This window comes from Dipodomys merriami, unplaced genomic scaffold, assembly GCF_024711535.1.
Source record: "Dipodomys merriami isolate MVZ:Mamm:240054 unplaced genomic scaffold, mDipMer1.0.p SCAF_625, whole genome shotgun sequence".
NCBI classification, from domain to species: domain Eukaryota; kingdom Metazoa; phylum Chordata; class Mammalia; order Rodentia; family Heteromyidae; genus Dipodomys; species Dipodomys merriami.
The window spans coordinates 633-468,521 of NW_027206208.1; the positions used below are offsets into that span (position 1 = coordinate 633).

The window sequence follows — 467,889 nt, forward strand, 5'->3', positions numbered from 1 at the left end:
TCTCTCTCTCTCTCTCTCTCTCTCTCTCTCTCTCTCTCTCTCTCTCTCTCTCTTTCTCTCTCTCTCTGTGTCTTGAGACTTAAACTCAGGGCTTGAGTACTGTGACTGAGCTTTTTGTGCTCAAGGCCAGAGCTCTACCACCACCTGAGTCACAGCTATATTTCCAGCTTTTTTAGAGGTTCGTTGGAGATAAGAGTCTCACAGACTTTCCTATCCAAGCCATCTTCAGAACATGATCCTCAGATCTCAGCCTCCTAAGTAGCTAGGATTACAGGTAAGAGCCCTGTGCATACATGCTCTCTCTCTCTTTCTCTCTCTCCCTCACTATCTTCCTCCCCCCTCTCTCTCTTAAACTCCTTACTTCAAATAAAAGATTGCATTTGCAAAAAACTATTTCATTAGTATGAATTTTTTTAAATTTTATTTATTTATTTATTTATTTTTTTTTTTTTGGTGGGCCGTGGGTCTTGAACTCTGGGCCTGGGCGCTGTCCCTCAGCTCTTCAGCTCAAGGCGAGCGCTCTACCCCTTGAGCTACAGAGCCACTTCCAGTATGAATTTTTTTGTCAGTAATGGAGCTTGAACTCTGGGCCTGGGTGCTGTCCCTCAGCTCTGCAGCTCAAGGCAAATGCTCTACCACTTGAGCCACAACACTTTCAGTTTTCTGGTTGTTTATTGGAGATAACAGTTTAACAGACTTTCCTGCCCAGGCTGGCTTTGAACCACGATCCTCAGATCTCAGCCTCCTGAGTGGCTAGGTGGCATGAGCCACCAGTGCCTGGCTAATTAATAAGAACTTATTAAGTTTTTTGGCATTTATTTTTAATAGTGTATTTAGTTCAATGTAAAGATCTTTGATGTATTATGTGTAGTTTTTTTTCCATTTATACTTTCACTCGATTTTTAGACTTAGGTTTTTAAAAAATATTTTAAATGCATTTAATGTTTAGCCACACAATAAAATATTGGCATTATTAGTTTTGTTCTAGTATCATCATTTCAATGAATACACATTTGGATTCATGAATTATACACATCTCAATTTTACTGAAATGTGGTCCAATTGTTCTTAAAGACATTATACTGTCATCCATAGTTCATTACATTTCCTGTGGATCCTCATCACAACCAGTATTTTGCATTAGCAAATTCTTGCATCTCCTCCAGTCTGGTAGAAAGTGAGATGCAATGGTTGTTTAGCCCATATTTGCATGATTTATGGCAAATGGTGACATCTTTTCATGTTTACTGCCATTCTCTTTGTCTTTTTCTTATTGTACATTGCTGTTCTCACTTTGTATTAGTGCTATAATTCTCTTCTCCCAATCTATGAAGTTTTCCACTTTATTAATAGTACATTTAGGTAAATACAAGTTTTAATTTTTAAGAAATTGAATTGATTCATCTTTCCAATGGCTTGTGTTTTTGTGATAGAAAAACGTGTTTCTTCACTTGAGGTAATTATGTTGTTCACTTACATTTATTTCTCCAAGTTTCATATTTTTCTTTTTCTATAATTGTCTTCAATTAGAGTATGAAGTAGGAATCCAGTTTTATATGTTTCCACCTGAAAATATTAGCATTTAATAAACAATCCCTTCTCTCCCTCCCCACCAGTCTGCTATGCTGGGTCCCTCTTATAGCAAGCATTCACACACACCTGGGTGTGTTACTGAGCTATTGTATGCTTTTAATGCTTTGTTCTGCCTTGGAACCAAAATCTCATTATCTCAACTATAGCTTCACTTAAGAAAAACTTCTAAGATCTATTAAGACAGAACCACCACCATATGAATATACTCCCACATGTTTTCTTCTCCAAAATTGACCTGATATTTAAAGCTTAGGCTTTTGTGCAGAGCTGACATGATCTGATTCACAGTTTTAAAAAGGACTATCAAGAACTATTCTTGTGTTAAGAATAGTAATGATGAGACAGAGGGAAGGATTGCTGGAACTATGCCCTCGAAGAGATGAAAGGGAATGAGCTTCCAGTGGAGACAGGAGGGATTAGCTCTGAAGAGCAGCACACATATAGCTCGTCTATAATAATGGTAGGATGAATGCGGATGCTGGAGGTGTGGTGTTGACTGTGTGGGAATTATCTATCAATTGCTTTCATCTTCTCAGTGATGTCATCAATTAAGAATGTAGATGGGAAGGCAGATGGTGAGGTTTAAGGAGAAAGGACAAGGTATAAGATCTTTTTTAGAGGGGATGGGAAGGTGGCTCAGTGGTAGAGCGCTTGCCTTGCATGCGTGAGCCCCTGGGTTCGATTCCTCAGCACCCCATGAGCAAAAAGAAAAAAGCCAGAAGTGGCGCTGTGGCTCACGTGGTAGAGCACTAGCCTTGAGCTGAAGAGCTGAGGGACAGTGCCCAGGCCGAGTTCAGGCCCCACGACCGGACCCAAAAAAAGAAAAAAGATCTTTTTAGGAGACAAGGAAGTGAATGATTTCCAGAAAGCATTAAAAGTTAAAAACAGTCTATATGGCTGTTTGTCACTAGTCAAGCAGAAGCAGAGCTGGATTTAAACAGGGTTCTGGTTTGGTAATGTTAGACTCGAACTCAAGACCCCCGAGAGACCCCCAGAGACCAAGACCAATATAATAGGCAAAAGAGTCGTTTATTACAAGCTCAAGCTTGGTCCTTCTTGAACTTGGTAACCGGTGACGCTAAGAGGCCCCAAGCACAAAATCAGTACAGCTTTTATACTATTGAACAAACAAGTTTAGGGGGTTGCTACACAAGCAGTTACATGATTGGTTAACATTTACAGAAGTGGTTTTGTCAGTTTCCCATTGTCCCACGTACTGAGGTTTGAATGCGGCCTGACCATACTTACTACCTTTTTTAGAAACTTTTTGTGTTTCTTGGCTGTTTCTCAACCCTTGTCTAATTCTCAACCCTTGCTAGGGGTATAATTGCAGTTTCGATTGCAGGCTTTCTGAGAACTTTCCAATAACTGGTTTTTCTGATAACTGTTTGTCCTTTAAATTCAACTTAAGGTCAGTTTTACATGAAATGGTGGCTTGCTCTTAAAATGGAGTTAGTTTAGTCCTTCAGAAACTGAATAAAGAATAATAAAGGAACTGCAGGTATATCCTTACAATGAGGTTATAGAAATAATGCCATTATAAATAGAAAGTGTAAAAAAGAAATGCCCTTAATACATCTAAACTGTGGATCCCACACCTTAGCACACTATAGAGCGCTGTTGTTCACTCTTATTGACTGAGAGCTGTGGCTCACTACCACTGCCCATTATTGGGTAGGTAGAATAGTAACAAAATTGATCATTAATTCAAAATTTGAGGCTATAAATAGGGTCTCACTATGCCTATTAAGCTGGTCTCAACTCATAATCCTCCTACTTCTTCCTCCTGACTGCTGTTATTACAGTATGAACACCACACCCAGCTTGAAGCATGATTTTTATTGAATGTATGTTGCTTTCACACCCATCCTAAAGTCAAAAGAATCAAAGTGGAGAATACTAAATCAAACTATGCCACACATGCATTTATCTTTTATACACACCATTACCACTGAAGCTGGAGAAGGAGGAAGTGAAGACATGTATGAGGAACCATGAAAAATGGACAAATCAATAGACTAGAAGGCCATAGGTCACTGAGACCTACATGAAAGAACTGAGTGAAGGATCAAGACCAAGAAGCTGTAAATTTCTTCTCCTCTTTGCTAGAGCCTAGACTTCCATCATCACAACAGAGCTCCCTGTTCTGAAACCCCACGTCTTGAAAATTCCCACAGATGAGAGGGCCTGAGATCCCTCAGTTTCTCTTGGAGATTTGAGACAGGAAAATAAAAGTATTGCATAGAAAATGCAATGGCATGCTGAAACAAGGATACAAGGTAACCCCTTGTAACAATGAGATGTACAAGACACTATGTTGAAAATGAACTTTACAACTTCGGGGTGGGGAGAGGGAGGAGTTGGGGAGGAATGGAGGGAAGGGATGATAGTGGAAAAACAAAGGAGGGGGTAACTATGCTCTTTAGGAAATGTACTCATTACCTTATTCATGCAATTGTAACTCCTCTGTACAGTATCTTTACAATAAAAAAGAATGAACATAAAAGAAAATGCAATGGCAGTTGTTAAATAGATTTTCATAAAACAACACTATGATTCACAAAGTCCTCTTTCCACAGGTTTAAACATTTTGTCTATACATACCGAATCTTCAGAGAGAAACATGGATATTACAAGATTCAGGTAAGAATGCCAAAAGAATGCAAAGGTTAGGAGAGAACCTGAGATCTTCTCCTGACCATTGGAAGTAGTCATACCAAGGCATTCTAAGGGAATTCTGAGAGAAGTTCCCTGCAGGGTTAGGAATCAGATCAACAGTTAGCTTTGTCCTTCTCTGAGAAAAATAGAAAGGACTTAATACTGGCTTATGCACTGTTATTCAAGAAGTCAGAGTCACACAATGCTGCTATTCCCATAATCAAATGTGCCAACCTGTGCTCCATTAAAAAAAACAAACTGTTGTTACATGAAAAAAAATAAGAATGGTGCTGGATGAGACTGGGAAAGGAAGGTGAGGGAAGAGGTCTGAGCGTTCAGGAAGTCATTTGTGTTCCACAGTTGTCTGAAAATAGGACAGGGAACTAAGTCTTAGGGAGTTGTTTTAAGTTTTCTGGTGGAAATGAAACAGGAAAACCTTTCTGCGTCTTTTGAATTTAGTTATCCAGCTTAAGAAATAAATCATCATATATGTAATTGAATTTTTTTAGTTACAAATGAAGTTCTGAAATAATCTTTCCAGAAAAGTTGCTTACAAAATGGCTTTTTTACTACAAAATTTCTTAGGATCTTCAATATGAGCATGTTTACTGTAACTATCTGAATGACTAGAATACACAATGATCTGCAAATAAGTATATGATTTTTCCTTTTGTTATTCACAGACAATATTTAAATAAGATTAACCAAAAATACTGCAACAAGATTAACTTTCTGATTTTGATCATTGTAATGTAATGACTTTACTTTTTAGAAAATACTAAAGTATAGCCAAGTATTGGTGGCTCATGCCTGTAATTCTAGCGACTCAGGAGACTGAGATCTGAGGATCACTGTTCTAAGCCAGCCTGGGCAGAAAAGTTCCCATGAGACTCTTTTATCTCCAATTAACCACTCAATAACTAGAAGTGGTGCCGTAGCTCCAAGTAGTAGAGTGCTAGCCTTGCACACAAAAAACTCAGGGACAGCACCCAGGCCCTGAGTTCAAGCCCCATGAGCCACAAAAAAAACAAAAAAAAAAAACCTACAGAGTTGGGAATTCCTTGACTGGAAGTCTTCTTTAGTCAAGTCAGAGGTTGGTCTTAAAGAAGCAAATTTCTGTGAAATGCCTATGGAGCTGAATGCTTACACATGAGCTACTGGCCTTTTATTTTCAGTTCATCAGCTCTCAGAGAGAGCCCTGTAAACCACTGTTGCAAAAGGTGACACAATTCCCACACAATTGCACAATGATGAGTGCCCTTTATTCTATTTTTTGCAGACTGTGGAAGGGGCTCCAGAACAAATCTTTCCAAACTTAAAGGAATTAATCTCCAAATATGAAAAACCAAACCAAGGGCTGGTGATTCACCTCTTATACCCAGTAAACAGAAGCAGCTTCTGCCCAAGAAAGAGAAGAATACAGTTAAATGGTATTTATGTTCAAAGTCTTCACAAAAGAATCCTGATTCTAGTGGCGCTGTAGCTCAAGTGGTAGAGCGCTTGCCTTGAGCTGAAGAGCTGAGGGACAGCGCCCAGGCCCAGAGTTCAAGCCCCACGGCCAACCAAAACAAAACAGAACAAAAAAAAAAGAATCCTGATTCTATCTTCACCAGGGCTCTGCACTGGAGAGTCAGTGCAAAGACAGAAATGTCCTTTGCTGTGACATCACCTCTGAAAACACTTCATCCTGTAAAAGGAACTTCTATTTCATTGAAAAATGATGTCTTCTAGCCCTTGCAGGTGGCCAAGACAGAGTTGTTTGTGCTTAGCCAGGATAGCAAGTGGTTTCTAGACAAAAAGTTGATGGTGAATTTATCTGTGACTTAGAATAATTCATCTGAGATAAATGAAAATGTAAGCAGGTTTCATTGAGAATAACACTTCCTCCCTAAGGCTTATTCTGTTCATTTTGCTTAACATTTGCTAAGCATTCTTTATGAAGTAATGAATGACAAATCATTTCCAATATATCCCTCAAGGCATAAGGTCCTTAAGGAGGATAAGAGATGATTAGTGAATTGGAGGGCAACCTGTATTTAGAATTCTCAGATCACATCATGAGTTTACCTTCATGTGTGAAGTCTGCCCTCTGAAAAGAGTCTAGTATCTGAACTGCATTATATCTTTAAAAGAAAAACATTTTAAAATTACCTTTAAGTAGTTTACAAGGGGCTTCAATTCAATATGTCAGTTTATAATGCATCTTGATCAATTTCACCCTGCTATTGTTCTTCCCTATTAGTTGTATTTTGAACTGAACTCAGATGGTTAGAGACAACATTCCTGGTTTAATTTTTATCACTCCCGGTAGAAATGTATGGCTACATTCTCATTACTATCACCATTGAAGCTGGAGAAGAAGGAAGTGAAGATATGTATGAGGAGCCATGAAAAATGGATAAATCAATAGACTAGAAGGCCACAGGTCACTGAGACCTATGTGAAAGAACTGAGTGAAGGATCCAGACCAAGAAGCTGTAAATTTCTTCTCCTCTTTGCTAGAGCCTAGACTTCCATCATCACAACAGAGCTCCCTGTTGTGAAACCCCATGTCTTAAAAATTCCCACAGATGAGAGGACCATTTATTGGGGGATGACAGTGATGAGAACTCATTTCTAACGAAGGGGAGTGAGAAATGACAGAGTTCTCAGGTAGCTGCCCCCACTACATACCTCATCTTTTTAGTTTGGAGCAAGAACCTCTGTAGGCTGCCACAGTAAGCTTCATATTTCCCCAACAAGATGAAGTATGGAATTCTAAAGACTAAAACCTCTCCCACCCACCCCATCATTTCCATCCTGTCGCTACCTGCAAGGGAGCATATACCTGACAGAAACACAACCACTTTTTGTAGATCAGATGCAGATATAGTTCTAACAGCTATCTCCCCACCCCCAAACTTTTAGAATTCAGACACATAAAAGAGGCATCAAAGCAGCTGTACTGCAACACTTGGGCAAATCCGTATGTGTTGCTGGAGGTGATGGGTAGTAGAAACATCTAAGCAATGATATAAAACTTACAAACCCAATTGGGGGGGGAGGGGGGAGGCTGAGAAGGGACGTGAAGGGTAAACAAAAGGAGGAGGCTGCAATGCTTGGTAAGAAATGTACGCATTATCCTGCTCATGTAATTGTAACCCCTCTGTACAGTATGTTCACAAATAAAATTTTAAAAAAACCAAAAAACTTACAAACCCAGGAGAAAAAAAACCCTCAGATGTTCCCCCAAGAATTAGATGAGCATTTTACTACACCCATTCCTGGTGTACACTGGCAGAGAGAACTCTAAATACTCAGCCACCCAAGGCCCAGATCTGCCCTTCAACCTCACCTTTTCCCTCCACTTTCTTGTCTTTTCAATCATATCTAGAGCTCAGAGCAAGCTCCAGAAAGTAACAATTATTCTGAGGAAAGCTTACCAGTGGTAAATATAGATATTTGGTCCTAGAAAGTAAGACTTAGCTTCTACAAGAACTCTTCATTTTTATTTTTTGTCAGTCATGGGGCTTGAACTCAGGGCCTGGATGCTCTCCCTGAGTAGTATTCTACCACTTTGAGCCACGGCTCCATGTCTGGTTTTCTGGTGGTTAATTGGCAGCAAGAATCTCACAGACTTTCTTGCCCAGGCTGGCTTCCTCAGATCTCAGCTTCCTGAGTAGCTAGGATTACAGGCATGAGCCACCAGTGCCTGGCCAAGAACTCTCAATTTTGCCATAAAAAAGCTCTCAGTGATACTCTAGTCTTTGAAGATATCACTTTGATTTCTTTGTACCTGTGTTCCTTTTCCTTGAGGGGGATTGATTGATGTGACTTCTAGGTGTCCAGTCTCATAGATGTCCTTTGTTTCTCTCCCTCCAGAGAACAATGATTATGTGGATGTCTTGCCTTGAAGATATGAAGACAAAACAAAACAAGTTAGATAAGAGATGAAGCACAGCTCAAGGTGGCAACCACTTCTCTTACAGGTGCAGGTCTGGAATGCCAAATTCTAATGGACAGTTGAGACTCTTCAGGTCTGAATAACTGAAAAATCTTCTGTCTAGTATCCCCAGAAAAGTCACTTCCCATATCATTGTTGACTCCCTGGCATATACTGCAAGATGTTCCAAGTCCCTCTTCACTTGTCCCTCTTCTTTCGCGGAATGGAAGAGCTGAGCCTATTCTCCAGAACTTGCCAAAGGTCAAGGAGAGACATCATGGTTGACATCCTCCTTTTCACAGGTCAATCATAAGGGTAGCCTCAAACAGAGAAAAGAGCATTCAGGAACAAATTCAGAGCTGTGAGTTCCAGTCCTGTGGGTTTGTGATTTTTGGACAAACCACTCCCTTTCTCTAGGTCTGCTTTGATTATCTATGAGTGGGTTGGCAGAGTGATATCTACTAGCCCAGTCTCTGTGTTATGCCTGGTTGGGTCAGTTGGAGTTGGGGAATCCAGGACTGATAGAAATGCAGCAGGTCTCAGCCTCCTATACAGCCAACACCTTCTCTGCACTGCCTGTTCTGGGTCTAGGTCCTGGTAAAGGTCATGACTCACTCACTCATGCTCCCTTCCTCCATCTGCCTGGGTTATTCTCTCTCCACTCTCTTCTAATTTTGATCTTCCTGCCAAATATTGCCCTGGACACTTTTTCTGATTTTGCCAATTCCACTTCAGCAGCAGGGATGTGGTTCTGTAAGCTGTATATTTTTCGGTATAGTATTTTTAATTTAAAGACATTCTCCTTTGGGCGCTCTTGTAACCTCCTATATTCTAAGTGCCATAAGAGCATGGCTGAGTATTTTAGAGACTCCAGTATGTAGAAATATTTGCTGTGTAGCACAGTGCCCCATTCTTAGGAATTAGTGATTAGAAGCATGTTTCCAAAGGATTGATTGGTTTACTTCTACAACTTCAAGTTTTTCTTCTAGTTCCAACTGTTAATTAAAACATTGCTAGAGGCCAAGCCTGATGGTGCACATCTGTAAACCCAGATACTTAGGATCAGAGGTGGATCAAGATTTTAACACTGACTCAGCTATATTGCAAGGCCTTATCTCAGAGAGAGAGAGAGAAACAAAAACAGAGACAGAGACAGAGAGAATAAAGAAAGAGAGGAGAAGAAGAGAAGAGGGAAGGAGGAGAGGGGAGGGAAAAGGAGGGGAGGGAAGGAGAGAGGGAAGGAGGGGGAGAGGAGAGAAAAGGGTAGAATGGGGAGGGGAGCAGAGAAAACAGGGAAGGGGAGGGGAAGAGAGGAGATGGGAGGGGAGGGGAGAAGAGGGGAGGGGAGGAGAGGGGAGGAGTGGGGAGAGAACTATTTTGGAATATAACAAGTTTTATGCTCTTTATCTTCAAACTTTAATTATTCATTTTATTCCCCTGATTTTGATTCTATTGTTTTCCCATAAATTATTTTGTCAGTTATAAATACTAAAATTTGTTCTCTATTTTTAATTATTTTTTTTGAAAATTATTGTTTGGGGGCAGTACTGGGCTTTGAATGCAAGACCTTGTACTTGTTAGGTAGGCACTCTACCACTGAGCCACATCTCTAACTAATTCTCTTAAGTACTGAAGCTTTTTATCCATACTTCGTGTTTACTCCAGTGGCTTCCAGTAGTCAGGAGAGTGGATACTCCTGTATTCATCCTGATGTTTCAGGGGTTAATACGTCATAGGGACTTAAGCATATCATTTGTGGTAGGGTTTTAACAGTCTATTTTATAACTGCCATCCAAAATGTTCTGAAATTTTACTGTGAATCTTTTTCTTTTATTTTCATTCATTCTCTTCATTTTCATTGCACTGTAGAGATAAGTTACATAAAATGAATAAAATTATCCATTTTATCAGTACAATACACTGTAGGTTCACTTTAATATGTGAGATAATGTTTTTCTTTTTCTCTTTTCTGCAGTAAAATGAGGATTACCAATTCCTTGAAATTCTTTAGTACTTAAGATCTTATACATTTGAGTTTGAGGCTCTAGTAAGGAAAGAGAAGTGTTTCATTGCTATTTCAATATCTTTAAAACATTGGTTTATTCAACTATTTTACCAATATTGACTTTTTTATTTTTCTTAAACTTATTTTGTTTAAGCTACCATACTAGTGATGTATAGGTAATATTTTTAATACTCTAGTTGTGACTATAATCATATCTCCTTCATGTCTGATTACATTGTCATATTGATTTGTCTTTCTTACTCTGCCATTCCCATTTTAACTAGTTTGAGATTTTTTTTAAACAAATATTATTCTGGTGTTATTGGGATTTGAGCCTAGGACCTCTGATTGCCAGGCAGGCATTCTACCACTTCAGTCCTTTCTGCTTTAAGTATTTTTCAAATTTCTGCAGGGGCCTGCCTGGATTGTGACCCTCTTATTTATACTTCCAGTGTAGCTTGGATAAAAGGTGTGTACCACCAAGTCCAACTTTTGTGGATTGAGATCAACATCTCCAACTATTTTCTGATATATAATTTAAAATTCTGATTATCTACTTCTTTTGGATTCTTTATCATTTAACAGTAAACTATGGAAACAAGTACCAATCCTTCCTTCTTTTCTTTTCTTTTTTCTTTTTCTTTCTTTCTTTTTTTTTTTTTTCTGTTGTGGGGCTTGTACTCTGGGCTCAGGCACTGTCCCTGAGCTCTTCAGCTCAAGGCAAGTGCTCTACCACTTAAGCCACAGCACATCTGTTTTTCTGATGGTTAATTGGAGATAAGAGTCTCACAGACTTTTGGGCTGGCTTTCAACTATGATCCTCAGCTCTCAGCCTCCAGAGTAGCTAGGATTATAGGTGTGAGCCACTGGCACCAGGCAATGTAATGTATTTTTAAGTACAAGAGAAGGAAGGATTGAAGCCTAGTCTTAGCTACTCAGGAGGCTGAGATCTTATGATCACAGTTCAAAGCCAGCTCAGGCAGAAAAGTCCATGAGACTCTTATCTCCAATAAAACACTCAGAAAACCAGAAGTGGAACAGTGGCTCAAGTGATACAGCGCTAGCCTTGATCTGAAGAGCTGAGGGACAGTGTTCAGACCCAGAGTTCAAGCCCCATCATCGACAAAAACAAAAAGCAAAAGCAAAAACAAAATACATTCTCCTGTCTTTGTCTTTATGCAAAAATAGTTTCTGCAGAAAGTTTTTGTATTCTTATAATTTTTTAGAGTTCTCATTAAAAAGAACTCTTTTGCTACTCTACTTGAGTAGAAAATCTTTCTGAGTAGCAAATATTTTTCTTTTCTTTTCTTTTTTTTCATTTTTTTGTTGGCTATGGGGCCTGGGCACTGTCCCTCAGCTCTTCAACTCAAGGCAAGCACTCTACCACTTGAGCCACAGCACCACTTCTGGCTTTTTCTGCTTATATGATTCTGAGGAATCAAACCCAGGGCCTCATGCAAGCAAGTCAAGCACTGTACCAGTGAGCCACCTTCCAGCCCCGCATTTTTTTAACTTTTAATGTATTTTTTTGTTATTAAGGTATTGTACAGAGGGGTTACCATTTCACAACTCAGGTAATGTATGTTTCTCTTTTGGACAATGTCACCCCCTTTCTTCATTTTCTCCCAGTTTCCCCCTCCTGTCCATGCCCACAAGTTACATAGTTTATTTTCTACATAGTATATACTGAATGACATGATTGCATTTGTTCACCCTTCCTCTTCCCTTTCTGTGACTACCTCTTTTTGTAACCAATCCAAAGCAGAAAAATAAAAATGAAAAGCACACACTGTGAGAGCCCAAAAAATCCAAGCTGTGAGACCCCCTAAAAGGATTAGGAGTTTGAAATGCCTTCTCCCAATACACGCTCAGAATGATGAGAATTTTCCTAAAAGGCTTAATGGGAACTCAGATTCCACTATTAACTGTGTGGGAGCCTATAGGTAGACTTAGGTTTATGCAAATTATAGGCTGTTTACTATTTAGTCCTCCTTTCAGAATAAGAAGGTCAATGTATACAAAATATTGTCATATGTTTAAGTTTGTACCATACTTCCTTGCACAAGACCAATAAAAACCTTGGTTAATGGAACCTTGGGATCTGTTGTGGTGGAAGTCTACAGGTCCCCTGGTACCCCAAACCTCAGTTCCATGGTCTGGTCTGGTCTCTGTTACTGTGTTACTCCTGGTTGCGGCAGGTTGCAACAACACACAAACACCACCACCATCAACAACAACAACAACATAACATGATTCTGTTTCCTAGAACTCATTTTTATAATAGTATTTTACATGTTCAGAAGATTTATGCTTTTGGGTTCCTCCCATTCTAGTATTCTCCTTTGGTCTGGCTGAGTGTGAATGTTACATATAGGTTATTATGTCCCATTATATTTTAGATCTAGCTTCCACATATGAGAGATACATACATCATTTGCCTCTGAGCATGGCTTACCTCACTTAACATGATTTGTTTTAGGTTCATCCATTTCCCTGCAAATGAAATAATCTTGTTCTAATGGATGAATAATATGTATATATACTATGTATGTGTGTATATGTACTATATTTTGTGGATCCACTCATCTACTCGAGGGTATCTGGGCTGTGTCCATAATTGGGCTATTGTGAATACAACAGCAATGAACATGGTATGTTGGCTTTATGGCTTTATGGTATCCTGACTTGTAACATTCTGGGTAGATACCCAAGAGTGGTATGGCTGGTTCAAAGAGAAATTCTGTTTAGTTTTTTGTTTCTCTTTATATAATATATATATATATATATAGTAAAAATACTGTACAGAGGGTTATAGTTACATGAGTAGGGTAATGAGTACATTTCCTATTGAGCATTGTTACTTCCTCTTGTTGTTTTTACTCTACCATCCCTTCCCTCCCCATCTCCCCACTATGTTTAGTTTTTTGAGGAACCTCCAAACTGCCTGCCAGAATAAATGTATCAGTTTTGAATGTACCTTTTCCCCCACATCCCCACCAGCATTTTTGTTTGTTTGAATTATTGATGGTGGATAATTTAACTAACTGAGATGAAATGGAATCCCAAAGCTGTTTTTTTTAGATTTTAAATTTTTATTTTAAAGGTGATGTACAGAGGGGTTACAGTTACATAAGTCAGGTAATGAGTACATATCCTTTTGAGAAGTGTCATCCCTTCCCTCATATTTTCCCAGTTTTTCTCCTCCTGACTTCCCTCCCCACAAGTTGTATAGTTCATTTCCAACATAGTGTTTAGTAGGTTTCACTGCTGAATTGGTTCACCCTTTGTCCCACCATTTCTGTGCTTTCCCTTCCCCTCCCCAAATCTGATAAGCTTAAATACAAGACAAAGGGTACAGAAATATTAAAAAAAAAAAAAAACAGCAACAGAAGGGAATAAACCAAAGAAAAAAGGAGGAGGAGGAGGAAGAGGAGGAGGAGGAGGAGGAGGAGGAGGAGGAGGAGGAGGAGGAGGAGGAGGAGGAGGAGGAGGAGGAGGAGGACAGAACCACAAACAGTATAGAAAATCTCTTGCCTCCATTTCTTGGAATATATATACACAATGGAATTCTAGGCTTCCATCAGAAAGAATGACATTGTCCCATTCATAATAAACTGGAAAGATTTAGAAAAAATTATACAAGCAAAGTAAGCCAGACACAGACACATAGGCTTCATGGTTTCCCTCATTTGTAATAATTAGAATATGTCTATAAATCTACAAGTAAACTTGATGGATAGTAAAAGACAAATAATTACACCTGGACATGATTAATTAAACAGCAGTCTAAACATTCACACAGTGAAAACAGGAGGATATTCTCAGGAGAGGATCTCAAGGGCTCAATAGCTATGTGCATATGCTCAGTTGTTTTGATTTGCATTTCCTTTATGGCCAGGGATATTGAGCATTTCCTTAGGTGTTTATTGGCCATTCTCGCTTCTTCTTCTGAGAAGACTCTTTAGCTCCATTGCTCATTTGTTGATTGGTTAGCTAGTTTTGCTGGGGGTTAGTTTTTTGAGTTCCTTGAGTATTTGGGATATTAGGCCTTTGTCAGATGTATTGCTAGTAAAGATCTTCTCCCAATCTGTTGGCTTTCTAGTTCAGTAACTATGTCCTTTGCTGTGCAGAAACTTTTCATTTTGATATAGTCCCTTTTTTTTTTTTTTAGTTTATCTCCTATTTACTGTGCCCCTGGGACTCTTTCAAAAAATTCCTGCTTCTGGGCTGGGAAGGTGGCTCAGTGGTAGAGCGCATGCCTTGCATGCCAGAGGCCCTGGGTTCGATTCCTCAGCACCACATAAGCAAAAAGAAAAAAGCCGGAAGTGGCGCTGTGGCTTAAGTGGTAGAGCGCTAGCCTTGAGCTGAAGAGCTGAGGGACAGCGCCCAGGCCCAGAGTTCAGGCCCCATGACCGGACCCAAAAAAAAAAAAAAAAAAAAAATTCCTGCTTCTACCTACAAGTTCTAATGTTTCTCCTACTCCATCTTGCAGTAGTTTTGTTTCAGGTCTGATATTGAGGTCTTTGATCTACTTTGACTTGATACTAGTACATGATGACAAAGAGGGAGCCAGTTTTAGTTTTCTACATATGGATGCCTAGTTTTTCCAACACTACTTATTGAAGAGGGTCTTTATTCCACTGTACATTTTTTGGCACCCTTGTCAAATATCAGATAACTTTTAAGTATATGGCTTTATGTCTGGGTTGTCTAGTTTGTTCCATTGTCCTTTGGGCCTATTTTTGTGCTAGAACCAAATTGGTTTTGCTATTATAGCTCTATAATAGAGCTTAAGGTCTGGAGTTGTGATACTATAAGGATTGCTTTCTTTACCTAACATTTTGCATTTTGATATGCTTCATGTCTTTATTTTTTAGACTTTAGGCTCTAGATATTTTTAATGATCACTAAACTACATACTAAATTTAATGTTTTTCTTTAAATTTATTTAAGCAATATAAAAATGTTAAACCACTGTGATTATCGATTATCACTCATTGCATAAGTTCCTCATCAAAATGTCCACTGTAAACTGGATTTCTCTCATAGCTAATATATTTTTTTCCTTTTCTACTGTTTACTGCAGATTTTTAGAAATATCTTAAATTTTATTTTAATGTCTCTAATTGTGATTTTTTCTTCTCTATTCTGTTTGAAACTCTAAATGTCATTTCACTCTCAGGATTTCAATCTTCACTTTTGGAGACGTCATTCTTTTCACAAAGGCTTTCTTCCTTTTTGTTTTCTGTCTCCAGTTGGAATTTCTAGGTAATAAATGCCATTTCTCTTATTCCTGCCTGTTTTGAATGATCTTATGGAAAATACAAGTCTCTCTAAAAAGAGATAGTATTTATTTCACAAATTAATGTTACTAAATGTTCTAATAGTACTAATGTACTAATATACTAATGTTGCTAAATGTCCTAAATGTTCCTTTTGAAGAAGCAACCAGAAGCTGCAATGCCTAATTCTACCCACTAGATGTCAGACATTCATTAAGAACATTGGAGCCTCTATTTTTTTTCCCCAAGCACTATGGTAGCCATAAAACCTGAAAAAATCCTTTGACGGGTATTTTCCAAACTACTCACCTCCCAACTGAAGTTTATTCTCCAGTGTCAATAACGGGATTAGTTCATGAGCCAGCCTTCCCTGAGTTTGCAGGAGAAGCACTCCTGCTTCCTCTCTCCCCTGCAAGCCGAAATTCTTGCAGATTCTTTCCAAAGCCCTTGAAAATGAATAATTTCAGGAGGCACTGTTGTCATTGTTGTTACTTATGGTAGTGACTGTGGATAGATGACTTAAAATCCCTAAAGCTCTCTGATCACACCCATCTAGACAATAACAGTGACTGACTCCATAGACTTATTGAGGGATTCAGGGAAATGATGCTGGCACAGGGTGTGTGTGTGTGTGTGTGTGTGTGTGTGTGTGTGTGTGTGTGTGTGTGTGTGTGTGTGTGTGTGTGTGTGTGTGTGTGTGTGTGTGTGTGTGTGTGTGTGTGTGTGTGTTTGTGTGTGTGTCCTTTGTTGTTTCTTCTTCTGCAAAATGTGGAAGCTAGGGAATAAGGCTCTAAATTCTCATTCTGCATGAATATTCAGTGTTCAATGAACTTTCATTTATCCTTGCAGTAGGTCAAATCCACAAAGTTTTTCTGGACCATGAAAAGTTCTGTAATTATTTGCAAGTCTGGTGTATGAAATGGAAATAAAGGAGAGCCATAGGTGGCAAAGAAGATTGATTCTTGGATCTGGAATCAAAGGCCTTCTAGGCTAGTTTTAGTTCTGCACTGTGTGTGTATGTGTGTGTGTGTGTGTGTGTGCGCGCGCGCGCGCGTGCACACGCACATGCAAGTGTTGGGCCTGGGGCTTGAACTCAAGGCCTTGGACACTATCCCTGAATTTTTTTTTTGCTTAAAGCTATCACTCTGGAGCCACAGCTCCACTTCCAGATTTTTTTTTATTTTTATTTTTTATTTTTTTGCTGGTTAATTAAGAGGTGAGAGTCTTATGGACTTTGCTGCCTAAGCTGGCTTCAAACTTTGATCCTCAGATCTTAGCCTCCAGAATAGCTAGGATTATAGGTGTAAGCCACCAATGCCCAACTTAGTTTTGCTTTTCTTTTCTAAATAAGTATTAAGGCTCATTTATAAATTGGAACTAAAATGCCTCCTCAAAATATATGAGGATTAATAAAATCATTAAGATCTCTTTGAATAGAGTAACATATTATTTGTATCTGAAAATGGGCCTAATATGGGCCCCACGCAGAGTTACTGAGAAAAGCAAAAGGGATCATGTATATAAGTTGATTAGGACAAGGTCTGGTGTGTATAGAACCTTTGAAGTTAGAATGACACAGCAAATAATAGCAATGCCTAGGATGGTATACTATAATATTAAGAACTGAAGCTCAGGACTAGGCTTAGTTATGCATGCTTGTGAAATGCATGCATTCCAGCTATCCAGGGAAACAGAGGGAAGAAGATTGTAGTCCAAGGCTTGAGCAAGAAATACAACACCATATCTCTGTCTATCTATCTATCTATCTATCTATCTATCTATCTATCTATCTATCTATATCAAAAAAGATAGAGGAAAGAAAGAAAGAAAAATAAAAGAAAAGATGGGTCATGGCTCACAGGATAGAATGCCTGTCTAGTAAGTATGAGGTCCTGGGTTCAAACTCAAACTCTTAAAAAAAAATCTTACCTGGTGTTGGTGTCTCAAACCTGTAATCCTACTCAGGAAGCTGAGATCTGAGGATTGCAGTTTGGCACCAACCTGGGCAGGAAAGCCTGTGAGACTCTTATCTCCAATTAATCATAGAAGAAGCCAGAACTGGTGCTGTGGCTCAAGTGATAAGAATGCTAGCCTTGAGCAAAAAGGAGCCCAGGCACAATGCCCAGGCCCCAAGTTTAAGCCCCAGGACTGGCAAAAAATAAAATAAAATAAAATCTTGGATGTTGAGCATTGTAAGGCAGCTACCAAAGGCAAGCTACCTTAGTTAGTTGTTTATATTGTGAGAAGGCACAGAGAGGCTGTTTGGGAGCAGAGACTCTAAGGCTTATTGCTGGTGTACCCCAGTCCCACACATTAAACATTGAACATTAAGTTTAGTTCAGATCAAGTCCCTGTGACATGCCAGGCTCTGGGATAGGCACTGAAGACTTGGAGAAGATAGCATGCTCTCTGCAGAGTTGCTCAGAGATTGGGGGAGAGACATATCACATAGCAAGCAGGTGCCATGATCGAATACAAGATACAGGGAAGTGAAATAAGGGTGAGGTGGGATCTGAGAGGAAGGTAATCTGAGCTAACATTTGAAGGATGAATTAGCATAGTTTGTCAAAGTCAGAAGAAAGGAGGGGAGTGTGGGCCCAGGCAGATGCACTGCCTTGTATTCTACTGTGTGGAAACAATTCTGAGCAGTTTGGGGGTCCCAAGTCTCTGGAGCAGATAGGCAGTAGTGGTCAATGGAGCTAGCAAGACAGGCTAGGATGGTTGAGGGCAATCTAGATAGCAGAGAAGCCCTCTTATCAGATGCCTCACTGGGGCTTCCCAGCAAGACCCCCAGCCTGGTGATGTGCACCCCCTACATGAGGGAGAGGCACAGGCAGGACCACTGACACCAGCTTCATCTTCAAGTTGTATTAAATATGAAGTCACTTCTTAGATGGCCTAAACAGCCTCTGCAGGAGACATATTCCTAGAAATGTCATACCTTGGCAAGAATTAAGGAACATTTTCCAAGGCCTGCTAATTGATCTTGATGAAAACGAGTCAGGACAGAAACTGAGTAATAGACAATAGCAGAGTTTGCCTGGTATCAGGAGATGGCCAGTAAAGTAATATAAGATGGGTAGTAAAGATGTGGGCCTCTCTGGTCTCCTGCAATGGCGTCTATCCATTGCAGGATCAGGACACAGAGGGAGCTTGTCCACTATCCTGAAGCCCAAAGCCTTCCACAGAACTGTTGGATTCATCCATCTCAAAAGGCCAGGCTGCTCCTTTCACTTCTTTATATTACCTAAACTATCCCCAACCATTCCCCAAGCCACAGAAAGGTGTTGTGAGTTGGTCTGTGGTCTAGGCTGAATACTCAGATATGCTTAAACATCAGACCAAGTCAACCAGAGTTACAGAAGAAACCCAAACTTAGAAAAGGTAAGGGAACAAGTAGGGAGGATGCTTTCAGGAAGAAGGTAGCTAAGCAGATGGCACAAGAAACAGCTGACCATACACATACACACACACACACACACACACACACACACACACACACACAGTTGCTGTTTGTTGGGGGGTTGCTTTTTTATTATTATTTCTTTAATCTACTGCAAAGGAAAAAAAACCCTGACAATATTTCCTGCTCTATATAACTGACAGATTGCTTCCCAGGGCTCCGTGAGAGAATGTAGCCTGGTGTGCATGAATTGGCCCTTAAATATTTCTTCAAGCTCACATCTCTGTCTAGTTAATAACCAAGTGTCTGGGGGGTACAGCTTCCCCAGGATCCTTTGAGCTGGACTATTTATCATGGCAGCAGCTGGAGATAAGCTAGACACAAAGAGGATTTGTATCTCAAGAGGGTCAGTCTCTAGACACAGTAAGTGGAGGAATTTTCTCATTAATAGGAAATCAGTGGCAGAATCTGAGTTTTATTGCATACCCCCAGTGCAAATGACAGTAAGGAGGGAGGAGGGTTTAGAAGGGTGTAAAGAGCTCCATGGTGCTTTCACTAGATAGGAGGTGAAAGACATAAATGGCTTTGGCTCTTATGAAATTTTCTAGGAGATGGCAGGGAGGGAGTCCATCTACAAGAACTATCTGGACTTTATTTGTTCCCACTGCCACAGGAGAGCTACAGTGAGGGACACTGGAGGGTGTATCCTAAATCTGAGTACCCACAGTGAGGGACATTGGAGGGTCTATCCTAAATCTGAGTAGGCCCAGCAGAGAGTATTGCTGAGTTAATGAATTATAGGGGATCCTTAGGGCCAATGTCTGAAAGAGATTGCTGTGTTATCACCACAGTCAGGCCGTGTTTGGGACACTCAGTGTCAAGGGAATAGGCAGAGGAGAAACAGTCCAAGCACAGAGAATTCTAAGACATTCCAAGGATTCACTCACCTCAAAGGATTCCAAAGCCAGAGAGAAAACTGGTCAAGAAGAATCTCTCTGGGTTTACAATCATAGATTAGTTAATTCCACAGACTTTGAATATTAACTGTGGCTCACTAGCAGGAACGCAGATATTGGGAATGAAGTGGGTTTCCAGGCTGCCTCTGGTTGTCAATTTTCTCTAACACCTGCTGTAAGCCCAAAGGAAATGACCACTGTCTTAGTTGAAATGAACTGCCAGTGTTCTGGTATTTCTGCTGCTCTAACATATCTTGTTAGCATAACACCTGGAGGGCAGGTATGATGGCATCCTCACCCTCTGTCAACAGGGTGAGAGAGGTTCCTGTCTCACTTCTCACCAATGTCACCATGGTGCCATGGACAATACTTAACTTAGATCATGGCAGGGAGAAGCTAGGACATAGTATCTGGATAAATGCATCTTTGCCCTCCGTTTCTAGACTGGCGGCTCAACATAGCATTGAACACTACACACATACACACACACACACAGACAGACAGACACACACACACACATTTCTACAATTCAAAACTGTCTCAAGTTTTTATTTTCTTTTACAATTTTGTATAAGTAACAGTATTGTATAATGATGGGAAAGGAAGGCATGTTACAGGCACATTGCATACCTGAATTGACTATAGAAGCTGATCCCAAAGCCATCCAATAGGCAAGGAAGCCTGTAGAATGGTCACTGGAACACATACTTCAAGAAAAAGGTTGCCAGTATAAGTATTTTCAATGCCTGTTCCAATGCATAGAATATACCAGATTGTTACTCCTGCTTTCCCAGACTACTGTGCTACATCCTACTGTAGAACAAGCAGACTTAGAGACAGCCCAGTTGTTCTTTTCACACTACCACTGAAGAACTCTCTGTGGGAAATGGGATAAGGATGTTGGTGCCAAAGACACCTCAGACACAGAGTAGGGAGTCCCTGTATCCTGTCTGGACTGATTAAATCCATGCCCTGACAGTCATGATGGCAAATGTGAGGGCTAGGCAGAAAAGGTTCCCTCTTTTCCCTTATAAGGAAATTAAAGGTCTAGCCAATTCTCATCTATGAGTTCTCTAGATCCTAGGATCTTACATAGGGTTGAGACAGCAGTGGGGTAGAGCATCCTCAGCCAGTATTATCCAAGCCACGTTTTCTTAGTAAGTGAATAGCAAAGCTGTCCCAGTGCAAGGGAGCCATAGGAGCAATTTCCCAGAATTCCGTAGCTCTGGGTATTTTGCTGACACTTACTGATGATTCTGATAGCTACTCTGGTCCCTCTTGGGAAGAATGAACATACATGAACACACACTCCAACCCTTTCTAGGTGGAAGGGGTTGTAGCCTAGAGGACGATCCACTGAGCGTCTGCATTTCCTCTTGGCTTCTTCCCAAGGAGGGTCTTTCCTGTGCACATCATGTTGATGTCCCTGAAGCAGCCACAGATCACGACACTCTCACACTGGTCCACCATTCTGGGACACAAATGATGGCATATCCTAAGTCATTTTTCTCCCATGGGTCTCAATTTAGAGGTCTGTCAGCAGCACCCATCTTCCTCATGTTTCCATCTCCCTCAGTTTCTCACCTTCCAGGTTCACAAAGCAAAATGCCAATGTTCTCCACCCAACCAGCCAGCCTCCAGGAACCCCTACTCCCTGTCAGTCAGGAAAAGAAAAACACATGGCCAGCAAATGCAACCGAATCATTTTATTATGCAATTTCCTTCTACCAGAACATCTCTAAAAATATAAATATGAATTCTCTAAAAAATACTCAGAATAGATCTGAAATCTTCCTCTTCCAAACTGGGGCCAAACGTATTCTTTAAAATCTGATGGATTACAAATGTGTGACTTCCTGTCACCCAGGCATGACATTCACAGATTCCTTTCTTTCTGCACAGGAGGCCATCATCTTCCTGTTAGACTCTGGAAGCTCACCTTGAAACCTATCAGAATAAAGCTACTGGCTAAATGTCTAGAGTGAGGTTGAGGAGAAACACAGCGATAGGACTCCAAGGGCCCAACTTCCTTAAGTTGGCCCTCCCTGAAGACAATGAAGAGAAATGAAGGCCCTTCATTTCTTATTTCTCTATCCTTACATGGACTGAGATGCCTGAAGACCAAGCTGACAGAGAAACTAGACTCAGCAGGATGGTTTCATAGGGTACTGGCTGACATGCTGCAATCAGAGTATAGAGGTGTACAAGAAAGCAAGTGGAGCTTCTGATGGAAGAGGGGGTCTGAGTTGAGGTCATCAGCAGGATTAGTAGCTTGCTTGGCCCTGGGCAGTACTTTATCCCTGGCCCTAAGCAGTATCTGCAGCATCTAGGACAGGATTCAATGCTAGATGGTCTCCCAAGGTGAGAGTATTATACCCACAGCAGGGGGATGACTGGGACATAGGCAGCTAGAAGTTGGTACAGGATTCCATGGTACCTTATTTAGTATCACAGCCATGAGTCTGAAGTCCACCTGGCAGCAGTCCTATGCCAACCAGGTGAAATCCCTTGGCTAATCTTGCCTCTGAAGGCCAGAACTCCAGTAGCAGCCTGGGTGCTTTAAGCAATCCTGGTACCATCTGTGCTGTGGCTACTTTACCATCTGGTCTTTGGGGACCAGTAGCCTCAGACTGCAGGTACCTGCTGACTTTCTGATATTGTCAAAGAAGTAAATGGACTGTGTCCAGTGGAGAGCTCCAATGATGCTGGGCATGTTCTTTGATGGTGCTTAGAGTGGGCTTAGCTGAGTGTTGGGGGTAATTTCCCACATCATTAGGAAATTTCACAAGACATCAAATGCTCCTCTCCAAATTCAGGGTCAGATAGCAATTATCCTCAGGATTTTCCTGGAGGAAGGCAGGACCCACACATGGGGTTATCGCCTTGCTTACTCCACCAGGCCTGCCTGCACAAACCCTTATCTGAGGAAAAGAGATAGGCCCTAGTATGAGGCACCTGGCCAAGCCTTGCTTTTGAGGCAATGGAAGACAGAGTCACAGAGAAGAGGGTGAGAGGACAGATACAAGGCTGAACTACTGATGAAGCAAGAATGCAAAAAAGGCATCCACATCGAGGGAATCCTCAGTTCTGGAAGAGTTAGCATAGATGGTTTATGTCACAGAGGTGGTGGGTAAGGGAGCAAGGGCTCAGGAATGAGGAACTGAGAGTGAGTCCTGGAAGTCCCAGAGCTTATGGGAAGCCAAATAATGAGCAGAAAAGGGAAAGTTGCAGGCACCACAGCAAGAAGACAACAGCTATTGATCCCTTGTTTAAGAAAAGGGATATTGGACTAGGAATTTGGCTCAGTGGTAGAGTGCTTGCCTAGCATGCATGAGGCCCTGGGTTTCATTCCTCAGTACCACATAAACAGGAAAAGCCAGAAGTGGCTGTAGCTCAAGTGGTAGAGCACTAGCCTTGAGCACAGAGAAGCTCAAGGATAGTGCCCAGGGCCTGAATTCAAGCTTCAGGTCTGGCAAAAAGAAAAAGGAAAAGGGAAAGGGATATTGTCTTCTTGCAGCAAAAGACCCTCTTGGTTGGGACCACCATAGGGTCTCCTGGCCACAGGAAGACAGGACAATAGACCTCCTAGTAGGAGCACAAAAGCAGGTTAACTAAGGAGGGCAGGAACCAGTTAAGGGAGGGTGAACCTTGTCAGTTCCTTAAACAGATTCTGAGGGCAGAAGCAGAGAAGTAGCATGTATTTCCACAAGGAGAGGGAAGGCAGAGGTCCCTCCAGGGAGGCCCAGCACTGCAGGAAACTCAGGCAACTTCTAACATAAGCACAAAGCACCTTCCACTTAATGAAAAGTGCTTTGTCTCCACAATTCTCATCTCATTCCAGTCTCTCGTGTGTCCTGGCTGTGGGACAGTCCTGAGGTTTTCTCATCTCGAAGGACACACTTCACTGTCCTGACTACTCTCTTTTCCATGACCTCCACTCCTGACTCTTATAGAACCACACAAACTTTCCTGGGTTCTCCTCTCAGAACAATATCAAAGCAACATCAAAACATACTCTGCTGCTTCTACTGGGGCTGCCTAGCTATGTACACACACACACACACACACACACACACACACACACACACACACACACACACACACACACACACACACACACACACACACACACACACACACACACACACACACACACACACACACACACACACACACACACACACACACACACAGTCTGATGGGCCCTTCTATGCTGAAACTGCAGGATAATTTGTTACATCATTTTCCCAAGTGCCTCTTCCATCAGGGGACCTATAACTGTATGAGGAAAACCTTGAGAATCCTGGATCACAGTATTCACACCTTGGTGAAGCCATTAAGGCCTCAGGTTTGGTAAGTACCTCTTCTGGCCTTACCCCATGACAGAGGAAAGACAGCAACCAGGATCCTGCACCCTCTTGGGACCAGGAGGAGTAAGGCTGGGTTATGATCAAGGCTTTCCAGGCCAGGCCCCATCATCAAGCCAAGCCCATCATTCCTTGCCCAGACTGTACCCCCTAATGCCGAAGGCAAGGAATCCAGACGTAGGAGAAAAGAGTAGGTAGCATAGAGGAGATAGGCACAGAGAGTTCCTAGGCGAGCCATCATCCCAGGCTGGTGGGCCTTCATTCATTTCCAAGAGCCAAAAGCTGCAGTCAATACCAAAGAGCTTCCAGAGGTGGCATTCCTGTCCTGTTTGCCATTCTTCAGACAGACTTTTTAACTAGGACTACCCAGGTACTTCTGGCTCTGAAACATCTTGAACAGAAAGTGGGTTCTCAGCTGATATCTTGTACAAGGAAGACAAAGGGTACACGGAGCTGGGGCAAGGGCCCATGTGTGCAATGGAGGGGAATGAAAAGGGAAGAGGATGTTAAACAGGAAAGACAAAACACTCTACTCAAAGGACAGAAGGTCTGGGTGAGAGCCCTCATTGTCAAGGCTGGAGGTTCGTGACTGAGGAGGGGGACTGTAGTCTTCCCAGGACTCTGCCAGGCTCATGGGGCTCAAACTGAGTTTGAGGCCATTCCTCCCAATGAGGCCAGGGGAGGAGGCTCTTCTGTGCTCAGCTACCTTGATTTTGGATTCATCCTGGTTGTCCTTGTTTATCAGGTCAGGGACTGACCTGGATACCTCACCATTAGTCAGATCATTGCCCCTATCACCCAGTTCCATGGTAGTCTCTGGTTGTGAAGTGTCTTCCACTGGGACAGGCTGGGCAGTGGCAGAGGAGTCCTGGGGCTGCCCAGGTGGCAGGTCTGTCCCATACTCTAGACTGCTCAGGACAGGCTGTGATGAAATCAGCATGTCCTGGGTGGTCTTCAGGGCACGCGGGGTCCGCTTCCTGGTTATGGGAGGTGGTGGATCCAGCCGAGGGAATGTTTCTTGGACTGACCTGTAAAAAGGATGGAAATAAATATACATGCTTTACAGACGTAAGACACAAGTCCACATTACATTCTTTCTTCTCTTACTCCAACTGGATCTTCAACCCCTCTACTCAATGAGCACTTCACCCCTTGGGCTCTGGTTCTTGGCTTAGGGAGTACATTTTAGCAATTGCCCTTTGGGATCACCAGGGAGCTGTGTCAGCTCAGAACCTATGCAGTGAGTCCCACAGAGGGCATCCCCACTGAGGGCCATGTGTTCAGAACAAGGCTTGGAAAGGACCTGCAGCAAGGAGATAAAAAAAATTACAGCCTTCTTCCTCCCTTCCCAGTGAATATGTAGTATGAGATAGTGGTTCTCAGGAAAATCTATCTGGGGAGCTTCAAGGCAACACTTGGGTTCGAAGCTAGCTCTTACTTTACCTCTCTGAACTTGAGTAACCTGGGCTGTGTGAGTATGAGATAAAAGGATACATTGATTATATGGCTCAGAGCTAAGGCTGTAACAGCTGTTACACAGGCATTCCTTTGGTTATGTATTATTATGGAGGTTGTTGGTGACCTTCATGAACATGATCCATCCTTTCATTTTTCTCCACAATTTCATAGCTACTCCTCAGGGAAGTTCACCCCTGGACACATAGGAGTTTGTTCATGTATCTACCTCTTCAAGTGGGATATTGAGTGGGTGTGAAACTCACTTTTCATCCTCCAGCCAGGTCCCTGATGCTACATCAGCTACACCAGCCAGCTGGGCCTCTGCTGTCTTGTTGATCTCCATCACACCCACGCTGCCAATGCTTGAAGGTTCTTTTCTTCGCAAGAGGTCATTGACTTTGGCCCCCATGGCTTTTCCCAGGTTCTTCAGGTGCTGGCTGCTGCCAACCCTGAGTCCTGGCTCTCCAGGCTCTGCAGAACTCAAGGTGGCAGAGCTGGGGGCCAGAGGCCTAGACAAGTGGGGGAAGGAATGGCTGGACTGCAGCTTTGGAGTGAGAGCTGTGTTCAAATTCTCAAACATGCTGTGGTCCACTATGCACAAAGGGAAAAAGAGAAAAGCATTTCAGTAGAAGGAAATAGGTCTTTGAGCCACAACACTTCAATTTTTCTCTCTTTACACTTAATCTCAAGTTGGGAAACATTCAAGAGAGTGCCAGCAATGGTGCTCTTGAACTTCCTAGGGAAGTTTTCCTGGTGGGACACGGGACTAGAAATTCCAGTTCTGCCCTACCCAAGTTAATCAGTGACATACTCAAGTCATAAAAAGGTGAACTTATTCCTTTAAGTCAGTCTCCCTGACTGACTCCCTTTACTATGGGATCAGCAGGATCATGGAAGTAGGGAGAAAATGAGGATGAAACAATGAAATATGACCTTTCCCACTGCTGTATGCACATGCTAAGCCCCAACTGAGGTTCTGGAGCAGGAACTTGTGCAGAGATAACAAGCCACAAAAGTAGCACATTTCCCCATGAAAATGAGCCAGCAGTTCCTGGTTTGGTACTTTGGAGAGCAGGCTAGCTTACATGCAGAGAGGCAAGCTGCTGGATCATAACCAGATTGTGCAACAGACAGGTGTTTGCTGTCAGTGAAGCAGGAGATCCTGACAAACTCTAGCTCACTTAGTCCTTAATGAAAGGGGTCATGGAAGATTGCTATTTCTAGATGAGGAATGGACTGTGAGTCCTGAGGCCACACTAATAATTACTGGTAGGCTAGAACTAGAACTTGGGTCATCTGAGATCAGGGTTTTTTCTATTGCTTAGATCATAGGAAAGCTATGCAAATGTATCTAGAACATGGTCCTTCTCTCTGAGATCTCTCTTTGGCTTGAATAATTAACCCAAAGACTGGGTATAGAACTATTAGGTTGAGGCTGGGAAGGTGGCTCAGTGGTAGAGTGCTTGCCTTGCATGCATGAGGCCCTGGGTTCGATTCCTCAGCACCACATAAGCAAAAAGAAAAAAGCCAGAAGTGGCGCTGTGGCTCAAGTGGTAGAGCGCTAGCCTTGAGCTGAAGAGCTGAGGGACAGCAGCCAGGCCCAGAGTTCAGGCCCCACAACAGGACCAAAAAAAAAAAAAAAAAGAACTATTAGGTTGTTTGTAAGGAAGAAGCTATGCCGTGTTCATCTTTGTTGCTTTAGCATCTAGCCTGGCTCTGGTGTACAGCAGGTACTCAGTAAGTATCTTGAGTTTCATTATCCAAATCCATTTTCCAGATAGACAAGTGTGGAGAACAAGATGGTAGCCCCAAGGTTTGCTGTTGAAAGTGATGGAACTCCAGACTCTTTGCCATGTCCACATACTGGGCACCCTCTTCCTACCCCAAAACTCAGTTCAGTCATCAAGGCAGTCAGATCTACTTTGGGCCTTGAGACTGGCCTAGGATATCCATTTCAACTGATCCATTTATTCTTTCAGTCTAGGAAAAGATCATGTTACATTTTGGTTCCCTTTCTTTGTTGAAACCTTTTGCCAAATGTGTATTCTTGCTGAGCCTCTCCTAAGAAAACTGAGGTTAGGGTATCCTCCTGCTTTTGTTGGATCTCAACATAAAGTAGTTCTGCCTTGCATCCTTGTGGTTTAGCAGAGGCGTCCTGCCTGGGCCAACCGCCAAAATAAGCCATTTCTAGGTGGCAGGGAAAAAGCCATAGGAAGAGGAATAGAGCTTTCACTGTGGCTTAGCCCCAAGATCTTGTTCTCTGTAACTGCTCTAGATCCATATGTAGGAGATGGCACCAGCAGAGTAGAGATTATGCCAGGAAACTTAGAAGACAGCATCCCTGAGACACAGGGCCAAGCTGGCTGGGCTGTAATGTATACCCACCACCCTAATAGGAGTTTTCAGTCCACCCCACAGAAAGCAGGACTACCAACTTCTGATTATTCTTCTAAGAGTATATCTTGCTATGCCATCCACTCTGGCACAATCTATTACATCTCATATATTTCTCATTTTCCTTATGCAAGTATTCTTTGCAAACAGGCAAAAATTATTTGGATATGAAAAAATTACACTGTTGTCCCCAATTCTAAAGTTTCTGGATCACTAAGGAAAAGTAAATCCTAGGTTTGACGTTTCTATGGAGGTTTCCTTACGTTTTCAGAGCATATACATTCATTTTTAAAAGTGCAAGCACCAAAACCTCCTATTATTTTCAAAATACACTCTTTATAACAAATAACTTTTGGATGATATGGCATTTACCTGTATTCCTTGCTTTCTACTCTCCATAATGTAGTCTACAAAATGCACTGAGTTCTTAAGTAATGTAAAGGTAACCTCTCATGCTCTTTATCTACAGCAGCAAATCTACTTTGTCTCTGTAAGAAAATACTAAGCTTCTTAAGAGGTCACAGAAACCAGAGTGCCTTTTATTTTCTATGATGCCTAGCTTAGGGATCTTGAAAAATAGCAGGCATTTAATCGGTTGGTTTAATTTATTTTTTTATATGAATTGTTAAACATTATTTGCATGATGAGCTAAGATATAGGGAAACTGTTCCCAAATCTATTTATATTTATAGAAACAATTCAGAATCTCTCTATGGGAGTGACTGTGGGGGTTGCTGAGGCCATATGAGAAACTCCTTTCTTCAGTGGACATCTAGACAGGACCTCCTCCATCTTCGTATCTGAGAGACAAGAAACGAGTTCCTTTCCTGTTGATGGTTTTAGTAACCCCTACACACTTTTCTCCTCCCTCAGGACAAGAGGTTTGGTGATTCCAAAAATAATGGTGATGGAAGAGAGTGAGATGACTAGATCCCAGCTGGGTGACTGTTCCAATAGCATTCCCCAACATGCACACACTCAAGCAAAGGGGGGCATCTGGGGACATAGTCATCCACAAGAAAGAGGGTATCTTACCTGTCCGAGAAAAGGGCTCAGAAAGCAGGTGGGAAACAAACAAGAGAAAGGTACATTTTATGTAGTGAACAACCATTTTAGAAGAGTCATTCTGTTTGGGCCACCATAATACACAAGATAGGATTATCATGCAAGACAGAGGCCCTACTACTAAAAGTGACCAGGTTCCAATAAACTCTTCAGAAATCAACCCAAAAATAAGGTTGTGACTTAAAAACTCTACAACAGACACTAATTCAGCCTCTTAAATCCTGACCCCTCAATTCTGTGTGTGTGTGTGTATGTGTGTGTGTGTGTAGTATGTGTGTGTGTGCAGTACTGGGGCTTGAAGTTAGGGCCCAAGTCACTGTCCTTTAGCTTTTATGCTCAAGACTGGTGCTCTTCCATTTGAACTACACCTCCACTTTTGGCTTTTTGTGGTTTACTGGAAATGAGTCTCACAGATTTTCTTGGCTGGGCTGGTTTCAAACTACTATCCTTAGATCTCCACCTACTGAGTAGCTCGGATGACAGATGTGGGCCAGTGGCGCCGAACCTCCCTCAATATTATGAATATCTTTTGCATTGTTACTAGTTTGTGGGAGGGGGGATGGAATGTGATGGACTAAGGCAGAAAAAAAATTCTCCAAGTTCCATGTGCATTTCACAAGTATATAACTTTCTCCAGGTAAAGCACTGGATTATAGCCACTAAGACATTCATCCACTTCAACTCAGAGTCCAAATTAATACTTTGGGGAAACCAAGTAGCAGAGAATGTGTCATATTATACAGGTAAACTGACAGAGGAGAGAATCAGAAATCACTAATCTTGACTCCCAGTCTCTCTACACCACAATTACATAAATGACTGCCAATACCTTTAGCAGTGCTATTCTAACACATTCTAATGTTTTAAAGCAGGATATGAGAGAGGAAAGTCATGCTTTCCTGTTGTTCTTCAAATGTTTAGGTGGTGGGAATAAATACAGGTGAGAAGACAAGTCTGGCTGTTCTGGGCAGAAGCTGACACACAGCACCCAGACATTCTCCACATCACTTTCATAGGAGGGGAGGAGTAGGCTGTGTCTTTCCTTTCTAGCACAAATGTATCAGCATTTAAATGTAAGGCTTGGCTTTGAATCTGTCATGATGATGTGGTTTGGGCAACTTTATCTTCTTTTCCAAGCTTCACAATCATCTTTCCCCATTTACTTGATATCCGACCAGTGCACTGGATTACCATATGGAAAGATGAAGCAGTTAGATGAAGACCTGTTCAGTCCTGTTCTCCCCCAGCAAACTGACTTCAAATCAGTAAAATGGGGTGAGCCACCCATCTGCTGAAAAGAGCTAGTAGAAGTGGAAACAAAATCTGGTTCCTGTTCTCAAGAAATATATGTTCAAAATATATGTGAAAATCATGTTTGTAACTTACCTTCAAATAGTTCAGATAGGAATTAAGTATACCTACTCACATATGGAAGAGGGGTATGATACAGAGTATATCAGCATATGAGAGTTCTTTGTATTCATTTTATTTCTGCAACTTTTTTTTTGTGGATTGTGCTTGAACTCTGGCCCTGTTCCTCAGCTCTTCAGATCAAGGCTAGCACTCTACCACTTGAACTACAGCAGCACTTCTGGCCTTTTCTGTTTATGTGGTGCTGAGGAATCGAATCAGGGCCTCATGCATGTAAGGCAAGCACTCTACCACTGAGCTACATTTCTAGCCCTTCAGAAATGTTTTTTTGCTAACCCCAGGGCTTGAACACAGGTCCTGGGTTCTGTCCCTGAGCCTCTTTGTGCTCAAAGCTAGCACTCTTATCACCTGCAGTGGCTTTTTCTAGGTAGTTTATTGGAGATAAGAGAATCACAGACTTTTCTGCCTGGGCTGGCTTTGAACCACAATCCTCAGATCTCTGCCTCCTGAGTAGATAGAATTAAAGGTGCAAGCCACTGGTGCCTGGCTGTTTACTGTAAATTTTATAAATTTGAAATGATTTCCAAAATATAAATAGTGTGCCCCAGACCAAACACAAAAACAAACAAAACAGAACACAATAACAGTAACTAAAATAAAACCACAAATAGAATTCTATGCCTCTATCAGAAAGAATGACATTGCCCCACTTGTTAGGAAATGGAAAGACTTGGAAAAAATTATATTAAGTGAAGTAAGCCAGGCCCAAAGAAACATAGGTCCCATGTTTTCCATTATTTGCAATAACTAGTATATGTCTGAGTCAAGCAGAAAAGGTCAGATAAGTTGATGTTAGGGAAATGAACCCTAAGATATGTATTCAAATGTTTTTTTTCTTTCATGTGATTGTTTCTAACACATTTATAAGATTATTTCTTTGTTGCTTTGTATGTCCCTCTCCCATGGTATAACCCCTGCTTTCACTGTATTTGATGTCAGTATAATTTGTGGAGGGGAAGGGAAAAAAATCATTTAACTAGGGATACAGGTGGACCCATTGCAACAATGAGATGTACAAGTCGTTATGTCGAAAACGAACTTTACAACTTTGGTGTGTGTGGAGGGGGAGGAGGATTGGATGGGGGGGGGGAAGATGGGAAGGGGACACAAAGGAGGAGGCTACAATGCTTGATAAGAAATGTACTCATTATCTTGCTCATGTAATTGTAACCCCTCTGTACAGTATTTTCACAATAAAAAATATTTGGTGGCAGTGCTTAGGCAAATAGAGAAAAGAAAAAGAATCACTCAGACAGGATGGAGGCTCCCAGAAACAGGGTGGTGGTGGTGGTGGTAGTAGTAGTAGTAGACAACCATGATGTTGGTGATGTCAAAAGTGATAATAATAAAGAACAAAAGATGCAGACAGCATCACCACTGTCACCTCTACTAAATTCTTCCTTCTCTCCAGGTATTCTCAGGCAGGACAGGTCACTGAGAAATGACAAGTCAAAACATCTTAAACAATTAAAACAAGAAAAGGAAAAAAATGTATACAAAAGACCACATCTACCTTTCTAGCTGGTGAATAGAATCATATGACCTTGTGATGTCAACTGCACTTAGAATGTTTATTGTCCAGACAACCTGGCCAGCCTCTTGGGAGCAAGTAGGTGATTTCCATACTCTGCTGTGGTCAGAATATGGAGAACTTTTCACTCCTCAGCATCTCTGGACCTCGAATCTCTTCCTCTGTCTTAAACACATTTCCTGATATTGTGTCTCCTCATGCCACCAGCTTGCCAGGTAAACTCTGGTGTTACAAAGGAAGATGTGGGTTTTGTTTCTGAAATGTTTACTCATGTTCTCTACCAGATCATGTTCAGTCTGGGAATGAGACAGACAAACATGTAGAAAAAATAATTTTTCAAAATATTGCATTCTTGGTAAATTATTCTTGCAGTTCTATAACTTATGGCAAGGCAAAAATAGGAGAAACATTGTGGTCAAATTTATTTCTCCAAGAGTTTAGTGAAATTTCATAGTGGTAGCCTGTTGACATAAAGAGTTTTTCTTGGCCAAGTGCTGGTGGATCACTCCTATAATCCTAGCTAATTAGAAACCTGAGATCTGAGAATCAGCCAGATTTGAAGCCAGCCCAGACAAGGAAGTCTTTGAGACTCTTAGCACCAATCAGCCACCAAAAATCTGGAAGTGAAACTGGGGCTCAAGTGATAGAGCTCTAGTCTTAAACAAGAAAGTTTAGGGAGAGTGCATAGACCCTGAGTTAAAGCCTCAGGACCAGCAAAAAGAAAGAAGGGGAAGGAGGGAAGGAAGGCAGGAAGGCAGGGAGGAAGGGAGGGAGGGGAGAAAAAGAAAGAAAGAAAGGAAGAAAGGAAGAAAGAAAGGAAAGAAAGAAAGAAAGAAAGAAAGAAAGAAAGAAAGAAAGAAAGAAAGAAAGAAAGAAAGAAAGAGACAGAGAGACAGAGAAATAGGGAGGGAGGGAGGAAAGGAGGGAGGGAGGGAAGGAGGGAGGGAGGGAAGGAAGGAAGGAAGGAAGGAAAGAAGGAAGGAAGGAAGGAAGGAAGGAAGGAAGGAAGGAAGGAAAAAAGAGTATGTTCTTGCATCTGTGCTTTGGTAAACTGGAGAAAGCTTAGACTTACTGAACTATCAGTTGGTGGCCAGGTAGTAGCGCTGAGCACATCATAGACCAAAGGTGGACACTATGAGGACTTGCCACTCAGTGTGGACCCTGGACTGTAGCACCCACAGTATGGAAAGCTGATGAAATGTAGAATCTCAGGTCCTTATTCCAGACCCACTGAGTCAGAATTTCTATTTTTAATAAGCTCACCATGCACATTAAGATTTAAGAAGTACTGCTCTGTGGGGTAGTTCCCCTGAACATCCATTTGCTAAATGTGTGTGTGTGTGTGTGTGTGTGTGTGTGTGTGTGTGTGTGTGTGTGTGTGTGTGTGTGTGTGTGTGTGTGTGTGTGTGTGTGTGTGTGTGTGTGTGTGTGTGTGTGTGTGTGTGTGTGTGTGTGTGTGTGTGTGTGTGTGTGTGTGTGTGTGTGTGTGTGTGTGTGTGTATTCTATTTCCCAAACTGAGCACAGCTATTGCCCTGGGATATCAGGCTATTCCTCTCATAATCCCAAGTGTGGAGGATTGAATCCAGAGCCTCATGCATTTTAGGCTCACCAGTGAGCTACTCCTTAAACTCAATTCTGCTTTTTTTTTTCCTTTTTTTTTTGTTGCTTGTTTTTTTATTTATTTTTTTATTTTTTTCCGGTCTTGGTGCTTGAACTCTGGGCCTGGGCACTGGCCCTTAGCTCTTCAGCTCAAGGCCAGCACTCTACCACTTGAGCCTCTTCTAGCTTTTTATGTTTATGTGATGCTGAGGAATTGAACCCAGGGTCTCATGCATGCGAGGCAAACACTCTACCACTGAGCCACCTTCCCAGCCCTCAATTCTGCTTTTTATTCAAGCATTAGCAGATACTCCAGGATGAGCCACAGGACAATCCTCTGACTGTGATGTTTCAGATGGAGAACAAGGCTTTTTGTCCTTAAAGGGGTCATGCAACATGGCTATGTAGCCCATGAGCAGAGATTCTGCTCTAGAATCTGTGTCAGGACGGTAGGGTGATGGGAGGGTCAGGCAGAGAGGTATCATCTAGGCCACATTTGAGGTTTGAATGAAACAGCTCTATTTGGAATTCCCTAGGATGTCAATGCAGAATAGTTCTGTCTAGCTGGTCATTGCTTTGTTCCAGCATTTAGATAGATACCTTGACATGCAGGTGAGCCTTCAGGTGTGTCTTTGGAAGTCTGAAGAGGAGAATCCTCAACCTTGCTGAGCTCACCATAGTGTTTCTTCTATAACACAGACATTGCAAAGACAGCAGTACCCAGTGAGGTTTCCAGCCCAGCTCAGGCCCTGCCACCCCAGTATCAAAGCAGCGCTCTCCGGCATGGGGTACATAACACAGTGCCTTCACCAGGTGAGGCCTTTTCCAACTCTGTGTGGGAACATGTGACAAGTTGAAGATGTATAGGGGCTGCGTACCTATGAGAAAGGAGCTCACAAGCTGGCTCATGTGCTGCTTTACCTGCAACCTCTTATCCAGTCCTTCTTCCTGTAACAGAAGCCCATAAGCCTATAGAAGCTTTTTCCCTTTCCTCTCCCATCTCTCAGTCTTTTGCAGAGAAACAAGCTTCTGTGTATGTGGGCTGCTGGATGATTAGGATAAACAGTAAAGCTGAAGAAATAGTCACACTGGTGGTAGAAAGAGGGACTACAGGAGGTCAGAGGTCTGGTTCACCTGTCCTTGAATCAAGGACAAGGTATCTTCAGGGAAGGAAGGACCTGACACCTATCAAGACTTAGTACAGTATTTTCACAATTAAAAAAACTTATTAATATTAAAAAAAAGACTTAGTGCCTGAGAGAGGCCTACCTCCTCAGAAATCTAACAGCCATTTAAATAGAATAAGAAAGCAGTAGGAACTAATGCCTTAGACTGTTCTTCCATCCACTCTCAGTTGCTAGCAAGGTCATCCCATATCAGGGCTAACTACCTGTATTCTCACCTTTCTGATCGCTTCCAGATACCCCAGCTTCATCGCTCCCTGCCCATAACCCAAGACTAAGACCTAGAACTTTTGTTCGCAGATTGTACCTTGGGGGACGCCCAGAACGGAGAACAGCTGAGGAGAAACTGTACCATCTACCGGCCCTGGTTCTCCCCTTACAGCTACTTTGTATGCACAGACAGAGAGAGCCACCTAGAGGCCTATAGCTTCCCAGAGATGGAAAGGGATGAAGGAAGAGGCGACAACTGCCTTCTGGAAGACATGACTGAGAGTATCTGCTCATCCTCTTCCTCCCCAGAGAACACATACTCCCGAGAGGCAACCAAGAAATGCAGGCATGGCCCAGACTCCATGGATTATATCACATCCCAGGACATTATAACAGCCTCCAAATGGCACCAGGCTCAGCAGAATGGCTACAAGTGCGCAGCCTGCTGCCGCATGTACCCCACCTTGCATTCCCTCAAGAGCCACATCAAGGGGGGCTTTAAGGAAGGTTTCAGTTGCAAGGTGTACTACCGCAAGCTCAAAACCCTCTGGGGCAAGGAGCAGAAGGCCTGGCAAGGGGATAGGCTCTCTGCAGGCAGCTCCCAGGCCTTTAAGTAGTTCTGCTGGACACCTGAAATAGGGGATGAAGCCTGTTTATGTCTCTAGAGTGATGCCAATAAATCAGTTAGTCACAGCCTCCTGTCAAGTTTGAGGTCACCCTGCACCATTGGCTGTCCTTTCTGCATCCAGTGAGTTCTCATCACCTTCATCTAGTGGTTGCCTAGCAACACTAGGGCCACCCTCCCTCCCTCCCTCCCTCCCTCCCTCCCTCCTTCCTTTTTTCTCTCTTTTTCTAAAATAAAAACAATACCCAAAGTTTGAGAATATCCTCTAAGACAGTGATTCACAAAGTGAGGTGTTCAGACCAGCAGAGTTGGCATCCTAGAGGAACTGGTTAGACTTGAGCTTCTCAGGCCCCACTCAGTCCTGCTCAGACTCTGGAGTGGAAGCCTGACTAGTTGTGCTAAACCAGCCCTCAAGGTGACCCTGAAGCAGCTCCATAGTGGGGACAAAGAGTTGTTTCCAGGAGGAAGAATCCCTAAATGCTAATGTATGAGAAGGAGAATACAGACAACATAATATCCCTGAGCAAAATGAAAGAAAAAGATGGGGAGGGTGGGCCCTGCCCAGTGTATATAGCATCATCACTTCTGCTGAAGCAGAAAAAGATCACTTCTGATCCAGGGGACATCTTTTCATGGCTGTTTTGTCCTGCTACCATGTAATGTGCCTAGTTGACAGCCCGACCCTTATTCCATTTCTGCACAAACCTTGCTGCCAATACAACACTTAAAGGAACTATCATCAGATGCTGCCTTTTTTGTCCATTATGTGGGCTAAAAAAAAGAAGAAAAGCTGGTCCTAATTTAGATCTGATTTCCCTCTGGCTTCAGCTCTATGATGGTTGTGGGCCCTTTCACTGCTGTTAGGGCATTTCCTATCAAGGACCTGGCACCAACACTCCCTTAGTCTTTGCCTCCCTGATAAGTGGGCCTATGAGTGGGGCTGGAGGGTCTTTATCTTTTCAGTGGGTACACAGTAACCCTTTCTGGAGCCAAATTTCACTTGTCATTGGGCTGCTGAAATCATATGTAGCTCTTTCATTCTCTCCAGAGTCAGACAGAAGCTGGGCTCAAATCCCTGTCCCTCATGTGCTATAAGACTAATGTAAGAACACTCCTAGTCTGTTTCTTACCCATTCTGTTTTCCCACATATAGCTAGAGTCCAAGTCTCATTATTATCAGACTCAGGAGCTGGGACATGTAGGTTATAACCTGTCTAGGCTGAGGCTAGGTGGTCTCTAGGCAACCATGACATCATTTCTAGGAGTCCATCCCCTGAGGGAGTAAATGAATGACTGGGCATCTTTTTAGTCCTCATTCTGAACCAGTGTTTCTTTACCAGAAAAGCTACCTGGACCCTGGCAGGCATCTCTTCATTGCAGGCATCAAGCATTTACAAAATGATCCCCAATTGAGACAAGTGGTATAATTTGACCCTACAAAGCTGGTCTGCAGAAGTGAAGGTGCCACTTCTCTCCCTCTTCCAGGGAGCATGTATATCCTTTCTAAACCATGTCACAGAGCTGATATTGCCGGTAAAGGAAAGAGGAGAGAAGAAGCAGGTAAAATAGAGGAAGCAAGAAAAGACTATGGAAAGGCATTTAGAAATAAGAAAGGTTTTTATTTAGCAAAAGCCAGTAGGCGAGTGACAACATCCAGGGAGTAAGTGCACTTACATTAACAGAATCTTGTCCCAGAGAGTTGATCCAACAGTTAAAGACACACAGTTTTAGGAGGAGAGGACTAGGGGGAAGGAGGAAGTAGGCAAGCAAAGATTAAATAAAGGGATGCAACTCCTAAACAAAGCAGCTGAGAAAAGGGAGGCTTAGAAGAGGTTTTACAGATAACATCGAGACAAGCAGGAATATAGGAAATATAATTTTCAGTCCCCATATGCAGTCCATTCTGCAGAGAAATTCTTTCCTGACTCTGCACTCGTGAGGCCTTGTGTGCCCAAGAGTCTGCTGGCACCTGGAGCAGGCTGGGGAGAAGGTACCAACGAGGTCGGCACCCCTCGTGTCCACATGTCCTTCATATAGGGCCGAGTAGTAGGATAGAAGAGAGGAAGGCAGAGTTGAGTTAGCAGAGCAGGAAGCAAGGAGGAAGGATAGAGGGGCACTGCTGAGAAGTCAGGTCTGCAACATTCTCTTTCTTGCTCGGTGGCTCCAATGAAGGGTAGGTATTTGGTGACCTTGCAAGGCCCCTAAATCTGTTCTTTGTCTCATCACTATGCACCAAGTCATACAGATTTGGGTACATTGGGAGGATAGGGCAACCCATGAATGATATTCCAGGGAAGGATTGAGTCAGGTAAAAGGTAGAGTTGAGGAAGGCAAATACCAACAGTATAAGTCTTGAATAGGTGCCAAATCATCATCACGTAACTGGGTCCCAGTCTCCCTAGTTCCTTAATATCACCTCTATTTCTTTCTTTTCAACTTTTTCAAGACTCTTTTAGAAATTATCTTTCCTACCCACTCCCCCATCCTAACCTACTTTTCCATCTACAACCCATATACTTAATCCACTGACCTCTGGCTTTGTCCTTAGCTCTTGCTTGTAGGAAGTGGCCTTGAGAAATCATATTTTCTACTGATAATCAAACTCCTACTGATAATATTTCTACTTGATAATCTTAAAAGTCTCAGGCTCAGGGAGCCCTGGGCTAGGATAATGTAAACTAGCTAATGGGCTAGTAGGGCCAGCTAATCCAGATTCCTCGTAGCTGCTCCTTTGGTTTCATTCCCTGTGTATCTGGACCTACTTCCAATAGTTAATTAGCACATGTAACAAACAGAACCATGCATCTCCAATGAATAACATGTAAGAAAAATATACAAATCTATTATTCACTCAAACACTCTGAAGATCCCCTTTCTCTTCTCTCACTTCTCACAAGCCAACAAACATGCCGAAACCTTCTCTTACACACACACACACACACACACACACACACACACACACCTTATTTCCACTGACACCCTGATAAATCAGGGAGGGCAAATATAAATCTGCATTTGTTTCTTTTAACTTGGACTTATGGTCTAGAAGAAACCCAACTGTGGCTACAAGAAAAGGCTGTGATGGCATTTATATAAATTCCATACCAAAGCTGGGTTTAAAGTCCATTTTGGACAACTGTATCCATATCAGTTGGCCTTCTAATAATACTGCAGTCTGGTCTATAGCTTGTTGTCCAGCATAAAGACATCTTCTCTCAAAACATATGACTCACACATGTCTCAGCTTTCTCTGAGGCATCTGAGAATCTGTTAACCACTAAAGGCCTTCAGTGATAGAGTTTCCCTTATGGGCCAAGTCAGTCTGTTACTGGACAGAGATATATCTAGGCAGGGCCTAGATGATAGAAGTTGCACTTTTTACAGGTGTTCAGGGCATGAGCACCCAGAGATGGGCCAGGGTGGCATGGCTGTGGTCCCTGATCTCAGTGGCAGTGATTCTAAAAAGTGGATAAAAGTAATCTCAGCTACCAGCTTGCATCAGTGTTTTTCCCCCCATCTATCCATCCATCTATCCATCCTTTTTTTTTTCAGTAAAAACTGACCAATCTGCCCAGTGAAGGAAACAAGTTGAGAGGTAAGGCAGGGGACTCTGGGGCTCTGAGGCTTCCACAGATTCAAAGTGCTGCAGAAGCTTCAGGTGGCCCAGCTCTCCCCCTGAGGCAGGACACAGGAACCGAGGGCACTTCACAGTCTCCATTTATAGGAGCTGAGCTGCAGACAGGAGGCAGGCAGGCAGGGCTTCTAAGCTGAAGAGCTAGACCTACATGACTTGGAACAGCAAAAGGCCTTTCTTTCTCTCACTCTCTTTTTCAGCTCCCTTAGAAACAACATCCAGTGTTCAGCAAGGGGGAAAAATGGACCCAATTTCTTCTAATAGTTTCCATACTCATGTCATTTGAAACAGCCTGGCTCTTGTAGCACAGAGCTCATTCAGCTTCTACAATTTCAGCCAGGGCCTAGAGAAGGAATTCTCTCATAGGGTTAGGGGAGGGTTAGGCAACTCATAGCATCCTGATATTCAAAACAAAGTACCTGAGAAGGTACCAATGGCTTCCCTTTATGATCTGGGCCAGGGAGAAAGAAAGAGGGAGGAGAGCACATTAGGGCATCATATGACAGAGAAGAGGGTCCTGACAGTGCAGCAGGTCTTCCAGAAGCCTGTGGTTCTGATGAGGGACCTTCTCCCAAAGCCATGGGCTCTGGAAGACACTGCTTCCATCACCCTGCACCACAAGCAGAAAGTAGGTATTTATTTAATTCTGAGAATCCAATTTTGTTTCCTATTGGTCCTCTAAAGTGACATTCTGGTCTTATTATCAAGCCTTACCCTCTCCGGGGTCGTAGGGTGCTCTCAACTTAGGAAGCTGCTAGATTCAGCCCCTCCACACCACCTCTGCCACCTCCTCACCCTGGCACCTACACAGCGATCTCATCATCCAGGCTGTCGCCCAGCTCCTGTCTCTGCAGGACATGGAGCAGGCGTGGCAGCTCTTCTTGGGACCACGAGTCCCGCTCCTCGCTCTCGTCCGTGTTAGACTCATACTCAGAAGCAATGCCCGACTCCCGGAATTTGATGAGCTCCAGGCTGCCCAGGAGGGGCTCACCTTGGGCCAGGGGTGGTATGTCCTCAGGTGGGAGGAAGCGGAAGCACTCCAGCTTCACCAAGCAGTCACGCCTACCTAAGGGGCTGCCCACTGGGTGGGCAAAGTCAGCCAAGCCCGAGCCCAGTGGTGGTGAGTGCAGATCCTCTGGCTTAGGGGTCGTGGGGTCACATAGCACAGGCAGGGCTCCAGAACGGAAGGTGATCTCCAGCAAGCTGTCCTGGGATCCCACTGCAGAGACAAAGGGTAGGAGTGGGGAGAAAGGGGTGCCATGAGGTCAGGGTCTAAAGAACTTGTCTAATCCCTATGGTTTAGTATCTTTAGTAACTTGCAGATTGGCTTTAGTTAGGACAGAGCAGGGTCTCAGCATTCAGTCTGGATAATCTGAGAATGGACTGTCCAAAGAAGTGAAGCACAGTAGCTTCTAGCCCATACTCTGAGCTTCTTTAAAATGTAGTTTCTCAGCCCTGCCCCACACTTACTGACTTGAATGTCTGTGGGCTAGATCATGGGATAGCTCATGGCATAGTTAAGGAAACTACTGGTAGAGTTGTGAAAATATGAATTTTGTAATTAGACCTCAATGTGAATCTTGGTCCCATCCCCTGCCAATCCTGTGCCCTAGAACTAGTGACTTAACCACCCTGACTGATTCTGCATCTGTAAGATGGGTGTAACAACATCTAACACTCAAGGTACTAAATGAGATCTCAGATAGATAGATAGATAGATAGACAGACAGATAGAGACAGACAGACAGATAGATAGATAGATAGATAGATAGATAGATAGATAGATAGATAGATAGATAGATCACAGTTTCGGCACAATAGATGATCAATTGGGTATGTGTTAGTCCCTAGGCGGCACAGACTGTCAGCAGGTGAACAATCCAGGGGTAAGTGCAAGTTGAAGGCCCAGAGATGTGTCTCCTACTACTTTCCAATCCAGGTTGGAGGTGGCTGGGCATACAGGCAGCATCTCAGCCCAGAGGCAAGTAACCTGTGCCACAGACCAGCAGAGCTATTAGCCACAGTTACTATACTGCCTTATCTAAATGGAACTTTTACCAGCTTCTTCTATGCAACAGCGTTGTGAAATATATAGTACAGAGAGACAACTATCAAACTGTTAGAGCTTTTCTGCAGAGCTCACAAAGATCATAGCACCCAGAAGATGCTCAGCAGGTCCCTTCAAATAGAGACTTGGATAAGCATGTGTCTTTGACTCCCAGGTACATTTAAGGCCGTGTGTGTGTGTGTGTGTGTGTGTGTGTGTGTGTGTGTGTGTGTGTGTGTGTGTGTGTGTGTGTGTGTGTGTGTGTGTGTGTGTGTGTGTGTGTGTGTGTGTGTGTGTGTGTGTGTGTGTGTGTGTGTGTGTGTGTGTGTGTTAGAAGATAGCCAAGGTATGGTCTCTTCTAAAATTCTATAACTCATGAGGTTTATAGACAATATAAATGAAAGCTGATTTTTCTTCTTCTACTGGAATACAAAGGCAAGGTCAGGATTCCAATAAACTATCCTCATAGCTGCAAGGAAATAATGTGTTCTCCAGAACTTCCACCCAGGGAGGGAGGCTGGGCATGGAACTGGCTTACTGGAGTTCTGTCCTGACAGCTTCAGCTCCAGCTCCTGGACCTGTTTTACTAGCAGAGAGATGTGCTGTAGCATGTCCTTGTTCTGCAGTAGGAGCTGGTGCACACGAGCCTGGGCCTCCAGCCGTGCCGCAGCCTCAGCAGCCAACTGATCCTTCAGCAAGTGGACCTGCAGAGAAGAGGAGGAGGTAGGGGAGACAGACAGGAGATGGGACAAAGAGAAGAGAGATGAATGCAAATGAGAGTTGCCAGTAGATGGCATCAAGTTTCTGCTCATTGAGCTCAAGACCAACAAGCTTGTCACAGAAATTTGGACACCTGGTCTTGTAATTCTGAAGAAGGATCCATAAGAAGTTGGGTCACTGGCTCTATAGATCTCTCTGTATCCCTCAAGGGAGGACCAATGTGCAGCACTCAGGTCCCAGGTAGAAAAGGTAGAAAAGATCACCCCCTCCCCCCAACACAACCCCCCACTGAACAAACTCTTTCAACTTCAACACAGCACTTCTAGAGTGAGAATAATCACAATCACAATAACCCCTCCATGTCATCTTTCTACCTTGTATAGAAATGAAAGAAATAGGAAGCACTACTGCATTTCTAAATCAGTGAGCTAGTTGTGGCTGTAGCCTGACTTCACATGTCTGGGATGCCAATCTTATTCTTAATGGAGGCAATTAGGACTGTGATTTCTTCCTAGAGGGGATCAAACAGCTGCTGAGTGACTTAAAATAGCACTCTTCTGACACCCCAAAAGGGCTGAGGTGGACATTTACAATAAGCATTTCATCAATTCCCAATCTTCTCACAGTAGAACAGCCAGTAATGGCACATTCACTGGGCCTGTCAACTGTGGCATTTGCACATATGCCTTTGCTGTATAATCCTTGTGTGGAGACAGAACTCAGAGGGGGTAAATAGGGAAAATATATCCAGTCTTTGGCATGAAGAAACTGAGTCACAAGGCTAATGTCCACCCATAGATGATACTTGCGCTAGGAAGGGGATAAAGAATCTCTGAGGACAACTTCAGAAGCTTCTCCTGGCAAAAGGGACTGAATTTGGTGAGTTGGACCAAAAACATAGTATAAACAAAGAATCAAGTTAGATGGGATATAGATGGAAAGGGAGGAAAAAGCATTCACCAATTCTCTATTTCAGATGAAAGTGCTCTGAGCAACAGTGTGCTCCTGAGAATTTTTGTCAGGGAGTAAAGACCATTACTACCTCACTAAGGCTCACCAAAGGATCTTGCCTTCTTCCCCATGTCTGACCCTTCCTGGAGCCAGGAGCCAATACCAAGAAAATTGTACTCTTGGGCATAGTGGCTGCTTCTCTTTTTGCCCAGATTTAAAGACTTGACCTTGCAGTTGGCTTTGCTTTAAACTGAGTGGAGCCACTAATGAGATTAGCTGACTCTTTCCATTAGTGGCTCCCCAATGCTAGACTCATCCTTCCCCAAGGAAGATGTTGCCTAAGGAATTTAAATCTAATCTCTCATGAAGCATTGCTAAGGGAAGAACTGATATTCTGGTCAAGACATCAGCCTCATTTAGTATTTCATACAAACAGGAAAAATCTGGAAAGGAGTGAGAACAGGGAAAGAACTATCAATAACATTTTAATCTGGATCAGATGATGGGTGGCTATTAAACCTTTGTCTTCCTTAGAAACTAGGACATGGAGAAGTTTTACGCAGAAACCTATAGGTTCTAAGGAACAGGGCAATTGCTGTGCTAATCTCTCAGATATGCTCCCAGAAGAAGGGCCAGCTCATCCCTTCACCTGTGAATACTCTGGCTTATTTTGAACTAAGAATATCTTTTAAAGGAATCTACTGAACAACTAGATCTGATACCTATTCATTGTCTATTTTCTTTCAAACCAAGTAGCAACATCAGGCAGAAATGTGAAATAATTTTTTAGTGGATGTCACCAGAGAAAGCATCCTACTAATGAGTGTCTGTTGAGGGCTCCCTAACACACATCCTACAGACTCAGATTCCTGCATCCCAATATGAATATCCCAATAGGAAAGGCTATTTGGAAGCACTGCATCAGGAGCAGGGATGCTGGAATCTGGTGGTTACTCCCCAGGCAACACTAAGTAATTCACCTCCAGATCCCATAGTTACACATCTGTCAAATGGACAGCTGGCTAAGGACTTACCCTCTAGGTGGACCATTTGCTAAATGTCCACTGAAATAAAGTCCCCAGTTCCCCACTGAGAATAAGCATTAAGGACAAAACAGCAATTCCTTCTTGCAGAAGTTGAATGGGGAGTGGCCAGGGGTTTGCGAGAAGTGAGAGGCTTGTTTGACATTCAAGTCCCAAAGATGGAGTGTCATCAACACAGATAGATAATCATTGCCTCCAATGCATAGGGTGCAAACCCACCAGCACCAAAGGCCATGAGAAGATCCCCCTGAGAAGAGGAGCTCCTTGTCCCAGATTATGTAAGATTTTTACCTCTGCAAATGCTTCTGTTATACCAGTTCATGTGTTTTCAGACCCTATGAGTGCACAAAATACGTACCACTGCTACTGCTCCAAGCCAGCAGTAATAAACTCATATTTCTGCAGCTGTCAAAAGTGGCATCACGCATGAGGTTCAAGCCTCTGCCATGACAGTCTGTACCATAGGAAAGCCCAGACCAGGCCCAGTAGAAACAGTATGGCCTGAACTTCCTTGAATACTGAAGCAAGGCATACATGTACTTGAAATGCTAGAAGGAGTCTATGCTACTTCTAGCCTTGGTTTGAGCAGTGTGCTGTAGCTCTCTCTGCTTTGATTCTCTGTTCATATGAGAAGAGCAAAACATACCACACCTTTCCCAAGGTGGGATATTTGTTTTTAGCATAAATTTCTTTCAAAGAATTAAACATTTTCAACAAAGGGTAGCTGTATTAACTTCTGAAGGGGTACATGTTGGTGTCTTCTATCTACAATATATCACTTACAAACTAAATTCGTGGCACAGACACAGTGATGTGGCACTAAGGCCATGCTCATTGCCAGTGTCCACCTCTGCATCCTGGTTATAACACAGCACAAATAAGATCAACTCTGTAGCCCAAGTTCTGTGCACTTTTTCCAAATTCTAACACCCTCCCTCAACCACCCAGCCATATCAACACCATTGCCACACTCATTCTCCAGCCTACTTGCCTGGACTCCAGCTCCTCCATCAGAAGTAGGGGCAGGGCCAGGCTGAAGTTAGGGAGCAGTAGGCACATGGAAATGGCAGTGGAGAGAACCAGAGCAATTTGCCCCTCCTCCTCCTCCCCCCACCCACCAAACACAAGCAGAGGCAGGAGGTGCTATCTCAGCATGCACATGGCAGGGTCTTGGGCATATCAGGGTGCAGGGGACTGGGAGAAGCCACAAAGACAGATGTTACATCTAGGCTTGGGCTGAGGATATGGAGCATTTTCAGCACTATTCCTTTAACTAACAGCACACACAATTACAAAGCATAAATGATCAAGTATTTGCTTCTAAACAAGCAGGAGTGGAAGCAGGTAGAGCAGAACTCAAAATAGAAATCCTGGGCTGCACTAACATTTGTTTTCCATGAGGTAGGCCAGAAATTGGTAAACTGTGATCTGGCCTACTTACTGTTGTTACTGAGCCACAATATCCAGGTCAATTCTGGAGCCAAACAGGCTCAACCCACAGCCATGCAGGCACCAGCTATATCCCAGTACTGATTCAAGGTGTGAATATAATCTCTTTCACATCCTTGAACTTCTAGTCTATCTACAAGCAGAAAGCTAATGCAGCCAGGCAAGATTTCATGCTGGGCTGGGAATGTATACACTACAGTAATTTGCTATTTACATATGGAGGCCTAATATAGAAATACTTAGGAGTTGGCTAAACATTACTCTTGCCCCTATATCTTTAAGACTAAGGCAGGCCCAAAAGACCTGCTCTGAAGAAATTTAGGGGAAGCTGGAATAAGTCTCAGGTCTTTCACCAAATAAGAACATAGTGAAAGAAAGCTAAGACTGGTTCCAATGAAACAGCAGAACAATACTGGCTGCGAGAATGTAAAAAAATGTAACAAGTGATATCAAGAACACACCTATCTGCAAGAACTTGGGGCTCTGCTTTAGGCTTGTATCCAGGGGAAGCACAGGAGGGTTTAGATGCTCAGGGAAAGAGAAACTGTTCCCATCTGAAATGCTGAAGTTGTCTGACTGGAATTTCTGGGGACCTGGTAGTTTGATGAAGAAAGACAGAAGTCTTGCAGTTTGCTAGCATCAGAATATGACAGAACAAGTAAAGGCTAACTTCATGCTGGGAAATGAAATTGGTTCCCTCATGCAGAGAAGTCAGGCATGCTGCAGTTGGTTTATTTAATATGTGCGAAAACCACTAAAATGATCTGCCTGTCATTAACTCATCTATATTATCTTACATAATTGTCTTTACCCAAGGATGCAGGTACTAATAAAAAGCACTTGGATCAACTCCTACAAAGAAATCAGAAGAAAGTATGCAGAGATTCTTCTAATCAAAATGAGAGCCTAATGAGATATATAACAATAACCTGCTGTGTTCCTGGGCAGATAAAGCAAGGTACAGACTGAAGGAAGAAGGTAAGACCGACTGATGGTAGAGGGGGGTAGAGGAATATGTTCAAGAAGCCATCTAATGACCTCGAGAACCTGTTTTTGATCTAAAGACATCAGAAGTCTATCACTAGAAATCAAAGTCATTGTACCCATTGATAATATATGGCAAGCTTTCATCATTTCCCTGCTTGAACTGAGAGTCAAGGAAGGAAATATCAGCTATATTTAACAGGTTCTGAATGAATGAAAGGCTCAGGCTGCCTAGTTTCTGAAGCTGGAACATAGAGAGACTCATAAAACAAATCCCAAACACCATATGGTTCTATTCCTCTAAACTCACTTTCTTTTAGGAGGAGAAGTCATTAAAGAGGTGCAGAGCAGAAATGTCCCATTAAAACAAATGCTTGAGTAATGCCAAAACCTCCTTCTTCAAGTTTTGCCTTGACTGTGGTAGACTTGTGATATAGTTATAGGTCTTATTGCTTTGTAGATTGGATGTTTCCTTCAACCACCACAACACTGTAGTGTGTAGATCAGACATTTACAAATAGTCTCTGGTATTTAGCACTGTCTTCAAATTCAAATGCCTTTCTGATAATATAACATCATGAATATTCATCAAACCTACTCTCAGATAAATAATAATTACTTGGCAATTGATATGCTGAAGGAAAAAAGAAGTAGGTTACACAATGGATCTGTATTCAGTGGAAAACTAAAAAATGATGTGTTTCAGAATGGACCTCATGCTGGAGTGCTCAGGCTTTGTGCTCCTGTCATCCATCACTTTAGGGAGGAGGGGTTACCCAGACTGCCATCCTGTCATTAGCCCTAGAAGATGAATTCTTTTATTTGATGGAGAGGAATGATTTTTTTCTCCCAAAATGAGAAGCCACTAATGACATTCTCTAATCTCAGTGTTCTAGAAACACCTGCAAGTCTTCCTAGTTACAAGATACCCCTTACTTTAATAGAACTTTCTTTGAAGATGCTCCATTGCTTTGGGAACAAGTATCCCAATGATTCAATTCTCCTGAAACATAGTGCCAAAGTCATCCATGAGACCAGTGCATGAGTCAGAAGCTCCAAGCCCTTCATGTTTCAAGAATGTTGTTTTAAGGCCAAGTCATAGCAGATCTTGCTAGATGCTTCCTCAAGCTGTACTGAGGAAAGGACTGCTCTGCATGGAGGAATAATCAAATTAAGTCAGGAGACAGAAGAAGCAGCAGAAAATACAATGAGGACTAAGTTCTCCCTGGAGAAGTCTGCTCCCTTCATTGTAGTATGCAGAAAACATAAGCTGCCAGTCGGCCCAAGTAGCTTTGGAATGCCACAGCACACAGGTGCTTTTCTAGATCTCTCACCAACTCTCCTGGGCCTTAGCCATCCCATCCTCTTACTTATCTTCATCTACCCACGTAGGCCCTGACCCTGTCTAACTTAGGTCTCAAGATTCAGCCTTTAAATGGGATGCATGAATGTGTCTTCCCTGTTCTCTGACATTCTGTGATAAAGTTCAGACTCCAAGGAAGATGTGGACTTCAGTGCCACCCACAGAAAGCAAATTGGGAGAATTCCTGCTGAAAGCATCAAGGGCAATCAGCTCACTCTTCTCTTGCCAAGTGGCAGTACACAACAACCCTTCAGAATACACTGTCTCAATATTCCAAGAAAAAGCCAATTCTTCTCATTATGGCTCAAGAAATCTACCTAAGTTTCCATAATTTCAGATTGATTATAATGAATTTCAAGGTATTATTGCATCAAGTACTGCTTGAAATAAATAGGGCACTGATGGAGGCTTAGAACTTGCTATGGACAAGGAGGTTGGGATGCCAAGGTAATAATCTTCACAAAGATGCTTGGCACAAATTTATACAAGCATGCAATAAAGTTACACCTGTCTTAACTCTAAAGCATCCCTTTCCACCCAACTCCCAAATGTCAGGAAAATAAGATAGGGAAGGAAGAGCAAAATTATGTGCTTCTTTTTCCTTGCAAAGTCATTATCCAACAACATCCAGCCAAGCCAGCCAAGCCCAAATAAGAGCAGGGAACAACATGGGAAATCAAAATCTGTCTTTCCATTTCATCAGCAACCTCCATCTCTCCCCTCCCTCCTCTAATTCTGCAACTCCAAGACAAGCAATGATCCAACAGCATGAGCAATTTCTTGTGGCTCCCTAGGTTTTAAACCTGCCCTAAGCCCCTCACTAGGGAAGGCGCATTAAGCCCATGAGAGTGGAGCCTGTGAAGTAGGGAGGAGGCTGAGGAGAACCTGGGCCACAGCCACTTGCGTCTGCTGTTGCTGCTGCTGGAGGAGCTGCTGGAGGAGCTGCATCTGATGGTGGGTGGACAGCGGTGTCCCAGTACTCAAGCCTGGTAGCTTTGAGGAAGAAGAGGGAAGCAGCATGCGGGGTGAAGCTGTCAGCATGGGCTTCTGAGGGTGGGGTGAGACCTGAGGAGAAGAGAAGATAGCACATGACACATGGGCATGAGGAGACTTAACTTTCTTGATAAGAACTATAATTTTTACACAGGCAGAATGAAATGGCCACTTACAACTCATAAGCTGAAGATACCTGCATGGAATGTGAATAGGGCTCCAGGGAAGAAATGATTTCATAGCCCGAGCTTGCACCACACAGTTACAAAACCATATATGAACACTCCAGGGACTGATCTAATGGGATGGGAGATAAGCAGTTGACACTGTTTCATGTCTTAGTCAACATTTCCAATTATACCATTGTTAAGATACTTGAGATATAGACTTGAGATATAGACTTATAGACTTAGAAGAACCCATATCTATAAAACACAGCTACCTACTGCCATGAGAAAAGGAGGAAAACAGCTGTAACCTTTCCTTTGTTCTGTCCTTAAGGCTTCTTCTTCAAGGGACCTGAGGTGTTTCCATTGAATTGGGTACTGAGGGCTAGAAGCCTCCAGCCCTCTACTGCTTCCTCTCACAGGGAGACTCATCTGGGAAAAATGTATGGACATTACAACAATCAGGAGAGATTCTAGCTCCCATTCAGGAGAGATTCTAGCTCCCATTCCTGTTGGTGATTTTCACTCAATTGGATCCTATGAATCTGATTATAGTATGTTAGGGAGGCATGTGTTTTTTTCTTTTCTTTTTTCTTTTTTTGTAGGTCATGGGGCTTGAACTCTGGGCCTGGGCACTGTCCTTCAGTTCTTCAGCTCAAGGTTAGTGCTCTACTACTTGAGCCACAATGTCACTTCCAGTTTTCTGAGTGGTTTATTGGAGATAAGAATCTCAAGGGCTTTCCGGCCCAGGCTGGCTTTGAACTGTAATCTTCAGATCTCAGCCTCCTGAATAGGTAGGATTACAGGCATGAGCCACCAGCACTCGGTGACATGTGTTTTTTCTAGCAGCTCTGTTGTTGATCCTTATTCAGTCACGAAGCAAGAAAGTACCCAGGGACAGAGGATAATAGCTTCTTATAGAGGGCTATCTGGGCACCAAAGAACACATGACCTCTGCTCACCAGGTGACTTTTCTTTGATGAATTGGCCTAAGATACAGTAAGCTAGCTTCAAATTGCATTTTTCCAGGTCTCTGCCTCCTGAGTAGGTAGGATTACGGGTGTGAGCCACTGGTGCCTAGCTGGTCTCTCAGTTTCTCACATGCAGTAAACCAGCTTCCAGACTCAACAGCATTTTTGTTCAGGAGTGGTAAAGGTACACAGAGCAGACAGAAGGGACTCAAACAGACTTGGATCCAGTAGCAAAGCCACAAGGGTTATGTGTACTATGTGGGTGTGCCAGGATATGCCTTGCATAAACACTGTGCAAGGAGAAGATGGAAATGACAAATTGGTGGGATCCTGGGAGGGTGACATATGTCAGAAATGAGTTCCACATTACCTTGACACATTAGTGTCACATTAGGTGTATCTAGTGTTGGACCACATGGGATGAATCTGCAGAAGTCAGACCATACTCTGAGAAGCAATCAGATATACTCCAGTTTTGCCTCCATACCATGGAGTACCTCATTCACTCAACTTATGTGCTATCAGGAGTTAGGAGGTAATTCTGATAGCCCTAAGCTGAAGCTCTGACATAAGTGTCATGTGCACATCACCTGGACAGGCTACCTCCTGCCTACCTTGGACTCTTTGTGGGAGCTTCCTTCTTTCTCCACAGCATCCAGGTCGGTCACACCTCGGCTGAATTCCAGGACATCATCCCCTGGGAGTGGGACTTCTACTGCATCAATATCAGTCTCCTCTGTGGTGGAGGCCCTCTCGGCCCTCTCGGCTCCAGTCAGCTGGCGTCCTGCAGGGACAGTAGGGACAGAAATGCTAACATCAGGAACAATGTTTCCTCCTTATCTGCCACTTTAGCACTCTTTTAGGCTGAGTCTAGGGATGCCACAGGCTTCACATTTTCACATATCTTTTCACTAAAGTACCTTTCCAATCCTGTAAGATACTTCCATCTTAATGTTTTTTTTCCTGAGTCGAGAGTTAAAAGAAACATTAAGCCTGAATGTGATATGCTTTCTGTATGGTTGCTGTTGTAGTTGTCTTTTCTTTCTTTTCTTTTTAAACTGTACTAGGTTTTGAATCCAAGGCCTCATTCAACTTGCATATTAGGCTGGTGCTTTACCACTTGAGCTATATCTCCCACCTGGCTTTTTGCTGGTAGAGTCTAGTGTACTATTTTCTTGCATAGGCTGGTTTCCATCTGCCATCTTCTGGATCTCAGTCTTGTAAGTAGCTAGGATAATAGGTATAAGCAACCAACATCCAACTTCAGCTATATATTTTTAATCAACAGGTATACATGGATCTTAGAAAAAAAGATGATAGTCATCTTCACTTCATCCCAGCTTGGAGCTGGAATGTGGCCAAGGTAAAGAACACTGAATGGTAGTCCAGTGATGCAGATATGTGACCCAGATAGGCCCCTTAATGAGTTATTGGATAAGAGACATATTGCCTTGCTCCAGGGCACAGCTTCATCTATGCAGAACTCAATTACATGGATTGACAGGGTTCCAAGATTGGGCAGTACTCAGGGAGATCCAAGCCCTATCCTAACACAGTATCATCTCCCAGCCTCAAAGCTGACTCTGATCTCTTAGCAGGAGCCAATTCAGAAGAAGAGGAGATAAAGGTGGCTTTTTCCCATGCTTTCCTTAGCTTCTTTCTACTTTTCACTTTTTTCCCTTCTCCTGAGGGCAGTGTCTTTGTTCATATACATCATATTGTTCGATGCCACAATATTTAAGTCCTACTATTTCTTATTTTTCTTTATTCCTTTTTATTATATATTTTTAGATTCTAACAAATGTCTGTAAATTCCCGGGCTTTTCATGGGAAATATTTTCTTGCTCTGTATTTGGAATTAAGTTCATCAAGTATTGTCTTCAAATAGAATTTCTTAATTTTTTTCAGAAACTAAGCACCAGCTGAAAAATGAGTCAGCATGGTATAAAAAAGAAGGACAGAGAGTGGACACCTAGTGTTGAAGTCAACCTAGGCAACTAGACTCTAGTCATTTCAACATCTGCCTTGTAGAACAAATGATTCTAGTTCTTCTTATGCAAGCCCATTGTGGTCATCTGGGGAAACAAGCCTGATATTTAGAAAGTCAATAATATGCTTCACTTTCCTCATGGCTGCTGGGGAGCTAGGGATTGAGCCCTGTTGAGGAGTGCAAAAACATTTAACAGAAAGATGTTCCTGACCATAGCCTGAAGGGAGTAGCTCTTCTCCTTTGTGAGCCAGTGGGTAGACCAGTGGGCAGAGAGCACAGAAGCACTTTGTTTTTCTACCATACTCCTGCACCTAGAAATGACCATGATGATTGAGGACTAGAGGGTGCTAGTCTAAGAGATAAAGAGCATTGATGAATGAGTAACTCATGGCTGTCATTCAGTAGATGGATATTGCTGTGAACTGAGAATCTAGTCCATTGTGCCTGTCTAGAAATAATCAGGATGAACTGGGCATTTGTTCTGAAGAGGAGAGATTTTCATTGCGGTCAGGAGGAGCTGGGCTCCTGCAGCACTCTATGCACTGTGTCTCAGAGTACTTAACACATGGCATTAAACATGTCTGTCATCCATTTTTCTTTCAATGCTTAAGGTCAGGGATGTATCCCGTTGTTCTGTTTCCTAAGAAGCAGTTTAATAAATAACAAAGAAAATAGTGTTGTGACAGCATAATACAAGGGAATAGGTTATGAGAGGAGGCTGTGTCCCACTCAAGTGGCTTTTGATACAGAAGGTTTGGACAGTCCATGCCAGATGCTGTAGTAGGATCAGAAAACCTCTTAGATCCCAGCTCTGCTTCTGAGGGAATATTAAAAAGTCAAACTACTCATCATTCTTTCTGTACTAGCAGAATTTCCCAGCTAAAGAAAAGTAATTAAATTGCAAACCATGGCACTGCTTTCTGAAAGATTCTAGCAGTGAGGGCTTTGATGGTCACACTTGGAGTCTTGTTATCTTAAAGGGTATAAGACAGTAGAGTAAGAGATCAGCAGAACTGGGAAAGGGCAAGCTGAAATAGATGCTAAATGGAAGGACATAACTATCATGCTACTGGTTAGCATATTAGATGAGAAGAGAACTGGAGGAAGGAGAAGACCAAACTTGGGGTGAACTTGGGGTGGGTATGGAGGCTGTGTTACTTTTTGAATTGTTTAAAATGATTTAAACTATTTCAATAGAATGCTTAGTTTATTAATTTGCTCACTAAGCATTTATTAGGTACCTCCTTATATATGACACTTGCTGGACTTTGAGCATAAAGACGAACAAGCAAGATCAGTACTTAGTTCCTTTTCCAGCTGGACATTGAAAACAGACCTAAGCCCTAGCCTGAGGTTAAAAGTAGCACCTATGATGGAGCTAGACATGACTTTAGGCAGGGATTAAAGGAGTCTATGCAGAGAAAAAAACGGATCAGATGGAAAGGTACAAGCTCAGGCAGATAGGAAGGCAGGGAGAGCCATGGAGGGCATTTTAGGCAGAGGGCAAAGCCAAGAAACATGGGAAGCCACAGCAAGTAAGGAGAACTTCAAACACTTCCACAGGGAAGAACTTGATTAGAGTCAGGATTTTATACTGAAAGACTGAAGCAGGCGGACTGAAAGATTCCCATTCTTTACCATTTCACCCTAAAATGCTATGGAGGGCAGATCCAGAAGAAACAGGACAAACAGTATAGTAGGTAAGGAATACAAGAGCTTAAGCTTGGGGAAGAGGGATGAAATAGAGGAGAGGGGGAAGATTTGAAAGAACCACATGGCTTGCTGGTCAGTTTTCTATGATATGGAGTCGAGTATTAGAGGATGATCTCTTAAATTTTAGATACAAATGACTAGGTGATATTTCATAGGGACAATTAAGGGTGTGGGTAAGGGGATGAGTTTTAAGCCTATTGGAAGTGTAGGAACTTGTACAACAGCTAAATGGATATATCCACTGGGATACATGTTGTGGAGTTGCATATTTGTGTTCCCCAGATTCACATGTGGATACCCTAAATCACCATTGTGAAGGTATTTGGAGAAAGGGCCTTTGGAAGGTAATTGGGTAGAAGCCATCTAATATCCATCTGATGTAAGGATCAGTGTCCTTATAATGAGAAAGACAAGAGATCTCTTGCTCTAGCAGCGAGGGCTTTGATAGTCACACCTGAGTCTTGTTGACTTGTGGGGACATAGTGCGAAGGCAGCTGTCTGCAGGACAAGAAAAGTTCTCACCCAGAACTTCTCAGCTTCTGAACTATGAGAAATAAAAATCTGGTTAAGCCAAACAGTGTACAGTACTTTATTGTACATTGGCAGCTCAAGCAGACAGACTGCATATTAATGAAAAGTTTAGAAAAGGTCTACCCTGGAGACAGACATTTACTGAAGCCATGAGAAGTTAGAAAAGAACACAGGGACCAAGTCTCCTTTCTCAGAATGAGAAATGTAACACAAAGGGAGGGTAGAAGAGAAACCTGAAAAGACACTGAAGAGCAGTTAGCAGAAAAAAGAGGAAAAGAGTATGGTGGTAGGGTATTCTAGAAACCACAAGAGATGAACCCTACAGGGAAAGGCTGGCTTTCCAGTGATTTCCACTGAGAGTTCCAGAAAGAACTGGCAAAGCAGCTGACACTCTATCACTGGAGGCTGAAGAGCTTTTGGAAACGGTGGAAAGAAATGACAAGGTATAAAGTGAGTACAGATAAGTTTGCCAGAAGCTGGGCCATAGTGTTGATATTAATAGGCTATCTCTCCACCTGGAAGTTGTTTACTTTGATGTGCAGAAGCCTTTTGATTTGATGCAATCCCATATGTCAATTCTTGCTATTATTTCCTGAGGTACAGGAATACTATTCGGAAGGGGTTGCCTACACCTATCTTTTCAAATGTTTTCCTTGTGTTTTCTTTTAGTAGTTTCAAATTTCTAAATCTTACATTAAGATCTTTGATCCATTTTTAATTGTTTTGTACAGGCTGAGAGACTGCAATCCAGAGGTTCAATCTTCTACATAGGTATATCCAGTTTTCCCAGCACCATTTGTTATAGAAACTAATTGTTCTCCAATGTATGTTTTTGGCACTCAGGCTACAGCTATGTGGGTTCATTTCTGAATCTGCTTTTCTACTGAAATAAAGATACCGGGAATGTGGCTTAGTGGTAGAGTGCTTGCATGAAGCCCTGGGTTCAATTCCTTAGTACCATATACACAGAAAAAGCTGGAAGTGGTGCTGTGGCTAAAGTGGCAGAGTGCTAGCCTTGAGCAAAAACTGCTCAGGGTCAGTGCCCAGGCCTGGAGTTCAAGCCCCAGGACTGGTACACACACAAAAAAGACACCAGATCTACGTAACATACCTTGTCCTCATAGCCATCCTGGTGTCTTGCTGGCTGGGAGGGGCTTTTCACCCAGCTCTAAAAAGCCTAGAAGTGAGATAGGCCATTCTTTGAATTACAGATGTTATGTTGTTTAGCCCCAGGAAAGCTTTGCTACAGAAGATGCTCACTCTTGAGTGCTTTTGCTGAACCTGAGTCTCCACCCTAAATGTGATTTTTGCTTTAAAAGCTTTCTGCAAGTTACATTCTGGGCTACAGGTCTTTGAGACAAGAGTCTACCTGCAGTTGCTGGCTTTCTAACAAAGACTCCCAATTCAGCCTCTCAAGATGTGGCTTCTCTGTATCTCACCAAATGAATCTCTGTATAACATTATACCTATCTATCTTGTTTGTACCAGGATGTTTCTGTTATTATGGCTCTATAGTATACTTTGAAGTCAGGAATCATGATACCTCTAGCATTACTCTTATGTTCAGGCTTGCTTTGACTATTTGGGGTCTTCTGTGCTTCCATATGCATTTTAAAATCGATTTTTCTAGTTCTGTTAATAATTGCTATGGAATTTTTATGTGGATTTCGATGTATACATTGCCTTTGATAATATAGTCATTTCTATAATATTCATTGTCTGTCAATCAATGAACATGGAAGTCTTTTTATCCACTTGTGTCTTCTTCAATATTATAGAAGTCTTTCACTTCCTTGTTAGATTTATTCCGAGGAATTTTTGTGAGGCTACATTGACCCCATTTCAACTGTGACTTTTAACTTCTTGCCAGCAGGAACTTTGTCTTATTCACAGCATTGCTGGTACCTGAATTGAGGCAGGCACATAGCAGACTCAATAAACACTTGTTGAATAAAGAAAGAGAGTAAATCCAATGAGTGAAAAGACCAGGATGAACAGACACTCAGGCACTGGTAGCCTGGGGAGATGCAGAGCATGTGTTGGAAAGCAGTGATGCTGGAAGCTCAAGGGAGTTTGCTAGTCTCAGATGTCCACATGCAGCAGGTCTAACAGGTGAATAAAGAGTAGTTCTCTGTCAAGTGTTCATTGTCTAGAGTGCACATTTTGTTTATTTTGAATTTTTATTAGCTATATTATATATTTAAGCCACATTATAATATTTTAGCGTACTCAAACATACTGAAATGGTAACTACAGTCAAGCAAATTAACATATCCATTATCTCACAGTTAACTCTCTTCCTCTTAATTTTACTTATACACAAATCTAAAACCAGAGTCAGATACAGAGAAGTAGAGAATCAAATAGTGATTCCAAGGGTTGGAGGAAAGAACAGGAAGATGTAGGTATAGGATACAAAGTTACTAGTGTATAGATAAATAAGTCAAGAGAGCTAACATATAATATGAGGACTCAAGCTAATATTAAGATTTTAGATGTTCTTGCCACATGTTCGGATGCAATTATTTTGTTTGTTTGTTTGAGACAGGGTCTTACTATGTAGCCAGACTAGTGACCCTCCTCCTGAGTGCTGGAATTATAGACATGGATCATCATCATTCCTAGCAAGAGTTTTACGTTTAAGAAGTTGTAGTCTTCCAGTACTTGAACATGCTGCTGGATTGCAACCACTGTGGGAGCGTGCATCTAAGGGGACAGGACTCTCCCAGGAAACCCACTCCAGGAGGGACAGACAGCACCAAATACAGCAAGGCAAACAGGACAGAAGCAAGGGCCCCACCTGGCTCTGTGCCCCAGGGACAGCTAAGAGCAGCTGCTGCCAACTGATACAAAAGATAAATCTCTCCCAGGGCAGGGAACAGTAGAAAGAATGAAGGAGAGAAGAAAGGCAAACACTGAGCAGGAAGGAGAGAGGCAGCAAACACAGTGAAAGGGAATAACATCATTAAAAGCCCTGCTGAAACCCAGAAGGGAAAGTGCTGTAGAAACATCAAAGAGGACAGGAAACCTCCAGCACTTGAACTTTTAAGTTCCCAGGAGTAAATTCTGCACAACAAAGGACATGCCATCTTATCTTGAGGAACCTCTCCAACAGAAAGATAAACACTACATTAAATGAAAAGTTCCCATGCAGATTCTTGGGGGGATGGGGGAGAGGAAACAAAAAAACTGTTCAAAAACAGTTCTTGGGATTCTCAGGGTGTCCCATTACAGGAAAAAATCACGGTGGGGTCAGTAAATGCTCAGTGGAAAAGTATCTATGTAAAGAAAAAATGTGTTTACAGAAGTTATGGGCATTTAAATAAAAGAAAGTGTGAAGCCTTATTAGTAGTTCCTACCTGCAAACCTTGCTACTTAGAAGACTGAAATCAGGGGATCACAATTCAAAGCTAGCCTAAGGAAAAGTCCACAAGACTCTCCAGTTAACCAGGAAAATGCAAGACTAGAGGATTGTTCAAGTGGTAGAGTGCCAGGGATGAGGTTAAAAAAAAAAAAAAAAAGGATACTCTGCTGGATCAACCCCAGTACCAGGAAAAATAAAAAACAAAAACAGATGGGAGCAATAGGGGAATGGAGCAACATAAAGGAAGTGACAAAGGCAGTAAGCAGTCTACGAAGCAGAAACCTTTCTAAGTCAGGCACTGGTGGCTCATGCCTATAATCCTAGCTACTCAAAGAGGCTAAGATATGAGGATCAGGGTTTGTAGCCAGCCTGGACAGAAAAATCCACCAGACTGTTCTCTCCAATTAACCAGCAAAAAGCTGGAAGTAGAACTACGGCTCAAGTGGAAGAGTGCCAGCTTTCAGAGGTTCCGGGAAGATGGCAGGGAGAAGCTGGAGGCTAAACAAGTTCTCACATAGAAAGCAGTTTTAGTGCTTCAGAGAACAGTCCTAAGCCAGAGAATCACACCAAGTGTGCCATCACAGTACAGAGAGTTAGGCCAGAGAGGGAAAATCCAGGCAAGGAGACAGATCTGAGCACTTGCCAGCAGCCGTGGCTGCAGCGGTGGCGGCAGCCATCGTAGCTACCATACCTGCAAAACAGAGAGTCCGGGACAAAGGTGCCAGACGCAGCAGGTGAGCGGATTCTACTCAACACCAGCAAGAACTGGCAAGGAGCAGACATCTTCATCCTGCAGATTGCAGACCAGAGACGACCCAGGAACCAAGACTCCAGCATGAGTAGAAGCCTGACATCCTGACATCCTCACTCCTTCTCAGGGAGCAGAGGAGGGAGGGCCACCCCTCCCCCCCCCACACACACACTACCAGAGATCTCCCTCTTTGATACTGACAAAGGCCTGGCTGAGCAGCTAGCTCCAACTCAGGCCTTGGAAGAAAATAAAAGAGTCATTTAGCAGGTCACAGGAACCTAACCTGACCTGCCAGGCTCAACTCCACCCAGGGAAAAGTCACCCAGTCCAGGCCAAGCAAGCTCTGCCAACCCCAGGAGTGGCTTTTTTCACTGGGTAAACAGAGCCAGAGGCTGCCCTTCCCTACAGCAGCCTTGATAATCAATTGAAATTCAGTAAACATAAACCCTGAGAATGGCTTTAGGCTAGGCTCTGTGAGTGTCTCAGAAGCTAGCTCCTCAGGGAAAAGCTACTGTTTGCTGAAAGGCCTCAACTGTACCCAGAACCTAGCCTCATCGCAGCATCTCCAAACTAGAGAAAACAGCCTTCTCCCTCTTTTGTGATACTCAAAGCAGATTGCCCTCCCACTGAACTAGCCTGGGAGGAGGATCACAAAATCCTGGGTAAAGCAGAGCATTTTATTGCCTGCTCAAACAGACTTAAGAAACCAACCAAGCCACAGGAAAATCAAACACCACAAGCAGACCAGAGACTCCACCAAGAAACTGGTTATGGACACAAGGGAGATACAGGATCTTCCAATTCCCCTCCCCCCCAAAAAATCAAAGAAATCTTTTTTTTGTACCTTATATAAAAAACTTTTAAAAAACTTTTTCTAATTTTTAAGTTAAAATTGTTTTCTATTAACTTTTTTTCATCCTCTCATAATTTTTATTTTAGGGGTATATATATGTCTGCTTTTTTTTCTTTTTCTTTTTCTTTTTTAGCTCTATTGACCTTTTGATCCTTTTTTTCTTTCTTTCTCATTCTATTCACTTTTTCTTCTCTTTTGTTCTACTTTGTGTGACTTAATTGATGTTCTACTCATCCTCAGATATACCCATAGTCGATTATTAGACTTTATTCCCCATTGTGTATACACTAAATACAGAAATTTATTACTCAATTCAAAACCTTTTAGACTTAAATTCCTTAATAGCACTACTACCTCTTTAAAGCTATATAAAATTTTAAGCATTTTTATTTTTAAGTTTTTCACATCTCCTTTCTATCCCTCTACTTCTATTATCCTACCCCCGTTCTTCTCTGAATATTACGTTTTAAATTTGCATAATTGTTAAGTGTTTTACTTTTAACTTTTAACTTTTTGTACTTTTCTTGTCTCTTTTTTTCTTTCTCTTTCTTCTTTTTTTCTCTCTCTATTATCATTCTATCCAACCTATTTCCCGCTTTGAAATTAGGACTTAGTTAACTCTCCCTCTACTTTTCCACATCCCTCTATTCCTATTTTTACCCACATCTCTCCCTAAACCTAATAATTTCTGGTTTGCCAAATTCTTTGTGGTTCGTAGCCCATTAGTACATAGTTGTTTGATGTTGAATAGATTTATCTGTTGAACTAGATTGTATCTGCAGACTTTTGACTGTGCAACTACAGACTTTGGTTGATGCTTGCCTTAAAATAGTGTTCTAGCACAAAACTGGTGTTACTTTCATCCCAAATGGGCAGAACAAGCCGGAAAAAACACAAGAAAAATGGCAAGTCTGGGTATCTCAACTCCTAGTCATGATAATCAGGGGACAGAACAGATAATGAATAATCCAGAGGAGAGTTCCCAAAAAGCTCTACAAACACTAATGGTAAACATGGTAAATGAAAAGACTGAAAACCTGCAAAGGACTCTGTATAAGCATGAAAGGGAAAGAGAGGACGCAAACCAAAGGTCAATACAGGAATATCATGAGCGTGAGGAAGCTACTCAAAGATTCATACAGGAATTGCATGAGCAGCTTGAGAACACTCAAAGAGAAATAAAGGAATGGTGTGAGCAGGCTGAGATCAGTCAAAGAGATAGACAGGAATTGCGAGAGCTGGCCGAGAACAGACAAAGAAAAAGTCAGGAATGGAGTGAGCATGCTGAGAACGCTCAAAGAGAAGTACAGGAATTGCGTGAACGTGAGGAAGCTAATCAAAGAGTAATATAGGAAATGAGAGACCAGGATGAGAATAAACAAAAATCACTAAAGGCATTCATGAAATCCATAAACAGAGAGCTGAAAGAAGTCAGGGAGACCACAAAGGGAATGCTGAATGGAACCCAACAGAAGGAATGGAAGCCCAAGGAAACCATAACCAATCAACTAAGGGATTTGAGAATAAACATAGAACACCAAATTAAGGAAGCAAAGAAGTTCATACAAGATCTAAAACAAAGCTCCAACAAAGAACTTGAAGCCATCAAAGCCGACCAACTAGAAGGAAAAGAAATAAAAAACAGAGTAGAAAGTCTTCACAGTAGGTTAGACCATGCAGAAGATTGAATCTCGGGGACTGAAGACAGCCTCGATATTACAGAGAAAGAACATGCAACCATCCAAGACAAATCCAAGAAATATGATAGATCTAGTCAACAATTGGAAGACTCCATCAGAAGGCCTAATTTGAGGATAATGGGTGTAGACGATCACCTAGAGACAGAAGTTAAAGTCTAGGAAATTTGTTTAATAGCATCCTAGCAGAGTACTTCCCAAACATGCAAAAAGATAGGCCTATTCAGATAAAAGAAGCTTTTAGAACTCCAAATAGACCAGACCAGAACAGGATATCCCACCGTCACATTATAATCCGCAAAGGATCAATTCATACCAAGGAAAAGATCCTTGAAGCTGTCAAGGAGAAAAGATCAATCACCTATAAAAGGAAACCAATTAGAATCACCTCAGATGTCTCAGCAGAAACAATTAAAGAAAGAAGAGCCTGGAATGATATATGTCATGCCCTAAAGACAAACAACTGTCAACCAAGAATACTGTACCCAGCTAAACTCTCCTTCATAACTGAAGGTCTAATAAAAACCTTCCATAGCAATGAAAAATTGAAGCAATATATCTCCACCAAACCAGCCCTATAAAAGATTCTTAAAGATGTCCTACACATAGAAAACCAACAAGACCACAATAAGGCCAAGAAACAACACCCAAACTGAGAATCCAAGAACCATAGGAAGAACCCAGTTGCCACAGCCCCCAAGAAGGTCAATAAAATGGCAGGAACTCCCAAATACCTCTCAGTCCTATTTCTCAACATTAATGGACTTAACTCTCCAATTAAGTGACACAGACTGTCTAGTTGGATTAAGAAGCAAGATCCTTCTATCTGCTGGCTTCAGAAGTCACATCTTGCCCATAAAAACAAACACATTTTCAATGTGAACTGGTGGAACAAAATCTACCAAGCCCCCATAAACAGGCAGGAGTTACAATCCTAATATCAGATAAAATAGACTTCAAATTAAAATTAGTGAGAAGAGATAAAGAAGGTCGCTACATACTAATTAAGGGATCCCTCCTTCAGGAGGATATTGAAATTCTAAATATCTATTTGCCAAACAACGGAGAACCCAAATTTATCCAAGAAACACTACTTTCTCTCAAATCCCACATAGATCCAAAGACATTAAGTGTTGGGGACTTTAACACACCATTATCCCCACTAGATAGATCAACTCGGCAAAAACTCAACAGAGAAACCACAGATCTAAACAACTGTATAGATCAACTAGATTTAACAAACGTCTACCAAATATTTCACCCAGCAGCATCAGAATATATGTTTTTCTCAGTAGCACATGGAACATTTTCCAAAATAGACCACATTTTAGGCCACAAACAAACTTGTCCAAATTCAGAAACATTGAAGTTATACCTTGCATTCTCTCAGACCACAAGGGAATAAAATTAGAACTCAACAACCAAAGCCACCAAAGAAAGTCCTGTAACACATGGAGGCTGAACAACACACTGATGAATCACCAGTGGCTCATGTAAGAGATTAGAAAGGAAATTCAAATGTTCATGATTTTCAGCAAAAAGGAACACACAAATTACCAGCTCCTCTGGGACACAGCAAAGGCAGTACTCAGAGGCAAGTTTATATCTCTGAGTTCCTACATCAACAAATTGGAGAGATCTGAAACCAACAATTTAATGAGACATCTGAAACTCCTTGAAAAAAAGCAGCAAGATAAACCCAATCCAGTAGATGGAAAGAAGTAATTAAAATTAAATCAGAATTAAATAAATTAGAATAAAAAAATATAAAGAATCAACAAAACAAAGAGTTGGTTCTTCGAAAAAATTAACAAAATTGACAGACTGTTAGCAAATCTTATCAGAAAAAGAAGAGAATACACCCAAATAAATAAACTCTGGGATGAGAATGGAAACATCACCACAGAAACAACCAAGATTCAGAACATTATAAGGGATTACTTCTCAAACCTTTATGCTAATAAGTTTGAGAACTTGACAGAAATAGACCTTTTCCTAGCAAATATTGACATGGCAAAACTAAACCAAGATGAGTTAAACCATCTTAACAGACCCATATCAAGCACTGAAATAGAAACAGCAATAAGAGACCTCCCATCTAAGAAAAGCCCAGGACCAGATGGTTTTTTAGTGGAATACTACAAGGCCTTCAAAGCAGAGCTCACACAATACTCCTCCAACTCTTCAATGAAATTGAAAGAGAAAATTGACTAATGAACTCATTCTATGAAGCCATCATAACCCTCATCCCAAAACCAGGCAGGGACTCATCCAAGAAAGAGAACTATAGACCCATTTCTTTGATGAACTCTGATGTAAAACTTCTCAACAAAATTTTGGCCAATCGACTTCAACTTCATTCTTCATGGAAATAGAAGAGGCAATCCAAAAATTCATATGGAAAAATAAAAGACCCTGAATAGCAAAAACAATCCTTAACAGAAAGAACAGGGCCAGCGGTATACCAATACCAAATTACAAAGTCATAGTAATCAAAACAGCTTGGTACTGGCAGAAGAACAGACCTCAGGACTAATGGAGTAGAATTGAAAACCCAGAAAAGAACCCACAGACCTACAGCCATCTAATCTTTGATAAAGGAGCTAAAAAAATAGAATGGAAGAAAGACAGCCTCTTCAGTAAATGGTGCTGGCAAAATTGGTTAATCACTTGTAGAAAACTAAAGCTAGATCCTTATATAACACCCTGCACCAGAATCAACTCCAAATGGATCAAAGACCTCAAAGTCAAAGCAGACACTCTGAAAACATTACAGGATGGAATAGGAGAAGCCCTAGGTCTTGTTGGCACAGGCTGAAATTTCCTTAATAGAGACCCAGAAACACAACAAATCAAAGAAAGGTTGGACAAGTGGGATTGCATGAAATTGCAGAGCTTCTGCATGGCAAAGGGCATAACTAGCAAGATCAATATAAAGCCCATGGATTGGGAGAAGATCTTCACTAGCCATACAATGGACAAGGGTCTCATATATAAAATATACCTGGAACTCAAAAAATTATATCCCCCAACAAATCTTCAAAGAAACAACTGCCCAATAAATAAGTGGGCTAAAGACCTAAAGAGAAACTTCTCTGAAGAGGAAAGAAGGATGGCCAATAGACACATGAAGAAATGCTCAACCTCCCTAGCCATAAAAAAAATGCAAATCAAAACAACATTGAGATACTACCTCACCCCAGTTAGAATGGCTATAATCAAGAACTCTAATAACAACAGATGCTGGAGGGGATGTAGACAGAAAGGAACCTTACTGAATTGTTGGTGGGAGTGTAAACTTGTTCAACCACTTTGGAAAGCAGTATGGAGGTTCCTCAAAAGACTCCACATAGAGCTCCCCTATGACCCAGCAATCCCACTTTTGGGCATTTACACAAATGTTCACAAACAAGACCACCCTAAAGCTACCAGCATGACTATGTATATTGCAGCATTATTTACCATAGCTAAGATATGGAACCAACCCAGATGCCTCTCAGTAGCTGAATGGATCAAGAAAATGGGGTATATATACACTATGGAATTCTATGCCTCCATCAGAAAGAATGACATTGACCCATTTGTTAGGAAATAGAAGGGCTTGGAAAAAATTATATTAAGTGAAGTAAGCCAGGCCCAAAGAAACATAGGTCCCATGTTTTCCCTTATTTGCAATAACTAGTATATGTCTGAGTGAAGCAGAAAAGGTCAGATAAGGTGATGTTAGGGAAATGAACCCTAAGATATGTATTCAAATGTTTTTTTTTCTTTCATGTGATTGTTTCTAACACATTTATAAGATTATTTCTTTGTTGCTTTGTATGTCCCTCCTCCACAGTATAACCCCTGCTTTCACTGTATTTCATGTGGGTATAATTTGTGGAGGGGAAGGGAAAAAACAAATCGTTTAACTAGGGATACAGGTGGACCCATTGCAACAATGAGATGTACAAGTCATTATGTCGAAAACGAACTTTACAACGTTGGGAGGGGGGAGGATGATTGGGTGGGGAGCCTTGTGGGAGGATGGGTAGGAATGGGAAGGGGAAACAAAGGAGGAGGCTACAATGCTTGATAAGAAATGTACTCATTATCTTGCCCATGTAATTGTAACCCCTCTGTACAGTATTTTCACAATAAAACAAACAGAAAACAAAAGAGTGGCAGCCTTGAGCAGAAAAGCTAAGTGAAAGTAAGGGCCTGATTTCAAGCACTAATATTGTCAAAAAAGAAAATGTTCAACCTCAGATCCAAATGATAATACTAATGTTAATACTCAAAGTATGTTTGGCTTTATGATCACAAGGCATATCTGAGTAATCACTTGTCATAAAAAAACACAGTGCTTCAGAGATTTACCTGACTGCTTCCCTCATTGCTATGGGTTCTATAGTTAGCACCAGACTCCAAGCTACATAATGAACTGAGAGCATTTTATATGCTAAGCACTAGGCTCATTTACTTGCATTCTCTCTTACCTAACAGAGATAAAACAGTGTTTGGAGGACCACTCAGCTGACAAAGCTAGAGTCAGAATGCCATGTCTACTCTTCCTGTGTCACTGGCCTGATGACCCAGAACGCTGCTGTCACTCCACACTGCTTCTTTGCTTATGTACCAACTGTGCCACGCTACAGGGGGGCCTAGATATATTGTGGCTGAACATTACTCTAGGGGTTGTGGTAAAGGCATTTGTTTAGATGATATTAAAATTTAAATCTTGACTTTGAGTCAAGCAGATTGCCCTCCATATGTGGGGAGGCTCAAGTGATCAGTTGAAAGCCCTAACAGAAGAAAGACTAAGTTTCCCTAAGGAAGAGAATTCAGACTCAAAAATACTTATCCTTGGATCTTTGGCTTGTTTTTTTTTTTTTTGGGTCCGGTCATGGGGCCTGAACTCTGGGCCTGGGCACTGTCCCTCAGCTCGTCAGCTCAAGGCTAGAGCTCTACCACTTGAGCCACAGCATCACTTCCAGCTTTTTTCTTTTTGCTTATGTGGGGCTGAGGAATCAAACCCAGGGCCTTAGGCATGCAAGGCAAGTGCTCTACCACTAAGCTACCTTCCCAGCCCCCTTTGGCTTGTTGACAGGATCTTGCAAAGTCTGTTGGGCCATGTATCCAGTCTGAATCAATTGTTTAAAATGAATCACTCTTCGAAAAGAAAAATCTATTTCATTCCACAATTCCCATTCTCATCTACAGAAGCAGAGGTGAGCTGAGGTGTTTCCTTCCACACCACACAGGCTGCAACTGACTTTCTTAAAGGGTCAAACTCATTGTGTGTTTTGGAGAAACTATACTGGGCTTGAAAAGTTTTCCTAAGTTAGACTTAGATGTTTCTACTTGTAGAAAGCCATTATATTCTCCTTAGGGAGAGAGAATATGGAACACACCAAGCAACTGAGGTCTTATGTATATTAATCTTTAAGAAAAGTCTCCCCACACACGTAATAAAAAGGAGAGGTGGTGTTACCCATTATTTCCATATTGACCATTTGTTTCAGCTCTGAGTGTAACTGTGCTGGTCTCTAACTACTGTGACTATCCTCACTGCCTTCTCATCAATATTCAGCTCCTTATTTGGGTCTCACTCTCTAATACATATTTTATAACCTCAGTTCAACAGGCTCATGCAGCCTCAGTGTTATCCTTCTTTATCGAGGAGATGGCTTAAAAGTTACACCCTACTGGAAGCTCTACTCAGTCTCCACGCTCAACTTGGCAGAGAGTAAGTGCTTAAATGCTTGTTGACATTGAGCAAGACACTTGATTGCACTTACTGTGTTTGTCAATGTATTCAATAAATATTTATTATGCTAGGAGATCCCAATCATCCCAGAACTCACATTCCACTAAAGATAGAGGATGCTCTCTGCCTGGTACACAGAGGGCTGAATGTTAATGTCAACAACATCAGCCAGGACTGAAGAGGACATGAAGCTCAAAAAAAATAGAAGTGTTCACATTTTCTGAAAGGGGAAAGGAGGAGAATAGAAGAGGATTAACTGGAAGAACAGCTTCCCAGAGGTGATGCTGGAAGAAAAGTATGAATAGAATGTTAGCACAGGGATGAATGCAGGCACTCTAAGCAGAGAGAACAGCATTAACAGCTAGAAGGTATATGCATATGTCTGAGGCAGAAAAGACCTTGGGGTACACAAGGAGGAGTAGGGGTGATGAGACTAAAGGGAAGGATATAAAGTAAACCCTACGGAAATTCCCACACCCTCCCCAAAGAATCTGATTCATTATAAGGGGATCATATCAACCTACCCCAACTAGCAGGTGGCTGCAGGGTTGAGGGTAAGAGAGTTATTCCTACTGTAGAGAAATAAGATCTACCCCTTGGAATTATGTGTAAGAAATACACAGGCAGGTTTTTTGTTCATTTATTGGCCAGTCCTGGAGCTTGAACTCCCAGGACTGGGTGCTACCCCTGAGCCTCTTTGTGCTCCAGGCTAGTGTTCTACCACTTGAGCCACAGCATCACTTCTGACTTTTTCTGAGTAATTATCAGAGATAAGAGTCTCCCAGACTTTTCTGGCTGGGCTGGCTTTGAATTGTGATCCTCAGATCTTAGTCTCCCGAGTAGCTAGGATTACAGGTATGAGCCACTGGTGCCGGGCTCACAGGCAGTTCTTCATAAAAGGTCAGCCCCAGGCCTAGAAGCTGAGTGGTGGGTTCTTATTCACTATATTGAGATCAGACAGGACTTGTGTGATAACAACTGTGATCCAATGTTCAGTCTCGCGGTACATCTTATGTCTAGTCCCTTTCATTCCAGGAAGGAAGTGGCTTCTCTGGAGATAGTGCTCTTTACTTTCTGGTTAGAATTTTTCTGAATTCATGTACACCAGCTCCCTGGTGATTGTGAATTTGAAAGCTCTCAAGAGTTAGGTTGCAGCTCTCCATGAGCAAGGAATTGGGGCATCCTCAAAAAAGCATTAACACGCAAAGCATCTATGTTCCCCAGCTAGCCTTCTGATGATTGCCTCCAGTGCAGCAGTGAACAGACAGGCTTCTGTTCTCAGCAAAGCAGCTGGCAATGGCCAGCTCACACTGCCTTCTGGCGAGGTGTCCAGGAATGGTCACCTCTATGCTCCGCTCATTATCCAGCAGAAGGATATGAACAACTTGCCAAAGTCTACTTATAACTCTGTTTTATTTCAAAAAGTTTTTAATGTTTATATCAGTACTATGACCTGCAATAAATAAGCAGTGGTTGGTCAAGGGCACACAGCAAAATGCAAGGCTCTATCTAAAATATAAATGCTAATTTTATTAGTCAAGGTCACTGAAATGCTTGCATTAGTAAAAGATCACTAGTTAATAGAAACAAGCCAGCCAAGAGAGGAGTAAGGTGATTCCCTGAGGTCACATAGAAACTGAGCACTAGATGGATGTGTCAGATTTTCTAAATGAATGACTAATATGTCCAAAAGAGGAAAGTTAAAAAAATAATGGAAAGTAAATCTTCTTGCCATCCCAACTACCTAGTTTCTTTTCCCAGAAGAAGTTTCTGTGTTTCATACTGGAGGTGTTCTGTGCATAATAAACCTGTGTGCACTTGCATGTACTGTTATTTTTGTTCCTATGTATCCACACATAGTTATACATATGTATTTATAACAAAACATAATAGTAGCACAGCATATCTACTGCTCTATAGCTTGACTTTTTGGGGGGTCTGAGACAGAGACTTGAACTCAGTACTTGATGCTTTCACCCACTGGCTGGCAGTCTACCAACTGAGCCACACCTTCAAACCCTATACTTTGACTTTCTAAATGAAAAAATGTCTTTAAAATGGCTTTGTGTCATAGGTAACTAACTCATTATTCTTATTGTTTTATTCCATTATTTTTATCATAATTTCTGTAAATATTACCTCTTGCTATTTTCAATCAGTTAGTTTTATAACTGAATCTTTGTGTATGTAACCTTATACTTCAAATACATCATTTTACATGTGTATGAGTCTTTAAAATAATTCTTAAGTAGCCAGGTGCCAGTGGTTCATGCTTGTAATCCTAGCTACTCAGGAAGCTGAGATGTGAAGATTGCAGTTCAAAGCCAGCACTGGCAGGAAAGTCCATGAGACTCTTATCTTCAATTAACCACCAGAAAACTGGAAGTGGTGCTGTGGCTCAAGTGGTAGAGCATTAGCCTTGAGCTGAAAAGCTCAGGGACAGAGCCCAGGCCCAGAGTTCAAGCCCCACAACCAACCACTGGTGTGAGAACCAGTGGCTCACACATGTAATCGTAGTTACTCATGAGGCTGAGATCTAAGATCTCAAAGCTGGCCTGGGCAGAAAATTCCCCGTGAGACTCTCATCTCCAATTAACCACTCAAAACCCAGAAGTGGAGCTGTGGCTTATCGTGGCAGAATGCAAAAGAGCTTAGGGACAGTGCCCAGGCCCTGAGTTCAAGCCCCATAACTGACAACAACAACAACAACAAGGAGAAGAAGGAGAAGGAGAAGAAGGAGAAGAAGGAGAAGGAGGAGAAGAGAAGAAAGAGCAGAAAGGAGAAGAAGGAGAAGGAGGAGAAGAAGGAGAAGGAGAAAGAGAGAGAGAAAGACAGAGAAGAGGAGGAGGAGGAGGAGGAGGAGGAGGAGGAGGAGGAGGAGGAGGAGGAGGAGGAGGAGGAGGAGGAGGGGGAGGAGGAGGAAATTTAAGGGTAATTTGTGGTTATCAGGCACACAAACTTTCAGATTTAATAAGTATTCCTTACTGCTTCCATAAGAAATCTGCCTCTATCATACACTAAATTAGCATATATATATGGGTGTATTTCTGAGTTTGTATTCTGATCCATTCAAGCATCAGAACAGTTTTGCTTTTTCCAACTTTATCATATGTTTTTAATTCTGGAAAGCCACTTCACTGTAATTGCTCATCTTTTCCAGAATTTTTCTATTTTTAAGTGTTTACATGTTACATGAAAATAATAACAGCTAATGAATATTTAGTTCATTCTGTAAGCCAAGCAATAGACTTGGCACTTTAAATGTATTGTCCAATTATGACAATAATCCTATAAGGTAGACACTAGTATGATTCCTACTTTTCAGAAGAGGAAACTAAGGCTCAGGGTGGCTACAGAAATTGGCTCAATCACATAGCCAGTGACTGGTACAGCTAGAATGTCAACCAAGAGTCTATTCACTCAAATGTTTTGTAATACTGCCATTGACAGTATAAAATTTACTTTGTTGTTTTCTAATTTTTGCGTGTATGTGTTTTATTGTTGCTGCTGCTGTTTTTGAGACAAGGTCTTGGTAGATAGCAAGATTTAAAACTCCAATGTAACCAAGGACGGCCTATTGGACTATTGGACTAACTTTTTGAGTTGGGTGTTTAATTCATTCATTTTCAGGGGATATCCACTATTGCAATTCAATCATTTTCCTTTGAGCACTGTTGTACCTATATCAAATTGAAGGCTAGACTGGGTTTCATAGTAAAACCGTCTCAGTAAGAACTCTCCCTTCTCCTAAAGAGTAACTCATTTTCCTAAAAGATAATTAGGAATCTAATAGAAAGTAATCAAAAAATGTAAGAAAGTTAATAGCGTGGCACTTGGGGTATGGCCCACCAGTGTACAAAATGAGTCCACCTGCCTCTCCATCCACTGTCATGATGGTACTTACCTGGGTCCCCTGAACCATCACTATTCCTCTCACTCTCCCCGTCTTCCTGGCCATCTGCATTTTGCTGTGTATGTTGGAGGCTCAGCTTGTGGCAAACCTCGAAAGCCTGCCCCACGGTCCGGACGATTCGCATAGCTTGGCTCTAGGAAGGACAAAGAAAGGTAAGAAGAAAACAGAATCTACCAGGGCACAGGAGTTAGGATGCTGGGTTCCAGGGAGTCACACCTGCAATCTTAGCTACTCAGGAGGCTGAGATCTGAGAGTCAAGATTCAAAGCCAGCCTGGGCAGACAAATTTGAGAGACTCTTATCTTAAATTAACCAGAAAAAAGTCAGAAGTGGTTATGTGACTCAAATGGTAGAGCACTAACCTTGAGCCAGAGGGAGGGGGGAGGGAGAGGGAGAGGGAGAGAGGCAGGGAGAGAGAAGAGAGAACACAAAGCCCTGAGTTTAAGACCCAGTAATTGCGTCAAAAAAGAAAGGAAGGATCAAGATGGGTAGGAATGTGTACAGGGCATCTGGTCAGAAAACCAGGCAGCCAACAACCTAAGGTTGTTCATATGTGCACATACTCATAAGGAATACAAAAACACTTTCCATTCCTGAAATACTTCAGAAAATAAAAGCTATTACCACAATTCTGAAACAATCAATCAGCTGAAAAGACAGATAGCAGCAATGGCAAATATGCCAGTTCTGGACTGAGTCCCAATTTTTCCCACCAATGTACAGACATAGTTAACTACAGACATAGTTAATATGCTTCAAGACTTTTGTTTCTTTTTTTGCCAACCATGATCAAATATTCAGTGTATCTATCAAACTAAGAATTCAGACCTTCTGTTGTTTCAAATGTCAAGTTTTCTGGGAGCTCCCACAAACTAAAGTGCTAAGGTGCTTTGAGACCTGGAACCACCCAACAGAACCACCTGAATATTGTCCATGTGCTGGGTACACCATTGGCAGCCAGCTAAGTGTAAGGCCAGTGTTCCCCAGTCCTATTCTAAGACATGGTACACCTGAGACTGTTCTGTGGCTACAGCCTCACTTTTGTTCTGTTATTTAACCTCTTCCTTTAAGAGCCCAAGAAGAAAGCTTGTCCCTGGCTGTACTATTCCATTATTTATCTAGGAGAGAAAGGAAGGACAGAGAAGCTGGCCTGGACAGTCTTCAGCAACCTCAGCAAGTTAGGAGGTGGAAGCAAAGAAGGGGCTTCCAAGGCTACTCACAAAGTTGCATCACTATCATTTGATAGTTAGTTACCTTTCATCCTTCAAAATGAGAGAAATGTGAAATCAGAAGTGTTTGAGAGCCTGGGCTGGAAAGGTTGAGCACTCTGCTTCTCTTGTCACAGCAACTCTCAAATATCCCTCCATCCCAGACTGTAGTTTATTTTACTATGACTGTCACCCTACAATTTCAATCTAATATTAGCATGGTTTAGACAATCTGACTTTAGGTCAGCTGTGGCTCTGGTGACAACCTACAGCACACTGATTGCATTCAAAGCCCCTGATGTGACATCAGCAGTCAGGTAGAGCTTTTCATCAGCACTAGACAGCTGGTATTGTATTACCAAGGCAATAACCAATGTTTACATAAGTCTATGGGGCCTCATGGAAGGTAAATGCTTGATTACACTTAACCCAAATTCAATTTGCTCCTGTTTGCCATCTTATCTCATGAACCCTTTGGGACTTCAGAATACTATGTGTAGACTGGTTGCTCTAGTCAACTCTGCTGGACTTGCTACTTTTGTTATTTCAAGACAGATTATCTGTGTTAACAGGAGAATGCAGTAAGTCAATCATCATCCACATGTCTATTTCAAATTTTAGTCTGCTTCTACTCTTTCTGGAATGTTTCAACACCTTGAAGCAACTGGCACTGGCATTGGCCCATTATGCTAACTATAGAGATATTCTTCAATTTTTTTCTTTTTTTCTTTTTCCTTCAATTTCTCTGGAAAGACAGATGTTCTTAACGGACTTCTCACCTAAAGCATCTTGACATTTCTGGGTAATGAGAACTTTCAGTGAAACAGAAAACAGGTTACTTCTTTGGACCCCCATCACCTGGTGGTGGGATCAGAATCTCTGTTTGTCTCTATACCTACCCTCTTCTTGGGTCCAAAGGGCAGGCTAAGTCCCTTCTCATACCATAGGTTGGCAGCATCTAAGATATAACTTTTCTGTTTGTTCAGAAAATTGAGATGTGGTAGGCATTAATCTAAAGCAAAAAGAACCCTCCCAATCTCATTTGCAAAGTATACAAGACAGTATCATTTGGTGGGCATGATGCCAACCATAATCCAAATTTCTACATCTTGCTTTACCACCAAACTTTGCCCCTGTTAGAAGCCTGAGCCAGGAAGCTTAACTCTCAGGTGGAAAAGAAGGTACCATATCATCTGAAAGATGGCTACTCACATCTTTTCCTCGTTTCCTTTGTGAGAAGACTAGGCTCCCGATAGTTTTAATCTTTTACAGCAATTCCTAGTTTACCAAACCTTTAGACATAGCTTTCTCTGCCTATCAACAATACCCAATATTATCAGTCATACAGAAGCTTTCCTATTCCTCTTTTTTTCAGATTTTTGCTCTCTAGACATCTTTACAAGAGGCACAGAAGTTGTATATTAGGATCTAGAAAGAAAATATGAGATCTAAATATGCTGTATTCTAATACTTTCATATCTTATCTAAAGTAACCCATATGTTTTATTCTCAATAAAAACCTGATAGGCTTGAGTTTGTCTTTTCTTATCTGTATCATTTCCAGAATACAGATCCTGTTTCAGTAATAATAGAAACATAAAAGTGTTAAGGAAATCATGTCTTCCATCAGCCTGTTGTTCTCAAAAGGACTACTGTCACTGTCTACCTCCTCCTTAGTTTTAGAAGGGAAATCCTGGGTCAAAGCCCTCGTGAGTCTGAGCTGGTATAATGGTTTCCATGTAGGAAGAAATTGGTGAATAAGACTTATATTCACACATTCATGCCAAATAGTTTCATCTTTGATTCCTCTTTGATATGAAGGCAATGTTTCCATTTAAAGTAAAGGGACATTGTGGCAGATTTTAGAAGCCCTCCACACTTGAATAAGTAACTTGGTACATAATCATACCATCTGCTTCACAGAATGATCGCATACACGTGAAAGAACTGGCTTTCCAATTTACCACTCTAGGGGTCAGCCCTAATTACTGATAAATGGCTATATGAGTACAATTGACCTTTGACCTTTTAGGCTTTCCAGTGAAAAGCCCTTTTAGAGGCATCTCTGTAAGGACCTTGCTAAGAAAACAATCATTGGAAGGTGGCCAAAAGAAGCAAATTCCACCTAGCAGAGGCTGATGCTGTTAACCAGCTGCTCTCTGCATGGAACTGTAGGCTCCCACCTGCCTACCCCACTTGGTATCCTCCCTTCTGGCCTTGTAGGTGAGAGAGCTGGTCCTGTTGGCTGTCCTGGAATTTAAGATCCACACATGCTGGGAGTTAATAAGCCATGTCTGAACCTCAGAGGGAGAAAAGAGAAGGATCAAAGAGAACTCTTTCTAGAAATTGCTATGTATACATGCTCTTTGAATCTCCCATCTTCTGAGCACACACAGATCTTTGGAAATAAAAAAGGAGGTTTAAAGATGGAAGTAGCCTGGCACAAAGCACAGTAGTCAGCAAGTAAAATATAAGGAAGAAGCTTTAAGAACTGGTCACTGTCTGGAATTCACTAGATTTTGAAAAAGCATCATTATACTGCCATGATTTCTGTACAAATCCAGCTTAGTTTTATATAAGCCCGTGAAAGTGCTGTGACACATGGATCAAATCTTCTTGTCCAAAAGCCAATTTCAATGAGCAGCTCAAATCATGTGTGGGCTCTGAGTTATCAGGATTAGGATGGATATAGTTGCTTTGAAGCTTTCAAAGCTTGAAAAAATATCTAACCTCAGAGCAGCTCTCAGCTGCAGATACAGAGCACTGAAGCTCTTGGGAGTGCCAATTACAGACAATTTCATGAAAACAGTTCTGGAAAGGAATCTGGCTAGAACTTTCCTCCACTTAACCTCATTACAGACAGTGTTGCTTTAAAGCAGCTCATGACTCATATTGATATTATGCCCCTCTGTCCCATTCCTTGGACAACTGTCAAGTAAGTCATGATACAATGAACAGCTATTCTCTTGAGTATACCTAATATGAATTTCAGCTGGATACTTAGCAGGTGTCACTATTTGATAAATTGTTGCAACAATGAAAATAATACTATCTTCTCAGTGACAGTGGCTATCTACTGAAAAGCAAAAAAAAAGCCTGAGGTGGTAGATTTAGGAAGATGAAAACTAAATTCTGATTTGTGTACTTTTTACCAGGCTACAGAAAAATCAGCCTGTCATATTTCCTGTTCTCAGTCTAACTGGCTCTCTTGTTAATTGATCACAGAAACTTGAGAATCCTTTTAATGGTTATCACTAGTCTTATCCAGTTGGTGATTCACTTTTTTTTTTGGCCAGTCCTGGGGCTTGAACTCAGGGCCTAGGAGCTGTGCCTGAGCTTCTTTTGCTCAAGGCTGGCTATCTACCACTTGAGTCACAGCAACACTTTCGGCTTTTTCTGCTTATGTGGTATTAAGGAACTGAACCCAGGGCTTCATGCACGCTAGGCAAGCAGCACTCTACCACAAAGCCACATTCCAGCCAAATAATCATGAGCTGAATTTCACTGTCCTGGGAAAAGCTCTCTGTATTTCACAGCTTGTGGAGATGATTAAAGGAGTCATCAGATAAGGAAAAAAGCAGAGAATACATGTACAGAATGTTGCCAGGCACTAGTGGATCATGCCTGTAATCTTAGCTATTCAGAAGGCTGAAATCTGAGTTTAGTCAAAAACCAGCCAAGGAGGAAAGTCATGATATTCTTAGTTCCAATTAATCATCAGAAAACAAAAAGTGGAGGTGTGATTCAAGTGGTGGAATTGCAACCTTCAGTGAAATAGCTAAGGGACAGCAAGTACTCAAGACCTAAGTTCAAGCCCCAGTACTAGCATGATAAAAAAAATAGGTGCATATATAAACAAATAATAAAGCACAGGATGCAAGGAACACATGGAAATGATGAAGATAATGATGACAATGAGAAAAAAAAAAGAGAAGGGATTCACTTCTAACAAATTAACTTCTTATCTGGACTACCAGCTTCTGTCTCTTCCCTGATCCCATATTCTGGGCACAAGATCTCTCTCTCTCTCTCCTTCTTCCTCTCTGAAGTGCTTCTGAACTTTAGAGAACTGCCTTCCATGAAGCCAAGTGTAGAACAGCCTATAGATTTAGAATTTGTCTCATGTGTCACAACAATAAGAGAAGACTCTTATCTTTAACTTAACTAGGAGAATCTCAACAAAAATAAATTGGAATGTTGTGTTTCTTTTTTTAAATATTTTTTGTAAAAATACTGTACAGAGAAGTTACAGTTACATGAGTAAGGTAATAAGTACATTTCCCATCGCTCATGGTTGCCTCCTTTGTTTTTCCCCTACCATCCCTTCCTCCTCCATTCTCCTCCTCCTCCCCCACCCCCGCCAAGTTCTAATGCCTCCATCAGAAAGAATGACATCGCCCCATTTGTTAGGAAATGGAAAGACTTGGAAAAAATTATATTAAGTGAAGTAAGCCAGACTCAAAGAAACATAGGTCCTATGGTTTCCCTTATTGGCAATAACTAGTATAAGTTTAGGACAAGCAGAAAAGTTCAAAAGCTATGTACATATAACCATATAAGATGATGCTAAGTGAAATGAACCCCAAGATAGGGACACAAATGGTTTTTTCTTTATTGCTATGGTTTTTAACGTATTTATAATGTACTATGTGATTTTTTTGTTTCTTTGGTATGTTCCTCCCACACAATATAACCCCTATTTTCACTGTATTTGATGTTGGTGCCCTGCATCTTGTATATACATTTTTGTAATTTGGGGAGAGGAAGGGAAAAAACAAAATGCTTAAATAGGGATACAGGTTGACCTATTGTAACAATGAGATGTACAAGACACTATGTTGAAAACGAACTGTACAACTGTCATGTTTCTTTAATAAGCTTTTTGTAAGGAAGCTTAGGAAAGATAGTTGAAATGAATCAAATGATTACAGTGTATAGAATTTTCAATGCATTATGAAAATACATTTATATCTAGGCAGGGTACTAAGGCTGTGAAATGAGGTAAGGTTTTCTTCAATAAGTTTTTAATGAATTCATCTTGTCATTTAATGGAGTAAGTATGTAAGTCAACAGAATATTACTCAGTGTACGGTCTGCCCTGCCCTGGGCCATGCAGGTCCTGTGCAGACACCTCCCTACTTCTTGGCTAAGTTTCTGCCCAGTATCTGTGTTACCTAGATAATTGGCAAAACTGGAAGCAGTCCCCTCCTCCTCTTGCTTGGTTACATCCTTGGTTATACCTCAGGTCACACCTCCATCTGACCATAGGAGGGTCCCAGGCCCTGAGGTCACATCCAGATACAATGTGGCCAGACCTCTTCCTGTCCCTGGCCTAGATAAGTCTTGAGGTGATGAAATCTACCTACTTAATATACCTTACACTCAGCACCTGGAAAGCTAGTTTCAAGGTGGATATTACTTCCAACACTGGCAGGAAATAGTACATCACAAAGATTACAATTGACCTCTGTGTATTTTTTTTTCTTCCTGTACTCTACTAGTCCATGAAACATGGTGACATAGAGAAAAAAGACTGAGTAACCAGTTGGGTGAATATGGACAAACTGACTCACCTTCCCAGGTACTAGATTCTCCATCCACAATGCAAGAGACCAGTAGATTTGTTTTCAGTGCTGGTCCTTGACCCTAAGACTGAACACATCCTAGGCAAAGTGTTCTACCATGTATACCCTCAATCTATAGATCTATGTTCTATTATGTTGAATTCCCAATCTAACTCTACCAGAATAGTTCAGGTATATGAAAAAAGGAAGTCTCTTGCCTTAAATTTAGAACCTACCTCTCCTTTATGTCTTACATTCAACCAGGAATATTTTGATTGATTGGTTAGCAAAAGAGACTTTCATCATCAGTCAAATTCCACGGCAAAGTCTAAAGTTACACTTCACAGCTGTGGCCCTCAGTTTGCTGAGAGCATTACAGGAGGTAATAACTCCTCCTAATCCAAACCAATTGTGTTATGATTACAGGGAAAATAATGTCAAGGAGCAGTCCTTGAAGATAAGAGAACTTCCTGCTGCTCCTGCTAATCGCTGACACCTCCTGCAGTGATGCCCTAATAGGCCGAGTCATTCTTCATCAGGGCAGATAGCCATATCCTCCTGGTGCTGGGAGGAAATGGCAGGCCGGTGAAGCCAAGCAAGAGGCTCCTCAAGAGGCAAACGGCCTTGCAAATGAACACTATTATTCTATCCCCAAGAAAGTAAAACAAGAAATGCCTATATCACTAGAAGAGTACCCAGTAATGCTGTCAGCTTCTTTGCTAGCATTTAGTCTGAAGAATGCTAGGCCCTCTCTACTACAATGCTGGTTAACCTTCCTAGGCATACAGAATTTGCTCTTAAAAATCAGATTGACTCACATACAACAATCTGAATTCCTAAGATGCTTTTCACCTTATTTGATGGCTGGAGAAACTCAGGTCCAGCGAGGCTCTTGTGTGTTTTGTTTCATGTAACAGGGTTTAGAGTTCAAAGCCTTGGACTAAAAGGCAGCATCCTGGTTCTAATTTCAGTGGCATGGATATGCTGTGTGATCAGGGTCATTTACTACCTTGGGTCCTTTCTTTCACAAGGTTTTAAAATGCAGTCAGTGTTGTCCATACAAGGGTATCATATGGGGGGAAAAAAGGAAAATCTATGTCTAAATGATTTGGGTCAGAGTGAAAGAGCCCTTCAAATCCAAGAAATGATTACATTAGAATTCAGTTACAATTTGGTCTTGGGAAATAAGGCTATCCCTTAGTTATATAACTGCCTAATGAGCCCTGGCCAATGATAAAATGCAATGGTTAATGTACAAGCTCCAGAGTCTGACTTATTGGATTCAGTTTTGACTTTTTATTATGAGTCCTTATGCAAGTTAAGATTCCACTTTCTTGGCCATGGCACGCACATTGGCTCCTGGGGATGTGGCCGGTTCAGCGTTGCACTCTCTGCAAAGAGGCTCACTGCATGTTAGTCTGGTGCCTCCCAGCCGCCTGCATCACTATCACAGCAGCTGTTCCACAACGATCTAGCCACACGGTGCCCTGTGGCAGCCACTGCTGCCTGTGTCACTGAGGCCTTGGGACCAACTGTATAATTAGGTCACAATCTTCAATGAGTAGACATGTTCCTCAGTTCTGTGGTGTTCTTGGTCACACATTTATGGAGTGTCTGAAAGGCAGTGAAGATTACTGCCTGGCACAGCACAACCTCTATGCATACATGTGAATTGTAGAAATCCATTACTACTCCACCAAGAAGCCCTGGACACAGAAGTGTTGAACTGCAATCTGCAGAACATTTTCCATGAGTTCTGACCTGGATGGGGTAAACCTCAGTGCTTTCTATTGCCTCAATATTACTGGAATGAAGAGATGCTACTTCCCATTAAAAGGTTAATTTCATTTATCATTACTCCAAATTTCATAAAACACTGAGAATTTTAAGTGGAGTATATTGCATCATTCTTTATTTGATTGTTTAAATTCTTTCATAACCATATTGAGTGTTTTAAGTAAGTTAACATGGCTCAAATGAACTGCTCTGCTCCTGTGGAAGTCACATACAAGAATATGAGATTCCTTATTACATACAATCCAATCAATGCAACCTTAAACATTTATTGAGGAACTTAAGAAGTATGGAGTTACCACAATCATAAGAGTATGTGAAGCAACTTACAACACTACTCTGGTGGAGAAAGAAGGCATCCACGTTCTCGATTGGCCTTTTGATGATGGTGCACCACCCTCTAACCAGACTGTTGATGACTGGTTAAGTCTTGTAGAAATAAAATTTCGTGAAGATCCTGGTTGCTGTATTACTCTGCAAATTGTGTTGTAGGCCTTGGGAGAGCTCCTGTTGCCCTGGCACGAATTGAAGGTGGAATAAAATATGAAGATGCAGTACAGTTCATCTGACAAAAGTGGTGTGGAGCCCTTAACAGCAAGCAGCTTCTGTATTTGGAAAAGTACTAACCTAAAATTTGGCTATGCTTTAAAGATGCTAACGGTCACAGAAACAACTGTTGCATTCAATAAAACTGGGTGCCTGGTGCCATTGCCTAGAAGTGGAACTTGAGGTGGAACCTAATTTGTCATACATATTAGTTAACAATATTGGTTTGGTGAATGAGTCTAGTGAAACTTCCATAGGAATATTAGAAAGCTTGACACAATTTTTGTTTGGGTTTTGATTAACCTATTTGAACACTTACTAAAAAAAATTCTTGCCATTCAGCATTTAAAATCTGCTTATCACTTATATTAATTGCCCTTTCATAAAATCATTGAGTTACATTTTTATATTCCCATGCTAAAATCTTTATCAATATATAAGAAATTTAGAAAGATTGGGTGCCAAAACACCCAGCACAATACTTGTATATTTTTAATACCATTCAGAACTGAATTTCCAGAAACTCTAGACCTATATGCTTTATTCCCTCAGTCATTTCAAATACTGTAGGACTTCTGGCTATTTGCCTACTCATTTATGTTACATCTCCCACATTCATACATCAAATTTGTATAACCATTGATTTTTTTTTCTACCAAGTCTTAAGGTGATTAGTGTCTTTCTATATATATTTTTTATTATTATTATTTTTGTCAGTCATGGGGGCTTGAACTCTGGGCCTAAGCGCTGTCCCTCAGCTCTTCAGCTCAAAGCTAACATGTTACCACTTGAGCTACAGCGCCACTTCTATATGTCTTTATGCTGTTATGAGAAACCTCCATTTGGAAAGTCTTCATTGTTACAGAAGCACATCTTTAATAATGTCTCCAGACAAAAAAGCCTTACAGTTAATATAATGTTGGCACTCTGAGTTGCAGCTTAACAGGGAGGGCCTGAAAAAAGAATGAGAGGGATGTAATGAATATTTTTAGTAAAGTGTTGCCTTTGTCTTGTACAGAGCATGTGGAGTATGCTCTTTAAGTTAGTAAATATTTTTAAAGGTATAGATGCTTTGTTTTAACTACATTTTTTAATCATAAAATTTCTGATATTATATTTTTTCCATACTTAGAAGTTGTTTACCACCTTATTTTTGTTTGAAGTGTGATTTTTTTCTCTTTTTCCTTCCAGCCTCTTTTGCAAAACAAACAAACAAACAAAAAACAAAAAATGGGTTTCTCCTAATGAAATTGAGCAGATATCTTTTATAAGCCTTTTGAGCTGTGTAACAATATTTAGATACTTCATAATGAAGTAGGTCCTGAGAGGAGACTTGAGCTGGTATAGCTTTTTTCCAGGCTTTGCTTTTGTTTTAGGGATTTTAAAAAAAACCTTTAACCAAGATTAACTAGACCTTGGTTCCAACCAGCCCCGTTCTTGGAATGGAAAGAATGCCTCTAGGTCCCCCTCCCTTAAAAACCTAACCCACCTTGATTGTTCTGTTAAGGACTGACCAATAAAACAGATAAGTTATAATATGGCTCCAACTGGCGATACCACGTGCTTACAGTAAACCCTCCCTTTTGCACATGCTTACAGTAAAATTCGCCTATTAGCCACCTGTGTGTGGTCTGGTATGACCCCACTGGTCACCTGTGCATGACCAGGCTTGACCTCATGGATTTTGCCTTTAAAAACTAAAGACTGGGGGCCACTCACGGTCACAGTATCAGCTCCTGAGCCTGTACTGCAGCCCTGGCTAGTCAGTGGAGGAACTTTCTCAATAGAGTTGCTTCTTTATTAACAATTTTGTTGTGGTGGGCTCTGTCACTGCAGATGACTAGGTGGGCTTGCCTGCCTGAGTAGGGGTCTTCCTACTACAATAATTTGTCTTATTACATAATTGATAAAGGGGTGATGTGTATTAATGTTAGCTCAACCATATATTTATACTATCTGGGAATGTGTGGTTATAGTTCTGTGGTAGAAAAAATTTGTCAGTGTTCACCAGCTTATAAAAACTTAGTGTAAGTCCTTATATGTCTAAATAAATAATTAGATGCATTTACCATCACTGAGATTGTTTTGCTTAACTTGTTTTGTAAATGAAGGATAAAATGAAATCAGCGGTTTTTAGTAAGCTTATAGTTTGTTAGCATCCTGAACCATTTCTAATACTCAGCTCTCTCATTAGAATCTTCTCTTATTTAAAAGGTCTAGATAAAATTTTGAACAAATTTACTGTATACTGAGTAGAAACACCTTGCAGTTCAAAAAGGCCTTGGTTTTTAAAACTCAGTTCAATTATTAGTGATTTGCTGCAATTTAAACTTGAATATTCAGTTTTTTCATTTGTAAATTGATATTTGCAGTGCCTTTATAATTTGAATGATCATTTTACACTCTTGATTGATAAGTGTTAAGCTTCTTTAAATCTGAAATACTTTATTTATGTTAATGTAAAAGAATCTTGTCTACTTTTTAATAGCAGTTATAAATGTTATAAAATTTTAGTTAAAAGTGATATTCCCCCTTTAACATAATGTACTTCCATCTTTTGCCAGTATAACACTCAATATATTCCATCTTAAAATATTTATAAGATATTTCTTTGTTGTTTTGTATGTCCCTCCCCCACAGTATAACCCCTGTTTTCACTGTATTTGATGTTGGTATAATTTGTGGAGGGGAAGGGAAAAAAATAAATTGTTTAAATAGGGATACAGGTGGACCCATTGCAACAATGAGATGTACAAGACATTATGTCAAAAAGTGAACTTTACAACTTTGGTGCAGGGGTGGGGGAGCAGAAAGGGTGTGGGGGAGGAGATGGGGAGATGGGAAGGGATGGGAAGGGGAAACAAAAGAGGAGGCTACAATGCTTGATAAGAAATGTACTCATTGCCTTGCTCATGTAATTGTAACCCCTCTGTACGGTATTTTCACAATAAAAAAAAAATTTAGCCAGAGCAAAACGAAGAATAGATCTCTACTGGCCTGTGGTTCTTTAAATTTATTTTCTTAATTCAGTATATTCTTGAAGATATTTTTGTGTAATTAATACTAAATATTATGTTATTTATCACACAGCCCATAAACAGCATTGTGCTTATTGGAAGAGATACTTGAGTTTCTGTGTAGTTGAGTTTCTGTGATGATTGTAAATACGGTGCTAAAAATCACCTTATAAACTATCTGTACATTGTACAAACATGACTTGCTTTTTATCCAAATATTTTGTATCTTATAAATATGGTTAATGATACATCCCAAAACATTTTTTATGTTTAAAGAGAATGTAAAGTATTAGTTACCAGATAATATTCTAAGATTTGGTTTGGATACCTTTAGTGGGCTAATGTAAATAGTGACCAGTTGCCTAGGTTTTTCTGTAGAAATCATAATGTAGCTAACATAAGTAATGTGACAAAAATGTGAGGGGAAAATTTGATGATCTTTCAGTGAAGGGCAATATGGCACCTATGTCATTTTTTTTTCAGTACACTCTAACTTTCACTTGTTAGCACTCATTTATCCTGGAGCAGTGCTCTTCTCTTCCCACCTTAATAGCTCCACACGCAGAAGCAGCCCAACCACAAGTGTAGTTGGCTGGTAGTAGTCTCTAGGGATGTAGCTTAGTTGTCATTTTATTTATCTGCTACTATATGTCAGGCATTTTAAAGATAGTAGAGAGAACATTAAAGTTGGTGTAGCAAGTTCCCTGCCCCTGGTCATAAGTGAGAGTGATTTCTACTAGAGTTTGAGGAAGTGTAATTTGATAAGAATACTTAAAGTAGAAGTGGAAATGTAAGTAATACTTATTTTTTTCCTTTTATATGTAAACTAAACATCCTTTAAGTTCTAAAAAAATACATAAAGTAGTATATACATGTTTATACTCCAAAAAAAGACTCTACTTTCTCATCTATAAAATGAGAAGCATAACAGTTTCTACTTCAAAAGTTTAGATGGAGAACAAATCAGTCATACAGAAAATTTTGAAAGTCTCAGGCACACAGCTAGTAACCAAAACAGGTCAGTAGATATTCTTGGACTTTATAAAACTACACAGCTTGGGTCACCTAGAGTAGTAAAGAGTATGTTGAGGTGCTGCAACATTCTGTTATCTAGCTTCTCTCAGAAGTCCAACTCAAAAAATAGATCAAGGTCCCAATCCCCAAGACAGAAACCTTATTAGTTTTACATGTGAGTGACTAGAAGGAAACCAGAGGTACTGAAGAAAATCATGTTGGGGGCAAGTATACCTTCCAATGGCAAGGTTGAGGCATCTGACTTGCACTCTAAAGAGCAGAAGAGACAGTCCTTCCCTCCTGGTGAATTATAAACTAGGCATGACATCTGTGTGAGAGTTCTGTCACAAGGAACATGCATGCAATGGGTACATACACACACGGGAGACATAAAGTGATGTGAATCAGCAGTGACCAAAGTCATAGTACAGCAAGGTACTTAATCAAGGCTGTCCTACACTATGATCAATATGAAGACTGGAGAACATCCAGGTCTGCTGGCTTATGACCTCTAACAATCTAGAAATACTCTTGTAAAACACATTTCTTTGAGCTCTATAGTTCTTTTATCCTAACCTCTTAAATATGCCAATGATTTGCCAATTAAAACTCTTTCCCAAGCTATTATCTCTTTAAACCAGAAGTAGTTTATAAAAAATAAATCACCACATTTGGAGGCTAACCAGGATTGTGTACAAAACCTCAGGGACATGTTCCCTACCACTCCCCAATTCTGTTTCCTTTGCTGAACAATTCATTTATCTTTCTTGGCTTGGAAACTGGCCCTCCCACCTATAGTTCAGCAGCACCAGAGCTCATAACCCTAGCCTTTCTGGAAATAATTCCCTCAGCAGCATGGCAGCAAGCCAGTACAGGGCCTGACAACCAGCCCTGTGAAGAGCCACAGGCTCAGTAGGTGAAGAGGGCAAAAGGAATAGAGAAAACAGAAAAGACAGATCAGAATTATCTCTGAGAGCTATAAAACAAAACAAAACCAAAAACAAACTGTTGTGATCTGGAACTAGATGACTTCTCCTTGGGCAACAGAAACTATGTTCTACTTGGGCATTTTTCTAATACTCTGTTTTTGGCAAGACACCCCTACCATGCCTGTACTGCCTATACTAGACCCAATGACAAGGCAAATAGAGTATAATAGCCTCCTTTACTTAGGTTTCTTGCTCAAAATTCTTTTGTTCTATAACAAGTATAAGTCTAAGACAAGCAGAAAAGGTCAAAGCTATGGACTTATGACCATATAAGATTCTGTGAAGTGAAATGAACCCCAAGATAGGGACACAAATGTTTTTTTTTTCTTTCTTGCTATTGTTTGGAACGTATTTATAATGTACTATATTATTTTTTTGTTTCTTTTGTATGTTCTTCCCCCCACAGTATAACCCATTTTCACTGTATTTGATGTCATTGCCCTGTATCTTGTATAAACATTTTTCTAATTTGGGGGGGGGGAGGGAAATAACAAAATACTGAAACAAGGATACAGGTTGACCCATTATAACAATGAGATGTACAAGACACCATGTTGAAAACAAACTTTACAACTTGGAGGTAGGGGGAGTTGGAGAAGCGGGGAAGGAAGGGATGGTAGGAGAAAAACAAAGGAGGAGGTAATAATCCTTGATAGGAAATGTACTCATTACCTTATTCACATAACTGTAAGCCCTCTGTACAGTATTTCTACAATAAAAGACATGCAAAAAGTTCTTTAAATCTGAAATCTTTTGTTCTGTTTGTCTCCCTGGTTATGAACAATCATCTTGCCATGGGAACTTGACAAATCACTGAAGCTCTCTGAATCTCAATATACTCAGGATAAACATACAGCCAGATAGCATGGTTCAACTTAATTTTTTTTGTGTGTCTGCCTGTCCTAAGGCTTGACCTCAAGGCCTGAGTGCTGTTTGTGAGTTTTGTGCTCAAGGCTAGTGTTCTACCACTTGAGCCACAGCTCCACTTCCAGCTTTTTGATAGTTAATTAGAGATAATTCCTGCCTTGGCTGTCATTGAACTGTAATCCTCAGATCTCAGCCTCCTGAGTAGCTAGGATTACAAGCATGAATTAACAGCACTGGCTTCAACTTAATTTCTTTACAATGTTGTGAAAGCTAGAAACATATAGGAACTATAGTTTGAATTTAAGCTTTTGATCTTTTTCTGGGCTACTGATATGCAGCATGATATATTTACAATGCTGGGCAGAGGCAGCAAAACAAAGCTCCAAGACATCCATACAATCAGGAGGGAAACAACCAAACTCTAGAGTATACTGTGTTGCTAAGCTACAATGTTTGCTATGTTGTGTCTTTTCCACTTTGAAAATTTTCAATTTCAATTAGATTTACTGGGATATAAATAACCTCATTATAGGTCAAAGAGCTTTTTTTTTTTTGGTCAGTCCTGGGGCTTGAACTCCGCCTGGGTGCTATCCCTAAGCTCTTCAGCTCAAGGGGAGAACTCCACCCCTTCATCCACAGTGCCACTTCCAGTTTTCTGAGCAGTTTATTGGAGATGGCTTTGAATCACAGTCCTCAGATCTCCTGAGTAGCTAGGATTATGGGCATAAGCCACCGGTACCCAGCAAAGAGCATTTGCTTTAGTAAATCTTGACCCTGTCATGTATTATTCTTATATCCCTAAAATGACAAGGTAGTTATAAATGTATTAAAACTGTTTTAAAGCATAAAAGATATCACAAAGATTCAAAGGTGGAATATTCAGGAAGTGGGTTAGAAGGCCTCACAGCAAGCCATGCTTCATGGTTTGTCTCTAGAACAGTAGATCTGTAAGGGTTCATAGGTTTATCAATACAGTGCTTTCGAAAAATCTCATCTATAGAACAATATTAACATATAGTACATTTTAAAAAATGGCCCTTCCTGAAAAGACTCCACATAGAGCTCCCCTATGAACCAGCAATCCCACTTTTGGGCATTTACACAAATAATCACAAACAAGACCACACTAAAGCCACCAGCACAACTATGTTTATTGTAGCATTATTTACCATAGCTAAGATATGGAACCAACCCAGATGCCCCTCAGAAGATGAATGGATCAAGAAAATGTGATCTATCTGTCTATCTATCTATCTGTCTATCTATCTATCTATCTATCTATCTATCTATCTATCTATCTATCTATCTAGTCTATCTTGTCTATTTATCTATCTATAGAATTCCATTGTGTGTATGTATGTATGTATGTATCTACGATAAATACATACATACATACACACAATGGAATTCTATGCTTCCACCAGAAAGAATGACATCACCCCATTTGTTAGAAAATGGAAAGACTTGGAAAAAATTATATTAAGTGAAATAAGCCAGTCCCAAAGAAACATAGGTCCTGTGGTTTCCCTTATTTGTCTGGGACAAGCAGAAAAGGTCAAAAGCTATGTACATATGACCAGGTAAGATGATGTTAAGCGAAATGAACCCAAGATAGGGACACAAGTGGGTTTTTCTTTCTTGCTATTGTTTCTAACGTATTTATAATGTACTATGTGATTTTTTTGTTGCTTTGTATGTTCCTCCTTTACAGTATAACCCCTGTTTTCACTATATTTGATGTCAGTACCCTGCATCTTGTATATACACTTTTCTAATTTGGGGAGGGGAAGGAAAAAACAAAATGTTTAAATAGGGACACAGGTTGACCCATTATAACAACGAGATGTACAATACACTATTCTGAAAAACAAACTTCACAATTTAGGTGGGGGAGGGAGGTATGTGGGAGTGTAGTTGTGGAGGTGGGAGGGAAGGGATGGTAGGGGAAAAACTAAAGGAAGAGGCAACAATGCTTGATAGGAAATATACTCATTACCTTGCTCATGTAACTGTAACCCCTCCATACACTATTTTTACAATAAAAAACATTAAAAAATAGCCCCATGGCCATGTTAGTTTAACAAAATGCTGGGCTAAAGAGATTTTAACTTCAAGCCTTCTCAACACCTTAAATAGGGAAGCTTTTTTCTCTTTAATGAAATGTTTTAAGCTGGGCGCCCATAACTCATGCCTGTAATCCTAGCTACTCAGGAGGCTGAGATCTAAGGATTGAGGTTCAAAGACAGACTGGGCAGGAAAGTCTGTGAGACTCTTATCTCCAATAAACCACTAGAAAACTGGAAGTGGCACTGTGGCTCAAGCAGTGGAGCATTCGCCTTGAGCTGAAGAGTATAAGGACAGTGCCCAAGCCCAGAGTTCAAGCCCCACATCCAACCAAAAAAAAAAAAAAAAAAGGAAATGTTTTGGATGATGTTTTATAGAATATATTTTAGGAAGTGCTAATTTTGACTTTGTTCCTCCTTATATACAAGGAAGATGGGACTAAATTCTAGGTTTCTTAACTCCTGGAAGGTATCCCAGGGTCCAATTTAAAGCATTAGGCAAGGAGTGATAGCAAGGAAGAATACTGCTGCACAACTGCAAAAGTTGCATTTACTCAAGTCTCAAGGTTTGTCATCCTTAAATCATTACACAGGACAATCACTATCCTACTGCTTGGACTTAGATGATGGGTCACCTTGGAAAACAGCAATACATCTTTTCTAGCCCATGCAAAGGTGAGAAAAATTCCTAGTGCTGTCTATGTGCTCCTCTTTTACATTATATATCCATAGTTAATCCTTCTCCAACTGTACATATGTACAGTATAAAATTCAGATGAAAACTAAAAGAAAATTGTATTACATAGTAGCAGTGACAGACTAGAAAGATAGTCTCCCATGTTTGGCATTAAAACAGCCACCTCCAAATCTTCAATGGGGAGATGGGTCATTGTTGGGTTTACCTAAGGTTCATCAGAGGAAAATAATACATGAACAATGACTGTTCCTTTACCTTCTTTTTGGATTTGAAGACATTACACCTGAAAATGTTGCTGGCACCATCTCGAGCAATATAGCTGAAGATCTTCAAGTCTTGGGAATCGTGAGAGACATAGAAGATCCTAGGGGAAAAGCAACAAAAAAATATACTGAAAATGGCAGTAGATTCAAATCTTCCATAGGAAGAACAGGCAGAAGACAGAGCTCACTAAAGTTAAATTACTAAAGAAAGTCTTCTTCCTATGGGATCAGAACTCCACACTGCAAGACAACTTTTCAATAAGTTCCCTAAATTCAGCTGTTCATATGAGTGATGCCAAATGTGAGAGAAGCCTGGGTTAAATATAGAACCTATACTATTAGGAGCTATCTCCTGAGGTGGCAAACCTGACCTGGTAACTTCTATATGAGAAGGAAAGATTGTTGTTATCCTTATCAGAGAAACAAATCTGCATCTTCCCAGAGAAATGTGTATACGTTTCCTAATGCCTCTTCACTGTTATCCACAAATGCAAACCATGCTGGGAAACTAAAACACTCCTTTGCATTCTTTTTTTGTTTGTTTGTTTTTGTTGGTGGTGGGGCTTGAACTCTTGACCTAAGTGTTGTCCCTGAATTCTTCAGCTCAAGGTGAGCTCTCTACCACTTGAGCTACAGCCCACTTCTGTTTTTCTGGTGGTTAACTGGAGATAAGTCTCACAAACTTTTCTGCCTGGGCTGGCTTTGAACCGCAGTCCTCAGATCTCAGCCTCCTGAGTAGCTAGGATTACTGGTGTGAGTCACAGACATGAGCCACCCAGCTCCTTTGCATTCTTTTTTTTTTCCAGTTGGTCGTGGGACTTGAACTCTGGGCTTGGGCACTGTCCCTGCACTCTTCAGCTCAAGGCAAGTGTGCTACTGCTTGAGCCACAGAGATACTTCTGGGTTTTTAGTGGTTTATTGGAGCTAAGAGCCTCACAGACTTTCCTGCCCAGGCTGGCTTTGAACTGTGATCCTCAGCTCTCAGCCTCCTGAGTAGCTAGGATTACAGGTGTAAGCCACCAGAACCTGGCTTCCTTTGCATTTTTGTAGGTGATTATAGCTCTATCTGCCCCTCTGACAGGACTATGGCTTCCACAGATTCATTTCTTGAATCAGTTAGTGCTTTGAGAGGATGAATGGGGTTTTCTCAGCAGCTTACACATAAGTGTAATTATGCAAATAAAAAAATGCTCTCAAGAACCATTAGGCAGAATAGGGAAAGGTCATGATAGAGGATGCTGTTACAGACATCATCTTATAGTCATGCAGAGACCTAAGAATGTAAGGGAACAAGTCACAGGAACAAAGATACTGCAGGAAGAGAGAACAGAAAGATTAAAGCTCTGTGATGTGCAGAAAGTACTAAAAAGAACATGTGAAATGTCAAGTATGAGTCAAGAGGAATGAGTATAATCATAACAGGGTCACAGAAACTATCATCCACGAGAACACAGAAGACATTGACAGTCACAGTTTATATTCTGTGAATTGAGAAGCCTTTGGAGACTTCTGAACAGAGGACTGACTTCTTTGTGCTTCCTTAGAACTAGAGTATCCTCTGATTAATTTGAATTGAAGAAGGTAGGAACAAGGGTAGAAGCAGAAGAAAAAGAAAAATTATAAGCAAAGTGTCCTAGTGGAAAATCTTAAGTAGGCCTAGGATAGGGTATCATCAGAACCACCAGGTCTGAATACTGTTGGATGTGAGGTAAAGGCAGGAAGATGAAGAAAATGGCCAGTAGAATTAAGTTTTGGGTGACTCAAAGATGAACATCATTGGGGTCACATCCTATCCAGAAAGTATTTTTCCTCAATGAAAATATTGATGACTTTTACCCAAGGGTTTAACTGGCCTGTTTTGTTGTTGTTGTTGTTGTTGTTGTTGTTTATTTTGGTTTTGGTTTTTAAATGTCAGTGTTTTATAGGAGAAAAAGAATGGGATTTGGTGCTTTAAAGTCTTTATAATTTTACTACTTAGTATATACAAGGCAAACCATCAAGATGCTCAGTTGTGCTATCTATAAAGCAGGACCTATTAACAGAAACACTTGCAGGGTTATTGTGAAGATAAAGTATTTAATAAAGTGCCATTTTACTTCTCTTTATTGATGCAGTTTGTAAATAGTCCAGTAGCTGAGATTTTCCCCAGAAGCCTGGGAGGGACATTCAAAAGAAGAAAAGCACTGGACAGAAACTCAAGTTCATGTTAAGGATCACAGGTTCTTTGCTAAACTTTGAAAGAAGTTATTTCAGGTTCTAATCTTGTTTCCCCAAAGTGGCTTAGTCACTTTTCTCAACTTTTACCATAATAATCAAGAATCAAGAAGGCCACAGAGTCCCTGGTGTTTGTAATAATGCCAAACTACCTTCTTATCAAAGGGACAAGTCAGCAATGGCACCTCAGCATTTCCTGTTTGAACGGTTGGCCATTCCTCCCAACCCTTCCTATCAGACATCCCCTCTGGAATATCTTTGAAACTTCTCAAATTTATCAGGTCCCTACCTGAATTCACCATAATCCCCCAAATTTGCCAAACAAACATGGTCACACTCCAGTGCTCTATCTTAATAATGAAACACTGAATCCATTCAAGTCAGAAATCTAGGTGACTCCCTTGGTTCCTTATTCCACTTTTCCTAGAAGGTCACTAATGACTGCATCCCAGCAGGGGAATTCCCTGCTATGTCCGTGATTTGTGTTTTCAACTCCATGGGCACTACTTTTGTTTTCATTTTTTAAACTAGACTTTTGCAATATCCTCTGTATGCCTGACTTTCTGCTTCCTAGCACACTAACCCTGACCCATTCTCCACATTGCTGGCAAAGGAATATATATTTTTATTGTAAAGATACTATACAGAAGGTTTGCAGTTACATGAGTATGGTAATATAGAGCATTGTTACCCCCTCCTTTGTTTTTCCCCTACCATTCTTTCCTTCCCCATCTCTCCAACCCCTCCCTTCCCACCCCCAAAGCTGTAAAGTTTGTTTTCAACATAGTGTCTTGTACATCTCATTGTTACAATGGGACAAACTGTATCCTTGTTTCAGCATTTTGTTATTTCCCTTCCCCTCCCCAAATTAGAAAAATGTATATATAAAATGCAGGGCACTGGAGTCAAATACAGTGACAACAGAGTTTATACCATGGGGGGAGGGGGGAAGAACATACAAAAGAAACAAAAAAATCACATAGTACATTAAAAAAAAAAAACAGCGACAAAGAAAAAACCCAAAGGGATGCTTTTTTAAAAAGGTATTCTACATCCCATTATTTTTCTCTTGAAACTTCCAAAGGCTTCCTACTGCCTTCAGGTTGAAGTTCAAATTCCTGAATATGAAGGAATGAATCCTCATGTCACCAGAATTCTGACCTACACAAACTTTCAGAACTAGCTACATATATCTTCCGGCCTTTGAAACTGCTATGGACATACTGCAATACTTGGCTCAGATGAAGTAAGTGGACCCTGAGATGGGGCCACAGCTGGTATGATTCCATTTTGAGCTTTGCCTTTGTTTTAGGGATTTTAGACTTGATAGGCCTAGTTCCCAGAATGAAAAAAAAAATGCATCTGGTCCCCCTTTCCTTAACAACCTAACCCACCCCTGATTTTGAGTTAAAGACTGACCCATAAAACAGGTTGCAATCTAGCTCCAACTGGCAACACCACCTGCTTATGGTAAAACCTGCCTTTTGCACATACTTACAGTAAATTCCGCCTATTGGCCACCTGTGTGTAGTGTGGCATGACTGTACAATCCTTTGTGTGTTAAGATACCATTGGTTACCTGCTCATGACCAGGCTCAACCTCATGGATTTTGCATTTAAAAACCAAACAATGGGGGCTGCTCAAGGTTGCAGTGTCAGCTCCTGAGCCTGTGCTGTGGCCCTGACCAGTCAGTGTAGGAACCTTCTCAATAAAGTTGCTTCTTAGCATCCCAAGTGCCAGCACATCACTGTGAGATATGGTAGGTAAGTATATCTTGCTTAGGAAGGAAAAAGGCATATCCACTGTCATGAACAAACACTCATAATGTAGTCTGCCTAGCAACTCATCCCCAATCTCTACTCTCACTCCAGGAACTCTGGTCCAGTTAGTTCAGATGCATCACATAAGACTCCTTTGATTTTGAGTTTTTAATTCATTATGTAGTACCCTAGAGACAGAGAACTATATTTAAAGCTGGTTAGCAGAGATGAATATGATCTGGCATGCGAACAAGACACAGAGATGTGGAAGGTACAAAAGGAGAGCAGTAAGCTAAGATTAAATTTGACCTTCACAAAGCACCTTTTAAAAAATCCAATGACAATCTATGCACAGAAGCAGCCACTCTTTTTGGACTCTGGAGACTGCTCAACTTCCTATGTCTGAGTTCAGAAATCTATGAAAAGTAAATAACCTCTAGCCAGCCAAAAAGCCACCAATAGCTTAGAAAGTTTCCATTAATACAACCAAGAAGCAGAAAGTTTTTCCATATGACTTCGTTCATCAACAAATTAATATATCAACTAATTAAATATTAATATCCATACTTCCAGATTTTGAATACATCCAAAGAACATTACCTCTTATCACCACTGCTTGGTTTTCTTAAGAACTGTGAAAATATGGTAGATTCAAGGGAGATGTCAAATAGTGTAATTCCTTAGAAAGCCAAAATCAAAGTCCAGAAAAATATGAGGAAGCAGGTATTCAAAATGGGTGCAATGGGGTCTAGGGGAAAGGGATAGATGAATGAAGAGGAGAAGGGAAGGGGGAAATGAAGGGGAAAATCCAATGCATATCCTACAGAATTAAGAAGAGTGAGGGAGGGGATGAGTAGGGAGGGATGAGTGTAAACCTTGGAAGGGGTGACATTGATCAAGATATATTGTTTTCACAACTGCTTTGTTAAATGGGAACTCACTTGTACAACTACTTAAGGATAATGCAAAAATAAAATAAAATAAAAAAAGAATTTTGAAGGTGAGCACTATCGAGAATGGAAAGGTTTACCTTTCTCTTTCCTTAAGACCACTGTAGTTATGATCATACTTCCACAAAACAACTATGTTTAGCTTCTTAACTTTCACCATAATTTTCAAGCATAGGATAACAAAGAGGATGACCAGAGTTCATACAGTTCCTAAGGTTTTATAAAGCTTTGTTCTCTACTTAAATTTCATAAGATTTCTTGCTTTTGTTTCAAAACATACACATAATAAAATTTTTTCATTACTAATGGAATTGTTTTGCTATACAAACCACATCAATAAACTTCTGCCAATTCTGATGGCCATAAACATATCAAAATGAGTGAAAAATAAACATCTTGGAGAAACTAGATTTGTTTGGGTTGACAAAATGATAAGAATCACCAGACCCACTGCCAAAGCTGCTCTTTGCAGACTATTAATCTACAGAAAACTCTTATTTTCCTTTGGATCACAGACAAAAAAACAGAAACAGAGAAAAGACCTGTGAAGTCTTTGAGCAACCTTGTTCGTCAGGGTTTGTCACTCTGGAGGGCATATCCCTTCCATAATTTCCCTTACATTGATTGGAAATATACCCACAGGAATTCACTGGAAGAAAATGGATATATAGGCCCTGGGGTGGGACAGATTTAAATTTCATCCCAAGCTCTATTACTTTCTAGCTGTGAGAATCCAGTCATTGCCTTGATCTCCTCATTCTTTACCTGTGAAATGGGATAGCATATTGGTGTACCTCACCAGATCTAAAGCATCAATGAATGCTGAGGGACTGGCTAGAGCAAACAATTAATGATGGACATTCTTATATTCCATACTATTTCTCTATTTCTCTCCTTTTCAGCCTTACAGAGTAAAGCTAAACCTTCTTCCAAACAGCAAGGCACAAAATATGTGGAAGTAACCACCATGTTTATTTTATTTTTTATTTGTTTATTTATTTTTTGTTGGTCGTGGGGCTTGAACTCTGGGCTTGGGCACTGTCCCTCAGATATTTAGCTCAAGGCTAGTGCTCTACCACTTGAGCCACAGCAACACTTCCAGTTTTGTTTTTTGTTTTAAGAGAAATGCTTCCTATTTCTTAAACAGTTCCCATTTTCCAGATCCCTTATTTCTTAGAGCTTTGGGGTGAGAAAAAATTTAGGTACAAATCTTAGTTTTGCTACTTCCTAGCTGGTAAATTACTGTGGAAACTCCATTTACTCATCTAAAATAGGCATAGGAATGACTTTTTCGTAATGCTGTTTTAAGTGTTAACCCACACACTGTGTTCAACATGATGCAAAATGCTTGGTGAGTCACTTGCTCAGTAAAACATAAATTATATCTTCATTGTTAACACTTTTTGAATGTATACCAATTTGCCAATAACTCCTTTAAAATATACAAACTGAATGTACTTTCATTAAGGGATCTAAACACTACAGAAAGAATATTTGAATAAATATTTTCTAAGCCTGAGAACTGAGTTTTTAGCAGAATAGTTTTAACGATGTTTTGCTTTATTTACAGCACATCTCCTTGTTGCTTAGACTATCTATGGTCAGCTCAAGTGCTCAAAGCTAATTTGTACACTTGCTCTAAGGCAGATTTCCTGATCATGCCTGGGTACCTTGTTTCTAGAACTGGCTTCCAATGATCCCTGTTTCCTTTTCGAGCTCTAAGGCAGATTTCCTGATCATGCCTGGGTACCTTCCTTGTTTCTAGAACTGGCTTCCAATGATCACTTTTTCCTTTTTGAGCCCGCACAGTCCAATACTATTCTGGGAACATCATGAGGGTGTTTCTGATGAGATTCACAACTGACTCAATAGACTGGGTAAAACAAACCATTCTCCCTAAATGTGATTAGAACTCATCCAATTAATTGAAGACCTGAATGGAACAAAATCTATCTAAGCTAAAGACATTGCTCCTCCTATTTTAAGCTAGGGATATTTTCTGGCCTTCAAACTTAGATGAAAACATTAGCTCTTCTTGAGTCTTAAGCCTATCAGTTTTTAGAATGAAACTTAAACATCAGTTTTTCTAGTTTTCAGACTCAGACTAGAGCCAGCAAGTCCTGCTACATATAGCTCAAAGCACAGAATCTGCATCTAGCGGACCTAAGTCTGCCAAGGGGTCTTGAGTAAACTCTGTTCTTTTCCTTTGCTTCTTTTCTTGTTCTGAGAGTGAGAATAATGAAACATTTTTTTAGAATAGGTGTAAGGTTTGAATGAGAAAATGGATGAACAACTGAGGAAATAAACCTAGACATGTCAAAGGAAAGAACTAAGAGAAATGCTTATTGTTCTCCCAACATTGATATCTCTTTGAAGGTAGGGAAAGGTAGTCCTCCAGTTGGAATATGACACTGTATTAGTCTGTATTTGTTACTATAATAAATACATGAGGTTGGCTCCATTTAAAAGAAAACATGTTTATTCAGCTAACAGTTTGGGAGGCTGACAGTTTAATAAGAGCATGACATAGCTCTAGTGAGACCCCATTTGCCTGAATTACATCATATGAATACTTGTGTATCTCCATGTCTCTCTCCTTATGAAGCCATGGAGATTCCAATCTAATGAGCTGATCTTGTCTAGTCTGCCGTGGTCTAGTCTAATTATCCTAATCTCTAATGACTTCCTAAAGCCTCTATCTCCAAAAAATATTGTTTCTACTCAGTATCATTATTAATGTTGGATTTAGGATATTAAACATCTGCATGAATGGAGGTATCATGCCACATTGAAATCTTAGCAGTCAGAGGTTTTTCTCCCTAGATCCTAGAAGACATGGATATTTCTAACCCCAAAGGATAACACAAAAATAAATAGGAAAGGAATCCAACTAGAAAAAAAAGTCTAGCAAATAAGCTGGATGCCGGTGGCTCACGCCTGTAAGCCAAGCTATTAAGGAGGTTGAGATCTGAGGATCGCAGTTCAAAGCCAGCCCAGGCAGGAAACTCCATGAGGATCTTACCTCCAATAAACCACCAGAAAACCGGAAGTGGCACTGTGGCTCAAGTGGTAGAGCACTAGCCTGAAGCTGAAGAGCTGAGGGACAGTACCCAGAGTTCAAGCCCCATGACCAACAACAACAACAACAAAAATCTAACATGCAGATGGGGGATACAAATCAAAGTGGTTTTCTTAAGGACAATCTCTAGGAAATTAAGAATAATGTGAAAAATGGACTAGACAGAAAAGAAAATCAACCTGCTTAAGGCAAACTGAGTGAAGTCTGTCTATGAAGATTTGGTCAAGGGGAAATCCAGCATAACCTCTGCCCTAGGGAACCATGACTCCCAGGGCATATAGCCCACACAAATTTGTGTCCTACACACCCCACCTCTCTACATGTGTTATCTTTAAAAGACCAGAGAAGATCTTAGAAAGGCACTAGGATGGAGGGAGGTCAGAACAACATCTGAAACCATAGGAAGGAATGGACTCTTTACACAGTCTAAACACTCTCTTCCCACTCAGCCCTAGGGCATGAATACAGTTTCACATGCCTATACTGAGTTGCCTCTCACTCTTCTTCACATGCCTCTTACTTAATTTTAATCTAATCTTTAGATAACCTTGTCCTTCATGTTGATCATTTTCTCTCTCATTACTGGTTTATTCTGTTCATCTTGTTCCTCCCACTGTATGTACAGGACTCTATAATTTTAGCTACTTTTCTCTTATTAGCCGATACTTTAATCTCTCTCTTTTTTGATTCCACATTCTTGATTTGAAGACTGCCTTCCTCTACTTTCACTTTCTCAGGGCTGCCCTTTGGCATGGAAGAAGGGTAATAAACTTAAGCACTGGTGTCCACAGTCTTCATGAGATAGGACTCTTTACTGTCACAGACATATAAGTGTTGGAATACACCAGCCATCCATATTTGTCACTATGATTGGTCCATGTGTCATGCTTTGCTATGGTCATGTTCTAGAAGGGCTTCTGGGATTCTAGAAATAAAAGCAACCTTGAGAAACAACAGTAGAGTTCATTTCTTTAACTACAGGCACAGAAATGCAAACACAGAATCTGATTTCTAAGGAACAAAAAACACAAATGTCTAAATTATTGTTGTAAAGATCTACTATGTAACTAGAGTAAAAAAAAAGCAATCAATTGAGTTTTAAACTCCAATGAGTACTATACAAATGTGTATTTATCTTTTGAAAGTCTAGTTAAGACACCCTCATGGTCTATCTCAGCAGTTAATTTATGTTTTACTTTCATAGTTGTTAACAAGTTCTTTCTTATGTCTCGCTAAAATACCTCTATGCTTTATTTGAATCAACTTCCCAGCAACACACAGGCCTTTCTTTTTTTTTTTTATTGTATTTTTTTTTAAATTTTATTTTATTTTATTTGAGAACATACTGTACAGAGGGGCTACAATTACATGGGCAGGATAATGCATACATTTCTTACCAAGCATTGCAGCCTCCTCCTTTGTTTACCCTTCACCTCCCTTCCCAGCCTCTCCCCACCCAATTATACCCCCCTCCCCCCCCCCACACCGACATTGTAAAGCTGGTTTTGAGATGACATTTTGTACTTCTCATTGTTGCAACAGGTCCACCTGAATCCTTAAACGACTTGTTTGTCCCCATCTCCTCCACATGTTATACTGACATCAAATATAGTGAAAGCGGGGGTTACACTGTGGGGGAGGGACATACAAAGCAACAAAGAAATAATCTTATAAATGCGTTAGAAACACATGCATGAAAGAAACGAAAACATTAAAATGCATATTTAAGGGTTCATTTTCCTAACATCACATTATCTGACCTTTTCCGCTTGACTCATACCTATACTAGATATTGCAAATAAGGGAAACCATGGGACCTATGCTTCTTTGGGCCTGGCTTACTTCACTTAATATAATTTTTTCCAAACCTTTCCATTTCCTGACAAATGGGGAAATGTCATTCTTTCTGATGGAGGCATAGAATTCCATTGTGTATATATACCACATTTTCTTGATCCATTCATCTACTGAGGGGCATCTGGGTTGGTTCCATATCTTAGCTATGGTAAATAATGCTGCAATAAACATAGTTGTGCTGGTAGCTTTAGTGTGGTCTTGTTTGTAAACATTTGGGTAAATGCCCAAAAGTGCGATTGCTGGATCATAGGGGAGATCTATGTGAAGTCTTTTGAGGAACCTCCATACTGCTTTCCAAAGTGGTTGGACAAGTTTACATTCCCACCAACAATGAAGTAAGGTTCCTTTCTGTCCACATCCCCTCCAGCGTCTGTTGTTGTTAGAGTTCTTGATTTTTGCCGTTCTAACTGGGGTGAGGTGATATCTCAATGTTGTTTTGATTTGCATTTCTTTTATGGCTAGGGATGTTGAACATTTCTTCATGTGTCTATTGGCCATCCTTCTTTCTTCTTCAGAGAAGCTTCTCTTTAAGTCTTTCGCCCACTTATTTATTGGGCAGTTGTTTCTTTGAGGATTTGTTGTTGGGGATTTAATTTTTTGAGTCCAAGTATATTTTAGATATGAGACCCTTGTCCGTTGTATGGCTAGTAAAGATCTTCTCCCAATCGGTGGGCTTTCTATTGATCTTGCTAGCTATGTCATTTGCCCTGCAGAAGCTCTGCAACCTTATGCAATCCCATTTGTCCAACCTTTCTTTGATTTGTTGTGCTTCCGGGTCTCTATTCAGAAAATTTCGGCCTGAGCCAAGGAGACCTAGGGTTTCTCCTATTCCATCCTGTAATGTTTTCAGAGTGTCTGCTTTGAGTTCAAGGTCTTTGATCCATTTGGAGTTGATTCTGGTGCAGGGTGATATATAAGGATCTAGCTTTAGTTTTCTACATGTAGTTAACCAATTTTGCCAGCACCATTTACTGAAGAGGCTGTCTTTGTTCCATTCTATTGTTTTAGCTTCCTTATCGAAGATTAGATGGCTATAGGTCTGTAGGTTCATTTCTGGGTTTTCAATTCTATTCCATTGGTCCTGAGGTCTGTTCTTATGCCAATACCAAGCTGTTTTGATTACTATGGCTTTATAGTAGAGTTTGAAATTTGGTATTGCTGGAGGACCAGCAGTGTTCTTTCCGTTGAGGAGAGTTTTTGCTATTCGGGGTCTTTTATTGTTCCGTATGAATTTTTGGATTGCCTCTTCTATTTCCTTGAAGAATGAGGGTGGAATTTTGATAGGTATCGCGTTGAATTTGTAGATAGCCTTGGGAAGTATTGCCATTTTCACGATGTTAATCTTGCCAATCCAGGAGCATGGGAGGTTTTGCCATTTTTTAAGTTCTGTGTTGATTTCCTTTTCCAAGATTTTAAAGTTTTCATCATAGAGGTCCTTCACTTCTTTGGTTAAGTTAATTCCTAGGTATTTTATTTTTTGTGGGGCTATTACAAATGGAGTTGCTTTCCTAATTTCAGCCACACTTTTCTCATTGTCACACAGGCCTTTCTAAATGCCAAGTACATGATAATTTAATTTCCTTGTGTTCTGTACTGGACAAGTAGGCAAAAAAGGGGGGGCACTATGCCTCACAAAAACCACTGTATAAAAATCTTTCATATACTCCCCAAGGCTCTAACTTCTCTTCAACACTCGTAATTTCTCCAAAAAAATTTCAACTGTGATTGGTTGTCAAAACACAAATACATTTCTGTGAGCTGCTATTTTTCTCTCCTCTTCATCTGTGTGGGGCAAGGCTATGAAATGTCCCCACAAAAGGCCCATGTATTAAAAGTTTGTTCCCACAGCAATATTCTGAGGTGACAGGATCATCATGAATTTGACTTCATCATCCACTTATGGATTCACAATTTAATGGCATTACTGGGATGTGGATGGAAATCAGGGGATGGGATTTAGTTGGAGGAAGCAGGACACTGGGGGTACATCCTGGAAAAACATGTCTTGCTCCTGTTCCCTTCTTTTCTTCCTCTGCTTCCTGGCTTCCAGGAAATGAGCATCCTTCCTTTTCTATGCCCTTTCTCCATTGTGTTTTGTTTTCATGAAAGCCTAAGGGCAAGGGAATCAACTGACTAATGGGGGAAAGACCCTAAAGCCTCTAGAGTCAAAAAAAAATCTTTCCTCCTTTAAATTTTTTATTTTCTTTAGCTATTTTGTAGCAGTAATAAAAAACTGACTAATACAGTTTGTGTTATCTGGGTTTAGATCTTCAGCTTGCTCATCCTGGGGAGGGAGTTAGTTCATTTTTAGGAAAAATGTAGGACATTTCTCATGAGCATCAGACTTCATAAAGACTCTTTTTTTTAATGGTCAATTGCAGAGGATGAACTTTGGGCCTGGGCACTGTCCCTCAGCTCTTCAGCTCAAGGCTAGTGCCTTACCACTTGAGCCACAGCACCACTTCTAGCTTTTTCTGCATATGTGGTGTGGAGGAATCGAACCCAGGGCCTCATGCATGTGAGGCAAACAATCTACCACTGAGCCAACTTCCCAGCCCAAGAATCTTGTTCATAGACATGACTTTCATTCCTGAATCAAAGAGCAGAGAGAAAGCCAACAAACACCTTGAATGTGTCATTCTTAGAGGACAGGGAGGATCTTAGAAGAGTACTAGGGTGATAGGAGACAAACTAATTGGTCTTATGTTTTGCTAAAAGAATGCTATCAGAGGGGCTGGGAAGGTGGCTCAGTGGTAGAGCACTTGCCTTGCATGCCTGAGGCCCTGGGTTCGATTCCTCAGCACCACATAAGCAAAAAAGAAAAAAGCCAGAAGGGGGCTCTGTGGCTCAAGCGCTAGAGCACTAGCCTTGAGCTGAAGAGCTGAGGGACAGCACCCAGGCCCAGAGTTCAGGCCCCACGACCGGACCCAAAAAAACCAAACAAACTTCAGTACCTCAAAAAAAAATGTTTTAAGAATGCTATCAGAATCCATAGAAAGGAATACACCCTTTACCCTTAACACCAGAGAAAGCCAACATCAAAACAACACTAGTGCAGCAGCAGGGACACTACTCTGACTGATATATTGTGGAAGTCATTTACTGAGAAAATTACAGCTTACTCTTTTCCTTTGTCTCTGAAGAATTTCTCCTGTAAACATTCTTACTGGATTGTTTCATTTTAATAAAGGTTGAGCACCTACTATGAAACAGGCACTATATAAATTATTTTATTTATCTTAATAATCCTGTGAGCCTTGAAGGGTTAAAGTTTTGAGGCAGTGACCACTTGTTGCTTGTTTCTAGCAGAGCAACACGTGGTGGTAATCCAAACACCTGGTTGATTGTGTACCTTTATAACCCCTGCAAATCTTTAAATCGAGGTTCTCCTCCTAGGCTCTGCTGTGTTGGAGTGTAGGATGAGGCCTGAGCTGCAGCCTATTTAAATAAAACCTTAAAACAGCTGTAGAGTCTGACTCTCAGTGGTCTTCTTGGTGGGGGTCCTGCGACCTAGGCACAACAAGCTTCTTCAGACCCATTTTGCAGTTTGAGAGAAGACAGCAGTGCTTCTTTTTCAAACTCTGGAATGTATTGACCTTAGTCCTCGTCTGTTGCTTTCAAAACAGTGGATGCTTTCCTTCAAGTAAAATCTACTCAAAACACTTGGCATGTTAAAGAATCATTTAATCTTCACAACAACCTTATGAAGTAGGTACTAGCATTATTCCTGTTTTATAGATGAGGAAACAGAGGTTAACTTTACTAAAGCTACACAATAAAAAATTACACACACACACACACATGTATGTTTCTTAGAACTTCCATAATAAACTAGACAGCTCTGAATAACAGAAAATTTAATCTCTTTCAATCTAGAAGACCAGAGTGAGAAATCAAGGCTATATCTACTAGTTCTAAAGAAGAATCTGTTCTACATATATCTCCTTGCTTCTGGTGATTGATTGCAATCCTTGGCACTCTGGCTTATAGTTTATTAGTCTAGTTTGCTGCCTTTACCCTAAGGTCTCTGTCTCTGTACTCATATCATCATCATCATTCCTTCCTCTTCTTTTTCTTTTCATGGAGGAATTGAACCCGGAGCCTCTTGTATGCTTAACCCTCTTCTTATAAATGCAAAAAACAGCCATTCATTGGATTTACAGTGCATTATTATTCAATATGACCTACCTTAACTTAAATGCATCTTCAAAGTCCCTATTTGCAAATCAGGCCATAATCTCAGGTGTGGTTTAGGACTTAAACACAGCTTTGTAAGGACTTAATTTACTACAGTATCTGATCTGGAATTAGAGCCCTAGTAACCTTAACCAAGTTTAATACTTCTATCTTTATAGCTGATTAGAACCATCAAATACCATTAGAATACTAAATTGTTATTACTATTGTTCCTCCTCTCTCTATTCCCAGGCTAGAAATGTGAATTTGCTTTGACAGATGTGCTTTAATAATTTATTACCTGGGTTCCCTGGATTTTCTTTATTTCTATTATTTTTTTCAAGCTCTATATAGCTTCATAAATGCCTCCATGGTTACAGGTGAATTCATTCTCATGTTATGAAGATTTTCTAGTGGGCACTCAGGAGAAAGGACAAGTGACTCTTACCAGTTTCCAATCACATTTGAAGAGTTGTATTTTTACTTATTTGGGGGACAAGGTGAGAAGCTGGGAAGCCTCCTAGGAATGTGAGGAGAGAGTTGAAGGAAAAAAAAAAGAGGCCCTTGCTTGAAAATTCTTATCATTTTCTTTTTTTCTGAATTTCATAGACTCTCCTCATTGTTTCTGTCACCCCACACTCATGACTGGTTGTTGGGATAACTCAGTGTGCAGTGTGATCTTTAGTCTGAGAAACCTACATCTTACTCCAACTTCCCCTGCCACATATTGATTCTCTTAAGACATAGCTTTGGGGTGAGTGTGTTTTAGACAATGCCTTTAAGAAGTTCAGGTGTACTGACAGAAGAAGGCAAGTTCTGTAAGTGAAGAACAGAGGAAATACAGCAAATACAGAATAGGAGGCAATTTTCTGCCTATAGAAATAAAAAATGGGCACAGGGCAACTGCTGCTTATATTGCACCTCAAGGAAATATTGCATGTAATATATACATGTAATATCACATTTTCTTAATCTGTTTATATATATATATCTGTTATATATATACATATATATCTGTTAATATATGTGTACATATATATATATTATATATAATGGACTTTTATTCATTCATCAGGAAAAATAGTGTTGATTGCAAGGAAACACATGGACATAGAAAATGAGTTGAAGCTTAGAGAGACAAAGGACACAAGTGTTTTCTCATTGTGGAAATTAGATCTAAAATACAAACATATATAAGAACACATATAAGGCTCTTTATATCTATATGTAGATATATAAACAAGCTGAATAAAGTATGGTATATGCATTTAGGTGTCCCCCCTTGAAACAATTAACAGTTTAATAAAAATAAATAACAGACTGGAAGGTGGTTCAGTGTTACAGTGCTTGCCTTACATGCATGAGGCCCTGGGTTCAATTTCTCGGCACCACATAAGCAGAAAAAGCCACTTGAGCACTGTGGCTCAAGTGGTAGAATGCTAGCCTTGAACTGAAGAGCTGAGGGACAGTGCCCAGGCCCAGAGTTCAGGCCCCACACCCGACTAAATAAATAAATAAATAACAAAAGGTTGAGCTATGTCTTTTAAATGAAGAGGGTGGAGATTAAGGGAAGGAGAAGGTAGATGAATGGAAAGAAAATTGGTGCCTGAATACAGTCATAATAGTTAATGTACATATGTGGAAATGGAGCTAAAGAACTTGATGGGATGGATGGCATTGGGATAGATGTGGGGTGGAATGATGTAAGGTATGACATACATCAAGATGCATTGTACATATAAACTGGTATGTTGACTTTAAATCTCTTTAAACAACTATTTCAAGATAAAAAGAAACAATACAGGTGGGAACTTTGGGTGAGACACACACACACTCAGGGTCCTGGTAACAAACATGCCACTTGAATAACATCAGAAGAGTTAACAGAAGACTACTACAAAGGTGAGACCATAGAGGGCAGCACAGTGCCCAGGAACCATCAAAACCCCAGACAGGAAGGGAAGACAGAACAGCGAACACTTCCAGACCCCAAAAGAAATAACCATGTGCCGCCAGTAGACGTTCTGTGATGGGTTCATACTGGTCAGCTTCTTGGGCACAGAGTATGTTGGGGAGAGCTGGTCTGAGAACAAACAAAAACTATGAACTGTACAGCTAGAAAAAGGGAGCATGCCTCACAGGAACCATTGTATGTGGAAAGGCAACGAGTCTTATGATGCAGTCTATTTGGGCACAGGAAGCAGAAGGTGTGCCCTTGACAGGTAGGAGGTCAGGCCAACTGTAGCAAGGCTAGCTCAGACATTACTTTGTAAGCTCAGGGCACCAATGAGGGTGAGGGAAGGGGAAAGCTATATTTGGAAGTCATGGTGCATTGGAGGAGGACAGGAGTATATGGTAGGCCAATAAAAGGGCTACTACAATACAGAATATTTGGGAGGACAGAATGGCTGGACTCCAATCCTATTCTGCTGCTTATAACTGTGAGACATTGGGAGAGTCCATTAACCTCAAATTGTGGTTTTCTTATCTACAAATATGGGCACTCTTATGAGAAGCTGAATTTAGCAAATCAGTTTCAGACACAGGGTAGAGTGAATGCCATACCTGAGTCTAAGGTAGCCACCCTAAGCAGCCTGAATCCAGGCAAAGGTGTGGAAATCCTAAGGCAATAGGAGCAATCTTTGATACAAAAGATAGACTCCAGTTATTTATTAGATATGAGAATAAAGAAGTGGAAGAAAGACTGCTGTGTGTAACTGTGTGTGTGTGTGTGTGTGTGTGTGTGTGTGTGTGTGTGTGTGTATGTATGTGTATTAAACTGTAAATGAACAGAGGAACAGAGAAGGAAGAGAAACAGAGAAGGCAGAAAGGAGAAATAATGTAGCTGGTTCTGACTCAGATGTGTTTTAGAACTTAACAAGAGGGGTGCCATGGAATGTATGAAATCCCTTGGAATCTAAGTAGAGCAAGAAGACATGGGGCTCATGCAACAAATCCCATTAACTCCCCACTTAAAGGGGCAGAACAGGAGGAGTCAGCAAAACACTACTGAGGATAAAAAGACAAGAAAGCAGAAGAGGACAGTATAGGAGGAACAAGAAAAACCTATTATAGAAGCCACAGGCAGAAGGAGTCTTCAGAAGTATGGAAAGGCTCAGGGTATCAGGTGCTTCACAGAGACTGAACAGGATGCTTTGGAAAGACTTAGCAACAGAGATATCACTAGCGACCTTGACAAGGGCAGTCTTGGTGGAATAGCTTAGGAAGCCCAGTTATAAGGAGCTGAAACGTATGCAGAAGGTTTAGAAATATGAACAGCCTTTGTGACTGGTCCAAAGACTTCGTTTATAGGCTTGAAAGGACAAAGCAGAAATAGCCTCAAGATCAATGAGAAATGGAAGTAAAATGATGTCCCAAGATATACAAGAACCTGGCATAGTCGCTCAAGTAGTAGATAGAGCACAAGGTCCTGTGTTTAATCCTTAGTCTGTTTCTCTCTCTCTCTCTCTCTCTCTCTCTCTCTCTCTCTCTCTCTCTCTCTCTCTCTCTCTCTCTCTCTCTCTCTCTCTCTCTCTCTCTCTCTCTCTCTCACACACACACACACACACACACACAAACTAGAAGGGTCCAAACATAGGCAGGTGCTATGGCTCAAATCTGGAAGGCTTGCTATTTAGGAGGCAGCAATTAGGGGAATCACAGTTTGAGACTAGCCCAGACAGAGATTTGTAAGACCCCATCTCAACCAATAATATAGACATGATGGTATGTGTCTATGATGCCAGCTATGTAAAAGTCATAGGTAGGAGAATTACTGTCTGAGGCTGACTGTGGGCAAGAAAGAACTGACTGTACCTGAAAAATAATCTGAAATTAAATGACCCAACCTGAAAAAATAAATAAAATTTTAAAAAGGGCTGGAGGCATGGCAGGAAGCCTCTTCCTGGCCGAGCTCTGGGGCTGCTCGATATGGAAGTAGGAGTGGGCTAGTTGAGACAAGAATTCAGCATGACTTTTAGTGAAGTGTCCTATTCAAGCCAAGGCTAATTGAATTGCACGGATCTATATTTCATCTGTACGTTACTACACTTTCCTGAGGGTGGACAAGGACAGAAATGTGACAAGGATCTAGAGGAGAGCAGGTTCAATCAGAAACATTTTGCTACTCTCTTTTTAGAGAGGGGATACATATTAGTTTCTCCTGGCTCTGACCACCTGAAGGAAGGGGCACACCTGTAAATACATGGTGGCTGGATGGTGGGGAGGCCAGGCCAGGAGCACCTTTACAATCTGGTTTATGAGTACATGAAGTCTCATTTATATATAGCTTGTCAAATTTCTCTTTATCAGTTCAGGTGTCTGATGGGCTTGTTTCCTAACAGCTTTGTCTTTCCCATCATGGAAAAAAAGGCAACTTGGGAAAATGTGGGTTCAGCTTCATTGCTAATAAATATCTTTCTATACATATACATATGTGCACACCCACACCTCCCCAATACACACACACAAACACACACACACACACACACACACACACACACACACACACACACACACACACACACACACACACACACACACACACCATTTTTTGTCAGTTGTGAGGCTTGAACTATGGGCTTGGGTGCTGTCCCTGCACTCTTCAGCTCAAGACGTGTGTTATACTACTTGAGCCACAGTGCCACTTCCAGTTTTCTACTGGTTTATTGGAGATAAGAGTCTTAGGGCCTTTCCTGCCCATGCTGGCTTTGAACCATGATCCTCAGATCTCAGCCTTCTGAGTAGCTAGGATTAGAGGCATGAGCCGCCAGCACCCAGCACACTGTGAATATTGATTGCATGGGGCTATCCATACATGCCATGTGTCTGTATACCTGTGAATACGAATGCCTGTGTATACACACCCACAACAGCAATGTGTGGATACGAGGACAGGTGGATCACACCATAGTCCATTAGGAAGAGTGTTCCTGCTTTGAAGGGAAGCTACTGCAGTGCCCCAGCAACCTCACCAATCAGGACCATTCTCTTGATTAGTTGTCTATTAATGTGAGACAAGATGAACACAGTCACTGTTTTGAGGTTTCATTACTCCCATCCACACTCTAAAAGTGAATTATTAGTGAAAAACCCAACAAATTGAACAAGAGCTGAGCTTATCTTGAAAACCAACATGAGCTGGGCACCAGTGGCTCACGCCTGTAATCCTAGCTACTCAGAAGGGTGAGATCTGAGGATTGCGGCTCAAAGCCAGCCAGGGCAGGAAAGTCCATGAAACTCTTATCTCCAATAAATCACCAGAAAACCGGAAGTGGTGCCGTGGCTCAAGTAGTAGAGTGCTCGCCTTGAGCTGAAGAGCTGAAGGGACAGCACTCAGGCCCAGAGTTCAAGCCCCACAACTGAGGAAAAAAAAAAAAAGAAAACAAAACAAAACAAACATGATACACATCTATCACTAATTAAGGATCCTCTGTGTTTGTCTTAACATTTCTGTCTGCCAAATTCTTATTCATCTTTCAGGCTCATAGGCAAAGCATTAACATGCACTTGCACAGCCATGACCTAGGACAACATGGGCACCCTCCGCTGGCTAGAGGAAGCCTGCTTAGCTAAACCCAAGCCATCAAGAGATGATAGGTTCTTTCTGAATAAAGTTGAACAAGGTCTCGTCACTTCTTGTTCTCAGTTTTCCCAACCATTATTTGTGTGATGAACAGATATGTAATGTGCTATTATGTGCAACAGTGGTCAAAGAGCCCCCAAAATGAGTAAGATGTTGCTCTTACTGAAAGGCATAAGGCAGAAAATAACTAACTACAAAAGCATGATCTTAAGGGCTACACAGCTTTAGAATATATAAGCTAAATAGAATCTAGATCCCTACCTCTGAAGGTAATGATAGAATCAGGAATTCCTGGTGGATGTGGTATTTAAAGTAAATCTTCAAAGCTTATAAGTCAAACACAGAGAATCCTTAATTAATCATAGTTTGATCTTGACTACTGTTAGCAACTTAGAAAATATGCAAATCCTTAAGAGCATGCCTCTTACTGTCCCCTAATAAAGGGAATGGAAACTTCAGACAGGCCAGCTCTTTGTTCTATCCCATCCCATCCCTACTGAATTCTACCCATAACCCTCTGCTTGTCAAAGTCATCTTCCTTTCTCTAGCAACCAGGAAGGAACCCAGGTTCACAGTCTAGCTACTGTGCCAAGATACAGGAAGAGCCCACAGAAGGCTTCTAACCAGGCTGGAAGAGAAAGTAATGCAACACAGTGTCTAGACTGGTGTTTAGTGCCAAGTGCCTAAGTAGCCATTTCAGGATAAGCTAAGATATTGTCCTATGACAACCCTAGAGATTATCTATTAATAGTAAAGGTTTGTCAGATAGGGACCACAGCCTCATATAAAGAGCAATTTTTATTTGCCTTTGGCTATAAGACTAAGGCATACCTTGGCTGTCCATCAATGTGAAACTTAGATGCGATGCCACTTCTTCATAATTCATGTGACTAAAAGGACACAAGGACGCTATAGAAGCTCCTACCACTGACATGCCATCTCTTTAAATGATCTGAAACTCATAAACACATGATTGATTTATTTGGGATAATAACATTTCCCTTACAAGATTCAAATGTCTCCTTGGCAGCTGAGTAAATCTGTTAATCATTCAAACCTTAAATTGTTAAAAAAAAATTACATTTCTTTGTCATTATTTGGTGTGGGGGTTTCCTCTCTTCTACTGGAAACTTGAGGACAGCTGATGATAACAATCCTGGGGTTAGATAGAAATATTTAAAGATGGTTTATAATGCTTATCTTGGAACTTATGGACCCACAGGACTAGGGAATCCATGAATTCTCCTAAATTTAAAATTTTTGCAAGTATGCACTGGAGTGATATTTTTCAACAGGTGTAGTGAGTGGCACATGCCTATAATCCAAGTACTCAGGAGGAAAAGGCAAGAAGAGCACAAACTCCAGGTCAGGACAGACTACATAGTAAGTTCTAGGCCAGCCTGGACCACATGGCAAGACCCAGTTTTAAAAGAACTAAAAAACAAAAACAAAAACAAAATTTATCTTTTCTTCTAGTTTTTCACTAGATTCTCAAAGGTATCTATTATCCTAGGAAATGTCAAGACAACCTGAAAGACACCCAGGCCACCTCCCTGAGTTATATTTTCCTATCTTACATTCTTCAATGCCTTACACTGTGAAATACAGAGTAATAAAGTTTTGAAACAGCCAGTCATTTTGTAGTAGAACTGGAACCAATATGGTTTCCTGGTTCCCCTGCTACTTCCTGCACTGGGTAATTCTCTCCCTGGTAGACAGTGTTTAATTATGTAAAGTTGTCTAAAGTTGGACTAATTGGATTTTTCAGCATCATTAATATAAAAGACTGCCTCTAAGGCCAGGCCCAGAGAGACTATCTATCCAGAGGTGAAATTCTCATTGCTCTGACAGCTAGCTGTGGATCTCTCCTACCCTGTCTGTCCACTCTCTAGTGGGCTTCATGCTTCTCTTGGTCTGTGCTTCAGGCAACTTGGAGGATACACAGCTCATCAGCCTTTTGAAGTGGACATTTTTAATGCAGGAAAGAAGCACATAGAGGCTGCTCTAATTTTGTTGTGTATTATTTATGTACTAAGGACCCTTCAAGCAGGTACCAGGGATCAACCAGGGACAACACAGGAATTTTCCTTCCCTTCATGTGAAGCTTATGTGAAGAGTTGTGTAACACAAGTTTCCATCTTTTCACTAAGACTGAATTGAAAATCAAGTGGGATGCCACCACAGACACAAAGCCCCCAGAAGGGACAGAAGTGAAAGTTTTGCAAGTCCAAGCTAAGGTCACTGGGAATTCTTCTTTTTCATTTACTCTCTTTTTGCCTACTTCATTAGTTCCAGTCTATTGTTCATAGGCTCTTTCTATGCATTCCTACCACTGTTTCTCATTTGGGCAAGATCCAGATACTCTGTTCATTACAGTGAGATTACCAGGCAATCTCACCAGTGTCTGACCTACAGACCCTGGTGTCTGTCCACTTTGGGTGCACTGCATTCCAAGCCAATACCATGTTCACTTTGGAACTCTCGGAGTTAAAGCCACAATGAGAAAACTATAAGTACAGATGTGGAAGGAAGTTCTTGATGAATGACTGGCAGAAGAAGCTAACTATAGAACTTTATGGAAAATAATATTGGACTATGAAAGCAACCATGACTGTCCATATATTTGCATAGAGAGTAGCAATAGAATATATGTTGAAGGAAGAACATCAACATTTTCCTTGACAAATCCACTTTTCACAGTAAGTATGCATTATTTGATCATTAAAATTTTGTATGTGTGGGGCTAGATGCATCAGTCACGTTAGAGTGCTTGCCTGACAAGTGCAAGGTACAAGGCTCTGAATTTGAAACCCAGTAACACACACACACACACACACACACACACACACACACACACACACACACACACACACACACACACTTATTCCTGAATCATATATCCAGAACATTTGTCTGAGAACTATCAGAAAACAGAAGACACTGAGAAACTTGAGGACTTGGGCCATGCCTTATTTGTCTTTTCATTCTCAGTGTTTTCTATGTTGTTCCATACAGTGAGTTTCCTCCTGAAAGCATTTTTCCTAAAATAGATTGACTATTGCTCACAGTATCAACTACTGCATGATTATGAGATTTTTATCTATATATCTCAGTTCAGGATTGTACATAAGCACATGTCCAAAAACTAATACTGCTTAAGTTATATATACTTTATACATCAGTCTTTATCCCCACAGGACCCCTTTTTCCTCCTTGTTTGAGGGTATTAATTTCTCCTCTTAAAATAGTCTGATCTCTCTGTTAAGCTACAATTCATACCATCATTATTCTCCATGTTTTCCTCTGCCAGGTGACTGAAAGACTGCCCTCAACCCTCACTGAAATTGCTTCCATGAAGGTCACCACAGGCCCCTCGCAGAAACCCCAATGTCTTCTTTTCTTCTGTCTTTACTCTTCTTGATTTTATCTATGAACCCTCCTGTAAGGACAGGTACCTTTTATTTCCAAGTCTTTCTCTATAAATGCCTAAGACTTCTACCAGACTCTTATAATAAAAGGCATTTAAGGAATCTTTCTAAGCTTACTTTACCATATTCTAAAAGCTTATTGTTTTCTCTTCTATTCTGATGCTTCTTTTATTTTCAAATTTTTTAATTGTGATTATTATTCAAAATTTTATTGTGATCCCACAGTATTGTGGGAGTGATGCTCAGTTAAAGTCACAAACACATTCTAACATTCCTGGAGCAAATTGTCTATCAGTGTCTATAACATTTATGAGTCCTATGAGCTTTGCAATACAGTTATTTCTTCCACATTCGGTGATATGTACATTTTTTCTTTTGCATAGCATCAGCTGTTCCCTCTTTCCCACTTATTCTCTCCTTCCCATTGCTGCCATTTAGTTGCTTAGATCATTTTGGTCAATGTCCACTGCAGCTGATGGGTCCCGCTGTTATATGTTTTTCCTGATTCCCTCTAATTTTGTGTCATCTTCCTGGTTCCCCTCCAGTGTACACATATATACCATACATGTGATCAGCAGCATGGGGTTATTTAGTAGTGATTCGACCAGATGAGTGGAAGTCCTTTGTTTTTTATATCCTGCTAATTTTGACGTATCACCTAACATTTTGGATGTAACATCCAGTTATCAGGGAGACCACGTACCATTTGTCTCTTTGCTCTTGGCTTACCTCACTCAACATGATTTCTTCTAGCTCCATCCATTTCCCGCAAATGCCATTATTTTGTCTTTTCTAATGGCTGCATAATATTACATTGTGTATAGATACCACAATTTTTGGATCTATCCATCTGTGGTGGGACATCTGGGTTGTTTCCATAGTCCTGGCCATTGTGAACAGTGCTGCAATAAAACTGGAGGTGCATGTGTTCTTGTATACTGGTTCCTGTTGTTCAGGGTAGATGCCTAGAAGTGGTATGACTGGGTCATAAGGGAGGTCAATATTTAGCTTTCTGAGGACCCTCCAGACTGCTTTCCAAAGTGGTTGTAAAAGTGTACATTCCCACCAGCAATGTAATAGGGTTCCTCTTTCTCCGCATCCCCTCCAGCATTTGTTGTTGGCTGAATTGAGGATGTGGGGCATTCTGACTGGAGTAAGGTGGTATCTCAGGGTTATCTTTATTTGCATTTCCTTCACAACCAGGAATGGTGAACTTTTCCTCACATGTTTCTTTGCCATTTTTATTTCTTCATCTGAGAAATCTCTCTTTAATTCCCTTGCCCATTTAGTGATTGGTTTATTAGGTTTGGGAGGGCATAGTTTCTTGAGTTCCTTGTATATACTGGACATTAACCCCTTGTCTGACATATTGCTGGTAAATATTTTTTCCCAATTAGTTGGTTGTCTTTCTAGCTTGGTTGCTATAGCTTTAGCTGTGCAGAAGCTTTTTATTTTAAGGTAGTCCCATTTGTCGAGTCTCTCTCCAATTTGTTGTGCCCCTGGGACTCTGTTCAGGAAGTTCCTTCCTCTGCCTATAAGTTCAAGTGTCTCTCCTACTCTGTCCTGCAGTAGTTTCAGAGATTCAGGTTTAATGTTAAGGTCTTCAATCCATTTTGAGTTGATGTGGGTGCATGGTGATAGGCTGGGGTCCACTGTTAGTCTTCTGCATGTGGCCACCCAGTTTTCCCAGCACCAGCGGTTGAAGAGGCTGTGTTTCTTCCACTGTACATCTTTGGCTCCTTTGTCAAATACCAGATGACTGTGGGCATGTGGATTTATTTTTGGATCTTCTATTCTATTCCATTGGTCTTCAGGTCTGTTTTTGTGCCAGTATCACACTGTCTTTGTTATTATGACTCTATAATAGAGTTTGAAGTTCGACATAGATATCCCTCCCATGTTGTCTTTATTCCCAAGAATTGTTGGCTATTCTAGGTCTTTTCTTGTTCCATATGAATTTTTGGACTATTTTCTGTATTTCAGAGACGTATGTCATTGGGATTTTAATAGGAATTGCATTTAATTTGTATATTAATTTTGGCAGTATGGCCATTTTCACTATATTAAGTCAGCCTATCCAAGAGCATGGGAGGTCTTTCCATTTCCTAGTGTCTTCTGTAATTTCTTTCTTTAACTTTTAATAGTTATTATTAAATAGTTCTTTTACATCTTTAGTTAGGTTAATTCCTAAATATTTTATTTTTTGGGAGGTTATTGTGAATGGGGTTGCTTCCTTTATTTCCCTCTCCGCTTGGACATTGTCAGTGTACAGGAAGGCGACTGATTTTTGTGGGTTTATTTTGTATCCTGCTACTTTGCCAAAGTGATTTATGATTTCTAAGAGCTTGGGGATGGAGTTTTGGGGATCATGAAGGTATAGTATCATGTCATCTGCCAAAAGGGATAGTTTAGCTGCTTCTTTCCCTATGTGGATCCCTTTAATGTCTTTTTCTTGCCTTATTGCTCTGGCTAAGGGTTCCAGGACTATATTGAAGAGGAGTAGAGACAGTGAGCATCCTTGCCTTGTTCCTGATTTTAGGAGAATTGGTTGTAGCTTTTCCCCACTAAGTATAATATTGGCTATTGGTCTGCCATAAATGGCTTTTATTGTATTAAGAAATGTTCCTTCTATTCCTATTTTCTCCAGAGCTTTTAGCATGAATGAATGTTGAATTTTATCAAAGGCCTTTTCTGCATCTGGGGAGATAATCATGTGATTCTTGACTTTGGCTCTGTTGATGTGTTGGATTACATTTATTGACTTACTTATGTTAAACCATTCCTGCATCTCTGGGATGAAGCCTACCTGGTTGTAGTATATGATTTTTTTTTATGTGTTTCTGGATTCTGTTAGCTAGAATCTTGTTAAGGATCTTTGCATCTGTGTTCATCAAGGAAATTGGCCTGTAATTCTCTTTTTTGGTTGGGTCTTTGCCTGGTTTGGGGATGAGTGTGATATTGTCATTGTAGAATGAGTTTGGGATAGCTCCCTCCTTCTCTGTTTCTCTCAAGAGTTTGAGGAGTATGGGTATTAGTTCTTCTTTAAAGGTCTTATAGAATTCTGTTGTGAATCCATCTGGTCCTGGGCTTTTCTTTTTTGGAAGACTTCTGATTGCTTCCTGTATCTCGTTGTAGGATACTGGCTTATTTAATTGATTCACTTCTTCTTTGCTCAGTTTGGGCAACTTGTATTTCTCTAAAAATGCATCCATTTCTGCTAGGTTTTCTAAGAGAGTCTTACTTTTGAAAGTAGTCTGTTAAAATTGTTTGGATATATCTTGGGTACGTGTTGTGATTTTTCCTGTGGCATCCCTAATCTTGTTAATATGGGTTTCCTCTCTTCTTTTTTTAATTAATCTTGCCAATGGCCCATCAATTTTATTTATTTTTTCAAAGAAACCACTTTTTGTTTGGTTAATTTTTGCTATGATTCTGCAATTCTCTTATTTCATTAATCTCCACTCTCATTTGGTTATCTGGTTTTGTCTAGTAACTTTAAGTTCCATATTTTCATGTTTTCTAGCTGTTTTAATTGCAACATGAGATTATTTACTTGGTCTCTCTCTATTTTCTTGATGTGGGCACTGATTATCTTGTTGAATAAATGTTGCATTCCCTTGCTTTGATATTCCTCACCTTCGTCCACTCCAGTTATACAAAGGTTAAATTTCTTGGCACTATCCGCTTGCTCCCTTTGGCATAATATAAGTGATTTTTCCATATCTGTCATTTTCTGGTCCGGTTGGTGTATTCTGTCTTCTGTATCTGACACTATACATTCCATTTCATTCACTCTGTTAACTATGGCTTCCATTGTGGTTTGCATGGAGGAAATGGACTCAGTTATGGATCTGATTTTGGTTCTCAAAATACTAATCTCACCTCTTATTGAGGTGTGTACTGCCTCTGTTTTTGCACTAATCTCACCTATTCATGAGGTGTGTGCTGCCTCTATTTTTGCATGCATCTCCTGTTTGATATCCTGCATCTCTTTCAATATTATGACCCTGTGTTCTTTCAATTTCTGGTCAATTTCTCGCTTTATTTCTTTTTTTATTTTATTTTATTTGAGAACATACTGTACAGAGGGGTTACAATTACATGGGCAGGATAATGCATACATTTCTTACCAAGCATTGCAGCCTCCTCCTTTGTTTACCCTTCATGTCCCTTCCCAGCCTCCCCCCTCCCCCCCATCCCAATCATACCCCTCTCCCCCCCCCACACCGACATTGTAAAGCTGGTTTTGACATGACATTTTGTACTTCTCATTGTTGCAACAGGTCCACCTGAATCCTTAAACGACTTGTTTGTCCCCATCTTCGCTTTATTTCTTGAGTCATTGCCTCCAGCATCTCTTGGATGTAGCTTTTGTCTTCCATTCCTGCTTTGCTCCCACTGGGGTTCTCCCTTGGGTGGCTGCTGGCTTTTGGGGATAGCTTGCTATCCTGGGTGTTGATAAAACTTGTAATTTTTCTCTGTGATTTTTACATGGGGATTCAGGGATTATTGGAGACTGATCTGAAATTTTGTTTTGGTCAGTAGGTGTCTGTCTTTGCTTGGTGGTTGTTTCTGTGCTGGTGGAGAGAGTCTGTACCTGATCTTGGTTCTGTGGGGACAGACCTCCAGCTGCTGGTCTGACCCACATAGGGTTCTCAGTTCTCTGCTGTAGATCACTGGCAGTTTCTGCCTTTAGAAGGGTTGAGCAGCCTAGACTGCTCCTGTTTGCTCCTACAGGTGCTCTTGGTGAGATTGGATGTGCTGGATACACTTTCCCAGATGCTAGAGTCTGCTATGGGCTCCTGATTTTTTTTTTTTTTTTTGGCCAGTTGTGGGCTTGAACTCTGGGCCTGGGCGCTGTCCCTCAGCTCTTCAGCTCAAGGCCAGCACCCTACCACTTGAGCCACAGCACCACTTCTTGCCCTGTTTATGTGGTGCTGAGGAATCAGATCCAGGGCCTCATGCACCCAAGACAAGCACTCTATTGCTGAGCCACCTTACTATCCTGAGCTCTTGACTATTATCAGGTGCTGGTGGCCTGTGTTGTCAATTCCCAGCCTATACTATATGGGTTGGGTTCTGGTGGGGTTTCGGCTTCTCTTGTCCTGAACTCCCGAGTCTTTTGCTATAACAGGCATGATTCCCAGGGCGTGCAGTTCCCTGTTTTTCCCCCCTCTGCTAAGTCATATGCTCAGCTTCTGACTTCAGTTGGGAGGAGTTGGTTGTGTTGCTCAGGCACAGGATCCCCAGGCCCGGTCCCGGCCCCCGGCCTAGGGCACATCAGTTGGACCTGTGCTGCTGTGTATCCCGCCTTGGTTATACAGCCTGGAGTACACAGTTCAAATTTCTTCCACTGTTGGGTGTTTTGACCCAGGGGCGCTGTTCCTGGCTTGGGCATTTAAGCTCCCTTCCAGGGGCGCTCTTGCTCTAGCCTGGCCAGCTGGTTGTGGTCCACGGACTGGTGGAGCTCTCAAATAGTTCCCAGTTTTAGTGGGTCCTGTGGTCCAGGTGTTGGGGTAGGGGATCTGGGTCAGGGTCTGGGGATTCCCACCAGCTCTGGTCTCCCTTGAGGGATAGACTGTCCCCTGCAGGGTACTCACCCTGGAGCTAGTTGTTGTTTCTGTGTGATACAGGTCATTGGTTGCCGTTGCAATCAGAGTTCAGTTGAGGTGGTTGTGTGCTGAGCTGGGCAGTGGTGGCTCTGTGTGTTTCTTCTCTGTCCTCTGTCTCTGCCTCAGTTGATGATGTTTGGGTCGCACTGCAGGATGGGCCTCGGGCCTCTGGCTGAAGGGTGGGGAAGGGGCCTCCGTGCAGGTTCTGAGCACTGGGGTTTCTGTCCCTGCCTCAGTTGATACTGTTTGGGTCCGTGCCAAGGGATGGGCCTCTGGCCTCTGCCTAAGCGGTGCAGGAGGGACCTCTGTGCAGGTTCTGAGAGCTGGGGTTTGTTTCTGTTTGTGCTCGCCAGATCAGCACCAATACCTTGCAGGTCTTCTGCTCTGGTGTTCTGTGAGCATCCCATGTAGCTCTGGGGTTCCCACCATGGGGCCGAGTGACTTTGGAGGGATGGAGCCTCTCTGCCCAGATGGAGAGTGAGGGGTGGGGTGGCATTTTTGTGCAAGCTCCTGGCTCGGAGGTTTCTCTGTTCATCATGATCAGCGGGTCAACGCTGGTACCTCAGGCGGCTTCTGCATGGGTGATCTGCAGACCACCCCCTGTGTCTCTGGGACTCAGACGGCCCCCACCAGGCCGGGCTGACCGTGGCTTGGTGTGCTGCCACACAGCCAGTAATGGTTGGGGGAGGGGTCTTTGCACTTCGCTGTTCTGAAATTCTTCTTTTTCTCTCTTTTTTGTTTTTTTCCGGCTCCTGTTTTTCTCTGTGTGTTCATCTTTTTCTTGTTGTCAGTCTCTTGGAGAGATTAAGTGTTGGAACTCGAACTCTCTTTTTAGTTGTGGAGAGCTGTGGCATTTCCCTACTGCCTGTTGCCATCTTGGTCCCCCCTCTTCTGCTGTTTCTTTGCAAGAATATGTATGTATAGTATATATGTATATACTTAGAACCTTTAGAACTTTGAGCCAAATCCCTTTGCCCTTAGCATTTTGTACTTTCAATCACTATGAGTCTAGAATTTAAGAATCAATATCCTCTAATTTACTTTGCCTATGTCAAGTTCCATCTGACTATCTTGTTTGAGGGCAAGATTCTGTTCCAGTAACCATTGTACCAACTATCAACTTGTTACTCAGCTCAAATTTGCTCTGTAATAACAGACAAAATTCCTTTAAGGATGACTGCTGTGCAGGAAACACATTCTGTAGAATTGAGAGACACCACAAGAAGAAAGGGCTTCTCTTGGTCCAGCTGGCACACAGGTATCAGCATCCCAGGTAAAAGGACATCTAATGGTATTCTGTCAAGGCGACATGCCCAGAACACACTGGTACTCTGCAGCACAAATCTAGCCTAGTCACCACCTCCCTGATGCCCTCCCAAAACGTGACTCTGATGTTGTCCACCTCCCACCCACAGGGTTCCCCAACTCTCTGTGCTAGTCTGTACTCACTCCCACCCAGTTTGTTTCTTGTGGCTCTCCTAATGCAGACACTGCACATTCATGCCATACCCTGACTCTCCCCAACCCCGACTCTAACCACAGACCACCTGAACCCAGCCCCTGGGGAATTGCTTTCTGGCTTCCAGTAACTTGGGGCCAGCCCTGCTCTAAGCAACCTAGTGAACTGTCTTCCGTCTAAAGGCTGCAATCACATGACAATGTAAGAAGAGCATAATAGGGAGAAGTCCCTTTCAAGTTTGCCTTATCTGTGTACTTTCTCTTTATATCTCACAAGTACTCTTTTATCATAACTTATAATTCTTTTGAAGACATTTTTTCTGACTCCTGACTGGACCCCAAATGGCACACTACTATTTCTTCCAGTTCCTAGCACAATGACAACAGTGCCTAATACTTTTCTATGCATTTCTCCCTTTTTCCAGTTAGCTATGAGTAATTGATATGGAAGGTTAAAGTTGGGACATACTTCCATTACTTTCTAATCATCTCCCCCAGCTGGGGCTGGCTGGGACCCCTTTGAGGACAATTCTTAATTGGTTTGATCATTTAAACTAAAAACTGCAAATGATTTCCTATCTGGATTCTGGAGATTAATCAGATTAATTTACTTCTCCTAGTTTTACATTTTAAAAAAGAACTGTTATTTGTCAGTCTAATCCTTAATATCAAGAAATATAAATGTCACAGAAGATTTATTCAAATATGATAATTCTATCAGAGCCTAAGGGGTAGAGTCAGAGACACAAAGGAAATGAAATTCAAAAGCACAATGACTTCCATACTTGTACAAGTACTACTCTAATACTATTTAACTTCCCTTATCCTCAGGAAGCATGTCCTTGAACCCAGAAAGGGCAAAATCAACATGTTAATGAAGTAAAAGCCAAAATTAGTAAAGGGGTAGTAAAACAAAGTATTATCTAGGCCTGTTTCAGTTCTGTTCTCAGCCTTATCAGTGACTTGTATGAATGTATTCTTATTGAAGATGCACTTACTAGAAAACTAAGATAGCTAATTAACCTTTTACTAGGATATGGTGGTGTAACATGGGGTCAATTCAACAAAGCTAGAACGATATCTTCTACTATACTCTTCCTTGTAAAGCTCCTATTTAGGGTTGCCCATAGGAGAACTTGGTAGGAAATTTGAGAAACAGGACTGAAATGGTAGCTATTTTCCTCTGGAAGTCATTGATGTTCAGAGGCAAGAAGGGATAGATGTTAAGGTTTCAGTAAATTATTTCTCCTAAAGTTAGCCTTCTCTTTTCTGTGTATCCAACTATCCTTCATAACTGTCAGCACTGCTGAACAACAGTGAACCCAGGTCCAACATTGGACACTTTACTGAAAACTCAAAGATGGAAGACATTAAGAGCCAGCAGGTTCTCAGAGACTCTGTAACTTGTCCCCTTTTTGATTCTAAACTCTCTGAACTCTGGTGAATATGCATGCCTGGCTTTGTGCAAACTTTGATTCCTAACTCCTACCAGGGTTGGTTAAAGATTTTTCTCTGATCCCTTTGGATCCTTTACTTCCCAGCTCCCATTACAGTTGTGCACATCTAATTTCTCCAACAAATTCCTCATCACATTGTACACATCATCTCTGTCTTGCTTCTCTGATTGAACCTGGATTCATAAGAATTCAGAAACTGAATTCTGAAAAGATCTAACAAATCAGGGACAGTGTCTAAGCCCTGAGTTCAAGCTCCATGACTAACAACAAGAGTGTAACATTCTACATTAGAAATAAATTTGTGAGCTGGGCACCGGTGTCTCATGCCTATAATCCTAACTACTCAGGAGGCTGAGATCTGAGGATCGTGATTCAAAGCCAGCCTAGGCAGGAAAGTCCGTGAGATTCTTATCTCCAATAAACCACTAGAAAACCAGAAGTGGCACTGTGGCTCAAGCGGTAGAGCACTCGCCTTGAGCTTAAAAGTGCAGGGACAGCGCCCAAGCCCAGAGTTCAAGCCCCATGACCAACCAAAAAAAAAAAAAAAAAAAAGAAAGAAATTTGTGTTTCTGTATTTTACAATGAGAATATAGTATCTGAGATATTCTGCCAAATTATAAGATTTTAAAAGGAAATACTATCTTCTGAAATTAAGAAGTTTAGAAAAATATGCTAAAGAATGGCTTTGGGAACCTTGGATAACTGAAGGAAAGAAAAATATGACCTCTATGTTTGTGTTCTCAGAGAGAAAAGCTAGGGATGAATGGGGCACAACTGTGTAAAGAAATTTGCTTGGGACTAGGCAGATGGCTCAGTGGTAGAGTGCTTGCCTTGCATGCATGAGCCCCTGAGTTCAATTCCTTAGAACCACATAAGCAGAAAAAGCCAAAAGTAGTGCTGTGGATCAAGTGGTAGAGTGCTAGCCTTGGCCTGAACAGGTGAGGGACAGTGCCCAGGCCTAGAGTTCAATCCCCACAACTGGCAAAAAAAGAAAAAGAAAAAAGAAAAAGAAATTTGCTTCAACTTATTGAGGAGCATTAATAACAAACAATTTCATAGAAACAGAAGTATCCTGTAACAGAGGAGAAAAACTCTCAAAATGTTCAATATAGTGCTATGATTTTAGGGGTCACCAAGGACAGGAGGAAGGGACTACTAGAGAGTTACTATATAATGGTTTCTGAGTTTCCTTCAGAGTGGTGAAAACATCAAAGAAATTGATAGTGATGATGGTGTACAACTCTGTATATGTAAATAATGCCCTGGTTTTATACACTTAACATGGTAAAACTTTTGTTATATTTCATAAATAAAAATGCAAATTCTGTTACTCTGCATGAGTGCAAAATATTTAACTGTAGAAGTTGACTTCATAAGAAAACAAAATCGTCTTTACTGATGTGGATAACAGCATTTTCCTTGACTAGGAAGAATGCATTTATACTAGAAGAGCTCTCTTAAAGTGAACATTTAAGAAATCCAGTGTTCTATTAATGCCATTAGCAATTATGTGTTCTTTACCAGAGCAACTGATTTAATCCAGCATAGTTTCATAAGGACAGAAAAATAATGGTATCCATGGAAAGCTTATATGTGTTACCATTTTATAACCATGACAGCTGTTCTCACTGATGGTAAAATGGAACATATACAATTTAGAAGAAAATCTCTTTTATCTACCCACACACAGAGATACACAGACAAAAATACCACAATTTCACAGGAAAAAATATCTAAAAGTGCACTAACTAAAGTTCAGTTGTTTGTTCATAAGTGCAGGTTGCTAGCTTTTGATAGATTAAAATGATACCTATAGAGACAACTGTGTGAGTTTTGAGACCAAAGAAATATTTAAATAATTTTTTAAAAATTGGTGTACCTCACCTTAATATATTTATCTAAATATATTTACCTAAAACTAAATAGATGGAAACAGATATACCAAACTAATAGTAACTGAAAGAAACCTTGATAAAGGAGAAAATGTTGGAGGATTATTACAACCTAGTTTCAAAATAAATAGATGAGTAGAATAAAGGATCCAGAAATTAGCCATACACATTGCCTGATTTTTAACAAAGATGCAAAGACACATCAGTGGGTAAATAATAGTTTTCCAGTAAGAGGATACAACAACCTGCATATCTATTGGTAGAAGGAGAAGGGGTATGTGTAGGCAGAAGAGGAACATTATTTTTATCCATTCTTCACATCATGCTAAAAAAAATGTTGAATCATTGGGGATGTAGCACAATGGTAGAATATCTAGGTACAAGACCCTAGATTCAATCTCAGCACAATATGAAGACACAAAATTCTGAATCAGCTTGTCTTACACGCTTAAACATAAAACCATCACACACTTCACTGAAAACAGAAAATCCAGGGCCTTGAGTTAGGTACCAGTTGTGTAGGTATGATATCAAAGCACAATCCAGGCAATTAAAAAACTGAAATAGCACACTTCATCAACATTTAATAATTTGGGCATGATGACAGATGTTTATAATCGCAGTTCTCAAAAGCTGAGGCAGGAGGAGGATGAGTTCAAGGATAGTCCAAACTAATTATAAAGACCGTGTCTCTCTTTTTTTTTTTAATTTTGCTCTTTAAAAGACTCTACTTTAAAAAGTTACATTTGAGGATTAAAAGACTTATAAACCATAAATCTGAGAAAGGATTTATGTTGAGAATGTATAAAGAACTCAAAATGTAATAAAATTAGGGGTTCAGCTGGAGAGTCCAGAAGGGTAAAGTCAGAGGATTATGTAAAGGTACAAGCACACACATTCACCATTTTGACTGAGGTGATGATTCCACGACTGTACATGTGTCAAAATTATTCACTTTAAAGATGTTCAATTTTTGTATACCGTTATGCCTCAGTAAAGTTACTGTTTACAAATCAGCAGCTTATATGGGACATATGAAAGCTTTAGGAAAACCATTTTCTTACAACCAGAAAAAGGCAAAATTCAAACTCATGAGCAGTACACCACAAAGAGAAATATATTCATAAATATATAATGTAAATCACATATTATATATGTATATACATCACACTGATAAATAAATATCATATATAAGACTACAATAAAGGCCAAGAAACCGCATCGAAACTGAGAACCCAGTTGTCGCAGCCCCAAGAAGGTGGATAACATGACAAGAACTACCAAACACTCTGTCGGTACTTAACTGTCCAATTAAGCGATATAGACTGTCTAGTTGGATTAAAAAGCAAGATCCTTCTATCTGATGCCTTCAGGAGTCACACCTTGCCCCTAAAAACAAGCATATTTTGAAAGTGAAAGGCTGGAATAAAATCTATCAAGCAAATGGCCCCCATAAACAGGCAGGAGTTGCAATCCTAATATCAGAAAAAACAGACTTCAAATTAAAACTAGTGACGAGAGATAAAGGAGGTCACTACATACTAATTAAGCGATCTCTCCTCTAGGAGGATATTATAATTCTAAATATCTATTTGCCAAACAATGGAGAAACACAAATTTATCCAAGAAACACTACTTTCCCTCAAATCTACTTAGATCCAAAAACATTAATTGTTGGGGACTTTAACACAACACTATCCCCACATGATAGATCAACTCGGCAAAAACTCCACAGAGAAACCACAGATCTAAAACAACTGCATAGATCAACTAGATTTAACAGACATCTACCAAATATTTTACCCAGCAGCATGTTCTTCTCAGCAGCACACAGAATATTTTCCAAAACAGACCACATTTTAAGTCACAAAGCAAACTTGTCCAACTTCAGAAACATTGAAGTAATACCTTGCATTCTCTCTGACCACAAGGGAATAAAATTAGTACTGAACACCAAAAGCCACCAAAGAAAGTCCTGTAACACATGGAGGCTGAACAACACACTGGTGAACGACCAGTGGGTCATGGAAGAGATTGGAAAGGAAATTCAAATGTTCATGATATTCAACAAAAATGAACACACAAATTAATAGCTTCTCTGGGACAAAGCAAAGGAAGCACTCAGAGGCAAGTCTATAGCTCTGAATTCCTACATCAACAAATTGGAGAGATCTGAAACTAACAATTTAATGAGACATCTGAGCCTCCTTGAAAAAGAGCAGCAAGATAAACCCCAATCCAGTAGACAGAAAGAAATAACTAAAATTAAATCGGAATTAAACAAATTAGATTCCAAAAAAAACATAGAAAGAATCAACAAAACAAAGACTTGGGTCTTCAAAAAAATTAATGAAATTGACAGACCCTTAGCAAATCTTATCAGAAAAAGAAGAGAACATACCCAAATAAACAAACCAGAGATGAGAATGAAAACATCACCACAGAAACAACCAAGATTCAGAACATTATAAGGGAATTGTTCTAAAACCTTTATGCTAATAAGTTTGAGAACCTGGTAGAAATGAATCTTTTCCTAGCAAATATCGACATGCCAAAACTAAACCAAGATGAGTTAAACCAACTTAACAGGCCCATATCAAGCATTGAAATAGAAACAGCAATAAGAGACCTCCCATCTAAGAAAAGCCCAGGAACAGATGGATTTACAGTAGAATTCTAACAAGGCCTTCAAAGCAGAGCTCACACAAATACTCCTCTTCAATGAAATTGAAAGAGAAAGTTCACTACCGAACACTTTCTGTGCAGCCATCAAAACCCTGATCCCAAAACAAGGCAGGGACTCATCAAAGAAAGAGAACCATAGACCCATTTCTCTGTTGAACATTGATGCAAAACTTCTCAACGAAGTTTTGGCCAATCGACTACAACAATTAATCCAAAAAGATCATACACCATAATTAAACAGGATTCATTTCAGGGATGCAAAGCTGGTTCAATATATGTAAATCAATTAATATAATTCATCACATCAACAGGAGCAAGGAATAGACTCACATGGTTATCTCAATAGATACAGAAAAAGCATTTGACAAAATCCAACAGCCCTTTATGATGTAGGTACTGGAAAAACTAGGAATCCAGGGAACATTCCTCAATACAATAAAGGCTGTATATGAAAAACCTACAGCCACAGAGAGTCCGGGACGAAGGAGCCAGACGCAGCAGACAAGCAGATTCTACTCAACACCAACAAGAACCGACAAGGAGCGGACATCTTCATCCTGCTGTTTGCAGACCAGAGACGACCCAGGATCCAAGACTCGGCGTGAGTACAAGCCCGACGTCCTCACTCCTTCTCAGGGAACAGAGGAGGGAAGGCCACCCCTCCCCCCCCAGCACCGGTGATCTCCATCTTGGATACCGACAAAGCTCGGAGGAGCTGCTAGCTCCAGCTCAGGCCTTGGAATAAAACGAGTCATTTAGCAGGTCACAAGAACTTAACGGCGAAGTGACCTGCCAGACTCAGCTCCATCCAGGGAAAAGTCACCCAGCTCAGGCGCCAGCCATTGGAGAGCCTTGCTGCACTGGGTAACCAGAGCCAGAGGCTGCCCCTCCCTCTAGCAGCCACCACAATCAATTGAAAAACAGAAACCCTGAGAATGGCTCCAGGCTGGGCGCTGTGAGCTTTATCACAAAATAGCCCCAGGGAAAAGCTACTGTTTGTTGAAAGGCCTCAACTCTACCCAGAACCTAGCCTCATCACCACATCCCCCTCTTTTGTGACTCTCAAAGCAGATCACCCTCCCAGAAAACTAACCTGGGAGGGGGATCTCAAAATCTTGGGTAAAGCAGAGCATTTTTCTGCCTCTTCCAACAAACCGACTTAAGAAACCAATCAAGCCACAGGACCTCAAGCTGACCAGAGACTCCAACAAGAGACTGGTTACAGACAAAAGGGAGATACAGGATTCTTCCCACTCCTCCCCCCCCCAAAAAAAAAAATCAAAAGACTTTTTTTTCTTTTTTCTTTTTTTTCTTCTTCTTCTTTTCTTTTTTTTTGCTTGTTTTTTGTTTTTTGTTACCTTATATATATATATTTTTCCCTTCTAAAACTTTTATTAATCTTTAATTTTTGCCTCTTCTGAAAAAATAATTGTTTTCCAGTAACTTTTTTTTTTTCATCTTATAATTTTTATTTTAGGAATATGTGAATGAGCATTTTCCTTTCTTGTCTTCTTTCTCTTTTTCTTTCTTTCTTAATTATCTTTTTGTTTTTTGTCTAGCTCTACTGAACTTCTGATCTTTTCTTCTCCCTTTCCCATCCTTAAAGTTTTTCACATCTCCTCTATGTCCCTCCCCTTCTCTGAACATATTCACATTCCTCTCTAAATAGACGGTCTTTTAACCTCTATAATAACATTAATTTTTACGTTTCTATTTTTTTTCTGGTCTCTCTTCATTCCCCTTTCCGTCTCTTCTTTTTCTCTCTCTCTCTACTTGCATTCTACCCAACCCATTTCCTGCATTGTGATTAGGACATAGTTAACTCTCCCTGTGCCTCCCCACACCAATCTATTCCTATTTTTTACCCACATCTCTCCCTAATCCTAATAATTTCTGGTCTTCCAAATTCTTTTCTGCGGTTCGAAGTCCATTAACATATAGTTGTTTGATGTTGAATAGATGTATCTGTTGAACTAGATTGTATCTGTAGACTATTGACTGTACAAACGCAAACTTTGGTTGATGGTTGCCTTAAGATAGTGTTATAGCACAAAACTGGTGCAATCTTCATCTCAAATGGGCAGAGTAAGCCGGAAAAACACAAGAAAAATGGCAAATTCGGGTATCTCAATTCCCAATCTTGATAATCAGGGATTAGAACAGATAAAGAATAATCCAGAGGAGAGTTCCCAAATAGCTCTACAAACACTAATAGCAAACATGATAAATGAGAAGTTTGAAAATGTACAAAGGACTCTGTATGAGCGTGATAGGGAGAGAGAGGAGGCATCCCAGAAGTTTATACAGGAATATCATAAGCGTGAGGAAGCTACTCAAAAACTGATACAGGATTTGCGTGAACAACTTGAGAATACTCAAAGAAAAAGGGAGGAATGGCGTGAGCAGGCAGAGAACACTCAAAGAGAACTGCAGGAATCCCACGAACGGGAAGAAAGAGAACTGCAGGAATCCCACAGACGGGAGGAAGCTAATCAAAGAGTAATTCAGGAATTGAGAGACCAGGTAGAGAATACACAAAGATCATTAAAGGCATTCATGGAATCCATTAACAAAGAGCTGAAGGAAGTCAGGGAGACCACAAAGGGAATGCTGAATGGAACCCAACAGAAGGAATGGGAGTCCAAAGAAACCATAACCAATCAACTAAGTGATTTGAGAACAAACACTGAACACCAAATTAAGGAAGTAAAGAAATTCATACAAGACCTAAAACAGAGCTTCAACAAAGAACTTGAAGCCATCAAAGCTGACCAATTAGAAGGAAAAGAGATAAAAAACAAAGTAGAGAGTCTTGACAGCAGGTTAGACCACGCAGAAGATCGAATCTCAGGAATTGAAGACAGCATAGATATTATAGAGAAAGAACATACAACCATCCAAGACAAGTCCAAGAAATATGATAGGTATATCCAACACCTGGAAGACACCATCAGAAGGCCCAATCAAAGGATAATGGGTGTAGAGGAGCACCTAGAAACAGAAGTTAATGGTCTAGGAAATTTGTTTAACAGGATCCTAGCAGAGAACTTCCCAAACATACAAAAAGATAGGCCTATTCAGATACAAGAAGCTTTTAGAACCCCAAATAGACCAGACCAGAATAGGACATCCCACCATCACATTATAATCCACACAGGATCAACTCAGACCAAGGAAAAGATCCTTAAAGCTGTCAAGGAGAAAAGGGTAATCACCTATAAAGGGAAACCAATTAGAATCACCTCAGATTTCTCAGCAGAGACAATCAAAGCAAGAAGAGCCTGGAATGATGTATGCCATGCCCTAAAAACAAACAACTATCAACCAAGAATACTGTACCCAGCTAAACTCTCCTTCATAACTGAAGGCCAAATAAAAACCTTCCATAGCAAAGAAAAATTGAAACAATACATCTCCACCAAACCAGCCCTACAAAAGATTCTTAAAGATGTCCTACACATAGAAAACCAACAAGACCGCAACAAAGGCCAAGAAACTGCACCCAAACTGAGAATCCAAGAACCTTAGGAAGAACCCAGTTTTCGCAGCCCCCAAGAAGGTGGATAACATGGCAGGAACTCCCAAATACCTCTCAGTCCTATCTCTTAACGTTAACGGACTGAACTCTCCAATTAAGCGACATAGACTGTCTAGTTGGATTAAAAAACAAGACCCTTCTATCTGCTGCCTGCAGGAGTCACATCTTGCCCGTAAAAACAAACACATTTTCAATGTTAAAGGCTGGAACAAAATCTACCAAGCAAATGGCCCTCATAAACAGGCGGGAGTTGCAATCCTAATATAAGATAAAATAGACTTCAAATTAAAATTTGTGAGAAGAGATAAAGAAGGTTGCTACATACTAATTAAAGGATCTCTCCTTCAGGAGGATATTACAATTCTAAATATCTATTCGCCAAACAATGGAGCACCCAAATTTATAAAAAGAAACACTACTTTCCCTCAGATCCCATATAGATCCAAAGACATTAATTGTTGGGGATTTTAACACACCACTCTCCCCACTAGATAGATCAACTCGGCAAAAACTCAACAGAGAAACCACAGATCTAAACAGCTGCATAGATCAACTAGACTTAACAGACATTTACCGAACATTTCACCCAGCAGTATCAGAATACACGTTCTTCTCAGCAGCACATGGAACGTTTTCTAAAATAGACCACATTTTAGGCCACAAAGCAAACTTGTCTAAATTCAGAAACATTGAAGTTATACCTTGCATTCTCTCTGACCACAAGGGAATAAAATTAGAACTCAACACCAAAAGCCACCAAAGAAAGTCCGGTATCACATGGAGGCTGAACAACACACTGCTGAATCATGAGTGGGTCATGGAAGAGATTAGAAAGGAAATTCAAATGTTCATGCTATTCAACAAAAATGAACACACAAATTACCAGCTCCTCTGGGACACAGCAAAGGCAGTACTCAGAGGCAAGTTTATAGCTCTGAGCTCCTACATCAACAAATTGGAGAGATCGGAAACTAGCAATTTAATGACACATCTAAACCTCCTTGAAAAAGAGCAGCAAGATAAACCCCAATCCAGTAGACGGAAAGAAATAATCAAAATTAAATCAGAATTAAATGAATTAGAATCCAAAAATACTATAGAAAGAATCAACAAAACAAAGAGTTGGTTCTTCGAAAAACTTAACAAAATTGACAGACCCTTAGCAAACCTTATCAGAAAAAGGAGAGAACACACCCAAATTAATAAACTCAGAGTTGAGAATGGAAACATCACCACAGAAACAACCAAGATTCAGAACATTATAAGGGAATACTTCTCAAAACTTTATGCTAATAAGTTTGAGAACTTGACAGAAATGGACCTTTTCCTAGCAAATATTGACATGCCAAAACTAAACCAAGATGAGTTAAACCAGCTTAACAGGCCCATATCAAGCATTGAAATAGAAACAGCAATAAGAGACCTCCCAGCTAAGAAAAGTCCAGGACCAGATGGTTTTACAGCGGAATTTTAAAAGGCCTTCAAAGCAGAGCTCACACCAATACTCCTCCAACTCTTCAATGAAATTGAAAGAGAAAGCTCACTACCGAACACATTCTATGAAGCCATCATAACCCTCATCCCAAAACCAGGCAGAGACTCATCAAAGAAAGAGAACTATAGACCCATTTCTTTGATGAACATTGATGCAAAACTTCTCAACAAAATTTTGGCCAATCGACTTCAACAATTCATCCAAAAAATCATACACCATGATCAAACAGGATTCATTTCAGGGATGCAAAGCTGGTTCAATATACGCAAATCAATTAATATTATTCATCACATCAACAGGAGCAAGAATAAGAACCACATGGTTATCTCAATAGATGCAGAAAAAGCATTTGACAAGATCCAACACCCCTTTATGATGAAGATTCTGGAAAAATTAGGAATCCATGGATCATTCCTCAATACAATAAAGGCTGTATATGACAATCCTACAGCCAGCATTATACTCAATGGTGAAAAACTAAAGCCATTTCCTCTTAACTCAGGAACAAGACAAGGATGCCCACTCTCTCCACTTCTCTTCAATCTAGTATTAGAATGCCTAGCTACAGAAATAAGACAAGATGCAGACATAAAGGGGATCCAAATAGGGAAAGAAGAAATAAAACTCTCCCTCTTTGCAGATGACATGATCTTGTATTTAAAGAATCCCATAGACTCCACTCCCAAATTACTCAAGCTGATTCAAAACTTTGACAAAGTAGCAGGTTATAAAATTAACCCCCAAAAATCAATGGCTTTTCTATATGCCAACAATGAGAAAAGTGTGGCTGAAATTAGGAAAGCAACTCCATTTGTAATAGCCCCACAAAAAATTAAATACCTAGGAATTAACCAATTAACTTAACCAAAGAAGTGAAGGACCTCTATGATGAAAACTTTAAAATCTTGAAAAAGGAAATCAACACAGAACTTAAAAAATGGCAAAACCTCCCATGCTCCTGGATTGGCAAGATTAACATCGTGAAAATGGCAATACTTCCCAAGGCTATCTACAAATTCATCGCGATACCTATCAAAATTCCACCCTCATTCTTCAAGGAAATAGAAGAGGCAATCCAAAAATTCATATGGAACAATAAAAGACCCCGAATAGCAAAAACGCTCCTCAACGGAAAGAACACTGCTGGAGAAATATTAATACCAAATTTCAAACTCTACTATAAAGCCATAGTAATCAAAACAGCTTGGTATTGGCATAAGAACAGACCTCAGGACCAATGGAATAGAATTGAAAACCCAGAAATGAATCTACAGACCTATAGCCATCTAATCTTCGATAAGGAAGCTAAAACAATAGAATGGAACAAAGACAGCCTCTTCAGTAAATGGTGCTGGCAAAATTGGTTAACTACATGTAGAAAACTAAAGCTAGATCCTTATATATCACCCTGCACCAGAATCAACTCCAAGTGGATCAAAGACCTTGAAGTCAAAGCAGACACTCTGAAAACATTACAGGATAGAATAGGAGAAACCCTAGGTCTCCTTGGCTCAGGCCGAAATTTTCTGAATAGAGACCCGGAAGCACAACAAATCAAAGAAAGGTTGGACAAATGGGATTGCATAAGGTTGCAGAGCTTCTGCAGGGCAAATGACATAGCTAGCAAGATCAATAGAAAGCCCACCGATTGGGAGAAGATCTTTACTAGCCATACAACGGACAAGGGTCTCATATCTAAAATATACTTGGAACTCAAAAAATTAAATCCCCCAACAACAAATCCTCAAAGAAACAACTGCCCAATAAATAAGTGGGCGAAAGACTTAAAGAGAAGCTTCTCTGAAGAAGAAAGAAGGATGGCCAATAGACACATGAAGAAATGTTCAACATCCCTAGCCATAAAAGAAATGCAAATCAAAACAACATTGAGATATCACCTCACTCCAGTTAGAACAGCAAAAATCAAGAACTCTAACAACAACAGATGCTGGAGGGGATGTGGACAGAAAGGAACCTTACTTCATTGTTGGTGGGAATGAAAACTTGTTCAACCACTTTGGAAAGCAGTATGGAGGTTCCTCAAAAGTCTTCACATAGATCTCCCCTATGATCCAGCAATCGCACTTTTGGGCATTTACCCAAATGTTTACAAACAAGACCACACTAAAGCTACCAGCACAACTATGTTTATTGCAGCATTATTTACCATAGCTAAGATATGGAACCAACCCAGATGCCCCTCAGTAGATGAATGGATCAAGAAAATGTGGTATATATACACAATGGAATTCTATGCCTCCATCAGAAAGAATGACATTTCCCCATTTGTCAGGAAATGGAATGGTTTGGAAAAAATTATATTAAGTGAAGTAAGCCAGGCCCAAAGAAGCATAGGTCCCATGGTTTCCCTTATTTGCAATATCTAGTATAGGTATGAGTCAAGCGGAAAAGGTCAGATAATGTGATGTTAGGAAAATGAACCCTTAAATATGTATTTTAATGTTTTCGTTTCTTTCATGCATGTGTTTCTAACGCATTTATAAGATTATTTCTTTGTTGCTTTGTATGTCCCTCCCCCACAGTGTAACCCCCGCTTTCACTATATTTGATGTCAGTATAACATGTGGAGGAGATGGGGACAAACAAGTCGTTTAAGGATTCAGGTGGACCTGTTGCAACAATGAGAAGTACAAAATGTCATGTCAAAACCAACTTTACAATGTCAGTGTGGGGGGGGAGGGGGGTATAATTGTTGGGGGGAGGGGGGAGGCTGGGAAGGGAGGTGAAGGGTAAACAAAGGAGGAGGCTGCAATGCTTGGTAAGAAATGTATGCATTATCCTGCCCATGTAATTGTAGCCCCTCTGTACAGTATATTCTCAAATAAAATAAAATTAAATTTAAAAAAAAAAAAAGAAAAACCTACAGCCAGCATTATAGTTAATGGTGAAAAAGTAAATCCATTTCCTCTTAACTCCGGAATGAGACAAGGATGTCCACTCTCCCTAATACTCTTCAATTTAGTATTAGAATGCCTAGCTACAGCAATAAGATAAGATGCAAACATAAAAGGGATCCAAATAGAGAAAGATGAAGTAAAACTCTTCCTCTTTACAGATGACATGATATTGTATTTAAAGAATCCCATGGCCTCCACTCCCAAATTACTCAAGCTGATTCAAAACTTTGGCAAAGTAGCAGGGTATAAAATTAACCCTCAAAAATCAATGGCTTTTTTGTATGCCAACAATGAGAAAAGCGTGGCTGAAATCAGGAAACTCCATTTGTAATAGCCCAACAAAAAGTAAAATACCTAGGAGTTAACTTAACCAAAGAAGTGAAGGACCTCTATGATGAAAACTTTAAAAACCTGAAAAAGGAAATCAAAACAGAACTTAGTAAGTGACAAAAACTCCCACGCGCCTGGACTGGAAGGATCAACATAGTAAAAATGGCAATACTTCCCAAAGCTATCTACAAATTCAATGTGATACCTATCAATATTCCAACCTCATTCTTCAGGGAAATAGAAGAGGCAATCCAAAAATTCATATGGAACAATAAAAGATCCTCAATAGCAAAAACGATCCTTAACAGAAAGAACAGTGCTGGAGGAATGTCAATACCAAATTTCAAACTCTACAGCAAAGCCATAGTAATCAAAACAGCTTGGTACTGGCACAAGAACAGACCTCAGGACCAATGGAATAGAATTGAAAACCCAGAAATGAACCCACAGGCCTATAGCTATCTAATTTTCGATAAGGGAGCTCAAAAAAAAAAAAGAATGGTAGAAAGCCTCTTCAGTAAATGGTGCTGGCAAAATTGGTTAATCATCTGTAGAAAACTAAAGCTAGATCCTTATATCTCAGCCTACACCAGAATCAACTCCAAATGGATCAAAGACCTTGGAGTCAAAGCAGACACCCTGAAAACATTACAGGATGGAATAGGAGAAACCCTAGGTCTCCTTGGCACAGGCCAAAATTTTCTTAATAGAGACCCAGAAACACAACAAACCAAAGAAAGGTTGGACAAATGGGATTGCATGAAATTGCAGAGCTTCTGCATGGCAAAGGACATAGCTATCAAGATGAATAGAAAGCCCACGGACTGGAAGAAGATCTTCACTAGCTATACAACAAACAAGGGTCTCACATCTAAAATATACCTGGAACTCAAAAACTTAAATCCCCCAACAACAAATCCTCAAAGAAACAACTGCCCATTTAAAAAATGTGCTAAAGACTTACAGAGAAACCTCTGAAGAGGAAAGAAGGACGGCCAATAGACACATGAAGAAATGCTCAACTTCCCTAGCCATAAAAGAAATGCAAATCAAAACAACATTGAGATACCACCTCACCCGTGTTAGAATGGTTATAATTAAGAACTCTAATAACAACAGATGCTGGAAGGGATGTGGACAGAAGGGAACTCTACTGCATTATTGATGGGAATGTAAACTTGTTCAACCACTTTGGGAAGCAGTATGGAGGTTCCTCAAAAGACTCCACATAGAGCTCCCCTATGACCCAGCAATCCCACTTTTGGGCATTTACCCAAATGTTAACAAACAAGACCATACTAAAGTTACCAACACAACAGTGTTTGTTGCAGCATTATTTACCATAGCTAAAATATGGAACCAACCCAGATGGCCCTCAGTAGATGAACGGATCTAGAAAATGTGGTATATATACACAATGGAATTCTATGCCTCCATCAAAAAAAAAGACATTGCCCCATTTGTTAGAAAATGCAAAGACGGAAAAAGTTATATTAAGTGAAGTAAGCCAAGCCCAGAGAAATATAGGTCCCATGTTTTCCCTTATTTGCAATAACTAGTATATGTCTGGGACAAGCAACAATGGTCAGCTAAGTTGATGTTAGGCGAAATGAAGCCCAAGATAAGGACTCAAACATTTTTTTTTTATTTCTTGCTATTGTTTCTAACATATTTATAAAATTGATTTCTCTGTTGCTTTGTATGTTTCTCTGGCAGGGCATAACTCCTGTTTTCACTGTATTTGATGCTGATATAATTTGGGGAGGGGAAAGGAAAAAACAAATTGTTTAAATAGGGATACAGGTGGACCCATTGCAGCAATGAGATGTACAAGATATTATGTCAAAAAACGAACTTTACAACTTTGGTGGAAGAGGGGGGAACGGGGGTGGCTGGTGGGGGGGGCATGGGAGGGGAGATGGGATGAGATGGGAAGGGGAAACAAAGGAGGAGGCAACAATGCTTGATAAGAAATGTACTCATTACCTTGCTCACATAATTGCAACCCCTCTGTATGATATTTTCACAATTAGAAAAACTACAAAAATATCATATATATATATATGGAAGATATACACACACACACACACACACACACACACACACACACACACACACACACACGTTGCCAATGTTATTTTTGTGTTTTTTTAAAAAAACAACAGAAACTTTCCTTTCTATAAAATGCAGGTGAGAGGTTTATTTATATTCTTCAAACCCAGTTCTGAGACAATATATTTCTTAAAAAGTTTTTTCATCACTCAAGTAGAAAGTAATTGTTCTACCTTGTGAATTACCATAATTTATGTTAATTTTCAGATATGTTTCAATATATTTATCTTGGGCACTAAATAAGAGCTTTTTTGCTCAAGGCTGCACTGTATCATTTTGAGCCACAGATCCACTTCCAATTTTTAGGTGGTTAATTTAAGATAAGTCTCATGGACTTTCCTGCCTGGGCTGGCTTCAAACCATGATCCATCGCCACTTGCTGAGTAGCTGGGATAACAGGCACAATCCATAGTGTCTAGCCATTGCACACTTTTTAAATGCTTCAATGGGCCAGGCATGGGCTTGGTGAACAGGGAAAGTTCTCCCCTTCAAGAGTCTTGCAGTCCAGTGTTAAAAAAGAATAATAAAAGGATTTTTTTAAAAAAAGAGTCTTGCAGTCCAGTGTCAAGAGTGACATATTAAAAGGATACACTCATATGTGCATACCAGAAACACATTAAAATAATTTCAAGAAACACTGAAAGTGCAACTGGAACATAGGAAGAAATTCAGCCTGTCAGTACTACAATGACATATTCAGTGTCTGTTTCCACACTGGACCGAAACTCCCCAAGAACTAAGGACCAATCACTTCAGTAATCCAAATGACCCAGAAGACTACTTGCTGCTTATCTGAATGAACGGAAATTCCATTCAAAGGCAGAACCACCATAATACCAACTTCACAGCTGAATTCCAATCCTTATCCACTTTGGCAACAAAGGCATGGCAATAATTTGAGAGGGAACTAAAAGTAAACCTTAACTTAGGTCTCTAAATTTCCAAAGATCAGCCATTCATCCAGTGAATGAAACAAGGAGAGGTAGGGTGGGTCTCAGGCTGTAGAAATCCAATACAGAAGAATGACATCCATGATGCCAGGTACTGTCATGTTTCCCAAGAAAACTGTAGCTTATCGTATGCTGTTGTTAGGATGGCAGCCATCCAACATGTATAGAAATCATATCAATCTCACTCACTGAAATCAGCTCCTCGGCATGGATTAAAAATATCATAAAGTAGTGGCTCATAACAATATAAATTTATTTCTCAAATTTCTTTTTTTTTATTTTTTTATTTTTTTGTCGGTTGTGGGGCTTGAACTCTGGGCTTGGGCACTTTCCTTGGGCTCTTCAGCTCAAGGTGAGAGCTCTACCACTTGAGACACAGCACCACTTCCAGTTTTCTAGTGGTTTATTGGAAATAAGAGTCTCATGGAGTTTCCTGCCCAGACTGAATTGGAACTGTGATCCTCAGATCTCAGCCTCCTGAGTAGCTAGGATTACAGGCGTGAGACACCAGTGCCCAGCTTATTTCTCAAATTTCTGAAGGCATGGAGGTCCAAGAAAAAAGGACCAGAAGCTTCAGTATCTGATGAAAGCCCACTTTCTGGGTTATAAATGGTGCCCACCAGCAGTGTTCACATGGCTTTTAAAAAAGGCAAGCTATGGAGGGCCCCACCCACTCCTTTATAAGGATCCTTACCTAAAATACAAAGATCGATCCTCACAGCCTAATCACCTGAGAACTCCACCTTCTAACATTATCAGCTTGACTACTGAAAATTTTAACACCAGCTAGGCCAGGTGGCTAATGCCCAAGATCATAGTTTGAGTCTAACATGGGAAGAAAAGCTCATGACATTCCTTTTTCAAAATAACCAGAAAAAAGCCAAAGTGGTATGTCTCCAGAATGCCAGCCAAGAAAGCTGAGAAAGCTTGAAGTTGTGAGATCAAACCTTTATACCCACAAAAACAAACACACACATACACACACCAATTCCAAACCAAAAAACATTTCAACATACAAATTTTGAAAAAACCTAACATTCAGGTCATAGCACTGGAGATTGGGCATAGATATAGCACTGGAAATTGAGCATGTGCCTATGCTCCAAAAGGTGGAAGAGACGACGGAAATTGTAGCATGGGAGAATGGGCTAATTCAGTTATCTCACTCTTCATTATGAACTATTATGGAATTTCAGTTAGGACAATTCTCCAAATACAACTCAGAGATCTAGATTAATAACCAAGAAGAAATTCTTCATAGTTCCCTTAAATAGGGCAATTAATGGCCAGAAAAACTTTCCTTTCAATCTTAAAGATAAGGCAGAATAGTTCTTGTACTTATATCTATAGAAATAGCAGGCCTATGAAAGGACAAGCAGTAGAGGTTTATTTATATCCATCTGACATATCAGATGGCTCTGGGGGACAGCCGAAGAACCCTGGGACTCAGCATCCTCCTGAGCACTGGGCTGGACTCTTACCTGTAAATAGGGTCCTGCATCACCAGCATCTTGTTTTCATCCCACGTCCACTCCTTTTTCTGCAATAAAAGAAGCTGTAAATGAATAAGTTAGGCTTGTCCTCAGTATAGATCCAGGACATAAATTGAACTACTAATGCAAACACATGCATTTCGCTCCTGGCCTTTTTCCCTCTAAGAGGCTGGGACCTGATTGCTAAAAAAGGACAAATGAAAAATGTCACATGTCTGGTATAATCAATTTTCTCTAAGCACTTTAGGAAAATGTCTCTGCAGGACACAGGGCAAGGGGAAGGGGCCAAGGAGGCTTGGACTCTAAATCAAAATTTCTTAGAGAAACTGAAAGGGAGAAAAAGATCTATATATCACTCCAGAGGAGTGGAAAAGGAGGAATTAAACAGAGAAGGGGTAAAAACAAGGCTTTATGATGTGTGAAGGATGCTGTGAGATGCACTGAAATTTTAATACCAATCTCTCCTTTAAAGTGCAGGACATGATTTCTACACAAGCCAAGTAAGTGAACTAAGATTATCATTTGATTATGATCCTGTCCTCTTTGGAACAGAAGACCTGCCTCTTTCCCCAAGCAGCTAGGGGTGAGAATAGGAATGGAGATGAGACCATTCAAAGCATAGTGCATGAGGAGGTTAGCAGCACCTCAATGTGGAAGGGAAGAACCAGAAGTCCTGAAGCCAACCACATTCCCTCCAGGTCCAATCTCCAGGTGCCGAGACAGGGACTCCTGCTCCATCTCCACTGGTGTTTGTCACAGAGCAGTGCTATCCAGGAAAATCGAGCAAGAATGTACAATCAAAGGTAGACTCAAGAAAGGTCAGAGCAATGAAGTACATGCTGAGTTAATGAGCACTTTTAGCTAGGTGGATTTCATTAAGAGAATTCATAGGATGGCCATAATATATCAAAACATACCAGAGCTGGGAGAATTATTGAGGATACTAGAGACTATGTCCAGGTCCTTAAGAGTGAAGCCAGGCAGAAACACCTTGCCAGCAGCTTGACACAGACACAGTAAGTATACCTGATATGCATCCACACACACACACATATGCATGCACACACCTACACACCACTCAGTCTCTGAAAACTCAACACAATGCAGAAAGTAGATATAGGCTGGCTTTCTAGGATTGATTGTTAATTAATTCAAACACTTCCACAAACAATAAAATTTCATCTATAACTAAAATTTATTTTCTAAAAATGCTTTCCTGGAACTACTAGCATTTCTAAATAACTTAGTTAGAACACAGAACAAGGAAAACAATTCCTTCTCTAAGTAAGAACCCCTTCAGATAGATAAACACACAAGGTAAACATTTCTAGGTTTTTCAAACATCCCTTACTTGACATGTTTTTCTAAACTTCCTGCTTCCCAAGTTGACTTTTTTGTATACATGTCAATTGCTAAGATCTCCCTCAAAACCTAGTACTATGAATTGCATCTCTGACTCAGATTCACATATGGTCTCATACAGGGATACAGGCCCTTTGTTCCAGCCATGGTGTTACTTTGAACTGAAATGTTTTATGTGGGTACCTATTTTAAATACACAACACAATTATGTCAAAGGAGTTATTTAAACAGCAAGATATAATGATGTATTTACAATATGATGGCAAGTATTAAGCCACATTCATGGTCATAACAACATACTCTGCCTGTACAGTCAATTCTGTTAGCCACGCTTACTAAGCACCAGCTATCTCTGGTTGAATCCACCTTTTGAGTTTATCTGAACTATTATGTTTTTAGTTCTAGTATTTCCATTTAATCCTTTATTTCCTCAATTTCTTGGCTGAGACACACTATTTTTTTTTACTTCCTTTGTATGGTGGCATAACCCCAAAGCTCCAGCACTTACAGAGACTGAGGCAGGAGGATCCCATAAGCCTAGGAGTTCAAAACCAGCCTGAGCAATGTCATGATAGCCATCTAAAAACAGAAAACAACAACAACAACAACAAAAGAGTTTGTAATTGTTTGTGGAAGCATTTTTATGACTGTTACTTCAAGATCTTTGTCAGCTAATTCTAGCATCTCTATCATCCTGCGTCTATCTCTATCATCATGATGGTGTCTGTTGTCTTTTTGCCTGAAAGGTGAGATTTTCTTCATACCTGAGATTGTGTGTGGTTTTCCAATCAAAATCTAGGACCTTTAACTATTCTAAGACTGTAGATATTATTTAAGCTTTATGTTTTAACTATCATACTGTGACAATGGTCACACATGAGAAGTAGAGTATCACCTTGTCACTACCAGGGGAGAGTAAATTCAGGTTTTCTTTCCAGCTCTGTTGACACCTACAAGAGAAAGGGACTGCTTGTCACTGCAGGGTATGGGGGCAGCTATGGTTCCCCTGGTTGCAGGCTTCCACTAATGTCCCTTGGGTGTCAAGGAAAGGAGTGTCTTGTCACAGTCTCCAAGTGTCTTCTGACACTATACATTATGGCATGATTGCTCACCCTCACGGTTACTGGGCAGAGGTAAAAGTTTGGGTTCCTTGGAATGACTTGGGTTAGATAGGGAAGATATGCAAGCAAGGGAGGAAGTCTTGATGCTCTTCTCAGACACCACCCAATGAGGATAGATAGAGCACCTATGGCTTAGCTGTAGTGAAAGCCTAGTGTTCCATTCAGACATGCTGGCTGTTGCAGGGAGGGGGGGCAGTTTTTTGGTGCTGGTTGGCTGGAAGTTGATTATCATCTACAAGCTGTCTACCTTGCTACACTGCCCCTTTGTTCATCTTGTGACCAAAGAGAGTGTATCTGGTTTTGTGTCTGTTCCTGCTGCATATCTAACTGCCAGCTTGATCAATCTGAGTCTGGGATACCTAAACCAAAGAGAAAATCAGGGGACTCACAACTATACAACTCCCAGATTCTGGGGTTCCTAGCCAGGCTGTCTTCTCTCCTGTACCTTTTAGAATCTTTTTTAAAAATACTTTTATTTGTATTATTAAGGTGTGTACAGAGGGGTTACCATTTCATAAGTCAGGTAATGAGTACATTCCTTTTTATGCGCAATGTTACCTCTTCCTTTGCTTTCTCTCAGTTTTTCTCCTTCCATACCTGCCCACAAGTCATTTTCCACATAGTGTATACTGAATAGCAAGATTGAATTTGTTCACCCTTCCTTCCCCCTTTCTGCACCCTCCTTTGTCCCTATAAAAAAATAAACAAAACAAAAACACCACTACCACCATCACCATCAACAATAACAACAAAACACATTTCCATTTCCTGGAGTATGCTTACATAAATAGTATTTTAAATGTTCAGAGAAGTCACACCTTTGTGTTCTTCCCCTAAGGATATCCTTTAGTCGGACTATGTGTGAAAACCTAGAGTCCTGTGTAAGTTATCATGTTCAGTTGCATTTTAAATCTAGATTCTACATATGGGAGAAAACATGTGGCGTTTGTCTCTGTGAGCTTGGCTTACCTCAGTTAGCATGCTTTGTTCTAGGTCCAGCCATTTCCCTGAAAATGACATAATTATATTCTTTCTAATTGATGAGTGAAATTCTACTGTGTATATATACAACATTTTCTTGATCCACTCATCTGTTATAGGGCATCTGGGCTGTTACCATAACTTGCCTACAGTGAATATTGCAGCAATGAACATGAATGTGCAAGATACTTCGAAGTATCCTGACTTGTAACAATCTGGATAGATGCCCAAGAGTGGTATGGCTGGGTCGTAGGGAAGTTCTATGTCTGGTTTTTTTGAGGAATACCTTTCAGAATCCTATGTTGGCTTTTTATATAACCTGTTATATTTAGCAGTAGGAGGTAGCTACTCATTCAAAGGACAAATAGCCTCTGCTTGTCTGTATGTAGCTAGACAGATATAATTAATATGTTTCAGGTATAGTGCTGATTTATATTTAAAAAAATAAGTGTGGAAATGGAGATGTGGTTCAAGTGGCAGATACAGCTCCAGCTTTGAGCAGAAAAGCCACATTCCCAGTACCATCATGAGAACAAAAAACCAAGTACATGCTCTTTGGTGATACAGAGCTTTTAAACTCAGGGAAGGCTCTTGATAGTTAAGTACCACTTGAGACACTCCTCCAGCCCTAGATAAAATTAGCAAACAAACGGTCAACCACCACCACCGCCACCACCACAACAACAACAACAAACAAAACATTGCCTGGGCTCAACCTCAGAGAACACACTGTCTAAACTGAAGTCCAATAATATATACCACTAACAAACATTTCAAGTGATTCTGACATAGGTCAAGAGCCACTGTTGTGTATCGAAGGAAAGATAAACTGAAATCTCTAGCAAGAGGGTGTCTTTCACAGACTGCATTCTCCTCTGGAGTATCATGCAGGCCTGGCACAGGAGGGTCCCTTGACTCCAGAGCCAGTCAACTGAGCATGATCCTATCCATAACCTCTAAGCCTTGGGGCCCACCCTTCATGTTGCTCACTAGATAGCCTTGTGAGAGTTACATCTTAGTGGGTAACAGTGGAGTCTTGCCTGTTCCAAGAGACTAGATCCTTGCTTGTTTCAAAATTTCACTATCAGCAAATTCTCTCCTAGGAGTTCTTGCTGTTCTGCTGTGATTTATCCGTCACCAAAAGAGTGATTCAATGCACGAAAGATGTCATGAAACTACAAAACACTCTCATATACACTGTCCTGAGGACAGCAGCCCAAAAAGGGTTCTTTTTGAAGGAACAATATGGCTTATGCTGTATGCATCTAATAACACCAACTTTGAAAACTTGGCTATGGCTGACTGGGCTCATCACTAACACCTGATTGGTCATACAGGAGGGAATGTACCAATGGAGGCTGGCATGAAGCTACTAAATCTCTGAGTTGCATGTCTCAAAGACCAGCTCCTTATGAGTGCAATCAAACCCTCTTCTTATAGAATAAATATCAAATCCCAGACCATACTTAGCTGAGGCCACCAATAATGGCACATGGTTTTTGTGACCTGCTGCACAAATTTCTACTCAAACTGTTGGCAAAGCTAATTAAAAAAAAAAAAGAAAAGAAAAGGAGTAGTAGTAATAGTCAGGTGCCAGTAGTTGACACCTGTAATCCTAGCCACTCAGGAGCTACTCAAGAGGTTAAGATCACAGGAAAACCCATGAAATTCTCATTTCCAATTAATCATCAAAAAAGGCCATAAGCTGGGCTGGGAAGGTGGCTCAGTGGTAGAGCGCTTGCCTTGCATGCATGAAGCCCTGGGTTCGATTCCTCAGCACCACATAAGCAAAAAGAAAAAAGCCAGAAGTGGCGCTGTGGCTCAAGTAGTAGAGCACTAGCCTTGAGCTGAAGAGCTCAGGGACAGCACCCAGGCCCAGAGTTCAGGCCCCACGACTGGACCCCCCGTCCCCAAAAAAAGGCCAAAAGTGGAGCTGTGGCACAAGTGGTAGAGTGCTAGCCTTGAGCGAAAAGGCTAAGAGCCCAGGCCTGAATTCAAGTCCCATAACCATGGCGCATGCACACACAGAAATGCATCAGGTGCCATTTTGTGTTTTCTCTTCTCTCAGCATTAAGTTTCCATTATTTAAGGGAACCTGGAAAAGCCTCTCTACAACTATAAAGGAAGAATAAAGGGATGTGCGACATAAAACAACTGTTTTCCTTCTTAGACATTCTTAAATAAGAGGAAGGAGAGATGAGGCTTCAGGTACTTTGTATTAATTTAGTAAGAACAAACACTGGCAAGATCTATAGGAGCTAGAAAATAATATCTTTCTTTTAGCAGACACCCCAGTATCCACATAGCATATTCTGAGGAAGGAGACAAACTTTTGAAGATATTTTTACCCACTTATCTTACTCCTCAAAATCCAGTCCTCTCCCTTTAAAGGTCTTGAATGATCCTCGGGTGATCCTGACAAGTCTAAGAGGAAATCAGGATGTTATCAAGGTAACTCAAAAGGTTTAGGGGGAGTAGGGAGTCACCAATGTTTTGGTTATCAAAGTCAGTCTCCTGAAAAGTGCAGTGATAATCCAAGAATATCAGAATGGAAGGGTCTGCACCCCTTACCCATCTACTCATCACTCTTCCTCAGCACCCACATTTTTTCTAATAACATTTGGAGGCACATAGCCACCCAAGCAAAGTGTCACCCCAAGGTAGTAGTCTAGTCAGGACTATGAACTAAGTTCTACTGATTCTTAGGCTAGTGTTGACTTTACTTTTTCATACAATTTAGAGTCACCAGAGCATCATGAATGGTCAAGGGAGACTGCCTCAATTATTTCACCAATGTCTTGACTGAAGCAAAATTAGATTCTTCTCAGTTGATCTGCAACTGTTTCTTTTATTTTCTCTATTTTGTCAGCATGTTATAGAAAAGCAGAAAACAACATATTCTTTTCATTTTTCCATATGAGAACAACTCTTTTAAGGGGAAAAAATTGTAGAGAAAGAAGAAAAACAGGCAGCAAAACTAATGACTGGGTCATATAGGATTACAAATCAAAATTGGTTTCATCCATAGGTAAGTTACTCAGTTTAAGTATCTTCAGAAAGTTCATATAACTCCAAGCTATACCTGAAGCTTAGTCTTCTTCCTTCAATTCCTCTCTCCTGTTTTACCTTCTTGCTTTCCTGAAATAAGCACTTGAGAGTAAGTCCAGGGAGAACACACCTCACTAGCTCAACAACTACAAGGAAACAGGACAAAATTCATGAGTGGGCAGTAGTGTCTGGTGGAATAGCTGTGTAGAATCAACTGTCTGCCATTTTGGCATACTCCAAACTCTGCACTCATGTATCCAACTCTTTCTCGTAATCCTTCTCCCATTCGTGCCGTGGCACTTCTGAACCTTTTAGGAGTGCTCTGAACTCAAGTTAATAGCTATCCCTTTGAATACTCTCTTAACCCCTCTCTTCTCTTCTTGAGAAACTCCTTACTCCAAAGTGCTTTTAAAGGTAAGATAGAGAAGCTTAACCTGAAGGAACACTTTGCTTCATATACTGGAAGGTGTGAGTATAAGAGTGCATCTACAAAGCTCCAGTTATGGGGAGTTCACTAACCAGGAACATCATCATACCAATGAGGGCATGAATCTTTCCTAGCCCTAGACAGTATGGAGAGAGATTGAGACAGGTTTGTTCCTGGGGAAAACTGTGAGTATCCTTGAGGGATGACTTTGGTTGTAAAATCCTTGATGGTCATGCGACTTTCCCCCTCCTTCCTTCTCTCCTGCATTCAGAGGCAGTCCTGCCCTGCATTTTGACAGCTAGCCTACTGTTACGTAGGCCCTCCTCATTTTCTCCCACAGGCATTTAATACTGCCTTGGCACTTGCTTCTCAGATTAACACAGATAGTGAGAAAGGAAAGAAACAGGAAACTTTTCCCACACACTTCATTTTTTATTCTCAGAAGTTTCCCAATCAAGCTGGGCATGATAGCTCATGCCTGAAATCCAGCTATTTGGGAGGCTGGCACCAGGAAAAAGCCCAAGACCCTGATTAAAGCAAAAAAAGAGCTGAGGTGAGGCTAACACGGTGCAGCATCTGCCTAGTAAGCACAAGCCCTTGAGATCAAACCCCAGAATCATTTTTTAAATACTTTCCTAGTTGAAGAAGGTCCATTGTTCTATTTAAGCAAGGAACTTCTGTTGGCTGTCGTGGTGCATGCCTGTAATCCACAGCTGAAGAGGAAGAGGTGGGAGGACTGAGAGCTTGAGCTATACTTTAAAAAAAAGAGAAAGGAGCTTCTACATAACACTTCTTTTTGATGATTAAAACTGATCTCCATCTTAAGGATGAACGCTAAGGCTCAGAGGGTAACTTATTTCCAGTCACAGCTACCTAGTCCAGTGATAAATAAAAACTATCTCTTCCACCTCTGTCATCCCCATGATCCAAGTGATGAAATCAAAGACTTTTACTCCATACTGTCGGGAAGCTCAGTGCTTTTAACAGAGAAGAGAGATAAAGGGCTTATGTCCCTTTGTAAGACCACTGAATGGAGTAAGCTCATCCTTGATATAGGACCATCTTTCTTTTCTGTACAGAGTACAACTGTGATGCACCATGGAAACTCATAGCCATTTTGTCATTGTGAAAGCTCCCAACTGAGAATAGCATGTGTAAACTGGTTCAGAGGTAGATCTGCCTAGAACAGTGACAACCAAAGAAAACAGTCAAGAATAATTATCACAGTGACCCTCCCTCCTTTTTGGAAGCTAGAAATTGATCTGACACCCTTGGAGCTCTCCTTTAGGAACATAAAATGGAAAAAGAATTTATTTACCATCCCTACTGCATATCATCAGTAATTACATCCCCAAGTCTACAAATTTTGCAATTATTCACGCAGCATTATCCATGCAGTTGACAGCAATGGTGACTTCTTTGTAAATGTAAAAATAAAAATGAAGAACTGTAAAGACTATATAAACTCAGCTTGATTTATTTTCATGCTGCTAGGTGGAATGGGATTAGACTGACAATAAAACTATCTCCCACCTTCAGGTAAAATGGGTGGATACAAGACAATGCATCTCAAACTGAAGTGCTAATAATAGTCCTGATACAATGATGCCTCATCCCAGCTACAACTATCAGAAAATAAAGACTAAGAAACAGCATATGGTAGAAAAACTATGCTCACTTTAAGTCTGAGATTCACATTCTGGCTCAGTGACCTAGGTGTGACCTAGGCTCAGTCATGGAACATCTCTCATTCTTTGCTGCCTATCTAATCACCTCAAGGATAAGGCCAGATTATTTCTTTTTATAAATACTTTTTATTGTAAAGATACTGTACAGAGGGGTTACAGTTATGTTAGTTAGGTAATAAGTACATTTCCTATCAAGCATTGTTATCCTCTGCTTTTTCTCCTACTATCCCTTCCCTCCACATCTTCTCAACTCCTTCCTCCCCACTCCAAAGTTGTAAAGTTTGTTTTCAACAAAGTGCCTTATATGTCTCATTGCTACAATGGGTCAAGCTGTATCCTTGTTTTGACATTTTGTTATTTTCCTTCCCATCCCCAAATTATAAAAATGTATATACAAGATGCAAGGCACCAGAATCAAATACAGTGACAACAAGGGTTATACCATAGGGGGAAGAACATACAAAAGAAACAAAAAAAAATCACGTAGTACTTTAAAAGAACAGCAACAAAGAAAAAACCTCTTGTGTCCCTATATTGGGGTTCATTTTGCTTAGCATCATCTTATATGATCATATGTATATAGCTTTTCAGTTTTTCTGCTCATCTGATAGAATTATCCTAGACATATACTAATTATTGCAAATAAGGGAAACCATGGGACATATGTTTCTTTGGGTCTGGCTTATTTCATTTAATATGATTTTTTCTAAGTCTTTCCAATTCCTAACAAATGGGGCAGTATCATTCTTTCTGATGGAGGCATAAAATTCCATTATGTAAAGTTTCTCAATCCATTTATCTACTGAGGGGCATCTGGGTTGGTTCCATATTTTAGCTATGGTGAATAATGCTCCGATAAACATAGTTGTTCTGCTATCTTTAGTATGGCCTTGTTTGTCATCATTTGGGCAAATGCCCAGAAGTGGGATTGCTGGGTCATAGGGGAGCTCTATGTGAGAAACCTCCATACTACTTTCCAGAGTGGATGAATAAGTTTATACTCACCACCAAAGATGCAGTAGGATTCCCTTCTGGCCACATCCCTTCCCCCTCCACCTCGCCCCATCTGTTGTTATTAGATTTCTTGATTATAGCCATTCTAACTGGGGTGAGGTGGTATCTCAATGTTGTTTTGATTTGCATTTCTTTTATGGCTAGAGAGGTTGACCATTTCTTCATATGTCTATTGGCCATTCTTATTTCATCTTCAGAGAAGGTTCTTTTTAGGTCTTTAGCTTACTTATTTATTGGGCAGTTGTTTCTTTGAGGATTTGTTGTTTGGGGATTTAAGTTTTTGAGTTCCAGTTATATTTTAGATATGACACCCTTGTCCGTTGTATGGCTAGTGAAGATCTTCTCCCAGTCCGTGGGCTTTCTATTCATCTTGATAGCTATGTCCTTTGCCATGCAGAAGCTCTGCAATTTCATGCAATCCCATTTGTCCAACCTTTCTTTGGTTTGTTGTGTTTCTGGGTCTCTATTAAGAAAATTTTGGCCTGTGCCAAGGAGACCTAGGGTTTCTTCTATTCCATCCTGTAATGTTTTCAGGGTGACTGCTTTGACTCCAAGGTCTTTGATCCATTTGGAGTTGATTCTGGTGTAGGGTGATATATAAGGATCTAGCTTTAGTTTTCTACAGGTGATTAAGCAATTTTGCCAGCACTATTTATTGAAGAGGCTGTCTTTCTTCCATTCTAAATTTTTAGTTTGCTTATTGAAGATTAGGTGGCTATAGGTCTGTGGGTTCATTTCTGAGTTTTCAATTCTATTCCATTGGTCTTCAGGTCTGTTCTTATGCCAGTACCAAGATGTTTTTATTACTATGGCTTTGCTGTAGAGTTTGAAGTTTGGTATTGATATTCCTCCAGCACTATTCTTTCTGTTAAGGCTCATTTTTGCTATTCAGGGTCTTTTATCTTTCCATTGGCCATTCTTATTTCCTCTTCAGAGAAGTCTCTTTTTAAGTCTTTAGCCCACTTATTAATGGGATGTTTGTTTCTTTGACGGTTGTTGTTGGGGGGGTTAATTTTTTGAGTCCTAAGTGTATTGAGATATGAGAAGGCCAGCTCACTTCTTAAGTCCTTACTTCTAAAGTCTGGTTCTTTAATTCTGAATGCTTACTTTTATCATCTAGTTAGAGAGAGAGTTCTATATTTCCTTACTAATTAACATGATTTCTTTGTGGGGAAACAGATTTTTTTTTTTTTTTTTGTAGTGTAATGCTTCTGTGGCAGGGTATAAGTTCAAAGTTCAAGATCCTGGAAATTTTTTTCCCTTGCTGGCACAGAGGTTTGAACAAAGGGCCAGGCACTTGCTAAGCTAACACTCTTACTACTAACCATTACCTTCAGTCTTGTTTTTCCCACTGATAATTTTTAAGATACAGTCTCACTTTCTACTTGTGATGTCCCTGAGCCATGATCCACATGAAATGATGGCCTCTTAGAGAAAAAACTATTTCTTAGTCAGGATTCCACTCCCTAACAAATGGTGTCATACCATTTTATGTGACTCAAAAATAACAATAAAGAATTATTACACACACAGAAAACTTAACTACTTGGGTCTAGTTGAGAGTTGAAGAAAATGATCTGGTTGAGAGACATCAGAGCAAACCTAATTGTCTTGGTAACTGGGTTCATGCTACAAATTCAACCTAAGATACAAAAGGAATTTGTGATTCATTATTTGCTGGCATCAGTTCAAGAAAGCATTTTAGATACTTGTTAATTTAACCACAAGGATTGGTTTTTACATCTCAATACAGCGATTATAACATACTTGGCTACTGCCTACAATAATATAACACACCTGAAGATCAGAGGCACCAGAACAAATCCTATTACTGCAACCTAAATTAGCAGCCTTTAGTGGCAGCCTTTTTGTGTTGGGGAAATGCTCTGATCCTTTCTTTTTCTTTTTTCTTTTTTCTTAAACTGGCAGATTGATAGAAGAGAACAGGAAAAGGATATGATAATCAAAAGTAATGAATAATTTCACTATCCTCAACTGCTCAGTACTTCTTCCTGATTTGACAGCATCACACAAACGTAACTATTGAAAATGTAAGTAATTATTGAAAACATCCTATGTGTTATCAGGTATCCAGGAAATTATTGGTCTCAAAAACATGCCCTCTCTTGTTAGAAAGTTCACTAAGAGGCAGAAGCCTCTTATTTATTTATTTTTATTTATTTATTGTCAGTTGTGGGGCCTCTGGGTCTGGGCACTGTCCCTCAGCTCTTCAGCTTAAGGCTACCACTTGAGCCACAGTGCCACTTCCCACTTTTTCTGCTTATGTGGTGCTGAGGAATTGAACTGAAGGCCTCATGCATGCAAGGCAAGCACTCTACCACTGAGCCACCTTCCCAGCCCAGAAGCACTTTTAAATACACTTCTCTTCTCAGACGGGAAGTACTCTATCATTGGCCTGTTGTGATCTAAGGAGAGAAAAAAAAGGCCTAATGGCTGCTTTGGGAAGTGTGTGACCTGAGAGGGTCTTTTTCTAAGAGATTGGAAGACACAGTGAACCACTCATCATCTTCAGCCTGCCTTCTCTATAACCCAATGTGTTCTCAATGATCTGAATTCATACAGCTGGCCGTTTATACATAACCATTAAAAACACCGTTTCAGAACTGGTATAGAGTATTTGAGATGGAAAAGTTACAGTGATCACCCAGTTCAACTCTTCCATTTATAGCTGAAGCTCTGAGAGGCAAAATGAATTGCTCAGAGCATATTGCCAAGAAAGGATGGAGCCACACTTAGAACTCTGGTCTTCTTATCACATCCAAGATTCCTTTCAGCGTGTCACACTGACCTAGTGAAAATCAGCATACTGAAGTCAACATTTTTCCTAACTGGCCAGCAGTTACTAATTAGTAGGGATGTCAGACTGCACATGGTCCTGCTACCTATAGCTGAACATAAGCCATGTCATTGCCATGCCTATGGCTACCTGGTCAGAGCTTCAGACCTTAGCTTAATCATGATGGCTTTCAGTGGCATTTGCTCACTTGGAGGACATAGTATTTTTCTTTAGAGGAAATGGTACTTTTATACTGTGTCATATCTACTCTTATCCTTCCCAACTCTATAGCAGAGAAGGAGTATGTGTGTGAGTGTGGGGGGAACATTGTAGATACTCAAGGGCTGTCACATGAGAACAAGATGACAAAAAGGCTGATTGCTGTTAATATGCATTCATCTGTCAGAGGTGGTAGAATATGTACACTATAATTAAAAGCATTATCCAAATCAGAGCCACAGTCCTGAAAGATACCAGGCGTGGGTGGTGGGTTGAAGAAATAAGAGAAAAGACTCCTCTTTCCAAACCTGGCACTAAAAAAATCAGATATAGGACAGACCTTCTGGATCAGTTCCTTTCTAGAGCAGCAGAAGAGCAAACATTGTCCATGGCCACGTGTGAAGTTTCAAAGTGAGTCACAGGTCCCTCAGACATCCTCATAAACATGTTGTTCAAGCTTAGCTTTCTTCTACTTGGGGGAAAGGCAAAGGGTGGCCTCTCTCCCAGGCAATACCCCAGCATGCTGCTGCTCTTATGTGCTAAGTGATATAACCTGTCTTCCCATGTGAGGAGTGGGGATAGCATCACATATGGTATAAGATCCATGAAGAAGATGGGAAATAAGACTGTACTTGAAAGACAAAACCATGAATTAATTCCATAGTAGAAAGTATCAGATAAATATGGTTCTACACAAGAGGGATAAAAATATATAACACATTTTTTTGAGGAGCACGTGGGCTGATTCCTCACCTTGGCTATGGTGAATAGTGCTGCAATGAACATGGTGTGCTTGTGGCTTTACTGTATCCTAGTTTGAATCTTTTGGGGAAATGCCCAGGAGTAGAACTTCTGGGTGATAGAGTAGTTCTATGTTTAAGTTTTTGTTTGTTGGTTGGTTGGTCCTGGGTGCTGTCCCTCAGCTCTTCAGTTCAAGGCTAGAGCCCTACCACTTAAGCCACAGTGCCACTTATGGCTTTTTCTGCTCATGTGATGCTGAGGAATCGAACCCAGGGTCTCATGTATGCAAGGCAAGCACTCTACCACTGAGTCACCTTCCCAGCCCCTATGTTTAATTTTTTGAGGAACCTCCATACTGCTTTCCTGAATGAACAAGTTTATATTCCCACCAACAGTGTATTAGGGTTCCCTTTTGACTGCATCCTTAGAAGCATCAGTTTTTGTTTATTTGTTTTTAATAATGGCCATTCTAACTGAGGTGAGGTAGAATCTCAATGCTGTTTTGATTCACATTTCCTTTAATGCCAGAAATGTTGAACATTTCTTCATGTGTCTATTGGCCATTTTTACTTTTTCTTCTGAGAAGACTCTCATTAGCCCATTTATTAATTGAGTTGGGTTTTTTGAGAATTTCTTTTTAAGTTCTCTACATATTCTGAATATTAGGCTATCGTGTGATGTGTGGATCAAGAAAAAGTGGTACATATACACAATGAAATGTTACTCTTTGTTAGAAAGAATGCTATTGTAGCATTTGTAAAGAAACAAAGTCTGGAAAAAGTTATGTTAAGTTAAGTAAGTCAGGCCCAGAGAGACAAAGGATGCATGTTTTCCTTCATATGTGGAAACTAGATTTAGTGTACAAACTCATAAGTAAATATGTTGGGTGGTATGCAAATTTATACAAATATATTCACTGTATATTGCAGATTCAAGGGGGATCTCTAATAGTATAATTCCTTAGGAAACCAAATCAAACTTCAGCAAACTCAATAACCAGGAAGTGGGTGCTCAGAAGGAATAAGGTAAGGCCCAGGGGGAAAGGGTAGATGAATGAAGAAGAGAAGTGGGGGAGAATGCAATCAAGAATCCAATGTATATCCTACAAAATTAAAAAACAGTGAGGGAAGGAGTGGGTATAAGAGAAATGGGTATAAATGTTGAAAGGAGTGATATTGATCAAGATATAGTGTATTCATAAGCTCTTTGTTAAATGGCAAGTCCTTCGTATAATTAAAGATAATTTAAAAATCAGATACAATAAAAAAAGAGGTATGAAATAGTTCTCAGAATAGTAGGGCCTGAGGCGTAAAATAACTGAAGATAAACAAAGATCACATTGGTTAGAAGTTTAGGTGCACTGGAGTGGTAGGAAGAATCTAAGAATCAGCAATGAAAGTAGATAAGTCAGAGAATCATGTAGGGAAACTCTGGCATGGCCTGTCCAACAGATTGCAGGAAGATTACCACCTGACAAGGTCAGTATGAACAACCAGTCTGTTGTCTGTTTTGAGCTCTATCAATGTGAGTAGCACCCTACAACTCACAACACCAAAATTAAGAGTCTGTGTTTTGTGGTTTAAAAAGCTAACAGCTCAACTACTGGCAAGGGAGGGGAAAAGGTCAGTGAGAAAAATCACTGGCCAAGAGAAACATCCACAAAGACTGATGGATGGAGGCAAATGAGTTTAAAGAATCGTGTCACCTTCTCATAAATGGCAATTATGTTATCAGTCAGTGCAAGAAGATGCTGACCAGCAGTTCCATTCCTCATGTGAAGGGCTGAGTAAAGCAATATGATGCATGTGATCAAAGCCAAAATCCCTGAATCACAAGTTCAGGGTGCTTTTGGTTAGCTCCCTTTTGCTTCTGAGGATATGTCTTGTTCAAGTTAACAGTGATGGTAATTCATCATTTTAAGCCCAGGGATTTAAGAAGCAGTATATTTCACAGATTCTCCTACTCAGGAACTCCCAAAGGACAATACTCTTAAATACCCCATAGCTTAGGATGTCTGCTGGCTACCAACAGAAGGAGACAGAAAACATATCCCCTTGGGAGGGGAAAACAACTGTTAATGTAATTATAACTTACACTGGGAGTTGCTGGGACCTAGAGTGAGCTGAATATTGCTGTGTACCAAAGAGGACAGGAAGTTGTGAGAGAAGACTCCCCTTTGTCTATGCTCTCATGAAACATAATACAGGTTAATTATGACTTAATTCAAAATGCTTGAGACCAGATGTTTAAAATTTCAAAAAGGCTTTGGATCTGCGAATATTTTCATAGACTTTACCAAGTAAGCAAATGTCAAATGTTCCAAAATATGAAATATATTAAGCCCTTTATTTGGGGAGGGGTTAGTAGTAAGGTTCTGAATCAGGGCCTTACACCCCGTTGGCTGGATTGCTCAGCTGACATTGTATCTTGAGTCATACTTCCACACTGCTTTTTGTTGGTTATTTTGAAGGCAGAGTCTCCTGGACTTTTCAGTCCAGGCTGGCTTCAAACAACAATACTTTAGATCTCAGTCTCCTGAGTAGTGAGCCACCAACATCCAGTGTTGAGGCTTTCTGACACCCAAAATGCTTCCATTTGGGGGGTATTGTGGATTTCAGATTACAGGTACTCAATATACCTCACTTAAATTGAAAGAATTCCCCACCATCAACACTCATAGGTAATCTAGGTATGATGGCACATGACTGTCTGTAAAGTCAACTTGGAGAAGAGAAGGCAGGGAGATCACAAGGATCACAAGTTCAAAGTCAGATTAAACAATATACTTAGTTTAAGGACAGCCTGAACTACATATTTATATCAAAGGCAAAGTTTTATCAAAATGGCAAAGAGCCTTTGACCATGAGGATGCTGGGAGATTACCTATCACCTGTGGAACACCAGGACTGACTGACCAATTGTCCCACTAGGCAACTGGCCCCTGCTTAGTCTTCAGTGCAGCCTGTGAACACTGTTGTTAGTCAAAACAGAAGACCTCACCAGATAAGAGGTTAATTCTGCCTGGAGACTGCACTAGAGGGAAATGGTATGCCATGCCTACTTCTGCTGTTTCCCTCTTCACTATAGTTTCTAGTTCAGGGCCACTTACCTTTTTCTTCTTCTTCAGAATCACTTTCACTCCATCCACAGAAACCATAATGCTCACTTTCTTCTTCTTGATGTTCTTGGCTTTAAACTCATACTGCAAAAGAAAAGAGAACAAAGAGGGAGAGTCTAATTAGACCATTCTAGTAGCCCATAACTTGGCAAATAAGGCCTAGGGAGATAGGTATGAGGGCATTTCAGCGACCTCTAAAAGCAGGTGCATATCTGCAGGCAAGGGCTTAGGGAACCTCGAGGTTAGAACAGGGACCCCAAGTAGACATCAATTCCACCACCCAGCCTTCAACTAGAGCCATAGGAATTAAAACATCCTAGCAAGATAAACCTGAGCCATCCTGATGAAACAAAAATATAGCTTACCTTGAAAATCTCAACAAAATCTCTTGATAACTCATTCTATCATTTAACAACAGCTAGGTCACTCTTGGAACTCCATTTCATGCCCAGTGTAGATTAAGAAGAGCTAGCATAAGCCTTCATATCAGGTCTTTTCATACACCAAAAATAAATGAATTCTAACTTACTCCTTATAATCAGTTCCAAATTCCTTTATCTATTGGTCTCTCTCCCAGTCTTACCACAGACATATTAGCCTGAAGATTTGGGTGGCTGGAGGGTATTCTGGAAAAGACCAGCCAAATAATAATCTTAAGGGAGGCATTGTGTATCACCCCTATGTTTTAAATTCACATTTTCAGTCCTGGACAGGGCTGCTCTGACCATAGCTTTGGCCACCCAAGAATGTTTGTCTCAGCCTCAATCCCAAATCTTTCAATTACATTCATGCATTCATGATCATTTCTTATGTTTTCCAGCTATTATCAACTGATGGTCTAAATCTTCCTTTTCCTCAAAAACATAACCCTAAGTACCATGTTAGCTTATTAGAACCATCTTCATCTGATCACCATCTTAGCATCACCATCTAGAAAGGTTTTTAATCAAACATTTGGGCCACAGACTAAAGTAACTCAGGGCAACTCATAGCCTTTCTTCTCTGGGAGCTTTTATATTCAAGACTTCCATCTATACCACACCCAAACTGGGTAAGAAGCAACTAGCTCCTTGCCTATGCTTCTGAAGCCCAATTATTTCTACTTAGTATACTAACAGGAATGGGTGCAATCAATCTTAATGAGACAAAGACATAACTAAATCCCAACCAAAATCTAGAACTTTCCTCCTTTAGTCATGCCTTTGAACTTTCTGATGTTAAGAGTTTCTTACTGGGGGGTGGAGTGGAAGGAAGAGAGAGGGGAAAAAGTTTCCCACTATCCTCAGTCTATCCCTTCCTCCAAAATCTCCATTTCCTCTAAAATCTTACTCTTTTTAACACAGTTAGAGTGATGTTCCCTAGCTGTCTACTTCTTAGAGACAAGGGCAACTATAATTTGGGTGAAATGCCATTACATTGTCAGAGCAGGCTCTGGAGCATAGCTAATAAAGTCCCCAGGTGCTGGCAGTCCAAATCATTTCCCCATCAGATGGTTAACACCCACTCCCCATCACTCTACCCTTTCAACAGCTTTCCCTTTCACCAGGGACTTAGAAGAAGGACAAACCAGGGCAGCAAACAGAGGAGAAGGAGAAAAAAACATCTATTTCAGCCTGGAATCCACAGTCAACACTGAGTAAAGGGGAGAGAGAGGAATGTGAAGCAGGATGGAGGAGAGTTCTATATCCTGGAGTCAGATACATATCAGTATCCTCCAGGTAACTGGCAGCAAGCACTGAAGGATAGATTTGGGTCTAATTAGCATGCACCTGGGGATGCAGCTGGATCCCCTGACTGCAGTACTCTGCTCAGTGGCAGTCTGGATAAAGTGAAATGACCTCTGGTGGTAGGGAAGAGAACCAGCAGGGTAATCTGTGAATCAGCTGGCTTTGGCCTCATGCCCATTGGGAGAAATGAGCCAGCCACTGCTCCTGACCACACTTGCATTTACCTCTGCTTACTTGAGCTTTAATAAAAACAACCTTCTAACTGCACCTCATTCTGAACAAATCACTTGATGTCAGACCACAGATGCACAGAGGGGACATTCCTGTGAATTCCACTTGAAGTTAAGGACCTGAAAATCTCATCCAGAGGACAGATCCTGGCCTAGACAGCTCAGTCCTCGTCATTTTGGTCTCTTCCAGTATGGCACTTTCATGTACTCTACACAGTTTCTTCTTTCCCTTTAATGCCATGAAATCAAAGCAGAAATATCTCTCTGAAAAGCACAAGAAGGAAGCAAGGCTTACTTGCTAAGCCAAATAAAAACAAATGTCTTTTATTTCCAGGAAAATCTTATAGTTGACTTTTCTTGCGGTCAACTTGTTTGGCTTACTTCTCTACTGTGCGCTCGCTCTCGCTCTCGCTCTCGCTCTCGCTCTCTCTCTCTCTCTCTCTCTCTCTCTCTCTCTCTCTCTCTCTCTCTCTCTCTCGCTCGCTCGCTCTCTCTCTCCCCGACCCCCATACCTTGATATCAAGATCCCTCACCCAAACTTGGGAAGAGGTGCCAAGCAAGCTTCTTGTTCATGTGGCTGAAACTTTATACCTAGTGAGTTGTTTGACAAACATGGCCATGCCTTTTCATCTTAAGAACTCAAAATGCAACTCAACATTCTCTTTGAATCTAGAAAACACCTCTGTCACAATGCATGTCATCTCAGGGTTATGGATGGATGCTGACACAAAAAAGCATGACCCAATTTCTTTCCAGAATCTCAGTAACAGAACCATCACAGGTGCTCCTCACAACTGCTGGTGGAATGTGATGGAGTGTTTTAAAGAGAAAAGGGGCAACTGAGGCAAGAAAAAGGCCTCTAGGTCCCATCACAGCAGCCAGCATGACTTGTATGTGGTCTAGAGGGCTGTTAGTTTAGCCACATGCTGCATCTATTCCACTTGCCCCTGATGATCAAACATTTCCCAACTGCAGAATTGGAATTAAATTTCACTTCTATTGGAAACTCTGGACATGAAAGTAAATCAAGTGTCACAAAATGCTTAAATAGTTATCAAACCCTTTGTTTATATGGCCAATTACACTACACTTAGACAACCATGTTATCCTGCTCATTAGGGAGGTAATGGAGTAACCAGGAGATGAGAAAGGGCTCTTAGGGACAAGTTCTCCTTTTTACCAGACTGAGCTCTTCCAACATGAAGTGTTGCTTGGACAGGCTGACTTGGGAGGAAGCATCTGTGTTCCTTGGGACGGGAATTGAATCTACTCAGGCTCTGCCAGGGGCTGAGGAACAAACAGGACTGTTGGTGCCACCATCTGTGGCTCAAGCCAGACTTCCATCAACCCAGGCCAGCCACAGAGTATATGCCAACCCGCCTGGTCCTCTACCCACACTGTGACCAGGGTGTTCTGACATATTTGCTTTGCTGGTTAGAGCTTCACCAGCAAGAACAGATTAAGCCCTACAGAACTTGACCTTTCAAGGAACAAAACAATACAAGTCCAGCTGGAAAGACTAAGGGAAAGTGTTTGGGGCTCTTAACTGAGCCTTAGGAGTTTCTATTAGAAGAAGGATTTTGAAAACTTAGTGAGGCCTGGGAAGGGAAGGCTGGGTAATACCTATGATAGAAGCCAGGAATAAATACACAAGAAGTGTCATGGAGCAAGAACACTTGCTACAAGCTGGAGAGCTACCTCCAGACCAGCAGCCTACCTTTTCAGCATCTGATTCCCAGAGCTGCCTTCTAACCATGGTTCAACCCAGTCTCTGGTATCCAAGGAGGAAAGTAGGAAGTCTGCAGCAGCAAAGGAGTGAAAACAGCTGAGAAGGAACCAGCCTAGAACATAGCTTGAGGCTGTAGTTCATATGTAGAAGTCACTATTACTTTCTTAGAGCCAGGAGCCATGGCCAGGCTATTAGATGCTTCACACATACTATTTTTTCACAAGAATAAGTAGCTACCTAAAGGAACCCTGAATGTTTGACAGTAGTTGATTTTTAACCAAAATATGATTTTATTACAGGACCCATGGTTTCTCAGTCATCTTGGCCATCTTGGCTTGTGATACAGTTTTTTCCCTTCTTTGTCCCTCATTCTTAGCTATACCATTTGTTTGGCCTAGCTTCTTCCCATTGGCCTTTGATTACAGATATGAGCCAAGGTCTGCCGGTAAGTCAAAATGCTCACAGACAACTTCACTGAGAGGTGAGGAATCCGTTTGCAGAGACAAATGGTGATCTTCTTGCTCCACAAGTCCTTGGCTTACACTTATCTTAATTCACTAACTTTCTAGAAAACAGGGGTTTTCAACAAATCATAAATTGAAAGGTGAACTGTGACAATGCCACTGGGCATTTTCATCAAGCTCTCCCTGTAGGCTCTGTTTCCTAAATAACGGCATATCTACACAACAAAAATGTAAGCATCTCAACAAAAGGGATTATCTTATAAATGTTTGCAAGTCTTTTTGCACTTATTGAGAATTTAGTAACTTGCAAGGTACATAACCTAAGTGCAACATTATTCACAATATTCAAATGATGGAAACAATCCAAATATCCATCAAAGGATGAATGGGCATTCAAAACATGGTTTATACAGAAAATGGCATATTAGCCAGGCTTAAAAAGGGAAGGAAAGAAATTGGCACATTACAATGTGGATGATTCCTGAAGACATTAGGCTAAGTGGAATAAACTAGTCATTAAATGACAAGTATTTTGTGATTCCACTTTTAAGATACCTAAAGTTAAGAAATACATAGAAAAAGATCTCTAGTAGCTTTATGGCTTCCAGGGACTGAAAAGAGAAAGATATGGAAAGCTAATGCTTAATGGGTATAGAATTTTAGTTTTCAAAAAGTTCTAGATAGTGGATACTATTGTAGTGTACATTTAAAAATGGTGATGATGGCTGGGCCCCAGAAGGTCATGCCTGTAATCCTAGATACTCAGGAAGCTGAGATCTGAGGATCATGGTTTGAAACTATCCCAGGCAGGAAAGTCCATGAGAATCTTATCTACAATCAATAACCAAAATGTAAGAAGTGCAGCTGTGGCTTAAGTGGTAGTATAATAGCCTTGAGCTTAAAAAGCTCAGGGCTAGTGCCTAGGCACTGAGTTCAAGCCCCAAGACCAAAATACACACACACACATACACACACACACACACACACACACACACACGCACACGCACACATGCACACACGCATGGTGATAATAGTAATTTTATGTATGCTTAATCACAATGCAAAGACAAAAATCTGAAAATACTACATAGCAAACACATTTCTGCTCCCAGAAAGTTCACTTAACTCTGCTTGCAGAAAAATACTTTTGAAGCTCTTCACATGTGGGTTAAGTATGCCATGCTCTTCCTACTTCTATGTAATTGCATTTGCTCACCCTATGCCCTGCACACCCTCCACATCATCTGCTACTAACATCCTTCCTACTCCTGAACTGTTTAAACTTCTCCACAGTGAAGGCCTTCCAGGTCAACACCACTCCCCACATATTTCTACCAAGTTACTCCATCTACTCGGTTACCACAAACATATTAATTAGCCCCTACCATCACTCACTGCACATTGGTTGCTTTCGGGCCTGGGCACTGTCCCTCAACTCTTCACCTCAAGACTAGCCCTAGGACTTGAGCCACAGCTCCACTCCTGGCTTTTTTTATTTTTGGGGGGCCGGTCGTGGGTGCTGAACTCTGGGCCTGGGCACTGTCCCTCAGCTTTTCAGCTCAAGGATAGAGCTCTACCACTTGAGCCACAGTGCCACTTCCGGCATTTTCTGCTTATGTGGTGCTGAGGAATTGAACCCAGGGCCTCATGCATGCAAGGCAAGCACTCTACCACTGAGCCACCTTCCCAGCCCTGGATGCTTTCTCATTTCCCCTGAAAGCCATGCCTCCTTGAGAGCAAGAAATATTACATATGTTTATATCCAAGAAAGAATCACCAGGGCATTAACAGAGGTCAAATAAATTAATAAACACTATCACTAATGCTTATTCACAGAGCCCAGGCAAAGATGATATAGTATACAAGCAACAATTAACACCCAAAAGTTAATTAATTGATGTTACTAAAAAAAGATTTCAAAACATATTACAAGAACTTAAAGAAGAACCCACAATTAAATGATTTAAACCCACAGCATATTTGCTGAGCATCTCCTCTATATGATACATATTGGGGTGTGTGTGTGTGTGTGTGTGTGTGTGTGTGTGTGTGTGTGTGTGTGTGTGTGTGTAAATACATACATATACATATGCATATCAAATCCAGGACATCACACATTCTAGACAAACACTCTGATATAGAGAAATACAAGATGTATTTCTCTAAATGATGTATTGATATGTATTTCTTTAAATGAAACATTTTAGAGTTAGGATCAGGAACACTGCCAGGCTTCTTAATGGAAGGCTTCCATTCCTCCACTCCAAATTTCTTCCCATACTAATCACATTGTCTGTCCTCATTTCCATCATTACTTCCTATTCTACATCAACGACAGAGGTCAATAAACCAACAAGGGTACATAATATTAACAAGGTCAGAAAAACATGGTATAGGGACCTTCTAAATATAAGGAGGGCTTCAGGGCCAAATTCAATGTTATTTGGAACATTGAAAAAGAGATTCATCCAAACCCAGATGTTAGATGGGTAGGAAGCACTTTGATAATGTCAAGAGACCAGCATGATGGAAGAGGGCAAGTTATACAGGTCTTCAGATGGAAGACAGCAGTAGCCCCAAGCACAGACAATTTGGGGCCATGTATTCAGGGGAGCCACTGAAGGACAGCTGCTCCTTTTAGAGAAGGGATGAGACATTCCCTGAAATATAGCCATTACATCTTTTCTCACTGAGAACATGTTGACAGGTCATAGGGAGCTGAACAACCAAGCCAAATGATTCAGGGCCTGAATAGATGATTTATGAAACAAGGTAAATGTCACACTAAGATGCTAGGTTTTAGGTAAGAAGCCCATGGGAATGCAGAAGTGAGGCCCCATGGTTTCATGTAGAATGAAGGAGTAATTCTTGGGTGACATTGAAGAAATCTCTAAGGAGGAGGGAGAGAGTAATAAAATCAGAATGGGGAGGGCTCATCTATCAAGCATTCATTCAGCCTCTGGCAGCTCTGTTTGAAAAGTAGTTTCTTAAAATGCACCTGAGATCTCCTTCCAAAAGCTTACATTCAGACAATTCCCTAAAACTGTGCTTCTAGGAATCTTGGTAAATCTTAGGTCTGAAGGTCTAAGAAGAGCCAAGAACTCTTCATTTCTAACAAGAACTTAAAGATGCTGACACAGCTAGCTGGTCAAGGGACCATACTTTATGAGTAGCAAGGCACTATCAGTAAGAACACCTAAGACCAAGCTGGGCACTGGTGGCTCACACCTGTAATCCTAACAGCTCAGGAGGCTGAGACCTGAGGATCACTGTTCAAAGCAGCCCAGGCAGGAAAGTCTGATCTCCAATAAACTACCAGAAAAACAGAGTGACACTGTGGCTCAAGTGGTAGAGCACTAGCCTTGAGCTGAAGAGCTGAGGGACAGTGCCCAAGCCCAGAGTTCAAGCCCCACAACCAACAACAACAACAACAACAAAAACAGCTGTGTGAACTAGATTTCTAAGGTTTTATCCAGTACTAATATTCTATGTTATCTTATCAATTGTCAGAACCTGTCAATATCATGAGTTATATAAAAATTGAGACATTCCAGGCACTAGTAGCTCATGGTTATAATCCTAACTACTCAGAAGGCTAAGCTCTGAGGATTGTAGTTCAAAACCATCCTGGACAGAAAAGTCCATGAGACTCTTAACCATCAAAAAGGCCAGAAATGAAACTGTGGCTCAAGTGTTAAGAGCATTAGCCAAAAGGAAGGAGGAAGGAAGGAAGGAAGGAAGGAAGGAAGGAAGGAAGGAAGGAAGGAAGGAAGGAAGGAAGGAAGGAAGGAAGGAAGGAAGGGAGGGAGGGAGGGAGGGAGGGAGGAAGGGAGGGAGGGAGGGAGGGAGAGAGAGAGGGAGGGAGGGAGAGAGAGAGGGAGGGAGGGAGGGAGGGAGGGAGGGAGAGAAGGAGGGAGAGAAGCAAAGAGGGGAAGGGAAGGGAAGGGAAGGGAGAGGGAGAGGGAGAGGAAGGAAGGAAGGAAGGAAGGAAGGAAGGAAGGAAGGAAGGAAGGAAGGAAGGAAGGAAGGAAGGAAGGAAGGAAGGAAGAAGCAAGCAAGCCTGCTCTGAGACAGCACCCAGGCCCTGAGTTCAAGCCCTAGGACCAGCAAACACCATATTGCTCCCCCTCCCTCACCCCACACACAAATGAGACACAAAGAACAACCATCTTAAGATTGACAAAAATGAAACTCTAACATAGAAATGATACCACTTGAAAGTACAACTCTAGTGCATAAATAATAAAGATATGGAATACAGCGTACAAGTTTCTAGATTAGAGGGGAATGTGAATTGCTGATTTCTTTCAAAGCATAATTCTTACCTACCGTCAGTAAGTAGGTGGCAACACTTCCTTGAGGTCTAAAAGACTAAAGTAAACTCAAGGTGCATAATCTGGGCTGGACACTTGAACTACCTATGAAACTTTTCTTTTATGGAATCCAGCTTTAAGTGAGTAAAAAGACAACTTATAAAGTGGGAAAAAGTATTTGTAAATTGTACAACTAACAAAAAGTTTATATGAAGAATATGTCGAGAATTCAAAAAACTCAACAGAAAGACAATAATTGATATTTGTGTTTTTAGAAAAAAAAGGTGAAAAATTTAGAGATTCAGATACTTGGTCTAAGAGGAATAGAGAAAGCATCACAGCACATGACAAGAAACCAACAAAATTTTGTAGCAGTTCAATGTTGCTGTGAACAGGACCTAAGAGGAAGGTGCCTAGGAAATGAGGCCAAAATATACTCCTGCCCTGTGGAACTCTTAAAATCTACCTTTGGGTCTCCAGGCCTAGAAAAACATGGTCAGACCTGATTACAGCTCCCTACAATGATAGACTCTTCTCCCAAGTCTGCAATAATAGCGTCCCATGAAAAGCTATTCATTATCATTAGCTAGTTGGGAAATGCAAATTAAAACTACAATGAGATCCCACTCCACATACTAAATTTCTAACTTAAAAAATGTTTTAACAATGCCAGGCACTGGCAAACATGCATAGCAGCTAGACCACTCCTATCATGATGCTAAAAGAATTTTTAAAAATGCATGGCCACTTTCCAAAACTGTTTGACAGTCATAAAGTTAAACATTCACTTGCAGTATGACTCAGCAACATCTTAGGTAGGTATTTATCCTAGAGAAATGAAACCCATGTTTCCACAAAAGAACAGTACACAAATGTTTCGGAGTTCTGGTTACTGTCACTAACAACACAAATATCAACCCACAAAGTTAACAAATGAATGGTGGTACATCTATATAATAGACTGCTACTCAAAAAATAAAACAGTGCTGGGCGTCGGTGGCTCACACCTGTAATCCTAGCTACTCAGGAGGCTGAGATCTGAGGATCACGGTTCAAAGCCAGCCCGGGCAGGAAAGTCCATGAGACTCTTATCTCCAATAAAGCCACTAGAAAACCAAAAGTGGAGCTGTGGCTCAAGCGGTAGAGTGCTCACCTTGAGCTGAAGAGTGCAGGGACAGCGCTCAAGCCCCAGGACCAACCAAAAAAAAAAAAAAAAAACCAGAGGGGCTGGGAAGGTAGCTCAGTGGTAGAGCGCTTGCCTTGCATGCATGAGGCCCTGGGTTCGATTCCTCAGCACCATATAAACAAAAAGAAAAAAGCCGGGAGTGGCGCTGTGGCTCAAGTGGTAGAGTGCTAGCCTTGAGCTGAAGAGCTGAGGGACAGCGCCCAGGCCCAGAGCTCAGGCCCCACGACTGGACCCCCCCCCAAAAAAAAAAAAACCAAACCAGAAAACTGAGTATGGTAATGCACACCTGTAATCCAAGCACTCTAAAGGCTTAGGCAGGAGGATCAGCAAGACCAGCTTGGGTTATGTAGTGATATCCTGTCTCAAAACACACACAAAAATGTATAGTACTGCTATAGAAAATTTCAAGCGAGGGGCTGGGAAGGTGGCTCAGGGGTAGAGCGCTTGCCTTGCATGCATGAGGCCCTGGGTTCGATTCCTCAGCACCACATAAGCAGAAAAGGCTGGAAGTGGCGCTGTGGCTCAAGTGGTAGAGTGCTAGCCTTGAGCTGAAGAGCTGAGGACAGTGCCCAGGCCCAGAGTTCAGGCCCCACAACTGACCAAAAAAAAAAAAAGAAAAGAAAATTTCAAGCGAACTGGTTTACACGTAAAAAGAAAAAAAATACTCAAAAAGGGAATGAACTACTGATATACACAAAACTTGGAATCCAAAGTATATCTCACAGAATATCATTATGCTGAATGATAGAGTCAATTTCAAAAAACCCAACACTACACAATTCTAGTTGAACAATATTTACCAAAGGGCAAAACTACAGTGATAGAACAGATAGGCAGTTGCTAAGGATTATGGGAAAAGGAGATGATTACAAAGGATAGTTCCAGGGATGTTTTAGGGGTGATAGACATTTCTGTATCTCAATTGTGGTGGTACTTAGGTGACACTAAAATTCATAAAAATACACTCAAAAATCAAATCTATAATAATTTTAAAGACATAAAATGAACTAGGGTCCTTTGGGATAAGAAACAGCAGGATAGAAGATACTTCCCATATTCTCCCTCTCCTTCAGGAGACCCCTAACCCAGGGCTAATATTAAGTGACTAGCACCCTCTCTACCACAGTATAAACCAGAGTGACTATGCTAGACTTACTGCTTCCCAAGTCAATAGCACGGTCTTCCAGAATTTCCCACTTTACAGTCCAAGAGAACCTCACATTGACTCAAGCAGATGGGGGAAGTCATCCTATTCCTTCTCCAGACTATACACAGTTGTTCCAGGCAGTAGCAGGATCACTGGCCAGGGGACTTTATTTTGAAGATTGCCCAGGTGCTACAATACAGAGCCATGGTTCTCCAGTAAGTTAGTCTATTGGGAGGCCATTCTTCCACTCATGGAAGGGAGGGTATAGGATATACTCTGCTTGTCTTGGGAACCATAATCAGTTCTAGACATGTCTTTAGGCCCTGGGGCTCCACATACAGGATGCCAACAAACAGAAGAATTTTACATCCTAGTTTCCCAGACAGGTATTTCCTTTTGAGTGAACTGAACTAGATAAAGTAGTTTCTTTCTGAACACTGTGCCTCTTCACTAAATCCACACCAAGAAAAGGTTCATATATTTGCAACTCTGATAAAAGGACACACTCAATAGCGAACTCATGACTATGCAGACAGCAGAGGAGTGTGCTCAGAATTGCAGCTGATGAAATCATCTAGTGAACACAAGTTTGAGAAGAAGGAAAAACCTGGTATGTTCAGTGTTTTTCTCACACCAACTCTGTTGCTGCCTCTCTGTGTGTCTTTCTCCTCCCAAGCCATAGCTTTTGTCAATGTTCTGGATCACATACTCAAAATTCCCCTCCTGTTCTCCACACACAAGAGAAGGGGCAGAGGAAGGAACTTGTTAGGTTTTAAATGTATGTGCTCTTCCCAAATTCATATACCTAGGCCCTAGCATTGAGAAGGTGGGGATTTTGGAAGGTAATTGGGTTTACATTAGGTTTTAAGGGTTGGGCATGAGATTGATGCTCTCATGAGAAGAAGACTGAGGAAAGACGATGTAAGGACACAGCAAGAAATGTACCATCTGCTGGCCAGGAAGAGCACTCTTACCAGAAACCAGCCATGTTGAGCCCCTGGTCTCAGACTTCTTGCTCATAGCCTATGAAAAATAAATGTCTGCTAATGTAAGCTACTTTGTTTTTGCTATTCTTTATAAGACTAAAAGTTGTTACTGGAAACCAAGGAAGTCATCACTACAAGGGGAAACAAAAAGCTAGCTAATCATGATTACTGCTCAGAGCTGAGTTCACATCTTCAAAACTCAAGACTGAATCAGTCTTCCCCATCCTAAAGCCCTTTACTTTCCCTAACTCTACCACAATGTTGTTACTCAAGATAGTAATCCTAACTCAAATATTTTAGCATTTAACACAATGGCCTTTTATAAATATAAATATCAGACCATTTTCACATCTATTACCCTATTTAATCTTTTCCACTGATGACCAACTTGGCCCTCATACTTTAAGTTATTCTAGCCACTACCTAGCTCTTCCATCTGAAAAAGTAAACATTCTTCATTGGGCCCCTAGGGGTATCTGAGGATTATATTAGGAGAGAAGAATGAAGAGGGACAAAACTCCTCCTTAATCTTCCTAAAACTATGCAATCAGTTCTGATTAAACTTTCTGTATCACCCCCACACACTAAACAAGATGATTAAAAATTAAACATAATATCTACTATCCACTAACCAACCCAAAGCAGTTCTTCCATCAAGCTGTTTTTTTTTTCTTCTTTTTTTTTTTCGGTCAGTTGTAGGGCTTGAACTCAGGACTGAGCTCTTTTTGCTCAAGGTTAGTACTGTACTACTTCAGCCACAGCACCACTTCTAGTTTTTGTGTCTTAATTGGAGATACAAATCTCACAGGATCTCTTCTGCCCAGGCTGGCTCTGAACCAGGATCCTCAGATCACAGCCTCCAGAGTAGTTAGGATTATAGGTGTGAGCCACCGGTGCCCAGAACAAGCTGATACTTTCTATGCCATATTCTTCAGAATCAAAGGTCAAGAGACCTCAAAGGCAAGAGATGCACATACACCTTCTGCCCTATCCTGCTCTGGCCACAGAGGCTACAGTTCCAGGGCATAATATGTTGTAATTCCATATAATATTTTCATCAGTGAAAGTCTTCATATTAAAAACAAAAATTTAAAAATCACTAGTATACACAAAATACCATTCCATTGGTATAATTGCATTCTTATTCATTGTCTATCTTGACAATACTTAGATTCTCTCCTTTTTGTACTTGTACTTATGCAATCACTGCCATCAAATTCCTACTCAGTCCCCGAATGCATCTAAAAATATTCCCATAGTTGCTATGTCAAATATCACTTCATTGTAACTTCCTCTGACTATTAGCCTAAAGAAATTCTAGCAATTAGAATGCAGGGGACCAATTTCATAAGACTGCTATATATAAAATGCTTTTCCTATGTGGCCTAACATTCTTAACTTGGAACGTGGTTCTTTCTCATCTTCCACCAGAATATAAGTTCTTTGAAGGCAAGAGTTACATAAGTTCTGCTTCAGTATCTATATATAGAATTTTTGGCTAGTTATAAAAACCTGATTTAACAATGTAAAAAAAAATGGTTCTGGCTGTTGTGTTAAGAATATGGGCAAGCAAGGGAGGAAGCAAGGAAACTATTAAGGAGGCCAGCTGTTCCCAGTGGAATGAGAAAAGTGTACACACAGCTATAATTCCAGGCTTGTTAGCATTATCCATGCCAAGAGAAAGAAGACCTTCAAGAAGGAGGCATACCCCTCTCCCAGGCAGCCTTTGGGAGAGCTGCCATTTAAATTTGAAGGCCAGCCCCCAAATACAGCAAATGCTCCTCTTCCACTTATTTGTAATCGAGTTAGTTAGTCTAACGGCTCTTCTAATGAATAGTCATAGTATAAAGGCCTTACTAAAGCACAACTATGTTTACTGCAGCATTATGAACAATAGCTAAGATATGGAACCAACCCAGATATCCCTCAGTAGATGAATGGATCAAGAAAATGTGGTATATGCATACAATGGAATTCTATGCCTCCATCAGAAAGAATGACACTGCCCCATTTGTTAGGAAATGGAAAGACTTGGAAAAAATTACATTAAGTGAAGTAAGCCAGACTCAGAGAAACATAGGTCCCATGGTTTCCCTTATTTGCAATAACTAGTATATGTCTAGGACAAGCAGAAGAGGTCAAAAGCTATGTACATATGACCATATAACCTGACGCTAAGTAAAATGAACCCCAAGATAAGAACACAAGAGGTTTTATCTTTGTTGCTGTTCTTTTTAATGTACTTATAATGTCCTATGTGATTTTTTTTTGTTTCTTTGTATATTCTTCCCCTGTGGTTCAACCTCTGTTGTCACTGTATTTGATTCTGGTGTCCTACATCTTGTATATACATTTTTTTTTTGTTTCTTTGTATATTCTTCCCCCATGGTACAACCCCTGTTGTCACTGTATTTGATTCTGGTGTCCTACATCTTGTATATACATTTTTCTAATTTGGGGAGGGGAAGGGAAATAACAAAATGCTGAAATAAGGATACAGGATGATCCACTGTAACAATGAGATGTACAAGATGTTGAAAACTAATTTTACAACTTTGCAGGGGGGGGGGTATTGCAGAGAAGGGAGGGAGGAGTTGGGGAGGTGGGGAAGAAAGGGATGGTAGGGGAAAACAATGCTCCATAAGAAATGGATTTATTACCATGCTTATGTAACTATAACCCCTCTGTACAGTATCTTTACAATAAAAATATATATTAAAAAAGAATAGTCATAGTATAAAATCATAGTATAAAGTATGTATCAATATTATTTTTGACAGTAGTGGCTCTTTGCCCTTCAGACTTCAGGTCTAACACCCTGACAAGTTATTTCAGTGGAGAGAATACAAACTCAGCCTCTTTGATCTTTCCTTAAGAGCTTAACAACTTGAAGGAAATCAGGCTACTAAGTAGACCACAGGTAAATGGTTCTCTTTCCTACTTTTTCAAAAGAAAACTGAAAGAAAAAATAATACTATCTGTAGCCCTTTGAAAATTATTGCCAATGGCCACCTAATTTTGTAGCAGTCATTGCATTCTGAGCCCAAATCAAAGGATCAACTATAGCCAAGTTCCATAATAACATGCCATTTTAACAATTTATTGGTATGGAAAACTGTGTCCCAAAGAAAACTATTTTTCTGCCAAACCCTGGTGGCTCATGCCTGTAATCCTAGCTACTCAGGAGGCTAAGATCCGAGGACTGCAGTTAGAAGCCAGCCTAGGCAGGAAAGTCTGCCGAAGAAGAAGAAGAGGAGGAGGAGGAGGAGGAGGAGGAAGAGGAGGAGGAGGAGGAGGAGGAGGAGGAGGAGGAGGAGGAGGAGGAGGAGGAGGAGGAGGAGGAGGAGGAGGAAAGGGAGGAGGAAAGGGAGGAGGAAAGGGAGGAGGAAAGGAAGAAAGAAAGAAAGAAAGAAAGAAAGAAAGAAAGAAAGAAAGAAAGAAAGAAAGAAAGAAAGAAAGAAAGAAAGAAAGAAAGAAAGAAAGAAAGAAAGAAAGAAAGAAAGAAAGAAAAAAGGAAAGAAAACTTTTTCTTCAGGCTAAAATGAACTGAGTCTTTTTTTTATCATTTCCATCTCCTTTTTAAACTGGAAGACAATTACATTTAGATCATAGCTCCAAAATAAGTACTGATTTTCACAACCTAAATGTTTATCATTTCCAATTCTAAAAATATCAGCCACTGCCTCTTCCTTAAATGTTTAAAATTACTTCTCAAAAGGCCCCTCATTTCACATCTCTGTATCTCTTAACTCTCCCTCCAAGCACAACACTAAGGAAATCCAATTTTAACATATGGATCTTATATTTGATAATGAATAATATAGCCAAGGACCCAAGAGATATTTTACCTTGTGACAATGGCTATAAGGTGATTGACAGCTCCCAGTCTAACAGAGTAGAACACATGCATTCCTCTATATAAATTGTACCCTTTTCTATGATAGAAAGGTACAGCTAGTAAGAAAAAGTCTGGCATACCACATGTAAAAAGAGCTAATCTTTCTTATGCTTTGGTTTGCCTGAAAGTACCTGGCATACGCACTGGTTCCATTCCACCTGGAAACTCTAAATCTATCAACTTGTAATTTTTCTTGTGTTGTTTCTTTGGACAGTTTCCTCCTATTCATTTTTTAAATCAGTTTTCTCTGTTTGAAACTCAGTTTTTCAGATATTGGACTTCTCATATTTGGGCTGATTTCTTCTTAAAAAATATCTTCCCATTTACTAAATTCTTTCTTAGTTTGACTTTTGTTTCCCATTTCTGAGTATTCTCTCTACCTTTTTTTTTTTTTTTAAGCATCCTGTTCTTGTTTTAGGATGCAATGTCTCCTTAATTCTAAATCTACTTTTGTTTTTTCATGTTATCTTTCTATCCCAGTGCTGTTTCTGTTTTCTTCAACTTCCTTCCTCCATTTACTTACATTTTTTTTTTCTGTTTTAAGTTGGGAGTTTTCCTCAACTCCACACAAAAAAAAAAAAAACTCCTTTTTTGGCTGCCTGTCTATATGTAGATTCATGGAAGAACTGTGCAGGGGCAATTGCCTGGAAGTCTTCACTAACACTAACTAATGAACTTCATTGTAAGATCACCAGGAGATAAACTAGGCCGAAAGTTCAATAGGTTAAGTCCTGGAGATCTTTTCTTTGAGACTGACTTCTCTAGAGAAAAATCTTTCCACAATTAATTTTCTAGAAACAGAAAGGAGCTTTAGAATCCCACCAGTTGTGTGAATATTCTTAAGATCTTTTTTTACAAGGAGGAAGGTGCATGGTACTAGGGTTTGAATTTAGGGACTTACCTTTGTTAGGCAGTTATTCTATTTCTCGAGCCCAGCCTTCAGCCCTTTCTGCTTCCATTCCTTTTCAGATAAGGTCTCGTACGAATTTCCTGTACTATCCTCAGCATTAAAAGTCCTTCCTATGCCTCCTATAGAGCTAGAGTTACAAGTGTAAGCTACTACATCCAGCCCCTTAAGATTTTTTTTTAATATTGTGAAAACTCACGTCTCACTCTTGGCTTCTGTGACAACTAATACCTCTGTATCCTGAGCCTTTCCAGAAAATTGTGACATCACTTAGCTTGCTTGCTATCAATATTCCTTCCTGCTGACACTAGACCCAAAGAAGCTGCCTTTTTGCTCCATTGAGGACATCAGTATCATTCTGTCATTCAATGGGTTATTGAAATCTCTTTATTGGCTATTTCCCATTCTCTCTGTTCAACTGGTCATTTCAGTGGAGTTTCAGAGGGAGAGGAGAAAATAGGCTCTAGAACTATTCTCTAACATTGGGAATGTAGGGGGATGGTCTTCTGGGAAAATACAAATATAATGTTCTATATCAGCTTAGTGGTGTTAAAACCTGACAGAAGCAGTTTCTTTTCTCCTCAGATACTAGGGGCTAAGGTAAATGTAACTGCAGGAGACCATTCCAATGGTACCAGTTAGATGACAAGGACTAGGCAGATGTTCAAGATGGAGAGAGGCAGCTGGACCTGGTGCTGGGTTGGATATGAGAAGGAAGAACAATGAGGATTCAAGAGGGAGGTTTCTAGAAGGTTTGTGCAACTGCATACTCAGTCCTGGGTCAGGGTACCTGGAATATAACTAGACTTTTGGAAGGAGATTAAAAGCTTGATAGAACTAGATTTATGAAGGAAGATTAAGAGCTTGATTTTGGTGGCATATGTCAGTAATCCCAGTTCTTGGGAGACTAATACTAGAGAATTGGGATTTTTAGTCCAGCCTAAACTACATACACAGCTAGCCCTGTCTCAAAAAAGAAGAAAAAAATTTGTTTTGATGATTTTGACACGCCTTTGAGAAATCCAAGAAGAGATGTCATGAAAGTAATGGGTATGGGGCTGGGAAGGTGGCTCAGTGGTAGAGCGCTTGCCTTGCATGCCTGAGGCCCTGGGTCCGATTCCTCAGCACCACATAAGCAAAAAGAAAAAAGCTGGAAGTGGCGCTGTGGCTCAAGTGGTAGAGTGCTAGCCTTAAGCTGAAGAGCTGAGGGACAGCACCTAGGCCCCAGAGTTCAGGCCCCACGACCAGACCCAAAAAATAAAAAAGTAATGGGTATGTAACTAGAATTGGGGATCAGAAAAAAAAAAGATCTAAGCCAGAAATATGAAGTACTTTGGATTGTCCTTGGACACTGATAATTGCAAATGCACGCAAGATTGGCATTGGTGGGCCATCTAAGGGTTAGAGAAATAATTGAGTACATGACAGGACAGACATGTATGTTTGGGATTTTAATTTGAAGGATCAAATACCCAGCTAGCATGTAGGGCAGAAATGAAAGGGGTCTTCATATATTTTCTTCAGACAAAAATCAACCTAAGAGCCAGGCACCAGTGGCTCATGCCTGTAATCGTGGAGGATTACTCAGGAGGCTAAGATCTCAAGATCGTGGTTCAAAGCCAGACAAAGCAGAAAAGTCTCCTGTGAGATTCTTATCTCCTATTAACCACTCAAAAACCAGAAATGAAACTATGGCTCAAAGTGGTAGAGCACTAGCCTTGAGCAAAATAGCTCAGAGAAAACTCACAGACCCTGAGTTCAGGCCTCACAACTGACCCAAAAAAACTTATTGCTTTTCCTTTGCCCCAATTTTCCCATCTAACACTTTATCATTCAAGCCTTTTTTGACCCCTCCTCCGCCATGACCACCCTAAATACACACACACACACACACACACACACACACACACACACAGAGTCAGATACAGATCAACATGAGTCACACACACACACACACACACACACACACACACACACACACAGAGTCAGATACAGATCAACATGAGTCTCCCAAAATAAGATAGATGCTTTCTTCTGAATTCCTCCTACTCTTCATTCATGACTCAATTTCAGCACCTGATGTACTGGATTATAATAATCTCTTCAATGATCTTTCCCCAGTTCATTCTCTCAGTAGGACTATTTCTGGGGACCCATTGAACTATCTCTTTTATTCAGAACATCTGATATATAATTGATAATATTTTTTTGGGGGGGGGTCCGGTCATGGGGCCTGAGCTCTGGGCCTGGGCGTTGTCCCTCAGCTCTTCAGCTCAAGGCTAGCGCTCTACCACTTGAGCCACAGCGCCACTTCTGGCTTTTTTCTTTTTGCTTATGTGGTGCTGAGGAATCGAACCCAGGGCCTCAGGTATGCAATGCAAGTGCTCTACCACTGAGCCACCTTCCCAGCCCTTGATAATATTTTTGAACAGATGACATTGCAAAATTTCTAACAAATTTAGTCATCTGCCTTAATGCAGTGAATGAGAGGGGGAATGTATTAGTACCTCACTGTTACTATAAAATATCATAGTATCTTACTGGACTAAAATTATACAAATTGATTCTCATTTGATTCTAGAAGCCAGAAGTCTAAAATAGTTTGCAGGGATTCATTCCTTCTTGGAAAAGATCAATTTTCTTCATGCAAATAGCTTCTATGGATTGCTTATATCCTTCAGCTTTCTGACCCTTCCTTTATTATTAAAACCAGCAGCAATATATCTTAAAATCTCTGTTTCAGTTATCATATTGCCTTTATTCTTTTCTGACCTTACTTCCTCATTCCTGTGTGGGTGCGGTGCAGTGCTGGTGCGTGGCGGGGGAGGGGGTAGTATGTGCCAGTTCTAGGGCTTCAACTCAGTGCCTAGGGAGTATCCCTGAGCCTTTTTGCTCAAGGCTAATGCTCTATCATTTGAGTCACAGCTTCACTTTGGGCATTTTTTTTCTTTGTGGTGGTTAATTGGAGATCAAGAGTCTTACCAACCACCCAGGCTGGTTTGAATCTGAGTAGCTAGGATTACAGGCATGAGCTACTGACATCAGGCTACTTCCTCATACTCATAAGGAGCCTTGTGATTGAACTGGATCTGCCTGGATAATCCAAGAAAATCTCCTGTCACAAGATTCTTAATCACATCTGCAAAGTCCCTGTTGCTCATGTAAGGTAACAAGAGAATTTATTTGATTTCAGAGGAAAGTTTGACAGGTAGCAGTTTATTAATTTTACAAGAGAAGAATAATAATTAAAGGGAGAAGTTCACTAATTAACTAGAAATATCATTTATATTGTCTGATGCAAAACGTAAGATTTACTCTTTACCAGAAAGATCATTTCTGCCAAGATAACTAAATTTCACCAATAAATATTAAACCTCAAGGAGGTTACCTTGGAAATGTAAAGCATTCCAATGAAATAATTATTGCCTCAAACTGAGTAAATATCCCTGTAAGAAAGTATTTTATTTTTTTAATTTTTATTTTTTTATTGTGAAAATACTGTACAGAGGGATTACAATTACATGGGCAAGATAATGAGTACATTTCTTATCAAGCATTGTAGCCTCCTCCTTTGTTTCCCCTTCCCATCCCTTCCCATCCTCTCCCCCACCCGCCCCCCAATATATAGATAACAAATATCAATTCATTACGTTGTCACCATCCCTCTTTTTTAAGCTACAACAGCAATGAGTTAAGATAGACAATCATTAAACTTCCCTCAAAATGACTTTTATCCATTAACAAAGGAAATAAGATGTTAAGTATCCTGATAATATGCCAAAGATTAAGCAACAAGATCCAGATGCAGTTCTAAAAAAGAGAAACACCAAGACAGCAGGAATAACCACTACATGAAGAAGTTAGCCTTTCCACCCACCTCTTTCCTCTTTGAACAGGAACATACTCTTTGATGTACAAGTGTGTAATGCACTTAATATGACTGGCTCTGATCAATTGGTTAAAACTTATATGTACTATTCCTCAAATGTCACTTATATTTACAGAAATTTAAATGTAGACAAGTTACATGAGATATTTCTACTTATATCAATACCTATAGATTACATGCAATACAAAGCTCCCATCCATTATAAACTTGATATTTCTGGATACCTAGCCCAGAAGACACATATTTATCTCTCACTCCTTCCATAAATGCTGGGAACTTGATTTTATAGGCTCCAGATTCCTACTTACCCATCTGGAAACCCATATGATTTACTATGGTGTTGTTACAATCCCATATACATGGTTTCATAAAGGCACATGAGCTGCCCAGAATCGCTACACAAATCTCCCAGTTGTATATATTTCAAGTTTCTCACAACAGACCTCCCATTAGCAATTTCATAGGCAAATCTGGGATCTATCACTGATATATATGGCACTCTTGGTGATCAGTAAAGCCTCATTCATAGTCATGACATCATTGTTTCCATAGAAACATCATTACATTTTCAAAGGAGAAGAAATAAGGGCATCTCATAAAAGATAAAACCCAAACATTTTCAATCAAAATAAGTAAACTGTTGGCTAATGTGCTTTCCCAAAGATATGTTAGTTTCTTGGAAGAAAAACAAAATGTAGATTTTTAAAACTTCAAATAAATAGGGAATAAATGCATTAGAAAATGTAAGGGCTAAATCTCCTTCTAAAATATAGTGGACTCTATCACATGTAATCCACATTTAAGTTAAGGATTTTAATTCTTCTTTTTGTTTTAATTTTATTTTATTTTATTTGTGAACATACTGTACAGAGGAAGGATTTTAATTCTTCTTAAAACAAGATCCACAAGGGCTGGGAAGGTGGCTCAGTGGTAGAGCGCTTGCCTTGCATGCCTGAGGCCCTGGGTTCGATTCCTCAGCACCACATAAGGAAAAAAACAAAAACAAGATCCACAACTCTACCATTGACATCACAATGTTTTAATGCTTTTTAAACTCTTAATGAGTTTTGATTTTGTGTATTTATATACTGTAAACTTAACACAGTGGGCAGTGAAAGTAATTTTAATAATCTTTTTTTAGCAATTCAACTAAGCAAAATAATCTCAGGTAGAGTTAAATGACTATAAACAAATCACAATCACATAAATACTGAGTGTATTTATGAAATTATGAATTTATAAACAGTGAATAAATAGTAAGATTAAACTATTATATATGATTTGGACAAAACATCCTAAGATTGCCTATTGAAACATAATCTCTTATGTCTGTAATTGTCAGAAGTAGACCACTATGGTAATAGAAAAATCAGTCCTTTCTTTCAAGTGTTTATAATTGATAGTCTGATTTACAACAGCAGAAACATCTTAGGAATGCTTTTCTAGACCCAGGATAGTCCTTTAAAAGAGTGGAAATGTTCAAATCAGTCACCCAAAAGTAATTTGACTCTGAAAAGACAAGAATATGATTGGGGTGTGGTCATGAAGATAACACATATGTACAAACACATGATCTTCCCTGAGGGAAAGGGCCCTATATTAGGCAAGGTTTCCAAACCAAGCTGTCGCTAATACCACTGTGAACCCCCTCCCCGCATAAGACCTTGTCCCAGCCCTAACATTATCCCTTTGTTAGTGACTTTATATCTAATCCACTAGGTTTATATAAGTACTTAAATCCAGTACTTAATGATATCAAATGCTTTATTTAAAAAAAACAAAACCTTAATTTACCTATGTGCTTGGAGACACACTTAGCCTCCCTGAAAATCCACATGTAAGGGGAAAGGAATGTTAAAAACATGAAGATGGCATGGAACTCCATCCTATAAGAGGTCAAATTAGCACCATTGTTGGTGATTTCCACTGAACACTTCAAGGGCTTGGCCAATGGGAAGATACAAACATCTGGAACAGAGTTAGTCTAGGGGAAAAAGACACATGTAATCACAAAAGACCACTTAGGTGTCAGTATGGGAAATAAGCCAAGGTAAGAGAGGAGAGCTGAGAGAAGTAGTTTTGGATTCCATGGAAGGCAAAGATTTCAGAGATGTGTGGATGGAGCTCCACACATGCCTCCCACCAGCTGAGCTGCTCTTAAGTCTTCCCTAACTGCCACTACTACCATCCACATCCCACTCATATTAATGACAGGGGTTAGGAGACATTGCTTATAGACTGGCATACAAAAAATTATAAAGATATAAGAAGGCCTTCTTCCCTCCTAAGCAGGCTGCAGGTATTTCTCATATCCCACAGTAATTAGGGAATGGATATTTTTTAATGGTGGTTCCTGGTCTCATGGGGCCTGCTGACATTCCACTGTAAAACAATAATTAGAAGTTCGCCAGAAAGGAAAAGAAGGAGGGGAATATGAGGGCTGGGGGAGACTGGGCAGTAAGAACATGTGTAGAAAACTCTAGATAGCCACCTAACGTTAAGGAAATGCAACCAGCCCTGGGCTGGAGGAAATGAGCATTTTCCTCCAGGGGAGTAGTTTCTCAAAATTTAACCAAAGAACAGTTCATGGACAATTTTGAAAAATAACCAAAACAGGGCAATAAATCTGACACATTTGATCAACAGAATTGTTTAAAAGGAGAAATGTTCTCTTTGAAATTTGGGTAAGAAAAAGAAATGGTGGTTACTGAAAAAAAGTGATTTTTTTCCTCTCAGTACCAGGGTTTGAGTTTGAACTCAGGGTCCTACACGCACTTAGCTTGCTTGTTCATAGCTAGTGTTCTGTCACTTGAGCCATATCTCCACCCCAACATTTTGCTGGTTACTTTGGAGATGAAGTCTTACAGATTTTTCTGCCTAGGCTAGCTTAAAAGAACTGACTTCTGAATGAAGGGCACATTCACAGAAGCTCTAAGTATTTGGTTCAAGAAGTCAGGGTCAAAAAATAAAAAATCAAAGTTCCTAGCACTCTAAGATCAGATGAAATGTATAAGGGATTTTGACTCCTAAAAAATGACTTGTGTCCCTTGCCCATGTAATTGTAATCCCTCTGTATGGTATTTTCACAATAAAAAAAAAGAAATGACTTTTGTATCATCAACTACTCTATCTACTCCCCCCGCCCCACACCCCTTTCCTTGTATAGTCTGGAGAACAAGTCCAGGGCCTGTATGTCAAATAAGAACTCTACTACATCTACATCCTCAGTCCTACCACTCTATGCTTAAGAGACAACAAATCTTACTCCATAAAGAAGCCACACATTTGTGTGTGAATTCACACACTTGTGAGTGTGCCTAGAATAAGAATAACAATATGTGTAGGTGTGCGTGAGAGTGTGCATGTGCGTAAGAGAGGAAGAAGGAGATCAAAGTGTGGAAAGGGAAGCGAATGTGGCCAAGGAAGGTCAGTGATGCTGGCATTCAAGGACAGTCAATTTACACAGGGAGGTCAGAAAGGAAGCGGTAAATTAAACAGCATCTACAACCGTGCCAACAACTAAAAATCCCAAGGACTCACAAGCAGTTGGAATGTTATAAAGACCTTTAGAAAATGAATAAAATCCATTAGAAGATTAAGTTACCAACATATCCCCAAAATCGTCAGGCAAATACACTGGCATGTATCAGATGTGTGTTCATGATCAGACTGTATGCAGTGGACATTTGGTTCTGTCTCTTCACCTCTACTTCAGTTGACCCAATTCTTACTTATCTTATTCATTCCCATAATGTTTGGGCCTGATTGCTCAGGCAGAAATAATCACTGGCATAGTTTGTGTGTGTGTGTGTGTGTGTGTGTGTGTGTGTGTGTGTGTGTGTGTGTGTGTGTGTGTGTGTGTGTGTGTGTGTGTGTGTGTGTGTGTGTGTGTGTGTGTGTGTGTGTGTGTGTTTTATGTTCCTCTTGGCATACAGTGAGTTCACAATGCTACAGAAGTAGTTCTTAAATGATTCACTTGACCTTGCTTGTTCCAGGCCACTGACTATAACTCTCACCTTAGCCAGGACTTCTTTTCCAGTCTATACCCTATATACAGCAATGCTTGTTGAGGAGAGAGGAAATCAGAGAATGTGACTACCACAGAACCACTTGTTACCCATCTTGTAAAAAGAAATATTCTTTATCAGCACATAATCTGCACCTGAAATATAGCCCTCTATGCCAGGCATTCAGGTTGCTAGGTATCAAACAGAAGAAGCTATGGGAGAAAAGAAATAGCCTAAGAAAGGATCTGAGAAAACTGTCTTCTGTTTGGCCAGTGTCTACTGAAGCAGGCAAGTAAGGGAAAATGCAGACTCTGGCTCACCAAGGAAGAGCATTAACATTGATAAGTTTCCAGAACCAGGATGTGGTGGCCCAAACCTGTAATTCCAGCACTCAGAAGGCTGAGGCAGGAAGGCAGGAAGATTAATAGTGAGGCCTTAAAAAAAAAGAAAGAAAGAAAAAAGAAAAAGCTCCCAGAGATAGGGGGAAAACAATCTATAATACAACTCAGGAACCAACCTTAAAATAAAATGCTTCTGGTCAGGCACAGTGGCTCACACTTGTAACCCTGGTTACTCAAAAGATGGAGATTAGAAAGATCACCAATCCAAGCCAGACCAGACCAAAAGTTTGAAAGACCCAATGTCAGCCAATGAAAGAAAGATGGACATAGTGGTGAACACCTGTCACTGTAACTATATGAAAATCATAAACAGAGGATCTTGGTCCAGGTTAGTCTGGGCATAAATGCAAGACCTTATATGAAAAATAACAAAAAGTGAAAAGAACTGACAAAAAGCAAAAAGGGGCTAAGAGTCTGGCTCAAGTGATAGAGTACCTACCTCGCAAGCACAAGGCCAAAATACTACTCAAGGTCATCTTTGAGGCCTTTTATTTTAGAACAGCCTGACAGATGCTAATTAACCCTCCTGATTCCACAGTCCCCAGAGAGATGTAAATGTGTTAACTGATGAGCACATTCAAATCCGTACTATTTCTGGAGCTCACCAGCTTTTTCAAAGGCTTTTGAAGAAAAGCATTTGACAGTATCATAGAATATCCAAACTGAAATAGACTACAAAAAACATCTTAAGAGAGGAAGTAGGAATAGAAGAAAGATCTGGAGATCCGACTTAGAAAAAGATCTAGATCCAAATCCCAGATCAGGCATCCACCATTTGTGTGAACCTGAGGAAGTCACTTCAAGAGGCCTACCACCACCCACACTGCAGACTGCAGTGGTAAAACACACTGCTGTTTCCCATCTACAATGACCTATACTTATAGCAAAATTTATAATATTCTATAAATTACAGCACACTATAAAATACTATAGTTCATAAGTCAGAGCACTCTACCTTGTGCCCATTTCTTCGTTCTCACTCACCAGATTCCCCTCCTCTTGTGACAACTTTAATCTCTTTAAACATATCTATGTTTAAAGGTTTCACACCTGTTACCAGTGAGCAAAGGGGTAAGTGAAGCCAGTTTTCCAGATCTTCCTATCTCAGCTCTTTCTTCATCTATCTCACTGCTTTGCCTTAGAAACATTCTCATCTTTGTCAAGCAGACTTCTCAGCTCCTCTATTCTTTGCCCCAATATGCACACTTCCTTGAAGCCTGCTTCTGGCCAGACAGAGACTCTCATGTCTTCCCATTCCCACAATGATAGCCATGTCTTTACCCACCAGTGATATCCTCCCAAACTGCTCCTGGCCACCAGGAATTCCTGCTTTATATTCTATTCTATGTTCTAGAAACTTCAGCTCCCAATACAAGAAGACCTCACACTTACAAAGTGAACATTCAATGGGACTTACTCTACAGACACCAACAACCTGTTGTGATCAAAACCTAGTATGAGTGATAAGAATGAAGCACAGACTAAAAATTTAGAGACCATGTCATAAATATTTCACACCTCACCAGAGTCTCCTATTAGAATAAAGATGATCACTCAATGTATATCATATGGGGAGACGTCCCACATCTCTCTGGCAGTATAACAAGAAGGAAAGACGCAGGAGGGCTACTAGAGTTTTCCCAAAGCAGTAAGTGATCCAAGATAAAGGGAACAGGCAAAGCTCCAAGATATCTGACAAGCTGAGGGGAAGTGAAAAGAAGGGTAGTTTGGAGATTCACAAACCTAGGAAAAATTCTTTTATCTGTGCTGGGATGAAAAGGAGGACTAACACATATTAGAAGTAGAATGGTAGTCCTGACTTGTGGTGTAGGGCTACCTAAGGCTGGTTTTACATAGTCTTCATATGCCAAGGGAAATTAGCTGCAAATCCAGTTGGGTTTTGGTGGTGGCGAGTATGTTTTTAATGTGCCAGTATTAGGGCTTGAACTCAAGGTCTGACGTTCTTGCTTAGCTTTTTTTCACTCATTATGGTGTTCTATCACTTCAGCCATGCTCCCATTTCAAGCATTTTTGCTAGTTAACTGGAGATAAGAGCCTAATGGACTTTTCTGCCCAGGCTAGCTTTGAACCAGAATCCTCAGATCTCAGCTTCATAAATAGCTAGGATTACATGCATGAGCCACCAGCACCTGAATTCAATTCATTTAAAAATATGCAAGCAGGAAAAAGTCTAACATGAATATCTTCTGCCTCACTCTGAGGACTGTGCACAGCTACTTTGGCTCTTGGACAGGATGGTACCGGTCTATTCAACCTTTACCTTGCCTTACTCTCTCACTCCCTATGACTATGACAGGGCTTCTGTAACCCTCCTCTGGGAGGAGACAACACACCCTTCCATGCCCTTTCACTGTACAGTTAAAGCACAGCAGTGAAAAGGGCACAAAATGGATCTGTCTAGCACATGCTGCTGCTGCTTCATTGCTAGTAAATATTGGAAAAAGAAGATATCTGTCAGCCAGGCATCAGTGACTCATGCCTGTTACCCTAGCTACTCAGGAGGCTGAGATATGAAGATCATGGTTCAAAGCCAGACTGGGTAGGAAAGTCGGTGAGACCCTTATTTTCAATTAAACACACACACACACACACACACACACACACACACACACACACACACGCTAAAAAGCCTAAGTGGAGTGGAGCTGTGGCTCAAGTGGCAGAGCCCTAGAACAGCACAGAGGACCAACGCCAAAAAAAAGCAAAAAATTTAAATTTAAATTTAAAAAAAATCTGTTTTAGCCAGGCGCCGGTGGCTCACACCTGTGATCCTAGCTACTCAGGAGGCTGAGATCTGAGGATTAAGGTTCAAAGCCAGCCCGGGCAGGAACATCCATGAGACTCTTATCTCCAATAAAACCACTAGAAAAACCGGAAGTGGCACTATGGCTCAAGTGGTAGAGCGCTCACCTTGAGCTGAAGAACGCAGGGACAGTGCCCAAGTCCAGAGTTCAAGTCCCACGACTGACCAAAAAAAAAATCTGTCTTGCAGCCTATAGGTAGTCTTTTAAAATATTATTAATATACATGTTGTGTGTGGGGAGTGAGGGGGTTCATTAAACCTATAGGTATTCTTAAGGCCAGTAAGTGCATATTCTTCTTATGGTGGGACTTATGGTTTATTGTGAGTCTAGAGGATTTTCAAAATCTATCTTCTTAGAGTCCTGTACTTTAAAATTGGCATTCTTAGAAAGGCTAACATCAATGATCAGCTAAAAACATGAAGAATAATATTCATATAAACAGAAAATTCCAAGTACTATTCCCCTAGTTGAGTGAACAACAGATCTAGTCCCAAAAGCTGGAGAGAACCTCACTGAAGGATATTAGCAATGAATGGGGAAATAAAACACCCCCTCAGCTGCCTGGCTAAGATGGACTGTAGGCAATGCTCTGAACAGAGCATGAGGAAACAGACAGAGCATGGATTTGGCAACTCAAGTCCTTGATTCAACATCCCATGACTGTCATTTTCTTCATTCTCCAAAATCATTTCTTCCTTATTTATAAAAGGCCTTGTTAACAGTTATTTATTAGTTCCCCAATGGGTCAATTGCCCAGTGGTGCACACAAGACCAAGGACCCTCTCGTGTGGAGCAAATCTTAAATATTTATACTCAAATGCATTTGTCTGATTAGCATTAGTTTTCCTTCTGTAAACTTCATTACAGCAAGGACCAGGTCTATTTTTTTTCTGTTATCTCAAATGTTAACACAATATGTGACACATTGTAGGTTTCAAAATGTGTTAAACAGATGAATAAATGATTAACTAAGCTCTTGATCTTTAAAATATGAAGTACAATGGACATGTTTGTGATTCTTACTTGATGTGGATGACAAGACAATTAATCTTTTTAGCTGCTGGAAACCATTCTGCTTTCATTAAAGTAACAAAATTTCTGTATTTCAAGGACACCATAAGGAAAAGGACTCTGACAAGCTGCCCTATTTCATGACTCTCTTCATAATCATGCCAAGAAACCCTGCTCATCTATGTTCAAATGGCGTACCACTTTATTTTGATCCATAAATGATCACTGTGGGAGCCTGGGCATATAAAACAGTGAGATGTCTATTGGTTAAACCTGTGGGGTATCTGATGCTGGCCCAGGGAAAATGTACTCTGGCATCAGACTAGGCCAAGCAAAACACCCTGGGTCCCACCATCCCCCATCTTTGGTTGAACCCGATTCTATATCCAAAAGGCTATGGGCATCAGGAGCCAAAGGAAACTGCAGTAGCCAAAGCCTGGGAGAGCTTGCTCCCCCATGCTGATCCATTCAAGGGAACAAAGATCTGAACTGGTCTGGAGATGGAAAGCCTTTATTCAGGTTTCTAAGGAGATGACTCAGAAGCTGTTACCATAGAAACAGTTGCTATCATCTATTGTCCATCACCCCTTGATAGTAAGGAAAGAGGCGAGGGGCTGTGGTTTGATGGAAAAAGAAACAAGAAGAGTTGGATTCAATTCAAGACAAAAAAACATATTGAGGAGGGTCCCTAAAGATGTCAATGGTATTTGTTTCCAGAAGAAATGAATTAGTGACATGACTGTTCATGGTTTGTTGTTATTTGTATGGGTAGAGTGGTACATATAACCTCCACCCATCTATTGACCCTGTCAACTAGGATCATGAGAGAAAACATTCAGATGTGAGGCTCATCAGCATGATTCATAAGCTACAGGGCCCAAACAGGGAAACGGTCTGACCAATCCCTTCTTCCCAGTTGAAAACTTTTTTCAGGTGAAAAAGGAATACCTGAAATCACTCTGATATATGCTACTACTTCATAACACTCACACTATTAAAGAGTTGGTTTTAATATTAAGAAACAAAGATTACAGACAAATTAGAAATACTCTATAAATTACACATAGAAAAGTGTATACATGGGCTGGAAAAGTGGCTCAGTGGTAGATCTCTTGCCTTGCATGCTTGAGGCCCTGGGTTCGATTCCTCAGTACCACATAAGCAAAAAGAAAAAAGCCGGAAGTGGTGCTGTAGCTCAAGTGGTAGAGTGCTAGCCTTGAGCTGAAGAGCTGAGGGACAGTCCAGGCCCAGAGTTCAGGCCCCACAACCGGACCCAAAAAAAAAAAAAAAAAAAGTATATACATACAAAATGCTTAAATAAGGATTTAGGTTGACCCATTGTAACAATGAGATGTACAACACACTATATTGAAAATGAACTTCACAATTTTTGGGGGAGGGGAGGTAGGGAGGAGTTGGGGAGGGAAGGGATGGTAGGGAAAAAACAAAGGAGGAGGTAACAATGCTCAATAGGAAATGTACTCATTACCCTACTCATGTAACTGTAACTCCTCTGTACAGTATCTTTACAATAAAAATATATATGAAAAAAAGAAAAGTATATATGTAGCAGAAGAGCTAGTGGACTTAGCATCCAGTCAAATCAGAATTTGCTCATTCTTTTATTTGCATAAGCTTGGATACTTTATATGCCTGAGCCTCAGTTATCCCATCTATTCCAATGGGGCAGCTATGCAAGGCTATGTCACATGGGATAAACCCCTAAATAGAACTATGCTATCACTTGCCAAACACTGTAGCATGTTACCTAAAATGCCCTAACCACTATTAACAAAAGGCTTTGGATTTTATCAGTCCAGGCAGAATCATTATAAACACTTTTGTGTCATGTGGCATTCTATTTAAGCAGTGTATATTCATCCATTACTGTGATATTAAACTTGTGGAAGAGGAGATTCACTATTTGCCCACCTGCCTCATCAAAGCCATCAGATCATATGTAGCCACCAAGTCAGACAGTAAGAATCATTTTTCCCAAAACAGTCTTGGGGACTCAGATTTCAAAAGAAACCAAGATGCTGAAGTCATGGGGAAGGTTCTCTGGAAATAGTTGGGATGGAAAGAAGATATTTTGGAGGTGAAACAAAAAATAAATCTTACAGGTACCTTGTCAAACTCAGTATAGAAAGTTTTGGAGTAGTGAAATATTCTGGAAACGAAATAGAAATAATACTGCTGCTACTCAAATATCTTTCACATCCTTTATAAATACATCAATCTTGAAATCTCTCTTATGAAACAAATACTCACAGAGCTGCCCAGAGGGACTATACCACCCTATGTCTGCTCCAGGAAAGATTACTCAATCCTGGATACTACAGGAGTCAGACAATGGAGGCCTTCAGGTGCTACTAGATGAGAACAGAAGAAAGAAAATGCAGTTCACTTTCTCTGGTTCTTCAGAACTTCCTTATTTATGTTTTTCTTTCAAGTGACACTGCTCTGCATTGTTGGGATACTCTTAGATCAGAAGCATCTGGCTTGAGAATTAAATAGGAACAGTTATAAAAGAGAGACATGGAGAGCAAGTGACTTTCCAACCATGGAATCACATTATAGGAATGCATATGTTTAAGATGCTGAAAAACTTTTTCCAAGGTGTTCTGTTTTGCATGTCTACCAGCAAGTGTGTGAACATTCTTATTCCCTGATATCCTCACTGACACTAAAAACAGTATTACTTGTTACAATATTACATGTTAATTACTATCAGCATGCCATCATTTATCCTTGTGTACACTAATCTCCTTAGATACACCAAAAGGGCTAGGGCAGCAAGAATTTACATTTTTGCTAAGAATTCTAAATACTTGTACCATAACTTCCAGCACCAAGGTAAGACATCTAGAAGGAGTGCTGAAATGTTTCTGACAAACTCTTTATTAAGGATTTGTTAGCAATATCCAATGGCCATCTCCAGTACAGCTTTCATCCTCTGTTCCATCCCCACCTGTGTATTTGCCTGTCTCTTCACTAGATCATAAGACTTCTTTTTTGTTTTGTTTTGTTTTGTTTGTTTTGGGTTTTTGTTGTTGTTGTTTTCCCAGTCTTGGAGCTTGAACTCAGGGCTTGGATACTGTTCCTGAGCCTCTTTATGCACAAGGCTAGCACTCTATCCTTGATCTGCAGCACCACTTTTGGCTTTTTCTGAATAGTTTATCGGAGATAAGAGTCTCATGGATTTTCTATCTGGGCTGGCTTTGAACTGAGATCCTCAGATCTCAGCCTCTTGAGTAGCTAGGATTACAGGTGTGAGCCACTGGTGCCTGGCTCCTGTAAAATGTTTAATGACAGAACTGAAACATGTCTTGTTTCTCCTATGTATCTCCATGCTCAACGCATATCAGGAGCTCAAATCATGGATTTTAAAGGGAATCTGACCCACATGTGTCACAGAACACTTACCTATCCTCACAGTTAGGAAAAAGTCACTCCATTTTCTGTTGGAAGATTTTCTTTTCTTTGCTCTTAGGAGAATTCTAGCCACAAAGCATCTGACTTTCTGTCTTCATTAAGGGGTCAGCACTAACCAATTCTACCTTTTCTCTCTATCTTAATGTTAATATAAACAAAAGACTTTAAAGGAGATAGTGGGAGCTAAGTGCATTCTTTTACAACTTTCAATTTAAGGAGAAACACAAACTTTTATCCATCATCAACTAACATCATTAAAATAGCCCATCTGAGATTTTAGAGGAATTACTAACTCCACTGCCAAAAAGAATGACATCTGACACACCCAAAACTCAAGCTAGCATTTTAGCCTACACAGATGTTCTCAATATCTCCCATTTCTTTACCAAACTTGATTAGTTGACAGAATTTAAAAACATCTCATTCACAATGCACTGCCAAAAAGCAGCTACTAATGGACATCAAGGTTGCTTCCAGTTTTGCCTACTATAGTTAAAGCTGTTATGAACATTTATGTTCAGGCCTTTGATACACATATGCTTTCTTTTCTCTTGGGTAAATATCTAGAGGTGGAATGATTGGCTCATAAGGTGCATATATGTTTAATATTTTAAGAAACTGACAAAGCTTATGAAGTGCCATTGCCATTCTCCATTTCCACCAACAGTGCCTGGAAATTCCAGTACCCCAACATCTTTATCCACATTTGATATGGTCAGTCTTTTCATTTTTAGCCATTCTTACAATAGTTATATAGTAGTATTTTATTATAGTTTGACTTGCGTTCCTTCCTGCCCCCCACCCATGACAAACAGTTCTGAGTATCTGTTTATATGCTTTATTTGTCAACTCTACATCTCAGGTGAAGAATCTGGCTTACTTTTCAATTGTTTTCTTAGAGTGCTGGGAGTCATATATGTGTGTATATATACATATATGCATACATATATACACATATGTATATACATACATGTATATATATACATATATATGTATATGTACACCCTAGACACAAGTCTTTCCGGAAGAAATGTCTATAGTGATTGCCTCCCTTAAGCTAAAAATAAAACATTCTGCTGATTTACTTTCTTTTCTTACTTACCCTACCCTTCTTTCCTGCTCTATCACCCTTTCTGGTCAAAGTTGGTAAGAAGCAAGATATCCTCTCATAACTCTGTCATATATCCATAAGAAATTAACATAAGCCTGTTTCTTATCTAAAGAGGAGAATCTTCAAATTCACTGCTTCTCAACTGGGAGTGGTTTTGCCATCCCCCATACCAACCCTGTGATACCTAGTCATATATGGAACATTTTTCTTTGTCACATCCAGGCAGGTGAGCAGCTGGTATCTAGAAGGCAGAGGCCAAAGATTCTGCTAAACAAAGGCATGAGACAGCTCCTACAATGAAGAATTATCTGGAAACACTGTCAAATTGATTTGCAGATACTTTTTTGATAAGGCAATATAATGCAATAGAAATAATACTGATGGGAGACCTTGTGTTTCTTCGTATTTCTGTTACTAGCTTTAGACAAAGTACTTAATCTCTTTAGACAAAGTACTTAATTCCCCCTAAGTAAAATACAAGGACTAATCTAAATGATCTCCAAATTCTCCACTAGTGACACTGTTTATTCTAAACCACATAGTGCTTGGAACAGCTATTAAAATTACCTTAGGTTCCATGCATAGTGACAGTTTCACAAGATGGTGACCAAGGGACCAGTCATGGGAATGTCTCATAGAGGAGTGTATAAGTCAGCTGCTGGTGAAGTTAGCTCCTAGACTTGCCCAGCAGACTTAGATCCAGTGGTTCCGTAAATAGATTCTGTCTCATCAATCTAATAGTACCTTTGGTATATATGCTCTGTCCTCCATTCCAACTATACTGGTTCTACTTCAGCTACATAAACATGAACTCAGGAGCAACTTCACTTTCACAGCAGAGCAGGTAAAACAGAACAGGGCCAGTCACCAACCAGAAGTGACTTAGTGTCTTTGAAAAGAGCTCTGAGAGGAGGAAAGTAACCTCATTGTAGAACCTTAGGCTCACTTTCATCAAACAAGACCCCACAAAGGACCCAGGCAATACAAACCCTGAATCCTAATTAAGTTTCTGCCACTGATACCCTCTTTGAAGGAAAGGTGATTCTCCAATTCTTTTTTTTTTTTTTTTGGGGGGGGGGGTCTGGTCGTGGGGCCTGAACTCTGGGCCTGGGCGCTGTCCCTCAGCTCTTCAGCTCAAGGCTAGTGCTCTAACACTTGAGCCACAGCACCACTTCTGGATTTTTTCTTTTGCTTATGTGGTGCTGAGGAATCGAACCTAGGGCCTCATGAATGCAAGGCAGCACTCTACCACTGAGCCACCTTCCCAGCCCCAGAGATTTTTAATTCTTATAGCAGCTGTTTGCAGGTTAAATGAGGTTGAAAATTGCTCTCATGGGTCTCTGCAAGAATGAACAGACAACTAACATCTCAGACTGCTCATGGGTAAAGTTCAATTTCAAACTGACTAAAAATTAGAAAAATTAATTAAGAATATTTACCAGGAACATCTGCCTCTCATAAGTAATTCCAAGAGCTTCCCCTTGGCATACCTTCTGAAAGCATCCTCACTTCTGCCTTAACTGAAGGGCTGAGAGGAGCGAGGCAGGCCCCTGGTTGGGGGGGGGGGGAAGGGGGCTTTTTGTTCTTCAACACAGACTGAAAAGAAGACATTGTGTACTTCTCCCTGGTTCTCTCTCCAACAAGGTGAGAGCGGTCACACTGGCACTCACCTCCATCTCTCTCCCTACTTTTCTTCTGCAAAGGGAAAAGTGGAGTTCCCACCTGCATATCCATAGGAAGAGGGAAAGAACATAAAGGGACAGTGAATGGAGATGTAAATATCTTGGTCTCTGGGTGGAAATGTTTTTTCCATCACAGCCCATCACTGCCCTTCATCATTGCCTGTCTCACCTGCCTCTTTCTATCAACTTACCAGGGACCCTCAGAGCCGCCTTTCTCCTCTAGCAGAAACTTCACTCCTTTTACACTCTGTACCCTGACTGCCACAACCACTCTCACCTGATCCTCTGAAGGAATGCTGCTGTAGCCTTTTGCCAACCAGGATGTCAGACACATCCTGGTGATCACATCATATCAAGCTGAGAGCACTATTTGCTCATCATCTGCTTAAAGACTGACAGAGTGGGTTCCACTAGAGATGATGGTCACTTCATGTTTAATCAAATTCCTGCTCTGCCTGCTCTGTCTGTCTGTGTGTGTGTGCGCACGCACACATGCACGCACATGGATGCGCACACGTGCACACACACACACAAGAATTAGTATATGGGGTAGAGAGGAGAACCCAAAACAACATGTAAATAAATTCTTCTTCCTTAGAAAAAACATTAAATTCATTTTTCCCCATCTGCATTTGCTTACCTTCTTCCTTTCCAAAGACTAGTTCACAATGAAAGCTAGCTGGAGGTTTCATGCTCACTGCTAAACTGGAAGACTTAAGAAATTACTTCTCTAATAATATTGAGTCTTTGCCCCAGTGGTTCTCTGAGCTGCTACACCCCTCAATTCTTAAAAGCTGACAGTTATACTATTTCTAGATGACAAATGACATCCTTAATCTATTTTATTTTTCTCATGCTTTTTGTGGTGAGGCATGTGGAAAGGCTAGGACGCAAACTAGCAGTTGGGGTTGTCATGCAGTCACAGTAAGATACTGGCGGGGGCTTCACTCTTTGAAGGCTTCCTAGGGCTGGACAGCCAGGATGGCTCACTCACAGGCTGGCATTTGATACTGGCTGTCAAGTGGGAACCCAGATGGAGCTGCTGCCAATACACCTGCATAAGACCTTTCAGCATGGCTGTAGCAGGCCAGTCAACTTGTTATTCAGAAGTTAGCATCCTTCAGAGTGAACCATAGTTGTCTGGCTATATTTTGAACCTAGTCTCCAAAGTCACATACTTCTACTGCATTCTGTTGGCTATAAACAAGTCACTAAGGTCAGCTCAGATTCAAGAGATCTTCCCTCTCAATGAGTGTCAAGTAACTTATAGACATGTTAAAAGAAGAAAAAAAACTTCCCATGCCAACCTACTTTTGCTGTTTTAAAACTCCTTCTAACTTGAGGTTGGGAATATGTTGTCTCCATATCTGACACAGAGTAGACACTCAACAGGTATGTGCTAATGAATGTACAAAAGAATAAACAAGCGTCTAGAGTAAGGAAGCTTCTAGATCTGTTTATTAAAACAAAAAGTAATTTACTTGTCCCAGCCTTTCTTCTTTGTTTGCTACAGTGAGGACACTACATTCAATTTTCATGGGACTGTAATTAGGAATGAATGAGATAATTTGTTAAAAAAAAAAAAAGATTGCTGTTTTCCCAGGGCTTCCAGAAGCCAAGACTAGAGAAGGTACTGTGTGCTTTGCAGCACTCAGCCCTGTGCATTCTGACATCATCTGGATGTCTTCCCTTCTCTCCTTTGCTGTGTCAGTTATCAAGGACTTGTCTCCATCCTGAGCTCTTTCCAAAAAGCCAGTGTGGGGATTAAGAACCTGGACTTTATAGTCAGAAAGAATGAGAATCATGCCTCTCTTCTTTTGTAGTCATGGATAATCACCTCAATATTCTCTGCCTTGTTCTCATCCATAAAATGAGGATAAGTGTCTGCCTCACAGTCATGAGGATTAAGTGAGTCCACATGTCCTTAGAGGGCAGAGGGTAGTCTAGCACACACAGCAAGTAGAGCAAGTATAATTAGCCACTGTCATCACTGCAGGCCTCATAGATCTCTAATCTCTGAAGTCTGAACTCCTCTGAACTCCATGGTCTGTCCACAATGACCACTTCAGATTCCCAAAAGGGCACTGAGCTTGGTAATGGGCACATGGTAAGACATATCTTTGTTGTTGGTCTGGAACCTCTTTGCCACTTTCATTCTTAATCCCTTGCCACCTATCAAGTGAGCACCATGCCTCAACTCCTATCCTCAACACACAGCCAAGTGGTGTGTGGGGAACCAAACTTGGGCAGAAGTCATGTGGTACTGTGGCTAAGTAAGGAGAGACATTAAGGCACATTTTCTGGGGCAGTTAGGGTATGGGTTGCAACTAGCATATCTAGGAAGAGAGGTGAGTGGGTGCATCAGGAAAACGCAAAGCTATATGGTAGAGCAATCTAGGAGCTCTGCTCCATGTTACTAAACAAGTCATTTTCCCACTGTATCTATGTCCTCCAGTGTCAGCTGGCAATATAGAGGACTTTCTATTTCTTGGAATTATTTTGAGAACAGCATCAGACAAACAAAAGAAATTTGAAAGTAAGTAATTTCCCAAGATATTATCATTACTGAATTGTATAGTCCTCCTTATTATCACTCTACCTCTGGGCTGCTTTGCCCTGGTCTGTTTTACAGTGGCCTTTATTACCCATTTGTCTTACTTTGTGATATGGGTCTGTTCCAGTTACATCCCCAGGTTTCTTGGGAGCAATGATCACATCAGATATTTTCCTGGGGTCTTTTTGACTCAGCACAGCTCTTGACCTATAGCAGACTCACTGGAGATTCACTTCACTAAATACATAAGCCTTTGTGTTCACCTTTGTGAGTGTGTGCATATATGCTCACCCTTAGAGTCTTCAGAAGATCAAACCATTAGGACAATGGTGACAGGGACCAAAGAATGTAATTATTATGTATCAAATTTTGTTATACTCAAACTCAGGCTCCAAAGGCTAGGCTATACAGTCCACTGGATTGCACGAATATTTGACACAGTGAAATCCAATCCAACCCAGTAACTAGAAAAAAGGAAGTTGCAGTAAGATAAAATGATCTATATGTCAAGCAATTACTTCCGACATACCCTGGATGAGCTCTTCAGCTCACGTGAGGCACCGGCCTGCATCAGCAGGGGCCATTTGAGGCTCATATCTGACTTGCTTCAGTAATTTTCTTATAGTAAAAGACTTTTCATGAACATAATTGTGACAGCAAACATTGGTTAATTAATTTTTAAAATACATATTAAAGCACAGAGCCATAGAATACAACGTGTACATCTTTAAATGTTTCTTTTAATATAAAACATAGGAATGTATGGTTCACTGATATAAATAGAGGCCCTTTCTTGTAGGTAGAAACCCAAAGATTTTCCAGAATAAATAACATATTGACTCCAAGTTCCAGTTTTGCTTTCTTCCAAGTGAATTAAGAGCTAAAAGGTAGTTGCTAATAAATCATCTAATGCAGAATCTTTCTAAGGATTCTAGCTTTGCTCCAACTTTTTTTTTTTCCAGTCATGGGGCTTGAACTCTGGGCCTGGGCGTGTCCTTCAGCTGTTCAGCTCAAGGCTAGTGCTCTAGCACTTGAGCCACAGCACCACTTCTGGTTTTCTGGTGGTGGTTTACTGGAGATAGGAATGTCACAGAGTTTCCTGCCAAGGCTGGCTTTGTACTGCAGTCCTCAGATCTCAGCCTCCCAAGTAGCTAGGATTACAGGTGTGAGCCACTGGTGTCTGGTGCTCCAACTTTTTACTGTTATCTTTTTTATTACTGATTCATTGACAACTTCTTTTGTAGCAATTCACTTTTGTCAGTTTTTATCCGTAACATCCAACTTTTTGTTTTGTTTTGTTTTGTTTTTTGTCAGTCGTGGGGCTTGAACTCTGGGCTTGGGCACTGTCCCTGTGCTCTTCAGCTCAAGGTGAGTGCTCTACCACTTGAGCTACAGCGCCACTTCCAGTTTTCTAGTGGTTTATTGGAGATAAGAGTCTCACACATTTTTGTGCCACATAAAACAAGAGTTATAAGAGAACATGACAGCAGTAAGCATTGATATGTTTACAAAAGAAATAGAGGCAATCTAGAAAGCTAAATGGAGGCCACTTTAAGATAACTTCTCCAAGAATAAATCTTCAAAAAAATTTTTTATCCTTCCCCTGTGGACTCCACTCAGAACTGGTGCCAGTAGCTAGTGCAGTGCAGGCTGTGACATGGGTAAACATACTCAGTGAAAAACTAAGTCTTCCTTTGACCCTTCCAAACCACAAATCCTGGTATGGAACTATTTATACCCAAAGGAAGAGGTACCTTCCTCTGTTTCTCCCCTACCTTCCCTTCCACCCTGTGTTCTCTTCACTCAAGCCCACATATTACACAGAACAGAACAGCAACTAAGCAGAACTATTAGATTAATGCACAGAAGCAAAATGTAAATGAAACCTTCATTAAAAACAAAAGCAGAGTCAAATAAAGAGCACTTGCATTTGAAAGACAGTATTTCTGTACCAAAGGCCTACCTACTACAACCATGACTCTACCACCAAGGACAGGAGTGCTACTAGCTAGCTGGGTGCCTGGCAGGAACTAGAACTGAGTGCTCCTCATTCTCTCATCTCACTCTTAAATCCAGACATTTAAACTGAAAAGAACTCACCCTTTTCTTCATGTTCTCTGAAAAAGATTTACATTACCATTGTAGGCCAAAAATCAAGAAGAACTTATTTGTAACTTCACTTTCTCAAAATACAGTCAAAACCTTCCCTGCAAAATTTCTAAGAACTATAGCTGATGGAGTGTTACAATGTGTCCAATGTCTATTTGAGTATTTATTTCACAATAAAAGACTGAGGTATATTTGAATTCCTTAGACCTTACTTTCATGCTTGTCAATCAACTGTCAATTTTCTACATTAATTCAGGCATTGGTTAAAAAAAAAGGCTAATCCAAAATCACTTGAGTGTTAATGATCTAGATTGATCAGTGCTATAGTTTGAATTTGGTTTAAAACCCAGGGCCCATATGTTGGAGACTTGATCCCGGTATAGCCCTATTGGAAGGTAATGGTAGTCTAATAGGAAGTCCTTGCATCACTGGTGGCCCTGCCCTCAGAAAGGATTAATGTAGTTCTAGAGTAAACTCTTGGTAGTCTCTGCAAGAGTTTTGTTTTAAAGTATGAGCCAGGCTCTACAAACCTCTCTGGCTTTGTGTGTGGCAGTGTGATTTCTCTCTCCTTACACACCCTTGCCACTTCCTTCTGTCATGAGAGAGACAAGAGAGCCCTCTCCAGATTTAACCTAACACAGGTATCACACCTCTGAACCTCCAGAACTCTTATGTGAAGCCTTAGTTCATAAAGTTAGTCTATCTCAAGTATTTTGTAATAGTAATGAAAAAAATAATGTGTACTCAACACACCAGACACTGAACTAAAAATGGATGGTGGATTGTTTCTCTGGACTTTAATATTATATATATATATATATATATATATGCCAATGGGGAAACAGAAACTAATACCTGAGTGTGAGTGACTGATTTGGCAGAGGGCTGGGAATCAAATCCAAATCTTCTGACGTCTAACACCAAGGGTAGTACTGCCTTCCCAAGCTCAGATTTTACAGTTAATAGTCTAACAAGGGCTTTACTGGTTTGAAGGCAATATTTTTTTAAAAAATCATCATCAGATTCCACTAGCACAATCTTTGCCCTTTGCTGCTAATGAGAATTTACCCAATTAAAATTTCAACATCAGTTTAACCTGAGGGATCTTGGCTTTCAGCCTGAAGCTCATGAAAACACTTGATTAATTCAGGAATTCCTGCCACCAAAAAAATAAAAGTAAAAAAAATAAAAGATTTGAGAGAACTTTTCAGTAAAGGTGACCTGGTCTCAGCTGTAAATGAGAATAGAACTGGTTTAAATAACTACTTTCTCACCAGACTGAAACAAGTTCAATTTACCATGAATGGCATTTCCATGAGGTCTGAGGTTATTATCTAAGAGTCTGATGACCTTGACACCATCAAGATAATAGATAATACCATCTTCAACCTTGAGTAACTGGATACTCAAACAGATGAGGGTACTCTGATGCCTGAGGAGGAGGGCAAAATTGGAACAGTGAGGCAGTACACCATGAACTCACAACGGCCTGGTGAAGAGGCTAGTGTGTTCAAGAGAGCAAAGAAACCAAGATGGGTGAAGTACACTTATAATCTCAGCACTCAGGAGGCTGAAAAAGAAAGACTGTGGGTTATGTGGTTACATAGTGAGACCCTGTCCCAAAACAAACAAAAACCAACAGTGAAAGGTGGACAAGGAAAAGAAATGGAGGACCTGGAGCATAACTTATTCTGCCTCCTTCCCCACAGATTAACAGGGAACCACCAGGAAATGTACTTGCTTTAATGGCAGACAGACACAGAAGGCCAGATCTGCTAGTTACTTCCCAGGTATTCTTGGGTACTGCTCAAGCTGGAAGTCCTTTGACTGTGAAGATGGGTCATGGGTAAGAAATATGTCTGCTTAAAATATTTTCCTTGCATTAAATGACATGACATCTGTAATGCATTTAACACAGATTTGATCACGTAAGTGGTTGCTATTATGGGAGCTTTCAAAATTGGCAACCAAGGAAAACTTCAGAGTATCACCTGGACTATGGAATCTATTGGTTAGCCCTAGAGTTCTCAAGTGTTACACACATAGGGAATGTGGGATTGAATTGACTTGTAGAGATAAAGGTGGGAAGGAGCCAGGTGAGTGGGAAATCAGTAATAGTTTAATAAGAGCTGACCAATAAGCATCCCTGGAATAAATGAATGAAAATCCAAATAACTTTGTCATTAACAACATGACTCTAAGCTAGGACTGGAGAAGTGACATAAAAAGTAACCAGCTCTCAGAGGGCATCTCTGGCCTCAGTTTTCATCCTCAAAGGATTGGATCAGATGATCTCCATGTCCTTTCCAGCGCTCAGCTTCTGCATTTCTAGGATTCATTCAACTAATGAGACAGGTGTAAGCAACTGATCTGACTACAAACATAAATGGACATGTGTGTGCAGCCAAGCACAACACTAATCCCATGAGGATGAGGAGACAGAATTCCAGGAATTACTCACCATCACTTTATATTGTAATTGCTCTTTGCCTCTAAACATGCTGGCAGGCACACAAGCCTGGCTTTAATTAAGCAGAGCAGTGGCTGCATCAGCCCAATAACTAAAGCTTTGATCTCTCCATGGGGCACATTTCTGCACTGTTGACCATGCTCCAAAGAGCCCAAAACACAAACCAGAGAGTGCCTTTGACAGGTCAGCCTTGACAAAGCAGCCGATGGCCCCTTCATAGGTACTGGCCACACTGTGGGACACAAAGAAGACCAAAGGAGAGCATGGTGAAGAGCAGTAAACACTTGTGTTGCCAAACACCAGTGCCAGCACCAGGAAAGATTTCTTCCATTTAGGGAAGTTTTATTCACATGCTCAGTAAGTCAAGTTAATTGCTAGATAGTACAATGACATCTAACAGAGAAAACTATTCTAGGATTAAGTTCAAATTCATATTCACTGACTGAACATTCCCATAAAGGGAAAGCTCTAATAATCATGTCACCAGAGTCTAAACTTCACAATGGTTGGCAAATGAAAAAAAAATTGTAAATGTTTAGTAGGGAAAACATTCCCTCATTCCCTCTCTGTACTACAGCTCTTCCTTATGTATTAAGTTCTCACTAAAGCCAGGCACTGGTAGTTCATTTATGTAATCCTAGCTACTAAGGAGGCTGAGGGCTATGATTCAAAGTCTTCCTAGGTATAAAAGTCTATGAGACTCTAACTGGAAAAAGTGAAGGCATGGCTCAAGTAGTAAAGCACCAGCCTTGAGCAGAAAATGCCAAGCCAGAGTATAAAATCATGAGTTCAAATCCCATTTTATACAGAGAGAGAGGGGGGGGGGACTCATTGAAGGAAACCGCAGCTTCAATAGAAGTGGCATTCAAATCTAATGAACTGATTGAGAATGTTATGAGCAGACACTGACAAGCTCCTTCAGAACAGTGCATGAAACAAGCAAAGAAAGGCTAGAAACAAGAAAGGGATCTGCCTCAGCAGCCACTTCAAAAATAGTTTGTGGGACCCTAGAGTAAATGGCTCATCCTATAAGGCTATAAATTTAACACATGATTTGGTTAAGCATAACAGGTAATGTATACAGGGGAGGGAGGTCCAGGATACAGAGTGGTGGTCCTTCAGCAGAAGTATCTACTCATAGTTTCTGGATTGAATTTAAGAGTGGGAGAAGCAGCTAGTCTTCCTTTCTTTAGGATTAGACTAAAAACATGGAAAGTAAGCAGGTCGGCACCATTGTAAAGGAAGCAATGATTTTGGAAGGATGAGGACACAAAATGATACAGGATTCAGAGACAGGAATTTGGGGAGGATTTAGAAGTCCTGGGAAGCTCAGAAAGCAAAGATGCCAAAACAGTCTCTGTGATGTCACAAGACAACAATGTCTATTACAGAAGAAGTATCCTAGAGCAGACCTTTCACACTGTCATTCCCTAGCCCCAAAACTTCCCTTATATCTATGGAAAAAGATAAATACTCGTTTAGCTGGAAATTCAATGCCTCCTACTACATAAGCCCATATGGCATCCTGTCATCCACTTAAATCTCATTTCCTAGCTGACTACTAGGATGCTATCTTATCGCTAGGATACCATGCTCTGCATTTTCCTTTCTAGATGCTGAACCCTGTATCTTCTTCTTCTTTATGGAAAGGATACTAGAAATCCAGATCATATGTCTGCGAGTCCATTAAAAAAAAGAGACAGAGGGCTGGGAAGGTGGTTCAGTGGTAGAGTGCTTGCCTTGCATGCCTGAGGCCCTGGGTTCGATTCCTCAGCACCATATAAACAAAAAGAAAAAAGCCGGGAGTGGCGCTGTGGCTCAAGTGGTAGAGTGCTAGCCTTGAGCTGAAGAGCTGAGGGACAGCACCCAGGCCCAGAGTTCAGGCCCCATGACCAGACCCAAAAACAAAAAAAGAGAGACAGAGAAACATTTCTTAAGCACTCTGCTCAGCTCCTAGAGCCCTGTCACATTCAACCTTGTATTCCAGATTTCTACACGTTGGTGTTCCCAATAGACTTTCAATTTCTTGGAAGACAAAGACCATCTATTGATCATATACATACATATTTTAGTGGCATATTCCTTGTCTTCTTCAAAGTAAGTGTTTAAATGCAGAATGCTTCTGCAATGAGGAGATGAATATGCTTTCCCAGATACTAGTATCACATTCTACATGCCAGAGTCCACAGAAGACTAGAGAGGTTGTGAAGCATCTCATAAAGGTTCTGGGCAAAAGAGAAAGCATCTCATGGGCCAAGCAGATTCTCACAAGATCTGAACATCAGCTTTAGGACATTTAAAGGCATTAATTCAAAGTTGTATCTTGCAAGTAGAAGACTATTGCAAGAAGAGTCCAATTATTCTGTGATACAGAATCACAAAGTAATGAAAATAGATGTCAAAAGTTTGTCAAATGGGAAGTGGCGCTGTAGCTCAAGTGGTAGAGCGCTCGCCTTGAGTTGAAGAGCTGAGGGACAACGCCCAGGCCCAGAGTTCAAGCCCCACGACCGACAAAAAAAAAAAAAAAAAAAAAGTTTGTCAAATGTGTCTAGGGCTATCCATTATTGTGAGAAATGAAAGTGACTGCTAATGGGTATGGATGGGCCCTCTTTGGTTGATGAAAATTTTCTTGTTTGTAGTATAGAACAACTTAGAATATAATAAATTACATTAAATTACATATCTCAAATGGATAAATTGTATCATGTATGTTACAGCTCAATGAAGATTTTTGTTCATTTATTTTTTTGAGTTTTTTCATTTGTTTTTATTTTGTTTCTGGTTCTTAAGACAAGGTTTGACAATGTAGTCTTGGTTGATCTCCAATTCATAATCCTCCAACCGCTCCCTCCCAGATGCTAGAATTAGAGTTATTGCCTCCATGCTTGAAGATGCTATTTTAAAGAAGTACATCAAGTTTGTTTTTTTTAAAGGTGCCAGGTAAGTTTAGACATAGTCACCCTCAAGTGAAAGTAAAGGTCATAGCTGCCATGTAAAAGCCACAAGATAGTGGAGTGAGGAGAAGCTACCTAGCAATAACTGTTCGCTGAAACCATAAGACTGAGCTCCACTGGGAGAACCACATTTAGCCCAATGGCTTTCAGAGCATAAGCCTGAACCAGCAGCATCATTATAGCCTAGGAACTTAAAAAAGCTAGTGCTGGACCCTGCCATAACTCACTGAATCAGAGCCTCTGGAGAAGGGCCCAGCAACCTGTGCTCTAACAAGCCTTCTGATAGATTCCGATTGACAGCTTAGTTCTAAGGGCACAGACTCTGGAACCAGACTACATACTTTGAATTCTGCCTCACCATCTTACTGTGTAACCTCTAGCAAATTACTAAGCCTCTGGACATTAGTTCACCACATATGAAATGGACCAGATGAGTTTGTTCATGACAAGCAGTTAGAACAGTGTACATAATAAAGTCAACAAATACTTCATTAAATTTTTAAGTCAGATTTAATGCTGGGCCCAATTTTTTCCAAGCCTTTATAGACCAAACATGCATATATTTGAGGCAGAATAGAATCTCCACTCAAGAGAGGATGCCACAAAATGAGTAGAGCCCCCCAACTTACACATACACACACACACACACACACACACACACACACACACACACACACACACACACACACACACACACACACACACACACACCATTGAAGATCACTGGCTTACCTTAGGAAAATAAAATAGAGCCTCTACTTTTTATGAAATAGCAGAGAGGATAAAATGTTCTATATAAAAAGAGGCAAAATAAATCAGTTTCATAACAGCTTTTTAATCCTCTGATCCCTAAGAGGAAGAAAGAAAATGAACAATGCCAACCATTCCAATCACAGTCACTACCAAGCAACTTTTAACAGAAACTGAATGAAATACTATCGTTCACCTCATGAACTCAGAGACACTTTTTTTCTGTTACCTCAGAAACACTACATCTTGACTTTTCAAGCTCTGACTGGCAAAAGGTTCGCACCTTGCATGCCTAGTTTCACACACTAGTCAATCCTGTTCCCTCTGTACCCATTTTCCCCTCAGTCTGTGACCAACTTCAAGACCAAGGACTTAGGCCCACAGGGACCTCCTCTACTAGGAATTATAAAGGACACCATGAGAACATGGACTTCATGTGTGCTCACTCACTGTGCATTCACTCAAGAAAATGTACCAAATAAATAACTGTGACATGAAAACATCAAAACAGCCCACTGCCACTTTCAAGTAAAATGATTGCTAGCATTTTGATATATTTCCCTTCTATCTTTTTTAATGTCTGTGTTTCTGCTCTGGTTTTATTCTTGTTCCAATACTGATATGACATCTTAAAGCATCACTTTTAATTCTATGAAGAATTCCATTATGTTAGCTGAACACTGGTGGCTCATGCCTGTAATCCTAGCTACTCAAGAGGTTGAAATCAGAGGACTATAGTTTGAAGCTGGTCAGGACAGAAAAGTCTATGAGAGTCCATTTCCAATTAACCAACAAAAGGATAGACTGGAGGCCTGGTGGTGGTAGATCACCAACCATAAGCAAGAAAGTTAAGAATGCACCAGGAAATGAGTTCAAGCACACACGCACACGCACGCACACACACACACACACACACGTATGTATACATGTATATTCATAGCAGCATTGCTCAAAAAAAGCAAAAGGTGGAAGCAGCCAAGCTATCTACAAACAGATGAATGTATATACAAAATTACATACACACATATATTCAATGAAATATTTTTCACCTTTTAAAAGGAGAAAATTCAGACTCAGGCTACAACAAGGACTAAGAACATTATGCTGAGTGAAATAAGACATTAACAGACAACTACTATATAACTCTGCCTATGTGAGATAATTGGATATTCAAATTCATAAATGGAATGGTGGTTGTTCCAGGGCTTGGAGGAGGGAAAAGGGCAAATGTTTACTGGGTGTAGAGTCTCAGATCTACAAGATGAAATTTTTCTGTAGATTGGATGCCCATCGACTACTAAACTACCTACTTAAAAGTAGGAAAGATGTGGGCTGGGAATGTGGCTTAGTGGTAAAGTGCTTACCTAGCATGCATGAAGCCCTGGGTTCGACTTCTCAGTACCACATAAACAGAAAAAGCAGGTAGTGGTGCTTTGGCTCAAGTGATAGAGTGCTAGCCTTTAGCAAAAGCAGCTCAGGACAAACAAACAAAACTTTTTTAAAAAAAGTGGTAAAGATGGTTAATTGTATATTGTACTTTACCATAGTTTAAAAATTAGTATCATCTAGCTCTCTTTAGCTTTTTTAATTTGGTTACTAAAACCTCTGAAATTACATATGTAGCTTTGATGGTGTTTCTAGTGGATATGTTTCAAACATTCCTCCATACTAGCTAGCACTTTGTCAGGTCTTGTCAGCAAAGGGTGCTGGAAGGACATTGCAGAATGTAAAGCTCTTCTTCCTGGTTCCAGGACTTTTATTCTTGCTTCTGTGGCACAGTAGGCAACTTCCTGGCCCATGGTACAAAGGAGACCCACGACACACAGATTTCATCAAGTTCTGCTGACATTCTAGTGACAAGCTTCCTACTTCCAGCCCTATCCTATGGCACCCAAGTGACTTCTCTGCAGTGGGAGAGCAGAATAGGCACTCAGTCTGCAAGGAACCCTGCATCAAAGCTTTGGGCGCCCTTTCTCCGTTCATCCTTCCTGGAATACTTTCCCTCAGCCCTCCAGACAGAGACCTGAGTGTTCATCAGCTTTCTGTTACTGTGACAAAAACCATGAGATAATAAGTTTAATAAGGAAAAGTTCTTTGTTGGGCACTCTTCCAATGTTTCAGTCCATCATTATTTGACTATTGTGAAGGGCTTCTGGTAGCACATTACCTCCTGGTGGGGGCACATGCTGATGACTGGGATACAAAGAGAGAAATAGAAAGGGGCTGAGTCCCAATAGCCCCCTCAAGTCATGCTGCAATGGCATAAATTCCCTCCACTAGGCCCCAACTCCTAACATTTCATCATATCCCAATAGTGCTATGGGCTAGCAATGAAGCCTTTAACATATGACCACTCCAAACCATAGCATCTGATTTAGGTGGTTTGTTTATTGGTTTGGTTTTTGTAACTAATTCTATTGACCTGTGTGTCATTTCTCTTTCAAACTTTCACTCCTTTAGTTTCCTGGTACCTTAGCTTGAATTCAAGGTCTTGTACTCTCATTTGGCTTTCTTGATCACAGCTGATACTCTACCACTTGAACTGTATTTCCAGCCTAGCTTTTTTCTGGCTCATCGAACATGGAGTCTTACAGACTTTTCTGCCTGGACTGGTTTTGAACCTTGATCCTGTGATCTCAGCCTCCTGAGTAGCTAGAAATATAGGCATGCCCACATCTCTTTCAAATTTTCTAGTCCTTTATTTCTCCATCTCCCCTTGCTATGATCTAATCCATGGTCATTCAACTATATCTATTACTTGAAGTACACTTCAGTAACCATATATTGTTCATTTCAGAATTTCTGCTTGGATACTATTCATAATGATCTACCTACTCTTTTTAATAAACTCTTTATTTTCATTAAAGAAACTCAAGGTTTCACAATTGCTAGTTGGATACTTTGCTGTTTGAACAACACCTGAGTCTCCTTTTAGTCTGGTTATTTTTTATATAGGGTCTTTTTCACTTAGCCATTCTGGACCCTCATACTTATTCTTCTTGCTGTTGCTGAGATGATAGTAATGTGCTACCATACCAGTTCATTGCAAACTTTTTCCTTAGCTGGACTTAAACCTTGATCTCCCCAATTGGAACCTCCTGAGGAGCTAGAATGACAAGGATGAGGTAACCTATGATTTATTTCCTTCTTTCCTTCCCTCCTTCCTTCCTTCCCTCCTTCCTTCCTTCCTTCCTTCCTTCCTTCCTTCCTTCCTTCCTTCCTTCCTTCCTTCCTTCCTTTTTTCCTTCCTTCCTTCTCTCCCTCCTGTTTTTCTCTCTTTCTCTCTTTCTTTCCTGCTTTCTTTCTTGCTTTCTTTCTCTTTCTTCTTTTGCCAGTACTAAGGCTTGAAATCAAGGCCTCTCACTCAGCTTTTTTTTTTGCTCAAGCTGACAGTCTACAACTTGAACCACATCTCCACATCTACTTTTTTTGCTAATTAATTGGAGATAAGAGTTTTGTGGATTAATCTGTCCAGACTGGCTTTATACCAAGATCCTCAGATCTCACACTCCCAAGTGGCTAGAATTATAGGAATAGTCACTGGTGCCCAGCTTGAATTGTGATTTAAAAAATTATTTCTAGTCAGAAAAGTCCTCAAAACACCATCTCTAAAAATAAGCAACAAAAAGTCCATCTAGAGGCATAGGTCAAGTGGTAGAGCACAGACTGAGCAAGCAAGAGGCTCTGACTTCAAACACCAATACCAGTTCCTGTATGTATGTATGTATGTATGTATGTATGTATGTATGTATGTATGTATGTATGTATTTCATTTCTGTATGTTCAGAATAGAGGAAAGATAATTTGAATATCCTGACTGCTATATCCACAAGATTTCTGCCAGGAAGTTAATATAGCCATTTTAAATGCTAAAGTGTATATGCTTTAAAATATTGTGATAATATTTTTATACAGAGAAAGAGAAATTAACAGGCACATAGCCAGGGGGAAACTAAGAATATATTCCATAATATTAACAGTGATAATTCTGAATTGATTCTATATGGATGGATGGATGGATGGATAGATGGATGGATGGATGAGTGGATAAACAAAAGACATGTATACATACACATTTAAGCATATGTGTGTTTAATTAAATATTTTAAACATATTTTCTACACTCATGTATTTATTATTATCCAGGATATTTTTCTTTACTTGAGCCTTCAAGTAAAAGAGGCATGAAGGCATAATTTCAAATAGTGTTAAGACCCATATATTCTTCTCTGATTCTCTCCCCTGCATCAGACAAATTGTCCTTTTAGAGATTAAAAAGAGAGAGAAAAAAGAAAAAGCCACTGTCCTGGGAAACAGTGAGAAAGAAGAGTGGAAGAATAAAGACCAGTACAGAGTGCAAGGCCTGTCACCAAAGGGCTATGAAAAAGAGAAGAATTTAAGAGCTCCCTGAGGGAAACACTGGCTTTAAAAGACACAAAGTGCTAAGAGGACTATTTATCATTTGTTTTCTAACTAGCAGCAGAGTTTAGGAAGCAATATAGTCCAAAGTGGGGAAAGTGAGCTGAATCAACCTAAAGGTGAAAGTAAATACAGCTTGAAAACCCCTCATCAAAATGCTTAGAACTGGAGTGTTTAACAGGTGGGAGTTTTACAGATTTAGGAATATCTGCCTCAGCTTTATCAGTTGAGCATCCCAAGGTAAAAATCTCAAATCCAAACTTCTCTGAAAGCTGAATGTCCAATCAGATTTTCTGATTTCACAGCATTTCAGAGATTTTTGGATTAGGAAAGTTCAACCTCTATTTAAAGAAATAGTTTAGTTATAGTTTCAATCGAGCTTCCACAGCAAAGCCCTCATAATGTTCCCAAAATTAATCAAGTTGCTCTGCTAGTTATTCATTTCTACCATTATTATATCTGCACTCCGCTTATCACCATTTGTGAAGTCATATTTATAGTGTACCACTTGGTACACTGTATATAGAATCCCAGGGCCGTAGTACCAGAAAGGTATGCCATAATATTTCTCAAATGAAAGCTCAATGTAAGCAAAAATATTTTATTTGGTTTTAGTTACTATTTTACTATCATATTCCTTATTTGTAAACACAAAAGAAGTTTTATCATCTTGTTAAATAATTTTATGGAAAAAAAAGTGTTTAATGGGTAGAGGTCATTATGGGCCTCGGATGTCCAGAAAAGACATATCATAGTAGGTTGTAACTCCCAAGTGAAGGCAGAGATCCTGGAAGACTTCATTATCTTTCTGAGACTTGCTTCTAAAACTTCCACACTTTAAAACTAAGGAAAACAGCAGAGGTAAGCAAACCTCTGGGTTCCTTGGATCTCTGAGGAGAGAAAACTTGAAGGAAATGGAATTCAGGATGACTATGGCTGTTCATAAGGCACCTGCAGGTACTTTAATCCACACTTTGGCAAAGGGAAAGCTTCACTCATTAACTTCTAATGTATAGAAAACACACTATGAAAACCAACTATCTTTATACCTTAAGAGAAAGGCATTGCAAGTACTACTCGACTTTGTTCTCAGACAAGAAACTGTGCTTGGTAGAGCAAGAGAAGTCCTTAAGAGCATGGTATGATAGCACCCCTGCCATGGTGGAGGGCACCTTGTCTATGAAGCAGGGGCACTGAAAGAGGGCAATCCTCTACCAGATTTTTATTGTGACAGTGCTCCAGGCCTTTGGGAAAGGAAGGAGCCAATCAGAGATTTATGTTGGTGAAACAAAGGGAGCCAAAAACTCTGGAGTGACCCTGAAATTTGTTCCGATATTTATTGCTGCAAACTCAGAACAAGCCCAAGTTATCAGTAATTAAGGGTTCAGGGACAAGTATGTAAGGCATGGCAGGCATACTCTCACAGGTTTCTGAGTCTTTGGCTTGCCACCTGAGTCACTCTTTGATAAGAAAGGGGACATTGCACTCCAGTTCCTATTGTAGACACATCACACTTAGCCAAAACAGTATAAAGATTCTAGTCAGTCTCCCTGGCAACAGAGCAAAACACTGTCCCCTCAAACTTGTCTTTCCAAACCTCTTCCAAAGTTACTCTGAATAAAATCCAGCTGCATTGGCCCAGAATATTTCCACTGTCTTCTTATCCAGTGTAATGTTGTATTTTGTTTAATATTTCACTTGTCAAAACCAAGCTTCCTATCAGAATGTCCTATCTGAATGTCACAGTTACTTAAACCCAACATGGCACCTATTTTTCTCTTTGAATGTTTCCCTGACTCCCACAGTTCCTGTTGGCTCTGTAACCCACAGAGCACAACTACCCTCAACACTAAATACGTCCTAATTTTTACTGGCAATTTTTGTTTAAATCTCCTCTGCCAAAAAATGATTATTGCTCCTCCTAAAGTAATATAGTAATAAATGTTCATTAGCAAAGTAAAAAAAAATTGTGAATGGTAAAAGCAAGAAAAAAAAGTCAGAATATATTTCAGTCCTAGAAAAAGAAAATAAGTGCCCTGGAAGTAGAAGCAGGCAATAAATACATATTGAATGAGAGAATGTTTTCAAGAACTCAATCCTACCAGGCATGATGCTACACACCTGCAATCTCAACTACTTAGAAGGTAAAGCAGGAAGATCACATGTTTGATGTCAGACTGAGCAATTCAACAAACTCCTATCTCACAGTTTAAAAGGGCTAGAGGTGAAGCTCAGTGGCCCTGACTGAAAAGCTGAGGGGGGTCGGGCAGTGGAGAATCTCGCTTTGTCTCCCACATCCCCACCTATGCAAGTTGTCTTCACCTACCAAGTTTGTGATCCCCTATTTCAGATGAGCTAAAAAGGTGCTGCCTTCTCTTTTCTCTATCTTCCAAACTCTGTGCTCCTGATGAAGTGTTAGCACTCAAAATTTGTTAATTACAACTTAATGACTCTACAGTCTCTAAACCTGTGAATGCAAACTGCCATCTACTAAAAATTAAAGCTATTATTTACACACACTTCCTGAAAATGAAGTGGAGATTGCCTTGATGAATGACTGGTAGAAACTGTATTACCAAGGGCACCAAGGCACAAGTTAAGGATGCTCTTCTTGATTCTAAAACAAATTTTACGTGTATTATGTTGTCAGGGATAGTGTAGAGTTCTTGTCTTGACTTAGTCATCACAGGCTTTTAGGCTTTTTTAAACAGCTGCACTGTTACCAGGGGTAGCAGGTGCTCTGAACTGTAGGTACTGAAATGCACTGATATTTTAGTAGTTTTCTATACTCCCTACAAAGAAAAAACTATAAAAAGCAGGGGAACTTATCAATAGATAAGTCAAAAAGAAATATTTTATGTTAGTAATTATGAAGTTAGGAACTCTTCTCATAATTTTTTTTTCTTTTCTGAATTTCAGAAGGTTGTACAAGGGGTTATAAATTAACATGTCCATCTAAGTCATCCAGTGCTTCCTGACCACTGTCCCCCTTTCATCATTCTCCACAAGCCCTTCTGGTCCCTCCTCCCAGGCACATTTCAATTTCCACTTTCATCTTCATGTATGTAAATTGAGTATTCTGGCATATGTATTTATCCTCTGAGTCCATTTTTATTCACCTACCCCTCATATACTATCCTTTCCCATCCCATCCTTACAATCTTTTTTTTTTTTTTTTGGGTCCGGTCATGGGGCCTGAACTCTGGGCCTGGGTGCTGTCCCTCAGCTCTTCAGCTCAAGGCTAGCGCTCAACCACTTGAGCCACAGTGCCACTTCCGGCTTTTTTCTTTTTGCTTATGTGGTGCTGAGGAATCGAACCCAGGGCCTTGAGCATGCAAGGCAAGTGCTCTACCACTGAGCCACCTTCCCAGCCCATCCTTACAATCTTATTTCAGCTTCCTGATTCCTTTTGTTAAGCAGTCTGTTAATTGTTTGAAACATTTACTTCATGGGGTTTCACTCCTGCATATAACTTAGTCAACTAAACTATGTATATAAACATAAGCCTCTATATTAATTTACATGTGAGATTTTTCCACACATGAAGGAAAGTACATGTCCTTTGTCTTTCTGGGCCTGGATTACAGTATGATATTTTCCAGATCCATCCATTTATCTGCAAATGACATATTTTAACCATTATTTAATTGGCTCTGGATCTTAAGTTTATTTTTCCTACACCTTGTCATTGGCATCTTATTCTCTTTAGACACTGAGCTCAGTTTAACACCAAAATTCATTCCAGCTATTTCCTTAACTACTACAGTTTATGGCTCCACCTCTACCCACTTTTTGGCAATGTAAAATCTACACTTCCAAATAGTTACAGAAAGGTTGTTTGTTTTTTCTGACCCCAAATGCATTCCTCTGCCTTTTCAATTCAAAACAAAAAAGTTGAAAGGAGAGAGATGTGGGGTTAGAAAGGCAGTCTACAAACTGTGCCTCTAACTTAATAGAAAAAAATTTCATAGGGATGATCTCTTCCATTCTTGTTTTTATGTCAGTACTGGTCTTGAACTCAGGGCCTGGGTACAGTCTCTTAGCTTTTCCAAGGTTGCCACTTGAATCACATCTACTTCTGTCTTTTTGTTGATTAACTGGAGATATGAGTCTCATGGATTTTTCTTCCCAGGCTGGTTTCAAACTAATCTTCAGATCTCAGTTTCCTGAGTTGCTAGGATAACAGGTATAAATTACCAGAGCCTGAAGATTCTCTCCATCCTAAAAGAAGTTATTTTTCCCTCTACTCTAATTTAATGCTTGTACATAAAAGAAAAAATTGAAATTGTCTTGGATATGATATCACAATCATTTTCTGAAAAATTCCATATACCATAACACCCAGAATCCCAAATAAAATGTTAAGATGTCTTTGAACGGAAATGTTAAAGTGATATCATGACAAAAATGTGCTTGAGGCAATTAATTCGGCTATTCATGGCTCTCCAATGACAAAATGGTGAAGGAATAGTGTGACCTGTATGCAAACTCTTATCACAACAGTACATCCATTTTCTTCCTTCTCTCATGAGTTCATCAGCCCACATGACCTTGACCTACTTCTGCTTGATGAAAGATGCAGAAATATTCATTACTGATCCATAAGTAGATGGCAGGTAGCCATAGCGGTTATCCTACCACTTAGCCCTCACAATACAGAGGGCCCAGATATTTCAGGGACACTTGCATCCATAATGGGCTCTTAACATCAGTCAAGTAAAAGGTCTGTCTGAGCTCACAAAAGAAATGTATAGTATTGGCCACTAGATGATGTATACTGCATTGTGTGTGTGTGGGTGTGGGTGTGCGCGTGCGCACGTGTGGTACACACAAAAAAGCAATTGAAAAATTAAACTGCTAATAGTGTTAAATGATCTAGAAAGGTAAAATGATTTTATCTTGTTTTAAACAATTTTGTGGGGGGTTTTTGCCAAAGATTCTAGTTTTGTTTTAAAAAGAGAAAGAAAGAAGAAAGAAGGAAGGGGGAGGAGGGAGGAATGGAGGGGAATGAGGGAGGAGGAAGGGGGAGGAGAGAAGATTAAAGGGTCAGGAAGGAAGGAGAGGAGCAGGATGTAGGGGGAGAAGGAAGGAAGGAAGGGAGGGATGGAGAGAGGGAGGGAGTAAGGAAGGAAGGGAGGGAGGGAGGGAGGGAGGGAGGGAGGAAGGAAGGAAGGAAAGAAGGGAGGGAGGGAGGGAGGGAAGTAGGCCTTCACTGCCAATTCCTGCATAGGTTCACACCATACAATTAGTTTAACCACCACCTCTAAAATGTTACAATAGTGCTTAAAGGGATTTTGTTTTGTTTTGTTTTCAGAATACAGACCTGTCATTAGTCAACATATTCTAGATAATAAAACTCTATCTGATAAACCTATTTAAATAAAGGATCACACTAGCTTATTCCTGCATTGGCCTAAACATTTCAAGTGTTTATATTAAAGGAGCCAAATGTTCATATGTAAAATGAGGAGTCTTGTTAGGAGATCCTAGAGAAAGAATACTTGCTTGATTAGGGCAGCAATGTGTGAGAACACAGTGTCAGACCTCACCGGCAACAGCAGAGGGCCTAGGAAGCATCTGACAGACCACACAGAGTTGTAAGTCGAATGCCCACTCTGGTAATCTATGTCCTTGAACACACAACAGCCACCTCCACACTACATTAAAATGTTAGCTGTCCATGGCAGAACCCTCAATCTGTGTGTGGTACTCATCTGGAAGCTGTGATTCCAGTGAGAAGATGAAGGGAGCAAAATCTGTATTAGGCATCCCTCACATGTGAAAAATAAGTTCTCTCACTTAATGTGTCAGTGTTTATTCTCTCCCAGGGTACAAGCAGATATAAATCACTTCCTGAAAAGGTAAAATTAGGGCAACATTTCCCAAGCCATCAATCTTTCCCTTAAGCAGTTGCAAGACCTGACAAAGTCAAAACAGTACACCTTGAAAGTGAGTGCTGAATGATCATATAAAATGATGCTTATCAAAATGAACTCCAAGAAATGTAAACAAATGCTTTTTTATACTGTTTGCAGTTATTTCTTTTTTACCTTCAGTTTATTCCCTTTTGCCACTGCTTTTGATTTCTGTACCCTTTTTCTTGTATATAAGTTTATCCGATTTGGGGAAGGGAAGGGACAGCACAGAAATGGTGGGACAATGGGTGAGCAAATTCAGCCGTGATACTCACTAGACACTATGTTGGAAATGAACTATTCAACTTGAGGAGGAAGAAGTTGATAGGAAAAAAACTGGGAGAAAATGAAAGAGCGGTTGACACTGTTCAAAAAGAACTGTACTCATTTCCTGACTTATGTAACTGTAATCCCTCTGTAAATCACCTTTATAATAAAATTTAAATTTTAAAAAATGAGCACCTCAGTAAGTACTTTTCCAAGGGGACATTTCCTAGAAGGTGCGAAGCTTCCATAGTGACTCTCAAGAACTCAGTTTTTTTCACCAGGACACACAAGTCACTTAGCAAATTAGCACTAGCCAGCAATAATGTGAAAGAGTAATTACTGTTGTTGTTGTTGTTGTTTGGAGATTTTTTTGTAGGGAGGGGTATTAGGGAAGAAAAGGGGAGACAGAGATAAAAGGATAAATGAAGAACTGGGGTCTTTATCCATACTACCTGTGCAGAATGGCAGAAAATGGATAATTTAGACTTTTTAAAGGAAATAGGAAAGAAGATGAATATGGTCAAAGTAGATTGTTTATATATGTGAGACTAGAACAATGAAACCAGTTGAAATTTTTTAGGAAGAAATTAAGGGAGATTGATAGAGGATGTGAGATTGATTGGAATGTACTTACTATACATATACAAGGAGAGGTCACAATGAGATTTTCCCCCTAGCCAGGCATTGGTGGTTCATACCTGTAATCCTAGACAGGCAGGAGGCTGAGAACTGAGGGTCACAGTTCAATGCTAGTCTGAGGAGCCAAATCTGAGAGACATACTTACCACCAATTAACAAACCTAACGCCAGAAAAGGAGGTATGGTTCAAATGTTAGGTAGAGTGCCAGCCCTGAGCAGAAAAAGCTAAGCAAGATCATGAGGTTCTGAATATAAGAGAGAGAAAGAGAGAAAGAGAGAGAGAGAGAGGTTCTCCTTGTGTAACTAATGATATTAAAAAGGAAGAGGAGGAGGAGGAGGAAACAATCTACCCAACACTTAAAAGATAAAACTCCTGACACGTCATGTCCTTGATTGCAAAGGCATGTGTTTTCATCCCATTTGACAAGAGGTAGCACTGAAAAGGATGAAGCCCTTGCTGAGGGAATCAAGACTTCAGGTGTAAATTAATACCCAAGATGCTAGCTATTATGTCATGCCTGTAACTTGCACAGCCACACAGAAGGTTTTCACCTGGTCTTAGAGGTGAATATCCAAAGACAGCTCAAAACTTGTCACTGAAACACTGTTTAGGGCCAAGTCATCAACAAACTCTCAAGTGATTTTAAGCCTGGTACCCAAGTGGAGAGGAGAAATTTTAAAGTGGATGGAGAAGCAACGGAGAAGCTGTGGCATCCAATACTGCATCTGTCCTCTGGCAGAGGAGGCACCTGAAAGCAAGCCCAGGTGCCATAGGATGGGTCTGTCCTTACAGAGTGTTCTAGAAACTCCTGAAAACCTACTCCACACCCTAAAAGGCTAGATTCTTGGAACAGCAGGAATTGGCCATGTAGACAAGAGAGTGGCTTTAGATAAGTTCTACTGCAAATCATGTGCGTGATTATGAAACCAGAAAGCTTCAAACAGGTGCTGAAGACATTGTCCTATGATCCACAGATGACAACTGTAGGCCCTGGCCCTGAAAAGTTGTAGGAATAGAAGCAACAGAATAGTAATCATACCTATTATCATTATTACTAAATCCTTACCATGATCACTGAAGGCATAACAAGAGAAATTTGGTAAGAAAGCTCAAAGAACTGACACTGCAAAATATTTATTAACTTGATTTCTTTTTGAGGCTGATAGTGTAGTCATACTTTTACAGATGAGAAATATGAGCTCAGTAACAACATACAACTTTGCCTCAAACCAGAAGAAGACCTTAAGTTATCAACAATTTTTTTTCTCCAGTATGGTGTTTTTCAAAATTTAAAGACCTGGAACTGCTTCCAATAGTATGCCCTCTAAAACCTCAAATTGTAAGTCAGACAAGAGTAGACCTGCTCTAATGGACTTAGTAGAGGCAGGACTCTGAGGGATGAAAGGGCCACATCCAAATTCCAGCTTATATCCCCTGGGTCAAAGTTCACTCAGTTGCCTCATTGACATTAACAATTACTAGGACAGTCATTCTCATTAGAATACACCAGTGGTTGGACCAGAAGTCCAGCGAACATATCTCCAGGAGAAAAAAAAAAAAAAAAAGAACAACTTCAAAGTTTTCATTCACCTATTCCTTGTATTGTTTTGACCAGGGCAGAGTTAAACAGGCACTGACCCTGAGATGACCTTTAGGCCTATCTTATGTTCCTTCTCTCTCTTCATGGCATTTTGGGGTGAAAGAAGTTAGTTCCAGCACACAATAGTCAAAGGAGGAAACCAATGGAGAGGACAGTAAGAATGAGACCTAGGCAGCTCAGAGTAGTGATTCAGTAATGGAAAAGCAACCTGAGAAGCAGCAGGAGGATGCACACAAGCAGTAGGGAAAGAAATGCAAACAAATGCCAGTGGACTCAAGAGTGATGACAAGAGAGAGGAGTATGTAAAGCAGAAAACAGAAGTGCACATGAGGGGTTCTGCAACAGCTCCACTTACCACCCTCAAATGGACAAATACAACAGAAGCTGCACACAACAAACCACATGGTAGCCAGAGAATAGAAAATCATAATATATATATATAGAAAATCATAATATATATAAAGAATATATACATGAGAAAGGTTTGATGGAAATTTGCTAACAAAATAAAGAGGATAAAATCATTAAATACTATTTTTCCTTCCTTTGGCCCTCCCAGTGTTCTGTAAGGAAGTGATGGCATTTTATAATTATATAACAGTCTCTACTTAAGTCTCTGCTTTGGCAGAAGAGGCAGGCTGACCTGAGCATGAGCAAAGGACCCTAAAGGTCATTCTACTGGAAAACCATCTACATAATAGACTAGTGAGCCTGCTGGTAGAGACTAATTTTAAAGAATGGGGGTTGGGACCTCAAGTTTGTGCCTGACACAGAGTTTAACCCAGGCAACAGGGAAGTTCTAACCATAACACAGTGCCTGGCTCTTAAACTGGCATCCAGATGACATCCATGTTCGCACATTGCATGTATGAAAACACCAACTAGCCAGATATCTGAGAGGGCTCAAGAAACGAGTCTATCCCAATGCTTCAAGTTAATGTCACACTACTTCAGCAGAGGGCACACATAGTGTTCCCACCTTTCAAGTGCCTTCATAGCACAACCCAGTTTCAAACAATGGTCCAGAGTGACCTCAACAAGGTATTAGGGCCAAACTCTGTAAAGTACCACAGACATTCAGGCTCAGGACCTCAGTGGGGCATGTCCTAGGACTTATGGGGCCTAGGCTTGGATCAGTGTGAACCCAAAAATTAGTTATATTCCCAGCAGTGCTCAGCAATTCTTGGGGAAGCTCCAGAGACAATGTAACAGATAAGCCCTGTAACACTGGATAGGAACAAAGCCAGACAAATACTATTTCCTATTATTAAATTTTTTCTGTTCTTTGCATTCCACTATACTTGGTGCTTGATATGGCCTGCAGAGGAAAACAGTGACATTTTTCCAACATTTTTTGAGAATTCATTGATAACAATGGGTAATTAGTAACTCAGAGCAACATAAGATTCAAGAGAAATAGGACTAATAAACAAATTGAAGCACATAGATCAAACTCCCACATACTGTCAGACATATTTTTGTTGCTGTTGTTTTTAATATACTTATAATGTACTATGTGATTTTTTTTTTTTGTTTCTTTTGTATGTTCTTCCCCCGTGGTATAACCTGTTTTCACTGTATTTGATCCTGGTGCCCTACATCTTGCATATATATTTTTCTAATTTGGGAAAGGGAAAGGAAATAACAAAATGCTGAAATAAGAATACAGACTGTAACACTGTAACAATGAAACATACAAGATATTATGTTAAAATGAACTTTGGGTGGGGGAGGGTGGAGTTGGAGAAGGAAGGGATGGTAAGGGAAAAACAAAGGAGGGGGTAACATAAAAAAGAAAAAATAGTGAATACTTCAGATGGAAAATTAAGTCAAATAACAGCTCTGTAAGGCTCTTCACAAGCAGTACAAAATAGTAAATATCCAATATAGCATGAAAGGCAAAGAAATACACAATGACTATGCAAGCATCAATGGCTCACACTTGTAAGCCTAGCTATTCAAGAGGCTTACACCTGAGGATTGTGGTTTAAAGCCAGAAAAGTCCTAGAGTCTCTATCTCCACTTAGCCAGAAAAAAAGCTAGAAATGAAGGTATGATTCAAATGGCAAAGCACCAGTCATAAGCATGAGCAGAAAAAGGTAAGTGAGAGTGTGAGGCTCTGAATTCAAGCTCTGGAATCCACAAAAAGAAAAAAAAGGATATCAAGAAAATAAGCAGATTTTTTTTAAAAAAAAATAGGGTTAATCAGCTATTTGAATGGTAGATGGATAAGGAAAACAATTATTTTTTAACAGAAAATCAATTCTCAAGTCAAATCAAAATCTAGAAGCTAAGTTGCTCTTTTATCCTCTAGTTATCATGGCATTTATTCACCTCAGACACAGCAATTACTACTGTGCACTGATATTCCCCTCTTTTTCTTTCCAACTAGACTGTGAGCTTAGAAAAATTAAACTCACTCTCTCTCTCCTCTCTCTCATGTCTATCACAGTATCTTGGCATTTATTGAATAAATGAATAATGAAAAATGAGCCAATGTTAAGTGAGCTGAAAAGACTATCTCTGGAAGCCATGGGAAAAGGAAACCTTAGTCCCATTAGGCACGCCAAAGAAGACAAGTCATTCACTTGAAATTTAATTAAATTCCATTTTATATGTATTTTGGTGGTTTCCTGTACATATGTCATGTCTCTACCAAGAAGCCTTAGTCCTTGAGAGGATAGGAACTACAAACTTCTACTTCTTTTGTTCCCAATTATAGTGCCATAGCACTAGATTTGAGGTCTTAAATAAATATTCATTAAGTGGGCCTGAATAATGAAGATGAGAAGAGGCAAGTAAAGTTACTTCTAGTGGGTGATGTTCTTTCATTTCAATTTACAGGAGAAATGAGCTGGCTATTTATCAGACTTCATTGGGACAAGCATTCCTCCAGACAAAGGCAGTCTTTCAGAACTACACGAGCGATATTGCCTTCCCCAGAGTTCCAGGGTTGGTATTTCCATTTAGGGGTCAATTGTAAAATCCACTGGCACAAGCAGATGCCAGGGAGTTGGCACAGCACCTGCCTGAGCTGGGATAGACTCCAGGCAGTCTGACCAAAGTCAAGAAAGCTCATAATTCATCCAGAGAAGAACTTAAAAGCAATCCAATCAGTTGGATGACTGCAGATTGAGCAACTGAACAGCAATCGAAATTCAACAATGAGGCCAGGAAGTAAAGATGGGAAAAGGAAGCAAGCACATAACTCTTTCTCTAAAGCATACAATCCAAGTGAAGGTGAAAGGTTTCTGCTTCTTGCATTTTGCCACTCCAGCCATCATAATCTGTCAGCAAAAATGCCTGCACAGGATCTGGGGGAGAGCCTTCTCTCTTAATGCAAAAATTCCTGAACAGGCAGCTAGCTCCCAGTGTAACTACCACTGGATTAAAGGGGTAAGACAAAGGAGCTAATTATTAGCTGAAGAAAGCTTGGAGACAGGAAATGCTGTTGGTTATTATGGCTGATACTATGGACCAGTTACCGAGATATTTAATATGTATGGAATAAGGCAAGAGGTCATGATCACAAGTTCATTTCCTTCCTTAGGAAACAGGCCAGGTCTTTCAGGCCATTCGAACTCCCTAACTATATCTAGATTCCTAGATGTTGGGATGGGCAGACAGCCTTGCTCTGATCCCCAAGAAATACCTTCTACAAGCTCTGCCTGGATACTATGTCCTGCACTACCTCTATATTATTCAGAAGTTAGAAATGTTTACACTGGGCAAGAATTCACAGCTTGAGACTGAACTCAGTGTAGCTATGTGACAAACTTTTGAATGACAGTCTCCAGGTATAGTCATATGAGCTGAACTTGACACTGTCCATGTATGCGTCCATGTATGCCGGGGCATTTACTCCCTGGTGAGTTTATAAAGTTAGCCAGCAACAGCCAATGTTTTGAGTGGTTAGGGTGGAAGTAGACGTAAAAGGAAAGAGACATAGGACGATCTCCATAGCCTCCCCATAAGCAGTCTGCTGTTTCAATTGCATTGCTCTTTTCACAGGCCCCTCCCCAGTTAGTTAGATCCCCTAAACTGTCCTGCTTCAGGTATGGACCCACTTTGGAACAATCTCCAGCTTTTACAATTACCCTTGGTCTCACCTTGAGTCCCTCTGTTCTGCTACTCCACCAAATATACACATATTTCCAGATTAGAGGCTGGAGGTGGGGGTGGGAGGAGCTATTGCCCATTCCAAATCGTAGTCACTCAGAGGTTCCCAATTTATGCATGAGGATTTGGAGTACATTTTTACTCCCTTTTTGGTATTGAGGCATAGAAAACTAAATTATGTTCTATGAGAGCAGGGCAAGCCCATTTCACTCACTACCACATCCCAGCATGCAGCCAGGCATTAAATATGTACCAAGTGTCTGAATTAAAAGTAATGTCATTAGCCATTAATGCAAGAGGTAAAACCTTCAGCAGACCTGCTTAGACTACATGTCAGTCATGTAGCTGCTAGTTCTCTGAATGAGATAAACCATCCTTGTAGTATTGTAGCAAAGACTACCATATGAGCTCTCTTACCTTTCCCTGTCCTTTCAAATATAAACTAAACAATGGAGGAAAAGATACTCAACAACATAAGCAAAGTATCTGCCTCTACAATCTACCCAGAAGCTCATCAACTAGAGGTAAGGCACCAGGCTCATGCTCCTGATTCTGTCACTCAGTATTTAGCAAACTTCACACCAACCATCTGATCTTTCAGAGTCTTTGCTTTGTTTTCTGTAGAACTACCTTTGCAGGGAAGGAAGTTAATAGAATTTAAATACAAGTCACTCCTGAAGGTCCACTATTAATTTAGCTAGTCCCCCTGATAGCAGGACACCTGCAGACCCTAGATCTTTGTCAGCATGCTTTAACCAGGAAATTGTCAGCTATTTGTGGACAATGGAGCCATATGGAGAGGAAGGAAAGTGGGCACCTCCATGTCTCTGTTAAGAAAGATGCAAGAGAAGAAAAGGAAAGCAAGAGTTCTGACAGGAAGATGATAACCATATAACTCATTGCTTCACTGGGGGTTTTTTAGGGTCCAGAAAGCAAGTTATTTTTTGAAAATTTGAAAAGGGTTCAATAATAAATAAGTGTCATGAACTGAATTATGTTCCCCCAAAATCTATATGTTAAAGATCTAGCCATCAATGTGACTGTAATTGGAACAGGGATTTTAGTTATTATAGTTGTGAGGTCGGGAGAGGCGAGTGTTTAATCCAATAGGATTGGTAGCTTTATAAGAATAGGAAGAGAGAATGGGAGGAATAGGGCCAAAGTTGTTTGCTTGCAAGTATGAAAGCAGAACAACATAGTGTTTTAAGAAGGGAGATATGGATAAGGGAGAGTTATGGAAAGAGTGAGATTGATCAAAACACATTGTATACATATGTATACAATGAAACTCCTTTGTATAATTAACATATGTTAAAAAAATAAGAACAGAAAAATTATATTAAGTGAAGTAAGCCAGGACCAAAGAAACACAGGTCCCATGGTTTCCCTTATTTGCAATATCTAGTGTATGTCTGAGTCAAGCAGAAAAGGTCAGATAAGGTGATGTTAGGGAAATGAACCCTAAGATATGTATTCAGATTTTTTTTGTTCTTTCATGCGATTGCTTCTAACACATTTATAAGATTATTTCTTTGTTGCTTTGTATGTCCCTCCCCCACAGTATAACCCCTGCTTTCACTGTATTTGATGTCAGTATAATTTGTGGAGGGGAAGGGGAAAAACAAATCGTTTAAATAGGGATACAGGTGGACCCATTGCAACAATGAGACGTACAAGTGGTTATGTCGAAAATGAACTTTACAACTTTGGTGGTGGGGGGGAAGTGGGGAAGATTGGGTGGGGGGGGCTGGGAGGATGGGAAGGGATGAGAAGGGGAAACAAAGGAGGAGGCTACAATGCTTGATAAGAAATGTACTCATTATCTTGCCCATGTAATTGTAACCCCTCTGTACAGTATTTTCACAAGAAAAAAAATAAGAACAGGAAGAGGGAGATGTCTTTCCCCATGTACCTAGGAATGGCCATGTGAAGACACAGCAAAAAGGTAGCTATCTGCAACATATGGAGAGAGCTCTCACCAACACAATCCCACCAGCACCTTGATGTTGCCAGCCTTTAGAACTGTGAGAAAATGTATTTCTATTGTTCAAGCCACTCAATTCAATGGATCTCGAAGCTAAGAAAATAACATACCCAAGTAGTCCGCTGCCTGCTATTTCAAATGCCTTTCACTTTCATTTCCAAAGACAGAAGTATCCATCACAATTCAACACCACCAGGCAAAGATGTGCTTGGTAGGAAAAAGGGATGAAAATAGCAGGATTACAACTAAGGTGAATAAAGAGCAGGACAGCAGCAGATCAAACAACTTGTCCAAATGGAGGAGAGCCAGAGCTTCCCAGACTTGTAGAAAACACTGCACACTGGCATCCCAACAGCTTATACTCCAGCTAGTTCAGGGGCTGATGACAGCCAGTTCTGGGTGCCACACACTTCTGCAGTAGCGGAAGTGAAGAAATAGTGGGTCAAAGAGGTAAGCCAGTATCATGCAACGATGTCATGTCATCCTCATATTACCAACTGACCTGCTATTCCATGACTAGATAATCATGATTAGGAGTTCCTGGGCCACAGCAACATAAGGAGCAACTGCTGTGGCCTCAAACCAGGTGATTACCTAGAGGTAATTACAAGTGGCATAAACACATCCAGTTAATTACACAGTGAGCAGGCACTCCATGGAGCCTACAAAAACATGCTCATAGAAACCAGGGATATCACAGAAAGAAGCTGGGTTCATAGAGCTCAGGAATAAGAGAGTCATTAGCCTAAAATAATTCCTACAGAAAAATGGATTAATTTGGGTTCCCATTCACAGCCAACTCCCATGACAGCTGGTTCAGAGACACATTGCTGAGCCCTTTGTACTTCAAGTTAATCATCATTCAAAGTTGTTCTTAGAGTCTTAAAGGTAAAATAAAATCCCTGAGATACTCAGGACCCACAATGGCATTCCTGGAGGGACACAATATAAGTATCATTGTAGCTACAGTGATATTATCTTCATTCAGAGGCTGAACTTTAACAACCACTCCCCACTCACATTCAGTAAGCAATATCCTCTATCTCTCTCCCCTCATCCTTCTCAGGGATCAAGATATAAGAAAAATAAGTCATATATAGTCTTTTAAAAATTCAAGGGTCATAAAGGACTTAACATTACCTATTATAATTACTCATGCTAAAGCTCAATCTCTAAGTGCATATCAACTTCAGTTAAAATATCCCCACTGATAGAGAACTCTTTCCTTCCCAAGCTTTTCATTTTCCAACAATTCTGATGGCTAGAAAAATCTTCCAGGTAGGACCAGAAGCTGCTTTCCTATCACCTGTTTCTGCTTTCATGGTATAGAAGAATCACTCTGAGCTCTTTGCTGCATGAGAACTTACCAGAATTTGAAGGTGGCTCACAAGTGTTGAGAAGGGTGCCTAGACCAACTCTGCAACACTTTTTCTTCCATGTGCTCAAAAAAAGTGGTTTTTGGTGGATAACATTTTCAGGTCAATGAATCTTGAGCTATAGAAAGGATCATGAAGATTATTTAACTTATTACTCTTTCTTTATAAGCAAAACTAGGATCAAAGTGTTTAGTGCACCTACAGTCTAACTGTAATCCATTGCATGAATATATTCCACTGTGGCATTCCATCAGCATTCAAAAAGTTTTGGATTTTGGAAAAGATTCAGATTCCAGATTTTTAACTTAGGGATGCACCACTTGGTTAAACTTATAGGCAAACCTGAGTCCCCAGAATCCTTGGGTACCTGTGTGGTCTGGAAGAGCACAGAAAAATACTTTGGGAAATCATTCCTACGCAAACTAATGACCATCTGTTGTAAAAATTGCAAGTAGAGACCCCAAGAAGATGTAAAGCCATAAAATGAGATTCCAATGGTAAAAATGTACCCAATAAGCTTATTCTACTAATTGGGTGTTTGTTTGTTTTCAGAGAAAATTTGAACAAAAGGACTTGAGATTTGCTCATTTCTTTGCAGTGTTGCCATGCTGACAGTAATGAACTCAAAGCTTGAGAGCAAGCAAGGAAGGCAAAATGACAAGCAAGAAATCTCAGGGATTTATTGAATGTGTGCTAATTAAAGATAATGAGTATGGGATGGATTATCTGTTCTTTCCCAGCCTCAGCTGAAGGTTGTTTAGCCAGGAAAAAGAGCTGAAGAGATCAAGTAAACATTCATTACATTTATTTTCTCTACTCATATAGGCAGTGACGAGAAAATGCTCCACAGCATTTATAACCTAATTGAGAAGACAGATAAAATGTCTAGAACATAGTGAATCAAGAATTCTCAACCAAGAGTGACTATGACCATCACAGAACATCTGGAGATGTTTGGAAATGTTTGGGTGGTCACAACCAGAAGATTCTGTTAGCATATTGTAAACAAAAGTTAGGATGCTACTACACATACTACAGTACACAAAACAGTCCCCCATCAAGAAGACTGATTTGGTCAAAAAAAATCTAAAACTGTAGTGACAAGATTAAGAAATCCAATGTTCAATAAAGCATGGCAAAACTGAGTTAGAATACATCTAATTTCAATTTATTAGATATATGTATGTGCCAGTAACTTTTATAGACTCTTGTAAAGATAAATAAGACATGTCTCTTCTCTCAAGACATTATAAAAATATATGATGGAACATGATCCTAAGTTAAACTGGGTGAGTGCTTCAGGATTGTGTGAAAAGTGTGAATGCTACAGGTCAGCATTAATCAGGAAAAAAAGATGAGTCCCACTCCTGATCTTGGAGGAAAGTGACATTTGGATAGATAGGCTGGCAGGTAAGCAGGCTGAGAAGAAGCCTCATGAGAAGAAATCCAGAGAGCCAACTTATCTCTGGTCTTCCTGCCTCACAGCCAGCTGGCAGAAACTAAGACTGGTCATAATAGATAAACTTTCACTTCCTACCTCTGTTCCACAGTGCCTGGATCAGGAGGTCGACTTAGTGAATATGAATTAGAAAATGACAATAAAAATAAGAACTATTTGATGATTACTTGCTTCATGCCATATAGTTGCTTAATACTTAAGCTACATGTATCATTAATCCTCAACTACAAGTCAACTAAGTACCTGGTATTACCACTTCTTAAATGAAGAAACTGACTAAATGAATGAACAAATGAGCCAATGAGTCAACAAAAAATCAGCTAGAACAGCTGTGTTGTGACTTAGACTAACCTGGGATCTTTCTCAATCCTACTGTTCCCTAAGGTTCTAGCCTGCCCCATCCTTCAGCACATTCACACATGTCCATGCAGATGTGTACAGAGGGTAGATGGTGATTTTGCAAGGGTCTTTAAACCTCTTCGGCACTGTCACTATGGCCAGAACCTCCCAGAATGTGTGCCGGCCAAAAGCCAGCACCACAAAAAGGACCAGAGAAAGGTGACTGTTCTAGGATATCTTCAGGGGAAAAGGTGAGGAGCCCTGGTCCATCTGAGAACAAGGCAGAAGTATACACAGCTTCTTTTCACTAGCACATTTAACATACTCTATAATTATGTGATAAAAATCCCACCAGCAACTGCTGTTCCCAGAGAGCACATTACCACCATCCAAATATTTCTCAGTCTCTAAATAATAGGGTAGTTTTACAAAGCATATATCTGCAGCAGCTGCAAACAACAAAAATGGATACTGCCTAATTCTTTCTATTTATACAGTCTTCCTAACATTTATAGGATGCCCTTTGTGGCTTTACTTCATTGGATCCAAGCAATCACAATATGGGATAGGTCACCTTATCTTATCAACACAGGTCACCTTATCTCCATCATACAGCCACAGAAATTAAGACTCAATGAGGCAAGGTGAATTGCTTTATGGCCACACAGCATGGTCTTCTGACCATTATTGTCTTGCCTGGTAATGAAGCCATGTTTCAGATATTCTGGTCAGCCTCTTTGTAGTAGGTAATTTTCATTCTCCTTTCCTTTCCCATTTATGTACAAACAACGTCAAGATGTACCTGTATTTCAATCAAAAGTTCACTACACCGACAAAAAAGAACTAGTATTTTCCTCCTATTACCAAAGCTTATCTACTCTCAGTTGGCCAAAGTTATCTGTACAAGGATAAAGAGAAACTTATTATACTATGCAGGACTCAACTATGCCTTTGTCCTATGAAAGCAGTCACAGACAAATGGGTATAGTTGTGATTTAACCAAACTTTCATAAACCCAGGAGTTGGAAGTACATATCTAACTTACAAACTCCTGAACTAGGTGATCAAATCATCCCATATCTTATAAATCAGACTAACCTACCAAAGTCAAATCTACAAAGAAGGAAGCAGAATAGGAAATATTGCTTCTTTTTCTTAAAATGGACAATAGGTTTAAAATACTCCAATTCACTTCCCTTTCTAGAAGCTCTCTGAACTCCAGATTTCTTTTTTTTTTTTTTTTTTAAATATACTTTTTATTGTAAAAATACTGTATAGAGGGGTTACAGTTACATGAGCAAGGTAATGAGTACATTTCCTATCAAGCATTGTTACCTCCTCCTTTGTTTTTCCCCTACCCTCCCTTCCCTCCTACCTCCACAACTACGCTCTCCCCTCTCCTGTTCCCCCACCTCCCTGCCTAAATTGTAAAGTTCATTTTCAATATAGTGTCTTGTACATCTCATTGTTACAATGGGTCAACCTTTATCCCTATTTAATCATTTTATTTTTTCCCTTACCCTCTCCAAGGTAGAGAAGTGTATATACAAAATGCAGGGCACCGAAATCAAATACAGTGAAAACAGGGGTTATACCATGGGGGAGGAACATACAAAGAAATAAAAAAAAAAACACATGCTACATTATAAATACGTTAGGAGCAATAGCAAGCAAGAAAAAAACCAACTTAGGTCCCTGTCTTGGGGTTCATTTCACTTAACATTATCTTATATTGTCATATGTACATAGCTTTGGACCTTTTCTGCTTATCCCAGACATATATTAGTTATTGCAAATAAGGGAAACCATGGGACCTATGTTTCTTTGGGCCTGGGTTACTATACTTAATAGAATTGTTTCCAAGTCTTTCCATTTCCTAACAAATGGGGTGATGTCATTCTTTCTGATGGAGGCATAGAATTCCATTGTATACATGTACCACATTTTCTTGATCCATTCATCTACTGAGGGGCATCTTGAACTCCAGATTTCTTAATCCTACTCCAAGCTGCTGGCTGAACATTATTTCCCACCCTTAGTCCTCATATCCAATCCTTTGTTTTCTTTTCCTCTGTTCTTTTGAAGGTGCCAGTTATCAGTCTAGCTTTCTCTAAAAGTCATGGTGCTCCTGCTTTGCCTCTAAAAATACAAACAGATCACTCCCAGGCCCCACACAGAGGGGTCTTCACTTGAACAGGAGGGACAATAACTCTACTGAGAGAATGCAACCAAGTGAAAGTCCCAGGTGGCTCATGGAGTAAGCTCCACAGATTGCAGAATTTTACAGGGTGAGTCCTAGATGAATTAGGAGTTGCAACAAGGTGATTGCTAGAGCAAGATAGCCACAATCCCCAAACTGATCATTCTGTTTGCTCTTCAGCCTCCACTGTGACATCTGACCTCTCTCTCTCTCTTTCTCTCTCTCTCTCTTCCTCTCCCTCTCTCTCCCCTTCTCTCCCTCCCCACCCTCTCTCCCCTCTCTCCCCTTCTCTCCCTCCTCTCCCTCCCCCCTCCCCCCCATCTCTCCTCTCTCCTCTCTGTGTATGTGTATATGTATGTGTGTGTAGTATTGGGGATTAAACTCAAGGTCTCACATGTGCTAGTCAAGTGTTCTATCACTGAACTATATCCCCAAATTCCTTTTACTCTAAGATAGGACTTCATTATGTAGCCCAAGCAGACCCTGAACTCATGATCCTACTGCCTCAGCTTCCCAAGTGCCACGTAAGCTTTTCTGGGTTTCTTCACCAAAGAAAAAGATCACTTCCTTTATGGTTATGTGAAATGGCATAGGAAAATTCCCTGAAGCAAAGTGGGGCCTGTTTTTATATCCTGGGTGCTAACACATACAACAAAACAGCATCTTACACCACATACATTATCAGTTCACATGACCCCCCCACAACTGGCAGGACTGCTATCAGATCTCTTTAAATAAAAGGAACTGTTCAGAAAGTAGACACTAAATTCTTAACTCATAATGAGTAATCTGTGGGGTAGTCTACAAATCCATTGGGGAGGGGGGGGGGTGGTCCAGTCATGGGGCCTGAACTCTGGGCCTGGGTGCTGTCCCTCAGCTCTTCAGCTCAAGGCTAATGCTCTACCACTTGAGCCACAGCGCCACTTCCGGCTTTTTTCTTTTTGCTTATGTGGTGCTGAGGAATCGAACCCAGGGCCTTGAGCATGCAAGGCAAGCACTCTACCACGGAGCCACCTTCCCAACCCACCAAATCCATTTTTTTTAAAGAAGGCACTATACCCATTGATTATCTTCTCTGGCATGGTTCCCATACTCCTTTTATTTATTATCTTTTCATAATATTGACAACTCACTTCCTAAAAATTGCTTTGAAAAATAGACACTTTGTAGGCTATTTCCAAGTACATGTCCACTCTCTGGTCCCAGCCATGCTTTGTTCAGAGAAACTACAGCACTGACCAGTGATGGACCAGATAAAATTCCATATATTAAGTCCTTTCTAGTCCAGGGCTTACTCTACTATATCACCTGGATGGATGACACAACAGATGGGGATACAAGCATGAGATGGAGAAATAGACCACTTAACAACCTCATAAACTTTATAACCCATTTCCTTTATCTAATTAAAAATTTCATAGGGAAAAGTCTTTTCCATATCAGCCCATGTCAGCAAAAACAGACCTGAGACTATAGAAATGAGCAGTTTCTCTGACAGATTCAGGCTAGATGGTTCAGACTTCCTGTCTAGTCATCATGAAGACACTATCTTCACTTAAGTCTCAAGTACTACCACATGTAATGACCATTCATGAGCCCTATAAACTTTAATCCCAACCTAGAACAGGAAGGAATGGCATTAATCAGGTTCCAGGGACAAAGATAATCCAACTCTACCATGGATATTTCCCCTCTCTTTGGAGAATCCCTGATTACCCACAAGTTATCCTCTCATGTATTCCCTCTTAAGAATCCTCATGGATGATGTTACTCTAAACCAAGTTAACACTTTATAAAGCCCAGGGGAAGGGTAACCAAGAGACTATAACAGAGACCCCAAGTTTCAAAGTTCGCCGGAGAAAATCCTCCCTGTTCTCTGGTGTTAGGTCCAGGGCTTCACAAAACAATTTGTTCAATCTGTTTTCATGGGTCCTAAGGAAAGTTGGTGATAGCCCAGGGTGCAACAGAAAGCCCTCTCCATGTTTCAGGACAGCTGTGAGGGAAGAGAAGTAAGTTGTGTCAGGATTATTTCTGGGTCCTCATATAGGACCACAGGAGAAGTTTCAAAAGTCAAGTTCTAGGCATGCACCTATGGAAAGGCCATAAGGGTAAGAGCCACATTTCTACAGGTGAGTGTCTTTACACACACATATAGTCTCACACACAGGCCTTCACTCTTTCTTTCCTTCCTTCCTTCCTTCCTTCCTTCCTTCCTTCCTTCCTTCCTTCCTTCCTTCCTTTCTTTCTTTCTTTCTTTCTTTCTTTCTTTCTTTCTTTCTTTCTTTCTTTCTTTCTTTTCATTTTTTTTGTCGGTTGTGGGGCCCAAACTCTGGGCCTGGGCGCTGTCCCTAAGCTCTTCAGCTCAAGGCTATTTCTATATGACCAGTAGTTACTTTCCCTGAAAACACCCCAGGAATGGCAGATGACCAGTCACTTTTTCTCCCACTGCATAGATCCTAAGCCCAAAATTCAGGAAATAAATGGGTTTTCCAAGATTTTCATAGGGAGAGCCACCTCCAATCATTTGGCTGCCACCACTACCCAGTGCCTCTCCCACAAAGCAAATGGGCATCAACTGCCCTCAAGTATTGGACCAAAACATTAACTTACATGTTGGTTCATTTGCATTTGCTACAAAATTCATAGTTCCTAATGTCAAGTGAGTAAATCAAACAATTAAGCCAGTCTACTTCAGTTGTCCTCAAACCCAGAATCATATGTTTTAGCCACAAAATACTAAATGTTAGAACCAATTTATTCAATCGCATCTCTGCATAGGAGTACCTGGGACTGTCTGTTATGGTTGGTGGTTTGTTAGAACTCATTGTAAGGGCAGGAAATTTATAAGGACTCATACACACACACACACACACACACACACACACACACACACACACACACACACACACACACACACACACACACACACACACACACACATATCTGTGTCCCATATCATCAGAGAAACTGCCAGGTATTCCAGCCTCCTAGATATGCCTCATGTAAATTGTAAGAACCACTTAAAGCTCACAATTTCATCTACCTCTATACTTGTCAGAAGGACTGGGAAAACATGGTAGGAAGCATAGGCAAGCAGGCTACAGCCAGTTCTCCCAGTATACTGATTACTTTAGCAAAATGGGATCACAATACCTATGAAGCCTTACAAAGGTTTAAAAGACCACGTGTGAGGAAGTAGCCAGAACCAAGCAGCTTAGCCATAGGATGATAAGACAACACCAATCAAGGACTATCATTTAGGTGATAGTTTTGCAAGACTCAAGAGAATAAAATTCTGTCCCAGTCTCCTGCTTCAAGTCTCAGATAATGCTGGAAGTGGAATTATGATCAAATGCAAGCTAAAACTGAAGTGATGTTGAAACAGATGGAAATCTCAAAGGGACCTAATCAGCCACTTTGAAGCAGTAACTACAACCTTCCACAATGAGGCAGCAGGACAAGTGGAAGACATTGTAGAAAATATCTTCATCTTATTTTGCTGATCAATCCATGTTAGCTGAGTGGCTATGTTTTGTGGGGCATTATGCATAAGGGTAACCCTGATTCTACAGGGTTGCTTACTGGCTAGCTGGGAACAATGTTCCAAACATGGAACACTTTGGTCAGATCCCTCACCCTCTCTCACCTCACATAACACATCTAAACAGAGAAATACTGGCCAGACAGTTTCCAGCAGTCCCCAATGTGCACTCTAAAAGCCAACAATGAGTCTGTCTGACCTGCTATTGACTTCCCAGGGCCAGCAAAATGCAACACAGGGAAGATGCTGGATTTATATCAGGTTAATAAATGAATCCAAGGAGCAATGAAAGAATGAGCTACACTTGAGTGGAAGCACCACAATCATATGGAGATCAGCTGCTTATGGACTCCAAATATGACACCCATTTCCAAAGCCTACAAAGGGAAACTGGAGTGTCCTCAGGTCCTCCTGAGAGCTTCTTCCTCTCAGAAGCCAGGACAGCAAGAATAACTCAGGACCTCACATCATCTTTGGTGTCTCTTGGAGTAGACTTCTGTTAAAAGCAGCCCAGGAAATGTATATGAATCAGATTCTCTTGCCTGTCAGTTATTATAACCCTGCCTCCTGCCCTCTCTTCTTCACCCAGGATGAGAGCACATAAGGTTAGACTGTCAGCGGCATTACACTGAGCAGAAAGTTTAAGCCTCAGCACCTCTAATTCATATGCAGATGCCTCTGGGACAGGAAAATAAGAAGGCCATCAGGAAAGATTATAGGCCTGACAACTAACTCGCTGTGTAATTAAAATGTCATTCTCACCCTGCATCCCCCAGCTCCCTCCAAAATTCCCTACAGTAGCATCACTCTCCCCACACCCTTTGCTCATCCCTTCCTTGCCAAACTCATAAAATGCCTTCCATGTTTTACCTGGAGAAGGGAGCACCAGAGACTAGACAATGGGCCCATCATGCCTCCCATACCCACCACAAAGACCACCACCACTACCATAACCACCACACAGCAGCAGCAGCAGCAACAGCAGCAACAGCAGATAAGAATCGCAGCATTCTCAGGGAGTCTGATGTACCAATCTTCCCCCTTTGTGCTACAAGTGTTGCCAAATTTTCCAGGCCCAACCCTGAAGAACAGCCACTAGGAACACAAGTTAACCTGAGGATGAGATGGGATGGCCCCCGTTACCCCAGAGGGTGAGTACTTTGCCAATTCTGTACCCAAGGATATGCTGTCAGACTAGGTATTTTGTTACCTCACTCAGCAAAATGATAGCTGACATCTGGTGGTGGGAAAGAATTCAGAGAGAGAAATTGAGCAAATCCAGACTATAGACCTAGCCTTAAGGGTTCCAAAACAACCCATTTCTTCTCTCCTAAGCCTGAAAAGGGCTAGGTAAGTAGAACCCTAAGTGGCTCAACTGCTGGTCTGTGTCCCAGGCTCATTTGTTTTGGAGAGGGTAAGGGGGAACAAAGAAATGGTGGGACAATGGGTGAACTAATGCAGCAGAGATACTCACTAGACACTAAGTTGAAAATGAACTATACAACTTGTGGGGGAGGGAAGTCGGGAGGGAAAAAAAACTGGCAGAAAATGAGGAAAGAGTTGACAATGTTCAAAAAGAAATGTACTCATTCCCTTACTTATGTAACTGTAACCCCTCAGTATAACACCCTTACAATAGAAAAAAAGAGGGAGGAAGGAAGGAAGGGAAGAAGGAAGGAAGGAAGGAAGGAAGGAAGGAAGGAAGGAAGGAAGGAAGGAAGGAAGGAAGGAAGGAAGGAAGGAAGGAAGGAAGGGAGGGAGGGAGGAAGGGAGGGAGGGAGGGAGGGAGGGAGGGAGGGAGGGAAGAAGAAAGGAAGGAAAAATATTTGCCCATACTCATTCATAATATACCCAATGTCTTTACTGAACACTTACCATATACTAGGTACCACACAAAATGTTCTGTATATCACTTCACTGAATCCAGAGAACTCTAACCCCTCTCATATTCACATTTCACTAGATAGAAGGCTTATTTAAATTTTATATAAAGTGATGTTATATAAATATAAAGTTATTTATATTTATGTAAATATAAATAATATATAAATTTATTTAAATGTTGGTAATGCTGGGGTTTTAGCTCAGGACATTGTGCATGCTAGGTAGGCCCTTTGCCACTTAAGTAATATCGACAACACTTTTTGCTCTAGTTATTTTTGAGATAGGAAGGGGCTCACTTTTTGTACAGGCTAGCCTGAACCAAAATCCTATTTTTACTTCCCATGCAGTTGAGATGACAAATGCACACCATCATTATCCAGTTTTTATATTGGTTGAGATGGGGTCACTAAGAATTTTTTTGTCTGAGCTGGCTTTGAGCTATAGACTCTGCCTCATGAGTAACTAGGATTACAGGCATGAGCCACCATGCCCTGCACAGGAATAATCATGGACCTACTGGACCTACTAGGTTGTGTGGCAGCTTCTGTGCTCAAGGATTTCCTGTATCACTGGCACAGGAATCCAATCCAGACAAACATCTAGGGAGCGGTGGAGTCGGGCTGTACCATGTGCCCAAGCAAGCTTCCCTGACACAGCTTAACAGTAAACTCCAGTTCCAGTAAGCTCTCTTTTTCACTGAGTTGTGCCAACCCAATTTCAAACTCCTCTTCTAGGATAAAAATGTCATTCTACTTCTTCAAAGAATTTCTCTCTCCTCTCTCTATCATCAGTCCCCAAGGACTGCCGAGGGCTGTTGGTGAGACACTGTCTCGGACCCACAATCCCAGACCAGAGGTACATAGAACACTGACAACATTGCCAAGCTCTGGAAACAGTTTTCATGTGCTCTTTTTCATCATTTGTAAGACTAACTAAAAAAAAAATTTTTTTTAAAGGAGCATTTTCTTTTTTTTCCTTTCTTTTTTATCATTTTTTTTATTGTGAAAATACTGTACAGAGGGGTTACAATTATATGGGCAAGATAATGAGTACATTTCTTATCAAGCATTGTAGCCTCCTCCTTTGTTTCCCCTTGCCAAAAGGAGCATTTTCATTATTTTGTTTTTTCATTTCTGAGAGTCCCTTTGGAACAGAGCACAAACCTTGAAAGGTTACAGAGAACTTTCCACAGACACAGAAAAGGGAAGTAGAAACCACAGTGCCCTTTGAGAAAATGACTCAGAACAAGAAAAGGGGGGCCCAGACACATTATTCAACATGGGAAGGATTCTCACCAATCAGAGAGAAGGGCTCTCAACCCTGTAAGGTATATTAAATAGGTAGGTTTCACTAGGCAGCCGATGAAGAGAATACCACATGCTATTCAGGCAGGGAAAGAAGTTTATTTATTGAACTGCTGCCCCTGCCCTGCAAGGCGGAGAGGCATGGCTGAAAAGGAAAAGGGGCAACCCACCCCTGGGCCAGGACTTATATGTAGGCCAAGGATAGGAAGAGGTGTGGCCAGGTGAAGGAAAGGTGTGGCCACACTGTATCTGGATGTGACCTCAGGGTCTGGGACCTTCCTAAGGTCAGATGAGAGGCATATGACCAGAGGTGGCCCAGGATGTGACCTAGCAGGAAGGGAAAGTGACTGCTTCCAGGTCTGCCAGTTACCTAGGTAACAGATACTGGGCGGAAACTTAGCCAAGAGGTAGGGAGGTGTCCCTGTGTAGACTTTACATTCCAGCCTTTTGATAATTATGAAAAAGGGTGAAGATTCTCTCTGGCTACTTCCTGCTGGCAAAGAGCATCCACATTAGGGGTAAAAGGTTGAGATGTGGTCCCCTCTGGGAGAAGGCAGCAGGCAGCAGCTGTTACTTGGTGGTAGTCCTTAAATGAAGTCTGGAAGAAGTCTCATTAGACAGTGAGGGGCTGTGCAAAAAAAAAAAAAAAATACTAGAGAGCAAACAAATAGCAAGAGGAAGGGTCTGGGGCAGAAAATTATCTCCTGCATTCCAGGCTATCCTGGACTTGGTGGAAATTTCCCTAGCTACTTCTGACATCTGGTGATTAGGTAGGGAGAATATCAGGTAACAAAGGCAATAATGTAAATTCCTGTCCAGTTAAAAGATAGACAGGTATGGACACTAGATGGGTAGGCTTCTTACTTCTATTGACCTCCTAGCTCAGTTTAATTTTGAAAAGGCAGGAACAAAGTGGCTGATGTGACATCATCTCCTGTACTCCTCTCCATGGTTCCTTGTTCCCTAGACTGGCTGAGTGCCAGGGGAGTAGGTGCTCATTGCTGGGATGGCTTGTCCCAGTTGGTATTCATGGAGGTTTGAACTCAAGGCCTGGGCACTGTCCCTGAGTACTTCTGCTCAAGGATAGTGCTCTACCACTTTGAATTATAGTACCACTTCCAGTGTTTGCTGGTTAGAGATAAAAGTCTCTTGAGCCATGCTTACAGCTTGGCTCTTTGCTGGTTAGTTAGAAGATAGTCTCAGGGATTTTTTCTGCCTGGGCTGGCTTTGAACTATAATCTTTGCTACAAAAACCCTTTATTATTTCCAATTAAAGAAACAAGAAGATCAAATAGAATAAGTACAGCCTACCTGGTCCTTATCAAGAATTGACCAACAAATATTCTGCAATGACAAAACTCATTAGATGTGATGAGAATTTTAGCACAGATACAGTATTGATTTCTTTCTGGTAACCCTTACAGTGCTTAAGTTAACCAAAGTTACAGAAAAGCCTTTGCTTTTGCAAATCCAAAGCAATCTTTCACCAGGAAATCAGCAGCATGTGATGGAGCTAAGCAAGACTCCAGTCTACTTTTACAATGGTAAAAAGGACTACCATGGAGGTAGTCAGAATGGTCTAGGCAAGAGTGTGGCCTGTTTTCCATGTTGGAAGAGATGGACTGGATCAGGATTGCATGTAGACTGGCTGGCACTGAACTACAAATCCAAACTGAACAAACTTCAGGAATCTCAGACAATTTAAGCCAAATAACTTGATTACAATGGCAGATAATAAGTTTACACATACAGACACACATACACGTGAATACACACTGTACACATTAAGTTTTACAGCACCCCAAAATGAGTAACAGCCATAGACTCTTGGAATTCCAGCAGTAAGATGACATTATTTTTTGCCCAATATCTAGAACCACGTGGTCAGTAGTAGCATACACAACACCAGAAGGAATGGATTAGGAGCGATGGGTAACAATGTTGCCAGACACCTTGTACTCATATACTGTTTTGTAGAACGGGAACTTCTTTGTACAACTACTTAAAAGATATAATAATAAAAAATGTAAAAAAAATAAAAAATACACACACCAAACAAAAAAGGCAAAACTCAAAAACCTAAAATTTTTGACAATGTTTAGACATCTTTTTTTTTTGGGGGGGGGGGGGGGGGTCCGGTCGTTGGGCCTGAACTCTGGGCCTGGGCGCTGTCCCTCAGCTCTTCAGCTCAAGGCTAGCGCTCTACCACTTGAGCCACAGCGCCACTTCCGGCTTTTTTCTTTTTGCTTATGTGGTGCTGAGGAATTGAACTCAGGGCCTTGAGCATGCAAGGCAAGTGCTCTACCACTGAGCCACCTTCCCAGCCCTAGACATCTTTACTAACAAAGCACATCAAATAGTTGGGCCTCAGTTAACAGGGCCTGTGAAAAGAGGCAGCAATAAATGGGTGGAGGAGTAGTAAGCTTGGTGCAAGGTTAAGGGTCAGATGAAACCAAACCCTTAACCCACCATGTGGCCAATATGGCCAACTCAAGATGGCAAATTTCTTGAAAAAGTGCAAAGAAAACCTGAACAAATGTTAACTCTGACAATTTTCAAACCCAGAGTGGCTAGCCTTTGAGAGGGAACCAAGATGGGGTTCCCTAGGACCTAGCCTGCATCCGTACTCTTCAGGGCACAAGCCAAAATGTTGTTGAAAAGAGAGAGGGAGAGATAGGGAAACGTTGGACAGGATTGGCAGAGAGAGAGAGAGCAAAGAGAGCCTGAAAGTAAACAGACTCCTGACCATTTACTATTGTAGCAGCAAAAACTGTCTAAATCTGAGAATGGCATAAAAATTAGATGCTCTGGCTTTCCAGCGTGTGCAGGAGGCATTTCAAAGGGGTTTCACGGCTCAGGTGTGACTCGCAGCACCCCCATTAAATGTGTAGGAAAGTCAGTCTGGTGAGTGAAGGAGAGCTGACCAGGCAGAAGCAGCATCCTGGCTTTCCCCAGAGCACACTATAGAGAAATGGCCAGGTCACCAAAGCCAAGCATCCTCGCTACAGATGTGACTGGCCTTTCGGCTAACGGCTGTAGGAGAGCTCTGGCATGCACCACATCTGGACAGAGACTGAGCAACAGAGAATCGTAGAGAGTAGTTTCACTCACCAGAGTAGAGAAGTGGTGTGGACGTGGATGTGAAGGCAGCAATGGTATTGGTGAAAAGTCTCCCACGGTGTCTCAAGACAGCTTGGTTCTCGGAAAAGGGGTCATTAGGAAATTTGAACAAATCCAACCCAACCCCACAACCCACAGCCACTAGCAACCACGGCTGGGTTTCACAATCCTGACAACCCCTCACAGCCAAGGGAGAAGACTATTTTCTCTATTAAAATAGTAAAGGCTATTTGGTTCCTGAAGTAGGCCCTGAAAGGAGACTCAAGCTGGTACAGTTTTTTTCCAGACTTTGCCTTTGTTTTAGGGATTTAAGTTAACTAGACCTTGGCTCCAACCAGCCCAGTTCCTGGAATGGAAAGAATGCCTCTAGGTCCCCCTCCCCTTAACAACCTAACCCACCTTGATTGTTCAGTTAAGGACTGACAGATAAATCAGGTAGGATGTAATCTGGCTCAAACTGGCAACATCATGAGCTTACTGTAAACTCCCACTTTTTCTCGTGCTTATGGTAAATTCCACTAAACTCTTCCTTTGTGCATGCTTACTGTAAACTCTGCCTTTTGTGCCCGCTTAAGCTCTGCCTACCAAAAATGATAGGCTGGTTTAAACAGCCATTATGTGACAAACTGGAACCTCATTGGCCACCTGTGTGTGGTCTGGTATGACTGTACAATTTTTGTGTGTGTGACAATCTCATTGGTCACCTGCGTGATCAGGCTTGACCTCATGAATTTTGCCTTTAAAAACCAAAGTACATGGACCACTAGGGGTCACAGTATCAGCTCCCGAGCCTGTGCTGTGGACCTGACAGGTCAGTGTAGGAAGCTTCTCAATAAAGTTGTTTCTTGATTATAGCCATTCTAACTGGGGTGAGGTGGTATCTGAATGTTGTTTTGATTTGCATTTCTTTTATGGCTAGAGAGGTTGAGCATTTCTTCATGTGTCTATTGGCTATCCTTCTTTCCTCTTCAGAGAAGTTTAAGTCTTTTTTTATTGTGAAAATACTGTACAGAGGGGTTACAATTACATGGGCAAAATAATGAGTACATTTCTTATCAAGCATTGTAGCCTCCTCCTTTGTTTCCCCTTCTCATCCCTTCCCATCCTCCCCACCCCCCCACCCAATCTTCCCCGCTTCCCCCCCCACACCAAAGTTGTAAAGTTCGTTTTCGACATAACCACTTGTACATCTCATTGTTGCAATGGGTCCACCTGTATCCCTAGTTAAATTATTTGTTTTTCCCCTTCCCCTCCACAAATAATACCAACATCAAATACAGTGAAAGCAGGGGTTATACTGTGAGGGAGGGACATACAAAGCAACAAAAAAATAATCTTATAAGTGTGTTAAAAACAATCGCATGAAAGAAAAAAACATTTGAATACATTTCCCTAACATCACCTTATCTGACCTTTTCTGCTTGACTCAGACATATACTAGATATTGCAAATAAGGGAAACCATGGGACCTATGTTTCTTCGGGCCTGGCTTACTTCACTTAATATAATTTTTTCCAAGCCTTTCCATTTCCTAACAAATGGGGCAATGTCACTCTTTCTGATGGAGGCATAGAATTCCATTGTGTATATATACCACATTTTCTTGATCCATTCATCTACTAAGGGGCATCTGGGTTGGTTCCTTATCTTAGCTATAGTAAATAGTGCTGCAATAAACATAGTTGTGCTGGTAGCTTTAGTGTGGTTTTGTTTGTAAACATTTGGGTAAATGCCCAAAAGTGGGATTGCTAGGTCATAGGGGAGCTCTATGTGGATGTGGAGTCTTTTGAGGAACCTCCATACTGCTTTCCAAAGTGGTTGAACAAGTTTATACTCCCACCAACAATGCAGTAAGGTTACCTTCTGTCTACATCCTCTCCAGCATCTGTTGTTTTTAGAGTTCTTGATTCTAGCCATTCTAACTGGAGTGAGGTGGTATCTCAATGTTGTTTTGATTTGCATTTCTTTTATGGCTAGGAAAGTTGAGCATTTCTTCATGTGTCTATTGGCCATCCTTCTTTCCTCTTCAGAGAAGTTTCTCTTTAAGTCTTTAGCTAACTTATTTATTGGGCAGTTGTTTCTTTGAAGATTTGTTTTGGGAGGATTTAATTTTTTAAGCTCCAGGTATATTTTAGATATGAGATCCTTGTCTGTTGTAGAACTCTAATAACAACAGATGCTGGAGGGGATGTGGACAGAAGGGAACCTTTCTACATTGTTGGTGGGAGTGTAAACTTGTTCAACCACTTTGGAAAGTAGTATGGAGGTTCCTCAAAAGACTCCACATAGAGCTCCCCTATGACCCAGCAATCCCATTTTTGGGCATTTACCCAAATGATCACAAACAAGACCATACTAAGCTACCAGCACAACTATGTTTATTGCAGCATTATTTACCATAGCTATGATATGGAACCAACCCAGATGCCCCTCAGTAGATGAATGGATCAAGAAAATGTGGTATAGATACACAATGGAATTCTAGGCCTCCATCAGAAAGAATGACATTGCCCCATGTGTTAGGAAATGGAAAGACTTGGAAAAAATTATATTAAGTGAAGTAAGCCAGGCCCAAAGAAACATAGGTCCCATTTTTTCCCTTATTTACAATAACTAGTATATGTCTGAGTCAAGCAGAAAAGGAGAGATAAGTTGATGTTAGGGGAATGAACCCCAAAATAAGTATTCAAATTTTTTTTTGTTTTTTGTTTTTTCCTTTCATGCAATTGTTTCTAACATTATAAGATGATTTCTATGTTGCTTTGTATGACCCTCCCCATGGTATAACCCATGCTTTCACTGTATTTGATGTTGGTATAACTTGTGGAGGGGAAGGGAAAAAACAAATTGTTTAAATAGGGATAAGGTGGACCCATTGCAACAATGAGATGTACAAGTCGTTATGTCAAAAACTTTACAACTTTGGTTGGGGGGTTTGGGGAGGACCAGGTAAGGGGTGGGGGGGATATGGGAAGGGATGGGAAGGGGAAACAGAGGAGGCAACAATCCTTGATAAGAAATGTACTCGTTATCTTGCCCATGTAATTGTAACTCCACTGTACGGTAGTCTCACAATAAAAATAAAAAATAAAAAAAAATTAAAAAAAAGAATTGCCAAAAAAAATAAAATAAAATAAAATAAAGTTGCTTCTTTGTTAACAACTTTGTTGCAGTGTGCTCTGTCACTCTGGATGACTAGGTGGGCTTGCCTGCCTGAATAGGGGTCTTCCTACTACAGTTCCTATTTTAACAGATGGAGGAAGAAAGGTCCATGATAATTGGGAAGCTGGAATCATGCTTGAAAAACAGATGGAGATGGAAAGAGGAGTCTGAGCTGGTTAACAGGATAATATATGTGGGATACTTACTTAAGACTATGCATGGGGAGCTCTGCTGTCACTTGCTGAAGTGACATTCCTAGATCTCTGCAGAGTTTGTGAGACAGCAACCTCAGCAGCTGTGTCACACTCCAGTAAGCTGGCAGCTTTGCTGTGGCTCTCCAGGCAAATCCTTGCCAATAGCTCAGACAGAAGAGTAAACTCTTAATTGAAAAGAAAAAGAGAAAGGTTTTTGTTTTGGGGTTTTGGGTGTTTTTGTTGTTGTTTGTTTGTTTGTTTGTTTGTTTGTTCAATCATGGGGCTTCAACTCTGGGCCTGGGCCATGTCCCTGAGCTATTCAGCTCAAGGCTCTACCACTTGAGCCACAGCACCACTTCCAGAAAAGTATATTTTTTAAAAAATCTACATAGAGATGGGAAACACAGCAGCAGAACTGAACTAATATACAGCACCAAGGGTGAGGAAAAAATGGCCAAGGCTTTAGGAGAAAAATAGGGAAGAAATAATATAAGTCTAACTTCAATTCTGAGAAATAAGATAGTCTGTTCCTCTCTGTTCCCCTTTTCCCTGGCTGTCACTGAAACCAGGAAATTCCTTAGGGAATTTTCAGGGAAAGAAACTGGCAACCCAGCCAAATACAGATGGAAGCCAATAGCAGTTTTTTGACTGCTATTCAGAAATTAGTAAATGATAAGGAAGAAAATCAAGTGTAGATTACAAGTTAATATTATCTGTCAGCACAATTTTTTGACTGGGGGTTTGTTTTGTTTGGGGGAAGGTTCTCCTTTGCAATGCTAAGTATTAAATGGAAGGTCAGATGCATGTTAGGCAGATACCCTACCACTGAGCCATATTGCCATTCCTAGCCCCCATCAGCAAAATCCTTAAACACTCTGTTCATTTTTCACTGACTTGATTGTTTACCTTGGTCCCTTTTCAGCCCTGGAAATTCCAACTTTATCTCTTCTTTTCAGCAGCCCCAGACTCAACAGCTAAGAGTTCCTCCTTTTAAAGCCAGAGAATCAGGAGAAAAAAGAAATGTACTCACTACCTTATTATGTAACTATAACCCCTTTCTACATCACTTTTACCATAAAAGAAAAATCCAGGGAATAGTGACATGCTCCAATACAAAATTACCCAGGATCTTATCTCCCTTCATCTCAGCTTACCTCCCAGTTCATACTGGGGAGACTCTCAAGTTCACCTTAAGCCAGTGAAAAATAGACAAACTGTTTTCAAGGATGAAATCTAAAATAGAGATAAAGTGTTCCTGTTATTTCTGAACAATCCAGGCTCCCATGGTTCACTCATTCCTTTCTGGCCACGTCAGTATCACTCCTTAATTTCCTTATAGCCACAGGGTCATCTTGTCAGTAACAGCTAAGAATGCTAAAAACAAAACAAAACTCCTGAGTATACTCAAAAGGACTAGGAGAGATGTAGTATCACAGAAGTCTCAGAGGCTGCCAGCTCCTCACACATGGGCACTTACTTGACATTCGGAGGTCCAATAGTGGGGTTAGGTTATGTTATTAGGAAACTGGACTAACTTCTAAAGTCTCTTCTATAGACTATAAAGAATAGGCAGAAGGCAGAAATAAGCATGTTAGGTCTTGGCATTAAACTTAAAAATGCAAAATCAACTGGTACATAATAAATTATACAGGACTCTAGGTATTCACACACAGTGCCCCGGCCCTCCAGTCCAAAGGAGGATATAAGGCAGAAAACCTATGTGCATCTGATCATAGAAAAATAATACTTATCAAAATGAATTCCAGGAAATGGAAACAAGAGGTTATATCTTTGTTATTTTTTTTCTTTTTTTGTCGTGTTTGTTCACTTACCTGTCTTTGGGAGGATAAGGGAGGCACAGAAATAGAAGGGCAAAGGGGAAATAAATGCAGCAGTGGTACTCACTAGACACTATGCTGAAAGTGAACTTTGTAATTTATGGGTGGGGATGGAGGGAAAAACTGGAAGACAGAAAGGGAAGGGGTAACATTGTCTAAAAAGAAATTTACTCTTTACCTGACTTATATAACTGTAATCCCTCTGTACTCAGGTTGGTAAACCTGACTATAATCACATGAAAACTAAAAAAAACCTTCTATCTATATTTACACAGATGGTCAAGCTAGCCAGCAATCCCACAGAAGCACAGGCCAAAAGCAGCTGTAGTCCAGAGACACACAGCAAGAGCCAGGAGTTAGAGTACAGCCTCCTTGTGAAGGCAAAGCTAGGTTTCAAGTCTCCATATTTTCCTGGTTCCATGACAGTGGCCCTTTTGCTTATCATTCTAGTTCAGCTCCAGCCTAAACCATCAGGTCTTAGACCATGACCAAAGTGTCCTTAAAACTAGCTTGTCTCCGGCTAGGAATGTGGCTTAGTGGTAAAGTGTTTGCCTAGCATGCATGAAGCCCTGGGTTTGATTCCTCAGTACACATAAACAGATAAAGCTGAAAGTGGTGCTGTGGCTTGAGTGGTAGAGCACTAGCCTTGAGCACAGAGAGGCTCAAGGACAGTGCCCAGGCCCTGAGTTCAAGCTCCAAGACTGGAAAGAAAAAAAAAAAAACTAGCTCATCTCATACATACCATTTTGAATTGGTCTATACTGAGCCCTTTCCAATTCAACAGAAACATTACAGGGTAGCAACGTTCAAGCTGGATGCCAGTGATTCACATTTGTAATCCTCCCTACTCAGAAGGCTAAAACTTGGAGAATTAAGGTTTGAAGCCAATCCAAGGTGAAAAGTTCAAGAGACTCCATTTCCAATTAACCAGCAAAATGCCAGACTGAAGGCATAGCTCCAATGGCAGAGTATCAAATGTGAGAAAGAAGGCTAAGTGAGAGTGAGAGGTCCTGAGTTCACACTCTGTTATCAGCATCAAAAAAGAAAAAGAAAAAGAAAGAAAGAAAAAGAAAAGAATAATTTTCACATTAGAGTCTTAGATATTCCTTAAAGGAAAAAAAGACCAAGAAAATAAAATGATATCAGGTGGATAGTATAAACCAATACTAAAGAAACCTTAGCAAATATCTGAATCCCCTAGAGGACTTGTCACATATAGATTTTGGGACTCCCCATTTCTGGCTTGGTAGGCTATGAGTAAGCCTACATTTCTAGCAAGTTTCTCTGTGAGCTGGTGATACTGATCTGGGGGTCACACTTTGGAAACCCTTGGCCTAGATCACTCAAATAATGCAGAATACAAAATTGGGAGACCAAAGTCACTGTAGATCAGTATTCTTGTTTTGTGCTGCAGATTAAAGCCTAGGCCTTGCACATGCTAAACACATACTATACCACTGAGCTACAACCCTAGCTGTAAGATACTATTACTGATAGAAAACTTCAAATAGTCCCTAACTTAAAGCAGATAGTTAACTTTCTCCCTATCTGAGTGACAGTGAAACAAAACTCCTCAGTATGGCACCACTCATATGCTGGAATCTACTTCTAAATGAATAGGGTAATGACCAGGCTAAATAAATAGCATGATTGAAATGACAATTATTATCACCATTATTAAAAGTCAATAAAAGGCCAATAAATCCTCATGATCCAAAGAATGGAGAACAAATAACAGAAACAAAGAGGTCAATTACAGGATCAATCTGAGCTCACTCATTCCTGCCCTACGCCTCTTCCACAGGGGAATGGAGGAGGAGAATTTAGAAGATTATCTGGGGAAAAGCTCCAAGAATTTCTGGAATCTCTTATCTTCTCAGCCAGTCCAAATACAGATTCCTCAAGCAACTGAGTAAATCAAAGAATACATACTAACAGTAGTAAGAGAACAAAGGAATCTTCTCCAACTACACCTTCTGGATAGTGCCTAGAGGCAGCAGTCTGTAGGTAAAACCTTGTAATATCAGATCTATGATGGTAGAAAAATAGGAAGAAACAAGCTGGTTGGTTGCCAAAATCAAACTTTGACAACAATGTATTGACTTTAAACAGGAAAGACCACCAAGAAAAAAAAATACTCAGAGAAAAGTTGAAAAGACACACTACTCAGGGAAGAAGCAAGTTAGCCAGCTGGAAGCAGAGGGACAGGGTAGGAAAAGCTTGAGAGCACCACCAGTCTCAAAAGAAATCCAGGAGTGAGGTGGGGGAGGGAAGGGATAGTAGGAGAACAACAAAGGAGGGGATAAAAAAATGCTCAACAAGAAATGTACTCATTACCTTACTCATGTAAGTGTAACACCTCTGTACAGCATCTTTACAATAAAATAAAATTTTTTAAAAAAAGAAAGAAATCCAGGAGATTTTCTATCCAGGATGTTGCTGCACGTAAACTGTCACTGAAATACTAAAAGATCAAATTAGAACAAGGGAAGAAATGTTTTAAACAATGCTGATTGACATGGAAGGCTTAGAGGCATTTGCTCCATTAGAAAAGTACAAGGCCTGGAGTTCAAACCCTAGTACAAAAAAAAAATTTTGAATAAGGGTAGCTGGCATCTATGGGACATTCTTAGCAGGGACATCAGCTCTGACTTCCAGCAGTGACTCAGTAAGGATTCCTTGCTTGTGGAAACAGATGCTGCTTTCAAAAATCTAGTATTTCACCCCTCAGCCCCATGTTACCAATCCCTGAGATACTCAGACTATTTGATGTATTCATAGAAGAAAGACGTCTATCAAGGAATAGAGGGAATTGATAAGGCTAGAAGTGTTTTAGCCTGAGAGATGGAGGAGCAAAAGATCTGAAGGGCAATGGTGGAGAAGAGAGAGGAAACAGAATCAACAAGGAACTTGCCAGAAAAGGCTAGAGAGGATGTCAGACAGACACTGTAAAAAATAAATTAGGAGGCTGAAATCTTAGGACTGCAGTTCAAAGCCAGCAGAGGCAGGAAAGTCTGTGACACTTTTATCTCTAATTAACCAACAAAAGGCCAGAAGTGGAGCTATTTCAAGTGGTAGAGTGCCAACCTTGAGTGAAAAAACTTGACAGCACTGAGCCCCTGAGTTCAAGTTCCAGCACTGGTATGCGTGTACACGCGCGCGCGCACACACACACACACACACACACACACACACACATTATTTTTATGCTTCCAACTACAAGAAAGTAAAATTTAATAAACTCTCTCTTTTGGCATAAATTCACAGGCCTGGATTATAATAGGTTGAAAAGATGCTTTCTAGACATGGCGTAAAAGGCCTCTGTGGCCTAGGCCAGCTGCCCCTCCATGAGCAGCATCATGTCAACACTTGCTGTGATCACCACTTCTGGTGACTCATTTATGCATCCCCATCTTGTATCTGATATCTCTCAGCCATAAAAATACCTTGGCAAGGCTGGCTCTTGGCCAGTCAGGTCTTCAGTTAACACCTCCTTAGAAAGACTTTCGTAGATACTTCCAAAGTAGCCATACCCCACCCACTCCAAGCATCACTCACTCTCCATTGTGTATCCTTTCTCATTTCCTTTACAGACCTTACCACTACCTTATCCATTTATTATTAGTATATTATAATTCTTCTCCACTTAGGTCCCATAAGACACCAGCTTCATCTTATTTACCTCTGTTTTCAGTGCCTACAAAACTTTATCTGATAGTCATTCAAGTATTTGTCAATTAAATATATTTTTGTTGAAACAATGTACAGACTCCATGCAGGTCTTTATATATGAGAAATCTGGTTCCATATGCAACAGCACATTCATTTTGTTTTTATATTACAGAAACTTTCTTGCTTAAGAATTGGCAGACTAACAAAATTATGCCATTTTTTCTATAATAAATTATTAGCAGAAGCGAATGAGCACCTTAAATGTTTTCCTTGTTTCACATAGACAAAGTCCGCCAAGATAAGGATGTTATTTTGGTTTTATATAATGGGAGTTTCAAGTGATAATTACTGGGTAGCTATTAATAGCTGAAATTTTCAATATGTAAAAGACCACTCTTGGAATTTGTTGTTCTGTTTATTGTTGTTGTTTATTTTTAAGGGATGAGACTGTTTTATTTTTGAAGGGAGGTTAGAATTACCAGGGATTAAACACAGGGCTTCATGCATGATAGGCACACATTCTACCATTGAAATATATATCCTCAATCCTTAAAGAACCATTTTTAGACCTTCTACTGTAAGGTAAAATGGTAATGATATAAATATCACAACATATATACTATGGTGCAAATTCAAACTCTATGTACTTTTAGAAAATAGTTTTTGTGTGTATAAGTGTGATTCTGGGGATTGAACTTTGGGTCTTCTGCTTTCTAGGCAGTCACTCTACTATACCTCCTGCTTGTCTTGGTTATTTTCAAGGTAGGCTGCCTAGACCAGCCTACTTGTGTCCATATTTTTTTTTAAATTTTATTTTATTTTATTTGAGAACATACTGTACAGAGGGGTTACAATTACATTGGCAGGATAATGCATACATTTCTTACCAAGCATTGCAGCCTCCTCCTTTGTTTACCCTTCACCTCCCTTCCCAGCCTCCCCCCTCCCCCCCACCCAATCATACCCCCCTCCCCCCCCACACCGACATTGTAAAGCTTGCTTTGACATGACATTTTGTAATTCTCCTTGTTGCAACAGGTCCATATTTTTAAGGACAATAGGTGAGCGCCACTCTTCCCAGCCACTATGCGTCTTCTTGTAGCTGGGGTAACAGATGTTCACATTGGCATAGAGCCATTGGTTAAAAAGGAATCTGAGAATCTGCCTCAAACCCACAATCTTCCAACTTCTGCCTCCCAAGTAGACTTAAACCACTGCATCCAACAGAAAACTCTATTCTCAATAGCAGTCAATTGTTTAATATTTGAAAATGGGAATGGTTGTCATATTGATACCACTCAATAAAACTACTGCACTTCAATGATAGCACATAATACCACCACACATGCAGCCTATATTCAAACACCACTTTGGCTTCTTCCAAAGAGTTAACAGACTACTCCCTTGGAGTCAACAGATTCCAATCTGTTAACAGATTAATCTTTTATGTTGATGATGAAAAAAATTAGCTCTTAATTTAAGGGAGTTGGATCTTAGGCCATCATAACCCACAAATGTAATGCTGTGACACAGGCACTGACATCAGAGCCCACAAACAAGAGTGCTATGCTGCACTCTAAACATCCCATTTCTATAAAGGCAGTGATCCAGGTCTTAGAAGAGACATTATGAAAATGATCTATAAAGAGACTACAGCACGTTGAGCCCAACTCCAGAAACAGAAATACAGAGAAGAATTATCTTATTAAACAGAAGTTTATGGATCAGAACACTGATTGGTTTCCTAGCAGGCCATAGATAATTTACAACATGATTACATAGGGCTTATTTGCTTAAAATAGTATCTTCTATGTGATAACTCCAATAAACCATTTGACCAGAGGCTGTTCTTATCAAGGTCCTAAATGTGAGAGAAAGCAAATCCCAATTTTCAGGAGTCTAGTTGCTTTCTCTCTTTACCAGACAGACAGGAAAACAGTCAGTGGGTGTGACTTTGTCTCTGCAAGGAAGCCTCCTCACAGTAAGGATGGCAAACCAGGGATAACATCAGGAAGAGGTTATACCACACTACTTATGTGCCTTCAGAACTACTCAAAATACCTTATTTATTTCTAGTCTCTACCTGGCTGTATAAGTGTAGCTGGCACAGACTGGCTTCTGTCCAGCACCTCACACGATGCCTCAAAAACTGGGGAATTGTCTTCCAGTTCAGCAGGCAATGACTCTGAAAGTAGTCATGGCTCTGGATGTGATAGCAAACACAATACTACTCTGATCACTGAGAATCTGCCTAAGTCTCTTCCCAACAGTGACATACATTTTGACAAACTATTTCTACTCTACCATTTGCTAGTGTTCCAGGTCTATAACATGACTTTACATATCAGAGAAGGCAGTAGAGAACCCAGCACACTCAGCAGGCATGATATGGGGATGAGGTTGATAGCACATAGTATCAAGTTCTTAGAATTCTGCATATCATTAAGTACAATTCAATTTAGAAATGTATGCTAGTGGAATGATACTAAAAGTGGTCAACAATATAGGACTGTTGACAGCTGTGAGAAACTAGAAAAAAGCTAGATGTTAAACCATAGGGACTGGTTAAAGAAGTCATGCTAGATCTATTTCATAGAATCTAACTATATCCAGCCATTTAAAATGATGCTATAAACTAATTTTCAAACCAAATAAAGAAAATGATATAAACAGTTTAAAGGCACAAAATGAGTTTACAAAATATTAAGTGAACAAACATTATAAAACTTTCTATATTGGAACATTGCATTTTTATTCAAAATATATTCCATATTTGCAAGGCATGGTGGCTCAAGCCTGTAATCCTAGCTCCTTAAGAGGTGGAGATCAGGAGATGGAAGCTAGGACATAAAAGATCATGAGACTCCATCTCAACCAGTGGCTGTTTGTGGTGGTGTGTGCCTGTTACCCCAGCAACAGGGAAGCCCATGAGTGAGCATAGTGAGCATAGTTTGTCATCTCCAGAGATACAGCAAAGCAAAGTAGCAGAATCACAACCCAGGCTAGCCTGATCATAAAGCAAGACTATTTCTAAAATATCCAAGGAAGCATGGCCCAGATGGTAGAATACTTACCAAGCAAGCCAGAGGCCCATGAGTTCAAACCAATGCTGCCCAAAAAGTTCCATATTTGCAAAAAAATTTAATCTAAAAGAATTAGTCTGCTCAGTTTGCTAGAACAAAAATACTATAGATGATATGCTTAACAGAAAAATGTTTATTTCTCAAATTCTGGGGGCCATCTTCACACTTGAATTCATATAGCCAAGATGCATGCATTAGAACATGGTTCCAATGGGTATGTTACTTCAATGAGTAGTTCCTGAGTCATAAACAAAATTATGCTGGACACAAACTCCTCACACCAGGAATATCCCATCTTAATGCCATAATTACAAGGGCTATTTTTAACATTTTCAACAAATATTGAAGTAAATAAAAAGTTAAGCCAGGCGCCGGTGGCTCATGCCTGAAATCCTAACTACTCAGAAGGCTGAGATCTGAGGATCACGGTTCAAAGCCAGCCTGGGCAAAGTCTGTGAGAGTCTTATCTCCAATAAGCCACTAGAAAACAGGAAGTGGCACTGTGGCTCAAGTGGTAGAGTGCTTGCCTTAAGCTGAAGAGCTGAGGGACAGCGCCCAAGCCCAGAGTTCAAGCCCCATAACCGACAAAAAAAAAAAAAAAGCTAAGAAAAACAACTACAAATGAAGGAGAAAGAAACAGTTGTTTCTCTGACTACAGCTTATTGGGTTCAGGCCCTGCTGGGATCTGCTCCTGGTGAACCTCACACTCTCCTGAAAGACTGGCAGATGTCAGCCAAGGCTTTAGAATTCAAATCTGATCCTAGAGGAAGGAGGGTGGACATGTGCATTCTTTATAGAATTTGCAAGTACAGGGTTTTATATTTCTTCCACCACAAACCCCAGGGCATTTCATCATCATTATATGTGGCTTTTATATTGTATGTACATATGCAAATATATATCCTACTCTAGAAACTGCACTAGCAGCCCTGGGAGATAGGTGAGTATGCTCATTCTTAAAATACAGAGGGAGAAGCCAGTCTATCCCAGAGCACAGGGCAGGGCAAGTTAACCAGAGTCCAGGCATGACTCAGCTTTGCCTCAGTAACCTCCTTTTATTCCAGCCCAGACTATTCAGAGAACCCTGTTCAAGACTCTATAATTTCTTCAATATACAATATTATGGACCAAAAATACAAGTACTCTGTTCATAGCAACAGATTCTGGGAAGTAGCATAGAATTAATTTTCCACAAAATTAACATGGACTGTCAACTACTGCTACCAAATAGAGTCTAGGATGGTCAGAATTGTGCCCTTCTCCACCTCCTTCCAAAAGAAGTATATATAATCCTAATCCCTGAGAGAGTGAATATGTTACTTTACAATGAAGAAGTCATTTGGCCATATGGTTATATTAAGGACTGGGAGATAACCTAAAGAGATTATCCTCAATTATCCAAGGGCCAATGTAAAAATAACAATCCTCAAAATTGGAAAAGGGAGGTTGGGCATAGTTATGCATGCTTTGTAATTAGCAATTGGGAGGATCTAGAGTTCAAGCCTGCCTGGGATATGTAGCAAGTCTGAGGTCAACATAGGGAAGAGGGAAGTAGAAATGGGTTCAGGAGATGTGTCTGTGGAAGGAAGCTCAGAGAGATGTAACATCACTGGCTTTGAAGATGCAAGAAGAAGGCTTGATCCAGGAATGCTAGCAACTTCTTGAAGTTGGAAAAGGACAGGATGCAGATTTTATTTAAAAAATAGCCCCTCTGACACCTTGATTTTAACCAAGTGAAACTGTGTCAGACTTCTGACACATACAACCATACAATAAGCTTGTCAAGCCACCAAGCTTATGATAATTGGTTACATAAACATTAGAAAATAAAGACACTGTCTTAGATATAGTCTCCCTATGAAACCCAAACTGGGCTATAAACTCAAGATTCTCCCACGTTAGCCTCCAAAATCCAGCTCACAGTTAATATTCTATAAAAAACTGGCCTCTCAGTCTCAGGAGCTACTGAAGACCCAGGTTTCCCAGAGATAGGATGACAGTTCTCCATAGGCATCCTGTGGAAAGCATCCCAATTGTGCTAGACACAATATTAGTGGAGCATAAAGGACTATATTAGAAGATCCTATGATGTGGTAGAAAGAATAAAATGTTGGAGTCAGGTAAATTAGAGCTCAAACCTCAGCTTTTCCTCTTACCAGGTTCTAATAATCCACCTAAGTCATGATTTCTCATTGATAACAATGTAAAAATTCCAATTGGAGGGCTGGAAATGTGGCTGCTGAAAGGGCTGCTGAAATAATGAGCATTGTTACTAATAATCTATTACTTTCTGAACCTCTGAGAAAGGTGTCATATAACAAAGGGTTCCAATCTGACAAGGAACTCACAGAGAAAAGAAACAGGCAGCCTCTTAGCTATCTCCTACACAGTTTTGAGGATTAAAGTAATAGTTATAAAGCAATGTGAAAGATATAAGCCCAACACAAACATAAAGTGGGGTTTTTTTTTTGAGGTGATGGAGAATCAGGTTAGGGCCTTTAAGCAAGCACTCTGCCATGGTGGTACATCCCTAGTCTCTGATTTTTCCTTTCTGGAAGTACTTCTAATCATGTTACTAAGAAGAAATTTTACCACTTGAGTCATACCCAGCCTTTTTTTGCTTGAGTTATGTTTAGGCAGACCTCAATTTTCCTACCTACCAACTCCTGAATAGGCAGAATTACAGACATGCCCAGCTTCTTTGTTCACATGGAGTCTCACTAACATTTTGCCCAGGTTGACACCCCCCCTCAAAAAAAAAAAAGCCACAATCCTCCCAATCTTTGCCTCCTAAATAGCTGGGATTACAGATGTGTGTCACCATGCCTGGGAGGTTTTTGTTTTATTGTTTTTTTGTTTTGTTTTTCATTTCTATCCAGGAATGCTGCCGAATCCTTATTAGGTAGTGCCAGAAAAGATGTCATATGTACTTAAATCAACTCAGAGCAGCCACTATCTTTCCTGTCTGCTCAGAGGCGAATTCTAAATGGAACTAATATAACATCTAAGATACTGCTGGCTCTTAAAGCTATGAATGAGATAATCTTCTCATTCTAGGCTCCCTCCCAGAGAGAATAAGCCCAAGTCCTTCCCCATTCCTGGTTACTAGGAGGCATCCTCCCCCTAATTTAGAAGATTCTTAGTGACTGTATTATCCAAGGACAGCAGGTAATAGAAAAGTCCCTAAGAATAGGAACAAATGTACAGCAAATGGAGAAAAAAATAAAGAGCTGACAGACTTAATTTTTTAAATGAATAAAAATTATGCAAATATGCTATTTAAAATGGAACGTGCTATTTAAACAAGTGCACTATTTAAACAATTTAAACACTGAAACATCTAGATGCTATTGAATTTTGCATTAAGTTATCAACTGGACTGAGTTCATTAACTTATTATCATAATTTTTCCTACACAGCTATGCCATAATATGACACTTTTATTTCACCTCTGACATTGACAACACTACTACACAGAGGATAATCTTCCTGAAATTTATATGAGGGCACCCTTTTCTCAAAGGTATAGCTTAATATTCAAAGATATTCAAATCCTCCTCTTTTGAAACTTGTTTCTTGTTGGCAAATGTTATTTTTCTTACCAATTCAGAGTGGGTTTAATCCTGCCCAGTTCTCATTTGTCTACAGACAGGTTTGAGCAGTTCTACAAACAATTCCTTTATTGACTGCCTGTGATCTGACTTTTGCAAAATTTGTAATTTTAACTTGCAATACAGTTTCATAGGACTTGCACTATATGGCCAGATGAGACAACACTATACTAGCTGAAAGACCTTGAGTATGAACACGAATCAAACTGATCTCTACAGGAGGGTGCTTGGATAAGGACTACATTCATTTTCTATTGCTGCATTAACAAATGACCACAAACTTCACAATTAAACAAAAAAAAAACCCCACATATTTATCATCTAGTTTCTGTGGACCAGCAGTCAAGACACAGCTGAGCTAAGTCTTCTGCACAGGGCCTCTGCAATCACAATGCCTGCTAGGCTGGTCCTTTCCACAGTTTATAACCCTGCTCCAATTAAGACTCCTGCAGCTACAGAAAGAAGGCTCCATTCCTTTGCTGATGATCAGCAACTAGAGGCCCCTGTGGTACCTCCCACATGTCCCTCACACAGCATGGCAACACACTCTTCCAATGCCTACAGGAACAGCTCTTATTCCAGTGTGATAATAAAACAGAGTCTTAAATAATGCAAGCTATTGTTCAGAGGATCATACACAGATAGGCCTGATACACTGGAGTTAGGTGCATTTACCATCTGGGCTGTTTTTGTAAGTAAGTGTTCATGAAAGTACATGACATGACTACTGTTGCTTTCCTAGATGCATGGTCCTGGTCCTTGCCACTCAAACCCATCCTCTCCATCTCTTCTGCCATAGCTCTAGATTGCACCCCAGCATCCTTGCCAGAACTAATCAAATGGTGTCCAGTCTTGCTCTCCTCCCAGCCTATCCTTGCTAGGAAGAGCACAGCCTTCAACCCTCATGTTCCTTCTATGCTAATGATCTCTCCACAGGTCCCCACCAGCAGCAGGATGAAGGCAAAGTTATTTAGCAAGTAAATTAGCCACTTTATGATCTTTATGGCTTGAGAAGTCTAATACCAGGTCTGTCTCTCTCCAGCCTTCTCTGTGTTCATTCATGAAGGCCTTGGAAGTACCCTCTGCTTAGATTTTTGTTCCTACCATCCATTCTTCTGAACTGAAGGGTCACAGCCTGCTGTGACCTCTCCAGGAGGTTCCAAGTGACCTTTCTTCCATCTCCTCACTAAATACTTTTAACATTAACTCCCTCCTAACTCCCTCTATCTCCTGCTATAGCTGCTCGCTTTCAGGTCTTTCTCTCCATGAGACTGCATTAATCATATTTTCAACATAAAATGACAATTAAGAGCACAGGTTATGAGACCACAGAATCTACCTGTGAAGGCCAGCTAAACTACTTGCTACTTATATGATATGACTCAGATATGGTTTCAGGATACCAAGACTTCTTGTTGAAATTTAATGTGCATTGGAGGTAGTAAGTGGGTAGAAGATAGCTGAGTGTAATGATATATGTCTACAATCCCAGCACTTGGGAGAATGAGAAAGAGAAATATGAGTACAAGAGGCTGGGCTAAATAGAAAGATCCTGTCAGACATACCCAGACACACACCCAGATACACACACACACACACACACACACACACACACACACACATGCACGCACACAAAGAAACACCTAAATAGAGAGAAAGAAAAGTCAATCTGACTGTTATGTATAGATGGAGGCATTTGGAATAAAATTATTGGAATAGAATAACTAAAACTAAGTCCTGCTGGATCCTAAGGGGAGGAACAGGATCAGGGAAAGGCTTAAGTGGCATAATGTCTGCTGAGAAGAGGAAGAAAACAAAGCACATATACACACATGCACACCCTGTGGCTTGCCAGATGATGCCCTCAACCACTTTACAACTCTACCACAAGAGGACCATGACCATGTGCAGGGCCTTCCCCTTTGACCTCCAGAACTGTAATTCAAAATAAACTTCTATAGAACTTGGTATGTATGACTGTGTTAGTGACAAGACTGATACACTGTGACACTCAGGTTAGATTACTCAATTTGGTTTCATCATCTCTAAAACAAGAAGAAAGCAAAACTAAATTCTTGGCATATGAGTCAGCATCCATACTCCTCTGATTTTAACAAAGTAAAATGAAAAATTCATGTCCACACAAAAATCTTTACACAGAAAAAATAATAAAAAAAAAATCTTTACACAGATATTTCAAGCAGGTTTTATTCACAATTGCCAAAACTTGGAAGCAACCAACATATCCTTTAGTAAGTGAATAGATAAGTAAACAAGGGTGTGTCAAGCAACAGAATAGTTGTCATTCAAAAAAAGTGAGTTAGAAAGCCAGGAAAACTGAAAAAGGAACTTTAAATATATATCACTATGCAGTAAGGAGGCCAGGTCTGGCCGGCACCATATTGGCCACATGGTGGATGGTAGGGTCTGGCATCTTTATGCTGGGGGAAGGAACTCCCGCCCCCCTCCCCAGTCATCTGCCTAGGTAATGGGCATGCCCAGACCCCTGGAGGCAGGGGCAGGCACTTGGCTGATAGGTTACTGAATCTGTCAGTCTAGTGCCTGGAACTGGGAATTTCCTGAGGATCTGCCCCTTGGGCCTACCCATTTAGGCCCAGAGGAGCCTAGCCATGGGGCTCCATGCCACGTGTATGTCCTATGTCCTGTCTCCTGGCTCATCTCCAGTCATCATGGAGTCCCAATTCAGCTCTCCATTGGAGTTGAATTGGTTTGTTGGTATTGTTTTTGCTATTTCTTTCCTCTTTAGCATGATTCTGAGCTGTGTTATGTGTATTTGCATGTTGCAGGCCTTTGTAACAACTGGCAGCCTGCAGCCTGTTAACTGCATAATAAAGACTCCAATATTCTATATTTTAAGATGTGGCTTCTTCTGGAATGATTTACCTTACAACAACTACTTATCTTGTGGAATATTAACCTCTATGTACAATTACTTAGAAACAATTAAAAATATTATTAAATGAAAGAAACAAACCTAAGAGCTAAAGATTGTATGACTTTGACTAGATGACATTCTAAAAAAAGCAAAACATGGAGATGATAAAGTGTTGAGCATTTGAAGGAATAAGGGAGGAGAACAAGGGAAGAGTAGGCAGCAGAGGACTCTTAAGCAGTGAGAGTATGTAGCATAGTTACTCAATGGTAGACACAAAGGCTTAATAGCTATGTCCATATGATAATTATATTACTGAAAAGAACTCCAAGAAATGGAAACAGAGGGGTTTTTTTGTTAGTTGGGGTTTTGTTTTGTCTTTTTTTTTCTCCTTGGTCACTGTTTTTGTTTTCTCTACCTTTTGTCTTGAAAGTAAGTTTATCTATTGGGGGAGGGTTAAGCAGAAGCATAGAAATGGTGGGACAAAGGGTAAACAAATGCAGCAGTGATAATCACTAGACACTCCGTTGACAAAGAACTACAAAACTTGTGGGAATGGTCATGGGGGAAAACTAGGAGAAAATGAGGGAAGTGGTAACTGTTCAAAAAGAGATATACTCATTACCTAATTTACATAACTAACTCTCTGTATACCACATTTACAATAATTTTTTAAAAGAGTGAACCTTAAACTACAGACTCTGGGTGATAATGATAGACCAATGTAGGTTCAAATGCAATCAATGTGTAATACCAATGGTAAGAATGAATATACAGTAGGTGAATTTCAATAGGTGAATGGATATTACAATTCATATATTATGTATTATTATATATTACATATTATGATTATATGCTATCATATATTAATATATTATATGAATATTATTCTATGACAAAAATGAGCTATTATACCACCAAAAATGTATGAATCTTAAATGTATAGTTCTAAGTGTAAGAAATCAGTCCAAAAAGCTGCTTATTCTATGATTCCAACTACATTTCACTCCAGAAAGACACAACTATGGCGGTAAATAAAGAGACCTGAGCTCCTGGGGTTCAAGAATGTGGAAGGATGAAGAGGTAAAGTATAGTGGACTATTTATGGCAGTGAAATTAATGTGAATTGAACTCTAAGGTAAAGAGGAGACACTAAGCAGTTTTCAGATGCATGCTGAATTTGAGGGTGCAATAGTAAACTTTCACCTTTGGAGGCTAAGTTAAAGGCCAGCCTGGGCTATGTAGCAAGATCTTGTCTCAAAAAAACTAAGGGCTAGACAGGCACTGGTGGCTCACTCTTATAATCCTAGCTACTCAGGAGGCTGAGATCTAAGGATTGTGATTTGAAACCAGCTAGAGCCTGAAAGTCTGTGAGACTCTTACCTCCAATTAACTACCAAAAAAGCTGCAAGTAGAGCTGTGGCTCATGTGGTAGAGTGCTAGCCTTAAGCAAAAGCTCGGGGATAGTGCCCAGGCCCTGAGTTCGAGCCCCCAGGACCAGCAAAAAACAAATAAACAAAAAACAACTAAGGGCTGAGGATATAGCTCAATGGTTGGACACTGCCTAGTGTGCACAAGTTTCCGGGTTTCATCTCCAGCAAAGAGAGACAGAAACAAAAACTTGTTTCCAAACATACAGAATGATCCATTGCAACAGTGATACTCACAAGATACTACATTGGAAATGAACTTTACAACTTGGGGGGCAGGGATAGGAGTGGGGGAGGGTGAAGGAATGGGGGAGGGAGGGAAGAGAAGGGATAGTAGGAGAAAAACAAACTCATGTAACTGTAACCCCTCTGTACAGCATCTTTACAATAAAATAATTTTTTAAAAAAAACTTGTTTCCAATGGAACTTCCAATTTAATTTTTTTTACAAATGTATAATTGCACCTGAACACTTAAGTCAATGATGAAAGGCAAATGGCAAGGGGCAAGTTTCTCACTGTTGGAGATACATTGCAGATAAGCAAGGAAAGAAAGCTAGAATGATATACATAGTAATGGAATAGAATTGGAGGTATCAGTATACATTTATATTTAGCTTAACACAACTATGGATAGAAATACAGGTATACACTCAAAAGGTAACACACACCATTTCCTTCTATCAACCATAAGGGCTTGGAGCAAAGATACCCCAATAACAATGTATATACCTAGCACTCAGATAGGGTAAGCATATGAAAACAAATCAAAGCACTGCAGAAATGGTGCCAAAGTGTAGTGAGTATAGTGCCAGAAAATAGAAAGGTATCCAAAACAACCAACAATGATGGTCAAAAAGCCCTCAGTGACCAGAACAGATTTGAACAACAAAATAGAGGAGCATTTAAAACACAGTATAAAATAAATGCCCATAGATTCATACTGAAATAAATGACTGGATAATAACAATAGATGGAAAATAAGGAAATCTCCCATGAAGAATTTCAAATAACTTACATAGATATTCTGCCCTTAAAGAGGTGGGGCATAGCTCTCCACTCTCTAAGTACAGACTGTACACAAGAGTACAGTGTGAGAAGAATGGAAAAGAGCAATTTTATAATACTGTGGTGATGAAGTTAGCATCAACAGCTACGAAGAAAACAGCACTGTAACTCTCTGCTTTTGCTTCCCCCAAACACATTATTCCACTCTAATCATAAGAAAAAAACATCAACAAATCCTAATTAAGGAATACTCTCCAAAGTGCTTGATGAAAATTCTCCAAACTGTCAAGGTCATAAAAAAAAGCAAGAGAAGCCTAAGATGACAGGATGACTAACATAATATAGCATCCTAGATAAGTCCCTGGGATAGAAATCTGAGTTAATTATAGTGTGTCACTATCAATTCATTGTGACAGATATAATAGCCTAATAGGAGTTATTAATAAAAAAAACTGGGCATATGCTATATAAGAACCCAAATTTGCTAGCTTTGCAAGTTTACTATCTTTATCTACAACTGTTTAAAAATAGATTATTGTTTTTAATTAAAGGAGCCCCCACTGATCAAGGATGAGCTTGTGTCTAGAAAAGAATGGCATCAGCTAGCTGGTAGGTTAAACTATGCCAAATTTTGAGATGAAAGAAAAATAATATCTGCATATACAATGAAGACCTGTGTCAATAGCCTCCAAAGACCCATTTGTTGGGGCTGAGGATGTAGCTGAGTGGTAGAGTGCTTGGTTAGCATGTGTAAGGATTTGGGTTCAAGCCTTAGCACTGCAAAATAAGTAATAATTTTATGAAAATTAAGAGCCATTTGCTGATTATGCCTGAAGGCCACTGGCTTATAGTATTAGGTAAATTTGGAACTAGTCAGGACCATCTAGAATATGCTAGAAGCAAAACCAATAATATGGACTAGGGGTGCTTGGCTGCACAGGCCCACATACCTCACTCCAGTCAGGGCTAAATGGTCATTTTCTTGTATCTGAGATTTCCACATACTAAAGAGGAGTCTCCATCTCTCTGACTGCCCTTTCTCAAAGTTCAAAGTCAGGATCTCAGGAAGCACAATTTCTATTGCTACAAGTATCCCAATATCCATAAAATGTGAGAACTTAAGCTATGTAATTTTCCCCAGTATAAGGACTGCCCTGTCTTATCTACCACTTACTGGAAATGTCTGTTTCCCCTCTTCCAGTATCCATCATGGCTGATCTGAATTTACACTCCCAGTTTGCTTTCCAGAGAACAGTGATTGGTAAAGGATAGAGAGGGATAGGCAGATTTTTACCCCTAAGCAATTCTGTGGAATTCTCTCAGGCATGCCACTGGCTGAAGCCCCACCTAGGGGCTACTGGAAGGGCTCCTTGGGAGTGATATCTTTCATTTCAAGGGATAAGTATAAGAAAGAAATATATGGCCCAAGGGCTGATTCAGGGGAATATTGTCAGCTTTCTCTCAATGCTCTGGAGAACTCAAATACAAAGAGAATGACAGCTAGTGAATTATGTCTACAAGAAAAAGCACAACAGAAAGGTTGATAAGGGAAACTATTGGATTGAAAGAACTTTCAGAAGAAGCACAGGGACCCAAATCATGGACAGAACAGAGGATATTAGTCCAGAAAGAACAGCCATACCTTTAAGAAGCAGAGTGTTGGTGGCTCATGTCTATAATTATAGCTACTCAGGAGACTAAGATATGAAAATCATGGCTCAAAGCCACCCTGGGCAGAAAAGTCTATGATTCCCTTATCTCAAAGTAACCACCAAAATGTAGGAACTAAAGATGTGGCCCAGGTGGTAGAGCTCACTATGGATCCATACAAGCAAGGTTCACAACTAGGGAGTCTGAGGCAAAGAAAAAAGGAAAATATAACACTTTGGCCTAGTGGAAACCAAGGACAGAAGCTTAGTGCAGGTGAGAAGTCAGCAAGAGATGAGTGGGACCTGATTCAAAAAAGAGGCTATCCACAGACATTGACACAAACAACCTAAGATGCGCATACAGAAGAAAAATCCATGACAAGCAGCCTCACCATGCCTGGAGAGCATGACCCTTTCATGCAAGGGGAAAGAATGCCAACTTGCTATTCCCTACAAAGCAAAAAATGAAGGGGCCTAAATTCTAGCCAGCACTGCTGCCTTATAGTGGGATCCAGGGTCAAGACCTTTTCAGACCTCAGTTTTACCAGAAAAGGGACCTTGATGAGCTTTATCTTTGCTTATTTCCCTCTATCCCTTTGAATAAGTTATCACAGTTTAGGTGTTTGCGGTGACAGCGTTAAATGTGCTAGGATCAGGTACAGTAATCTGGTTTCTCAGCTGTCCTGTCCATTTTGCTACCTACCCACTACTTTTACTTCTCTTCTTCCCTTTGTTTCCAAACAAATCCTGCACAACTACATTTCTTGAGTTCAGTACAACTTTTCTCCATAAACGTGCTGAGCAAGTGCCCACTATGAAGGAGGTCGCATAGCATAGTGGTTGAGAGCCTGGATTCAAATGCTGATAGTCTGGGTGGGACCCCCTAGCTCTGCTAGTTGGTAGTGAGGTGGCCTTCAGTAAGTTATTCAATTTATGTTCCAAGTACTTTATCAGTAAAAGAGGGCTTTGTGAGGACCAATCAAGTTTAAAACATGTAGACAGCTTAGAATAGAAGTAGAACATAGCACTCAGGTGACATGAATTATTACTGCCCTGGGTCTAAGTATGCACCTAAGGGAGACATGTCCAGCACAGGTTCACTATTTTCAGGTAGTTCCATTTAGTGAAAGTAAGTAAATATAAAAATGATAATAGAAAACAATAAAACATCTGCAGAGAAATATCAAAAGTGGCTCAGTTCAAAGAGAATGTGGTATAGTTGAGAAAATCAGAAAAGATTTCATAACAGAAGTTTTCAATTTGGAAGGGATTTGTCAGCAGGGAAGAGAAAGGAGAAGTCCAGAGAAAAGAACAAGTATAAAGGCAAAGGAGCAAACAGGATCACACAACACATTGGAAGACTAGCAAGAAATGCAATTTGGCCAGAGAACTGGGTACCTATAGGGCAATAATGGAAAAACAAATTTTGAGAAGCATAGTGAAGTCAGATCAGATCAGGGAGGCCTCTGACCACCACTGAAAACTACATTTTATTCTCAGGTAATAGGAAGCCACTGAAGGTTTTAGAGTACAGATACCTTATGCCTTAGGAAATGGTTCAAAGTGGAATGCTAAGTAGGTAGGAGCAGCCATCCAATGGTGTCAACCACAACTATGTCCTGTGAAAAAAGATATATATATGCCTATAATGGGCCTGCAAACATACTACAGAGCATCTTCTCTAGAGATTCTTCGAGGATTTGACTGTCCAATAATGTAATTAAATATGGGGGTGTCTGGGAATGGATTTTTAGGGAAAAGTCCTAAGTCAATATTATCACATTCAATAAACAATCCAGCTACTGATTCCCTCTTGGCCTACCTCAGCAGGGTGTAGTTGTTCAAGGGCAGCTAAACTCTTACTTTAAATTAGTGTCATCTCTGCTAAATGAAAACCAGATGTGCAGGCCAAAAGACATCTCATCAGTTATGGAGAAAGATGGCTTATAAACAAGAAAACTGCAGGGAGGGTGAGGTGTAGGATCAGTCAGGAGATGGCAGGTGCCCAGTACATCAGTCAAACCAGATTTCAGATAAAGAAAGGTCATTTGGAGGACCCACATCTACAAAGCCTCCAGTCTTTTGATAGGCAACTAGAACCCCATAACTCAGTACCAAACAGAGGAGTCAGATTTTCATTTCAACCTTCATGTCTAAATGCTTAGGAAACTGCTCCAGCCTAACTCAAATGGGGAGCAATTCTGGGTGTGTAAGCCTCACACCAGAACCAACCTAGGCCACCTGTCTGAAATGATCCAGACTTCCATTCCTTGTCTTACTTCTTAGGCCTCTTGTTCAGTACGGAGTAGCAATTTACTACCTCTTAGAGAAGAGGGTTGGGGGGGGGCGGTGGGGGAAGGATTCTGAGCTTCTTTTCTTTACCTACTAGGACTTCATCTTAGTTTTTCAATGCAGAGAGGAAAGGAGAGGGAGTTGGAAAGAGAGAGAAGGAGATAAGGGCATGGATTGAAAGTGTGTAAGTATGAAACCATCCTTCCACCCAAGGCTATGAGCCTCAACACAACAGCTCTCACATCACTTGCACACAGATTTCTAAGCCTTTGTTCTTCCAAGTGAACAGGAGACATCGACCTGTGATCCTACTGTCACATTTCTCTCCAAGCAGCCTCATGCTGTTTAGTAGCTATTTCCAGAGATGAATCAGCTGATATCATAAAGCTTGGCTGAAGACCCAAGAGGAACAGGTTGGTTCGGAAGTTCGTATTTAAGCAGGCTGACTCAACCAGCAGCTCAGGGAAATATGGAAGGGCTAGGGCCAGTTTCAACAGGACAGAGCAAATACAGACTTGTTTTCTGACTCTGTGTGGGAACATGCCCAAGGGAGAAGTCAGAGGGAGAGGTCATGGCTGCACTTGTCAGGTAAAACACAGTGTCCAAATAGCAGAGAATGATGTAATGGTGATTTCTCTCTGCCTTAGAGATACAGCATAGTGAATGGAAAGAATCCAAAGTTCTAGAGCCTGAGTCCTGGCCACTTACTGACAGAGTGACCTTTGGGACAATGCTGAACCACTAATTGGTAAAAGAATTGCCTGGATTTAGTGAGTTACCACAGGCAAAATGCTCAGTGCACTACCAATTATACAGCACCTGACACTGTTGTAGATATATTTCATCAATAATATTTCTGAACTGTAACAGTGTCACATAAGTGACATGAAACCACCACCTCCCTCATTCTTCCCTGAGTTCTACATGAAATGGCTTTTCAATTTGAATCTCTAAAAGTCTCAAGAAGTATCAGGTCAAATAATAGCAACTAATATAAAGTATTAACAACTAATATACATTCAGAACTACTGAAAACTTTCCTTTCCAGCTCCTCCTAGGCCAGGATAAACAAAGTCCCACTTGGGTCCACAAGTGACAAAACAAGGCAGCAGAGGCTGAGATGACAAGGATATGAGAGGAAGAGAGAGAAGCCTAAGAGTTATGCAAAGGACCAGCCTGCCTCTGGAAAGGAAGGGAAAAGGTGGGCACAGGCTCTTTCTTCAGTCACAGTCACCCTGGAACCATGGGCAGGCAAGATAGTTACTCATTCAGTCCATACATCCTAAGGAAGCCAGGAACCAAACTAAGAACTCCCTGGCCTGGAGCCCAGTTCTGCTATCATCCAGGCCTGGGGTTCACATAGTAAGGAAAGAGAAGACAAAAAAGGAAGACTAAATCCTGGATTGGCAAAGGCCATTCAGTGATGAGACAATGAATGGCAGAAAAGCAGCCCCTGAAGTCTTCTCAGGTAGTTAATAGTTAAGACAGAGCAAATGGCTAATATCATAGTAACAAGGGTGATTTCCACTGATGAGACAGACAACAGTGGTGAGCACAATGTGGAGAAACTATTTGTCATTCCACTGTCAACAGCAGTGGACAGAATGGACAGAATGCAGTGGACAGAATGAGGAACCACAACTGCCCCATGATTGTTTACACTGATTAATGACAAGGGGCTGGGAAATACCTGGAAAGGGGATATCTCTGCTCCATAAAAAACTAACACTCCAAAAGGACCACCACCATGTAAGGGATTCTGAAAAAGGGCCACACTATTGGTTCTTGTTGATTTCTGACTCCAGCCACTACACACCAGTATATGCACTTGGGATCTCACTTATTATTCCAACAAATATAATATCTGGGATAACTGGGGAAGGTTCCTGTCTAGCCATACATTCAAAGGACATAGGGAGAAGGTGGCAGGTACTTATTTTGGACTACGTAAGAACTTGACATGAAGAAGACTTAATAGCTGAGTGGTTTGCCCTTAGCTCTCAGAATGATGGTCACCATCCTCACCCCCAAGGAGCAAATATATTGTGGTAAATGGAGACAGAAGTCACCATAGAGTAAGATAGTAACAAAACAAAGGCAAGTTCCATTGCAGATGTGTCATGGAGAACAAGCAGAAATTGTGCTGACTCTTAAGAAAATAGATTTTGGCCACACTGGGAAGTGAGTGCTTCCCAAGCAGAAGGAAGAGCAGGGAAGGAGGTTACCCCAACAAGGCATATGGTGGCACAAGGAAGAATCAGACTATGATCCTGGCCTAAGGTGCCATACAGAATTCCCTGTGCCTTGCTCTGAGCTCAGACTCTAGTCTGATGGTGATGAATAGAATTACCTTTAGCTCAATTACCTTTAGCTACAGAATTACCTCTAGTTACAGAATTACTATTAGCTACAGAATTACCTTTAGCTGGATGAACTAGACAGCAGTATGAAGAATGGGTAGGAAGGAAGCGAGTCTGTAGTACAACGACAGTCTGGAAGGTCAGTACAACCAGACCTCTGTGCAATAAAATGGCAGGGCCTCCATTTGGAGGGTGAGGAGGGAGATACACATCTCCAAAATATTTAAAAGGCAATCGATAGGGTGACTTTGTGACAAGAACTATGTGAGTAGGGACAAGAACATAATAAGCCCAAGGTTTCAGGCTTACAGTCTTGAGGGGAGAAAGTGAGGAATAAAATGTCTTCCAATGACATAAGGAAACATTCTTAAAATGCAGGGAAGAGGGTTCAAGGCAAAGAGAAGACAATGCAGAAATAACAAATTGGCTTTTGACATACTAAATGTAAGGTGCCTTTGGGACATCAAAATGTGGGTGTCACACAGGATATATGAATTTCAAGATCTAAAAAGAAGTCTCTAAAAATCAAATAATGGCCTTATTTACATCTAATGCTATACACTGCCTGGCAGTGTTCCCAGACTGAAGAAAGACACAATCAGAGATAAACATGATGCTGCTGGCTGGACATTTAGAAAAGTGTGGACAGTCATCATGCTCTTTAAGATTGCCAAGCCAGGAGCAAGGTAAAAATCTCATCTTTGTCCTCCCATAATTGTACCATGTATAAGCTTTAAAATCAATACTAGATTTCCCACTTACCAGCTCTGGGAATTCAAGCAAGCTATAGCCTCGATCTGCCTCAGTTTCTTTGTCTATAAAGAGGGATGATGCTGAGTATATTTCTACCACAGAGTTGCTTTGAGGGTGGAGTAATATGTGTAAAATGTCTTGCATGGAGCCAAACTGTGAATACTACTGTTGGTACTGAGTATTGGTTAGTGCAGACAAGAACAATGTAATTAGTGTGAGCCAGTTATTTCACCTGTAATTCAGGAATTCTATCTCGTTTTTTCTTGGTAATGGTAGTGTTTTCCTATCTGATTTTGTGTGCCAGTCCTGGGGCCTAAACTCAGAGTTTAGGCAGTGTCTCTGAGCTTTTGTGTCAAGACTAGCATTCTACCACTTGAGCCACAGCTCTACTTCTGGTGTGCATGTGTGTGTATGTGTATGTGTTTTACTGGAAACAGACTCACCAAGTTTCTTGCCCACACTGACTTTGAGTCATGATCCTTAGATCTTAGCCCCATGAGTAGCTAGGATTACAGGTGTGAGCCACCAGTACCCAGCTGCTGCTTTTATTGGGTTATTGTAGGCACAAATCACAATGTGTATAAAAATTCATTTAAACAACTATATAGTGCTACCTAAGTAACAAGAGGGAACCTTTTCACAGTGATCAAGGACATTTTTCCCTCTTGGAAACTAATCTTCAATGTACAATGCTAAAGATGTTCTACTCGAGCCAGGTGCCAGTGGCTCACGCGTATAATCCTAGCTACTCAGGAGGCTGAGATCTGAGGATCTTGGATCAAAGCCAGCCTGGGCAGGAAAGTCTGTAATACTCTTATCTCCAATAAACCACTAGAAAACCAGAAGTGGCTGTGGCTCAAGTGGTAGAGTGCTCACCCTGAGCTGAAGATCGCAGGGACAGCGCCAAGGCCGAGAGTTCAAGCCCCTCAAGTGGTAGAGAGCTCACCCTGAGCTGAAGATTGCAGGGACAGCACCCAGGCCGAGAGTTCAAGCCCCATGACTGACAAGAAGAAGAAGAAGAGGAGGAGGAGGAGGAGGAGGAGGAGGAGGAGGAGAAGGAGGAGGAGGAGGAGGAGGAGGAGGAGGAGGAGGAGGAGGAGGAGGAGGAGGAGGAGGAGGAGGAGGAGGAGGAGGAGGAGGAGGAGAAGAAGAAGAAGAAGAAGAAGAAGAAGAAGAAGAAGAAGAAGAAGAAGAAGAAGAAGAAGAAGAAGAAGAAGAAGAAGAAGAAGAAGAAGAAGAGGAGGAGGAGGAGGAGGAGGAGGAGGAGGAGGAGGAGGAGGAGGAGGAGAAGAGGAGGAGAAGAAGAAGAAGAGGAGGAGAAGAAGGAGGAGGAGGAGGAGGAGGAGGAGGAGGAAGAGGAGGAGGAGGAAGACGAGGAGGAGGAAGAAGAGGAGGAGGAAGAAGAGGAGGAGGAGGAGGAGGAGGAGGAGGAGGAGGAGGAGGAGGAGGAGGAGGAGGAAGAGGAGGAAGAAGAAGAGGAAGAAGAAGAAGAAGAAGAAGAAGAAGAAGAAGAAGAAGAAGAAGAAGAAGAAGAAGAAGAAGAAGAAGAAGAAGGAAAGAAAGAAAGAAAGAAAAAGAAGAAAGAAAGAAAAAGATGATCTACTCCATGCTAGTGCAAACTGGTCCTATATATGTTTCCTTTGGTCCCAAGAGGAAACTAACCACACATCAAAACCTATGTAACATGCTAAGTGCAAAATGTCACAGAGGAAAATACTTTCTGACCATACAAGAAGATTAAGTCATGACACTTTCTATGACATGGATGAACTCTGAAAACATTATGCTTAGTGAAATTAACAGAAACAGGAAGTGGATATTGCATTTCATCCCATATGGAATCTATTAATTCATATAGACAAGAAGTAGAACAGGTGCTATCGGGGCTGTGGAAAGTATTGTTTAATGAGTATAGAATTTATGTTGGGGATGATAAAAGGGTTGGTAAAGATAGCAATAAAGAGTATAGAGTTTCATGATATATTTAATCTTGACTTGTACACTTAAAATGGTTAAAATGAAAAATACCATGTTTCCACTTTTGAAATATGTTTTGTCCATGACTAAGTGACATAATAAAGGACAACATGTTACTAATTTTAAAATACCATGTTTATATCTAACATATATGAGAGATAAATATTCAATGCTACCTGTTGTCAAGGCCAGGAAATTGAACAAAAGGTCCCCAAAGGCTGGTTAGCGTAGCAGAACAAGAATTCTTTTTTTAAAAGTATGTGTTTATCTTTAAGTAAGTTATAAGGAGAAGTTGCCATTCACCAAAGCAGTTTATAAACATAGTCCATCTTGATCAATGTCACTCTTTTCAACATTCTTACCCATTCCTCCCCACCTACCCTTCCCTTACTTAATTTTAGGTTATGTATTGCATTTTTTGCTATTTAACAACAAGTTTATGTGTACAATGCATCTTGATCTGTGTCATCACTTCAACATCTTCACCCCCCCCACACACACACACTTCAACCCACCACTTCCCTAATATTTCTCAGTTCTGTGGTATATGCAATGAATTATTGCCTGCATTCTCCCTTCCTTCCCTGTTCATTCTTCTACCCTCTCCCCTTGGCCCCACCCGCCCCTCTTGCAAGTACCCATTTCCTGGTACTTATTTTGTTGGCCTTTGACTTAGTCTTTTTAAAAAGTTAATACTATTTGAGCTCTCAAGAGTCTATTGCACTTCAGTTAATTCATTTGTAACCTCTTGCTTACCACCCAGTGTGTTTACCTGTAGATTTAGAGGCACAGTCTAGCTACCACCAATGAGGGAAGCCATGCAACCTAAGTTTCTTTGGATCTGGATTACTTCATTTAATATAATTGTTCCAAGTCTTTCCATTTCCTTGTTATCAAGCAATCTATTTGTTCTTCTCCTGTGACAAACACTGTTGGCTCCAAAATGACCCCCAAAACTGGTCATAGTCATGTATCCCCGTAGATTCAGCTACTCAGAAAACTGCAGCAGAGGATCACTTGAGCTCAGGAGTTTGAGACTAACCTGAGCAAGAAAAAGAAAAAGAGTAAAGAAAAATAAAAAGAAGGAGTTCTCAAGTATTAAGTGGTCAGTGCAAGCCACTGTGGACTGAACATGGCAATATCCAAAGAGACATAATATTCCTCTTGAGTACAAATGGTTCTCAAGCACCATATTTCAAAGCAAGTGAGCTTTTTTTGCCTTTGAAAACTCTGGGTTATTAAGCAGCTCTGTCCCAGTTTAAAACACATTTCTGAATCACTCACCTCAGGAGCAGAGCCAAATTCCTCATACTGAGCAACTTTTCAGTCTGGTTCAAATGCAAGGAAAGATAAATGTGCTTATGAATAGTCAGGTATTCAGTAGATAGTCAATCAGATTCTCCTAAGTTGTAATTCCTGGAAATAAATTCCTACAAATAACCTTCCATCTGTCTCAGGCTCATACATCACTCTCAGTGGCTTTCTGCAATTTCTTGAACCTGCAAAACACATTCTTGCTCCAGGGCCTTTGTACTTAATGGTTCCTCAGCCTGCTCCCTCCTTGCATTCACAACTCTAGAGACTCACATGTCTCTGCAACATGGATTCCTTCCCCAATAGTCCATATAAAATAGAAGCTATCACCTACCTCCTGACAATGTCTAGTCTCACCATTCTATAGAGAATTTTACATATTTACGGTTTCTTCCTTTATTCCTTCCCAACCACCAGAATTGAGGCTTCCTGCAACAGGAACTTTTTTCAGGTTGATGCATCTCCAGATTCTAAAACAATATTGGCTCAAAAATGAATGACATACTTTTTTTAATGAGTCAGGGAAAAATTAGGAGGAAAAAAATCTGCTATCAGTGCACACTGATGAGAATTCCTTGCCCCTGTGTCCCTGAAAACAAAAATATTTCCTTTTGCTGAGAGGAAGTTGTAACTACCCCATCACTCACTGCTTGATATATTTCAAAACAAGTGGCAGCAAATACCCAGTGTTTGAATGAATAATGTATCATCTATCCAAGCTATGGAATATTATTCAGTAATAAAAATATGTAAGTACTAATATATGCCACAACACAGATGACCCTTGAAAACATTACACTAGATGAAAGAAGCAAGACACATATTATACAAGGTCATTAACACTAAATGTCCAAAATAGGCAAATCCATACAGAAAGTAAATTAGTGGTTTCCTGAAGCCAGGGTCCTTGGGTGATTGAGAAATGATACGGTCAAGGTCCAAAGGTAGCTGGGATCTAACTCAGTGGCAAAGAGCTTGCCTACAATGTGTGAGGCCCTGGGTTCCACATCTAGCACAAAAAAAAAAAAAAAAATTAAGGAGCAGAATTTCTTTTTGAGATAATGAAAATGCTCTAAAATTGATCATAGTGATGGCTGGGTAGCAATGAATATACACAAAAGTATATTTTAAATGCTGAAATTGTATGGAATGTTAATTATATCCCAATAAAGTTGCCCCTCCAAAATTGGCAAATTATATATATATTTAAATATGTAAAGCATAAAGTAGATAAAAACTGCTTATACAAATTTATAAGTCAAACACAAATTATACAACCAATAAATTCAAACAAAATATCCATGTCAGAAAAAATATGTAATTTAAACAGAAATTGTATCACAGATCTCAGAAGGCATATACAATGACTACCTTACCTGAGTTCTTTTGAGTCCAGTAAAGAATACTCAGGAGTGATTCTCAGATCTGTCATCCATCAGGATGGCACAAGTACCAAATGTTTTGGTGTAAAGATGAAATATCACCTAAAAAGACTGTGTTTAAGGCTTATTTCCATGCTGGTGGCACTAATGATAGGTGACTGGATCATGAGGATGTTAATCCATTGATGAATTCATAGCTGACTGGGCTTTAGGACGTGATGCCTACTTGTAAGTAAGTCATGGGTGGGTCTTTGAAAGATATGCCTCATCCTTAGTCTTTCTGTCTTTCTGCCTCCTAGCTGCCATTAAGTGTACAGCTCTCCTCTTCTATGGCCTTCCTGCATGATGTTTCTGCCTTGTGATGGGCCTAAAAGCAACGGACTAAAACCTCTGCAACCTTGAGTTTGAGTTGTTTCTCTCAGGTATTTGCCACAGCAATAAAAAGTGATTAAACATGTCAGCCAATTATAAGAGATACTGAAAGTAAACAGAACATACACCATCCACAAGAAACTTAAATGGCCGTGCCAGGGGTGTGGCTATGGACTGGCCCTGTCTACAGTGTCTCTGTCATGTGCTGACTCACACTTTTCTGCCACCTCCCTTTATTCCAACTATGGGAATTCCAACTACTTCACCTTGTGGGAAGTTATTACATACTCATTAAGAACTTTCCTCCTCATTTTTTTTAGGACACAATGATTATTAAAGAACTACATGATGCCCACACATGTAAACATGAAGACAATCACAGCTAAAGAAAATGAAATCAAATGAGGGTAGTAAACAGATTTATGACTTTACTAATAGCTGACATTTATCAAGTACTTATGCTTGCTGGCAGCCAACCTGCATGGTCTCCTGATGCCACTGCCCTTGCCATATAGACAGTAATTAGAAAGAAGGCAGAGGATCTACTAGTTACTAGAACTACTAGTGTAGTTCATGTGCCAGGTGTTTCAAAGTTTGCTAACTGTAAAATCCATGTAATGTAAAATCACATGTATCTGTAAAATCCATCTGCCAAAAAGATATTATCTCAATTTCACTGATGAGTAAACAAAGACTTATGCATTATGGACTTTGTTCAAATTCATTGACCAGTAAACAGAAAAAATAGGAACTGAACTCAGTTCTTCCTCATCTCCATAATGAAGCAACTTGTGTGAGAGTAGACTAGTGCCTGTTAGGAGCCTGATCCTCCAACCACTGTGATCAGAGGAATGAAGGCCTCTAAAGGGGTCTATTGCCTAGATCTTTGAAATATCTAAATGTATTGTTTTACATAACAATAATCACTTGCAGGTGTGATTAAATTAAGGGTCCTGGAGGGGAAATTATCCTGAGTTATTAGGAGAGAAGGGAGATGGGAGGAGGCAATTATAAGTTTCTATATAATTGGAAAGAAGAGTCAGGAGAATCAGAGGGGATACAAGGACAAGAAACAGAGGCCAAATTGACATAACTGCTGGCTTTGAAGATGGAAGACAGATATGAGTCAAGGAATTCCAGTAGCCTCTAGGAGCAGGAACAGCAAAGGACAGTCTCAGATCCTCCAGCAGGAAAATAGCCTTGCCAACCTCTTGACTTCAGCCCAGTTGTTTAAAACCCAAGGTTTGTGGTGATCTGTTACAACAGTATAGGAAATCAACAAGGCCACATAAACACAATGAAGGGACAGTGTGTTCAACTTCAACTGCTCAAGGATGGATCCATCAACTCAGAACTTACAAAAAAAAGAATAATTAGTAAGAAAGGAGTGAAGGGTGCTGACTGAGGTAAGTCACTCAGGGAGAATGTTATACAAGGTATGGAGAGACTCCATATCTTTTTTATTCACAAAGGATATAAAACATGGATTTTTTTTTAGTTAAATGCATGAAAACCATGCAGAGTCACACTGTTGATAGAGGAGAAGAAAACATATGAGGACCCAGAATTCAAGTCACCAACTCATCCAGGGATGCGTTCCCAGGAGTATTTGAATCATGTCCTCCCAAGGGAAGCACCCAGTGCCTTTTATGTTCTTCTATATGTTCATTTCCCTGGAGATAAATTTCTGGAAGGGTTGACAATACTGGGCAGTAGTTATAGGGAGAAGAAGACATGACCAGTTCCAGATGACCAGATCATTCCATTCAAGGCCACTGACTAACAATACTTCTGAACAGCCACACTGAGAAATCAATGAAGTATTAATTAGGTAACTTTGATTTCCCTACTAGATTATTTTGGAAGCTAATTGCAATGGGGTCAAGAGTGTTCAGGGGTCAAGAGTGTTCAGGGCCCACAGTCGAAGGAGACACCCAAGAGACTAAGGACATGTACTGGACTAGCATCACAGTTGCATTCATGCTACCAAGGAATGAATGTGTTGTGTTCAAGACATGAGAGGACAAGACAATCTGCACAGGAGTGGAGGCACCTAGGATGGGGATATGCATTGAAACCCAAAAGAAGATGCTGGTTATTAAAAGGAATAAGATGCAGCAGATTCTATCTCTCAGTATATTTATCCACCTTCATGGAATACTTTAAAATTCAAAGGAAGGTATAAAAAGGATAGCAATGAACATAAATAGCCACTCATGGTTTATAAAGCATTTTTTCAGATATTATCCCAGATATAACAATAGTACCAGAGAGAAAGGAGAAGAAGTTATCATTTGCTCTCTTTTATAAATGAGAAAATGGAGATCAATGCAGGCAGATGCCTTGCCAAAGTCAGACATTAAGTCAAGAAAACTGGAATCCAACTTTCATTATTCCTCATTAAGACCTCTCTTGACTACACAGCATAGCCTTCCTAAAGAGGCTATAAAGTGAAAAATGACAGTAGTTGGTGTTAATGTTTGAAAGTGAAGACCCTGGGCTGTTCAGGTACTAAAGGTTCAAAGTCAACTATGATATAAAGTGTTCACAGCAGACCTCCCTGAACTGTGATAACCCCCATCTCAAGAGGCATCTGGCTATGTAACATACTGATCATGGACTGCAGCTCTCAGTATCTCCGGAAAACCTTCCTACCTCTCCCAAACTGAGTATGACTTTCAAGCTATACACCATCTTAATTTCTTGTCCTTTCCCTAATAAGAGGGTATACCTCACACATATTACTGTATGTTGTTCATGGAAAGATGAAGTGGTAGCCATCATGAAAACAGTTTAGAGGTTTCTCAAAAACAGAACTACTGCCAGGTATTGCAGTATGTACCTATAATCCAAGATACTCAGCAGGCTGAGGCATGAGATTCACTTCGGTCCATAAGTTTGATACCAACATAGTTAAACCCTGTACAAAATAATATTTTTTAAACCATATAATCAAATAATCCCATTTCTGGGTACATAACAGGAAACTGAAACCAGACCTCAAATAATATTTGTAAGTAAATAATATCAACACCATTCACAATAGCCAAGAGATAGAAACATCCCAAATGCACATGACTATATGAATTCATAAAGAAGATATGGTCTAGCAGGAATAGGGTACCCAGCATTAAGAAGGAAGACTCATAACTGATGTACTGAATGGTAACTCCTTTGTACAACAACTTAAAGATAATTTTTTTTTAAAAATTGTCTGTCAGCTGTGGGGCTTGAACTTGGGGCCTGGCGTTGTCCCTGAGCTTTTTCACTCAAGGCTGGTGCTCTACTACTTTGAGCCACAGCATTACTTCCTAAAGATAATTATTTAAGTGAAGAAAATCTTGTCACATGCTATAACATAAATGAATCTTGAAGACATTATGATAAGTGAAATAAGTCAATCATAAAATGACAAATACTGGAGGGCTTCCATTCATATGAAATATCTAAAGTAGTCAAAATGAAAGAAACAGAAAGCAGAAAAGATAGCCAACAAGGGTAAAAGAAGATTATGCTTAAAGCATATAGTGCTTTAGTTTCTAAGAGAAAAAAAGTTCTAGAGGCTTGCAGTACAACAGTGATTTCATATAACAGTACTAAATTGTATACTTTTTCTCTGTGTGTGCTGGTCCTAGGGCTTAAACTCAAGACCTACACACTGTCTCTGAGAGATTTTTTTTTTTTTCTCAAGGCTAGCAATCTACTACTTGAGCCACAGCTCCATTACCAGTATTTTTGGTGGTTAATTTGAGATAAAAGTCTCACATACTTCCCTATCCCAGGCTGACTTTGATCCTCAGTCCTCAGATCTCAGCCTCCTAGGTAGCTAAGATTACAACAGGCATGAGCCAACTGCACCTGGCCGAACTGCACACGTTAAAAAAAAATGTTTGTAGTAAAAGTGATGTTCAGAGGGGTTACAGTTATTGAGTCAGGTAATGAGTACATTTCCTTTTGAACAGTGTCACCCTCTCCCCTTCATTCTCTCCCAGATTTTCCCTTCCCGAGTTTCCTCCCTGAAAAGCTGTATAGTTCATTTCCAACATAGTGTCTAATGGGTGTCACTGCTGAATTGGTTCAACCTTTGTCCCACCATTTCTGTGCTTCCCCCTTCCCTTTCTCAAATCAGATAAACTTATATACAAGACAAAGAGTGCATAAACCATAAATACTAACAGAAAGGAATAAATCAAAGAAGAAAGGAAAGAAGGGAAAAATAAGAACCACAGTGCACAAAACCCCTCTTGCTTGTATTTCTTGGAGTTCATTTTAATAAACATCATTTTATATGATCATATGAACCATACATTTTTTTAAAGTGGCTCAAGTGGTAGAGTAACCTAACAAGCATGAGGTCCTGAGTTCAAATTTCAGTACCATCAAAATAAAAACTTAAATCTAATATTACACATTGAAAATCCTGAAAGTTAGCTACTAAGAAGGTTGAGATCTGAAGATAAAGGTTCAAAGCCTGTCCAGGCAGAAAAGTCCATGAGATTCTTATTTCCAATTAATCAGCAAAAAGCTGGAAGTGTAGGTGTGGCTCAAATGGCTCAGCCTTAAGTGAAAATGCTAATGAAGAGGCTCTGAGTTTGAGGCCTAGTACTGGAATAAATAAGTGAATAAATAAAATTAAAGGAGAAAAAAAGTAAAAAAAATGCCCAAGATAGATATAAAAAAATATCAAAAATATAAGCAGGGCACAAGTGGCTCACACCCATACTCTTAGCTACTCAGGAGGCTGAGATCTGAGGATCCCAATTTGAAGCCAGCTCGGGCAGAAAAGTCAATGAGACTCTTATCTCCAATAAACTATTCAGAAAAAGCCAGAGGTAGCACTGTAGCTCAAGAGGTAGAACACTAGCCTTGAGCACTAAGAGGCTCAGGGGCAGCACCCAGGCCAAGTTCAAGCTCCAGGACCAGTAAAAAAAAAAAGGGGGGGGGGGAGTAGGAGGAATATGAGAGAACAAATGAGAAATCAAAAGGAGAAGAGTGACAGTCACTGAAGTCTGTATATTCATCTGAGTCCATAGTGGGACATGGGGCTGGGACAAGCACAAGAATCCATTCGCCTTCCAGGGCCAACTCTAAGGAGAAACATAAACATCCTCCAGCAGCGTCTTTAGCCTTCTGAGTGCTTCCTCTTTGGCTAAAAGAGGTGGTCTTTTCTGCCATATGGCAGCTGAATGCTTCAGAGAGACACAGAAGGTACACATCTAAAAAAACTTGGCAAAGCACACACAAGTCTATGGCCTTTATCTCCACTACTTGGGCTATATATTGTTCTGGCCAAGTTCTGAGGGTTGTGGCTTCTGAGCCCACAAGGGCACTCAGTAACCAAAACCCACAGTGTCCTGTCCAATGTTAGCCTGGCAGTGTTCGACATAAAAGGACAATGCCAGTTAAAATCCTTTATACAGAAATTCCATGCCCTAGTTCTTGACAGCTGTAATTATAGCCCAAACAGCTTTTGAAAGGGAAAGAAAAAAAGAAGAAAATAACAGCCTGGTCTTAGCAGAGAATTGTGGGGTTGGGGGTAAGACACACAATCAGAGTGCTTGCTATTAATGGTGGCCAGTCTAAACAAAGACTGGACAGCCAGACCAAACAGCTTTCTGACCAATTAATTTCTCCCTCTAATTTAATGAGCTGCTCATTAAATGTTAGATGTAGCTCCCAGGAAGGGGGCTACAGAAAGAAGCAAATGGGCTGCAAGGGTTGGCAGGTGATAAGGGGAAAGGAGACGGGGGCCCAAATGCCCCCAAATGCCTCCAAATCCTCAGTCCATGCCTCACCTGCTTCTAGATGATATTTTCCCATACCTCTGCTCATTCTACGAAGTTGAGTTTCTGCCACCAGCTCCCTTCTGGGGAGGAGTTATGCCCTAGTATTTTATTTTGTTCCCCAAATGGGAATATAACTCATGAGCCTTCACCAAGGCTACAAAGAACAGCACAGGCCAGAGTATGAACCCCCAACTCTGCCTGCTAACAGTAACTTGACCTGAATTACCCAACCTGCCCATGGTTCCATGTCCCACCTATAAATGTAATAGTAATATCCCCACATAGGCTTAAGGAGCTGTAAATGCCAATATTAAAATACCTAACAAAGCACCTGACACACATGTAGCTCTTAACATCATAGCTTCTATTCATAGAGATGGTACTTTCAAAACAATTGTGATATTAGCAACAATATATTCCCTATCTCTCAGTCATACATAAAGAAACACTTCAGCCAGCTTCAGGTGGTTCATGCCTATAATCCTAGCTACTGAGGAAGCTGAGATTCAGAGAATCACAGTTCAAAGGCTACACGTGCAGAACAGTTCATGAGACTCTGTCTCCAAAATAACCAAGCAAAAAGCTGGGGTGGAAGAGTAGTTCAGGTAGTAGAGTGACAGTCAAGCAAGTAAGCTGAATGAGCACTCAGACCTAAGTTCAAATGCCAGTACCATCAAAATAAAAGAAGCATCCCAATGACATTTCTGCTCCAACTCCAGGTCCTTATTATCACAGCAGCAGCCCATCTTAATACCGTAATATTCCCAGTCATGGCCTCTGTGCTCTATCAGAGCTAAAAGGAAAAGAAAAGGGAGAAAAGAGTAAAAAATACAGTCTCAAGCTTAGTGTCAAAAGGGTGAGAAAAGTGGTTACATGCTTCAAGGAGGCCATGTGGGGAAACAAATTCAGGCAACATGCTTGTCCCCAATTATTGTAACTCCTCATTATACCTCTCTGGATTATAGGTTATTCTAGAAAATAAGGGTAACATACATGATCCCCTGTAATACAGTTTACTGTGACCATTAACTACAATTATTCACATAAAGTGCTTTGAAGCTAGTTGTTACCTAGTATGTTACCTATGTTACAAATAATATGATTGTAGTTAATAAATTCAATGTAATGAATACAAAGGTGTCAAAGATTGAGACAATCAAGTCACTAGAAAGATTACTTTAGTAGGCTCAAAATAGCAAAACTCAAAAAAAAAACTTGCTTATTTTGTTCCCAACATCAGTTATGTACTTTCCATGTTAAGTGAGTGGGTTATTCTCTAAGACAAGGCACAATGAGCCCCAACCAGGATTTATTTGGAAATAATCAATCCAGCCAACCTCTCACATTAATTATCTCTGAAAACCAATTACAACCTATTTGACCAGTCCCAAGCCTTTAAAGATACAGATCTTGTATATAGTACACAGATTCTTTCATAGTTGTCAGAAGACAATTTATTTCTGTTCAAGCTCTGCTCTGTGTACCATGTAAAAAGCCAACTGATGGCAATGTATACCAAACTCTAGTTCTAGATTGTATAAGACAGCAGAGGAGAATACACACAAACTCCCAGAGACACTAAAGCAACCAACCAAGAAAATTTTGTTGAAATCTCACATTTACTTTTTAATTTTCAGGTACATCTTATATTCTATACCACAACAAATTACCTACTTGTTAAATGTTTTCAGTCAATTATCAGCTTATTCATTTCTAAAGCTTTTCCCTTAAAATCTTAGCATGAAAGTATACTTTACCATTCTCCTTCACTAATTGGCTAACCCAGTATCTCAGTTTGTGGAGTTGCAGGCCATACAGCCATCACATCCATTTTAACCTGGGTCATACAATCAAGACCAACAACCCAATTCAAAATACATACTGGGCCACATACACAAACAATATCCCAGGCTTACAAAGAGTTCTGCCAACCAACCTAGCACCTTCAGTACTTCTAAAAGGAGATCCTTGAATCCTAGTATAGCAACTAGGATGCTTGAAGTCCAGCTACACACACACACAAACACACACACACACACACACACACACACACACACACACACACACCTGTGCTAAATACTCACCCGTATCCGGCGCATGGCAGCAACAATCTCCACCCTGCTGTTGGGTCTTGGCACATCTAGGCTTCCTACGTACTGTGGGGGGAAAGCAAAGGCACAGTGAGAAGAAAAGAGGGAGAGGGAAGAGTCCCCAACCTCAGAATGGTAGTGGGGGAGGACCTGTGGAAGTCACTCAGTTTGCCACCCATTTTACAAACAAGAAAATTTAAAGCCAAACGGGTGTTCTGAACACAGGAGGAGAGAGGGGGCCGGGGGGGGGGGGGGGGGGGGGGGAAGGAGGGGAAGCTGACCAGAAATTACTGCTTCTTTTTTCATTTTGCTCTTAACCAGAGATGCAACAGAACAATGAGCACTGTGTTTAACTAAGCAGGCTTCTGCATACACATACACACCAAGACACACAGACACATAGACCCACAGACAGACAGACAGACAGACAGACAGACACACACACACACACACACACACACACACACACACACACACACACACACACACACACACACACACACCCCAATTTCAAAACCAAACTACATGATGGAAGGGGTAAAAGTGATCAAGAAGAATTGTTCTCATTATTTGTCTTGTTTAATTGAAACCCTTTTGTACAACTTCTTAAAATAATGCATGCCAGTCCTGGGGTTTGAACTTAAGAGTCTGGGCACTGTCCTTGGCATTTTTTGGGGGGGGGGGGGGCGGGGCCGGTCATGGGGCCTGAATTCTGGGCCTGGGCGCTGTCCCTCAGTTCTTCAGCTCAAGGCTAGCGCTCTACCACTTGAGCCACAGCACCACTTCCAGCTTTTTTCTTTTTGCTTATGTGGTGCTGAGGAATCGAACCCAGGGCCTTGAGTATGCAAGGCAAGTGCTCTACCACTGAGCTACCTTCCCAGCCCTGTCCCTGGCATTTTTGCTTAAAGCTAGTGCTTTACCACTGAGCCACAGCTGCACTTTTGGTGGTTAATTGGAAATAAAGTGTCATGGGCTTTCCTGCCAAGGCTACCTTCAAACCTCAGTCCTTAGATCTCAGCCTCCTGATTATTAGCTAGGATTAAAGGCATGAGCCACTGGTGCCAAGCAAAATTTTTTAAAAATTTATAAAGGACAAATTACATATAGGTTACTATTTAATATATAAGTACTTTTCTGTTAAAAACTATTCACATAGTGCATAAATATTCAAAGCAAAATGAAGAAACTCCTACTCTCAACAGTCAATGAACACCTCTTTCTGAGCACTGATAGACACATATGCATACACATTGTGATGATCTGCTCTATATTTTTAAAAATTACTTGGTTTTCTGACTTTAAATGCAACTCGAAAATCTTTCTATGCCAACAGAGATAGCTCTATCACATTGTTTATCATGACTCCTCTATCAACAGACAATACTAGGTTGCTGGGCTTCCATGAACCACCTCACCTGCACATCATTGAGCTCAGCACAGCAGTTCTGGATTCCTAATTAGGCTGGATTTCTAGAAGCAAGATTGGTAGACCAAAGAAGCATAGATAATCTCTGAATATTACACCATTTTACAACAAGAGGGGTGGAGGATACCCAGTATTTGTTAAGCACATATGATATTGGCACCTTTATTTATACCATGCCATTTTAATGTCCATGATCATTCCATTACACAGGGACCCAATGGAATTTGCTTTTCCTGTTTATACGCAAATCACATCAAACAGGTATCCAAGTAAACACTGCCTTAACAGAAGATAACAGCACAGTCACCTGTGCAGCAAAGGTAGTTCCTGTGGTTATGGGAAATGAAAGTTTTCCAAAAAGTTAAATGGCCCTGGTGAGGGCCAGTTTGTGCACAAACTCCACATTGCAAACAGATTTCCCTAGAATTGATTGGCAGTGTGTGTGTTCAAACACTTCTGGTAAAGTATCTGGTGAGAACTGAAAACTCTGCAATGTGTCTACTGTCTTGGGGACAGGCCTACCATAGCACATGAGGAGTCCCTGAAAATTGACGAAGGACCTCACAATGCGTTCAAGTCAATGAAGACCCTGATTGTATAATGAGGTCAGATTCATTTGTGGCTGATACTTCTCTCTGCTGAGCGTGGCTGAGGTTAGAGGATGTCTATATGATACTGACCCACACAGTCATGAATGACACAAGGGCCCAGTTCAGGATCACCCAGCTGCAAAAGTCCTCCAACCCAGGAGAGTTTCCAGGCTTCCTCCCCCAGAGGCTGCATAGCTAGCATCTCCCTGTTCTGAACTCCATGTAGTGAAGCTCATGTTCTTCCCACTAACATGAAAACCAGGACCTCAGGCCAGAGCAAGGTCAGCCATTACAGAGATGGCTGTGGGGGGAAGGGAGGAGATAACTATCTACTCCCACACTGACTGATCTGACTGATCCCTGCCAGCCCAGTAAGATCTACCAGAATCTGAACACAGACACCCACATGAAATCTACCGCTACCCTGCTACCCAATCATAGCCCATCTCTCCCTCCTCATGGAGAGGCTCTGAGAAGACTGAGAAACTGAAGCGGTAGGAAAGCAGGTACAAGAGGTACAGAGACAACAGACAGAGAGCAGAGGGATTTTTTAGCATCTGACAAGATTTTCTGGACAGACAGGTGTATGTGAAGAATCTCATGGTGGGACATCTAGCATCATCACCCTGTGCATACACACCACATACCTCCACACACATACACACACATTTGCTGTGCACATATGCTCACATACCTTGAATGCCACACACTCACCATACTGCCCACCTACTAACACAGAACAAACACTCCTCTTCCTTCCCAAAAATATGAGGAAAACCATGTATCTGCTTTACTAAGAATGTATCTGGGAGTTCCGGGAAGATGGTGGAGGAGAAGCTGGAATCTGAACACGCTCTCGCATAGAAAACAGTTTTAGAGTTCCAGTGAACAGTCCTAAGGCAGAGAATCACACCAAGGGTGCCATCACAGGACAGAGAGTTAGACAAGAGAGGGGAAGCCAAGGCAAAAAGACACATCTGAGCGCCTGCCAGCAGCCGCCGCGGCGGCGGCAGGGTCACGGCGGAGTCCGCAGCCCGGGCCATAACTGAGCGCTCACACAGACAGTCCGGGACAAAGGAGCCAGACGCAGCGGGCGAGCGGATTCTACTCAACACCAGCAAGAACCGACAAGGAGCAGACATCTTCATCCTGCAGTTTGCAGACCAGAGACGACCCAGGATCCAAGACTCGATGTGAGTAGAAGCCCGACGTCCCCACTCCTTCTCAGGGAGCAGAGGAGGGAAGGCCACCCCTCCCCCCCCAGCACCGGTGATCTCCATCTTGGATACCGACAAAGCTCGGAGGAACTGCCACCTCGAACCCAGGCCTTGGAATAAAACGAGTCATTTAGCAGGTCACAAGAACTTAACGGCGAAGTGACCTGCCAGACTCGGCTCCATTCAGGGAAAAGTCACCCAGCTCAGGCACCAGCCATTGGAGTGGCTTTCCTCACTGGGTAACCAGAGCTAGAGGCTGCCCCTCCCTCTAGCAGCCTCCACAATCAATTGAAAAACAGAAACCCTGAGAACGGCTCCAGGCTGGGCTCTATGTTAGCCCCAGGAAAAAGCTACTGATTGTTGAAAGGCCTCAACCCTACCCAGAACCTAGCCTCACCACTGCATCCCCCTCTTCTGTGATTCTCAAAGCAGATCACCCTCCCAGTAAACTAATCTGGGAGGGGGATCTCAAAATCTTAGGTAAAGCAGAGCATTTTTCTGCCTGTTCAAACAAACTGACTTAAGAAACCAATCAAGCCACAGGACCTCAAGCTGACCAGAGACTCCAACAAGAGGCTGGTTACAGACAAAAGGGAGATACAGGATTCTTCCCACCCCTCCCCAAAAAAATCAAAAAAAAAAAATCAAAGAACTTTTTTTTTTCTTCCTCTTCTTTTCTTTTTTTTCTTTTTTTCTTTTTTTTTGGTACCTTATATAAATTTTTTTCCTTGTCTAAAAATTTTATTAATCTTTAATTTTTGCCTTTTTTGAAAAAATAATTGTTTTCCAGTAACTTTTTTTTCCTCTTATAATTTTTATTTTAGGAACACATGAATGTGCGTTTTCCTTTTTCTTGTCTTCTTTCTCTTTTTCGTTCTTTCTTAACTATCTTTTTGTTTTTTTGTCTAGCTCTACTGAATTTCTCATCTTTTTCTCCTTTTCTAATCCATTTTACCTTTTCTTCTCTTTTGATCTTCTGTATGTGACTTAACTCTTGTCCTGCACATCCTCAGATAAACCCGTAGTTAACTAGTAGACCCTATCCCCCATTGTGTACACACTTAATCCACAAATTTATTACTCAATTCAAAACCTCTGAGACTTAAATTCCTTAATAGCAGTACTACCTCTTTATACCTATATAATATTTTAAGAATTTTTTTAAGTTTTTCACTTATCCTCTATGTCCCTACCCTTCTATTAATATACTCACATTCCTCTCTAAATAGATGGTCTTTTAATCTCCATAATAATATTAATTTTTACGTTTCTATTTTTTTTCTGGTCTCTTTTCATTTCCCTTTCCCATTCTTCTTTTTCTCTCTCTCTCTACATGCATCCTACCCAACGTATTTCCTGCATTGGGATTAGGACATAGTTAACTCTCCCTGTGCCTCCCCACACCAATCTATTCCTATTTTTTACCCACATCTCTCCCTAACCCTAATAATTTCTGGTTTTCCAAATTCTTCTCTGCGGTTCAAAGCCCATTAACATATAGGTGTTTGATGTTGAATAGATGTATCTGTTGAACTAGATTGTATCTGTAGACTATTGACTGTACAAATGCAAACTTTGATTGATGGTTGCCTTAAGATAGTGTTCTAGCACAAAACTGGTGCTATTTTCATCTCAAATGGGCAGAGTAAGCCGAAAAAACACTAGAAAAATGGCAAATCCGGATATCTCAAGTCCCAATCTTGATAATCAGGGGTCAGAACAGATAATGAATAATCCAGAGAAGAGTTCCCAAATAGCTCTACAAACACTGCTGGCAAACATGATAAATGAGAAGTTTGACAACTTACAAAGGACTCTGTATGAGCGTGAAAGGGAGAAAGAGGAGGCATCCCAAAAGCTTATACAGGAATATCATAAGTGTGAGGAAGCTACTCAAAAACTGATACAGGATTTGCGTGAACAACTTGAGAATACTCAAAGGGAAAGGGAGGAATGGCGTGAGCAGGCTGAGAACACTCAAAGAGAACTGCAGGAATCCCACGAACGAGAGGAAAGAGAACTACAGGAATCCCATGAACGGGAAGAAGCTAATCAAAGAGTAATACAGGAATTGAGAGACCAGGTAGAGAATACACAAAGATCACTAAAGGCATTCATGGAATCCATTAACAAAGAGCTGAAGGAAGTTAGGGAGACCACAAAGGGAATGCTGAATGGAACCAAACAGAAGGAATGGGAGTCCAAAGAAACCATAACCAATCAACTAAGTGATTTGAGAACAAACACTGAACACCAAATTAAGGAAGTAAAGAAATTCATACAAGACCTAAAACCGAGCTTCAACAAAGAACTTGAAGCCATCAAAGCTGACCAACTAGAAGGAAAAGAGATAAAAAACAAAGTAGAGAGTCTTGACAGCAGGTTAGACCATGCAGAAGATCGAATCTCAGGGATTGAAGACAGCCAAGATATTATAGAGAAAGAACATACAACCATCCAAGACAAGTCCAAGAAGTATGATAGATCTATCCAACACCTGGAAGACACCATCAGAAGGCCTAATCTAAGGATAATGGGTGTAGAGGAGCACCTAGAAACAGAAGTTAATGGTCTAGGAAATTTGTTTAACAGGATCCTAGCAGAGAACTTCCCAAACATACAAAAAGATAGGCCTATTCAGATACAAGAAGCTTTTAGAACCCCAAATAGACCAGACCAGAATAGGACATCCCACCGTCACATTATAATCCACACAGGATCAACTCAGACCAAGGAAAAGATCCTTAAAGCTGTCAAGGAGAAAAGGTTAATCACCTATAAAGGGAAACCAATTAGAATCACCTCAGATTTCTCAGCAGAGACAATCAAAGCAAGAAGAGCCTGGAATGATGTATGCCATGCCCTAAAAACAAACAACTATCAACCAAGAATACTGTACCCAGCTAAACTCTCCTTCATAACTGAAGGCCAAATAAAAACCTTCCATAGCAAAGAAAACTTGAAACAATACATCTCCACCAAACCAGCCCTACAAAAGATTCTTAAAGATGTCCTACACATAGAAAACCAACAAGACCACAACAAAGGCCAAGAAACTGCACCCAAACTGAGAATCCAAGAACCATAGGAAGAACCCAGTTTTTGCAGTCCCCAAGAAGGTGGATAACATGGCAGGAACTCCCGAATACCTCTCAGTCCTATCTCTTAACGTTAGCGGACTGAACTCTCCAATTAAGCGACATAGACTGTCTACTTGGATTAAAAAACAAGACCCTTCTATCTGCTGCCTGCAGGAGTCACATCTTGCCCATAAAAACAAACACATTTTCAATGTTAAAGGCTGGAACAAAATCTACCAAGCAAACGGCCCCCATAAACAGGCGGGAGTTGCAATCCTAATATCAGATAAAATAGACTTCAAATTAAAATTCGTGAGAAGAGATAAAGAAGGTTGCTACATACTAATTAAAGGATCTCTCCTTCAGGAGGATATTACAATTCTAAATATCTATTCACCAAACAATGGAGCACCCAAATTTATCAAAGAAACACTACTTTCCCTCAAATCCCATATAGATCCAAAGACATTAATTGTTGGGGATTTTAACACACCACTCTCCCCACTAGATAGATCAACTCGGCAAAAACTCAACAGAGAAACCGCAGATCTAAACAACTGCATAGATCAACTAGACTTAACAGACATCTACCGAACATTTCACCCAGCAGCATCAGAATACACGTTTTTCTCAGCAGCACATGGAACGTTTTCTAAAATAGACCACATTTTAGGCCACAAAGCAAACTTGTCTAAATTCAGAAACATTGAAGTTATACCTTGCATTCTGACCACAAGGGAATAAAATTAGAACTCAACACCAAAAGCCACCAAAGAAAGTCCGGTATCACACGGAGGCTGAACAACACACTGCTGAATCACGAGTGGGTCATGGAAGAGATTAGAAAGGAAATTCAAATGTTCATGCTATTCAACAAAAATGAACACACAAATTACCAGCTCCTCTGGGACACAGCAAAGGCAGTACTCAGAAGCAAGTTTATAGCTCTGAGCTCCTACATCAACAAATTGGAGAGATCGGAAACTAGCAATTTAATGACACATCTAAACCTCCTTGAAAAAGAGCAGCAAGATAAACCCCAATCCAGTAGACAGAAAGAAATAATCAAAATTAAATCAGAATTAAATGAATTAGAATCCAAAAACACTATAGAAAGAATCAACAAAACAAAGAGTTGGTTCTTCGAAAAACTTAACAAAATTGACAGACCCTTAGCAAATCTTATCAGAAAAAGAAGAGAACACACCCAAATTAATAAACTCAGAGATGAGAATGAAAAAATCACCACAAAAACAACCAAGATTCAGAACATTATAAGGGAATACTTCTCAAAACTTTATGCTAATAAGTTTGAGAACTTGAAAGAAATGGACCTCTTCCTAGCAAATATTGGCATGCCAAAACTAAACCAAGATGAGTTAAACCAGCTTAACAGGCCCATATCAAGCACTGAAATAGAAACAGCAATAGGAGACCTCCCAGCTAAGAAAAGTCCAGGACCAGATGGTTTTACAGCGGAATTTTCCAAGGCCTTCAAAGCAGAACTCACACCAATACTCCTCCAACTCTTCATGAAATTGAAAGAGAAAGCTCACTACCCAACACATTCTATGAAGCCATCATAACCCTCATCCCAAAACCAGGCAGGGACTCATCAAAGAAAGAGAACTATAGACCCATTTCTTTGATGAACATTGATGCAAAACTTCTCAACAAAATTTTGGCCAATCGACTTCAACAATTCATCCAAAAAATCATACACCACGATCAAACAGGATTCATTTCAGGGATGCAAAGCTGGTTCAATATACGCAAATCAATTAATATTATTCATCACATCAACAGGAGCAAGAATAAGAACCACATGGTTATCTCAATAGATGCAGAAAAAGCATTCGACAAGATCCAACACCCCTTCATGATGAAGGTTTTGGAAAAATTAGGAATCCATGGAACATTCCTCAATACAATAAAGGCTGTATATGACAAACCTACAGCCAGCATTATACTCAGTGGTAAAAAACTAAAGCCATTTCCTCTTAACTCAGGAACAAGACAAGGATGCCCACTCTCTCCACTTCTCTTCAATCTAGTATTAGAATGCCTAGCTACAGCAATAAGACAAGATGCAGACATAAAGGGGATCCAAATAGGGAAAGAAGAAATAAAACTCTCCCTCTTTGCAGATGACATGATCTTGTATTTAAAGAATCCCATAGACTCCACTCCCAAATTACTCAAGCTGATTCAAAATTTTGGCAAAGTAGCAGGTTATAAAATTAACCCCCCAAAATCAATGGCTTTTCTGTATGCCAACAATGAGAAAAGTGTGGCTGAAATTAGGAAAGCAACTCCATTTGTAATAGCCCCACAAAAAATAAAATACCTAGGAATTAACTTAACTAAAGAAGTGAAGGACCTCTATGATGAAAACTTTAAAATCTTGAAAAAGGAAATCAACACAGAACTAAAAAAAATGGCAAAGCCTCCCTTGCTCCTGGATTGGAAAGATTAACGTCGTGAAAATGGCAATACTTCCCAAGGCTATCTACAAATTCAACGCAATACCTATCAAAATTCCAACCTCATTCTTCAAGGAAACAGAAGAGGCAATCCAAAAATTCATATGGAACAATAAAAGACCCCGAATAGCAAAAACGCTCCTCAATGGAAAGAACACTGCTGGTCCTCCAGCAATACCAAATTTCAAACTCTACTATAAAGCCATAGTAATCAAAACAGCTTGGTATTGGCATAAGAACAGACCTCAGGACCAATGGAATAGAATTGAAAACCCAGAAATGAATCTACAGACCTATAGCCATCTAATCTTCGATAAGGAAGCTAAAACAATAGAATGGAACAAAGACAGCCTCTTCAGTAAATGGTGCTGGCAAAATTGGTTAACTACATGTAGAAAACTAAAGCTAGATCCTTATATATCACCCTGCACCAGAATCAACTCCAAATGGATCAAAGACCTTGAACTCAAAGCAGACACTCTGAAAACATTACAGGATGGAATAGGAGAAACCCTAGGTCTCCTTGGCTCAGGCCGAAATTTTCTGAATAGAGACCCGGAAACACAACAAATCAAAGAAAGGTTGGACAAATGGGATTGCATAAGGTTGCAGAGCTTCTGCAGGGCAAATGACATAGCTAGCAAGATCAATAGAAAGCCCACCGATTGGGAGAAGATCTTTAACTAGCCATACAACAGACAAGGGTCTCATATCTAAAATATACTTGGAACTCAAAAAATTAAACCACCCAACAACAAATCCTCAAAGAAACAACTGCCCAATAAATAAGTGGGCGAAAGACTTAAAGAGAAGCTTCTCTGAAGAAGAAAGAAGGATGGCCATTAGACACATGAAGAAATGTTCAACATCCCTAGCCATAAAAGAAATGCAAATCAAAACAACATTGAGATATCACCTCACTCCAGTTAGAACAGCAAAAATCAAGAACTCTAACAACAACAGATGCTGGAGGGGATGTGGACAGAAAGGAACCTTACTTCATTGTTGGTGGGAATGTAAACTTGTTCAACCACTTTGGAAAGCAGTATGGAGGTTCCTCAAAAGACTTCACATAGATCTCCCCTATGATCCAGCAATCCCACTTTTGGGCATTTACCCAAATGTTTACAAACAAGACCACACTAAAGCTACTAGCACAACTATGTTTATTGCAGCATTATTTACCATAGCTAAGATGTGGAACCACCCCAGATGCCCCTCAGTAGATGAATGGATCAAGAAAATGTGGTATATATACACAATGGAATTCTATGCCTCCATCAGAAAGAATGACATTTCCCCATTTGTTAGGAAATGGAAAGGTTTGGAAAAAGTTATATTAAGTGAAGTAAGCCAGGCCCAAAGAAACATAGGTCCCATGGTTTCCCTTATGTGCAATATCTAGTATAGGTATGAGTCAAGTGGAAAAGGTCAGATAATGTGATGTTAGGAAAATGAACCCTTAAATATGTATTTTAATGTTTTCGTTTCTTTCATGCATGTGTTTCTAACGCATTTATAAGATTATTTCTTTATTGCTTTGTATGTCTCTCCCCCACAGTGTAACCCCCGCTTTCACTATATTTGATGTCAGTATAACATGTGGAGGAGATGGGGACAAACAAGTCGTTTAAGGATTCAGGTGGACCTGTTGCAACAATGAGAAGTACAAAATGTCATGTCAAAACCAGCTTTACAATGTCGGTGTGTCTGGGGGGGGTATGATTGGGTGGGGGGGAGGGGGGAGGCTTGGAAGGGAGGTGAAGGGTAAACAAAGGAGGAGGCTGTAATGCTTGGTAAGAAATGTATGCATTATCCTGCCCATGTAATTGTACCCCCTCTGTACAGTATGTTCTCAAATAAAATAAAATAAAATAAAAACAAACAAAAAAAAAAAAATGGCAAAAATCAAGAACTCTAACAACAGATGCTGGAGGGGATGTGGACAGAAAGGAACCTTACTTCATTGTTGTTGGGAATGTAAACTTGTTCAACCACTTTGGAAAGCATTATGGAGGTTCCTCAAAAGACTTCACATAGAACTCCCCTATGACTCAGCAATCCCACTTTTGGGCATTTACCCAAATGTTTACAAACAAGACCACACTAAAGCTACCAGCACAACTATGTTTATTGCAGCATTATTTACCATAGCTAAGATATGGAACCAACCCAGATGCCCCTCAGTAGATGAATGGATCAAGAAAATGTGGTATATATACACAATGGAATTCTAGGCCTCCATCAGAAAGAATGACATTGCCCCATTTGTTAGGAAATGGAAAAATTTGGAAAAAACTATATTAAGTGAAGTAAGCCAGGCCCAAAGAAACATAGGTCCCATGGTTTCCCTTATTTGCAATATCTAGTATATGCATGAGTCAAGCGGAAAAGGTCAGATAATGTGATGTCAGGAAAATGAACCCTTAGATATGTATTTTAATGTTTTTTTCTTTCATGCATGTGTTTCTAGCGCATTTATATGATTATCTCTTTGTTGCTTTGTATGTCCCTCCCCCACAGTATAACCCCTGCTTTCACTATATTTGATGTCAGTATAACTTGAGGAGGAGATGGGGAAAAGCCAGTTGTTTAAGGATACAGGTGGACCTGTTGCAACAATGAGAAGTACAAGTTGTCATGTCCAAAATGAGCTTTACAACGTCAGTGCGGGGGGGGGGGGGAATGGGGGGAAGGAGAAGGATTGGGATTGGGGGGGAGGGGGGAGGCTGGGAAGGGACGTGAAGGGTAAACAAAAGGAGGAGGTTGCAATGCTTGGTAAGAAATGTACGCATTATCCTGCCCATGTAATTGTAACCCCTCTGTACAGTATGTTCACAAATAAAATAAAATAAAAAAAAGAAAAACAACAACAACAAAAAAAAAGAATGTATCTGCAGCAAATAAGCCATCCCTACTGAGTTATTCCTAAAGGTCATCCAGAGGATTTAAAAGATATTCTTTATTTTTTTTCTTTTTTTTTCTTTTTTTTTTTTTTTTTTTGGTCATGGGGCTTGAACCACCACTGCCCAGCTTAAAAGATATTCTAAGTAGAATTCAGGCCCACATCTCCCAAATAAAAGCTAAATGTCTTCATTAATAATACGCATCACAGCCAGGCACTAGTGGCTTGTGCTTGTAATCCTAGCTACTCAGGAGGCTAAGATCTGAGAACTGTGGTTCCAAGTCAACCTGGTCAGGAAAGTCTATGAGATTCTTATCTCCAATTAACCACTCAGAAAACCAGAAGTGGTACAGTTGCTCAAATGGTAGAGTGCTACCATTGAGCTGAAAAGCTCAGGGAAAGCACCCAGCCCCATAGTTCAAGCCCCACAACTGACCCAAAAATAAATAAATAAAATAATAATATGCATCAAAAAGAGAAACAATGTCTGGCAACTGGAGGAAGAGTCAGGAAGACAAGTCCTCATGGTAAAATCCAGGGGTGTAGAAACTGAAGACATTTTTATTTATACATATAACTCCAGCATAAAAACAGCATCTGGGCACCTATTGCCATCTCTATAGCTAAAGCATCCATCTGTCTCTGAGCCTCTGTCTTGATTAAAAGGTGAGAGGCTGTCCAAAACAAGACATCTCACTGCACGGTGTTCCTTCCAACCTCTCTCCTTCAGTGGTCAAGCTTGCTTCATTTCCAAGGTAGACCAAACCCAGGCTGGCGGTGACCCAGTCTCGACTGGAAAGTTGTCTTCCAACCTGAACCTCATCCTGGAGCTGATCAGCCAACCAAGAGAGATAAGGTTTCTATCAATTCCTACTTCCCTGCCTTCAATCAGAGGCTGATACTGGATGGGATAGGTAACCACTGAGAAATGACATTTGACTTAACTGCTGGATACTGGCTTCCCAGGCCTTCTAGAATGATGAAGCTGGATTGGTACAGTCCCAGGAATAGAAGAATAATTTCCCAAGCAGAAACTTATCTCTCCTTTCATCCCCCTTCCTTCCATCCCTCATTATCACCTCTCTTACTGTTCATCCAGATTAACAGCTCCCAGCATAGTATACCCACCTGTCCTTCAAGCCTGAAAACTTGGGCTCCACTCACAAAGGACTTTTTCCTTAATCTGTACAGTTTACCAGTGACTAGGACCTGTCAATTCTCTCCCCTCCACTTCAGTGTTTACACTGCCACCAACTGACCCGAGCCTCCTCACTTGACTCAACCATTCCCTTGATTTGTGACCCTGTCTGGCCCATTCTCTTTTAAAGTACAAATCAACTCAGATCACTTCATCATCTTGTTTTGAGTATCTCCTACCTTCACTGCCTTCCATCTGCTCCAAATATGATAATCATAATCTGTAGCATGGGGTAAATGTGTTGGCACCCTCAGTAATTCCAGCACTAATGCAGAGGCGGGAAGATCTCAGGTTCAAACTATCCTGCGATCTTGGGTTCAAAAGCAAGACCTTGTCTAAAAAATAAAATAAAATATTCAGCGTGCAGTGCCAGTGGCACATGCCTATAATCTTAGCTACTCAGCCCTCAGGAGGCTGAGATCTGAGGATCAAGGTTTGACGCTATCCCTAATAGGAAAGTCCACAAGATTCTCATCTCCAATTATTCACCAAAAAGCCAGAAGTAGAGCTGTGGATCAAGTGCTAGCCTTGAGCAGGAAGAGGTTTAGGGACACCATGCAGACCCTGAGTTCAAGCCCTAGGACCGGCACAAAAATAAAAGCTTCTGCACAGCAAAAGATACCATAAAGGATGAAGGGGCACTCTAGAGAGAATCTTTGCTAAGATACTCATCTGACAGAATATAATATCTAGAATATAAAGACCCAAAAACTAAGCAACATAAAAGCAAATGATCCATCCAATCAATAACTGGGCAGTGAAACTGAACAGACACTTTCCAAATGAAGAAGTACACATGGCCAATGATATAAGTGAAAAAAATGTTCAACATTATTAACCATCAAGGAGATGCGAATCAAAATAACACTGTGATTAGACAGAATGGTATCATCAAGATGGAGAGGAAGAACATTTACTCACCACTGATGGGAATATTAGTCAAGCTATTATGGAAATCAGCATGGAAAGTCAAAATATTCAAAATAGAACATGCAATACTGCCATACTACTTCTTGAATCTATACTCAACAGAATTAAAGTTGGTTTACTATGGAGACATCTTCCAATCATGTTTATAGCAGCAGTATTCAGAGTAACTTACAGAATCAGCCCATGTGCCCCCTAACAGATAAAGAAAATGTTGTATATATTTTACTCAATTATTTTTAAAAAGAATAAAATTGACATAACTAGAAATCAGTGTAAGGTCTGTACAAGGACACCTCCCTACCTCTTGGCTAAGTTTCTGCCCAGTATCTGTTACCTAGGTAACTGGCAGATCTGGAAGCAGTCACCTTCCCCTCCTGTTAGGTCACATCCTGGGCCACCTCTGGTCACATGCCTCCCATCTGACCTTAGGAGGGTCCCAGACCCTGAGGTCCTGTCCGGATCCAGTGTGGCCACACCTTTCACCCACCTGGCCACACCTCTTCCTGTCCCTGGCCTACATAAGTCCTGGCCCAGGGGTGGGTTGCCCCTTTTCTTTTTCAGCCATGCCTCTCCACCATGCATGGCAGGCGCAGTAGTTTGATAAATAAACTTCTCCTGCCGGAATAGCGTGTGGTGTTCTTTTCATCAGCTACCTAATGAAACCTACCTATTTAATATACCTTACAATCAGCATGTTGAGTGAAATAAGCCAGTACCACAAAGACAAGCTCCCACATGTTTTCTCTCATACTTGGGATGTGCATGGGGGATGGAGAGGAAGATGGACAAGAAAGGGAGACTGTTAAGGATGTAAAAGGGAATGGGAGAGCAAGTAAGAAAGTAATAAGAGAGGTGAATATAATAAAAGTTTATTATATGCATTGTGGAAGTATCATAAAAGTATTTATTTTGTATAATCAATATATAGTAATAAAACAAGGAAATGCACCAGATGATTCTGCTTCTGATAAGGCAGGACTAGTTAGTATTAGGCTTCCCACAAATAACAAATGGAAACTCTGAATAAAGTAGTGCTAAAAAAGTTTGTAACCAATGTATTTCACAAAGAGGGAAACATAGTAAGTGAAGAATTTAGTCAACAACAATGTATCAACATTGTTAATCAACTGTAACCAAACTGACACAAGAGGCTAATTTTTCTGTAAATCTAAAAGTGCTTTTAAAAAATAAAATCTATTAGTGAAATAGGAATGAATAGCTTTGAAGGTGCTGAAAAGACTACAAGCAGGCAGAGACTGGAGGGTAATAGCCTCTAACAAGAGAGGAAGCTCACTAGGAGACAGCTGGTTTCCACCTGGCAGCTCATCCCACATGGGCAGCAAGTTGGCTACAGCTCAGGCAAAAAGCTCATTCTGACAGCCTAGGGAGTGAACCTCAGGAGAGTATATTAGGAGTTAAGAGCAATGTTACCTTCTTACAGAACAGGAAAACATTATTCAGCAGAGGATACCAAATCTCCTGTAAAGGTTCTATTAAAACCCCACTAACTATTCTTCAGAAAGAATTCCAAGACAGATAGGTCCTCATAAAATGGCATCACACAAAGGTCCTGGCACTGCTGTATTCCCAGCTGTTCTCTCCTCTCTGAAACCTGCTCAGTTCTACAGCTATGTTCTTCCTATAACTGTCCCTTGGGCTCCTAAGCCAGGTCTGGTTTCTGTCCTGTACATTGCTCATGTCCTGTGGTATCCTGGCCACACTGTCCTGAATCTAATACATACATAAGCATTAAGAAATCTGGCAGCCTGCTTACATTGCAAAACCACCAGCTGTGACATGCCCAGCTCAGTGAGTCCCCTAACCTATCCTCTGTCCTGACGCCTTCCAGATACATAGAATCACGGGGGCAGAGGATTTCAAATCCAAAAGAAACTATAGGAATCTAGGGTTGTTTTTAAAAGAATTAGGACCATATGTGAAATATTTCTGCACAGCAGAGTATCCTGCTGGAGTTAACAAATGCTCACTGATAAAACTCTGTCTAAAGCTACTCATTCTTTAAGAAATAAATGCTTTATTACTTAAAGGTCCTGGTAGGGGATATACACAGTGTAAGGTATATTAAACAGGTAGGTTTCAGTAGGTAGCTGATGAAGAGAACACCACACGCTATTCAGGCAGGAGAAGTTTATTTACCAAACTACTATGCCTGCCATGCATGGTGGAGAGCCAAGGTTGAAAAAGGAAGGGGTGGGGGAGAGGGAGGCGACCCACCCCTGGGCCAGGACTTATGTAGGCCAGGGACAGGAAGAGGGATGGCCAGGTGGGGAAAAGGTGTGGCCACACTAGATCCGGACATAACTTCAGGGTCTGGGACCCTCCTAAGGTCAGATGGGAGGCATGTGACCAGAGGTGGCCCAGGATGTGACCTAACAGGAGGGGAAAGTGACTGCTTCCAAATCTGCCAGTTACCTAGGTAACAGATACTGGGCAGAAACTTAGCCAAGAGATAGGGAGGTGTCCCTGTGCAGACCTTACACACAGCACATTCAACTCACTCTTTTACACATCACCTAAGCATACTAGTCCCAGCAACTAACGTTCTTTGCAGTGACATCTGCTCCGTTCACACAATTACTGTCTTCCTCAATATTTGGGAGCACTACAGACCTGGGACCTTTTCCTCTTATTCCATATTCTCAGCTTTTAAACAAGGCTTAGCAGAGAAAGATAAACATCCACTGAGGGAACTGGAGCCCTCCGCAGTTCAGTGCCCTGCCAAAGGCACATCAGTCCACAGAAGAAGCAGTTTGAGAAGCCAGCTCCCCACTCCTCTAGGCCTGTGTTCCTGCCCCAAAGAGGAAGTCCTTCCCTGCCTGCTGAATGTCCTGTTGAGCAGGATTACCAATATGACCTGGGTGAAAGTTCTCGCTTCATTTAGCATGGAACAAAGTAGCATTAACTGCAGCAGGAACAGTCCCAGATTCCAGGGCATGCAAGCACACAACTCTCCCACTAAGACCCTCCCACTAGCTAGTCTGGGGTAGGGAATGAAAAAAGGAAGAGTTGTCAGGGGGTGTTCCATTCCAACCCCTGAGGCCTGCTTTGTGCTCTCTAGGTGCTGTGGTATAAGGTACCCAGATATTCATTTAACAAGGTCCTCTCAAAGGCAATCAAGACTCAAGCTCCTCCCCCACTCACTTGCTCACACACACCCCAGTAAAGCTTCCAAAATGCTTCAAGTGCAGCTGCACACATCTTTATTTATTTCCAGTCTAAGAGGAATGAGGCACTTAGATTTTTTCCTCTTCCCCAGCCCAGCTGAAAAAAGAAGTACTATATGAAGGCTATCCAATACCACTGTGTCACTACTGATCAGCAGTGTGCCAGGGATGAATGTGTCAGGGATCACAGCACAATCCTTTCTGCTCCTCCTCAACATCAAGGGACTGGGTGCAAAATCATTGTGATGACTTGTCTTTATGCTAATATTATGCAATTCTCTAAAAGGGACTGAGCTAGGACCAAACCATCCACATATGTTCATTGGGAACTGTCTTTTAATTCTTTTAGTATCCATTAGTCAAAGCTTAGATGAGTTGGCCTGCTTATTCCCCTTTATTATGATGATCTGACAGATGCAGCAAGAAGAGAGAAATAAAACAGTGAAACAGAAAAAAAAAACAGCTCTGGTATTTCAACTGTTAGTTCCTGAATAAAGCTTCATCTCTATGATGATCATTTCTAGTTCCTGCCACAGAGGCAGGTATGAGACAGAAGCCAAGTCGGCATCCTGGACAGGCAGCACTCTACTGGTCCAAGTACTGCCTGCCCACCTGTGGTTCTGACATGGACAGCAGATTATTTATCCCATGGGTAAAAATGGCAAAGGGAGAAAGTTTATGAAATGGTGGGGAGAAACATGGCTGAAGCTGTACAACAACTAAATAACCTATAATATAGCCAGGGAAACAAGAAAGAAGCTATGTACAATACATAGAGAAGTCAGATCCCCAGCAGAGATTAACTAGCCTTCAATGTCATTTGATCTAATCCTTCATTTTCACAGAAGGGGAAACTTGAGGCTCACAGAAACAATAGGAACATAGCTGTAAGGGGCAGAATCAGAAGCAGGGTGGGTCCCCTTGTATGTACTGCCACACTGTTACTCTACTAGGGAATGAGTGATGGAACCAACATGAGCTAATGCCCCACAGAGGCCTGGCTCACTGCAGCAAACTCAAATTGAAATGATAGTGATGTGCATAGACTTCCAAATGGTTATAAAGTTTAAAAAGATGGAATCTGAGGGGCATGAAGGCTTACATGAATTCTTACTTGGTTCATTCAAAAGAATTTGGGAATGGCAGATGTTCATGAATGAAACTGAGCAATGTCACTGAAAGGAGAAAAGCCAGTCACACTATTGAAGACGAAAAAAGCACTGGAAGGAATTAAGGAATGAGACAGCCCCAGGATCACACTGGACAGGGGTTTATTATTATGCATAAGGAATGAAGGCTGGGAGGACCAGGAGGGAAAAAATGTGGAGAAAATGAGGGCGAGGGTGACACTGTTCATAAAGAAATGTACTCAAGCCAGGCGCAGGTGGCTCACGCCTATAATCCTAGCTACTCAGGAGGCTGAGATCTGAGGATCACAGTTCAAAGCCAGCCCGGGCAGAAAAGTCCGTGAGACTCTTATCTCCAATAAATCACTAGAAAACTGGAAGTGGAGCTGTGGCTCAAGTGGTAGAGCACTCGCCCTGAGCTGAAGAGCACAGGCACAGCGCCCAATCCCAGAGTTCAAGCCCCACAACCAACCAAAAAAAAAAAGAAATGCACTCAATACCTGTCTTATGTAACTGTAACCCCTTTGTAGATCACCTTTACAATAATTTCTTTTAAGTATGTATTTCATACATGGAATACACCTATTACCTATACTATCTCCATGTCAGAACTGTCACAAGAATCAAAATTAGCATGATCAAAGTGATATAGTTCAGAAAGATGCAATCCTAAGGAAATGTTGTCCTTTACATTACTATGCTCATGCTTGGTACACCAATTAGATCCTGAAGCTACACAATATGTAGCTTTATTATAGCTCCCTTTAAATTCAATAGACTAATAATTGCACAAAGCAAAATGATGCAAAATGTCACCGTTCATAAAAAGAAGTCAAGATATTATCTTCCACAGTTGGAAAGGAAGGAGAAGGGAAGGGGTAAATGCCACAAGCAAAAAGAGTACCATCAGACCACACAGACAACTGACCAACACCCCCATTCACCATTTTTCACTAGGAAATGGCCACCTGTGACACTGGTTCACAGGATCCCCAGGGGATACATTCCATTTGCCCTCATCCTCTTATGAATGAATGAGTTAAAACCAGGAAAACCTTCCTGAAGTTGGGGCTGTGGGGTCCACAGAACAGTCAGCCTAACCTCTATGTTAAATGAAACCCCACAAATGAGTTGTATTTCCAAACAAATGGCAATAGACACCATTTGAATATCAAATTTTCTGTATTTTTAAACTCTCCTGAACTCTTCCTAAAATATTGCACATATTGTGCTAACAGTTGAGAGTCTGAAGTCAGAAATAAATCTGTTCCTGAGGATTCAAAGAAACAATTACATACTTTTTTTAAATGTATAAGCCAAAAAATTAATGATGGCACCATAAAAAATGGCTCCAGACTTACACACTTTCTGAGTCCTTGAAGTTGATTTTCAAAGTTTTCTAAAACTTCCTACATTTAAACAGAATGACAATTATATGTTATATGTACTCTTTTCTTTAAAATTAATTTGCCCCAAATATTCAAGAAAGCACTAGCTAAACAAACATAAAAGGATTATACACAATGACAAACTGGAGTTTATCCCAAGAATGAAAGGTTAGTTCAACAGGCAAAAATCAGTCAATACAACATACCCTATTTGTAGAAGGGAGGACAAAGACTTATCTTAGTGCTTATCTTAGTGGACAAAGAAAATATATTTGACAAAATCCATTCTTTCATGATGAAAACACTCAACAAGCAGTCAATAGAAGGCAACTTCCTAATAAAAGGCACCTATGAAATATTATGTCACACTTGATGACAAAAGACAAAACATTTGGGGATGGGAGCAAAAAACTGAGGGAAGGGAGACCATTGTACAAAAAGCAATGTATTCATTACCTGGCTTATGTAACTGTAACTCCTCTGGTACAACACCATTATAATAACAATTTTAAAAAAATTTTTTTGAAGATAAAACATTTTTGCTTGGGGGCTAGAGGCTCATGCTTGTAATCCTAGCTATTCAGGAGGCTAGGATCTGAGAATCAAGGTCAAAGCCAGCCTCGGCAGGAAAATCCATCAGACTTATCTCCAATTAACCACCAAAAAACTGAAGTAGTGCTGTTGCTCAAAGTGGTAGAGTGCCCTAAAATATGTATTCAAATGTTTTTTTTCTTTCATGCATTTGTTTCTAACGCATTTATAAGATTATTTCTTTGTTGCTTTGTATGTCCCTCCCCCACACAGTATAACCCCTGCTTTCACTGTATTTGATGTCGGTATAATTTGTGGAGGGGAAGGGGAAAAACAAGTCGTTTAAATAAGGATACAGGTGGACCCATTACAACAATGAGAAGTACAAGTTGTCATGTTGAAAACGAACTTTACAACTTTGGTGGGAGGAGGGGAAAGTTGGGGGGGGAGGCTGGGAAGGGATGTGAAGGGTAAACAAAGGAGGAAGCTACAATGCTTGATAAGAAACGTACTCATTATCTTGCCCATGTAATTGTAACCCATCTGTACAGTATTTTCACAATAAAAAATAAATAAAATTTTTTTTTAAAGTGGTAGAGTGCTAGTATTGAGCAAAAAAGCTCAAGGACAGTACCCAGTCCCTGAGTTCAAGCCGCAGGATTGGAAAAAACAACAACAAAAAAGATGAAATATTTTCAAGATAAGAACATTTACTCTTACCACTTTGTATATATGTATGCTAGTACTAAAGCGTAAACTCAGGGCCCAGGCACAGTCCCTTAGCTTTTTCACTCAAGGCTGGTGCTTTACTACTTGAACCATATCTTTATTTCTGGCTTTGTAGTGTTTACTTGGAGATAAGAGTCTCATTGATTTTCCTGCCCAGACTGGCTTCAAACTACAATCTTCAGATCTCAGCCTCTTAAGTAGCTAGGTAGTAGGTGTGAGCCATCAGCACGCAGTTTCACTCTTCCCCACTTTTTTCTTTATTATTTTCTTCTAATAGTTATACAGAAGAGTTTCAATTTAACATGTCCATTTATGTTTATAATTTATCATACATCTAGTCAACATTAAATTAGATGTGCTAGTCAAAAAAATTAAGCAAGAAGAGCAGGGAAGTTGTGTCAGTGGTTGAGTGCTTGCCTCGCATGCATGAGGCCCTGGGTTCGATTCCTCAGCACCACATAAGCAGAAAAAGCCAGAAGTGGCTCTATGGCTCAAGTGGTAGGGTGCTAGCCTTGACCTGAAGAGCTGAGGGATAGCGCCCAGGCCCCAGAGTTCAAGCCCCATGACCAATCAAAAAAAAAAAATTAAGCAAGAAATAAAATGCATCCAGAAAATAAGAAGTAAACCTGTCCCACTCATAGACAACATGATCTTGTGCAGAGAGAATCTTAAGGAACCTACAAAAAGAAAATATTAAATTAATGAATTCAAAATATAATTAAGGGTATAACTCTATTACTTTAAGCACCAAAACACAGAAACAATCCAAATGATCATTGACTGATAAATGGTTAAAGAAAATACAATGTGCTGGGCACCTATAATCCTAGCTACTCAGGAGGCTGAGATCTGAGAATTGTGGTTCAAAGCCAGCCTGGGCAAGAAAGTCAGTGAGACTCTTATCTCCAATAAAACTACCAAAAAACTGGAAGTGGCACTATGGCTCAAGTGGTAGAGCATTCACCTTGAGCTGAAGAGCTGAGGGACAGCACACAGGCCCAGAGTTCAAGCCCATGACTAACCAAAAAAAAAAAAAAGGAAAAAGAAAAAAAGAAAAGAGAATTACAAGAGGTTGGGAAGTTGGCTCAGTGGTAGAGTGCTTACCTCGCATGCATGAGGCCCTGGGTTCAATTCCTCAGCACCACATAAGCAGAAAAAAGCCAGAAGAGGCACTGTGGCTCAAGTGGTAGGGCACTAGCCTTGAGCTGAAGAGCTGAGGGACAGTTCCCAGGCCCAGAGTTCAGGCCCATGACTGACAAAAACAAAAAAAACAAAAACAAAAAAAAAACAGAAAAGAGAATGCAATATATTAATATAGAATATTGTAGAAGGTGTGATAGCAGAATTGTGCCAGCTTCACAAGCATAATGCCTTGGTTCAAACCCCAGAATGGCCAAAAATATGTTATTTAGCAACTAAAAGGAATGAAATACTGTTTACATACTACACCATTGTCTTAGTCTGCTTTCTGTTGTTATAATAGAAGACTGAAGGCTGGGTGACTTAACAAAAAGGGGTACTTATTTGAGCTCATAGTCCTAGAGACCATGAAGTTCAAGAGCATGGAGCCAGCCAGAACTCTGTGCTGCCTCAACTCATGATGGAAACCAAGACAAATAAGCACAGACAAAAGAGCTAAAACATAAGGAATTGCCTCTCTTTACAGCAACAAGATTTCAGGGTAACTAATCCAGTCCCACAAGGACAAAATTAATTCCTAATATCAGCCTTAGCACTTCTCAAATGGAAATAAGGATTCCAGCTTTCAGAGGATATACTCAACACACAGCAAACACAGATAACCCTCAAAAATATACCAAGTAAAAAGTGGGGCTGGGAAGGTGGCGCAGTGGTAGAGCGCTTGCCTTGCATGCATGAGGCCCTGGGTTCGATTCCTCAGCACCACGTAAGCAAAAAGAAAAAGGCCAGAAGTGGCTCTGTGGCTCAAGTAGTAGAGCACTAGCCTTGAGCTGAAGAGCTGAGGGACAGCACCCAGGCCCAGAGTTCAGGCCCACGACCGGACCACCCCCCCAAAAAAGCTATAAACACACACACACACACACACACACACACACACACACACACACACACACACACACACACACACACACACACACACACACACACACACACACACACACACACACACACACACACACACACACACACACGTAAAAGAAAGAATCTAGTCCCTAAATTCTACATGCTGTAGGATCCCTTTACTGGAAATTCCCTTAATAGACAAATCCATAGAAACACAAAATAAATTCTAGGTTGGCAGGGGTTGGGAGAATGACTGCTAGTGGTACAGATTTTATTTTGAATGTAAGAAAATATTCTAAAATTACTGTGGTGATGGCTGTGCAATTATGTGACTATGCTCCACTGTATGCATTGAAAATGGTTGATTTAATGTGTGAACTATATCTATAAAGCTATTAAAAACACATGTGTGCATGTGCATGCACTTACACAAAGGAACTGTCCTCCCCTTCCAGTTTGCTGTAGATTAGCAATATAAACGCAACCCCGTTCAGTTTTGCATGAATTTCTGAAGGGCTCTCCAAGTCAGGGCTATGAGCCTCCTACCTTTCTAACTGCTTAAATATTCCTTCTGTGTTGTTATGTTGTTGGCTGTAATCTGGATATTTGAGCTCACCAAATAAATAATTCCTGGGGAGAAAAATGGGCCATAACTCTAATAAATTTTACCTCTTCGAGCAGTTATATATTTCCTCTCCCAAAGAATATGAGTTTTTCTATACTGTAGCAGTACAGCAATCCCATTTCATGATTCTACTCCCTCATGCAGCCTGCTGAAGGTTCTAGAGCCTTTTCTGGTACTGCATGGTTGACCCTAAAAACAAACAGCACCAGTCTTCCAGGCAGGAATGTATATTTAAAGACATGCCAAGATTAAATAATACATCATGTTTTTTCCAACTTATAAATTGTACGTATTCAAAGACTATAAAAGGAAAAGAAAAAGAAAGAAGGCAGGTCATGGTGAGATTGAAAAGTGGAAGTAAAATTTCAGGGTTGGAATGGGATTTAAATATGCTGCCAGGTATGATTAACATACATACCTGAGCTGAAGGCAGAAGATAGTTCACAACTAGACCCTGTTTCAAAACACTATTCTCATGTCTAAAGGGCTAGGCTCTGCCAAGCTTCACCATGGATGCTCTGAGGCAGGAAAAGGCAAAGGAGGAAACAGTCTAAAAGTAGTCAAATGAGGAAGCAAAGCAACTGAGGAGAAAGAAGAAAGCAGAAGGGAGGAACTACAGAGGTACCTAAGAAAGCCTCTGCTGGGAGACAGTCCAGCTACTAGCAGGATGCCATCCAAGTCCTTTCAAGAACCCCAGGGGCATGCAGGGCTGGGAATGTGGTTTAGTGGTAGTGTGCTTGCCTAGCATGCATGAAGCCCTAGGTTCGAATCCTCAGTACCACAAAAACAGAAAAAGTTGGAAGTGATGCTATGGCTCAAAGGGTAGAGTGCTAGCTTGAGCAAGAGAAGCTCAGGGACAGTGCCTAGGCCCTGAGTTCAAGCCCCAGGATTGGCAAAAAAAAAAAAAAAAAGAACCCCCGGGGTAGAGGGGACTCACTATAGGAAACCCTGTCCTGCTGTTACTAAGCAGAACAATTACAACTGACTCCAGTTTCTTTTTAATCAGACCAAGTTGAAAAAAATAGTGATATGGTGCACTTATCTCTGAAGAGGAAAATGGTGCAGGAACAGAGCAGTTGCTAACAAGACTAGCTCAGGCAGTGTGCCTCTGCTTCCTGTGTTTGGTCCCACTACATCTAGCCCCCCTCCTCAATAGGTACCAATTCTCTAGCTGACTTTCTCCTCCTACCAATGCTTTCCTGTGTCCTGTGTTCTAAGTTCTCAGCCTCTCTTGCAGGGGTGGGGAATGTCCAACCTGTGGGCCACATAGGCCCATGGCCCTCAAAAAAAATTGGTATAGGATAGGACAGACACATAGACATTACGTTATGCATTGATAATTTTGCATGTGAATGATGTTATAAATATCCAAAGACCTTTAGCAGAAAAAAGGTTCCCCATCTCCAGTCCCTACAAAACCCACTTAACTGGCCAGAATAATCCATGCTAGGACAACATAGGAAGCAAAGGCTTCTCTTTTTTAGTCCATTCACATGGCATACCTTAACTGTAAGTCACAGAAACAAAATATCCTGAGGCTATTTACTGGCACTGGGTCACAGCTTAGTGGTCATTTGAGATAGAGATGTCTGTTAACTTTATCTGTAAATTACACCATCGAAGCTTCCATGTATTCTGGCTAAGTAATTCCCCTGTGCAGAGAATTACAAAGGCTTGGATTAAAGACTTTTTTTGTGTGAAAATACTGTACAGAGGGGTTACAATTACATGGGCAAGATAATGAGTACATTTCTTATCAAGCATTGTAACCTCCTTCTTTGTTTCTCCTTCCCATCCCTTCCCATCCTCCCCCTTGCCCCCCACCCAATCCTCCCCGACCCCCCAACCAAAGTTGTAAAGTTCATTTTCGACATAACGACTTGTACATCTCATTGTTGCAAAGAGACGCAACAGGCGAGTGGATTAAACACTTTTGAAGGAGGTAGGAAGGTATAGCAGGGAAAAAAAAAAAAAAAAAACGGCTTTGGAATCGGACCTGGACTGAAATCTGACCCTTGGTTTCTTCTACAACCTAAAGAATATTATTTTCTTTACAGAGTCACCATTAAGAGCAAATGAGATCATGTTTACAAATGTGCTTGCCATTTATATCATCTTTCAGCTCCTCATTTAGGTTAGTTCCCCTTGTCACTTGTCAAGAGAATCCAAGTGATTACCTGATTCTTTGATTAACTGTGTCTCCCCAGAGCAGTCTGCACTGGTAGATAGCCGTTAAACTAGTAATACAAAATCTGGCCCATTTGCAAAGGAACTAATGAACAGTAGGTTTTCCTACTTTTCTTTTTTTTGGGGGGGGAGGGGGGGTCTGGTTGTGGGGCCTGAACTCTGGGCCTGGGCGCTGTCCCTCAGCTCTTCAGCTCAAGGCTAGCGCTCTACCACTTGAGCCACAGTGCTACTTCCGGCTTTTTTCTTTTTGTTTATGTGGTACTGAGGAATTGAACCCAGGGCCTCATGCATGCAAGGCAAACACTCTACCACTGAGTCACCTAGGTTTTCCTACTTTTAAACAAGAACCTTAAAGATCACATCTAGTTCATATAACTTCCTTGGGGCAGGTCCACACCTTCCACCAGTAAGAACTCCATCTTTTTATCCAACATCCAAGACCCAACATAATAGAGGACTAAATCCTTGTCATTACTACTACAATAATCATGAAACAGTATGTGATTTTGCAATGACTTTTCAGACAAGGAAACCCAACAAACCTAAAGGAAGGAGGAAGTCTGAGAGAGGAAAACACAGCAACAGTTCCTATCACCAGAAAGTGGACTGGAAGCTGGTACAAAAATCTGCAAGAATAGTTGAAGAAATCAAATTAAAGAGAAAAGAGCACCAGAAAGTGACCAGTGGAAGGAGAGAGTGGTAAGCATGGAAGACAGACTTCTCCACAAGGAAAGAAAGAAAGATATAAAAAGAAGATAAATTATTCCAGGGTCTTTCTGTCCTGCTTATTGCATTAATCCAACAAGGTAGGATACTAATGTCCAATGACCAAGTGTTTTCTTAAGGTCAACAGGTTAGTTACACAGTAGAAGTGAGACTGTGACCCAGGTCTCCTGTCTTCAAAGCCAGTGTTCTAAAAATAAGTATATGACAGAGTCAAATGAAAAAACTTAATGGCTTCAATTCTATTTCTATGACTTTTTAGCTACTCTGTGAACTTGAACCAGTTGGTCAACTCCCTGCTTCTTGTCTATGAAACAGAACACCTGAAAGTTGTTAAAGGAATTAAATGAGAGAATTAAATGTCAGAAAAGAATGTAGTATCACAAAGGAATTCCTTTTCTTTATTGAATACAAAGAAAGTTTGGTGCCAGTGGCTCATACCAGTAAGCTGGCTCCTCTGGAGACTGAGATCCAAAGGATCAAAGTTTAAGACAAGCCCAGGCAGAAAAGCCCATGAGACTGGATCTCCAAAGTAAACAAAAAGCAAGGCTGAGGGCAAGACTAAAGTAGCAGAGTACCAGCCAAGCAAGCAAGATGAGCAAGTTCAAGGCCCTAAGTACTTGGGGGTAGGAGGGGAGTTATAGAGAATATCGTAGGTACCAAAGATGAGGAAGCAAGAAGAGAATATAAAGAAAAATACACAACAAGGAATGAACATACTTTCCTAGAAGCAACAAACTAAGACATTCTGCCTCAGGCTTCATCAATGTCCCTCTACCTCTGCTCCACCTTCTGCCCAAGACAGATCTGGAGTGGGCATGGGAACAAATGATCAAAGATGTTACTATATGACATAGCACATTATTAATAACTACATGCTATATTAATGTGCTTTTACACAAATTCTAAGAACTATAAACCCTCACCCATCTCCACAAAGTCTTATCTTCTGGTCCACTATGCCCATATTTACAAAACTCAATCAAAAGACAACCACATACCCCATCATCACTGCTGCCCCATAGCACACCAGAAGGGTTAAACAGTTGCAGACTCCTGAGACCTCAAGCAAACTCCTCCTTAAAATCCAACCCACGCAAACTATGAGAAACTAAATGGATTATGGTTGTTTTAAGCTGCTAAATTTTGAGACTATTTAATACCTACTGCATATTTCTTACATCGACCAGGTATTTACCAAGTCAATACACTGTGGATTTAAAACCAAAGGAGCTGCCAATGCAGTCTGTTCCCTGAGGTTACAGTGAGCATTTACTGTAAGACCGTTAGTAGCTACAAAGACCACACCAGCACCCCTGCCCTACTCCTTATACACCTCTTCTCTCTTAAGGATTTCTATGTTTTTAGGTAAATATACCAGGCCAAGCATAATTTCTTTCTTGCTTTCAGTTAAGGGTAAGTATATACTCTGTTGAAGGAGATGTATATGAGCAATATGAGAGAAACATCCAGTCTAGGTATATGACACACAGCAGCACCCAATCCTGTATGCACATATACATGTAGACCTGACTTGCAATTTAGACCTGAGCAGCCATGGTAGGAAAGAGTTTTTCATTACTGGGAGAGCAGTGCTTTTCATTGCTGGTAAAGCAGATTGAGAAACAAGCCAATGAATACGGGAAGAAATAGGCTTAGAAATCAAAAAGAGAAAGGACAGATAAAGTCCTTCTTACTCAGACATCTGAAAAAAGAAAAACAGTGCTCTAAAACTTACTTAGTTCTAAATGCCTCTGAGTTCCTGGACCACATTGGCTTTGAAGCAAAAAAACCTGGTTAGCAAAAGTATACTTTACTGATCCTAAACAGCACTCCTAGAAACCATGGTGATGGGTGCCATTAACTCTGATCAATACATAGAAAAGCTTCCAGAGATACACACAGCCCAAAACCAGCTACACTGCAAGCAAATGGCAAATCAATAGTGCTGCAGAATGCAGAAGACAAACAAATGGTATTAGAGGTCACAGGAGTGACCCAGAATTTGAATCTGTTTATTAATGTGGCTGAGAGACTGAAATTGACCAAAAATAGATAGATGGATGGAAAATGTCAGGAAGTGGCCTTGCTATAGGAGATTGTGCCAAGTGCAAATTGTGCTTTGTCTCTAATTTTTTTGGGCAAGGATGCTATCAATGACAAAGTCAAAGAAGAAAAGGAAGACAGACTCCAAATCTCAGCTCCAGGTCCAAAAGTACTGGAGGTAAATTGGAAATTTGAGGTCAAGTACCAGGTTGGCCAGAATCTCAGAATTTTCAAAGGTGCTCTTCTTGTGAGTCACTAATTCCTCAACAGGAGACTGAAAGTGGCTGCATTCCAACCCAACTCCAGCTTTATTGATATAATCAATCTGATCAGATTGGCTATTGTAATCCCTGTCTTTCTAATATATCAAGACATGTGCAGAAGGGCTATACTCATCCCAAGAAGACTAACAGGTAATAACTTCTACCTGCATGCAAGGAGGTGAACTTAAAATAGTTTTTGGATAAATAAAAAAAAGGATAGAGTTGTATAACCAGGCATGGTGGGGCACACATATAATCCCGGTACTCACAAGGCTGAGGCAGGATTGCAAATTTGAGGCCAGTCTGGTCTACATAAGTGAGATGCTGTTAGGCAGAAAAGCTTAAAAAGAAAGAGTCCATTTATATTATTTCCTGAACAAACTTAAGTAGTATGGATGAATCAAATGGAATGTGGTCCACTACACACACCATAGTTCATTTAGGATGAAGCCTAAAAGTAGGTCTGGCTCTTTTTATCTCTAAATTAGTTACCCTGCTACCCTGCCTGAGTTTCCAGAGGTCACAAGTGTCCTGGACCTTCTCATACTTCAAGGCAGATTCCCAGGTGGTGACAGTAATTGCATTACAAAGCAAACCCTCCATCATCCAAACTCCCTACACAGACCTTGATGCCTCTTTGAGAGAAGCAGAAGGCTTCCACTTCTCTGGGTTCAAAGAAAATGCCAGTTCTGCAGACAGAACAGGTGTCTCCACATCACGACCATATCCACAAATCCAGGACATTTGTACCAACTGTTCTTGTCCTCCAGTACTGGAAACCTTCCAGAGTGAGAAATTCATTTCCCCATGATTCCAAGAGCCCATCTTCTCCACTTGCAGGATATAAAAGTTGGAAATCTCTGAATATTCTCTATCTGCATACTGTCCTTGAGAAGCTGGCAGTCTGACATGTCATTACCATATGGGGACATAAAATAAAGACCTGACACCTGTCTTCCAAGCAGTAACAGTGCACGCAAAAGAGAGACACACCATTCAACAGTGGCAATGTGCTAGAGTCACTGCTGTAACAAGTTGATAGCTACAAAGTCCAGAAGGAGCCTAACAGGACAAACACCCAATTCACTAGAGTCCAAGTCAGAAGTGTTCAGAGGAGTGATTTTTGAACTTGAAGGATGAACAAGTGCTATCAGATAGAAACAGGAAAGGACACTGTAGGCAGGAGCACTGCATGCACAGAGATGAGTTAAGCCAGCATGGCCTATTGGTTTGTTCAGATGTTACCAGGCCTCTAACCAGTGAGATGAAGCTCAAAAGCAGGGCATGAGAGTCTTATATTGCTACTCTAAGATATAGGTAGCCATTTGGAGATTCAGCAATAAACTTTTACCAGAGATTGGTTGGGGGAGAGAGAGAGAGAAAGAGAGAGAGAGAGAGAGAGAGAGAGAGAGAGAGAGAGAGAGAGAGAGAGAGAGAGAGAGAGAGAGAGAGAGAGAGAGAGAGAGAGATCAAGCTGTTTCATGAATGATGGCTTTGAGGAAAAACGATAAGAGATCTGTGAGAGATAAAGACAACTTAAACCAGAATGACAGAATCAATGACAAGATGAGGGATATCTGTGAAGAAGGTTAAGTCTAGGAAATTGATCAGACATGGACTTCAGGGAGGAAGATGAATTTGGGGATTCCTTGAGCTTCCTACCAACTACGTCTGATGTTTCCACACTCTCCTTGCTCTCCTCCACTTACACCTCTACAGTTTTTGTTTCAGATGAGTTAGCCATTATACCTGAGATTTCTATGAGTCACTCCTCAGATTTGTATAATTAAGCATAAATACTAGCTTGAAGACTCTTTCATCTGTCGTCCTTTTTAACTGAATTCCTAAGTTGTCCTTTTGAACTGAAATTCCTTTTCTCTACTTCTGAGAAAAGACAATTTTGTGAAAATTTATTCTCTCCCCTCTCCCACTGAGCTCATCTCACATCAAGTTCAAAGGCAAGAACTGGATCTAAGAGCCAAGCATGTTTTTGACACTTAGTGAATGCCAATTACTTCTACAAACCCAAAAATAATTAACAACAATCTATAAATACCTTGGCTTCCTACAATTGAGAGGAATTAACCACACTGTAATTAAGGAAAAGCTGGCAAAAACATTCAGTTAGCAACTTCTCAAAGCAAACAATAAGATTAAGGCAATAAATATCAATTCCAACATATTTCTTTGTGGTGTTTTACAAAATAGTCCAATAAAATACTAAAGACCCCCCCCCAATGCCACAGCACAATGCTAACAATGTATGAGTCACCCAAAAGCTAAAATTGAACAGATTAATCTGTCACATAAAAAGATAGAATTTTTGATCAACAATTTATGCTTCTGCCAGAGAAGAGATTTTTCTAAAAATCTAGTTCATATATAAAAATCTAGTTCATATCATGCTTTTACAACAATGAAACAGCAAGATAGTCTGACCCTATTTTTAGACATTTAGAGAAAACTACAAATGGTCTCTTGGTTTGGGCACAATGGTAACCAAGAGGGATATGAAATCTACCCGAATCAGTTCTAGCCAAGAATAGATTAAATATATAAGAGATAACTGGAAGGCTAAAGATGATAAAAAATGTTTAGTGAGACTTGGAAGGATTGGGGATGGGGGAGTTAGCATAGTGCTATTATAAGGAATCTAATGAAACAATGGCTTGTCTTGCTGTTACAGTTAATTCAAAATTAGTAAACTTAAACATCAAGAACAAAGGTAAACTTAATGGACTAATAAGCATATACCTGGAGAACATTTTAAATAAATGGCTGCTACAGAATGAGCTCAGAAGACCAAACATACATGGACCTAGAGATCTCAGATAACATATGATACTGTAACAGTCTATCATACCAGATCTTGATGACATAGAAGGTTCAGAGAAATACAAAATGAAAATCTTTCTCTTATTGCTCAGAGCAAACAAGAAAATAGTTTCAGATTCAAGGAAAGTAGGGAGTCTCCACGGGACAAGAGGTCTGATTCTAGAACAGATCTTAGCCCATCATGGCACCCAAAACATGCAATCCAGGTAAACAACTTGTTCAGAGCCCAAGAGAAATCACCTGGCTATGTCATCAGTAGAATATTTCATATCAATGACAGAGCTTCAGAACAAGTTTACCTCTACTCTCTACATTGCTTTAATGAGCTGAGATTACGCTAAATAACTATTAAATGCTATTATAACATAATCATCCCATTTCTATTATCTCACCTCATCAATTATATCAAAAGACAATTCTCCAGTGTATCACCACACCTAACATGCAAGGAAGAGTCCATGATTTTTCTTTTTCTTTTTTATTCTGACTAATTTCTTTTTTTTTTTTATTGTGAAAATACTGTACAGAGGGGTTACAATTACATGGGCAAGGTAATGAGTACATTTCTTATCAAGCATTGCTGCCTCCTCCTTTGTTTCCCCTTCCCATCCCTTCCTATCTCCCCCTCCAGCCCCCCCTCCCCGCTCTCCCCTTCCCTGCTTACCCCCCCCCCACCAAAGCTGTAAAGTTCATTTTTCGACATAATGTCTTGTACATCTCATTGTTGCAATGGGTCCACCCGTATCCCTATTTAAACGACTTGTTTTTTCCCTTCCCCTCCACAAATTATACCAACATCATATACAGTGAAAACAGGGGTTATACCGTGCCGGGAGGTAGGGGCGGGGAGACAATGCAAAGTAACAAAGAAATCATCTTATAAATATGTTAGAAACAATTGCAAGAAAGAAAAAATATTTGAATCTTTATCTTGGGGTTCATTTCACCTAACATCAACTTATCTGACCGTTTCTGCTTGTCTCAGACATATACTAGTTATTGCAAATAAGGGAAACCATGGGACCTATGTTTCTTTGGGCCTGGCTTACTTCACTTAATATAATTTTTTCCAAGTCTTTCCATTTCCTAACAAATGGGGCAATGTCATTCTTTCTGATGGAGGCATAGAATTCCATTGTATATATACCACATTTTCTTGATCCATTCATCTACTGAGGGGCATCTGGGTTGGTTCCATATCTTAGCTCTGGTAAATAATTCTGCAATAAACATAGTTGTGCTGGTAGCTTTAGCCATGATTTTTCTTGACTCTACCAAAGTCATTTCCTAGCTGATGTGATCAAGGTGATAGAAAATGACTTTGCATTCTGGCATGCCTCCCTAATCTCCTTAAACCTAAATAACCCTTCTTAGTCTTCTCTTGAGCTCTATCACCTGGGAAAGCAGAACTGACTTTCACTTTCTTTAAAAGGCTTCCCCTTTCTAAAACCACTGAGGTTGCCATCACTTTGAGTAGAAGGAACATTGTATTGGGCATAGTAGACCCAGTATTTGGCAGTCAAGTGTCCCATGAACTTGACCTCCTTAGGAACTGTACTCTGACATTTCCTCCAATTCTTCCCAGTAATTAAAATAGCTCAGCCTACAGGGCTGGGGGTCAGATGTCTGTGACATGCGTATGTCCCATTACTGCCATTTAGTTACAGGGCTCATCCATGAGTAGTTTGTTTCAGAGTTTTTTCAAACATTAATTCATTTAATCCTATAATGCCACCACAATCCAAGCAAAAAATACTGTTCCACCTCTTTCACAGTGAGAGGCTGTAGGCTTAGAGAAATGCAAAAACTTGCCCAAAGTTTCAAAAAGTACAAATATTAAAAACATTTCCTCTTCTATCTTAACCTATCCAATAGATAGATATAGATAGATAGATCAGACAGACAGACAGATAAAAGATGCCACCAGATAACATTGAAGCCCACAAAATGATCCAAGAGGCCCATAGAAAGGACTGTTTCTGCTGAGTTTGAACAGCAAATAAATCAACATACCTTTGAATACCTTCCAGCCTCCTCAGGAAATGTCTCTGCAAGGACACTGAACTTTGGATCAGGCTGTTTACCAATCTAACTGGGAAATCTTTCCATGGGAAATGAGGGACCTGTTTCTTGCCCACCTACCTCAACAACCCTACTACCCACTGGGTTTCATGTACTCACTATTGGGTCCTGTTGCTTTCTGCAGAATCAGATGCTTTTAATGGTGTTTGCAAGTATGTTCCTATGCAAGTATGCACTGAGAGTCCCCAAGACTAAAGAGCTGTCTTGAATCTTCCTATCTAGCATTGAGTACAGAACACAATCAAGCATTCAAATATTCACTCAAATAGAAAATGCATTCAAGTCTTGAAAACTCAGTGAAGGGGGTGACATTGTCCAAAAAGAAATGTACTCATTGCTTGATTTATGAAACTGTATACAATCCCTCTATATATCACCTTCACAATATTAAAAATATAAAAAATTTTAAACAAAAGCACATTTCCACACTATACATCCAACCTTACTCTACAGATTTCAACAGGAAATGCCTATAATTGCAGAAAACAGAAAAAGAGAGAGAAAAGCATCTTTGTCTCACAACTAAATGTTTCATCTATCTCTAAGCTCAATTTTCTTTTCTTCTATAAAAAGATGAAGAGGAACTAAATTTTTGATACCTTATCTGGACTCTCAGAATCTACTTGTCCCAATCCAGACAATTTTAATCTGTTAAATCTAGAGAGAAGTCTGAGAAGTTATTATTTCTTCATCTTAGGTTATTCAGATTACTACCAATCAATTCACTCAACAAATGTTCTGGTACACCCTGGGCACCGTTTTTACCCTATACAACCAATGTTCAGCTGCCTAGAGAAGGTGACCTCAGAGTCAGGTATGATGATGCTGACCTGAAATTTGCTATGTAGCCAAGGCTGACCTCAAATTCATGACCCTCTTGCCCCTACCTCCCCAGTGTTGGGATTACTGGCATACATTATCACGCTTGGCTTAAAGAAGAAGCTTCCAGAAATGTTTTGCCACCATAGTCAATGTCTTACCCTAATGCAAACCACAGTAGAAATAATCCAACACACTTGTCTGTTCCTTCTGTTCTTAGGTGGGCTTCCAGCAAGATGCAGAATAGTCACACAGATATTGCCTGAGCACTGAAGCAGGACAGCCCAACACTCAATATCTGTGCTATTTCAACTGATAAGCAGCTCTTCAAGGAAGAGTGACAAGAGCTTATTAGGTAAAAGTACAAGCAAGTGATTTCTGAGAAATAAAAATTCAATCCCATATTTGTTACTGAGTATTGGTGTCAATAAATCCAGAAAGAGGGCTGGGAAGGTGGCTCAGTGGTAGAGTATTTGCCTTGCATGCCTGAGGCCCTGGGTTCAATTCCTCAGCACCACATAAGAAAAAAGAAAAAAGTCGGAAGTGGCGCTGTGGCTCAAGTGGTAGAGCGCTAGCCTTGAGCTGAAGAGCTGAGGGACAGTGCCCAGGCCAGAGTTCAGGCCCCACGACTGGACCCAAATAAATAAATAAATAAATAAATAAATAAATAAATAAATAAATAAATAAATAAATCCAGAAAGACCTGAATTCAAATGAAATGCTGTGGGAAGGTAGGAATGAGAGGGAAAGAAGGAACAGCATACACTAAGCAAAAGGAAAGAAATGTAAATAGCACCTGATGTGGAAGAAATAATTGCTCATAGAATTCACAAATTTTATAAACCATGATAATGACGATTTGCCTTGTGAAGGTTAAAATGTGTTTGTGACTTTAACTAAGTATCACTATTCCACAATACTGTGAAATATGTGAAATTATGTAATCACCTAATATCAATTAAAAAAAGAAAAGTAAGAGAAGGGGTGGGTTAGGAGTGATGGCTGACAATGTTATCAGACACTTTGTATTCATACAGTTTTGTAGAATGGGAACTTCCTTGTACAACCACTTAAATAAGAAATTTTTTAAAAAATAAAATGCTGACACTTGCAGGCTTGGAGACCCAGTTACTTAACTCTCTGTGCCTTTTGTTTTCTAATCCGCCACCTTCTTTTAGGCCTGTGGTTTTCACAACCATTTATCAGAAATAGTTATCATGCCTCTAGATCAGGACCCCAATCAGTAGAAGCAGTCACTAGTCCTATATTACAGCATTAATTTTTGTACTGAGAGAAATACAAGGTCAATAAATCATCTCTACTACTGAAAGATTTCTATTAATCTCAAGCAATTTATTGACCATATTCGTTACTGCGAAAGTTAGAGATGTTCCTATTCTCAAGGTATAGCTAAGATGGAAAAAGCTAATTTTTGCATAAATCAAACCACAGATCCTGTAAGCATGATATTGTGTTTAGCTGTATCACAAACTCTCTAAACCCCTCCTATGTCAAAAGGGGCTGCAGCAAAATTCAGCAGCGCTCACATGGATAGGAAATATTAGGATTTACTTTTTTTCCCCCAGAACCTAGTATGTACTAAAAGCCCCAAAGCAGGCTTACCAAGAGAACAGTTTTCTAAAACAGAATCAGCAACTTCAAGGGACTCATAGCTTACCAATGCATTAAAGGTTCCAAAAGGTAGTAGATGCGTAGTTTGATCTGAGCAATCAAAGAGGGCATGCAGACAGGAAAAACATGGCAGCACAGATGTGGGACTGCATATCTTGACCTTGTGCAGTGACAGGACTGGTCTAAGCAGCAGAGAGACTATACACTATACACTGCATGCTAATGGGCAGTAATGGAGGAATTTTTTAAGGATCAGTTAGATGACAAGGAGAACAACCTTAGTTATAGGAAGTGACCTAGAGAAAAGAGTTATACAATAACACTAAGCATCCGTGAGAGAGGAGATTTGGGAGGACAGATCACAGAGCATTAGAACAGCAGATGAGGGCTTCAATAGGGTCTTAGAGGATGTGAACCCAGAAGCAGACAATACAAGAAGAGAAAAGGCTTACTGGGAACCCAAAGCCTCTAGGCAGGAATAACGGGAACATTCACTTAAATAAGGTACATTTACCTCACAAATATACTCCTACAAATGATTGTGACTCTGCTTGGCAATGGCACAAGAACAGACCTGAGGACCAATGGAATAGAATTGAAAACCCAGAAATGAACCCACAGACCTATAGCCATCTAATCTTCAATAAGGGAGCTAAAAAAAAAAAAAAAATAGAATGGAAGAAAGCCTCTTCAGTAAATGGTGCTGGCAAACGTAGAAAATTAAACCTAGATCCTTATATATCACCCTGCACCAGAATCAACTCCAAATGGATCAAAGACCTCAAAATCAAAGTAGACACTCTGAAAACATTACAGGATGGAATAGGAGAAACCCTAGGTCTCCTTGGCAAAGGCCGAAATCTACTTAAAAGAGACCCAAAAACACAACAAATCAAAGAAAGGTTGGACAAATGGGATTGCCGAGCTTCTGCATGGCAAAGGACATACTTAGCAAGATCAATACAAAGCCCACGGACTGGGAGAAGATCTTCACTAGCCATACAACTATCAAGGGTCTCATATCTAAAATATACCTGGAACTCAAAAAATTAAATCCCCCAACAACAAATCCTCAAAGATACAACTGCCCAATAAATACATGAACTAAAGACTTACAGAGAAACTTCTCTGAAGAGGAAAGAAGGATGGCCAATAGACACATGAAGAAATGCTCAACCTCCCTAGCCATAAAAGAAATGTGAATCAAAATAACATTAAGATACCACCTCAGCCGGGCGCTGGTGGCTCACGCCTGTAATCCTAGCTACTCAGGAGGCTGAGATCTGAGGATCGCGGTTCAAAGCCAGCCCGGGCAGGAGAGACCGTGAGACTCCTATCTCCAATAAACCACCAGAAAACCGGAAGTGGCGCTGTAGCTCAAGTGGTAGAGCGCTCGCCTTGAGCTGAAGAGCTGAGGGACAGCGCCCAGGCCCAGAGTTCAAGCCCCACGACCGACAAAAAAAAAAAAAAAAAAAAAAAGATACCACCTCACCCCAGTTGTAGAGTGGCTATAATCAAGAACTCTAATAACAACAGATGCTGGAGGGGATGTGGACAGAAGGGAACCTTACTGCATTGTTGGTGGGAGTATAAACTTGTTCAACCACTTTGGAAAACAGTATGGAGGTTCCTCAAAAGACTCCACATAGAGCTCCCCTATGACCCAGCAATCCCGCTTTTGGGCATTTACCCAAATGATCACAAACAAGACCATACTAAAGCTACCAGCACAACTATGTTTATTGCAGCATTATTTACCATAGCTAAGATATGGAACCAACCCAGATGCCCCTCAGTAGATGAATGGATCAAGAAAATGTGGTATAGATATACAATGGAATTCCATTCCTCCATCAGAAAGAATGACATTGCCCCATTTGTTAGGAAATGGAAAGACTTGGAAAAATTATATTAAGTGAAGTAAGCCAGGCCCAAAGAAACATAGGCCCCATGGTTTCCCTTATTTACAATAACTAGTATATGTCTGAGACAAGCAGAAATGGTCAGATAAGTTGATGTTAGGCAAAATGAACCCCAAGTTAAGTATTCAAATGATTTTTTTCTTTCATGCGATTGTTTCTGACATATTTATAAGATAAATTCTTTGTTGCTTTGTATGTCCCTCCCCCACAATATAACCCTTGCTTTCACTGTATTTGATGTTGGTATAATTTGTGAAGGGGAAGGGAAAAAACAAATCATTTAAATAGGGATAGAGGTGGACCCATTGCAACAATGAGATGTACAAGTCTTTATGTCGAAAAACGAACTTTACAACTTTTGCGGGGGGGAGGGAGGGAGAGATGGGAAGGGACAGGAAGGGGAAACAAAGGAGGAGGCAACAATTCTTGATAAGAAATGTACTCATTATCTTACCCATGTAATTGTAACTCCTCTGTACGGTATTTTCATCATCATCATCATCATCATCATCATCATCATCATCATCATCATCATCATCATCAAAAGAAATGCAAATCAAAACAACACTGAGATACTACCTCACCCCAGTTCTAGAGTGGATATAATCAAGAACTCTAATAACAACAGATGCTGGAGGGGATGTGGACAGAAGGGAACCTTACTGCATTGTTGGTGGGAACGTAAACTTGTTCAACCACTTTGGAAAGTAGTATGGAGGTTCCTCAAAAGACTCCCACTTTTGGGCATTTACACAAATGATCACAAATAAGACCATACTAAAGCTACCAGCACAACTATGCTTGTTGCAGCATTATTTACCATAGCTACGATATGGAACCAACCCAGATGCCCCTCAGTAGATGAATGGATCAAGAAAATTTGGTATAGATACACAATGGAATTCTATGCTTCCATCAGAAAGAATGACATTGCCCCATTTGTTAGGAAATGGAAAGGCTTGGAAAAAATTATATTAAGTGAAGTAAGCCAGGCCCAAAGAAACATAGGTCCCATGGTTTCCCTTATTTGCAATAACTAGTATATGTCTGAGACAGGTAGAAACGGTCAGATAAGTTGATGTTAGGCAAAATGAACCCCAAGATAAAGATTTAAATGTTTTTTTTCTTTCTTGCAATTGTCTCTAACATATTTATAAGATGATTTCTTTGTTGCTTTGTATGTCCCTCCCCCATGGTATAACTCCTGTTTTCACTGTATTTGATGGTATAATTTGTGGAGGGGAAGGGAAAAAGAAAGTCGTTTAAATAGGGATAGAGGTGGACCCATTGCAACAATGAGATGTACAAGATGCTATGTCAAAAAACAAACTTTACAACTTTGGGTGGGGGGGGGAGGCCGCGGGGTTTGGAGAGGGGGGTAAGGGTATAACTCCTGTTTTCACTGTATTTGATGGTATAATTTGTGGAGGGGAAGGGAAAAAGAAAGTCGTTTAAATAGAGATAGAGGTGGACCCATTGCAACAATGAGATGTACAAGATGCTATGTCAAAAAACAAACTTTACAACTTTGGGGGGGGGCCGTAGGGGTTGGAGAGGGGGGTAATGGGGGGGAGGAGGGGAGATGGGAAGGGATGGGAAGGGGAAACAAAAGAGGAGGCAACAATGCTTGATAAGAAATATACTCATAGCCGGGCGCTGGTGGCTCACGCCTGTAATCCTAGCTACTCAGGAGGCTGAGATCTGAGGATCGCGGTTCAAAGCCAGCCCGGGCAGGAGAGACCGTGAGACTCCTATCTCCAATAAACCACCAGAAAACCGGAAGTGGCGCTGTAGCTCAAGTGGTAGAGCGCTAGCCTTGAGCTGAAGAGCTGAGGGACAGCACCCAGGCCCAGAGTTCAAGCCCCACGACCGACAAAAAAAAAAAAAAAGAAATATACTCATTACCTTGCCCATGTAATTTTAACCCTTCTGTACGGTATTTTCACAATAAAAAATAAATTTAATTTTTAAAAAATGATTATGACTCTGTGTGCAGAGTCACAGAATCAATCCAACACTTATCAGGCAAGCCTCCTATAAGTGGGGAAAGAATCAATACATTCATCAGACCATTTTTGAGTAACCCCAAAGCCATCCAACTAGTCAACCCAGAGGAAGTCCCTGACTGGCCTATAGGCCAGCAACTGATCCCTGGTGATTCAGAAAACCCACAGTTTAAATTGGTTCTTCAAATAACAAAAAATAAGGCCAACTGTGGAATAAATTTTTCGCCATTTATACAAGGCATAGGCTCTCATATGCTAATTAGTTTGCAATTAGATATTAAGATGCTTCTATTGTGAATAAAGAGAAAAAGAATACAAAAGATAGTGAAAAATAGAAAAATCTGACCCCTTTCATATAAAGAACATCAGAAAGAAACAAGCTTGGTATACAAATAATTTTGAGGAATTTTTTTCAGAGGGTATTGAATAATGATGTATAGTCAATATTTAACATAAAATAAAGTATTTCACTCTGGCATGAAGAACTTTTTGTAAATATTATGGGAATATTACAAGTTTTTTTTTTGTTTTTTTTTTTTTTAGTGGCTAAAGCAGCCTGAATTTATTCTTTTTTTTTTTTTAATTTTATTTTATTTGAGAACATACTGTACAGAGGGGTTACAATTACATTGGCAGGATAATGCATACATTTCTTACCAAGCATTGCAGCCTCCTCGTTTGTTTACCCTTCACCTCCCTTCCCAGCCTCCCCCCTCCCCCCCACCCAATCATACCCCCCTCCCCCCCCCCACTCCGACATTGTAAAGCTTGCTTTGACATGACATTTTGTAATTCTCCTTGTTACAACAGGTCCACCTGAATCCTTAAACGACTTGTTTGTCCCCCTCTCCTCCACATGTTATACTGACATCAAATAAAGTGAAAGCGGGGGTTACACTGTGGGGGAGGGACATACATATAAATGCGTTAGAAACACATGCATGAAAGAAACGAAAACATTAAAATACATATTTAAGGGTTCGTTTTCCTAACATCACATTATCTGATCTTTTCCGCTTGACTCATACCTATACTAGATATTGCAAATAAGGGAAACCATGGGACCTATGTTTCTTTGGGCCTGGCTTACTTCACTTAATATAATTTTTTCCAAGCCTTTCCATTTCCTAACAAATGGGGAAATGTCATTCTTTCTGATGGAGGCATAGAATTCCATTGTGTATATATACCACATTTTCTTGATCCATTCATCTACTGAGGGGCATCTGGGTTGGTTCCATATCTTAGCTATGGTAAATAATGCTGCAATAAACATAGTTGTGCTGGTAGCTTTAGTGTGGTCTTGTTTGTATACATTTGGGTAAATGCCCAAAAGTGCGATTGCTGGATCATAGGGGAGATCTATGTGAAGTCTTTTGAGGAACCTCCATACTGCTTTCCAAAGTGGTTGAACAAGTTTACATTCCCACCAACAATGAAGTAAGGTTCCTTTCTGTCCACATCCACTCCAGCATCTGTTGTTGTTAGAGTTCTTGATTTTTGCTGTTCTAACTGGAGGGAGGTGATATCTCAATGTTGTTTTGATTTGCATTTCTTTTATGGCTAGGGATGTTGAACATTTCTTCATGTGTCTAATGGCCATCCTTCTTTCTTCTTCAGAGAAGCTTCTCTTTAAGTCTTTCGCCCACTTATTTATTGGGCAGTTGTTTCTTTGAGGATTTGTTGTTGGGTGGTTTAATTTTTTGAGTTCCAAGTATATTTTAGATATGAGACCCTTGTCCGTTGTATGGCTAGTAAAGATCTTCTCCCAATCGGTGGGCTTTCTATTGATCTTGCTAGCTATGTCATTTGCCCTGCAGAAGCTCTGCAACCTTATGCAATCCCATTTGTCCAACCTTTCTTTGATTTGTTGTGTTTCCGGGTCTCTATTCAGAAAATTTCGGCCTGAGCCAAGGAGACCTAGGGTTTCTCCTATTCCATCCTGTAATGTTTTCAGAGTGTCTGCTTTGAGTTCAAGGTCTTTGATCCATTTGGAGTTGATTCTGGTGCAGGGTGATATATAAGGATCTAGCTTTAGTTTTCTACATGTAGTTAACCAATTTTGCCAGCACCATTTACTGAAGAGGCTGTCTTTCTTCCATTCTATTGTTTTAGCATCCTTATCGAAGATTAGATGGCTATAGGTCTGTAGGTTCATTTCTGGGTTTTCAATTCTATTCCATTGGTCCTGAGGTCTGTTCTTATGCCAATACCAAGCTGTTTTGATTACTATGGCTTTATAGTAGAGTTTGAAATTTGGTATTGATATTCCTCCAGCAGTGTTCTTTCCGTTGAGAAGTGTTTTTGCTATTCGGGGTCTTTTATTGTTCCATATGAATTTTTGGATTGCCTCTTCTATTTCCTTGAAGAATGAGGGTGGAATTTTGATTGGTATTGCGTTGAATTTGTAGATAGCCTTGGGAAGTATTGCCATTTTCACAATGTTAATCTTGCCAATCCAGGAGCATGGGAGGTTTTGCCATTTTTTAAGTTCTGTGTTGATTTCCTTTTTCAAGATTTTAAAGTTTTCATCATAGAGGTCCTTCACTTCTTTGGTTAAGTTAATTCCTAGGTATTTTATTTTTTGTGGGGCTATTATACATGGAGTTGCTTTCCTAATTTCAGCCACACTTTTCTCATTGTTGGCATACAGAAAAGCCATTGATTTAGGGGGGTTAATTTTATAACCTGCTACTTTGCCAAAGTTTTGAATCAGCTTGAGTAATTTGGGAGTGGAGTCTATGGGATTCTTTAAATACAAGATCATGTCATCTGCAAAGAGGGAGAGTTTTATTTCTTCTTTCCCTATTTGGATCCCCTTTATGTCTGCATCTTGTCTTATTGCTGTAGCTAGGCATTCTAATACTAGATTGAAGAGAAGTGGAGAGAGTGGGCATCCTTGTCTTGTTCCTGAGTTAAGAGGAAATGGCTTTAGTTTTTCACCATTGAGTATAATGCTGGCTGTAGGTTTGTCATATACAGCCTTTATTGTATTGAGGAATGTTCCATGGATTCCTAATTTTTCCAAAACCTTCATCATGAAGGGGTGTTGGATCTTGTCGAATGCTTTTTCTGCATCTATTGAGATAACCATGTGGTTCTTGTTCTTGCTCCTGTTGATGTGATGAATAATATTAATTGATTTGCGTATATTGAACCAGCTTTGCATCCCTGAAATGAATCCTGTTTGATCATGGTGTATGATTTTTTGGATGAATTGTTGAAGTCGATTGGCCAAAATTTTGTTGAGAAGTTTTGCATCGATGTTCATCAAAGAAATGGGTCTATAGTTCTCTTTCTTTGATGAGTCCCTGCCTGGTTTTGGGATGAGGGTTATGATGGCTTCATAGAATGTGTTCGGTAGTGAGCTTTCTTTTTCAATTTCATTGAAGAGTTGGAGGAGAATTGGTGTGAGTTCTGCTTTGAAGGCCTTGTAAAATTCCGCTGTAAAACCATCTGGTCCTGGACTTTTCTTAGCTGGGAGGTCTCTTATTGCTGTTCCTATTTCAATGCTTGATATGGGCCTGTTAAGCTGGTTTAACTCATCTTGGTTTAGTTTTGGCATGTCAATATTTGCTAGGAAGAGGTCCATTTCTGTCAAGTTGTCGAACTTATTAGCATAAAGTTTTGAGAAGTATTCCCTTATAATGTTCTGAATCTTGGTTGTTTCCGTGGTGATGTTTCCATTCTCATCTCTGAGTTTATTAATTTGGGTGTGTTCTCTTCTTTTTCTGATAAGATTTGCTAAGGGTCTGTCAATTTTGTTAAGTTTTTCAAAGAACCAACTCTTTGTTTTGTTGATTCATTCTATAGTTTTTTTGGATTCTAATTCATTTAAGGGAATATTACAAGTTTTAAACCACAAGAGAACAGAAATTGTGGGCTGGGAAGGTGGCTCAGTGGTAGAGCGCTTGCTTTGCATGCATGAAGCTCCTGGGTTCAATTCCTCAGCACCACATAAGCAAAAAAAAAAAAAAAAAAAAGCCAGAAGTGGCGCTGTGGCTCAAGTGGTAGAGTGCTAGCATTGAGCTGAAGAGCTGAGGGACAGCGCCTAGGCCCCACGACTGGTCCCAGAAAAAAAAAAAAAGAACAGAAATTGTTGAGTGAACTGAGTAACAATTTGAATGAACATGTCCTCATATTCATATTCACTGCTGTAAAATTTGCTTTAAATTTCTGTAACATAACAGAAAGTATAAAAAGCCCAAATGTATATAGAAATGCAATGTTTCATTATAAAGCTAGTATTTTCAATTACTGGAAGGAAAATTAATATAATGAATAATGTTGGGGAAACTGGAATGCCAGTAGAAGAACATAAAATTAGATGTATACTTCACACTATAAATATTGGGACCAATATAAAATACATGAGAAATGTAAGTTAAAGCCTTTAAATAAAAATCATTTGAGTATTAAAAGGACACATAGAAATTTTCCCTTACATCCAGCATCCTTCACTATGCTTCCTGAAAATGGAGATGCCATACTTGTCAGCAAAAGCTATGAGATTTGGGGCAAATCATGGCCTCAATTTCCTCATCTGCAAAACAAAGAGGTGGACTACATTCTCTCTCAAACTTGGTGAACTGATTAATGTACTCCTCTCAAAGGGAGAGCAAGTGGAAAAAGTTCTACTGTGATGAATTTTTAGCAGAATAGCCTATACCTGCCACCCACCACAGGGGATTTTGCTCCTACTGAGATGTACGTAAAAAGGACATTTTAGTGCAGGGGTTCTTTTCAGAACACATATCCAAAAGCCAGGAGCTCAGATGATGGAGCAGACACATACCCTTTGTCTAAGTAGCAGCCCATTGCTAAGGAATGAGGTGGGAAATGGAGAAGATAAAGGAGCAAAGAGAATGATTTTCCACACAGAGAATATGGAGAAGGACATGTTCAAAGATATATGAAAATCTGAAAGGATTCTCTCTCTATTTCCTGGATTCTATCTCCAGATCCCCATCTTTTCTTGATCCCTATTTGTCAACAAGCTTGACAAATTGTATACATGCCAATTGTATACATGCACCTTATTACAAATACAGTAATCCTTCTTTGTTCACAGACTTATTATGTATGGTATTTAACCAAGTGAAAGTCAAAAAATGATATATTTTAAAACAAAAGGAAATTTTAAACTATGTATATCAGTACTGGGGCTTGAACTCAGGGCCTAGGAATTGTCTCTGCCTTTTCACTCAAGGCTCACACTCTTCCATTTGAGTAACAGCTCTACTTCTTGCTTTCTGGTGATTAACTGGGGATAAGAATATCATAAATTTTCCTGCCAGGGCTGGTTTTGAACCATAATCATAATCCTCGGATCTCAACCTCCTGAGTATCCAAGATTACAGGAATGAGTCTTAAACACCTACCTAAAATTTAAAAAAAAAGTTTAAAACCTCAGATATACATTATGGCACATGAATGAGCTGATGGGAAGCAGCTCTCAGTAAGTATAGCAGTTTTGTCAGTTGTTTAAATTATTGTATGATCTGCAAAGTGCTTCCTTGCCCTTAGTTTTTTCCAGAAAGCAGATGATGCCCCTAAGCAAGGTATGGTAATCCTCCCAAGCCAAAAAGGACATATAATGTGTTGAATTTAAGTGGTAAAACAAAAAATTTACATTTGTTGAAAGGTGGTATATCTTTAGCAGAAGTTGACAGCAATAAGGGGGGAAATAAATGAACGAAACACCTGTGGTACAACATTGAATGCTATGCATCCTGAACATCTACAATACACTCCCTGGAACCACAGACCCATGGATACTAAGGGTCTTCTATAAAATTGTAATAAATATTAATAATAAATATACACTTTATGATATTTAGGCTATTTCTTTAAGATAGACTCACAGAAGAATTAGGTGATAGGGTATAAAAGGTTGGCATTTCTGGACTCATATACACATACATCTGGGTAAATACATCCTATACATAGGTGCATGCATAAACATAAACTCAAATTGCTTTCTTAAATGGTCAGTCCAATTTACACTCTCAGCAGCAGCACTGAGACATACCACTACTCACAGGACTGATTCACATTTGTCACTTAGACTGTGTACTGACTGTTACCCTCCTGGCTGCCTCCTCCTCACTATCCATTTCCTTCACAATGAGTCAAGGATCTCTAATATGTTTCCTCTTCAAGTCTTCAGAGGACAATTCTAGGCATTTCCAAGTGCCTCTGTAGCTTCCCTTATCTGAAAAGAATGACTACTCTTCGAAATCTCACAAAGACAAGCTAGGGACTAACTCTTCAGCCCTGGCAGTTAAAGTGCTCTGGGATTCAACAGAAAACTATGGCCACATAAAACATTAGGGAGACTGTTATACAATTTTTAATAAAGAAAAAAAGACCATATGAGTTTCTACTTCTTCTGACTGAGCCCTCTCCAAATTGGCAATTCTTAAACACAAAATGAACAGCAACTGTACAAGTCCTTGGCTTATAATAAGTTCACCATTTGCTTTTTCTTTTGTTTTGGGGTGGATTTTTGTTTTGCTTTGTTTCTGGCTTTTGAAGAATGTGCAGTAAACCCAATAGAGATTTCAGCTGGACTGAAACAGAAGCTGAAAGCAGAGACACCCTTATATAGTCCTCAGGGAAACAGATACCAGCCTCAATGTCTGCATCATTTATGCCTGTAGTAAATCCTTCCCCGATAATCAGGTTTTGGATTTGCTGTCACAGAGCTCCCAAACCATGTTTGCTAACTACAGAAGACTTCTCTGGAATGTTTGCACAGACCTCTCTCTGCACTACATCATGGACTACTAGAATACTTCCTGTGGTCTCAGAGCAGCCCCTCTGTAGTTGTAACAGTAAAGTGGTTTCACCTTTCTGATCATTCTTAAAAAGGAAAAGATCCTACAGAGTCCCATCTTTCACAAAGCAGATGATATAAATTGTCGTATTATCGAGACAAGTGGCTCAGATCCTGGTATCCTGGAAATCCCTTTAAGCTTTATCATAGGGCCCCTGGGACCATGAAATCTGCTACACTTTCTATTTAGAATTTTTCTGTGAAGAGAGGTTAAAACTTTCATTAGATGTTCACAGGGTCCATCATCTCCAGAAGTAAATACATGACTTACCTCCAACTCTGATCTAATTTCTTTCACAGCCCAGCCACATGTGATGTGTTCAGCAAAAAAGCAAATTTTAAAATACAAATTGAATAATATAACTATTCTACAAAATAGTGGGATGTGTAAGGGTTCCACAAATATTGGTTAATCACAATGATGAACAGTGTATAATTGTTTTTAAAAGAAAGGGCCGACTATAATATCAGAAAGGCCTTTCCTTGCTAAGAAATTGGTACTGTTGAAACATCTCACAATTTTTCATCAATATCTTCTCATAACAACATTGTAAAAAGAGACAATGCACTCTTCCTGGTACTGAGGAGTACAACTGCTCACTGACATGGAGTAAGAAAGTGGAGACAAAGGACAGATATATGCACTTGTCCACTGTCAGACAGCCAGAGGTCAAGAAGGGTGTCTTAAGGCTGCCAGGAGGCAGTGGGAGTCCCATGTCCTGACACCCATGACCACACATGTGTGTGCACATGCAGCTTTTCCTGCACAAAGCCTTTCCGGAAGAGCTGGAAGGCTACAGCCTCAGCAACTGCTTCCATTTGGGCCCTTGATGCTGCCTTGGCAGGGCATACTCAGGGCACAGGCCCTCTTTTGATTTCAAGGAGCATAATAATATACTCATTTATCAACAGATTCAATGCCATGTCTGAAAGGCAAACAGAACACAGCCCATAGTGCTAGCTATGGGACATGAAGATCCCTGGAAGCCCTTGGGGTCTCTCTGCCAGTCCCACTATTAGTCCTTTGACCACTCTATGTCCATAACCTTTCCTCTCAAACAAAGGCAATAACAGCTATGCTACTTGAGTTCATGTGCCCTGTCAAGAGAAAGAGAAAACAATGGCAAATTATCTAGCAAGTATTCATCAGTTTTTTTTTTAAAAGGAAACAAAGAGTTACCCAAGAAGTCAACACTAAAGTGTCAGATACTGGCTGTAATCCATTAAATAGCACAAGTAAATCCACACACAAGTCTAATTGCTTCTGCCTGATATTAATCTGATAAAGGAGAATCTTCGGGAAACTGCACTGTCTGGAGAGATGGACAAGGCAAACAGAACAAAATGCGTGAAATAAGCTCCTGTCCCCAGGAAACTGAAGCCAACATTTTCTTATTATTAGATTATTCCCGAGAAAATGAATTAATTCTGTCCACGGGGGCACTTTTAAATACAGTCTCATTCCTTGGTGCTGTGAGACAGACTAGATAGATAAATAGATAGATAGATAGATAGATAGATAGATAGATAGATAGATAGATAGATAGATAGATAGATAGATAGATAGATAGATAGATAGAGATAGATAGATAGAGTAGAGATAGAGATAGTCATAAAGTCTGAAGTAATTTAAGAGATTCAGATGATGCAACAAAGGCCACCTCCAATTCCAAAGCTGGTTAAATATATGCTTTAAGTTCTAAAAGAGACCACAGATCTTTGGTGGAACATCAAGGAAAATTGAAAAAAAGACCTCTGAGAAAAATGGACTTATTAAGAAGACTATTGGGGGGTGAGTCAGGCAAATAAAGCTCTTTACATATCCTACAACAGCATTTGTAACACACACATTCTCACCCCTCAATCTGTATCTTAGTCATAAACTATACCCATCCTCTGCACGCCCTATTGTCTTTTTCCTGTATGCACATCTCTGGAACACAAAAATATTTTTTAAAAAATACTTCACAGCATCCACAGTTGTCCCTGTGGATGGATTCCAAGGTGATATACTAAGTATCTATCATATTAAACTACCAGCTCAGAAGATCTTTCTGAGCTGTACTTGGGAGTGAAGTAAATACCCTGAGTGTAATATGTCCCAAGAAAGACAAAACAAGACACGGATGGAAGAAAGGGTCATCCTGTGGTGGGTAGAGTATACAAGAATCCCTACCCTGTGCACAGAATTAGCTTTCCACACAAACTCCTTGGGATCTGCCAGCAATGGAGGACAGTTGGTGGAGGAGATTAAGGGATTGCCTACAGGACATGAAGAAACAGTCATCCCAAAGATGACTTCTAACCCAAAGAGTCACAATCACAAAGGAAGATAGAGATACTGTGGTTTACACACAAAAGTGAGCCCTCTCCCACCTTCTGCAAGTGATATAGGTATGACAGCAAAACCCATGCTTCATAAATTCAGCCTCTAGAAGGCCAAACCAGATCTTTTTTTTAATATAGATATAGATATAACATATATGTATGTATTTTATTGTTGTTGTACAGAAGGGTTACAAATATATAAATAATAAGTACATTTCTTTTTGAACAGTGTCACCCCTTCCCTTGCTCTCTTCCAGTTTTCCCTCCTGTCCCCATCTATAAGTTGTCTAGTTCATAAACCCACATCTTAAAGGAAACATTCCTGAGGTGAGGGAGGATGGCAGAGTCAGCAACAGCAGCTTGAAAAGCCCTTTTATTAAGGCCAATTCAAATGCATTGGAATATCCAAATAACCTTTCACCCTGCCTATGTGACATCCAAAGAGGACTTAGGACTCAGGGAGAAATGTCCTGTACACACACCAGTATAAAGCTTCACAATTTAAAAACTGCATTGCCATTAAAATCTGGTAAATTTATAATCTTGATAATAAGTTTGTTCTTCTTATAAGTCAATTGTTCAGGAAAAAAAAACTATCTTTTCCCATTCCCTCATTTCCTACCTGAGACCAATACTTTGTACCTGAGTTACTCTACTAGCCTCCAAACTACATTCTCCCTCGCAATGCAGTGTTCCCTCAGGCTTCAGTGTGTATGTGTATATACATATACATATACATATACATATACATATACATATACATATACATATACATATACATATACATATACATATACATATACATATACATATACTTGAAGACCTTGATTCTGTGGTCTGGGATGGAGCCCAGAAATCTACTTTTTTTTTTCAGTCATGGGGCCTGAACTCTTGGGCCTGGGCACTGTCCCTCAGCTCTTCAGCTCAAGGCTAATGCTCTACCACTTGAGCCATAGCACCACTTCTGGCTTTTTTTGCTTATGTGGTGCTGAGGAATCAAACTCAGGGCCTCATGCATGCAAGGCAGGCACTCTAACACTGAGCCACCTTCCCAGCCCCAGGAATTTACATTGTTTTTTGGTTTGGGTTTTTTTTTAACTGTATTTTTTTTGTCTTTTCTTTTTTTGGTACTGGGGATCGAACCCAGGACGTTGCACTTGCTAGGCAAGTGCTTTGCCACTGAGCTACATCCCAGCCCAGGAATTTACATTTTTTTTTAGAAAGCCCTCTAGTAATATTTGCTGCTGGTCTGCAAGCCACACTGTGAGATGTAAAGCTCTAACCTTCCCGAATGCTATTTCTGTTCTATTCATCTTCTTTGGACTCCTTTAAACACATACACAATGGCTCCCAGTACAGGTGGTCCAAAATCCAGATATCTCAGATTCTTGCCTGAGCCTCAAAGAGGTAAATGTGCCCATTCTCATACAATCAGGAAATCATTATTTGAACTCCGAAATTAGCTAAGAAATTTAGAGTCACAGTACATACCTTATTTCCTCCAGTACACATAACACTATCTGAACTTAGCTTGTTCATCTTGTTGTATAATTATCACTAGTCTCCATCCTCTCCACTACCCACCCCTCCAATACCCATGCTAGTTTGTAAAGTTCCACAAGACCAGGATCCGTGTCTCACTGTTCCTTGTTATATCCTCAGTATCTAGAACAATGAAGCTCATAGGTACCAGTTGATAATACCTGTCAAGTCAAACAAAACCAACAGATGAAACAGAACAAATTGCTTCTCCTTTTCTAATCTATGTCAAGAATTTGGGAGCTAAGAAATGGAGTTGTTGTATCAGTCACTGTTTGCTGAGAAGTCTTTCCAGGCACAGTAGCACAAACACAGACTGGCAAAGGCATAGGCCCACAGAAAGTACTTCAAACTCTGCCATAGAGAGAGGTCATGCACTCACAAAAGACAACATAAGGATGAACTGGGCAAAACTACGACTGAACGTGATACTCTGTGTGGGAGATCAGTGAGATCGTCTCTACAGGGAGAGCTGCTGAAGAAAGATTTGGGTAACCAAGGCAGATGATGTACCCAATTCACCAGATTAACTCTCAAATAAGATATGATATTCTTTGTCAACTTTGTTTCAAGTTGTTCAATTAAACACTAACCAAAATATTGCTGTAACGGTATTGTGTAGATGAGATTAACTGACATTAAGGAAGAGATTATCCAAGATGGTCTGGATGAGCCTGGTGCAGTGAAATGGAAGGCCTCAGAGGCTTCCCTGAAGTAAGGCCCTCATCTAGGGACAGCAGTCTGAGGCTGTGCATGAATGTTCCTATATAAAACCCTGTAGATTTGAGACTCATCTAACAGCTCCCACAATCCCAGAGCCCATTTCTGGCACTATGTCTCTTCATGCAAGTCTCCCAGTGGCCCATGTCTTGAGTTGACCCTCACTAATATACCAGTTAGGTAGAATGACCTTGTCCTGCTAGAAAACAGCATAGACTCCTGAAACACCAGCCTGTCCATTCTAAGTAATTGTTTGTCTATGTATGAACACATTGCCACCTTAAACTAGGATTACAGATGGCTAAAGGAAACCAGATGTACCACCTCATCACTTTAAACAGTCTCTGATTGTTATATATTCCTTTATATATTTTGCAAGCTTTTTTTTTTTCTCTTTTTTTTTTTGGTCGGTCATGGGGCTTGAACTCTGGGCCTGAGCACTGTCCCTCAGCTCTTCAGCTCAAGGCAAGCGCTCTACCACTTGAGCTACAGCGCTACTTCCGGTTTTCTGGTGGTTTATTGGAGATAGGAGTCTCATGGTCTCTCCTGCCCGGGCTGGCTTTGAACCGCAATCCTCAGATCTCAGCCTCCTGAGTAGCTAGGATTACAGGCATGAGCCACCAGCGCCCGGCATTTTGCAAGCTTTTAAACTTTGTCATGACATTACCTTGGGAATCATTTTTTAAGATAAAATTTCCCTCACCTAGGAAAGGTGTTCAAAAGGAACTAGAGGAATATACTGTACTATAGCTGTCCTGCCTGTTAAGAGGTGAAAGGTAGAGGTGCAAAGAGACATCCTTCCTAGCAGCCTGAGCCCCATGCCATTCCACATAACTATGGAGCTGGCAGGACTCCACTGAGCAACCAGACACACTTCCTCAGGATTGATGTGTGGATGTCCTGCCAACTGAGTCTTGCATGGACTACTGCCAGTCCTCCTCCTACAGAAGTATGCTCACTATGAGAATCAAGATTACTCACTATAGGCTTGCTGTTAGCCTCAAGTGCCCCCTCCCCAAATCCATCAGGAGAAGAGATGTAAATATGTCCTCTACAAACAGGAATTCTCATCTCTGATCCCTACAACTTGCCTCCTTCAGTGAATCCTATCCCTACCACCCTTTTCTACTACAGCCACTGGCAATATAGAGATGTGGCCTGGGCACCAGACAAAGCACAGGCACTGAGGCTGGCACAATGAGGAGCCACAGAACCTTTGGGACTTCCATGAAGGATTTCCCTGAATTCCTATATCCTTTTACTAGACAATATAGCACCTAATCCTATGGAGTTTTTACAAAAGATATAAATAAAAGAGGGCTGCTATTATTACATATTTGATGTGCTTTTAGTGCAAAGACATTCAATCTATGATATATACATGCATATATTTGAGAAAATTCTTGGGGAAAGTGACAACCTAAGTGGTAAGTGAGAGAAAATACACACACACTTGTTTTTCAGAAATCATAACTGACAAGTAACTACTAACAAGACTGTTCAATAATACTTAGGGTATCCATCTTTTAAGTGTGCAGCCATGTTGGAATTTCTTAAATGGCAAACTCTGAAAAATTAGAGCCTGTCCAAAAGTCTAATTTTGTTCCTGATAGTAAAATGCACAGGCAAAGAATACTCCTGAGTGATATGAGATTGGATTGGGCCCTAGTCTAACCCTCCAATTTGTTTGGAACTAAACCCAATGGAGCACAATGGGATTGAAAGATATAGCCCATACTATGAAGTCAAATCCTTGGTAACCAAAGAATCAGAACCTGTAGATGAATCTCATGCACCTCTCAATAGAAGCCATGATTCTTCTAACAAGATGACCACTCCAGCCTTCTCTTCCAAGGCTTTTGCTAGCTTCCACAGACACTACACATTGATATGTTGGCCATAACAAGTAAAAGATTTAAAGTACAGCAAGTCTTCAGCTACAACTAGTTCCCAGCCATCAGAAAGGCTGATGACAAGAAGGCAGCTCTAAGAAGTGTGATTACAGACAGATGGTACCAGTTAGCTGGAAAATCTAAAGCTGCATTAAATAAGGCACCACTAAAAAGAATAGAAAACCCACAGTCACTCAGGACCCTTAAGCTGCAGGGCAACCAGAAGAGTCATGACATGATGGGGCACCAGGCTGATTGTAAGAAAAATGTAATTTGAGTTTGGATCTGATCTTTCATCACCCATAAACCATGACAACTACCTTTGTCTACTGACCATGGACTGCTGCCTTAGCAATGAGGCTATGGGGCCTGCAGGATGGAAGCCCATTGAGATCAACTAGTCCAATGCCTCCTCCATTCCAACCAGGCTCAACTCATCTCTGCCACCTTCCTGACACAGGCAGTGCAACCTGTCTGATTGTGAGAGAACCCAAAGGTGGCACAAGGCACCTATTTTCTTTTCAGCCAGAAACATCCTTTTTCTATTTGAAAACATCACCCTCTCTATATCTAATCCATCAGGAGCAACTTTGACTGTGGAAGCATTTTGGCAACCAAGTCACACTGCTGACATTACTTCCTCTTGATGTCTTCACACCTACCATCAAGCTGGTCTCTACTACTTACACCCATCCTACTGATTTGAGCTTAGAGAGCTAGTAGTCTTGAAGAAGTAGGATGTAGTTTATTTCTCCAAAATAAGTCCAGTCACAGGTCAATGAGCTCCTCTATGGGAACAAAGCTAATGATCCTTATCTTGTCACAGTGGAGGAGGGTAGAAGGGGGGATATCTAGAACACAAGATGTAGGAAGCTCAATGTAAATTTATCCACACTGCTAGAAGGGCAACTCCTGCCTTTCCAGTGGCTTCCATATTCTCTTCAGTGTTCTCTTTCTGTTCCCCAAACACAACATACCAGTTCTAACTATGGGACCTTTAATGCCTACTTGTCCCACTGTCTAGAAGTCTCAATCCTTTCTAACCTCAAAGAGCCCCCAATCAGCTCATGGCAGCACCCCAGCCACACACTCCAGACACTCTATGTCACATTACCCAGTTTTAGTTCCCTCAAACTACTCATCATTGCCTAAAAATATCTTGTTTATTTTCTGTTTCACTGCTTGTACGCTGTTTAAGGATAAGGGAGTATCTGTCTCACCCTCACTTGTATCCCCAGTTCAGAAACAGGATCTGACAATGTTCAAATAAATGTTTATCAAAGAATATCAGTGGGTAACTTCATGGCTGTAGTTGAGGCTTTGGCAACAGACACTGCTGGGATCAAATCCTGACTGCTGTAAACTTGAGGAAAGTATTTGATTATTTAATTTTATCCAAGGTTATAGAGCTAATTCATTTGTTTATTTTTACTGGCCTGAGCCTTGAACTCTGGCCCTGGATGCTGCCCTTAAGCTCCTTTTGTTCAAGGCTAGCACTCAACCACCTGAAATATAGCACCACTTCTACAACCAGCTATAAAGACAACATCTCACTATAAAGCACAGTTTGTCTTTAAAGTCACACTCTTCCTGCCTCAGCTTCACAAGTACTAGGATTATAGATGTATATATATCACCACACCTAGCTAGCTAATACAATTTTAATGTGTATGTCATAAAAATTTTTATAAGAATTAAATGTTATTGTCTTTAAATATTAAGTAAGGTTCAAGTTTCCAAATATGTCTGATGCACATCAAGTCCTAAGTTGACATGAATACTAATTGTTACTCATTAGACAATGACAATAGCAATAGAGGCCTACACTATTGTCTGATAGCATCATCTAAGACTATCATATGCTATTATTTTCAACTTCTGCTAAGAGGAGAAGGCAGCATGAAAAAGGAGGCAGAGCAAGGAGTCTGGACTCATAAGACCCTGACTGTAGGTTCAGACAGACATGACAAACCCTTCCATGCTGAAAGCAGGTATGAGGAGAAGGAACACGAGGCTCTGCATTTACATGAAGCACTTCCTAAATGTCAAGGCACTACTTTTATGAGTGTTATCAATATTTTAAAAAACTCCCTAGTCCACAGTTTAATGTGCCTTGAGTCCTAGGGACTGTGTTCATTTCCTCAGGCATGTTCTGAGTTATTTGGCTGGTGAACATGTGCCCAGACAGGCAGTGCTCTATAAATAATTCAGAATGCAAACTCTCTGAATGGCACACTAGTGGCTCAACAAAGAATACAAGCACCCCTCATCACAGGGGGAAACATTATGCACATTTTAACTTGCTAAATGAGACAGAAGCCAGGGGCAGGGCAGTGGACATCCACAGCTCAGGTTCAAATCCTGTCTCTCCCAATTGGCCAACTGATATTAAGAAGTCATTCCTCTCCATGCTGCTGCCTTTCAAAAGGCTCATAAGTAGAAAGTAGGAAACAATAGTCTGGGTAGTGGTAGTAACAGGAGAGGACAAGCCAGATTGAAAGAGAATTATAAGCCTCAGTAAGAAGCCTTCTTACAAACGACCTCCCAAGAGAGTTAACTTGGGTAGTCTTCCTTGCATGAGCCCTCAGCCTAGTGCGTAGCTGATTCACTGAAATGAAACATATATTAATTCTAGACACCCAGGGTATGCTGCTTCCCTCTGGGAACTTAGCTCCAAAGGCCAAAGATGCAATGAAAATGAAGTTTGGTACAGAATAGCATTTTCCATACAACTTTTCAGAAAGTCCTATTTTTAAGCCATTTCACATTTTATTACTGAAACCTTACACCCACACAAAAATAAATTTTAAAAAGTACAATAAATGATACTCTATAAAACATTCAGTTTCTGCTTGTTTTTTGTTGTTGTTGTTGTTGTTGTTGTTGTTGTTGTTGTTGTTGTTTTTTAGTGCCAATACTGGGGTTTGAACTCAGGGCCTAATGACTTGTTTAGTTGTTTTGTTTATGCCAGCCATTTGCTGTAGCACTTGATCTATAGTGCCACTTCTGGTTTTACCAGCTAACTAGAGATAAGAGTCTCACAGATTCATATGCCTGTGCTGGTTTGAACCACAATACTCAGACCCCGGTGTCTTGAGTAGCTAGGATTACAGGTGTGAGCCACCAGCATCTGAGTACACTATCCAGTTCTAATCACCACCTGTACCTACCCATTTCTTCATCAGCTGTTAATTTTACAAGTCACAGGCATCATACTATTTCAAAAGCAAATAAGTCGGTGAGAATCTTCACACAATAAAAACCTTTTTTAAAAGGTTACATCGACCTGAAAATGGCTTATCAGTCAGTATTTGAATTTTCTTCTCATCTCAAAATTTTAACAGTTCATTACAATTAGGATCCAAATGATATAACATTGCAACTGGTTAACCTAGGTTTTTTGTTTTTTGTTTCCTTGGGTTTTTTTGGTCAGTCATGGGGCTTGAACTCTGGGCTTGAGCACTGTCCCTCAGCTCTTCGGCTCAAGGCTAGCACTTACCACTTGAGCTACAGCGCCACTTCCAGTTTTCTGGTGGTTTATTGGAGATAAGAGTTTCACGGACTTTCCTGCCAGGGCTGGCTTTGAACCGTGAGTCTCAGATCTCAGCCTCCTGAGTAGCTAGGATTACAGGTATGAGCCACCAGTGCCCAGCTTAACCTAGGTTTTAAGGGTATTTGTTTTCCTATGTTGCATTTGGTTGTGCTTTGCTTGAAACAGGGTCTTAATGTCTAGCCCAGGTTGGTCTCAAACTCATGATCCCAAGTGCTGAAATTACAGTACAGGAGTGCACTACCACACCTAAACACCAACTTAAAAATTTAAACATTATTCCCATGAAGTTTCTATAGGCAATTACAGGAAAATCTTTTCTGTGGACAATCTCAGTTTTTCTGATTGCATTCCCATAGTATTGCTTAGTATTCCTCTGCCTCATGCTAGATCTTTGAAAATTATTTCTTCAGTCTAGAGGCTTGATCACATTAGGCCACATTGTACCTGGTTGTTTCCCTTTCTGTGTTGTTAGCAAGCACTGTTGATCAATAACTACATCCGTGGATTTATTGGGGATTTCAAAATAACAATGGCTCTTCTCTCTACCATGCTTAACCACTTAGCTATACTATTTCTATAAAAAGAAATGTCTCTTCTTCTGTTCCTTGATTCTCCCAAGGCAAAATTTTTAAAATACTTATTTCTTTCATTTGCAATTTTCAATGTAATGAGTTCATTTCCAAATATCCTACAAAAGTGACATATGACAATTTCACTCCATTGCCATATTATTTTCAATGATATCCAACCAGTTCCTATTTGGCCTGTTGATTCTTGAGTCTTTCTTCAATATGACCATGTAGGTCTTTCGTGGCTTCCCTGCTTGTTAGTGTGACCAGAAGCTCCAGGTACCTCCTCCAGGTACCTGCTCCAGACTTCAAATCAGGTCTCTATCAAGTCTAGTTTTCTCCATGAGAAATGGCTCATGGCAATCACAAGCTGAGCCTGAGGAACACTCACTGCTGCTGGGCTAGTCATTGCTTTTGGCTTTGCCAGTGGACAGAACCAGAATATTTTTTGAAGATAACAATACTTCATGAGTCCTGTAGTTTATCCAACCTAATTTAGGATTGCAAGATTTTAAACATATTGTCTTTATGTCAGTGTTTCCTTCCTCCTACCACCACCCGCTTTATCCTATCCCATCACACTTAAAAAATCTCAGAATAATAAAACCCACCCACCATCAAGGACAATAATTTTAAAACAGTCTAGAGTATTTTCTAAGATATACAACCAAATTGGTGTGTTGAAGCCAGCCAGCCAAGTTCTTAGCTTCTCTGAGTGGGCCATACCACCTAGCTCACTGTAACTACATTTGGGGAGGGTGGGTGTTATGGAGGATTTGCTTGGGTTTGTTTTAAAATTATGTTTGAAGCCAGGTACCAGTGACTCACACCTGTAATCCTCACTCCTCAGGAGGCTGAGATCTGAGGATCACAGTTCAAAGTCAGCCCAGGCAGGAAAGTCTGGGAGACTCTTATCTCCCATTAACCACCAAAAAGGTGGAAGTGAAGCTGTGGCTCAAGTGGTAGAACATCAGCCTTGAGCAAAACAGCTCAGAGACAACACTCAGGCCCTGAGTTCAAGCACCAGGACTGAAACGCATATGCATGCATGTATGCAAACACACACACACACACACACATACACACACACACACACACACACACACACTATCCTTCAGTTTTACATGTTTCTAAGACCCACACAACAAAATGAGGTATGTTTACAGAAAATTGTTCTATTCTTTTTCTTTCTAGCCTAGTATCTTTTTTTCTCCTAAAAATACCCTGTTGAATTATTTTTATTTTGTAGTTTCTTTTTCAAAAACAAATATGCAAAAAATAAAGGCATACATTCTCCCTCAAATAATGGTATCCGGTATCCTACCCTTTCGTTTAGTATATCCTGGAGCTTCCTCTATCACAAGTGGATTCCTAACTTGATCACACACAGTCATGATGTGCTCATTCAATGCCCCAGGTGCATAAAGCAATAAACACAGGATGCTGGAGGAAAGGACAGAGACTGGAACAAAAATGTTCACCACAGTCTCTCTAATTGCAAAATGCCAGAAGTAACATAGTATCTATATTAGACACACAGATAACTTGTAGTATATCCATCCAATGGAACATTCCTTAGCAGTGAAAGTGAATGAACTAAAGCTATCTGGCTAGACCTCAAAAGATATACTATTAAAGTGAGAAAATAAAAGGCAAAGCATGAAAGAATAAGTCCAGCATCAGATTCTAAAATAAAACTTTAAAACAGGACAAACAGTACTGTACAAGGAGCATGAATACAAACAGATGTTTTCAAAAAGAATAAAAATAATGGAAGAATAAAATAAATTCAAGACAGTTGTTACTTTTAAAAGACAAGCATAAGAACAAGGAGTGGCACCCACAGAACTTAAATTATGCATGTTTCTTCTTCAATATGATTGGTAGACACTTACATGATCTTTAGCTCTATTATCATTTGTCTAAAATACTTTTTATTTGGGGTCTTGTTTGGTTTGATGATTTGGTTTCAGTTATCTGGTTTCTTTTTTGAAGGATAGTCCTGGCTAGTCTCAAATTTGCAATCCTTCTGGCTCAGCCTCCTAAGTACTGGTATTACAGGCATGCACCACCATGCCTAGTAGGCTTGGCTATTGTTTAACTGGTACAGTCTCACTGGAAAACACTGGCTCAATATAAGAGAAGAGTCTTCTAGCAGTTAGAATAAAATATCCTAACACAGGATGAGGATTTGGCCATTACTGGGACTATTGAAGTAGAATTTGCCTCTCTTAAGATGCTAGCCAGGCACTGGTGACTCACACCTATAATCCTAGCTACTCAGGAGACTGATACCTAAGAGTCACAGTTCCAAGCCAGTCCTGGCAGACACAATCTCAAGACTTTATCTCCAGTTAAACAGAAAAAGCCAGACACAAAGGTATAGGTCAAATGGCAAAGGATTAGCTGTGAGAAAAAAGCTGAATAAGAGCTGGAGGCCCTGTTACAATTTCATCTCTACTGCAAAGTCTATGACAGTGAACTCTTGATTAATAATATTGACTGATAAAAGTCTAAAACATTAGCTAATAGTGGCTTTGAATGCTAAAAGTAGAAAAATGAAATAGATGAAAGATAATCCTAAGATTTAGTAACAATTAAGAATATTAACTTATAATCATCAATAAGGATTAAACAGAATGAAAGGAAAATAGATGACAGAAGAAAGAGAAACATTAGCTAATCAAGAGAAAGTATCTATATATTACACTCAAAGACAATTCCAATAAATTATTTTATTGGGCTTTACATTCCATATATGTTATTTAATCATCACAATATTCCTTCCAGGAATGCCAATTAATCTTCCATTCTATTAATTAAAAAGCTGAAGTTAGCCAGGCACTGGGGGCTCATGCCTGTAATCCTAGCTACTCAGGAGGCTAAGATCTGAGGATCGCAGTTCAAAGCCACCCCAGGCAAGAAAATCCATGAGACTCTTATCTCCAATAAACTACTCAGAAAAAGCCAGAAGCAGTGCTGAAGCTCAAGTTGTAGAGCACTACTCTTGAGAAAAGGAGAATCTCAAGGACAGCTCCCAGGTCATGAGTTCAAGTCCAGGACCAGCACACACACCATACACACACACACACACACACACACACACACACACACACACACACACACACACACACACACACACACACACAGAAAAACTGAAATTGAGGTTGAGAATATAGCTCTGTGGTAGAGCAGATGCCTAACATGTGTGAGACACTAGGCTCAAACCAAACAGGAGGAAGAGGAGAAGGAAGCATAATGGAAATGAAGGAGGAAGAAGAGAAGAGGGAGTAAAAGAGAGATGGGGAAGAAGAAAATAAAGAAAAACAAAAGCTTGTGTGACTAGGCCCAATCTTGCAATTAGTACGAATCAAGACTGATACTAATACCTAGGTTTGGAGTAAGTATGGTGGTGCAATGGTACAAGATCACAGTCTAAAGAGCTGACCCTGACCACTCCCTCTACCCCCCCAAAAAGTGAGACCATTCAAAAAATAAAGCAGAGTATAAAAAATTAAAGTGTAGGGGCTGGGAAGGTGGCTCAGTGGTAGAGCGCTTGCCTTGCATGCCTGAGGCCCTGGGTTCAATGCCTCAGCACCACATAAGCAAAAAGAAAAAAGCCGAAAGTGGTGCTGTGGCTCAAGTGGTAGAGTGCTAGCCTTGAGCTGAAGAGCGGAGGGACAGCGTCCAGGCCCAGAGTTCAGGCCCCACAACCAGACCCCCCCCCAAAAAAATTAAAGTGTAGAAAATAATAATATAGGCCTCTAAACATTGAACTTCTCCATTTTTTAGGGCACAAGTAATCCCATTCTCAGGATGAGAATTCCAATGATAGGTGTGTTAATGGTCTAAAATAGTCCCTGTTGCATAGAAATAGGACAGAAGACAATTTAATACCCTAAATTAGTCATCAAGTACTACATTCTCACCCTCTCTTTCTCCCAACTTTCTCTTCTAATGCAATACAGTACCTACACACCTCATATCTTAGTCAGCTTGGGCTGCTATAACAAAAATACTATGGACTTGGTGGCATAGACTGAAAGTTATACCTCACAGTTTTGAAAGCCAAGAAACCAAGACTCAGGTGGTAGCCAATTTAGCTTGCAGACATCTATATCCAGTGATCCTCTGAGTTTCCTCTTATAGGGCAAATAATCCTATTCATGATAGCCCTCATTACTTAATTGCTCCTCAAGACCTTGCATCCTAAGACTTCAACATATGAATGCTAAACAACACAAATATTCAGTCCATTGCATCCCAACTCTTAAGTCACTAGGCAATTCTTCATGAAGAAACTTGAGGAAGACATAATATCTGAGTTATTAGCAAGTGCATGCTCTGGAAACGGGAAAAAAGTAGTTGAGGTCAGACTCAAATGTCTGATACAAGACTCCTGCAGAACTACACAATGGAGTATTTTTGGGATGGATATTTATAATGGAATCAACTTCCTACAATCATTGAAGATGTCACCTGGCATCCTAGGGCTGGACTTAGAGATATAATAGATAAGAAGCCTGGCCCACTCATCTACCTTACTTTGACATCTAGACCACAGCTTGGAAGGGACCATTAATAAGATAGAAGTCAAGGTTTGCATACTTTCTGATCAACCCTAAACTTGCTGTGATTTTTTTTTTGGTCAGTCATGGGTCTTGAACTCAGGACCTGGGCACTATCTCTGAGCACTTTTGCTCAAGGAGAGCACTCCACCACTTTGAGCCACAGTTTCACTTCGGTTTTCTGGTGGTTAATTGGAGATAAGAGGCCCACAGACTTTTCTGCTTCTGCTGGCTTCAAATTGCAATCTTAAAATCTCAGCCTCCCAAGTAGCTAGGATTACAGATATGAGCCACCAGCGCCTGACTTAGCTATGTGATCTTAAATACCTGTCAAACTTACTTGAGGCTGACTTTCAACTAGTGTGCTCCAAAGGAAGTAGATGGCTTCTAGCCTAGCCAAGAATCTGTCATGTGCCTGCCTCCAAGCTTGGTTCAGGACAGGCCTGGAGTATGCCTGCCTGCAGACTCTGTTCAGCAGATGTTTATTAAACCATCCATCCATCAATGGGACTGTGTTTATGGTTAGTCTGAACAAGGATGATTAGGGACTGGTTCACTAATTCTGTTTTATGGGTTTTGAGGGTTCCCGGGGAAGAATAAATCAAGCAGGAGTTTACTGAGTCTGAGTCGGCACATACCACCAACATTTAAATGAGGCCAGAGTCTGAAAAACATATCATGCTTTCTACCAGCCCATCTGCTGTCCTGGGAAATTAGTAAATAGAATTAGGAACATGGGGGAAAAGATCAGAGAAACAACCCCTCGCCTGGCTTGGAAGTACATAACTACAACCCTAGTTACTCAAGAAGCAAGACAGGAACTATGAGGTTTGAGGCCAGCTCCGGCAAAAATTTTTGAGAAAACTCATCTCAAGAAAGAAGCTGGACATGGTGGTTCACATCTATAATCCCAACTATGAGAGAGGCACAGGTAGGAGGATGAAGATCTGAGGCTGTCCTAGGCAAAAATCATGAAACCCTATCTCAAAAATAAAGAAAGACTCAAGTGGCAGAGTACCCTCACGATCCAAGTCTCTGAGTTCAAATCCCAGTGCTACCAGAAAGGGATGTTTAGGATGTCATGAAGACCACTCAGCTGAGAGTCAAACCTAGACTTGCTATTTATATGAGTCTCTCATAAGATATACATAGTGCCATCATTGACTTTGAGGAAGGTTACAGCGGGTACTTTACCCTTATTGAGTTTTCAGGAAGTCACAGAGTAATTGGACTGCCCCAAGGAAACTCACAGTTTATCTTCCTGGTCACCATCATCAGAAAACACAAGTCCTACAGAAATTATACTGTGGGCCTGTATCACATTGATTACTTGCTTTGTTCTGCTTCCTAATTTTTTCATCAATGTCCACAGTATCTCCACTACTTTACATGTAGTGTGGGAAAAAGAAAAGAAGCTAAACACCTATCTACCCAACACCCTCACCATTGAAATCAGTACTGACGTGAAAATAAGTCTAAAAGGTCTACAGTGCATGCCAACATTGTATGAGTTCATATCTATATCACATGATCCTTGCAAACAACAATGTCTCAGCCAAAGTTCCATCCCTAGCACTGAGACTAATACCTGACTTACCCAGTACTCAGTACCAACTGCATGAATCAAACTCTTATCCATGATCCTTTTTTTAAATCAGTCTTTTCCTTTCATTGAAGCATATTAATTGTACAAAGGTCCTATTTTAACACCTCCCACTTATCCTTCACTCAGAGCTAGCTCAGAGAGGCAGCAGACATTATACCGGGGGTTCGAGCCTGGAAGTTAAGACATTTAGAAGAAGGAATTTAATTCCCCTGAATTCAAGTAGAAATATAATTGCCTCAAATAAAGGAACTGGTGACCACTATTTAAAGTGTTTGGAAAAACTACAGAAGAAAGCAAAGCAGCTCAGCATGTAGGCAGCAAAGAAAAGAAGCAGCAGGTAAACAGGCCTCTTAAAGGAGCCATTTTCTTTGACGGCCAGTATGGCTTTCCCAGTCTTCTCTCCTTTGATGGCACTGACACCATACTGAAGCACACTGGGGCTTGTGGAAGTACATAGAGAAGAGGGACTAGAATTCAAATCTTCTTGTACTTCATGCAGAAAGTCTCCTATACTATACCTTCTTCTCTGGATTGATAGCACAGAATTTAGTATTCGACAATGTGTGGTAGGTTATTTGCATCATCTTTTCATGTATTATTCCCATCTTTCCAAACAGATTCATTCATCTATATTGAGCAGAAATTACATACCAGGCACTGGGGTTCATGAATACAAATTATTATCCTTTTTACTAAAACAACACAGCCATTAGGTCAGAGTGGAAACTGAGCTGCATAAATATGAACTCATTAAGTCATCTGTCATGAACTATTACTCAAAGAGAAATACTTCTCTTAGAAATGGAGAGCAATACACATTTACCACCTACTGGGTTGAAAAGTTCCATACCAACTGGCCCCTGGGTTCTGTTCTTGCTTCTGCCACAGGAGAGTTATGACACTGCTGATAAAACCCTACCTTCTGCCCCATAATTATTCATGCAAACAACAAAGTATGCCTGCCTCTATTTTAAGGAAACTCTCTTGTTGGAAGAAGTTCAGTGTTACAACTAAAGTGTGAATACCCTTCAATTTACTCTGCAAAAGCCCCCTTCACTCTACAATGGTCTATTTGCAAACTGTTCAACAGAAAGGCTGGAAGCTTGGAGTCTGGAGCAAGGCACAGAAGAGTTGTAGACTAGCTGCAGTACCATCTAACTCCTTGTTGTATCACAGCCTTGAATGAGTTCCCATCTCTCTGTATTTCAATGCTCTCTTCACTAAAACAAGGGAGTTAGAACATACATCCTAGAGAGGGTCTCTGAGGTCTCTGTGGAGCCTAGCTCTCTGGGACCCTATAGTTAGTTGACTCTTCCCATCTTTTCTGGAGACCATCTGCCAGAGCTCCAGTGAAGTCACATCCTGATTGTTTCATACCCAATCTCAGCATGACAGATCAACTACAGAAAACAGCTAGAACCCAGCAAGACTGTACTCCTAGATGCAGGGGTGGTGTAAAGTGCCCTCTGTGTTTGAGATGTGAAAAGAGGGTGCCTTCCTTCCCTTAGCTCTTCCATCAGAATATGGCTCTAATGCACATACACAGAAGCAGAATGCATTCATTACTTCTCTTATGTTCTATGCCTAGAAGAAAATAAAAACTTTAAATCATAGTCAACGACTTGCCATATTATTGTGAAAATAACAAATGAAATTTCAATATTGGGGAAAATGTTAGGGATTATATTTATTTGGCCTTGTGCAATCCTTACAAAAAATAACAGAGAAAATAAATAACGAATTAAAAACTCATGGACAACGTATTCAACGAAGTTTGGTGATAATGCATTCTCACAAGCCACCAAATAGAAACAAATGAAGACAAATCACTGGTAGCCAGCATGATACTGGTATCTATATGACATAAATAAAAGGGAAGCAAGGGGGCTGGGAAGGTGGCTCAGTGGTAGAGCACTTGCCTTGCATGCATGAAGCCCTGGTTTCGATTCCTCAGCACCACATAAGCAAAAAGTAAAAAGCTGGAAGTGGTGCTATGGTTCAAGTGGTAGAGAGCTAGCCTTGAGCTGAAGAGCTGAGGGACAGCACCCAGGCCCAGAGTTCAGGCCCCATGACTGGACCCAAAAAAAAATGGGGGGGGGGGGAAGCAAGCCAACTGGATGCAGCCAGTTGTAGAACATTTGCCTAGCATGGCCCTGGGCTCCACCCCCAGCACAACAAAAAGTAAACAAACATGCAAAATAAAAGAAACAAAGGGAACATGTTGGACCTGAATGATGAAAACCTCAAAAGAGCCAACAGGAAAAACAATTAACAGTGAGGAGCCACCATGTGGTCTCCCTGGGAGTCCCTAAAGTGCTCAAAAACTGCCCACCAGGACAGGACTACACTGAGGAGCAACCACAAGAAACAGTCAACACTGCACAGGCCAGGCAACAGAAACAAAGGGAAGAGCAGCTCATAAAAAAACTGGGAAATGTATGCAGTACCACTGAAGCTTTTAATCTACATTACTACTACTTAAAAGGAACTGAGGGAAGTTAGAAAAGCTACAATCAAGATTCCTTAAACTTCAGGAGAACTAAGTTTATATGAAAGTTAACAGAAGCTGGTGCTAGTGGCTTACACCTTTATCCTAGCTATTCAGGAGGCTGAGATCTGAAGGTTGTGGTTCAAAGCCAGAGCAGACAGAAAAAAAATTAAAAATTCTGAAACTCTTATATCAATTAACTAGCAAAAAGCCAGAAATGGAGATATGTCTCAAGTGGTAATATACCAATCTTGAGCAAAAATGTTAAGCAAAGAGCACAAGGGCCTGAGTTCAAATCCTAGAGGCACAGAAAAAAGCAATTAACAGAAAAAAATTACACAAATTTCTATAAGAGAGAGAGGCAGAATAACATCCCTAAAGATATGTGGCAATGAAAACATGCTCAAAAGACAAAACAGATATATATATATATATATATATATATATATATATATATATATATATATAAATATATATATATACTTCAAAATAACCAATAAATGTTTTAAAATATGCATGAAAAAATAACATAAATTAGAATTAGAAAAATTCAGAAATGAAGTGACAATAGCCAAGAAGAGATTGAAGTAAAAAAAGGAAATTTATTTTAGAAATGAAAATTAAGCACTGAGGTATATAGTTCTGTGGTAGAACAAGCTTAGCTCATGTGAAGCTCTTTGTTTAATTCATGGCCCTATCACAAAAAAAAAAAAAAAAAAACAGGAAAAGGAGGAGAAAGAAGAAGAAAATTAAGAGGGGAGAAAGAGACATGAAGGGAGGAAAGAAGAGAGGAAGAACTAAAAGGAAAAACAAGACTGCTAGGCACTGGTGACAGTAGGCACCTAGGCAGCTAGGCTTATAATCCTAGCTATTCAGGAGGCTGAGATCTGAGAATTATGGTTCAGAGCCAGCCCAGGCAGCAAAGTCCATAAGACTCTTGTATCCAATTTAATCACCAGAAAAAAAGAAGTGGCATTGTGGTTCAAAGTAGTAGAGCACTAGCCTTGAGCAAAAGAGCTCAGAGATAGCACCCAGGCCTTGAGTTCAAGAAGAACATATTATATTGTGCACCAAGACCAACACCTCAGAATAACAGAAAGGTAAAAAGAAAAGGTAGGCCAACTCACAAGAAACTTTATGCCATAAGGAGAGGAAGCAACATTCAAGATAAAGAAAATATAAACCAAGGAGTTTATCTCTAAGAATTTTAACCTTTCACATACAAAGAGCACAAACATTTACCAACATGCAAAAGTGACAGCATTATGCCCATACACCTTTCCTATGTCTACTAGGGAAGAACTTTGAATGGCCAAAATGACCACAAACATAAATATAAGTTTTGGTAGTACTGAATATATCATTACTGAAGAACTAAGCTAAATGGTGACTAAAAGGAGGACTATTTCAATGTGCAATAGTCATAGGTTTCCATTCATTAACTACAAGTATTATAACAAATTATGACAAAGTTGGTGGCTTAAAACATTAGAATTTTATTCTTTCAGATTTTAAGAGGCCAGAAATTCAAAGTCAGGTGTTGATAGGACAAACTACCTCCAGAGGTTCTAGGGGAGAATTTATTCCCAGCCTCTTCCCATTGCTGAAGATGTCAGGTTTTCTTGGCTTGTGGCTGCATCTTCCCAGTTTCACTTCATCCTGTGCATAATCTCCCTCTGCCTCCTTTTTGTCAAAGTAACTGTGATTCATTCAAAGACCACCCAGAAAATATCCCAGGTCTCAAATCCCTAACATAATTGTATTATTCAGTCTTGGCCAAGTAAAGTAATATTCAAGGTTCCAGATCTGAAATCCTAAATACCTTCTGAAGTGTTAGTCAGCTCTCCCTACTAGTAACATTGTATCCTTATGGAAGATAGATACATTGTATCAGTTCACTTTTTGGTACTATAAAAAAAACTACCAGAGATCAAGCTTTTCTCTTTATAAGCTGATTGTTGTAGCTCATAGTTTTGCAAGTTTTAAATAATTTTGCATGAACTCCTGAGGTAGGAATTCATGGTCAGTTAGCAACTCAGCTTTGGGGCCTGCCAGGAGGCAGAACTTCATGGCAAAAGCCTGTGGCAGAGCAAAATTGCTCATCTATAGGCAAGATGCTAAAAAGAGCAATGAAGAGACCAGGGTCCCCCAATTCACTTTGAATGCTCAATGAACCAAGGCCTCCCATTAGGCCCTACCTCAAAATTTCCACTACCTCTAGGAGCACCACTCTGTGGAACAAGGGAATGTATATGTGGGCCTTTGGGAGACATTCCTGATCCAAGCTATAGCCAACGAGATTTTTATGTATATGTGGGAGATGAGGGGGCACAAAGGGGTTTGAAATCAGGGCCTCACACTAGCTAGGGCAGATGCCCTTACCTCTGAATCATGCCTCTAGCCCCAACAGGCTTTTGTGTGTGTGTGTGTGTGTGTGTGTGTGTGTGAACATACTGTACAGAGGGGTTACAATTACATGGGCAGGATAATGCGTACATTTCTTATCAAGCATTGCAGCCTCCTCCTTTGTTTACCCTTCACATCCCTTCCCAGCCTCCCCCACCACCACCCATCCTCCCCCCCCCACCAACGTTGTAAAGCTCGTTTTCAACATGACAACTTGTACTTCTCATTGTTGCAACAGGTCCACCTGTATCCTTAAACGACTTGTTTTTCCCCATATCCTCCACAAATTATACTGACATCAAATATAGTGAAAGCAGGGGTTATACTGTGGGGGAGGGACATACAAAGCAACAAAGAAATAATCTTATAAATGCATTAGAAACAAATGCATGAAAGAAAAAAACATTAAAATACATATCTAAGGGTTCATTTTCCTAACATCACATTATCTGACCTTTTCCACTTGACTCATACATATACTAGATATTGCAAATAAGGGAAACCATGGGACCTATGTTTCTTTGGGCCTGGCTTACTTCACTTAATATAATTTTTTCCAAGTTTTTCCATTTCCTAACAAATGGGGCAATGTCATTCTTTCTGATGGAGGCACAGAATTCCATTGTGTATATATACCACATTTTCTTGAGTCATTCATCTACTGAGGGACATCTTAGCTATGGTAAATAATGCTGCAATAAACATAGTTGTGCTGGTAGCTTTAGTGTGGTCTTGTTTGTAAACATTTGGGTAAATGCCCAAAAGTGGGATTGCTGGGTCATAGGGGAGCTCTATGTGAAGTCTTTTGAGGAACCTCCATACTGCTTTCCAAAGTCCAACCAGCTTTTTTTTTTAATGATAAAACATACAGCTAGCATACACAGAAAAATGTTCAAACTGTTTTCAGCATTATTGGTGCAGATATTAGTTTTATACTCAGAATGTTGTTTCACATTGTGAGGTAAAGCAAATGAGTATTATGGGATGTCTGGTTCCATCACTTCCTGTATTCCTATTTTCTTTTACTCACACCCCCGTGCTTGTTAGATATATGCTTTACCACTTGAGCCACAGCCCAGCCTTTATTTCCTATGTACTTGAAAACCAGAATCCTTGACGATGAAGAAAGAACAAAATGTAAAAGAATGTAGTTTCTAGTCAGTATAAGTTTAACAATATAAACTCATCCATATGGTTATTTCTACCAGAACATTCTCTCACCTCTTTTCCTATGTAGTTTTCATGAAAAAGAATCCAGAAACAATAACTTATCCAGCAAAAAACAGCCTGGGTGGCCAGATGATATTTTGGAAACACTATATTACACTGCAAGTATCAAGTCTTCCTGGATAACTGGGTGGTCTGAGGCAAAATAAATATATAGGAGTATGAGGGAGGAAAGTGGCAAGAGAACAAGTAACAGGAAGGGGAAGAGAGGAAAATCTCCCAACCCAGAAGACTTGTCAGTTACCAGATTGTAAAGACATGTGCAAGCTCACATACACACATACATACACACACAAAGTAAAGAAAGTGCCACTCATCCCTGGGCACACACCCATACAACACACAAAGAGGATTACTGGATCCAGCCATGGTGGCACAAACCTGTAATTATAACACTTGGGAGGCTGAGGCAAAAAGATCTTAAATTTGAGATCAACCTAAGCTACATACCAAGACTCAGTTACAAAAGAAAATAATAGCAGTGTCCAGCCAACACTGTAGGAGTCAGAGGGAAAGCTTGACCCACAGACTTCTGAATATTCTGATTTCAATGGGGGAAAAAGGCATGAGTGGACATCCCATCTCTCTAACAGTTAGAACATCCTAATAAAGACTGCCTAGTATCAGCCTCTTACATGCAGGGAGATAAAAGCTGCTTTTGTAGCCACAATATCATCCACTAACTCAATTATGTAGTCCATTGTAAATCAATAAAAAGGTATGCTTGACTAATAAATCAGGTTTGATAATCTAAATAACCAACGACTGCCCATAATAGGCCTGATTCTGTGTACACATCAGCAGATATCTGCCTCCATACTGCAATCATCCAGAACTTTTTAAAAATAATGATGCCAGTGGGACCTCAGGCTACCCTCTAGAGGCCCAGAGTACCCATATTCTGAAAGTTCCAGAGATAGTAGCAAGGCCCACGTAGGCTGTACACAAAAATTCAGTTTCTAAAGCCACAAATTTAAGGGCAAGCCCTTGAACAGTAGACAACAAATGCCAGCCTTCTCAGACAAACCCTGGCCTCTAGGGAAGCCCCTGAAGCTGCCAAGCCTCTTGCTTGAATTTCTCACAGTTCAAGTTATTAAATGTTTGTTCTCCTTTGCCTTTATGCTGAATATGACTGTATGGAGTTTTGCTGCTTTGCAAAACTCTGTAAAAAACTGATGACTTAAATTTTAAAGGATTTCTTTTCATAGAGCAGAAAAGTTGTAAATATTTGAGGTCATAAGGCAAGTGGTGAACCCATTGTTTCTGTGTACTTACATTTGAGCTACATCCTGGTGAAGAGCTAAGATAAAGAGTAAACAGATTATTATTCAAAATAAAGTAAACAGGAATGTTGGGAGGAGGGTTAGCTGAGTCCCACCCACATGGCAGCTCCAATACACCAAGGCTTCTCCTTTAGAAGAAGTGAGTCAGTAGCCTCAAGCCTCTTCTTCAGACATTATTTTTAGTGAAAAACAACTTCAAGATATTACTAGTGGAAAAAAGGAAGAATCATTAGAGGCATTGCTGTCACAAGATGCTTGACTCCACAGGGCTCTAAGGATGCTGGCCTCACAAACAAACCAGACCCTTGGTGAATTCCAGCCAGCTCTACATCATTACCAAGTAGCTGCTACAATGCCAACCCTATAGAAAACACATTGATCAGGATGCACTGTATCCATAAACTGCTTTGTTGAATGGCAAGTCCTTTGTAAAACTAATTAATAAAAAAATTTTTTAAGAAAACACAACATCCAAAAACTTCTATGGGTCTATGCTAGTCAAGGAACTCTAAGCAATTCAAGGAAGATCAGACATACAGTAGGAAGAAGAGGAAAACCAGCATTTGATAGGCTAAGCTTCATGAGCCTGGAGTCAATATATCATTATCCTAAGCCTCCAACTTCACAGCTGGCTTTAGACCACAAAGAAGCTTACCTTTAAAGTGGAAGAAAACTGAGGTTAAAGTCATAAAATTTTTATCATCTTGCCAAGGGAATGCCTGGGAGAGGAGAGTCATTAAGCACCACATTCTCTCCAGAAATCTTTTTTGTTTTAATATGACCAACATGTCTCCAATGACAATAGGAATTACTATAGAATTATTATACTGGGAATATATTGGGAATCCTGCTCTAAGTGTCAAAAAGAAAAATAATGTATACTCAATAACCAACTTCATTCATTCTTCTGCTCATTCAACATCAATGACACATCTGTAATGCATCAGGCACTGTGCTGTGCCCGGGACATGCAAAAATAACTCAAATATGGTATTTAAGGACCTTACGATCCAATGAAACCACTTAGGATGGGGTAAGGCTATAGAAACTAAAATTATTACTATATTGCTATAATAAAAAGTCTATGCATGAGTCACAAGTGACTAATGCCTATAGTCCTAACTAGTCAAGCGGCTGAGATCTGAGGATCAAGGTTCAAAGTTAGCTGGGGCAGTAAAGCCCCATGAGACTATCTCCAACTCACCAGTAAAAACAAAACTGGACTGGAGATGTGGCTCAACCAGTAGAACCACCAGCTGTGAATGGAAAAAGTTGATCAAGAGTCCAAGGCCCAAAGCCGGGCGCCGGTGGCTCACGCCTGTAATCCTAGCTACTCAGGAGGCTGAGATCTGAGGATCGCGGTTCAAAGCCAGCCCGGGCAGGAGAGACTGTGAGACTCCTATCTCCAATAAACCACCAGAAAGCCGGAAGTGGCGCTGTAGCTCAAGTGGTAGAGCGCTCGCCTTGAGCTGAAGAGCTGAGGGACAGCGTCCAGGCCCAGAGTTCAAGCCCCACGACCGACAAAAAAAAAAAAAAAAAAAAGAGTCCAAGGCCCAGTACCAGCAAAATAAAAATATAAAGCTTATAAACAAAGGAAGTTGCTGTCTAATATTTCATACATTCTTGTCAATCTCAGAAATCCAGGATGGATTTGCCCCCTGAAGTTTTCATATTTCATCAACTGCCACTTGCAAGAACAGATTAAGAGAGAAGAGATGTTCTAATCTAGCTAGTCGAGATTGTGATCTATGTAGAATTTATTCTTCTACAGCCTTAACTGGCATCGCACTTAACCCTCTTGACCCAGAGGGCTCAAACAAAATTTCATTCTCATCATTTTACCTAAACAGATTTAAATTGTTAATTATCACTAGCCTAATGATATACTTGCTGAATTGTGAGACAATGTAAGGTAACAGCACTGCTCAAAAAAAAAGTCAACCAAGGACATTAGAGCAGAAGTGTAGCTGAGGGCCTAGCCCAAATAGAAATCAAGTTAAACTACCTTTCTGGGCTCAGATTGCTCAGGTATTAGTATGACCGTCAAATGAATGGTAGTTACAATTTGTCATATAAGCTATAATAACTCACATGTAAGTTCTTTGCAAGTCAAAACTATTTAAGCCTGTGTCTTTTCTATTTCTGACTGTCCTTTCCAAACACATCCAACTTTAGGAACACAATATATGTTGATATATATACTTCTGTCTTTCCTCTTATATCCATCCCTTGTTTCTACCCCCACCATCATCATCCTGCTTTAGGTCCTCATACCTGAACTTGGTTATCATGTTCTAATTTATTATTATTATTATTATTATTAAAGTAGTTGTTGCCACATAACAAAGCAACTTATGAATACAATGCATCTTGATCAATGTCACCCCTTTCAACATTCTCATCCATTAATGCCCTATCTACCCCTTCCCTCACTCTTAATTTTGTAAGGATACATGTTGAATTCTTGACTACACTCTCTCTCCCACCCTTTCTCCTCTTCATTCATCTACTTTTCCTTTGACCGCACCCATCCACCCCTTTCAAGTACCCATTTTCTTGCATTGTTCTGTTGAACTTAGACTTTGCCTTTCAAAGGAATGATATTAAGTTCTCCCTCGAATCTACCATATTCCAGCGAATACATTTGTATATCTGTAACTTTATAAACTAAATCTAACTTCCACATCTAAGGGAAATCATGCATCCTTTGTCTCTCTGGACCTGATTTACTTCATTTACCATCATTTTTTCCAGGTCTTTCCATTTCTTTACAAATGGTACAATATCATTCTTTCTTGCAGATCAGTAAAATTCCGTGTGTGTGTGTGTGTGTGTGTGTGTGTGTGTGTGTGTGTGTGTGTGTGTGTGTGTGTGTACACACTGCATTTTCTTAATCCATTCATCCATTGAGAGGCATCTGGGCTGATTCCATACCTTGGCTGTGGTAAATAGTGTTGCAGTGACTCATGTTCTAATTTTTTATCAGTCTTATCATTCCCTCCTCCTAATGCATCACTGTGAATATATGTCACCCCTACCAACATACATTTTCCCCATCATTGACTGATGTAGTCACAATTCTCAAGCTTGATATTTAAATTTTCTTATGGTATGAGTCTTCCCCCACACCCCTTTATTCCTCCTTTACAGGGTTTTCTTGTATCTGCTTCCCCCTTAAAAGCTGAACACCAGTTGTTTGTGCCTGTAATCCTTGTTACTCAGAAAGTTGAGATCTGAAGATGATGGTTTGAAGACAACCCTAGGCAGAAAAGTCCAGGAGATGTATCTCCAATTCACTGCTAAAAAGCCAGAATTGGCTAGGCGCCAATGGCTCATGCCTGTAATCCTAGCTACTCAGGAGGCTGAGATCTGAGGATCACGGTTCAAAGCCACCCCAGACAGGTAAGTCCATGAGACTCTTACCTCTGCAATTAAATACCAGAAAACCAGAAGTGGTGCTGTGGCACAAGTGGTAAAGTACTCACCTTGAGCTGAAGAGCTGAGGGACAGGCCTGCAGTTCAAACCCCATGACCAATAAAAAGCCAGAACTGGAAGTTTAACTAAAGTGGTAGAGCATCAGCCTTGAGTAAAAAAGTTAAATGAAAGCACAAGGCCTTGACCCTAGACTTCCTCACTCACATCATAAGTCTACTCTTCTCCACCTCCTATCTGTTAAGTCATCCATTCCCTTCTTTACTTCCCCAATCTCAAAGAGAAGGCCTTATGCTTCCTGTCAACTACAGAGAGGAACAGAGCCCTAGTTCCAGCCTCCTCCATCTCCTGACTGAACTGTGGAATGGACTTCCCAAACAGTCTGTCAAGGTCTACTCTTGTCCCTCCAATCAACTCTCCACACCCTATAGGTATTTTTAAACCTCAACAGTCATTCAAAACTCCATCAACAGCCACAGACTAAACTATTAACAATTCCCTCCCAAAAACTACCCTGGGTCTAGAGGAGAATAAACAAACTACACATAGCAGTATTCCATGAATATAATACACAGAGAAAAGCTCAGGGGAGAGGGGGGACATCTTTGTAAATGAAAAAACAGAGCTCATTTCAACACCAAAATATTGGATATGAGTGACCTTGGACAAGATACCCAACTTGAAAGAACTTAAGAGAGGAAAAAAAAAAGATGAAGAGTCTAAGAAGCCACAAGTATAAAAGTGGAAATAAAACATCTAACATGAAGCATAGTTGGAAGAAGTAAATCAAAGTTTATAAAACACCTAGTAAAATGCCTAGCATATGTATATATTGCTGGGTATACATACATGCTAGACAATACCTACTAATACCATGTGTCTATCTTTCCATATGTCAGTATCTTCCAGCCAGGCTGAACTCCAAGTTACCATCGAGTTTCATTTCTCTATAGCTTTCAACACCAAACACAGTAGACCCACAATAAATATATCATATAAGATCAGATTCATTTTTACACAGGCATTCACATGTATTGAAAGAATACAAGTCCAGTTCACAGATGTCTACATGGCAAAAAAAAATCTTTAAAAGAAATGTTCAGGCAGAAAGTAAACTAATTTTATGAGGGGTACACAAGGACTGTAAGGATCACCACTTGGGGAGGATCTAAGTCCTTATGGTCTTTCCTCCAATACAAACTGTGCCTGGTGCCTTCACCCTGGTTCTCAAATGTTACTGCTTGATTAGATTAAAAATCACCTGATTCGAAACACTGAGCTTTTAACACACCCTCTGTTAGCACTCCCACTTCCTGGAACATGCACTTGATATATATGTTTCCTACTCTTCCTGATAAATACAAGCAGAAGATCCAGACATTGTGTATGATAAGTGTAAGAAGACTGAAACAGGAGAAAGAGCCACTAGAGATTTCAGCAACCTAAGAACTTGGCAGGAAGTCCTCTGGGTTTTCTTTTGGTCTCACCTAGTTCAAGCTGGCTACTAGAGAAGCTAAGACATAGAGAACCAACAAGTACAGATCTTTAAAAAAAAAAAAAAAAAAAAAGTCCCAACAAAGTATTTTATCTCTAGCAGGAAAGACTTTAGACAACTTTCATCAACAGCAGCTCTACTAGAGCCAAGCACTAATTTTTTTAAGTTTAAAAACAAAAACAAGTATGGCCTCTTCTTCAATGATCCCAGAGAAACAGGTCTTCTGTCCCCTCCTCCTGCTCCAACCTCATCTCCTTCCCAGAGATGTCAGAGAAGGTCAAATGCAAAGTTAGACATCCATCCCATCCAGCAAAATAAGGCCTCCTCCCCGTCTTGCTGGGGTGCAAGGGGAGACCTTGTGGAGGGTCAGAACTATCACCTCATAGTAATGAAGCCACAGTGTCAGTTGTAGCAAGGTAGGGAGAATAAGACCCTGTGACTCCCTCAACCAGGTGCCCTGACTTCCTTCCCACCTGACTGTAGTAAGACAGATCCCTCCTCTCCACCAACAGGACCTTGGCACAGGAGACTTGGTAGAACAGATTCAAATAATACACAGGCTCATAGTATGATATTCCAAATGTCCAGGTCCCAATCAGAAAACACTCATCATTCCAAGATCAGGGAAATCTCAGCACAAATAAGGACCACCAAGAGATGACAATGTTAAGATGACAGCTACATCAGAATTACCTGGCGAGGGTTTTAAAACAGACCTCATAAAAGTGAATATGCTTGTATAGTCTTAGAAAAGAAATGGAAGATAAAAAGGTCACATCCCAGGATATACCCTATACTAATTAAGTCAAGATTAGTGAATTGCTCAGGTGTTAGCTTTCTGCCACTGTGACCAAAAAAAAAAAAAACAGGAAAAGTTTATTTGGGCTCAGAGGTTCAGTCCATGGTCACTTACATCATGCCAGGAACATGCAGTAGAGGAAACCTGTGGAAGCCAGGAAGCAGAGTGAAAGAGGAAAGAGGCAAGAGCCAAGACCCCAATATCCCTTTCACCAAACTACCTATCTTCTTTCTATTTGAGTAGCCCCATTTCTTCCCCATAGTGCCAAATACTGGTGATTAAGCCTTTCACACATGGGCCTTTGAGAGACATGATGACCACTCTGCCATTAATGGTTTTCAATTCTTTGTCTTTTTTAAACTCCCCCAGAGATTTCATTGAGAAGCCACAGATGACAACTACTGTTGTAATACAGCATCTCTCAAACAGAGAATCAGAATCACCTGGCAAACTATATAAGGACACAGAGCCCCCGCCCTATGCTACTTCAAGCCTAGGTTGGAGGCCTTCATTTTTATTGCTTTCCAGGTGATGCTGATATATGCCAAAGCCTGAGAACAGCTACTAAATTAATCAAAGGCACTTATAGGGGAGTCCCTTCATTCGTGGAAACCGTAAAACCCTTCATGGTAACTGCATTCAAGTGACCTTGAGGAAGGGGGCAAAGTTTCCACCAAATTGGATATGGGTATATAGATGTATGTTTAACCTTGGCTGCCAAATTAACAAAGGAAATATATCACATTAAAAGAGCCTGTCTGAAAATGTAGTTACAGTATAGGTTATGTGCGCTTACAGAAAAAATATAGTATGTTATCTGTTTCTGGACACATTGGGACATTAATCTTCCATCAAGAGACAAAGAGGGGAAGGAAGGAGGGAGGGAAGAAGGCTTCCACATTAAAGCCTCTTCCATCCAGCAGAACAGAAGATGAAAAGTTTGTAGAACAAATAGTAAAGAAAGGCACAACCAAGGAGCTTTACCACTTTCCATTGTAATATTATGGCACTGAGATTTACAAACTACAGATATTTCTCCTGTGCTGGAAGTTTTTCAGCATTTAGACTCCCTGGAACCCCTAAGCATAGAAGAGAATCTCAGTAATGGCTTGTCTTTCTTTCTGACCCACCTATTTCTTTTCCTAAGTCTGGGCAATGAATCCAGGGCCTCACATTCACTAAGCAAATGATCTACTGCTAACATATCCCCAGCCCTGAAAAGTAGACCTCAGAAACAGAGGTGGGAGAAACAAGGAAGAGGCCAATGGAGGATTAGACTATCCTATTAAACAGGAAGTGAATAGGCAAGAGCCCTGTAGAACATTAAAAGTCCCCATGAAGTAAGGGCCTCACAAAACTCCCCATTACTCACTAATGCCTCATTTCTCAATATGACCCAGCCAATAGGTGGCCCATTGCCCATTAATAGAGCAGTAGACCAATCCCAGGGTCCCAAATATAATCTCCATGAAAGATTACCACTTTTATCCACTTTCCCAGTCAATCCAACCTACAAAGAAAACCTCATCTGAAAACTTGCAGCAATCATACCTATCCTCATGGCACCCCTGTCAGGATTAAATTAATCAACACATGTAAAATGCTTAGAACAAGGCACACAGCATGGAGAATATGAATAAATATTAGCTCTTAGCATTTTGAAAGACATATCGCACAAGAATTAAAAGTGGGCACGCCAAGCCATGCTACCTAGGTATGACTCTAAGGTCTGTCCAGTACTAAATATGGACCCTGAGCCATTACTCTGCTCTACCATTTGCAGTATTTGTACAATGGGAAGACCTTAGCTGATGTGGTTGTTAGGAGGATTCCATCATTTCATAGTAAAGGTGTGTCATAGTACCTGGAACCCAGTAAGTGATTTTTAAATGGCAGTCATCATTATAATAGCTTTCTATGATGTGGCCAATACGACAGGTACACAGGGGCCCCTAGGTCTTTGATGAGCTTGGAGCCTGGATAAAGGGACAAGAAATGCATAGAGTGAATCAGCAAAAAGAACAGCATGGAACAGGAAACATGTGACAAATCAAGAACTGCACAGAATTAGGGATCTGTAATAAATCTGAAAGCATGCAGAGAGAATTTCTCTAACATGTTCTCCTCCTTGTCTCTTTCCTCCCAACACACACAGGCTAACAGTTCAGAATGATCTGAATACAGGGTATTATGGGTGGCAAATGCTACCTTCTTGGGAGGGATTCCCAGTCTCCTCCACAGTCATGGCAGTCGTTTAAACAAGTTAACCTTGAAAGCACTGTGGATTTAAGAATAAATAGGAGGAGGAAACCACAGCCCTCAGTTTTCATGGATAGACCTTCAAAATATAAGACACATTGCTGAAAATATAAGACTCATTGCTGAAAAGCAGCTGAGTTACACCAGCCATAAATATGACATTAAGCACTCTATGAACACTGAACTTGCTGGAAATGCCTGCAAAGCCAACTGCTCTGATGTTTAAAAGTAAACATGATGCTGAACCTGAAAACTGAAAAGGGAAATGTAAGCATCACAAGGTATTAATTAATCCCATGATGTACAGTTCCTTCTGCTTAAAGAAATATTTATACAAGAAATTCAAAGACAAGTGATGGCAGACTACATACCATACTTAAGATTCTGTGATTTTTTTAAGTCCTAATGAGGATTAAAGGCTGGAACCAATGTGATTGGAGCCTGCACCAGAACCTAGTTAACCCCTCTTTATTCCTTTCCAAGGAAGCTGACAGCTATTTTAAGCCCACAAAGTAGTCATGCTGCCTGATTTGCAACTTTAGGAATCAGTAAATGCCTCAGCTAGATTCTTTAAGCAGGCATGGATAATGAAGATAATGCATTACCAGGACTCAGATTTTTTTTTTCTTTTTTTTGAAACAGAATCTTCCTTTGTAGCCCAGGCTGGCTTCAAACTCTCAATCCTCCTGCCTCATCAAGTCTTAGAGCTGGGATTACAGAGATGCCACTCCCAGAAGGACTCTGATTTATTTACAGGAAAAAAGTGAATGGCTGTTCTATACATTAAAACCATGCATGGATAAAACAAAAAAAATTGCAATTTTTATCATTTCCTGGATTTCAATAAATAGTATTTTAAATGATCAGAGAAGTTACACCATTGTGTTCTTCCTTTAACAGTAACTTTAACAGTTACTCTGTATGAATCCCTAGAGTCCTGTATAGGTTATGACCAATAATATTTTAGGTCTAGCTTCCATGTATGAGAGAATATATGTGCCACTTATCTCTGAGCTTGACTTACCTCACTTAGCATGATTTGTTCTTGGTTCATCTATTTCCCTAAAATGACATATATTATTCTTTCTAATGGATGAGTAAAATTCCATCATGTACATGTACCACATTTTATTAATTCATTCATCTGTTTTAGGGCATCTGGGTTGTTTCTATAATGTGTCCATCATTAATAGTGCAGCAATGAACAGAATATACAAGTGTCTTTACTGTATTCTTGACTTGTAATGATCTGGGCAGATGCCCAAGAGTGGTAAGGCTGGACCATAGGGAAGTTGTTAGTTTTTTGAGGAAGCTCCAGACCACCATCCAAGAGTGGTTGCACTAGTTTACATTCCCACCAACAATAAAATAGGGTTCCTTTTTCGCCAGATGCCCACCAACATTTATTGTTCCATTTCTTGACATTGACTGATCTGAGTAAGACAGAATCTCAAAGTTGTTTTGATTTGCATTTCTTTTATGGACAGGAATGTTAAGCATTCCCTCACGTGTCTATTTGCCATTCTTCTTCTTCTTAGAAGTCTCTCTTAAGCTCCTTTGCTCATTTAGTAATTGGTTTATTAGTTTTTAAGGGGTGTTAAGTTTGTTAAGTTCCTTGTATATTTTGGATATGAGGCCTTTGTCAGATGTATTGTTGATAAAGATTTTCTCCAGTCTGTTGGCTGTCTTTCTAGTTTAATAACTATGTTCTTTGTATGCAGAACTTTTTATTTTGATGTAATCCCATGTGTCAAATCTAACAAATTGCAAATTTTAAAACAACACAATAAAAAAAAAAAAATAGTGTCAGTTGCCGGTGGCTCAGGCCTGTAATCCTAGCTATTCAGGAGGCTGAGATCTGAGGATTGCAGTTCAAAGCCAGCCTGGGCAGAAAAAGTCTGTGAGACTCTTATCTCCAATTAAACACCAGAAAACCAGAAGTGGCCCTGTGGCTCAAGTAGTAGAGTACTGGCCTTGAGCTGAAGAGCTGAGGGACAGTGCCCAGGCCTAGAGTTCAAGCCCCATGACCAACAACAACAACAACAACACACACACACACACACACACACACACACACACACACACACACACACACACACACACAAAAGCAAGCTTTCTACCAGGCATTGTGCTAGACCATTTTCATGGCTAATTTAATCCTCTCATTGACCCTATACATGGCACCAAGCAACTGCAGACTGATCCTTCTGAAACTTTGAATCAAAACAAACCTTTCCTCCTTCAAGTTGTGACAAAATGCCTGACACAAACAGCTATGCAAAAGTAACTAGTACACTGGGGGGGGGAGGGGTTAAAAGAAGGATGAAGTCAGAAGACAGTGTTGATTTCAGACTGTTGAGTGATAGGATCAGCAGCACACCATACAGTCAGTGAGCAGAAAGCTAGAAATGAAGATCTAAACTCTGGAGTTATCAATCCAAGAGCCAACCTGCATAACACAAACAGAACCTATAAAAAATAAACACACACTGCTGGTAGAAAGGTAAAGTGATGCAGTCTCATTAGAAAACTGTCTAATAATTCCATAAATAGTTAAATATAGTTAACACAGAGCTAAGCATGGTGCTTTACAACTATAATCCAAGCACTAGGGAGGTTAAGACAGCAGGATATATAGTTCCAAGCTAGCTTGTGCTATGTAGCAAGACCCTGTCTCAAAATAAAAAAATTTTAAAAATTAACTAAGGATATGGCTCAAGTATAGAGTGCTTGCCTAACACAAGGCCCTCAGTCCAAACACCAGTACATTTTAAAAGCATATACATACCAGCTTCCTTCTCATACTCAGTACAGTAGGCTGGGTTCTGAGAAATCACTACCAGGTCCTGAAGTGCAAGAGAATCAGGGATACCTTATTTATGGTGAGTGGATGTACAGTGTCCTCACCCCCAAGCCCTCATGATAGAGGCATCCAAAAGGGCTGAGAATAGAAAACAGTAGTAGAACCCCTACCTAGAAATATGAGGCCCTGTGTTCAGGCCAAGCATTGCACTTGCTGTGTAGGTTACAGGAATATCTAAATCCACACCAGAAAAAAAAATCAATGAGTAAAGCCATATAATGAGAAGGGAAATACAGCCAGAGAATTCAGTTCAGTTCACACCAAGACTCTTAATATGATGATCTCTTTACTGCTTCCAGACTCTCTACAATTGCTAAATCCTTCTACCTGACAACTCGCATGTACTTGATATTGGGGGTTTAGGGAAAGGACAGATATACAACACAAAGTCCTCAAAGAACATGCCATTAAATGGAAAGACTTGGAAAAAATTATATTAAGTGAACTAAGTCAGGCCCAAAGAAACATAGGCCCCATGGTTTCCCTTGTTCGCAATGACTAGTACATGTCTAGGACAAGCAGAGAAGGTCAAAGGCTATGTACATATGACCATATAAGATGATGTTAAGCAAAATGTACCCCAAGACAGAGGCACAAGTGGCTTTTTTCTTTCTTGCTATTGTTTTTAATGTACTTATAATGCACTATGTGATTCTTTTGTTTCTTTTGTATGTTCTTCCCTCATTGTATAACCCCTGTTTTTCACTGTATTTGATTCTGGTGTTTTGCTAGTGTTCTGCATCTTGTATATACATTTTTGTAATTTGGGAAGAGGAAGGGATATGGCGGAATGCTTAAATGGGGATGCAGGTTGACCCATTGTGACAATGAGATGTACAGGACACTATTTTTTAAATGAACTTTACAATGGCTGGGGGGTGGGGTGGGAAGGAGGGGCGGTGAGTTTGGTTGTTGGTGGGAGTGTAAACTTGTTCAACCACTTTGGAAAGTACTATGGAGATTCCTCAAAAGACTCCACATAGAGCTCCCCTATGACCCAGCAGTCCCACATTTGGGCATTTACCCAAATGATCACAAACAAGACTATACTAAAGCTACCAGCACAACTATGTTTACTGCAGCATTATTTACCAGAGCTAAGATATGGAACCAACCCAGATGCCCCTCAGTAGATGAATGGATCAAGAAAATGTGGTATAGATACACAATGGAATTCTATTGTCTCCATCAGAAAGAATGACATTGCCCCATTTGTTAGGAAATGGAAAGACTTGGAAAAAAATTATATTAAGTGAAGTAAGTCAGGCCCAAAAAAACATAGGTCCCATGGTTTCCCTTATTTGCAATAACTAGTATATGTCTGAGTCAAGCAGAAAAGGTCAGATAAGTTAGGTGAAATGAACCCTAAGATAAGTATTCAAATGTTTTTTTCTTTCATGCGATTGTTTCTAACATATTTATAAGATGATTTCTTTGTTACTTTGTATGTCCCTCCCTTACAGTATAACTCCTGCTTTTACTGTATTTGATGTTGGTATAATTTGTGGAGGGGAAGGGAAAAAAACAAATTGTTTAAATAGGGATACAGGTGGACCCATTGCAACAATGAGATGCACAAGATGTTGTGTCGAAAAACAAACTTTACAACTATGGCCAGTGTGGGGGAAGAGGAAGGGGGTAATGGGAAGTGGATGTTATGGAAAGGGGAAACAAAGGAGGAGGCAACAATGCTTGATAAAAAATGTACTCATTATCTTGCCCATGTAATTGTAACCCCTCTGTACGGTATTTTCACAATAAAAAAAAAAAGAAAGAAAATGAACTTTACAATGTGGGGGGGGTGAGTTTGGGAGGTAGGGAGGGAAGGGATGGTAGGGGGAAAAAAACAAAGGAGGAGGTAACAATGCTCCATAGGAAATGTACTCATTACCCTACTCACATAACTGTAACCCCTCTGTACAGTATTTTTACAATAATAGATATATATATAAAGATTTAAAAATAAATAAAACATTCCATTGAAGAAGATATATGCAGACAAGAAATTTTTATGACAATACTATTTGATCTAAAATAGCTTCACTATCTCTCATGCCATGTGTAATTTTGCAGTGTGACCTTGACACCCCCTCATCAAGAAATGGAGCCTATTTCTCTTCCCACAGAGCCTTTTTTCATCAACAGAATGCAGCAGAAGTAACCCTGAATAATTGAAAGGCTAGGCCTTAAGGGCTTCCTCCTTCCTGTTTGTATAACCCCTTTGGAAAGCCAATTGTCAAAGGCCACCATGCTGTTAGGAAATCCAAGCTAAGCAGTGGGGACAAGCACCAGGTGGAAGACCACTAAGGCACCAGATGTATGAATAAAACCTTCTAGAACCTTCAGCCAAGCCATAAGACAAAAATGTTCTCAAGAGAACAGTCACTTTACACAACCAAAGAACAGCCTATCCAAGCTCTGCCAGAACTCCTGACCCATACTCCATGAACAAATGAAGCGCTTATTTGATAAATAACTGAAACCAACTGGAAGTCAAAAAACCAGAGATTAGTCCTGGTTCTGTTAGGATATAGCTACTTGACCTTGGATTAATGACTTCGCCTGTGAATCTCAATTTCCTCATCTATAAAATGAAGTTATACTGCATGAGATAAGGTGCTTTCCAGCTGAGCCATACACATAGATTATAAGTAATCTTAAACAATGTGACAGCATGCTAGAAATACAGAGGGAACAACTTCATCAGGATGGAGAAAGCAAAAGAGCCATGGGCCCAGAATCAAAATTCGTAAGAGTATAAGGCAACTAGAACAATGCATGGCACATATCTACCAGCTTAGTTGTCAAGTTTTCATCTGAAAAATGGAAATGACACTAATGTTCCAGAAGTGGCACTGTGGCTCAAGTGGTAGAGCACTAGCCTTGAGCTGAAGAGCTGAGGAACAGCACCGAGGCCCAGAGTTCAGGCCCTACGACCGTCAAAAAAAAAAAAAAAAAAGACCTGTCTCTGTTGTTTAAAAACACTAATGTTCCTATTTCTACAAAAGGAGTCTTTGTGAAAGTCCCATGAAAACCAATAATCATCTATGGATGAAAGACATAAGTACATTAATATTCTTGTCCTTTGCACTACTGTCATTGCAAGTCTCTTTCTCATCAAGCAACTACAGATGGCACTGGCATGGGCCACCAGGAATGAATATCAAGAGATCAAGAGGCCAGATTCTGAGGGCCCACAGTCCTTCAAATCATGTGAGATTTGTCACCCACCAGCACTGTTCAGTAAGTCAGGTATGTGCACTGAACATGAAGAGCAGATATCCCTTACAATCTTTCTTTCCAATGGTACTTGCTGTGTAGGTTACTGGAATATCTAAATCTTCTCCAGAAAAAAAAAAAAATCAATGAGTAAAGCCATGTAATGAGAAAGGAAATATAGCCAGAGAATTCAGTTCATACATAGATATAGATGTAGCTATAGATATGATATACATATATATACCCATACATATATACATATATATGACATCATTCACAGGCCATATAAAATTACCAATAGAGGCATATGGCTAGGGCAGTCAACAAGACACAAGAAGCATACATGTCTATCCTGTTATACACCAAATAATTTCACAGGTTAGTTGTTCCTCGCCCCTATGAAACAAGCAGCTCTTGGATCAAAAGGAAATCTAGAAACTGTCAGCATTAAAAGTTTGACTAATTCCCTATATGGGAGTGCTAGAGATTAACAACCTGAGGATCTCCCACTCATTTAAAAAAACAACTAGATTTAGATGTCTGAAGGCACACTTTTGGGTTTAAATGTGTTTTGTCCCACATAGCTGTGAGCACATAGACAGGCAACAACCTCCCCAACTCTATATCCTGGTTTACAAAACAGCATATGGAGACCCTGCTGGTAGGGAAGTAGAGAAGACAGGTATAGCAGGTGAAAACTACTTCTGCTTCATTACTATAAGCACATTCTAAAAGTATTCAGAACCTCTGCCACAGAGATGTCTTTCAACTCTAACCTTACATCAGTCTCTAGAGAACTCTGAGAACAAGAGGCATGCATCCAAAGAATCACTCCATCCATGCTGATATCGCCAACCCTTGGAACAGAAAAGTGTTTTTCCAAGGGTACCTAACATTTGCATTTTACAGCCCATGCTTTTCTAAAACAAGGTAAGAGTGCAGTGTGGATTTAACCCTGAAATCCTAGTGATGGTACAGCCCCACAACAGTGCTCTGTGGAATTCAGCCAGAAAAGACACTTACAGGATACACATGGGGCTTCTGTTTCCACCTCTAGTCTTGGCTAACATGGTGTTTGTAGGTGAAAGTGTTCCACATAATTTACAGAGAGCTAGGAGTTAGGACCTACTCCTCAAAGTTAGCCTTCTCCCAAGGAAGTTCCACATATGTGATTTCTGTATGCCTTTGTCCTTTCTTCTCTAACTTACTCTTCTCAAAGCAGAGTCACTAGTCCCCCATGTCTCAGATCTGCATTGGGAATACAGCTTAGATTAGCAACTCTGACTGGTTCCTCTTATTCTGACTGGCCACCACAGCCTATGAATCCAAGGAATTACTATAAAAACTACTTCACTCAGCCCCCAGACACTTGCTTAGATAAGCAAATACATGTCTAGTACTGGGAGAGGAAGATCCAGTAAACAGGAGACAAGCCTTGAGCCCAGTTAGTTATCAAAATCTGATTGTAATCACCTACATTAAATCACCTCAAATGCTCATTAAAGATACACATTCCTAGAGCCAGGCCCCAGTGTCTCACACCAAGTAACCATATCTACCCAGGAGGCAGAGATCTGAGGACTGCAATTCAAAGCCAGTGCAGGCAGGAAAATCTGTGGGAATCTTATCTTCAATTAAACACCAAAAAGCCAGAAGTGAAGCTCTGGCTCAAGTGGTAGAGTACTAGCACTGAGAAAAAAACTCAGGGACTGTGCCCAGGCCCTGAGTTCAAGCACCATGAGTGGCACAAAAATAAAGATATACATTCCTAGGCTCTGGGTAGATGTTGCAAATTAGAATTGGAGCATGTCAAGAGTTGGATTTCTTAATACCCAATTTTATACACACTAGATTTTGACACCTGAGACGCAATGCAGAGCACAGTGAGAAAAGAATAAAAAGACTTGAAGAGATACTTTAATGGCCCTCTTACCCCCATTCTTAGAAAAACAGTAGTGATGAACCAAACAAAACAAAAGTCAATTTCCCAGTATGTCCAAGAAAATCAAATCACAACCATTATTAAAAGAACACAAACTTAGCTGAGTGCCAGACCCTCATGCCTGTAATTCAAAATACTCAGGAGGCTAAGATGTGCTTCAAAGCCAGCCCAGGCAGCAAAAAACCAGAGAGGCATGGTTCAAGTAACAGAGCACAAGCCTGAAAGAAAAAAATTAAGAGACAGCACCCAGGCCCTAAGTTCAAGCCCCAGCACCGGTATTAAAAAAAAAAAAAAAATTAAGGGCTGGGAAGGGGGCTCAGTGGTAGAGTGCTTGCCTTGCATGCCTGAGGCCCTTCGATTCCCCAGCACCACATAAGCAAAAAGAAAAAAGCCGGAAGTGGCGCCGTGGCTCAAGTGGTAGAGCACTAGCCTTGAGCTGAAGAGCTGAAGGACAGCACCCAGGCCTAGAGTTCAGGCCCCATGACCGGACCCAAAAAAAAAATTAAAAGAAATGTACTCATCTTGCCCATGTAATAGTAACCCCTCTATAGGGTATTTTCACAATAAAAATTTAAAATAAATAAAAAAAATTTTTTCATCTTACCCAGATCTATTCTGAGAGAAGAGTAAAATGAAAGAAGATCTGTCCTGCAGCCCCACGTTGGTCCCAAAACATACCCAGCAATTCAGCTCTGCATTTCACAACCAGCCATTCTAGTAAATATGGTTGGGGAAAAGTTATGGGGGGGGGGAGGGACAAATTAAGATCTCGGGTACATTTCCACGAGAAGGCAATCAATCTAAAGATAATTGACCATATTGGACACAAGTCAAACACTAAAAAATGCTTTGTGAATTAAAGGAAATAAACACCTGATGGAATAATAATCCTTGGATGAGACGCTAACCCTTACCCTTACAGTCACTAAAAGAGGTGGGGGTGGGGGAGCAAAGTAAAACTGTCTCCATATCAGAAGAGCCCTGTTTTCAAAACAATGAAGCCCTGCCTATGTGGATGGGTGTCCTCGGGATATTTGGGTTACAGCCAGTGTCAAGCAACTTGAAGCAAGGGCAGAGCCTTTCCCCACGGAAGAGTACTCTTTTCCCGGTACTGGGCAGTGAGATTCTCCACAGCACTTTCAGAAACTAGAACTCTGCACTCGTTTCTGGGAAGTGCACCACCTCACATATGCCTGACCTGTCCAATACTGACGTTTGGACCTTGCTCCTCCCCCAAGGATGGACATAGCGCTAAAAATTCTTCTTATCTCAGATAAATTCTTCAGCTGCAGATGCTGAAACTTAATATTGTGCAATAAAACCAGCAAATAGGCAGCTTTCACACCACCCCCATGTAAGTGACTGGCACATTCAAAGGAATGTGGCAAATCATACATTTAGGAAGTGACTTTAACACCCGAACCAGTTACCTGGAATTAAACAACAACAACAAAAACTATTTTTTTCCTCAATGGGGACGCAAACATTCCCCCCTTTTAAGAGACCTTCCGGAAAGCAACTCTCCCATGGGAGCCCAGCATGTAAATAACACCCAATTCTAAAGAACCAGGTGTCCAGGCTGCTAGGTTTACTGGCTTCGCTCTCCTTGTAAGGAAGGGCTTGGGGAAGTAACTCAATCCAGCCTAAGCGAGCAAGGATGGCGGAGTCTGCAGGTGGGAGACGGGGGTAAAGCGTCACGGCTCAAAGTTTCCATTTGTTCTTTCTTAGTTCTGTGCAGAAGCCTATGAATTGTGCACTGACAAGGGCAGACACTATAAGAGAAAAGCCTCCCCGCCCCCCGCAACTGGCCTGACCTCGGCGTCCAGGATGGTCGTGCACCCTCTCACCGGAGCATGCCTCCTCCCGGCCCGACCCTCCCGCGATCGCCCTCACCTTGGCCTCAAAGCAGATGCCATGCTGGAAGGCGTCCTCGTTGTGCAAAGGGATCCGCAGGTCGTGCCCATCGTCCACTAGGTTGTACTTGGTTTTGCTGGGCATGGTGACCCGCGTGGGGCTCTCTCCTCCAGAGGCCGCAACCTCAGGAAGGGGCCGGCGAGACCCTGGGGAGGGGAGAGGCGAGCAGGCGGCCGGGGCGAGGCGGCGCTGGCGGGGACAAGAGACGTGCGAAGTGGGCTGCACCCCGGCGGCGCGGACTTGCTGGGCAGCCGCAGCCGGAACCCGGAGCGGCGCTGAGGGCCGAGCGGCAGCGGGCGGCGGGTTGCGAGCGACGCAGGCGGCTCAGCGGCCGCACGATTCCAGCCCGTGAGGAAGGAGAGCAGCCGGGGAGGAGGAGGAGGAGCAGGCGGCGGCGGAGGCGGCGGCGGCGGCGCGAGCCAGCGGCGGCGGCGGCGGGAGCCAGCGGCGCTCCGGCCCGCAGCGGGACTGGGCTCAGTGCCGACCCCAGAGCAGTGGCGGACGGCCCGGGACAAGAAAGAAAAGGAGGTGGTGGAGGCGGCGGAGGCTGCGGCGGCGGTGGAGCGGGGTGCCTGTCACGGAGACGCCGGATCAGCCGCCAGCCCACGGCTCCTCCTGCGGGGCGTGGCCGGGCCGGCTCCTCCTGCGGGGCGTCGAGGCCACGCCTACCGTAAAGGCCACGCCCACCTAGGGATCCGCCCCCGCGCACCGCCCAGCAGGTGAAAGTCCCGAGCGCTGCTCCCCGCCCTGCGTGTGCTACTGACTGCCAGACCCCGGGAACTTCGCCCTGGAAACAGCCCAGGCCTCGGCAAGCCAAGCTCAGTCCAGTCTGCTTGTTTTGCAGGCAGATCTGGAGCCCGGAATAGTTATACAGTAGCATCCTCGCCTTAGGTCGTTTCCTTATTTTGTTTTTGGAGACGGGGAGACATTGTATTTATTGTTCAGCTTTGTATTTTAGTAGAAAAGCCCAAGTGCTGTTCTAGATTAACAAGAAGACACAGATTGGGGTTCTGAGAGTCCTCTCTCCTAAGAACCAAACCTTTGTTCAAGTTGGGAGGTAGGGTGAAGGGGGAAGATCTATCAAACACTTTTAGTCTTTCTTTGGACAGTGATATGGGACTTGTTTAGACAGGGGCCAAGACGCAGTTAAGATGCCTTTTGGAGAGCTTAAATATTTCAGTCTTGCAGAGATAGAATATGTAGTGGGGGGGGGAAGTACTAAGAGTAAGAGACTCAAAATATTGTTATGTCCTTAAACTTACATAACTGGGTATAAACAAAAAGAGCTTTCAAGTTATCTTCAACTGGTAAATACTTGCCAACTGTTAAGAAGAAGCCTGTTCTTTACAGTAAAAGTTGTGAAAAACCGCTTGTATATGTCCATCTTGGAAGGGATCAGCTAATAAAAGAAATAGAATTTATGTGTTCAACTTTTTTGTCTGAGACTGGGACTCAAACTCTATATCTGATGCTTCCACTCATTGGCTAGCGCTCTACCACCTGAGCCATTCCTCCAACCCCTGTTTTCAATGTTTTTGTCAACTGTGGGGATTGAACTCAGGGCCTGGGCACTGTCCCTGAGCCTCTTTGAACTCAAGGCTACTGCTCTACCACTTGAGCCACAGCACCACTTCTGGAGATAAGAGTCTCAAGGGGACTTTTCTGCCCCTGCTGGCTTTGAACCATGATCTTCAAATCTCAGTCTCCTCATTAGGAGGCTGAAATGAGCCAGTGGCACCTGGTTTTTATTCAGTTTATCAACAGCACAAATGCCAGTGCCATAGGAGTTGGTAACCAAATAGTATCTGTCAAAACAATTTGGGTAGAGATACATAATGGCTTAGTAGTAGTACTCTGGGTCTTTGAAAGGAACCCATCAAGCCAGTATCAACGCCATCAGTTCTGAGATCATATAGGCCACCCAGTCAGCTCTTTTGAATTTATCACTTCAGACCTGTCCTTTTATTCTATACTAGAAGTTGAACTCCAAGCCTCCAGCTTGCTAGCCTGGCACACTCTACCTCTTGAGCAATGCCTCCAGTAATTCTTTCTGCTAGTGATTCTTGAAGAATATTCTGCCTGAAACCCAACTTTTCTGTCTCGAAAGTCAATCTAGACCTCAGTCTCATGAGTAGCTAGGATTACAGGAATAAGCCAGAGCCCACCTGCTAACCTGCTTTTAATCTGTGGACACTTATTACCAATTAACCACAGAAAAGCCAGAAGTAGAGCTGTGGATCAAATGGTAGAGTGCTAGCCTTGAGCAAAATGTTCAGAGAGAGCCCAGGCAGAGTCTCAGCCCCAAGACCAGGGCGGGGTTGAGGTGGAATCATAGAATCTATGATAGATAGAATCAAAGTGAGAAACTCAGAGAGCTACCAATTTGCCTAGTTGTAACTACAGACTAGAGCTCTTACCTCAATAACCTTCCTGCACACAATAATAGGTTGAGATTTGTCAGCAAACTTTAGTTGGAGCACATATTCTGAATTGCAAATCAGTTTTCTTTTGCTCATGAATTCCTACTTTTCCACAGAAGGACCACATGCTCCTTGTCTCCCTTGATCATATGCAATATCTTCTGCCACATCTGCATTTCACAGATGAGAAAAGAGAGCTGAGAGAATAAATAATGTATACAGGTCATAAAGCAATAGGTCTTAGGAACACATGCATGAGTATAGCTAACAAAGAATGTCAGCTTGTTCAGTACTGCTCAGATATATGCAGGGATAGAACTCATAACATCTTTGTAGAAATCAAATATTAAACATTAAGGACACATCAGAATTTTTTATCATTTGATAGTACTTTGCATCAAAAGGCTCAAATTAACTCTGGGAATGAAGGCACACACATGTAATCTAGCTCTAGAGAAGCAGAGGAAGGAGGATCATGAATTCTGGGCCTACCTGGCCTACAGAACTAAACAGCTAGACCCAAAGTGAGATACTGTCTCAAACAAGCTTTTGGGGGGGAGGAAGGAGGGGACAGTCCTAGGGCTTGGCCTCAGGGCCTGGGCACTCTTTCTGAGCCTCTTTTTGTTCAAAGCTAGTACTCTCCCACTTGACCCACAGTGACACTCCCAGCCTTTTTTTCTGAATAGTTTATTGGAGATAAGAGTCTCACAGACTTTTCTGCCCTAGCTGGCTTTAAACAGTGATCCTCCTGAGTAGCTAGGATTACAGGCATGACCCACCAGCACCTGGCTTGTTTTAAAGAGGTTTTGCAATGTTGCCCAGCTAGTCTTAGACTCCTGGATTCAAGCCATTCTCTTTACCTCAGCTTCCTGAGTACAAATTTATAGGTACACACCACCATGACTGATCCATGGCACCATTTGTACCTGACAGTGTTTGGGATTATAGAGGTGGGAATCATTAACCCACCTTTAAAAGTTCCGATAAAGATAATAAATGATTTCTATTTGGGAGTAAAAATAGCATCCTGTATGACAACCACTTTCAAATCCAAGTTAGGTTCATTATGATCTTTTACTATGAGCAATGTAAGGTCCGCTCCTGGATGGCTAGCAGACTCCACCCTCCTCGCAGCAAAGTCTCCACCCAGTACCTGCATTACCTAGGCAACTGGCACACCTGGAAGAGGTCACATCTGCATCGGCTGAGGTCACATCTGAATTTGATGTGGCACACCTTTCTCTGCCCATACCCTAGATAAGGGCTAGCCCAGGCCCAGATGCCCTCTCTCTGTTCCTCTCTGCTCTCTCTCTGCTCTTTTCTAGCTCTCTCTGCTCTCTCTCTCTCTCTCTGCTCTCTCTCTCTGCTCTTTTCTAGCTCTCTCTTTTGCCAGCCGCATGGAGTGCCAACCTTGCCTGGTCCCAGCAGGTCTACTGAATAAACCTACCCCTTACCTGAATACCACATGCGTGGTGCAGTTCTTACTCGGCTACCTCTTTTTAAAAACCTAACAAGCAATAGAGCAAAATTCTGAGGTACTTTCCCCATAAGGAAGATTTCTCTAAAACGTAAAATGTGTTGTGACCTTCCCCTTAAACCAAGGGCTGACTTCATCCACTAAACCAAGAGTAAGTCACATCTCTACTGTCATTCATTTATGTTTTAAAACTAACTACACAAATATGCATGTTCTGTTTTTATAAAGCAAATAATCTTTCAAATGCACTTCCAAGGGAAAAGTTTTTTACAAACAAAATCAGAGTGAAGGCAAGCTAAGTGGGAAGCAGGAAATGGCTGGAGCTTCCTTCTGTATGCATAGCTTTCCCCTTCTATTCCCTAAAGGCAAGAAACAAAAACTGTCACACCACAGTGGTGATTGGTTAGTTCCAGCTATTCTCGAGACTAGAGTAGGAAAATTGAGTCCCAGAGTGTGAGGATCTTCAAACTATCTAATAGCTTTCTTTCTCTTTGGTCAGTGGTGAGGAATTTGGGAATCTAGGGAAAGGAAATAATAAGAATTCTAAATGAATAAAGTTAAGCTCCAAGCAGGGTTCTGTTCCCTTTCTCATGCAGATTTGTAACCATTCCTTGTTTTTCTAACTCAAAATGTTTTTTTTTCCCTCAAGTTAAAATAGAAAGAAGAAAAACCTACCAAAATTTGTTTAAAAAGGGTAACAAAAGAGGTGAATTTGGTCAACATACATTATATGTGTATATGGAAATATCATAATGAAACACCTTTGTATAATTAATATACAGTCATAAGAAGTAAAGTTGATTCTTGATCTTGCATAATAGGTAACAAGATTTTATTGATTTAATAGGTTCTGGTCAAAAAACCTTTTTCATCAAAGGCCTTTAACAAGTCACACCCTTAGTGACAGAATTTTCAGTGAAGAGAGCATGTGATCCAAACATATGAGATGAGAAGCTTTCCTAAGTAGTTCAGAATAGGAAAGGGGGAAAGTAAGCCAGGTCTGTACAGTTAGGGAAGGCTTCCTAAAGTAGGTCTGGTTTGAGTTGGGCTTGGAAAAGGGAAAGCATTTTGATTTGAAAGAGAGAAAAAAAGTGACAGGAGTGCATATATGGAGACAGGGTGTTTAGAAACATTAATCTGCCAAATGTCCTTAGGAGACCATGAGGAGATAAGATCTCTGGAATAGGGAGGTTCTCCTAGGAGTTATTGCTGATAAGGCTGGAGACAGCCTAGCCAGGGGAGGCCTTCAACTCCAGGATGAGGGGACTGTACTCCAGGGAAAGTGTTTGAGCTGGGCTATACCCTAGAGTGCTAATTCAGAAGAATTTCCCACTTCCCACTCCATCACCATCACGCCCCCGAAAAAACCCAAAATATAAAACAAAATAAAAATCAAGACGTTTCCTGACCTTTGTCTTAAAAAAAAAAAAAATTTACACCTGTAATCCTAGCTATTCATTCAGGAGGCTGAGATCTGAGGATCGCAGTTCAAAGCCAGCCTGGACAGGAAAGTTGAGGAGACTCTTATCTCCAATTAACCACCAGAAAACCAGAAGTGGTAGAGCATTCCCCCTGAGCTGAAGAGCTCAGAGACAGCAACCAGGTGCAGAGTTCAAGCCCCATGACCACTTGAGCCATAGCACCACTTCCGGTTTTCTGGTGGTTTATTGGAGATAAGAGTCTTATGGACTTTCCTGCCCAGGCTGGCTTTGAAAGAGATCCTCAGATCCCAGCTTCCTGAATACTTAGGATTACAGGCGTAAACCATCAGCACTTGGCCCTAAAAATATTCTTTTTTTGGGGGGGGGGGAGTCCGGTGATATTCTTTGATTATGAAGTTCTAGTCAATCATTTCCTTCCCTTCCCTTCCTTTTTCTTCCCTTCCCTTCCCTTCTTTTCCCTTCCCTTTCTTTCTCTCTCTCTCTCTTTTTTTTGGGGGGGGAGGGGGGTTCGGTCATGGGGCCTGAACTCTGGGCCTGGGCGCTGTCCCTCAGCTCTTCAGCTCAAGGCTTGAGCCACAGCACCATTTCCGGCTTTTTTCTTTTTGCTTATGTAGTGCTGAGGAATCAAACCCAGGGCCTCAGGCATGCAAGGCAAGCGCTCTACCACTGAGCCACCTTCCCAGCCCCTAAAAATATTCTTGATGGAGACTTTAGCCCTTCTATTGAAAATTGATTTTTTAAGGTCATTACTTTTAGCACTGCAAATTTAGATCTTTATTCTTAAATGCTGAACTGTTTATTGTTTTTTTTTGTTTTGTTTTAGTCAGTCCTGGGGCCTGAACTCTGGGCCGGGGCACTGTCCCTCAGCTCTTCAGCTCAAAGCTACCTCTTGAGCCACCATCCCACTTCTGGCTTTTTCTGTTTATGTGGTACTGAGGAATCAAACCCAGAGCCTCATGCATGCAAGGCAAGCACTCTACCACAGAGCCACCTTCCCAGCCCCTGCTGAACTGTTTTTGTCAGTTATCTATTTAAAACACAAACAAAGTCTAGTCATTAAATTTAGAAAGTTGGGCTTGTCTGTTCAATAAATGTCCAAGAGTGGTATTGCTAGAACATAGGGGAGTTCTATGTTGTTGTTTCTGAAAAAATCTCCAGATTGTCTGCCACAGTGGTTATAGTTTAATTCCCAACAGTGCAATAGTGTTCCTTTCTTCCCCATATCCCCACCATCATGTTCTATTCTTGATAGTGACCATTCTTACTGGGAAAATCCACATTCTTAAGATGACACAAGGATTGTGGAAAGACTGTGCATACCCTTGAAATTCAGATAAGCATTGCATGTAGTATCTTATTTTACATCTTTGGGGAAGCAAAGCTTTTAGGCATATTTATAACTGCTTTAAAAAGTGGGAGTTAGAGGTGCAGCTAAGTGATACATGAATTTAGCATATGAATTTAGTATGAGATTCAGCACCACAAAAATGATAAACTTTATTCCAGATTCTTGCTAGTGTACTAAAAAAAAAAAAAAATCCAGGCACAATGATTCATGACTCACACCTGTAATCCCAGCTACTTCAAATAAAAAAAAATTGTGGTTCAAGGCAAGCCTGGGCTTGAACCAAGAGGGTCATAGTGATATATGTCTGTCATCCTAGCTACATAGAAATCATAAATAGGAGGATCACAATCTAGGCTAACCCAGTAAGAAACTCAAGAGCATCACTTCCGAATAACTAAAACCCAAAGGGCATGGGGAATGGCTTAAATAGTTAGCATGTTTGCTTAGTAAGGGCTAAAACCTGAGTTCCACTAGCACCACCAAAACAAACAAACAAACAAAAAAGTGGTAGAGTACCTTCCTAGCAATCACAAGGCCCTGAGTATTATTTTTAAAATAAAATAAAAAAAACAAACAAAGTAGGGGCTGGGAGGTGTAGCTCAGTAATAAAGACCTTGCTTAACATCAGACCCTGGGGTTCATCCCCAGCATTGCAGTAATAGTAATGATAAATTTAAAAGCATGCTAGATGTTCAGTGTAACCAGATGTGTTTGGGCTATAACTCTCCCTTCCAGGTCCAAGTTTCCCACTTAAGGCTTTATGTGTTCTGAGAGCTCAGCTCAGTCACCCCTGACTTTGATTAGCATAACAGGTTCTGCTTACCTCACTGTTATTTGAACTTCGCACAAAAGGAGTGGCACAGTATGTTGTTTAAAAGTAACAGGCATTTCAGGATCACTAGCAAATGAAATGTTCAGGCCTTATCCAGATGCAGGTTTCCATCATTAGCCACTGCTTCATTCCCTTACAAGGTCTTGAAATCTTTTATAAATCCCTTGACATCATCAGCTGGCCCCTCTCCATATCACAGCATTTTTCTAATAATCATGTTGGAGGGACCTCAGAATTTTCCACCTCTCTGAGCACCAGTGCCCTGCCATTCACTGGTCAAAGGGGACTTCTGTAATTTGAGCTCCCCATACATTATAATGTTTTAACTGAAGCCAGGTTTAATTCAGAACAAATGTCCCTCATGTTCATACCTTTTTGGAAAAGTGTGGTGAAGGTGGAGGTGGGGGTAGTGTGGGATCTCTAAATATAAATCTGACTATCCATGCTAACATGCTAGGGTACTGCAGTCAAGTGTCCTGCAGTGTCCCAGGCCCTGAGTCCATTCCACAGAAGGATGTGCCCTTCCCTCCCCCCTTCTTCCCCCCCCCCCACTGCAATCATTGTCTACTATGCACCACAGTGGTCCAGGAAAAGTCTTCAAACACAACAGTGGAACAGAATGATTTTGTCAAACATTTTGACTATGGAAATTGCTATGAATATAGACTTTGCCAATGAGAATAAAGCTTACACAGCATGTTTCTATACAGATATCTTTATACCTGTGTGTACAGCATTTTTCACAATAATTTTCCCCAAAGTAAGAGCAACTCAATTGTCAATCAGTGGACAAATAAACAAAAAGTATGTATGTGGTGAAGTTCAACGTTTAGAAGGAAGGAAATCTTAGCAAGGTACTAGTGGCTCACACAGGTAATCCTAGCTATTCAGGAGGCTGAGATCTGAGAATCACAGTTCAAAGCCAGCCCAGGCAGGAAAGCCCATGAGACTCTTCTTATCTCCAATTAACCAGAAAGCCGGAAGTGGCGCTGTGGTTCAAGTGCTTGCTGAAGCTGAAGAGCTCAGGGACAGGGCCCAGATCCAGAGTTCAAACCCCCCAACTGACAGAAAAATAAAAGAAAGAAAGGCAAATACTCTATTTAAATAAGGAACATCTAATAGGCCAATTCATAAAGACAGAAAGGAGAGAAGAGGTAACCAAGGGCCTGAAGGAGGTAATAATATGGGTTATCATCTAATTGGTACAGAGTTTTCTATTTAGGATGATAAAAAAAAGTTCTGAAGGACAGTAATGATGCTTACACAGAAATAAATGTTCTTAATGCCACCAAATTGTTCATTTCACAGTGATTTAAAGCAATTTTAAAGCTTAATTCATAAGACATTATAACCTTTTCTTCAACAAGGGGTTTGGGTTTTCCATGGAACTGGAGGGTTACTGTGAAAAAACAATTATCTTCTGATGAGCAATAAACTCTAGCTACTCAGCTATTCTAATACAGTCTTAAGTCAACAAGCATCACTGTGTTGTGACATTCAAGTTCTTCTGGATACCAGCTGGAATATTAAACACAAAAATGTCACATTATGGATAGTAGAATCCCTGAAACCCCATTTGAGGTCATGTCAGCTAGAATCCAAGGCAGTTTTGGTTTTTTGGTTTTTTGGTTTTTTGGGTTTTTTTGGGTCCAGTTGTGGGGCCTGAACTCTGGGCCTGGGCGCTGTCCCTCAGCTCTTCAGCTCAAGGCTAGTGCTCTACCACTTGAGCCACAGCGCCATTTCCAGCTTTTTTCTTTTTGGTTATGTGGTGCTGAGGAATCAAACCCAGGGCCTCAGGCATGCAAAGCAACCGCTCTACCACTGAGCCACCTTCCCAGCCCTCCAAGGCAGTTTTATGGTTATTTCCATAGAAGCTTTGATTTTGTCACTTGAGGAGCACATGAAACTTGTCTCCATATGAACCCAAGGGTAGATAAAACAAACAAAACAAAACAAAACAAAAAACTTTTCTTTTCTTAGAGTTACCAGGTGTTGTAGGGATAGATATTTCATTCCTATGCATTCAGTGAACATAAACATTGTGCCATTACCCCCTACACACACACACACACACACACACACACACACACACACACAACACACACACACACACACACACACACACACACTGGTACAAAGTTTTGAACTCAGGGGCTTGTGCTTGCCAGGCAGCACTCTAACTCTTGTACCATTGTTGTGTGATACACCTGACCATCTATTCAACAGTTCTTGGCTACCTTCTGTTGCTCTGAATGGTTTTTTTTAAAAAAAAAAAAGATGAAAGCATTCCAATTCTTCAGAATTCATCTCAATCTATCAGAGTTCACATGGATATCCAAGGTATGGCCAAGATGAATGGGAAAAACTCTTGAGGCTCATTGTGTTAATGCATGCTTTATGAGGGAAGACCTGCCTGGTCCCAGGGAAGAAAAGAAAACACACTTCCTGATGTACCACCAACTAGTAGATTCCCAGAGCTTTTACCAACCTTGTTCTATTTAGTCCTTACCATGGCTCTGGAGGCCAGGAATTACTGACTTGATTAACAACTAAAAAACCTAAGGTTTCAAACTCATACCAACCTGTTCCAAAGTCCACATGAAATTCAAGTTCCAGATAAAATGTAGAATGTCATGTTAGATGCAAATGTTTCTAAGTGCAACATTTTGCCCAGCATTGACCTCATGTATGTGTGTACATACATGAGCACACCAGGATACACATGGGCACCAGTAGCAAAAGTAAATATGGGTTCTGTGGACTTGAACTCTGGCCCATCACTATGACCTTTGTGACCTTCATATTAGCATTTCATGACCTGGTTTTCTCAACTGTGAAATGTGATGTTTGAGATATGCTCTAATAATATGGGGTAAATAGGGTAAATGAAGTAAATAGAGGTATTAGGTATTAAATTTATCATCAGTTGTACGTAAGTTTTTGCCTGTTTGTACATGTTTGGTAGTGTGTGTGTGTGTGTGTGTGTGTGTGTGTGTGTGTGTGCACATGTGCACACGTGCACGTGCACACGTGCATGTGTATAGTATTAGGGCTTGAACTCAGGGCCTGGTACTATCCCTTAGCTTTTTTGCTTATGGCTGGTGCTCTACCTCTTGAGCCACTGCTCCATTTCTGGTGTTTGGTGGGTAATTGTAGATGCAAGTTTCAGAATTTCCTGCTTGGGCTGGCCTTGAACTGTAATACTAGATCCTAGCCTCCTGAATAGCTAGAATTATAGATGTGAACCACCAGTGCCCAGCTTGGAATTTTTTTATTTCTAAAATTGTTTTAAACAACATCATAGATAGTAGCCTGTGGAAACAACTCAAATTTCTCTCAACAGATGACTGGATAAATACAATGTGTTTCATTCATTTAATGAAAACAACCTTAAAAAGAAAAGAAACTTGGATGCAAGTGACAACATGGACAAAACTTGAAAATTATGCTAAGTCAAACATATCATCACAAAATGGTGCATAGTATATGATTCCAGATTCTGTTATATCACTTTTGGGCAGAAATGCAAAGGAATGCAAATAAACATGCAAGATAAATGCCTGCACACCCATGTTTACAGCATTGCCACTTATAATAGCCAAAGTATGGAACCAGATTAGGTGCCCAACAATCAACAATTAAAGAAAATGTGGTACATGTATACAGTATTCAGCCATAAAAAATGAAATTATGTTTGCAGAAAAGTGGATGGAACTGGAGGTCATCATGTTAAGCAAGGTAAACTGAAAGAAAAGAAAGAAAGCAAGAAAGCAAGCAAGGAAGGAAGGAAGGAAAGAAGGAAGGAAAGGAGAAAGAAAGGCAATATATTACATGTTTATGCTGATTTCAAGTCCCACAACTGTCAAAAAACAAGCATGCTTTCACTAATATGTGGACTGTAGGCCTAAAAAATTATATTATATGTTTGTAAAAGTGGACTGTTAGGGCAAGTAACCAGCAGATAGATGAGGAAAGGATAGAGAATTAGGGGGAGGTTAAATATTAAGAATTTGAGTATTATATTAGTATATATGTATGAAAACAGCATAATGAACAAAAATTGATTGAAAAGAGTAGGGAGACCCAAATGCCCCTCTGGAGATGAATGGATCAAGAACATGTGGTCTATATATACAATGGAATTCTATGCCTCCATCAGAAAGAATGACATTGCCCCATTTGTTAGGAAATGGAAAGACTTGGAAAAAATTATATTAAGTGAAGTAAGCCAGGCCCAAGGAAACATAGGTCCTATGATTTCTCTTATTTGCAATAACTAGTATATATCTAGGACAAGCAGAAAAAGGTCAAAAGCTAGGTACATATGACCATATAAGATAATGCTAAGTGAAATGAACCCCAAGATAGGGACACAAGTGTTTTTTTCTTGCTTGCTATTGTTTTTAACGTATTTATAAGTATTTTGTGATTTTTTTTGTTTCTTTGGTATGTTCTTCCCCCACAGTATAACTAACCCCTGTTTTCACTGTATTTGATTCTGGTGTCCTGCATCTTGTATATACATTTTTTTCTAATTTAGGGAGAGGAAGGGAAAAAACAACATGCTTAAATAGGGATACAAGTTGATCCATTGTAATAATGAGATGTACAAGCCACTACATGGAAAACTTTACAACTTCAAATTGGGGGGGGGGAGAGTTGGAGAGGTGGAGAGGGAAGGGAGGTAGGGGATAAACAAAAGAGAGGGTAACAATGCTCAATAGGAAATGTACTCATTACCTTACTCATGTAACTGTAACCCCTCTGTACAGTATCTTTACAATAACATATATATATATATGTGTATAAGAAATAAAAAAGAGTAGGGAGAGAAAAAAGAGTAACATAGAGGGGTTGAATTAGAGTGAAGTATATTATATGCATGTTGTATCACAATAAAGCTTCTCGTATGATATATTTATATATGATATATAAAATTTATAAAAATAAATATTTCTTATTTTGCCAAATTATTAATAATTGTAGAAAAGAAAACAGTGCAAACAATATGATTTCATAAAGATTAGAAAGTATAATATTAGGGCTAGGGTTGTAGCTTAGATGGTAGAGCTTTTGCCTAGCTAGCACAAGGCCTTGAATTCAAATTCAAGAACTGCCCCACTTCTTCCTCCACAAAAAAAGTAGGCTGTGGCTAGCAAAGACTGAGAAGCAAGGTGAATGGGGAGTTAAAGATTAATGTTCAGGGTCTGGGAAGGTGACTCAATGGTAGAGTGCTTGCCTTGCATGTGAGGCCCTGGGTTCGATTCCTCAGCACCACATAAGCAGAAAAAGCCGGAAGTAGCACTATGGCTCAAGTACTAGAGCGCTAACCTTGAGCTGAAGAGCTGAGGGACAGTGCCCAGGCCCAGAGTTCAGGCCCACAACTGGCAAAAAAAAAAAGATTAATGATCAGAGTTTCTGTTTTGTATTATGACAATATCCCTGTCATGGTTATGCAACATTACAACTATACTTACCATTGAAATGTTCGCTTTTTTCTGACTTATTCTTTTTTAATTTGTAAATATTTTTATTGTAAAGATACTGTACAGAGGAGTTACAGTTACATGAGTAAGGTAATAAGTACATTTCCTATCAAGCAATGTTATCCCCTCCTTTTTTTTTCCCCTACCATCCCTTCCCTCCCCAACTCCCCAACTCTTCTCCCCACCAAGTTGTAAAGTTCATTTTCAACATATTGTCTTGTATATCTCATTGTTACAGTGAGTCAACCTGTATCCTTGTTTCAGCATTTTGTTATTTCTCTTCCCCTCCTCAAATTAGAAAAATGTATATACAAGATGCAGGGCACTGGAATCAAATACAGTGAAAACAGGGGTTATACCATGGGGGAAGAACATACAAAAGAAACAAAAAAAATCACATAACACATTAAAAACAACAGTGACAAAGATAAAACCTCTTGTGTCCCTATCTTGGGGTTCATTTCACTTAGTATCATCTTATATGGTCATATGTATATAGCTTTTGACCTTTTCTGTTTGTCTGGTAAGATTATCCTATATTTTTACTAGTTATTGCAAATAAGGGAAACCATGGGACCTATGTTTCTTTAGGAATTGTACTCTTAAGAATGGTTAGGAGAAGGGCTGGGAATGTGGCTTAGCATGCATGCATGAAGGAAGCCCTGGGTTCAATTCCTCAGTACCATATAAACAGAAAATGCTGGAAGTGGGGCTGTGGCTCAAGTGGTAGGATGCTAGTCTTGAGAAAAAGAGGCTCAGGGATAGTGCCTAGACCCTGAGTTCAAGCCCCAGGACTGGGAGGAAAAAAAGAATGGTTAAGACAGGGCTTGGCTCAGTGGTTCTTGTCTATAATACCAGCTACTTGGGAAGCAGAGATTGGGAGGATTAAGGTTGAAGGCCAGTCCTGGTGAAAGATTGAAACTCTAGCTCAACTAATAACTGAGTGGTGCACACCTGTCATTTGAGCTATGTTGAAAATGTAAATAAGAGAATCACAAGTTCAGGCCAGCCCAGGAAAAAAAACTCAAGATTATAACCCAACAAATAGAGCACATAAAGAAAAAGGGCTCAAGTGATAGAGGGTCTGCCTGTAAGTGCAAGGCCTCAAGTTCAACCTCTAGTTACAACAAGAAAGGAAAAGGAAAGAAACAAAAGGGAATGAGAAGAAGAAAAAGAGAAAGGAAGGAAGGAGGGAAGGAGGGAAGGAGAGAAGGGGAGAAAGGGGAAGGAGGGAAGGAGAGGAGAGAGGAAGGAGAGTTGGAAGAAGGAGGGAAGGGAGGAAGAGAAAAATTTAAAAAGGGAAGGAGAAAGGAAAGAAAGAAGATTGGTTAAGATAAATAAGCAGTGAGGACCATGCATGTAATATCAGAACTGGAGACAGGCAGGAGGATTGTGAGCTCAAGGTAAGCCTGGGTATACACAAGACCACTATTAATTGGTATTGTTATGGTCAGATGCCCATCAGGCATCCTTGTGGTGATCCTTGTGGTGCTTTGAGACAAAAGACTCCACCCAGTCTGTCAGAGATGGGTTTGCATTGGAGGATCCCCAGACTTTCCCTTCCTGGGCTCTGTGGCCATTCCTGCACAGATCTGCATTGCCTGGATCTTCAGCCATGATGTTTAGATTTCCTGGCACTCTAAGGAGGCATTCATGGCCTAGGGGGTTACAAAACAATAATGTGAAGTTTTCATAATCACTGCTGATTCTGATATAAGTTGTAGGTAACCATGACAAGAGAGAAATAGCTCTCCTTCAGGAAATAGAGAGCTAGCAGGAACTTTGTAGGCATCTTGTACTTCTCCTCCCAGCCTATACACAAGGTAATTTCTCTCCCCCTCTTTCCCTCCCTCCCTTTCTCTCTGTTGTTACAGGGTTTGAACTCAAGGCTTTGTGCTTACCAAGCAGATTCTCTACCTCTTGAGACATACCTCCAGTCCAAAATGTAATCTCAGTAGACCAACATACCAAAACCAGGCTGTAGGGTAGCAATGCAAGATTCAGGCCATTTTTCTTGTACCCATTTTACAATGAAACTTGAAATGTGATGGCACATGCCATAACATCACTGGGCTTCATAATAAATTCTAGGCTAGGACAGAGCTACATAACAAGACCTTATTTCAAAATACAAAACAAAAAAATGGAAGGAGGAAAGGAGGGAGGGGAAGGAATAAGATAGTGAAGAGAGGAGGGGAAAGAGAGGAAGAGGAGAAAGGGGAAAGGAGAGGAGAAAAAAGAAATAAGGACTAGACCAGACCAGGGCACTGGTGGCTTACAACTGTAATTCTAGCTACTCAGAAGCCTGAGACCTTGGAGATCATGCTTCAAAGCCATTTCCAATTAACCAGCAAAATTTCAGGCTGAAGGGATGGCTCAAGTGGTAGAGAAACAGGTGAGCAAGAAAGCTGGGCAGAAGTCCTGAATTCATACCCTGGGGGTTGGGAAGGTGGCTCAGTGGTAGAATGCTTGCCTTGCATGCATAAGGCCCTGGGTTCAATTCCTCAGCACCACATAAGCAGAAAAAGCTGGATGTGGTGCTGTGGCTCAAGTGGTAGAGCAGTAGGTAGCCTTGAGCTGTAGAGCTGAGGAACAGCACCAAAGCCCAAAGTTCAGGCCCCACAACCGACCAAAAAGAAAGAAAGAAAGAAAGAAAAAAATGTGTCATACCCTGGCACTAGCATAAAAAAGGGGGAAGGTGCTTTCTAGGGTATGAGTCTAGTGGTGGAGAACTTGCCTAACATGGTCAATGGTCTGAATTTAGGCAACACTTCAGAGATCTCCAAAATACCACCAAATGAGAATAATCCTGGTGCTCTGATCTATATCACTGTTCCATCCTTTCATAATAATACCTTATTTTCATGCCATGTGCTAGGTTATAAAGCTTTGTTTCTCTTGTATCACCTCATCCTCATGAGAACCTTCTGAGGGAGGTGTTGTATAGTCCCCATTGCAGACCAGACCAGCTCAGGAGGCTATGGGGTTTTCCAGGCTCCTGTCTGGAAGGCCAGCCTGGAATGCTGATCCCATGCCTCTAGGGCCTTCTTTCTTTTAGCCCTAGACTTGCATCACTCCATTGTACTTATCCACTTGCCCCTCCTTTAGTGGGAGGAACTTTCAGGAAAGAGAAAAGTCTACCAAACCAAGACCAACAGAAGGGAACTTCACCTTCCTTGTCTTAGGGGAAAGAGGAGGGGAGAGGTACTCTCTATAACTGGGGTGGGCAATGCCCTCTAGAAAGGCTCCCAGGGGCCCCACTGCCCCCATGAATTCTTCCTCAGACATCTGTGAAGTGATTTAGACCTCACTGCTCTGTCCTCCACGTTCTCTCTGCTGAGGAGCTGAAGATGTCCTCACCCAAAATCTATGCCTGGAGCAGGATTCCTTTGCCACCCTCACAGCCAGGACCTGCCAACTCAGATCTTGCTCTTCATTCACTCATTCACATACTCACTCAGTTGTTCAAGAGAGATGCTACATACTTACATTTTTTTCTTATTTACAGATTTTTAACAATTTTTTTGTGTGTATATGTGTGCACGCACGCTCTTGTTTGGCTTTTTCATTCAAAGCTGGTACTCTACCACTTGAGCCACACCTCCACTTCTGAATTTTTGGTGGTTAAGTGGAGATTTGAGTCTCATAGACTTTTCTGCCCTGGCTGACTTTTAATCCTAATCTGCAGATTTCATTGTTTTGAGTAGCTAGGATTACAGGCATGATCCACTAGTACCCAGTAAGTAATCCTTTTCTTAACATCATATTAAGGGAGATCTTCTGAGATTCCACCCCTAGTTTATCTCCTGAGCCTTACTTTCGAATATAAATATTCACAACTGAAATCACCCCATTCTATCCATCATGCCATAACTGATTTCAGGTCATAATGAGGTCAGTACCCAGAACATGGACACTGAAAGACTTCAGGAAGGAAGAATCTATGCTGTTGTGTCATTTCTAGGTTTTGTTATTTAGAGCAATTCAAAGTACTCAATCTGGCAGAAGCCTTTTGGGTCAGATCCTTCCATGGTTTTCTATAAGAAAACTGAAGCCCAGAAGAGTTGAGTGATATTGGAAGGCCACCCAGGTAACTGATAGGAGTTCAAACTAGAATTCCGGTTTCTGGGTCTTGGAGTTCATCCCACAGACCTGGTTAGTATCCACAGCCTCTGCCTAAATCTGTAGGGTTCTGCCCAAGGCAGGGTTTTCTGGGCTGGCCAAACCCTGACTTGTCACCATCCCACAGCTGCCTGTTTTCCTTCTGCTGCTGATTTCAGAACTATTCTGTATAAGGCAAAAAAGTCTCTGGCGCCCTCAAGGGGCCAAACAGTAGTGAAGAATTCACTCATGAAATCAGAAAACAGCCTGAGAAATGAACCCTCTGAATCACCCCACCCCAATTTTACAGAATACTTAAGATGCATTTTCTTAAAAGAAACATGTTCAAGTATATCAGAAAATGTTTGAATCACAAAATGGCACTAACATCCTCAAAAACATACACCAGAGCCAGATTCTGGACTACTATGAGAACCAGGGACACCTATAAAGCCAGCCCAAACGCCTATTCCAATAAAGACCCTCTTCAAAACCCAAACTTAAGGTGTGAGAGTACAAGAGGCAGTGGGGCGGGGTTCTCAGATTGATAAACTGGTGTCCACACATAGCAATATGGTGCTGCCCATGGACCTAATTGGAGGACTGGAAAAAACTAAGAACTAAGAAACCTTAGCACAGAAGCCCAAATGAGCAGTGAGGGCTAGAGCCCATTAGAGAAGTAGGGAAGAATATTTCTCCGAGGCCTCCAGAACAAAGTGAAGAGGCTTCAGGGTTCCTGGGGTGGGAGGAGAAAAGGGGACCAGCACAGTATGACCTGGATTAAATTGACCAGTATGGAAGAACCAAGAAAGCCTAGAGATCATAGAACAGCAATGACAAGCCGTGAGTCTCAAAGGCTTCTAAGAGCAGAAACCTGGGGCTGACATCTAGATACTGTAATCTTTTTCTACTAAGAATTATTATATGCCACATAAGAGCAAAATTAATTGTTCTGTTATATGTTCCCATAACCTCATTTGGGAACTTATCTTGTAGTAGAAGTATTTTGTTTTATATCTGATGCTTAAATTATCCAATTTGACAAATATTTATTGAATGCTGTTTGGCAGGCAATATGCTATCACAGGAGATGAAAGACTTCTGTCTTCATATGTCCCTAAATTCACTGCAGTGTAGCCTAGAGAAACTTGATAATTATTAGCTGGGAGGACTATATTTTTAGGCTGGAAAAATGCAGATGCTGATACTATTTATGAATTTTGGAAATTTAGGCACTTGGGTTTCTATCTATGTGATGCTCTGTTATATATGACCCATGGGGTGGTCCTGTCCTTTACCCTTTGTCTTTCCCATTTTCAGCCTCAAAGAAAGATGGTTATATTAGTCAGGGTGATTAACTCTTGCTGCTGTAAAACCCCAAATCTCAGTAGCTTAGCACAAAGTTTATTTTCACTCATACCAATTCGGAGATGTTTGTGGTCAAACAGCACTCCTTTAACTTACTGGCTCAAGGCCAGATGTGGTAGTGAACACCAATAATTTTTGCACTTAGGAGGCCTTACAAGTTTGAGGTTAGTATGGACTACATAGTGAGTTCAAGACCAGTCAAGGCAATACAGCTAAGACCCTGTCTCCCACAAAAGTAAAAATAAAAAGTATATTTTAAAAATAAAATGGTTATTAGGTGTCAGTGGCTCACATCTATAATTCTAGGAGCTTGAGATCTGAGGAACACAGTTCGAAGCTATCCTAGGCAGGAAAGTCCATGAGTCTCTTATCTCCAATTAACCACCCAAAAGCTAGATGTGGAGCTGTGGTAGAGTGCTAGCTTTGAGCAAAATTAAAAGCTCAGGGACAGCACCCAGGCCTTGAGTGCAAGCCCCAAGACTGGCACAAAAAATAAAATGGCCACGTCTTTATGTCTTGTTGCTCTACCATCCCCTAAACCACCTTGTCACTCCCATTGAATCCTCTTCTTTTTGCAGCCAGATGGCTTCCAGAGAGACAAGTAAGCCCTGAAACTTAACCATCTTGAGCTCGAGATGACACACCTCCCCTCAGCTTAAGGTCTTCTATGGGGCCTAGTTACATGTTCCTTTCATATGCCCTGGAAATGGATCTTGGAGTTCTGTAGTTCGATAGATGTTTTACAGCAAGAACTCTATCTTGGAAATGATCACAAAGTTTTGATACAGTCATCTATGCCCAAACAGAATTTTAGAGTAACTAGACATTAAAGTTTTGAAATAGTTGGCATACAAATACTATGCTCTGCACAATTTCAAAGGCAACCTGGTCTGGCTGGTTTGGAAGGAACTGTTCATCATACCCCTGCAACTCTCCCAGGATCTCCCAGGCTGAACAACCTGGTAGAGGTTACAAAGAGTGCAAATTGGTGAGACCCAATTACTCTTCAAGGCAAGCTCTCTGTAGATAAGGAAGTCTTGATGGGAAAAGCATAAAAAGCTTTTGTTTCATCCTTGGGAACAAGATTATCTTCTTTCTGGTAACATTTTCAAAACTGAACATGTATATTTCAGATTTTGGCAGTGCATGTTGCTTTAAGGCACTGATCCATCTTTTATTTTTTAAAGCTATTTGTATATTGAGCAAACTGAATTTTGAGCTGCTATTTTAGGCAAAGATCTGGAGTCATTGTGGGTGAATATCCCCAGCTGACAGGAAAATCATAGTTTCTTATGGTGGTAGAGGATAACCACTGATCCTAAAGGACACTGTTGTACAAGTATATGGCCATGTATTTTTATTCAAAGGTAGTAGTGATTCTAATTAAACTGGCATGTGTGTGGGTGTGGGTGTGTGTGCATGCATGCATGTAATCGTGCAAGCATGCATGCTTGTGTGCACCATTGCTGGGGCTTGAACTCCAGAACTTGAGTTCTGGCTCAGCTTTTCTTCTCGGAGCTGGCATTCTACCACTTGAGCCATGCCTCCACTTCTGGATTTATGCTAGTTAATTGGAGATAAGAGGTTTGCAGGTTTGTCTGCCCAGGTTGGCTTTAAATTTAAACCTCAGAGCCAGGCACTGGTGGCTCACACCTGTAATCCTAGCTACTCAGGAGGCTGAGATCTGAGGATCTCGGTTCAAGGTCAGCCCAGGCAGGAAAGTCCAGGAGACTCTTATCTCCAATAAACCACTCAAAAAACTGGAAGTGGAGCTGTGGCTCAAGAGGTAGAGTGCTAGCCCAGAGCTGAAGAGCTGAAGGACAGTGCCCAGGCCCAGAGTTCAAGCCCCACAACCAACAAAAAAAACTTTAAACCTCAGATCTCAGCCTTCTGAGTAGGTAGGAGTACAGGCATGAACCATCAGCAACCTATGGTTTTTAATTTAAAATATCTACTTAGGGAGAACAGCATGAAATGTTCTACATATTAGGTTATGTAGGAATGATTAGATTATAAATATATATATGTATATATAATAGGATAAAATAGTAGACTTGCTAAAAGGGAGTCCTAAAAGTAAAGTACTTCAGCCAGTCTCTGATGTGCCTACCTAAGGAACTAGGAACTATAGATCCAGGAACCATAAGACCTGTGTTTGAATCCCAGCTTTGCTATTTGGTTAGTAGCTATCTAATTATAGACAAGTAGCTATAGCTTTCTGGACCTCAATTTCCTCATCAAACACATGTATTAAATGGTAAATTGGCTATGATGCTCTGTGGCTCCCTCCTACAATCTTCATTTTTAGTTATAATCTAAAGAAGAAACATAAGCTGATTTCACATTGAAATTATCCCTCAATTTTGAATGAATTAGAATGTGCAAATGTATGAAAATAAGAAACTAAACTTAAAATGTAAGGGTTCTTATCTGGTAGGGTGCTGGTAGCTCATACCATAGCCTTAGCTACTCAGGAGACTGAGATCTGAGGATTGCAGTTGGAAGTCAGCACAGGCAAGAAAGTCTATAAGACTGTTATTTCCAACTATCAAAAAGCTGGAAATGGAGCTGTGGCTCAACTGGTAGAGTACTAGCCTGAGCAGAAAAATTTAGGGACAGTACCCAGTCCTTGAGTAATGTTTACTAAATAGTTTAAAATGAATACCAAGCACTTGACAAACTGGTATGTAGTTAAAACACACCACCATTGGCATTTTGACTGCTTCTTGCTAGCTGTATGATTATGAGCCACTTTCATAACTTCTTTGAGCCTCTGTATTTTTATTTCTAGGTGATTCTCTCTAAACATATGTTTTAATGATAGTATTCAACCTTCTAGTTACCTGAATTCTGCTAAGATGGTTTACAACTAAGAAAAAATAGAACAGTAGTACCTGTTGGAATTGTTTTGGGAAGATAGAAAAAGGGGCAAGGAAATTTATTTGAATAGATGGTCAGTTTGACATTAGGACATACATGCCTTTATTATCAAGTGCTATCAATGAAGATATGACTAGGTGACAACGTATTATAAAGGCAAATGTAAATGTGAGCTATGAAATCTCACAGCAATGTTGCAATATGTTCTAGAATCTCTTATAGATGACTTTTAGAATATTAAAAATACAAATATAAGATGAAAATTCCAATGCAGATATTGAAATGTCATCAGATCTTTCCCTAATATGACATCAGTGCCATCATGTGAGATTTATCCCATCTTAGCCTTCCACAGGTAGATGTGCCATATACAGGATGATCATCTCAATGTAGAATATTTTGGTAGGACATTTATGTCTTACCAATATATATGTAACTGATACTGTCACCAATACAGATAAGGAATAGGTTCAGTAAATAATTTGTAATTTTTTGTTGGTAAAAATTTTCTAGTTGGAAGCCATCCCAGGCAAGAAAGTTCTTAAGACTCTTATCTCCAGTTAATCACAGTACCAGAAGTGGTAGTGTGGCTCAAGTGGTAAAGTGCTAGCCTTGAACAAAAGGAGCTCAGGGACAGCATCTAGGCCCAGAGTTCAAGCTCTTGGAGCAGCACATAGATAAAAAGACAGTATGGACTTTCCTGCTCAGGCTGGCTTCAAACCTGGCTCCTCAGATCTCAATCTCCATGTAGCTAGGACTATCTAGCCTGTTAATCAGCCATTCTTTGTGTGTGTGTGTGTGTGTGTGTGTGTGTGTGTGTGTGTGTGTGTGTGTGTGTGTTCTATTAGAAGTTGATTTTGCTTCTTAGATCATTGGGTTTATAGTCTATATCAACATGATTTTTTTCAGTTACTGTACTGAGCCTGTGGCTTTGGCTATACATTATTTCAGCCCCTTATGTTGCTTCCCACTCCAATCACTGCACGGCACAATTTGTTGGACATTTTCTCTCAGGTTTTCTTCTTCCTCTCACATTCATTTTACATAGATTCTATTGCTGTGTTCTAAAGTTCACTAATATTTTTCTACAATTTCTAATGTGCTATTTAGGCTATTTAGTGAATTTACAGATTCCCTTTCATTTTCATTATGTTTCATTTCTTTATTCATATTTATACTTTTCCATTGGTCAAAGGGGGGAAAATCATGTCAATTTACTTTGAAGATCTTAATTGGCTTTAAGTGCAGAATCCAGTATCACTTCTTCACATGAAATAAAGTATCTTTTTTGTTTGTTTGTTTACTTTTAAATACATTTTATTGTAAAAATACTGTACAGAGGGGTTACAGTTACATGAGCAAGGTAATGAGGACATTTCCTATCAAGCATTCTTACTGCCTCCTTTGTTTTTCCCCTATCATCCCTTCCCTCCCACCTCCACAACTACACTCCCTCCCCCTTCCTCACTCCATCCCCCCTCCTAAAATGTAAAGTTCATTTTTGAACCTAGTGTCCTGTACATCTCATTGTTACAGTGGGTCAACCTGCATCCCTATTAAAGCATTTTGTTTATTCCCTTCCCCTCCCCAAGCTAGAGACCTGTGTATATACAAGATTCAGGAGACTGACATCAAATACAGTAAAAACAAAGATTATACCTTGGGGGAAGAACAAACAAAGAAACATAAAAAAAAATCACATGGTACATTATAAATACAATAGAAAAAGAGCTAGAAAGAAAAAAAAACACTTATGTTCCTATCTTGGGATTAATTTCACTTACCATCATCTTTTTTTTTTATTTGAGAACATACTGTACAGAGGGGTTACAATTACATGGGCAGGATAATGCATACATTTCTTACCAAGCATTGCAGCCTCCTCCTTTGTTTACCCTTCACCTCCCTTCCCAGCCTCCCCCCTCTCACTTACCATCATCTTATCTGGTCATATGTACATAGCTTTTGACCAATTCTGCTTCTCCCAGAAATATACTACTTTTTGCAAATAAGGGAAACCATAGGGCCTATGTTTCTTTGGGCCTGGCACTTCACCTAATATAATTCTTTCCAAGTCTTTCAATTTCCTAACAAATGAGGCAATGTCATTCTTTCTGATTAGGCTTATTATTCCAGTGTGTGTGTGTGTGTGTGTGTGTGTGTGTGTGTGTGTGTGTGTGTGTGTGTGTGTGTGTATGTGTGTGTGTGTGTGTGTGTGTGTGTGTATGTGTGTGTGTGTGCATATATATTACATATATATATATATAATATATATGTATTACATTTTCTTTATCCATTCATCTACTGAGGGGCATCTGGGGTGGTTCCATATCTTAGCTATAGTAAATAATGTTGCAATAAATATAGTTGTGCTGGTAGCTTTAGTATGGTCTTGTTTGTGATCATTTGGGTAAATGCCCAAAAGTGAGATTGCTGGGTCATAGGGGAGCTCTATGTGGAGTCTTTTGAGGAATCTCCAAACTGCTTTCCAAAGTGGTTGAACAAGTTTACACTCCCCCAACAATGCAGTAAGGTTCCTTTCTGTCCACATTCCCTCCAGCATCTGTTGTTATTAGAGTTCTTGATTATAGCCATTCTAACTGGGGTGAGGTGGTATCTCAATGTTGTTTTGATTTGCATTTCTTTTATGGCTAGAGAAGTTGACCATTTCTTCATATGTCTATTGGCCACTCTTATTTCCTCTTCAGCGAAGTTTCCCTTTAGGTCTTTAGCCCACTTATTTATTAGGCAGTTATTTCTTTGAGGATTTGTTGTTGGGGGATTTAATTTTTTGAGTTCCAGGTATATTTTAGATATGGGACCCTTGTCTGTTGTATGGCTAGTGAAGATCTTCTCCCTATCCCTATCTTCTCCCTATCCATGAGCTTTCTATTGATCTTGCTAGCTATGTCCTTTGCCATGCAGAAGCTCTGCAGCTTCATGCAATCCCATTTATCCAACCTTTCTTTGATTTGTTGTGTTTCTGGGTCTCTATTGAGAAAATTTCGGTCTGTGCCTAGGAGACCTAGAGTTTCTCCTATTCTTTCTTGTAATGTTTTTGGGTATCTGCTTTGACTCCAAGGTCTTTGATCCATTTGAAATTGATTCTGGTGCAGGGTGATATATAAGGATCTAGCTTTAGTTTTCTACAGGTGATTAACCAATTTTGCTAGCACCATTTACTGAAGAGGCTGTCTTTCTTCCATTCTAATTTTTTAGTTCGCTTATTGAAGATTAGGTGGCTGTAGGTCTGTGGGCTCATTTCTGGGTTTTCAATTCTATTCCATTGGTCCTGAAGTCTGTTTTTATGCCAGTACCAAGCTGTTTTGATTACTATGGCTTTGTAGTAGAGTTTGAAGTTTGGTATTGATATTCCTCCAGCACTATTCTTTCTGTTAAGGATTGTTTTTGCTATTCAGGGTCTTTTATCGTTCCACATGAATTTTTGGATTGCTTCTTCTATTTCATTGAAGAATGAGGTTGAAATATTGATAGGTATTGCATTGAATATATAGATAGCCTTGGGAAGTATTGCCATTTTCACAATGTTGATCCTTTGGATCCAGGAGCATGGGAGATTTTCCCACTTCCTAAGTTCTGCTTTGATTTCCTTTTTCAGGTTTTTAAAGTTTTCATCATAGAGGTCTTTCACTTCTTTAGTTAATTCCTAGGTATTTTATTTTTTGTGGGGCTATTACAAAGGGAGTTGCTTTCCTGATTTCAGCTTGCTCTTCTCATTGTTGATATACAGAAAAACCATTGAGGGGCTGGGAAGGTGGCTCAGTGGTAGAGAGCTTGCCTTGCATGCCTGAGGCCCAGGGTTCGATTCCTCAGCACCACATAAGCAAAAAGAAAAAAGCCAGAAGTGGCGCTGTGGCTCAAGTGGTAGAGTGCTAGCCTTGAGCTGAAGAGCTGAGAGACAGCGTCCAGGCCCAGAGCTCAGGCCCCACGACTGGACCCCCCCCCTCAAAAAAAAAAGAAAAAAAAAAGAAAAACCATTAATTTTTTAGGGTTAATTTTATAACCTGCTACTTTGCCAAAGTTTCAATTCAGCTCGAGTAATTTGGGAGTGGAGTCTGTGGATTCTTTTTTTTTTTTTAATTTAATTTAATTTAATTTGTGAACATACTGTACAGAGGAGTTACAGTTACATGGGCAAGATAATGTGTACATTTCTTACCAAGCATTGCAGCCTCCTCCTTTGTTTACCCTTCACATCCCTTCCCAGCCTCCCCCCTCCCCCTAAATACAAGATCATATCATCTGCAAAGAAGAAGAGTTTTACTTCAGCTTTCCCTATTTGGATCCCCTTTATGTTTGCATCTTGTCTTATTGCATTCTAATACTAAATTGAAGAGAAGTGGAGAAAGTGCACATCCTTTGTCTCATTACTGAGTTTAGAGGGAATGACTTTAGTTTTTCCACCATTAAGTACAATAATGCTGGCTGTAGGTTTGTCATATACAGCCTTTATTATATTGAGGAATATTCTCTGGATTCCTAGTTTTTCCAGAGCCTTCATCATAAAGAGGTGTTGGATCTTGTCAAATGCTTTTTCTGCATCTATTGAGATAACCATGGGGTTCATATCTTTGCTCTTGCTGATGTGATGAATTATAGTAATTGATTTGCATATATTAAAACAGCCTTGCATCCCTGAAATGAATCTTGTTTGATTGTAGTGTATGAATTTTTTTGATGAATTGTTGAAGTCGATTGGCCAAAATTTTGTTGAGAAGTTTTACATTGATATTCATCAAAGAAATGGTTCTATAGTTCTTTTTCTTTGATGTGTCCCTGCCTGGTTTTGGGATGAGGGTTATGATGGCTTCATAGAATGAGTTCGGTAGTGAACTTTCTCTTTCAATTTCATTGAAGAGTTGGAGGAGTATTGGTGTGAGTTCTGCTTTGAAGGCCTTGTAGAATTCCACTGTAAATCTATCTGGTCCTGGGCCTTTCTTAGATGGGAGGTCTCTTATTGCTGTTTCTATTTGATGCTGGATATGGGTCTGTTAAGTTGGTTTAACTCATCCTGTTTTAGTTTCAGCATGTCAATATTTGCTAGGAAATCGCCCGATTCTTCCAGATTCTCAAACTTATTAGCATAAAGATTTGAGAAGTATTCCCTTATAATGTTCTGAATCTTGGTTGTTTCTGTGGTGATGTTTCCATTCTCATCTTTGAGTTTGTTTATTTGGGTGTGTTCTCTTCTTTCTCTGAAAAGATTTGCTAAGGCCTGTCAATTTTTTTGAAGAACCAACTCTTTGTTTTGTTGATTCTTTCTAAGGATTTTTTGGATTCTAATTCATTTAATTCTGATTTGATCTTGATGATTTCTTTCTGTCTACTGGATTGGGGTTTATCATGCTGCACTTTTTCAAGGAGGTTCAGATGTCTCATTAAATTGTTGTTTTCAGATCTCTCCAATTTGTTGATGTAGGAACTCAGAGCTATGAACTTGCCCCTGAGTACTGCCTTTGCTGTGTCTCAGAGGAGCTGGTAATTTGTGTGTTCATTTTTGTTGAATATCATGAACAGTTGAATTTCCTTTCTAATCTCTTCCATGACCCACTGGTGATTCAGCAGTGTGTTTTTCAGCCTCCATGTGTTACTGGACTTTCTTGGTGGCTTTTGGTGTTATGTTCTAATTTTTTTTTGGGGGGGGTCCGGTCATGGGGCCTGAACTCTGGGTCTGGGCACTGTCCCTCAGCTCTTCAACTCAAGGCTAGTGCTCTACCACTTGAGCCACAGCACCACTTCCGGCTTTTTCTTTTTGCTTATGTGGTGCTGTGGCCTCATGCATGCAAGGCAAACGATCTACCACTGAGCCACCTTCCCAGCCCCTTGAGTTCTAATTTTATTCCCTTTTGGTCTGAGAGAATGCAGGGCATAACTTCAATTGCTTTGTGACCTAAAATGTGATCTGTTTTGGAAAATGTTCCAGGTGCTGCTGAGAAGAACAGGTATTCTGATGCTGCTATGTGAAATATTCGGTAGATGACTGTTAACTCTACTTGACCTATGCAGTTGTTTAGATCTGTGGTATCGCTGTTGAGTTTTTGCTGGGTTGATCTTTCTAGTGGGGATAGTGGTGTGTTAAAGTCCCAACAATTAATGTCTTTGGATCTATGTGAGATTTGGAGGAAAGTGGTGTTTCTTGGATAAATTTGTGTGCTCTGTTGTTTGGTGAATACATATTTAGAATTGTAATATCCTCCTGAAGGAGAGATTCTTTAATCAGTATGTAGTGACCTTCTTTATCTCTTCTCACTAATCTTAATTTTAAGTCTATTTTATCTGATATTAGGATTGCAACTCCTGCCTGTTTATGGGGGCTGTTCGCTTGGTAGATTTTATTCCAGTCTTTCACTTTCAAAATATGTTTGTTTGGTGTGACTTGTGGTGGTTTGTTTGCAAGGTTTGACTCTTGAAGGCAGCAGATAGAAGGATCTTGATTTTTAATCTAAGTATGCAGTCTATGTACCTTAATTGGATAGTTAAGCCCATTAATATTGAGAGTTAGGACTGAGAGGTATTTGGTAGTTCCTGCCATGTTATCCACCTTCTTGCAAGTGGTGACAACTGAGTTCTTCCTATGGTTCTTGGATTCTTAGTTTGGGTGCAGTTCCTTGGCCTTTATTGTGGTCTTGTTGGTTTTCTATGTGTAAGAAATCTTTAAGTATCTTTTGTAGGAATGGGTTGGTGGAAATATATTGTTTCAATTTTTTTTTTTGCTATGGAAGGTTTTTATTTGACCCTCGGTTATGAAGGAGAGTTTAGCTGGGTACAGTATTCTTGGTTGATAGTTGTTTGTCTTTAGGGAGTGGCATACATCATTCCAGGCTCTTCTTGCTTCAATTGTCTCTGCTGAGAAATTTGAGGTGATTCTTATTGTTTTCCCTTTATAGGTGATTGTTCTTCTCTCCTTGACAGCTTTAAGTATCCTTTCCTTGGTCTGAATTGATCCTGTGTGGATTATAATGTGACGATAGGATGTCCTGTTCTGGTCTCATCTCTTTGGGGTTCTAAAAGCTTCTTGTATCTGAATAGGCCTATCTTTTTGCATGTTTGGGAAGTTCTCTGCTAAGATCCTGTTAAATAAATTTCCTAGACCATTAACTTCTGTCTCTAGTTGCTCCTCTACACCCATTATCCTCAGATTAGGCCTTCTGATGGTGTTTTCCAAGTGTTGATTAGATCTATCATAGTTCTTGGATTTGTCTTGGATAGTTATAGTTCTTTCTCTATAATATCTAGGCTGCCTTCAATCCCCAAGATTCGATGTTCTGCATGGTCTAACCTACTTCAAGACTTTCCACTTTGTTTTTTATTTCCTTTCCTTTTAATTGGTCAGCTTTGATGGCTTCAAATTCTTTGTTGGAGCTTTGTTTTAGATCTTGTATGAACTTCTTTACTTCTTTAATTTGGTGTTCAGTGTTTATTCTCAAATCCCTTAGGTGATTGGTTATGGTTTCACTGGACTCCCTTTCCTTCTGATGGGCTCCATTCAGCATTCCCTTTGTGGTCTCCCTGGATTCCTTCAGCTGTTTGTTTATGGATTCCATGAATGCCTCTATTGATCTTTTTCTATTCTCATCCCGCTCATGCAATTCCTGTATTACTCGTTGATTAGCTTCCTCACGCTCACACAATTCCTGTATTTCTCTTTGACTGTTCTCAGCCTGCTCACACAATTCCTGTGTTACTCTTTGACTGTTCTCAACCTCCTCATGCAATTCCTGTATTAATCTTTGAGTAGCTTCTTCATGCTCATGAGATTCCTGTATTAATTTTTGGTTAGCCTCATCATGCTCATGAAGTTCCTGTATTAATCTTTGGTTAGCCTTGTCCCACTCCCTATCATGCTCACACTGAGTTCTTTGCAGGCTTTCAATCTTTTCATTCACCATGTTTACCAGTAGTTTTTGTAGAGCTTATTGGGAAATCTCCTCTGGATTATTCATTAACTGTTCTGTCAGCTGATTATCATGAGTGGGAGTTGAGCTACCTGGACTTGCCATTTTTCTTGTGTTTCTCTGGCTTGTTCTGTCCATTTGGTGAAATAAAGTATCTTAATGAGACAGTCAGAAGAGGTTTTTTTTTTTTTTTTTTGGGGGGGGGGGTCCGGTCGTGGGGCCTGAACTCTGGGCCTGGGCGCTGTCCCTCAGCTCTTCAGCTCAAGGCTAGCGCTCTACCACTTGAGCCACAGCACCACTTCCAGCTTTTTTTTTTCTTTTTGCTTATGTGGTGCTGAGGAATCGAACCCAGGGCCTCAGGCATGCAAGGCAAGCACTCTACCACTGAGCCACCTTCCCAGCCCAGAAGAGGTTGGTTTTATAGACAGAAAACTGAAGAAAGCATAGAGCATGGCTGCAGTACACAGACAGTAGAAAGTGATGTAAGACCTTGCCCCAGAAGCTCTGGGCAGCTGCTGAGCCCTGGCAGATAAGTGATGGGGTAATGTGTTTTCTTCATCAGGCAACAATGTATATGTGAGGGTGTTCGGCATCACATGGCAAGAAGAGCATATACATGAAACAGAGTCAAAGAAGTTTTTGTAATAGAACAAGCATTTGAAATAACCTATTATCTTATTAATACTTTACTGAATTCACACATTCATGTAGACAGAATCTTAACCACCACCTAAATGATCCCACATCTCAACTCAAAAAGGAATTAAGTTTCAACTGGAGTTTGGATGGAGACTTCCAAACCACTACAAAACTCTTTAGAAAGTTGTTGTATGGGGCAAGATGAGCTTATGAACCAAATAGAGGCTGTTGCAAGAAGGAAAAGTTGTATAAAAGCAAAGCAAAGTCAGGCACAGATTTGAGTATTGTGGTTCAAAGCCAGTTAGGAGCCGGGTGCTGTTTGCTCATGCCTGTAATCCTAGCTACTCAGGAAACTGAGATCTGAAGATCATGGTTCAAAGCCAGCCTGGGCAGAAAACTCCATGGAACTATCTCCAATAAACTACTCAAAATTTCTGGAAGTGGTGCTGTGTCTCTAGTGGTATAGTGCTCACCTTGAGCAAAACAAAGCTCAGAGACAGTGCCAGGCCCAGAGTTCAAGCCCCAGGACCAGGGGAGGAGGAGGGAGCCAGTTATAGCAGGAAAGTCAGAAATGTAGGTGTGGTTCAAGTGGCAGAACACCAGTCTTGAGTGAAAAACCTAAGGGAGAGTGCCCAGGCCCTGAGTTCAATCCCCAGAACTGACATGCACATATGTGGGGGCACACACACACACAAACTAACTCACATTTATAGTCTTCAGCAAAGATCAGAGAGAAGGCATTATTCAGGACTTCCTGCCTGATTCATGCAAATAAAGGAGTATTATGAAAACAGAAGCCAATTTGGGGACTAGAGACAAAAAACTCAGATTTGAAATTGGCATTGAAAATGACACCAGACACCAGGTGTCACTGTACTCCCAGTCTGAACATAGCAAAGCAGCCACTAAGCTACCAAAGAATCATACAGAGCTAGCTGTCTCTGTCTTGACTTCCTTTCTCCTGCAAGGCTGGTGAATCTCCTAGGGCAGTGTGTCAGGCATTCTGCACTGCTAATGGCTGCCTGGAGATCTGAGCTCCATACTCTGAAGTCCCAGGATTAAAGAACCAGGCCTTTAGGCCTTTAAGGGTTTAGATGTTGGGGAAACATGGGTTCACACACTCTCATGCCTTGAAGTAGTTGCCAAAGATGATATATTATGAGGCAAAGTGAAGGTTGTGCAAACAGAAGGTGTATCCCAGTGAAGGATATTCAAATTGACAAACTACAAACATACAAAAATTCACAGTGCTGACTTAGCTAAACACATATGCATTCAACCACTTTGCAACTTATGCCCTGTCACTCATTCAAGTAGAATGTTAACTGATGCCCCACAGCAAAGCCTGGAGTGCTCAGAAGACAGGGAGGGAAGGATGAGGCATCAGAAGTGGGATGCACTGAGTTTTCGTCTATTAGGTGTTCTGCAGACAGTTTGCTTCTCCTTCCATTCCAAGGGCACCCCACACCCAAAAGTCACTACACATTATTATTTCCTATGCCAGGGTACCAGGGATCAAACTCAGGGTTTCATATTCTTGCTCAATGGGCTGGCTCTCTACCACTTGAACCACACCTCTATCTCAACTTTTTGCTGGTTATTTTGGAGATGGAGCTCAAAACTTTCTGCCTAGCATGGCTTTGAACTCCAGATCTCAGCCTCCTGCATAGCTACAATTACAGGCATGAGCCACCAGTGCCTACTCTCTCTCCTCTCCCCCCATCCCTTCCATTTTTTGAGAGTGATGTTCTTTTGAGATAGGATCTCACTACAGAGCCTAGACTAGTCTACAACTCAAGACCCTCCAGTCTTAGCATCCGAGGTGATGGGATTACAGGCATGCACTATGCTATCTGGCAGTGACTTTTCTTTACATAGACCTTAAGCCAATTCCCTTTTAAATTTAGTTTTGGCCTAAGCAATATCCATGAAATAGAAAAACATGTATACAAAACCCACTAATGCATTTTATAAAGAAAACCCTTTTAAAAAAGAAAACAAAGACTATCAATACAGAAAGTGAACATGTGGCATCTGAAAATTTTTCGAATACCCTGGGGAAAGTAAGAATGCTATAAGCTAAAGCACCAGCCCAAGGCTTTTCTTTTCACCATTCTAACTGAGCACGGCTCAATGTTTACAAACACTGCCTCTAAACAGACAGCATGCTCAGCAGCATTGGTCTAATTGCTTACACGTTACGAGTTCCTCTCATATTTATGAAGGACCCCACACCTGTCTCTCCATAAGGCTTAGAAATCAGTGAGCATGTAAGTGGAGCACTCACACCCCAGTGCTGTTGCAAAAGCTCAGCCCTATCCACAGGGCTTTTCTGCAAAGAAGGTTCAAGACCAGTCTCCCTGATTCTGACCAGACCAGCAGATCCTGATGCTGGCAAACTCTGGGACAGCCCCACTGCTCTCCCCTCCTCTCCCACCTGCCTTCAAGCCATAGGTGGCACAGTATGGTCATGTAATTAGTGTGTTATAGTTTTAGGAAATACAGGATGCAGTTGAGGAGTGTGCCACAAAACCTGTAGACATATCTTGGATAGGTGGCATCTCCCATAGCCACTGATGTCCTTTAAATAATATTTAAAACAATGATTTTCTGTAGAAAGTTTCATTCAAGCCTGTGTTCCAGAACATACAACAGAAAGATCAATAAATCAAATTGCTTAGATTCAGCCAAGAATTTAGCGTCTTACGGCTGAAAGAGACCACCCTGGAAATCCCTCAGTTTAACCAATTCTCTTGGCAGATATACAAAGCAGAGGCCTCTGACTTCCCAGAGAGGTTGGTAGCTATACACAGCTGGTGTAGCAGTGGCAGGGACAGATGCCAGGTCCCCCACACTAGGACACCTCAATGCCTACTGCCTCTGGAGTTGGCAGTTTTTCTCCTAGGCAGGCCACTGTGCATGGAGTGGTTGTAGAACTTAAAGTATGGAATCTTAGAGTGAGAGAAGTTAGGGCTAAAGAGTTAAAGTCAGGCTTTATAAACCAAATAAACAGTGATAAACAGTGAGTTTGGGATTAGAAGTGTGGTCAAAGATAGCTTGAGAGATGTGCCATATAGAAAGATGTGAAATGGGACATCAAAATCTGGGGAATGGAAAGTGTTTTTATTAGTGCATTTTATTTTTCCTCTTTCTTTCTTTCTCTCCCTTCCTTCTTTCTTTCTTTCTCTCTCTTCCTTCTTTCTTTCTCTCCCTTCCTTCTTTCTTTCTCTCCCTTCCTTCTTCCTTCCTTCCTTCCTTCCTTTCTTTCTTTCTTTCTTTCTTTCTTTCTTTCTTTCTTTCTTTCTTTCTTTCTTTCTTTCTTTCCTTCCTTCCTTCCTTCCTTCCTTCCTTCCTTTCTTTCTTTCTTTCTTTGTTTCTTTCTTTGTTTCTTTCTTTGTTTCTTTGTTTCTTTGTTTCTTTGTTTCTTTCTTTCTTTGTTTCTTTCTTTCTTTCTTTCTTTCTTTCTTTCTTTCTTTCTTTCTTTCTTTCTTTCTGTGGTACTGGTGTTTGAACTCAGATCTTTGTACTCGCTAGGTAGGCACTAAACCACTTAAAAAGCCATTCCCTATGTTTTTTTGATTTTAGCTATTTTTCAGCTAGGGTCTCACATTTTGCCTGGGCTAGCCTTGGACTGCAATTCTACCGATGCCTCCTGTGAACTGAGATGACAGATGAGTGCTTATGGATGAGTCTCATTAGCTTTTTGCCTGAAATAACCTCAAATTGTGATCTCCTCCAGTCTCTCCCTCCTGAGTGTCACTATGCTTAATCTTTAGTTTTTCTTATCTTCATGGTTATGTTGTGTTGCTATCATTTCAAAATAGCTTTTTAATAATCAGATATTTCTGAGGCTGTCTCATGTAGTATAAGTAACTACTCAGGAGAAGATTGGAAGAATTGTAGTTGGAGGCCAGCCAGTAATTGAGACCTCCATCTCAACCAACAAGCCAGGTAGGGTGGTATACATCTATTGTCACTTATATGGGACTGGTAAGGTACAAGTAAGAGATTTGAAGTCCAGGCTTGTCTAGGAAAAAACATGAGACCCTATAAGAAAACATAAAGCAAAAAGTAACTGGGAGAATTTGGCTGAAGTGTGAATACCTGCTTAGCAAACATGAAACCCTGAGTTCAAACCCCAGTACCGAAAAAAATATAGTAACCACCACATAAAAATCTGCAATAAGATAAAAATAACAAGTAAGGATTCAAACACACTACTGGAATAAATCACTTAACTACAAAGGAAGATTGTGAAAGAGGGAAACAGGAACTAAAATAAAACCAGGAAAACATTAAGAAATGGTTACAAAGAAATCTTACCTATAGAACAAATTCCTTAAGTGTTCCAAGCTTTGCATTTTTCTTTTTGCAAAATAAGGATAATGGCAAAAACCTATTTCTTAGATATGTGATGATTAAATGTAATGCCAGCTTACATAGTGATTTAACAAGGGCCAAATAATGCAAGTAGTATCAACAATTTAAATAACAAAAAAATTGCCTTTTCTTTTGAGGTGCTAGGATTTGAACTCAGGGCCTTGTATTTGCTAGTCAGTCATTCTACAGATAAACCACCCCCAGTCTTGTTTTCCACTGGTTATTTTAAGGTAGAGTCTTGCTTCCTGCCCCAGGCATGCACCTGGACAGCAATCCACCCATTTAAGGCCTCCCAGTTATTAGGGTCATAGGTATTCTCCACCATGTGCAGCTTTCCTCCTAAATGCAGGCTGTCCTCAAGCACAGCTGTAGGCCAAAACACAGAAGACACTACTGCACCTCACAGGTATGAAATCTAAATTCTAAATGATGACTGGAAAAAAAGATCCATTTCCTTTTTGCTCTTACTGAATAGGCAGGGGGACTTGCAGTCAGTGGGTCTTCCTGCAAACAAAAACCAGAAAACTACCTTGTTGGGATAGCATTTGATAACATTTGATAGCAAAACTAAGTTCTAAAACTGTAAGGGACAAATTACATAAGAATGCATAAATACATAAGAATACATAAATACATAAGAATGCAAAAGTTGGGCTGGGAAGGTGGCTCAGTGGTAGAGCGCTTGCCTTGCATGCATGAGGCCCTGGGTTCGATTCCTCATACTACATAAGCAGAAAAAAAAAAGCCAGAAGTGGTGCTGTGGCTCAAGTGGTAGAGAGCTAGCCTTGAGCTGAAGAGCTGAGGGACAGTGCCCAGGCCCAGAGTTCAGGACCCACGACCGGACCCCCCCCCCAAAAAAAAGAATGCAAAAGTCTTAAACTCTATTAATTTCTAACCATATGTATGCTCATGTAAAACATCATCCTTATAAAGAAACAAAACATTCTAACAGCTCCAGAAAGTTTTCCTCTCTTTCTTCCCAGTCAACATTTGCAAACAGGTGAACACTACTGCCACTTCTAGAGCCATAGACTAGTTGCAAAGGTTTTGCTCTTCATATATATAACACCCATCCATATGTATTATTTTGTCAGGATTTTTTTTTTGGCTTAGCACAATACTTTTGGCTCTTATTGCAGCCATCGCATGTATCGGTAGTTAATTGTCTTTTTACTGTGCATCACTCTATTGCATGAATATGCCACATTATTATCTTTTCCAGTTTTTAGTATTCTGTTTCCAGCTTGGGCTATTGTGAATTAAGTGGCTAGAAATATTCTTTTTGGTTGCTTTTATTTTTGTTTTTTTTGAGACATGGTCTCATAATGCAGCCCAGTCTGGCCTCAAATGTGAGATCTTCCTATCTCAGGCTCCCAAAGACTAGATTATAGGTGAGTACTACCCCACCTGGCTTGAATATTCTAAAGGCAGCTTCCTGTGTCCCAGTTATGCATTCTTGCGTTCTCTGCCAACTGAGATGACAACACCTACACTGCTGGCTGCTTGTAAAGATGAAATGAGACCCTTGAACTGGGTCATGGGAGGTGCTCAAAGGTTCAGCAAGCCCAGGGTACACCACTCACTTGTACAGTCCTGCTGCAAGGTGTAACAATAACCTATACTTGTCTATCGGGTCTTTTTCCTTGCAAAAGCAAGAGTAAGAAAAAGCAGGGTGAGGGTTGGGAAGGTGGCTCAGTGGTAGAGCACTTGCCTTGCATGTATGAGGCCCTGGGTTCAATTCCTCAGCACCACATAAACAGAAAAAGCTGGAAGTGGTGCTATGGCTTAAGTGGTAGAATGCTAGCCTTAAGCTGAAGAGCTGAGGACAGCACCCTGGCTCAGAGTTCAGGCCCACAACTGACACACACAAAAAAAGAAAAAGCAGGGTGAGCCAGGCACCAGTGACTCACACTATAAATCATTATCTCTCTAATTCAGGAAGCTGAATCCAGGCTCAAACCCAGCCCAGGCAGACACATCTGAGATTTATCTCTAACCAGCAAAAAGCCAGAAATAGTGATGTAAAATGGTAGAGCTCCAACCTTGAGCAAAAAAGCTAAGTGAGGATGGGAGGCCCCAAGTTCAAGCCCCAGTATTAGTCAGGGTGGGGAGAGGGGGAGAAGCAAGGTCAATTCAGTGAGATTAATGAAGATTAGGACTGAGGGAGTCCCCCAAAATTATTTGGAACAAGTTCAAGTTGAGTTTTAGAAGAAAGAAAGTAATGTTTCAGAAGAAGGGAAAGAAGGAATGTCAGCAGAAGCTGGAGCTTCTGGCCAGTGCTGCCCTGTCTCAATCATGTGGCTGCTATTTTAGGCATGTTCTCTCCTTGGATGGGAGCATTGGCTCTCAGAGCACATGGCTGCTTTCCTCCTGTCTGGAGTGAGGTGCCCCTTGGGTTTTCACTCAGGACTCTGTGTCAGGCCAGAAATGACTATGCCACCTGGTACTGCTCACCATCTGGCCACCAGGCAGGGCCATCTCTCCTCCTGGAGAAGTCCCCAGCCCCTGGGACCCAGGCAATATCTCCCTGGGCAGCTGTGACCAGTAGATGTGAATGGCTGCTAAGTCAGCAAAAGTCAGGATCTGGCAGCCAGCTCCACAGCCCAGGTTCTGAGATCACTTCAGACACTGTTCAAGCTTTAGAAAATTATTGTTTAGGAGCCGGGGTTGGTGGCTCACGCCTATAATCCTAGCTACTCAGGAGGCTGAGATCTGAGGATCGCGGTTCAAAGCCAGCCCTGGCAGGAGAGACCATGAGACTCCTATCTCCAGTAAACCACCAGAAAAACCGGAAGTGGCGCTGTAGCTCAGGTGGTAGAGCACTCGCCTTGAGTTGAAGAGCTGAGGGACAGCGCCCAGGCCCAGAGTTCAAGCCCCACGACTGACCAAAAAAAAAAAAAAAAGAAAGTTACTGTTTAGTTCCCGGAACAAACCAATTTATCTACCTGAAACATACCATCAGAAGGAAGGAATAGAGTCAAAATTATTGTTTCCAGGCTGAGTATGGTGGTGCATGTCTGTAATCCCAGCATTTAGGAGACTGAGGTAGGAAGATTGTCATGAGTTTAAGACCAGCCTGGAATCCATAGTGGTACTTTGCCTCAAAAGAAAAAAAAAAAAAAAAAAAGGAAAAAAGTTCTTTCTCAGATAAGAAAACTAAGACCCAGAATGAGTTTCAACTGTGTTCAGTCATAATTATTAATAGTACCCACTTCATAAATGATTAGTTTTTATCATGCATTCAACAGTCGAACAATGGTTTAGATATTTTTACATAAATCTACTTTTCACAGAACCTAGTGTTAGAAAGCTAAGACTTTTAAATGAACTTAACAACTTGGGGAGGGGGTGTGAAAAGTGGGAGGAGGGAAGGGATAGTGGGAGAAAAACAATGGAGTGGGTAACAACGTTCAACAAGAAATATACCTTGCTCATGTAGTTGTAACCCCTCTGTACAGCATCTTTATAATAAAATAATTTTTTAAATGACAAGTTATCCAAGCTCTACCCTGATCCATGAGTAGCAGAATTAATATTTGAATCTGTATCTATGGTACTGAAACCCTCACAAGAGTTGTGGTTTCTTGGTACCCTCTTCTACTCTCAGATAAATCTTCTTTTTAATTGTATTTACTTAAAAGTATTCAAATGTCAATAAAACAGCTGCAATTTTTTTTGCAATTACAGAATGGTATTCAGTTAACAGAACAATTATTTGGGATAAGCTGTGTCAGACAACTGAAGATGAAAAAAACTACAGTCCCCATATATAACTAATTTGTGCTTTGCACCAACAAGAACCTGCTTCAAATTTCCATGCCAATTTACAACTTCCATACTGTACCAGGCAAGGTTAGTAGCTACTGAAAATACCACCAGGGCTGCTTGTCATCTGCAGCAGTGTTGTTCCACATCTCTCCCAGTTTTGTTTGTTTTTCATCATCACCAATAGACAGGCCAAGATGTTCCCCTTCAATTTTAGGTGATACTCAGAACAGAACAAAAAATAAAGGCTGAAGGAGACCTCTTGGGTACAGTGGGATCCTTGATTTTCTTTTTTGTTTCCCTTTTAGGAGGAATGTAAGTTTTCACAATGAGGTTTGTCTACTGTGGCCATGTCTTCAAATTTCCATTTCTCTTTAGCAGACATAGTCTTCTACCTCTCTGAGCACTTCTTAGAAAACTCTTAAGAAGTTGACCAAAGCATTTGGGTGCTTTTTCTTGTGCTCCTCCTGGCAGTTTGCACAAAGAATGCATCTGATGACATTTTGCCTCTTGGCTTCTTAGGATCTTCTCTGCCCATGTTTAGTTTTTCCTCCATGAAGCAGAGTCACTCGGTGCCCATCAGGCTTTCACTTGCCCCCGCAAGTGTCTATGAAGCCCCTCTGTCTATGAAGCTCAACATACTGCAATGGCTGCGAGAGCAGGAGCCAGCCACAGCCTTCTTACTCTCTCCACTCCACATTTCTCTCAGGTAAATCTTTTTTTGTTTATACATCAGTGCCAGGTCTTGTACTCTTTGCTCACAGCTGATATTCTATCACTGAGGCACCCCTCCAGTATTGGCTTTGTGCTGATTAGTTGGAGGTAACAGTTTCACCAATATGTCTGCCAGGGCTATCTCTGAGCCTTGATTCTCAGATCTCAGCCTCCTAGGAGAGTGACTAGGATTATAGGCAAGAGTCACAGATTCATCTTTACCTAGTGTCAATGTCTGGATTTCCTTTATCATGTTAAATCAAAGACTCTTCTTATTAAGCTGTCATTTTCACATTCCTCGAGATTTTTCAGCCTTAGAATTGGGATTTCTCTCTAAACAAAAGGAGCATATGGTGAACATATAAGAAACAAGAATTTCATGTAATCCAGGTAAGGATTCTGCAGTCAATCTGTCCTTAAAGCTAGGCTCCTCTAGAGCCAGAGGCTGCCTGACAAGGCTAGAGTTAAACTAGATGCATGTACCTCCTAGAATGATAAGGCACAGGAACATAATTTTTTAGAGTATGTACGGATAAGCAAATTTTTAGCTTAATCTACCTACCAGATGACGTATCTCCACCAAACTGAGGGCTGCATGCTTATGCACCCAGCTAAATTGATCATTTCATGTATTGGTTGTTAAGATGCTGAGATGTCACACCTAGTATTGATTCAAGCCAAGAGGAGAAAAAGATGTCACCTGGAGATAAGGACGCACGAGACAGCTGTTCCTCATATCCCTTGATGTTCATTTGAAATGTTTCTTATGGGGAGTTGTTTTGTTTTGCTTTTAAGACAACTGAATTATAATCAGTATCTGTAGGGGTAGATGGAAACAAGAGGGGTGTCTGCAGGGGTATAAAATAGACACCTACTTACTTGTCTGGTCCAGCAGCCTCTCCTAGAGATCTAACCTTCCTCCCATTTTGTGGCTGCCAAGTGGCCTCTTCTCCCCCCCCCCCCTCAAAGCTCCCCATCCCCACATATCCCCTTCCTTCTACACCTTAGGTGACTAGTTTAGGACTGGGGCTCAAGCTCATTTTGACCAGAGTTGCTTTCTGGACATTTGCAATTGGATTTGGAGAAGAAAAAATAATCCCAATTGATATTTAATTATGAAACTGACAATCTATTGTAATGGGCCAGAGAAGCTCCTGGTTTAAATCAGTCCCTAATGAACCTGTTGTATTAGGGTCCTTGGTTCTGTTAGACACTTCCACGTCATTATAATAAAGCTAAAGTTGCTTGGTTACTTACAAGCAAAAATTCTAATGGCCTTTTCCATCTCTTATCTCCATACCCATAGGATCAGCAGGTTTAAATTCTATCTTGGCCTATCTCATTCTTACCTGTCCCATTTTTTTTTTTTTTTACTTCCAAAGCCTTCCCATCTCCTGACTGATTTCTGTGACAGCCTGCCAACAGGTGAATCTGTCCCAGTCTGACCTCCCCATCCACTTTCTCTACTATGGTCAGGGCCATTTGCTAGAACTGAAGTTTAATCATCCCACTTCCTAGATTACCACAGGTTTGGCCATCTCCTGACTCATAGCCTTCAGCTAAAATTGAAATTCCACCACATGTTACCCAGGCCTAGGTGAGTTGGTCTCCTCCTGAAGAGAGAGAGCTCTTCCCCTTTGCTTTCCTTCATTGTGATCCCTATGCTCCCTTTGTGATTGATACCTTTGCTGAATTTTCCAGTAGCTCATCACAATTTTTCAGTGATTAGGTGTCTGTATGACCTGTTCCTCTCCTAGGCTTTATTCAATCAACTCTGCTAACTCTTAGCAATCAAGAATAATTGAGTCTTGGAACCTCCCTTCTAGTCTAGTAGGTTTCCTTTCTACACTTCTCCCTTTCTGAGGTTGCCCTATACACATACCCTTTTGACTTTGCCATGTCTTTCCATTGCCACATCTTTAGCAAAACCTGCTCTTCAGAAGAGATGTTATAAGTTATTTATTCCTCAATGTAGATTTAAGGCAACACTTTACACGTAACTACTGATGAAAAAGGCAAAGAATAATTGAAGGTAAAACTTGCTGATCTACTAAGAGGATAACAGGCTCCATGAGCAGGAAGGAGAGGCAGGTGAATGCTTTAGAAAGCACACCACATATATATACACAATGGAATTCTATGCCTCCATCAGAAAGAATGACATTGCCCCATTTGTTAGGAAATGGAAAGACTTGGAAAAAATTATATTAAGTGAAGTAAGCCAGGCCCAAAGAAACATAGGTCCCATGGTTTCCCTTATTTGTAATATCTAGTATATGCATGAGTCAAGCGGAAAAGGTCAGATAATGTGATGTCAGGAAAATGAACCCTTAGATGTGTATTTTAATGTTTTTTTCTTTCATGCATGTGTTTCTAACGCATTTATAAGATTATCTCTTTGTTGCTTTGTATGTCCCTCCCCCACAGTATAACCCCTGCTTTCACTATATTTGATGTCAGTATAACTTGTGGAGGAGATGGGGAAAAACCAGTTGTTTAAGGATACAGGTGGACCTGTTGCAACAATGAGAAGTACAAGTTGTCATGCAGAAAACGAACTTTACAACTTTGGTGCGGGGGGGGGGGGGAAGGAGGGGGAAGGAGAAGGATTGGGATTGGGGGGAGGGGGGAGGCTGGGAAGGGATGTGAAGGGTAAACAAAAGAGGAGGCTGCAATACTTGGTAAGAAATGTACGCATTATCCTGCCCATGTAATTGTAACTCCTCTGTACAGTATGTTCACAAATAAAATAAAATTAAATTTAAAAAAAAGAAAAAAAAAGAAAGCACACCACATAGACAGAACACAGTGCACTGAGGCTGCTCTAAACATGGAGATCTCTGAGAACTCTGTCTCCTTATGCTGCCTACTCATCACTGAGATTCTGCTCATCTGCAAAGCTGTCTGCTGTTCTTTGATGGTTCCTTGTGGCCTACAAAACATTCTCAGCTTGCTGGCATTGGCTCCTGCTTGCCAGTTTCATTTGCTATCACTCCTTGCCACACACTCCAGCCTCTGGCCACATCTCAGTGTTCTTATCTCCCAACCCCAGTTCCCATTACACCCTTAGCTCTCCCTTTGCTTCTCCATACCTGGCTTCTCTGATCCCATCTGCTTGCTTCTCCTGCTCTCAGGAAAAATCCTGAAAAATCTCTACCTGAAAAATCCTGTCTTCCTGTAAGGCTCTGTTTAGATGTCCTTTCCTCTTGAAGGGTGCCCTGGGAACACCATGACGCTGCCTCTCTCCCATAGACAGTTGGGTAGGTTCACTATTACCTTAGGTAACTTGCCTGCAAGCTGGTTTATTTCTGGCAACAAGGTGTAAAGACCTCATACTTGCTTTGGTTGCTTGTTTGGCCCTCTACCACTTGAACCACTCCTCCAGTCCTGCTTTCTTCAGGTTTATTTTGAAGTCTCACAGACTTTCTTCCTAAGCTAGCTTTGAACTTCAATCCTCCAGGTCTTTGCTTCCTGAGTAGCTGGAATTACAGGCATGAGCCACTAATGTCTGGTGTCTCCAAGCTACTTGGTCTTAGTCTATTTCTCACAAGATTGTGAGATCCTTGAGTAAATTATTATGCATGAATCCTATGAGTTCATGTTCCTTTAGTGTCTTGGCATATGTATATTTATATATTATATGTAATATGCATATATATATATTACACTTGGTACCTGCTGAATAAATGAATTAATGAATGTGAATAGACAATGATCTCAAATGTTTCTAAAGCCCCTCAGTACAAACATTTTCACATTTTACTGACACATTACCTATATAATAGAAACAGCCAAAATTTATAGCTTATTTCCTATGTACCAGGTAAAACATTAGAGCCTTTACACATTTTGGCTAATCTTCACAGCAGCTTCTGAGGTGTGTAGCACTATTATTCCCATTTTATAGATGAGGAAACCAAGATTCCAGGAAATCAAACCACTTGCTTGAGTGAAACTATTTTGCCTGTGGTATAGCCAGGATTCAAACACAGGCAGTCTGACCCTACTATCCATGCTGCTTATCTTCATGCGCTGTTACCACCCTGGTTCCAGAAAGGATTGAAGGAACTAAGTCTCAAATGCTTCCATTTCTCCCACCTTCCATATAAGAAGTTAATTTTCTTTACCCCAAACCCAGAGTATCCATCCCATGGAAACCAGTATCCTCTTGACCTGTACGAATCACAGTGACTGTCTCTCAGATGTTGATGAAGTCAGGCTGTAGGGGAATCCCCACTTCCAAAACCTTGCTGCAGACTCCAGCAGGGAGAGGGGTCATCTGAACAAAGAAGCTTCAGAGAATGGGCTCTGAAATGGTCTTCACAGCCTCCCCAGAGACGATTCACAAAGCAGAAGCTGGATCTTGGCTGTCCCTGAAATCAGAGCCACACAGAGGGGTGGGAGGAAGGATTTTGAAGATCATAAGCATCTGAACACATTGAAGCCACTCCAGGAGAGAGGTAGAAATTATGCACTTTTGTAGAATCCACATAAAGTTCGAGAAGATAGAAATGCAACATATTTTGACTCAGAATGCAGAAATGTATAAAGAATATGTCTTTTTGAATAATATGTATTTGATAAGCATGTTGATTTTACTTTCATTGGCTTACATCTTACATTAAAGTTTGATTTAGAGAAAAGAAATGACTGTGGTTGGCATAGTAAAGAATGTAAATGTCCTTAAGAACTGGGAAAATTGGGAATTTCAGAGAAGGAAAAAACCTTTTTCTTCCTCAACATCTCAAGGGGGAAAAATGCTGTTCTGTAGCCCTTCCCACAATCACACATTCAGAATCTTAACAACATGAGCTCCTGAAGGTGAAATTGTATGGTCTTCATCCTGGTGCTCAGCAGGTCACAGAATGCCTGGTTCATAATGTATGTTCCATAACTCAGTTAAGCTAAATTAAAGGAGAGAAGATGCAGATGATCAAAGGCAAAATAAGAAGCCCAGAAAGCAGCAATATGAACAGGGGAAGAAAGACCTCATTTTCATCCATGTTTTTCCTCCTCCCTATCCAGCATTTTGTGGCAGTTCTCTGGCACGGCTCCCATGCTCTAGCCAGCCTGGGAAGGGAGATGGCAGAATGATGTTGCTCAAGGGAATTCTCTGTGCTCTTTGATTCTGCTGCTCTAGGGCAGGTGCATTTTCTAAATTACACATGAAGGTGGCAGGTCATTTCTAGCCACTGCAGCCCCACCTGGTAAATGAAGCCTTACTTGCCAACAGACATTTCAGAGCAGAGCCAGGAATCAAAGTTCCTGGGGAAACTACAGTACAGATTTTTTTTAGTTTTATTTATTTGTTTTTGTAGTATTGAGGTTTGAACTCAGGGATTCGTGCTTGCTAAGCAGGGGCTCTATCACTAGCCTACACCTCTAGAATTTTCTTTGTCCTGATGATTTTGAGAGCGTCTTGCTTTTTGCCTGGACCAAAGATCCTCCCAAGTGATACTTCCCATATAGCTGGAGTCTAACACATGTGTGCCCCCTTGCCTAGTTTCTTTTGTCGAGCTAGAATCTCATCAACTTTTTTTTTGCCTGGGGTGGCCTGAAGCCACGATTCTAGGATTTCAGGTAAGAGCTACCATGACCAACTAAAGCAGGTGATTTTTTCCCCAGAAGCACACTTGCTTGGGGAGGGATGATGGATGTGGTAGCCACAGAACCTGCATCATCCACCAGCCTAATGTCTGCCCATTACTAGTGAAGGTCCTAGATCTCCAGTAGCTAAAGTGGTGCACTGGAGGCTTTCTGGGGCCCTACTGAACATTTTTCATAATACATCTGACTTTGAGCCTGAAGTAAGGAGATGAGGTCTATGCTTCCCCTAGATAACTGGCCTTGATTTCCCCTGATTGTTTCTCTGGTTTGCTTTTATTTAACACTTCTCTTAGGTGTAAGTGTCTTCATCTGTTTTGCTTTATGTGTAAGACTTTTGATAGGTTTAATTCCTCACACCTTATGTGGTTTGGGCCTATCTAAGTTTTATGCTAGCTGCATTCAGGGCTGCTGGTCTTTGAGACATGAGTCTACCAGCAGTCCTTCAGCTCTCCAATAAAAATCCACAATTTGGCTTCTTAAGTGATGGCTTCTCTATTTCTCACAACTGAGTTTTGCAACTTCCTCACTTGTAAGAGGGAATGATGCCACCTATTGTTTTTGTTGTTGTTGTTTTGTTTTGTTTTTCTGTGACAGTACTAGGGCTTGAACTCAGGGTCTGAGCACTGTCCCTGAGCTGTTTTGCTCAAAGCTAGTGCCCTACCACTTGAGCCAGAGCACCCTTCCATCTTTTTTGAGTAGTTTATATTAGAGACTAGAGTCTCACAGCACTTTTCTGCTGGAGTTAGTTTTGAAACACGATCCTCAGATCTCTGCCTCCTAAGTAGCTAGGATTACAGACATGAGCTACTGGCACCTGATTTTTTTTTAAAGCATAAGGCCTTCAGTTAAAGGACCATACATACACAGACATAGACACAGACATACACGCACACACACACACACACACACACACACACACACACATACACACATGAAAATTAGGAGAGACTTTTCTACAGTGGTGTAAACTTTAAATCTGCTCCCATAGCAATCAACTTTTTTTAAACTAGTGATTTGTATAAAGACAAACAATGCTTATTGAATTTGGAAGGTTCCCAAAAGTAGAACAAAAGTAAAAACAAGATTTCAACAGGATGGAGTAGGGGGGGTTGGTGTGAGAGAATGGGCCAAATCACCATAGTATTCAGTGGGTAAAAATTCAAAAGCCTGCAGTTGGGTTAGGAAAAGAACGTCATTGGAAAGCACAGGAGAGAGGAAACCAGCATATAAAAAACTACATTAAAAAAATAATCAATGTGAATCACAGTGCAGGGTAGCTGCCAAGAAAGCTAACACAAACTTGGGCTATATTACTATAAGAGTAGTGCCAGAAGAGGAAGAAATGGTTTCAATGCATACTCTAATATCTATTCCACCTGGATGCTTTCTAGAGAGAAAATAACCAGAAGAATTGAGGGTCTGAAAGACTGCATGATCTAGGGATCAAGTGAACAAAATGAAGATAGATCATGAATGTAGACATTGCTTGAGAAAGAGGAGATTTAGAAATAACATACTTTACATCTTTAAGTGGAAAAAAGTCCTCTTATCAAAAGAGTCTCAATGTTTGTGTAGGATTTAACATTAAGAGTTTTCATGCCTGTAATCCTAGCTACTCAGGAGGCTGAGATCTAAGGATTGTGGTTTGAAGCCAGCCCTGACAAGAAAGTGCCTGTGAGACTCTAATCTCCAAAAAGCTACTCAGTAAAGCTGCAAGTGGTACTGTGGCTCAAGTGGTAAAGCACTAGCCTTGAGCACAAAGAGGCTTAAGGACAGTACCCAGGCCTGAGTTCAAGCCCCACAACAGACCCCCCCCCCCAAAAAGACGTTCAGAGTTGGCTTCCAAAAGGAATAAATTTCAGTTCAGTAACAGAAGAAACTATGGTCACAAGGTGGCTGCTACAGCTCCAGGCACCATAACCATAAAGTGGGAGAAGAAAGGCATCTGCTTTTCTATTTCCTTTTTTCAGGAAACAAAACGTCTTTTCCAGAAACTCCTTGCAAATTTTTCCCCCTGGTACTTGAGCTGAGCACTGTCCCTTAGCTTTTTTGCTCAAGACTGGCATTCAATCACCGAAGAACCAGAAGTGGAGCTGTACTTCAGTGGTAAATTGGAGAGAAGAGTCTCATGGACTTGTCAGCCCTGGGTTATTTCAAATTGCTATCCTCAGATCTCAAGTTCCTCAGACTTTTTTTTTTTTTTTTTTTTTTAGGTCCGGTCGTGGGGCCTGAACTCTGGGCCTGGGCACTGTCCCTCAGCTCTTCAGCTCAAGGCTAGCGCTCTACCACTTGAGCCACAGCACCACTTCCGGCTTTTTTCTTTTTGCTTATGTGGTGCTGAGGAATCGAACCCAGGGCCTCAGGCATGCAAGGCAAGCGCTCTACCACTGAGCCACCTTCCCAGCCCTCCTCAGACTTTTTGAGACAAGGTCTCAGTGTATGGCCCAGGCTAGCTTCAAACTTGTGATCCTCCTGCCACAGCCTCTTGAGTGGTGTTGGCATCATCAGCATTCACCATCACACACAGCTGAATTATTTCATTGTCTAGAACTGAATCCTATGGCAACCCCTAGGCTTAAGGAAGACTGGAAAATTGAATGGCACTAGGGTAGCTGAGACAAGCTTAGATCAATTATGATTAGATTAAAATGCCAAAACCCTAACAATCCTAGAGTGAAATGTGCAAAGAACTTGGGTCTCTGGGGGGTGGGGTGGGGGTGGGGAGAATGGGAAGGGATGGGAAGGGGAAAAAAGGAGGAGGCTACAATGCTTGATAAGAAATGCACTTATTATCTTGCCCATGTAATTGTAACCCCTCTGTACAGTATTGTCACAAAAAAAAAAAAAAAAAAAGAACTTGGGTCTCTGATGACATTACTGAGATGATCAATAGCCAACTTCCAGTCTTCTTGGAAGGAGGCCCAAAAAAAGTGCATTTAAGCGGTTGCTAGTTGGATTCTCTGATACTTACAAATACATCCTGGTGGATAGAGATCATGCTGTTTATGAAGGTGTTTGGTTATACAACTGATTGGACTATTTAGTATCTATTTTATTCCAAGCACTTGTGAAACTAGAGATATAATGATGAACAAAACCAGACAAAGTCATGGCTATAAACTCATGGAGCTTAGACAAGTGGGAAAAACAAGGCACCACTAATACATGCCATAAAGGAGGATGGATACAGTGATTCTGTGAGCTGTGAGGATACTGTAGGAGCATGTGACAGAGGAATTGCCCTGATGGTGAAGCCACAGAAGGATTTCCTGAGAAGTGAGACTGAAATGTGTGTATACCAGGACTAAGCCTTTTGTTCTTTGGGTTTTTTGTTTTGTTTTGTTTTTGTTTTTTGGTTGTTTTTTTTTGGGGGGGGTCCGGTCATGGGCCTGAACTCTGGGCCTGAGTGCTGTCCCTTAGCTCTTCAGCTCAAGGCTAGCGCTCTACCACTTGAGCCATAGCGCCACTTCCGGCTTTTTTTTTCTGGTTATGTGGTGCTAAGGAATCGAAATCAAGGCCTCATGCATGCAAGGCAAGTGCTCTACCACTGAGCCACCTTCCCAGCCCCTTGTTTTGTTTTGTTTTGTTTTGTTTTGTGTTTTGCTCAAGGGTGGCACTCTACCACTTGAGCTACACTTCCACTTCCCATTTAACTGGAGATGAGATTTTTCAGATTTGTCTGCCCAGACTGGCTTTGAACCTCAATCCTCAAATCTCAGCTAGGATTACAGGTGTGAGTCACCAATGCCTGGATCTGAGGTCTGAATATGTACAGTAGAGCTGCTGTCCTGAATGGCCTGCCTCTTACCTACATCAGTTGACTTATCCACTACCTTTTGTTCTTTGTTCTTTTTGGGGGGGGGGTCAGGTTGTGGGGCCTGAACTCTGGGCCTGGGCGCTGTCCCTCAGCTCTTCAGCTCAAGGCTAGCACTCTACCACTTGAGCCACAGTGCCACTTCCGGCTTTTTTCTTTTTGCTTATGTGGTGCTGAGGAATTGAACCCAGGGCCTCAGGCATGCAAGGCAAGCACTCTACCACTGAGCCACCTTCCCAGCCCTCACTACCTTTTGAAAACCTCCTCACCATCCCAGTGGTCTTCAGTATCACTCTTCTAGGAAATCCTTTCAACTTGAAGTGACCTATTCCTTCCTTTAGCCCTAGTAGATAGGCTTTTATTCTGCCTTACAATCTGACTGCTTGTTCAAAGAACTTCTTCTCCCGAGACCTTCTCCTGTAAGACATAGATGGTCCTAACATCCTAGGAAAAGTCTAGCAACCTGGATTGTTGCCAACATTTAACATTTTAAGTAGTTGTTCAAAGAAGTTTCAGCTCAAAGTGCCAACTTACGAGTATAATGCTTCTTGATCAGTGCCACTTAAGTGAACTTCAAACTGAGTTCAAATCCCAGTAAGGCCAAAAGAAAAACTTTAAAAAAAACCTAGTAAAATAATGATTATTATTATTGGGAGCTGGGGGGGGGTATGACTGACTCAATGGTAGAGTACTTGTCTAGCATGTTAGAAGGCTTGATCCCTGGCACAATAACACTAGTAACTACTATTATACCCCTGCTGGCTCTCATGCATATAAGCTGAAGTCTCCCTGGTTTATTACTTAAGATTTTATAAACCTTCTTCCTAGGAGCATAGTTTTCTCAAGGATGGGTATCTTTTACTTCTTCGAGGTGAACTAGTTTTTTTTCAGTATTTTTAGGACAACAGTTCTCTTGGAAGGCACAATGCTCTTCAAATTCAAGTAGGCTTATAAATGGGATACTAATGAAAAGTACCCAACATCATAATCGCACCCTGTTGAAAGTGGATGCCATCTAGAGATCATTGAAGATGGTAAGAGACCTTCCCTGGGCATTCATCTGGTTTTCTGAGGTGACTTTGTCCCCAGGGGCCAGCAGAGTGTCAATCACTTTCCCTAGTTCTAACATTTACCCCATTAGGAACACACTGCAATAGAGAGTTCAAAGTTCTCCCCTCAGTGGAGGTATTGCTGGGTTCTAAGCAAGGGCAGGCCAGCAACCTACCAATGGCGATAAGTCCAAAGCCGCCCAAGATCGCCCCAGTCAACTCCCAAGCAACCAGGACTTCACACAAGTGCCTTCTCTCTTTTCCCTGGTGGCAATACAGGGACAACGCCTTCAATCTAGTTTGATTCTTGCTCAGCAAGCGCAGTGACCTGCAGGAAACTCGCTCCTCGGCGATCAGGGGGCACCAGGGACCCTGTAAGGACACCATACCATCTCTCCTCTTCCCCTGTACGGTCTGTTCAGGGACCCGAGCGTCCTCCCAGGCCTGGCCCTGCCCGCTGCAGCTGAGCCGGTTGAGACAGAGCAGGGTCGACTGGGAGCCTCTCCGCCTGAGGCCAGCGTGCTTCCCGGCTCTCCCCCTCCCCCTCCCCTCCCTTCTCCTTCCCTCCCCCTTCCCCTCCTCCTCCTTCCCTCCCCCTTCCCCCCTCCTCTCCCTTCTCCTCCTCCTTCCCTCCCCCTTCCCTCCTCTCCCTCCCCCTCTCCTCCCTCCTCTTCCTCTCCTCCCCTCCCTTCTCCTCCTCCTCCTCCTCAGCTCGGTCACTGGCTGCATCTCTGTGGCCTCCGCACAATAGAGGCTCCGCCCTCCCTCCGCGCCGGCGCTCCGCGGCGCCTTGCCCAGCCGCGTTCCCCTCCCGCTGCTGCCGCTGCCGCTGTCCGCTCCGCGCCCTGTTCCCGGTCCCCGTGCGCCCCGGTGCGCGGGACCCCGCCTTGCACCTGAGCCCAATCCCGCGGGAGACACGCTCGGTGAGCCGGATCTCCAACTCTTCGCTGCGCCGGCTCTCCACGGACTTGGCAGCTTGTACGGGAAGGAGATGCCCAGGGTCTCCGGGGCTCACCCTCCGACTGCACCCAGATTTAGAAGGCATTGAGAGCAGCCTCAGTGGAGCCACTCCGGCTCCAGCCAGTTATCTTCTAGCCTGGGTCTTTGCCGAGATCCCCCCAGCCCCGCCCCTCCTCGCCACCCAAGCCAGTCTCCATACGGGCTGAGGTCCCTGTTGCCATATCCCTCATGGCCAAGCCTCTACCGCTAGTTCTCTGCTTCACTCTGGTTGTGGTCCGGGTTTGGGGGTCCAGCACTCCCTCCACGGGGACGAGCGAGCCCCCTGATGTGCAGACGGTGGGGCCCACGGAGGATGAGACTCTGCAAAACGAGGCGGACAACCAGGAGAACGTTTTGTCTCAGGTAGGGCTACAGTCTGGTGTCCTCCCCTTTTGCCCTGGATGGTGGAGGTGGGGGAATGTGACAAGGGCCAGAGGCTGGTCCTGGATGAAAGGGTTTTTCTTTTCCTTTGGTGGAGAGGGTAGTTGTTTCCCCTTCCATCACCAAAGGGAAGGGCATTTGCTTTTCTTTCATCAGAGTAATTCTCCAGGGAGTGGGGCTCCTCTCAAAACATGGGTTCTTTCAAGGTTTTCCCATCAGGAGAAAGGAGGAAGTTTCCACACTCCCTGAGAAGCACAAAACTATGCTTTGGTTTAAGGGTTGTGGAAAGTGAACCACTTGCCCACGTGGCTGTTTGTCAGAACTGGAATGTGTAAACAGGAGGGTATGTTGGGCAAGAGGCAGATGGCATCACCCATGGGAGAAGTTTGGGTGAGACCTCCTACCCTTGCAGGCAGAATCAGCAGGTGAAGACAGAACTACAACATATGAGAGTCCCTCAGAATCCCAGAGGGATTCATGACAAAATCTGGTGTTTGGGGGAGGTAGAGTAGAAATGCAGAGCCACACAGGTCAGAGTGTTCTCAGTGGGGGCAAGTGGCATGACTACAGGCAAAGTATCACCATTGACAAATCTGACTCAGTTCTCAAAACACACTGAATTCCCTTCAGCTAGCACCACAAAGCTACAGCATTGAACCCAGCTCTAGAAAGAATTCAACCCAACTCAAAATACTGTGAGGGTTACTTGGGAGTGTTGGTTTCATGCTTTCCAGAACTGGTCTGATGACGTGCAGTGGGTATCATCACTCTGGTCCGTAAAATGAGAAATGTCAGAGACCCTGAGCACATCACTTACACCACCACAAGACCCTCATACTGGGTCTTATTGCCTTCCTGTAGAGATGGCCACCAGCTCTACTTTGGGACTTCTCTAACATTAATCTTTCCTCTTTAATAATTATGCTAAATTAGGCCCTATACCCAGAACCTCCCACTAACCCCTAAATCGAAAACACAAAATCATTCTAATTGGGGATTCGGAATACTGTCCACAAAAGCTTTCCTGAAACCTGAACCTCTTGAATGGAAGGCACCCACCCATGGTTCTGAGCAGAAGCAGAAGTGTGTAGGAATCTAGGCAGTGTTTCAGCAAATAGCTACAACTTACAATCAGAATATCGAGAGACCAGCTCCTCCAGTCACCCTTCCTCCACTGGTCCATTCTGCATCTGACAACAGCTCTAAAGCAAATGTGAGTACTATAAGAAACTGGACCTCAGCAAGGAAAACATTATATTCCTTCTTTCTCCTAGACAGCATCTCAAGGAATGTTTCCAGTCAAATAAGCTCCATGGCTATCTGAAGGGAACCCTGGCTTTGGGGACTTAGGGAGTGGGAGTGGGGGGAGCTGCTTAGGGTAGGAGCTACAGAAAGCCTAGGTTGTTGGTTTTCAAGTCTGGGGAAGCTGGCAGGAAGAGCAAGTACCCAGAAGGAAATGGTCAGCCATGTAGAAGCATCAAGCACAGCCAACCCATTGGTGCTGAGTTTGGGTTCAGAAGCTACTCTCAGAACTAAAGGAACCCTTAGGCTGAGCAAACTCCCTGACATCTGGATTTATCTCTGCCCAACTTTCTTGCTCCAAATCTAACCCATCCTTCAAGGCTCAGAGCAGCTATCACTTTCTCCAAGAAGTCCTGGCTAGTTCTCAGCTGGGGCCACTGGCAGTACCCACTGTACTTGAAGCTTTGCTCTTTGGGGGCATTTGTCTCTGTCCTCTCTATGTGATTGTCATTTATCTGCCTCTACACTGTGGGCCCTTTGGGAGCAAGTTCTGGGTTGGGCCTTCACTTCCTCTATGCATCATCCCCCCCACACCCCATGTCCTCTCAAAGGTATACTCAGAAAGTGTAGAATGAATGAGAGATTCATGAAAAAAGAGAAACTAGTAGTCCTTACATTTGAAGACTATCTCTCCAATCCCTACTTTATCTTCCTCCTTTTCAAATCTAACTCAGGGATTCTAAGTCGCAAAGGCTACTGAAATAATGATAGGATCATCTTTTTTTTTCCTTTAAATGATAAAAGGCCCCCAGAGAAATACCCAGCTTTCCAAGACAAATGAAGAAAGCTGAACTCTGAATGCCTTCAAGAAATGTCCGAGTCAGCAAATTGCCTTGCGATGACCTACTCACTCCATAGTTCTGAGCTGTCTGAGGTCACTGGCTGGGGCAGGACATTTGACAGAATGAATAGACAGCCTGCTTAAAGGAGCCTGGATGACACCTGTGTTTGCATACTCCCCAACTCATTTTCTCTGTGTGTCTAGTTGTTGGGGGACTATGACAAGGTGAAGGCTGTATCCGAGGGCTCAGACTGTCAGTGCAAGTGTGTGGTGAGACCCCTGGGCCGAGATGCCTGCCAGAGAATCAACAAGGGTGCCTCCAGGAAGGAAGACTTCTACACTGTGGAAACTATCACCTCAGGCTCATCCTGCAAGTGTGCCTGTGTTGCTCCCCCATCCGCCCTCAATCCCTGCGAGGGAGACTTCAGACTTCAGAAACTGCGGGAGGCAGACATCCAGGACCTGAAGGTAGGAGCTAATGTAGGCAATGCTATGAGTCAGAAGGTATTTTGGGGATCCCTGATCCCCTATAGGGCCATATCTGGGGATGGAAGGCCTCTGAAGGAGGTCAGGCCTGGTCCTTGGAGTCTTGTATGTGGACCTGAGACTAGTGTTTTCAGCTCAGGTATCAGGGAGATATTAGAGCAGAGTGTTCCTGTTCCTCCTTGTAGAGCCAGGAGGCCAGGTCTAGCAGCATTTGCCTGGCCCAGCTGACCCGAAGAACTTAGTGCTCTCCAGGAAAAGTGATGTCATGATTTACTGTCAGGCCAGCATATATGTTGAAGGAGTGAAAGATGAAGAGAACATTGAGCCTTTTAGTCCTTGGCACTATTGCTGGGTTAATGCAAGGAAGGAAGGCTCAGAATCTGTCCTAGTGGGTTCCTCAAACTGATCAGGGACCATGGTCCATGGTATGAAGGAGCCCAGGTCCTACCTAGGACGCCCCAAGGTTTGACTAAAGGCTTCTTCTGACCTTGCCCTTTTCTGTTCACTTACAGTGTGGGATGGTGGAACAAGCTAGGTTTAAGAGTTTGACAGACTTGGGTTCAAATCACTGCTGTGTGATCCTGATTCTATTATTTCACTTGTCTTATCTCAGCCTCTTAGAATGAAATATGGAAATATTATACTTGGAGCGGCAGTGAGAATCAGAGATGACAAGTGTACTTGACTTTCCAGGAAGCATGACTGTGTAAATGAATGACTGGCCATGTAATGTGTACCTGCTGTACCTGGCTTGGTATCTTTATATTGGGGTTTATATTCAGGGCCTGTGCTTGAGCCATGGTTCTACACCTTATTTTTGTTGGTTATTTTAGAGATGGAATTTCATAGTTTTTCCACCAAGTTGACTTCAAACCATCATCCTTTGGATCTCAGCCTCCTGAGTAGCTAGGATTACAAGTGTGAGCCATTAGCACCTTGTTCACTGGTATCTCTTTAAACCTAGTGGTGTTTACCAGTACAGGGAATGTCCTAGGGTTGGGGCCAGATTGCTCAGAGCTGCAGTTCTACTTTCTGGACCAAGTACCACAGTGGCTCCATTCTAGGATTGGTCTCTGTGGGACTTCTGGAACCACACCAGGCATAATTTTGATTCAGAATCAGGACTTCTTCATGGCACATACTAAGCAGCTATGGCTCTTCACCACTATCCAGCTGTTTTCCCCTGGTGTGGAAGGAGCTCTTTTAATCATGAACACTTCTGCATAGCATTCTTCATCTGGAAAGAAAGCTGGGAGACAGTGGGGAATCGCAATTGCAGATGGGAGGCCCAGCAGACAATCCCAAGAACTGGTGCTTGACAGAAAGGCTCCATTTCAGGACCTCTCATCTGTCCCTTTCTTTGCCTGCACTCTGTATGCCCTGAATACTGCCAGAATCACAGAATCATGGCCACCTTCCTCAAGGTAAGGAGACAGTATTGAAAGCTATGAGAAGGTTGGATGCCACTTCAAACATGGGCTTTTAGGTCTCTTGTACTCTAGAGTCAGTCTAGCTTTTTGTGTGAAGAAAAAACTTGCTGGTACCTTCCAAGGCCTTTGAGTGGCCCAGAAAAGTTGAAAGGTTCAGAAGCATATCCTCAAGGTATTACTTTTATAGCCATTCTGCAGAGTGTTTATAGATCCCCTGTTAAAGCCAGGCACACAGCAAGGTATCGTGAAGAGGCAGAGATGAAGAGGGCTACTACCCTCTCTCTTCATTCCTTTATTTATAATGGAGGCATAGACAACCTGTGGTGCTGTCTAGATTGCAGGTTTACTCTTTATTTTCTTCATTGATTTTCTTTTCATTCCAAAAGGCAGAGTACACATTATCGTTGGGTTTGCCTCTGTGTTTCTGAGGACCACTTCTCAATTCCTGGATAGTGGCTTTCCTGTTCGGTCTCCAACATGTGGATGTGAAAGAAATCTTCTCTCATGGTATTTTCTTAGCTCCACCCCTGGACTAATCCTTTGTCCTTGTTTCTTAGCTCTCTACAATCATAGACATGCTGGAAGGAGCTTTTTATGGCCTGGATCTCCTGAAGCTACATTCAGTCACCACCAAGCTCGTGGGGCGTGTGGACAAACTGGAAGAGGTAAGGAAGATTCTGGTCTCCCTGGCTTTCTCTTGGTCTAGCACCAAAGTTTCTCAAACTTATCAATATATACTTTTGGAAAGCATATGCCCTAGATTTTATCCATCCTATTTTGGGGGGAAAATGGACATAAATCTTTACCCAAAATGATGTCAAATTACAGGTAACAATTTGTGAATTGAAAATATAAAATCCTTATTTTCATATATAAGAATCTTGTCCCAACATTGGCTTTGATTTCCAGGAAACTTAGAGCTAAGTACAATGTACATGTACATGTAGGTTTCTTACTTCTAGTTTTAAGGTGGGGTCATCTCACTTCTGAATATATAGTTGTTAATTTCTTTCCACCCTCATCCTTTCCCTCCTTTTCTGTCCTTGTTTTCTCTTTTTGTGGTGCTGGAAATTGAACCCAGGACACCAGGATGTTTCATGCTAAGCAAGCAATAGTGCTAGTCCCTTCAGCTCTGGTTATTAATTTGTTAATCTGCTGGTTTCTTGTTATGATTTGGTTTTTAACTGTTTTAGAGCATGCTTGTGCACATGTGTGTATGTGTGTGTGTCCATTTTAGAGAAAGATAAAAGTAACTGCTTTAGATAATATTACCTACTGCACATCCAGACTTCTCAGGCCCAGGAGTGGACAAGTATTTTAATTTTCATAGACAAAGATGACACATTATTCTGACGGGGTTTGGAGAGATACATATCTTGGTACCATGGTTTTCATCTTGTGGTGTGTAATGTGATGTGATGATGTGGTAGTAGTTGTAGGCATAAAAACCTTGATATTGGCTGGGAGTATGACTGGGAGTGTTTGCCTAGCATGCATGAAGCCCTGGGTTTGATTCCTTAGTACAACCTAACAAAATAAAAGAAAATTAAAAGAGAAAAAATTATTTTTAAAAAGCCTTGATATTGCTTTGCTGCTGTAATGCTCGAACATTTGCATAAGAAATTTAGTTACCACAATGTGATGTACAAAACATCACAACTTCGGGGGGGGGGTGGGGAAAGGAGGAATTGGGGAGGGGAGAGTTCGGGAGGTGGGGAGGGAAGGGATGGTAGGGGAAAAACAAAGGAGGAGGTAACAATGCTCAATAGGAAATGTACTCATTACCTTACTCATTTAACTACAACCCCTCTGTACAGTATTTTTACAATAAAACATATATAAAAATATTAAAAAAAAGAGATTTGGTTACCAGTAGTGATCATCACTCAGATCTATCGATAAGATACTTAGGCACCTACTTTACAAACTGGAACTTGAGATAGCTTCCTGAAGAGCTGCAGTTTCAGTTTTTAGAGAGTTGCAGCTTCAAGTAGAAGTTTTTAGAGAGTTACTCTAAGTGGTAAATGTAATTATCTCATGAACATTATCAATATTCCTAATGAAACAAATAGGTCTATCATAGAGAAGCTGGGGTTTCCTCAGGAGTGATTCGTAGACATAGGATGTGAACATAGGAAGGATTTCTAATTTGTGTAGAAAGCACTGTAGTCACGATGGAGTGAAGTACTCTTTGTTTACTTCTATAAACAGTCACATCTCCATCTATATAGTTGGAATGGTAGCCTACCTATTTTCCATAGTTTCTCAGGGATTAAAAGGTAGAGTCAGAGTGATCAAAATACTTCAAAATGATTAAACACACAGCACTGGAATTGTGACCAAACAAGGATTGGGGCAAACATTCCCAAGGTATCCTGCCAAGAGTACTGGGACAAATGTGAGGAAACATTGCAGTCATGAGGATCTGTTCCAACGTGCTCATTCCTCTCCTAAAAATGGACCAAAAAAGATGGGTATGGTGGCTTATACCTGTTATTTCAGTGCTTGGGGGGCTGAGACAGGAGGATCACAAATTCAAGGCCAGTCTAGCTACATAGTGATCCTGTTTTTTTTTTAAAAAAAGTTTCCAGCAAGAAAACTCCAGTTTCTTCTCCACCCACTTTTAGGTTTAGAATTTCAAGTGCTATGATGATGTACTTTCTGAATATAATTTTCCTGCAGGAGGGTCAGGAGGTTTACAATTACCTCAGTTGCCAAGTGTGAGGTGTCAGGGCTCTGGGCCTGAACATTATACATGGGGGGTTGACAAAGAAATAACCCCCTAAAAGAATCTGAACCTGTCTCAACCTAAGTCCACTACCAGAAAGCATCTCTATTTTCAAAGGCCCTCAGAATTGTGCAAAGGTACAACAGCCTTTAAGAATTGCATTTCTGAAGGAACTGAGGTAACAGCTACATCTCCTGTTCTCAGCCGACCTTGATAGTCATACAGTTTTCATTTCATCTAAAGAGCACAGCTTGGAAAAGATAGCTTAGTGCTTAGAGGCCAAGGTCAGATGTCCAGCCTCAGAGACCAGCTGGGCTCTGCTCAAGGACCACAGCCTGTTTCTGGCTTTTCTAGCAGTTGAGCCTTCCTGCTGGCCAATGGCAGAAATGGGGGTGAGTCTGATTACAGTGCTATTAGTCTAGCAAAAGGGTACTTTGACTGAGATTTTACAAAAAGTAATTTTAGTTAAGTGTATCTCTTTTTAATTTGTAGTATATTCAGTAGCAAAACCTGGAACTTTTATTTTTTTATTTTTTTATTTTTTTTATTTTTTATTTTTAATTTTTTGGGTCCAGTCGTGGGGCCTGAACTCTGGGCCTGGGTGCTGTCCCTCAGCTCTTCAGCTCAAGGCTAGCGCTCTACCACTTGAGCCACAGCGCCACTTCCGGCTTTTTTCTTTTTGCTTATATGGTGCTGAGGAATCGAACCCAGGGCCTCAGGCCTGCAAGGCAAGCGCTCTACCACTGAGCCACCTTCCCAGCCCAACCTGGACCTTTTAATAATCCCTCTGCTTGTGTAGCATTTTATAGTTTTCAAGTGTTCCATCTACATTTAGCCCACTTGTTCCTGTGTGCTGCAAAGATTGTGAGACCCAAGGAAATGCGATGACTTGCCTGAGACCATGGTGAACTACAGGGCTGGAGCCTTTTAATTCCTGGTCCAGGGTTCTTTCTAATCATCCCCATAAGTTTCTTCAAATCCTTGTCATGTGCCCTGTAAGCTCAGTTTTTCCTAACCAGAACTTAAAAACAATAGTTCTTCCAAGGGAATTTCTAGGCAGGACTGTGGCTGTGTCCCATATGTTCCATTGAATAAGATTATGATTGAGTTAGGGAAGGTCCCAACTCATGAGAGTTTCCCCTGGTCCCTTGGACCAGACAGTCCAAAGAATGAGTATCTGTGCTATGACAGAAGAGTCTTCAGATGACCCAGGTACCTGGGCCCTTAGAGAGGAACACTGTATCTTAGATTGAGGTCATCTGGCTGATGCTGGCTGACTGTCTGGAGTATGCAGTAATTGAAAGGGCAGGATGTTGGGTAAATGGAAAACACACTCCTTCTCCAGCCTGGCTCTGCAGGGGGAATGAAAGTGAAATTCTTTTCCTCTCCTTGTATAATCTTGAGTCCCAATGGGAGTCTTTTGGGGGTCAGACAAGATCAAGGGGCAGATTGCAGGAGTGTTTAACTCAAAGTCAGATCAGTGCTTGGCAGGAGACACTTGTGTACATCCAACTTCTGCAAATAGAGAGGGTGTAGGAATGGAAACTTCATTTGCAGATGAAAGAGGAAAGAAAGAAAGGGAAACAGAATCTGAAATGTTCAGATGCTTGCTCTTGATAAAATCTGCTCTGGGAGTTCTACCTAGTGGGATGAATTTGGTTAAGCTTTTTAAATGGTAAAAAAGTAACCCATGTATAGAAAAATGCACAAATGTTTAGCTTGACAAATTATATAGTGATTACCTATAAAACCACTATCCAGTTTAAGAAACAGAACAGCGTTAATATACCCTAATCCCCCTCACACCGCCTTCCTGAGGGGAACTTTTTTTTTTTTTTTTGGTTGGTCTAGGGGCTTGAACAAAGAGTCTGGGCACGGTCCCTGAGCTTCTTTTGCTCAAGGCTAGCGCTCTACTACTTGAGCTACAGTGCCACTTCTAGCTTTTTTTAAAAAAAGTAGTTTATTAGAGATAGTCTCACAGACTTTCCTGCTCAAGTTGGCTTTGAACTATTATCCTCAGATCTCAGCCTCCTAAGTAGCTAAGATTATAGGCATGAGCCACCTGTGCCCAACATCCCTGAGCTCTTTTGTTCAGGGCTAGTGCTCTACCATTTTGAGACACAGTGCCACTTTTGATTCTCTGGTGGTTAATTGAAGATTCTCAGAGAATTTCTTGCCCAGGCTGTCTTTGAACCACAATCCTTAGATCTCAGCCTCCCTAGTAGCTAGGATTACAGGGATGAGCCACCAGCCACCAGTGCCTGGCTATTTATTTTTATTTCCTGAGAGTACTGGTTTTTGAGAATCCTGGTTCTTAAATTTACCAGGCAGTATCTGTAACCCTGGAGCCTCACCTCCAGTCCTATTTTTTCTGCTGATTATTTTTAAGATAGGGTCTCACTTCCTGGCAGGGACCTGGGTGAGACTCACCTATGTCAGGCTTTTTAGTAGCTAAGATAACAGGACCACACTACCACATCCAGCTCTTCATGGAGAAGGAGTTAAAACTGTTCCTACCTGGGCTAGCATAGAACCACTGGTCTTCAACCTCTTAATAGCAATGATTATATTACCCGGCAATATGTTAATCATTTTATTATGTTACTATGTTAATCATCTTATTTTTCCTTATAGCCTTATGCTCTAAAAATGATATAATAATCCTGTTTTTAAACATTGTTTTTGAAGACCTAAGATCCTATAGAGCCATGTATTTATGTCTTAGCTTCTATGACTCAACTTTATGCTTTCAATATTTATTTGTGGGGCTGGGAAGGTGGCTCAGTGGTAGAGTGCTTGCCTTGCATGCATGAGGCCCTGGGTTCGATTCCTCAGCACCACATAAGCAAAAAGAAAAAAGCCGGAAGTGGCGCTGTGGCTCAAGTGGTAGAGCGCTAGCCTTGAGCTGAAGAGCTGAGGGACAGCACCCAGGCCCAGAGTTCAGGCCCCACGACCGGACCCAAAAAAACAAAAAATAATCAATATTTATTTGTGTTGTTGTTGTGTATCATGGTTCATTACACATAGGCACAAGTGTGGCCCAGATTCAACTCATGTAAAGAATTTTATTCTGTGTAGCAAGTACCTCCAGAGTCCCAAAGACATGTAGGCTGTGGATTCTGAAGGAGCATATACTGCTCCCAGGAGCAGACTTATCACCAAAGTAGAGAAAAAGACAGAGGAGTGTTTATTATCTCATGTTAACATCAGGTCTCTTCTTGGATTAAGTCATTTCTGTAAGTGCTGCAAGTCTTTGTGAAACACTCCATACACCTTTAAATGCAGGGTACCTGTAACCATTTATAAGTACTTGGACTGCCTGTGACTGTGTACACATATGCCCTTGTATATGTGTGGCTGCATATCCTGTAGGTTTGTTTATGTGTGTGTGTGTGTGTGTGTTTCTGGGCTTGGTACTAGAGGTTAAACTCATGGCCTTCTGCTCTTTTAGCTTTTTGTGCTCAAGGCTGGTGCTCTACCATTTGATAATTTTTTTTTGGTCAGTCGTGGGGCTTGAACTCTGGGCTTGGGCGCTGTCCCTCAGCTCTTCAGCTCAAGGCAAGCGCTCTACTGCTTGAGCCACAGTGCCACTTCCGGTGCTCTACTATTTGAGTCATGCCTCCAATTCTGGCATTTTTTTGGTCACTTGTGGGGTTTGAACTCTAGGCCTGAGCTATGTTCCTCAGCTCAAGGTGAGTGCTCTTTCACTTGAGCCGCAGCACCACCTCCTGTTTTCTGAGTGGTTTATTGGAGATAAGAGTCTCATAGACTTTCCTGCCCTGGCTGGCTTTGAACCATGATCCTCAAATCTCAGTCTCCTTAGTAGCTAGGATTACAGGTGTAAGCCACGGTGCCCAGCGAGTTCTGGCATTTTGCTGGCTAGTTGAAGAGGCTCTGAAATTTGCCTGTCCTCAGATCTCAGCCTCTGAGTAACTAGGATTACAGGCATGAGCCACCAGCACCCAGCTATCCCATGCTTTTTAAATAAATGTATGCCTACAAGATTGTGCAGTGAGCTTTGTAGTCCTGCGCCTTCCCACATGTGCTTCTTCTCTTGTACCTGCCTGCTGAAGTCTGTAGACCCTGTCCCTGAGCACAAATGGGTACAGGGAACTTCATGTGCCAACTGAAGCCTTCTCTCCAGATAACATTGCCTCCAGAGAAGATTTAAAATCCAAACCCAAAACTGGCCTTCTCCCTAGAACATGCTTACATGGGCACTGCTGAGGGTCTCCCCCAAACTAAAGGTATGGTAGATTGTTTGTTAGGGGGCCTGGAAGGAAAGATCAAAGCAGCATCCTTGGCCCTAGGAGATATATCTTTTCACTAATATTAAAATGTAATTTTTATCTGTGCAAGTCTGGCAGTGAGTTGCAGGAGCTGCTCTCTTTCCAAATACTCCTAGTCCACCTTCCACTCCCACCAGCACTCAAGTGCTCACGCTCACTCTCATCAGGTCTGCTTCCATGGACGTGTTCATTGTAAGTCATTTTCCTCCCCCTGCAGCCTCATAGAGGGACACACCCCCCCCGTCTGCCTGCAGCATCTTCTGTGGAAGGCAGTGGGTCAGGAATAATGTTTCTAAGATGCATTTCAGCTTTAACATTACTTAATTCAATTTATATTTTAATATGAGTTTAAGCCAATATATTACCTCCCCTGGGGTTATATAGATCTCAAATCTCATTTGCCACTGTGGTGAGGAATATAAGCTTTTTTCTTGCTAGTTAAAGGTGAAAGTCAACCCTCCATCTGCTGGCTTAGAAACAACTTTGAGCTGCCAGGCTGTGATGGAGCATGTGGCTTAGTTTTGGTGTGGGTGAAGGTACCCAGAACAGAGAAATTTGTTACCAGAGGCCAGGGATATCTTACTTTACACTTGTTCTTTCCAGGCTCCGGACCTTTTGAGTACTCTTTGCCACCCACTCTTACCACCTGCCTCCCAGCCTAACCCTCAGCACCTGACTCAGAGCAGATGCTCAGCAGCTGTTTGGGGGTATGTAGGGAGGGTTAAGGTGGCAGCTGGCAGCTCCCAGAGCCCTCAGGCATGTCTGTCTGCCCCCACCAGCTGTGGTTAGAAGAAATGGGCTGCATCCTGTCTGTCCGGCCTTTAGGAGCAATGGCTACTTCCAGTTGCTCTGTCCCTCCAGCTCTCTCACCAGGGGCTGGGGGACAGCTGTCAGCTGAGGTGGCTATCCCTGGCCATCTACTCCTAGCTTTGTCTTGGAGAACTCAAAGAGTGAGGGTAGGGGGAGCTGACGGGAACTGGGAGCTCCCCCACCCCTGCCTCCACCATAGACCCAGCTCATTCCTATGCTTGCCTCCACAGGCACTACATCCCCTCTGTCCTAAGTGTGCTGGCTACACTCGAGCCTGGAGCACATTCTGCAATCTAATGTGGGGTCTGACATTTTCAGGAAGGTGGGCAGCCTCTCTGGGTGTGGTAGGATGTATGTGCTGTGTGACTTGCAAACAGGGCTTGGCCTGCCTGTTGTCTAGCCCAGCCTTGCATTCTTTCCTCCCTCCCTGTCCCAGGAACACCAACCTTAGCCCTCCCTTCCCTTCACACCTGTGTCTACTTCTATAGCCACATGGTCCACCCAGTCCAGCCTCACCTACACATCCCCAGCCCTCCCTCACTCTGGGCTATAGGCAGCTGCTTGCCTATTTTCCATAGCAAGCCTGGGTGTTATTATTATTATTATTATTATTATTATTATTATTATTATTATTATTATTATTATTATTATTTATTCCCTTTTCCCAGTGGTATGGAGAGGTTTCATCACTTGCCTTACATTATTACTTAGCCACGCTGTGACTCCAGCCAACACCTTCTTCCCTCTGTCCAATCCCCTACTCCAGGTTCTGATCAGAGAAATAAGACCAGAGAATTGCTGCCTCTGTATCATGGTGCAATAGCTTGGGCTTAAAGCAGGCATCTCACCTGGGCATGTACACACTTGTCCCAGAGCTGGACATAGTCAATGTTGAGCTCATACCCCTGGGATACCCCTTTTCGGGAGCCATCCCACCAGCCTGCACATCTGGTTGTTAAAGCTGTGTGCTGACCAACTGTACTGTTTAGTTCACTGTGCTTATCACCTTCCCAAACAATATCCTGGTTCTGCCTGGACCAGGGACACTTGCACCACAGAGGATCCTACCCCTGCTTCTCCCTCTGGTACCTGTACATCTGGCTGCAGCCCACACTGACACCTGATCCAAGCTGCCACTCTACCCAACCTCAATGTCCTTCCGGCACGTGGCACTCGTTCTGTGAACACCTCTCAGTTCCTTGGCTCTGCCTGGGGCAAGTACTCATGACAAAGTTTCCAGATCTTTAAGTGTATCCAGCCTTCTCTCCCAAATATCTAGCTATATACTCTTCCTCTCTCCTCCCCACCATCCCTTACAGCACCAAGAGCCTTGGCAGGGACTGTGTGGTACATTGACTCTTGCCAGATAGGCACCCTTCCCGCTGCCTTCACCACATTGCTAGCACTGCCCACAAGCCAAGCTGCATACACTGTAAATGTCACAGTTGCAGCTGTCCCACAGGGGAAGAGCCTGAGGCATGAGGTCATACAGTTCACCCTGCTGCCAGGACACAATCTTGCACATTCTGCATGGGCGGCATCCCCCATGCCTTCTGAGGAGTGCCCCCACAAAAGGCTCTTGATGTGAGGCATACAGAGCCCCAAAGGGAGCGGGGGTGCTCAGTGAGGAGATAGGAGGTGGTTGAATAAAAGTGGCCTAGGAGGGGCAGCCGCTGCCACCCTAGGGACACCGCTAGCTTAATCAGGCTGATGGGGTAATGCCACCACTAGCCTGATGTTTATTCAGGCGGCTGACAGACTTTGCTGTTCCCAAGAGGAGAATAAACTATTCTGTTCCTCTGGGTCTTAGAGCTAGGCTTGCCTCAAACTCTCTCAGTAGAAGTCCAGAATAATGGCTCCTTACTGAAACCAGAAAGGGGCTGGAGATTGTAAATCAATATGCAGGGACCCCCTGGGGTCTAGAAGGCAAATGCTGCATGTTATAGGCTACTCCCAGCCTCATAGGGACAACCTCACTCCAGGCCCATGCTGACTGTTTCAAGGCATTTAGGAATGGGGAGACCTCCGTTCTTAGAATATAGATACACAGGTTCTGCCATCCTGGCCTCCCAGAGTTATCAGTCCTGGAGCCATGGCTGCACAACAGGCATATACACACCTCAGGCTCTCTTTGAGTGATAGACCTTTCTGTAGAGTCAGCATCTGTACATCAGGTCACTCTAACTTAAGAGTTGTTATCCTTTGTGCTAGTATGAGGGCCTGAACTCAAAGCCTGGGTTTCTCTCTTAGAGAACTAGCCTTGAGCCAAAAAGCCTACCACTTGAGTCACAGTACTACTTCTAGCTTTTTGGTGGCTAATTGGAGATAAGAGTCTCATGGAATTTCCTGCCTGAACTGGCCTCAAACCTTGATCCTCACATCTCAACCTCCTGAGTAGTTAGGATTCCAAGTGGGAGCCCCTGGAGGCTGGCTTGTAGTTATTTTGTTTTGTCTGTTGCTTATTTCCCTCATGGAGGCTGGTCTTCATTAGGGCAGGATCCTCACTGGTCTTGCTCACTGCTTGTAGCCCCCTGAGGGCCAGTACTGCACAGGTCAGTGTGGTAACAGAGAAGTAGCATCTAGAGTCTCTGTACCAACTGGGTGTGAACCGCTCCACAGGTGCTTCCAGGTCATGGAAAGGTTGAACCTTACTAAGACAGGAAGTTCTCTTAGGCCCAGGAAGATGTTGGCTCTCATAAAACAGTTTCTTGCTCATATTTCCGCCCTCTTTTCCAGTGCATCAGTGATTCTTGTTGAAGTACAGATTCTGATCCAGCAGGGCTGGGTGGGGGTGGGGCTAAGAATCTGAATTTCTGCCAAGCGCCTGCATGACACCATGTAGCTCATCTCCCCACCAGCCACATCTGAAGCAGTGATGAGCCCAACATTTCTGCTTCTCTACATATGCATATCCTTTCACGTATTCTGAAAGTTTGAAGCCAGACTTTAAATGGTAAAAGTGCTAGAGAAAAGCAAATCAAGGACATATTTAGTCACCCCTTCTAAAATTGTTTCAAAAACCCACAGTGGCTGATTAACTTGTGTAAATAACTGGACTTTGGGATAATGTTCTAAGTCACTGGGTAAGTGCAAGGCTATATACAATGACAGAAGAACCAAAGGTCCTGAGTGTAGCCATGTCTCATTAGGAGAGCTGTGATAGGTTGGACATCCTGAAATGGGTGTCCCTGAAAACACTGCCTGGGGACACAGTACAGTTCCCAGCACAGGACTAGGCAGGCACTTTTGAGCCCCAGTGGTTTGTTGCCTAGTGTTTCACCTTGTCTGTGTGGCTCAGGCTCAGAGAGGTCTCCATGAATCCTCTGTTCAAATCTCTTCTCAGGAAGTTTCTAAAAACCTCACCAAGAAAAATGAGCAAATCAAAGAAGACATGGAAGAAATTCCGATGGAGATGAATAAGCGAGGCAAAGAGAACCACTCTGAGAACACTCTAGACAGCATGCAGGACCTCCGCTCAGCCCTGCAGAGAGACGCAGCCGCAGCCTACGCTCACCAAGAGGTACAGCCCCAACTCCTGGGAGCGGCTCAGCCCAGGAAGTACAATGCCAGCATCTCTCACATGCATAGAGCTTCCAGGGTCATGAGCTTACCTCATCTGTTTATTAGTTTCCTAGGGTTGACAGGCAGAAGTTGACCCCATTTCTCAACATTGAAGCCCAGAGAGGTTCTAGAAGTAAGGGATCAAGGCTGGGTCATCTGATTCCCAGCCCCATTCTTTCCACGATAAACCATCTTGACTTTATGGGCAGCTCTTGCATTGAGCTGTAAGGATATCAAGCTGTCCTGATATCATCATACTAGAGGTTTGAACTCAGGGCCTTCCACTTGCTAATCATACCCTTTATGCTTTAGTTATCTTTCATAGTCTCATTTACCTAGACAGAGCTCAGACTAAAGTCTGAGCTAACTCCCAAGTAGCTGAGATTATAGTTGTATGTCACTATGCCCAGCTCATTCGTTGAGGTAGAGTTTTACTAACTTTTTGTTTGGGCTAGCCTGCAACTGCAATCCTCCAGATGTAGTAACTGGAATTATAGACATGTGCCACCATTGAGACTCTGGTATCAACAGTAATAGCATCTTTTCCTCTTAGAAATGCCTGCATTTGGAACAATAAGTGAATTGGCCCACCGTTTATAAGTGACTTTGTCATTTTCTATATGTTTTTATTACTATGGATTTCACCACAGCTCTGGAAAGTGGGCCTGATCAAGGAGGACCCCTGTGTTACAAAAGAGAACATAGATCCTGGAGTATTCCAGGTCTCCCAGGCTTGATGATAACAGAGGGTCTCTTCCAACTGATGGCCAAGGAATGAAGGTTAGTTTGGAAGACAGCCCCAGAGCATGGAAGAGGAAAATAGGTACAATTTAGAGTCCTATTAAGTAAACAGGGCTAGATAAAGATTTGAGGTCCCAGGGAAACAGGCACAGCCACATTTCAGTCGCATTGCTCACTTTCATTGGTTCCCAATGGTCAGCAGTGAATGGCAGGGCCATAGTACACTGGAGAGTTTTATTGAAGGATCCCTCCACCTTCAGGCAGTCACTGTGGGTGTGGGTTCCTGGTTGAGCAGGCAAGGGCCAATTACAGACCCAGAGCTCTGTGTGCGCTATGATGTAGAAAAGGTTGGGAAGTGTGCTACTCAGCTTTCTGTTCATGTAACAAAATACCTAAGATAATCAACAAAAAAAGAGGTAAAGTTAGCTGGGTGCAGTGGCTCATGCCTATAATCCTAGCTACTCAGGAGGCAGAGATCAAGAGGACAACAGTTTGAGGCCAGCTTGGGCAAAAAAAAAAAAAAAAAAAAAAAAACACCCCATCACTTTGGCATAGTGGTGCATGCCTGTCATCCCAGCTTTGATGGGACGTGTAAGATAGGACTGTGCCAGGCATGGACCTTGTCAAAAAATGAAACCCTATCTCAAAAATTACCAGTGCAAAACAATGGGTTGGAAGTGTGGCTCAGTAGTAGATGACTGCCTATCAAGTGCAAGGCCTTGAGTTTAAACCCCAGTACCTCTTCCTCCACCTCCCCCCAAAAGAAAAGGCTCCTCTGGCTCATGGTTGCCTGGTTGAATTGCTTTTGGTAGGAAGTGTCCCAGTAATCTTTCGCCCACTAGGCACTCCTTTTAAAGGTACACCATTCCCCAATAGTGCCATGGTCTGGTGAGCAAGCCATCAATACATTGTTTCCCAAAGGCCTAACTATAACAGGAAGCATTGCTTTGAGGGACTCTTGCTTTGTGATATGGAGGAAGGCTTAGGCATATGGGTAGCAAAACTTTACAGCAAGCATGTGGCAGGATTTGGGGACTTTGGGGGTACATGCATTCTGATGCTCAAACAGGCAGTCTAGAACTCTGAATCAAACAAAACCTGAGAAAGCATGGTGTCTATGCCTCCCCAGCATATAACTCAAAAACAATTCCAAACCATAAGGTAAGTAGAAGGAAAGTTAATCATTTTCTGGGCTTTATTTATGATGAGTACTTTCATGTATTTTGGAAGTCACATTTCTTCAGAAATTATTTTTATCTTCATTTATTTGGTGCCCCCAACATGCTGGCTATTATGTGTTTAGTCTGCTTGGTGGGTCACTCCTGAGCAGGCTGAGCTCCTAAGAGCCAGAAGTCTGACTAGGACTGAAAGGGATTGGAGAGGAAGAACACCTGCTTATCATACCTGGGGCCCAAGGGACATCTTCAGCCAGAGGGCCTTCCTGGCTCCCAGGCCAGCTAAGCTGGAGAATTGATCTGTTGTCTCCATGACACATTCTGTGGGACATTCAGAGCCTAGCTTAGATTTCCTGAGGACAAACAGCAAACCAAATCAAACACATCAAATGCTTTTTCTCCTTGCTCAGCAAAGTCCTTACCCCTCCCTCACCCCTGTTCCAGACACTGCTGGAGTTAGCACAATCTGCTCAACCAGACTAGTGGGCTGGAGAGGAAAAAAATGAAGGAGGCCAGGAAGGTGGATTCTTCCTCTCCCTTAGCAACTCTCTGGAGATGAGCCCTATGCTCACTGGAAAAGGGGTGGATGATTTGTTTATTTCCAGGGTTTGCACATGATGTCAGAGGTTTCTTGGAATGGGTAAGTGGTGATTTGTAGGAGGCAGCTCTCTAACATGGTTCTTGCTTGGAGGGTTGGCAGGGGGTTGTAGGGCTGGCTCAAGAGTGGATAGGGCAGGGTGGGGGTGGGAACAATCCATGCCAGGAGCTGAAGTCATGCAACAGACTCTTGGATGAACAGGGAGAAGAAATCAAAGTTTGGTAGGGGAAGTTGCCACCTAGTGTAGCCTGTCTCCAGAGAAGCCAAGGAAATTATATGTTCTCTGGCAAAGGCTGACCATGATCTTGCTCCAAATCCTTGGCTGGAACAAGGAACTGCAGACCCCACCCTTCTGTGAGAGTCTGGAATGAAAGGCAGATCCTGAGGTTTGCCACGAAAAAATGACAACCTGCTTTTGCAATGCAGAGGGAAACCAGGGTCCAGCAATTAGGTGCCCCTCCGCAAATGAGTCAGGAGCTGTGGTTGAGGCCTCTCAGCTTCCCAGACAACTCTTCCCACAAGGAAATGAGGGCTCTTCTTTGTCTGCATGTCTGCTGGCCAGAGCCACACTGTGGTCCTGAGGATGTGGCCACTGCTAGCAAAATGTGGCTTACTGTGAGGCACAGCATGGCTCAGAAGGCAGCAGATTTGGGTCCACTGGATGGGCATGGGACTTCACTAGTGGCCCCTGTCAGCCATGGAATTGATTCATTTTGAACAAAAAATGACTTCAAGCCTGTGTTCTAATGTGCACAATAGTACCTTGCTCCTGATAAGGGTCAAATGTCATAGAGCTATCAATCTACGGTCCTAATAAATGCTCAGTAAAACATTGTCACCAATAACCAGGTGGCAGAGGTCCCCTCCCTCTAAGATAGGGAATGAGGGAGAGCAGGTAGACAAGTGGAGGCTGCCTAGGGCACAGTCAGCCTGTTGCCCCTTTCTTCTGGGCAGTTCTTTTTTTAATAGTCCTGGAGCTTGAACTCGGGGCCTGGGCACTGTCCCTGAGCTTCTTTTGCTTAAAGCTTGCACTCTACCACTTGAGCCACAGCTCCTCGTCTGGCCTTTTCTGTTCATGTGGTACTGGGGAATCAAACCCATGGCTTCATGCATGCAAGGCAAGCACTCTACCACTAAGCCACATTCCCAGCCCCTTCTGGGCTGGGAAGGCAGATGGCAGGGTGTGCCCCCACCTTACAGGAGTCTATCTCCACTTTGTGCTAGTTCCTACATATACTACATGTGTAGGAACACCATATTGACCATGCCATTTGGACAACCTCGGTCATAGGAAAACAAGTACAAGGGAGGATGGTAGGAATGGAGGACTTGGGTTTCTCCATGATAGATTTAAAAGGTCAAAACATAAGCTTGCTTGGCTTCCTGTGTGCAAAGAGAAGCTGGCTATGATGCCACCATCCACAATCAGGCTCTGCTCTGTCTTAGCACTGGGCATCCAGGGCAGAAGTCTTTCCCCAAGCATTCTCCTCACAGAACAGACTCACTCTCTATCCCCTTGTCTCTTTTTCTATCCCTTTTCTCTATCCCTCCCTTGTCTCCCTCTTTTTCCTCTTCTTTTTTCCTTCTTCTTCCTCTCTCTGCCTATACTACTAGGATTTGAACTCAAGGCCACACAGTTGCTAAGCAGATGCTCTAACACTTGAACAACAAGTTCAACCCATTTTTGCTTTATTTTTCAGATGGTGTCTTGTGCTAACTTTTCTCAAGGCTGGCCTTAGATTTCAATTCTCCTACCTATGCCTTCTATACAGCTGATGTGACAGTGTACACCATCACACTCAGTTTGTTTATTGAAATGAAGTCTTATTAACTTTTTGGCCCAGGGTGACCCCAAATGGCAAACTTTCTGATCTGTGTCTTCTGATTAGCTAGGATTACAGAAGACCACACACATCTCTTTGGGTGATTTCACCAGAGCCTAGATTTGCAGGATTTGTGGGAGCCCACCAACCTCCTCATGGTAAGAAAGGAGTCTGATAGCTTAGGTGGCATAATCAGTGACCACATCCTCAAAATCCCCTCATGATTACAAGATAGCTCCTCAACTCTAGCCATATTGTTCACTTTTCAAGGCAGAGAAGGAAGAGAGCAAAAATGTCTCCCCGCTTAATCAACCCTGTTTTAGAGAACTTTCCAAAAGTTCCTCCTACCACTTTCTTATCTCCCCCATGATCCCATGACCACACTCATAAAACCAGTTGACTGTTAGTAAAGAACAGAAGAGGAGGGGCTTGGGATAATCAGAAATTTGTGCCATAGAGGAGTGAGGACTGGGAGGAAAATTGAGTGCTAAGGACTTGGTGTATTTGCCTGGGGACCTGAGATTCCAGAGGGACCACTAGCAATGGGTTGATTCCAGTAAGTAGCTCGATGTGAGGCTGGGGTATGGAAAGGGACATACTGGCTTCCAGACAGGAAAGATCTAGTAGTTCAGGGGAGCCAAGAGGTCTGGGAGACAGCTCCCTGACTGGGGTACCTGGGGTGGAGGAGTGAGGGAATGGGCAAAGAATCAGAGAAAGACTGCTGAGCTGGGTCAAAACCAAATTTTGAAGAGATCTAAAGGGCAGATAAATAGTTTGGGGCAAGTAGAGAATCTGCAGCTGGGGAGAGCTAGGTGTCTTAGAAGAAAGTTTCCCAAGTTTGAGCAACAGCCAGGCTTCATCTTGAGCTAGTGCATCCTGGTCCTCCTGTTTCATAGTCCAATCCAGCATTCTTCCTCCCAGTCTCACTGGAAACCACTTAGATCTAAGCCATGCAGCATCTCTGGGTCAGAGCTGAAGGGGAAATGCATTTTCTTAGGCAGAGGAGCAATGAAGTCAGAGATTCTGGAAACAGACAGCTTGGGTTCATGTCCTTCCTCTACCACTTAGCTATGGCCAATGCCTTCGCTTTATCTCTTTCATAATCTTCAAATGATAAAATGGTCTCACACAGGACTGAGGCAAAAGCTCATCAGTTGGCATATTCATACACATGTAAAGCTTGCAGAACAGGATGGCTCAGAAGAAGTGCTGCCCATGCCCATACTATGCCCTCTGATCAGTGACCTGCCTTCTCTTCTGTCCTCCTCTGGGGAACAGTATGAAGAACGCTTCCTGCAGGAAGAAACCGTGTCCCAGCAGATCAACTCCATCAAGCTCCTGCAGACTCGGCCCCTGGCCCCACCTGAGGTGGTGAAGCCGCAGCGCCCCTTGCAGAGGCAGGTCCACTTGAGGGGCAGGCCAGCCTCCAAACCCACTGTCATCCGGGGCATCACCTACTACAAAGCCAAGGTTTCTGAGGAGGAGAATGACATGGAAGAGCAGCGTGAGTTGGGGTCAGCTGGGTTGCCCAGAGGAAGGACAGGGAGGGATTGCCACTGGGACCATGTGGAGATGGACTTCCTGGGAGCTACATACCCTATCCAGTCTGATTACTGCTGCATCCCACACTGCAGTTACAGGTTATCCAGTGTTCCTGTGCTTAGCCTTACCCTTGCTGAGCTGCCTTGAGCAAATCACTTGCTTTTGCAGAAAAGCACATGCCAAAAGCATGACAGAGTTGGAAGGGACTCAAGGGCCTCTTGTCCAGTCCTCTGTTTGTAGATGAGGAAACAGAGGGAGTGACACACAGTAGTCTGCCACCCCTTCCTTGGCTGTTTGGGTCTCTAGCACCATCCCCTTTTGATCTTTATCTTTCATCCCTTTTCATAGGAGGTAGAAACTCAACATTTTGGTTTTCATGTCACCTCTTCCTGTGTTTATATACTTGCCAGCTTTCTCCTGTACTTCCTTGTCCAGAGCCCCCTACCAAAGCCCTCCACAAGTCTTTCTCCAAACTAGCAACTTCCCTAATCCAGCCTACACACCAGCTTTTTGACTGTCCCCTTGCTTCTGCCTTTCCCTCCATCCAGTTTGCTCCCCAGCCAGAAGCTGGCCTAATCATTTTATCTATTTTAACTGCATTTGTCATTGATTGGTGGGAGTTCTTTATTCTGGATACAAATCTAGATAAGCACATAGTTTCTCCCTGCCTGTGGCTTGCAAATTCATTTCCTTCATGGTGTTTTTGATAAGTATGTGAAATCCAACTTACCAGTTATCATGTTTAAATTCTTTTAGTTGTCCACAGGAGTTGTCATTCAACAAAGCAGTTTATGCATACAATGCATCTTGATCAGTGTCACCCCTTTCATCATTCTCCCCCATCCCTACTTAGTCCTTTCTTTAATTTTCTTAATTTTGTAGGACATGCATTAAATATTATGACTGCATTCTCCCACTTTCTATAGTTAGAACTCTTTATATCTTCAAGAAATATTTCCATTCTCATGTTCTATCTTTGCTTAAGATCCTCCAGCCTCTTCCATTTTACTTATAAGAAAAACAGAAGTCTGTGTACAGCTCCAGGCCACACAAGGTCCAGCTTGGTTCCTTCTCTGACCTCACCTGTTACCCTCCCCTTCCCACCCTCAGCTTCATCTGCATGGGCCATCTCACTGCTCCTCCACCTCCACAGTGTTTTCCAGACTCAGGGTCTTTGTACTGCCATTTCCTCTTGAATTCTTCTCTCCCAGTGCTGCATGGCTGATATCTGTACCTTCTTCTGGACTTTCTTCATCTGTTCAGCTCAACATTATTGCACAAATGTGTTGAGTGAAATGAACTGGATGACTCACCTCCTCCCAGCCATCAGAGTTCACCCCTCCTACTGGTGACCCCTGGATCTGAGATACATAGTAACAGTGGTGTGTTCAGAGAAAAATGAACTTCACCTGGAATCCTCAGCACCCTCTAAAATCGCAGCTAGCCTGCACCCCCAAACCCAGCTGTTATGTTGTAGAAAGGAGCCTTGTACTCACTCACCTGCCACCTGCTCTTGGTCTGGCATTTGTTCCACAGATGAACTTTTCAGTGGTGACCATGGAGTGGATTTACTCATTGAAGATCAGCTCCTGAGACAGGATGACCTACTGACCAGTGCCACCCAGAGGCCAGCAGTCACCCATCCAGGGACTGTGGTGACCACTGACTCCTCAGTAGTGCTACCAGTCTCCACCTCGGTGCTTGACCTTCCTGCCTCCATCCACCATGCCTCAGCTGGACAACTCTCCATCACACCAGATACCAACTCCGTGGTTCTAGACACCATGGTGGAGGCACCTTCTACCCAGGTCCCAGCCACCACTGTGGCCTACACAGCCACCCTACAACCCCCAGCTGCAGCAGCCCCCACAATGGCTCCTGAAGACGCCTTTGTGGAAGCTATGCACATGGCTCCACTGCCTCCCTTCACAGTCAGAGGAGCCCTACTGGGGACAGATGCAACTGCTGGGCAGGGAACAACCCCCACTGGTGGTCCCGAAGAGGAAGATGACATCCGGAATGTCATAGGTAAGTTCATCCTACTTGGCTTCTGTGTCTGGTCAGCTCAGGTAAAAAGGTAGAGCTAGGAAATAGATTGAAGGAGAAGAGCCAGATGGCCAAAGCTTTGTTGGTCATGGTGGTTGTGGGGTTTGAACTTGGGGTCTGGGCACTGTCTGAGCTTTTTTGCTCAAGGCTAGTGCTCTACAACTTGGAGGCACAGCTCCACTTAAGAGTCTCACAGACTTTCCTACCTAGGCTGGCTTTGAATTGCAATCCTCAAATCTCAGTTTCCTTTGTAGCTTGGCTGTAGCCATGAGCCACTGGCATCTGACTCAAAGCTCTTCATAAAGAAAGTTAAGTGTGTGGGGGAGAAGACTTCAGGAAGGTACATGTTCAGCAGGGAGTGGCTCAATGGTAGATTCAGCATGTGAGGGACTCTGGGTTCAATCCCTACATCATAAAAAAACAAAAACAGTGACAAAAAAGCAAATGAAGTTATTTAGTAATTATGAAGATTAGTAATTAGTTTTTAACATCTGGTAGGGCTCACTTATTGTTGGTTCTGGAACCTGAACTCAAGGCCTTGTATTTGTAGGTAATGTTCTACCATTTGTACCATATACCCACCCCCTTGAACCCTTGATGCTCCAACCTCTGCCTCTCAATAGCTGGGATTATAGGCATGAAGCAGCTTTTTCATTGGAATGGAACCTTGCTTAACTTTTGGCTTTAATCCCTCCTGACCTCTGCCTTTGGCATAGCTAGAATTCCAGAAGTGAGGCAGCATGTGTGCATGACAGAAGTGGGACTTTTTTCTAAAATCTATATGAATGCATGGAGCAAGGTCTTCCCTTCATGAGTTGGCATTATGAATATTTACTGAATAGACCCCCACAATCAGGCTGTGAGTGAACAAAAGGATTGACTATGGGGAAAAGTCTCAGCATCAGAGCAGAGTGGGGAACAGGAAAGTAATCAGTACCATGGTCCCTGGGGGGTAGAGTTCCATGAGCCCCAAAATTGGGTGGAACCTTTGTGACATATGACGCTATCACAGAGGGATGGAGAAACAAGAAAGATAGGCTGGCTGGCTGATGGGGAGGCTGGGGAATGTTGTTAAAGGCAGTATTGTTTTAAGATGGTTTTTAAGGGGGCTGGGAAGGTGGCTCAGTGGTAGAGTGCTTGCCTTGCATGTATGAGGCACTGGGTTCGATTCCTCAGCACCACATAAGCAGAAAAAGCCAGAAGTGGTGCTGTGGCTCAAGTAGTAGAGTGCTTGCCTTGAGTTGAAGAGCTGAGGGACAGCGCCCAGACCTAGAGTTCAAGCCCAGGACTGGCAAAAAAATAAAAAAATAAAAAAAAATAAAAAGATGGTTTTTAAAGGGTGAATGGGAGCTTGGTCTGTAGAAAAAGGAAGACTTTTGATGTCTAAGTCTAAAGGAATGAATTCCAAAAGCAAGAGGAATGCAACTTCTTTCTGAACCTGAATGCTTGATGGCACCAGATGACAGAACAGTGCAACAGGAGGGAGGGGGTGAAAATAGCCATGAAGAACTACACCAAAAAGAACTGAGCCAACCATTTATCAAGTCACCGCTCAAAGTGACTAAATACTACTACTGAACAGCTATTTTCATGTGTGTGTATGTGCCAGTACTGGGACTTGAACTCAGGACCTCTTGCTCTTAGCTTTTCTTCTTCAAGCCATGCATCTACCACCTGAGCTCCACCCCTACTTCTGTCTTTTTTACTAGTTAGTTCAAGATAAGAGTCTCATGGATTTTACTGCCTGGGATAGCTTTGAACAGTAATCCTCAGAACTCAGCCTCCTAAACAGCTAGTATTACAGGCATGAGCCACCAGCACCTGGCCAGAACAGCACTCAAAATATTTGTTGAAAAATACACTTGCTTTGGCAGAGGATGTGGCTTGTTCCTAATCCTTAATCCGAGAGCACCAAGGTGAAGGGAGAGCACCTGCCAAGCCATGTGGCCAGGGGCAGCCTGGTTCCTGGCACTAATAGCCTTTGCTGGGACCTTTGCTAAATCTCTGCTTTGCTCTTGATATGAATGGAAATTAGAAATTTGCCAAAGACTTATTCCTTCCTATTCTTTAGTCTCCTGCAGGAAGTTTATGGGGACACATTATAGCAAAGGTACTTACTGGGTGAACATCCCAGAATAAGGGCAGAGTGGTGCCAGCAAAACAGGTTGGAGGGATGGACCCCAGGGTCCATAGCCCTGGAATAGGAAAAAGTTTTCCTTTCTTCGCTTTCCCTTTTGTGATGTGATCAAACTAGCCATGCAAGGCCTTTGAAGCAGTGGTCCTGCCTGAGCAAAGGCTTCTGCTTCCACCCTAACTCTGGCAGCCTTGAAACTGGAGTCCCCGAACTCAGCACTTCACTTCCCCATCTACGCTGTGTGAATTCCAGTCCCATACCTCCGCCCTCAGCTTGTCATCCTCCAGTGGAAGGGGAAGGGCCTCTGGGTGCTTAGAAGTCTGTCCCCACCACCCTACTGCAGGTGGTAAGAAGATAGTGTGTCCTCTGATGGTGGGTTGGAGCCTGGGAACACCTCCCTTTCTCTGCTGGCCAAGAGTGGAGCCCCTTGCCACCATCATAGCCTACCTCCTGGCCTGGTCCTGGCCCCAAACCTCTCCTACTTGCTTCCCCTGGGTTTTGCATCTATGAGATTTTCTGGCATGTTCCTTTCTGGGATTCTTAAGACCCTACCCCCTCCAGAAACCTGAGTTCTCTTACATAGAACCTCCAAGTCCTGGCAGCCCACAGGTAAACAGGGAAGAGAACATATGTTCTCCTGTGATAAATGTTGGGCAAAGAATGTAAGACTGTTTTTACACCTGTAGAGGCTTGGCCTGGTGGAACAGACTTGTAACCCCAGCTACTTGGGAGGCAGAAATAGGTTTGTGATCTGAAGCTTAACATAAAGTTAGTGTGAGACTATCTCAAGAACAAAAGCAAAACAGACTAGAGCATGACTCAAGTGGCAGACAGTTTGCTTAGCAAGTGTGAGGCCCAGAGTTCAAAATCCAGTACTACCTACCAAAAGAAACTAATCTGCAGAGTTTTCAGAAGAGCTGGACTTCTCTTATATCTACTCATAGAAAACCTGGGTGCAGACACAGATATGCAGTCCCCACATATACTGAAGATTGTCTCGGAAGAAGAGTTTGGCTGTTCAAGCCATGTGGGACATTTAACAAGTTTTAGGGAATCATTTTGAATCATTAATTAGCTACCAAGTGTTTCCTTCTAGCTGCCTTAATATAGAGAGGTTTCCACACTAGAACCTTCTCTGCAGACCCCCTGGCTCACCTGGGCCTGGCCAAGCAAGGTAATATGCTGACATCCCACAGCCATCAGTTCAATAAGAAACATTTAGCTGAAACTGACCTGGGCCGCCGTCTTGCTACTGGGGAGGGCTGGCTTGCTATTTGATGGCAGTTATGATTGTTGAGCTGCTTAACATGTGGTTTTAAACAGGGTTATCTTTAAAACATCTTATCCCAGGTTTCCAAGCTTGATTTTCTGGTCCTAAAATAACTTTTATTACACTCAGAAGAGTTTTAAATTCACAGAAGTATTCCAAACACAAGTAGAGGAGGATTATTCTTTTTTTTTTTTTGTCGGTCGTGGGGCTTGAACTCTGGGCCTGGGCACTGTCCCTTAGCTCTTCAGCTCAAAGCTAGCACTCTACCACTTGAGCCACAGCACCACTTCTGATTTTCTGAGTGGTTTATTGGAGATAAGAGTCTCACGGACTTTCCTGCCCAGGCTGAGATCTCAGCCTCCTGAGTAGCTAGGATTACAGGCTTGAGCCACCAGCACCTGGTGAGGAGAATTATTCCTGACTGTGCAAATGAGCCATTGGTATGTCCTAGCTGGAGCATAAAGAGAGGAAATTCTGGCAGTGATGAGCACTGGGCTTAGGGAGGAAGGCTGGGTGGAGGGGAGCAGTAGCCTCACCACCAGGCTGAGAAAGTCTGTGGGGGTGCTGGTGCCATGAGGCTAGGGCTTTGCAGGGTCCTAGATTTTATCAGTGACAATTCCTGATGCATTTTAGAAGCTAATTTGGGATGAGGATGGGAAAAGACAAAAAGTACTTTCAGAGGACCATCAGCTAACATCAGTACCAGTAAGAGCTCACTACAAAGGATGTCTACCACACAGTGCTTGGTCTTAGCCATCCCCAGAGCTTGTGAGATGGCCAGGCTGTCCTGGCTTTCCAGAGCCTCCACAGAGCCCAGATTCTTCCTAATCAACTGCCTTCAGTCTCCTGGCTAGCAGTGCCCATCTTGAGTCCATGGGCATATACCTGTGAGTCCCCTAGCCCAGGCCCCCAACCCACCAGGGCCTCTACCATAGTCATGTCTCAGGGGCTGCTAGCTCTAGAAAGATGAGTGTAAGGAGCTATTCCTTGTAAATAGGTGCCTCCTGGCCAGGGTGAGGCTCACTCAGCCAGCCCCTATTTGTGTGGGCTGCAAAGAGTCACCGTGTGTACGACAGAGTCATTTCTGTGAGGGGCTAACTGCATGGGCATGGCAGGTGGCCAAAGTAGAGAACATACAGTTGTGTGGTGGCAGGCAGTGGTCCTTATGGTCCTGTTCTGCAGTGAGACTCCCCCTTCTGAGCCTCACAGTACAAAAAGGAGCCCTGAGGAAGAGGCAACAGTGGGATCCAGGGAGGGCAGAGTGAAGGGAAAGTAGCAGGAACATATGGGCACAGACTAGGCTGGAAGAATGGCAGGATTTCTGGTGGGAGAGCCAAGACCTGATGATGGGGGATGGGGAATAAGACAAGACTAAAGGCTGCAGGTGATTGTGAGGGTTGTAAGCACAGAAACAATGCACAAATTTGGTCAGTGTGGACATTGAGCGCTGAATGATGTATGGGTACTTGCATGTCAGACGCCATGACAGCTCTAGCAGGAGCCTTGGTTAGAGCTTGTGTGTCATACACATAGGCTTATGGAAGACCAGTGTTGATTGTAAATGTGATTATAGCCCAGCAGGGAACTCAGTGGGACCATACAGGGGAGGGGAAACCATACAGGCAGCTGATGGCACAGCAAGAGCCCTAGGGCAGCCTGGACTCTTCTGGAAAGAGGGTTAATTTGGTGTTTTATGCCACTGTAAGTAGAAAAATATTGAAAATTCAAATAGCATGAGTTTTACCATTCATCTTTATATTTTGTAACATCCATTACAAATATGAGACCTTTTGACTGATAGGCAGAATCCACCAAAATGATATGACCAGTGTTCTATGGCTCACACATTTCTATCTTGTGCTTACTAGAACAGTGGAAACCTGCACAAAACTCACTCCTTTATTTTTTTCTGTTGCTGTTGTGCTTGTGACTTATTATAGCCAAAGGATGCTGATTAAATCAGCACCAAGGTCATGTAGGACCTAGTTCAGAAAGTGCCAAACAAGCTTCAGTTGTGTCTCAGTTGTGTGTAGACAAGCCTTTAATTTTGAGTGACAACATGCATAGAGTGATACCCTGGCCTTGGCATCTCAGGTTTTTACTGGGGCTCAGTTGGATGAGGTGAACTGTCTGCTTGGCCATTCTCAGACTCCAGCATCTTCAGAGATCAAGTTTTCATGAAACATCATGGTTGTTCTTGATCTATACATATTTTACCCACACTCTGACTTCAGCTATCATTCCTCTTCTGTCATTATCAGCATAAGCTGAAAATGCTTTTTTAATACAAGCATATAAGGATAGGGTAGGGTTTCTCAGCCCACCATGATGTCTCCTGCTTTTGAGACCAGTCTTGGTTGTAGTGGGAGTATGCTCTGGGACAGCATGTTTACCATGTGCTCACCTTGAACCTCACCAAGCTCCCATACATGACAGTGAACCCAGAGTTGAGTCCACTGGATACAACCAACTCTAAATGTATGTAGGTGCTTACACTGTGCTCTGGTCATGCACATGGCCATGTCCTACTCTCCTTATGAAATTCAAAGGTAAATAATTAAGAATTTCAAGATGCCACTAGCAGAGCATTAACCTGGAATGCTCTGAGTATGAGGCCTGCATAGGTTATACCCCCGTAAAGCCACCACAGGCATGGAATCCATGGAGATGCCTGATATGTCCAGCTAAGGATAGGTGAGAAGTGTCAAGCTGACAACCTGAGGGCCAAATTTACTCAAGATGTGTTTGTGTTCTTGACTTTGAATGCCTTTGGGTTGCTGTTCTTCTGGTTCATTTTGTATGTTGGGCCTGTTGTCTCACACCCAGCCTGTAGCCACTTGAGTTGAGGTGGCAAGAAGAATGGCCCTGTCAGAGGCATATGGACTTCACATAGGGGCTCCACAACATGGTGGTTGGAGAGGTGTTATTAGGGTTTCAGCTGATGCAGTCATGGAAACATCTCTAGGACTTCTGGATGGGGCAGAGGTGAGCCAATGAGACAAACTTGTGTCACTGGAGTGAGCCAAGCCAGAGACAGTAAGGTCTAAACCAAGCCATGGAGGTGAAAGAACCTAGCAGCAAGAGAAAGACCAAATGAAGAGAATGAGTATATGCAACCCATTGACTATTTGAAGTGTGGGTAGTGAAGACATCATGATGCTCAAGTTTCTGACTTGGCTAGTGTGTGACATGTCTTGTGTTTGTCTAGAACAAGAAATTCAAGTGGAACAGACTGTGACCTGGAGCAAATGAATCTTTAAGCCATCAACCTGGAGGGAGCAGGACACCCAGGGGAAATATCCAGTAGGCCATTGATAACTGATACTCAGAAATGACACCTGGACCAAGAGGAAAAGGGACAATACTGAGCTATAAGAGTTATCTGAGCCAGGTGCTGGTGGCTCACACCTGTAATCCTAGCTACTCAGGAGGCTGAGATCTGAGGATCACGGTTCAAAGCCAGCCCAGGTAGAAAGGTTCACAAGACTGATCTCCAATAAACCGGGGCTGGGAGTTTAGCTCAACGGAAGAGCGCCTGCCTGGTGAGCGCCAGGCCCTGAGTTCGGTCCTCAGCTCTGGAAAAAAAAAAAAAGTTCAAGAAGTAGAGCACTCTCACTTTGAGCTGAAGAGCGCAGAGACAGTGCCCAGGCCCAGAGTTCAAGCCCCACGACCAACAACAACAACAAAAAAAGAGTTATCTGAAAAAGGGGTAGGGCCATCCAAGTGCTGGAGAAGGTTGGCAAGTGAGAGACAGGAACTAGAAGAGCAGGTCATGGAAGCCCGCTGAGGTCCACTGAGGGAAGCAACATTTCTCAAGGTAGAATGGTGGTTGAAAAGGGGCTTGAATAGAGCAGGAAGGCTGGAGAGCCCCCCTGAGAGGCAACATCAGGGGTATGGGCTGATCCCATCTGGTCAGGAGGAGGGATACTCTGTAGGGAGGTCAGTCATGTGAACTCACAACATAAGGCAGGAGAGGCTCCTAATTGCTGATATATTCTTTTAGGATGTGATATCTCAACAGCTTTATATATTGAAAGGAAGAATCCTTTCTTTTCAGGCCTTGGTTACCATATAGCAAGGTTAAGTCCTTTGTTGGAGTGTTGAGAGAGTGATAAATAGAAGTGCTTGATCTGTCACTATCCTTTACAGCCCCATTCTAGAGTAACTAAGATGCATTGCAGACAGCATTCTCCTCTTTGCAGTGCCTTTGACCTGCCTCCCATGACCTTCATCTTAAAGAGGAGTCAGAGTGCAGTGTCTTCTCTCCAAAGCTGACAGACTATTGTCAAGAGTGGGAACTTCTGAACCACCCCACTGTCCAGACTTGTTTGGCAACATTTCTGGACCTCATAGTTCACTAGCCTCCTCCCTTGATTTTGTTTTTGTAAAAAATACTATACAGAGGGGTTACAGTTACATAAGTAGGGTAATGAGTACATTTCCTATCGAGCATTGTTACCTCCTCCTTTGTTTTTCCCCTACCATCCCTTCCCTCCCTATCTCCCCAACTCCTCCCTCCACACACACCCCCACCTGAAATTGTAAAGTTCATTTTCAACATAGTGTCTTGTACATCTCACTGTTACAATGGGTCAACCTGTATCCTTATTTAAGTATTTTGTTATCTCCCTTCCCCTCCCCAAATTATAAAAATGTGTATACAAGATTCAGGACACCAGAATCAGATACAGTGAAAACAGGGGTTATACCATGGGGTAAGAACATACAAAAGAAACAAAAGAATCACATAGTCCGTTATAAGTAGATTAAAAACAATAGCAAGAGCTGATCACATATATGGTATATATGTGCATATTGGAGGGAAACTAGGAGAAGGACACAGGACAAGAGGGAAATGGGAAAACATACAAAGTGGGACCCATCAGCTGCACTGGACATTGATCAAAACGAACCAAGCAACTCAATGGCTGCAATGGGAGGGAGGGATTGAGTGGGAAAGAATGCAAAAGGAAAGGAATGTACATATCACCCATGTGGAAAAAGTAACTGTATAGTCAAAGCCCATAGAACTCATAAACTTTATACCACTATAGACACTTTGCCCCAAAAGGTGACTTTAACTAAGCATCACTATCCCTCAATACTGTGAAATTATATAATCACTTAATCACAAAAAAATTGCAAAAAAATAGGAAGGAAAAAAACCACTCGTGTCCCTGTCTTGGGGTTCATTTCACTTAACATCATCTTATATGGTCATATGTAGCTTTTGACCTTTTCTGCTTGTTCTAGACATGTACTGGTTATTGCAAATAAGGGAAAGCATGGGACCTAATGTTTCTTTAGGTCTGGCTTACTTCACTTAGTATAATTTTTTCCAAGTCTTTCCATTTCCTAACAAATGTCCTCCCTTGATCTTGTCCTCAAATTCTGTGAAACCACATACATCAATACTGTCCTTCCAGCCCAAGCTCCTCCACCCCTCCATAGTATTTGCTCTATCTCAGGACATATAGAAGTATGTCTTGAGGTCCCAAGTGTCAGGACTGTATGACTGCATGACTGCAAGTGGGGACTCCTCTCTTCCTACAGAGACAGGAACATCTTCCCTAGTCACATAAGTTGACTTTATCTGTGTTCATTTGCTATAGACCTGTTGTCTAAAAACAATAGAAATTTATTCACTAACAGTTCTGAAGGTTATAAATCCAAAATTAGTTTTACAAGGCCAAACCAGTCATGGTGTCAGAAGGCTGGAACTTGCCAGAGACTACAGAATAGATTCTATCCTCCTCTTATCCAGTTTCTGGTGACTACCAGCATTCCTTGGATTATGGCTACAACACTCCAGTCTTTTCTTCCATTATCACATTGGCTCTTCCTTTTCTGTAGTCAGTTTACCTCTATTTCTTCATTATGAGGATACTTATAATTGATTCACCTAGATGTTCCAGGATAATCTTTAAGATTCTTGGCTTATTCGTGTCTACAAAGTCCCTTTTTCCCTAGAAGGTTGCCTTAATAGGTTCTAGTGACTAGGAACTGGGTATCTATGGGATGTGCCTCTTATCCCTTAGGAAAAATCTCCAAGCACTCTTGAATCAGACAGGGCAGGTATTAGACTTGCTTTACTATTAAATATAGAGGCAACAAAATACTTATTCCCAAACAGAAGTGAGATAAGGCTCAACTCTAAATGCAAAGGCCAGTGAAGATGTAGATCTAAGAAGTGGACTAATAGAAGGGCAATTACTATGGTAGTGGAATTCTTGATAGACATACTTAACAGAATTTCCATGGAAACCAATACAGGGTGGATCATATAACTCTGGTGAAAGATAAATAAATTTAGGAGATGTTAAAGGTGTCAAGAATGACCCAACAAACCTACTCTAGGGCATTTAACTAAATGACCACAAATAAGACCACACTAAAGCTATAAGCACAACTATCTTCATTGCAGCATTATTTACCATTACTAAGATATGAAACCAACCCAGTGGATGAATGGGTCAAGACAATGTGATACACACACACACACACACACACACACACACACACGCACACACACACACAAACACAAACACATACACAATGAAATTTTCTGCTTCCTTCAGAAAGAATGATATTGGCTCATTCCTAAGGAAATGGAAAGACTTGGAAATAATCATATTAAGCCAGACCCAAAGAAACATAGGATCCATGGATTCCCTTATTTGTAATAATTATTATATGTCTAGGATAGTCCTAGCAGAGGATCACAATATCTCAATAGCTATGCACATATGATCATATAAAATGTGCTAACAGAAATGAGTTCATTTCGAACTCCAGGATATGGAAACAAGAGCTGTGTGTGTGTGTGTGTGTGTGTGTGTGTGTGTGTGTGTGTGTGTGTGTGTGTTGTTTGCAGTTATTTTTTCATTCTTTTTTAATGCTTTATCCCCTGTTGTCATTTTTTTTAATTTTGATATCCTTAGTCTTCTATATAACTTCATCTGATTTGAGGAACGGAAGGGAAATCACAAAAATGGTGAGACAAAGGACAAACAGTGAACCAATGCAACAGTGATACTCACATGATACTATTTTAGAAATGAACTTTACAACTTAAGGGGGAGGGAAGTCAGGGGGAGGGAAAGCAGGAGAAAATGAGGAGGAGGTTAACACTGTTTAACAAGAAATGTTCTCATTTCTTTACTTATGTAACTGTAACCCCTCCATACATCAACTGTACAATAAAATTAAATTTAAAATAGAAAAAAAATAGAGAGGCAACACAGACTTTTGGGGCAGTGTCAGGACCAAGCTGAAGGCCATTGGCTTCAAGTCCAACCACCTCAGATTCCTGCCATTGAGAGCCTTGGGCTGCATAGACAGGACTGTAGGGTTTGAGGCTTTTCCAGGTACACAGACCATCAACTCAGAAAAGCCCCAGCGTTTTGAGCCCATTCAACTAGACAGGTGATGTGGCCACCACAATGCAGACAGAAGCACCTTGTCTTGCATGGCCATTTGTGGAGCTTTGGGGATGGCTGGCATGTATGGGGAAATTAGAGTCCTTGCCAGAGCCCAGGGAAGAGGTATATGAAGGTGCTTTTCTAGGATGGCATGTAAGGGCTCACTTTCATGCTAGAAAGTATGGCTTCTCCACTGGTAGCCAGGCCCTGCTTCATACCATGGAATGAGATGTTTTTCCGTCAGACTCTGCCACCAGGCTCAGTAGGAACTGCTGCTTTATTGTCTTGCACAGATGAGCTCAGCTGTGGAGGAAATGCAGCTTGGGTGGGTAGGTTCTGCTATTTGATGGGGAGAGATTCTACCTCCAGATGACAGAGTAGAACCCAGTAAACCTCCATTGAGCTGCCCAAACCTTCCCAGTGGCACCAAGTTGTGGAGCATACCTTGGAAAACATGTTCTTTTGCCCCAGAGCCAGGGCCAAGAACGTGGCTACCCTGCTCTATCTGCCAGCTGAGGGCACGAGGTTCCTTCATCACATGGTTTCAAATAGAATGAGTGGACTAGTATGGAACAGTTTGTGAATAGAGCTGCCCTGGAATTGAGAGAGCCCAGAATCCAAACTGTAGATCTTTCTTTTTTCCCAAATGAGTGTCTGGAAAGGAAGGGCAGGCACTTGGCTGGTCTTTGAGGACAGAAAGGTCTCAGGAAGCCAAGAGGTAGGATCCATTTGGTGGTTGTCCTTTCTGTCACTTCCACAGTCCATTAGTACAAGGATAGGAAGAGCATGTGCCCTTAGGGATCACTAATGACTTAAGCATCATTCTGCCCAACAGAATCCTCTTCTCAGCTTGTACTTATTTTCTCATGCTGCTGTGGCACACCCAAGACCATCTGGTGCCTGAGGCATGCTGGGACCAGGCTGGATACACATGCTGGCATGTGTGTTCTGAGAATACAAAGAAGAAAAGCTACAGCCCTTGGTGCTTATGCTGTGGTTGGGGTAGGCATAGGAAGAAGAAAGATGTGTAAGCATTGTGAAAACCAGTGTGGTGTATGTCTGTAATCCCCGCTATGTGGGATTAATAGGAGGATAACTGAGGCCTGCTTGCCCCAACACATAAACAAAACAAAACAAAAACATGAAAGCCTATCTGAAAATACTTAACATAAGGGGCTGATGCAGGGCTAAATGGTAGAGCACTTTCCAAGCAAGTGTGAGATCCCAAGCTCAAACCCCAGTACTACCAAAAAAATCTTTAGAAGTTGAAATGTCCTGTGATAGAAATACATTCATACTGCTTTGGGCACAGGGTGGAATAGAACAGGAGGATAGAATGGCTTCCCAGTAGAGGGATGGGACCAGGAAAGGATTCTGGAACTTAATTTAGCTCCCAGAGCGAGAGAACTAAATAACAGGAGCAAAGCACAGTGGCATAACACTGTCCCACCATGGGGTCAGTTGATGTCTCTGTAGGAGTAGTGTGCAGGATATGTAAAAGGATTCACAACAGATTATGTCAAAGCCATCTGGGGTCAGTTTCTGTAGGACTGTTAGAAGTGGCCAAGAGTTCAGATGGGAGGGCCAGAAAAGGCTCAAAGATTTGGGGGTCATCATTAGATCATCCTAACCTCTATATATACCCCTTCTCCACCAGGGAGGTGCAAAGACACCCTGTCCACAATCACAGGGCCAACCACACAAAACACATATGGGAGAAATGAAGGCGCCTGGATGAAGGACCCCCTGGCCAAGGACGAAAGGATTTATGTAACCAACTATTACTATGGCAACACCCTGGTAGAGTTCCGGAACCTGGAGAACTTCAAACAAGGTACTGGGTTATGGGTCCAGCTCAGAAAGCCTCTTCCCTGCCCTCCAGGAACCCTGCTGCATCTGGCCAGGCCTTTTTAGGATGATAGCAGATGAGAAAGATGACATCTTTTGACAGAAGGAACTTTCCTGGGAGGAACCTTCCCTGGGAGGGAAGTCCCCCTTCCATACTCCCTCACATTTTCTTTTGGCTCTCAGCTCTGGCCCTCCTTTCTAGCACTTGATAGTTGATAAATCCAGCCATATGAGCACTATAGATTCTGGAAACAGTGAGCAAATGGGAACTGCTGTTTGTGTGACTGAAGCACAGAGTACTTAAGTAACTTCTTGTAGGACACTAGAAAGAACCAGAACCAAGGCACAAAGCCAAGTGTGCAGACCCCTGCTAAATAGCTCACCCCTTCCCAGAGGCTGTAGGTCCCTCTACAGCACTGCCTTGAGTCTCCTGCCTTCTTACCCTACCACAGGTCGCTGGAGCAATTCCTACAAGCTGCCGTACAGCTGGATCGGCACAGGCCATGTGGTGTACAATGGTGCCTTTTACTATAACCGAGCCTTCACCCGAAACATCATTAAGTATGACCTGAAGCAGCGCTATGTGGCTGCGTGGGCTATGCTCCATGATGTGGCCTACGAAGAGGCCACCCCCTGGCGGTGGCAGGGCCACTCTGATGTGGACTTTGCTGTGGATGAGAATGGCTTATGGCTCATCTACCCAGCCCTGGACGATGAGGGTTTCAGCCAGGAGGTCATTGTCCTTAGCAAGCTCAATGCTGTGGACCTGAGCACACAGAAGGAGACCACGTGGCGCACAGGGCTGCGGCGGAATTTCTATGGCAACTGTTTTGTCATCTGTGGGGTGCTGTACGCCGTGGACAGCTACAACCAGCGCAATGCCAACATCTCCTATGCCTTTGACACCCACACCAACACACAGATCGTCCCCAGGCTGCTGTTTGAGAATGAATATTCCTACACAACTCAGGTAGACTACAACCCCAAAGACCGCCTCCTGTATGCCTGGGACAATGGCCACCAGGTCACCTATCATGTCATCTTTGCCTACTGACACCCTTATCCTTGCACAAAAGCATTCGAGGGGCCACTAGCACCTTGTGTGTCTGTGTGTCTGTGTGTATGAGTGTGCAGGTGGATATGTGTTTTAAAATATATATTTTGTATAATATTACAAATACAAAATGACAGTTTGGGTCTATTTTTTTAAATATGGATTGTAGATCAATCCATACATGTATGTGCTGGTCTCATCCTCCACAGTTTATATTTTTGTGCAAATGAACTTCTCTTTCTGACCAGCAGCCACTTTCCTTCATGTCCTACACCTTCTCACTCTGGGGAAAGGTTTCTTCCCTTGGGTCTTGCAGGCAGGAGTGAAGGGACAAGAAAGAGGGCTGAGTGGCGGGAAAAAAAAATTATGTATTGGAGAAGTTTTAAAAACCTAGAAAAAAAGCCTTTTTTAAAAATAAAGAAGACATTTAAAAATCATTCCCCGGTGTACTTTTGTTTAGCAGGGATGCATCTGGCCAAGGCTGGATCCCCATCCTGGCTCTCAGAAGTGTACTCTTGCTGAACTGGACAGTGTCTCAAGTTAGTACAGGTATTAGTGCCCCTCCCTCCCTCCTCCAACCCCCACAGAAGGGCTTGCTGTCAGGGGATTTGCAATGAGCTGGCCCCTGTGTTATTTTGTGACACTGTTTCTTTTATTTCTCTTTTACTGTCACACCCAAGTTCTTTGCTTACAGTTCTGCTTTCTTTCTGATCATTTTGCCCACAATGTGGGCTCTATTTGTTCCTTAATTATTTTTCACATGCTGAGTATGCCCTTGTTTCCAGCTTCTTTAAATCAAAAACTTTCCATCAGCTGGACAACAGTGACTCCTGCCTGTAATCCTAGCTATTCAGGAGGCTGAGATCTGAGGATTGCAGTTTAAAGCCAGACCATAGGAGAAAAGTCCAAGAGACTTATCTCCAATTAGCCATCAAAAAGCCAAAGTGGAGCTGTAGCTCAAGTGATAAGAAGTCCAGCCTTGGTGAAAAGCTAAGAACAAGAGACCCTGAGGGAAAAAAAGAGAGAGACCCTGAGTTCAAGTCCCAGTATGAGCACACAAAAACATTTTATAACCTATCAGTTCATCTTCTGTTTCTATTATCTTGTCCATTGCTTTTTCTCAAACATCTCATTCAGCCAGGTTTTCCTTCCCAGAAAGGACCTATACTCTGAAGCAAGGTTTCTGAGGTGCAAGGAAGAGAGGTAAAAAACTGTAGCTCCTCCCTGTGCAGGCTGAGCCTGTACTGTACATGCTGTCTACAATGAGCTTTTTCCTCCCTGCTATACAACAGAAACCAGAATACCCAAAGGAGCCTTGGCTCCCATAAGGCCTGCAGTATGGGAAGGAGACAAGCACACATGTGGCTGCCCCATTCAGGAAGTGGTTGCTTCCCATCCTTTACAGACCCCAGGCCTGCATCCCGTGCCCATCCTAGTGCTGCTCCCCTTTCCCTAAAGAACAGGTAACCTATTCACTCTCCATTCTCCACCCATCAGCTTCCTGACCTTACATTTTCAAATAAATAAGTTTCCCTGAATCAAGGCAAGCAGCCATTTGGCTTAGTGGTAACAGAAGTGATAGAGGAAGGGAAATCTTTTCTGTTCATGATCAGAAAGCATCCCTGTCCTGAATCTCAGCAGATATTGGTGGTAGTGGAGAAGCCCATGTTGCTGGTCTTCCTGGCCAGAGGAAAGAGCAAGCATTCCCCTCTTCAACTACTAGCTCTTCTGGGTTGGAAATTAAAGCAGAGATCCAAACCCTGGCTACTGGAGTGAGGGAGGCTCCCTGGAGAGTGGCTGGCTGGGAGGGCGGGGTGGGGTGGGGGTGGGGTGTGCGTGTGTGAATTACATCTAGGACTGGAGGTGTAGAGCATTCACCTAGCAAATGTTAAGGCCCTGAATTCAATCCCGATATCACAAAAAAAGTTAGACCTTATAAAGTTAAAATATACACTTACCTGTTTTAGCTTTTAATCTTCAAATCGTTGTGCAAAGACATTTCAGTTTAACATGTCCATTTCCTAAGGTATACAATACATCTTTATCAGCCACCCCTTCCATCATTCTCCCCAACTCATTTCCACCTTTCTCATCAAGTTTCCTTATGCATGTATATTGAGTATTAGAACTATTTTCTACGCTTCTATCTACATCTCCTAAGATGATGTATTTACAATTTCCAGACTCCCAGAACAGGACTTGTCCTACTACTCTCCTTCCTTAGACTTCACTGCCAGGGTGCTCAGAGGCCAGGTGGCACGTTGGTCCCTTCACCACCTGTCCCTCCTGAGATGCAGCTGATAGCTCACATGATGCAAGAGCCTCCCAAGCTGCCCACTCTTGAGGCTCTACATTAACCCTCCTCAAAGTAGGGCTGATAGGTACTGTGTAGGAAGGCCTCAGACCTCAGGGTTTCAGGGTAGACAGTTTTCAAGATGGGCTTCAGGGGCAATCAATCAGGTCGGTAGGAAGGAGTCAAGGGCCAGCTCAGGCCCCAGCTACTACACAAAATAGTTGGGAGGCCTGACTAAGGAAGATGTGGGTGGAGGGTCCCGGAACTGGGCAGCCTGGAGGAGAGTGGGTACAGCAGGGATGAGGCACTCATTGTCTAAGCCCAGAGGAGCTGCTCTGCTCCCTCGGGATCTGTAGGCTCAAGCCAGAGGGCCTTTAATAGGTAAGGGAAGTTCCCCAAGCTGCTGTGGCTCCTTGAATCCTCCTCTTTGTTGGGGTTCACACTCCTACCCCTCAGAGAGTCATGTCAAGGAGCTCTTATTGTTTAGACCAAGGGAGGCACAGAAACAGCCCTCTGGGGAAGCCAGTCTAATGTCTGGATGAATGAGTTGCCTTAAGATCAAATGACCCAATCCAGCTAGTAAGAAAGGTGCTCTCATCTCTCCACCCAGCAATGCTAGAAGGAGAAAGGAAGCTGGGCTTATAGAGGCAGCTTGTTAGCTGGGTGGTCAAACATGCTTTATCTGAGCTCTCCAAGCAGCTTTCTCACCTGGGACGAAACTGGAAACATGAAGACTTAAGAGAATGAGTTCCTCAAGGGGCTGATATACTCCCTCAGCTGCTGTCTACCACAAATCCAAGATCTGTAGCTCTATCCTCTAAGGGGGGCATTTTCCAGCTTTCCGACTTTCTGAGTCTTCAATTTCGTAACCCTCCATGTAATCTAGGGTGTTTTAACTGTTTGATACTGAAGGGAGAGATTTGCTTTTTTCCTAAGTTCTTCCCAACAATGTCATTTCAAAGGAGTTAACAATTCATCCTTCCATTATTATGCTCACTCAAGTATTTCCAGAGCCCCTTCTGAGGGTGCTGAGTGAACCAGACAAAACCCTGTCCCAAAGTTTCTATTCCAAAGGAGGAGACAAATGCTTGTGATGTGACAGGTGGCAATGAAGTAAAGCAGGGAACATGAGGACAGCTGTTGTAGGTCAGAGGAAGCCAGTCTCACAGAAGACATGTGGGCAGAAACAGCCACAAGCTGAGGCTGGGCTAAGAGCAAAGAACAGATCACAGCAGGACCACCTATGCAAGTGTCACTGAGCTGCCACAAGCCCTGGGATGGCTGGAAGCAGTGACAACAGCCAAGTATGGGGCAGGAAGAAGGTGCATTCTGCTGCCCCTTGATGTGCCAGCATACCTGAACACCCCCACATGACTGCTTGTGCCTTCTTGCTACCATTTTTCACCCAGTAAAGATGCTTGAAGAAAATTGTCCCCAGGTATTGGGTTCTCCGTTAGGCATTTGTGAGACCCTGGATAAGTCCTTAATTTCCTTGAACCTGATTGTCAAAGAGCCACATTGCCTGTCAGGAAGGTAGACCCAATGATCTAAGGAATGCAAAGGAAATGTTATCAACAAAATTATCTGTAGCTAAAGTGTTTACCTCAACATCCCAGACCAGCGTCTCTGAACTTTCTTGAAGGTCTCCTGATCTGCCACAAGCTAAAGTGCCCTCCCCTACTCCCTGGGTCTACACAACAGCTCTGCTGTTTTGGCTGTTACCTTGAACAAGATACCAAACTTCTCAGCCTCATTTTTCTCCTTAAAATATGAATAATGGAATCTGTCTTAGAGTTTGGCTGTTTGGGGACATGACAGATATCTAAAGTATAAGGCAGTAGTATAGACAATATAGACAGTATAAAGTATAGACAGTAGTTTTGTGCCAGTTAGTAGCACTTGAACTCAGAGCCTCATGCTCTCAATTGGCTTTTTACCACAAAGTTGGTGTTCTACTACTTGAACCACACCTCTTTTTGTTTTTAATTATAAGAATTGCAATGACACAAAAGGATAACCCACTATCATCACCAAATCATGATAGATATTTTGTTACTTTTTTCTTTAAAAATTTTTACTGATATATTTTAAAGTCATTGTGACATTTTATCCCAGCACTTCAGTAGCATATGTTAAGACATTTTTTTACATAATCTCCATGTAATAATTTCAGAGATTCCTTAACACTTGACCTACATTTAATTTCCCCAGTGGTCTTGAACACATCTTGAACAATATTTATTTAGCACCTATGCATCCCTACTATGACATACTTCTTTCTCCACTGATATGCTACATCCTCTGGGTGCTGTTAACTTTGTCCTCTCTTCTCTGCTTTTCCTTCGCATGGGGGATTAAGTCAAAAGGCTTGCTTAGAATTCATTAGACATTTTTTTGTGGTGCTAGGATTTGCACTAAGAGCAATCTAATGCTTGAACCACAGCCCCAGCTCAGTTAAATTTTTTGGTGGCAAACTTCATAGTAATGCTGGGAACTTGATGCTTAGTATTTTCCATATTCCATATTCCCTAACTTCCTCTGTGAGTCTTGCCATGGTGGTAGAGCGTGTTGCAAAACACACCACAGCTGTTCTTCCTGTCTTCGGGGTCCTCACTACTGACAGGCACCTGGCTTTGATCATGCCCCTGTAACTATTAGTTATGATAAAATGTACCTCCAGGGGGGTAATTATTGAGCAACTAAAGGTTTTTTTTTCCCTGTCAACACCTTATAAACATATTCAGTGATCCGTTCTTCTGTTCCTAGATGAAAACTTGAAGGAACTTTACTTTTCTGGCAACTTTCATGTAAAAAAAAAATCCTGTGGTCACTTTAAGACAGATCCAGTTAATTAAAAAGGTCAATTTCAAAATCAAAATGAAGTTGATTTCAGGTTGCTTGCTGTCCCAGCTATGTCCCTTAGTTCTGTTGTAGGTGAGGTCAGCCATTCTCCCAGATGGCCTACCCCTCCAGAGGGACATAAGGAAAGAGGGAGAAAGGGAGAAGGGGAGAGAGGCAGGAGGAGAAGGTGAAAAGCAAAGGAAAAAAAATTCTTGACTCTCAAGGCCCTGCTGTTCTAGATTTCCTGGAGTTTGTAAAATAATCTCCTGAGTGCTTTTGTGGGTTCTTTGAGGAGCTTCCTCCAATTTTATTAGGGATGCCTTGCCACTCTCCTCACATGGGCTAGCATATCTCAATTCTGGCAGGTTGTTTACCCCTTCCTGAGCCCTAACCAATTTGGGCTCTCTCCATCTGCATTCTGCTGAAATCTCAGCCCCCACTGAATGGTCTATTTGGATAAGATCCAAGATGACCCCATACATGGCCACATCTGTCCACAGAAAATTCTTATACATTACTTATGCTGACAAGCTCTGGGAGTGCAGGCTGGCTCTCAGCATTACTGAGAAGTAGCATGCTGGCTCATTTCTTCCCTTCTTAAGTGTCCTAAATAGGTGCCAGTCATCCACTGGTCCACCCTGGACCACAAACTGCAACAAGCTTGTAGTAAATGCTATTAAAACCTTTTCCTTGGACATACATAAGGGCAGGTACATCCCACCTCAGAGTCTCACCAACTCAGCATAACTCTCAGAATCTTTTTGTTTTGTTTTGTTTTGTTTGGGGGGGGGTCTGGTCATGGGGCCTGAACTCTGGGCCTGGGCACTGTCCCTCAGCTCTTCAGCTCAAGGCTAGCACTCTACCACTTGAGCCACAGTGCCACTTCCGGCTTTTTTTTCTTTTTGCTTATGTGGTGCTGAGGAATCAAACCCAGGGCCTCATGCATGCAAGGCAAGCGCTCTACCACTGAGCCACCTTCCCAGCCCCTCAGAATCTTTTTAAACAACCTGTTAATTTTTTCCCATCTCAATGCTTTTACATGCTTAATGTGGGTCAAGAGTTTCAAAAGTCTCTGACCAGTTTCGGGACCCCTCCCTGGTGAGTCCAGTACATGGTAAGATTTTGTTCTCCTGGGGCTGGGCTGAAACACCCACATTCACAGGATACTTCCTCAATTCCTTCCTCTAGGACTCCACCCAGAGCTCCTTACCACCCAGGACTATATTCAAGGTCTTGCCTCAATGAAGTCTTGTCCAATTCTCTAGAGCCACAGTAACTCTTGACATGTGCATGGCACTGACTACAGCTGCTTTTATCACCCCTCTGCTTAGTGAGAATTCCCTCCCGCACTGTGGAGCCACTCCTTATTGATCTGGAACTCTTCACAATCACCAAGCAGAGTCACTTTCATGCCTGCTTACTTGGGCCCTGCGGTACAAATGAGAAATTTGAGCCACATAAATTTTAAGATCAAACAAATGCCTTCACAAACTGGACTCTTAATAAAGTCACAGACCTTCCTGCAGTGAGTATTCAAAGCCACTCTCAAGGCTGCCCACAGGCTCTTAGTCAGCGTTCCACAGACTATCATGTGGCTGTGTTGGAACTTGGAGAAATCAAAGCACCAGAAGGGCACACTCCTGAACACACTAAGAAAATCCCTCATTGATCAACAACCTCCATCTAGGTATCATTGCTGAGCCTAGATATGTCCTGCTCATTCCTCACCATTGAGGCCTCCTTGAGAATGACAGTTGTTTCTCATCATATCCACTTGAAATTGAGATTCATGCTCAGTTGCTCATCCAGTTAATCAATTAACAGGAAACAGGGCTACTTGGGGATTGCATTGAACACAGGTGAACAATGTTCAGTCCCTGAAGACTCTATTGATGGGTGACTTTAGCTCTCCTGACCACAGAACTTTGCATGGCTTCCCATTCCTTCCCCCCAATGTCAAGACACTACTCCTTGCTTCCCTCATTAACTGCTGGATTGACTCATAAAGACACAGTGAGGGCTGGGAAGGTGGCTTAGTGGTAGAGTGCTTGCCTAGCATGCATGAAGCCCTTGGTTTGATTCCTCAGCACCACATAAACAGAAAAAGCTGGAAGTGGTGCTGTAGCTCAGGTGGTAGAATGCTAGCCTTGAGCAAAAAGAAGCTCAGGGACAGTGACCGAGCTCTGAGTTCAAGCCCCAGACTGGCAAAACAAAAACAAAAACCCACAATGAAGACCAATAAAAGACCATGGATGGTGACTTTCTAAGAAGGCAACACAATGTATTTGCTTGAGAGTGTCCTCATAAACTTTTATTAGCATCATATCTTTAGCTGCAAGCCACATAAATAGACTTTTGCTTGCTTAAGCCCAAAGGAATTTATTGGAAAGATACCAGGAAGGTCACAGACAGAGGCAAATATGGAACACAGGAGCATAGAAAGGACAGAACCAGGCCAATTGAGATTAAACGATTACATAAATTTCACAAATTTCACAGTATTGTAGGATAGTGATGCTTAAAGTTACAAATGCATTTTAATCTTCATAAGGCAAATTGTCATTATCTTGGTCTATAAAAATTTTGTGAATTCTACAAGCTTGGAGAGTACAACTATTTCTTCTGCATTGGGTGATATGTATATACAAACACACACACACACACACACACACACACACATGCACCATATATGAGGTCAAGAACATGGAGTCATTTAGAAATGATACGACAAATTGAGTGGAGGTCCTTTGTCATATCTCCTTGCATTTTGTATTTAACATCTATATATTAGGGAGACCATGTGCCATTCGTCTCTCTGATCTTGGCTTTCCTCGCTCAAAATGATTTGTTCTAGTTCCATCCATTTTCCTGCAAATGCCATTATTTTGTCCTTCCTAATGGCTGCATAATATTCCATTGTATATAGGTACCATAATTTTTGGATCCATTCATTTGTAGTGGGGCATTTGTGTTGTTTCCATATCTTGGCTATTGTGAATAGTGCAGCAGTGAACCTGGAGGTGCATGTATCCTTGTATCCTGGTTCCTGTTGCTCAGGGTAGATTCCTAAGGAGTGGTATGGCTGGGTCATAGAGGAGGTCTATATTTAGCTTTCTGAGGTGCCTCCAGACTGCTTTCCAAAGTGGTTGTATTAGTGAACATTCCCACCAGCAGTGCAATAAGGTTCCTCTTTCTTTGCATCCCCGCCAGCATTTGTTGTTGGTGAATTTAGGATATAGGCCATTCTGACTGGGGTATTTCAAGGTTGTTTTTATTTGCATATCCTTTAGGGCCAGGGATGGTGAACATTTTCTCATGTGTTTCTTTGCCATTTTTATCTCTTCTTCTGAGAAGTCTCTCTTTAGTTCCCTTGCCCATTTAATGATTGGTTTGTTAGATTTGGGAGGGATTAGTTTCTTGAGTTCCCTGTATGTAATGGATATTAGGCCTTTGTCTGATATGTTGCTGGTAAATTTTTTTTCCTAATTGGTTGGTTGTCTTTCTAGTTTGACAACTATGTTTTTAGCTGTGCAGAAACTTTTTTATTTTAAGGTAGTCCCATTTGTCAACTCTCTCTCCAATTTGTTGTGACCTCAGGAAATTCCTGCCTGTGCCTATAAGTTTGAGTGTCTCTCCTACTCTGTCCTGCAGTAATTTCAGAGTTTCAGGTTTGATGTTAAGGTCTTTAATCCATTTTGAGTTGATGTTAGTGCATGTTAGTTTCAGATCCACTTTTAGTTTTCTGCATGTGGCCACTCAGTTTTCCCAGCACCAATAGTTGAAGAGGCTATGTTTCTTCTGTGACTTATCTTTTGAAGATGATACCCTAATGGGACTCCTTATAGAATAACCCACAGCTCTGTCCAGTAAAGATGCAAATTTCCAGGAGAGAGTCTGACTAGTGAATTGGGTGTAAAGCCTGCCTCATACCCAAGATGGAGCTCTGTAATTGACAGCTCCCCTCATCCAAGTCAGGAAGGACCAATACCCCCCATCCCATTTAGGGCTGCTGAACAGACAAACAAATACAAAACAAAACCAGATGTCCACAGCATTTAATAGCACTAATACATTTGAAATATGACTCAATTTTCCAAAGTTCAATGCATGCACAATTCTTTAACTGAATGTCTCCCAGTGTTTGGAAAGCTTAAGCCCCATAATGAGCATGTGGGATTTTTATGGTGTCCACATTGGTTTTGCCACTCTGCTAGTTTTATGTTTTTTTTATTTTTTTCTCTTTAGTTTTCCTCACTCTTTTTTTTGGGGGGGGGGAGTCCGGTCGTGGGGCCTGAACTCTGGGCCTGGGCGCTGTCACTCAGCTCTTCAGCTCAAGGCTAGTGCTCTACCACTTGAGCCACAGCACCACTTCCAGCTTTTTTCTTTTTGCTTATGTGGTGCTGAGGAATTGAACCAGGGCCTCGAGCATGCAAGGCAAGCGCTCTACCACTGAGCCACCTTCCCAGCCCTAGTTTTCCTCACTCTCGATGTGTGCTGTGATATTTTTTTCTGGAATGAGGCAGAATATAAACAAGCAGATTATCTGCAACTTCAGGAATGTGTTATGGTGTATAACAATGTCTGCACAATACTACAAGGTTTCTGATTAGAAGGGCTTGTCTTGAAGCTAATAGTTAAGATGTCATGGCACAATATCCCTGCAGTTCTCTACTTCAAAAGCCTTCCCTGGCTCAGATGAACATATATTGTATCACCCTTTTACTGCATAGAATCCTGTTTAGGGGCTGGCAATCTGACCTATGGTAATCCATGCCAGGTTAATGAGAGAAGTGAGAGAACCCAAGAACAAAGGGGAGTTGGCTGATGCAGTGTAGGGCCAGGCCCTGCTCTGGGGTTATTTTCCAAGTGACCTCAGCTGAGCTCTCTTTCTGGAGAAGATTGCCTGGCCTGGGAGCACCAAGGAAAATTTGGCAGTGCCTGGGGGAGTTAAAATGTATCCAACAGCAACAGGTGCCAAGAATGGGCCAGAGAACTCCAGTGAACTTCCCGGAGTCCCATAGCAACTTCAGCTAAGGATTAGAGAAACAAGGCTGAGATTGGAAAGGAAGATGGGAGGTTTGCCTGCTGCCCTCAGAAGAACTCTGGCTCCACCCTGCAACCTCTGTGATAAGCTGGTATTTCCTGCTTGAGCTAGTGACTAAGAGAGGCCTGGGATGATTTGCTTGTCAAGGATGTCTTGCTTGCAGAGATCAGAAAGCCAACTGGCTTGATTCAAATGGAAGAACAGCTGTTGGAAGGATAAAACAGGCAGCCTACGGGTGATCAGCACACTGCCATTATGCTCTCAAGGACAAGACAGGAAATTCAGGAGCTGTGTGGATTCTTTGCTTCCCACAAGACCCTCAGGTAGCTTCTACACTTTCTCGCTCTGATTCACTCTTCTTGCACTGGACCAACATGACAGCTGTATAAGGATACACCAACAGTTCTGAGCTTGAGTACCTGGAATTCTGTCTCTGTACGCTCAGCTTCTCTTTTCATGCTGGGTTTGTGGACTGACTGTGTCCAGGCCTCAGCCAGCCATGGATCAGAATTACTAGGATACGGCAATGCTGACTTTTTCTCCAGTGGAAGGTCTACAGGGAGACATGCTCAAAGCCTTCCTAGCCAAGATGAGCTATTTCTGCAACTCTGGGTCACTGAGCTCAATGGCTTTGCAGATGGGGGTATGCTTTGTCCAGTGAGGAACACCAATGCTTCGTGACTTTCAAAGAAATACCCACTGTTGCAAGTTGGTATCTATGTAGTTCCTCCTAGAAAACTAGCTCCTTATAGGATGAGTTTGGTCAGAGCTATCCCAGTAAAAGGAACCATTGAACTCTTTGTGGCTACCGAATACCAGCATTCTAGTGGCACTTTGAGATACAGAACATTATCTATTAGCCAATTTTTCTCCTCCGCACAAGGATGTGTGGCCCACATGCACCTTCTTTGCTTTGGCTCAGCTGTGCCTCCCAGTCACCATCCATTGAATTTTTTCTGTAAGGCCTCATTCAAAGCCTACCCTCCACAGGAAGAGCCCTCCTCTCCCCCCTTTCATGAGCACAGGCCTCTTTGCTGATATTTTTAAACGGGCCACATTTAGCCACCTCGGAACTATTCATCCTACATATGCTTTCCTCCCAAGCTTACTTAGTTGCCATTGGAGATCTATGTCCTTATCAGAGCTCAGCCAGGAAAGCAGATGGGCTGAAATGTTAATGTGCAGGCTGCCTCCAGACCTCTGGCTCTGCTCACATAGAAGGACCTCCGGCCTTCACCATCTCTGTAAGCTGTCATGCTCCAGTGGTCCCTTGGTTTTGCCCTGCTTTTCTGGCTCTCTGGAGGTAGAATTTCCCTCATCCCCTACAGATCTCCTTCTCCTGACAATACCCACTTCTGTTTTGGAGGGCCATTTCTTTTTTTAATTTTATTTATTCGTATTGATATTTTTGAAATACATTTTTATTGTAAAAATACTGTACAGAGGGGCTACAGTTACATGAGCAAGGTAATGAGTACGTTTCCTATCAAGCATTGTTACTGCTTCCTTTGTTTTTCCCCTACCATCCCTTATCTCCCACCTCCACAACTACTCTCCCTCCCTTCCCTCCACCCCACTCTCAGCCTAAATTGTAAAGTTCATTTTCAACATAGTATCTTGCACATCTCATTGTTACAATGGATCAACCTGTATCCCTAGTTAAGCATTTTGTTTTTTCCCTTCCCCTCCCCAAATTGTAAAAATGTATATACAAGATGCAGGGCACCAGAATCAGATACAGTGAAAACAGGGGTTATACCATGGGGTAAGAACATACAAAAGAAACAAAAGAATCACATAGTACATTAAAAAAAACAATAGCAAGAAAGAAACAACCACTTGTGTCCCTATCTTGGGGTTCATTTCACTTAACACCATCTTATGTCATATGTACATAACTTTTGACCTTTTCTGTTTGTCCCACATATATACTAGTTATTGCAAATAAGAGAAACCATAGGACCTATATTTCTTTGGGCCTGGCTTACTTCACTTAATATAATTTTTTCCAAGTCTTTCCATTTCCTAACAAATGAGGCGATGTCATTCTTTCTGATGGAGGCATAGAATTCCATTGTGTATATATACCACATTTTCTTGATCCATTCATCTACTGAGAGGCATCTGGGTTGGTTCCATATCTTAGCTATGGTAAATAATTCTGCAATAAACATAGTTGTGCTGGTAGCTTTAGTATGGTCTTGTTTGTGATCATTTGGGTAAATGCCCAAAAGTGGGATTGCTGGGTCATAGGGGAGCTCTATGTGGAGTCTTTTGAGGAACCTCCATACTGTTTTCCAAAGTGGTTGAACAAGTTTATACTCCCACCAACAATGCAGTAGGGTTCCCTTCTGGCCATATCCCCTCCAGCATCTGTTGTTATTAGAGTTCTTGATTATAGCCATTCTAACTGGGGTGAGGTGGACTCTCAATGTTGTTTTGATTTGCATTTTTTTTATGGCTAGAGAGGTTGACCATTTCTTCATATGTTTATTGGCCATTCTTATTTCCTCTTCAGAGAAGTTTCTCTTTAGGTCTTTAGCCCACTTACTTACTGGGCAGTTGTTTCTTTGAGGATTTGTTGTTGGGGGATTTAATTTTTTGAGTTCCAGGTATATTTTATATATGAGACCCTTGTCCGTTGTATGGCTAGTGAAGATCTCCCTATCCATGAGCTTTCTATTTATCTTGCTAGCTGTTTCCTTTGCTAGGCAGAAGCTCTGCAGCTTCATGCAATCCCATTTGTCCAACCTTTCTTTGGTTTGTTATGTTTCTGGGTCTCTACTGAGAAAAATTTGGCCTTTGCCCAGGAGACCTAGGGTTTCTCCTATTCCTTTCTGTAATGTTTTCAGGGTGACTGCTTTGACTCCGAGATCTTTGATCCATTTGGAGGTGATTCTGGTACAGGGTGAAATATAAGGATCTAGCTTTAGTTTTCTACAGGTGATTAACCAATTTTGCCAGCACCATTTACTGAAGAGGCTGTCTTTCTTCCATTCTAAGTTTTTAGTTCCCTTATTGAAGATTAGGTGGCTGTAGGTCTGTGGGCTCATTTCTGGGTTTTCAATTCTATTCCATTGGTCCTGAAGTCTGTTTTTATGCCAGTACCAAACTGTTTTGATTACTATGGCTTTGTAGTAGAGTTTGAAGTTTGGTATTGATATTCCTCCAGCACTATTCTTTCTGTTAAGGATCATTTTTGCTATTGGGGGTCTTTTATCGTTCCATGTAAATTTTTGGATTGCTTCTTCTATTTCATTGAAGAATGAGTTTGGAATATTGATAGGTATCACATTGAATTTATAGATAGCCTTGGGAAATATTGCCATTTTCACGATGTTGATCCTTTGGATCAAGGAGCATGGGAGATTTTCCCACTTCCTAAGTTCTGCTTTGATTTCCTTTTTCAGGTTTTTAAAGTTTTTATTGTAGAGGTCCTTCACTCCTTTAGTTAATTCCTAGGTATTTTATTTTTTGTGGGGCTATTGCAAAGGGATTTGCTTTCCTGTTTTCAGCTGCACTCTTCTCATTGTTGGATTACAGGAAAGCCATTGATTTTTGAGGGTTAATTTTATACCCTGCTACTTTGCCAAAGTTTCAATTCAGCTCGAGTAATTTGGGAGTGGAGTCTGTGGGATTCTTTAAATACAAGATCATATCATCTGCAAAGAAGGAGAGTTTTACTTCAGCTTTCCCTATTTGGATCCCCTTTATGTTTGCATCTTGTCTTATTGCATTCTAATACTAAATTGAAGAGAAGTAGAGAAAGTGCACATCTTTTGTCTCATTACTGAGTTTAGAGGGAATGGCTTTAGATTTTCACCATTAAGTACAATAATGCTGGCTGTAGGTTTGTCATATACAGCCTTTATTGTATTGAGGAATGTTCCCTGGATTCCTAGTTTTTCCAGAGCCTTCATCATAAAGGGGTGTTGGATCTTGTCAAATGCTTTTTCTGCATCTATTGAGATAACCATGGGGTTCATATCTTTGCTCTTGCTGATGTGATGAATTATAGTAATTGATTTGTATATATTAAAACAGTTTGCATCCCTGAAATGAATCCTGTTTGATTGTAGTGTATGACTTTTTTTTGATGAATTGTTGAAGTCAATTGGCCAAAATTTTGTTGAGAAGTTTTGCATTGATGTTCATCAAAGAAATGGGTCTATAGTTCTCTTTCTTTGATGTGTCCCTGCCTGGTTTTGGGATGAGGGTTATGATGGCTTCATAGTTCGGTAGTGAACTTTCTCTTTCAATTTCATTGAAGAGTTGGAGGAGTATTGGTGTGAGTTCTGCTTTGAAGGCCTTGTAGAATTCCACTGTAAATCCATCTGGTCCTGGGCTTTTCTTAGATAGGAAGTCTCTTATTGCTGTTTCTATTCCGATGTTTGATATGGGTCTGTTAAGTTGGTTTAACTCATCCTGATTTAGTGTCAGCATGTCAATATTTGCTAGAAAATCATCCAATTCTTCCAGATTCTCAAACTTATTAGCATAAAGGTTTGAGAAGTATTTCCTTATAATGTTCTGCATGTTGGTTGTTTCTGTGGTGATGTTTTCATTTTCATCTCTGAGTTTGTTTATTTGGGTGTGTTCTCTTCTTTCTCTGATAAGATTTGCTAAGGCCTGTCAATATTGTTAATTTTTTCAAAGAACCAACTCTTTGTTTTGTTGATTCTGTTTTATTTTGGATTCTAATTCATTTAATTCTGATTTAATTGTAATTATTTCTTTTATGGAGGGCCATTTCTTTCCATGGGTTATTTTCAGAACCAAAAAGGGCCTCTGGCTATGGAATTCCTGCAAGATAGACTCTCCTGGCCTCTGTAGCTCTGCAGGACAGGGGCTCTTGGCCCTGGGAGGGTAGGTTCCCCCTCATCTGACATCTAGTGGCTAGGCCTTGCTGCCTTTCTGAGGAAGGTCTACCAGCTTAGTTCCTTTGTGATGCTAGGCTGTTGATCAGAACAGATAGGAGACAGAGCAGAGAATTTGGAGGCCTGCCAGGCATTGGAACATTTTGACCTAGACCATTCTCCCACAGGAAACTGCAGACTAGAAATGACAAGGCCACACTGGCAGCTCCCAGCTGAGCAATAGCACTTGAGGCCTGCTATGATCAGACGGGAATGAACCAACACAGACATATTTCAGCCACGTTGAAGAACTTGATGTTGCAATGAGATTCCAACAATCAGCTTAACCAACATTTCTCTCATCAACCCCAGGAAAATAGTCCCCACAGCAGAGATTACTAAATCCAAAGTGGGGAAGGGGTGCCTCATGCCTAACCTCCCAGTGCTGTCTCACCGGTGATGGGGCTTGCCAACTTCCAGGGCACATTAAAAATAGAGGTCCTTCTTTTCTCAGAGATTTTCTACTGGGCAATGGCTTGTCACACAGTAGGTGTATTACAAGCACAATAGTCATGTAGAATCTCATTTGGTACAAAGTAGGTATAAAAATCCTTCTCCAAGAATGTAAGTGCCTGTGTTTGTTTTGGTTTTCTCTTCAAGTCTCCTCACCACCACAATCACCCCACTCCTCTGTGATTCACTATTTGGAATGACTGTCCTTGAGACAGACACACAATTGGTCTAAGTATCATGGCTTGATGCTAGGCCTTGAAAAGGAAAATTGCCTTATCTGAACCCCAATAAACACACACAAAGTACCCACAGGCCTGCTTGAGACTTGTCTGGTTCTGGGGCTGCTGCCCCTAGACTACCATTGAAGTCTGAGCCCTTCTAGGAAAGTTCTGAATGTAGGGAGCTAGCCTTCTAATCTCAGACCCAGAACTCCTTCCTCAGGAGCAGGAGAAGGAGCTAAAGGCACATTCAGCCTCCTCCTGGGAAACTCTCCAACTATCTGCCTGATACTGGGTAGGTTTGGTCACTCATGGTGCTTGTCTACCTTCTGGCTTATCTTTTGTGTTGCTTCAAGTTTCTTCTGGGTCAGCAGCTGTCCTCTTGCTTCAAGCCAACCCAAACCTCTTCTCTGCAGATGTATTGACATCTTCCTTTCTTCTTACTTCTCCAGAGGCCATGTGTTTAGGGGCAGAATTCCCTCTCCCTTTCCTCCTGCCTGGGCTTTTCCTTTCCATCTCCCTCTCTTCTCTCTTTTCCTTCCCCCACTGCCCCCCCCCCCTTCCTGCTTCTTCGCCTTCCAAGAACTTGCCACTTCACAGAAAGTTCCATTCTCACAGCCATGGTTATTTTCATGTGTTTCCCAT

The 467,889-nt window shown here is 41.2% G+C and overlaps 3 protein-coding genes, 1 long non-coding RNA gene and 1 pseudogene across 15 annotated transcripts; 4 read left to right on the forward strand and 1 right to left on the reverse strand.

The window, feature by feature from the left end:
* Positions 1 to 4,169: 4,169 nt before the first annotated feature.
* On the forward strand, positions 4,170 to 9,350 carry LOC138815132 (uncharacterized). The gene is made up of 3 exons (XR_011368184.1): positions 4,170 to 4,236; positions 5,531 to 5,681; positions 8,113 to 9,350. It is a non-coding gene; the product is annotated as an uncharacterized lncRNA (long non-coding RNA).
* A 12,160-nt stretch (positions 9,351 to 21,510) lies between these two features.
* LOC138815135 (carboxyl-terminal PDZ ligand of neuronal nitric oxide synthase protein) lies at positions 21,511 to 364,358 on the reverse strand. 10 transcript variants are annotated; one of them, XM_070004399.1, is made up of 13 exons: positions 363,802 to 364,358; positions 274,904 to 274,975; positions 154,085 to 154,177; positions 137,566 to 137,624; positions 88,581 to 88,689; positions 70,574 to 70,700; positions 70,376 to 70,401; positions 50,621 to 50,767; positions 48,761 to 48,922; positions 41,904 to 42,069; positions 40,385 to 40,537; positions 25,908 to 26,235; positions 21,511 to 25,214 (listed from the first exon to the last, which is right to left on the reverse strand). In XM_070004399.1, exons 1-13 carry the CDS (start codon positions 363,904 to 363,906, stop codon positions 24,716 to 24,718), a joined length of 2,046 nt encoding a protein of 681 aa, XP_069860500.1. In that variant the 5' UTR covers positions 363,907 to 364,358; the 3' UTR covers positions 21,511 to 24,715. The 10 variants fall into 10 exon arrangements, with proteins under 10 accessions (XP_069860500.1, XP_069860493.1, XP_069860492.1 ...); XM_070004392.1 differs by lacking the exon at positions 70,376 to 70,401 and adding an exon at positions 45,071 to 45,112 and having other exon boundaries at positions 48,761 to 48,940; positions 50,621 to 50,790; positions 70,559 to 70,700; XM_070004391.1 differs by lacking the exon at positions 70,376 to 70,401 and adding an exon at positions 45,071 to 45,112 and having other exon boundaries at positions 48,761 to 48,940; positions 50,621 to 50,790; positions 70,559 to 70,700; positions 137,566 to 137,639.
* LOC138815136 (spermatogenesis-associated protein 46-like) lies at positions 32,022 to 35,925 on the forward strand. 2 transcript variants are annotated; one of them, XM_070004402.1, is made up of 3 exons: positions 32,025 to 32,280; positions 34,365 to 34,478; positions 35,150 to 35,918. In XM_070004402.1, exons 1-3 carry the CDS (start codon positions 32,178 to 32,180, stop codon positions 35,674 to 35,676), a joined length of 744 nt encoding a protein of 247 aa, XP_069860503.1. In that variant the 5' UTR covers positions 32,025 to 32,177; the 3' UTR covers positions 35,677 to 35,918. The 2 variants fall into 2 exon arrangements, with proteins under 2 accessions (XP_069860504.1, XP_069860503.1); XM_070004403.1 differs by lacking the exon at positions 34,365 to 34,478 and having other exon boundaries at positions 32,022 to 32,280; positions 35,150 to 35,925.
* LOC138815133 (protein tyrosine phosphatase type IVA 1 pseudogene) lies at positions 79,306 to 79,821 on the forward strand (annotated as a pseudogene).
* Positions 364,359 to 413,872: 49,514 nt separating the features above from the next.
* On the forward strand, positions 413,873 to 451,911 carry LOC138815137 (olfactomedin-like protein 2B). 2 transcript variants are annotated; one of them, XM_070004404.1, is made up of 8 exons: positions 413,873 to 414,422; positions 416,728 to 416,991; positions 418,997 to 419,104; positions 429,610 to 429,786; positions 435,443 to 435,668; positions 437,243 to 437,734; positions 450,235 to 450,411; positions 450,878 to 451,911. In XM_070004404.1, the coding sequence occupies exons 1-8, from the start codon at positions 414,249 to 414,251 to the stop codon at positions 451,477 to 451,479; spliced, it is 2,220 nt and encodes a 739-aa protein (XP_069860505.1). In that variant the 5' UTR covers positions 413,873 to 414,248; the 3' UTR covers positions 451,480 to 451,911. The 2 variants fall into 2 exon arrangements, with proteins under 2 accessions (XP_069860505.1, XP_069860506.1); XM_070004405.1 differs by lacking the exon at positions 416,728 to 416,991.
* The last annotated feature ends 15,978 nt before the right edge of the window (positions 451,912 to 467,889 follow it).

Bases quoted from the DNA above. Each gene is read 5' to 3' on its own strand.
- LOC138815136 (XM_070004402.1), top strand. From the start codon at position 32,178: ATGGAGAACTTTTCACTCCTCAGCATCTCTGGACCTCGAATCTCTTCC. The intron at 32,281-34,364 runs GTAAACTCTGGT...TCTATAACACAG, and splicing joins TCATGCCACCAGCTTGCCAG to ACATTGCAAAGACAGCAGTA. The intron at 34,479-35,149 runs GTGAGGCCTTTT...TTTTGTTCGCAG, and splicing joins TAACACAGTGCCTTCACCAG to ATTGTACCTTGGGGGACGCC.
- LOC138815135 (XM_070004398.1), bottom strand. From the start codon at position 363,906: ATGCCCAGCAAAACCAAGTACAACCTAGTGGACGATGGGCACGACCTG. The intron at 88,690-137,565 runs GTAAGAGTCCAG...CTTTTCCCCTAG, and splicing joins ATGCAGGACCCTATTTACAG to GATCTTCTATGTCTCTCACG. The intron at 25,215-25,907 runs GTGAGTTTCACA...TCCTTTTTACAG, and splicing joins ACCTGGCTGGAGGATGAAAA to GTCAGTCCAAGAAACATTCC.
- LOC138815137 (XM_070004404.1), top strand. From the start codon at position 414,249: ATGGCCAAGCCTCTACCGCTAGTTCTCTGCTTCACTCTGGTTGTGGTC. The intron at 414,423-416,727 runs GTAGGGCTACAG...CTGTGTGTCTAG, and splicing joins AGGAGAACGTTTTGTCTCAG to TTGTTGGGGGACTATGACAA. The intron at 437,735-450,234 runs GTAAGTTCATCC...CTTCTCCACCAG, and splicing joins TGACATCCGGAATGTCATAG to GGAGGTGCAAAGACACCCTG.